The sequence below is a fragment of the Cervus elaphus genome, chromosome 11 (assembly GCF_910594005.1).
Source record: "Cervus elaphus chromosome 11, mCerEla1.1, whole genome shotgun sequence".
Lineage (NCBI taxonomy): Eukaryota > Metazoa > Chordata > Mammalia > Artiodactyla > Cervidae > Cervus > Cervus elaphus.
In genome coordinates this window covers 98,753,495-99,232,957 of record NC_057825.1, presented here as the reverse complement: position 1 = coordinate 99,232,957, position 479,463 = coordinate 98,753,495, and the positions used below count along the sequence as shown (strand labels likewise).

Below are 479,463 nucleotides of genomic sequence, written 5' to 3'. Positions count from 1 at the left end.
AGTGATGACTTCAGGCTTTAACCTTTTTTCCTTTTCTTCTTGGAAAATAAGAAGCAGCAGCCTGAGAAAAGATGGAGAAAACTGGTTTTAGTCTCATGAAGTATCATGTTGTAAAGAACAATTATTTTTAATCATTTATGCTTTTTTTGGTTTTGGTGGTTTAATATATTTGAATACTCATTGTGAATATTGTCACCAATGAATACTTTTAAAAGCAGTTGGGGGAATTCCAATTTTAATTTTTAGAGTTTGTGCTTTAAAAAGGCAATAACAGGGACTATTGAATACTGACAGGATTTTTGATGAAGAATTTTTAATTATCTTAGATGTGTTAATGATTACTGATTTTTTAAAAAACGGCTTTATCTTTTAGATATGCATCCTGAAATACTTATGAATGAAATTATATGATGGAATTTGCTTCACAATAATCTACAAAGTGGGCTTCCCCAGTGGCTCAGAGGTTAAGAATCTGTCTGCAGTGAGGGAGACACAGGAGACACTGGTTCAATCCCTGGGTCTAGAAGGAGGAGGAAATGGCAACCCACTCCAGTATTCTTGCCTGGAGAATCCCATGGACAGAGGAGCCTGGCAGGCTACAGCCCATGGGGCTGCAGAAGAGTCAGATATGACTGAAGTGACTGAGCACGAATACACACAATCTACAGGGTAAGTGGAGGCAGTGGGTAGGGTTATAGAGGAAAGATTAGTCATGACTTGATCAGTTGCAGTTGGGTGATTGGTGCAGGGGTTCATTATGCCAGTCTCTCTACTTTTAGGTATATTCAGAATTTTCTATTTGAAAAAAAAAAATTAATAGGCTTTTAACTGCTTTAGCCCCACATCTAGCTTCTCTAGATATGACTAGGAGAATGCTAGACTATCTCTGGTGCCAGTGGGGCTTGTCATCAAACCCCGGGTTTTATTTCATCCAAACAATTTTTGCACTTGCCAAATATTTTAAGCAACCAAACTTAGCCCAGAGTGGTAGTGTCCATGCCTGGCAACATCTGCTAGGACCCCAGAACCACCTCCTCTTGCCCCCTGAGGAGGCCAAGTGCTCAGAGCCTCCTGGGGCCACAGTTACTGGCCCCGTCCAACACCTAAGACTTGAGTCCAACTTGGAACTGAACTCCTCTTCTGAGGTTCCTCTGTGACCCTGGCAGGACACCAAAGTTCCTTTGGTCATTAACCGGGTGCATAGAGACCTTTGATCTCTGAGGAGTGCAGAAACGTTTGGGGCATGAACCTGAGCCAAACACAGCCCTGTGGTATGACACAGGGCTACTGTAAGCGCTCCTCCCTGCCTCCTAAGGTCCTCGGTCTTCAGCTCAGACTTTCTGCCCTGAACCAGTCCACTCTCAGCTTCAGCCACTGCCCACATGTTCTGATGGAAACGCTGTTGTGAGCATCACCAGGGTGACGCCGGGCACACTGACCCACCCCGTCTCTGTGAACACTGCCCCCCTGCCCACAGGGTGGACCTCCAGTCAGGCGTCTTATCCCCCATCATTTGGCTTTCCCTGCCATAGTTGATTGGCTATAAACCCCAGGCTGGTCCAATCAGATTCTCTTGAAATATTTGATTAATATTTGATTAAGAAATATGAACATTGAGGATGAATTAGAAGATAAATAAATGGCAGAGCTTACACAGGGCCATCTCCAACCCCCTGCTGCAGAGTCCCCGGAGCTGCCCTCAGGGCTGGTTGCTCAGCATTTCCAGGTGTCGCGGGACAATCTAGTGTCACCAAATATGTATATATTTATACGCATATGTATATACAGGCTTCCCAGGTGGCTCAGTGGTAAAGAATCCGCCTGCCAATGCAAGAGATGCAGGTTCAATCCCTGAGTGGGAAAGAACCCCTGGAGAAGGAAATGGCAACCCACTCCAGTATTCTTGCCTGGAGAATTCCATGGACAGAGGAGCTTGGCGGGCTACAGTCCATGGGGCTGCAAAGAGTCGGGCACAACTGAGCGACTGAGCACATGCACACACGCCCTTAGAAGAGCTAACGGGACACACTGGGCTGAGATTTTAGAGACATTGTGTATAATGTTCACAGAACCAACCTGATCAGGAAGATCCATCCCCAGAACCAGGCTGTCTCTGCCTCCATCCAACAGAGACCATGCGGGTGCCCTGTGTCCTGCCCCTTTTCTCTTGGAGTTGGCTTGTAAACAGTGGCTCACGCTGATTTCATCTGAGTGTACGTGTGTGTGTGTGTGTGTGTGTGTGTGTGTGTGCTTAGTCGCTGAATCCAAATCAAATATAGGTACTCCAGTGGAAAGAGAGGCTAAGAAAGTGAAGATCTGACTCCTACAGTTGAAGGTAAGTTCACAATCTGAGACTTCATCAAAATATGGAGGGATGTTTATAGGATTTTGGTTAGGCTCCTGATTGCCAATACACTGGGTTAGCCAAAAAGTTCATTTGGGTTTTTCTGCAAGATGGTATGGAAAAGTCTGAATGAACTTTTTGGCCAACCACGTATTAGGCCTCTGAGTGTGTTCTCTTGTATAATTCGCTCCACCACTCTTCCACCATTCCCACCTAGCTGGGCAGTGCTACTTTCCTGCCCTTTCCTCCCACACAGGGCATGCTTGCCCAGGGCATCCTTCATGCATTAATTCAATTTATGTTAATTGAGTCCCTACCACATGCTGGGACTGTGACAGCAAGTCAGCATAGTCTGTGACCTTGCAGATCCTACCAGGGTTCATGAGGACATTTCCACTGAAGGTAAAATAAACTGACTCAGGCCAGATTAGCCAAAAAGGCAGACATTATTATAAGAAGAAGGGAATATCTCATAGACCCCCAGGGATTTCAGTTATACACATATACCCACTCTTTCTTACATTTTTTCCCCATAAAGATCATTAGAGAGTGCTGAATAGAGTTTCCCATGCAATATAGCAGGTTCTTATTGGTCATCTATTCTATATATATTAGTGTGTATATGTCAATCCGAATCTCCCACTTTATACACCCCCGCCCCTGGTAACCACAGGTTTGTTTTCTACATCTGTGACTCATCTTCTGTTTTGTAAGTAGGTTCATTTGTGCCATTTCTTTAGACTTTCACATATAAGCAATATTATATGATATTTGTCTTTCTCAATCTTCTCTTAACTTTTCCAAATCAATACAGCGAAAGGGAAAACACTATTTGGAAGTGCTGGGTGGCTGGTTTTAGGTATTCAGATTTTGTCACGACCATTCTCTGGCTGAGTAATTTCATATATGTTTCAGGGAACACTGGTTTGAACGGAAGTCCGTTTCTGCTGCTATGGTTATTTTTGGTCAGTTTCTCTCTCATCAGTGAATCTTTGCATCCAGGTGGCATTTACCTGTCTTTTAGAGGTCAAGAAGTCATTTGGTTCAGCCTTAGATTGTGACAGGGCTCTGAGTATATTGCCAAGGGAACAGTCCCCCTACTGTGCCAGATGGCTGATTATCTGTGGTTATTATGTGTACAAAGCATTTTTATAAGTTCCCAGAACTCTCTGCTCAAATGTCAGCTCGACAGAGAGGCCTCCCTGACCACCTCTAAAATAGCATCTGTCTCCTGTCTCTCTTCATTCCTCTACCCTACTATATTTATCTTCAGGGCACTTGTCACCACCTGACACATTATATATTTATTTGTTTACTGTCTGTCCCTCACCTTCAGAATGCAATCTTCAGGCAAGAAGGAGCTCATCTGTGTGTGTGTGTGTGTGTGTGTGTGTGTGTGTGTGTGTGTGTATGTATGTGAGTCACTCAGTTGTGTCCGACTCTTTGCGACCCCATGAACTGTAGCCCGCCAGGCTCCTCTGTCCATGGAATTCTCCTGGCAAGAATAATGGAGTGGGTAGCCAGACCCTTCTCCAGGGGATCTTCCCAACCCAGGGATTGGATCGAACCTGCGTTCCCCACGTTGTGGGCAGATTCTTTATCGTCTGAGCCACTAGAAAAGCCCAGGAGTTTGTCTATTGCCTGCTGTATTTCTATTACCTAGAGTAGTCTCTACCACATGGCAGTATTAGAGTGAATGCATGAAATGAAGGAGAGAGTGGATGAATTCTCTGCTATTCATGAAGGGAGGCAGGTGGAGGGCAATTTAAACCTGGAAGGAGAAATGGAAGGAGAGATGGGAACTTGAGCAGGAGGGACTCCATGTATGTTTGTCACCTACTCTCAAGCCACGGAGCAGAGGTGAAAAGGTTCCTGGCAGGAAGGCTGGGATAACTGAAACAAACGTGATGACCATAGCAACTCTGGGCAGAGATGGGTCACAGTCCACAAACTTGAGTGTGTAAGAGATATTGAGTTGGCCAACAACTTGTTCAGGTTTTTCCATGCTATGTGATGGAAAAACTTTGTTGGCCAACCCTATACCATTTTACTTTCTATACCTCAGGCCAGTTCCAATTTTGAGCCTTGGTTTTGGCATGATGGAGGCACTCAGCCACAGGAGAGCTCCTGTCCTGCCCCATCTTTGCCAGCAGTGGGAGATGGGGGTTCTGTCTGAATTCACCGTGATGGGCTGGAGGGTTGACTTCTCCGCAGATGGCCGCTCCTGCCTGTCTGTGTGAGTTGGAGAGACTTTGGCCATCAGTGCTCTGAGCCTGTCCCACCGCGGTTTCTCATTCATCAGCTCTCTGAACCACCCTCTGGGTTCTATTACAAGGAGGTGATTTCCCTACCACTATGTTCTGCTTCTTAACCATGCCTGTAATTTCTGTTCTCAATTCCATGGTAAGTTTCAGTTCTTTATTCTCCTACGCTGTAGAAGAACTTTCCTCTGATTCTCAGGCCTCAAGGTCTGGTAATAAAAGGAGGCAATTTAGCTTGGAAAATCTTATGCTGCCCTTGTTCCTCATGAATGTTATAGAATATTTCCTAATTAAGATATCTCCTTTATTGCAGTAGAAGTCTTCCTAAATCAAGGATTTAGTTTCATTAAAATGATGGAAATGTATTAGAGTCATATAGATGAATAAGACATTAGTACTTGAGTTTCTTTCATTTTTTTTTTTATAAGTTCATTTTTTTTTCACATTTTATTTATTTATTTATTTTTGGCTGTGCTGGGTGTTGCGCACAGGCTTTTCTCTAGTTGTGGTGAGTGGGGGCTGCTTTCTAGTTGAGGTGCACGGGCTTCTCTTTTTGCAGAGCATGGACTCTCGGGCATGGGCTCAAGTAGCCAGCTTGCAGGCTCTAGAGCACAGGCTCAGTAGTTGTGGCACATGGGCTTAATTGCTCCATGGCATGCGGAATCTTCTTGGACCAGGGATCGAATCTGTGACTCTACGTTGGCAAGCAGATTCTTAACCAATTGACCACCAGGGAAGTCCCAGTTTCTTTGATTATAAATGAATTATTCATCCGAACAAAGTGTCTCTTGAGAAAAAAAAGAATCTCAGTTTATATGCAACCATAGCCAAAATTTCACGAGGGAAATTTTAGCACTATTATTAGCCAGGTTTCACTTCAAGCAAATTGGGGGTATTAATATAAAATGATAGAAATTAAAAGAATCTAAGTCAGTTAACAGTAGTGTATGTCAGAAACATTCCTAACATATATAGGCCTGGTTCTACCCTCAAAAACCCTGAACATGTGTGTATTCTGGACTTCGAGCTAAGAGTCTAGTCCAGTCCCTCATTCATTTTACTGATGATGAAACTGAAGCTCAGAAAAATGAAATGATCTGTGAAAGCGGCAGTTTCATCAAGTATATTCTAACAGGTTATGACTCTATGGCCAGAGGTAAAGCTATTCTGGGTGATAATATTTAAAACTCATTACAAAACTCAAGGTTCATCATCACCTTGTAATTCTATAAGTAATAATGAAGAAATTCTTTGTTCCTATTGGAACCAACCCTCTAATATTCAGGTTAGCAGTTCTCAAAAATGGGCTTCCCTGATGGCTCAGCAGTAAAGAATCTTCTGCTAATTCAGGAGATGTGGGTTTGATGCCTAAGTCAGGAAGATCCCCTGGAGAAGGAAATGGCTACCCACTCCAGTATTCTTGCCTGGGAAATCCTGTGGACCAAGGAGCCTGGTGGGCTACAATCCATGGGGTCACAAAAGAGTCAAATGTGACTTAGCAACTAAACAACAACAACAATTTGCCAGAGGATGTTGTCTTCAAATGTCTTACAGTCCCTCTGGAGATGGGGCTGAGGTGACGACAGGTGTGAGGGGTAAGCAGTGGACACAACCATGGTTAGAAGAGGGTTCAGAGTAGGGGACCAGCAACTCTGCTGTAGATGGTTGAACCTAAAAGGACTTGACTCAGAGAGTGTCACAAGCTGACGCCACACTGGCTGAGTTCCTTGAGGACGTGGTTAGAGAAGGCGGCCTGCCAGCACTGGACTCCTCTGCACCACTGATCTCACTCTCTGGATGGTTTAGAATTAGAAACTTCCTCTGACCCTGCTGCCCCTTTCCAAGTAGTTACTTTCTCACATCCCCTTTACCGTCAATTTTCTCAAAATAGTGAAATTGGCCATCTTAGCCTCCTCAACACCTATTTTTCATCCTGTTGGGCCTCCTCCCACTATCTTTTTCTGCAAAATAACTGTTCATTCATCTGATTAATATTTATAACATGCTGATTTCATGCCAGATACCGACCTAGGCTCAAGGTGAGTATAAAAGACAGTCCTTAGCACAGGGAGCTCAACCCAGTGCTCTGTGACAACCTAGAGGGGTGGGATGGGGTGGGAGATGGGAGGCAGGTTCAAGAGGGAGGGGACATATGTGTGCCTGTGGCTGATACAATGATGTATGGCAGAAGCCAGCACAATATTGTAAAGCAATTATCCTCCAATAAATTTTTTTTAAAAATAAAGTAGAAGACTTAGGATGGATAAAGAAGATGTGCTACATACAGACCATGGAATACTACTCAGCCATGAAATGGGATGAAAAAATGCCATTTGCAGCAATATAGATGGACCTAAAGGTTATCATACTAAGTGAAGAAAGTCAGAAAGAGAAAGACAAATACCATACAGTATCACTTACATGTGGAATCTAAAATATGACACAAATGAACTTACCAACAAAATAGAAACACAGACAGAGAGAACAGACTTATCATTGCCAAGAGGATAGGGAGGGATGGAGTAGGAATCAGGGATTAGTAGATGCAAACTATTATACATAGAATGGATAAATAATAAGGTCCTACTGTATTGGGAACTATATGGAATATCCTATGATAAGTTGTAATGGGAAAGAATATGAAAAAGAATATATATGTATAACTGAATCACTTTACTATGCAGCAGAAATTAATGCAACATTGTAATTCAACTATACTTCACTAAATAATAAATTTTAAAAAAAAGTCCTTACCTCATAGAGCTTACTTTCTGGTGGGGAGCACAAATGATCACATAGCTACTTACTCTGATGGTGACATCAAGGGAAAGTGGAGAGTATCATGAAGGAGTATAATAGGAACCTAATTTAGATTGGAATGGGAGGTGATGAGCAAGGAAGGACTCTTTAAGCAAGTGGAAGTTAATCTGATACCTCAAAGAGTAGCAGAAATTGGCTTTCAAAGAGTGAGGAAAGGGTGGAACAAGAGTCAAGAACCCAAGGCAGGAAAGAGTATGGGCAGTCAATTTATAGAACAAAAAGAAAGTGGGTCAGTATAGCTAGAGCTGATGAACTAATAGGTAAGCAGTGCCAAGTGGGTCTAGGAAGACAGGCAGGGGTGCGGTCATGAAGGCCAGGCTGAGACCTTTGATCTTTCTAATTTAGTTTTGTTTTTTTTTTAGTTGGCTGTGCTGGGTCTTCATTGCTGCATGAGGGTTTTCTCTAGTTGCAGTGAGCAGGGGCTACTCTTCATTGCAGTGCATGGGCTTCTCATTGCAGTGGCTTCTCTTGTGGAGCTCAGGCTCCAGAGGGTGTAGGCTTCAGTAGTTGTGATGCGTGGCCTCTGTCGCCCTATGGCATGTGGAATCTTCCCAGACGAGGGATCGAACCCGTGCCCCTTGCATCTGTGGGCAAACTCAACCACTAAACCACAAGGGAAGTCCCGGGACCTTTGATCTTGATTCCAAAATCAAAGGGAAGTCATTTAAGATGTTAAGCAGAGAAGATCTATGATCAAATTTATATTTTAAGAGTATTGCTGTCTGTTGGCCAAAGATTGGATTAGGATGAAACAGGAATGGCAGTGCTCTCAGTGAAAGATGATGGTGACTTGGAGTTAGATGGCAGTCTTGGGAATAGAGGGAAGCGGAAAGACTCATGATGTATTTTGCAGGTTGACAGATCCTGATCCATTGGACATCTAGGAAATGTCAAGTATGACCTCTAGGTTTCTGGCTTATGCTATTGCATGGGTTAGTGATGACTTTTACTGAGGTTTAATATGCTGGAAAAGGTGCTTCCCTGGTGGCCCAGTGGTTAAGAATCTGCCTTGCAATGCAGGGAACACCAGTTTGATCCCTGGTCCAGGAAGATACCACATGCCACGAGACAACTAAGCTCATGGGCTGCAACTACTGAAGCCTGTGCTCCACGAGAGGAGAGACCACAATGAGAAGCCCATGCACTGCAACGAAGAGCAGCCCCTGCTCTCTGCAACCAGAGAAAGCCTGCACAGCAATGAAGACCCAGCACAACTGAAAATAGATAACTTTTTTTAAGATGGAAGAGTAAAAGATTTGGAAAAATAGGCAAGACTTTCTTGTTTTAGATGTCTGAGAAACATCAAAAGCTAGATATTAGGAAGGCAGATGGATCTGTGGATGTCAAGCTCAGAAGAGAGATCTGGGCTGAACATGAATTTGGCATATGGTTGGTGTCGAAGGCCATACAATGTGAAAGGTCATCTAGAACAAGAGAAAAAGGACAAGACATGCTTCTAAGAAACTTCACAATATAGAGATCAGACAAAGAAGGAATAGTCAGAGTGAAGACATATAGACCAGAGGAGGCAGAAGAAAAGGAGGGGGTGTGAAGTCATTGTAGCTAAGGCAAGAGATGATTTCAGAAGGAGGGTGTGGTCCACTCTGTGTAGTACCACTGAGGGCTCAGGCAAGCTGAGAACGGCAAAGGGTCCGTTGGACCAGGAAGCCATCGATGATCTCACCAAGAAAGGTTTTGATGAGGTTATGAGGCAGACGTCGACTAAAGTGACTAATCGATCACAGTGAGCATTAAAGAAAGAGAGCAAATGAGAAAGGGTGGAAAAGACCAAAAAATCAGAGCACGTTGCTTCTATTAAGCATAAGAACGGTTTTCTGAAACTTGTTTCTGATGTGTGAGGATGTCCAGCCGTGGATCATCATCAAAGGAATCTGAGAAGCAATGGTAGGTTGATTTGGAGACTGTTTTCATTGTCACAGCTGTGGATGGGGTTCCCACTGACATCTACTGGGTAGAGGCCAGGGATGGTGGTAAACACCCAGCAACACAAAGGATAGCCCCCATGACGAAGAATCATCTAGCCCCAAATCTCAACAGTGCTGAAGCTGAGACACCCTCTTCTAAGCTCAGGTGTTTCAAGTAGAGTTGCACATGAGGTTTACCTGAGAAGATTTTCAGGAATGCACATGTTGGGCCCTCCTGAGGATTAGTGTATTTAATATTCTCTGCAGATGGTTATTATGTGCAGCCTGGGTTTCAAACCCCTGCTCCAGGGTTTATGCACAAGTGCTAAAAAGGAAAAGATGGATTGAAGAGGCTCTTAGAGTCCTGGCATCCTCCTACTCACCCTGCCATGAAAGCCCCAAACCCATATGATCACCAAATCTCAACCAAGAGGCCTTGCAAAGTGGTTTTCATTAAACTAACACCTTCTTCTGGACCCAAGTGAAAGTGAAAGTTGCTCAGTTATGTCCAACTCTTTGTGACCCCATGGACTGTGGCCCACCAGTCTCCTCTGTGAAATCCTCCAGGCAAGAATACTGGAGTAGGTAGCCATTCCCTTCTCCAGGGAATCTTCTGAAGCCAGGGATAAAATCCAGGCCTCCTGCATTGCAGATGGGTTCTTTACCATCTGAGCCACCAGGGAAGCCCTCTGGACCCAATGCCTCGCTCATATCTCCTACCCTTCACTTGGAGAATAACTGTTTCTCAGCTCTTGCTCCTTTTCTGGCTAGAAGCTGAAGAAGACCACCAGACAAGACAGGATGTGGCTTCTCAGTAACCTACTTTAGTTCCCTTTCTTAAGAAAATCTTCATGTTTTGTCTTTGTGTTTGATGCTCCCCAGTTTCACTATGATGTGACTACAGGTAGATTTATTTTTTTGTATCCTGTTCGTAACTCAGTGTGTTTTTTCCATCTAAATGTTCATCCTCCTCCAGTTCTGGTAGATTCTCTGCCATTATCTCTTTAATGTGTTGTCTCTCTTTCCTCTCTCTGTTCTCTCCTCTGGATCTGCTGTTAGATTCATGTTGGATTTTGTCATTCTGTTCTTCACATTACATTGATTTCACTTCCACAATCTCCGTTCTTCTCTCTGTGCTTCACTGTGATTTTCTCAGACCCATCTTACAAACCACTAGTTCTCTCACTAGTCATCCAGACTAGTTAATGTGCCTATTGAATTTTTAATTTTCTTACTATGTATTTCATGTCCAAAATTTCTGTTTGTGCCTGTATTTTCTCTAATGTTCTTTTTATTTTTTAATATTTATTTATTTTTTTAATTGAAGGATAATTTCTTTACAGAATTGTGTTGGTTTCTGCCAAACATTAACATGAATTAACCATAGGTAGTCAATAAAAAAAATTATTTATGTATTTGCCTATGCTGGGTCTTAGTTGCAGCATATGGGACCTTGACCAGGGATCAATACTGGGCTGCCTGTATTGGGAGTGTAGTGACTTAGCCACTGGGTTACCAGGGAAGTCCCATCCCTAAGGTAATCTTCCTGCCTTTTTCTATTCATTCCTTTTGAACATTTAAAAGCTCTCAGATTGTTTTATTATTATTAGTTATTGGAGTATTGGCTGAGTCTCATCTCATGCAGATGTGTGTAGTAACCTAACATGTCTGGGATAACATAACTCCTGTAGTGTGGGCTAATATTCACTGTCTTCATACATTTAACATTCACTATGCTTCCTAAATTCAGTTGAGAGTATTGTTCCCACTGATGTCTAGAGCTCCATTTTGTATAAAACAGTTCCTGTTGTTTTAAAGCTCTGATATGGGAAGAACACCATGGGCTATTTTTTCTGTAATTAAGGTTGGAATGAGGGCTTCCCAGGTGGCCCTAGTGGTAAAGAACCTACCTGCCAATGCAGGAGATGTAAGAGACACAGGTTCAATCCCTGCATCAGGAAGATGCCCTGGAGGAGGGCATGGTAACTCACTCCAGTATTCTTGCCTGGAGTATCCCATGGACAGAGGAGCCTGGCAGGCTGTAGCCCATAGGGTCTCACAGAGTCAGACACGACTGAAGAAATTTAGCATGCATGCATACATGCACACAGGGTTGGAATGGGGGAAAGGAGGCAAAAGAACCCTTCTAAATCACTGGGTCAACAGTGATTTGTTAAACAGCCTCTTGCTAAATCATTGTAACTATGTCACTATCAGGGCTCAGTTCAGTTCAGTACAGTTCAGTCGCTCAGTTGTGTTCGACTTTACGACCTCATGGACTGCAGCATGCCAGGCTTTCCTGTCCATCACCAAATCCTGGAGCTTGCTCAAACTCATGTACATCGAGTCGGTGATGCTATCTATCCATCTCATCCTCTGTCATCCCCTTCTCTTCCTGCCTTCAATCTTTCCCAGCATCAGGGTCTTTCCCAATGAGTCTGTTTGTCACATCAGATGGCCAAAGTATTGGAGCTTCAGCTTCAGCATCAGTCCTTCCAATGAATATTCCGGACTGATCTCCTTTAGGATGGACTGGCTGGATCTCCTTGCAGCTCAAGAGAGTCTCAAGGCTCTTCTCCTACACCACAGTTCAAAAGCATCAATTCTTCAGTGCTCAGCTTCCTTTATGGTCCAACTCTCACATCCGGTCCTGACTATTGGAAAACCATAGCTTTGACTAGACAGACCTTCATCGGCAAAGTAATGGCTCTGCTTTTTAATATGCTATCTAGGTTGGTCATAACTTTCCTTCCAAGAAGCAAGTGTCTTTTAATTTCATGTCTGCAGTCACCATCTGCAGTAATTTTGGAGCCCAAGAAAATAAAGTCTGTCACTATTTCCATTGTTTCCCCATCTATTTGCCATGAAGTGATGGGATCAGATGCCATGATCTTAGTTTTCTGAATGTTGAGTTTTAAGCCAACTTCTTCACTCTCCTCTTTCACTTTCATCAAGAGGCTCTTTAGTTCTTCTTTGCTTTCTGCCACAAGGATGGTGTCATCTGCATATCCGAGGTTATTGATATTTCTCCCAGCAATCTTGATTCCAGTTTGTACTTCATCTAACTGGGCATTTTGCATGATGTACTCTGCATATAAGTTAAATAAGCAGGGTGATATACAGCCTCGACATACTACTTTCCCGATTTGGAACCAGTCTATTGTTCCATGTCCAGTTCTAACTGTTGCTTCTTGACCTGCATACAGGTTTCTCAAGAGGCAGGTCAGGTGTTCTGGTATTCCCATCTCTTGAATTTTCCACAGTTTGTTGTGATCCACACAGTCAAAGGCTTTAGTGTAGTCAATAAAGCAGAAGTAGGTGTTTTTTTGGAACTCTCTTGCTTTTTCAGTGATCCAATTAAGACCTGGTAAATCTTTGTGGGCAGACTCAGATCTAATCTGGCCTTGAGAGTTCAGGGAGGGAGGTATGCATAAAGCATTCTAAGTGAATGTAGGGATATATGCATGCTGGAACCTGCTGACAATTCATACTACCCTTCTGGTATGATTGGGAAGATAGGTGTTGGTAAGAGATAAAGTAAGGGGGGGTGGGTGGGTAAAGAAGGTGGAGGGGAGGTAGTGGCAGGGAGGTGACAAGAAGGAAAAGTCAATAATAAATAGACACTGCCCACTGAGTCCTTTCTATGTGTAGGGCTTGTACTATTTTGTTGTTCAGTCACTAAGTTGTGTCCAACTCTTTGTGACCCCATGGACTGCAGCACCTGCCAGGCATTCCTGTCTTTCACTGTCTCCCAGAGTTTGTTCATACTCACGCCCCTTGAGTTGGTGATGCCATCCAACCATCTCATCCTCTGCCGCTCCCTCCTCCTTTTGCCTTCAGTCTTTCCCAGCATCAGGGTCTTTTCCAACAAGTCTGTTCTTCACAATCAGGTGGCCAAAGTATTGGAGCTTCAACTTCAGTATCTGTTCTTCCAGTGAATATTCAGCCCTTTTGGATTGACTAGTTTGATCTCCTTGCACTCTCAAGAGTCTTCTCCAGCACCATAATTTGTGCTATTGGGTTGGCAAAAAAGTTTGTTTGAGTTTTTCCATTAGATATTACAGAAAAACCTGAACAAAATTTTGGCCAGTTCAACATCTGTGTTCCATGAATCACTCATTTAAGCCTCACATACCCTTCTAAGGAAGAGTGCACTCGTATCCCCACCTTCCAGATGAGGAATCTCAGGCTAAAGGAATATATTTAAGTTGTCCTAGGTTACACAGGTAGCAAATGATCAAGTATAGATTTAAATGCTTATAGTCTAACCCCAGAGTTTGTGGTCCTAATCACCAGGAATATCATTCCTCAGAGGGTTATAGTGACTTGCTATACATTAGAGCATGTGTTATCTTGATCATTGCTTTCCACTGCTTGTCATCTTCTGAAGTAAGACATTGCTCATTCAACAAATACTTATGATGTTGCCAATCCCTAGCTTTATATCGTAGGCTGAGGATGTCAAGATGAATCAGACTGATCGCTGACCTCAAGGAGATGATGGTTCCCATAAGCAGGTCACAAGAAAAAGAGTCATGTAAACACACAATTATAATGCAATATGGCAACTCATGATTCAGGGGGTGTTTGTACAGAATGCTAGGGAATCTCAGAAGATGGAGTGGCTAATTCTGTGAGAGGGAGCTTGGGAAGACTTCAGCAAGAAGGGGAGGTTTAAAATAAATTTTAGGGACTTCCCTGGTGATCCAGTGACTAAGTCTCATACTCCCAATGCAGGGGGCCTGGGTTTGATTCCTGGTCGGGGAACTAGATCTCACATGCCACAGTGAAGATCTAAGATCCTGGAAGCCAAAAACTAAGACCTGGCACAGACAAATAAATAAATAAAAATTTTTAAAAATAAAATTTAAAGGGTGAATAGTTAATTAGATGGATGCTGATGTAGAAAAAGTTTCAAAGCAAAGGAAATAATGAAGGTCATTATTGAATGAAGAAAAGGCATGAAGGTCTGAGAGTGCAAGACAGGTGAGGGAATGAACACAGGTGGGCGAGACAGGAGTACAAAGTCCAAGGGTAATCTTCAAACCTGTTCTTCAGACCACTGTCTCTGTGTGATGTGAGTTCTGAGATCAACTAGGTGTGGAAACCACTGTACCCGAGAATCTTTTCTGTGTATTCACAATGCATGTAAGTCTTTCCTGGTGGCTCAGACTGTAAAGAATCTGCCTGAATGCAGGAAACCTGGGTTTGATTCCTGGATCAGGAAGATCCCCGGAGGAGGAAATCCACTCCAGTATTCGTGCCTAGAGAAATCCATGGACAGAGGAGCCTGGCAGGCTACCGTCCATGGGGTCACAGAGTCGGACACAACTGAGTGACTAATGCACACACATGCAATGCATGTAAGCATATTAGAGACTTAAAGAAGTACTGCAGTAACCAACCTGTTAAATTCCTTTAAAACAAATTTCCCATCTTAAGTGTTCACAGAATTGCTTTTTAAATATCCAAATAACACTTACTTGTCATCTCAAGAATTTCCCTTTTTGGGGAATATTAGCCATAAAAAATGAAATAATGCCATTAGCAGCAGCATGGATGGAACTAGAGATTATCGTACTAAGTGAAGTAAGTCAGAAAGAGAAAGACAAATACAGTATGATATCACTCCTATGTGGAATATAAAACATGACACAAACTAACTTATCTACAAAACAGAAACAGACTCACAGACATAGAGAACAGACTTGTGGTTGCCAAGCGGGAGAGGGTTGGAGGAGGGATGGATTGGGAATTTGGGATTAGCAGATGCAAACTATTATATAGAGGATGGATAAACAACAAATTCCTACTGTATAGCACAGGGAACTATATTCAGTACCCTGCAGTAAACCATAATGGAAAAGAATATGAAAAAGAACGTATATGTACAACTGAATCACTTTCCTGTATAGCAGAAATGAGCATAACCTTGTTAATAATCTATATGTTAATAAAATACGTTTTTAAAAAAGAGAGTTTCCATTTTTTATAGTTTTAATTTTTCTGTTGAGATTCCCTATGTGTTCACTCACCAGTATCATATTTTCCTCTAATTCTTTGACCAGAAGTTTAACAGCTACTTTAACAGTCTTTTTTTGCTAACTCTAAAATCTTGGTCCCCCTTAGATTTGATTGAAATTAGCTACCTTCTTTAAAAAAAATTGCTATGGATTATTATCCTGTTTGTTTGTATGTCTACCAACTTTTGATTCTCAGCCATTGTGATCATACATTTTAGAGACTCTAGTTTTTGTTTTCTTTCTCTGAAGGGTGTTGATTCTTGTTTTAGCACACTCATTAATTAATGAACAATCATGTTGAACTTATACAGTCTTATGTTTATATTTGTTTAGTGCTGACACGTGAAAAGTTTTAGATGCTTCGCAAGCCATTCTAACTTGGCAGGAGTCAGCCTCCAAGCTCCCTTTATCTCTTATGAACTTTGTTGGGACTTGGCTTTAGACTTTGTTAGGGTGAATTTAGAGCAGATGTTACTCTAGGACTTGGTCCTCACTCCTAAGGTACAGGCTTTCCAGTGTCTCAGCTGGATGCCAAGGATGCTAATGAGGTGTAAAGAAGGTCTCTTCACTTCAGCAGGGCTCTTCTCCAGTGTCCTCAAGGACTGTTCCGTCCCTACTTGATCCACTCTCAAAATCATGACAGTTACTGTCTGTGAGTTTCAAGAAGTCTTTCCCTGCACATGGACAGCCTACCTTCACGAACGGACTCATAGGGGCTCTCCACATGTACCTCTTGGGCTTTCTCTTTCCTTAGGTCCCTCCTTTGATCCCAGTCCAGATATTCCACTTGCTTCAGCTGCCCTCAGACCATTACTCCTACCTCCTTGACTCAGACAGATCACAGTGTTCTGCTTGGACTCCAGTTCTTTGCTATCAGTTGGAAAACGTTCTCAAGGCAGAGAACTGGGTAATCAAGAGGCTCATTTTATAAATTTCCTTTTCCTAAGGGATCACAATCTTTTAAAAAAATATTTTTATTTATTTACTTTTGGCTGCACTGGGTCTTCATTGCTGTCACGGGCTTCTCACAATGGTGGCTTCTCTTGTTGCAGAGCGCGGGCTCTTGGGCACATGGACTCAGTGGTTGTGGCCCATGGGCTGACTTGCCCCTCAGCAGGTGGGATCTTCCCAGAACCAGGGATGAAAACCATGTCTCCTGCATTGGTAGGCAGATTCTTAATTACTGGACCGAGGTCCCAGGATTAAAGTCTTGTGCTGCTGTTGTCCATCCCCTAAAAACAGTTGCCTATAAATTTTGTCCAGTTTTATAGTTGTTTATGGAAAGAGGGTTTTCTGGTATAATTTACCCTATCATGGTCAGAAATGGAAGTCCAATATCATGTTACCAAACAGCACATGAAGCTAGCTGTGTAGCATATACTTTGAGAAATACTGAGATAAGTTTATATTTAATTTTATTCCCATTTAAAAGATATATTTATTTATTTTGTTTTGGGATCTTTAGTTGTGGCATGTGGGATCTAGTTCCCTGAACAGGGATTGCGCCCCGTCAGCCTTGGGACATGTGGGGTCTAGTTCCCTGAACAGGGATCGAGCCCCGCTCCCAGCCTTGGGAGCATAGAGTCTTAGCCACTGGACTGCCCGGAAATCGCTGTACTACCTTCTTGATGATGTCTATTGAATATGCCAGGCCCTCTCTTATCAAAGGGCGGTTGGATCTGTTGGTTCCTCTTCCTGGAATACTCTTTTTCCTGACATCCATATGGCGCACTCTCTCACTCCTTATGTTACATCCTCAGAGAATTCTTCACTGACCACCCTTTCTAAGATCCTACCCCTGTCACTCTCTATTTCCTCACACTGCTTCATTTCCTTCACAGCATTTTTCATTGCCTGACCTACATTATATCTCTTCATTTATTTATTTTTCCTATTGAAATTAAGCTCCATGAGAAGAGGGACCTTAGTTTTCTTCACCACTGTACCCAAATCACCTAGAACAGCACCTGACACTTAGCAAGCTCTCAATAAGTGAAGTTAAATAAATAATATAAATTATAATAAATGTATTTAAATGGAATTAAAAAAAATTATTTGGCTGCACCAGGTCTTAGTTGCAGCACAGCTGATCTTCACTGAGGCATGTGGGATCTAGTTGCCTGACTATCGATTGAACCTGGGCCCTCTGCCCTGGGAGCACAGAGTCTTAACATGTACCACCAGGGAAGTCCCTAAATGGGATTTTTTCTGAGGCTGTTCAGAGTGATGAGGAAAGACTGAAAAAAAAGCAAATAGCAAATATGTTGGGAAAATCCGCATATTTTATTGATTTTATGAACAAAGGCCACTGATGCAAAAGTACTGGTAGATTATTGTGAATCACAGTGAGGAAATTATCCTGTTTATCTAGGTGAACTTAATGGGGCTCAATCATCTTTTCCCAACAGGTCTATATCAGTAAAAGTCCAAACAGAAGAACACATGAAAATAAGAAAAAAAAAGTGCACCCTGGGACAACGCTATTGCACCATCGGTGTCTTCCAGAAGAAACTATTTTCCCTCTTTCTTAGATGTAGTGGCATTCAGAGCCAAAAATAGCATCTGTTACACAAAAGACTTGTTATACATAGGTTTGCTCTGGAGTATGAAAGCAAATTTCTGGAGAGAAATGCTTCTTTTATTTGTGTTTATTTGTAGAACGAACAAATGATAGACTCTCACAGGAAGGGATTCTCTGATGCAACTCGGCCAAGGTACTTCAAATCCTCCTAGGTACTGGAGCTCTTGTAAACCCAAAAGACACTTCTCTATTTTTTTAATAAATCCATTTTGTTTATTTATTTATTTATTTGGGCCATGCCACATGCAGGATCTTAGTTCCCCAACCAGGGATTGAACTGGCATCCCCTGCATTGGGAGTGCAGAGCCTTAACCACTGGACCACAGGAAAGTCTCCCAAAGGGCATCTCTTGAAGCAGAGATAAAGCCAGAGAAGCATATGCAATTTAGTTATACCTCTTTGATATGAATTGTCACTCAGGACTATTCCATTTGCTCACTATTCCAGGAGAACCTATGGTAAAAATGGTGGACATATTCCAAGTCATTGTGATCAGCAACTCCAGGAATATTGGTTCTAATTCCCACAACTTCTTAAAGATCAAGAAAGGTCTTCAGGTACTTCCAATTTTTTGAGGTTCCTGATGTATTAAGAAAGGATAAAGCTCTAAATCAGCGTTACAAAAATTGTGATGTATTTTAAATGTTTCCATTTGATAAATTAACATCTTTAAAACAGGAACATACAATGTGGTTTATTATGCCATTTGAGGTTATCTCTGTGACTGTACTGAGGACCTTATTTGGAGGTAATATCAAATGTCTATGCTTTAGCTCCTTCAGAAATATAAGTCCATTCTAACTCTTCTGTGATGGAGCCTGACCACTCCCTGGATGTTGCTAAGGTCTTCCACTGGTCAGCCAATGGTTCTGAACTTTAAAAACTGTCTCTTCATAAAGATGGCCAAGAGGCACATGAAATGGTGCTCAACATTGCTAAGTATTAGAGAAATGCAAATCAAAATTATAATGAGGTATCACCTCACACCAAGTCAAAATGACTATCATCAAAAAATCTACAAACTATATATGCTTGAGAGAGTGTGGAGGAAAGGGAACCCTCCTACAAACTGCTGCTGGTGGGAATATAAATTGGTCCAGTTGCTTTGGAGAACAGTATGTTGTTGTTGTTCAGTTGCTAGGTTGTGTCTGACTTTTTGTGACCCCATATCAGGCTCCTCTATCCTTTACTATCTCACGGAGTTTGCTCAAATTCTAGTCTGTTGAGTTGGTGATGCTATTTAACCATCTCATTCTCTGCTGTCCCTTTCTCCTTTTGCCTTCAATCTTTTCCAGCAGCAGGGTCTTTTCCAATGAGTTGGCTCTTTGCATTAAGTAGCCAAAGTATTGGAGCTTTAGCTTCATCAACAGTTCTTCCAATGAATATTCAGGGTTGATTTCCTTTAGGATTGATTGGTTTGATCTCCTTGAAGTCCAAAGGACTTTCAAGAGTCTTCTCTAGCACCATGATTCAAAAGCATCAGTTCTTCAGTGCTCATCTTTCTTTATGGTTCAACTCTTAGATCTTTACATGACAACTGGAAAAAACTACAGCTTTGATTATACTGACCTTTGTCAGCAAAGTAATGTCTCTGCTTTTTTTTTTATGTCTCTGCTTTTTAATATGCTGTCTAGATTTGTCATAGCTTTCCTTCCAAGGAGCAAGTGTCTCTCAATTTCATGGATGCAATTTGAACCTGAGTCTCCAGCATTGTAGGCTGATTATTTACCACTGTACCACCTATTCTTTTATGGAGAGCAGTATGGAGTTTCCGGTAAAAACTAAAAATATAGCTACCATCAGCTCAGTTCAGTCACTCAGTCATGTTCGACTCTTTGCAACCCCATAGACTGTAGCATGCCAGGTTTCCCTGTCCATTACCAACTCCTGGAGCTTGCTCAAACTCATGTCCATCAAGTTGGTGATGTCACCTAACCATCTCATCCTCTGTCATCCCCTTCTCTTCCTTCATAGCTACTATGTGATCCAGCAGTCCCACACCTGAGCATATATCTGGAGAAAAACATGATTTAAAAGAATACATTTACCCCATTGCAGCTCTGCTTACAATAGCCAAGACATGGAAGCAACTTCAATGTCCATCAACAGAAGAATGCATAAAGAAGATGTGGTATATATATACAATGGAGTATTACTCAGCCATTAAAAAGAATGAAATAATGCCATTTGCAGCACTGTGGATAGATCTGGAGATTATCATACCAAGCGAAGTCAGACAGAGGAAAACAGATATCATATGATATTGCTTATATGAGGAATCTAAAAAAATGATACACAACAAGTACAGAAAGACTGAAAAGTAAAAAGAAGGCAGGCTTCCTAAGGACAGCAGAACTTGAGGAATGATATGATCATGAGTTCCCTAGTTTTTCTTTCTGCCTCCCACATATTCTGATTCTGAATAGAGCATTGGGGAAACCTGCAAAATGGAACCACCAAAAGGCACAGTGAAGAAAAGAAAAGAAAAAAAAAAAAGCTCCAAGTGAAGCCTATTACCCTTGAACAAAGGATCAAGAAGAGATGCATAAGAGAACGGAAAACCATTATCTCCCTAACTCCTGCCAAACATGATGGATCAATATCTGTACCTAAGGTTTCTGCCAGGCCCAATGAGGAGTTAATCTTCCATTTCCCTGACATCCTTAAGGAATTAAGAGTGAAGTTCTGATTTATCCATCTGGTAGTGTTGGCAGGGCCAAACAAGGGGCTGATCTTTCTCATTCAGCAAAGCAGGCAGTGCTCTGACTTCCCTGCTTTGGGATGTCAGTGGGATCCAGTGGGGAGCTGCACCCCTGCTTCACCTGGCATCAGGGAAATGGAAGGAGGCTGTGTGTGGTGGGGCTAGATGGCCCTTCACATCCCCTACCCCGTGTCAGCTCGGCAAAGATGGGAGCTGAGTTTATACCCAACTGGGAGAAAATAAGGTAGCGTGAGTCAGTGCTAAGATGGCTATTGAGCTTCCACCCTACTCCTCTGCCTTCACAGGCTATATGAGTCACTGCTCCACCTTTTCAGGATCCTGTCAACAGAGTTCATCAGGGTGCTGAAAACCCACCCACACCTTGACCTGTAGGCTACACCCGAATGCTAAAATGGGTGACTGTCCAAAAAATTAAATAGGATTCAATGTCTCACAATATAATAATCAAAATGTCCAGAACACAACTGAAAATTACTCATCATACTAACGACTGAGAAAAATGAAAATTTTAGTGAGAGAGACAATCAACAGATGTCAACACTGAGATGACTCACAGGTTGGAATTCTCTGACAAGGACTCTAAAGCAGTCATCCTTTTAAAAATGCTTCAACAAGCAATTACATGCGTATTTGAAACACAAGAAGGAGAAAATCCCAGAAAAGAAGTGGAAGCTATTTTTAAAAGGAACCAAAAGGAAACTAAATTATTGAACTAAAAATACAAGAACCCAATTAAAAGAAACTGAATGGACTGGATGCCAGAAAAAAAGTATGACACAGGAATGAATCAGTGGGATCGAGGACAGAACAACAGAAATTACTCAATCAGAACAGCACAGAGAAAATACACTGAAAAGACAAAGAACAGAGTCTCAGGGAACTGTGGGACTATAGTGGAAGAATCTGACATTCATATCATCAGGGTCCTAGAAGGAGAAATGGAGAAGGAAATGGCAACCTACTCCAGTATTCTTGTCTGGAGAATCCTGTGGACAGAGGAGCCTGGTGGGCTGCCGTCTATGGGAGTCGGACATGACAGAAGTGATTTAGCAGCAGCAGCAGCAGCAGGAGAAAAGAAAGAAAGTGGAGATGAAAAATATTTGAAATAATGACTGAAAAATCCCCAATTTAGGCAAAGAACATAAAATAACACATTCAAAAATCCAAGTGAACACGAAACAGGATGCTGCTGCTGCTAAGTCGCTTCAGTCGTGTCCGACTCTGGGCGACCCCATAGCCGGCAGCCCACCAGGCTCCCCCATCCCTGGGATTCTCCAGGCAAGAACATTGGAGTGGGTTGCCATTTCCTTCTCCCCAAATAAGTTCACATCAGGACCCATCGTAGTTAAATCTAGGGACAAATAAAAAATCTGAAACATCCAGAAAGAAACAACTTTATCTACACATGAAAACTAATTTGAATGACAGCAGATATATCTCATGAAGAACCAAGGAGGCCAGAAGGAAGTGGCACAATATTTTTAAATGCTAAGAAAAAGAACTGTGAATCATGAATTAAAAAAAATATTTATTTAGTTATTTGGTTGCACTGGGTCTTCATGCAGGATCTTCAATCTTTATTGAAGCATGCAGGATCTTTAGTTGCAGCCTGAGAACTCTTTAGCTGTGGCATGTGGGGTCTAGTTCCCTGACCAGGGATTGAACCCAGGCCCCCTGCATTGGGAGCTTGGAGTCTTAGCCACTGGACCACTAGGGAAATCCTCAACCATCTTTAAAAAAATTTGCACAATATTTAAAGGTTACTTTCCATTTTCAGTTATTACAAAATATTGGCTGTATTCCCCATGTTTTACAATATATCCTTGAACCTATCTTACACTCAGTAGTTTGTTTCTCCCACTTACTTATCCCTATATTCCCTCCACACCTTCCCCTACACACTGGGAACCACTACTTGGTTCTCTATACCTGAGTCTGCTTCTTTTTTGTTATATTTACTACTTTGTTCTACCTTTTAGGGTGCACATATAAGTGATATCATACAGTATTTATCTTTCTGTCTGACTTACTTCACTTCACATAATGCCCTCCACAAAAAGTGAAGAGGAACTAAAGAAACTCTTGATGAATGTGAAACGTAAGAGTGAAAAACCTGGCTTTAAACTCAACATTCAAAAAATGAAGATCATGGCATCCAGTCCTATCACTTCATGGCAAATGGGGAAAATGTGGAAACAGCATCAGATTTCATTTTCTTGGGCTCCAAAATCAATGTGGACAGTGACTGCAGCCATGAAATTAAAAGATGCTTGCTCCTTGGAAGAAAAGCTATGACAAACCTAGACAATGGATTAAAAAGCAGAGAGATCATTTTGCTGACAAAGGTCCGTAGAGTCAAACCTATGATTTTTCCAGTAGTCATGTATGGATGTGAGAGTTGGACCATAAAGAAGGCTGAGCACGGAAGAACTGATGCTGATGTGGTGCTGAAGAAGACTCTTGAGAGTCCTTTGGATAGTGAGGAAATCAAACCAGTCAATTCTAAAAGAAATCAACCCTGAATATTCTTTGGAAGAACTGATGCTGAAGCTGAAGCTCCAATACTTTGGCCACCTGATATGGAAAGCCAACTCATTGGAAAAGATTCTGATGCTGGAAAAGATTGAAGGCAGGAGGAGAAAGGGGTGACAGAGGATGAAATCATTGGATGGCATCACTGACTCAGTAGACATGAGTTTGAGCCAACTCCAGGAGATAGTGAAGGACAGGGAATGCGCTGCATTCCGTGGGGTCTCAAAGAGTTGGACATGACTTGGAGACTAAACCGCCACCACTATAACTAAAAAGTGAATTAACTAAAAATAAAACAACACCATTTGCAGCAATGTGTTGGATGAATTTAAGAGATTATTATTCTAAGTGAAGTAAGTCAGAAAGAGAAAGACAAATACCATATGATATCACTTATGTGTGGAATCTAAAATACGACACAAATGAATTTATTTATGAAACAAAAAAAAGCTCACAGACATAGATAACAGACTTGAGGGTTGCCAAGGGCAAGGGGGATGGATTGGGAGTCTGGGATTAGCAGATGCAAACTACTATATATAGAATGGATAACAAGGTCCTTCTGTATAGAACAGGGTGCTGTTTAATATCCTGTGATAAATCATAATAGAAAAGATTATAAAAAAGAATGTATGTATATGTGTAACTGAGTCACTTTATTGTACAGTAGAAATCAACACATTGTAAATCAGTCATACTTCGAAAAAAAACTAAAATTAAATAAAACCAAAAAAGCAATTAAGCATAATTAATGGTAGACTGTGATAGGTTATATGTATATATAATGTATATACACATATAGATTTATATGGGCTTCCCTGGTGGCTCAGATGGTAAAGAATCTGCCTGCAATGCAGGAGACCTGGGTTAGATCCATATATAGTAGGCAAATATTATAAACAAATTCATGAATATACTTGGAATATCAACACTCCACTCTCAGCAATTGATAGAACTATTAGAGAGAAAATCTAGAAAGATGCAGAAGATATGAACACCACCACCCACCACCAAGATCTAATTAATGTTTTTGGAACACTCTATCCAACAACAGCAAAATATACATTCTGTTTTTAAGTGCCCATGAAACACTCACAAAGAAAGACCATGCATATCCAGGGCCATAAAACAAGCCTCAACACATTTAAAAGATTTTAAATTATATTAAGTAAGTTCTTTGAAGATAATGGAATCAAGGTAGGAATCAATAATGAAAAGTCATTAGAAAAATCTCTACACACTTGGATATAAAACAACAGAATTCTAAATTATCCATGGGTTAAAGAGGAAGTCTCAAAGGGAAAAAGTCCATGTAACTGAATGAAAATAAAATACAACTTATCGATATTTGCAGGATGCATCTAAAGCAGTGCTGAGAAAAAAAAGACAAGAAATCAATGAAATTTAGTAATGTCAGCAAAAATTGCTGTAGAATAAGGATGGGCTAAACTCCATAGAGCAGAAAGAAAGAAAAATGGCAAACTATTCAAAATACATGTTTTTCAGAATTTCAGAAACTAACCGGACTTTTAGCAATCCAGAAGTAGTGTTAATTTTTTTTTAAAGGTTGAATTAGAGTAAGAACAATGGTTTTCCTGGTATTTTAACTTGCTCTGTTTCCATTTTTCCCTCCTCCTGGCCCAGCTCTGTGGCAGCCTTGAAAACCAAGTGCCCAGAATCATAGTTATAACAGTTTTCTTTTAATATTTTATTTATTTATCTATTTGGTTGTGCCAGGTCTTTTTTGCAGCACACGTGATTTCAATCTTCATTGCAGCCTGTAGGATCTAGTTCCCTGACCGGAAATTGAACCTGGGCCCCCTGCATTGGGAGCATGAAGCCTTGACCACTGGACCCAGGGAAGTCCTATAATAATGATTTTAAATCAGTCATTTTAAATATGTTCAAAGAACTAAAGGAAACCTGTTAAAGAACTAAAGGAAAATATGACGATGATGTCTCACGAAATACAGAATATTAATAAGATGATGTAAATTATGATCACTGAAGTGGCAATAGATGGGGAAACAATGGAAACAGTGACAGACTTTGTTTTCTTAAGCTCCAAAATCACTGCAGATGGTGACTGCAGGCATGAAACTAACAGGCGTTTTCTCTTTGGAAGAAAAGCTATGACCAACATAGACAGGATATTAAAAAGCAGAGCCATTACTTTACTGACAAAGGTCTATCTAGTCAAAGCTATGGTTTTTCCAGTAGTCATGTATGGATGTGAGAGTTGGACCATAAAGAAAGTTGGGTGCCAAAGAATTGATGCTTTTGAACTGTGGTGTTGGAAAAGATACCTGAGAGTCCCTTGGACTGCAAGGAGATCCAACCAGTCCATCCTAATGGAAATCAGTCCTGAATACTCACTGGAAGGACTGATGCTGAAGCTGAAGCTCCAATGCTCTGACCACCTGATGCAAAGAACTGACTCACTGGAAAAGACCCTGATTATGGGAAAGATTGAAGGCAGGAGGAGAAGGGGACGAGAGAGGATGAGATGGTTGGATGGCATCACCGACTCAATGAACATGAGCTTGAGCAAGCCCGGGAGTTGGTGATGGACAGGGAGGCCTGGTGTGCTATAGTCCATGGGATTGCAAAGAGTCAGATATGACTGAGCGACTTACCTGAACTGAACTGATAAGTTATGAAAAATATAAAAATGTGCAATAATTGAAAGGCAGATTCACTAGAAAGGCCCAGCAGATTTGAATAGACAGAAGAAAGAATCAGTGAACTTGAAAATGCCAAATGAAATGGTCTATTCTGAAGAGCAGGAAGAAAAAAGAAGGAATAAAAATGAACAGAATCTTCTGAAGGCCCAGAAGAAGAGGAGGAAGCGAAAGGGGCAGAAATAATATATTAAGAAACCATGGATCGAAACTTCTCAAATTTGATGAAAAACATTAATGTACACATCCAAGAAACTCAATGTACTTCAAACAGGATAAACTTAAAATGATCCATGGGACTTCCCTGGTAGTCCAGTGGCTAAGACTCTGTGCTCCCAATGCAGGGGATCTGGGTTGGATCCCTGATCAGGGAACTAGATCCCACATGCCACAACTAAGAGTTTGCAAGCTATTAAAAATGAAATAGCAAGTAAAAATTCCGCATGTTATTAATACAACTAAGACCCAGCACAGCCAAGGACGTCTCTGTGTCATTTTCCTAAGGACTGCAATCATACTTGAATAGGGCCCACCCTCATAATCTCCTTTTAACTTGATTACATCTCCAAAGATCCTGTTTTCCAATAAGGTCACATTCTTAGGTGCTGGGGGTTAGTACTTGAACTGTGTTTGGAGGGAACATAATTCAATCCATAAAAAGGTGTTAGGGCACAGATTTTTTTTTAAAGATTTTTTTTTATGTGCCCCATTTTAAAAGTCTTTATTTAATTTGTAACAATATTGCTTCTGTTTTATATTTTGGTTTTTTGGCCTCCACACATATGGGATCTTAGCTCCCCAGCAGGGATCAAACTCCCACCCCCTGCGTTGAAATTTGAAGTCTTAAAGTCTTAAAATCTTAACCATTAGACCACCAGGGAAGTCCCTAGGTCATAGATTTGAGTTTCCTGTTCTTGCTTCCTGCTCTTACGTAACTGGGAGGGTTCCAGGGTGCTGCCTTCTCAGAATCACCTCCATCTTTGGACAATCATTTGGTCAGGCATTCCCTGGGGAAGCTTGCCCACGACCCTGCTACAGTGGTATCAAGTGCCTTGGATCCCAGGTGTCAGCACGAGCAGGGACTCCTTCATGAGAGTAAAGCAACTGTCAGCTCACCAAGGGTGGAGACAACCCAGAAGCCCTCTGGGTTCATCTTACTAGCTGTCCTTATTTTCCCTTCACAGGGCTTTCTATTTTTATCCTATTGTGCTCTATGTTTGTTCTTACAATTCTCCTTAACTCTTTCTGGGGATGAAATAAAGTATAAAAATAAAACAGTGACTCCCTGCCATGGTTGGGTGGCTTAATTAAATAGCAGCCCAAGGGCAGGCTGTGATTTCCAGGGCCCCATTGTCACCATGACAACCGAAGGATGCCACATCCTCCACTTGGCTCTTCACCAGCCTCCCTTACTAACTCCAGCTCACCCTCACCCTGAGCCCAGCCTCCACCCTTCTGAGATGCCATCTCTAAGCAAGACAGAGGACTACACGGTTCTCCGTGTGCTCTCTCAGAATCCTGGGCTCCATCTTTTGCTGCACTCACCTCTTGGCATTCTGGTTGCCTGTTGAGTTCTCTGTCTATCTCCTTCATCATGTATCCCCACCAGCATCTAATTAAGAACCCTACCTTCAGGCAGGTGCCCTAGAAGTAGCTGGAAGACCAGCAGTTATGACCCCTGATGATCTGTCTCTGGCGCTCCGATCACACGTCCCCGGATGTATTTATTTCGATTCAAAATTAAAATGGAATTTAAATGAACTAAAATTAAAAATTCAGTTCCTCCATCCCATCAGCCACATTTCAAGTGTTTCATGAGTCACATATGACTGACCTGGGACAGCACAGCTATAGAACATTTTCATTATCATAGAAAGTTCTACTGGTCAATGCTGCTCTGAGAGAAGCATATAAATAGTGCCAGGGATATTCTTGGTGTTTGCCTTTTGCACTCCTAGCCCATCACAGTCATCCAACTCATTTTATCCCTGGAAACAAAAAGGAAAATGTAATCAGTGTGGCCCCTCTGTTAGTATCAGGAGCTAATCCCCCTAAATAAAGATAGGAACACAGGTGGCATGACACACCCCTCTCATCAACCCTTAAACAAGCCTAAGGCTTTCTGCCTTTGTGCCTTTTTGCTTTTTTTAGAATTTTTTCCTTTTGCTATGGACCCTCTTTAAAGTCTTTTTTTAATTTGTTACAATATTGCTTTTGCTTTATGTTTTGGTTTTTTGGCCACAAGGTATGTGGGATCCTATCTCCCAGACCAGGGATTGAACCTGCACCCTTTGCATTAGAAGGCAAAGTCCCAACCACTGGATCGCCAAGGAAGTCCCCAGTGACTGTGCTTCTTTGCACTTGCTGTTCCTCTGCCTGGAATGTCCACTCTAACAAGAACTCCCAAGGTCTTCAGGTGTAAGCACACTTGCCTTCACACCCATAAATCCTTCCTCTCCCACCTGCCCCTCGCCCCTGTTATGTGTTGCTGCTGCTGAGTCACTTCAGTCGTGTCTGACCCTGTGTGACCCCACAGACGTCAGCCCACCAGGCTCCCCCGTCCCTGGAATTCCCCAGGCAAGAACACGAGTGGGTTGCCATTTCCTTCTCCAATGCAGGAAAGTGAAGAGTGAAAGTGAAGCCACTCAGTCGTGTCTGACTCTTAGCGACCCCATGGACTGCAGCCTACCAGGCTCCTCCGTCCATGGGATTTTCCAGGCAAGAGTACTGGAGTGGGGTGCCATTGCCTGTTGTGTGTTAGTGTCTGTAAAATATTTCTTCTCATGCTCTATCCCATGTATGATTGTGCAGCGGCATCGGAATCTATGAGCAGGCTATGTTCTGTAATTAGTACAGAAGGCAAAATCAAGCACAACCCAAACTGCCCTTGAAATGCTTTCAAATCTTCCATGAGCGCCCATGCTCGGTTTCACTATGTAACCCCATACAGAAGTCCTCAGCGACACTGAAGTGTAAGTTGTTGCTCAGCTGTGTCAACTCTTTGTGACCCCATGGACTGCAGCACTCCAGGCTTCCCTGTCCTTCACCATCTTCCAGAGCGTGCTCAAACTCATGTCCATTGAATCAGTGATGCCATCCAACCATCTCATTCTCTGCCACCCCATCAGTCCTTCCAATGAATATTCTGGACTAATGTCCTTTAGTATTGACTGGTTTGATCTCCTTGCTGTCCATGGGACTCTCAAGAGTCTTCTCCAGCACCACAGTTCAAAAGCATCAATTCTTCAGGGCTCAGGCTTCTTTATGGTCCAACTCTCACATCCATGCATGACTACTGGAAAAACCATAGCTTTGACTAGATGGACCTTTGTTAGACCACTGAGTTAGACTAAGAAGGAAGAAGTATTAGAAGGAAGGGAAGCAGATATGGAGGCATCTAAAGCATCTGCCCTTTGAAAAACCACAACATGCCTTGCAGGGAAGGGAAGTATTCGGGACCATCTCTGATGGTCTGCAGCATCTGCTCCATGGTTCTCCAAGTGTGCTCCCTGGGGCCAGCGGAATCAGCATCAACCGGAAACTTGTTAGAAATGCAAATTCTCAGGCCCCACCCGGGATCTACTTGATCAGAAACTCTGATGATGACAGTCCGAGTTCTAACAAACTCTCCAGGTGATTCTGTTGTGTGTTCAATTTGAAAACCACTGGTTTACATTCTCTAGCTTTGACATTTAGCCTCTACAGCTTAGTATAGGTTTGTAGATTTGTTTGCAGTGAGATGATGATGCTACTGTGAGGTATGGAGAACAGGGGCTTCCCTGGTGGCTCAGATGGTAAAGAATCTGTTTGCAATGAGGGAGACCCAAGTTCGACCCCCTGGGTTGAGAAGATCCCTTGGAGTAGGAAATGGCAACCTACTCCAGTATTTTTGCCTGGAGAATTCCATGGACAGGGAAGCCTGGCAGCTACAGTCCAAGGGATGACAAAGAGTCAAACATGACTGAGGGACTGACACTTTCACTTTTTTCACATGGAGAACAGACTTGCGGTTGCCGAGAGGGAGGAGATGTGAGGGCAGGATGGACTGGGAGTTTGAGATTAGCAAATACATAGAATGGATGAACAGTAAGGACCTACTGTATAGCACAGGAAATTATATTCAATATCCTGCAATAAACCATAAAGGAAAAGACGGTATGTGTGTGTGTGTGTGTGTGTGTGTGTGTGTGTGTGTGTGTGTGTGTAACTGAATAACTGTGCTGCACAGCAGAAACCAACACAATATTGTAAGTCAGTTGTACTTCAATAAAATAAAATTGTTTTAAAAAGAAATAACTCCGAAAGCATCCAACTGGGAACCTAGCATGTAGTGGGCCCTCAGGACATTTTTGCTGGATTGACTCATTGGAAAAGACCCTGATGCTGGGAAAGATTGAAGGCAAAAGGAGAAGGGGGCAGCAGAGGATTAGATGGTTAGATAGCATCCCTGACTCAATGGACATGAATTTGAGCAAACTCTGGGAGACAGTGGAGGACAGAGGAGCTTGGCACACTGCAGTCCATGGGGTCACAAAGAGTCGGACATAACTTAGCAACTGAACAACAACAACAAAATCTGTCCAGTGTGTTGCATTCTTTGAGTGGAATTCTTCATTACTGCAGGGATGGGAGTGAGGGGAGAGGTGTGGAGAGAGGAGCAGGAGTACTTTCAAGTTTCTTAGTCACTCGGTCATGTCCAACTCTTTGCGACCCCATGGACTGTAGTCTGCATATTCTCCAGGCAAGAATACCGAAGTAGGTTGCCATTTCCTACTCCAAGGGATCTTCTCAACCCCGGGGTCTAACTCGGTTCTCCTGCATTGCAGACAGATCTTTACCATCTGAGCCACAAGTAGGGTTAGGGTTACATGGAATATCTGACGTGTTGTCAGCATCATTCATTCTAAGGGCTTTCCCTGTATCTGGCAGTCCTTACAGCAACCCGTAAGTGGGGCCCAGACATCCTCACACAGAAAGGAATGAGAGCAAGGAGGTGTTCTATAACTCAGGCACAGTTAGCCAACTGGGAAAGTCATGATTTGAAGCCAGTCTAGTTCCAGATTCTGAGCTCTAACCACCACAACAAACTGTGGAAAATTCTTCAAGAGATGGGAATACCAGACCACCTGACCTGCCTCCTGAGAAACCTGTATGCAGGTCAGGAAGCAACAGTTAGAACTGGACATGGAACAACAGACTAGTTCCAAATCGGGAAAGGAGTACATCAAGGTTGTATATTGTCACCCTGCTTATTTAACTTATATGCAGAGTACATCATGAGAAATGCCCAGCTGGGTGAAGCTATAATCAAGATTTGCTGGGAGAAATATCAGTAACCTCAGTTATGCAGATGACAACCACCCTTATGGCAGAAAGCAAAGAGGAACTAAAGAACCTCTTGAAGAAAGTGAAAAAGGTGGCTTAAAACTCAACATTCAAAACACTAAGATCATGGCATCCAGTTTCATCACTTCATGGCAAATAAATGGGGAAACAATGGAAACAGTGACAGACGTTGTTTTCTTGAGCTCCAAAATTACTGCAGATGGTGACTGCAGCCATTAAATTAAAAGACAATTGCTCCTTGGAAGAAAAGCTATGACCAACCTAGACAACATATTAAAAAGCAGAGCCATTACTTTACCAACAAAGGTCTGTCTAGTCAAAGCTATGTTTTTTCCAGTAGTCATGTATGGATGTGAGTTGGACCATAAAGAAAGCTGGGCACCAAAGAATTGATGCTTTTGAACTGTGGTGTTGAAGAAGATTCTTGAGAGTCCCTTGGACAGCAAGGAGATCAAACCAGTCAATCCTAAAAGAAATCAGTCCTGAATATTCACTGGGAGGACTGATGCTGAAGCTGAAGTTCCAATACTTTGGCCACCTGATGCAAGGAACAGACTCATTGGAAAATATCCTGATGCTGGGAAGATTGAAGGCAGGAGAAGAAGGGGATGACAGAGAATGAGATGATTGGATGGCATCACCTACTTGATGGACTTGAGTTTGAGCAAGATCCTGGAGTTGGTGATGGATAGGGAAGCCTGGCATGCTGCATTCCATGGTGTCGCAAAGAGTCGGACGTGACTAAGTGACTGAACTGAACTGACTGAACACTTTAAAAAGAAAAAAGAAAAGAAATCAAGGTATCAACAGGGCCATGCACTCTCTGAAATTCTAGGGGAGGATCCTTCCTTATCTCTCCCAGCTTCTGGTGGTTATTAGCAATCCTTAGTGTTCTTGGGCTTGTAGATGCAACAAGCCAATCTCTTCATCTTCACATCGTCTTCTCCTCTGCGCCTATGTCTCTGTGTTTCTGTTTTCTCCTCTTATAAGGACACTAATCATTGGCTTAGGGCCCATTCTGATCCAGTATGACTTCATCTGAATTTAAGTAATTACATCTGCTTTGCAGACTCTTTCTGAATAAGGTTACACTCTGAAGACCCAGATGAATGTGAATTTTGGAGGGATGATATTCAACCTAGTAGAGTCTGCCCTCTGGCATCTAAGAAATTCAAGTCTGTTCTATATGCAAATTACATTCACTGCATCCTAAGACCCCCCAGTCTTGACCTGTTCCTGTATCAACTTTAAGTCTCAAATCTCATCAAAAAGTCCCAGATCTCATCTTCTAAAACATGTAAATCTATGAATAAGATCCTGGAGCATGGTCCATCTGTGGGCAAAATTACTCTATCTGTAGACACATGAGGCCAGAAAAACAAGCTATCTTGTTGTTCTTCAGTCACTAAGTTGTGTCCAACTCTTTGCAACTCATGGAATGCACCAGGCCAGACTTCCCTGTCCTTCACTATCTGCTGGAGATGGCTCAAACTCATGTCCATTGAGTCAGTGATGCCATCCAACCATCTCACCCTCTGTATCCCCTTCTCCTCCTACCTTCAATCTTTCCCGACACCAGGGTCTTTTCTAGTGAGTTGGCTCTTCACATCAGGTGGCCAGAGTTTCAGAGCTTCAGTTTCAGCATCAGTCCTTCCAATGAATATTCAGGATTGTTTTCCTTTAGGATTGACTGTTTTGATCTCCTTTCCCAACACCAGGGTCTTTTCTAGTGAGTTGGCTCTTCACATCAGGTGGCCAGAGTATCAGAGCTTCAGTTTCAGCATCAGTCCTTCCAAAGAATATTCAGGATTGTTTTCCTTTAGGATTGACTGTTTTGATCTCCTTGCTGTCCAAGGGACTCTCGAGAGTCTTCTCCAGCACAACAGTTCACAAAAGCATCAGTTCTTTGGTGCTCAGCCTTCTTTATGGTCCAACACTGTACATGATCTTACCTTCTTCCTAAACACAGTGAGGGAACACGCACTAGATAGGTAAGGAGCATGCCCACTACATCACTGCCCCAAACTGCACAGCTGCTGCCGTCTGAGACTTGCTATACAGAGCGCCAGGGACGAGACAGGAATACCTCCTCCTTCTGTCCCACAAGAACCGAATGCCTCCCCCACTGCTTTCCAACTGATGCCTGTTCCTCTGAGAGGTTGATTGATCATCTCCCACTGCTCATTTATGTTCCAATTCTTTTATTGATAAGTCTGATCAAAGGACTTAAGTCCCATGCTTTCTATCTTTTTTTGAGCTCTAGGTTGACTGAAGTTGTGCTGAGCGAGTCAGCTGGAAGCACTGACTATATTATGTTATTTGAGGCACAGATATTCACCACAGTTTGTGAAACGCACAATTTTGGTATCATGAAGTGCTTTTCTTTAGCTTATAAATGCTTTTTGTCCTGAATTTTCAACTTACCTATAACAAAGATTGTGATGAAGCTTTCTTTTTTTTTTTTTTCTTTACCTTTGCCTACCTGGCTTTTGCACATTTAAAAAAATTTTAACTCTTGAACAATTGGTTCTGGGTTTTTTTTTTTTTTTTTTCCTTTTGGTCACCCTGTGCAGCTTGCAAGATCTTAGTTCCTCAACCAGGGATTGAGCCCTTGCCCCCTGCTGTGGAAGCTCAAAGTCTTAACCACTGGACTGCCAGGGAAGTTCCATTCTGGGTATATTTCTTACATGTAAGTCTATTTCTGTATATTAAAACTATAGGCTTTGGGAGGGGGGTGATTTGATATTGTTTTCCTTTTTAATAGGACAGCTTGTTTATATTTCTTATGTTAACAAATTTAATCTTAATTCTGTTATATTTTGTGTTATACTTTTTGTTTTGTTTGCTCCTTTTAAAATCTTTTCATGATATTTTCTGACTTCCTGTGTATCTGTTTTCTAATTGGAAAATTTATATTTCTCCTAGTGGTAAACTTTTTAATTGAAGTGTAAGATTATGATCAAGTTTATGATGGCCTCTTAAGTTTTTGTCTTTTCTCTGGGCAAGTTTGTGTAATACTGATCCTATTGTTTGGAGAATCTTCCCACTGAAGCCATCAGAGGTTGGGATTTTCTTTGTGACAAGAGGTTTAATTAAATGTTCAACTTTATTGAACAAATAAAAGACTATTTATATTTCCCATTCTTTCTCAACACAACCTCAGAAAGTTGTGTTTTTCAAGAAATTGTCCCTTTTCATTGAAATGTCTAGGTTTATCAGCATAAAGTTACTTTTAATATTTTTTCATTATCTCCTTAATGTCTACAAGATATTTATATTGGTGTTTTTACGCTTTCTAATTCTTTAAATCTTTGGCCTTCAGTCTTTTAATGACATGCCAAGATGTGATTTTCTGTGTATTTATCCTACCTGGATTCTTGAATCTACAACTTGATATATCTTTTATCACTTTTGAAAATTAATAACCAGATTCTCTGCAGTCACATCCTCTCTCTTCCCTGTTTCTGAGTTTTGATTCCCATGGAAAACTTAAAAGAAATTTTTTTAAAAACTATGTCCCATATGTCTCTTGTGCTCATTTTTCCTATTCTTTGTTTCTCCTTTCAGAATTTCAATTTGGGTTTTTCCAACTCATCTATTTTCCAGTTTTCTAATTCCCTCTCTGTGTGTAATCTGCTGTTGTTCTCACAGGGGAAGGTGGATCTGATACAAATTACTCCGTCAGAGCTGGAGATACTCTGAATCACTTAAACTTCTTTGGTTATTTTAATGTCACTTGCTAACTTCTCTCGGTTCTCTCTTCCTTTTACCTTGTATTTTCCAGCTAAGCCCTCTTCTCTTGAGCGCTGCATCCACTTTAGTCTTTGTTTCTGTAGCTGTCTCACTTTTTATCCCTCTGGTCGCCTGGACTCTTAATTCATAATCCATCTTACCTTTTCTTTTCCGGGCGCTCCAGTCTTGCTTCATGCTCTTCTGCTCTGAGACATGGAAGATTTCCTGCCACATCTGGAAACAAAGATGTCACAGTCATCAGGGATTGCAGCCCGCCAGTGTGAGCCAGTGAGCCTGAGGGGGCTCAGAATGAAGAAGAATACCTGCCATCTAGCAGCCATAGAGGGCGGAGGAGAAGGGAGTGACAGAGGATGAGATGCTTGGATGGCATCACTGACTCGACGGACATGAATCTGAGCAAACTCAGGGAGACAGTGAAGGACAGGGAAGATTGGCGTGCTGCAGTTCATGGGGTTGCAGAGAGTTGAACACAGCTTGGTGACTGAGCAACAACAAAGCAGCCATCAGACTGCAGTCATGTCCTTTAGTGAGCCCCGAGGAACTCAGGATATGAAAATATAGGATCTGGGCCCCAGATAGCTGAGATACACATCAAAGGACTGATTTCTGTGAGCCCAGACTCTTCCATCTTCCTATATATAGAAAAGCACTAAAATCCTTAACTTGGGATATCTGGTTTTCTTCAGTGAACAATAACATTTTGATGTTCAGACTACCTGCCGTTTGTTGCATAACATCTATATAACCTGACTCCTCTTCTTACCTCCTGGGAGTGGTTTTCTCGGGGTTTCTTGAGATACTGTCTCCCAGGCTTGAAGTCCTAAAAATGTCCATTAAATAAACTATAGCTCTCAACGTGCTTAAGTTGCAAGTACTCTTTCATTTGACATCTTCTCTTCTTCCTTTTTTTTTTTTTTTTTTGCTGTGTGGCTTGTGGGATCTTATTTCCCCTACCAGGAATTGAACCCACGCCCTCTGCATTGGAAGCTTGGAGTCTTAACCACAGGATGGCCAGAGAAGTCCCTGTACTTATTTCTCATTAGCCAATACTTCACTCATTTCTTCCTAAAATTCCTGGAACTACATTTGATCAACTTTTTATCTGTTCTGTGGCAAGTCTTTTTTTTTTTAATATTAGTTTTTCATCAACCACTTCCCCACTGTTACTTTCATCCTTTTCTTTATCACGCCATCATTGTTTAGACTTCTAAAAGAGCAAATTGTTGTTGTTTAGTTAAGTCGTGTCCCACTGTTTGCGATCCCATGTACTGTAGCCCATCAGGCTCCCCCATCCATGGGACTTCCCAGGCAAGAATATTGGAGTGGGTTGCCATTTCCTTCTCCAGGGGATCTTCCTGATTCAGGCAGGCAGATTCTTTATCACAGTGCCACCTACTCTTTTATAAAGAGATGGAATCTGCCTGGAGGTTTAGATTGCCAAGAGGCTGGTGCCACTTCCCAGAGGAAATGCAGTTGTGGGTGTGAGAGTTCTTTTACCCTTTATTTCCCCCCAGTCAGATGAGACGACTGCTCACATCATCCTGCGTCACCATCAGAATGCAAACGTGGTCTGTCTGCATCCTTCTTCATTCAGTTCGACCTTTCTTATTCGTTAAGACTTACGTATAACGCTCTGCAGAGTCACCAGCCACAAACTACTGTTCCCATTATTCCAAAAAGAGGTGGCTGGTTTTGTCCCTTAGGGTGTGTTGCTCACTTTGAGGAACCAGGCTTTCCTGGGTTAGACTGACGTTTCCAACTGTGGATGTCCTTTCATTATCTTCCCACACACCCACTTGACCTTCACTGCACTTCATCTCTTTTGGTTCAGGGGTACAGATGTCTCCTGATTCCTTTCAAGCTAGAGTTTTGTTCCGGTTTCTTATTCTCTTTCTTGCTTTTGGGTGATTTCTCTGAGAAGAGGTAAATTGCCCTCTTTCGGACACATTTAAAACCAGAAGTCGCACCCTCAGGGAGTCTTTTGCATACAACATTATTTTTAGTTTCAGTTCTGCATCACAGAACTTTCAAGAGTCTTCAACGGTGCTTAGGGAACCAATTTCAAGTTTAAATTCAGTCTTGCCCAGTGCTACCAATGCAAATAACTCAATCGAAGGGACAATAAAATCATCAGAAACTGTCACACATGGCTGTATTTGCATAGATGCAGGCAGTGACAGTCCCATCAAGGTATGTTCCTCTGCCTGGAAGCTGGTGAAAAATTGGGGGGGAAATCGAGTATAACATTTAAGCTGGGCCTGAAAAATGGCTGGGATCCAACTTGCTGGTAAAAAGGTCAGTTCCTTCTGCGGAGCAGCATCAGTTTCTTCAAAGGCTGAAATTTTTGCGAGGGTTTAGGAATCAAATGGGCTTCCCACGCGGCACTAGTGGTAAAGAACCCACCTCCCAATGCAGGAGACGTAAGAGATGCGGGTTTGATCCCTGGGTCGGGGAGATCCCCTGGAGGAGGGAGGGCATGGCAACCCCCTCCAGTATTCCTGCCTGGAGAATTCCATGGACAGAGGAGCCTGGCGGGTTACAGTCCATAGGGTCACACAGAGTTGAACAGGACTGAAGCAACTTAGCACACACACAGGCAGCAATCAAGTAGCACATGGTCTAATTGGAAAGGAAAACTAGAGTTCTAGAGCATGTGTCACCTATTTTTTTTTTAATCTTTAAAATTTATTTATTTTTGGCTTCAGTAGATTTTCATTGCCGTGTGCGGGCTTTCCCTAGCTGTGGTGTATGAGCTTCTCCTTTCAGTGACTTCTCTTTCTGCAGATCACAGGCTTTGGGCGTGCGGGCTCCAGTAGCTAACGCATGCCTGCCTAGTTGCCTCGCAGCATATGGAATCTTCCTGGACCAGGGATTGAACCCATGTCCCCTGCATTAGCAGGCAGATTCTTAACCTCTGGACCGTCAGGGAAGTTCAGCATTTCTTTTTCTACTGAATTGAAAACCAATCCTTTAACTTACAATGAAGACTAACCCCAGCTGTCCAACAAACCTTGCCTTCTCACTGTCCACAGAACAAGGCTGCAGTTCTACAGACTGTCATTCAAAGCCCTCTACCCCATGAAGACAAAACTAAGCTGAAGGAATTGGGTCAAATGACCAGTCAAATCTCTTTCATTCTGTGGACCCTGCAGTATCAGTAAACAAAGGATGTTGCAGCTACCAAGCCATCAGCCCCTGTAGCCGTCCCCACTGAGCACCCTGAGGGGAGTCAGATGGAGAAAAACAGAATGCTGGCCCTAGATAGCTAAGTGTTAGTCGCTCAGTTGTGTCCGGCTTTTTGTGACCCCATGAACTGTAACACCCCAGGCTCCTCTGTCCATGGAATTCTCTAGGCAAGAATACTGGAGTGTGTTGCCATTCTGTTCTCCAAGGGATCTTTCTGACCCAGGGATCAGACCTGGGTCTCCTGCACTGCAGGCAGATTCTTTACCATCTGAGCCACTAGAAGTGAAGTGAAGTGAAGTTGCTCAGTCATGTCTGACTCTTTGCGACCCTGTAGACTGTAGCCTACCAGGCTCGTCCGTCCATGGATTCTCCAGGCAAGAATACTGGAGGGGGTTGCCATTTCCTTCTCCACTGAGCCACCAGGGGAGTCCTTAATAGCTAAGGTGCACATCAAATGAATGATTTCAGCGATCTCAGACTCTTGCATCTTCCCATACATAGGAAGTGTTGGTCGCTCAGTTGTGTCTGACTCTTTGTGACCCTATGGACTGAAGTCCACCAGGCTCCCTGTCCATGGGATTCTCCAGGCAGAATACTGGAGTGGAATACTGGAGTGGTGGCTATTTCCTTCTCCAGGGGAGCTTCCCAACCCAGAGATTGAACCCAGGCCTGCTGTATTACAGGCCATCTCTTTACTCTCTCAGCCACCAAAGCATTAAATTAACTAACTTGCAATGTCTGGTTTTCTTTAATCAACAGTAATCTTTGGATGTTCTGACTACCTGGTTTTTGTTGCAAAACTCCTGTATATCCTGGCTCCTACTTTTCCTCTCTGAGCACTCCCTCAGTGCTATATGAGAGGCTCTCTGCTGGACTAAAAGTCTCAGTTTTGTCCACCGAATAAAACACAGTTCTAAACTTGGAGGGTGTGCATTTTCTTTTCAGTTGACAACACTATCATATGATAGCATTGTCCCCCCTTCTCCCCTGATGTAGATGGCCATGTATGCTGCTCACTCAGCACACCTCTGTCCATCACTGTTTCTAATTTCTCCACTTGGAATTCTTCTCTTTCTTAATAACCAGCTCTGCTGATAAAAATCCTGCTTATCCTTCAAAGCCCCACAGGCCTTTCCTGATTCCCCGACCAGATGTGAACTTGCTTTCTGCCTCTGGGACTGCATTATTCACAATCTTTTCAGACCAGATACCACTGCCCAGTGAGGCAAGGACTCCTGCAACACCTAGCTCATCCCTCTGCCCTTGGGAGGGTGTCTCCAAAACCAGCCTTCGAATTCTGGCTCTCATGCTTCCTTCTTTTGTGACTGAGCCTTGAAAGTGATACGCCATCCTTTCTGCCATATTGGTTGGGTTCCACAGACTAATCCTGATTCAGTATGGACAACCACACAAGGACAGGAATCCCAGGAAACTAGGCTCACTGGAGGACACCCTAAAGGCTACCATACCTACCCTCCTGAGGTGTGTCTTTGTGGAAGTCACTAACCTCTCTAGACCTCAATCCCTCATTCATAAATAATAATACTTACCTCCCAGGAATCTGTGAGGATTAAAAGCCTATAAAGTGCTTTGAACTGTTCCCCATCAACACTTGTCCCCAGACAAACATTACCTAAGACTCTTCCAGGAAACCAGATTGAACCTCTCCCTGAAACCCTTCAACCCTCTGCTCTCCTCTCTTCCCCTCTTTATCCTCCTCCATCTATACCAGGAGGAATATTCTAGAGCCTGGCAGGAATGGGAGTAAGTCCTGTATACCTCAAACCTCACTGCTACCAAACATAATGTTTATGCTTCCATCCTCCACATTCCCATAGATACCCAGGTTATTGAATCCAAAAGTCTGAAAGAACTTAGCTAGTATTTCCCCCTGCCCCACCCCGCATTCTACCATATCTTTGACCATATGAAGACTGAGCATTTGCTTAGGAGAAATTACCAGGGAAACAAAAAATTATTCTTTAAAAAATCTTATTTCACCAGGGAGTCAAACAGGATCAAATACAGTTTTAGAGAAGTGGCTCCTAACCCTAGCTGGCTTCCTGGAGGAGGTGATGTTACCATGATGTCCAAGCTTGCGCTGCTTACCTCATGATAGGCCAATAAGTTGAGAGATGAGTTGCTGGGGCAAGGAATAGTGACTTTATTTGGAAAGCCAATGGACCAAGAAGATGTTGGACTAGTGTCCCAAAAAAACCATCTTAACTAAATGAGAATTCAGGCTTCTTTTATACCAAAGGAGGAGAGGGTGTGGTTGGTTGTTGCAGCTTCCCACTAGCTATCTGTTTTACATATGGCAATGCACATACGTCAGTCCCATGTGCCCACTTCAACCCCCCATCCGTGTCCACACATCTGTTTCCTGCATCTGCATCTCTATTTCTGCCCTGCAAATAGGGTCATCTGTACCATTTCTCTAGATGCCTCATATCTGCATTAACGTACAATATTAGTTTTCTTCTTTCTGACTTACTTCACTCTGTATGACAGTATCTAGGTCCATCCGCGTCTTGACAAATGACCCAATTTCCAGGTGCTCTTCTAAGCTGAAGCGCTTGAAAAATGATACAACTAGTTAGAACAACAGGGAACGGGAAGTAGAAGCTTCAGATGTCTGTCTATGTGTGAGTCATGGAAACAGATTTCTAAGACCATGTTCTTAGAAACTTCTGGAGATGGGGTGTGTTGTTAGGGTACAGTGCAGAGAAACACCGAACCTCTTTGGAAAGTATTTATGAAACCACTTTTTTTTTTTCTATTGTGGGAGGCAGAGATGGAGGCCTGTGTGCTCCATGCAAAGCCAGCTTCTGCTTATTCTCATGGTCTTGTCTCCTTCCCCAAGTGGCTTAAACCATTTGAGGTCAACCCTTCGGCTTCAATAACAACTCGTGGCTTCATTTTCGACTCAGCATACTCCTTCTTTGTCAGCCAACACCCACATTTCATTCCATTTGGTTTAGGTGTTTTAAAAAGTCTCTCAGCATCTTCAAAGTGACCACTTGTTATCTTGTGAGCACAACTTGCCCACAGAAAAAGGCAGATTTCACACTGACTGCTTCATTCAGTAAATTTAGGTGCATTTGGAGAGACATTGTCTGTTCCTGTAAATATTGTCAAACTTATTCAATCTTTCAACAATGACTTGAGTGTCTATTGCCAGCCATAAGGTGAAGTGTTCTGCCTCTCCTGAGGAAATTACTCATTGGGCTTGAAAACTAAATATGTGACATCTTTAAGAAACTGTTTTAATTTAAAATACTTTTGTTTTTGGGTGTTTCTTTCCCTCCAACCTGACCCTTTTTCTCTTTCACTTTTTAAAAAATTGAGCAGAGGAAATTTCTTGATGGTTCGGTGGTTAGTACTCTGTGCTTTCACTGCAGGGGGCGTGGGTTCTATTCCTGGTTGGGGAACTAGGGTCCCCAGTGCTGTGTGTGTGTGTGTGTGTGTGTGTGTGTGTGTACGTGCTCAGTTGTACCAACTCTTTGTGACCCCATGGACTGTAGTCTGCCAGGCTCCTCTGTCCATGGAATTTTTCAGGCAAGAAATACTGGAGTGGGTTGCTATTTCCTTGGTGATCTTACCAACCCAGGGATCGAACCTGCTTCTCTTGCATCTCCTGTATTAGCAGGCAGATTCTTTACCACTTGGGCCATCTGGGAAGCTCCCAATATCATGCAGGATGGCCCCAAAATATGAAAAATTAAACAGAGATAATGTAAAAATTCATTCTAAATTAAAGTGAAATTTATTCTTCTGAACTCATTATTAAGAAAAAATATTATCAATTAGGAGCTTTAGACTAACAAAGGAAGGTTGTTTCTTAGTTTAGAAAACTTGTTCTTGTCAAAGAGATGTCATCTCACTTTAAAGAAATCACCAACACAAATTAATTTTGTTTGATTTTAAAGGGGGCAAAGGATGATTCTCAAAAACATTATGTTGAGCAAAAGAAGTCAGGCACAAAAGAGTACATTAATATGAAAATTTAGAAGACTCAGAACTAATCTACAGTGACTAAAAGGAGATCACTGGTGGCCTGGGGCTAGGACTGAATTGACTGCAGAGAGTTCAGAGGAAATTTTTTGGGAGGATAGAAATGTTGTATATCATGATCATGACAGTGATTACACAGATATATACACTTGTCTAAACTCATCAAGCTATACATTTATTTATATGCAAATTATACCTCCATAAAACTGATTGAAAAACAAGGACATAAATGTAGTCTGAAGCTGGGATCTGAATAGATAGGAATTCTCAAGGGAATGAGAATACGTATGCTTCTCTTTTTTCTTGGAAGACTTTTACCTAATAATCAATGGATCATAAAAGTCACCTGTTTAAGTGTACAATTCAAGGCCTTTTAGCAAAGGTAGAGAGTTGTGCAACCAATTTAATTTTCAAACATTTCTATCATCCCAGTATAATCCCTTATGCTCATTTGCAGTCAGTCTCATTGAAGCATAAGGGTTTTTTTTAAATATATATTTATTTGGCTGCATAGGGTCTTAGTTGCCCCATAGCATGTGGGTTCCTAGTTCCCAAACCAGGGATTAAAACTTCGTCCCCTGCATTGGAAGGCAGACTTTCAATTGGACCACCAGCGAAGTCCCAGAGCAGAAATTTTATTGTGACTTTTGAGGAAGTGGGTTACACAAGTGTCTTATGTTGAAAGTGAAAGTTGTTCAGTCGTGTCCGGCTCTTTGCGACCCCATGGACCACAGTCCAAGGAATTCTCCAGGTCAGAATACTGTAGTGGGTAGCCATTCCCTTCTCCAGGGAATCTTCCCAACCCAGGGATCAAACTCAGGTCTCCTGCATTGCAGGCAGATTCTTTATCAGCTGAGCCACCAGGGAAGCCCAATAATACTGGAGTGGGTAGCCTATCCCTTCTCCAGCGGATCTTCCCAACCCAGGAATCGAACTGGGGTCTCCAAATTGCAGGCAGCTGAGCTATTTGTTGGCCGAGCTCATTTTCCAGAGACCCCATGGAAGATTCTAGCCACAGTGGGCTTGGCTGTGGGTGCAGGCTTCGGTCGGTGTGGGGCTCCCACAGAGGCAAGCTCTTCATTTACGCTTTAATTCTTTCTGTAAACACAAGCATATTCTCTATGCCCCTCTGTGGACCTCAAATGGATGGCAATAAGGAAGCTGGTAGCTGTCATTTGGGCACATTCTTCTGGCCTCTGTGTCCTAAGCTTTGCCAGTCACGGGGCAGGAGAACCCCCTCAGCCCAGCTGCCCCTGCCCGACCCACCTGCTTCCCTTCCGTGTCCAGGCTACAGGGCTCAAGTGCATTGCCTCTGCTTCTGCCAGCTGTCTGGGAGCAGGCCCAGGGGAGCCTCTCCTACTGGTCAGCTGTTGCTGGAAGCGGCAACAAGAGCAGGGCTGAATATCCCCAGAGCAACACTAGTAAGTGGAGAAGCCACAGGAGAGATCATGGCAGACCTGGAGCAGAGATGAGCCCCATTCTGGACAGCAATAGAGTTTAATCTGAAAAGGCTGGCACATACTCAGGAATATGAGGGTAACGCTGCAGCCCAGATCTGTGGAAGTCAAGGGTCAAATGCTGGCAGAAGGTGGAGGACAACTTGAGTGTCTTCTCCAGGCTTCTGTAGAAGGCCAGGGTTAAGAAATGAGCTCAGGACTCCTTTTATTTTTGCTGAACCACACAGCATGCAGGATCTTAGCTCCCCAACCAGGGATTCAATCTGTGTCCCTCACATTGGGGAAACAAAGTTTTAACCACTGGACCACCAGGGAAGTTCCCAGGGACTACTTGGTATGTGCCTCCCCATGAGTTTCCTGATGGAGTTTAGCAGTGAACAAAATTAACATAATTTATTCATATATCTGTTACTATTTATTCATGTCTGATGCTTTTGCGACCCCCATGAAATTTCCTAGGCAAGAGTACTGGAGTGGGTTGCCATTTCCTACTCCAGGGGATCTTCCTGGCCCAGGAATTGAATCTGCATCTACTGCATTGGCAGGCAGATTCTTTACCAGTTAGCCACCGGGAAGCCCTTATTTATATATAGAATATTCCAAGTCTAAGAGTAGGTGTTACAGCTTCTTGGCTGGAAAGGCTGAGCCGGGGCTCTGTGTGCGCGAGTCGGTAGCTGATTGCACAGTCTGAACTGCAGAGCCGGGCACAGACTGAAGGGCGTTGAGAGCGGTGTGGACACGCTGGTGGTCCCCGGGGCGCTTCTGTTAGTGTTACAGACATGTCCCGGTGTGTCAGGGTTGACACGTTCAAGTGTGCCAGCGAACGGCCCAGGGGCTCCTTGGCTGAGCAGGTGGCTTATATACACACTGCATGTTGTGTCACTGATGACAAGGCTGGCTACATCATGTGTGGGGCCCAGAGCAACATGAAAATGTGGGACCCTTTGTTTACCAGGAGGAAAGCATTTCTTCCTTTCTATCGTGACTCTGTATTTCTCTTGATCTGAGAAGGTGTTTTTGTTTTATTTTGTTTTTTAAATGATTTTATTTATTTATGGCTGCACTGGGTCTTCGTTGCTACACGGGCTTTTCTCTAGTTGAGGTGTTGGAGTTTCTCACTGCAGTGGCTTCTCTTGTTGCAGAACATGGGCTCTAGGGCACACGGGCTTCGCTAGTTGCGGCTTTCAGGCTCCAGCACACAGGCTCAGTAGTGGTGCATGGGCTTGGTTGCTCCACAACATGTGAGATTTTCCCAGACCAGGGATTGAATCCGTGTCTCCTGCATTGGCAGGTGGATTCTTTACCACTGAATTGCCAGGGAAGCCTGATAAGGTGTTTTTAAATTCCCTATTTAATGCCCCTCACACCTGGGGATTTTCCTAGGGCAAGTGAAGATGCTCACAGATGCCCAGGGTCTCAACCCACAATTCAGTGCACAGGACAAGTATGCCTAACCTTGACCCTCTGTGAGTCTGAGCCCAGCCCCCAGCAGGGGTGGAGGGCAACAAGGGCTGCTGGGTGGGGACACGGGGTGGGCAGCTGAGCCCTGGGTAGCTGGGAGGCAGCAGGAGGTGGGACCACATGTGAGCAGAGGCTCCAAGCCCCTGGCACATGTTCCGTGAGACTTCATTCACAAAACACAAATCCAAAGATCAAATCAGTAAGAGTTTCAAGATGGCAACCACTGAACACGAAGCCCCAAGCATCAAGCCCCCTGCTGAACAAGTGGCCCTGCATGGTCACACTTGTCACAGGTCTGTGAAACTGACCCGTTTTCCATTTATCCCTTATCATTTCTGTTCAACCTCCCATTGGCAGGATTTATCTCCAAATGTGCCAGGAGCCCCTGGGGTGAACTGCAAGCATAATGTTCTGGAAAGGAGCTAGGCTGATGGTGGTGTTTCTCCTTGTTGCTTGAAAAACTCTTATCTTTTTATTTTTAATTTTTGTTTATTTGGCTCTGCTGGGTCTTAGTTGTGGCATGCAAGATCTTCAATCTGTATTGTGGCATGTGGGATCTAGTTCTCTGACACCAAATGGAACTTGGGCCCCCTGAACTGGGAGTGCAGAGTGTTAGCCACTGGACTGCCAAGGAAGTCCTGAAAAACTATCTTTATGCATTGAATTTTCTTCATCTATACCATGGACATGTAAATAGCTTCTTTTCAGAGATGTTGTGAGGGTGAAACAAAATAAGAAGAAAACATATATGTTCACATTTATGGTTATATTATTTTTGAGTCTCTGGCCTCAAGCAAAATGCCTAAAATTGGGAGGAAAAAGTCTTCATGCCTCTGCTCCCCGAGCAGGCAGCGTCAGCCACCCGCAATATTTTGATTCAAGGCTGTTTATCTTCCAGGTTTCCTTTTTATTTAGTTTTCCTTTTTATTTAGTTTCCTTCCTGTAACTTTTCCTCCACCTCGCAACACACTCCTTCCTTTGCTACCTGCTGTCTTGTTCAGCGCCGCTCGGCCTAACTGGGCTCCCAGGCTGTGGCCTGTGGGTCACGTTCTCCTGGTTCTCCTCAAAATGCACCTGCTGACCCTCCTACGTGCTTAAGGCCCTACAAGGCCTTCAGACAGATTCTATGATAAGGTAATTCGAATTAAGTTCCCGCTGCTTAAGTAGACTGAGACCTTAATGATAGTTGTAATTCAGCAAATTATTTTATTTTTTAAAATATTTATTTGCTTATTTGGCTGCACCAGGTCTTAATTGTGGCCTGTGGAATCTAGTTTTCTGACCAGGGATCGAACCCAGGCCCTCTGATTTGGGAACACAGAGTCTTAGCCATTGGGTCACTAGAGAAGTCCCCCAAAATAAACTTAAGGATACACCAGTGGACTTCTTGGAGATAGAGTAGGTGCAAGTCCTCCTACTAAGTGTAACTAAATGCCATTGACATTATATACAAAACAAACTTAAGGAGATTCTGAAGGTGGAGAGGAGAAGGTAGACTAGCTTAGGCTTCAGGATTCAAGAAATGACCACGGTGGTGAGTTCCCCAGATTTTTGTTGTTGCTGTTTGCCTTTTACGTTTCAGATCTAGAGTAGAAGCTGGAAGCCTGGAAATGCCAACACTGTGGACAAAATAAAAACCTCAACAGACCAGGAAAGGAACCGCCTACAAGATAGGAAACCGTTAGACACTAATTGTTCTTCTCCAGCTAGATACTACAGAAAAGCCTGTGGACCACTCCCACCTGTTCCAGCAAAGGCTGAGCGGGAAGCCTAGACCTCCACCTGACCACATATAAAGAGGTGCCCTGATTCCTCTACCTATGTAGTTTCAGAAGGCTAGTGGAGAATTAGGGTGTTGGCTATTGCCCAGCGACAACTAGGCCATTCCCAGATGGTGTCAGTGGGAAGCAATAAATGACAGACTCCTACTTCTCCCAGCCAGGGAGGTACAACTTGTTCAGGAGCCAGAATTTTCACCCCACCCAGTAGTAATGAAGAGTCCCATCACCCTCGAGTGTCAAAGGAGGCCACCTGGGGAGGCTGGACTCTACCCTCACCTGTCACAAGAAGGTGGCAACCTCACTGCTGCTGGAATGCTGTCAAAAGAAGTTAACTAGAACGGAAGGTTTAAATAAGATCCAGAGTCTCATAGCAACGTTTGAAATGTCCAGGAGTCAACAAATCACTCATGATATCAAGAACCAGAAAGATCTCAAACTGAGTAAAACAAAGACAATAGATGCCAATGTCAAACACCTGGAAACTGAACAACACACTTTTAATTAATCTGTAGATAAAAGAGGAACTCTCAAGGGAAATTTTAAAAAAATGCTGGACTGCAATCATCCTCTGTGTTTTTTCAGTCTTCTAACTTATTGAGGCTTTCAATGGCTAAGTCAAAGGTCTCTCTTGGTAAATGTCACATTGTACTTGAAAATACATGGGTTATTTTCAAATATCTTTTGATATTGATTTCTAACATAAGTCCACATTGATAAGAGAACAGATTCTGTATGATTTCAATAGACCATGAAAATTTTACGCCTTGTACCTGGATATGTTCCATTGTCTCTTAGTTTATAGTCTATGGGAAATTGAATAGAATTTGTACCCTACTGTTGTGTGAAAACTGTATTGGTTCATAGTGCTTTTCAGGTCTACTATAACCTTCTACTTCTCTGTATATTCATTCTATTATTTTTTGAGAGTTTGATATTGAAACTTCAACTAAAAATCTTAATTTATCTAGTTAAGATAATTGTCATGTATAGTGGAACTATATGTAACCTTGTTCTGTGTTTTCCAAGTCACCTGTAAATGTGTTATCATACTTTCATAATTTAAAAAATAAAAAAAAATATTAAGGACAATTAAAAAATACACTGGACTGAAAGAAAATACAACTCAAAATTGTGGGGCACAACTAAAACAGTACTGAGAGGGAAATTTATAGCACTAAACTAAAAGGAAACATCAGAAAAGATGAAATGCCTCTAATCAACAATCGAAGTTCCCACCTCAAGGACCTAGAAAAATAAGAAAAAATAAACCTGAAGCAAATAGAAGTAAGTAATAACTATCACAGCAGAAATTAATGAAAATGAAATAGAAAAAATAGAGAAAATCAATGAAATAAAGGGTTATTTTTTTGAAAAGATCAATAAAATTTAAAACCTCTGGCAAGACTGACAAGGGGAAAAATAAGAAAGAAGACACAAACTACCACTGTCATAAATTAAACAGTGGCTATCATTACAGACCCTCTCCATATTAAAAAAAATAATAAGAGAACACAACAAACAACTCTACCCACAAAAGTTTGATAGGATGTGTCAAGTCCTCAAAATACACAAACTACCACAACTCACATTTATGAATCAGCTCAGTTGATTAGCCCTATTAATATTATGAAATTAAATGTATAATTAAAAAATTCCCCTCCAAAGAAAAAACTAGTCTCCAAAAATTCTACCAAGAGGTTAGAGATTGCACACCGATTCTACACAATTTATGCTGGAAAGTAGAAGAGGAGGGAACACATTCAAATTTGTTTTATGAAGCTAGTATTGTTTTTCAGTCACTAAGTTGAGTCTGACTCTTTGTGACCCCATGGGCAGCAGCATGTCACGCTTTCCTGTCCTTCGCTATCTCCCAGAATTTGCTCAAATTCATGTCCATTCAGTCAGTAATGCTATCTAACCATCTCATCCTCTGCCACCCACTTCTCTTTTTGCCTTCTATCTCTCCCGGTATCGGGGTCTTCCCAATGAAATGGCTCTTGGCATCGGGTGGCCAAAGTATGGAAACTTCAGCATCAGTCTTTCCAGTGAATATTCAGGGTTAATTTCCTTTACGATTGACCAGCTTTAACTCCTTGCAGTCCAAGGGACTCTGCTACTAAAGCCAGACAAGGACATTTAAAAAAAAGTTTATACCAATATCCTTCAGGAATGTAGATGCAAAAATCCTTAACATAAGATTAACAAATAGAACTCAACAATATATAAAAAGAAGCATACAACACAATAAGTAAGATTTATTCTAGGGATGCAAGACTGCTCAATTATCCAAATGACTGCAAGACTGCTTAATTATCCAAAAATCAATTATAGTAGTCTGCTACAATACCAGACTAAAGAACAAAAGTCACATGATCATACCAATGAAAGAAGAAGAAAAGAAGTTTAACATCCAATAGGAACTCTCCAGGAAAACTGAATTATAGGGAAACTTCCTCAATTGGGTAAAGAACATCTATTAAAACCTTATACCTTAGATTGTACTAAATGGTGAAAGACTGAATGCTTTCCTCCTGAGATCAACAATAAGGCAAGAATGTCCTCTCTCACCACGCTTATTCAGCATAGTGCTGGAAGGTCAGTATAATGAGGCAAAAAAAGAAATTAAAGGCATACAGATCAGAAAGAAAGAACTAAAGTTGTCCCTATTTGCAGAGGACACGTCTGTCTACAAAGGAAACTACAGAGAACCTACCGAAACCAAAAGACCAAAAACTCATAACTAATAAGTGAGTTTAGTAAAATTGCAGGATGCAGATCAATATGCAAAAATCAACTGTAAGGTTTCCCTGGTGGTCCAGTGGTTAAGAATCCACCTGCCAATGCAGGGAACACCAGTTGGATCCCTGGTCCAGGAAGCTTCCCCCTGCCGTGGGGCAGCTAAGCCGTGCACTGCAATTACTCAGCCTGTGTTATGCAGCCCGGGAGCCGCAACTACTGAAGCCTGCGTGCCTAGGGCCTGCGCCCTGCAATCAGAGAAGAGACCAAAATGAGAAACCTGCGCACTGCAGCTAGAGAGTAGCCCCCACTTGGCACAACTAGAGAAAGCCTGCTTGCAGCAAAGAGGATCCAACGCAGTGCCCCCCCCGCCAAAAAAAAAAAAAAAAGAAACAACAAAAAAAAAAACCACAGTAGTATATTTGGATACTAACAGTAAACACAGGGAACCTAAACATTTAAATGCACCATCATTTGTAATCATTAAAAAAAGAGAAACAAGTGTAAATCTAACACATATTCAGGACTTGTATACTGAAAACTGTAAAACATTCCTAGTTTATTCTTCTTTCTCAAATTGTTTTAGATATCCAGTTCCTTTTCCTTTCTTTACACATTTCAGAATAACACTTATACCTTGCTGGTAGAAATGTAAAATGGTAAGCAGAAAGACTGTGTGGCAGTTTCTTAAAAGACTAAACATACAACCACTAAGCAACTCAGCAATTGTCCTCATAGGCCTAAAGCTGGTGCTCGGGGACAACCCAGAGGGATGGGATGGGGAGGCAGGTGGGAGGGATGTGGGAGGGGGGTTTAGGATGGAGAGACACATGTACAGGCATGGCTGATTCACGTCCATGTATGGCAAAAGCCACCACAATATTGTAAAGTAATTAGCCTCCAATTAAAATAAATTAATTAATTTTTTAAAAAAGAAAGAAGTCTACCCTTTTTGTTTAATTTTTTTTTCATTTATTTTTATTAGTTGGAGGCTAATTACTTCACAACATTGCAGTGGGTTTTGTCATACATTGACATGAATCAGCCATGGAGTTACCTTTTTGTTTAATTTTTTAAAGAATTTTTTATGTGAACCATTTTAAAAAGTCTTTATTGAGGTTGTTAGAATATTGCTTCTGTTTTATGTTTTGTTTTTTGGCCACGAAGTAGGTGAGATCAAACCAGTCAATCCTAAAGGAAATCAACCCTGAATGTTCACTGGAAGGACTGATGCTGAAGCTGAAGCTCCCATACTTTGGCCACCTGATGGGAAGAGCCAACTCACTGGAAAAGACCCTGAAGCTGAGAAAGATTGAAGGCAGAAGAATAGGGCGACAGAGGATGAGATGGTTGGATGGCATCACTGACTCAATGGACCTGAGTTTAAGCAAACCCTAGGAGATACTGAAGGACAGAGAAGCCTGGAGTGCTTCAGTTCATGGGGTCATAAAGAGTTGGACACAACTTAGGGGCTGAACAACAACATGTGAGATCTTAGCTCCCTGCCCAGGGATCGAACCTGCACCCCTTGCATTGGAAGGCAAAGCCCTAACCACTGGGCCGTCAGCAAAGTCCCAAGAAGTGTATCCGTGAGAAACAAACAAACCAACCCGCCCCAATATTTGTAAAAACACATGCTTCCCAGGTATTTAGTGCTTCATAAAATCTGAGAGTGGCCGGACTTTGCCAGAGTTCTTGTTACTGCTGGTGCTGGTGGCTGCTTTGCGACTGAATGGCCTGGTCCTCTGGGCCCTCCTCCCCTCGCTCAGGGACAGGCACGTTCTCTGCTTCTCTGTGGGGGTGGCCAACCTCCTACGAGGCTGACAGTGTCATTGGGAATCCACTGCACCCTGCCAGGCCACCAGTGGACTCTGAGCTTCCTGTGTGGCAGCTGGTCACAGCCAGCTCTGACGCCAAGTTCACCTTCCTGTGCCTGATCATGGGAGCTCTACCTTCACCTCGTTCTCACGCTGAGGTGTGAGCCTCAGGGCTGCACTGTGACGGTCAGCCTCACCTCGAGGGTGCTGAGGGCTTTCTCAGGTACCGTAAGCTGTTTTCAGAGGCTGCAGCCCTTCCACTCTGTTAGGAAGGCTGCTCTCCCATCCATGAGCACCTTCAGAATGGCCACCGTGAGCTTCTCTTTCCATGTGAGTCTCATGAGCGCTTGCTATGGCGTGCGTGCTCAGTCGCTTCAGCCATGTCAGACTCTTTGTGACCCCATGGACTGTAGCCCGCCAGGCTCCTCTGTCCATGGGATTCTCCAGGCAAGAATACTGAAGCAGGTTGCTATGCCCCCCTCCAGGGGATATCACATATCCGGAGGCCAAGGGGTAAGTTTCAGACCATACTTTTTTTTTTTTCTTCACTGTAGTAATACTCCTTTTGGTCTCTGGACCCTACTGATCTATTTTCTTTCTTTCTTTCCTTTTTGAAAAAACATTTATTTATTTATTTTATTTTTTTGGCTGCGCCATTTCTTAGTTGTGGCATGTGGGGTCTAGTTCCCTGATCAGAGATCAAACCCGGGCTCCCTGCATTGGGAGCACAGAGTCTTCGCCACTGGTGACCAGGGAAGTCTCTCTATTTTTCTTTCTTAAATGTTTTTTGGAAAGCAGGGAATGGGGATTGGATTTCTGTAAGAGAGGACATGGACTTTTCTTTTCTGGGCATTACCTTGTGTCTCTTGACATTTGCGTTTCACATCTTGATTTCCAGAAACACTTTAGAAGAACTGAGGGCCTAATGCATGTGATATCCTCCTGAGAGATATCATGCAGGCATTAGAGGAAGATTCTGCCAAGGCCACTGTAAACTCCTGATGCAACAATTTCTCAAACTGAGACCGCAGGGAATTGTGAATTCATATGAAATTTAGAATGCTCATGTTTTTAAATGAACTTACTTAAAACACATCCCACATGGCTCAGAGGTAAAGAATCCACCTGCCAATGCAGGAGTCACAGGAGACACGGGTTTGATCTGAGTCGGGAAGATCTGGAGGAGGAAGAGGCAGCCCACTCCAGTATTCTTGCTGGGATAATCCCACGGACAAGAGGAGTCTGGTGGGCTACAGTCCACGGAGTCACAAAGAGTCGGACATGGCTGAAGCGACTGAGCACACACACAAAACAGAAAGAGACTCACAGACTCACAGGACAGATTTATGGCTGCTGGGGGGAAGGGTGGGGGAAGGGATGGTTAAGGAGTTTGGGATCAACACACTGCTATATTTAGAATGGATAACTGACAAGGACCTACTGTGTAGCACAGGGAACTCTGTTACCTGGCAGCCTGGATAGGAGGGGAGTTCTGGGGGTGAATGCATACAAGTATTAATATATGTATGGCCGAGTCTTTTCACTGTTCGCCTGACACCATCACAGCATTGTTAATCAGCTACACTCCAATACAAAATAAAAATTTCAAAAAAATGCTCATGTGGTTTTTATTTCAATGATAACCTAATAATACCTACTAAAAATACTACTGCAAACACATTTGGGATTATCTGGAAGACTCTATGTGAAGGTATGGTCATTGAGCACAGTGTCATCTGGTGCCATACTGTTTTACTTTAATAATTGCAGGCTGGGCAGAAAAGAGAAAAGGAGAACATAATATGTAAACAGTGCATTCTTCCAAAGTCAAGTCCAAATGACGCCATGGCTTTGAAGAAAGTTTCACAATAGTTCAAAAGAAGAGAATAATGGGAGAACAGAGTCATCAAATCGAACACAGTGGTAGAGGCAGTGCTCTGGAAAATTATATCCCAGTTGTAAGCAGCAATTTATGTCCAGCAAAGCAGTATTAGCCATGACATGACATTGAATTAATACTGTCAATTATTAATGAATAAAAGTAATTGAAACTTGATAATAATACATATTGGTTACAATGTTATTGGATATGTGGTTATATTTCAAATCTCTAAATGATGTGCATAAGGAGCTTCTCTCTAGTTCCAAGTTTCCATTTCTAAGTACTATTTTGATTAAAATAATACAAAAAAAGCAATTGTGGAAGCTTACAAGAATGCTTTTCCTTTAAGCATTATGCTGTCATATAGCATAATTTTTGAACTGGAAAGTTCTTCAGAGATTTAGTAGAGAGGAAACTTAAACCCCAAGAGATTAAAGGACTTTTCCAAGGTCAGATAGCTAATCCCCAGCAAGGCTGTTATAACATCAGGTCTCCTGGTGGACAGCCTGGGCCCTCTTCCAAGGCACGGCTGTTCAGAAAAGTGATCCCGGATGGTGGATTATTAAGCCCCAGATGGTTGGATGGAGAAATCTTCCCTAAAACAGAGGCTGGATGCTTTACTTGCTCTTTTAGGCCCCTGACTCAGAGACTATGCCAACAGAGGACCAGACAAAATTGAAAAACAAGAAATTTAGAGACTAGATTGGCCATCAGGCCCCACCCACCAAGGCCAGCAATACCATCTACTCAGCCTTCAACATGCTTGAGTAAGTGCAGAAGATGACAAATGATGTGCTGAAGGGCTATTTTTAACATTTCTAAATGGGTGCCACAGATTACATGTAAGAAAATGAGTTACTCTATGGTTTTCTGGATTTCCCAGGTGGCTCAGTGGTAAAGAATCCACCTGCTGATGCAGGAGCTGCCGGAGACATGGGTTTGATCCCTGGGTTGGGAAGATCCCCTGGAGGAGAAAAGGGCAATCTGTTTCAGTATTCTTGCCTGGAGAATCCCAAGGAGAGAGGAGCCAGGCGGGCTACAGTCCATGGAGTCACAAAGAGTCAGACATGACTGAGCAACTGAGCACACACACACACAATTCTTTGCTGAAAGGTTCTCTTCTGCTAAAAAAAAAAAAAAAAAAACCTATTTCTCTGAGGGCATCATCACTGAAGCAGGCTGATATATTCTGAAATTTAAGATTTTTTTTAAACCTCAAGTAGATTGTCAAATGACAGGCTTTCAAGCTTTGAACCTGTGCTATTTGTAGATGAAACCCTCCTGAAATACTCTAATGTAACGTGCACTTCATTGATTTTAGCTAACCACCAAGTGATATAGGAATGTCCCCAGGTAATTTCTAGGGTGCCCAGGGGTACTTTCCAAGAGTTTATATACACATCTAGTCAATCACTAAATGGCGTTGACTATGTCTGCAGTTTTAATTTTTCAGTGCCAGCCCTGTCTACCGGTCAAGTCCATCTCCTACACTTCCCAACTGTTTTTAGGTCCACTTCTGCCTTGCTTCCTGCTGGCAATGCTACTATTTCTCTGAGACTCCCACTCCTCCTATTTTGGCCAGGAATCCTGCATCTGCAGCTTCTTCCATGGTACCTGCCTGGCCTCCCCTCCTAAAATTCTATTAAAGGATTTATAACCTAAGGTGATGCAATAGTAAAGAATTCACCCACCAATGCAGGAGACACAGAAGACATGGGTTTGATCCCTGGGTCAAGAAGGTCCCCTGGAGGAGGAAATGGCAACCCACACCAGTATTCTTGCCTGGAAAATTCCATGGACAGAGGAGCCTAGAGAGCTACAGTCCATAGGGTCACAAAGAGTCAGACAGGACTGAGCGACTGAGCATGCACATTAAAATGATTCAGGGCAGACAATGCAATGGCATTAACTTTTTCTTCCCTCAGGGCTGTTGGTTACTTTTTGAAGCTTTCTGATCAGGACTATAAACTCTCTGTATCCACAGGGGTCAGGACTGCTTCACCTGAAGTCCCTCGACCTCCCAGGAGGCTAAGGATAGCATTCATCAAGTCTGTGAATTTGGATGGGAAGGAAATTACATCTTCACTTTCACTCTCCTCAAACTGAAAAATTGCATTTCCCTTCTCTGTGAAGGGCTTCCCTAATAGCTCAGTTAGTGAAGAATCCGCCTGAAGTGCAGGAGACCCCGGTTCAATTCCTGGGTCAGGAAGATCTGCTGGAAAAGGGATAGGCTACCCACTCCAGTATTCTTGGGTTTCCCTCGTAGCTCAGCTGGTAAAGAATCCGCCCGCAATGTGGGAGACCTGGGTTTGATCCCTGGGTTGGGAAGATCCCCTGGAGGAAGGAAAGGCTACTCACTCCAGTATTCCGGCCTGGAGAATTCCATGGACTGTATAGTCCATGGGGTCTCAAAAAGTTGGACATGACCAAGTGACTTGCACTTTCACTGTGCAAGTAGGCAGCAAACAGCAGTAGAAGGAAAGTACCAAATCTGCCCAAGCAGATATCTCAGGTATTTGCTGTGATGTTACAATTGTTTCAGATACCACCAAATACTGTTTATGCTCATTCCTACCTTAAAATCACAATAATTATTAGACTTGCCACTAGATCTTGTTACCTATTTTTCTATTTTTTAAGTACTCAATTACTAGTCTTCAAAGTATTTCCTCCTTTATAATAACCATCAATCGCATTTCTTTTTCTGGTCTATTTAAAAACTTTTTATTGGAGTAGAGTTGCTTTACTGTGTTAGTTTCTGCTGTAGAGCAAAGTGACTGGCTCCATGAATACAGATCGCCCCTCTTTTTCGGATTTCCTTCCCAGTTAGGTCACCACAGGGCACTGAGTGGAGCTCCCTGTGTGTAGAGCTGGTTCTCATAAGTTATTTACTTTATACATAGCATTAATACTGTGTTTACGTCAATCACAATCTTCCAGTTCAGCCCATTCACCATTTCTCCCCTTGGTGTCCATATGTTTGTTCTCTAGGTCTGTGTCTCTATTTCTGTTTTGCAAATAGGTTCATATGTACCATTTTTTCCCCTAGATTCCACATATAGGTGTTAATGTAAAATATTTGTTTTTCTCTTTCTGACTTACTTCACTCTGTATGATAGTCAAGTGTTACACAAACTTAAAAAAAAATTGAGAACTGTATTTTAATAGAATTGGTTTCCTTTATAATCTTACGTATTTTATTTTGTTCATTTGAAAGCTATTTTTTTTTCCTAAGAAAGGGTCCATGGGTTTTCCAGATTGCCAAAGGGGTCCACATGCAAAATACTTAAGAAACACTACCCTAGAGGGTTAATTAATATAAGGGATGTTAGAAATGATTTTTCTCCCAGGTAATCAAAGCTGCTCAAGTTATGAGCTTGGTTATTGCATAACAGGGGCACAAAATCAGAAGACCCCACTGTCTTACCAACTGCCAGTTAGACCAAGATCTAGGACCCTGCTTGGTCTACCTTATACAAAGGACATTTTCTTTTTTTTTTTCTGGATAACTTCACTTTATTTCTCTGGGCCCATGGTAACTGGCGCAGCGTAAGGGGTTCAGTAAACTAGGATGAAATACAAAGGACATTTTCACCTGGCTTAACCAGCAGCCTGGCTGGCCCTGTAGTTAGGATGTTGTTGTGTCCGTTCTGGAGTGACCCTTTCTAGCAAAGTATGTGTCATGATTGAATTGTGTTCTCCAGACTAGCTGACATTCTCAACCCCTGATACTTGTGAATATGACTTCTTTGGAAATAGGGCCTTTGCAGATGGAATCAAATTCAGATGAAGTCATACTGGAGTCTAATCTGATATTACTGGTGGGTGTTCTTGTGTGAAGAGAAGAGTCACACAGGGAGAAGACCATGTGAGGATGGAGGCAGACACGGGAGCAATGCAGGTGCATTGCAGGTTGCACCAAGACTGCCGGCCACCTCCGGAAGTCCAGAGAGGAAAGGAAGGATCCTACCCAGCATCTCAGAGGGAAGGGGACCCTGCTCACACCCTGGTTTCAGACTTCTAGCCTCCAGAACGATGAGAGAATACATATCTGCTGTTTCAAACCACCAAGGCTGTGGTATTTTGTTAGCACAGCCCTAAGAAACAAACTCAGTGTGTATCAGAGCATATGATATAGAGAAGGAAACCTCACTGAGGTCACAAAACCAGTTGTGTGACTTTTGGAGCCTCGTTGACTAATGCGGTTTGTACATGTGGCAGAATCTGGTCTAAGCCTAGCGTTGATCGTTAGGTACCATCTGGTTGTGAAGTTGTGAGGTAGGAAATATATAGCAGCCACCCACGTCCAACTGGCAGAGCCTAGAGATACCCGAAATAGCAGTACAGTTGTTGGTCCTTGGGGTGAGCTTAGCTTCGTTGAAAACAGAATGCCGATCCCTTTTTGCATTACATTCAGTTAGAGCTGCCCCTATCTCACAAATATCTCCTTAGATGTCTACTCATCACCCTTCTATTCCTGGGGCTCAAACTGAAGTCCAGGAAAGGCGGGGCAGGGATCAAATTCACAGGCAAAATCTATGCTGGTTCCACATTGCTATGTCTCCTTCTTCTTTAGGGTGAATTCCCTCCCCAGGACAGCTTCTACCAGGATGAATGCAAGTCCACCCAGTGGGTTTGCTAGCCCTCCATCTGGTCTACTTCCTGGTAGTGGCCAGGGTCCCCTTAGAACTCTCTTCTTTATCAACACAACATCCTATTTACTGGGGAATTAGGGTTACAGACACTTGCTTTAGGTTTAGATTAGGGTACAGACACTTGTTTTAGAAAATACTTTGAGCTCTTGACCTTCTTACTTCCCTGATTTGGACACTCAAGGAAGGAATGGTGGGGGATGGGCAACCTGTGGTGCAGGGACATCTCGTTGGTTGGAGCTCCTTGCCTCTGAAGCCCCCATTTCCTTCATGTTTGGCTCTGAATAAATGGCCCAAACAATCCTTCCTTCCACTGAGACCTCTGCCTCCTGCTCTTGCCTAAAGATGTGTCCTGAAGTCTGCTTCTGCTCCCAATATATTCATAGCCTTTAAAATACATATCCATTTATTTTATCTTAAAGGTTATTTAAAAGGCTATCTGCTGCTGCTGCTGCTAAGTCGCTCCAGTCATGTCCAACTCTGTGAGACCCCACAGATGGCAGCCCACCAGGCTCCCCCATCCCTGAGATTCTCCAGGCAAGAACACTGGAGTGGGTTGCCTTTTCCTTCTCCAAAAGGCTATCTGCTGCTGCTGCTAAGTCGCTTCAGTTGTGTCCGACTCTGTGAGACCCCACAGACGACAGCCCACCAGGCTCCCCCGTCCCGGGATTCTCCAGGCAAGAACACTGGAGTGGGTTGCCATTTCCTTCTCTAATGCATGAAAGTTAAAAGTGAAAGTGAAGTCGCTCAGTCGTGTCCGACTCTTCGCGACCCCATGGACTGCAGCCTACCAGGCTCCTCTGCCCATGGGATTTTCCAGGCAAGAGTACTGGAGTGGGGTGCCATTGCCTTCTCCGAAAAGGCTATCTAGATAGCCACTAAAGTGGGGCTTCCCTGGTGGCTCAGACGGTTAAGAATCCTCCTGCAATGCAGGAGACCCAGGTTCAATCCTTGGGTGAGGAAGATCCCCTGAAGAAGGAAATGGCAACTCACTCCAGTATATTTGCTTGGAGATTTCCAGGGACAGACAAGCCTGACAGGCTACAGTCCATGGGGTCGTAAAGAGTTGGACATGTCTAAGGGACTAACACACACACAAACACGCACGCATAGCCTTTAAAAGACTATATAGCCTTTAAAATTACATTAGAACAGTCCTAAGAGTCACCCAATCTTTCAATAGTTTCCCCAGACCAAAGTCAAGTATTAACCTGTATAAATCTATACACATGTAATCTAATCTTCAAACATCAGAAAAATAGCTCTCTACCTTCTCCTCCATTTCAGAGAGAGAAACTATCTCCCATGAGAGATTTTTTAAACTATCTAGTCCTGCCCCCAAATCAAGTTTTCAGTTGAAGAAAAAGCTGTGGCCAAAATCTCTGTGAACAAGCCCTTCATGTTACTCAACTGCCCTTCTCCTCCCTCCGCTATTTCTGGCCAGTGAACCAACTCTCATTTATTGACTGACTAGGATTTAATACATATACCATAAAATCCATCTCTTTAAAGTGTATCACGTAGGGACTTCCCTGGTGGTCCAGTCAGTAAGACTTCACCTTCTAATGCAGGAGGTGTGGGTTCGATCCCTGATTGGGGAGCTCAGATCCCACATGCCTCTTGGCTGAAAAACCAGAAACACAGAACAGAGGCAGTATTGTAACCGATTCAATAAAGACTTTATCCTCTCTGCCCCCCCAACAAAAAAACTAAAAAGAAAAAAAGTGTACCATTCAGTGGTTTTTTAGCATATTCACAGAATTGTATCACCATCACCAGTATCGAATCCCAGAACATTTTCATCTCTCAGAAGAGAAACCCGTTAGCAGTCACTTCCCATTCTCTCCTTCCGCAGGTCCTGAGTGCCATTAGTTTAATTTCTGTCCCTTTGAATTTGCCTGTTCCTTTATTTTATTCAATCCTTTTCCAATCCCAGTTCTACCCAATTCACACCTCTCTAGTGAAAGCCTAGTGTGTGGGGAGGTTCTGTGCTCTGACTTTGAAAGGCCAACTGTATTCAGTTCTCTTTACTCATGTCAGGAAAGAGCAGGTGGCCATGCAGATGGCCAGGAGGGGCTGGGAGTCAGGGGTCAGGGCGGTGCAGGAGAGCAGCACGGCTTTCCAGCGAAAGAACACCCAGTACGCTGACTTTGTCAACTGAAGTCACACACGCTTCATTAGCAAGAAGGCTTCGAAAACCATGGAGAATGTTTGACAAGCCCAGGGGCCTTTGTTTCTAATTCCTGGAGAGTTGCTGTGGGCGGTTGCTAACTTCCAATGCAAACAGAAACAAACTAAAATGTCCACTGAATGCCTGGAAACTTGATTCTTTTGGGCACAGTCCACTTGGGCCCTGTTTGTCCTCACGGCAACCGTTTGTTGGATCTGGCATCGACTGATGGACATCATTGACGTTCTCCTTCATGGCAGGGCTATTATTACATCACCAGCTAACTAAAGCCCTACGAGATGAAAATAGTTTTAAAGATACCTTGGAGAATGCAATTTAGCCTTAAAATATACAAAAAGAGGCACATTCATTTTGCTAGGCTTTTTTTCTAAATGAATCTATAGTTATTCTAAATATACTTTAAATTTTGAAAGTATATGTTTTTTGAAATAACGGAAAAGGGCATTTGTTTTTTTGTTGTTTTTAAATAAAGTTCCAAGCAATTGCATGAGGGAGGGGATGTATGTACTCATACGGATGATTCACTTCATCATACAACAGAAACGAACACAACATTGTAAAGCAATTATATTACAATAAAAAATACAATATTGGGGGAGAAAAAGAATACTGAAATAAAAGAAAGGCAAAAATTGAAAACAATTTTTTTCATCAGTATTTTTTTTCTTTTGATAGTACCTACTACTAATACGTAGGGCTTCCCAACATGACTCAGTGGTAAAGAATCCACTTGCAATACAGGAGACATGGCCTTAATTCCTGGGTTGGGAAGATCCCTGGGAGAAGGAAATGGCAACCCACTCCACTATTCTTGCATGGAAAAGCCTATGGACAGAGGAGCCTGGTGGGCTATAATCCAAGGGGTCGCAAAAGAGTCGGATACCACTTAGCGACTAAACAACAAAAACAACTACAAGTAGGTAAATGCTAAATGTTTTTACCTTGGAATTTCTTCATTCAATTCATTTCACTTTCTCTATACATTTTCATATCATGGCCTCCTTTATTATCTCACATCTTATAATAGTTTATATATCTTACACTTACTGATATTTACCACATGACAAGTTAAAGCTAAAAACATTTAAAATATTCAATTCATTTAAAAATAACAGTAAACATTACATGCTAACATAAACAAGATATCTTTAAGAAAAATAAGGATAGCTTCTGAAACAAAATTTTAGTGAGAAGAGTGGCATTGTTTTACATTTTTGCCAATCTCTTGAATGACTGTCTCAATAGAAAGCATTTAGATTCTCACATCTACTTTTGCATTTGAGTCAGTTCTAATGAGGTGGATGAACCTAGAGCCTATTATACAGAATGAAGTAAGTCAGAAAGAGAAAAACAGGTATGATATATTAATGCATATATATGAAATCTAGGAAGATGGTTCTAACGAACCTGTCTGCAGAGCAGCAGTGAAGACGCAGACACAGAGAACAGACTCACGGACAAGGGCAGGCTGTTGGAAGGAGAGGGTGAGACGAACGGAGAGAAAAGCACTGAAGCATACCCACTGCCATAGGTAACACAGAGAGCCAATGGGGATTTGCTCTGTGACTCAGAGAACTCAAACTGGGGCTTGTAACTCTGTAACAACCCAGAAGGGTAGGAAAAGGTGGGAGGTGGGAGGGAGGTTCAAGGGGGAGGGGACATATGTACATCTATGGCTAATTCATGTTGATGTATGGCAGAAATCAAACCAGTATTGTAAAGCAATTATCCTTCAGTTAAAAATAAATAAATTTATAAAAAGAAGATATGAGAGGATCTCCCTGGTGGCTCATTAAAGAATCTGCCTGCCAATGCAGGAGACATGGGTTCCATCCCTGGTCTGGGAAGATCCCAGATGCCGAGCGACTAAGCCCGTACCACAGCTAGTGAGCCTGTGCTTTAGAGACCAGGGGGCCACAACCACTGAGTCCATGGGCTGCAACTACTGAAGCCCATGTGCCTACAGTCCATGCTCCCCAACAAGAGAAGCCACAGCAATGAGAAACCCCCACTCACTGCAACTAGAAAAAAGCTGCCCAGCAGTGAAGACCCAGCATGCATGCGTGCATGCTAAGTCACCTCAGTCATGTCTGACTCTTTGCGACCCCATGGACTCTAGCCAGGTTCCTCTGTCTATGGGATTCCCCAGGCAAGAATGCTGGAGTGGGTTGCCATGCCCTCCTCCAGGGGATCTTCTCAACCCAGGGATTGAACACATGTCTCCTACATCTCCTGCATTCCAGGCGGATTCTTCACCCACTGAGCCACCTGGGAAGTCTGAAGACCCAGCATAGCCAAAAAGAAGTAATTAAGAACAAAAGTAGATGAGATATAATTCACATATCATACCATTTACCTATTTAAAGTGAATAATTCAACAGTTGGCAGTATGTTCACAGAGTTGGGTAACCATCACAATTAATTTTAGAGCAGTTTCATTACCCTGAGAAGAAACCTTGTATCCATTAATGTGCGTGCTAAGTCGCTTCAGTCGTGTCCAGCTCTTTGCGACCCTATGGACTGCAGCCCGCCAGGCTCCCCTGTCCGTGGGGATTCTCCAGGCAAGAATGCTGGAGTGTTGCCAGTCCCTCCTCCAGGGGATCTTCCCGACCAGGGATCGAACCTGCATCTCTCATGTCTCCTGCATTCTCAGGTAGGTTCTTTACCACTAACGCAACCTGGGAAGCCAGTAGCATTCACTCCTGATTTCCCTTATCTTCCACCCTCAAGGCCCTACCCTAAGCAACTACCAATCTATCATACATTCTGTCTCCATGAATTTACCTATTGACTTGGCTGGAACTGCCAGTATAATATTGAATATAAGTGCCAAAGCAAATATCCTTGCCTTGTTCCTGACATAGGGGAAAGTAGTCAGTCTTTCAATATGGTCTGATGTTAACTGTGGGTTTTTCATCAATGCTTTTTATCAGGTTGAGAAAATCCCCTTCTATTTCTAGTTTGTTGTGTTTTTATCACACAAGGATGTTGGGTTTTGTCAAGTGCTTCTCTGAATTTATTGAGATAATCAGGTGTGTTTTGTCTTTTATTCTATTAATAAAGTATATTACATTGAGCCAAACTTGCATTCCTATGGTAAATTCCATTTGATTTTGTAATATGAAATTAAATACTATAGTAATGTTGTTCTCTGTTATATTAAATTCATTGGTCTGCCTTTGAATGGTCTCTTTTGACCACCATAATTTTATAATATCACATACTGGTCATTTGGAAAATATTGGTTCATGCAGTTATACAGATCTTTCAAATAGTGACACAATTCAGCAGATAATATTTAAAGCAATCACAGTTGTTAATGTTATAATCAATGTCATCAGAAAAATATTTAGATGTTGAAAAGCTGTCATGTTCATGGTGGTGGACAGTAATCCTCCAAAATTCTGATTTTCATTTGAGATCATAAATTTTATCATGAGTAACAAGTACTGTCAGTAGCATTCTTAAAGTGACAGGCTCATTTTACTCACTTCCAAGAAAACATCAGCCAAATACCCAGTTCTGAATAATCACAGTCTGTCTATCAGTTGTTCTTTCAAGTAAAAGTGGTGTTCTATGAAAAAAGTGGCTATGTTCTATGGAAAAAAGTTCAAGTCACAACACACTCTCTCAGTTAATTTTTTTGGGGGAGGAAAGACATTGTTACTTTGGTATATAGCAATGTACTTCCTATTTTGTCATAATACATGTTTTAATAAAATAAATAATTTTAATTTGAAAATAACTCAAAAGTTGAAATTTAAAAAGATGAATAAATTTACTGCCCAGAAAGGGCATTCTTAAATGAAATTATCTTTGGGACTTCCGTAGCAGTTCAGTGGTTAAGACTGCGAAATTCCAATGCAAGGGGCATGGTTTTGATCCCTGGCCAAGGAACTAAGATCTTACATAGTACAAAGTGCAGCCAAAAAAAAAAAAAAAACCAAAACAAGTGAAACTGTCTTTTTCCCCCCTTGTATGTTGTTGTTCAGTTGCTAAGTTGTGTCTGACTCTTTGCAACCCCATGGACTGCAGCACGCCAGGCTTCCCTTTCCTTCATGTCTCCCGGAGTTTGGTCAAACTCATATCCATTGAGTTGATGATTCCATCCACCCATCTCATCCTTTGTCATCCCCTTCTCCTCCTGCCTTCAATCTTTCCCAGCATTAGAGTCTTTTCCAATGAGTCAGCTCTTCACATTAGGTGGCCAAAGTACTGGAGCTTGTGTATAGTGGAGAAGAATATAATGACTTCCAGACAATGTGGAGCCACCGCATGGCTCCCTGCTAACATGCTAACAGTTTTAGCTACCATTGCTTTTGTGACATCAATAATAATGTCAACACAGTGACGAAGACAAACAATCTTAATATTACTATAAAAATAGCTTTAAATTTGTGTGTGTGTATTAGTTATTCAGTTGTGTCCAACTCTTTGTGACCCCATGGACTGTAGCCTGCCAGGTTCCTCTGTCCATGGAATTCTCCAGGATCAAACCCGGGGCTTCTGTGTTGCAGGCAGATGCTTTACCATCTGAGTTACTAAAGTTCTCAGGGACCCCTAGGGTTTCATGGCTCACATTTTGAGAATTGCTCTTTTATGGAAATTATACGTAAATGTCATAAAAGACTTCTGTAGGTATTAACTGTTTCTCTTCAACTTGTTCAGCTATTGCTGATAATCCATACTACCTTAATAATCCATACTACCCTGAAGCACAAGTTTGATTGGAAGAGGTGGTCATTTTTTAAAGGTCTGTCCTGGTTAATCTAATTTTAGTACATTTTCACACAACTGTGGTGATTGTACATGGCTTACAGCTAGTTTTAATTTTCAGTGCCTTAAATGATAGCGGCTGTAGCTTTCTTGAGTATGACAGCTTTTTGGATGGAGAGAGAGAAGCACAGAGAAGTTGGCCAGATCGCCTGAATAGGGAAATTTTGGGAGCTCACTTATGTTTACTAAGACTTTAGTGATGAGAGCAAATGTTAGTAAGTTCTTTTGGCCATGAAGAGTGTTGGTTTCAGTTCCCCTTTCCTTGGGTTTACCCTGAACGGCACTGGATCTCAGTTTCAGGAGACTGAAACTGCCAACTCCTTCTTGTCTTGAGAAAAAGAGTAAAGAGGTAGGCTGTTCTGTTCTGATTTGAGCTTAGAACACGTGAGCAAGTAGCTCATATCCATGTAATACTGAAGATCATATCATCAAAAATAATGATGACAAAATTAACGAGGAGCTGAAAATTGCTGAGTACAAAGGAATGCCATCTTGACCATACCTACTTTGAGCAGTAGAACATCTAAGAAGACATATTCTGAACTACCATATATGAGTAAATTCATCAAATTCTTATCAAAATTGAGAACATTCTTTCTTTAGCTGCAAAAGTGAGGAAATATAATTAACCTACTAAAGAAACTTGAACTGGTAGTTAGATCTGTTTGGGGGGTTTCTTATGCTATTCCTCCTCCTTCCCCCATTATTTGATTTTCTTTGGTTTCGTCTGTTGGGTCCACCAGACTTGGCACCACATGCTGGTAGGCAGCAGACAGTGGATGTCTTGAGGCCCTTAGTGAGACAATGTGTGTGCTGAGAATAGGGAATGAGGGGACCCATCTGCCTACACATATATTTATAAAAAGCATGCACCATAAATTTTTTTCTCAGAGAGTATTTATTGGAATAATTATCACCAAGGGCCAAGATACTAGTTAAGATTTTTCCAACCAAGACAAGAAATTTTATAAAGAATAATGATGCTCTGGAGTAGTTTTGATGATGCGGGACTTGAAGACAGTTTCACTGAAAAACACCAATGTGAAACTTGCCATGGTGTCCAAAATACTGTACAAGGAATACTAACATAACACTGTCATAATGTCTATAATGATTATAGACATTGCTAACTACTATAGTAGGTGATATAGAAAGCAAACCAACCAAATACAGTCACTAACTTTTAGAACATCAGTGCATATGGTTGCTGCTGCTAAGTCGCTTCAGTCGTGTCCGACTCTGTGCGACCCCATAGACGGCAGCCCACCAGGCTCCCCCATCCCTGGGATTCTCCAGGCAAGAACATGGAGTGGGTTGCCATTTCCTTCTCCAATGTGTGAAAGTGAAGACGCTCAGCCTGTCCGACTCCGAGGGACCCCATGGACTGCACCCCACCAGGCTCCTCTGTCCATGGGATTTTCCAGGCAAGAGTACTGGAGTGGGGTGCCATTGCCTTCTCTGAGTGCATATGGTAGACAAGTCCAGAGACAGACTCTTTAAAAAAATCCTAAAGTATAGCTGAACTACAATGTTGTGTTAGTTTCAGGTGTATAGCAAAGTGATTCAGTTACATATTCAGTTATATATCTATATTATGCTATATATTTATATCTATTCTTTTCCAGCTTCTTTTTCTTTATAGGTTATTACAAGATATTGAATATAGCACCCTGTCCTATATAGTATGATAGGGACAAAACGAAGGGACAAAATAAAGACTAATTAGTTGATAACTAGAAAAATATGGGACACTCTTGTAGGTTAATGATTACTCAAGAGAGCACGTTTGCTTAATCGCAAAACCAAGCGGCTTGCTTAGCAACAAAATCATGCGACAGAAGCATGGGACATGCCCCCAAACAATAAAACAATGGTGGCATGAGACCCACATCATGCCCAGTGAGCTCAGTAAGTTAATGATCCCTAGAACATTCTCTCTGCACACAGAAAAAACCACAGTTTGTAGACACAGCTTGACCATGCAGGGATAAGAGAACTCCCCTGCTCAATCTGGAGGAAGAACTGATGATAAAAACATGACGTCTACTCAAGAAAGACAATGAAGTTCTTCTCTCCCTCCCCACTTTTTCCTTTGATTATGAAACTGTAGCCCAGTAAGTTCTTGGGGCACAGCATTTCTTGCCCACTTGTAAGCCTCACAAGTGTTCTATTCTAAGAGATCACTTCTTGTCTGTCACCTTGCTGTTCTGGAATTCTTCTCTGCAATGAGACATAAAGGACTATGGTACCAGAGCTCTTCAGACGCCCCCTTGAAATGCCATCAATCGGTTTCAGGTAGGTCCTTGTCGTTTACTTATTTTATATGTATTAACATTAGTGTCTATCTGTTAACACCAAACTCCTAATTTATCCTCCATCCCTTTCCCCAGCTTCCCTCTTTGGTAACCATAAGTTTCTTTTCTGTCAAAGACAGACTCTTAGATATTTATGTATTTATTTATTTGGCAGTAGCAGGTCTAGTTGCAGCATGTGGGATCTAATTCCCTGATCAGGGATCAAAATCGGGCTCCCTACATTGGAAATGCAAAGTCTTAGCCTCTGGGCCACCAGGGACATTCCAAAGACACACCCTTAACAGCCAGAGTTTCTTGAGGAACATGTGGACTCACTTGAAAGAAAAGAAAACAGCCACTATTGCCTTACAATGCAAATTAGTCCACTCCAGTATTCTTGTCTGGGAAATCCCATGGACAGAGGAGCCTGGCAGGCTACAGTCCATGGGGTCGCAAAGAGTCGGACAGAACTTAGCGACTAAGCAACAACAACAAAAATCCTTGGGCTTATAGCACACATACAGTTGTGAAACCAAAAGAAATTTATAAAATAAACATGAACAAGTGACCAAACCCAGTATAATTCAGGTTGATATCTCTTAGGATATGGTGCTTTTGTGTGTGAGGTTATGGCTTGCCTGTTCCCGGTACAGTGTTCACTACTGGATTCAACATGATGACTCTCTTTCCCCATCACTGGTCTCTATCAAACCACAGTGAAAGTTACTTGCACAGAGATAGCTTTAACAGTCATTTGGCCTTTACTGGGCAAAATGCATCATTTCATAATCATGCTATTCTCCAGATTCTTGTCTTATTTGAGGCATTTAATTGCTACAGCAACACATCAATAAACACAGGTAAACATGGTCACTTCAAATCCCACTGATTGGCAGGACATCATTCAAAGATAGGAGAATTCATCAAGAAATAGCTATATATTTTTAAAGATGAATAATGGAAATGAAAACAACATTAATAAATGTCCACAGAACATTCACAGACATCCAGAAAGAAATTTCAGGAATATAGGGTTGAGAGTCCAGTTTGAGAAACATTGTTATTGGCTATTCTCCAATGCATTTAAAAAACTAACTGGTTTCTTTCATGTTTAGACATGGCTAAGGGCAGTGTTCAAAAGGGAAAGATGAGGTGGCTGGGGAGAGGACACTAGCGGTCAGTCCACTGTGAGACTGCAGGGTGCAACATGAGTCTCAAGTGGCCTGAAAGGCCCAGGAGCAGAGCAATGAGAATGAGCTTCATGGGAGGGGCAGCTGAATGGAGTGTTAGGCAAACACTACGGAACAGAAGCAAACCCTGCAATGACACGTGTCCCAAAGATTGGCCCATGAAAGGAGGCTCAGGGCACCCCAGGACTGATAGAGAAACATTACACACAGGAAGATCTGGTATGGCCATCAAAGTAATGATGCTAATAAGGACTACTCTCCATTTTGATCATTGAGGTCAACGTGTTTTACCCAGTTAATTAAATCCATGACTCTCCTTCACCCCTTCTCTCTACCCAGTGAATCAACAAGTGTGTAATAAGCAGAATTAACTGACAGGTTGCTTTGGCAGCTTTAGCCCACGGACCACATTAGACCACATTAGATTTAATATTCTACTCACAGCAATCAGGTTCCTGGGAAGAGCAGCAATGACCATGCTTTAGGAATGCACAATGCTCTTATGAGTTACTCTGTAGTAAGGGAGTTGGGAAAAGTCCTTGGTATATTGGTTGTGATCTCAGGCATTGCCAATGACATTAATGTAAGGACTTGATTAAGGTCTCTAAAGATTACTTTAAGCTATATGATTAAATTCTTAATTTTCAAACTTTCATTTCTGAATAAGTTATACATTTATACAGTATAACATTCAGAATATATAAAACAATATTTAGTGAAATATCTTCTTTCCACTGCTGTCCCTAATCTCTCATTTCCCATTCCTGGAGGCAACCAATATTGCAGTCTTGGTCTCCTTCCAGAGATAATTTGTGGACAGATAAGCCATCATATACATTATTATTTTAAAGATTTTTTAATTTTTTAAGTCCTATTGAATTTGATACATGATTGCTTCTGTTTTATGTTTTGTGTTTTTGGCCTTGAGGCACGCGGGATCTTATCTCCCCAACCGGGGATCGAACCTGTAACCCCTGTGTTGGAAGGTGAAGTCTTAACCACTGGACCACCAGTGGGGAAGTCCCCAAATATTTATTTTTAAAGAAAATAATTTACTAGCATCATATTTTCATATTGTAGATAACATCAGGTATGTTTTTCCTTTCACTTAAGGGGGAAATGGTCATTAATTTTTCAAATTCTAAAGTAATACAAATAATAGAAAATCTAGAAACTATAAAAAGGAAAAAAAATGAAAATTGCCCCTCACCATAGCGTTTGGAGATAACCTCTGCTGATCCACAATGATCTATACTTCCTTGTACTTTCAGGTGATATACATAATATTTTACATTGAGATCTTTTTGTTTTCACTTACAATAGTGTTTCAACCTTTCCAAGTCATTAAATATGCCTTCTACACACGGTTTTAAATGGCTTGTTTGTGTATACTATAATTTATTTACCAAGACGTCTTGTTTGAAAATCAAGTTGATTATTATTTTGCACCACTATAAACCTTCACTTGATATATATTTAGTCTTTATTGAGCACTTGGTAATTTAGGTGCAAGTTCCCTAAGGAAAATCTGTGCTTATCTTGATTAGTTATCTGCCTACAGCACAGTGACTGGCTGCATGAATTTAACTATTAAAAGTCCAAATTGACCACAAAAATGCAATTTGAAGTGAAATTAAACCTCAAAAAAGATTTATCTAAGTGAAATAAAACACCAGAAAAGATTAGTTTTCTGATGTCCCATATAAGTTGCCTTTTGGAAAACTGGAAGGCATTCTTTCATCTATGACTACAAATCCTGTTAAAGACACACCAAGGCTTTGTTTATTTTCTTGCATAAAAAGAATTGTGTGGGTTTACATCAGGGGGCACCTTCCAGGACTGCTGCTGCTGGTGCCCTCATCCCTAGGGTGGGCCACTGCTGACCCACGCCTCCACGGGAGACCCTCTAGCACTAGCAGGCCAACCTTCCCCCAACCACAGAAGCATAAGGCTGGAAGGTATAGGAAAATCCTTCGTTTCTGAACCTGACTTCACTGAAGAAGTCAAAATAGTTCAGTGCATTTTCAACCCTCCAGTGCATTTCCAAACATTAGCTGAAAGAAAGCCACAGTACAATACACAAAAGACAATGGACCCAACTACTGGGCTATAGGGCTGCCAGACCCGATTACTGGGCTAGCTGATCCCAGCCTGTGACTGTTCTTGAAACAATGCAACAGAAAGAATACGAGATCCTTATACTCCTCCTCACCTACTCCTGACTGGGAGCCCTCATCTTATGTAATCCCCCAGATTCCTCATGGAAAGGGGACATAGGTCTTGAGACATAAGCTTATTGTGCTCTCCCCCTCTGCTGGCTTTCTATTTCCTCCAAAAAAGAAAAAGAACTGTGGAATTTCCTGGGGGTCGAGTGGCTAAGACTTCATGCTCCCAATGGAGGGGCCCTAGGTTTGATCTCTTCCACCTACCAATGCAAGAGACACTGGTTCAACCCCTGGATTGGGAAGATCCCCTGGAGTAGGAAATAGCAACCCACTCCATTATTCTTGCCTGGAAAATTCCATGGACAGGGGAGCCTGGTGGGCTAGTCAGACACGAGTTAGCAACTAACCAATGACAACAGCAAGGGCACCCATACCAGCTGAAAACATTACACAAAACACTCTTCACAAGTGACTATAAGACAATGCCATTTCACATTTTACAAAAAGCTACTTTCTTAAAATAATTCCCTGTTCCTCAGGAAAGCTCTGTTTTAAAAGATGATGGTTAGTAGACAATGGTGGTTGTGTTTACTTTCTAAGTCAGACAACAGACCCTTTTTAGTTCATTCAGTCTGCAAAAAAAACCTTCCCCATCCCTCACTATGAATTTCCACAGTAGGAACAAAGATGGGATGCTTCCAGGGCAAAGGACAGACAAGGAAAGGAGGAGGACAGATAGAAGAGGATGTCATGGAAGTTCCACTGGTTACTCAGCCAAAGGTTAACATCAGAAGTTAAAAAGAATGTCCAGAGACTGCCCACCCCTGTACTGACAAAGCTCTTCCCTGACCATAAAAAACATCCATGAAGACCAGGAATACTGAGTGCCCAGTGATAACAACAGTGTCAAAGACAAAGGCACTGGGGCACCCAATGCCAAGGGCAACATGCACAGTTGGGCCCACATCTAGGTTTACCTTTGAGCATGTGAAAAGAAATCCCCTGCAAATCTTTGAAAATATTTACAGAAAGAGAAGAGAAACAATCACAGCCTTTTTCCCTTCTTTCTCCTCTGGCAACTAGATGTTTGACCATTCTGAGCAGAAGGAAGCTCTTTCTTGGGTCTATCTTTCTCTGAAGATATTTTTAAAAAATTTCCACTTCTTAATTTTTTAATGATGAACCTTAAGATACTGATAGAGAAAGCTCCAGTAATCCCAGAATGACACTTTTAACCTGAACTTGGCCCATGGTTACCCCAAATGTGATCTGACTTCACAATAGATCCAACACAACAGAGGAATTACAGTTCTGCCTCTGTCAGTAAAAGTTCATACAGTCAGCTCTATCAACTTTGAAATATATGCCACCATTCTTTTAACTTTTATTTTTAAATGATTATATAGACTCACAGGAAGTTGTAAAAATAGTGCTGAGAATTCCCTGTGGTGTTTCTCTTGCCTTCCAGTGTGGATATCTTACATAACTCTATCAAAGCCAGGAAACTGACATTGACATTGGCGCTATTCTCACTATTCTTTTGACATCTGACCGCATAAGAACTGAAAGTCCTTAAACCTAAGAAAATGAATGAATTCCATCTCCTAATAAGATCTACTACTACCAAGTTCAAGTTCTCCACACTTTACCCTACTCAGGCTACTTTGACTTTGTAATAACCAAGCGTTCTTTGGGCAGAGAAATGTGGTTCACGTAATTCCTCATCTTGAATACACAGAACAGACCTCCCTTGTTCCTTGTTCTCTGTGGCCAAAAGACAGTTTTCCATCATTCTACCAGAAAGAGAAGCTGCCCTCTTTGGGGGAGAGGGGTCTTTTTTGGTGCTGCTCTTGAATGTGTCTGTGTGTGAATCTGTGTGTGTGCACACTCAGTTGCTCAGTCGTGTCCAACTCTTTGCAGCCCTGTGGACTGTAGCCCGCCAGGCTCCTCTGTCCATGGAATTCTCCAGGCAAGAGTACTGGAGTGGGTTGCCATTTCCTACTCCAGGGGATTTCCTCAACCCAAGGATAGAACCAGCATTTCTTGCATCTCCTGCACTGGCAGTCAGATTCTTTACTATTGTGCCACCTGGGAAGCCCATACTTGAATGGTCTTTTGCTTTTTAACTTTTTTGGGAAAATAATTATAGATTCACAGAAAGTTCCAAAAAAGTACAGAGAAGTCCTTAGTACCTTTCACCCAGTTTCTCCCAGTGCTTACTATAAAGTTCATTTGTTAGGTTACAACATCTGGAAAAGATAATTTCTGCATTTTTTAAACTAGGAAATATTAAAACTTTTCTTTAAGTCCTTTCATCCAGTGAAAGAAAATCTACTATACCTGAGACTCTCCTATTCAAGAGATTGGGTCTAATTATTAACCAGTTCATTGAAAAATCTTGGAACTATAAAACAATGATACACAAATCTTAGATACCTCATTTGTTTGTTTTTTTGGCCAAATTGTGCAGCACGTGGCATCTTAGTTCTCCGACCAGGGATCAAACCCATGCCGCCTGCATTGGGGAAGTCCCCTGAGATACCTCATTTTTAATTTGGCTCATGTAAAGATATAACATCAATCTTTTGGTATAGTGTTGTAGAAAAAAATTTCGTCCCTCAATGGAAAATAATGTGTTGTCTGTAGCATACCCTCCTGCCTTATCAGATAGATGGTATGAGTAACTGACAGACATGCAAATTCTGTTGTTTGGTAAAGGTGAGCTTCCTCTCCCCTGTGGAAATGACAATATGTGTCTATTTGCATACTCAACTCAAAATTAATCCATATAATTTTTAAAAACTTTACTATGAAACACTTATCTGCCTGGTTCTTCCCTTTGACGCATTGCTGCTGCTGCTGCTGCTAAGTCACTTCAGTCATGTCTGACTCTGTGCGACCCCATAGACGGCAGCCCACCAGGCTCCCCCGTCCCTGGGATTCTCCAGGCAAGAACACTGGAGTGGATTGCCATTTCCTTCTCCAATGCATGAAAGTGAAAAGTCAAAGTGAAGTCGCTCAGTCGTGTCCGACTCTTCCCGACCCTATGGACTGCAGCCTACCAGGCTCCTCCGTCCATGGGATTTTCCAGGCAAGAGTACTGGAGTGGGGTGCCGTTGCCTTCTCCATTTGACGCATTAATAGAATCTTAATGTGTGTTCATTTTTATATCTGAATGAGAGTCATGATTCTATCTTTTTTTAGGTCAAGACTATTTCCTTTGACTATTTCTCCACTGTTGAGAGCTGCTTCTCTCCTTTTTTTTCTTTTTTTCAAAAATCACACTCATAAAATGTCACGGACAACAGCAATTTAGTTTCACTCTCTGTAATGTGGAAATAGAGCTTAAAGATCAGCAAGCTGAATACTTCTAGATTTGCATAACTGTTGTCCCTTCCCCTAGTCATGTGCCCTCAGGGTGGGTTTTACCCACTCCTAATTCCATAGCAATGTTATTTAGTGACTCACCTTTATCTAGGACTTCCAAAGCATTCATCTAAAATTTCACAGAAATTAGAACTTTTTTTGAGATGGGCTGGGACCTGGAACCCTTTGCTGCAGTGCTTGCACTTGGACAAATAACTCCTCCAGCAGTAGACTCAAACTATAAGGGACTTAAAACAACTGCAGGCATGAGCAGTTGGTGCAAATTATGTACAAGATACAAAAAGTCAACAAACTAACTGCAGCTTCTGAGGAGCTGGGAGCAAAAGCAGAGGTCCCCCTGCCCAGGATCCCTGCACGCAGAAACACCAAGGGGGTGAGCAGACCACATAAGCCACCCCTCCAGTCGGATCCACAGATCTGCTCCTACCCTTCCACCCTCAGAGCATTTAAGGAACCAGCTCACTACCCCCAACCCACCCCTGGAGGAGCTTGTAAGGACACCTGCTATTTGTTTTCTCTCCTTCCTGTTGCATGAGTCCCAAGAGAGCCTTGTCTGACCACCTCGTCCAGCCTCTTATAATTTCTGTTGATTAAAGAGTTCAAAGCTTCCCAGGTGGTGCGAGTGGTAAAGAACCTACCTGCTAATGCAGGTAGACATAACAGACATGAGTTAGATTCCTGGGTCGGGAAGATCCGCTGGAGGAGAGCATGCCAACCCACTCCAGTGTTCTTGCCTGGAGAATCCCAGATTTCTTCAATGAATGGGCCTCAAGCATGGCTGCTCGCTTCCTCTCTTGCTCACTGAACCAACATCTTGGCTACATCCAAGGGAGACCTGGCCACAGTGAGAGGGATTCTGAGCTTCTTGGGGAGTCTGGAGTCCAGTGCAGCCCCTGCAGAGTTGGTTTCACTGGGCCCTCACTGCTGGCATTCATCCATTTGGCTATCCTCACCCTATTTGTCAGGCCAGGGGCTTCCTTTAGTCTGTTTGCATTCCATCCTCTGGTTCAAAGCCAGGATCCTTCCATGTCTATGTTGGCTCAGGTTGACAGACACCCACAGAAACCCAGATGGACCAGACCCTTCCCCAAATTTATTTCTTTCTTTCTTTTTTTTTTTTTTTTCTTTCTTTCTTTTTTAATGTTTATTTATCTGGCTATGCCAGTTCTTAGTTGCGGGACTTGGGATTTTTGATCTTCATTGCAGCATGTAGGATCTTTAGCTGTGGCATGTGGGATCTAGTTCCTTGACCAGGGATTGAACCTGGACCCCCTGCATTGGGAGCTTGGAGTCTTAACCACTGGAGCACCAGGAGAGTTCCCCGAATTTCTTTATTACCTCTCTGCATCCCCTCTCTTCCAGGTGCTGATTTCCTTCCTCGTGTATTTCCCTGTGCTTTGCGCTCTGGGTCAGTACATTCAGGGCTCTCTGTATCGAATACAGGCTTATGCATTATTCACGATTTGCTTGCTCCTCCTCTGCAGCCACACTCATTGCTCTGGGCCCAGAAAGAAGGCTGCCGCCTCCATCTCCTCCCTTTGAAACTCCCTTTCTTGAAAGGCACTGAGCTGCCATTAAAGGCCCATTCACGTGCACACATGTTCATCTGACTCCTGTCCTAGGAATTCAAGTTCAGAAACACAATGTTATTTGATGTATGGTATTTGAGAACGGTAGTTTGTTTTCTTTCACATTTGTACACATTCCAGGAGGTATGAAGGCATAAATGTTTTATGATCCCTGAGAAAAATGATCAAAGAGTATAATTAACCTGACCAAGGTCACACAGATAGTGAGTGTGTTTAATCAGTACATGGGCCCCTTGACCCATTATCTCTGATTCCTATACCTCCAAAACTTCCTTTTTGTACTTGCATTGGTAGGTGGGTTCTTTACCACTAGCACCACCTGGGAAGCCCAAACCAGAGTGTATTTGCCTGCAACTCTTTCTAACTGCTGTTCTCCAAAAGCCCAAGCCTTAGTTTATATGGCATAGTGAAATCCCTACTGCCCACTGGTTAGCCTGAGCTCCCCATAGTTCCTCATCTCCTACCAATGAGGTGGGGCCATGTGACTTGCTCTGGCCAATGGGCTGTGAGTAGATGCAAACATGACTACATCAATATAATTGTGTGTGTGCATGTACATAAAATGTTTGCATTTGTTTTGCAACTTGTTTAAAAAATAACTCAATAACATACCTTGGAAATTGTTTTGCATTATTACAATTAAACTTTGTAATTCTGTCATATTACCATGAGAATATACCATAATTTCTGCACTGTGTGCATGCTAAGTCACTTCAATCGTGACTAATTCTTTGCAACCCCATGGACTATAGCCTGCCAGGCTCCTCTCCCCATGGAATTCTCCAGGGAAGAATACTGAAGTAGGTTGCCATTTCCCGCTCCAGGGGATCTTCCCAACCCAGGGATCGAATCTGTGTCTCCTGCATCTTCTGAGTTGGCAGACAGGTTCTTTACCACTAGCACCACCTGGGAAGCCCATCATAATTTCTACTACTCCTTCATTGATGGACATCTAGATTTCTATTATTTTGCTCTTATAAAAACACTTTCATGTATTCTCAAGGACATCAAAAAGTGGAATAGCTAGGTAGAAAAGTATATATGTTTACAAATTTAAAAAATGATTTAAAAATATTTTATTAAATTCAATTTACTGCAATTTTACTGCTCTAAGTGGTCCAATGTTATCCTCTTCCTGTCTCTGGTCTCTTTTCTTCACTCCTCGGGAAGTGTGAGTACTGGCCTAATTGGATCAGATTTCGGGATGCTGACCAAGCTTACGTCCATCACGTGTGTTTCTCCCTCTGCCACTTAGCTCTTTCACAAAAGGGACAAGAGGGCAGCCAAACCAGAACTTACATCTTCTGGTGGGCAAACACTCTCCTCTCTTCCTCCACATCAGCAGTATCACACGTTTGCCCCTCCAACTTGGCAAGGACCTGGAAGAGAGACCTGAGCTTAGAAGGAGAGACCCTAGACTTGTGCCTGAGTCCTGTGCCCTGTCGGTCACCCTGCCTTCGGTTCATGCAGTGTAGTGCAGTGTTTAGTTGCTAAATCATGTCCAGCTCTTTTGTAACCCCATGGACTGTAGCCTACCAGGTTCCTCTGTTCAGGATTTCCCTGGCAAGGATACTGGAGTAGGTTGCCATTTCCTTCTCCAGAGCATCTTCCTGACCCAAGGATCAAACCCACCTCCCCTGCTTGGCAGGCAGATTCTTTACTACTAAGCCACTCCCTAAAATGAGGAAATGGCTTATTTCTGCCATTGTTCACTGTGTCTACTCCGATCCTTAGGAACCACGAGAAGAGGATGACCCAGTCAAGGCAATATTCAGACCCATTCCTGAAGATTTTTGCATATGATCAAAGTCTCATTCCAGGAGTGCTGGTTTTGCCAGCTTTTGGTATAAATATCTATTTTGAAGAGTGATCTAAAATGTTCAGGTGTTTGGGACTTCTTGTTTAGATAAAATATTTATCTAAGTCTTAATTCAGCGATTGGGATATGACTGTAGACTCAAAGGCATCTAGTTTATTGAAAAGCAACACTGCATTGCAAAGGGGTTGATTAACAGGAAGTGGGGGAAGGAGGGGTGATTAGAAAATGGATGTGTTTTATTCCATTTAAAACTGAAATGTGTTCTGTTAAAAGCCCATTCAAGTCTAGTGAGGTTTTCACTGTGGCACTAATATCCAGTTCTAAATGAACACTGTACAACTGAGACGACAGAACATTTCTTATGGAGAAAACTAAAGCCAATAATTGATCATCACAGCACATAATTAAGAGGGTGGGGTGTTGAAGCAGGTTGCCTGGGTTCAAATTCTTGGGCCACCATTTACTTGCTGAGTAATTTTGGAGAAGCTGCTTGGGCTTATGTCCCAGTGTACTTGTCTGTCAAATGGGGATAATCATGGTATCTTCCTCCTGGAGCTTTCGTAAGTATTGAATGAAGTGACATATTAATAGTGCTTAGAACATTGCTTGGATTTCAAGAAATTCTAGCTATTATTTTTAAATGTTGATTAACACTGAACATTGTTGTTCAATTGCTAAGTTGTGTCTGACTCTTTGTGACCCATGGACTCCAGCACGCCAGGCTTCCCTGTTCTACATTACCTCCCAGAGTTTTCTCAGACTCATGTTCATTGAGTCGGTGATGCCATCCAACCATCTCATCTTCTGTTGCTCCCTTCTCCTCCTGCCCTCAATATTTCTCAGCATCAGGGTCTTTTCCAAGGAGTCGGTGCTTCATATCAGGTGGCCAAAGTATTGGAGCTTCAGCTTCAGCATCAGTCCTTCCAGTGAATATTCAGGGTTATTTCCTTTAGGATTGATTGGTTTGATCTCCTTGCGGTCGCAGGGACTCTGAAGAGTCTTCTCCAACACCACAGTTCAAAAGCAGGCGCTCAGCCTAGCAATTGTCAAAGGGCAGAACAGTTATGCTTAAAATCTCTGTTCCTCATGAAAGATGTTACAATGAGGGCTGCAGACCTGCATTCACTCCCCACACAAAGAAGAGTGAACTGAAGAACATCACGCTATGTACAAATGTCTCTTTGGACTGTGTCTTCCCTGATGTCTCAGGCAGCCCATGGCAGCCAAACTCCCTAGACCAACAGCACCATCCAAGGTTCAAGAGCAACTGTTGCCTGATTCAGGTGCTTCACTCCCCATTGCCTCCTTCCTCTTCAGGAGTGCTTCTGTGTTAATTCTCAGACTCATCCTAACATATAGATACAATTCCCTTGGATTAACATTTTACTTTTTCTCTGGTTCCAGGTTTTATGGTGGGCTCAGGAAAATTGCTTTTCCTCCTCTTGTTTCATTTATCACCCTCCCTGCCCCTCACCTACGAAGATTCTGATCATGATCATAACCCCAGTAGTGCCAGTGATAGGCTTGTTTAAGAAAAAAGAAAAACTATTCAACTAGAAAAGTAAACAGCACAAAGGTCAAATAACAATGTAAAGGGTTGTCACACTTGGACATAGTGCCAAGAGTGTGGTACTGACAACTGGTGCTCTAAATCTGGACAGGTGGAAAGAAATGATTGGGGCTGGAGTGTCCTGAGGGCCGAATGAAGACAGGGGCTTGAGCTGGCCCTGTAGGTTCTGGGGGCTGTGGCTCCCACGTGGTGGTAATTCAGGTGAAGGGGGTGTCGGGGTAGAGGCATCTGTGGTCAGAGGCAGGGACCACATTTGTCTCTCTGCTGGAGAATTTGAGTTGTGGGCAAAGAGGCTGAAAGTATATGGTCCCTGAATGGTAAACTCAGGTTAAACTTTACTTCCCAGGTGGCGCAGTGGTAAAGAATCCGCCTGCCAATGCAGGAGATGTCAAAGAGGAGGGTTATATCTATGGGTGGGGAAGATCCCTTGGAGTAGAAAATGGCAACACACTCCTGTATTTTCACCTGGAAATTTCACAAGTTACAAAACATGAACTTGCAAAGAATTGGACATGACTGAGCATGCACGCGCATGCGTGCACACACACACATAGACACACACACACACACACACATTACTTTAAGGATGGGAGTGAAATTATAGATGTCAATTACTAAGGTTGAAGGTAGGATACAAAATATGTATTAAACGCAAATTTAAAACAAAAGCGTAAAGGTTCAGTCCAATGGCATATTGCAACTGTGCTAAAGGGTTTTGTTTTGTTTTGTTTTAATATTTATTTATTTGGCTGCACCAGGTCTTAGTTGAGGCATGCAGGATATTTCGTTTTGATATATGGGATCTAGTTTCCTGAGGGATGGAACCTGTGCCCCTTGCATTGGAAGCGCAGAGTCTTAAGCCTAGTAGTGCCAGTGATAGGCTTGTTTAATAGAAAAGAAAAACCATTCAACTTGAAAAGTAAATAGCACAAAGGTCAAATAACTTCTCTGGAGCACCACAGAAATTCTGCTAAAGATATTCTTACTCCAGACCACTCAGCAAACAAAAATGAGTTGAACTCCCCTAAGGCTGGCTGAACTGAAGTCCCTATCAGCAATGCAGTATTTCAAAATGATTTCAACTTCTGCACACTTTTCTGTCTACAATTTAAATCATTAATGTTTCCTAAGAATGTATGCTTACAGGCATATAAACATAATTGACAGAAGCATAGAGTCACCTGCAGTGACTTGCATGTTAAGAGACAAGTGTCACAGGGAAGGGAGAATGCATGAGATGAAGGTGGGGACAGGATGAGGGCCCAGCTTAACAGCATGAGGTAGTGGGTTTGGCAAAGTGGATGCTATATGCTCTGCCTCACCCACAGCGACCTAGGAATACAAGCCTGGCAGGGTGTGGGCAGCAGGGTTTAATGTGGCATAGGCAAACGTGGGCATGTAACTGTGCTACTTGCCTTCTGAACAGAATCTTCAGTACTGCTGAGTTTTTGTTTGTTTTGGGGGTGCAAATGCCAGGTGTCATTTGCTGGGACAGTAGTATACAATCTAATAATTTTGTGTAATGATTTATGATCTGAGAGCAAACCTTTCAGTACTTTTAAAGTTATAAAGGCATTCAAAGAATATAGGAAAAATAAACTCCTGTAGATGAGGTAGACTTTTCTGTTGGGGACAGAATTATTCAGTTCTAATATTAACTATGTTTTATTATATCTCCGAGCCAAAAACTTACCAAAAAAAAACCAGGCAAAAATAACCTGGTCACTTCTTGAATTTTAAAATCTAAGACACAATATCTCAACAATATCTCAAGTAAAACAATACTTGCCTGTGGGATCTTATTAAGGATTTAAAGATGCTTTTCATAAACAATTTTATTTCCGAGTGACTGAAACAAAAATCACGTCTTGCTCTCTTTGCTTACTCATTGTTACAAATAAAAATAAGGGTTAAAAACAAAGCCAAATGGAGAAAGTAATGCCTATAGGAATACTCACATCCAATAGAAAGGAGGGATTTTGGTAACTGCAGCCCCTACCCCGCCCCTCTCCAAAATCACAAACTTGCAAGACTACAGTTCACAGTTCTTCAGGTCCCTCTGTCTCAGCTGGACCCCCAAACCCGGCCGCTGGCCGCGCCCAAGCACCGGCTCCCAGCGCCTCCTCGGAGCCCCGCCCCTTCGCCCCTGGCTCCGCCTCCGCGCGGACACGCGCTCCGTGGGCGGGGCCGGACGGGGGAGCCGCGCCGTGATTGGAGGTGTCCGAGCGACAGGCGCGACGCTGTGGCCCCCAGGTCGCGCTCGGGTCACAGAGAAACAGAACGGCTGGAATCCTTTAGCGCCAAGCTCGGACACTTAGCCCGCTGGAGTAGCTCTTTATCAACCGAGATGCGTACCTCGCCAGTCCTCCCGGGCCGGAAGGCCCCCCAAGCAGGGGAGGGTGGCTGCTGACGGAAACCGCCTGGTCTTTCACCTGACAGGTTGCCTCGTAAGTGCTGACTGCTGTCCCCTCACGTCAGAACCCCTGAGGCGCCGAGGTTGCCAACAAGCGGCTGATGGAAGCCTTGGAATCCCACAGTTTACGAGCTGGACTGGCCCCCGCTTAGAGGAAAGCTCGGCGACTTACCCTGAGTCACTTAACTAATTCATACCAGGGTCAGACCCAGAAACGCGTCCCGACCCCTAGAGCGCTTTGCACCGCCCCTCATTCCGGGGGTAAAGCTCGCCCCGGTGGAGACCCAGCTTGGAAAAGTTTTGTCTGTACTCTAGGCCGACGGTGATAAGGTGAAGCAGGTAGAAGTGTGCCAAATATTTAGACTGAATTAAATTATAATTAAGTCATGCATTGTGGTGGTGGTGGCCCCCTCAGCCCCAGCCCGAGGTGTGAAGGGCCCTTCCCTCCCTTGCGCGCGGGCCGGCGCGCTCCGTTGAGGCAGGCCCAGCTCCCCCACACCTCTCTGGGTTCAGCCCCGCCTACCCCACCTGACCGGCCTGCTCCCGCCGCCCACACTGCACAAGCGGACAGGGAGCCCCGTTTTGGTGCAGGGGGTAGCTCCAGGGCCACTTCGTTGGTCATAGGCTGGCTGGTGGGGTCGCGGCCGCCTGGGCCCATGGCGCTGGCCAACTTAGACTGTGATCCCGGTTGATGGGGCACGTCCACCGTGGCCACGTGGCCACCGTGGTCTCTGCCGCCTGCAAACCTCACTCAGCCAAGGGCTGGAGGGCGAAGTTGCAGGAGCGGCCTGGTATTGGTTTGGACCGGCTGCTTTCTGGAGTGCACCTTTCTGCTAGAAGAGCAGTGGAAGCAAGGCAGGCACCCACTATACCACCAGCTCAGCCACTGGTGGTCGCTACGGTGGGACGAGGGCTTCCCAGGTGACTCAGCTAGTAAAGAATCTGCCTGCCAAAGTAGGAGATGTGGGTTCCATCCCTGGGTCGGGAAGATCCCGTGGAGAAGGAAATGGCTACCCATTCCAGTATTCTTGCCTGGAGAATCCCATAGACAGAGGAGCCTGGCAGGCTACACTGTCCATGGGGTCGCACAGTCAGACACAACGGAGCAGTAACATTGTCACTCAACCTCTAACCATACAGGACTGCTCTCTTAAGGCATGAGGCCTTCTGCAGTACTCAGCTCAGGGCGGCCATGGGACATCTCTTGCTGCCTGGTACCCAAAGACCCAGCAGCTCCAGGGTGACTGTACCTAGAGCCCCTAGTTACCTTGCTGGGGGGCTTTGGACTGCGCCAGTTTAAACAGCTTTCTATATTTTTCCCAAACTTCTGCCTGCCTGCAGCTGCCAGCTCACACTTTCACTTCTCTCTTTTTTTCTTTTTTCCATTTATACTTCCTCTTTCTATTTAGGAAAACCTTTTTCTATTTCCCAAAACTTTGGCTCTTGGATAGCTTTTAAAACTTAGTGAAGTGCTCAACTGGAATTTGTTATTTCTAACTTCTGGATTCCTCTATATTGTAATAACCTCAGATAAAGAAACTCAGTTATAATACTAATCATAATAACATAGTCAGAGCTGGAAAATGTCTGTTTAAAGAGACAGCTATTTCCCACTCTGCGAATCTTTGCCTTGTTTGGAACAATCAGGATTCTCAGTAATTCTGAGTGATCAATTTAAGTCAACTCAACACCTGTACAAAGTACCTGCTGTATATAAGGCACTGTGCTGAGGACATTCATGTGGTTTTTTCCCTGTAGTAATCGAATCTACTTTCAATCTGGGGAGGACATACCTGAAGCGGCCAAGGCCATATGGGTGGAATATCCAAGCAAAAACTGGGGCTTTCTCAGGGGGAGGCTGCAGGAGTTTGATGAGGCCTCTGGAGAGGCTTAATGGGGGAGATGGGATTGGAAATGGGCCTTCAAGGCTGAGATTCCATGCAGGAGAATGACCTGAGACCAGCTTAGAGGTAGGAAAACAGGTGGGCTGTGTGGAAGGATTGCTTTGTCAGTTCACTTGGCAACTTTGTTCTGGAAGCTTTCTTGCTTCTCCAGAGTACCTCTTACCCCATTTGAGAAGAATGATCTCTTCTGTTGGAGGTGCCCTTTCTCTCCTTTCTTCCTTGTTTTCTCTGGATAAGTTCAGCTTTCTAAGCTTTCGTTTCCAAAAATACAGGTATTCTCACACTAAAAAGCCAAAAAAGTCAAGATGTGAATTGGGAGGACTCCTATAGGTTCTCTGATCCGACAGAGCCTACTAGACTTAAAAAAATTATTTAAAAAGATCATTTGAGGGACTTCCCTGGTAGTCCAGTGGCTGGGACTCTGTACTCCCATTGCAGGGGCCTGGATTCTAACCTTGATCAGGGAACTAGATCCCATATGCTGCAACTAGGCATGTGGCAACTAAGACCCAGTGCAGTCAAATAAATAAATAAATAATATTTTAAGGTAAAGGAAAATCTTTCAAATGCAAAAGGAACTGGGGCATACACCTTAGCTGAAGGATTTAGTTGCCCTTTGTTTGGAATTGAGAATATGTCCATTTGGCTTAAAAGCAAAAGCCATGGCTCTTCTAAAATCTTCTTTAAGCTTCCAAAATCCAGTTTAGCCTTAGTGAAGCAGTTTGTGTAGCTGTGCTCCTTTTTTAACCTCAGGCATGTAGCTCCCTTTCACAAGAAGATTACAGGAGGTGGATGAGTGTGTTCAGGAAAGAGAGAAAGTAACTGGAAATGATGAAATAGTAAAAAATATTCTGAGCTTCCTTTTTCTAGTTTCTGTAGGAACCATTGGCCAAATTTAAAAGTCCTTCAGCTGGCAGTCTTTGTTGGACAGATCTCAAAAAGAAAGTAGAAGCATATTAGTCTGCCCTTGTTGCTGTCTTCATATTCTCTGATTCTAAAGGAGGAGGAGGAGGATTCCAAACTTCATAGCTCTGGGAACTTTGGGACTTCCAAAAGGAGGTTTGGATAAAAGTGGGTATATGAAAAAGGCACAATTACTAAAGGGTAATAACTTTTTTTTAAAGCTTAAAAAGTCCATTTATTAGCTTACAAATAGTATGAAGAGTAATGACTTTTAAGGAATTTATTTGTACATAGTTCTTTCTGATATATCAAGTTCTCATCCACGCATTGACACATTTGTTCCTTGTGGGAGCCCTGGGAGTCAGGATGTGTTACCAGTGCAGAGAGGAGGAAATCACTTGCTTAAAATGGCAGAATGGACCTACACAGAGTTTTCATCCTTTATCTTCCAACTCCTACATGATGCTCTCTGACTACTATTGTAACGTTCTCATCAAATTGAGCCTTAGTAAAAAGAAGACCTTCATCAAAAATATGCATTTGTTTGAAATTTGGAATTCAACATATAGGGACAATACAAATTCACGTAAACCTTAAAATGGAAATCATTATCTTTATTTGTTATTTATTTAGTTAGTTTTCAGCTGTGCTGGGTCTTCACTGCTGCTTGCAGGCTTTCTCTAGTTGTAACAAGTGGGGGCTACTCTCTAATTGCAGTGTCTCTAATTGCAATGACTTCTCTTGTTGCAGAGCACCAGCTCCAGAGCTCAGGCTCAGTTACAGCGCACAGACTTAGTTGCCCTGCAGCATGTGGAATCTTCCTTGACCAGGGATGGAACCCATGACCCCAGCATAGGCAGGCGGATTCTTAACCACTGGACAACCAGGGAAGTCCAGAAATCATTATCTTTGAAAACTTGAAAATAAGTCAAAAAGCTTATTGAGCCTGTGCATGTGTGCTTAATTGCTTCCAACACTTGGCGACCCCATTGGTTGTAGCCCGCCAGGCTTCTCTGTCCATGGGGATTCTCTAAGTAAGAATACTGGAGTAGGTTGCCATGCCGTCCTCCAGGGGATCTTCCTGACCCAGGAATCGAAGCTGTGTCTCTGATTCTTTACCACTAGTGCCACCTGGAAAACCCTTATTGAGCCTGAGCTCTGAGAATAAAGGTCAGTGCTCTGTCTTCAGTGAGGACCCAGGAGCCCTCCTGGACAGCAGTCCTGTTGTATGGAGTCTGTAGCCTTGTACCATAGGACCATGTGGGAAGAGGTCACTTATCACCATGGCAGAGTGGTAAAGAAATGGCTTTGATTTCTGCTTCTGCTTTACTGACTATGTCTCCTGAACATGTTCCAATTCCTCAAATGTAAGTAGGGTGATAACAGTGGGTAACTGATACCGATATGAAGAATTTGTGAGATAGTCTTTGAAAGACTCAGTCCAGTTTCTGGCCAACAAATGGAAGTTGCTGCATGCAGTTGGATTTTTTTTTATTGTAAAGTCCACAGAACATAGACTCTGGAATGGAAGACCCGGGTTAGAATCTAAGCCACATACCTCCCACCACCCCATCCCCCACCAGCTGTGAGAACTGGCCAAGTTAGTTAAGCCGTCTCTGTGTTGGTTTCCTCATTTGTAAAATGGGAATAGTAGTACTACCTACTCATTAGGTTACTGTAGGGAAAATGTATACTACACAGAAAATACACAAAGTTAAATAAACGTTTGCTAGTAGTACATCTAACGTCTTTTCACAAAACCTCCCTAGCTTGGGTCCAGTTGATTTCTGTTTGACTAAATTTACTTGTTATAACAGGGATACTTTCTGGAAATAGTATTTCTGGATAGTATTCCAGAAATCCTATTTCTGGAAATAGGATGAGAATTTTAGAAATGGGAAAGGGGAAATTTTCCATTGTTGGAAAATGTTGCATTCCAGGGAACCCATTTACATGCACCGCACATTCCTAGATACAAAGGGAAGCAGAGCTTTCTACTCTTTCCCCAGATTTTCAGGCCCTGCCTAAAGTAGTGGTGAGTGAGCTAAGATTGTATTACAGTCTCCTCCCTCCATGTGTACACCAGCTTTATTTAGGCAGGTCTGGATCAGTTCAGTGTGTTGTATATTGCCTTAAGTTGGGCTGATCTCTTAAACTTTCTGATTACTTGAGCCAGAAAGCCACAACTTTCAAGTAAAGTCCCCGAGAATGAAACATGGGATGGTGAATCCTTGTATTCACCACACAGAGAAAACTACTGTAAAATTGGCATATATCTTTCTCAATGTTTTTCTGCGTGGGGGTATGCACATATAGATATTGAATCTTATGGATACCTTTTAGTCATGCATTTAGGTATCTCTTTGCCAACAAGTATACAATTTTGTATTATTTTTATCTGTGCTAAATAGCATTCAGTGTAATGACTGTACTGTCATTTATGTTAAACCTGTCCTCAGTTGATATTAGCTTGTTTCCAAATTTTCAGGAAATCTGATTTTGACAATTGCCCTTACAGGAGGTTCCTGTGACTTAGATCCTAATTCAGAGATGGAAGTACCAGGCTCATCTTCCACCATCTCTGAGGACCAGACTCGGAGGCAAGAGGGGCTGAGCGACACTAGAACAGACTCAGTCAAGCAGAGTCTCATCTCATCTGAGGAGTGGCTTCAACTGCATGGGCTTAAGAGCAACAAATTGACCTTGAAACAGATTTTGTCACAGATTGGATTCCCACATTGTGAAGGTATTAATACAAAGTGCTGACTGGAAAACCCAAACATTATGCTGCCCTTTAGCCTTTGAGGAGGCAGCATCAGTTCTGAAGTCCCCTCAAAACACACATCTCTGAGTTGTTTTTTTTTTTAAATATATTTATTTATTTGACTGTGCCAGGCCTTATTAATAGTCACAGCATGCAGGATCTTTGAGTTGCAGCATGTAGGATCTAACTCCCTGACCAGGGATTGAACCCAGGTCCCCTGCATTGGGATTGCCGAGTCTTAGCCCCTGGACCACCAGGGATGTTCCTCTGAGTTTGTTTTGGTCTCACATTCTTATGGGTAAAAAAGATTTGCGCATGCACCCCCAATATATGTATATTATATAGACTTACAATCATCAATCCACCTATTAAATATTAGTAATACTTAATTTCATTCTTTCTTCTTTTAAAGATGAAATAAAACCTAAATATCAGTTATACCCTTCACACTCTGCAGATGTCTTGCTCCTGCCCTGGCATGTGCAAACCCCTTTTGTAGGCTATGGACTAGGGTAATAGGTCTGTGTGGTTTTAGGGAGAACTCGCTATTTTCCTATTGTGGCCTGCTTGTGGTAATGGGCCAGTTTCTTCTAAATGTGTTGGTTACAATGTTGATTTTCAATTCCCAGGAGTATTGCCCTCCAACAGGGAGCAGGGAAATGTGTGAGGAGATATACAGCAGGGGATGTAGGGGTTTCAGACTGACCTGGGGACCCATCCTAACAGCAAGGCCTTGATCTTCAGGATTCAGGCTCTGCTTTCTTATTTATCCTGCTGCTGCTGCTGCTAAGTCGCTTCAGTCATGTCCAACTCTGTGCGATCCCATAGACAGCCTACACGGGGCTAAAGCAGCTGATCCTATACCATCTAAATACCCTTTGAATAGGCTTCCCTGGGGCTAAGATGGTAAAGAATCCACCTGCAATGCAGGATACCCAGCTTCAGTCTCTGGATCAGGAAGATCCCCTGGAGAAGGGAATGGCAACCCCCTCCAGTATTCTTGCCTGGAGAATCCCATGGACAGAGGAGCCTTGTCCATGGGGTCTCAGAGTCAGACATGACTGAGCGACTAACACTTTCACTTTCACCCTTTGAATAGGAGGAGTCTGCCAGAGTCAGGGTCTATGGGATTCCTATACAAAGAAACAAGCTGAAAAAGGTTTTGTCTCATGTTTCAAATTAATATAATTCAGTCATTAACATTAGCAAAATAGCAATTCTTCATATTTTGTCAAGGATTTTTCCATTTAAGATCATGAGGGATGTTACTCTGTAATTCTCTTTTAATGTCCTTATTAGGTTTTGGTATCAGGATTATGTTGGCCTTATAAAATGATTTGGAAGTATTGCCTTCTCCTCTGTGTTCTGATGGTGTTTGTACATGATTGGTACTAGTTCATCTTTAAATGTTTGATAGAACTCACTGGTTAAACTTATCTGAGCCTGGAGTTTGTAAGAGAAGTTTGATAAATTCAATTTCTGTAATAGACATAAAACTATTCAAATTTTGTTTCATCATGTCAGTTTTGGAAAGTTGTTTTATAAGGAATTTGTCCATTTTGTGCATGTTTTCTAACATATTGGCAAAACATGTTCAAAATATTGCCTTGACGTTTTTTAAATGCCTGTAGAATGTGTAGTGATGTTACTGCTTTCATTTCCAATATTGATAATTTGTGTTTTCTTTCACTTTTTTTGATAAAGTCTTGTTAGGGGTATATCATACCTCTTTTTAAAGAATCAAATGTTGGGTTTGTTGATTTTTTTTTTTTAATATTCTTTGCTTTCCATTTCATTGGTATCTGCTTTGATCTTCATTATGTATTTACTTCTACTTTAACTTGCATTTCTTTTTCTAGCTTTTAAGGTGGAAACTTGGATAATTAATTTTAAACCTTTCTTTTTTTCTCATATAGGTATGAGAAAAATTATAAGTACTCCCCTAAGTATTGAAATTATAAGTATTCCCCTAAGCATTGCTTAGGCTGAATCACAGTTTAAAATATTTTTTTCTATTTTTCTTGGATACTTAGATTAGATTTCTTAGATTCATGATCTTTTTCCTTAGATTCATATTTTAAAAAGGAATATGTTGTTTAATTTTTAAATATTTTAGGGCTTTTAAAGATAGCTCTTTGAAAAAAAATAAAAATAAATAAAGATAGCTCTTTGTCATCGTTGGATTTCTAATTTAATTCTGTTGAGTTCAGAGAACATCTATTAGTCTTTTGAAATAGGGGGGGGGAAAAAAAAAAAAAAAAGAAATTGACATTTGACTTATGTCCTAGTGTGTATCTTGCTGCACATGTAATACATGCTGGAAAGGGATGTGTATTTTGCAGTTGTTAAGTGGTATTCATAAATGTTAATTAGGTGAAGATGCTTGATAGTATTATAGAGATATTTCACATCTTTAGTGATTTTTTTTCCCTAGTGGATTTGTCCATTTTTCCCTTTAGTTTTATCAATTTTATTCATATAGTTTGAAGCTCTGAATGCCTGCACATTTAAGATTGTCATATCTCACTGATGAATTGGCAACTTTTGATAATTTTGAAATGTCCAACTTTATCTCAGATGGTAGTCCTTGTTTTGACATTTGCTTTGTCTAACATTAATATAACTACTGCAACTGCCTTGTTCTTCATTTTTGTATGGCATGCATGTTTATACTCTTTCACTTTCAAACCAGTTGTAATGTCATTAAAGAGTGCCCCTTTAACTCAGTCTCATAATCTCTTTTTGTTGTTTACCTACATTAGTTTGTTCGTTATTTATTTGTTTGTTTTTGGATGTGCTGGGTCTTTGTTGCTGTGCACAGGCTTTCTCTAGTTGTGGCGAACAGTGGTTACTCTCTAGTTACAGTGTGCAGGCTTTTCAGTGCTGGCTTCTGTTGTGAAGGAGCACATGATCTAGACACATGGGCTTTGGTAGCTGTGACTCTCAGGCTTAGTTGCTCCCTGGCATGTGGGATCTTCCTGGACCAGGGATCAAACTCATGTTTCCTGCATTGGCAGGTGGATTCTTAACCACTGGACCACCAGGGAAGTCCAGTCTCTGTCTTTTAATTGTAGTTTGGTTCTCCATATTTAATGTAATAATTGACTTAATTAGGTTTAGGTATGTGCTGTGCTGTGCTTAGTCGCTCTGTCATCGCCAACTCTTTGCGACCCCATGGACTGTAGCTTGCCAGGCTTCTCAGTCCGTGGGGATTCTCCAGGAAAGAATACTGGAGTGGGTTGCCATGCCCTCCTCCAGAGGATCTTCCCAACTCGGGGATCAAACCCAGGTCTCCCACATAGCAGGCAGATTCTTTACCGTCTGAGCCACCAGGGAAGCCGAAGGGTAGTGGATTGGATAGCCTATTCCTTCTCCAGGGGAACTTCCCAACCCAAGAATCGAAGCAGGGTTTCCTGCATTGCAAGTGGTTTTTTTTACCAGCTGAGCTACCAGGGAAGCCCAGATTTAGGTATACCATTTTACTATTTGTTTTCCATTTGTCCCATCATTTTCTTCCCTCTCTGTTCCTCCTTTTCTGCCCTCTTTTGGGTATGTTGAATATTTTTGTATTTCATTTAGTTACATTTTTATTTTTATTTCAATTTCAATAGGACTTTAAGGTACACCTTTTTGCATTATATTTTCAGTGGTTACTCTCTTAATTATATCCTTAACTTGTCACAATCTGGTAAAAGTGAGCTTTGCACTACTTCATGTACAATGTAAGAATCTTACAACAGTATAGCTCCACTTATTCTCTACTCCTGTCCTTGGTGTTATTGTTTAAATATATTTTATTTTTGTATATATTACAAATCTCACAATCCAATGTTATAATTATTGCTTTAAAAATTCATATGTCTTTTAAAAGAAAATGAGTGGGAAAAAATAGCATCTTAAAATCCACATATTTAAATACTATTTATAATATTTGTCTTTCCTTTGTCTTTCCAGATTTGAAGTTCTATCTGGTGTTTTTTCCTAAAGAATTTCATTTTAGCATTTCTTGTAGTGGTAGTCTTCTGGTGACAGATTTTTCTCAGTTGTTATCTGATATTATCCTTATTTCACCTTCTTTTTTTGTATCATTGATTGATTGACATAGTTTTTTTATTCTGGAGTGATATAGTCACAGGAGGTTGCAAAGATAATATAGACAGATCCCACATACCCTTCACCCAATTCCCCTAATGGTTATATAAAATCGTAGCATAGTACCAAATTCAGGAATTTTACATAGATACACAGTATGTGGCTAATTCTATGCAATTTTATTTCTTGTATGGTTTGTATAACCACCACCACAATCAAGACACAGAACTGTTTATCACCACAAAGATCTCCCTTGTGGTACCCCTTTATAGTCATACAGACACCCTATCTTCCAACATTCTTAACTTCTGGCAACCACCAGTCTGTTTTCCATATCTATAATTTTCTCATTTAGAGATCATTTATGTATATGGAATCATATATAGTATGTGTATGGTATCACATATGACCCTTTGGGATTGGAATTTTTTCATTTGGTATTATTTCTTTGAGGTTCATTCAGGTTGTTGCATCTATCAGTAGTTTGTTTCTTTTTATTATAGAGCAGTATTCCATGGTATGGATGTACTGCTGTTTATTTAACTTGTCACTCATTAAAAGATAACTGGGTTTTTTCCAGTTTGGGGATATTGCAAATAAAGCTGCTATGAACACTTGTTTACAGGTTTTTATGTAAGCATTCATTTCCACTTCTCTGGGATAAATGTCCAGGAATGTAAGGTGGTAAGTTGTTCTTTAGTCGCTGAGTCCTGTCCAACTCTTTTGCAACCCCATGGACTATAGCCTGCCAGGCTCCTCTGTCCATGGTATTTCCCAAACAAGAATACTGGAGTGGGTTGCCATATTCTCCTCCAGGGGATCTTCCAGACCCAGGGATTGAACCTGTGTCTCTTTTGTCTCCTGCATTGGCAGGTGGATTCTTTACCACTGCACCACCTGGGAAACCCTAAAGTTCTCTGTAGTATTCCATTGTTCTTTGGATGTCTGTAGGGTTTTAAGTGATAGTCCCTGTTTTGTTTCCTGGTATCAGTAATCCATGTCTCGGTCCAGTCAGTTCAGGACCACAGTCTTGTCTAACTCAATGAGACTAAGCCAATTCATGTCTACTCTGTTTTTATCTTTGTTAGCATTGCTAGGGGTTTGTCAGTATGGATCTAATTAAAACACCAGTTTTTAATTTCATTGATTTTCTCTATTTTTCCTATTTTTAATTTAATTGATTTCTGCTTTGACTTTTATTATTTCTTTGGGAGCTTTAGTTTTGTTTTTTTTTAAGCTGTGCTGGGTCTTCATTGCTCTGAGCGCTTTTTACTCCAGTTGTGCTGCACCGACTTCTCACTGTGGTGACTTTTCCTTTTGAGGAGCACAGACTCTAGGATGCGGGGGCTTCAGTAGTTGGGGTCCAGGCTCTAGAGCACGGGCTCAGTGGTTGTGCTACACGGGCTTAGTTGTTCCAAGGCATGTGGGGTCTTTCCAGACCAGGGATCAAACCCAGGTCTCTTGCATTGACAGGCAGATTCTTTACCATTGAGCCACCAGGGAAGCCCAGTTTTAGATGATTGATCTGAGACTTTTCAGCTCATCTTATGTCAGAATTTAGTGCTGTAAATTTCTCTCTTGAGACCATTTAAGCTGTGTCCCTCACGTTTTTATATGTTGTATTATCATTTCATCATCAATTTGTCGTTGTCAAATCATTGTCAAATCAATATCATTTCATTCAGTTTCATTTCACTTAAGAAAGAATTTTTTATTTCTGTTGAGATTTCCTCTTTGACTCAAGGAATTTTTTTTAGAAGCATGTTATTTAGTTTCCAAGATTTTGGAGACTTTTTTGTTATCTTTTATTATTGATGTTTATTTGTTTCCATTGTGGACAGAGAACATACTCTGTTTCAATTCTTTTAGATTTTTTGAGGTCTGTTTGATAGCCTGGGATATGGTTTATCTTGGTATATATTCTGTGGTACTTGAAAAGAATGTGTATTCTTTTGTTGTTGTATAGAACATTGTTTTTTTTTTTTTAAATAAATGCCTTTCTCTGATGATGAGTGATGTTGAACATCTTTTTATGTGTTTGTTAGCCATCTGTATGTCTTCTTTGGAGAAATGTCTGTTTAGTTCTTTGGCCCATTTTTTGATTGGGTCATTTATTTTTCTGGAATTGAGCTGCAGGAGTTGCTTGTATATTTTTGAGATTAGTCCTTTGTCTGTTGCTTCGTTTGCTATTATTTTCTCCCAGTCTGAGGACTGTCTTTTCACCTTGCTTACACGCCAGTCAGGATGGCTGCTATCCAAAAGTCTACAAGCAATAAATGCTGGAGAGGGTGTGGAGAAAAGGGAACCCTCTTACACTTTTGATGGGAATGCAAACTAGTACAGCCACTATGGAGAACAGTGTGGAGATTCCTTAAAAAACTGGAAATAAAACTGCCATATGACCCAGCAATCCCACTCCTGGGCATACACACTGAGGAAACCAGATCTGAAAGAGACACGTGTACCCCAGTGTTCATCGCAACACTGTCTATAATAGCCAGGACATGAAAGCAACCTAGATGCCCATCAGCAGACGAATGGATAAGGAAGCTGTGGTACATATACACCATGGAATATTACTCAGCCATTAAAAAGAATTCATTTGAATCAGTTCTAATGAGACAGATGAAACTGGAGCCCATTATACAGAGTGAAGTAAGCCAGAAAGATAAAGAACATTACAGCATACTAACACATATATATGGAATTTAGAAAGATGGTAATGATAACCCTACATGCAAAACAGAAAAAGAGACACAGATGTACAGAACAGACGTTTGGACTCTGTGGGAGAAGGCGAGGGTGGGATGTTTCAAGAGAACAGTATCGAAACATGTATATTATCTATAGTGAAACAGATCACCAGCCCAGGTTGGATGCGTGAGACAAGTGCTCGGGCCTGGTGCACTGGGAAGACTCAGAGGGATCGGGTAGAGGGGGAGGTGGGAGGGGGGATCGGGATGGGGAACACATGTAAATCCATGGCTGATTCATGTCAGTGTATGACAAAACCCATTACAATATTGTAAAGTAATTAGCCTCCAACTAATAAAAATAAATGAAAAAAAAATAAAGCCCTTGACAATACCTTTGACAAAAAAACAAACAAACAAAATGCCAACTAGATCCTGTTTATGATGGTGTTGTTGAGTATCCTTGCTGATTTTCTGTTATTCTATCAGTTGTTGAGAGGAGTGATATTGAAATCTCCAGCTACAACTGTGGCTTTGTGTATTTCTACTTTCAGTTCTATCAGTCTTGGCTTTACATATGTGTGTCCCTGTTGTTTAGTGCATGTACCTTTAGAATTTCAAAGTCTTCCTGGTGAATTGACACTTTTATAATTATATAATCTCCTCCTCTACCCTTAGTAATATTCTTTGCTCTGTGGTGTACTTTTTTTACATTAATACAATCAACTCTGCTTTGTTTTTATTCATATTTACATGACATCTTTTTTGTCCATTTAACTTATATATCAGTATATTTGAAGCAAGTTTCTCAGACACATTATTTAATCAGTTTTTAAATTCTGTTTGCTAATCTCTTTTAATTGTTGTATCTATACCATTTGTATTTAATATAATTATTTGTATGTTAGAGTTTGCTATTTTGTTTTTTTGTTTTCTTTTTTTGTCTGTTTTCCATTTGTTTCTTTTTCCTGCCTAGCTCTGGGTTTCTTAAACACTTTTCAGAATTAAAAAAAAATTATCTATAATATTTTTGAGTGTATCTCTTCATACAGCTCTTTTAGTGGTTGTGCTAGGTATTACATTATAAATATGTAACATATCAAAGTCTCCTGGTATCAGCATTTTACCAGTTTGAATGAAGAATGGAATCTATTTCCCTTTATGTCCCTTGAATCGCCTCATTTTTAATGTGCTTTATTTTTTTGTACATTGAGAATCACATTAGGCTGTACTGTAGTTTTTGATTCAACCATCAAGCAATTTAGAAAATTCAAGAAGAGTCTGCTTACTGCTTACTTACTGTGTTCTTCCTTCCTGATGTTTCAGAGTTCTTTCTTTTATCATCTCCTTCCTGTCTATAGAACTTTATTTATTCTATGAGAATAGCTCTGCTGGGAACATTTTTTTTTTTTTTAGTTTCTTTGTCTGACAGTATCTTTATTTCTCCTTTATTCCTGAAGAGTAATTTCACCAGGTATAAGATTTGGTGTTGACAGTTCTTTTAGCACGTAAGAGAGACTGTGTAGGTACCTCCCTGGCAGTCCAGTGGTTAAGACTCTGCACTTCCACTGCAGGGGGCACAGGTTCCATCTCTGGTTGGGGAACTAAGATCCCATGTGCTGTGAGGCACAGCCAAAACAAAGAAACAAAGAAGCTGCTTCCTTCTGGCCTCCATGATTTCTTTGGCTGTGCTGGGGTTGTAAGGCTTTTGTCTGGTTGTGGAGAGCAGGGGCTGCTCTCTAGTTGTGACGTCCAGGCTTCGCGTTGCAGTGGCTTCCTCTGTGGTGGAGCACAGGCCTTAGGGCGTGCCGTCTTCAGTGGTTGCAGCCCCCAGGCTCTAGAGCACAGGCTCAGTAGTTGTGACCCATAGGCTTAGTTGCTCCAAGGCATGTGAGATCTTCCCGGATCAAGGATCAAACCCAGGTCTCCTGCATTGGCAGGTGGATTCACAGGGAAGCCCCCTCCATGATTTCTGATGAGAAAACCACTGTCATTAGAATTGTTGTTGTCATTTTGTTTTGTCATTAGAGTGTCACCCAGTCATGTCTGTCTTTTGCCACCGCATGGATTGAGATTTTCTAGGCAAGAATACTAGAGGGGATTGCCATTTCCTTTCTCCAGGGGATCTTCCTGACCCAGGGATTGAACCCAGGTCTTCTGCATTGGCAGGGGGATTCTTTGCCACTGAACCACCAGGGAATGTAAGTGCTTTTACCCTGATGCTTCTTTATTCATTACATTTCCTTTATACATGTTCATGTCGTGTACTCATTTTTAATCTCTTATACTTAGAATATATGCATTTTATGTCTATTGATATTTGTTGTATTGGAAGTTAAAACTAAAACCTTTAAAAATATTTGTTCATTTAAAAGTCACAAACCTATTATATGTTAGCATAACATTTTTAAGAAAAATAAGTAAATTTTTTAAAATGAAAATGTTAGCAGGAAGAGTGGCTCTATTTTACATTTTTGCAAATCTCTTTAATGTTTATCCCAATAGAAGACAGCTAGTTCAGGTATGACTGATTCATTTTGCTGTATAGTAGAAACTAACACAACATTATACAGCAATTATACTCCAATAAAAATTGATTTAAAAAAACCCAGCTATATTCTCATATCTACTTTAAAAAAATTGTTTTTGATCATGCTATGTGGCATGTGGAATCCTAGTTCCCAAGTCAGGGATCAAACCTGTGCTGCCTGCAGTGGAAATGCATAGTCTTAACCCCTGGGACTGCCAGGGAAGTCCCTCTCATATCTGTTTTATCAGAAATAACAGCTTTATTGAGATGTAATTCACATTCTATACCATTAACCAATTTAAAATGTATAATTCAATATTCTTTAGTATATTCACAGATATGTGCAACTATCATCACAGTCAACTTAAAGAAAATTTTCATCACCTCAGAAATAAACCTTGTACTTCTTAGCTATACACCCTGCCCATAAGCCCCCAGACCAAAGTAATCTACTTTCTATCTCTCTGGATTTGCTTGTTCTGCACATTTCATATAAATAGAGTCATATAATGTGGGATGTTTTTTGACTGATTGTTATTGTTTAGTTGCTAAGTTGTGTCCCACTCTTTTGCGACCCCATGGACTGTAGCCCACCAGGCTCCTCTGTCCATGGGATTTCTCAGGGAAGAATACTGGAGTGGGTTGCCATTTCCTTCTCTAGGGGATCTTCCTGACCCAGGGATAGAACCCGAGTCTCCTACACTGGCAGGCGGGTCGTTTACCACTGAGCCACCAGTTTTTGTTGTTGTTCAGTTGCTAAGTTGTGTCTGACTCTTTGCGAGCCCATTAACTGCAGCATGCCAGGCTCCCCTGTCCTTACTATCTCCGGGAGTTTGCTCATATTCATGTCCATTGAGTTGGTGATGCTATCCAACCATCTCATCCTCTGCCAGGAAGCCCCTTTGTGACTGATATCTTTCATTTAACATGATATTTTTAAGATTCATCTATTAGTATGTTGTAGCATATACCAGAACTTTATTCTTTTTATGGTCAGTTACTCTCAGAAGATGAATTGTATGGTTATTGCACAGTTTGTTTATCCACTTATCATTTCATGGGTGTAGATCTGATTCTTATCCTAGCAAGCAGTTAACTTGGTCGGACTCAAACTTCAAACTGTCTCTCCTGTTAAATAAATGCAGAACTCACCAATTTACTTCTTTCAAGAATTAATGCCACTCCAGTTTCTGCCTGTTCTTGATTGTTCTCTAGTGCCTTCAAGTAGCTTTTTAAATATTTTGTCCAGAGGTTTTTTTTTTTTTTTTTCTATGTAAGAGTTAGCCAATAAAACCTACTTCACAATTATTGAATGAGGAATTCACAATGCCTTTCATTTTAATTGGCAATACCACTGATGGAGGCTTACATAAATTCATCTCCTTCAGTTCTCAAAAACACAGTCCTCTCTCCTGACTCCAGATAAATGCCTGAGGTAAAGACAGAATGCTGCTGGTGATGTGAAGTTGCTCTATAAATGTCAGTCACAATGTTGAAATCTTAGAAATGAAGGTTTTAGAGTTTGAGAGATTTATTAAATGAGGTTATTGCTGACAGAATTCAAGTACCCATTCTTTGCTCTTTCCTATTATGGACATTGAACTTCAAGACTTATAAATTTTATCATTGCTGGTGATTTGGGACCAAGCCTAGCCTATAAAGTGTAGCCTTGCCCTTCCTGCCTTTCCCAAGCAGGCTGTGATCCTGCCTCCCTAGAAAGGCAGAGGAAAGGAAGTGTTGGATCCAAGAGTATCACCTTTTTCTTCACCACTTTTGGGACTTAATAATTTATAATAATAACAAAATAATCATCACAATAAAAACAGTTCCTGAAGCCTTACCTCATCTCTGTCTTGCCAAGTCATAACTAGTCCGTGAAACTTTATTTTAGTTCTGTGAGGGAATGACCATGTTTCAGGAAGCATAGTATTCCCATTCTGGAAACACTGTGTCTAGCACATAGTGGGTGTTCAGTGAGGGTTTATGGGGTTGATGTTGAACAGCTGTGCATATGCTCTGAGAAGAAAGGGGTTTTGACATTCTGTATGAGTATTCTGACTCTTGCTTCATCTCATTTATTCACAACCTCCTCCTTGAGAGAACAGTAGATAATATCTAAGTATAATATTTAAAATTTGTATTAATTTAATTTTTGGCTGTGCTGGGTCTTCGTTGTTGCATGTGGTCTTTCTCAAGTCGTGGCGAGTGGGGGCTACTCTCTAGTGGTGTGCAGACTTCTCATTGAGGCAGCTTCTTTTGTTGCAGAGCACAGGCTCTAGGGTATGTGGGCTCAGCAGTTGTGGTTCATGGGCTTAGTTGCCCCATGGCATGTGGGATCCTCCAGGAGCAGGGATGGAACCCGTGTCCCCTGCATTGGCAGGCAGATTCTTAACCACTGAACCACCAGAGAAGCCCCTAGGTTTAATTTTTAAAATTCTGAAAACTAAATCCAAGTCCCAAATAAAAGATTTCTGGAATTAAACATAACTTCTATGTCATCTTTCTGACCTCTGCCTTAATAGTTTTGGGCAAAAGACCCAGGAGACCAAGAAATAAACACTGTTCTTCCTTCCCATTCATTCATACATTTGATGTTATAACAGTCACATTTATCATAGTGCCTGGAAATACTTCATTATCTAGAACAGAACTCTAAGCATCACAGATATAATTTGATGTCAGAGATAAGCATTTGGAAATAAAAATAAATGTTGATGTTGTACCATTTTGACTGCTTTTCTTTATATACATGCAGATTATGTGATGTCTCTGGGGAGACTTGTGGCTTCCCGGTATGCAAACGGCCTGTTTCCACAGATCTACACGACAGAAGATGGCAGAGTGTACAATGTAAGTTGGAGTTCCCTTGATGGGCAGGTCCAGGGACACACTGCTGAGGTTGACACAGAGAGGCTGCCAAGTTAGGGCCTTATCAGTGCTGGAGGATTTCTTCTGACAGTGTAGGGATGGTGAAAGTCACAGCCCAGGAACTTGACCCATTAGAGATGAGTGCAGAAAGCACCTGACGAGAGGTGAAGACGTTTGCACATCAACACTTTACCTGGAAAATAAAGGGAAAAAAACAGTATGACAGGGGTCATCTGAAAGGCAAGAGCAGGCTGCTGTTACCTGACAGGTGCTCTAGAAATAAAGAACCACTGATGCAGGTAGTAGTGTATATAGAGAGAGTGGCACCTTGTACTGGAGTCCTTCATTCCCAGCAATTCAACATGTGATTCCTGCACCCGCCACAAATGTCAGGCCCTGTGCACACCCCGGCCACCACAGGGAGCTCCAGAGACACACGTCCCATCATGTTGCTTCATGGATACTTGTTCATGTCACTGTACATCCATGTAGAGTCCACTTGGACTGTTATTTCTTAGTATTTAAAAAATATACATTACTCTCATACTTAGACTGTTCCCAAACAATAATATTGTTTAGAAGTGCTTCCCAGGTACCACTAGTGGTAAAGAACCCGCCTGCCAATGCAGGAGACATAAGAGAGGGAGTTCAATTCCTGGGTTTGGAAGATCCCCTGGAGAAGGAAATGGCAACCCTCTCTAATATTCTTGCCTGGAGAATCCCATGGACAGAGGAGCCTGGCAGGCTGCAGTCCATGGGGTCTCAAAGAGTTGGACACAACTGAAGTGATTTAGCACACATACAAACAATAATATCCATGGAATTTTGAATTTGGTGTACAAAATGTTTTTTTTTTTTTGTCTGAATCACCTTAAAAATCAATGCAGAAATACCGAATATGTCTGTCTTTGCCATTCAGTTCCACCTTCATGGCCCCTGTGACACGGTCCCACCCTGGTTTCCATGTTGTGGTGGTGGCTTGTTGTAAGTGCTGCGAAGCCTGGCGAGGGGGTTAGGAACGCGCTTTAGGGGGCCATGGAAAGCAGCAGGAGGTAATGCTTCTGCTTCAGGAATAAGCTTGAGAGACAGAGTTGGTGGTGAAAATGAAAGGAGCTGAAGGCAGAGTGCTGAGCATGAGCCAAGGCGTGAAAACATAGAATTACATGGTGTGTTCAGGAGACACACCTTCCTTAAGGTGTTGTGAGGATTGTTGAAAGGTTTTTTTTTTTTTTTTAATACCATATCTTTTTAAAACAGATTCTTCACAGAATAGGGCACCATTTTTTCTCATTCCTTTTGTATATCTCCTGCCCCCCACCAACACCCTGGAGGGCCTTGCATGATTGTTCCTGACCTATGTGAATGACGCTTTATTTGTGTGTCACCTTTCAAGGGCAGCCCCTAACGTGTTGGTGGTAGTTCTGGGTGATCAAGTGATCTAGGTACAGGGGAGCTTGGCCTGAGAGACAAGAGGACACAGGACAAACGCCATGAGCATGAGGATGGGTACTGGGATGGCACCCCTTAGAGGAAGCCAGGCAGATATGCTGGCATGTTTAGAAGCATTTTCAGAAATGTTTTTGGCATGTTGTAGTTAGGCAGATAAAGAGGTGGCAAGAATACACAGAAGAACTGTACGAAAAAGATCTTCATGACCCAGATAATCACGATGGTGTGATCACTCACCTAAAGCCAAACATCCTGGAATGTGAAGTCAAGTGGGCCCTAGAAAATATCACTACAAACAAAGCTAGTGGAGGTGATGGAATTCCAGTTGAGCTATTTCAAATCCTGAAAGATGATGCTGTGAAAGTGCTGCACTCAATATGCCAGCAAATTTGGCAAACTCAGCAGTGGCCACAGGACTGGAAAAGGTCCATTTTCATTCCAATCCCAAAGAAAGGCAATGCCAAAGAATGTTCAAACTACTGCACAATTGCACTCATCTCACATGCTAGTAAAGTAATGCTCAAAATTCTCCAAGCCAAAATTCTCCAAGCCAGGTTTCAGCAATACATCAACCATGAACTTCCAGACATTCAAGCTGGTTTTAGAAAAGGCAGAGATCAAATTGCCAACATCCACTGGATCATCGAAAAAACAAGAGAGTTCCAGAAAAACATCTATTTCTGCTTTATTGACTATGCCAAAGCCTTTGACTGTGTGGATCACAATAAACTGTGGAAAATTCTGAAAGAGATGGGAATACCAGACCACCTGACCTGCCTCTTGAGAAACCTGTATGCAGGTCAGGAAGCAACAGTTAGAACAGGACATGGAACAACAGACTGGTTCCAGATAGGAAAAGGAGTACGTCAAGGCTGTATATTGTCACCCTGCTTGTTTAACTTATATGCAGAGTACATCATGAGAAAAGCTGGGCTGGAAGAAGCACAAGCTGGAATCAAGATTGCCGGGAGAAATATCAAGAACCTCAGATATGCAGATGACACCACCCTTATGGCAGAGAGTGAAGAGGAACTAAAAAGCCTCTTGATTGAAAGTGAAAGAGGAGAGACAAAAAGTTGGCTTAAAGCTCAACATTCAGAAAACTAAGATCATGGCATCTGGTCCCATCACTTCATGGGATAGCGAAACAGTGGAAACAGTGTCAGACTTTATTTTTGGGGGCTCCAAAATCACTGCAGATGGTGATTGCAGCCATGAAATTAAAAGACGCTTACTCCTTGGAAGGAAAGTTGTGACCAACCTAGACAGCATATTAAAAAGCAGTCAATAAAGGTCCATCTAGTCAAGGCTATGGTTTTTCCAGGGGTCGTGTATGGATGTGAGAGTTGGACTGTGAAGAAAGAGCCAAAAAATTGATGCTTTTGAGTTGTGGTATTGGAGAAGACTCTTGAGAGTCCCTTGGACTGCAAGGAGATCCAAACAGTCCATCCTAAAGATCATTCCTGGGTGTTCATTGGAAGGACTGATGCTGAAGCTGAAACTCCAATACTTTGGCCACCTCATGAGAAGAGTTGACTCATTGGAAAAGACCCTGATTCTGGGAGGGATTGGGGGCAGGAGGAGAAGGGGACGACAGAGGATGAGATGGCTGGATGGCATCACTGACTTGATGGACACAGGTTTGGGTAAACTCCGGGAGGTGGTGATGGACAGGGAGGCCTGGTGTGCTGCGATTCATGGGGTTGCAAAGAGTCGGACATGACTGAGTGACTGGACTGAACTGAACTGAACTGAGTTAGGCAGATGTTTCAGTGAAATTTTTTTTTCAGTCTGGCTTTGCTGATCTTGCTTTTCTTCTACCTAATTTCTTCCCTACCCCACCTAGTTTTCTTTGGAATATCTGAATTTTATCTAGATTTGTTGAATACAAATTTTTAAAAATTTAATTCTTATTTTATATTAGAGTATTGGGTAGCATCACTGACTCAATGGACATGAGTTTGAGCAAACTCCAGGAGATAGTGAAGGACAGGGAAGCCTGGCATGCTACAGTTAATGCTAATAGAGATAAAGGAAACCTCTGCAGTTGCAGAGTCTGGACACAACTTAGTGACGGAACAACAGCAAATAGCTGATTGACAATATTGTGTTAGTCTTAAGTGCATGGCAAAGTGATTTAGTTGTATGTATGCACATATTCATTCTTTCTCAGATTCTTTTCCCTTGTAGATTGTTACAGACTATTGAGTTGAGTTCCCTGTGCTATATATAGTAAGTTCTTGTTAATTATCTACTTCATATATACTATGTTGCTATAAACATTGGGCTGCATGTATCTTCACAAGATTAGTGTTTCCATTTCCTTTGGATATATACCCAAGATAATTGCCAGATTATATTCCAGTTGTGTTTTTAGTGTTTTGAAGCACTTCCACACTGTTTTTCATGGTGGATACACCAATTACGTTCCTGCCAACAGTGTAGAGGTTCCCTTTTTCTCTGTTCCTTCTCCATCATTCGTTATTTGTGGTCTTGCCGATGATGGACATTCTGACTGGTGGGAAGTGATATCTCATTATGATTTTGATTCGTATTTCTCTGATGATTGGTGATGTTGATCATCTTTTTATATGCCTGTTAATTATCCATATATCTTTTTTGGCAAAATGTCTGTTTAGATCTTTGGCCCATTTTTTCAGTCATGTGGTTTTTTTTTTAATATTGAGTGTGTGGGCTGTTTATTTTAGATATTAACCCCTCGTGAGTTATATCATTTGTAAATATTTTCTCCCATTTAGAAGACTGTATTTTCATTTTGTCTGTAGTTTAGTATGCTGTGAGAAAAATCTTTAATCCATTTGTTTATTTTGTTTCTTTTGCCTTAGAAGACAGATCCCAAAAATATTGCTATGATTTATATCAAAGAGTGTTCTGCCTATGTTTTATTCTTGGATTTTTATGGTTTCCAGTATTACATTTTGTTCTTTAATCCGTTTTAAGATTATTTTTATATGCAGTGTGAGCAAATATTCTAATTTTATTCTTATAAGTAGATGTCTAGTTTTCCTAGCACCATTTATTGACTAGAGTGTCTTTTCCCCATGGTGTATTCCTGCCTCCTTTGTCATAGATTAATTGCCCATTATTTCTGGGCTCTCTGTTTTGCTCCATTAGTCTATGTGTCTGTTTTTGTGCGAGTACCATACACTGTTTTGATTGCTGTAGCTTTGTAATATAGCCTGAAGTTAAGGAACATGATACCTCCAACTCTGTTCTTCTTTCTTAAGATTGCTTTGGCTATTCTGGGTCTTTTGTGTTTCCATACAAATTTTAGAATTATTTGTTCTAGTTCTGTGAAAAATGCCATTGGTATTTTAATACAGAGGCATTAAATATGTAGATTGTCTTGTGTAGCATCGTCATTTTAACCACATTAATTCTTCCATGAACATGGAATACCTTTCCAGTTCTTTGTGTCTTATTTAATTTCTTTTATTAATATCTTAATATTTTTCTGAGTATAGGTCTTTTATCTCCTTAGATTTATTCCTAGATATTTTATTCTTTTTGATGTGATGGTAAAGGGGATTGTTTTCTTAATTTCTCTTTCTGATAGTTCATTGTTCATATATAAAACTATGACAGATTTCTGTGTACTGATTTTGTAACCTGAATTCATTCATGATCTCTAGTCGTTTTTTTGGTGATGTCTTTAAGATTTTCTATGTATAGTGTTGTGTTGTTTGCAAACAGTGACGATTTTACTTCTTCCTTTCCAAATTGAATTCCCCCCCTTTTTTTTAGGTCTGATTGCTTGATGCTCTGACTAGAACTTACAATACTGTGTTGAATTAAAGTAACAGGAGCAGGCATCCATGTCTTGTTCCTGATCTTAGGGGAAATACTTTTAGCTTTTCACCATCAAGTATAGTATTAGCTGTAGGTTTATCATATATGGTCTTTATATTGTCAAGGTCCCTCCATATCCACTTTGTGGGGAGTTTTTTTTTAATTAAAAATGGATGTTAAATTTTACAAAAAGATTTTTCTTCATCTGTTAAGATGATCATGATTTTTTATTCTATAGTTTGTTAATGTGGTATATCACATTTATTGATTTGCAACTATTGAACCATCCTTCACCCCTGGGATAAATCCCACTTGATCATGGTGTATGATCCTTCTAATGTATTTTTGAATTTGATTTGCCCATATTTTGCTGAAGATTTTTTCATCTATGTCCATCTATGTAATTTTTTTGTGTGTGTGGTTTTGATATCAGGGTGATACTGACCTGGTGGAATGAATTTGGAAATGTTCCGGACTTTGTAATTTTTTTGGGAAATAGTTTGAGAAAGATAGCTGTTACTGTTCTCTAAATATTTGGTAAAATTTTCACCTGTGAAACCATCTGGTTCTAGGCTTTTGTTTTAAGGGAGTTTTTTTGGTTTTGTTTTGTTTTTTTATTTATTCAGTTTTACTGCTGATAATTGGCCTGTTCATGTTTTCTATTTCTTCCTGGCTCCATCTGGAAGATTTGTGCTTTTATGTTGTTCATTTTATCGGTATATAGTTGTTCATAGCAATCTCTCATGATCCTTTGTCTTTTTCATTACTGATTTTATTGATTTGGGCACTCTCTCTTTTTTCTCTATGAGTCTGGCTCAAAGTGTGTCAGTTTTGTTTATCTTTTCAAAGAACCAGCTCTTAGTTTCACTGATATTTTCCATTGTTTCTTTAGTCTCTATTTCATTTATTTCTGCTCTGATCTTTATAATTTCCTTCTTTCTACTAACTTTATGTTTTGTTTGTTCATCTTTTTCTGGTTTCTTTAGGAATTTTTTTTCCCATCTGCCTTTGCTGATCTCTATTTTCTTTTACCTAATTTCTTCAGAGTACCCCTGAGCATTTTCAGAATTAAAAATAATTCTGTGACTGGAAAGGTTAAACACTTTTTTTAAAAGAATGCTATATTTTTGTATAGATCTCATCATCTTGTTTCCTTCTATGGGAAATTATCCAAGGGTTTTTTAGTTGAAAGATTGGAAGACTTCTTCCTAGAATGTATGGGGTTTGGAGGATCATCTGTGAAATTGTTATTAATATACAGTTCTTAATGGCAAAGTCATAACTCAGTGGGCCTTATTGTTCCTGGCTGCACTGGGACTCAAATGACTTGTTTTGACTCAGCTATGAAAAAGAACAAAACAATGCCACTTACAGTAACATGGGTGGACCGATTGTCATACTGAATGGCATTAAGTCAGACACAAAAAGACAAATATTATATGATATTGCCTAATGTGGAATCTAAAAAAAAAGAATACAAATGTATTTGTTTACAAAATGGAAGTAGAGTCACAGATGTAGAAAACAAACTTATGGTTACTGGGAGGTGGAGGGAATAAATAGGGAGATTGGGACTGACATATACACACTGCCATATGTAAAACAGGAAACTATTGCTGGATAGCAAAGGGGACTCTCTCAATCCTCTGTAGTGGCCTGAGTGAGAAAATAATCTTAAAAAAAAGAGTGGAGAGAGAGATATATATATAAAACTTACTCACTTTGCGGTTCACTGAAACCAACGAAATGTTACAAAAGAAAAAACTACACTCCAGTAAATGGTTTTTTAAAATGACTTGTTTTGGTAGGCTTCTATTTATTTTATTTTGTTACTTTTATTCTCATTAAGCTGACAGCCAAATCAGAACTGATCTCTCAGTATGTGGAACATTTAACACAAGCTGTGGAGAGCTACAAGCAGCGGATGGACTGGCTCACCAGCAACAGCCGGCAGATCTTTGGTGTCATCTTGGAGCAGTGCATCACCATAGTGCTGGATTTTGGTGGCATGCTGGAGGAGGAGCTTAATCTGTGCCGAGATGCTCTAACCATGGTCCTCCAGGAGCAAGTGGCTCACATAGCCAAGTTCAATGTCATATGGTGAGTTCCCATAGGAAAGGAGCATTTCCCTGAAACTTCATGAGCCATTTTCATGTATCTGGAGTTAAGTAGCATCACTAACACAGTTAGCTCTGTGGTAGGGAAGAGCTATAATCTTGTAATTTCTTAGGCTTTATCATTCCAGCAAAAACCCACAATTAGTCGGTATTAAAAACTTTTATCTATTTTGTGCAGGGCATTAGAAGAGATTTTAAAACAGCCTTCTCTTCAGTGTATGTCAAGGTCAAAATATAAAGATATTTATTATATTGAATATATGTTTAAGGCCGTAACATTCCTTCACACATTTTAGACTAGGTTTGATAATGAATTCCAGCATCACAAATTTTCACTGGTTTTCAGACTGAGTTTGCAGCTCAACTTGATTTCCTCTGTAAGCTGACCTATCTTTTAATCAGAGCAACAGGTGGCTGGCTTTATAGAAGTTCCCTTATTTCAGAGTCTTCACAATCAATTATTTATGGATTCTTGGATTCAAGAGAATTTGGACTTTAGTGCCGACTTCTCCTGTGGAACAGTTGCTCTATCTCCTTGACAAAAGACACCTGGATGAGAAGGCCATCTATTTGAGTCCTTCTTTTCTAAGTAAAATATTTTCAGCTAAAACAGATGACACCCTTGAAGGTGCTGCATGATTGTGTTCTATCCTGGGTTCCTATTTCTATCACAGATATAATATTGAAGAAATTATGTGATTAAGTCTATAGTGCTTCAGCTTTCTTGGGAATATGTGCTATAGCATATATGCCACCTAGCCAGATCCTCTATGCAGAGGCCACACAGAGGTGACTCAGAGGTGAAGCACCCTAGGCCTCTGGTGGTATAGGCCAGGAGGGACAAATCAGGCTGATTCCTTTAGTCCTGGATTCATATAATTCTTCCCATTACAAATTCATATATGATTCATATAATTCATTTAATTATAAACACAGAGATGAACTCAAGTAGCTGTTGTTTTTTGGAGGGGGGGATTTCCATCACATTTCCAGTCCCAAATTAAATGATTTAATCAAAAGTTCCAAGAATTTAAAAACTTACGCTCTGATGAATTCAAAGCAATGCTGTTTTTGATCCTAAAAAGGGTAACTGATAGGAATCTTTCAGAGCAATGAAAACAATGTAATAAAAGAATTAGAAATAAAGTTGTGGAGTAACAAAATTGTTGCTGATTTGCAAATCTTAATGCTTATAAACTTACTACTCATAGAAGACAGTTGCAACTAAACCTGCCTATTTATGAAAATAACTTTCCTCAATAATTTTTTGACATTAAAATTTTATTGAAATATAGTTGATTTACAGTGTTATGTTAATTTCAGGAGTACAGCAAAGTAATTCAGTTATAAAAATTTATACTTATTCTTTTTTAGGTTCTTTTCCATTGTAGATTATTACAAGATATTGAATATAGTTCTCTGTGCACTTTCCTCAATAATTTTAATGCACTTGGTAATATTCAAATTTTTGAGATTTTTTGATTCTTGAAAGGGAAAAGTTGCTCAGTCATGTCCGACTCTTTGTGACCCAGGCCAGAATACTGTAGTGGGTAGCCTTCCCCTTCCCCAGGGTATCTTCCCAACCCAGGGATCGAACTGAGGTCTCCAGCATTGACCCAGAGATCAAACCCAGGTCTACCTGCATTGCAGGTGGATTCTTTACCAGCTGAGCTACAAGGGAAGCCCAAGAATACTGGAGTGGGTAGCCTATCCTTTCTCCAGCAGATCTTCCTGACCCAGGAATCAAACTGGGGTCTCCTGTATTACAGGCGGATTCTTTACCAACTGAGCTATCAGGGAAGCCCTTCTCCTATAAATGTTGTTTTTACCAGTCAGTACAGCTTATGGAAAGTTGTGGTGCTTTGGAAACCTGCCTTAAATAGCTCACCTGTTTTCTCATTAACTTTCAGAGGTCTGGGAGCTATATTTTCTTTCTCTCTAGTGACATTGGGTGTCTTGTTGCTTGTAGCTTTGAGACTGAGGGCTGACAGCTATATTGACCACTCCCTGGTGACAGCCCCATGTGATTCCTTTCAGGGTTTCTCAAGAGCCTGTGAAATGGCAGGAAAATGCTGTTCCTGTGACAGCACCATCCATAGCCGCTGCCATCAGCTGGGTTGAGAAGTTGCCTTTTGAGCTGGCTTCAAGTCACACTAGCCGCCTGGATGCTCTGCTGGAGGCAGGGAAAGATGAAGTGGTATGTGTGTGTCCGTGTCTGGTCCCAGGTCACAAAAGTGGCCTTGAGCTTATTCCTTCACACTCAGTATCCTCACACTGCCTCCTAGCTGAGCTTGAGCCCTTCCAGTTGCATCACATAGAGACTGCCTCCTTGGCATCCAAGAGCCTCAGAAGTCTTAATACTGTTCACCTCTGAATCTGGATCCGATTGAGAAATAGATGACAAGCCTCACATGAGGATCAAAAGAGCATATCTGGTGGTGCAGACGTGGATCAATCAAATCAGACTCTGCTCCCCGAGCCTGGCTGGGCTTCCCCTGCAAGGGGGGGATTGGGGCCACAGGCACACCCTCCTTTAACTGCTGCTAGGAGAACCATGGGCTGCTCACAGCCTCTGAGCGTCAAGAAAGGAAGGCAGTGAGGCCCTGACTGTGTGTCTCTAATGCTTCAATTTCACTTTTCCACTTTTGCTTACCTGACAGTTAGATAAACCTGTCTCTTATGGGCTCTTCCCTGGGGGCTCAGATGGTAAAGAATCTACCTGCAGTGCAGGAGATCCAAGTTTGATCCCTGGATCAGGAATATACTCTGGAGAAGAGAATTGCAACCCACTCCAGTATTCTGGCTTGGAGAATCCCATGGACAGAGGAGCAAGCAAGTCCATGGGGTCGCGAAAGTTTGGACGTGAGTGAGTGACTAACACTTTTCTTTCTTATGAGAGGAGAAGTTGTAAGACTCCTCATAGAACCCCAAGAATGAGGAAATAGGGTTTCCCCAACATCCGTGCTTTGAATCTTTCCCAGTTCCTCTTCACAAATGGGTCCATCAGGTGCTTTCCAAGGTGAAGTGTATCCCCACTGGTGCATCATCTGTTTTCAGATGCTAATGCATTCACGTATATTTTTTTGACAGGGGCCTTTGGGAAATAAAGCTTTGCCTGGAAGGTGTGATTAAATGGTGGTGTTTTGTCTCTTTTAGCCATAGTGATGCACGTTTCTGTGAGTGACTGTTGAGGGCAGTGACAGGCTAGAGAGGAAGTACTCTGAGCAGGTGAGGGCCTTAGGGCAGCCTCAGCTTTCTAAGTGGGGATAGGTCTGCTTTCTCTTGGGATGCAGATGCTTAATCCTTACTAATTGATCCATATTAATTGATACTAATAATTAATGTCTGCTTCTACCCTGGAAGCCTGGGGATTCTTTAGATTTCAAGCTTTACTCCGTTGTATTAAGAAGTCGTTTCTTGGGCAAGGCACCTTGAAAGGAGAGCCCTTAGTGGTCACCAGACTGTTTATTGATACTGAGGGTTGATGGTTTGAAAATGGAAACATACTGTTTATCTTTATAAAGCCAGAGGAACAACTGTTTTTCATTAAAAAAGAACGAAATACCAGCTGCTTTGTTCTTTGGCCTTTCAAGTTTGTTTTAACATCTGTAAAATTTCGAATGTCTGGACACTGTAGTAAGCATTCAAGAAATGGAATATTTCACAGGCTCTTGGATGTGTGTGTGTATGTGTGCACATGGGTGTTCTCTTTCTTTGTTCCCCTGGCTACCCTGGTCATAGCTGACTCTGGCCACCTGACATGACAGCAAGATTTCCTGGTGATCTTGCCTTTATATTTTATGTCCCTCCGGTTTGTATGCCTCCTCTCTCTGGGGTTTTTCCCTAGCCCAGGAAATGTATAACAATATAGTGAGTTCCAGGGAAGTTCTGTGGAAGAGAAAGTACCAAAAAGAAGTTTCCAGGCATTGGCCACCAAATGCCATGTGAAAACTCTTGAGAGGAGACTATGGGGTGTGAAAGATGTGGAACATATTCAGACTGGTGTTCTCCACCCAGAACTTGTATCTGGCTGAGGTCCTGAGGAGAATGTTAGTAAATGCAGCTGCCTCACATATAAAAATGCCATGCTCTGTGTCTTAAGATGAGTAAAGAAAAGCATGCATGGTGACTTCCCTGGCAGTCCAGTGATTAAGACTCTGAGCTTCCGCTGCAGGGGACATGGGTTCAGTCCCTGACTGGGGAAGATACTGCATGCCAAGTGGTATATAAAAAAAACCTATAAATGGGTAAGACTTTTAAAAAAAATCTATTAAAAACTTCCCTGGCGGTCCAGTTGTTAAGACTCCATACTTCCAATGCAGGAGGTACAGGTTTGGTCCCTGGTCAGGGAACTAGATCCCACATGCCGCATCTAAAGATCCCACATGCCACAACAAAGACCCAGTGCAGCCAAATAAATAATTAAATATTTTCTTTTATAAAAAGAAAGGAAGGCAGTGTGCAGATGGTGGTCTCTGGGAAAGCATGTCCCCAGAAATCTGGAGCACGGATAACTGAGAGTTGACCAAAAACACAGGCAACTAAGAAGCTGAGTAAGAACCTTAGTGAATAGTGAATAACCCTATAGCCTTGATTAATGAAGGGAAGCAAATCCTGACTCACTGCTGGCTATAGCAATTTCTAGTTTGATGAAATCTTGAGGGAAAAAAAAATCTCTGTGTGAGAATTTCAGGTTCTTGGGTTATTGCCAGAGCAAAGAAGCTATGTTTGCACTGCTCGAGGCAGAGATACAAGGTGTCAGAAGCTGTCAGCAGACCAATGAGAGATATTTGTCCTCACTCACTTTCTTGTTTATGTACCAAACCCTAGAATATACTCCCCATGTCTGTTTCCCTGTCTTGAGCTTTGTGTGATTGTAGATCCCATGAGAGGATGAAGCTGTCCTCATGCTAAACTTGGGCACCAACACAGCTAGAAAACTAGTAACCATGGCTCAGTGGAACCTATTTAAGATGCCTTATGTGAGCCTGGGGTGCTGCAGTCCATGGAGTTGCACAGAGACGGACATGCCTGAGAGACTGAACAACAATAATGTAAAGTAACATCTAACACCATGAAGAGAATGACATAGAATGCATTTTCTGGAAGAACAGTATTAGTTGTCTAATTAGGAGTCTGAAGAACAGTTTCTTCCTCCTGTCAGTGTTTTTAGTTCTTTTCAAGTGGCCGACTGGGAGAAATAGGCAACATTCATTCGTCTTTACCTCCCATGAGGTACTTTAAAAAGTCAGGGACTTTGTGATGAAGGGCCTGAGAGAGTGAGGGGTCAGATGGACTTTTTGTGCCCAGTTCGAGGAGGAGTGTGGTTGCAGTAGATGGGGCTCTGGCCATCTCCTGGCTCCCAGCATGGACCCCCTGCCACCCTGTCCCCACCTGCCTTCTTGGGCACAGACTGTCCCCCCGTTGCTGCCACTGACTGGGCCTCCTAAGCAGCTGGGAGCTTACCCTCTGCCCACCTGTCTCTGGGCCAGGTAGGCTTAAGTCTCAGCTTTGAAGTCGAGGTGAAGTAAGTGACTATCTACCTTCGGCTAACCCGGGATGGGAGATGTGTAATTAGAGGCTCCTGAATCCTGAAGGGCTGGTGACATCTGTTTATCCCTTACAACAGAACACATTTGCTGGAGGTTCTGGCTGGGTTATAAGTAGAGAATCACTTAGCGTGTTTGGTGGGGTTAGGTTTAGATGATGTGCGTTCCTGGCCCTCCCTGTGGTTTTTACTTCCTGAGATTTATATACACGCATAAGTGTAAGTCATCATGTTTAAGCTCTATCATGAAGCCAATTGCATAAGCTCCTTTTCACAGTGAAGAACTGAACTTAAACCACTTTTCCAAGGTTACAGAACTCAGTAGTGGCAGAGGAGACCTTTAGAGCAGTGTGGTTAAGGGTGGGGCGGGACCACCGCTTGGGGCCCTGTAGATGGAGTTGATGTCTTTAAGTTAAGCAGGGACCACTTTGTCATTGTCTGCTTTCTGGGTGAGGTATGCATCTCCCAGATCCCTGGTTTAAGCTTTGGGGGGGTGTGGGGTGTGTGTGTGTGTGCGTATGTGTGTCTTTCTCCTGACTCCTGGCCTGCCGTGCCCCCTGACTGGCCTCATCTCCCCAGGTGTGTCTGTCCCTGAGGTGAGACCAGAGGATGAACCAGCTGGGAATATGCCCTCCTCCCCACACACAGCCTCAGACTGAGGATGCCTGAGTTTTCACTGTAGAATTCTGGCACCAACATGGGGAATTGCTAATAAGCTTCCTGCTCCCAGTGGCTATGCCAACACTTCCTTCATTCCTGGACTTGAAAATAGCCACTCCTGACTGCATAACGTATTTGTGGGCTCAGAGGAAGCTTTTCTCCACATCTGCCAGTCATATCCTTCCCATGTAAAGGCTGAGACTTCTTGGCACCAGGCCTTGAATATCTCACTTCTTGACTTTGGCCCCCACACATCCTCAAGAAAGGTTGAGGAGTGCTGCTCTTCTTTCTGCCCATTTATTTTTTTAAAGAGGCAGTTTTATAGAGATTATATCACCCATGAGTCTGATTCAAGGCTAGGGTGTGTCAGGGAAATAAACCGACAGCACCACTGTTTTGCAGATTGAATCCATTTACTACTTTGTGGTGGGAGACGTTCCTGAGGAATCCAAGGAGCTTCTCCTTCAGCAGGCTTTGGAGATCCCCTGTCCTGTCTGCACAGTGTCCTTCAATGCCAGAGGACAGGGCACCATAGCCTTCCTGAAGGATTTGAGTGCCAAGACCTTCAGCAGGTAGGCCAAAAACAGGCTCCAGGGAGACTGAGTGAACTGACTGCTTGCATGAAGTCAGTGGTGGGCCTCAATTCTGAGTGGTTTTCATGACCAATCAGTTGCTATGGGATTTCCCGGGTGCTCCAATAGTAAAGAATCCACCTGCCAACGAAGGGGACAAGGGTTAAATCCCTGGTCTGGAAAGATTCCACGTGCTGCAGAGCAACTAAACCCATGAGCCACAACTCCTGAGCCTCCAAGTGTAGAGCTCATGCCCCGAAACAAGAGATGTCACCACAGTGAGAAGCCCACACACAGCAATGAGGACCCAGTGCGGCCAAAAAACTGGTTTCTCTGTTCTTCTCTTTCCAGGAGCCCTTAGTCTCCATTCACCTTTGCGCCTGTGTTGTTGTTCGGTTTCTCAGTTGTGTCCTACTCTTTGCTGACCCATGGACTGCAGCATACTAGGCTTCCCTGTCCCTCACCATCTCCTGGAGCTTGCTCAAACTCATGTCCGTTGAGTCAGTGATGCCATCCAACAATTTCATTCTCTGTCACTCCCTTCTCCTCCTGCCCTCAATCTTTCCCAGAATCAGGTTCTTTTCCAGTGAATTAGCTCTTTGCATCAAGTGGCCAAAGTATTAGAGTTTCAGCTTCAGCATCACTCCTTCCAGTAAATATTCAGGTTTGATTTCCTTTAGGATTGACTGGTTTGATCTCCTTGCTGTCCAAGTTACTCTCAGATGTCTTCTCCATCACCAAAAATTGAAAGCATTAGTTCTTCAGTGCTCAGCCTCCTTTATGGTCCAACTCTCACATCCATACATGATTACTGGAAAAAACCATGGCTTTGACTATGTGGACCTTTGTCTGCAAATTGATGTCTTTGCTTTTTAATACACTGTCTGGGTTTGTCATAGTTTTTCTTCCAAGGACAAGTATCTTCTAATTTCATGGTTGCAGTCACCATCTGCTGTGATTTTGGAGTCCTAGAAAATAAAACCTGCCAGTGTTTCCATTGTTTTCTCATCTATTTGCCATGAAGTGATGGGACTGGATGCCATGATCTTAGTTTTTTGAATGTTGAATTTTAAGCCAACCTTTACACTCTCCTCTTTCACCTTCATCAAGAGACTCTTTAGTTCCTCTTCACTTTCTGCCATTAGGGTGATGCCATCTGCATAATGAAGTTGTTGATATTTCTCCCAGCAATCTTGATTCCAGCTTGTGCTTCATCCAGACCAGCATTTCGCATGATGTACTCTTCATAGAAGTTAAATAAGCAGGGTGACAATATACAGCCTCGATGTACTCCTTTCCTAATTTGGAACCAGTCTATTGTTCCATGTCCAGTTCTAACTGCTGCTTCTTGACCTGTGCACAGATTTCTCAGGGGACAGGTAAGGTGGTCTGGTATTCCCATCTCTTTAAGAATTTTCCACAGTTTGTTGTGACTCATATGGTCAAAGGCTTTAGCATAGTCAATGAAACGTTTTTCTGGAATTCTCTTGCTTTTTTATGATCCAATGGATGTTGGCAATTTAATCTCTCATTCCTCTGCTTTTTCTAAATCTAGCTTGTACATCTGGAAGTTCTTGGTTCATGTACTGTTGAAGCCTAGCTTAAAGGATTTTGAGCATTATCTTGCTAACATGTGAGATGAGTGCAATTGTGCAGTAGTTTGAACATTCTTTGGCATTGCCCTTCTTTGGGATTGGAATGAAAACTGACCTTTTCTAGTCCTGTGGCCACTGCTGAGTTTTCCAAATTTTCTGGTATGTTGAGTGAGGCACTTTCACAGCTTCATCTTTTAGTATTTGAAGTAGCTCACCTGGAATTCCATCACCTTCACTAGCTTTGTTCATACTAATCCTTCCTGTTTATACAGTTCATGGTGTTCTCGTTGCAGGTATACTGGGGTGGCTTGCCATGCCCTCCTCCAGTGGATGGATCATGTTTTGTCAGAACTGTCCACTATGATCCGTCCATCTTGGGTGGCCATGCACAGCTTGGCTCATTGCTTCATTAAATTATACAAGCCCCTTCACCACAACAAGGCAGTGATCCATGAAGGAGATCATAAAAAACTGGAAAACTCTTAAAGAGACGGGAATACCAGACCACCTTACCTGCCTCCTGAGAAACTTGCAACAGTTAGAACTATACATGGAACAACAGGCTGGTTCCAAATCTGGAAAGGAGTAGGTCAAGTATTGTCACCCTGCTTATTTAACTTATATGCAGAGTACATCATGTGAAATGCTGAGCTGGATGAAGCACAAGCTGGAATCGAGGTTGGCGGAAGAAATAGCAATAACTTCAGATATTCAGATGATACCACCCTTTTGGCAGAAAGTGAAGAGGAACTAAAGAGCCTCTTGATGAAAGTGAAAGAGGAGAGTGAAAAAGTTGGCTTAAAACTCAACGTTCAGAAAATTAAGATCATGGCATCCGGTCCCATCACTTCATGACAAGTAGATAAACAGTGGAAACAGTGACAGACTTTATTTTCTTGAGCTCCAAAATCACAGCAGATGGTGAATGCAGCCATGAAATTAAAAGACTCTTCCTTCTTGAAAGAAAAGCTATGGCCAACCTAGACAGCATATTAAAAAGCAGAGACATTATTTTGCCAACAGAGGTCCATCTAGTCAAAGCTATGGTTTTCCCAGTAGTCATGTTTGGATGTGAGAGTTGGACCATAAAGAAAGCTGAACATTGAAGAATTGATGCTTTTGAACTGTGGTGTTGGATAAGAGCCTTGAGAGTCTCTTGAGCTGCAAGGAGATCCAACCAGTCCATCCTAAAGGAGATCAGTCCTGAATATTCATTGGAAGGACTGATGCTGAAGCTGAAACTCCAATACTTTGGCCACCTGATGTGAAAAGCTGACTCATTGGAAAAGACCCTGATGCTGGAAAAGATTGAAGGCAGAGAACAGACTGGTTGCCAAGGGAGAACTGGTTGGGGAAATGAGGGATTGGGAGTTTGGGATTAGCAGATGCAAACTATTATATACAGAATGAATAAACAACTAAGTTCTACTATATGGCACAGGGAACTATATTCAATATTCTGTGATAAATTATAATGGAAAAGAAAATGAAAGAATTTATATGTATAACTGAACCATTTTGCAGTATAGTGGAAATGAACACAGCATTGTAAATTAACACTTCAATAAAATAAATGTTAAAAATCTTTAAAAAAAAAAGATTGAAGGCAGGAGAGAAGGGGACAACAGAGGATGAGTTGGTTGGATGGCATCACTGACTCAATGGACATGAGTTTGAGTAAACTCTGGGAGTTGGTGACAGACCGGGAAGCCTGGCATGCTGTGGTCCATGGGATCACAAAGAATCGGACATGAGTGAGCGACCGAACTGAACTGATGGTTGTGAGAACTGGACCATAAAGAAGTCAGAGTGCTGAAAAATTGTCGCTTTTGAACTGTGGTGTTGGAGAAGACTGTTGAGAATCCCTTGGGCAGCAAGGAGGTCAGACCAGTCAATCCTAAAGGAAATCAACTCTGAATATCCACTGGAAGGATTGATGCTGAAGTGGAAGCTCTAATACTTTGGCCGCCTGATGCGAAGAGCTGACTCACTGGAAAAGATCTTGATGTTGGGAAAGATTGAAGGCAGAAGGAGAAGAGGGCGACAGAGGATTAGATGTTTGGATGGCATCACCAATGCAGTGGACATGAACTTGGGCAAACTCTGGGAGATGGTGGGAGACAGGGAAGCCTGGCATGCTGCAGTCCATGGGGTCGCAAAGAATCAGACACAACTTGGTGAGTGAACAAACAACAATGGTTCCTAAGGCCCGCTTGACTTTACAGTCCAGGATGTCTGGCTCTCATTGAGTGATCAAACCATCATGGTTATCCAGGTCATTAAGACCTTTTTTGTACAGTTCTGTGTATTCTTGCCACCTCTTCTTAGTCTCTTCTGCTTCTGTTAGGGTCATACCATTTCTGTCCTTTGTACCCATCTTTGCATGAAATGTTCCCTTGATATCTCTTGATATTTTCTTAAAGAGATCTCCAGTGTTTCTGATTCTATTGTTTTCCTCTGTTTCTTTGCATTGTTCACTTAAGAAGTCTTTCTTATCTCTCCTTGCTATTCTTTGGAACTGTGCATTCAGTTGGGTATCTTTCCCTTTATCCTTTGCCTGTAAGTGGTATCATACAATGTTTGTCTTTCTGACTCATTTTACTTCATATGATTACCTCTAGGTTCATTCATGGCACTGCAGATGGCATTGTTTCATTCTTTCTATGACTGAATAGTATTCCATTGTATATATGGAATATATTCATCTATTGATGGACACCTAGGTTGCTTCCATGTCTTGGCTAGGGTAAATAGTGCACCATCAACACTGGTACACAGGTGCTTTTTGAGCTTTAAGCTACATAGAACTGCCCCAGGGACCTTGTTAAAGTGCAAGTTCTGACTCAGCGAATCCAGGTAGGGCCCAGAAATGTGCATCCCTAGCCAGCTCCCAGGTGCTGCTGCTGCTCCTGGGACCTCACTTAGAGGAGTCAGGCCTTAAAAACTCGCCCACACTGAATTCTTTTCATTAGTCCTTATGCTCAGGTTCTGGGGGCAGTGTGTGTTTGCTGAGTTAAAGCTGACTGAAGCCCATCAGCAGCCCATCAGATGAGCCAATGGTGCCTGTTATCACCAAATTTCAACACTGAGCCCTCAGGATTGTGGGCACTGTCTGGCCCCTCATTAGCTTCTTGGCTATCAAAGCTGTGTTGACATGATGGAACCCTGGGAACAAAAGAATAAATCTCAGCACAGGGTGTCATTTTTCCAGGATCAGTAAATACCATTTGGTTGAGCTAAGTGTCCTCTAATGAACAGAAGAGTCATCAGTTAAAATCCCAATGGCTTCTCAATTCTCTGTTCTGTTCCGTCTTCCTGTCTTTTGTTTGTGGGAATTGACAAGGTACAGGGGAAAGCAGTGAACACTTGGAAGGTGCTTAGCACCACAGAAGAGCAAATTCACAGCCTTGGGAGAATGAATAGACTTACTAGCCTAATGTGCCCTTACTAGCCTAATGTGGCAAATCTCTTCCTATTTCAGATTCCATGCATTTGCAGAGAGAACAGAGTGTGTAGAATTTCCTGCCTTTCCCATTAAGGATGGTGACAGTGTGATTACTTGGAATTCAAGGAAACTGAAAGGAAAACTCCCTCCAGGTATCTGGGGTCAAAAAGAAGCGTGTACTTTATGTCTTAATAACTCCAGATGATCCCTAGCCTTGAAAAATAAAGCACAAGGGAGAGGGACTAACCGTATCTTTTGTATTATTCATGTGGTACAAGGGCAGAGTTCATAGATGTTAATGGAGAATTTGGCAGCCTGGCAACCAGGCATAAGTGTATTACCTGAGGAAGTAGCCTCAGTGAAATGTGTTTCCTAATTTGGGAAACTTCTAGAGACATGGCCCCAGGCGTGTCAGTGCAGTCTTTATTCTTGGACAGGCAGAGCTGCTCTGTGCCCTGGATTGTCTGGAAGCTATAATGCCCTCACTTGTTGTGGGTTTTCTGCTGCCTCCCCGTCAGGGCTGGCAGTGCTTCTAGATGTACATGCTGGATGATCCTGCCTCTTGTGAGGGCCAGGGGCATACAGGAAACTCTGGAAGCTGAATGAACTTCCTCTTTCATTCAAAAGATGTGATCAGAGAGTTTAATAGGCATTGAGAACAAGCTCAGGAAATAAGTGAGAAAGAGTACTGTGGTTCAGGAATCCAGTTCTAGAAGCTTCCTCCGAAAGCAGGAGATGAGAGTTTCTTTGGGGAGCTCATGAAATGGCTAAGCTCCAAATACACTGAGTAAACACCACGGAGAGGAGTGGAGCAGGGAAGGCAGCTCCTGTGGGAATGTGAGATGGCCCAGCATAGAGGGCATTAGAAGTCTGGGAAAGCCTATCCTGACCGCTATCTTCCCGCTGACTTATCATAATCATCAGAAAGATTTCTAGCTTCAAACAGCCAGGAGCTGTTCTTTGGGGGTGATTTGGGGCTGGGGAAGAAGCGCAGGGTACACATGCTTGCAAGTTTCCTCTGTTTCCATAATGGTGTTGCAGAGGCTCCAGAGAGAAGGGCCCTGGGACTGCATTGGAGCCACTTGCTTTCACAGCTCGGGGGTTGACACACACTTTGTGAGTCCAGATTCTGGGTCGCCCCAGAGCAGGGGTGAGGTTCCAGTTGAGCTCATCAGGGTCACTGCTTTGGGTCACTTACACCTTTGCTCTGATGGTGAGGTGGACATCTCCAGGGGATTCAAGAAAATGTCAGTTGATAAACAAGATGCTAATCTAAGAAAAACATTAATTTAGGATGTATGCCTTGCCTTTGATGGTAATTTATAAGATTAAGCCTAGTGGGCAATGAATCAATCAAAGTAAAGAATGTGAGATGTCACCAGCTCCCCAAGGCGCACCAGTGACCGTAAATGGGGTTTAATTCAGGCCTATGTGTTCCTTGGCAACTTGTTATAAAGGGAAGCATCTCTGTCTGCATAACTTACATTTTCAGCAACTACCCTCTTTCCAATGCCCTTGAAGCATACAAATCAAATTACAGATAAAAATATTTTTCTTAGAATGAGGTCCTCAGGGCGTGGCCTGCCATTCTAATGCCATTTCAGTGATCACATGTTCTGAATTAGGAAGAGAATCCCAAATCCTAAATATGTGATCTTGTCCCTTCAATCCATCACAGTGTCCTAGAAATGCCAGCATTTCAGAACCTACCTCTCCTACTCAAAAAAAAAAAAAAAAAAAAAAAAACTGCCCAGAAATCCTTGAGATGGTTTTGGTTTGGAAAATGTGTGGTTTTCAGCCTCACTCAGGCTCAGAGGCAGTTCTCCAATCTTGCCCTGATCAGTTCCCCCTCCCTGTCTCTCCATCATCTGTCTCAAGCATTTATCAGTTACAAGCTTCTTCAAGGCCCTCTCTAGTCTCCTCTAGAGATAATTCTGCCTTCTGTTATGTAAAAAAGACATACTGTCAAGTGAGGTGCTGGAGGAGCAGTGCTCAGAGAAGTGAACTGCCAACTGAAAGAAATGTCCTGCTGTTTCTGACTTTGAGGCTTCCAGAGCGTGAGTTCCCCTCACCCCATGCACTACATCAAGGCTATAAACCTCTGTAGTCAAGATAATAGTTTTTAATAACTGTTGTAAAATGTACATAACATAAAATTTATCATCTTAAGGACTTCCCTGACAGTCCAGTAGTTAAGACACTATGCTGCAGAGGGCATGGGTTCGATCCCAGGTCGGTGAACTAAGATCTCACATGCCAAGTGGCACAGCCAAAAAAAAAAAAATTATCATCTGAACCATTTTTAAAGTGTTAAGTAGATTCTCTAAACTCAGCAGTGTCAAGTACCCTCACTGTGTTGTGCAACCATCTCCAGAACTTTGTCCCTCTTGGAAAACTGAAACTCTGTACCCATTTAAAAAACTGTCCATTTCGCCCTGCCCCCCACATTTACCATTCTCCTTCCTGTCTGTGAATCTGACTGTTGTAGGTAATTGGAATCACACAGCATGTGTTTTGTCACTGGCTAATTTTACTTAGCACATGTCCTCAGGGCTCATCCATGTTATAGCGTGTGTCAGAATTTCCTTCCGTTTAAAGGCTGAATAATATTCCATTCTCTCTTTGTGTGTGTATAGGGTGCAACTCCAAGGCTGGCCACTTTCTTTGGTTTCTAGAATTCAGTTTAATGTTTGATTCCAGTGCCCTACTATCACAGCAGATTAGGGGAAAGTTAACCCCAGTCATTCCCAGGGATGACTCCTGAGCTTTTCCCACAGCTTGGAGATCCTCGGCTGCGCTAAGGCATCAGGAGGTGACTCTAGTAGTTGGACATCTGTTCCTGCCAATTGCCCTATAAATATCCCCTGCGCCTGTCTTATGGTCACTCCATGCTGAGCAGTTCTCTGCTGCTCCTGTACGTGGTGGCTTTAGATGTGGGAGTCCTTTGCAAACTCTACCCCCCCACCATTTACCCTGGGCCTTCATCCCAGGGTGCAGCAGAGACTCAGAGCCAGTTCTTACCTTATCCTAGGATGCTCTTCTCTTCTTCCCCAAGCCAAGGGGAACCTCCTTCCAATCTGGGACAATGCTTCTCTTCCTACTGCTTCTTAAAGCTGCCTGCTTTGTAAACCCCAGCACCTCTCCTCAGGGGGATGGGGGACAGGGTTAGGCTTCAATAGAAAAAGCCAGAATGTCTTGCAGGCTATTTCATCTTTCTGCTCTGCCTTTTTTGGGGCAACTTTGCTGTGTTCCTGATACCTGCGTCAATGTGCAGGAAAGAGATGGGGAAGAGAAAAATACAGGGAGAACAGATGAATGTAAAAAATATGATCCAACGATACACATAGAAGAAAACAATAGAATGGGAAAGACTAGAGATCTCTTCAAGAAAATTAGAGATACCAAGGGAACATTTCATGCAAAGATGGGCACAATAAAGGACAGAAATGGTATGGACCTAACAGAAGCAGAAGATATTAAGAAGGGATGGCAGGAATACACAGAAGAACTATACAAAAAAGATCTTCATGACCCAGATAACCACCATGGTGTGATCACTCACCTAGAGCCAGACATCTTGGAATGAGAAGTAAAATGGGCCTTGGGAAGCATCACTTTGAACAAAGCTAGTGGAAGTGACGGAATTCAGTTGAGCTATTTCAAATCCTAAAAGATGATGCTGTGAAAGTGCTGCAATCAATATGCCAGCAAATTTGGAAAACTCAGCAGTGGCCACAGGACTGGAAAAGGTCAGTGTTCATTCCAATCCCAAAGAAAGACAATGCCAAAGAATGTTCAAACTACCACACAATTGCACTCATTTCACATGCTAGCAAAGTAATGCTCAAAATTCTCCAAGCCAGGCTTCAACAGGACATGAACCAAGAACTTCCAGATGTTCAAGTTGGATTTAGAAAAGGCAGAGGAACCAGAGATTAAATTGCCAACATCTGTTAGATCATAGAAAAGGCAAGAGAGTTTCAGAAAAACATCTACTTCTGTTTCATTGACTGCTTGGGTCACAACAAACTGGAAAATTCTTAAAGAGATGGAAATACCAGACCACCTTACCTGCCTCCTGAGAAACCTGTATGCAGGTCAAGAAGTAACAGTTAGGACTGGACATGGAACATGGAAAGGAGTATGCCAAGGCTGTATATTGTCACCTTGCTTATTTAACTTACATGTAGAGTACATCATGTGAGATGCTAGACTGGATGAAGCACAAGCTGAAATCAAGATTGGCGGGAGAAATAGCAATAATCTAAGATATGCTGATGACACCACCCTTATGGCAGAAAGCAAAGAGGAACTGAAGAGCCTCTTGATAAAAGTGAAAGAGGAGAGTGAAAAGCTGGCTTAAAACTCAACATTTAAAAAACTAAGATCGTGGCATCCAGTCCCATCACTTCAAGGCAAATAGATGGGGAAACAATGGAAACAGACTTTATTTTCTTGGGCTCCAAAATCACTGCAGGTGGTGACTGCAGCTGTGAAATTAAAAGACGCTTGCTTCTTGGAAGAAAAGCTATGACCAACCTAGACAGCATATTAAAAAATGGAGACATTACTTTGCCAACAAAGGTCCATCTAGTTAAAGCTATGGTTTTTCCAGTAGTCATGCTTGGATGTGAGAATTGGACCATAAAGAAAGCTGAGTGCCAAAGAACTGATACTTTTGAATATGTGTTGGAGAAGACTCTTGAGAATCCCTTAGACTGCAAGGAGATCAAATCAGTCAATCCTAAAGGAGATGAGTCCTGAATATTCACTGGATGGACTGATGCTGATGCTGAAGCTCCAATACTTTGGCCACCTGATGCAAAGAACTGACTCATTGGAAGAGACTCTGATGCTGGGAAAGACTGAAGGCAGGAGGAGAAGGGGATGACAGAGAATGAGATGGTCAGATGGCATCAATGACGCGATGGACATGAGTTTGAGCAAACTCTGGGAGCTGGTGATGGACAGGGAAGCCTGGCATGCTGCAGTCCTTGGGTAGCAAAGAGTTGGACACAACTGAGCGACTGAACTGAATGACAAGCATAAATATGACCTTTTATAGAGGTGAAACCTTAACCCCAGGTTGGGCTTTCTCTGAAGGAAGAGAATATATCCAGTTGCTATTTCTTATTTTATAAAATAACACTTCAGGAATCAGTGTTGGAGAATGAAAAATGGAGAGTTGGCATGCTATTAAATTGGTGACGAGTGTAGGTTTGGATCTGTTCTGTTCAGTATGGGAGCCATCGACCACATGTGGCTAGTGAGCATTGAAGTGTGAATCCAATTTGAGATGCGTTGTAAGGAATCCCCTGGTGGTCCAGTGATTAGGATTCGGCGCTTTCCCTGCTGGGGGCCCCAGTTCAATCCCTGCTCCGGAACTGAAATCCTACAAACTGCACCGAGTGGCAAAAAAAAAAAAAGGTGATGCGCTGTAAGTGAAAAATACATCTAGAATCTCAAAGACTGGGGAAGAATGCAAATTACCACATGAAAAAAATGTAAACTATTACCAAATATAGATTAAATGTCAAACTGATAACATAAAAAATATGCATTGCATCAAATATATTGATAAAATTAAGTTCTTCCTAACTTAATTGTGGCTACTAGAAAATTAGAAATTATATATGTGGTTCACCTATTGAATTAGTATTGGATTGGATTGCTCTAGAGCCACACTAGCTGCATCATCACTTAAGGAGCTGTGTAACTTTGGGAAAGTTATTTAACCTTTCTGCTTCCTTCTCTCATCTATAAAATGGGACTAATAAAAAAAAAATAAAATAAAATGGGACTAATAAATTATTATTATATTATACTATATTATATTACTGTTTTTGTGCCATGTGCTCAGTTGCTCAGTCATGTCCAACTCTTTATGACCCCGTGGACTTTAGCCCACCAGGCTCCTCTGTCCATGGGATTCTCCAGGCAAGAATACTGGAGTGGGTTGCCATTTCCTTCTCTAGGGGATCTTCCAGACCCAGGGATCAAACCGCATCTTTTGCATCTCCTGCATTGGCAGGTGGATTCTTTACCCTGTGCCACCTGGGAAGCATATTGCTGTATATTATATTTTTGGTGTTAAATGATGAGGAGGCAGAGAGAAATAAGGTGTTGTACTATGTTCAGGGAACTCAAATGCAGTAAAATGAAAGGCCCAGACTTTGGAGCCAGACCTAGGTTTGGATTTATCACTTAGCTATGTGATCTTAGTTAAGGTACTTAACTAATCTGATCTTTAGCTTTCTTATTTATGAATGGAGATGATGATGTTTGGGCCTTTCCACATGGCACTAGTGGCAAAGAAGCCACCTGCCATTGCAGGAGGCATAAGAGACTTGGGTTCCATCCCTGGGCCAGGAAGATCCCCTGGAGGAGGACATGGCAACCCACTCCAGTATCCTTGCCTGGAGAATCCCAAGGGCAGAGGAGCCTGGCGGGCTACAGTCCATGGGGTTGCAAAGAGTCAGACACGACTGAAGTGACTGAGCATGCAGCACGCCTGATGACGTTCACCTTATGAGTTGTTAGGAATATATTTATATATATATGTATATGTGTATATATGTGTGTATATGTGTGTGTGTGTGTATACACTGTATAAAACACTGTGTGTGTGTATACACGCACACACAGTGTTTTACACAGTACCTGGTATGTAGTTAACCAGCCAATAATTTATACCTTGTTATTGTCATAGCCATCATCATCCTGTGGGTTACTCTCCTGTTACTACCCCAAGGTAAGCAACTCAAAGACTAAATTTGTTTACCTTTTCTTCTGTCATTCCAGTTCTTGTGTTTGTTTTAATTCTTCTCTTAAGTACATTTAGTTCTCACTTGCAGTCCATCTGCTTTGGTTTCCCAAGCCATCCCTTGGTTGGCTAAAGTTTATCTTCTAATAGTTTCTCCAAGGAGGGAATCAGAGAAAAAAATATCCTCAGCGTTTCCAAATGTTCTTTTCTACCTCTTTATACTTAAGACATCTTGGCTGGATGGAAAGCTCTGGCTCACATTTTGTTTGTCTTGTGTGTGTTACGGGTTGTGCTGCAGTATCTTCTCATAGATCATGCTGCCGAGAAGAACTCCAAGGCCAGCTTGATTTTTTTTCTTTCATAAGTGACTTGTCTTTTTGCCTGGTTGCCCAGGAGTTTCTTTTATTCCACCAAGCTTTATTGAAATACAATTGACATATTGTGAAAGTTTAAGATGTACAATATGATGACATGATACACATATATTGTGAAATGTTTATCACAATAAGCTTAGTTAAAGCATCCATCACCTCACATAATTACATTTCTTGTGTTTTGAGAGCATTCAATATCTATTCTCTTAGCAACCTTCAAGTGTATAATACAGTATTGTTAAATATAGTCACCACAGTATACATTAGATCTCCAGGATTTATTCATCTAGTAATTAGAAATTTGTACCTTTTGACCAATTTCTCTCCATTTCTCTCACCCCAGCCGCTGACAGTCACCACTCTACTTCCTCTTTCTACAACTTTGGCTTTTTTTGTTTTCACATATAAGTGAGATCATAATAGCATTTGCCTTTCTAATTTATTTCGCTTAGCTGCCCTCAAGGTTCATTCATGTTGTTACAAATGAGAAGATTTCCTTCTATCTCATGACTGATTAATATTGCATAGATAGATGTTTTAAATTTTTATACCCATAAAAAATAAGATATAAAATCACATTTTCTAAATCCATTCATCTGTCGGTGGATAATTAGGTTATTTCCATGTTATGACTGTTGTAAATAATGCTGCTATGAACATGGGAGTACAGATGTCTCTTTAAGACAGTAATTTCATTTTGCTTGGTTATGTACCCAGAAATGGGATTGCTGGATCATATGATAGTTCTATTTTCAGTTTCTTGAGGAATCTCCATCCTGTTTTTTGTAGTGGCTTCACATGTTTACATTTCCCATCAACAGTGCACAAATGTTGCCTTTTCTCTACATTCTCACCAACACTCTTGTCTTTTTATAATAGCCATTTTAACAGATTTTCAGTGATATCTTGTGGTATTGATTTGTTTTTTCCTGATAATTAGTGATGTTGAGCTCCTTTTCATGTATCTCTTGACCGTTTGTATGTCTTCTCTGGAAAAATATCTATTCAAGTTGTTTGCCCATTTTAATTGGATTGTTTGTGTTTTTGCTATTAAGTTGTTTGAGTTCCTTTACATTTTCTATATTAACTCCTCCTAAGATAAAAGGTTGGTAAATATCTATTATACTTCCATTCTATAGGTTGCCTTTTGTTTTACTGATAGTTTCTTTCTCTGTGCAGACAATTTTTAGTTTGATATAGCCCCACTTATTTATTTTTGCTTTTGTTGCTTGCTCTGTTGGTGTCATATCCTCAAAAATTTTTGCCAAAACCTGTATCAAGGGGCTTTTCCCCTATGTTTTCTTCTAGTAGTTTTACAGTTTCAAAATATTTAACTTACTTATGTTTAAGCCTTTAATCCATTTAGAGTTGATTTGATGAGTGGCATAAGATAGAGGTCCAGTTTCATTCTACATGTGAATATTCAGTTTTCCCAACACCATTTATTGAAGAGACTATAATTTTTCTATTGAGTGAGGATTCTTGGCTCCTTTTTCAGGTATTAGTTGACTTTATAGGCACAGACCTAGAGACTATCATACTTAGTGAAGTCAGAGAAAGACAAGTGTCATATGATATCACTTATATATGGAATCTCAAAATAGATACAAAGGAACTTGTTTATAAAACAGAAATAGACTCATAGACATTGAAAACAAATTTGTGATTACCAAGAGGGAGAGGGTGGGGGAGGGATAAATAAGGAGTTTGGGATTAGCAGATACACATGACTATATGTAAAATAAATAAACAACAAAGACTTACTATATAGCATAACTATATCTCAATTAAAAAAATATGGGAAAAAAGGAAACTCCATTGTAGTCCAGAGGTTAAGATGCTGAGCTGCCACTGCAGGGGGCGTGGGTTCAATCCCTGGTTGGGGAACTAAGATATCCCCCATGCTGTATAGTGTGGAAAAAAAAAAAAGGTGAGGGGCAAAAAAAAAAGAAGTAGAAAAGGAGTGAATTTCGGGTAATAGGAAAAGATGATGATTTTCTGAGTTTTTGTGTCCAATACACCTGGCAAAATGGTGTTAGGAAATCTGTTCTGCTCCACGGTATTGTCCTGAAGTCCAAAAACGGTGTGGCTGTAAAAGTTTGGCTGATTCTACCTTTGGAAACTAAACTTTTTTGTGTGTTGATGAAGGAAAAATGCATGAAAGAAACTAGGTATTACAAAACCAAAATTTACTTATTTTAAGGTATGTTCTGGCTGTCTGGCTTAAGGAGAAAAAGCAACCAAGTCCTTATCCTTGGAAGACATTGTGATCTTGAATTAGATATTTAAAGTTTGCAGGCCCATTACTCAGACTTGGCATCACTTCTTTGTTTCTAAGCTGTAATTTAATTTAGAAGCACCGACTGGTGCCTGTTTATGGTTTACTGAGAGCGGTTCTCTCAGAGGTCTCCTTCCTGCTCCTGAGAACTCAGTTTAATTCAATAGATGGAGCCGGAGCAGCTGCACTTCCAAAACTGTTGCCACATTACAGTTTACGAGGCTGAGACTTTAGTCATCTCCAAAGTCCTGCTCCTTCTAATGATGGTTTGCCTTGGATTTCTTATTAATACTGCTCTGAGACAGTCCTCTGGTTAATTAAGCACTTATTAAATGCCTTGTGTGTGCTTTGGAGTCTCAATAGGGGTGAGGAGGAAATTCAAAAGGAATAGAAGACAAAGTTCCTATTCAGGGAACCCCACAGTCTTAGGATATCAATTTTGCTTCCACTTGGTAATTTAATTTCCCATCATAACTATAGGATCTCAGTTTAAGGTTTAAGAATTGCCCACCTACACTCAATCTTCTTCTTCCCTTAGGTCACACCTTCACCTGATAAATGAGAAGGTCTCGGTTCAGTTCAGTTGCTCAGTCATGTCCAGCTCATTGCCACCCCATGGACTGCAGCACGCCAGGCTTCCCTGTCCATCAGCAACTGCTGGAGTTTGCTCAAATTCATGTCCATCAAGTCAGTGATGCCATCCAACCATCTCATCCTCTGTCATCCCCTTCTCCTCCTGCCCTCAATCTTTCCCAGCATCAGGGTCTTTTCCAATGAGTCAGCTCTTCGCATCAGGTGGCCAAAGGATTGGAGTTTCAGTTTTCAGCATCAGTCCTTCCCATGAATATTCAGGACTGATCTCCTTTAGGATGGACTGATTTGATCTCCTTGCAGTCCAAGGGACTCTCAAGAGTCTCCTCCAACATCATAGTTCAAAAGCATCAGTTATTTGGTGCTCAGCTTTGTTTATGGTTCAACTCAAACATCCGTACATGACTACTGGAAAAACCATTGCTTTGACCAGATGGACCTTTGTTGGTAAAGTAATGTCTCCACTTTTTAATATGCTGTCTAGGTTTGTTATAGCTTTTATTCCAAGGAGCAAGTGTCTTTTAATTTCATGGCTGCAGTCACCATCTGCAGTGATTTTGGAGCCCAGAAAAATAAAGTCAGTCACTGTTTCCACTGTTTCCCCATCTATTTGCCGTGAAGTGATGGGACCAGAGGCCATGATCTTAGTTTTATGAATGTTGAGTTTTAAGCCAACTTTTTCACTCTCCTCTTTCACTTTCATCAAGAGGCTCTTTAGTTCTTCTTCACTTTCTGCCATAAGGGTGGTGTCATCTGCATATCTGAAGTTATTGATGTTTCTCCTGGCAATCTTGATTCCAGCTTGTGCTTCCTCCAGCCCAGTATTTCTCATGATGTACTCAGGAAGCAACTGCTAGAACTGGACATGGAACAACAGACTGGTTCCAAATAGGAAAAGGAGTACGTCAAGGCTGTATATTGTCACTTGCTTATTTAACTTATATGCAGAGTACATCATGAAAAACACTGGGCTGGAAGAAGCACAAGCTGGAATCAAGATTGCCGGGAGAAATATCAATAACCTCAGATATGCAGATGACACCACCCTTATGGCAGAAAGTGAAGAGGAACTAAAAAGCCTCTTGATGAAAGTGAAAGAGGAGAGTGAAAAAGTTGGTTTAAAGCTCAACATTCATAAAACTAAGATCATGGCATCTGGTCCCATCACTTCATGGGAAATAGATGGGGAAACAGTGGAAACAGTGACTGACTTTATTTTTTTGGGCTCCAAAATCACTGCAGATGGTGACTGCAGCCATGAAATTAAAAGACGCTTACTCCTTGGAAGGAAGGTTATGACCAACCTAGATAGCATATTTAAAAGCAGAGACATTACTTTGCCAACAAAGGTCCATCTAGTCAAGGCTATGGTTTTTCCAATAGTCATGTATGGATGGGAGAGTTGGATGGTGAAGAAAGCTGAGTGCCGAAGAATTGATACTTTTGAACTGTGGTGTTGGAGAAGACTCTTGAGAGTCCCTTGGACTGCAAGGAGATCCAACCAGTCCATCCTAAAGGATATCAGTCCTGGGTGTTCATTGGAAGGACTGATGCTGAAGCTGAAACTCCAATACTTTGGCCACCTGATGCGAAGAGCTGACTCATTGGAAAAGACCCTGATGCTGGGAAAGATTGAGGGCAGGAGGAGAAGGGGATGACAGAGGATGAGATGGTTGGATGGCATCACCAACTCAATGGACATGGGTTTGGGTAAACTCCGGGAGTTGGTGATGGAAAGGGAGGCCTGGCGTGCTGCAGTTCATGGGGTCGCAAAGAGTAGGACATGACTGAGTGACTGAACTGAACTGAATTAGTGGTTAATTTCCATAGGGCGAGGCTGAGCAAAATATTTTAATATGTAATTTAACACAAGGAACTGCGAATTTTCCCATTATAACAAAAGCTAACAATTTCGCCACTTTCAATCCCTTTATAGATGTAATATGTCCCCTTTTATCAGATCCATATTATAATTTTACATCTCTTGGAATTTTAATTACCTCATTGTTTATTATTATTTTTAAATGATTCATCACTTTCTGAAAAGAGATGTGCCGTGTTTTCCTGAAAGTTCAGCCTTTGAGAGTCACCTTCAGCATTTTTATATCCTTAAAGCTGAGTAGGCATTTAGGGCTCAGGCAGTCCACCCAGGGGTGCCAGTTCCTCCCGCAAGAGCCCTGGCCATGGGGAAAGGGCCACACACTTAACAAGCTCACAGTCCAACCCAGGGGGTGGTCTGGGATTCACAGTTGCTGAGAGTGGTTTTAATTTAATTTAATCACCTTTCTCCTCCTGCCCCTGGTATTGCTAACATTTCAGATATTGGAGGGAGAGGTGAGCCTTTCCTTGCTGTGGCATGAAGATCTAAAAGTAAACAGCTTACTACTTTAGGGCATGTCACTGTCAATATCCAGCACACCTAGGGCATAGCCATATGCTCAAATGATATAAGTCTGTTATATACCATTCAGAAGAGTTTCTTGCATGATTAGGGGCTGTCAGTTATGAGATAGTGCAATTCCTTGAGGAAAGAACATGTTAGATACTCGGTCATTGTTTCTTCATAAAAAAAATGAAAGGAGGAAGGATAGGAATTCTTACTGGAAACTCTGGATCCTGTGCTGAGTGCCTTGGAGGATATAAAGACAGAAGAGATGTTGTGCCCTTGCAAACAGAACCTGTAATCCAACTCTGCAGGCTGATACCATAGAAAAGCTGTAGATGACAGCTCTCGGCCCCAGGATGGCCCTGGACACAGTGCTGAGTGGTGAGCTGTGTTGTTAGCAGCTGCTTACTAAAAATAAAGCCTTGTGTTTGTGAAGGATTGACTTAAATTAGCCTGGATTCAAGGTCTGGATACATTAATTCACCATCTCTGCCCGATGCTTCTCTGTGCTCTTTGGAAGTGGAGGTTGACATGCCAGGCAGCCAGGAATTGCATATGGCGCCAGCCTGTCTAACGGCGTGCGGCCTGAGAGTGTGTCCTGGCAGCAAAAGCACTGAGAGCTGCGGTTGTGGCTGGGTCATTTCATGGGAGTTAAGAAGGGGCAGAAGGCAGATGGCCGTTTCATGGAGAGGCTGGGCAAAGCTTGATGATGGAATCAGGCCGGTGCCTTGATTGAAGGGAGGGGTTGGGTAAGTGCAGTGGTGGGCTATGAGCCCCCGATTGGGAGCACAGGGTAGATGCAGGGGCCCTGGAGAGCTGGGAGGACAGTGCTCTGGCCGGGTTCATGGTGGCAAACTATTAGAAGGGATGTACTGGGGGACCTTGAGCCCTGGACTTAAATGCCAGCTCAGGGAGCAGGGCTCTGCTCACTTGACAGTGTCCACTCACCATGTATACTAAGTGCTCAATGAGTATTTGCCAAATGAATAGAATAATGGGAACTTCCCTGGTGTCCAGTAGTTAAGAGTCACCTGCCAATGCAGGGGACACGGGTTCAATCCCTGGTCCGGGAAGATTCCATATGCCATGGAACAACTAAGCCCATGTGCTCCAGTTACTGGGCCTGTGCTCTGCAACTGGAGAAGCTACTGCAGTGAGAAGCCCGCACACTGCAACTGGAGAAAGCCTGCATACGGCAATGAAGACCGAGCACAGTCAAAAATAATTTAATTAATTAAATTTAAAAAGATTAATGAATTGGACTCTGACAACTGGACTTTATGCTGCAGGTGAGACAAGTTTAACAGGGAGATGGTGTTTGGTGGCAGGTACTCTGTGAGCTCTTCCCCTGATAACGTCAAAACATAGCTGACCTGGGTCTCATTCATATGTTGAACTAGCCAGTCTGAGAAGTCTGTACCGGGTACAAATGACAAACAGCAGCTTGATGTGACCCCAGCTCCAACTGGTGTCAGCATTCTGGGAGCCTTCAAGTTGTTGCCACAAGGCCTAGGGGGATGTCAGGCGTTGGTGAGGGGAGAGAGTCCTTTGGACTGGAGGGTCTTTAGGTCACCTTGGTGTCTCTATGAGGAACGGTACCCTGTTGCCGTGCATGACAGGTCTCTAGATGGCTTATACCTTGATGGTCAGGATCCATTGTGGTTTCGTCTCCTCTCTGATTTGACCTGGAGAATTTCAAACTCACAGAGCTTTCTGAATACTGAAATTTCTTGTGTCTCATCCTCCACACTCTTCTATTTTCAGTGGGGCTGTCTCCTTGGCTGCAGCTGTTTTAATTTTCCATCTAAGTTCCTTAGAAGTGACCCAGATAAAAATGATCTCTCTTTCTGACTGCCTATAGGATAACTTGAAATAAAACCTCTACCTTCTGGGGACTTCCCTGGTGGTCTAGTGGCTAAGACTCTGAGTTCCCAGCGCAGGGGTTCTGGCTTTGATCCCTGGTCAAGGAACTAGATCCCACATGCTGCAACTAAGACCCAGCACAGCCAAATAAATAAATATTTTTTAAAGTCATAAAAAAAACCCTCTACCTTCTTTCTAAGTTAGGCTTTTTATTGCCTGTGTTTTTTTTTTTTTCTTGTCTACTAGTTGGTTTTGTTTCATTCTGTTTGTTTTTAAAGCAAACCTCGTTAAATGGGTAGGTTTTTAATATATAATTCTACTTGTTTATTTTATTTTTGGCTGTGCTGGGTCTTTGTTACTGCTCTGGCTTGTTCCTAGCTGTGGTGAGCAGGGGCTCCTCTCTAGCTGCAGTGCGCAGGCTTCTCATTTCAGTGGCTCGTCTTTGTTGCAGAGCACAGGGCTGTAGGGCTCGTGGGCTTCCGTAGTTGTGGCACATGGGCTCAGTGGTGGGGGCTCCCAGGCTCTGGAGCACAGAGCAGTTAAGGTGCGCGGGCTTAGTACTCCCCAGCATGTGAAATCTTCCTGGATCAGGGATCGAACCCGTGTCTTCCTCATTGGTGGGCGGGTTCTTTATCACTGAACCACCAGGGAGGCCCTAGGTGGGTCGTTCTGAGTTGTTTTGTTTCCCGATCCCCAGTGTAGGAATGTGTAGCTGCCTAATTCTAACGACTTAGTGACTCCTTGCTCAGGGGAGCACATCCCAGCTCACTGCTGCCCCTTAAACATACTTTCTTGTCCTTGGATCAGTGAGTGGCTACTGTATTTCCTTGGAAGTTTTTCCTTTGATGCTGAAGGAGTGGTCCGCTTCTTGACATATCATTGACAAGCCTGGGGAAAATGGAAAGCCTTGACTCATTTGAGGCTTTTAATGAGAGAAGCCTGCTACTTAACACGTCTAGGCTGAAGCAAGCAGCTGGAAGTCAGCTTTGCTGTCACAGGGTCAGAAAGTCCTGTGGGCTCCAGGTTTGCAGTTGGCAGCAGCCTGCGATATTTTTGGAGTTCCCAGCGTGGAGCTGGGCACTCATCACATTTCACTCCTGGGGCTGTTGATGGCTACAGAGCACTGGTGGCTATCCATCTCTGTCAGGGATTGTCACTTGCTTCTTAATGAATATGGCTATTAATACTGTCTCGCTCACTCAATCCTTCAGGAGGGCAAAGCTCTAGTGTCCCTCAACTTCACCATGCCCTTCTGGACTACATTTTAAGAGTCAGGAACATTGACTCTGGTCTGCCCCAGTCTGTCCTAGTGGTTTAAGGTCAGTCTTTTGGGGGTGGATAAATCTCCTGTGTCATCTCCTAGACCTGATGGTGGTCCTTCATTCTCTGTGGTAGTGGGATCTCAGGCATCTATGGACTGTTAAATGGGATGCCATCAGCAGCTGGGGGAGGGGCTGCAGGGGCCTCTATAAACCAGTCATCCCCATTCCAGGACAACTAGTCAGGGTGCTGAGTTGGTTCAGTCACATCAACTTGGATTTGATACCCTGCTCTTCCACTTTTGACCTTGGTATGAGCTTGGACAACTAACTCTGCCTCCATTTACACAATCGTGAAACAGAAATAGGAATAGAATTTGCCTGCAGAGTTGTCGTGAAGAGAGATGAAAAAATGTTTAGAAGGCCCTAAGCACAATGCCAGGCACATAGCAGGTACTCTGAAAAGGTATTTATCATTAGAGAATTGGGACTCAGCTTACTTAAGTAAAAGCATCAGTGTTCTCTGAGCCAACTGCATACAGTCTGTGAAATAGATTTGTTGTGTATGGGGTTTTTTTTTGGATAAAGTTTTTTGAAATGGAATCTTTAAAACTAGAGAATATATCTGCTGAATTCTTATCTACACAACCTTTTAGAAGAACCCCAGAGCAGAGACTCCCCTGTAGCCCCCACGATGCCTTAAGTGGTGCCGGGTGGTGGCTGGGCCCACAGATGCCACTGAAAATGGGTGAGTGGCATCTGCCAAGTGTGGTTGCCTGTTGGAGTTGCCGCTGACCTCGTATGCACAGCGGACAAGGTGGAGAGAACTGTAGGTAGAGAGAACTGTAGCTGTAAGAAATGCCCACGTGCTCTTTTTTTTTTTAAGATTTTTTTTATGTGGACCATGTTTAAAGTTCTTATTGAATTTGTTACAATATTGCCTCTGTTTTACATTTTGGTGTTTTGATTCCAAGGCATGTGGGATCTTAACTCCCCAAAATCGAACCCACACCCACTCCATTGGAAGGTGAGGTCTAAACCACTGGACCACTGGGGAAGTCCCACCCACCTGCTCTTTTTGGCATCTTGCAAAACTATATGATGATATCACCACCAGCATATTGATATTAATGCTGTCAATATGCTGCCCCAGGTTCCCTCGTGTTGCACTTTTATAGTCACACCCGTCTCCCTCCTCCTCCTACACCAACTTTAACCTCTCAAACTACTCACATGTTAGAGCCAGGATCTTAGTGGAGGCAGAGCTTCTATCCCAGCATTGGACCTCTTACCCATGGGATGAACTTTGATTGACTGAATGATTGATTGCTACAATGATATAAATGTCTATTTTTAATTTAGCCGTATCATTAAAAAAAAAAAAAAAAAGACACACAGCCAAACCAAACCCTTAACTGAGACAGCAGAGTTCCAGAAAATGAGGCCAAAGAATTGTTAGTACATTAGGGAAAAATACCAAATTGTGAAGGTGGTCTCAGAAGAGCAGAAAGTCTCAACTTGGTCAAGAGTTGAGGGGTATTGCTTTCATAGACCGTAGAGGTTCCCTGCCCCACAGTGATGACTCTGGCTTTCATTGGATGCTTTTTGAATATTTTTACTCTTTATTTTATTTGAGTGTTATCAATAAACTCATCTTAAAATATATTGGCTGCTACAAATATTTCCTTTATGAGGACTTATTGCATCCTAAAGTCTGCATTTATGATTTCTTGAGATGACAGCATTTTCTTAGGGATTTCACTTCTGAATCTCAGAAAGAATTAGTGGGAAAAATGGAATTTGATGTTCAGAAATATTCTAAAAACTTGGCCAGGGTGTGCCAGGCCTGCTCAGACCATCAGAGGGTTCTGGAGCCTCCTGCAGTCACTTGCTCACATGGGTTTCCCTTTCAGGAGCTGGGGTCAGAGAAGATGTGTTTCTCATCTGGAGGGAGATGGAGGAAGCTGGCAGCACATTGGCCCAGATCCAGAGGCTGGTGGCCGAGACTCCCAAGACCAGCGTGGCCACAACAGACCATGGTGGGTGCTGTTGACAGGCACGAGTGTGAAAGAGTCAATACTGAGTTGTAACTGCTACTGATTGGGGATTGGGACTGTTTCCAGGTTCCTTACCAAGGAGAGCTCCTTAGTCCAGCTGGCAGGAGCTCCTGAGGGGACTCTCCAGAGCTCTGTTGTGTGTGTGTCTGTGTATGCGTGCACATATGTGTGTCTATTGGTTGTCAAAGCAAAACCAGAGACGGACAGCCAAATCGTTAAAAAAAACAAGGTTCTATTCAGGGACTATTGCAAGAAGGGAAAAGAGACCTCAGTATGAAAGTGGAGTCAGTTATTAATAAACATGAGCAAGTGGGGATTTGCACCCAAGGAGCAGGGTGGAGGGCTGCTGGATGGAAAATTACTGAGAAGAACATCAGGGATCAAAGGGGGTTTCTGGCTAAACCTATCTGACAGGATTCTTGCTGAAAGTAGGTTGAGGTGATCAGACATCACCTGGGCGACAATTGGGTATGAGGAATTTTTCTCAGATATGGAGAGTGAGGGATTCTGGATAAACTATCTTAACAGGATTTTTGCTAAAATTGGGCGATGCAAAGACAAACATAGAAGACCATGGGTCAAGAGCCAGCTGAAAAGAGGATTCAGAGGAGCCTGAGTTTGGAGTGAGAAATATGGTTGTAAATACCAGTTCCATCGTTAGATTAACCTGACTGCCTCTTTGAACCTTTGGTTATTCATCTGTTAAATAATTATAATACTGGTCTTGAGAAATTCTTGTAAAAATTAAGATAAATGATGCATGCTTTGCACCAAGGAGGTTCTTGGTAACTGTTAGCTCAATCTTTTCTCTTTCACATTTAGGGCAATAAGTATACTGATTCTCATCCCTGAGTTCTTGAGTTAGTAAAGGATTTTCCTCTGTAGTCACTAGTTTCATTTAGGGCACAGCTAGTAATGATAGTAGTTAGTACATACCTTAAATGTTAGGCACTGTTCTGAATTCTTCATAGGTATTAGCTCATTTCATCGTTGCTACAATCTTATAAGATAGATGCTGCTATTATCTCCATTTAAGGCTAAATAACTTGCTCAAGGCCACACTAGAACTAACGAAGCCAGGATTCAAAACTGAGTTCCTCATTAAGAATACTGATGTCCGGCTCCAAACACAGACATTCTGATTTAATCCATAAAAGATGAAATCTGGACACTGGGGTTTTTTTTCTCTCTCAGTCTGGACACTGGGAGTTTTGAGAGCTCCCCAGGCAATGCTATTGTGCAATAAAATCTGGGAACCTCTGCCATGCTATATTGCTCCTGGTACCCTGCCTATGTTACAGAGGCATCTGTGAGGGAAGAGAGCAAGGAGGCCAGGCTGGCTGGGGGCACAGATGCAGCTGAAGAGGAGAAATGGGGAAGGGGACATGAGTAGAAGGAGGAAGGGGTGGAAGGCAGAAGTGAGCTTGCACTGTATGGCTTGATAAAATCCTGGTGACACTGACTTTTCCCCATGAGTGGGTGTCCTGACTTGGGTCTGGAGTGGCAGCAGTGACAGTTGCTTTGCAAGGACCAGCTTTCTGGGGGTTTCCAAGGAGGGACCCAATCAGGCTAGTCCGGAGGGACTGCTCACTTGTAGGGATACCTCTTCCTCCCCAAAAGGTAATCTTAGAGTCAAATACTCAGAGAGTCCTCTGTCATCCTGAGAGAAGAATGAAAATGAAACAGGGGACCTGGAATAAGGTGTTTGTTTTGGGGAGCACTATGGACTGAATTGTGTCTCCCTCAAATTCAGATGTTGAAGCAGTAACCCCAATGTGTCTGTATTTGGAGATAGGGCCTTCAAGGAGGAAATTAAAGGTAAATGAGATCATAAGGGTGAGGCCCTAATCTAAGAGAACTGGTGTCCTAATTAGAAGAGAAAGAGACACAGGAGACCTCTGTCACTTCACACATCACATAAAGTCAAAGCTACATGAGGACTCAGCCAGAAGGTTGCCATCCACAAGCCTGGAGGAGATGCTTCACCAGAAACCAGACCTGTAGGCACCTTGATCTTGGACTTCCAGCCTCCAGAAGTGTGAGAAGATAAATTTCTGTTTAAGTCACCTAGTCTGAAGCATTTTATGGCATCTTGAGCAAACTAATACAGGGAATAGTTAAGCTTGGGGTACTCTTGAGGGTAACAGCGTTTTTAGATATTGTTTCTAAAGGAAACAGAAGGGTTGTTGGCCTCTGTAATCTTTAGAGGGATATATTGTCACCCCTTTGTTTCAATCTAATACACATAAACACATACCCAGAATTAAAAACCAAAATAACATCAAGCATAAATTTTCAAGATGCTTTTTGTGTACCATTTCTATTTAAAAAGGAAAATTTGGATACCTAAATTTCCACTGTTGGATACCCATGGAAGCTTTTGTAACCTTGCTTTGGCCGCAGAGACTGACTTGCTCCTGTTGCCATCCACAGCCCAGTGTTATTGAGGCAAATGCTGTGTCAGCCAAGACCTTGTGTCTGCTTCGTGTGAAGGTAGTGGCCTTTCCCATGTTTAGCTGCCAGGGCCTGTGGGTCAGAGGAGATCGGGTAGTCATCTGGAGAGGGGAAGGGTCAGAATGGAGGAGATCAGGTAGACTCTCATTACAAGTGGAACCTTCCTGTGTATTAGACAAAGACTCCCTTCCTGAACATGGCAGCCCCTCACCTGCCCCCCAGGCTAGGTGCACTCGTTCAGGGACCAGCTGGCACCTATAACCATAGGCTCAGAAGGGCAGTTTCTGGCGGGGATGACTCATCAGCCTGATGCCTGGAGTGAGAAGATGGTGAGGCCACACACACTCTGGCTGTTGGTAATTTTGACCTCTTTTTAATTATCAAGAGTGGTACATGAGAATTCCCTAAGGGAAACAGAAACTGACCAAAACACACAAAGCATTGGTTTTTAAAGACACCGGATACCAAGTATCATAGGCCAGAGATCCCTGAGAGATACAGGAAAATCCAGGGTAAACTCTGATTGTCTCAGCCTAATGCTTTGCCATGGTGTAAGAAGAAGGAGCACAGAAAACTTCCAAGGTTGGGAGATAGAGCTAAGGATCCAGGGAGATCAAGATATCTAGATTTCACAAGACAAAGTAACACAGAGAGAACTCTGGAAATCTGCCAAGAGTCCTTCTTGTGATTTCTGCTTCTCCTGATCATTCTGTGAGGAAATTACCCAAGGCTGGGAAAGATCCACTGGAAAGAGTTAGAAAGGAAGGGTTTAGAGCTCATGTAGGGTGAAGAAGAATGCCTGTTTTCAGCAGCCCATTTGGAAAAATTTATGTCATAGAGCACTGGGTGGACTGCTTGGGAAGGTCTTACCTCAGTCATGGGAAATGATTGGCCCTAAACAGCTCTGAGCCCTCCTGAGTAAGCATCAAAGCACGACACGAAAGGAGAGAATTCTTTATGTATAACTTAACTGCATCTCAGAACAAAGCTCAAGAAGATTTATAAGAATATAAAAGCATCCAGTATCCAACTAGGTAAAACTCACAATGACTGGCATCTGATCAAAGATTACTAGGCATGAAAAGAAGGGTGTGCCCCTTGCTAATCAATCAACATTGACACAGATGTTAGAATTGACAGAAGAAGACAGTAATTATAACTGTATTCCTATATTCAAAAAGCTAAGTAGAGGCAGGTAAGTATTTTTGAAAAAATACATGCTGAACTTTTACAGATGAAAACTTTTAGGCAAGAAAATATCTTAGGTGAAAACATGCTGAACAAAATCAATGGCAGATTAGACACTGCAGGAAAGAATATGGGTGATCTTGAAGACATAGCAAGAGAAACTATTCAAAATGAGACACAGAGAAAAATAACAAGAATAAATAACAAAAACAAAGAATAAACAGAAGAGCATCAGTGAATGTAGATGGAATTCCTGAGGAGAGGGCAGGAGGTGGAACAGAAAAATATTTGGAGAAATAAAGATTGAAAAGTTTCCAAATTTGATGAAAATTATAACTTAGAGATCCAAGGAATTCAAGGAATGTCAAGTACAAGAAAATGAGAGAAACTGTACCAAAGAACATCACAATCAATTTGCTCAAAACCACTGATAAGGAGAAAATCTTGGGACTTCCCTAGTGGTTAAGATTTCATCTCCCAGTGCAGGGAACACAGGTTCCATCCATGGTAAGATCCTACATACCTCTTGGCCAAAAATAAAAACATAAAACAGAACATGTATTGCAAAAAAATTCAATAAAGACTTTAAAAATGGTCCACAAAAAAAAAAAAAGAGAGAGAGAGAGAGAAATTTAAAAGCAACCAGAGGAAAAAAAGACCTTTTCTGTAGAAAGGAACAGAGATGAGCACAGTAGTAGATTTCTCATTGGAAGTGAAGAGACAGTGGAGTGACATTTTATTTTTTCATTCAGTACCCTAAGCTGTCAATCTAGAATCCTGTGTTTTGTGAAGATATTTTTTTCAAAAACAAAGGCAAAATAAAGATATTTTTTATCTTTACCTACAGCAGAAAAGAATTAATTATCAGCGCATCTGCACTGTGAGGAAATCGTTCAGGCAGGAAGAGAATGATGATGCTTTAATGTGGGAAGAAATGAATGGAAATACGGTTCTACGCAAAGGAATAAAAAACTGGAAATTACTCTGTGGATAAATACATGATGTTTTGCTATTTAGGTATCTTTAGAAAGCAATTTCTGTTTAAGCAAAAGTAATAATAGTGGGGGAGTGGGGAATGGAAAGAGTCATTTAATAGGTACAGAGTTCCTTTCTGGGATACTGAAAAAGCTTTGGAGTTGGATAGTGATCCAATACTGTGAATGTGCTTAATGCCACTAAATTGTTCACCTAAAAATGGTTAAAATGATATATTTAATATTATGTATATTTTACCACAATTATTAAAAAAAAATCCCACTGCATTGTCAAAAAGAAATTCAGAAGGGGAGAAAAGCAAATATGCTATTGTAAGCTTCTTTAAAAAAAATTTTTTTTTTAAATTTGTTTTACTGTGTCAGGTCTTAGCTGTGATGTGAGGGATTTTTCTCTCTAGCTGTGGCTCGTGGGCCTCGTTGCCCCGAGGCACATGGGGTCTTAGTTCCCTGACTAGGGAGTGAATCTGTGTCCTCTGTACTTCAAGGTGGATGCTTAACACTGGACCACCAGGGAAGTCTCTGCTATACGGTTCTTAGAGCATATGGGGGGTAGTATAATATCCATTGAAATTATCCGTCCAAATATCCAGTGGGCTTCCCTGGTGGCTCAGACGGTAAAACTGAAATGGCTGAAATGCAGGAGACTTGGGTTCTATCCCTCGATTGGGAGGATCCCTTGGAGGAGGGAATGGCTACCCACTCCAGTATTCTCGCCTGGAGAGGACAGAGGAACCTGGCTGGCTACATACAGTCCATAGGGTCGCAAAGAGTTGGACACGACTGAGCGACTAACACACACACATGTTGAAGATGTGTACTCTTAAATAAGGGCTTCCCTGACAGCTCAGTTGGTAAAGAATCCACCTGCAGTGTAGGAGACCCCAGTTTGATTCCTGGGTTGGGAACATCCCCTGGAAAAGGGAAAGGCTACTCACTCTAGTATTCTGGCCCGGAGGGTTGCAAAGAGGTGGAGGTGACTTTCACTTTTCACTCTAAATAAAGTACCCACTAAATTAACAAAACAAGCCAACAAACAAGATAAATTGGAATTGAAAATACTCAATCCAAAATCTGTCTTGGGACTTCCCCGGTGTGGATGAGAATCTGCCTGCCAATTCAGGGGACACGGGTTCGATCCTTGGTCTGGGAAGATTCCACACTCTGTGGGCAACCAAGTCCTTGCGCCACAACTACTGAGCTCATGTGCCACAACTTTTGAAGCCCACACGTCCTGGAGTCTGTGCTCTGCAACAAGGGAAGCCACCACAATGAGAAGCCTGTGCACCATAGTGAAGAGTAGCCCCTGCTCACCACAACTTGAGAAAGCCTGCACACAGCAACAAAGACCCAATGCAACAAAATAAATAAATAAATAAACAAATAGTTAAGAATTTTTTTTAAATGCTGTCTGGAAAAAAAGAACAAAGGACAGATGGTGCCAATAGACAACAAATAGCAAAGTGATTGACATAAACCTAAGCATACATATGTCAAAACTTAATATGTATAGTTTATTGTTATCAATGATGAATATACCTTAACATAGCTGTTCATAAATAAAGTAAAAGAGGAGATGTGGAGGACTTCCCTGGTGGTCCAGTGGTTAAAACTTAGAGCTTCCAATGCAGGGGGTGTGGGTTCAATCCCACATGCTGTGTGGTGTGGCAAAAAAATTTAAAAAAATTTTTTTAAGAATATGCATCATTCCTGAGGTGCTGAACTGTTTCGAGACTTGTTGGCACATCTGAGCATTCTATGTGTGTGTGTGCCAGTTATGGCAATTGAACAAGAATATGACTTTTCTCACAAAATGAACAAGACTTCAGCTCAAAAAATTTTAGGAAGTCCTTATTTGGAATAACCTTCACAGCCATTTTAAGACTCACTAGAGATGATTAGTTTAATCATATTGTATAGTCATACCAAGACTGGACTCTTGAATGCTTGGTTCAAAATACCAAACTCAATGTCCAAGGATGAGGAAAAGCTGAAAGGTTCAGTCAGGCTCTGTGGACAGGCTAAGTAGGACAGGGAGGCCAGGTAAGTTAATCTTGTGACATATATGTGATCTAGTGTATGATTCTCCTGCCCATGGATGAGGGAGAATCTTTAAGAGATTGGTCATGGGGAGTGGTAAAGCAATGTATTCAGGATATGCTGTGAGGTCACATCTCCATCATAAATGAAGGTGTTATACTCAGCTCCATAGGTGAGAATTTATGTAGCATTTTTAATTAAGATAACCACCGGGGAACGGGGAGGACCTCTTAGTAAGTGACTCTAATGAACAGATGACTCCCTCTCCTCTCCCTTGCCTGGGATATGAGGCTCAGGTGTTGGTGGTATAATTAGCACTGAAAGTGAAAAGATTTCCCCCTTTCTCTCCTTTCTTCAGCTTTGGAGTACCTGGGCTCTTTGTTTTTGCCTGCTTGACTGCCCCTTCTTTCTTTGATAAGTTTCAAGTTATTGGGGTGGGGGGGGTCTTCCTCCCAACCTCCATTTAGAGGGTAATTGGGAGCCTGAATCATGCCCCCAGGCTGACTGCAGTGCCTGATCCTGGGTGGAACTACCAGTCAAAACTTAGTCTCTGGCTCTATAAAATCCCTTCTTAGAACTGGATTGATGTGTTTTTAGGAAGTTCTTTTCTGATCAGCTTGAATTTATCATTGATAAAGGACTCTTGTCTTTTTAAAAGAAGACAATGGAAAACAGAGCAGAGCCTGTGATAGGGTGTATGTTGCTATGGAAATAACTGAATGAAGTTTATTTCCTACTGTACCTACTGATCATAAAGGAGGGAGGAGAATAAAGTAGGAGTAAAGAGGAGACAAAGGCTTAGACTGTAATCAACAATAACTGGAGAAAAACAGTCACTCAAAGGGTTTCTCCAGCCCAGGATTTCTGGAAAAATTCACTTTCATTCACTTCATGGCATATAGATGGAGAATCAATGGAAACAGTCAAAGACTATTTTCTTGGGCTCCAAAATCACCGAGGATGGTGACTACAGCCATGAAATTAAAAGATGCTTGCTCCTTGGAAGAAAAGCTATGACAAGCCTAGACAATGTATTAAAAATCAGAGACATTACTTCTGCTGACAAAGGTCTGTATAGTCAAAGTATGGTTTTTCCAGTAGTCATGTATGGATGTGAGAACTGAACCATAAAGAAGGCTGAGCGACAAAGAATTGATGCTTTTGAGCTGTGGTGTTGGAGAAGACTCTTGAGGGTCCCTTGGACTGCAAGGAGATCCAACCAGTCCATCCTAAAGGAAATCAGTCCTGAATATTCATTGAAAGGACTGATGCTGAAGCTGAAACGTGAATACTCTGGTCACCTGATGTGAAGAGCCAACTCACTGGAAAAGACCCTGATGCTGGGAAAAATTGAAGGCAGGAGAAGGGGATGACAGAGGATGAGACGGTTGGATGGCATCATCGACTCAATGGACATGAGTTTGAACAAGCTCCGGGAGATGGTGAAGGACAGGGAAGCCTGGCGTGCTGCCGTCCATGGGTTGCGAGTCGGACATGACTGAGAGACTGAACAGCAACAACAAAAGGATTTCTCCAAGGAACCTGACCCTACTTACCGAAATGGCTCCAGTCTCCTTCGGCTGTTTCCTGTGATGCAGGAGAGCCTCAGGATCTTCCCAAAGCTCTGGGAAAATTCTGATTTCATCCCCCTGTTCAAGGTGAAAAGACACTTTATGAATCATATAGAAAGCAACTGCATTGGAGATGGTGCCCAAAGGGGCTTTTGATGCAGATTGGATTAAAGTTCAAAAGCCAAAATCAAGCTTCTTTGAGAAGTTCCAGCCCCAGTAGGTTTCAGAGTTAATTTTTTTAAAGTTGTTCTATTAGAATTTGAGGACAAGTGTAACATGAATGGACAGATCCTTCATGTATTATTGAAAAATAATTGACTCTCAAGTGTCTTATTTCTTCATGTATTATTCTAATTATGTATCTCCTTAGATATGGTAGTGGATAACTATGGGTAATATTTTTATTTCCCCAACATTGGATGCTACTTTTTAATTAAAAGTATAATTTAAGTTGAATCTGTCTGGTTAGAAGCATAAGTGATGGGATGACCAAATCTTAATTTAGAAAGCTCTCTTCCTCTTACCCTAGTGCTTGGCTAATCACCTAGGGAACTTTGAAAATCTCAATGTCCAGATTAATTAAAACAGAATCTAATGCATGATGGGGGTGGGGGGCAGGCATCAGCATATTTTAAGATCTCAGAGGATTCCAGTGTGCAGAGTTGAGAATGGCTGATCCAAGTGAGTAAACTGTAGGGTTAGTAGACCTAATATGTGGTAGTGCCTGTTTTAAAAACCACCTCTCTGCCAAGCACCTTCTTCCAGTCCTCCCAAGGTTCCACTAGGGGTAAAAGCTCAGGGTCCTCTCTGCCTTCCGTCCAAGGGCATGTAGAGAAATGTTATCAACCCCTCTCTGGAATAAGAAAGCCCTCATTTGTAGCATCCACTGTTTTTCAGATTTTATAAATGCTTCCGGCTTGGTCAGTTTCACCATGTGCCACCACTGAGCATGGCGTCTGTAAGAAAAGGGTACAGTTAACTCTCAAGGGCCAGCTTAAGACACCCATGCCTCCTCTATGCCCACCCTCAGATACCCCACTCTCCCTTAGGTGGTAGTAGGGTTTCTGAGCACATGGTAAATACTTTGCTGTTTGTAAGATAAACTGGCTACCCTGGTGTTCTGCTCAGGTAGCATAACATCTCCTCCCATTTACAGAGTACAGGTAAGCTTTGGAAAACACCAAGGGAATGTGCCCAAGGCTAAGGATATTCGGGCAATTGATCTTCTTGCTAGACTTGATCCTATGAGCCTAAGGTGAGTCATAGACACAGCTTCAGGCACCTGAGCTGACAGGAGGTTCCGGAGCCTGCAGAGTTGAGAGCCAGGCTCTGAATCAGGGATAAATCCACCATGTTAACAGGGGAGCTCCTGCCCCTCCTTCCCCTCCTCCTTCATTACAACACACTTTCACATAACTTTTCATATTGAATAACTTCAACCTGCTTAGAAAGACCAAGCAGATGCTATCTGCAGGTGAAGAATTCTATTGAAACTCAGAGAGTTTAAATGGGGTGACTCACCCAAGTTTGAGCAACTTTCCCAAGCTAGTAAGTAACAGAGCCAGGACTTGAACCCAGAGCTTCTGACCCCAAGTCTAATGCTCTGCTGACACCTTGCCTTGTCTGTCAGCCACCTCCGCCCATGCAACTTAGGTAATAGAGGAAGTGAAATGAAAAGTAGTAGCAGATTCCTGCCTTCCAGTCTTGTGAACTAGTTCTCTGCCAGTCCTGCTTTTGGAAAGTGTGCCTTCTGCAACAAATGTGAGCTAACAAGGAATATGTTTCAGCTTGGGAAAAATACTAAGTTGAGGATGACATATGAAAGCTTTGTGTAATATAAATGGCTGATGGACTGTGATTCCACAACTGCAATTAGGAGCACATGAGTCAAATCCAGAGGACACCTGGGACTCAGAGAAGTGGCTTCAGAAATATGGTTTGAAAGCCCAGAAGCTGTCGTTTTACAATGTCATTGCTGACTGCTCCTTCCGCCACGCTGATGGAGTTGTTGATATAAAAGCCAAACCAGAGAACGAGTCGGTGCAGACCAGTGCGGTAAGTGAAGCGAACCCCTAGGTTGGGGCTGCCCTGAGTGGGGCATTGAGGACCAGGGTTGACTGTCTGTGAAAGATACTCCTGTTCTCTGCCTTATACTTCTCTGAATGATACTTGTGGGAGTGGAGATCAAGTCTGAGAATGGCTTCTAGATATAAGTGAATTAGATAATAATTATATATAAACCAGGAGTTGAAGAAATCTAGGCATTGTGTCAAAAAACAAACCCTTTGTTTCCCCATATTGAATGGAAGAGAGAAACTGCTGGTGAATGTTCCCCAAAGCAGGCACTTCTATGGTCCTCTTGTATTGTCACCGTCTTGAAGATACATTATTCAGTGATTTATTGTTGTTCAGTCGCTAAGTTGTGTCCAACTCTTTGTGACCCCATGGAGCCTGTAGCATGCCAGGCTCCTCTGTCCTCCACTATCTCCTGGAGATTGCTCAAATTCATGTCAGTTGAGTCAGTGATATCTCTGCTTTTTAATACACTGTCTAGGTTTGTCGTAGCTTTCCTTCCAAGGAGCAGTGTCTGGCTACAGTCCCTGTCCGCAGTGATTTTGGACAGCAAGAAAGTAAAATCTGTCACTGCTTCCAATTTTTCCTCTTCTATTTGCCACGGAGTGATGGGACTAGATGCCCATGGATGCCATGATCTTAGTTTTTTTAATTCTGAGTTTCAAGCCATCTTTTTCACTTTCTTTCACCCTCATCGAGAGGCTCTTTAGTTCCTCTTTGCTTTCTGCTGTTAGAATGATACCATCTGCATGTCTGAGGTTGTTGATATTTCTCCCAGAAGTCTTGATTCCAGCTTGTGATTCATCCAGCCCAGCATTTCACATGGTGTACTCTGCATGTATGTTAAATAAGCAGGATGACAATATACAGCCTTGACATACTCCTTTCACAATCTTGAACCAGTCAGTTGTTCTATGTGTGGTTCCAGCTGTTGCTTTTTGACCCTCATACAGGTTTCTCAGGAAGCATGCAAGGTGGTATTGTATTCCCATCTCTTTTCCACCATTTGTTGTGACCCACACAGTCAAAGGCTTTAGTGTAGTCAATGAAGCAGAAGTACATGTTTTACTGGAACTCCCTTGCTTTCTCCATGCTCCAGCAAATGTTGGCAAGTGACTGCCAGCCAGCATTTAGTGGATTTTCAATAAATATGAAATTATTTTCGCTAAGGGGTTGTAGCATGGGGAGGGACTATACTGTAAATTTCTGAAAGCTGCAGTTCCATTGTGACAATGGTTCTGAAGGGATGTAGCTTTTCCAGGTGCCCAGCTCTGGCTGGCAGTGGAAGGATAATGGTCTGCAGTAGTGGCGTCTAACCTTTATTTTACTTTTTAAACTTTTATTTTATATTGGAGTATAACTGATGAACATGTTGTGGTCATTTCAGGTGAAGAGCAGAGTGACTCAACCATACATATACATGCATCCATTTTCCTCCAGACTCCCCTCCCATCCAGACTGCCATATAGTATTGAGCAGAGCTCCCTGTGGTATACAGGAAGTCCTTGTTGGTTATCCATTTCAGATACCGCAGTGTGTACATGATGATCCCAAATTCCCTAACTATCCCTTCCCTCCATTCTTCCCCTCACCACCACCCTTAAGCATAAGTTCTGTTCTCGAAGTCCCTGAGTCTGTTTCTATTTTGTAAATACATTCATTTGTATCATTTATTTGTAGATTCCACATATTAAGTGATGTCATATGATAGTTCTCTTTTTCTATCTGATTTCACTCAGTATGAAAGTTTCTAGGTTTATCCATGTTGCTGCGAATGACATTATTTCATTCTTTTTAATGGCTGAGTAATAGTCCATTGTGTATGTGTAAGTGGCTTCTAACCCTTAGCGTGCCTGAGTCACTGGGTTTGAGGCCAGGCCCAAGTATCTGCCTTTATATAATCGCCAGATGATATTGGAGCTGCCGGTCGATGGGTCACACTTTGAGAATCTCTAGTGTGTAAAACAGGACCACGAAGGCTATCCAATATTTAGAATTATGGAAAGACTAAAAAGGTCTCCATATGAAACAGAAACATCAGGATAAAATGATGATTGTAAGTTTGTAAAACTGATGAAAATCTCTTTTAGAAGGTGGTGAAAATCCAGGTCCACATTGAGTAAGTGAAAGTCGTGTCTGACTTTGCAATCCCATGGACTGTATAGTCCAAGGAATTCTCCAAGCCAGAATACTGGAGTGGGTAGCCTTTACCTTCTCCAGGGGATCTTCCCAACCCAGGGATCAAACCCAGGTCTCCCGCATTGCAGGCAGATTCTTTTATCAGCTGAGCCACAAGGGAAGCCCAAGAATACTGGAGTGGGTAGCCTATCCCTTCTCCAAAGGATCTTCCCCACCCAGGAATACACTGAAATGAGAGCTAAAATGCAAGTCACAGAGCAGCCATGCCAGTCATGGCCGCCTAGCAGAGACTCCTAGGAAAGGAAATGTCGTGTCCCTTTAGGTATCCTCTGAGACTATGATTCGGTGTCAGGATCATCCCTGCAGTGTCTCTCAATCCTATCGAGGTGAAGCTCCAGTCCCTTTGACACTCATTCTTAGGCCCCTGGATTCCACATTTCCTCCCAAGGAAGCGCTGTTTTTCTTTGGGGCCACATTAGCCACGTGATGTTGTGTTTTTGCCTTCTTACTGCTGTGTATTTAGAATGAACTGCAAGAGGAAAATACTCAAATTGAATTAGAAAAAATACAGAATTGATGCAAGACTTGTTTCCTGGCTTACATGTTGGGATCCAGAGTAATTGCTACATTGCAGGGAAATCTCATTTGTGGGTTTCCTCCCCCAGCACAGTTTTCTGATTCTGTAGACGTTATTCAGTAACATTATTAGCTCAGGAAATCATACTTAATCACATTTTCATCTTTAAAATAATTAGGCCCTGAATATTGAAAAATATGAATTTCTGTCAATTTGAACATAGCTTACTGCAAGCTCCCTACAGTGTGGTATACACAGGTCTTCTCTAATCCTGATTTTCTCCTTTTCTTTCTTGACAAATTTAAATGAAATTTTACAAGGATGGTTTGAAGAGTTTGGCTTTATAAATGGGGAATTTTGCCTCAAATTTCTGATGCTAGCAAGTTCTAATATAGTAAAAGTTGAGAATAGCTTTTACAGTATAGCTATAAAATACAATGTAGCTGTAAAATGCAGTATAGCTATCCTTTGTCACCAATACTGATGGGAAGGGGACAGTTTTGCTTTTAGTAGTATTTGGGGCTGCATATCTGAAACTGGATTTATACCTAAAACTGAGACTGATTATTTAGGGTTACCCTAGACTCCCACTGGGCAGAACCCCATAAACTTTTAACTATAAAAACTGCTTTGTAGGTAGAGAACCAGGAAATCAAGACACTGAGAAATAAATGACTAAAAAGGCCTTGCTATGAAGCATTTCTAAGATGGGTGAGCAGGTGAGGGGAGAAAACAAAAGTACTTTTCGGACAGGGAATTGCAGGCAAAGTCTAACAACTTGATATTTTGGGGGTGCCCATGAAGTCACATTGCATTCATGGCTACTTATGCTGCTTGAGCACAAAGCCAGCCCTGATGTTCAGAAACTCACTCTAGTCTCATTATTTATTCCTCTAAAAAATATTTATTGAGCCTTCGCTATGTACCAGGCGTTGTGGTAGGGTGAAAAGTATACCCAGTTTGAATGAGAAGACCTGAGTGTAAATGCTACTGCTATGGTTGTTGTTCAGCTGCTAAGTCATATCCAGCTCTTTGCAACCCCGTGGACTGCAGCATGCCAGGGTTCCTTGTCCATCACTGTCTCCCAGAGTTTGCTCAGATTTATGTCTGTTGAGTGGATGATGCTATGTAACCATCTCATTCTCTGCCAGCCTCTTCTTTTGCCTTCAGTCTTTCCCAGCATCAGCATCTTTTTCAATGAGTCTGCTTTTCACATCAGGTAGCCAAAGTACTGGAACTTAAACTTTAGCCTCAGGCCTTCCAGTCATTTCCTTTAGGATTGACTCCTTTGATCTCCTTGCTGTCCAAGGGACTTTCCAGAGTCTTCTCCAGCACCACAATTTGAAGGCATCAATTCTTCGTCAGTCAGTCTTCTTTATGGTCCAACTCTCACATCCATACATGACTGCTGGAAAAACCATAGCTTTGACTATAAGGGCCTTTGTTGGCAAAGTGATGTCTCTGCTTTTTAATATGCTGTCTATGTTGGTCATAGATTTTCTTCCAAGGAGCAAGCGTCTTTTAATTTCATGACTGCAGTCACCATCTGCAGTGATTTTGGAGTCCAAGAAAATAAGGTCTGTCACTGTTTCCACTGTTTCCCCATCTATTTCCCACGAAGTGATGGGACCAGGTGCCATGATCTTAGTTTTTTGAATGTTGAGCTTTTAGCCAACTTTTTCACTCTCCTCTCTCACCTTCTTAAGAGGTTCTTTAGTTCCTCTTCTCACTTTCTGCCATAAGAATAGCATCATTTGCATATTTGAGATTGTTGATATTTCTCCTGGCAATCTTGATTCCAACTTGTGGTTCATCTAGTTTAGTATTTTGTATGATGTACTCTTCATGGAAGTTAAATAAACAAGATAGCAATATACAGCCTTGTCATACTCCTTTACCAATTTTGAACCAGTCAGTTGTTCCATGTAAGGTTCTAACTGCATTCCGGGTTTGAATGAGAAGACCTGGGTGTAAATGCTGCTTCTACCAGTTACTAAATATGAGATGTGGAACAGATAATTTAACCTGATTGATTCTCTCCACATCTGTAACATGGGTTGGTGTAAAGTCTAAATTTGAAAATCGCATGTCTGAGCACTGTGCCTGGCGCTTAGGAGATGCCCACTAGATGTTGCCTTCCGTGTTTTCTTCATCACAAACATTGTGGGTCAGAAAGAAGCATTTATGGAATACCTACCTGCTTTATATACAGGTAAATATTTGTGCTCTCATATCACAGATGTGAAAATGAAGTCCCAGGGCCTCCAAGAGGTTAGATGACTTTACCTGAGATCTCGTGGCAGGTGGAGGCCGAGTTTGAATTCAGATTTGCTGGGCTGTCAACACTGGGCTTTCCCCATTTGGACATTCTGGTGCTGGACACCTGTTTTCACATAACTTTTTGGTCTCATGTGTTTCCATTTGGAAATGCCTGAAGCACAGTTGAGAACTGCCTCATGATGGGGTTCAGAGTACGGAGCACATGGTCAGACTGAGAGATGACGCGTTCCTCCTCCCTTCTTTGCACTGCAGTGGAGACACGGTTCCCCTTCTCGCCTGCCTTGGGAGCATCAGCACTGCTCCCATCACGCCCTTCCACCCCACTCCCAGCAGTCGTCTCTGGACCCCTGGAGATGACCCACCTCTGCCTCCCTTCTCTGAGCCTTCTCCTTTCCTCCCTGACTCCTCAAGTCCCTCTTGATCATTTTACAGTAGATCATATATCAAATCATTATGTTGTACACTAAAATTATTATAATGTTAAATGTCAATTTTATCTCAATTTAAACTTTTTGTCACTAAGAATTTACTTTAAGACCTTTGGATGCTTAATTTTTTCACTCAGAGGATGAGCCAGGGTCATTTCCATCAGTGAGCAGGCTTTACAGCATCTGCTTCCTGGCCCTCCTCCTCCTCCTGCTCCTCTAGCTTCATCTTGCTCTTTCCCTCGCTCGCTGTATTTCAGCTACACTGCCCTTCCTCAAAGTCTACAGACTTGCTTGGCAAACACTTCCCTCAGGGCTTTTGTCCTGGCTATGTCCTCAGACCCTCAAATGGGCACACGCTTTGTTCCCTCAGGTTTCACTCATATTTCACCTTCTCTTTGAGGCTTTCCCTTCTAGGTTTCAGCTTGCCCCCACCCTTCCCCTGTCCCTTGGTGTTCTCTGCTCTCCTTTCTGGCCTTTTTTGTCTCTATAGCATTTGTCATCTTCTAATCTGCTAGATGATTATTACTTTATCATCTGGCTCTTTTCCTGGTCATGTGAGTTCCACAGAGGTAGGAATTTTGGTCTTCATTTATGGATTATCCTGGTGCCTAGAAGAGGGCCTGGTGGAGTAGTGCTTAATGCATTTATAAGCTAGTTGGATGAGTGGTAGAAACAGACCTTCTGAAAGCTCTCTGTGGGAAGCTTTTGTCCTTGGACCCGTTCTGTATGTCCAGGAGTGGGTGCTAGATGTGGAATGGGGTCCTTGGGTGCTTTTCTTCATTTGGAGCTGGGAGTAACAATGGAAAGATGCTTGGAGTGTCTCAAGCCCACCTCCTGTGGATCTCCTTGACCCTCCAGTCCACTGTGAACTCTTTCTTCTTTGCCAGAACTTGTTCAGTCATTACTGTCTCAACCCAAGACCAGGTACTGGGTGCCTGGTACTCTGCCTTGCTACTTTCTATGTGGGTATGAATCACTGTATGTGTTTAGTGTCGTCTTGCTGGAAACATTAGATTCCTTGGGGCACAGATGAGATTGCCCAAGTCTTTCTGACTGTCATTCACGACATCCAGCACAGGGCTCTGTATGGAGCAGGCTGTGGTATGTGTTTGCTAGAACCAACTGTTGAATGATCTTACAGTGGGAGTGAGGGCTAGCAGCTGTCTAAATAAGGCAGAGGAGGAGATGCCTTCTGGGGACTTACCATTAGTTGTTTCTTAGTGGCTTCTGTCCTGTCTTTTCCTCAGGAGACCAACAAGAAGACAGTCCATGCGAAATACTGCAGCAGATTTGTCCATGCTCCCTGGAAGGATGGGAGCTTGGTCCACGTCTGCATCACCAAGGAGAAGTACATGTGGTTCAGTGAAAGAGTTCACGCAGTCCTGGCCCAGATCCAGAGGAGGTTGGTGTACTTGCATGAGGGTACAAGTGGTCCAGCCTCCCTTGAAATTAAAATTTGCTTGAGTGCTTGGTAAAGCTCAATCAAGAGAAGTGGCCAGTAAGCATTGTTAAGTCAGGGCTGCCATCTGACAATTTGCTATCGGCCTGGTTGTTCATAACCAAAGGGAATATTAGGATGCAGATTCTGAGCTGCCTTGATGCCAGTGTAGATGCTGAAAAGCAGCAAAAATGTAGTTATCATGTTGCTTATGCATCACTGTAGGAAGCAAAGGAATGCTTCTGCTTTGTCTTGTATTTTTTTGTGGACCTCAGGTGAATACAAGACTGTATAACACCTCTCCTCTGCACTCTTGAATATTATATTTCAAAGCAACTGTTACAATGCTGTGAAACATTTGAATACAATGAAATAATATATATATACATTTTAGGAATCAGCTAAATGATTTCATGTGACCCCCCCTCTCAGCCCTGCTGGTTCTTAAAATCTGGTAACACTCCTAAGAGTCTCATGTACTAGTGCTGTGACCTCAACATCAGCTCGTGGGGTGACCCACCTTTTTGCTCTCACCTCCCCAATGCCAACGGACAGTTCTAGACTAAGAAGACCATGTCCACTTAGATGCATAGTCCCTAAGGTCAGATGGAGCTGGATTCTAATCCCAGCCTGCCATCTGCTGTGACCCTGGGCAAGTTAGTCAGTGTCTGTGTGTATCAGCTTTCTCATTTATAAAGTGGGAATAATAATGCCATTTACAAATGTGTCCTTTGGATTAAACTAGACACTAAATCTAATAAGCTTAGTCTAGTCCCCAGCCTGCAGTAGTCACTTGCTGTCCAAGCTTCTTCACTCTTTCCATGTTTTCTGTCATAAAGTCACAAGCTGCAAACAGCTGTCTACCCCATGTATGCTCTGCATAGCCCCAGTTTCTCAAAACCCAGCTGGTGATGATCACACAGAAAAAGTAATCCTTGCGCCTGGAGTCTGCTCTGCTTAAGGTTTGGAGTCAACTCCATGAGGAGAGTGGTTTGGATTTCGGATCTTGGGGGAAAGGACGCTGCTTTGACGACACCCCAGCTGGCAGCTCTGGGGTGTTTGTCCTCCCACCAAGTATCCATGGTTGTTGGGAAGTTTTCTCTCCCCTTTTGTTTTTTGGAAGACTTCATTGAGAATTTGCATCATCTCCCCATTAAATGTTCATAGAATTCACCATTGAAGCCATCTGGGCCTGGAGTTTTTATTTCTGAGAAGATTTTTTATTTCTTATTATTTTACTATTTATTTATCTATTTAGTTGTGGTCTTAATTGTGGCATGCAGGATCTTCAATGTTTGTTTCAGCATACAGGATCTTTTAATTGCAGGATGCAGGATCTTTAGTTGCAGCATGCAAATTCTTTATTTGCAGCATATGGGATCTAGTTTTCTGACCAGGGGTCAAACCTGGGTCTCCTGCATTGGGAGTGCAGAGTCTTAGCCACTGAAACATCAGGGAAGTCACCATGGTAAGGATTTTTAAAACTGTGCCTTCAATTTCTTTAAATACACATAAAGCTGACATCGGTCATTTATGTCATCTTTGTTTTCTAATAAGTCTGACTAGAAATTATCCATCCTATCAGTCTTTGCAAAGAACTGGTTTTTGGTCTCATTTTTTTTTCCTCTGTAGGGTTTCCTCCTTTCTATGCCATTGATTTCTACTCTTATCTTTATTGTTCCCTCCTTCCTCTTTACTTTGGGTTTAAGTTTTTAAAGATAGACGCTTAGATCACTGCTTTTGACTCTTCTTTCTAATATAAACATTTAATTTTATAAATTTTCCTGAGTACTGCTTTAGCTATCTGTCACAGATTTCAATATGTTGTATTTCATTTCATTCACCACAAAACATTTTCTAATTCCCCTTAGATTTCTTCTTCGACCGAAGGGTTATTTAGGAATGTGTTGTTCATGTCCCAAGTATCTGTGGATTTTTCTGATAGCTTTTAATTTCACTGTGGACAGAGAAATACTGTTTTATTTCAGTTCTTATATTGAGATCTGTTTTGTGGCCCAGAAAATGAAGAAAAAACTTTCTTTGGGTGGAGTGTACTTTATCTCAGCTCAAGTTTGTTGATAGTATTATTCAAATCTTCCATATTCTTACTGAGTTTCTGCTTAATTGTTCTATAAATGATTGAGAGAAAAGTGCTGGCATCTCCAAGTATAGTTTTGTGTTTGTCCAGTTCTTTCTGTTCCATCAGTTTTTTCTTCATGTATTTTTAAGCTCAATTAGCCAGTACACGAACACTTGTGGTCATTATGTCCTCCTGATGAATCAGCTCCCTTATTGTTATGAAATGTCCCTTTTTATCTTTGGTAAAATTCTTTATTGTGGAATTTGCTTTGTCTAAAATCAGTATAGATACCCTGGCTTTCTTTTGATTATTTTCTGTAGGATTTATCTTTTTTCTACCCTTTTACATTTACCTATGTGTATTGAACTAGGCCTTTCATTGGTAGAATATATAGAGATATTATTTTTAATCCAATCTGACCATCTCTGACTTTTCGTTAGAGTGTTAAGATCATTTGCATTTAGTGTGATCATCGATTCAATTGAATTTAAACTTAAAATCTTGCTATTTGTTTTATATTTGTCCCACATGTTCTTTGTTCCCTTTCTAACTTCTGCTTCCTTTTGTTGGAAGATTTTTTTATGATTCCATTTTATCTCCACTATTGACTTATTAACTACCTCTTTGTTTTGTTTTGTTGTGATGTGACTACTTTAGCATTTACAATATAAGTCTTTAACGTGTTACATGTGCGTGCATGCTAAGTTGCTTCAGTCATGTCCAACTCTATGTGATCCTATGGACTATAGCTCCTCTGTCCATGAGATTCTGTAGGCTAGAATACTGGAGTGGGTTGCCATGCCTTCCTCCAGGGGATCTTCCCGACCCAAGGATGGAACCTGTATCTCCTGCAGCTCCTGCATTGCAGGCAGATTCTTTACCCCTGAGCTACCAGGAAGCCCCAACTTATCACAGTTCACCTTAAAATAATAATGTATTGCTTCATGTACATCATGAAAGTCTTCCAACTTCCATTCCCTATCGGTGTTTTCTATTGTTGTTCTACACTTAACTTCTACTTATGCTATAAGCCCAAAGTACGTTATAATCTATCGTCTTGTAAATAGACTCAAAATGAGAATAAATGTATTTTATAGTTATACATGTATTTGACATGTATGTTGCTCTTTACTCTTTTTGTTTAGATCCAGCACACATCTGTTGGTGATGAATTACTCAGCTGTTTTAGTCTTAGAAACTCCTGAATTTACTTTTATTTTTGGAAGATATTTTTGCTAAGGATAGAATTCTAGTTTTATAGTTTCATCTCTCAGTACCTTAAAATTTTTTCTCCATTCTCTTTTGACTTGCATAATTTATGATGAGGAATCACCTATTATTCTTATGTTGTCTCTGTCTCCTTTAAAGATTTTTTTCTTTATTACTAGATTTCAGCCATTATATTATGATGTGTCTTGGTATCTTTTTTTTTTTTTTCTGTCTATTTGGGTTCTTTGAGCTTCTTGGATCTGTAGGTGTATTTTCATCAAAATTGGAAATGTTTGGTTGTATTTCTCCAAATATTTTTCTATCCCCTTTCCCTCCACTTTACTTTCTAATTACACATATGTTAGACTCCTTGATGTTGTTCCATGGGTTGCTTGTCCTCTGTTATATTTTTTAAACCTTTTTCTCCCTGTATTTTATTTTTAACTGTTTACTATTGCTGTGTCTTTCTTAAAGTTCCCTGATCTTTTCTTCAGCTAGTGTCTATTTTACTATTAATAGCATACAGTATATTTTTCCTCAGAGGATTTTTTTTAATGTCTTCCATTCTTCTCCTTATTCTATTCCTACTTTATTTTCTTGAACATATGAGTTATGTTTATAATAGCTGTGTAGCATTCTTTTTAGAGAATTCTATCATCCATGTCATTTTGAGGTCTGTTTCTGTTGATCTGTTTTCCTTTTGATTATGAATCATATTTTCCTGCTTCTCTATGTGCCTGATAATTTTCTACTGAATGCCAGACATTTTGAATGTAACATTATTGGGAACTGGATTTTGTTATATTTTTTAAATGTGTGTTATGCGATGCAGATTAGTTACTTGGAGTGCAGTTAAGTTACTCTGGGAGTTGCTTTTAAGTTATGTTAGCATAGTGCTAACGAGGAGGCATTTTGGTCCAGGATTCATTTGGTCTTATTACTAAAGCAGTACCCTTTTGAGGACTTTACTTGATGCCACATACATTATGGAGGCCTTTCCACTCTGACTGCTTGGAAAATGAGCTATTCCCAGGCCTGTGTAAACTCTGAGGGATTGGCCCAGTTACTCCTTTTTTGGTGATTTATTCTCTGACTTCAGTAGTTTTTTCACTTGCATGCCCTGATCATGACTTAGCCAAAATCTCTCGAGAACCCTCCTGCAGACATCTGGAGCACACTCTGTCCTTTTCTGTCTCTCTTCCATCACCCCCAAACCCGCTTTCTCTCCTTTGCAACACTCTCTTCAGTGTTCTGCCCTGTAAAGTCCAGTTGTTGGGGCTTGCTGAACTCTGAACTTAATTTCAAGTATTTTTATGTCTGCCCTGCCCTCTCTTCCAGACTTTGCCTGCACCATGAACTTCCTAAACCATTTACATCTGTGTTGGGACCCTGAGCGTGGACCACAGAAGCAGTCCTGCTTACACAACCTCGTGGCACTTGATTATTATTGGGATCTGGGTTTGCTTGATTCTGTCCATAAGCTTCATTCAAGCTTCAGGAATGTGCTGGCATTACTAGCTTGACTGCAGTCAGCAGGGTTAGAAGAATAAATGGTCTGAAGTCATAGCTAAAGGCCTCAAAATATCAGATGACAGGAAGTAATTTACTTTTGGCTTTGGAGCCCAGTATTGGATTTATTTTTCTGCCCTATTGATTTCCCTCTGTAGATGTATCATAAAGTTCTTAGGAAGATGCTCTCAGTGCCACAGGCTCTAACCATTCACTTTCAACTATTTCCTGCCCAGGATTAAATGGCTACAGGATGGGAGTCGAGGCCTCTTTGGAAAAGTGCCTAGTGATTGTGTCTACATCCTCATTGACACGTCTCACTCAATGAAGGGGAAACTGGACCTGGTGAAGAGCAAGATCATCCAGCTCATACAGGTAAGATGGTGCTGTAGGGATCAGGCACCTGGGCACCTGTGCATCATGAGTACATCTTCACCAGTCGTGACCTGCAGTGGTTATAAGAGATGCTCAGGCCAGCTTTGTACTTAGAAATCCACAGGAAAGCCACTTCAGAAAAAGGATCCTTTTTGTCAGTGAGAGTCATCCATTCTTTGCAAGTAGATCTTGGGTCAGTGGGTCCTTCCTGTAATGTACAGGCTGCTAAGTGAATTTCTATGTCCATTGTCCCAGGTCTGCTCTATCCTGAAATCTGTGGTGTGCACATGTGTTCATTATTTTCCAGGTACTCTTCAGCTGGTCGTGTTTATTTTAAATTTCCAGTGAGTGTTGGGGATGCTACATGTACTGGCCCCAGAACTGATGTGTGGGGGGAGGACAGGCTGTTGGTCAGGAGCGTCTGGTCCTTATTCCACCTGTGCCACCTCGGAGTTGTGCAACCTGAAGCAGATTGCTAACACTCCCTGCCTCCTAGTTTCCACACCTATAAATGGGTGTCAGAGTACTGTCGTGAGTTGGTGGTGTTCAAGTGAGTATGAACCATAGAAAACAATTGCAGGGTGTGTTTGACAAATACAAAACACAATTTTTAATTTAATGAACTTCTACTGGAGAAATATGGACTGATGGAAGGAAAGTGAACAAATCTGCAACTGTAATAATGGCCTTGCCAAAAAGTTGTTGACCAAGTGATAACACTATTTTGGATTTCTTTTTTTCTTTAAGCATGTTGCATTTAGTGTGCATATTCAGTATACCATTAATGTCAGTGTTAAAGAAAAATAATGTAATATTATATATATATATAAACTTATATCTGATATATGTTCATACATATATACATTTGTAAAGGTTTAATGTCCAAACTGTGTGTAAATTTTATTTAAACGCCTCTTGTACTAGATAAGATTTTTCTCTATTGAATGTAATTTTTAGCTGCTACAACTGAAAAGAGATATCATAGTGATTAAAATGTATCAAACAATGACCTGTCCTAATCCCTTCTCACACTTGAATGATTTTTATTGCTAAATAATAATTATCCCTTACAGGAACAGTTGAAACATAAAAGGAAATTCAATTTTGTGCAGTTTGATGCTCAAGCCAGTGCTTGGCAGGAAAAACTTGTTGAAATCAATGAGGAGAATCTGAAAGGGGCCCAGGCCTGGATTAGAGACATTAAGGTAAGAAGGAGGCTGGGTCTGGGAGAAGAACAGAGATCAGGATAGAAACGCTTAAGAAACTGCTTTGAACTCCATGGATGGCCATGGCTTCACATAGACATTTGTTTTACTTACAAAGGTCGTGTTAATCCAATCTTTTTAGTCGATATCTAACATTTAGATAGGCTTCTATTGACAACACTGCCCTCAGCTCGTCTCAGCCCCTTTATGAAAACAAATTTCAAAATATAGGTTTTTCCTTAAACAATTCATATTTATTTCTTCTGAGACTTCATGCTTGTTTCAAATGATATATTACAGCTATGTTAAATAGTGGATTTTGCTCAAAAGTAGTGAACTTGTGGAAATACACAGTATAATATGAGTGGTTAGGGCTGAAAGCCAGGACAGAGATAGGGCAGCAGGATGTAATAAAAAGGTAAAATCACTTCTTCAGAGGTCTGTTTTACTTGGAGAACTTTATATCTACACAGACTACTGGGAAGAATTTCCCTTTCCTCAAGTTTTCTGTTGTCTTGAACTTACCTTCATTTTAAAAGTTCTTTTTTTAGAATCACATAGCATTCTACATATTTAAGATATACTAAAATTGAGACCAAGAATTATTCTTAAAAAGTCAAATATGGATCATAAATAACTTAAAAATGATTCGTTGCCTGAATTAGAGTTCCAGATTTGACAGGAGCTACACATGGCTATTAGTGGAGCTCCCTGGGTATGAACAAGCAGGGTTTGCACAATCATTGGGATGTTCTGGAGTTCCTTTGGGATTTTTTTTTTTTTTTTAATGAGAGGAAGGGGACTTCCCTGGCGGTCCAGTGGTAAAGAATCCACCTGACAAAGGGACATGGGTTCAATCCCTGATGCGGGAAGATCCCACATGCTGTGGGGCACCTGATGCCCTGTGCCACAACTACTAAACCCAAGCTCTAGAGTCCATGATGCACAGCAAGAGAAGCCACTGCTCCGAGAAGCCTATGCACCACAGCAAAGAATAGCCCCCACTCTCCACAGCTAGAGAAGGCCCATGCACAGCAACAGGGCAGCCTAAAATAAGTAAATGAATAAATTAAAACTTTTTCTTTTTAAAAAGAGAGGAGGGGCAATTTCCTGGTGGTCCAGTGGTTAAGACTCTGTTCTTTCACTGCCAAGGGCCTAGACTGGATCCCTGGTTAAGGAACTAAGATGCCACAAGCCATACACCACAACAAAAATAAATAAAGTAATTTAAATAAATAAATAATGGGAGGAGGAAGTCTGTTCTATAAGGAATAATGTCTGTAACATTTTGTCCTAACTGGCCACCATATGCTGGAAAAGAGTATTAAATTCATTCTCAGCTTGTTAAACATCCAGGATTATCCATTGAAGTTTCTTTTATGACTCTAGGTAACAGGAAATATCTTAATTCAGAGCCTGCTAATTTAGAGTTTGTGATAACACGATGTTATATATGTATTCTCATTGGATAAAAACATTAGCAGTTTCCTCTTTATATAAAACTCACTAATGAATAGAATCAGTCTCATCTAAATGGCTAAAAATATGTCAGATCATTTTTTACACTGTGATTATGTTCTCTTCAAAAACCTTCACTGAAGTACCTTTGCTTGCTTGCTGAATGTGTAAACTTCATTTTCAAGAACACCAGATTCCACTGTTAGTCTTTGGACTGATTTGGTCCAGAAATCAACCAAGTCAGTTCAGGACACTACCCAGGTGTTCTGAATGTGCTGCTATCACCGAGCTGTGGTCAGCTGGCATAGGTCAGAGAATTTATAAAATTTCAGTTACTGTATTTTTAAGTTCTAAAAGTTCCATTTGGTTCTCCTTCATGTCTTTTATTTTTTTCATGAGACTTTCTATTTCTTTGCTGATGTTTTTTTAGTTTTCATTTGTTTTAAGATCGTTGGTCATTTCTAGTTGAAGCATTTTTTTTTTCACAGCTGCTCTAAAATCTTTATCAAATAATTCTAACATCTCTGTCTTCTTGCTGTTGCTATCATCTTTTTCATTTCAGGATGAGAGCTTCCTGGTTCTTGGTATGAAGGAGTGTTTATCAGCTGAATCCTAGACATTTTTGTCTTATGTTTATGAGACTCTGGATATTATTCTAACCTCCTATTTAGTTGGCGCTCTCTGACACTGCTCTGTCAGGGATATAATAGGTGGGCCCTGCCTCATTCTTCCAGGTGCAGGTTGAAATTCAGGTTCCCTGTTGGAACTCTGTTGAAACCTGATGGGGAGGATCACCTTTTCACTGCTAAGTGGGAATGGACATCACTGAGCAGGGAGGACATGTTACAGTTGGTGGGGGTGGAAGTCCCAGCTCACTACCTGGCTTTCTTAGCTACCACACTGGCAGAGTGTTAGGTCATTTATTTATCCTACCTGATGTTATCTGACCACCTTGGGTCCATGGAGTTATATCTGTCATTGTTTTGGGGAAATTCTCAACCATTATTTTTTCAAATATTTTTTCTACCCTCTTTTTCCCTTTTCTGCTTTGTTTGCAATTAAGCATGTATCAGACCATTTGCTCCACAGCTCTCTGATGCTCTTTTCTGTTTTGTTCTTTTTCCTCTTTGCATTTAAGTTTAGATAATTTCTATTGCTCTATATTCATGTTCACTAATTCTTTCCTTGGCTATTTTGAACTTACAGTCATTCCTCTGTATCTATAGGTTCCTTATTCATGGATTCAACCAAACCCAGATGGATTTTTTTTTAATTCCAGAAAGTCTCAAAAAGCAAAGCTCAAATGTGCTGCATACTGGCAACCATTTACATAACATTTAAACTGTATTAGATATTATATGTAATCTAGAGAAGATTTAAAATCACTGCAGATGGTGACTGCAGCCATGAAATTAAAAGACGCTTACTCCTTGGAAGGAAGGTTATGACCAACCTAGATAGCATATTAAAAAGCAGAGACATTACTTTGCCAACAAAGGTCCGTCTGATCAAGACTATGGATTTTGCAGTGGTCATGTATGGATGTGAGAGTTGGACTGTGAAGAAAGCTGAGTGCCGAATGGGAGGTTGTGTATTCAGTTCAGTCCAGTCGCTCAGTCGTGTCCAAATCTTTGCGACCGCATGAATCTCAGCATGCCAGGCCTCCCTGTCTATCACCAACTCCCGGAGTTTACTCAAACTCATGCCCATCGAGTCAGTGATGCCATCCAGCCATCTCATCCTCTGTCATCCCCTTCTCCTCCTGCCCTCAATCCCTCCCAGCATCAGGGTCTTTTCCAATGAGTCAACTCTGCGTGAGGTGGCCGAAGTACTGGAGTTTCAGCTTCAGCATCAGTCCTTCCAGTGAACACCCAGGACTGATCTCCTTTAGGATAGACTGGTTGGATCTCCTTGCAGTCCAAGGAACTCTCAAGAGTCTTCTCCAACACCACAGTTCAAAAGCATCAATTTTTCGGCACTGTTTTTTATTACTAGCATTTCCATTCTGCTATTTCTTAAGGTTTCCATCTCTGCTGAAATTACCCATCTGGCCTTGAATGTTGTTCACCTTTGCCATTAGAAGTTTTAATGTTTGAATCACAGTTATTTTAAATTTTCTGTCAGATGGTTTCAGCATCTGTGTCACATCTGAGTTTGTTTCTGATGAGTACTTTTGTCTCTTGATAGTATGTTGTATGTTCTATTTGATATGCTTATTTTTTGCTGAAGCTGAATACATTGGCCAGGTGATATGAAGAGCCAACTCATTGGAAAAGACCCTGATACTGGGAAAGATTGAAGGCAGGAGAAGTGGGTGACAGAGATGGTTGGATGGCATCCTTGACTCAATGGACAGCGTTTGAGGAAACACCAGGAGATAGTAAAGGACAGGGAAGCCTAGAGTGCTTCAGTACATGGGATTGCAGGATCAGACATGACTTAGCAACTGAACAATGAACAACAAATTTTTTGTTAAGAGCTGGACATCATATGCAGTATATAGAGACTGAGATAAATATTTTTTATGCCTGGAAAAGAGCGTGCCTTTCTTTTGTGGGGTGGATTAAATTAATCTAACTAAGAGTTGGACTGGGTTTGAGGTTGGTCTGTTTGCACCATACCCCTCACATTATTGTAGTGATGCTTTGTGTTAGGGTGAGAGATGATGTACCAGAAGGTTGTCTGCTCCACCCTCAGCTTTTGATTTTTCCCTTCACACTGGGCTTCAGAGAGAACTTTTCTCTTGCAGGTTGCTTGTTAGTTAATGTTTCCAGGGGAGAAACAGGGATGGGTGTTTTCTGAATGAGCCTAAGTGTTAGTCAGGCCTGGTGTCCAGGAGTCCCAACGGTGTGGCTTTGTCAGTATCTCTGAGCCCAGAACATCGCCCTGCTCCTTCCGCAGGTCCGTAGGGACTGCGTTGTTTCCTCTTCCACTCCCCAGCCTTCTTGGGTTTTGACCAGCACCCTGAGGGTGAGTATGTTCGTTACTGCCCTTTTCCTCAAACACAAACACAAAAGCTTCTGTGTTGCGGGGAGAGAGAGAACAGGGTCTCTGTGGATGTTCTGTGTCACTGAATCTCTCCCACAGTTCTGCCCGTGAAGGAGATTTTCTCTAGGCTCTCTCAGCCTATCCTGTGACTACCCTGTGGGGTTTGCGGTGAAACAGTCTTCAAGAGAGCACTGATGCCAGGCTTCCCTGGCATTCCCCTGGTTAAGAATCTGCTTTGCAATGCAGGAGATACCAGTTTGACGCCTGGTCCAGGAAGATCCCACATGCCACAGGGCAGCTAAGCCCATGCCCGATGACTCCCGAAGCCCATTCACCCCAGAGCCTGTGCACCCAGGAGGAGCTACCACAATGAGAACTCACTGCAGCTAGAGAAACCCGGCGTGCAGCAGCAAAGACCCCACACAGCTGGGTGGGGGTAAACAAACAACATTGGTTAAATATTGAATAAATACAATTTTAAAAAGAAACAAAAGAGCACTGGTGCCCCCATATTGTGGTCTCTTGCCAATATATACCCGCAGCTTCTGCCAGTTCACCAGCCACCCCAACCCAGCTCTCCTTCAGTGTCTGGCTGCATCCCGTCCCAGGAGCCAGGGCTTGCATCTCCCCTGACTCTCCAGATGCCCACCTCTCCCCAGATTTGGGGCCAGTTGGTTGCCCTGTGATCTGAGCCCTCTCATGAATGTAACAAAAGTCACACGCTTGCTGTTTGTCTGGCTCTTTTTTATTATGGAGTGACAGTTCTCTCCATCCCTGGACAGAGCTGCAGGAATTTTACAGTTTTACAGCTTCCTGTACCTCCCGATTGCTCATGACACCACACTTGTGTTTGCTGAATATTGGGTGTCATGAATCAATCCTGGTTGAAAACAAACATGGTCCCCACCCGGGTGTATTCAGGCTGCGTGTTTAAGCCGTGCTGACAGCTGAATGAACAGTAACTGAGTTAGTGCCTCCCACAGAAACACACAAAGATAAAATTGAATTAAGAGCTCTGTCATCAGGACAGGAAATCCATTGTCCCAGCTTCTAGCTCTCCTGGGACTATCTGCATAGATGCTTTTATGATACGTCCAAGGATTCGACTTCTTGGAATTCCTGGGCTGAAATTATTATCTCAGTATAATTTAAATTTATCTTTTATTTCACAAATACCTTCTTTTCTTTTTGGAGGCAGAGAATAAATAACACTTGTTTGTGAGATCTTTTTTTGAGATTGAAGTATACACTTGGTATGTGTCTCTCTCTTTTCTGTAGATTGGAAGTTCCACAAACACCCTGAGTGCCCTGCAAATTGCTTTTGCTGATGAGGAAACACAAGTAATCTACCTTTTGACAGATGGGAGACCTGATCAGGTACTTATCAAAGTTGGGAACAAAGACAGACTCACTAATCCCCTGAAAGTGAAAGCTGAGAGTGAGAATTGGGAGACCTTTTTCACTGCCACCAAAAAGCTGTTGACAGATGCTTGCTTAACTTAGGGACCCAGAAGTGAGGTAAAACACACATCCACATTGAGAAATCCCTTTGTCTACTACAACGCTGAGGAAAATTTATGTGACACTGAGTGTTGTCTGGTTAATTTGATACACTTCCATAGGCCTGGAGACCAGCCCCATGAAAGGAAATGTCTGCCTTCCATGGAAGACTGGTTTATATTTTATTATAAACTAAGAGCAAGGAAATCTTTTTGATTTTTTTCCTTTGGGGACACTGAATCTAAACATGTCACTGCACAATGTCCTTGGTTTTACCCCTAATTTTAACTTAGTAATCATTTAAACAAAAGCATGCCTTTCTGGTGAAATGTTCTTTGTTTTGTTTAGCCTGACTGGAAAATATTTGAAAAGTTTTAGTGGAGTCTGTTCATCTTCTTTTGAGCTTTGTGAATGAAAGACTAATGCTCTGGGCATTAAATAAATATACGGATGTGCAGGCCAGTACAATGTAAATTAACCGCTGAAGTGAATTAGTATCAACTTGTTTCCTTCATTGTGAAGTATCTGCATGTGAAGACTGCTAGGCAAATATTGTAAAATATCCTGTGTCAAACAGTCCAGGGCTTAAATACTAAAGCAACCAGATTTTACTGCAGCATTAGATTTGTGGCCAAGAAATTGTATATAAAGTGAACTTTTATTTGGGGTGATTTTCCTATCAATTTCACTGTATTTTCTACTCAAAGGCAGTTTACTGTGCTTTGTTTATGCTCCTTGTCTGGTGCCAAGGTGTGAGGCTACAAAGATGAATAATGTCCTGCTCTAGGGGAGCTTACATGTTGGCGGGTGTACTAGCATGTACAGTGAATTCCGATACTATACAGGGAGTGGGGTTGCCTAGGCTACGGATCGAATGGGAGTACAGTGATGAATTCTGCTATACAAGATGGAAAGAAGACCAGGCAAGCAGCCACTGAGAAGGGCATGCTTTAGCTGTGTCTGAAAGGAAGATACGGAGTTTTTTTAAACAGAGGAGATTGCTGGTATCCTGGGCAGAAGGAACAGAGGTGTAAAAGTGTGTGGGCTGCTCAGGGTGACAACCCGAGAGCAACAGCAGTGATAGAAGAGTGTCAGGACTGAGTCTCTGAGGTTAAGTTGGGAGAGACTGTGAAGGTCCTTGAGTGTCACATGGAAAGGGTGGTCTTTACCTCACTGGGTACTCTCAGGGGAGCAGAAAATCCCATCACCTATATGTTATAAATATGCCTCAGTACAGCCATGGAAAGACTAGATCTTGATGAGAGCTGGTGAGGTCCCACCTCAGGGAGGAGAAGCAGAAATTTGGAAGGAGAAACCCGTCAGAGATGAGATCATAGGAGTAGCATCAAAGGACTTGGTGGCCAGTTTGTGAGTAGGAGGTGAGGGGCTGGGAGAGGACCAAGAGAGCAAGGGGTCAAGATGACTGATTTCATTTGTCTAGTAATTGTTATTAACTGACTGACATCTAAAGAAGATGAAGACTTAGGGGTTGCCAGTGGAGGAAGCTGAGCTTGAGCCACCTGGATTTCATGGCTGTCCAAACCCGTATAAGTATGGGACTGGCGTTTGGAGAAGGTGTAGGTTGGAGATTCTGACTTGCAAGTCATCTGGACAAGGAGTCTTTTTCTTTTTAATAAATGCTAACTGATTTTATTGCAATTTAGAAAATATAGGTAGGCATATAATCATAAGAATAAGAGGTAAGTATAAGTAGTTCATAATTCAATTTTCTGCCCTTTCTCATCTAATATGTGCCAGTTTTCCAAGTCATGAGATATTCTTCTGAAACATCATTCTCAATGACTGCATCATATTAAGTTATATAGATTTAATAAAACTACCTTCTGATTTAATATTTGCATAGTAGTACATTAACATGGTACATATTACAAAGGTATAAAAGGATATGTAGAGAAAATTCTCCCTCCCACCTCCTGTTCATCACCTAAGAGGCAATGTAGATTACTAGTTTCTTTATTTTCTTTGAGAGATAGTTTGTTATGCAAACAGATAAATGTTTATATATATTTCCTTTTTAAAATATATAGACGGTAACATATTACATGGGCTTCCCAGGTGGAGTTAGTGGTAAAAAACCTGCCTGCCAATGCAGCAGGTGCCAGAGACACAGGTTTGATCCCTGGGTCAGGAAGATCCCTGGAGGAGAGCATGGTAACCCACTCCAGTATTCTTGCCTGGAGAATCCCATGGACAGAGGAGGCTGGTGAGCTACAGTCCATAGGGTTGCAAAGAGTTGGAAACAACTGAAATGAGTTAGCACACATGCACGCAGCATATTACACACACAATTCTGAACCTTTATTAATAAAACAAAGGACTTCCCTGGAAGTCCAGTAGTTAAGACTTTGCCTTCCAATGCAGGGAGACTGAGTTTGATCCCTGGTTGGGGAACTAAGATACCACATGCCTTACGGTTTGGCCAAAATTTTTTTTGTAAATAAATAAATAAAACAATATACCTCAGAGATCACTTAATATCATCTCATAAAGAGCTTCCTCATTTTTTAATAGCTGCTTACTATTCCATCACACAGCTACTTAGTCATGTCCCCTGGAGATGAACATTTAGGTTATGTCAATCTTTCTATTCAAGGTTGCAAAAGTAACTGTGCACATATATCATTTTGCACCTGTATGAGTGTATCTGTAGCATAAATTCTGAGAAGTGTTCTCAGTAAAAAGATATATATTTTGATAGATCCCGCCATATAGCCCTTGAAGAGGATTTGCCAAGTAACACTATACCAACAATGTGTTAAGAAGGATGCTTAGACTGGAGTTCATCACAGACTTATGAGGATCTGGGATCTCCCAAAACTATATTTAAATTGAAATCTCCAAAAAATATATTTAAATTATATTTAAATACATTTCTCTGGAGAGAAGGTAAGTAGCTTTCCCTGGATTCTCAGAGGGTCTGTGGTCCAGTTAATGATGAGAAACTAGGGGTGTGGATGAGCTGGAATTAGGAATATATAAATTATTAAAATAGTGATCTATAAACTGTCATTCAGGCATTTCATATTCGTCTCTGCCCTTTCCCCACATGCAGTCTATTTAGTTTGTATTGCCCCTCAGATTCTCTCAAAAAAGTAAATGGATATTTGATATTCATGTTCTATGTAGAGGACATTAAAATGTAGTACTCAATCTCCATTTGTTTTTTAATTTTCACTGACTGTGTAGGACCTAAATAGGTAAGATCAATGTTATTATTCCCAGTACTCAGCAGAATTTTCTACTTGGAAGAACACACAGAGATGCTATTCAGGATTCAGTTCCATGGACATCACCGTACTGCTTGTTTATTAAATGTCCAGGACAGAATTATATGGAAGCCAAGTCTTTAATCAAGTTCAAAGGGTTCTAGTAATACTAGTTTTCATTAACCTGGGACCACTAGGTGTCCTTTGCTGAGTATCTATAGGGGTGAGTGGACACTGTGGGGCCTCTGCTAGAGAAGCCCAGCACATTTGGCTGTGATTGTTTGGGGATTTCTTTGAAGTTAGGGCCTCACTCTCGCAAAAATTGAGAAAATGGACACGAGGAAGTTAAGTGCATCATTTTAAACAAAAACAGATGTATAATAAGGACCCACACAGGGTATATGAGAGGTAGGGGCAGGGGAAGGCACAGGGGACTCCCCCTGTACAAACAAACCTCCTTCAGACCATGAGAGAACCATTCCTGCCTTTCTTGTCACCCCAAGTTGACCTTTGTGGTGAAAGGGACATCTAGCCACACACCTGTTTAGATTCAGGGACAAGGCACCAGGGCGAGTGTCTCAGGTTAGGGGTCTCATCTTAGGGACCAACAGGGCCTCTGAAGGGAATTGACTAAGGAGTCATATGGGCATTACGCAGGGAGCGACCTCCACATTCAAAGCCCTTCCATCTGAGCTTCTGCAGTAGCTCCACTTAGCAGGGTGAGTCAGGGTGCAGGGAGAGAAGGTTTTCTTCAACTACTGAGTCTTCTTGTCAAAGCTGTGAGGACACCCACCAGCAGAGGAGAATCTCTGGGGGCTGTGGGTGGGGGGCAGGAGGACAGGAATGCTTTCTTCCCTGGCAGAGATCGAGCTCCTTCTGCAGTTAAGATGCAGCCCCGCCCTCTGCCCAGCTCTGTACCACCTCACTGGGCTCTGGAACCTCGTGCCAGTTTAGCAAACATTACCTGGGACTGCGTGTGGGTTGGGGGCTCACAACAATACATGTAGCGGACTTTCTCATGCTTGTGGTCTCTTGGGCTGTCAGGACTGATGGAAATAAATAAATAGCTTTAAAACCAGAGACCCGGTTAGAGCTCATCACCTGCACTGCCCATCTGAATGACCTTGGGCAAATGTCCCCAGAGTGAGTTTCCTCATCCATGACTTGGAGCTAATGCTCCCTCCTTACAGGGTTGCTATGATGTTCTTGTGAATGCATTCCATGGATATTTCCTGAACACTTTTTATGAGCCAGGTACTGTTATCAATCTAGTATACGGTGGAGAGCAAGACAGACCAGGCGACTGCCTTCAGCAAAGCTTCTGTTTTATGGGGAGATAGTGAGCAACACGAAACTTTTCAGGCTTCCCAGGTAGCACTAGTGGTAAAGAACCCACCTGCCACTGCAGGAGACATAAGAGGTGCAGACTCAGTCCCTGAGTTGGGAAGATCCCCTGGAGGAGGGCATAACACAGAGGAGCCTGGCGGGCTACAGTTCATGGGGTCACAGAGTCAGACATGACTGAAGTGACTTAGCATGTAGACAGTGAGGAAATAAATTTGTATGTCAGGTAACGTATGAAAATGAAAATGCTACCCACAATGTCAGCACTAAATCAACATTAATGTCCCTCCCCAAATATCTCAGCTGGAAGTCAATATATTGTTGTTGTTTAGTTGCTAAGTCATGTCCAACTCTTTTGCAACCCTATAAACTACAGACTACCAGACTCTGTCCATGGGATTCTCTAAGCAAGAATACTGCAGTGGGTTGTTTCCTTTCCCAGGGCATCTTCCTCACCCAGGGATTGAACCCTCATCTCCTGCTTGGCAGGCAGATTCTTTAGCATTGAGCTGCCTTGGAAGCCCCAATATAGGAGCAATTTCTAGCTAAAACCTATCACATCAAATTAACAGAATTTAGGTCTGATATCTCCAGTCTGGTATATAAGGATAAGGGCCAGTGGTGAGGAGTCTTGGTAAGAAATGAGAATAATGATCGTACCTTCCTTGGTGGACTGTAGAGGGGATGCAGGGAGAGCGCAGCAGAGCTCTTAGTGCCTGGTCCATGGTAAGTGCTCACAATGGAAGCTAGGTTGAAGGAGAGGCAGGCAGCAGAGAGAGATTTGCTCTGTCCTTGAAGTTGGCAAGACAGATGGGGTCAGCCCTCAGCTAGGTTAGGTTGCTGTTTGGTTTGGAACCAGCTGATGGGCAGAGAGGAGAGGAGAGAAGAGAGGAGGAGAAGTGGGGTGGGCTTATGGGCAGTGTGTGTGTTAGGCACTCAGTCGGGCTTATGGGCAAGGGCAGGCTCAAAACTGGAACCAAATACAGAGACCGAAGTCATGTGTATGTAGTGGCTGGAATGAGACCTCCCTGAGCAGTGTGTGAGCTGCTCAAGGCCAGCAGGTGGTGAGTCCAGAGGCCTCCTCCCTCATCACCCCACCTCCCCGGGGTTCATAGGAAGCATTTTGGAAGGGTTAATAGTCAAAGAATAGGAATTGGGTGTGGAGAGTGGGAACTGGCTAAAAGAGCCAGCAAGTTGAATCAATCAAAGAGGGACCGAGAAATACAGAAGCAATGAGGGCAAGACAACCAGAGGCAGCTTCTGAGGGCACTGAGCTGGGTGTGGTGGTGCTGGTGGAGAGGCAGCAGGGCAGATCATCAGTTCACCTTCCCTGTGTGTCTGGTAATGTTTACAGAGAGTAGATCCTTGCCAAGGGACAGTCTTTATTGCAAGCAGGGGAAAACAAATAATCTGGCATTGCTTCTAGTACTAAAATCTGTCTTTGAATCTAGTCTTACCACTTAAGAGATTGATGACCCTAGGAAGCTTAGTCCTTCTGAGCCTCAATTTCTCCATCTTTAAGTGGAATCCATACCTACTGTGCTGATTAGGATTTCATATTACTGGGAGAAAAAAGCAGGAGAGCAGACAAATGATAACTGAAATGGAGAGATTTATATTCCTATGAAGAAGAAGCCTGGTGGTAGGTAGTCTAAGTTATACAGCTACTCAAGGATCTCTCCAAGAAAACAGGCTTCTTTTAATCTTCATAGTTCACCTGATCTTTGTGTTTGACATCCACCCTTATGGTTACAAGACAGCTGCTTCATGCCTAAGTAAAGTGTCCATTTTCCAGGAGGCAGGGGTGGAAAAGGGAAGGACATTAGCTTTTTTTGTTAAGTCTTTATCTTTTTATTGGCAAAAAAAAACTTTCCCTTGAAACTTCAATGGACAGACGTGGGTCATGTGGTCACTCCTGGCTGCAAAAAAAAAAAAAGTGTCAGAAGATGAGTTTTTGTGTGTGTTTTGTTTTGTTTGTATGTTTGTTTTTAACTGAGTCTGTTGTTGCCTTGAAAAGAAAACCAGGTCTCTGACAGTAAAAAGGAGAGGTGGGCAACTAGTAATCTTTCCAAAACTCTGTCACAGGAGGGTTAACTGGAGTATTATGTCCCCAACAGAGTGCTCAGAACATGAAAGGACCCTAAATAAATGTCTCTTTTTTCACTCTGAGATACCACTTTTTTCACTCTGAGATATCCAAAGCTGGACATTGCTTTTTAGGAGTAGAAGCTTTGGAAGCCACCTCAAGATCCTGTGGCCTCATTCTGTAGAATCCCAGTATCCAGGATGTCTCACCCATGACTCAGTACTTTAAGTGTCCAGCAGTATGTGCATGCATGCATGCTAAGTCACTTCAGTCGTGTCCGACTCTTTATGACCCCGTGAACTGTAGCCTGCCAGGCTCCTCTGTCCATGGGATTCTCCAGGCAAGAATACTGGAGTGAGTGGGTTGCCATGACCTCCTTCAGGGGATCTTCCTGACCCAGGGATTGAACTTGAGTTTCTTATGTCTCCTGCATTGGCAAGCAAGTTCTTTACCACTAACACCATCTGAAAAGCCCTGCTCAAAATTATGTGTATATATGTGTAATTTGCTTAGTCATGTCCAACTCTTTACAGCCCCATGGACTGTAGCCTGCCAGGCTCCTCTGTCCATGGAATTCTCCCCACAAGGATACTGGAGTGGGTAGCCTTTGTCTTCTCCAGGGTATCTTCCCAACCCAGGGATCGAATCTGGGTCTCCCACATTGCAGGCAGATTGTTTACCATCTGAGCCACCAGGTCCAACCCTTTAAAAGAATGGATTCTAGGCTTAGGTGCACTAAAATTGAGTAATTGGATTAGTCAAATCTTTCTCCCAGACTTTTCCCACAGCAACTGTGAGCCCAGAGGGCATGCGTTGAGTCACTCTCACCACCTGGCAGTTTGCTTTGTCAGCCGAATTGGATTGACACCTTCCCAAGAAGTCTCTCTCCACTATATAAGGCATTACTAATTGAGAATTTCACTATCTAGAACAAATACTAGGGACTTTCACATATGTTTTTTTTTTGGTCTCTTCCTCTCTATCTCCCCTCTTTTCCCTCAAAATGTATCATTTCAGTCACCTGAAATGGTTATGGACCAGGTCAAAGTTTTTCAGAAAATTCCTATTTACACCATCTCCTTTTGTTACAATGATGAGATTGCAAATGGATTTTTGAAAGACCTTGCTTCTTTGACTGGAGGAGAGTTTCATTCTTATAATTTTGGCTGCAAGGATCCCTGTACTCCAGAGGCTGTTCAGGTAAGAGCTTCATGAGCCGAGCAGAGTGTTCACTTACTTGAGCGCTAATGGTTGGAGGTCTGTGGACAATGATGGGGAAAACAGCAACCATAAGGACAACTAAGTTGAGAAAATAAATCACCTAACAGCTAGTGTCCTGCAAACTGTGGTGGCCTAAGGACCACCTGAGCTAGGGCACCTGTGAAAATTCAGATTCCCGAGTCCCACTGCCAAGCTATACTAAATCAAGCTCCAGGCACAGAGGCCCAGGAATCCTAATAGATCTAATTTTTCTTCTAAGCTTTTTATTATGGAATGTTGCAAACAAATGCAAAAGCAGAAGAGTATATAGACCATGTACCTATCAGTCAAATTTAACAATTATCAACATTTTGCCAAGCTTTAGGAACAAACACCCTGGAGGTCCATACATAAGGGTTGTTAACCACTGCCTGTTTGCACATATTTGTGGGAAAGTTTCAAAAAAATTCACTTGCTAGGTAGCTGTCTTCTGACTCATTAGGCTGTATAACCATGTGACCATCTGATGAAACAATTCATTCTAATGCGCTAATACAAGAAAGTAGATAAAATTCTATGCCCCAATCCTCCAATTTTGGCCTGAAGCTGTGCATTTCAAGTGTGTCTCTCTAGAGAACGTGTTTCATATTGTCTGTTCTAAGGAGAGACTTTAAATCCAGGACAAGCCAGAACACTGATCAATGCTTACATGTGAGAAACTATTAATACCAGAGTCTGGAAATGACTCATTCAAAAGATCGGACGAACCAGTTCTCTGAGCTCATCAGAGGGCAATGCCCACTCCCATCAGCTAGACTAGAAAACCTCATAATCCAATGGGTATTGAGTAAAGTTTAAAGGAAGGTCTTGCCTCAATAGTGGGAGCAGCCAAATGCTGCTCTACTTCTGTCTAGAAAATCTTAAATGCAAAACGTGAACAGGCCAATCCATCTCCAGGGAATTTAGCTGCATCCACTCTCCCCACTCACATTCAACATACTACTGGAAGCTCTACCAAGACAACAAGGCAAGAAAAGAAATAAAAGGCATACAGATTAGAAAGGAAGAAATAGACCTGTCCCTATTTGCACATAACAAATAAAACTCCAAGGGAGCTGCCAGAAAACTCCAAGAACTATTAACCGAGTTCAGCAAGTTCACTGGTTATAAGATCAGCACATAAAATTCAATCACATTTTGATAAAGTAAAAATAAACATACAGAATTCAAAATCAAATATTGAAATTTAGTATTTCCTCCAAAATGAAATACTTAGGTATATATATTACATGGTATATATACAGAAAAGCCTTCTGAAATAGAATAAAATTGAACTGTATTTTCATTCAACATCCAATGAAGTATACAAAAATGCTACTGGAACTAATAATTGAAGTTAGCTAGATTGTAGTATCCTACAAGGTCAACATATAACATACAAAAATGTTGTCATATTAGCAAAGAACAATAAACATTGAAATAAAAATTATCACTTACAATCTCATCAAGAATATGAAACATGTAGTGACAAATTTGTCAAAGTATGTAAAAGGCCTGTCACTGAAAACTATAAAACATTGAGGGTTGTATGTTGTTTATGGGTTAGAAGACATCACAGTGTTAGAATGTGCATTCTCAAAAAGAAAACCTGAATTGTATCTATGTTTGTATTTGTGTAAAGTCGTTCCTTTGCCTTTCAATCTGTAGTTGACGTGCACAGACAGAGTAGTGCTTCTCAAGTTGCTGTTCTGCCATCTTCCTGTCTCCTCCAGTCCCTCCATGTGCATTCCGTGTGTATACGACCTTCTTTAGTGCTATGATAGGACATTTAACAGAGGCTGCTATGTGCAGTACTATATTTAGTGTTTTCATTTTAATTTTTCTAGGACATTAATTTATATGAAAATAAAAAGAATACTAAAAGAGAAAAAAATAGACTTATCACATTCCTAATCAAAATTTCAGCAGGCTTTTTAGTGAAAATTGACAAACTAATTCCATGGAAATTCAGAAGATTTCAAATAGCCAAAATAGCTTTGAAAAAGAAAATCAAAGTTGAAAGACTAATATTACTTGATCTCAGGATGATAAAGCTATAGTCATCAAGACAGGGTGGTATTAGTGTAAAGTCAGATTTATAGATCAACAGAACAGAATAGCAAAATCAGAAATAGACTAACACATATGTGGACAACTGATTTTCAACAGAGATGCAAAGGCAATTCAGTGGAGAAAGTATATGTCTTTTTTTCTCCAACAAATGTTGGAACAATTGGATAAAATAAACACAACTTGCTCCATATATCACACTGTAATCAAAAATTAACTCAAAATGATACATGGACCTAAATGTAAAACCTAGGTTTTTTCCCCTCCTAGAAGAGAACATATGAAAAGCCCTTTGAGACCTTGTGTTATACCAAAAAAAATTTTATTAGGATATCAAAAACATAGTCCATATAAAGCAACTCAATAAATTTGATTTAATCAAAATTTTAAGTTTCTCTTTAAAAAACAATGCTAAGATAACTAAAAGATAAGTTGTAGACTTGGAGAAAATGTTTCAAATTGTATTCATTCTCTTGTATCCAGAATATATTAAGATTTCTCAAAACTCAAGGAAACAAAAAATGGGCAAAAGATTTGGACAGACACTCTACCAAAGAAGATACATGCATTTCAGACAAGATCATGAAAGAATGCTTAATATCATTAATCATTAGGGAAACACAAATTAACCATAATGAAATACCACTATACGCTATTAAAATGGCTAAAATTAAGACAACTGACCTTATCAAGTTTTTACAAGGATATGGAGGAACTAGAACTCTCATATATTACTAATGGGAATGTAAACTAGTGCAATCATTTTGGAAAACAGTTTGGTCATTTCTTGAAAAGTTCAGCATCACCACCCATATGATCTAGCCATTCCACTCTTGTTCACTGACCCAAGAGAAATGAAAGCAGATATTCATATGAAGATTTGTGCACAAATGCTCATAGCTTTAGTATTTATCATAGCTCAGACCTGGAAACTCAGATGTCCATCTACAGGTGACTAAATTTTGGATTTGTTATATAATTGAATACTCGGTTCAGTTCAGTTCAGTCACTCAGTCATGTCCGACTCTTTGCGACCCCATGAATCACAGCATGCCAGGCCTCCTTGTCCATCACCAACTCCCGGAGTTTACTCAAACCCATGTCCATTGAGTCAGTGATGCCATCCAGCCATCTCATCCTCTGTCATCCCCTTCTCCTCCTGCCCCCAATCCCTCCCAGCATCAGGGTCTTTTCCAGTGAGTCAACTCTTCGCATGAGGTGGCCAAAGAATTAGAGTTTCAGCTTCAGCATCAGTCCTTCCAATGAACACCCAGGACTGATCTCCTTTAGGATAGACTGGTTGGATCTCCTTGCAGTCCAAGGGATTCTCAAGAGTCTTCTCCAACACCACAGTTCAAAAGCATCAATTTTTTGGTGCTCAGCTTTCTTCACAGTCCAACTCTCACATCCATACATGACCACTGGAAAAACCATAGCCTTGACTAGACGGACCTTTGTTGACAAAGTAATGTCTCTGCTTTTTAATATGCTGTCTAGGTTGGTCATAACTTTCCTTCCAAGGAGTAAGCGTCTTTTAATTTCATGGCTGCAATCACCATCTGCAGTGATTTTGAATACTACTCAGCCATAAAAATGAATGTACTGTTGATTCATGCTATATCATGGGTGAATCTCAAAGTAATTATGAAAGTAAAGTAAACTAGACACTAAAAGATGATATAATGTATGATTCCATTTAAATACAATTCCATAAAGCAACTATACTGTAATAAAAATTAATCTAAAAGAAGTAAGGGTTTCCATTTGGGTAATTAAAAAAGTTCTTGAACTAGATAATAGTGATGGTTGCACAATATCGTAAATGTACTTAATGCTACTGAGGTGAACACACTTTAAAAATGGTTAAAATAGTAAACTTTATGGGTATTTTGCTGAAAATACATATAGACCTGCTGAAAAAAATAAACAGACAAGTAAAATTCCAGAAAATTGAAACTGATAGTGACAGAAAGTAGATGAATAGTTGCTTGTTTTTTGAAGAGGGGCTAAGAGGGATGGCAGATCTACAGTGGGATACAAACAAACTTTATAGAAGGTAATGAATATAATTATTATCTTGACTGCAGAGGTGATTTCACAAGTGTGAATGTCAAAACTATTCAAATGGTACACTTTACATACATTCAGTTTGTTGTTCAGTTGCGAAGTCATGCAACCCCATGGACTGAAGCACACCAGGCTTCCCTATCCTTTACTACCTCCTGGAGTTTGTTTAAACTCATGTCCACTGAGTCAGTGATACCATCCAACCATCTCACCCTCTGTTGCCCCCTTCTCCTCTTGCCTTCAGTCTTTCCCAGTATCAGGGTCTTTTCCAAAAAGTCAGTTCTTCTCATCAGGTGGCTAAAGTATTGGAGCTTCAGCTTCAGCAATCAGCCCTTCCAATGAATATTCAGGGTTGATTTCCTTTAAGATTGACTGGTTTGATCTCCTCATAGTCCAAGGGACTCTAAGAGTCTTCTCCAGTACTACAGTTCAAAAGCATCAATTCTTCAGCTATCTGTACATGACTACTGAAAAAACCATAGCTTTGACTATACGGACTTTTGTCAGCAAAGTGATATCTCTGCTTTTTAAAACACTGTCCACGTTGGTCATAGCTTTCCTTCCAAGGAGCAAGTGTCTTTTAATGTTATGACTGTAGTCACTGTCCACAGTGATTTTGGAACCCAAGAAAAGAAAATCTGTCTCTGCTTTCACTTTTTTCCTCTTCTGTTTGCCATGAATGATGGCAGCGGATGCCATGTTGTTAGTTTTTTGAATGTTGAGTTTTAAGCCAGCTTTTTCACTCTTCTGTTTCACTCACATCAAAAGGCTCTTTAGTTCTTCTTCATTTTCTGCCACACCTCAATTAGGCTGTCTAAAAAAGAAATAAGAACTACATGAAGTTCTTTAGATTCTTCTTTTACTGATACAGTTGGTTTTTTGTTAGAAATGTTTGGAATCTGAACTTTCATATAATCTTTCAACGTGTTTACTTATTTTTTGCAGGATGAAGATCTGACTCTTTTAATTAAGGAAATGGAGCAAGGACGCAATGACCTAGAGAAGGTGCAAGACCTTTACTCAGAGTCATTGGTCATGGACTGGTGGTACAATGCAGAAAAGGATGGAGACAAGTGAGCATGGCAAAGCGTCCACTTCCCATCACAGAGGTCCTCTTGGGTGCTCTGCTGATCTCTTTACCACTTCTTTCTACAGTGCTTTGTGAGAGTTCTTTTAAAAATCACATAGTATGATTATGTTAGGATTTTTGTTTAAGCAAAGGGAACTCATAATCTAACAAATTAATGATTGGCTTACAGAAGCCACAAACTCATCCTTTTTTTAATTTTAATTTTGTTTTGGTCATACCAAGTGGCATTGCATATGGGATCTGAGTTCCCCAACCAGGGATCAACCCTGTCCAGTGGAAGTGCAGAGTCTTAACCACTGAACTGCCAGGGAAGCCTCACATACTCATCCTTATATGCAGGTTCTCAAATCCTGTGTGGTCCTTAAGGATGTCTCATCTGCACCCAATGTGGACATCCCCCACCCCCACCACAACCCACAAAGGTGACAGAGCAGAGTAGGAGTGCACCGTTGTGAAGATTTGACTCAGGGTCACGACTTAGCATGCATGCATGCATTGGAGAAGGAAATGGCAACCCACTGCAGTGTTCTTGCCTGGAGAATCCCAGGGACGGGGGACCCTGGTGGGCTGCCATCTATGGGGTCGCACAGAGTCAGACATGACTGAAGCATCTTAGTGGGGGCAGCAGCAGGAGGCTCAAGGTCTGGACCTGACTCTGTGTGGCCTTTGTGAATCCCTAACTTCTCTCCACACCTGTTGATTGCTGTGGGTCTCAGTTTCTTCCTCTTTAAGATGATGTGGTGGTAGGGTAGGATTTGAGATGGATGATTTTTCAGGTCTTTCCCCATGCTATATGCTATTAATAATATGTCTAAAATCAAAACCACCCCATCGTTCAGTAAGTGTGTCAAATCTTACATGATTTCACATTGTACAGATTTTCAGGCATCATAGCATTCATGTATCACAGCATATAAATACCCTATCAGGAATGGAAAACAAATTTATGGTTACCAAAGAAGATAGTAGGGAATGGGGGGAGTTTGGGATTAACAGTGGGAGGAGTTTTGAATTAACAAATATACACCATTATATATAAAACAGGATAACTTTATTCTGGGCTTCCCTATTGTAAACAACAAGGACCTACTGTATAGTGCACTCAATATTTTGTAATAGCCTATAATAATGGAAAAGAATCTGAAAAATTTATATATATATGTGTGTGTATATATATGTATAATGTATGTATAACATATATATACATAATATATGTAATATATGTATAAAAATGTGTGTGTGTATGTATATATATATATATATATATATATATATATATAAAACTGAGTCACTTTGTGCTCTTGAAACTAACACAACACTGTAAATTAACTATACTTCAATTTAAAAATGACAAACAAGAAATGCCCCATCAGGAGTATATCTTTTTACTTAGAAGTGAAAGAAACAGTGAAAGTGAAAGTTACTCAGTCGTGTCAGACTCTTTGTGACCCCATGGACTGTAGCCTACCAAACTCCTTGGGATTCTATGGACGAGAATACTAGAGTGGCTTGCCATTTACTTCTCCAGTTTTCTAAATGAATATCCACAAAATAGAATCTCTTTTAAGGGCTGGATGATTAACCTAAAGTGAAAGTTGCTCAGTTGTGTCCAACTCCTTGTGACCCCATGGACTATACAGTCCATGGAATTCTCCAGGCCAGAATACTGGAGTGGGTAGCCTTTCCCTTCTCCAGGGGATCTTCCCAACCCAGGGATCGAACCGAGGTCTCCTGCATTGCAGGCAGATTTGTGATAGCAAAATGGAAAGAAGTTGAAAATATGTATTAGCCAGGATTTCTTCATCGAAATTCAGTCTTCCTATTAGCAAATTAAGCATTTAATAAACACCCTTCAGGAACAAAGAGAATATAAAAACATTCCTAGACAAAAAATAATTTTAGCTAGCAGACCTACCCTTAAAGACAGAACACAGGAAGTTCCTCAATTTTTTTCTTTCATCATCTTTGTCTACTTTTTAATCTAAAACAGGCATCAAAAAGAGATTTGTTCCATGGTTTCAACCCCAGGAAAATGTGCAAAACCTCACGCTGATGTCAAATCATCACGAATGCCAGAGGACCCATCAAGTCAAAAGATTCAGGGAAAGAAAGTGCTCCATGCAGGTATCTGTAAACAAAATGTTTGAATCTCGTGACCAGTTTTCCTTCAGTGCAAGAAGGTATTAACAGGAATAAAGGAGGAATAAACATAAGCCTTATAACATTTTAAAAGAAGCCTAAACTTGTGTTTGTGAAACTGAAGTTATTATTAAAGTAACTGTACATTCCCATGCAGTTGTGAGAAATCATACAGAGAGATCCTGTATACCTGCTCTTCACCCAGCTACCCACGATGGTCACATGTTGAAAAAAAAAAGTTCAGTTTTGCAACCAGGATATTGACATTGATGCAATCCACAGTCTTAGTCAGATTACTCCAGTTTTATATGTGTTCATTTGTGTTTGTGTACTTCTCTGATTTTATCACGTGTGGTTTCATATTCCCCCCTCCCTACAGTCAAGACACAGAACATTTCCATCACCACAAAGATCCCTGGCCTTGCTGTTTTATAACAACACCCATTTCCCTCCAACACACTTTCCCAACTAGTGGGAACTACTAAGTTCTCCATTTCTAAAATGTTGTCATTTCAAAAACGTTATGTAAATGGAATCATACAACACATAACCTGTAGGTTTTGGCTTGTTTCACTCAACATATTTTCCCCCGGACTCATCCAAATTTTTTACAGGTATCAACACTTAAATCCTCTTCATTACAGTGTAGTAGCATGTGATATGGATGCTCCAGAGTTGGTTTAACCATTCATCTGTTGACAGACATCTGAGTTGTTTCTAGTTTGGGGCTATTATGAATAAAGAAGTTCTAAACATTTTTGTACCTGGTTTGTGTGAACATAATTTTTCATTTCTTTAAGATAAAGCCCAGGAATGCAATTGCTGATTCATATAGTATTGAATGTTTAGTTTTGTAAGAAGCTGCCAGACTATTTGCTGGAGTGGCTGTGCCATTTCATATTATCACAGTAATCAATGAGTGATTCAGTTTCTCTAAATTCTTGCCAGGACTTGGTATAGATTGTCATAAATACTTTTTATTTTGAAGGGCTTCCCTAGTGGCTCAGTCACTAAAGAATCTGCCTGCCAATGCAGGAGATGCAGGTTCAATCCTTGGGTTGGGAAGATCCCCTGGAAGAGGAAATGGCAATCCACTCCTGTGTTCTCGTATGGAAAATTCCATGGACAGAGAAGCCTGGCAGGCTACAGTCCATGGGGTTGCAAAAAGTCAAACACGACTGAACACACACACACATGTTTTAACTGTTCTGATAGGCGTGTAATATCTCATGGTGGTTTTTACTTGCATTTCCCTAAGACTAGTAATATGGAACATCTTTTTACGTGCTCATCTGCAATCCTTATATCCTCTTCAATTAAATGTCTGCACACATGGGCTTTGCGTGTATTCTATAAGGATAGTTTGTTTTTTATTGGTGAATTTTGAGAGTTCACTCTCATGGTCTCAAAATGGCTGCTCCCCTTCCAGGCTCTCAGAACAGAGCTTGTTCACATATAGGGGACTTACTGTATTTGGAACAATTACAAATGCCATTGATTTTTTAATATAGCTTGCCATATGTTTATTGTTAGTGTATCAATATGTGATTCATTTTGTGTGTTGATCCCATAATGGACAACCTTACAGAATTCACTTAGTGGTTCTAGGAGTTTTTTTGGTTTTGTGGGTTTTTTAAAATTTTGATGTATGTGTGAATTCCTTACCATTTTCACATACATACAGTATGTTATCTGCAGATTGGGACAGTTTTATCTTCTTTTCCAATCTTTCTGACTTTATCTCTTTTTCTTGCCTTGTTGCAAAAGCTAGAATTCCCAGTAGTATGTTTAATAAGGGTGATGCTCACCTTGCCTTTATCCTGGTCTTAAAGGGGAAAGATATTCAATCTTTCACCAGTAAATATGACTTTAGCTGTAGGTTTTTTGTACATACTCTTTGTTAAGTTGAGGAAGTTCCCCTCATTCCCAGTTTTCTGAGAGTTTCTATCATGAATTGGTACTGGATTTTGTCAAATGCTATATCTATGTCAAATAATATTTTGTTGCTTAGTCGCTAAGTTGTGTCCAACTCTTTTTGATCCTATGGACTGTGACCCACCAGGCTCCTCTGTCCATGGGACTTCTGAGGCAAGAATACTGGAGTGGATTGCTATTTCCTTCTCCAGGGCATCTTCCCCATCCAGGGATCTCCTGCATTGGCAGGCAGGTTCTTTACCATTGAGGCACCAGAGAACAGTGAAAGTCGCTCAGTTGTGTCCAACTCTTTGCAACCCCATGGACTATAGAGTCCATGGAATTCTCCAGGCCAGAAGACTGGAGTGGGTAGCCTTTCCCTTCTCCAGGGGATCTCCCCAACCCAGGAACTGAACTGGGCTCTCCCACATTGCAGGAGGATTCCTTACCAGCTAAGCCACAAGGGAAGCCCCATCAAATGAGAGATCATGTATCATATGATTTTTTTTTCTTTAGTCTGTTGATATGGTGGATTACATTGATTGCTTTCAAATGTTGAAGCAGCCTCATATGTTTAGAGCGTCTCCCACTTGGCCTCAGTATTTTATTTCCAGTGCTTTTAAGTGTAATTCTGCATGGTTTTTGTAATGGTTTCTCTGAGTATAACAGCCTATAAATGTGACTTAAAACACTTCTGGTATCAACATTTTACCACTTTTTTGTGAGTGTGGAGATCTTACTTCAATTAGGTTTCTTTGCCATCCCTAGTTTTAAATGTCATTGGCTTGAGTATCAGGTGATGCTGTAATTTTTATTTAAATGATCAAATATAAATCTCATGAAGAACAGATAATCTATTGTATTTACCATATTTTTTTCTCTTTTGTTCTTTCTTCCTTTGTGATTCTCCAAAATTTCTTCTTTTCTCATTTACTTTCTGTTTGAAGAACTTCCTGTGTTCAGTCTTCAAGGGCAAGTCTGCTGGCCACAATAATTTTCTTCTTTGTCTAGGAATGTTTTTACTTTCTCCTCATTCCTGAAGGACATTTTTGCCTTGTCCAGAATTTGCAGCTGATTGTTCTTTCCTGTCTGTAGTTGAAAACATAGTGCCTCTTCCTCAGGCCACGTACACTTTAAATGTGGGGGGAAAAAAATGTGAAATTAGCTCAAACTGGTTCAAACTGCTGCTTCCCGCTAGGTATTGGTTCCTTTCTCTCTGGCATGCTTTTTACATTTTTTATTTGTCTCTAATTTTCAAATGTTTAACTATAATGCATCTTGGCATGGATTTCCTTGGGTTTATTCTGTTTGGGGTTGCACAGCTTCTTGATTTGTATGTTGTATCTTTCACCAAATTGGGGGCGCTTTCGTCTATTACTTCTTCCAATAGATTCTCAGCCCCACTGTTTCCTCTCTGTCTTGGGACTCTGATGATATGAATGTTGGATATTTTGCTATTATCCTACAGACCCCTGAGGCTCTGTTTATCTTTTCTTATTGTATTTTCTCTCTATTGTTAAAATTGGCTGAATTCTATTGTTCTGTTCCCAAAGTTCTCTGCTATTTTCACTCTGCTATTGAGTTCACCCAAAATGTTTTTTATTTGTTATTTTTCAGTTCTACAATTTCCACTTGGAAATTTTTATAACTTCTATTTCTTTGCTGAGATTTTTCTATTTGTTTCAAGGGAATTTTATAATTAATGGCTGAACCATTTTTCTGACAGCTTCTTTGAGATCCTTGTCAGAGAATTCCAGCTTCTGATTCATCATAGTATTAACATCCTTTGATTGTTTTTTCTCCATCAAAGTGTGATTTTCTTGATTTCTGATATGATGGATGATTTTTTTTATAGTTTCCTGAATGTTCTTTTATGTTAGGGACCCTGGCTGCTATTTATATCTTTTATTTTAGATAGCAGTTGTCCTGTTTAAAGTTGACACATAAGTCTCACTTTGGCCTACACTTGTGGGTTCTAATGGTAATTTCATTTTCACAGCCTTTGTGCTATCATTTTGGAGCTTGGTTACCTGGTATTATTGTGGCTCCCACTGGTCCCTTTATGGTGCTTCCTGAGGTACCAGAGGAGTTTCCCCAGGATGCTGTATGTCTCTCAGTGAGGAAGGTTGTGATGGCTTCCTCTGCCATACACACACTGTCTCTTTTGTCTCCCCATGTCTCTGGGCAGAGGAGGAGAGCCTTAAACCCACAGAAACCAAAGAAGTATTGTAGCTTGGTCCCTCTTTCATGATCTGTCCATTTGCCCTAGTGTCTCTGTCTTAAGCCCATAGGGAAAAAGGGGATTCCCATTCTGGCCACTTGTTTGGCAACATCCCTTTTGCCATTCCTGCCTGGTCGTTCCAATGAACCTGACTTTTGCTAGAAATGCTACTTGCTACTCATCCTAAGTGTTTTAATGGCCTTTTGTCACTTGCACCATTTCACTTAGATTTGGGATTGTTGCTATTGTTAGGCAGCCCTGTGCCAAGTTTTTATTCTGATTCACTTTCTAATTTAGAAGAATGATGAAATGTGGTGTTAGACTATTCAGAGCTGTGGGAGTAGTTAAATGCTTGGATCCACTGCCAGGTAAATATGTCTTCACTCAGTTATTTGCAGTTTGGGAATAGTACAGTTTTCATGTCTGGGAACTTTGGGAGCTAAATTTCATTTTCGTTTGGACACATCTGTTGTTTCTACCCAGCAGTTTTGATCAAGATGGTCTGCTGGTATAGTGAGGAACAGGAGTTCACCTCTCCTATATGGATTATTTGTCTCTTTTGCTCACAGACACAGCTCCTGAGAAAATTTATCCTTCCAAATTCCTTGTTACAGAGGCAATGGAGACAGAAAACACCCTATTTGTTGCCTAGAAAAACAATGACTATCACATAGCACACTCCTGACTCCATACATGGAAACTACTGGGGGTATCTTTCTGTAGCTAATAATGCAGATTATTAGCTACTTTTCACTCTAATTTCTTGTAAGAAAGGATAAGTCCCTTCTTGTTGAAAACAGGACACATTTCGTTTACGAATACTACATAAAGCTTTGGTACTACATAAAGGCCTCCAGATCACAGAGTACAGACAACAGTTACAATTAGTGTGGTTTCTGTGATCCTATGGGGAAAGTAATCAAATGTCTTGGTGCAAATGCATTATCCTCTGAAGCAGTAATCCCCAACCTTTTTGGCACCAGAGACCGGTTTCATGGAAACCCATTTTTCCACAGATTGGGGTTGGGGGAGCGGGGATGGTTTTGGGATGATTCAAATGCATTTCATTTCTTGTGCACTTTATTTCTATTATTATTACATCAGCTCCGCCTCAGATCGTTATGCATCAGATCCCAAAGACTGGGGAACCCTCCTCTAAAGCACACAGATTCAGTGTCATTACTTACTAAGTGTGTACTTGCTAGCTGAAAGGACACAACAGAGGGTAGGAAAGAACACAAATAAAAGTGTGGACAGCAGGTGTGGTGGGCAGAGCTGCTAAAGTGACCTACAGAGAGGTCCCGCTCTAAACTCCCCACCCTGTGAAGGTAATGGCATCACCCCCCTGATTATGTCATGTGCCCCTCAGCCAGGGTTTCTAGGAGAGCCCGTGCTCTCCTAGAGAGCATTTTACCAGCTGGTGGCAGAAGAGGAAGTCAGAGAGATTGGGGGCAAGAGGGGAATCAGTGTGCCATTGCTGGCTTGAAGATGGAGGGGTCCATGAATAGGAATGGGGGTGATTAAGAAGCTGAGAGAGACCCCTGCATAACAGCCAGCAAGGAAGTGGGACCTAAGTCCTCCAACCCCAAGGAAATAATTTCTGCCAACAAGCTGAAGGAACTCAGAAGCAGATCTCTATCCAGGAGGGGCAGAGCTTGAACTCAAATCAGTAGAATCTGCCATTACACAGCATCTACTTGGTGGCAGCACTGTCCCCCTGAGGGTTGGGAGACTAAACCTGCTTTCTTTTTAAAGGCTCCAAGGACATAGCTGCATTTCCTGAAGCACCTCCTTCCCTCCCAAATTCCTTTAACCCTTCTCCCTGTGACACCCACAGAACCAACCAAAACCAGCCTGCTCAGAAGCCAGCTGTCCACCCTCAAGAGCTCAGCCTGCAGTGAGAGGAGGGACAGGATTTCCAATTCTAGCAGCAGGAACATGCCAAGTGACAGGGGTAAGCTACTGAGGGTCTATACATCAGGAAGCCCAAGCTGGTCTCCCCTCCCCAGTGTGTCTTCTCCTGAAAGAGCTGAGGAGAGATATTTTGAGGGGAAACAAATCATTTTTAAGTGAGTCTAGATTTCTACCTCTTCAAAGGACTCTCTTGTAAATCAGGTTGTCTTGCTTTAGTGAACTGGACTTCCTTAGGGCCAGACTTGCATTTATCATTCCCTGCTTATTTAATACACCTTTGGCTCATATAACCACAGACACTAGTGGTGGTGCTGGCTGCCACTCTGTGTTTTGAATTTGAAAACCTAATACTTCACAGTTGGTTTATTTTCTTCCATTCATTCACAGGTGGTACCATTCAACGAGCCCCTCTCTGATCCATGTTGTCAGCCTACTGGGGGCTAAATATAAGGAAAATTCAACTTTTCCACTCAGTTTTTATTGATAATATCATTATTTTTAAAATAGTAAATTTAAAGACTTGATTTCCTAAAATTTTAATTCCTATAGCACTTTTCCCTATGTTTCATAGAGCTCATAAATAATAAGCCCCCGGCTAAACACACACATCCACACAACCCCTTAAATAGGAGGAATCACACGAGGGATGAATTTATACCTGCTCTTACTGAGTCATAGCTTAATCAAACCCTGTGTTCTTCAGTGCTGACCTGTGGGGTGCCTTTTCCTCAATTTTAATTAACCTTCCATATTTCCTAAATCTGCTATGTGCTCAGTCCTTTAAAAGGATTATCATATGATGACTGGGATGTGATTTCTTAGGCATTTAACTAGCTCACTCCTAAACACCCCTTCTTCTACTAATTCAATTAGCTAATATTGCTTTTCATTTGTAAATCCAAGCTTATATAAAAATAGACATTAAAAATTCCAAATAATAGTTTGAAAATTTGAACTTATAACTAAACAGGACTTAGTAGGGATTTTGGTTTTCCACATAGAGCTGAGGAATCAGGGACCAAACTGTCAAAAACTGAAATGTTGAACGAGGCTGTCCTATGTAGTCTGGGGGGAGTCTAATGAGGGCAACACTGAATAATTATTGGCTCATGGCATTCTTATTTGACATTCAGAAGATACATTTTCTGGAGTGTGAAGAATGAGGCCGTCTCATCCTTCCATAGAGAGAGATCTCAGTGGGTATGGGGTGAGGTAGATTAGTTAAACAATGCAAGTACCCTATTACCCACGCATCAGCCTTTAGTGTCCATTGCAAATTCATCTTGCCTAGAATCCACTCTGAGAGATTAGCTCTCGGAAATATAGTCCATTTATTAGTCCTCAGACACAACTGAACCCAGAGATAAGTGTGACCTTTTGCACTTTGATATGAACCCCACATGTGAGGAAATTATACAGCTTCCATTTTCTTTTCTACAGAAATGGGCATCCTGCTGACAAATGAGTTTCCAGATGACAAGTCATTAGAAAGATTGACTCGAGAAGGAAGCCAAGTTTATGACCAAGAGTGAGTACTTCAATTTTCCTAGAACAGGCTTGTTATGTTTTTGTTTGATGTGTCTTAAAACATCATGGTCTCATGTTCTTAGTTCTGCAGGAATGTCTTCAGCATCCTGGCTCAAGATCCACGGCTTGGCGGCCAAGAAGCTCACCATCATGGATGCTTTGTCCATGGCTGCCATTCCCCACAGCTCCACCTACGTCCCTGTTCTGGACAAGCACGTTGTTTCCAAAGTCTTTGATGAGGTAAAACTGATTTCCTATATGTCCCTGCTTGATGTACTTTTCATTTCTTGCTTACATAGAAAGTAGTTCACTTAATGTCTTGTACAGTTGTAATAGAAATGTATTTCAGCCATTGGGAAAAAATTATTTGTAAAGACAGTGAAAAGTAGAGGGAGAAGCTCATAAGCATTTTTGCTTCTAAGATGAGAAGAAATTGGCCTTTGTTGGGTTGGCAGTTCACGGCTCCTTGCTAATGGCAGTGTGGAGCTGCAGAAATGTCTGAAAAGCCCCTAGGTCAGAGTCACAAGTCATGAGAGAATATCATTCAATATCAAAGGTCAGGGAGAACTTGTGGGAAATTATGATCCTCCTTTGCTTACCTTCTCTTCCTAAGTACAGTGGCATCTTCTCCATCATAAAAGTCTCCAAAGGAAAAAGTCAAAAGGAGGGAGGGAGAGAGAACCAGCTGGGGCTGAGAGAGAGAAACATCTTGAGTGATTTTCGAGAAGGAAAAAAACTGGAAGAGTATCGAGGGTTCTGTTTAGAAAGCAGAGCCAAGGGAACAGGATATATATTTTTTCCTGTGCATTCCACCATGGGCACTGACGCTCAGGGCCTTCTGTGGCATCGTAAATTCTCACCACAAGCCTGTGGGCACATAGTGCACACATGCTCTCCTCATTCCATTATTGGTAAGAGCAGGAGTCATGGCAATGAAGGAAACAATCCTGCAGTAAATTCCAATTTCGCCCTCAGAGCACACTTACATCTTTTGTTTATTATTTTCTCTAACTGGAAGAGACCCTCAACTAAAGAAAAGAATGGGAAAACAATGACTGAAAAATATAAACCCTCTGGGTGAGATATATAGCTTTTATATTTGGACCTAACAGTTTTTCGGAAAAGTAGACAAAAAGTAGAACGGAGCTGAAAAGAAAACGTGAATCTTCACCTACTTCACTGAGAATTTAATTTACTTTCACTCCAGTGTCCTGTGTGCAGCCATGTCTGTCTGGGTAGAATTGTAAAGCATCGTTTGCTTTTGTCCCCAGCCATTTGTTTCATTCATGACTTATGTATGGGCTGTTTCTTCTTCTGGAACACAATGCTGTTTTGGTTTTCATGTTTCCTGGACCCACATCAAATCTATCACCTTGGAAATGAAGTGTTGAGCAGAGAGGTTGCCCTGGCAACTCTTCATTACACGATGCTAACTGGCACGTTCAGTTTTCAGTGGACCAGATAACTTTAACCTTAGCTCTTTCAAAAAAATGAATTCATCATCAAGTCATATACAGAGTAAAACTGCTTTAGCTATTTGATGAATCTGGAATTTAAAGCTCTTTATTGCCAGCTGCTTTGGGAAAAAAAGAATGTGGGAACAATTGTTTTTGCATCATTGGGAAGGCCACTCCAACATCACACATCATCCTGTCTTTAACAGCATCTCATCAAAGCTTCCTGCTTTGCTCTAATCCGGGTCCAGCACATAGCTTTGTGATCAGGTAGCCTGGGCTGGCACCCCCATCTCTGTCCCTTACTCCTGACAGCCCATGGCAAGGTCTTTAATCAGGTTTGTGAGGAGCCCTCCTGCTAGGTTCTTTTTTTAAATACTTATTTTTTATTAATTTGTTTGACTGCACCGGGTCAGTTGTGTCATATGGGATCTTAAGTTGAGGCATGTGGGATCTAGTTCCCTGACTAACGATTGGCAAGCCCAGGCGCCCTGTGTTGGGAGCATGGAGTCTTAGCCAGTGGACTTCAGGAAAGTCCCACATACTAGGTTCTGAGAGAAGCATTTTATCTCATCAAAGTGTCTGATCTAAAACTTAGAGCAATCTAGTGAGGTGACTATCTTATTATTTAGCTGATGAGGAATGTTAGGGATGCTGCTAAGGGCATAACATTTTGCTGCTTTCAAATATAATAGCATTGAAAACTGTGTTGATAGAAAAGTTAATTAAAAATTTAAAAGGACAGTTAATACAAAAACTGTATGTATTCATTGTGTAGAAAATTTGGATAATACAGGTAAGTAGAAAAGAAAGAAACATTAAAATATAATTTCTCACAGATGAATGATTTGATGACTGTCTGATCGAAGCTTTTTCATTACATATATTGTCTTTTGTTCTCTGTTTTGTTTTACAAAATGAAGTTGAACTGAAGATACTCTGCGCCTTGATTTTTACTCAACAATCTATTTTGAACATCATTCCATACCAGAAAATTTCATTCATAAAATTTACAAATTCAAATTTCATTTATAAAATTTACATTAAAAATTATCTTTTTATTTTAAGTTTAAATTGAAGTTTGTGAGATGTAACCTACCCTGTTGTAAGTAATGTATTTTTGTGGGTTTATGAATGATCTTATTGACACACCTCTTTGCCAGTTAATTTTGTGGCCCTGCCTTCAGTTTACTCTATGGAAACCTGGAGATGTTTCTATTTAAAAAGCAGAGGTTTGGGACTTACCCAGTGATGCAGTGGCTAAAGACTCTCCGTTCTGATTCAGGGGGTTCCGGTTTGATCTCTGGTCAGGGTACTAAGATCCCACATGCCATGGTGTGTGGCCAAAAAGTAAATAAACACAACTTGTTTAAATAAATAAATACAAACTGAGGTTTAAGCTTTAGCACTCAGAAATTTGTACAACTACAAAGCCACTGCACCTGTGTTCAGAGTCAGCCATGCAGATGTGCCCAGCCTTTGCATTTTCATTACTCATATCCAGTCAGACCTCTCCTTGCCCAATCTGGCAGCAAGCTCTGGGATATGTATAGGAACAAATGATTTAGTTGAAAAACAGTGAAGTTGTTGAATTCAGTCAGTGTCGAATGATAAATATATAAGCAGCAGTTTGTACCATTTTCTTATTTTCAAAATGATTGCTTATAAACACAGCCAGAATGTGGTCTGGTCGAATTCTTCCTGGGCTACTCTAACAACTAATAACAGTGCCTACAGTTCAGAAAGGCAGTGCCAAAGAATCTGAGAACTCACCTCACATGCTAGCAAAGTGATGCTCAAAATTCTCCAAGCTAGGCTTCAACAGTATGTGAACCAAGGACTTCCAGACCTTCAAGCTGGATTTAGAAAAGGCAGAGAAGGTCAAATAGCCAACAGCCAATGGATCATAGAAAAAGCAAGGGAATCCCAGAAAAACATCTACTTCTGCTTCATTGACTACCCTAAAGCCTTTGACTGTGTGGATCACAACAAACTGTGGAAAATTCTTAAAGAGATAGGAATACCAGACCGCCTTACCTGCCTCTTGAGAAACTTGTATGCAGGTCAAGAAGCAACAGGTAAAACTGGACATGGAACAACGAACTGGTTCCAAATTAGGAAAGGAGTACATCAAGGCTGTATATTGTCACCTTGCTTATTTAACTTATATGCACAGTACATCATGAGAAATGTCAGACTGGATGAAGCACAAGTTGGAATCAAGATTGCTGGGAGAAATATCGATAACCTCAGATATGCTGATAACACCACCCTTATGGCAGAAAGTGAAGAGAGCCTCTTGATGAAAGTGAAAGAGGAGAGTGAAAAAGCTGGCTTAAAACTCAGCATTCAAAAAATTAAGATCCAGTCCCATCATTTCATGGCAAATAGGTGAGGAAACAATGGAAACAGTGACAGGGTTTATTTTCTTGGGCTCCAAAATCACAGCAGATGGTGACTGCAGCCACGAAATTAAAAGATGTTTGCTCCTTGGAAGAAAAGCTGGTTTTTCCAGTAGTCATGTATGGATGTAAGAGTTGCCATAAAGAAAGCTGAACACCAAAGAATTGATGCTTTTGAACTGTGGTGTTGGGGAAAACTCTTGAGAGTCCCTTGGACAGCAAGGTGATCAAACCAGTCAATCCTAAAGGAAATCAATCCTGAATATTCACTGGAAGGACTTATGTTGAAGCTGAAGCTCCAGTGCTTTGGCCCCCTGATGTAAAGAACTAACTCATTGGAAAAGACCCTGTTGCTGGGAAAGATTGAAGGCAGGAGGAGAAGGGGAAGACAGATGAGATGGCTGAATGGCATCACCAGCTCGATGAACATGAGTTTGAGCAAGCTCTGGGAGTTGGTTATGGACAGGAAAGCCTGGTGTGCTGCAGTCCATGGGGTCCCAAAGAATTAGACATGACTGAGCGACTGAACTGACTGACTGACAGTTCTGTGCCCCACTTTCTTCATTCAGCATATGTTCTGCACATATTTCCTTGTAATGACCGTTTGGGGATGAATTTTAATAGTTGTACTAATATTCAGTAACATGAATTACTGCAATTACTTTAGCTATTCCCTGCATTATTGGACAGTTTACTTGGAATTTTGAGAGTGCCTGTTTTCCTAATCTTAGCTGTCACTTAGAGCAGTAGCATTAAAAACAAACAAAAAAACCTGCCTACTGCTAAGGGGAAATGGTACTCCAAATTTAACTTTTTTTCTTTTATTGTTTGAGAATAGTTTTTTATGTAAGCTAAATATATCCCTTAAAATTTTGCTTACATCATTCACATTCTTGGCAAACACGTCTTTTAAAATAGCAAAGTTATGCTCATTTCATGCCTTAATCACCAAGAACTCAAATCTGGTGGACTTTAAGACACAGTATTTTAAAATATAGATAAACTTCTAAAAATGTTGGAGCTGTAGCCATTACTTGAATTTATATAATTTTAATCTTTTACATATTCAGAAAATGGTTACTTTGCACATGCATTGTGTTTTAGAAACTAGTATTTTTTAATAAAGTAAAAAACTACAGAGTTCAATGGAGAGGAAAACCAAGTAACAAAACTGCATTTCAATGTCTGTATCTATGAAAGGATTGAATGAGAAAATATATAGAGGGCTTAGGACTTGGCAGACAGCAAAAGATAAACACTATTATCATTATTGATAAAACTATTTTTAATAGACTTGATAAAACTATTCTAAACTACTGATAAAAGTATTGGTTAAGGAGTGTCTCTGGTCTAACAGTGGGAAAAATTCTAGCAGAATCAGCCCAAATTGAGGCTATCCACGGATTCAGCAATTATAGTCAGTGACACTCTCTCTCTGCCCCCTCTCCTCCCCTGATCTCATACCTCCTCCTTTCTCCCTCTGCTCTTCCTCCCTCGTAGTTACAATCTCACACAGACTGTGATTATCATTAATTTGGTAAGGCTTCTAGGTTAATCTCAAGAGGATTAAAATAGGCAATACCTTGAGGCTCCCTTTTATTATCAAATACTGTCCAGAAGGACCCTGCCATAAGTTAGTAATGCTTGATTTCCATTATAAGAGGTAAAAAGTAAAACATGTTCAAAGGACATGTGACCAAGTGGTTTCATTCCCTTTCAAGCAATGTCAGTTTCCTCATTAACTACACTCCCCTCCCCACCTGCCTCCCCACAGAAGCTGAGCAGCCAAGATTCTGATCGCCCAAGTCCCTGTAAGAATACCCTTTATGACCTCACAGTCACACCAAACTTGGCATCATAAAGAGAATGTCCCATGGGACCTTCAGCTGATCACCATGTTGTAAAAACTAAGACCACAGACTGAAGGTGTGGAGTATGACTTTGTCTTTCCCTCAATCTGCACGCAGAAAGGAATGAGAGTGGGTGCACATGAGCCAAATTTGAACTGCTACCACCCTGAAGTCCAAGATGGCCGTGCAAGGCATGAGATCCAAACCCACGAAAGAGGGAGGTAGAATGTTAAACAAAGGGTTTTCTCTACACACCTTCTGGCAGGGGTCCAGCAGATCCTGATGAAGTAGTATAATGTTGCTAAATATTTTGTGGTATTGATTTGCAGTTGAGCCATAAGTTGGCAATTTGAAGAGCTATTTATAGACGTCTAGAGGGAACTTTTCCCCAGGAGAGATAAGAGTGTAGGATCTTTCACTTTTTTGAGGCTGTTTTTTTTCCTTTAAAAGTTTATGTGGTATTTTAAAAGATGGTGGGTTTTGTTTGTGTTTTTTTCTTTTTCACTTTTGTAAATTTCTTTCAGTTTTCAAAGTGCAGTCAACTCACCTTTATTTTTTATTTGATTTGATTGACTGATTGATTTTTGGCTGCACTGGGTCTTCATTGCTTTGTACAGGCCTTCTCCAGTTGCGTCACGTGGGCTTCTCTTGTTTCAGAGCGTGGGATCTAGGATGCGTGGGCTTAGTTGGTCTGTAGCATGTGGACCCTTCCCTGACCAGGGATCAAATCCACGTCCCCAAAATTAATAGGCGGATTCTTAACTACTCGACCACCTCGACTCACCTTTTAACCCACTGTTCTGGCTCCTCTTGGACAAAGCTTGCTTCGAGGTCACATGATGAATTCGTTTGTCTGACAAGTAGCAAGGATTGACTATTCAGCCTAACTTATTGCTTCCTTCTCAGTTTCCTAAATCTTTGGCTATTTTGTTTGTCTTGGTCTTGAGGTTTTAATTGCAAAATCAACATAGATAGTTTTCAATTTCAATGTCTTTTTTTTTCATGATGTTATTTTATTATTCAAAATATTGTTCTTTTTCTCATCCATTTGTTTTCATGGCACATCTGTTTGTTCTTACACCTTCTTATGACTGTTATATCTTTGAGCAACTTAATCACTAATTTTAATCATAATTAATATAAAACTATTGTTAGGTGGTCATAAAATTAATTTCTACTCAAGTGAATTGATATTCAGATTGTTGATTTGCTCAGCTCCCATTTGGGGCATTTGTGTGTGTTTAGGAATTTTAGTTTGTTTTCTCATTTTTAATAAGACTTTTTAAAAATCTGTTTTTTCCTCTGCCTTCTCTTAGGAAGCTTACATTCCTAAAGAGGGATAAGTGAAAGTCACTCAGTCGTGTCCAACTCTTTGCGACCCCATGGACTTTGCATAGTCCATGGGATTCTCCAGGCCAGAATACTGGAGTGGATAGCTTTTCCCTTCTCTCGGGGATCTTCCCAACCCAGGGATTGAACCCAGGTCTCCCACATTGCAGGCTAATTCTTTACCAGCTGAGCCACAAGGGAAGCTCAAGGAGAGGGGTAAGTAATATGCAAATAGGTAAAAGTGAAATATTGGGCTTCCCAGGTGGCTCAGTGGCAAAGAAACTGCCTGCCAATGCAGGAGACCCAGGTTCGATCCCTGGGTCGGGAAGATGCCCTGGAGAAAGAAATGGCAGCTACTCCAGTATTCTTGCCCGGGAAATCCCATGGTCAGAGGAGCCTGGTGGGCTGCAGTCCACGGGGTCACAAAAGAGCTGGACACAACTTAGCAACCAAGCAGCAACAAAAAGTAAACTATTACAGGTCCTGTTAACATAGCATGGAGTCAGAGACATCCCCGAACCCAGAAAGAAGCAAACGTCGGATGCAGACAGAATTCAGAACAATGCCCTCTCATTCTGGCATGCTGCTGTTCTTAGAGAGCACAGTTTCAGTGATCACTAAGCTGTCTTGTCTTTACATGTATAAGAATTCCTTACAAATTGATAAGCAAGATGGCCCAAAGATATTACCTGATCATATATTCTCAGGAGAAAATCAAATTTAAAATAAGTACGTGAAAAAGATGTTGAATCCAACTGAAAAGTGAAAATGTTAGTCACTCAGTTGTGTTTGAGACTTTTGAGACCCCATGGACTCCAGCCCGCCACACCCCTCTGTCCATGGAATTCTCCAGGCAAGAATACTGGAGTGGGATGCCATTCCCTTCTCCAAGGGATCTTCCCGACCTAGGAATTGAACCCATGTCTCCTGCATTGCAGGTGGATTCTTCACCATCTAAGCCATCAGGGAGGAACCTAACTAGTCATTTACAAAGTAGCAGCAATGAGATTCTATTTCTTATTGCTCATGCCCATCAATTTGACAGAGTCTTATGAAGAGAATACTTGACTCTGATTAGGGTTCCCTGAAATAGTTTTTTGAGGTGATGGTTATTTTTAAAATATGTAGTTTTAAAAATTGGAAGGAAAAGGTTAGCAATGATATCTCTGATTTTTATTTCTTTATTTTTGATTTCATTTTCTAATTTCTCTAAAGTATTGATTTTCTAGCCAGAGAAACATATTGTACAACCATTAAATTAAGTTTTGAAGGCACATGTTAAGTGACACTTTCCTTTGATATTGGCATATAGGTGTTCCCTCTGGCACATGTGTGCAATGACACAAATAAGATGACTTTAATTAACCCCCAAGGAGTGAAGCTCAATATCTACAAGCAAAAAGTGGAACAGGCAATTAAGTCCTATGAAAAGTGAGTATTACTCCTGGCTACTCTTTAATGAATGTGGAATTTGTTTTCGCTTTTCTCTTGTTTTAGCTTAAATTTTTCATCTAGGGCAGCTATTTAACAATTGTGAAGTTGCTCAGTCGTGTCCGACTCTTTGCAACCCCATGGACACAGCCTTCCAGACTTCTCCCTCCATGGGATTCTCCAGGCAAGAATACTGGAGTGGGTTGCCATTTCCTTCTCCAGGGGATCTTCCTGACTCAGGGATCGAACTCAGGTCTCCTGCATTGCAGGCAGATGCTTTAACCTCTGAGCTACCAGGGAAGCCCATTTAACAATAGTCCATGAGAAATATTAACAGCAGCCCCAGCTAACAGATGGGCTTCCTCTATGCCTGCACTGCGTTAAGTGCATTACCTGAATGTGCCCAACAGGCTTCTCAAGAAACCGTCTTCCCTTTCCAAACTCTATAGACATCTCAGGTTTCCATAAGCTCTTTTTTCTTTTTTACAGATTTTTAAAGATTTTCTTTTGATGTGGACCATTTTTTGAAGTCTTTATTGAATTTGTTACAATATTGTTTCTATTTTTTATGTTTCGGCTTTTTGGCCACAAGGGATATGGGACCTCAGCTCCCGGATCAGGGATCGAACCCCAGCCCCCTGCCTCGGGAGGTGCAGTCTTAACCACTGGACTGACAGGGAAGTCCCTCCATGAACTCTTAAAGCTTTGTTTTTAGCAGAGTGAACTGGACCATTTTAGCATTTAACTTTCTGTAAAGTGACTAATAAGACACCACAATAATGATATAATTTACTTAAACAATTTTTAAATCAAAAGCAAGATGATGACCAGGTTGACTACAGTGAAAACTGTACCCTTAAATAGTTACTGTGTTCATGCTGAGTTAGGGGGCCTCTCTTCACAAGGGCAGATAACCCAGGATTTGGCAGGCAACTGCCAGGCTGGAGGAGATCCAGGTGGGAAAGAAACCCAGGGTCCTTGAATCCCAGCCCCTTCCTGGGGCCTGGCTCCTTCAGTCCTGACCTGGGAGCCCATCTCAGAGTGGAGATTACAGCTCTGTGGCTAGAATCTCATCCTCTCCCAGCTCTCTAATCACCTCCCCACCCTGCCCTGTAGCATTTAATTACTCCTTGTGCACACTCTTAATTAAACTTTGAGCTACCCAGCTCCTCCAGGCAAGTTCTTATTCTTGGTTCTGGAAGCTGTGCAATTGGGTTTTCATTCACTACCATGTGGTTGGGGAAAATCAAAGTAAGCAAAAGTGAACAGGGTTCAGGCCAGCCCTTACTGGTCTACTGTCATTTTTTAGTGTGTCTAGTGTGTGTTCAAAAAAGTATTGGTTTGGTCCCAAAGTTGGATTTTTCCATTACATGTTACAGAAATACCCAAATAGACTTTTTTGACCAACTGAATAGAAGATCTGACTTCTGCCACTTGGAGTGCACAACCCAGCCCAGAGACTGGCCTTTCTGCACTAGGCCCATCTCAGGCCTCTCCAAATCTGCTTACACTTGACCTTCTTCTGCTACCCTCACCTAAGAACTGAGGCTGTGTTGCATGGGCTCCTTCTGTTGCCTCAGGGCTTTTCTGAGTCTTTGTGGGCCCTTCATTTCCCTCCAGGGCAGGCTGAACTCTCCCAAGGGTCACCCTCCCTGCTGGGCCAGAGACTTAGCTCTGTCTGGTCCTTTTCTCTGCCTCTTCCTCCTCACCAGGCAGGCCTTCCCTTGCCTCCAAGCCACTCTCCCTGCCCACCCACCCAGCTATCCTCTTTCATCCCTTCTTGCCTCAGCACCAATGGCCACCCCCCACCAGAGGCCCTTCCCCAGCGACTCTCCAGCACCCACTTTGACTGTGGTGCTTGGGAGTGCTCCCAGCTTCAGCACAGGCCTGCCTGTCCCCTGCAAGGATGTCAGCCCCCAGGGCAGACTCTGGGCTGCTGCCTTTCCCCCTGGTCTCCTCTTCCTAGCGGTGTCACTATATATATTTTGACTGTTGGAATTTAATTTGAATTTGATCTAATTCAGGTTTAATTATTAAAATTCATCTAGTTCAGTTATATAAAATATAATGATATCATTTATATTGTAATTTAATTTGCTTGACTCGTTCAAATATTTGAGTCCTGTGACTACCTGGTCTGTGAAAGCCTGCTACAGGGCCACAAGCTGGGGCTTTGAGGTCAGACAGCTCAGGGGTTTCATTCTTGGCTCTGACAGTTGCTTGACAGGTCGTGTGACACTTGTGAGCTTCAGATTCCTTATTTGCAAAGATCTGGTTCACAGGGCGGTTTGAAGGTTATGTAAATTATATACATAAAGAGCAACTAATGTTAATTACTTCCCTCTTTAATTCCCTGAATCTGCTGACACTAAAATAACCATAAATACACGGGATGGAAGAGTCAAATAGTTCTTTCCACTGAGATGATCCTTTCCTGAGAATTTCCGGAAGGACAGAGGCCCTCCATTGCCAGGCAGAAGAGAGTCCTTCATTCATGGCAAAACCAAAATACAGACCTAGTAGTGCTCTGTCCCAGTTCTCACTTCCAATAATGAATCTAGAAGAGCCTTTCATACCCTCAGAGGAATATTATACCATATTGTTATTAAAATAATAAAATAGTATTAATTTAAATATGATTATTAGCATTAACTTTAATATGATTAATATTGATTGTGTATTATTTGGTATCATTAATTTGATGTTTATTTTATTTTATTTTTTTGATGTTTATTTTAAATGAATTATTTATTTAATATTTTTAATAATATTAACATTCATATTATATAGAACAAATCTTCTGATCTTTTATGTTTAGTAGTATTTGTTTGCTGGTATAAATGTCAATTGCCTTTTCCATCTTGCCCCATCTTTCTAAAGCTATGCAGACTATGAAAAGTAATTAGTGAAACTTATTTATCCCCATCTCATCCCCAATGAAACATTTCTAAGGAGTTTCCCACTACAGGGAAGCCAGATATAACTCTAAGTCTGTGTGGTTGGGGATGACCAAGTAAGTTGGAAGCTCACAGTCCTTTGGTCAAAGTAGTTACACACACTAGCTATTTTGGTCACACCTAATTCCCAGGTATAGGAGTCCTTGTGTTTTAGTATTTTAAGAATTGCAGGAGCAGTTTTGACTTTGTGTATCTGCACAGAAGCTCTGAGGATATCAGTGCTGGCTAAATTCTCGGGCAATTTTTCTGCAGCTGTGTTCATGGTGAACCTGAGGTCAAGTTTGACTCTCCTAAAAACAGAGGAAGATTGTGGTTTATCAAACCCCAGTATCCTGGACGGCCCTCATCCCACACTTTTAAAGGCTTTCCTGTGGCTGCCTTCCACACCAGTGGAGCCAGGATTCATATACTCTCCACTGCCCTCGATTCATGCCTGCTTGCTTTTTCTGTGTGCTTTGAAATAGCTCAGTGAAGATGGCAAATGGAGGAATAATAGGGGTTATGAAAATACCCTCTTAGGAAAATATTTTCTGAAGAAGTAAATTAAAACTAGAGACGGGGGACTTCCCTGGCAGTCCAGTGGTTAGGACTTCTCACTTCCAATGCAGGGGGCACGGGCTCAATGCCTGGTGGGGAACTAAAATCCCACCTGCATGCAGCATGGCCAAAATAATAATAATAAATAAAAACACTAACCTTTGAACACTTAGTACGTGACAGGCACTGTGGTAAGCATTTTTTTTTTTCATTTTAAAAATAAAATTAGAGACATGTCATAGCTAATTGGACCCACATTCACCAACCATTCCTGAATTTCTAAGTCTCCCTCTTCTTTAGAACCTGGAAGGAATGAGCCTTAGTTATTTCTGATCCCTTTATACATACTGCTCATTTAATCCCCTCAATGCCAGGAGTAAGTGGTGTTATCCTTGTCTTATTGGTAAGAAAACAGTTTTCAAAAGTTATGTAATAGGGATTTCCCTGGTGGTCCAGTGATTATGAATCTGCCTTGCAATGCAGGGGTTGCAGGTTCGATCCCTGGTTGGGGAACTAAGATCCCACATGCCACGGAGTAACTAAGCCTGAGTGCCACAACTACTGAGCCTTTCATGCCACAACTAGAGAATCCAAGTGCTGCAACTGAAACCTGACCCAGCCAAATAAATGAATATTTTTTAAGTTATGTAATAGGATCACACAGCAGTAAAGCAGAGCCTCTGAGATCTGAACCCAGACCAGTGTCTCTGCCAAGCCCTGTCTACACTCCCAGCCTCTCTCTTCCATTGCCTCCACTTTCAAGGTTTACATTTTAAAATATTTTTAAATAGTTTTTTATTTTCCATAAATGCACACAAGTTTTAGAAGCCCTCGTCATTGTTTAATCAACCACATAATTAAAGAAAATTGGGACTTCCCTGATGGTCCAGTGGCTAAGACTCCACACTCCCGATGCAGGCAGCACAGGTTCGATCCCTCAGGGAACTAGATCCCACAATCCGCAACCAAAAAAGATCCTGCATGCCACAATGAAGATTAAAGATCCTATTATGTGCTTAGTCGCTCAATTGTGTCCAACTCTTTGCAACCCCATGGACTGTAGCCCACCAGGCTCCTCTGTCCATGGGAATTCTCCAGGCAATAATACTGACTGGAGTGGGTTGCCATTTCCTGCTCCAGAGGATCTTCCCAACTCAGGGATTGGACCCAGGTCTCCCTCATTGCAGAAGAGTTCTTTACTATCTGAGCCACCAGGAAAGCCCTGTGTGCCGCAACTAAGACCCAGGGCAGCCAAATAAATAAATTTTAAAAAAATATTTTTTTAAAGAAAGCCAATTTCTTGTGACCCTACGGACTGTAGCCCACCAGGCTCCCCTGTCCTTGGCATTTTCCAGGCAAGAATACCTAAATGGGTTGCTATTTCCTACTGGGATCTTCCTGACCCAGGGATCAAAACCGGTCTCCTGCATTGCAGGCAGGTTCTTTACCGTCTGAGCCACTGGGGAAGCCCTTCTGAAGAGGCCACAAAGAACTAAAAGTATCGAAGGAGACAGGGGCAGAGCTGGCTTGTTCCTGCTTCCTGACTCTTCGGTCACTTACAGAGCGCTTACCTGTGTCAGACACAGTTCTGTGTACGATGCATACACTTGCTTATTAAATCTGCACTGCCCACATTCTACAGAAAAGTTGGCTACTGGCCCGAAGTCTACTGGATAATAAGAGGGGAACACTAAGCTTTGGGCCCAGTGGCTCCAGAGTCTGTGCTCTTCACCACCACACTAGACCCCCTTTCCATGACCTCCTCAAGCTCATGATGGATGATCAGGGCAAGGTAACACCACCCAAAGTATGCTCCCAGAGCCCTGTGCCACAGACACTGGGCCCAAGGATTAGAAGCGTGCCTCCTGGGGAGTGGCAGTATTCTCCCTGTCTGTCTTATTGAGACTTTTCTGTTTCAGGGAACACCAGCTCACACCCATGGAGCCAGTGTTCTGTGCCTGGTGCTCCAGGAAACCTGGTTTAGGTTATGATGTAGCAGTAACAAAACAGGGCTGGAAACTCTGAAAAAGCACCGCTGATTAGTAACAAGAAGAGGAGCTATAACTACCCAACTGAAAGCACTGGCTCCAACTTCCTCCTTGCCAGAATCTTTCTGGAAAGATTGCCAGAATCTTTCTAACATGTTCAGTGAGCTTAGTCTCAGCCCCAACTCTCCATGCTGGATGAGCAAGGTGCTTCATCATCCTGCCCCCTCAGCAGCCACATTTGGAAAATAAGGAGGTCAGGCTGGTTGATCTCTAAAGTGTATCCCAGTTCTCTTATTTATGACCCTAATAACCCTTTTTTGTTCTGCAGATCCAGACAGAAAAATGTCTATAGAAGGCAGGCTAAGGGCACACTTGTATTTTTCCTTAAGATGAAAATAAGATATTTTAAAATATCTTCATGCAGAGTTAATGAGGACCAGTTTATTTGCTGCCTTTTCTCAGCCTGGGTTTTACCTAATGGAGCTGAGAACTATGCCCTCCTTTCATATTTAGCGTGATTGCCACAAAGTCATAAAGCTTCTGCAGTGATGCCGAGGGAGGGAGACCCTCACATCCAATCTCTGAGCAAGTGGCAATGGTGTGGTGCTACGGTGGTGCGTGGCTTGGGCTCTCCCTGCCTGGGGTCAGTCTTTCCTTCTGAAGTAAAGTATTGCTATTAAATAATTATTGTTGTTTTTTTTTAAAACAGGCGCTTGAATAAAATTGTTTGGCGAGCATTATCTCCAGAGGAAAAAAAAAAGTAAGCCAGTTCCTTTTCATCTTTAAAATTGCTTTTTAATTTTGGTGAAATTCATATAACCTATAGTTAACAGTTCCTTTTAACTGTTTTTAAATGTGCTACTCAGTAATACTTAAGTTATTCACAGTTAGTTCACAAAATTGTAAAGATTGTAATTGTAAAATTAAAAGAAAAAATTTTTTAATGTTGTGCAAGCCACGTGTTACTTTAGTTTCAAAACTTCTCCATCATCTCAGAAAATACCTTGTACCTGTTAAGTACCCCTTCCCCATTCCTCTCTCCCACTTTAGTAACTTCCAGTCTGCTTTCTGGGCTTCCCTGATGGCTCAGATGGTAAAGAATCTGCCTGCAGTGCAAGAGACCTGGGTTCGATCCCTGGGTTGGGAAGATCCCCTGGAGAATGGCAACCCAGTGCAGGATTCCTGCCTGTAGAATTCCATGGACAGAAAAGCCTAGCGGGCTATAGTGAGTTTTGAAAGTCTCCCAACTTTGTTCTTCTATTTCAAAACTGTTCTGGTTATTTGTGGCCCCTTGAAGTTCAATGTGAATTTGAGGATTGGCTTTTAAGAAAGTTATTTTAAGTCTTTGTCTGCCAAATCCAGTGTCTGAACTTTATGTGTCTGTTGCTTTTTTCTCCTGTGAATGGGCTGTATGCATCCATGTTTCTTAGTATTCTTTGTAATTTTTTGTTGAGAACTGAACATTTTGGACATTGTAACAGTAACTCAGGAAATCAGATTCTCTACCCTCCCCAGAAATTGCTGTTGTTGCTTGATGAAGGCTGCAGTTGTCTGTTCAATGTCTTTCCACACTATTTTGCAAAGACTGTATTCTTTATCATGTGTGTTCACTAAAGTATTGTTTTGTTATCCCTGTGGTCAGCCAGTGACCTGACAGAGATTTCCCTACATGTCAGCCTCTCTGTGCATCAAGCATTCTTCTGAATGCTATGCAAGTATTCAACTACATTCTTGAGTTCCAAAATAGTTAATTCTATCAAATAGTTGTTTTGGTGAAAAGACCGGTTCCTTGATTTTTCCACTCCACTGTCTTTCATGACGTCACTTTTATGACGTCGTCTAAAGCATGATGTTGAGTAAGTTATGACACCTCTACTATGTTACAGTGCTTGTGCTTCTGCTCAGTTCTCCAGTCATGTCTGACTCTTTGCAATCCCATGGACCTTAGCCTGCTAGGCTCCTCTGTCCACGGGATTTTCCTAGCCAGAGTACTGGAGTGGGTTGCCGTGCCCTTCTCCGAGGGATCTTCCCAACCCGGGGACTGAACCTGTGTCTCCTGCATTGCAGGTGGATTATTTACCTCTGAGCCACTGGGGAAGCCCCGTATTGAGGTAGTTTCCTCCTAATCCTAGTTTATTGAGTGTTTTCATTTTTAATCATGAAAGTGTTGAATTCATCATGATTTTGCTGTATCCATTGAGATGATCAAGTCATTTTTTTCCTTCATTCTGTTACTGTGTTTTATTATACTGATTGACTTTTACATATTGCATTCTAGGAATAAGTCTCATTCTTTTAATGTGTTGTTGAATTTTGTTTGCTAGTATTGAATCAATGTTCAAAAGCAATATTGGGCTGTAGTTTTCTCATCTTGTAGTATCTTTGTCTGGCTTTGGTATCAGGGTGATGCTGGCATCATAGAATGAGTTTCAAAATGTTCCCTCCTCTTCAATATTTGAAATTATTTGAGGAGGATTGGTGTTAATTCTTCTTTAAATGTTTGGTAGTTCTCTCCATGGCAGCCATATAGTACTGAGCTCATATTTGTTGGAAATTATTTGTTTGCTGATTCAGTCTCCTTACTAGTTACAAATCTGTTCAGATTTTTTATTTCTTTCTGATTCAGTCTTAGTTGGTTATATTTTTATAGAAATTTGTCCATTTCTTCTAGGTTATCCACTTTGTTGGTGTATAATGGATCATGGTAGTCTTTTATAAAATATCTTTCTTATTTCTCTGATAATAGTTGTAATGTTCCCTCTTTCCTTTCTGATTCTAGTTATTTGAGTTTTCTCCTTTTTTCTTCTTCATCTAGCTAATAAGTATTTGTCAGTTTTGCTGCTCTTTCCAGAAACTAACTCTTAGTTTCATAGATTTTTTTCTACTGTTCTATTTTACTTATTTCTGCTCTCATCTTTATTATTTCTTTCCTTCTGCTAACTTTGAGTTTATTCTTCATTTTCCCAGTTCCTTGAAGTGTAAAGTTAAGTTGTTGATTTGAGATATTTTCTCTTTTTTAATGTAAGTATTTAGCAATATAGATTTCCCTCTTAGGACTGCTTTTGCTATATCTTAGACATTTTAATGTGTTGTATTCTTATTTTATGGGCTTCCCTGGTGGCTCAGACAGTAAAGCATCTACCTGCAATGCGGGAGACCTGGGTTCGATCCCTGGGTTGGGAAGATCTCCTGGAGAAGGAAAAGACAATCCACTCCAGCACTCTTGCCTGGAAAGTCCCACGGACGGAGGAGCCTGATAGGCAACAGTCCATGGGGTCACAAAGAGTCGGACACGACTGAGTGACCACCTCACTTCACTTCATTCTTATTTTAAAATATCTCAAGATAGTTTACAGTCTCCCTTATGATTTCTTCTTTGGCCCATTGGCTATTTAAGAGCATGTTATTTAATTTCCACATATTTGATTTCTAGTTTTATTACACTGTGATTGGAGAATATATTTTATATGATTTAATCTTAAAACTTTTAGGACTTGTGCTTTTACATGTGGTTTATCCTGAAGAGAATGTTCCATGTGCACTTAGGAAGAATATGTATTCTGCTATTGGTTGGTAGTGTGTTCTATGTATGTCTGTTTGGTCTAATTAATCTATCATGTTTTTAAAGTCCTCTGTTTCTTTATTGGTCTTCTGTTTGGTGGTTGTATCCATTATTGAAAATGGAAATTGAAATCTTCTCTTATAGTGTTTCAGTTTCTCCCTTCAATTCTATTAATGTTTGCCTCTATATTTGGGAGCTGTGAAATTAGGTGCATATTTATGACTGTCATATCTTCCTTGTGGATGGACCCTTTTTACCATTATATAATGTCCTTCTTATATGCAAAGTCAAGTGGGCCTTAGGAAGCATCACTACGAACAAAACCAGTGGAGGTGATGAAATTCCAGTTAAGCGACTTCAAATCCTAAAAGATGATACTGTGAAAGTGCTGCACTCAATATGCCAGCAAATTTGGAAAACTCAGCAGTGGCCACAGGACTGGAAAAGGTTAGTTTTCACTCCAATTGCAAAGAAAGGCAATGCCAAAGAATGTGTAAACTACCACACAATTGCACTCATCTCACACGCTAGTAAAGTAATGCTCAAAATTCTCCATCCCAGGCTTCAACAGTAGTGAACCGTGAACTTCCAGATGTTCAAGCTGGATTTAGAAAAGGCAGAGGAACCAGAGATCAAATTGTCATCATCCATTGGATCATTGAAAAAGAGAGAGAGTTCCAGGAAAACACCTACTTCTGCTTTATTGACTATGCCAAAACCTTTGACCATGTGGATCACAACAAAGTGTGGAAAATTTTTAAAGAGATGGGAATACCAGACCTCCTGAGCTGCCTCCTGAAAAATCTGTATGCAGGTCAAGAAGCAACAGTTAGAACTGGACATGGAACAACAGACTGGTTCCAAATCAGGAAAGGAGTACGTCAAAGCTGTATATTGTCACCCTGCTTATTTAACTTATATGCAGAATACATCATGCGAAATGCCAGGCCAAATGAAGCACAGTTGGAATCAAGATTGCTGGGAGAAATACCAATAACCTCAGATATGCAGATATATTAGAAAGTGAAGAAGAACTAAAGAACCTCTTCATGAAATTGAAAGAGGAGAGTGGAAAGGTGACTTAAAACTCAACATTCAGAAAACTAAGATCATGGCATCTGGTCCCATCACCTCATGGGAAATAGATGGGAGACAGTGGAAACAGTGAGAGACTTTATTTTGGGGGCGCCAAAATCACTGTAGATGGTGACTGCAGCCATGAAATTAAAAGACGCTTGCTCCTTGGAAGAAAAGCTATGATCAACCTAGACAGCATATTAAAAAGCAGACATTACTTTGCATACAAAGGTCTGTCTAGTCAAAGCTATGGTTTTTCCGGTAGTCATGTATGGATGTGAGAGTTGGACCATAAAGAAAGTTGAGCACCAAAGAACTGATGCTTTTGAACTGTGGTGTTGGAGAAGACTCTTGAGAGTCCGTTGGACTGCAAGGAGATCAAACCAGTCAATCCTAAAGGAAATCAGTCCTGAATATTCATTGGAAGGACTGATGCTGAAACTGAAACTGAAACTTTGGCCACCTGATGGGAAGACCTGACTCATTGGAAAAGACCCTGATGCTGGGAAAGAGGAGCATGATGGTGGGAGGAGAAGGGGATGACAGAGGATGAGATGGTTGGGTGGCATCACTGACTCTATGGAGATAAGTCTGAGTAAGCTCCGTGAGTTGGTGATGGACAGGGAAGCCTGGCATGCTGCAGTAGTCCATGCTCAGTCAGACATGACTGAGCAACTGAACTGAATGTCCTTCTTTGTCTCTTGTAACAATTTATGACTTAAAATAGTCATAATTTTCTGATTTTTTTTTCTGATTTACCAAGCCACCTTTTGAAGTTCTCTAGTGAATTTTTCAGTTATTATATTCCTCAGATACAGAATTTCTGTTTGGTTCTTTTTATAGTTTCCGTGTCTTTGTTGATATTCTTAATATGTTCATTCATCATTTTCCTGATTCCTTTTAGTTGTCTATATTCTCTTGGAGCTCAATGAGCATTTTTAAGACAGTTATTTCCAATTCTGTCAGGTAATTCATAGCTTTTTTCTTTAGTGTAGATTTCTGGAGATTTATTTTGTTCCTTTGATTAGGCCATTCTTCTGTTTCTCTTTATTCCTTAGTACTTTTAGGCAAGATCTGGACATTTGGAAAGGCAGACACTTGTCCCTTTATAGATGTCTTTATAGATGACTTCTTATAGGGGAAGACCTTCACCAATCATTCTGACTAGAGATTCTGGGAACCTCTCACAACTCTTCTGAGGGTAATTCTTCTCTAGGAGTGGTGGTAGTGGTCTGTGTGTGTAATTTCCCAGTTGAAGAGGTTTGCCCCTGTCTTTTCTCAGGAGCTGGTAATCTTTTTCTCCCCCTGGTGTCTTTCTTTGGTACTGCAGTATCTCTGGTGCTGTAACCAGCCATGCAACTTGCCTTTGCTCTCAGCTGCCATGCAAAGTATGCTGCCATTTTTATTGGCACTCTTAGTCAAGTGAGACAAAAGCCAGTCTCTTAAGCAGCCCCACAGAAGGCCAAAATGTTGCATACATGTTCCACTCTTCTCTTTCGGAGAAGCCTGGACTTCATTTCCTCTGAGTTGCTCAGCAGGTGCCAAGAAAGGGGAGGGGCTAGGCCAGGCAAAGTGCAAGGATGCTCCTAATACGCACTCAGTGCCCCCTCTTCTTGGCTTTGAACTCCTGGAGAGCTGGTACCTTTTAACTGGCTTCTTGGGATTCTCACAAAGGCAGTTTGTCCACATACTATTGTCAGCATTCCTGTGGGGGAATGAGGCCTGGGGTTTCTCACTTTACCATTTTCCTGACATCACTCCCATTTAGATTTTTAATGAGAATTTTTGCCGTCTTCTGGAGACAAGTTTGTCTGTGGATTGAGTCCTGTGATTGGACTGGGTTTACAGTGTGCTCTTCCAACACACAACATCTTAAAAAATGAAAAAACGTGGCACCTTCAGCAGTAAGAGAGTGATAATTATGAAATGTTCTTCTCCCCATAGCTCCCTCAGTCAATCTATCCATCTCCCTCTCTTTACCCCCTTCCATGAATATCTGACTCAGAAGTAGCTGGGACTGGAAATAGAATTTAGGACTTGGGCCCTCCACACCCCAGTGGCTTCCCCTGGAATCGTGCAGCCTGTTCATCAGCTGATAGAAAGTTTGGCTTCTGTTCTTTGTGAACTAAATCAGTGAAGCCAGAAAGTATAGGCCTATTTAGGCTTACAAGAGGACAGGAGATAAAGGTAGCTAAAATGAGCTAAGAGAAGAATTATTGCACTGAGACAAATATTTGGGTTTAGTGTTTGCTTTGTTTTCCAGAGTCACTGCTAGGCATAGCTGTATGAAATCTGTTTGAAACTTGCTTTTGATTCTGCCAAATGTTAGACCTAAGGAGAAAGGAATGGGTTCCAAACACGCTGAAAAAAATTGTTGGAAAAAAAAACTCGTGTAATAAAGTTCTAAAAAATCAGACAATCAAATTAAATAATGGGGAAAAAGGCCTCCCATGACTCAGAGATGATAATTTTAACTTGTGCAAACTACCAAAGCCCCTGTGGACAAGAAGGCGTGGCTGCAATTCTGTCAACACCTGACATCTGCTCCGACAGATGTTTCTCAGGGGAGGGTTGACTGAAAAACCATCTTTCCATATGTTTTCTGTTATGATCACATTACGTTTATCTTTCTTCTTCCTTCTCTAGGTTAGATGCAAACAAACCAATGCAGTACTTAGAAAACAAGGCAGCTTTGAACGAGGCATTAGAAAGGTTGAATTGGCCCATTTCGTTGAAGGAGCTGTCCATGCTGGAGAATGAAATCCTAGCTGGGAAAATGTACGTACAGCAGGCCATGGAGCTCCAAGAGGCTATCAAGAAGGAGAATTATGTAAGCAAAGCACTCGAAGAGGTGTGTACCATGGCGGGGTCTGTGTTTGCTCCCTCCCTCCTGCTCCGAGCCCTTGACATCTCTGTGTTGGCCATCCGTCTCCTCCACTTCTTAACACACTGATTTCTAAGAGTTACAGCCAACCCCCTGAAGGTCTCAGGACCTCTTTCAATAGAAAGGAAATGGTGTTTGATTTTACTCTGACCTTAGTTTTTAAATAATACATGTTGTAACTGGAAAATAAAATGAAACAGAAGTATCACGTGATTAAAAGCTTGGACTTTGATATGAGCCAGACCAGCATCTGGTCTCAGATCTGCCACCTAATCCCCATGTGATCTTGGCCAGTGACTCTCTTTAAACCTTAGGTTTTGCTTTCTTTAATCTGTAAGATAAGAGTATTAATAGTATTAACAGGCTTGTTATGAGAAAATGAACATTTAAAGTAGTTAGTATTGAAAGTCTTTCCTAAGTATTAGCAATTATTGTTACTGGTAAAACAGACCTTGTAAAGAGAATTTATTATCTGGCAGCCTTAATATTCATTACCACTTTGGATCATTTACTTCTTTATTTTTTTTTTGGTTGCGCTCAGTCTTTGTTACTACATATGGGCTTTCTCTGTGGCGAGTGGGGGCTCCTCTGTTGCAGTACATGGACTTCTCACTGCAGTGGCTTCTCTCGCTGCAGAGCACGGGCTCCCGGGTGCTTGGCTTCAGTAGTTGCAGCACATGGGCTTCAGTGGTTGTGGTGCACAGTCTTAGCTGCTCTGTGACGTGTGGAATCTTCCCAGACCAGGGATCGAGACCGTGTCTCCTGCATTGGCAGGCAGACTCCCATCCACTGTACCACCAGGGAAGTCTTGAATCATTTACCTTTTTTAAAAATTAATTTATTTTTTTATTGAAGGATAATTGCTTTACAGAATTTTGTTGTTCTCTGTCAAACCTCATCATAAATCAGCCATAGGTATACATATATCCTCCCCCTCCTAAACCCCCCTCCTATATTCCTCCCTGTCCCACCCCTCCAGGTTGACACAGAGCCCCTATTTGAGTTTCCTGAGCCATACAGCAAATTCCCCTTGGCCATCTATTTTGCACATGATAATGTAAGTTTCCATGTTACATCTCACCCTCTCCTCCCCTCTCCCCATGTCCATAAGTCTCTTCTCGTTGTCTGTTTCTCCATTGCTGCCCTGTGAATAAATTCTTCAGTTCCATTTTTCTAGCTTCTCTATCTATCCATTAAAATACAATATTTATCTTTCTCTTTCTGACTTACTTCATTCTCTATAATAGGTTCTAAGTTCATCCACCTCATTAGAACTGACTCAAAGGTGTTCCTTTTTATTGGCTGAGTAATATTCCATTGTGTATAGGTACCACAACTTCTTTATCCATTCATTGGTTGTAAATAGTGTAAATAGTGCTGCAATGAAGAATGAGATACATGTGTTTTTTTCAATTTTGGTTTCCTCAGGGTATATGCCTAGGAGTGGGATTATTGGGTCATGTGATGGTTTTATTCCTAGTTTTTTAAGGAATCTCCATACTGTCTTCCATAGTGGCTGTATCAATTTACATTCCCACTGACAGTACAAGAGAATTCCCCTTTCTCCACACCCTCTCCAGCATTTATTGTTTGTAGAGTTTTTGAAGATGGCCATTCTGACTGGTGTGAGATAATATCTCATTGTAGTTTTGATTTGCATTTCTCTAATAATGAGCAATGTTTAGCATCTTTTCATGTGTTTGTTAGCCATCTATATGTCTTCTTTGGAGAAATGTGTTTAGGTCTTTTCCCCACTTTTTGATTGGGCTGTTTGTTTTTCTGAGTTGTATGAGTTGCTTGTATATTTTGTCAATTAATCCTTTGTCAGTTGTTTCATTTGCTATTATTTTCTCCCATTCTGATGGTAGTGTTTTCACCTTATTTATAATTTCCTTTGCTGTGCAAAAGCTTTTAACTTTAATCAGGTCCCACTTGTTTACTTTTGTTTTTATTTCCATTACTCTAGTAGGTGGGTCATAGAAGATCTTGCTTTGATTTATGTAATCAAGTGTTCTGCCTATGTTTTCCTCTAAGAGTTTTATAGTTTCTGGCCTTGCATTTAGGTCTTTAATTCATTTTGAGTTTATCTTTGTGTATGGTATTAGGAAGTGTTCTAATTTCATTCTTTTACATGTAGCTGTCGAGTTTTCCCAGCACCATTTATTGAAGAGGCTGTCTGCCCCATTGTATATTCTTGCCTCCTTTGTCAAAAATAAGGTACCCATAGGTGCATGGGTTTATTTCCGGGCTTTCTATCTTGTTCCATTGGTCTGTATTTCTGTTTTTTGTGCCAGTACCGTACTGTCTTGATGACTGTAGCTTTGTAGTATAATCTGAGGTCAGGGAGTTTGTTTCCTCCAGCTCCATTCTTCTTTCTCAAGACTGCTTTGGCTATTCGGGGTCTTTTGTGTTTTCATATGAATTGTGAAATTTTTGTTCTAGTTCTGTGAAAAATGTCATTGGTAATTGGATAGGGATAACGTTGACCCTATAGATTGCACTTGGTAGTGTAGTCATTTTCACAATATTGATTCTCCCTACCCAGGAACATGGAATATCTCTCCATCTGTTTATGTCACCTTTGATTTCTTTCATTAGTGTCTTAGAATTTTCTGTGTACAGTTCTTTTGTCTCCTTAGGTAAGTTTATTCCTAGATATTTCTTTTTGTTGCAATGGTGAATGAGATTGATTCCTTAATTTCTTCCTGTATTTTCATTGTTAGTATATAGAAATGCAAGTGATTTCTGTGTATTGATTTTGTATCCTGCAACTTTGCTAAATTCACTGATTAGCTCTAGTAATTTTCTGATACTATCTTTAGGGTTTTCTATGTACAGTATCATGTCATCTGCAGACAGTGAGAACTTTACTTCTTCTTTTCTGATCTGAATTCCTTTTATTTCTTTTTCTTGTCTGCTGTAGCTAGGACTTCCGGAACTATGTTGAATAATAATGGTGAAAGTGAACACCCTTGTCTTGTTCCTGACCTTAGGGGGGATGCTTTCAAATTTTTACCATTGAGAATAATGTTTGCTGTAGGTTTATCATATATGGCCTTTACTATGTTGAGGTAGGTTCCTTCTATGCACATTTTTTGAAGAGTTTTAATCATAAATGGATGCTGAATTTAGTCAAAGGCTTTTTTTTGCATCTATTGAGATTATCATATGGTTTTTATCTTTCAATTTGTTAATGTGGTGTATCACATTGATTGATTTCCATATACTGAAGAATCTTTGCATCCCTGGAATAAACCGAGCTTGATCATGGTGTATGAGCTTTTTTATGTGTTGCTGAATTCTGCTTGCTAAAATTTTGTTGAGGATTTTTGCATCTATGCTTGTCAGTAATATTGGCCTGTAGTTTTCTTTTTGTGTGTTGTCTTTGTCTGGTTTTGGCATCAGGGTGATGGGGGCCTCATAGAATGAGTTTGGAAGTGTTCCTTCCTCTGCAATTTTTTGAAAGAGTTTTAGAAGGATAGGCACTAGCTCTTCTCTAAATATTTGATAGAATTCTCCTGTGAAGCCATGTCGTCCTGGGCTTTTGTTTTCTGAGAGATTTTTGATCACAGCTTCAAATTCAGTGCTTGTAATTGGGTTGTTCATAATTTCTATTTCTTCCTAGTTCAGTCTTAGAAGATTGAACTTTTCTAAAAATCTGTGTATGTCTTCCAAGTTATCCATTTTATTGCAATATAGTTTTTCATAAGTCTCCTATAATCCTTTGTATTTCTGCATTGTCTGTTGTAACCTCTCCTTTTTCATTTCTGATTTTGTTGATTTAATTCTTCTTTCTTTTTTCCTTGATGAGTTTGGCTAAAGGTTTGTCAATTTTGTTTATTTTCTCGAAGAATCAGCTTTTAGTTTTATTAAACTAAACTATTAATCTTCACTATTATTTCTTTCATTTCTTTTTCATTTATTTCTGCTTCGATCTTTATGATTTCTTTCCTTCTTCTAATTTTGGAGTTTTTTTGTTCTTCTTTTCTCAGTTGTTTTAGGTGTAAATTAGGTTTTCTATTTGATGTTTTTCTTGTTTCTTGAGGTAGGATTGTATTGCTATAAACTTCCCTCTTAGAACTGCTTTTGCAGCATCCCATAGGTTTTGAGTTGTCATGTTTTCATTGTCATTTGTTTCTAGAAATTTTTTTATTTCCCTTTTGATTTCTTCAGTAACTTGTTGGTTATTTAGAAATGTATTGTTTAATCTCCATGTGTTTGTGTTTTTTAAATTTTTTTCTTATAAATGATATCTAGTCTCATAGTGTTGTGGTCAGAGAAGATACTTGACACAATTTCAATTTTCTTAAATTTACTGAGGTTTGATTTGTGGTCTATCTTGGAGAATGTTCCACGTACACTTGAGAAGAAGGTGTATTCTTCTGCATTTGGATGGAATGTCCTAAAGATATCAATGAGATCCATCTCATCTAATGCATCATTTAAGACTTGTGTTTCCTTATTAATTTTCTGTTAATTAAATTAAAGCCTCCTAATTAATTAAAGTCTTCTACTATGATTGTGTTACTGTCAATTTCTCCTTTTATGTCTGTTAGTGTTTGTCTTATGTATTGAGGTCCTCCTATGTTGGATGCATAGATATTTACAGTTATTATGTCTTCCTCTTGGATTGATTCCTTGATCATTATGTAGTGCCAACAAAGGTCCGTCTAGTCAAGGCTATGGTTTTTCCAATAGTCATGTATGGATGTGAGAGTTGGACTATAAAGAAAGCTGAGTGCCGAAGAATTGATGCTTTTGAACTGTGGTGTTGGAGAGGACTCTTGAGAGTTCCTTGGACTGCAGGGAGATCCAACCAGTCCATCCTGAAGGAGATCAGTCCTGGGTGTTCATTGGAAGAACTGATGTTGAAGCTGAAACTCCAATACTTTGGCCACCTGATATGAAGAGCTGACTCATTGGAAAAGACCCTGATGCTAGGAAATATTGAAGGCGGAAGGAGAAGGGGACGACAGAGGATGAGATGGTTGGATGGCATCACCAACTCAATGGACATGTTTGGGTGGACTCCAGGAATTGGTGATGGACAATTGGTGCATCCATGGGGTTGCAAAGAGTTGAGCACGACTGAGTGACTGGATGGAACTAAACTGAACTGTCCTTCCTTATCTCTTGTAATATTCTTTATATTTAGCTCTATTTTGTCTGATGTGAGGATTGCTACTCCAGCTTTCTTTTGCTTCCCATTTGCATGGAATATATTTTTCCATCCTCTCACTTTCAACCTATATGTGTCTTTAGGGCTGAAGTGGGTTTCTGGTAGACAGCATATATGTGGGTCTTGTTTTTGTATCCATTCAGCCAGTCTTTGTTTTCTGGTTGGAGCATTTAATCCATTTACATTTAAAGTAATTATTGATATATACATTCCTATTGCCATTTTCTTAATTGTTTGGGGTTGATTTTGTAGATCTTTTTTCTTCTCTTGTATTTCTTGACTATGTAAGTCCCTTTAACCCTTGTTGTAAAGCTGGTTTGGTGGTACTGAATTCTCTTAATCTTAACTTTTGCTTGTCTGAAAAGCTTTTTATTTCTCCATCAATTTTGAATGAGATCCTTGCTGGGTACAGTAATCTTGGTTGTAGATTTTTCCCTTTCAGTACTTTAAATATATTCTGCCATTCCCTTCTGGCCTGAAGAGTTTCTACTGAAAGATCAGCTGTTAAATGTTTGGGGTTTCCCTTGTATGTTACTTGTTGCTTTTCCCTTGCTGCTTTTAATATTCTTTCTTTGTGTTTATTCTGTTAGTTTGATTAGTATGTGTCTTGGTGTGTTTCTCCTTGGGTTTATTCTGTATGGGACTCTTTATGCCTCTTGGACTTGATTGACTATTTCCTTTTCCATGTTGGGGAAATTTTCAGCTATAATCTCTTCAAAAATTTTCTCATGCCCTTTATTTTTCTCTTCTTCTTCTGGGACCTCTATAATTTGAATGTTGGTGCATTTGATGTTGTCCCAGAGGTTATTCTGCTCCTCAGAAATTATTTCCACCATTTTATCTTCCAGCTCACTGATTCATTCTTCTGCTTCAGATATTCTGCTATTGATTCTTTCCAGAGTATTTTTAATTTAAGTAATTGTGTTGTTTGTCTCTGTAGGTTTAATCTTTAATTCTTCTTGGTCTTTGTTAATTGGTTCTTGCATTTTCTCCATTTTGTTTTCAAGGTTTTTGATCATCTTTTTGATGATCTTTTTCAGGGAGTTTGCCCGTTTCCTCCTCGTTTACTTGGACTTCTGTGTTTCTAGTTTGTTCCTTCTTTTGTGTAGTATTTCTCTGTCTTTTCATTATTTTTTTTTTAACTTATTGTGTTTGAGGTCTCCTTTTCCCAGGCTTCAGGGTTTGAATTCTTTCTTCCTTTTGGTTTTTGCCCTCCTGAGCTTGGTCCAATAGTTTGTGTAAGCTTCAAAAAGGGTGAGATTTGTGCTGAGTTTTGTGTGTGTGTGTGTGTGTTTATTTTTCCTCTTTTGGGCAAGGCTGAATGAGGTGGTAATCCTTTCTGCTGATGATTGGGTTTGTATTTTTGTTGTTTGTTGTTTAGATGAGGCGTCCTGCACAGGGTGCTACTGGTGGTTGGGTGATGCTGGGTCTTGTACTCAAGTGGTTTCCTTTGTGTGAGTTCTCACTATTTAATACTCCCTAGGAAGGAAAGTTATGGCCAACCTAGACAGCATATTAAAAAGCAGAGACATTACTTTGCCAACAGAGGTCCGTCTAGTCAAACCTATGGTTGTTCCAGTGGTCATGTATGAATGTGAGAATTGGACTGTGAAGAAAGCTGAGCACTTTGAAGAATTGATGCTTTTGAACTGTGGTGTTGGAGAAGACTCTTGAGAGTCCCTTGGACTGCAAGGAGATCCAACCAGTCCATCCTGAAGGAGATCAGTCCTGGGTGTTCATTGGAAGGACTGATGTTGAAGCTGAAACTCCAATACTTTGCCCACCTCATGTGAAGAGTTGACTCATTGGAAAAGACCCTGACGCTGGGAGGGATTGGGGTCAGGAGGAGAAGGGGACGACAGAGGACGAGATGGCTGGATGGCATCACCGATACAATGGGCATGAGTTTGAGTAAGCTCCGGGAGTTGGTGATGGACAGGGAGGCCTGGCGTGCTGCGATTCATGGGGTCGCAGAGAGCCGGACACGACTGAGCGACTGAACTGAACTGAGTGTTAGTTCTCAGGTGGTCTGGAGTCTTGGAGTCAGTGCTTCCACTCCAAAGACTCAGGGCTTGATCTCTGGTTAGGAACAAAGATTCCACAAGTGGTTTGTTATGGCATTAAGTGAGCTTAAAACAAATACCCAAAAGTAAGAAACCAAAGATGAACCCCAGACAAATGGCAGTTACAAAATCAGGTAAATAATTATTAAAATAATGGAGTATACATATGCACCCATAAGCAAAGTCAAAACAACTAAAAAAAGTACAGTAGATTGACCTGGTGAACAAACAAAATAAAAAAGTATATTTACCAGTTAAGAACAAAACCAACTAAAGCACAAACTGGAAAACAAAACTAAAGCAAGGTGCCAAGTGGGGAATAAAACAATGAAAACAAAACTAGCAAATATGTTGAGAGAAAGAGAAAGAAAGAAAAGAAAGAATAGATATGCAAAGTTAAATAGAGGTAAATGAAGAAGATTTATATATATTAAAGATTAACTGCAAGGGGAAAAGAACAGTAGGAATGGCAAACAAAGGAATAAATGTAGAAAAAAATATAATAGGTTTAAATAATTAAAATTATAAAAAAGAGAAAAGAAAAAAAAGAAAGAAGAAAGAAAAAGAGAAAAAAAATGGAAAACTCCATAGCACTGCAAAAGCCCAACATAGAGGCAGAGGTTTATAACAACAATAAAAAGTGTGACTGAATATACACACACACATATGTGTATATATATATGTATGTATGTATATACACGCATAATCAAAGTCAAGAGTCCAACAGAAATAAAGTACAATACTTTGACCTGGTGAACAAAGGAAGCCAAAAATTATATCTACCAGTTAAGAGCAAAACGAACTAAAGCACAAACTGGAAAATAAAACTAAAGCAAGGTGCCAATTGGGGAATAAAGCAATGAAAATAAAACTAACAAATATGTTGAGAGGAAAGGAAAGAAAGAATAGATATGCAAGGTTAAACAGAGGTAGATAAAGAAGATTTATATACATTAAAGATTAACTGCAAAAAACATAAAGATTAACTGCAACAGGAAAATCGCAGTAGGAAAAGCAAACAAAGGAATAAATGTAGAAAAAAATTAGTTAAAGCTTAAAAAAGAGAAAAGGAAAAAAACAAGGAAAACTCCACAGAACTGCAAAAGCCCAATGTAGAGGCAGAGGTTTATAACAACAATAAAAAATGTGACTGAGAAAAAGAGAAAAAAAAAAAAGCTCAAAAGCTTAATTAGATTTCCTAGTGCCAATAAAATTGACAGCTAAAACAGAGGAGGAAAAAGGGGCGGGGGGTGGAGGGGAATCCAAAGAATCTACAGAACAAGTCAAAACATAAGAATAATAGATGTTTTTCTTGAGTCACTTCTGTCAGAGTCCTTTCCCTCACTGGGAGTCACAGTCCACCTCCCCTCCCTAGGAGGCCCTCCAACAATGTGCTGATCTCTGGACCTGTTGTCGGGGCAGCTCAGATTCTAATCTGGTCCTACTCCTATGTGTTCTTGCCTCCAATGTCCACAGCTATCAGAACTGGTGCCTGGCAGGCCACAGTCTACAGGGCCGCAAAGTATTGGACAAGACCGAAGCAACCCTGCATGCATAGACGCAAGAGTTTTTTTTGTCTGTGGCAGCTCTGCCCCAGTGAGAGTTTAGCATGAAGGCGGTGCAGCTGTTTGGCTTGCAGGGACCCTGGGGGCACCAAAGGTGCAGGGACATGGACTGCCTCTGCTGCAGGAGTTATGGCCCTATCAGAGTCTTTTTTCGAGCCTCTTGTAGCTGACGATTGGAAGGCTTCTTTGGCCAGTCTTTCTCCGTAGCTCCGCCCGTTCAGGCACTTAGAGGGCTTCCTTGCCTGGGGTCCTTCTCTGTTGTCTGGTGCATCAGGCACACAGAGGGGCCCCCCTGGTTGGGGTCCTACTCTGTAGATCGGGGTGTCCGGCACTTAAAGGAGCACCCTGGGTGGGGTCCTATTCTGTAGTTCAGTGCGGCGGGCACTCTCTGGGCCAGCCTCTCTATTGTTCAGCTGCCGCTGCTGGCTGTGTGAGGACAGGCTATGGTGATGGCTCCACCCACTACGCGTGACTCAGCAGTATTGCTTTGCTTCCATGGCTGCCCAGCTCTCCTCCACAGGCATTTCTCACCACAGTCTCCTCCCTCACATCCCCTTGATCCGTCTCTCCGCAGTCAACAGCAGCCCTCGCCCTGGGATTGCTCCACAATCCCTAAACTCCAGCTCCCAGCTGCTGCGCCTTCCAGGGGACCTCATCCCTGTCTGGAGTATGTATGGCTGCCCCAAGGACTGTCTGACTCTCGTTCCATTTGCTGCTACAGATCAGCTGTTTCCCTCTCAGACTTAAATGTTTCTCCTCTGACTCAGACAGTTGCCCCGATATGGGGATCAGACCCTTGCTTCAGTTCCCCCACCTATCAAGGGCAGGTCCAGTCTTGCTAACACTCCTGTTTTTCCCCCTAGTTCCTTCATCATGCCAAGTTTTGTGTGATTCTATATATTCTTTTCCACTGGTCAGGTACTCCTGTCCGCTCTCAGCTGGTGTTCTGCATGCACTTCTGTGTCTGAAGGTGTATTCCTGATGTATCCATGGAGAGAGATGTACTCCATGTCCACCTACTCCTCCACTATCTTTAAATCCTCAAACATTTACTTTTAATTATTTTTCTTCCTTGAATAAATTTTTACATAGAGTGTCCATAATCATTTTATATTCTGCTTTTCAATTTAGCATTGTCTTATATACTTTATTTGTGTTTTTGCTGAACCATCAGATTGATATTTTTTGTGGTTACATGATATTCCATGCCGTGTGACTACACTCATTGGTTTAACTCTTCACTGAATGTTGGACATTTGGGTTTGTTTGTTTTTTTTCAATTTTCCTTTCACATGTTTTGATGCTTCTATGGTGCATATAGTTGAACTATCTTGTTAAGATAAGTTCTTAGGAGTGGGACTCCTGGCCCAAAGAACATAAACACTTGGGGGCTCTAAATACTTGCTGCTTGTATAATAAATATTCTCTTTCTGACTGTAGTAGGGTGTGTGTAGACCTGGAATAGTTCATCTGGAATCTTACTGACTTCTATATAATTTTCATATATTCACCATTTAATGACATAAAAAAATATATCCAAGGAATTGACCTTTGAGATTCATCTATTTTTTATTTCAGTTTTTGCTAAATGATACTGACTTTGCCTGGTTTTAAATTCTGTATTTGCTATTCTAGATTGTTGTGTTTTGTTTGCTTATTTTTATTTAATTTTTCGCCTGAAAATGGCTTTTTTTCCCATCAGTGTAGAAAGCTATTTCTTTTCTGCAGAATGTAAAAGTTTTATCATATTTTTATTTTTACTTATTCTTATTGGATTCTTATTGTTGTTTTTATTCAGACAAGGTTATCCCCTCAAAGAGTTGTTCAGTCTTTCCTTGGAATGCACTGTCTGTTGACCCCAAATGTGTGGCTGTCTATTGGCCTTTCACACCTGGATGTCCTAGGGACACCCGAGAATCAAGAAGACTGAAAATGAATTAACTCCCTCTCCCTGGAGATCTCTTCTTTCATCGTGCCTCTTCCTCTCTGTTTGTCCCTTCATTTATTCATTGAAATATTTATGAGTTCCTCTGAGGTGCCAAGCCCTATTCTAAGCACTGGAAGTACTTAAACACATGGACCAAGTCCCACTCTTATTCTAGTTGAGAAAACAGACCATTACAGTCTTAAATGATGGACTTTCCCATGTTGCACTCTGAAGATGTTACTGCCTAACATCAGAATTTTCAAGCTTTCGATCTCTGGGTTAAGAAGGCCCCATGGAGGAAGAAACAGCAACCCACTCCAGTATTCTTGAGAATATTCTGGGAAATTCCATGGACAGAGGAGCCTGAAGGGCTACAGTCGAAAGGGTCACAAAGAGTTAGACGTGACTGAGCAGCAGCAGCATTCTTTCATCTGTACGTTACATTAAATTTAAAAATGGGAGTGTTGCTAATGTAGTGAAAAAAGGCTTGTGATTCAGAACAAAGTATGTTCTAAATTTGTCTAGATTTGTGGGATTCAAAGGTTCATTGTTCGTGGGATATGAATTAATTGTTCTATTTCTTTATTCTCTTGTCCACAGAGTGGGAAGTAAAGTAATTTCCACAATTTCTTCATCCAAAAATATTTGTTCACTACCTACCATGGATCAGATTCATGGCACAGATGATCTCAGGCAGTGAATAGCCTATCACATTCTTCTCCCTTTCCTTAGGATCTGCCATGGTGAAGCTATACATTGAACACAAAATAGGGGCTTATTAATACCATTGGAGACATGGGTTCAGCCCAATGTAGGAGACATACTGTATTAGAACATAATCTCCATGAGAGCTGAGATCTTGTTTGGCCTCACTTATAGCTATATCCATAGCTACATCCACTGAGAATGATGCCTGGCACATGGTGGGTGCTGAAAAGTATTTACTGAAGGAATGAAACCCAGATCCTTATATCAGAGTATTACAAATATGACAGTAGAAGCATAGCCATAGAACAACTGGAAGATGGGGGAATGTGAACAGTTCTGGCTGGGGAGTGGAGGAAGTCTTCACGGAACTGGGTGATTGAATTTGATCCAGAAGGATGTGTAGGGATTTGAGGGTGGGAGTGTGAGAAGTGTTCTGAGTGAGAGAAACAGCTTGTGTGTGCAGACGGGTAGAGGGGAAGAACATGGTGTATTCACCAGGGGTGTGCAGGAGACAAGACAGGGAAAGGGAGGAGGGACCCAGAATACAGGGAACTGAAAATCTCTCCTAGAATCAGGGACTCTACCCTGTAGGAAATGAATACCAGCGAGAGATTTACAGCAAGCGGAAAACATGAGCAGATTTTTGTTTTGGAAAGATTATTTTGGCAGCAAGATGAGGCTCAATGTAGGGGGGAAGACCAAAACCAGGTGCAGACTCTGACAGACTTGATCCTTGAGCCAAGCCAGTACAGTGTGGAGGGTTTAGGTGAGAGAGGCAGGAGTGGGTGGAAAGTGAACGTGTGGAGTGAGCCAGAGGGCAAAGCTGAGAACACCCACAAACTTCCCATCTTGGACAGCTGAGAGACAGAGGCACTGTTAACCACCACATCATATCAGCTCTGCTTCTTGAGGAGACAGCCCTTCTAAACACCCTGTCATTCTCTCACCCCTTACCACGTTTTTGTTTTCTTCACAGTACATTTCATCACCTGATGATATGTATGTATTTTTTCATGATCTGCGTCCTCCACTAGAATAAGAGTAGGACTTGGTCCATTGTGTTCTAGGTATTTCTAGTATTGCTGGAGTATTGCTTGACACCATGTTCAGTTCAGTTCAGTTCAGTCACTCAGTCATGTCTGACTCTTTGCTACCCCATGAATCGCAGCACGCCAGGCCTCCCTGTCCATCACCAACTCCCAGAACTTACTCAGACTCATGTCCATCGAGTCAGTGATGCCATCCAGCCATCTCAACCTCTGTCATCCCCTTCTCCTCCTGCCCCCAATCCCTCCCAGCATCAGGGTCTTTTCCAATGAGTCAACTCTTCGCATGAGGTGGCCAAAGTACTGGAATTTCAGCTTCAGTGTCAGTCCTTCCAATGAACACCCAGGACTGATCTCTTTAGTATGGACTGGTTGGATTTCCTTGCAGTCCAAGAGACTCTCAAGAGTTTTATCCAATACCACAGTTCAAAAGCATCAATTCTTCAGCACTCAGCTTTCTTCACAGTCCAACTCTCACATCCATACATGACCACTGGAAAAACCATAGCCTTGACTAGATGGACCTTTGTTGGCAAAGTAATGTCTCTGCTTTTTAATATGCTATCTAGGTTGGTCATAAGTTTCCTTCCAAGGAGCAAGCGTCTTTTAATTTCATGGCTGCAGTCACCATCTGCAGTGATTTTGGAGCCCAAAAAAATAAAGTCTGACACTGTTTCCACGGTTTCCCCATCTATTTCTCATGAAGTGATGGGACCAGATGCCATGATCTTAGTTTTCTGAATGTTGAGCCTTAAGCCAACTTTTTCACTGTCCTCTTTCACTTTCATCAAGAGGCTTTTTAGTTCCTCTTAACTCTCTGCCAAAAGGGTGGTGTCATCTGCATATATGTGGTTGTTGATATTTCTCCCAGCAATCTTGATTCCAGTTTGTGCTTCTTCCAGCCCAGCGTTTCTCATGATGTACTCTGCATATAAGTTAAATAAGCAGGGTGACAATATACAGCCTTGATGTACTCCTTTTCCTATTGGAACCAGTCTGTTGGTCCATGTCCCGTTCTAACTGTTGCTTCCTGACTTGCATATAGGTTTCTCAAGAGTCAGGTCAGGTGGTCAGGTATGCCCATCTCTTTCAGAATTTTCCACAGTTTATTGTGATCTACACAGTCAAAGGCTTTGGCATAGTCAATAAAGCAGAAATAGATGTTTTTCTGGAACTCTCTTGCTTTTTTGATGATCCAGTGAATGTTGGCAATTTGATCTCTGGTTCCTCTGCCTTTTCTAAAACCAGCCTTTTCTAAAAACATCTGGAAGTTCACAGTTGATGTATTGCTGAAGCCTGGCTTGGAGAATTTTGAACATTACTTTACTAGCGTGTGAGACAAGTGCAATTGTGTGGTAGTTTGAGCATTCTTTGGCATTGCCTTTTTTGGGGATTGGAATGAAAACTGACCTTTTCCAGTCCTGTGGCCACTGCTGAGTTTTCCAAATTTGCTGGCATTTTGAGTGCAGCACTTTCACAGCATCATATTTCAGGATTTGAAATAGCTCAACTGGAATTCCATCACCTCCACTAGCTTTGTTTGTAGTGATGCTTTCTAAGGTCTACTTGACTTAACGTTCCAGGATGTCTGGCTCTAGGTGAGCAATCACACCATCGTGATTATCTGGGTCGTGAAGATCTTTTTTGTACAGTTCTTCTGTGTATTCTTGCCACCTCTTCTTAATATCTTCTGCCTCTGTTAGGTCCATACCATTTCTGTCCTTTATTGAACTCATCTTCACATGAAATGTTCCCTTGGTATCTCTAATTTTCTTGAAGAGATCTCTAGTCTTTCCCATTTGATTGTTTTTCTCTATTTCTTTGCATTGATCACTGAGGAAGGCTCTCTTATGTCTCCGTGCTATTCTTTGGAACTCTGAATTCAAATGGGAATATCTTTCCCTTCCTCCTTGTAAGCACTCCCAAATATTTGAATGAATAAATGAATGGAAGAACCGAAGGAAGAGGTACCATGAGAGGAAAGGAAAGGAAACTCACTTTAGGTCCTCTTGATTCTTGGATGTCCCCAGGGCATCTGGGTGAAAAAGGCCAATAGGCAGCCACATGTTTGGAGTTCAGGAGAAAAGTCTGAGTCAAGGAGATGGATTTGAAGGTTCTTTGTGGTAATGAGAAAGGGAGACTGTAGAGGGGCCAATACAGGACAGCTAGAGAAGCAGAAGCTCCAGGTAGGGAGCCATGATGCCGGAGCCTAAGGAGGAGAGGTGGCAAGAGCCCTCGGCCTGGGGTCAGAAAGACCTGAATTCAAGTCCAGCACTGCCACATTCCAGCTGAGGGGCTGGGGTCCTTTAATGGACCAGAACCTGGAGTCAGAAAGACCTGAATTCAAGTCCAGCACTGCGACATTCCAGCTGAGGGGCCTTCCTTAGGCTTTCTTCACCAAGGTCCCTCATCCTTGAGTGAGAAAAATCATAATGGCCACCTGCAAGATGGTTATGAGACAGCTCACATAATATGCTCAGGACAGTGTGCAACATTAAATGTTCAACAGGAAACGCTCTCTCAACACACATTGTCCTTCATTGCTATTTTTATGATTAATGAATTACTGAGGAGTTTTGAAATAATCGTACAGGATGATATCTGAAAGCCATTTGACTTTCAAGATGGATATCAATATTGATCCTAGCCAGAACAGTTTTGGTGGCATTTTGGGAGTGGAAGCCAGTTTGCAGAAGGTGGAGGAGTGGATAGAAGTTGAGAAAATAAATATAGGAAGCAAAGACTTTAGTTTCAAGGTCTTCATAGAAAGGAAAGGAGAAAAAGATGGCAGGAACTTGATGTGGGAGCCACAGCGAGAGAAGAAATTGAATTCATGTAATGGTATTGGTGGGTCCACTGCTACCCTCTTTCTTGGTCAAGGATTAAAGATATCCTTTCACTGCCCTGTCACTTTATTGGGTGACCAAAGCCTCCACAGTCTGTTCAGGGCAGCACCCAAGTGCCCAAGGCAATTGTCTATAGGTAAGGAATGGGTGGGAGAGGTTCATACTTGGCAGCTGATCCACAGAGTTTCTTCCACTCTGAGCGTGGCCCTCTGCAATGGAAGATTTTCTGTATAATTTTCTTAAGATGATGCTTCTCCTTACTGTATGTGATGTATTGTGTGATATTTTTACTTCATTTCTATCTGAATTGATTTCATGACCCACTAACAGGTGTCAACCTTTCTGTGTGAAAAATGGTTGGGATCAAAGCTCAGGATTGCAAGACTTTTTGAGATCTGCAGTGAAAAATCCATCACATATGCAGTCATCTTTATTGATTCAGATATAACTAGAGTCTCATTTTAAATTCTAATAGCAAAGGCCAAAGATTTTGATCAATGGTTGTAATTTGGAGAGGAAGAAACCTTCTGGTTTTCGTTAAGATCCCCTAGAGTTTATTGATAACACAGCAAAAGGTGGTTAAAGTTGGTTGGCATGAGATGCAGTCAGAAACGCCCATGTGTGTTCAGAAGGGAGTGGTCACTGTATTTGATCCAGTCGAGGGTGCATCATAGAGCCTGCGGGTCTGTGGCTCTCAGGTATTTCCCCTGCCATATGTTGGCACCCAGAGTAGACACCACATTGGTTCCTGAGCTTGGAACAACTTCATGATTTTTCATGGATTAGTGGTGGAGAGAAGTGGTTATACATGCCAGTGTCTGGCTAGATTGCACCCTGCTTTTCCACTCAGACTTTCCCTGGCAGTTCTTTGCAAGATCAGATGTAGGGTGTGAATCATTATTTCACCTGCTCTGCCCAGCACATTATACTGGGCACATCCCATGCTTAACTGTTCTCCCTGTTTCTATAATCCACTCATTCTGTGGCATCCTTGGAGATAAGTGCTTGGATTACTGACTACATAATGCAAGGAGAGGTCTTAATTTGTTGGTCCTTTAATGGACCGGAACCTGGTGGTCCGGAGTCGACGATAAGAAAGTAAGAGAGAGAAAGAGGCTGATATCCCCTGGTTTACACGGAAAGCCAATAGAGTCCTATTCTTAGGGCTCGCGCTGCTGCATGTAGGCACCGGGCACCCTTTCAAGTGGGTGAAGGCACAGTGTGCCTTCTCGAGAGGGTCTTAGAAACCCGGGCAAGAAAGTGAGCTCAGGAGGCCTCCAAACTCCAAGGAATTAGCCAGAAATAGAGAGATAGAGAGAGAAAGGCAGAAAGAAAGACACGGGGACCCAAGCTCTGATGGAGCAAAGGTGTTTTAATCAACAAGGTGTGGGCATATATAAGGTAGTTATTCTCAGCAAAGATAAAGCTTAAAATTCCAGATTTACAAAACATAACGCAATCCCTATCAAAGAGAGAGTTGCAAACAATCACCTTTTACTGTATGGTTCATAAAACGGAAGAGGGTACTTATCACCGTAATGAGAAATGCCTAGATTCCTCAGCCCCAGGAAAGGCGTGCCTCTCCTCTTAATTCCTGAATATTCAGGAAAATAAGAGCCAGAGGGTTCCTGACAGATCCAAAACAGCACACAGAAAGCCTCTTGTTAAATGCTTCCTGACAATTCCCCCTATTTTATTATATTTGTAAAAAAAAAAAAAAAAAAGGTCTTGACCAAATAAGTTTGGTTAGTATTAACCAACCTTATAGAAAGGCAATGATAAACAACAAATACAATTATCAAGACAATCACCAAAGTTACAGTTCTAGACCCAATGCTGTGGGTAATACTTTCAAACCATCCTTGTGGGTCTAGCCCGGATAATTAGTTCAGCTAAAGTTTCCAAATTAGTGGAAGAGGGCAGACGTTTAGAAAAAGTTTTAAAGATTTTCTTTTGCAGTAATTGTACATTCAGTGAGGCATTATCATGTAAATGAAATTTGGTTTGTTTCCAATTGTAGGTACTATGATTGAAATGAACAGGAATAACACAAAATTGGCCATTAATACAAGTTACAGAACATAAAGTCTTATTAAATTGTAAATTTCTTATGGCTATAATGAAAGGAAGTGGGACACAGGCCTGTACAACTGATTATAGCGCAAGAAATAGTTACTATGACCACGACTGGTCCCTGTGAAATGTCCGGTCCGAGTCCCAAGTTCTCTGGTGCTGGCAGCACATTTTTATGTTTTATATATGTCTCATAGTTTAGGCCCAATTTGTTTATCGAGGATGATTTGAGGAGGAGGGTGTCATTCCACTGTCAAGCCAGCCAAGAAGTCCTTTGTCATGGTAATGTTTCAGTGTAGTGTTAGTAACCTTTTACGTAATGTTTTTTGTTCTTTCCCTAACTCTTTCCCTAAGGTTTCAGTAGTAAACATATTTCACAGACAGAAAAAGGGCAGCAGTGTCTACCAGTCTCCTTTTGGAGGCAGGACGAAAGGCCAAGTTTGTCGGCCGACGTTTATGCATAATTTTGCTGGGCCCATACACGAAGGACTTCATAACCTAAAGAAATGTTAATTAGTTTTCCCTCCTCCCCAGGGTGTGAGGGTTCCAGGGACGGGGCATATGGGTGGAGTCATTGGTTGATATGATCCGTCTTTTCTCAGTCCACTTTATGACATGAAATAAAGCAGGGTTGGGTAAGTAAATTAGTTAACGCAGCTCGAGCGGGGGTCGCGCAGACCAACAGAGCATAGCAATAAGAAGGTTTTTAGGACTCTGAGGCATTTCCTGTTGACAAATCAGATTTTTAACTTTATTAGTGAGGGTTTTTATTTGTCCCCAAGAGGGGATATCACAGGGTTGATGTCTCCAAGGGCGGTGCTTCCTAGAGATCTTTAGAGCCACCATGGCCTGTATTGGAATTTCTTTCTCCTGGGGTTCTTGTTATTTCGTCTCCATTTTCAATGTCGGGGGCCCCCTTGGATCGAATTTTCCGAGGAAAAAGTTTGTTGGATCCATCTGGGGAAATACAAGCATATCCCTATCCCTGTAAGATTAATTTCTCAGATTTCTATTGTTTATTGAACCTGTCTTGGTACCAAATGGGCAGAGGAAGAGAAGTGTCCTTCAATTCCTTGAAATGTTTTTCTGCTCTTGTTAAAATATTTCCCTGTGGTAGGTTTAAAAATTTTAAAACAAATAAAGCTGTATTAACAATAGTTATGGGTTTAGAAAATATCTTATGTTGGAATCTAGTAAAGTCTGCTTTGGATAAGGAAGACAGTAGTGTTCCTGTGTATTCCCCCTTTTTTAATTTTTTTATTTATAACTTTAGTGTGTGATGTGTTTGTTCGACTATGTCTTGTGTCTGTGAATTATAAGGAATATCTGTAATATGTTTAATAGAAAAAGATTGTAAAAATTGTTCAAAGTGTCTAGAAATATAGGCAGGGCCATTGTCTGTTTTAATAGAACTAGGAGTTTATGGTGGAGGTTTATATATTTTTTAATACAAAAACTGAATATATAGAATCAGAGACTATATTAATGGGGTAAGGATATAGGCAAATAACTTGAATAAGAGCATATAACTTATTTTGTTGAGCAGAATGAAATTTAGTATAAAAGACTATATTTTTTAAGAGACCAGAATGAAGCTTTGGCATTTTTAGTCAAACGGAAATGCGAGAAATAATAAATTCAGTGTTTTTGAAGAAATTTTACAGCTTACCAGAAGGATAATGAAATGATATTTTTTCAAAGTATTTTAGGGAAGTTAATTGGAAATCGGTAGAAGTTTGTAATGTGTTCTCAAATTGAGATTTATATGTAATAAGGTTTTATTAAAGTATAAAGGAGATAGAGAAAGCTTTTGACATAGGCATCAGAAGGGGGCAGAAAGAGTGCCCCCCTGCTAGTCTTCAGCCAGATGTCATATAACTACCAGCAGTCTGCTTAATTAGAGAAAGGAAATGTCTCAAAACTGAAAAGAACAGCACCAGGTGAGTTGTCTCGGGCCACAAAATGATTGACATGAATATTGAAGAAAGGCAGGTTTTTAAGCAAATATAGTTTTATTAACATAGCTTAAGAGAACATTTGCATGAGTAAAACATACCAGTTTGTCAAGTCTGTTCTGAGTCTTAGGCAGAACCAACTTGAAAACAGAGTCTGGGGTAAATGTATAGCACATTAACATAGCTTAAGACAAACATTTTTATAAGAAAAATGCATTGGTTAACTCAGGGTTTGAGAATAGTTAAAGTGAAACCAGATGTCATTATGGCAACACAGTATTTTAAGAGAAACCTCCTTTTAAATTTGTATGGTTTAGTCGCTAAGTCGTGTCTGACTCTTGCAACACCATGGACTGTAGCCCACTAGGCTCCTCTGTCCGTGGGATTTTTCAGGCAAGGGTACTGGAGTGGGTTGCCATTTCTTTTTATCGCTAGTTTGTTTTTTCTTGCTGCTTAAGAGAGATAAAAATGTCTGACACTTGCAGCCTATTTTTTTCATTTGGAGACCCCTGGCCTTCCTACCTGTTAAGTCAAACTAGATCGGCCAAGTAAAAGACTGAAGCTTTGTGGGGGCAGGGGCCCAAAAAGTCTAGTAGGTATTCTAGAGAGGACTGCTTGAGGGTAAAGGAGTTTAGGGCTGGTATATCAGGGGCAGCACTGCTGGATGTTGAGGGTTTGAGGGAAAAGATGGAATTTGCCCCTGGTTTTTGTTGAAGGGGACCTGGTGGGGGGCAGGGTGTTTCTTGCTTGGAGTTTCCTGAAATAGGTTTTTTTTGAATATCAAATTTAGATTTACATTTTTTGGCCCAATGCATTTTTCTACAGCAACGAGGGCAGATTTTTGGAGGTTTTGTTGTTGTTGTTGTTTTTGACTTTTTTAGGGCAGTTTTTTTTTTTTTAATGGTTTTTATATCTACATGTAAAGCATCTTTTATTTTCTTTTTTAAAGCAAGCACCCATTGTCTCAATTAGCATTTGCATTTTTTGAGTTTTTGATCTTATATTGCGACAAGCCTTTAAATAATCAAAAATAGTCCCTGTATCACGAATTGGGGCTATAGCCCCTTGACATTCCGGATTTGCATTTTCATAAGCAAGTAATTTTTCTAGTTGCCTTTTAGCTTCTTCTCCAATTACTGTATGGGAAATAGCAGTTTCTAATCTAGCTAAGAAATCAGCATACATTTCATTAGGTCCCTGTAATATTTTAATGTAGTTACCTGTAGGCTCCCCTTGAGGAGGAACTCGACCCCAAGCTTTAAGGGCCACTGTTTTTAATTGATCAGGCAACAAAGGAGGGCATTGTATTTGAGCTTCTATAGTGTCAAATTGTCCGGTGCCAGTTAACATTTCAAAAGTAATTTGGTTTGGGGGAGCGCCAGCTTGAGCATTTCTGTTAGCATGATCTCTGGCTATATCTTGAAACCACATTGTCCATTGAAGATACTCTCCTGTATCTTCTGATACTGATACAGAAGTATCTCCTGATACTTCTCCTGTTTAAGGAGAGCTTTTATTAAAATTTGCCAAAAATAGGGAATAAAATTTCCAATAGAAGATGCGATAGCATTAAGAATCTCTCTAGAAAAAGGCGAATGTGGGCCATACATAGTTACAGCCTTTTTCATTTGTTGTATGTGAAAAAGGTTAATACCTTCATATTGAGGTATTGTCTGCCCGTGAGCATCAGCATTTCTTAAAACTGGAAAGGCAGAAAAACCATCAGATTCAGAGACTGGTGGTTGCAAAGCCAGCAATTTAGAGAGCCTCTGTTGTGAAGGGTGTAGATTATTGTTATTCAGAAAGGTGTTGTCAGTTTTAATGTTAAAAGGTGTCTTAAGGGAGTCATTGTCAGAATCATTAGGTTTTATCATGGGAGAGACTTTGGGATATGTGCCCTCCAGCAGGGGAGGAGCGCTTGGAGCAACCGGGGAAGGGTTGGTAGGAAAATCTTGAAATATCTTTTGTTGTTCTAATTGGGCCTTTTGTAAGGTATCATCGTCTAATTTATATTCATGTAATAAGTGTTCTGCCTGTTGCCAAATATCATGAGGGCTAGAATTACCTTGAAATGGCAGAATCACAGCTTCAATGAGAGCCCACAGGGGCCAGAAATCTATCCGAACTACCTTCATTAGGGAACCAAGGGTTACATTCAACCACTGTCTGGAGGCAAGCCTGTATTCTCTGGCGTGAAACCGAAAATCCCTGAACTTTAAAAAAGTACTGAAGTAAAGTAGAAAAGTGAGGGGGCTTTCCAGCCAATTGACCTGTGTCTTAATACTTACCAGCCTCAATAGGCCCTGGGGGTCACTCCATCCGAATTTGCCATGTGTACCAGTCCCTGTTCGGGCGCCACTTGTTGGTCCTTTAATGGACTGGAACCTGGTAGTCCGGAGTCAACGATAAGAAAGTAAGAGAGAGAAAGAGGCTGATATCCCCTGGTTTACACAGAAAGACAATAGAGTCCTATTCTTAGGGCTCGCGCTGCTGCATGTAGGCACCGGGCACCCTCTCGAGTGGGTGAAGGCACAGTGTGCCTTCTCGAGAGGGTCTTAGAAACCCGGGCAAGAAAGTGAGCTCAGGAGGCCTCCACACTCCAAGGAATTAGCCAGAAATAGAGAGATAGAGAGAGAAAGGCAGAAAGAAAGACACGGGGACCCAAGCTCTGATGGAGCAAAGGTGTTTTAATCAACAAGGTGTGGGCATATATAAGGTAGTTATTCTCAGCAAAGATAAAGCTTAAAATTCCAGATTTACAAAACATAACGCAATCCCTATCAAAGAGAGAGTTGCAAACAATCACCTTTTACTGTATGGTTCATAAAACGGAAGAGGGTACTTATCACCGTAATGAGAAATGCCTAGATTCCTCAGCCCCAGGAAAGGCGTGCCTCTCCTCTTAATTCCTGAATATTCAGGAAAATAAGAGCCAGAGGGTTCCTGACAGATACAAAACAGCACACAGGAAGCCCCTTGTTAAATGCTTCCTGACATTAATTTTGAACTTTTATTTTATTTTTTAATGAAAAAATATTTTCCTGGTATTTAGTTTCTTTTTGGCCACACTGCATGGCATGTGGGATCTTAGTTCCCCAACCAGAGATCAGACTCATACCCCTTGCATTGGAAGCACAGAGTATTAAACACTGAACCACCAGGGAAGTCCCTTCATTCTGAACTTTTAAAATTCCACTGGAAAGCTCCCTTCACCAGCACTGCTCTTGTTGCTGTGATTGAAGAGTTCAACAACATTAGCCCATCCTGAGCCCTCAGGGCTGCAGGATGATGGAAAGCACCAAGGGCATCCAAGATATAACTGTTAGAAAACGCCGCGGGAGAAAGAAAAAGCCGCCTCTAAGGACCGGTGGTAAAGGCCTTTTTATTAAGCGTCGCTCTCGCTCTCGGGCAGAACTCCCGGGGGGCTGGTGAGTGAGGAGACAAAGGGAGTCTGCAAGGTATGAGGGGTGGGGAGGGGTTTTATAGTCCGGGCAGGGCGTCCAGGCCAGGTCTTTTCATATAAGGAAGAAAGCGCGGGCTACAGCGGTGGTCAGTGTCCGAGGGCTGTGTTGGTACCCGATTGGACCAGGCTGCAGGGGGCCAGCCCCTGAAAGTTTAGCCAGCCTCCGGAATTTGCCTTGTAGCACTTTCTCGGGGGCATGCCCCGACCTTTCATCCCGGCCTTTTAGTTATAGGACAAGGGGCGCCGGTTCTCTCTGGCTTCTTCCTGCTGAACGGGGGCGGCGAGGGGTAGGGTGTGGCCGGGATGACAGGGAGCGTCTGCCGTTAATTTTGTCACAGAGTGTCCGTTGGAAGCCCTTGGTACTGCTGTCGCAATACCATCAGCTGAACCGTGTTGAGCCGCTGTTTGACGAAGGCCAAGAGCTTATTTAAGAGACAGGGCCCGAAAGTTAAGAGCAACAAGAGGATTATGAGTGGTCCCATTAAGGTCGAGAGCAGGGTGGTCAGCCAGGGGGAGTTTTGGAACCATGATTTGAACCAACCTTGCTGGGCTTCCCGTTCCCTCTTTCTGCGCTCTAGTCCTTCTCTTACTTTGGCCATGGACTCTCTCACTACCCCTGTATGGTCTGCGTAAAAGCAACACTCTTCTTTGAGGGCTGCACAAAGGCCCCCTTGTTGTAAAAAAATCAGGTCTAGGCCTCGTCTGTTCTGTAACACCACTTCTGACAAAGAGGTTAGGGATTTTTCCAAGGCCATCATAGACTTTTCTATTCGTGCAATGTCTTCATCAATGGCGACTCTCAGGGTGATTAGGCCCTGATGTTGTGTAGTCAGGGAAGCAATGCCCGTGCCCGTTCCGGCCGCCCCCAGGGCGAACAGTGTTGCTAGAGTAATAGCTGTAACGGGCTCCCTCTTATGTCTGGGAGCTGGGGTATCTTGGTCCCAAAAGTTGTAGAGGACCTCCTCTGGGTGGTATGTAATCTTGGGTACTACTACTACCATGACACAGAATTCTCTGCTCTGGTCGAAGACAGCCAAATGGAGACAGGGCGTCAGCCCAGTCCGTGAGCATATCCACCACCCCCCGATTTCGGGAATGACATAGGTCTTGTCGGTGAAGTTGGTGTCATTGTCAGTCTGGGCACACAGGGTTTGTTTATCTGTAGGAACCGTGCCTAAGCAGGTCCCCGAACCCCATACTTGTTTCATGGTAAGGCCCACCTTGCGGTCTCCCCAAGAGCACTGTGGTGGGTTAGAGAGAGTGGATAAGTTGTAGGTGGCATTTAAGCCCACGGCCTCGTAGTAAGGTGGGTGTGAGGTGTAACAAAGCCAGCAGGATTGAGTCGCATTAGGATTGGAGTGGTTAAGGGCCCCGTAGGTTTCTTTGATCAAGGCCCACAGGGGTTCTTGGGTTTCTGGTGGGTCTGTCTGGGTTAGCTGAAGAGAGGGGGTAGGGGTAGGCGAGGTCACAACATTTGCGGCATTTGTCCCTTGTGGTGAGGGGCGGGGGGGTGTAATAATCTGGTTGGGCCCCATAACTTGGGTCTGGGCGGGTTGTAGGACTTGCTGAACATACAATGTTGCACTATTGCTTCCCGTACCATAGGTATCATATATCACTACCCCCCAGGACAGCCCGGAAATCCATCTATTTTCAGTCCGTCCCTGCTGTGTGAATGATAGTCGGATCTGGTCGCTGCATTGCCCTGGGTTGGAGGGTCGTCCCTGCCAATCTGATTTTGGAAGAGGACCCGTGAAGGACATATTGATCAGGTCTGGCCTGGTCACCGACCACTTCCGATACCCATCATTGGAAGTAACACAGCCCCAGGATTTACAGTAGCGGCTCACCATTCCCCCACAGGTTTTTATGTTTTCTCGCTGATGTCCCGGGCAGGCATAAAACCCGAGAGACCTGACCCTACACTTGGAGTATCCTGATTGTTCGATTAATTTTGTAAGGTTAAAATATAAGTCCGGCCACCACTTATCTTTCGGTTGGGTGGCTGTGGTCCGGTTTAGCTCTTCGTAGGTCTCTCCATTTTTTAAGATCCATGTGACTTGAAAAGGCTGGTGGGGGTTTTGGTAGGTGTGCCCCCCTTTTTCCAGGACCCCCAGTACCCCCAGAGTAACCCAGAGTAGAGAGTCCCGCATTGTTCTGAGGTTGGGGTGAAGGGGGTGTGGCGGACAACCAGCCTCGTGGGTCTCGTAGGGATGGAGCCGGTAACCAGGTCAGGGTGTCCCAAGGGAATAGCACCCCAGGAGTAGGAAGCAGATGGCTAGGTATGTGAGGGCCAGGGACAGTCGAAGAATGGAGGACCAATTGCGGGGGGCCGCGGCCGCTAATCTAATGGCAAAAAGTATGGCCAGAGCTGTGATTGTTAGCAGCCACAGCGGGTGATGCCAGGTCAGCATCGGATATCAGGATGTGGTCCCCCAATTATTTTGGGATTGACGACAGAGGGGTTCGGGTGATGGTCAGTTTGGTCGGCCCCGTGAGGGTGGAGTGGTAGGAGTAATTGAGAGGAGGGGCCTGGGCCGGGGCCGCCCCTGTCTCTGGGAGACCCGGGGGAGCTCGTTTGAGCCGGGTCAGGTGATACCAGGGCTCGTGTCCCAGCAGTTTGGCTGCCGTGGGAGTGGTGAGGATTACAGTATGGGGCCCCGTCCAGCGAGGTTGTAGCAGGCGGGGACTCAAGGTTTTTAGCAGTACCTGATCTCCCGGGGCCAGAGGCTGAGTTGGCCCCTCGTCGTCTGTCGGTTGTGGCAGGACCCGGTTTGCGTGTTCTCTCAGCAAGGATCGTAGGAGGGAGAAGAGGGGGAGGTACCCCGCAAGTGGGGGAGCCTCTCCCTCTGGGAGGTGAGTCAGGAGATAGGGCCTGCCGTAGAGCAGTTCGAAAGGGGTCAAACCTGTTTTGGAGTGTGGTGTGGTGCGAATGCGAGTGAGCGCCAGAGGAAGGAGGTCGACCCAAGACAGCCGCAGTTCTGAGGCAAGCTTGGTCAGGTGCGTCTTGATGATGCCGTTCACCCGTTCTACTTTGCCTGATGACTGGGGCCGATAGGGGATGTGGAGATGCCAGTCGATGCCCAGAGCCGTAGCCACCTGCTGGGAGATCTGTGAGATAAATGCAGGCCCATTGTCAGACTGAAGGGAGTTTGGCAACCCAAATCTGGGAATGAGATGGGTCGTCAAGACTTCTGTCACCGCCGCTGCCGTCTCTCGGGCGGTGGGGAAGGCCTCGACCCATCCTGAAAAGGTATCCACCAAGACCAGCAGATAGCGGTAGGTTCGATGTCTGGGCATGTGAGTGAAGTCTATCTGCCAATCTTGTCCGGGCATATGTCCCCTTAGCTGGTGAGTCTCCTGTGGGGGTCGGAGTCCTCCTTGAGGAGAGGTGGAAGCACAGGTTAGGCAGGAGCGGTGGACCGCATATATGGTCTGTCTGAGATGTGGGGGAGAAAAGACAGGGCTGAGAAAGGAAAAGAGAGCCCTTGGCCCGATGTGGAGGGTATTGTGGATTTGGGATATTATGGCCTTAGCCTGGCGCTCAGGAAGCACCGGTTTATTATGGAGTAGTATCCATCCCGACGGGTGCCTCTGAGCCCCTTCCTGTGCCAGCAATGCTCTGGCTTCTTCGCTGGAATAATCTGGGTTGAGGGTGGATCTCAAAGTCAGCAAGGGCTCGGGGGCTTGTTGTAAGGTGATTTGTCGAGCCACTTGATCTGCCATATTATTACCCAGAGCGACACTGTCATGAGTATTTTGGTGTCCCTTGCAGTGTATGATAGCGACCTCTTTGGGCAGAGATAAGGCATCTAACAGTCGAATAATGTGGGGGGCATTACAGATGGGGGATCCTTTAGTGGTCAGGAAGCCCCGCTCTTTCCAGATTGCCGCGTGAGAATGGGCAATCAAGAAGGCATATTTGGAGTCTGTGTAAATATTGGCCCTTTTTTCTTTTGCTAGGTGTAAGGCTCTAGTTAGGGCTGTTAGTTCAGCCTTTTGAGAGGTCGTCCCGGGTGGCAAGGGCTGAGCCTCCAGGACTTCTCGGGTGGTTACCACAGCATAAGCCGCCCTTCGGTTTCCATCAGGATCTCGCTTTGAGCTCCCATCGACGAACAAAGTTAGCTCTGGATCTGGTAGAGGTTCGGAAAACAGGTTGTGAGGTGGTTGCATAAGGGACTCAAGGACCTCTGAGCATAAGTGGGCTGGGGGTTCTGAGGAGAGGGGGAGGGAGGGCAACGAAGAAAGCGGGTTTAATTGTGGAGAACGACTCACGGAAACTTGCGGATTGTCCAAAAATACCAGGTGAAACTGCTGGAGCCTGGATTCGCTGAGGTCAGAGAGAAATCTAGAGGCTAAAAGATCGCCAAGGCGATGAGGTGAGAAGATGGTCAGGGGCTGACCATGAATCAGCTTTTTAGCATCAGCGTACAATGTTGCTGCTGCCGCTAGTGCCCGCAGGCAGGGGAACCATCCCCTGGCTGTGGGGTCAAGTTGTTTGGATATGTAAGCAACAGGCAGCAGTTCGGGGCCAATCGGTTGCACCAGGGCTCCAAAGGCTATCCCTCCCTTTTCATCAGTGTATAGATGGTGTGGATAGTTGGGATTTGGGAGAAAGAGAGGGGGTGCAGCCAATAGGGTTGAGCGTAAAGCGTGGAAGGCCTTAGTCACTTCAGTGGGGGAAGACAGTGGTCCTGTGGGAGTCTCTTTAGCAGCGGCATATAGGGGTTTGGCCAGGGTGGCGTAGTTTGGGACCCAGTGTCGGAAGAACCCCATCAGTCCTAGGAAGGACAATATCTGGTCTCCGTTGGCCGGAGGACAGATGGACCTGAGGAGGCTACACCGATCTGCCGTCAGGGCCTTAGTGGTAGGGGTGATTTTGAGGCCTAGATAGACAACAGAAGTCTGAGTCAGTTGGGCCTTGGATTGTGAGGCTCTGTAACCCTGGGAGCCAAGGAAATTAAGAAGAGTTGCAGAATGTTGTCGGGAGGTTTTTTCTGAGGGGCTGCAAAGGAGCAGGTCGTCTACATATTGGAGGAGGGTGCTAGGGCGGAGCGAGCATCTGGCCAGGTCTCGGGACAGAGCCTGTCCGAAGTAATGGGGACTGTCTCTGAACCCCTGAGGGAGTACAGTCCATGTGAGCTGGGTGGTAAGCTGAGTGTCGGGGTCAGTCCAGGTAAAAGCAAAGAGGAATTGGCAGTCGGGGTGGAGTGGGATGGTAAAAAAGGCATCTTTGAGGTCAATGACGGTAAAATGAGAGGTTTTGGGAGGTATGGAAGAAAGGAGAGTGTAGGGGTTAGGGACAAGTGGATGGGCAGGGACCACCGCCGCGTTGATCAGGCGGAGATCCTGCACTAGCCGGTAGTCTCCTGAAGCCTTTCGAACAGGAAGGATGGGTGTGTTACAGGGGGAAGTCGTGGGGATCAAAAGACCCTGTCCTCTGAGACGGTCGATGATGGGCTTTAGTCCCCTGAGGTTATGAGTAGACAAAGGAAACTGGGGCCTGGCTGGGAAGCAGGTGGGGTCTCTTAGCCGGATGAGGACTGGAGGGTGGTGCCGAGCCACCACCGGGACTCGGGTGTCCCAGACCTCAGGATTAACAGAAGAGGTTGGGGGGTCAACAAGTAACATTAGGAAGGCCCCTGACGTGGGAGCCGATCCTGGAGTCAGGTGAAGAGTGGCCTTCAGCTTAGCGAGTATATCTCTTCCCAAGAGAGGAGTAGGGCAGGAGGGGATGACCAAAAAGGAGTGGGTAAATAGGCAGGAACCTAATTGGCAGAACAGTGGTTGGGTTTGGAGTGGACACGAGGGTTGGCCGTCAATGCCCATAACCGAAACCTGGGAAGGACGTAAAGTGCCCCCGAAAGAGGAAAGGACCGAATAGGTAGCCCCCGTATCAACTAGAAAGTTGATGGACTTACCCGCTACCTGGAGCGTTACCCTAGGCTCGGCTTGGGTTATTGGGGTCCCCGAGTCTGGGCGGCATCAGTCATCATTGAAGCTCAGCAGTTCCGAGGCCGGAGGAGGGCAGGAGGTCTCCCTGGGGCGCTCTGGTCTCCGGCCCCTAGAGGTCGGAGCCCGAGAGGCCCGGGGACAGTCACTAGCCCAGTGTCCTCGTTGTTTGCACAACGGGCATGGCTTGGAAGGAGGCCGCGGATTGGGGCACATCTTGGCCCAGTGTCCTTCTTGGCCGCACTTGAAGCAGGCCCCCGGAGGGGGGTTTTGGGGCCCCGAGCCCGCCGCCGGCCGGAGGGCTGCTACCAAGGCCTGGGTTTGCTGGTTTAGGAGGCTTGCCTGAAATTCGGCCTTTTGTTTGAGCCTTGCCTTTCGGCTGGCCTCAGCAGTTTCTTCACGGGCGTTATAAACTTTAAAGGCCATTTTTACCAGGTCTCGAATAGGGGTCTGAGGGCCATCCTCAGCCTTGGCCAGTTTTTTTCGGATGTCAGGTGCGGATTGGGAGATAAAACGATTGGCCAAGGTAGCTGCCCCCATGGGGGACTCAGGGGACAGTCTGGTGTATTGAACAAGGGCCTCAGTCAGCCGATTAAGAAACATGGCTGGGTTTTCATCGGGCCCCTGAGTCACCTCATCTAGTTTGAGGAGGTTTACCACTTTATGAGAGGACGTTTCCATCCCATCAAGGAGACACTCTATCATATAGCGTACCCGCAGCTGGCCGCCACCCCCTTCCTGGTAGTTCCAATCAGGGTCGGTGTCAGGAACTGCCTGAGCTCCCGGGGGGCGCTCGGGGGAGGGGTTGGCACTATGCCGCTGGTCGGCCTTAGCCCTGGCTGCCGTCCAAATGGCCTGCCTCTCCTCGGGGGTGGTGGTAGATCCCAGGATGACATATATGTCCTGCCATGTTAAGGCATAGGCGCGGGTCAGACCAGTAAACTGCTTAATGTACTGAGTGGGGTTGGAGGAAAAGGATCCCAGCTTGGCCTCAATCTGTGCTAAGTCCTGGAGAGAGAAGGGGACGTGGACCTGGGCTAGACCCTCAGCTCCGGCTACTTGTCGCAGAGGGAGTAGCGGGGCTGGGGGAGGGGGCGGGGAGGCCCCTGGAGGGTTGCTATGGGAGCGAGTGTGGGAGCTAACCGGAGACGAGTAGGGAGTGACGGGGGGAAGGGGAGGATACAAGATAGGGCTAATGGCCGGAGAATCTGGGGCCGGCGGTGAAGCCTCAGGGGCGGGAACAGGAGCAAAAGAGGCCGGAGTAGGGTTAGAGGGGGAGGGGTTAGGAGGGGCCGGAGAGGAGGGGGAAGAGGTAGGAGGGGCCGGAGTGGAAGGGGAGGGAGTAGGAACCGGAGAGGAAGGGGAGGGGGCCGTGGGAGAGGCGTAGGGAGGGGGGGCCACCAGATCTTCTGGGGGAACAGAGAAAGCAGAGGACTCAGAAGCGGGAGGGGTTGGCTTAGCTCGGGAGGGTGGAGTCGGGGGGGCCATGGTGAGTAGGATCTGGCTAGGAGCACACGTAGTGCACAGGGTGGGGCGAGAGCGCAAAGCCCAAAAGGCCTGAACATAGGGGACCTCAGACCATTTTCCCGTTCTCCGGCAGTAATTATCCAAATCACGGAGGACGTCAAAGTCTAGTGTCCCTGTGGCTGGCCATTGTGAGCCATTATCTAGGGAATACTGAGGCCAGGCCTGTGAACACAGAAAAGTGAGCTGCTTGGGACGGATATCTCTCTTTAGCCCTAGAGTCCGCAGGTTAGCTAGCAGGCACTCTAAGGGGGTGGAGTATTGGGGATCGGGTTTGGAGGCTGTCGATCCCATGGCGACCACGGGGCGTGGAGGCAACCCCCGCTGTCCGAACGTCTTCGGACGAGTCGAGGGGAGCCGGAGGTCCGTGTAGTCGCGGGGAACGTCTTCCTCACGGCCGCAGGGACCCGGAAAGGCCGAAGCCGGAGGTCTACTCAGCCGCTGGGGACGTCTCCCCACCAGCTGGTGACCGGGAAGGCCGGAGCCGGAGGCCGGAGCCGGAGGCCGAAGCCGGAGGCCGAAGCCGGAGGCCGAAGCCGGAGGTCTACTCAGCCGCTGGGGACGTCTCCCCACCGGCTGGTGACCGGGAGGGCCCAGTAAGTGCGCACTGGTTACGGAGCCCTAGGAAGTGATCGCCAGGGAAGGCAGGCCCCAAAGCCGAAGGGACTTACCCCGTATCCTGCCGTCCGGGGGGTTGGTCAGCCGCCTGGGTCCGGGGCTACCGCGGCGGTGGAGCTCGAGGGGGGAGCCCCAACGGCGAGTGCCGGGGGCCCCTCAACCCGAGCCCCACGTTGGGGCGCCAGATGTTAGAAAACGCCGCGGGAGAAAGAAAAAGCCGCCTCTAAGGACCGGTGGTAAAGGCCTTTTTATTAAGCGTCGCTCTCGCTCTCGGGCAGAACTCCCGGGGGGCTGGTGAGTGAGGAGACAAAGGGAGTCTGCAAGGTATGAGGGGTGGGGAGGGGTTTTATAGTCCGGGCAGGGCGTCCAGGCCAGGTCTTTTCATATAAGGAAGAAAGCGCGGGCTACAGCGGTGGTCAGTGTCCGAGGGCTGTGTTGGTACCCGATTGGACCAGGCTGCAGGGGGCCAGCCCCTGAAAGTTTAGCCAGCCTCCGGAATTTGCCTTGTAGCACTTTCTCGGGGGCATGCCCCGACCTTTCAATAACTAACCTCCCCGAGTTCTCCCTGGGAGCCTGGTGTAGGGCAGCCCCAGTCATAACCTTGGCTGCCTTGAAACACATGGTGGTGGAAAATCTTGTTAAACTATAAGCATCTGTGAGCATCCTGAATAGAGACCTTGGAAATGAACTGACCCAGCTGGTTGCACGTGGTTACTACTCCAAGTTGTGACCAGCAGGGAATCTGGAGTCTTTGGCTTTGAGAAATAGCTAGTTAAGTGCTCCATTCCATGGAAAATTGTCCAGAAGAAAGAGAGCATTAGGAAAATGCACCACAGATGGGAGGATGTGGGTGAGACTGGCTGAGAAGGGAATGGGAGAATGAAGTGATGAAAAGAAACCACTTGGATTTGAAAACATTATATTGGATTGTGACTTTGACATTATACAAGAGAACAGTAGTTCAGGAAACTTAGAAATTTCTTTGAGTTGTATAAAATGAAGTCAGAATAAGTAGAGTCATTTGTCATGTTTTCTCCCAAACAGTAATTGAACCAGTTGTCTGTCATTCCTGCCTCATAACCCATCTTTATACAGCTCTCAGTATTCCCTCTTTAAAGGGAGATATCATACCTTAACCCTTTATGACTAGCCAGCCTCTCTCATTCCACGAGTGAAAACTGTAGTCTCTTCTGATGATACTTGAGTCTGATAGGAGGACTGACTTCCTGGAGACTGTGACATAGTCACAGTGTGTGTGCAGGCGGGGAATTAGCAAGTCTGGATTGTGCATCTGCGATGCCATCACACAAAGAATGACACATGCACATTTAGGTGGTAAGTGAACATCTGGAAACCAGACCCATGATGGGCTCCTGTGAGATGATGATGGTAGGACACCTGGCCAGCGTGAGGCTGAAATCCCAGAGAGAGCGAGGCGCCAGGATGTGATGGGCAAGGATGCCAAAGAGAAGATGCTGCCCATGTCATGATAGTGCCATGGTTAGCTGGAGAGTTTAGGAGAGGATACTGCTCAGGAAGACCAGCCAATGGAGGAAATTCAAATAAGGGAAGAAAAACTCCCACCAACTCTAAATAGTATCCAGAATGGTTTCTGTCTAGTACCCTGATATTCTGGAGTAGAAAGAAGGGTATCAGCTCCAGGAACAAAAATCAACACCTTGATTCTTTTTATTCTAAAGCTGAAGGCAACTGTCTTGGCTAGAGATTTCAGCTGGGTAGACCCCAGCACTCCCCTGTCACAAGGCTCATCTTTTTTTATTTTTTTAAAGTTTGTTTATTTATTTTTGGCTTTGCTGGATCTTCATTGCTGCTTGAGGGCTTTCTCTAGTTGCAGCAAGTGGGAGCTACTGTTCGTGGCAGTTCATGAGCTTCTCACTGCAGTGGTTTCTCTTGTTGCAGAGCATGGATTCTTGGGGCACTCAGGCTTCCGTAGTTGCAGCACATGGGCTTAGTAGTTGGGACTCGTGGTCTTAGTTGCCCTGCAGCAAGTGGACTCTTCCCAGACCAGGGATCAAACCCAGGTCCCCTGCATTGATTGGCAGGCAGATTCTCCACCACTGGACCACCCGGGAAGTTTTCATCCTTTTTTCATTGGCATAAATTCTACCCTAAACAGGTTTGGGTGTGGTCATTGATTTCACTGGCTGGAGAAGGAAAATTGAGTGCAGAGGCCTTATAAGGAAGGTCCAGGCAGGAAACAGAATCTCATTCAGTCACTTCAAGTGAAGAATCATTAATGAAGGAACTGTTTGCAGAGGGGGAGGCAGGTCAAGGCAGCCAAAAGGGGATTTCACCCCAGCACTGGCAAATCAGGAAGCTGTCAGCACCTCTGGACTTCAGCAGTGGAGGGAAATAGTGGTACTGGAGCCTGCAAGAGTGCAGTCCACTAGTCGGTGGGGGGATGGGGGGTGGGGGGGTATCTGTAGAGAGACAAAAGACAGGGAGGGAAGTTGGAACCGATGCCCCAGCCCTTCTCTCCCTGCTGCCCTCTGACCTCCCACCTCCCATTGGCTCAGCCTATCAGAAAGTAAGTCAATAAGAGAAATCGGGTCATGTTGTCCTTGGAGGGGTCAGCCTTTTGGAACATGGGGGCAAGGCAGGGCAGAGAATGGACATAGGGGCAGATGGGTGGACCAGAGTAAGCAGAACAGAGATTCTTTTGAAAAGTTTTCTTAAAGGCCAAGCATTTCTATTTGTACCATCACCTCATTTGAGATATTTCTGTACAACCTCAGCAGTCAGCTGGTGGTGGTCCACACTCCAGGCAATGGCACAGTAGTGGCTCTAGTATGTGCATCTCTGGAGTACCTGCCTGTGGAAGTACAGACCTCAGAGCTGCAGTAATTTTCAGGTTTAAATACTTAAAACCTTTTCAAGTTCTCCTCTCTTTGATTCTTCCCTAAAAGAGCAACGAGGGAATATTCCCCAAGAAGATGTTACAAGTGTGCTTTTCAAGCTACAGAAATAATTTGATTCAGCATCTAATGCATATTTATTAGGTTCCTTTGCTACTACCCTGGTGGCTCAGATGGTAAAGAATCTGCTTGCAATGCAGGAGACCTGCATTCGATCCCTGGGTCAGGAAGATCCCCTGGAGAAGGGAATGGCAACCTACTCCAGTGTTCTTGCCTGGAGAATTTCATGGACAGAGGAGCCTGGGAGGCTGCAGTCATGGGGTGGCAAAGAGTCAGACACTACTGAGAGACTTACACACTTTCGCTACTACCAAAAAAAAAAAAAAAAAAGAAAAGAAACACCCAAAAAAATTTCACCCTTCCACAAAAGCCCTTTGAGTTGCTATGGATTGAGATTTGATTGGAGACTTTACTATCAGAGTGGTTAAGTCTCCCTAGTCCAGTGCTGCTGTGTGCGGGACTGAAGGCCATTCAGGGCTTCATCCTATCATTGTTTCCTATGCTTCATAAGCAGCTGCTTACACAGCTCAAGGAACCACACCAGGATGAGGGTAAGGCCAAGCCACCCCTAAAGAGGGGATTAGAAACTGCACAGAAATTTGCAGACATGTATTGCTCATGTGTTTTCTAACATTATGAAATTCCCTGAGGAGGAGGGGAACAAAGCTCCGTGAAAGCACTTGCCTCCCCTGCTTTGGATTTGAAAGTACAACTAAGCGCCAGAGTACAGGCTACAGTCCTGTACTGGCAGCCTGGCAGGCTACAGGCCATGGGACAGAAAGAGTCAGCCACGACGTAACTTCTGAAATGGGACAGTAATTCTCTGCATGTTCTCCTGGTTGCAGCTTCCCTCTTAAGCCTTGGGCTCACGGATGGACTCCTCAGTGTCCCCAGGAGTCCAGCACCGACCTGCTGTGCTTGAGAAATCTTGCAAGGAGACTTAGCTTCCTCTTAAAATGGAGGGAGCTGGGGCAGGAAGTTCCACTTAGAGCTTCACTTCTTTGGCTTTACAGTTTGACTCCTGCTAAAATGCAAATTTCCTAGAAAGGAAAACACTCCAACTCTTTTCAACATTCTACCATGGGTAGAAGAAATGAAGAAGGAAATGGCAACCCACTCCAGTATTCTTGCCTGGGAAATCCCATGGACAGAGGAGCCTGGTGGGCTACAGTCCATGGGTTTGCAAAGACTCTGACACAACTTAGTGACTAAACACCAACAACAGCAACCATGGGTCGGCCACTCCCATTCTGCTGCCTCGAGGGACTGGGCAGGAGTTTGCCACCCCTGGTTTACATCTTCCTGTAAGGTCTTTTTCTCATTTTCTCTCTAGAACCCATTTCTAAAAGAAATGCAGATCCTGGCTAGTCTTGTGGTGGAGCAAACCCCTCTACATATAAATGAGAGGAGAGAGAGAGAGTAGGTCAGAAAATGCTCCAGGCTGGCCTTGTTCTCACTAGGTTTCAAAAGAGTGTCCAAATGTTCTGGTCTCATAATTAGGTACTCTGTGGAGAGGAAAGGTCAGAACATCCCTGGCCCTACATGTAGTATCTGATCACAGCAGTCAGACTTTACTTGGCTTTAAGGACAAAATATGGCCAGAGAAGCATGTTGGACCTGCTGCTAGTACTGTTTGGGGGTCATCTGCAGCAGAGTTCAATGATTTGAGGCAGGAAAAAATACAGTGATTTTACAACAATATTTTGAGCCAAAGACTAGTTCTAGTTACACCGTAGCAGTACGTTCTGTACCTGATGTGAAAACATGCTGTTCGTTAAGTGGAAAATTCTAAAGCATCAAACATTTAGTGAACTCCACCCCACCAATGCAAACCTGAGAACATGACCTTGAAACTAAATAATAAAACAAAAGGAGGGTATTGCATCTTGGATCCTTATCTATTGATGCATCATTTGATAACTGAATCTGGCAAAAGAGTGAGTTGGAGTCTCTGAATTTTGGAAACAAGGCAGAATCAAAGTACCCAGAGAACAGCATCCCTAACTGCCAGCATCACTGCCCATCTGACTTCCTCACTAAAACTGGCCTACAGATAGGTTTGCTTGTTTATTTAGTGCTGGCATTTCTCGTTCTCTCATTCTCCATCCCCTGTGACTCTCGTCCTCCATAGATTTCTTTTTCAAGCCCAACAGCATGCTTGTATTGTGCATATGATTAGTTGACTTATGGCAGAAAGGAGCAGGTCAGGGAACATCCTCTAGTGTGGGCTGTGTCTCTAAAGTCTTTGGTGAGTCTTTGGTAGTCCAGTGGCTAAGACTGCATGCTCCCAATGCAGGGGACCTGGGTTTGACCCCTGGTCAGGGAAGTAGATCACACATAGAGCAACTAAAGATCCTATGTGCTGCAACTAAGACTCAGTGCAGCCAAATAAATACTTTTTAAAAAATATGAAGTCTTTGGCAAGATTCAAAAAATAGCAGGATGTCATCTCTCTGGAAAGGTGCCGTCGGCATTGTGGCTGAAGGGATGAGGTGCCCTGACTGATGTTCTTCCATCTTGAGAGACCAGTGCTCTATTTCTGTGAATGAATCTATATATTAAAGCTGGCCCTCATAGGTCTGTGTTGCCGAGGCTTCTCTGCTCTATCTGTGGTGTAGCTGAGTTGCCTGTGCAGGGATATGGGAGAATCACTGAGTGTGCAGTGAGAGATTCCTTCCATATAGCTCCATGCTATAGAAACAGCCAGGAGCGAGTTCTTGCCAATAGTAGTAACAGTTGGAAACAAGAGCAGAGTGAATGTGAGTGTACAAAGCCCTGTAGTAGTAATGGTCCTTTCAGGTGTACTCAAGGTGTAGGAATGATGTGAAGGAGGGATGATACTTTTTGGCTGTTTAGAAAGGCAGGGTTTTTTGTTTTTTGGGTGTTTTTTGGCAGTGCCTCACAGCATGTGGGATCTTAGTTCCCTGACCAGGGATTGAACCCAAGCCCCCTGCTTTGAAAGAGTGGAGTCTTAATCACTGGACCACCAAGGAAGTCCCAGAAAGGCAGTTGCTTAGGTAGCATTTTCAGTGTGTTAAAAATGAACACCAGCAGCCCTCTGCATCACTTCCATTCATTGCTATTACCCTTGCAGGGAAGGTCTTCACAGAGTGAAGACCTTTTTCTGTATTAGATGCATTGGGAAGTGAATGACAACTATAGGAGGGTAAAAAAGAGCTCTCTGATGATTTCGGGTAAATGACTTCACAGATTTGTACCTGTGGAACTGTAGAGAGCAATCATATTTGTTACCTTCTGGCTAAGAGAAGCTCTCTGGTTGAGAGAATCAATATTTGGAATCTAGAGATAAAAAGAGGCTAGGTAAATAAATTATGTGATTATTCTTATTTCGGATTTTGAAAAGGAGTTTTAGATGAATCTAAGCATAGGTTCTAATAAACCACTGGTCTGTTATACTGATGACATCTAAAGGAGAAAAATGGCTTTCTAGAATCAATGTGGAAATCTTTTGTAAATGATAGGTTGTTATTGGTCTGGAGCTGATAAGACTGTCTCATGCCTCAGGGACCAACAGGTATCCCTGGCTGATTGGTCTTTGATATGAACACTAATGGTGTGAAGCAGTGTGGCTTTGGAAATTAAATTTATGTAAAGGCGAGGTATTTATGTGACATCTGATTTAATTTGGCATATTCTGAATTTTTAAGATTCTGAATTCTATCAATAACAAGAATATACCGTACATGGAATCTTCCATCAAGGAACTGACTGTAGGAAACTGTGGTGTGGGCATCTCTTTGGGGTGATTATGATGGAAAACTCTGCTACTCGTGTCACAGTTCTGACCATGACGTTTCCCTTATGTTGTAAAAACTACAAGCCAGGGTATCATGCTTGTGTTCCTGCCCTTGTACGCATGTGACCTGACAGTTTCTCCAGTACTGCAGAAAGTCTACTAAAGCTAAGACTCTCCTGGACATTAGAGGACATTAGAGATCATTTATGTTGTCCTCTTATTTTGCACAGGCAGAAACTGAAGCCCAGAAATGTTAATATGCTGCCCAAGCTCACACCTGGATAGCACTTGGTCCCATTTCTCCTGTCCCCTGGTCCAGTCCCATCTCTTTGAGACCATTTCAGACTGGCAGTAGGTCATTATGATTGCCCATGGAAAGGAGTGCTTAGATGTCTCCTCTGGTTGAAAGCCCAGGAACAGTCAGATGATATTCACCATCTACCAATGATGTTGGGCCATCCTCTTTGATATACTGACTGCATTTCTAAAAGCAGAAATTCCATGAGAATGGAGGGTCCCAAGCAAAATCCAGCTAGGTGGGAACATCAAAAGTGTGTTGGTCGTCTTCCATTTTTGTCTGTGGCCACATAAGCTAAAAGCTATGTGAGTCTGAAGACTTGAACGCATCCCACAGCCCTGGGCCAGGAAGATCCTCTGGGGAAGGGGAAGGCAACCCACTCCAGTAATCTTGCCTGGAGAATCCCATAGACAGAGGAGCCTGGTGGGCCATGGTCCATAGCATCACAAAGAATTGGACACGACTGAAGCAACTTGGCATTCACACTACGGTTACGACTGCTAATTTAAAGTCTTTATCTGATTATTCCAACGCCTGAGTCATCTCAATTCTGTGGTCTATTGATTGCCTTTTACCTTGAGAATTGATCATGTTTGCTTGCTTTTTTGTATGTTGCATTTTGGATTGTATAATGCATGTATATTAAATATTGTGTTTTAAGACTCTAGGTCCTATTTAAATGCTCTGGAAAAGGTTGACTTTTTTGGTTTCATTTTAACTAAACTTGATTAGATTACACTGAAAATTCTGCCTCATTTTCTATGTGCAGTGGTTCCCCATATCTGTTCAAGTTTAAAAGCCTGTTCCCCACCAGAGAGTCCTCCAGAGTGAGTATATAGTATGTGCATGTTCTATAATTCTTCAGTGATGTAATTCTCATCAGAGAATAACAAACTGTCTTGTTCCTGTGATTTTCACTGTCTGCATTGACTTTTTCTATCAACTATTAATGTTTTATTTATTTATTTTTTAGCAACAGAAAATTCAAGGAACTCCAACAAAGAAAAACAAATCAAAAAAATTGGATCCACTCAAAGGCCAGAAGGTTATTGCAAGATGTGATGAAAATGGCTTTTATTTTCCAGGTAGGTAGATATTTTATTTTGTAAAATTCCTTTGTTAAGTAATACGATATCAGGGACCAGAAGTTCTCAAACTGTGCTTTCCCTATCACACTGACACTTCATGAGTTGTACTAAGGTATTCCACTTCTAAAATGAAAGGATGATGTTTCTACTCATACTTGTGGAGAAGTAATCACCAGAAAAACTTATATTAATCTTTCATTTGTTTAGTAAACAAGTTTTTTACTACATATTTACTATATTCCATGTATGTAATATTCCTAAAGTGCTGGTCTACCATAGTAAGCAAACAGAAGAAAATTCTTGTCTTTATGGAGCTACATGCTAGTTGGGGAGTCAGACAGCAACCGAATAAGTAAAATATGTAGTATGTCACATCCAAGGCTATGAAGGAAAATGGAGCCACAAAGAGAGTTGAGCACATCAAAGGTGAAGGTTGCAATTCTAAATATGGTGGTCGATTGTTGAGGTCCTTTAATGGACCGGAACCTGGTGGTTCGGAGTCGATGATAAGAAAGTAAAAGAGAGAAAGAGGCTGATATCCCTTAGTTTACGCAGAAAACCAATAAAGCCCCTGACACAGGGCTTGCACTACTTCACGTAGGCACAAGAGGCCCTCTCAAGGGGGTCTTGCAAGCCTGGGCAGGAAAGTGAGCTCAGCTGGCTTCTGTGCTCCAACGAATTAGCCTGAGAGAAAGAGAGAGAGAGAATGAGAGAGAAAAAGAAAGAAAGACACGGGGACCCAAGCTCTGATGGAACAAGGGTGTTTTATTCAACATAGTGTGGGTATATATACTGTCTTACAAGGTAGCTTTTTTCAGCAAAGATAAAGATCAAAAGTCCAGACTTACAAATTATCAAGGAAACATAAGACAATCCATATCAAAGAGAGAGGGTTGTAAATAATCACTTTTACCGTATGGTCCATGAAAAGGAGGAGGGTCATAAATAGTTACTTTTCACCGTATGGAAAAACTAATGAAGGAAATGCGTGCATTCCTCAGCCCTGGGAGTGGTTTGCCACTCCTCTTAATTCCTGAATATTCAGGAATTAATAAGGAACAGAGGATTCATGACAGATCTAAAATAGCACACAGGAAGCCTCCTGTTAAACACTTCCTGACAGTCGATGAAGAGCTTATGGGTAAGGTGACATATTAATCAGGACTTTCAAAAGGAGCGATAAAATGGAGTTTCCCTAGTGTAGCGGTTATCACGTTCGTCTCGCAAAAGGAGCAGTAAGGGACTTTCCTGGTAGTCCATCAGTTAAGACTGCAGGCTTCCACTGTAGGGGGCATAGATTTGAACCCTGGTCAGGAAGCTAAGATCCCACATAGCGTGTGGCGCAGCCAAAAAAATTAAAAAATAAAATTTAAAAATAAATTAATTAAAAGGGGCCATGAGATTATCTGGGGGAGAGAGTTCTAGCAAGGGAAGAGCAGGGCTTCACTAGAAGCCCTGAGAAAGGAATGCCTATGACAGCCTCTTCCTTAGAGGAAGAGTCCAATGTGCCTGGGACCTGATGAATTGTAGGTGCACCATGAGACACTAACATTGTCAAAAAAGCAGTTGGAGATATGGATCTAGAATCTGGAGAGGAAATCTGTCCAGAAATAGAGATTTTTGACACGTCAGAACAAAAGTAATCACTGAAATCATGTAAAAGCCTATGGGGAAAGAGAGCTTAAAGGACCCGGAAGAAGAGGTGCCCATCAAAAAGATTATACCTTGAAGTATAGCCAATCCTACTGTCAATCACCAGTTTAAAAAAATTATTTATTAAACTTAATTAAATCTGCTTTTTAAGTGGGAAAAATACTTAAATAGGAATTTGGGTTTCCAGCAGACATATGTGTAGAACTAACAACTAGGATATTGTATTTGATTTTTTTTTACCCCTTCCAAAAAAGAAGGCCAAATAGAATTTTGAGGGGCACAGGCATGATCTTCATTGGTAACTCCTTTCTGATAATCTTTGTTCAAAGCCTCATAAATGTTTCTAAAGGAAAACAGCTAAGCCGAAGGCAGCTTCAGAGCAACTGGATCAAAGCATCCTTTGCATAAGGCCAGGTCTGTGCAGGAGCAAAGCTGGCTCAGTCTTGCTGCCACCCTTGGGAATCAGGGCAGGGATTTCCATTTGGCTACCTCTGTTCCGAAGAATTGATGCTTTCAAACTGTGGTGCTGGAGAAGACTCTTGAAAGTCCCTTGGACTGCAAGGAGATCAAACCAGTCAATCCTAAAGGAAATCAGTACTGAATATTTATTGGAAGGATTGATGCTGAAGCTGAAGCTCCAATACTCTGGCCAGCTGATGCAAAGAGCTGACTCATTGGAAAAGACCCTGATGCTGGGAAAGATTGAGGGCAGGAGGAAAAGGGGGTGGCAGAGGATGAGATGGTTGGATAGTATCACCGACTCAATGAACATGAGTTTAAGCAAACTCCGGGAGGTAGTGAAGAACAGGGAAGCCTGGCCTGCTGCAGTCCACAGGGTCACAAATAGTCGGACACGACTGAGTGACTGAACAGCAACAGCCTCTGCCCCAGGGATGAGTGTGGATTAGCTAGTGGAGGGCAGACTGTTGTACAGAACAGAAGTGGCAAGCTGATAGCCTGGTTCATCCTGATGCTGAAAATCAGGAAGGCGGACACAACTCAGAGCTTTATTTTAATCATTATTTGTAGGAACTGTGTCATCTTTCTTGTTGTTCAGTAAAAAGCAGCATTTTATCTCAGGAAATCCTTAATGATGAAAAGTGTGGGTTGCAAGATTTCTGCACTATGCCATCAGAACAAGTTACAACAGAAAAAAAAAAAAAAGGCTGGGAGTGGGAAACAGAATACTTTCCCAGGTGTAATGATTTAGGATCAGAAAAATCCTAATTTTTTTTTTTGAAATCTCTTTCTTGCCTCTACCAGCCAGGTGACTGGCATCACTGAAGTATTCTAAACTTGTTTCCTTCTCTCTCCAAATGGGATTTAAAACAGTGAAAACCCCCATAAGATCATGATGTTGATTAAATTTGATAATGTGCAGCATTTTGAAATTGGAAAGTGTTAATTACCTGTAGAGTTTGTCTATTACTGCCTCTTGGGAGATATAAACAACTCACCTGGGGTCCTCACCTGGGGGTATAGAACACTGCTGGAAGTTTAAAAACTTTAACAGTAGTTTTAAAAGTTTAAGAACAATTCAAAAACGCAAAACCAGCACAGTGAGCTACAGAAGAAACCTCTGAGACTAAAGGAAGAAGAGACTATGATGACTAGATGTATAGGCTGGAAGTCAGTGGAGGTGGGGCAAGTGGAAGGCACGTTTCCAGTTGAGCAGTGGAAGGCACGTTTCCTGTTGAGCAGAACAGATGCCTTTTCCAGGAAACGGAATCCCAGCCCAGTTGTTAATATCAAAAGGTTCTTATAGCCAGAGGTAAAAATATCTGCACTCCAGCCTGAGAAATTCCTGTTTGGAATGAAGATTGAAAACCACCCCTGCTTTCTTTCGCTAAACTAACTGACGAATGCTGTCTACTTAGACTGTTTCTTCATTCCTCTGACCTTTGGGCATGGGCAGTGTTTTCACCGAGGGTCTCAACTGGGGGCACCCCTTTCTCCTCCCACCTGGGTATAGGAGAATCCCCTAACCGAGGTAAGGAAGCTGACTCATACCCAGGAAGACGGGGATCCCTGAGCCTCCAGCAGGAGGAAGACAGAAAGCCATGGAGGTGGTTCTGGTCCTACCTCCAGAGCCAGAGCCCCAAGTGGCCCTGAGAGATACCTTCTCACCTCTCTGCGGCTGAGGGCAGAAGGAAACTGCAGCGTAAGGGCAGCCCAGAATAGGAAGCCAGTCTTGAATCAGGACCTGGAAATGGCAGCAACTCCTTTATGAGGTGGAAAAGGAGTTAGTGCAGAGGCTGAGCCATAACCAGATAGGCCAGCAGCTCTGGGTCCTCCATCCTGATTTACAGCCAGCCAGGTGTCAACACCATGAGGCTGGCTCCACAGTTAATTGGGAAGAATCTGCACTGATTTCTGGAGGTGAGCAAAAACCCACGAATGCAGAGATTGAAACAGAAAAGAGCTGGTAGAAACTTAACAAATGTCTAGGTCTAATGATCTAGATCAGGGGCAGGAAGCCTTTTTATGTAAAGAAGCAGCTAATACATGGTGTAGACTCCACGGCCATGCAGCTGCACAGCTGCTCAACTCAGGCAGACACCTGAAAAACTTACCCCAGTTTTAAGACTGGATTCTACACAGTCCCAAAGGCTAAGAATTTGAGGAAGGTCACACTGGCCAACAAGGGCATCTTGGCAGCTTGGATCCTCACCCCTCCTCTGGTGGCAGTGGTTGGTGGTCGTGGCAGGTGCACACATATGCTGGGGATGTAAGGATTCTTCTCACCTCACAGTGGTTCTTTGTTTTCATAGTAGGAATTTTTTATAAAAAGTAACGTTTGTTTTCCTAATGAAAAAGGTAGAGTCAGTTTATGATAGAAAATGTGTGAATAGTGTGTAACTAGTACTTCAAAAACCAAACCAAACATTTTAGTCCAATAAGAAAATAGATAACGTAAAGCTGGTTTTCTTGTGTGTGGTGGGGAGGGGAGGGCGGTTGTTTTGTTTTTAAGCTTTCCCTTTCTTTGGCCTTTTAAAACAAGAAACATGGGGAACTTCCCTGGCGATCCAGTGGTTAAGACTCAGCACCTCCACTGCAGGGGACACGGGTTGGATGCCTGGTGGAGGAACTAAGATCCCGTAAGCTTCACAGTGTGGCCAAAATAAAAGGATTAGATTCATTTATAAAGGACTATAAATGTGAAAAGGATTAGATTCTTTATAAATAAATAACTGATACAAGATGCGTGGACTCAAGATGAAAGCCAGCAGCTGTTTCTTTGCCACCTGGAAGGACCTGAGACTTCACTAAGGCTGGCGTGTGAGCTGGAGTGGGGAAAGCCAGGGCAGGTCATTGGAGCCCAGTGTGGGGACGAGCACATTTCTGTCTCAGGATAAGGGGGTCCAAGTGAAGCTGTTACTGCTGGGGAAGTGTCCCTGTCAAAAACCTCTCCCTAATATTGATAATCCCTTTGCAATAGGAAAATTAATTTCACCTAGGATAAATAACAACATACATGAACCTTAACACTGATATATTCTTTTCCTGTTATAATAATCTCCCCATATAACTAAAAGACAAGAAAACTTACTTTTTTTTCCTTCATTTTTTGATTACACATTTTAGGGAAGCCGTGGGGTGTGTAATATCAGATGAGAAGCTGAGGATGGGAATTTATATTGCCTTTCACTTTCTCAATTTAACAATAATGATTTTCTGTCTCCAAGTATATTATAGAAGGAAATATGGCTAAAATAAATAAGATGGTAGGAAGCATCCAGGGAGAGGGTATTTCTAGGATCAGTGTTCCTATCAGGATGGTTTCTGGGAATACTGGTTGAACAAGTTCCCACGTGTTCTCTCAGCTTCCCAGCTCAGCTCCAGACCAGAGCACGGCACTGCTGTCTGAGCTGGTTAACCCTAGCAGGCATCACACAGAACCCAGAGTTATGCAGTGGAGAAATCAAGGGGCTTGCTGATTTCAGCAGGCAAAGTGTTATAACTTAGCAAACCCAAGAGCATGGGGCAAGCCTAAGGGAACAGGCATTGTCTTTATATTTTATTTCAATAATTTGATTTCTTATAGGAGTTGTGAAGAGGTGTGTGAGCCCCACCCATGCACTCGTGGGCTTCAGGTATGGAGACACCAAGGTTGTGCCCATCTCGTTCATCACGCCGGTGGGCGGCGCCATGCCCTGCCCACTGCTCCAGGTATCTGCTCCAGCCAGCTGTTCCCAGGCCCCTTTTCACCATTCCTAGAGCTCTGGACAGCAGTGGCCGGTGTTCCTGTGACCTCTTGCCTAGCAATTTCTTTGCTCTTGACCCTCTTCTACCAACACCTTCTTTAAATAGCTCAGTCCTGCTTGCATTGCCCCTGAGGCCTTTGTTGCTTTACAGACAATAGATGGGTGGTGGGAAGGGAGTTGCTATAACTGCTAGAGCTCTGGAGGCTTTCACTGCAGGAAATTAAACTAACACAGATTGAGTAACAAGAGCAGAGGTAGCACTTGCCTTGACACCGTAGTCAGTTGATGCCAGACCTTGATGCCATAATGCAGTTGCCCCTCAATGTGCATCCCAGGGGGGGAGCCGGGCTGCTGTGTTCTCATCTGCTTGTAAGTTCATCAGAGCCATGCTGTGTCTGCCCATTCTCCTGTGTTGGCCTTGTTCCAGCACCAAGGCCAGAGGAGAAGGCCTCTGCAGAGTTCCACTGCTGTTGTTTCTTGAATAGTATGAGCCTGGAGGAAAAGCAGTGAGGGGCACTCAGAGGGCTCACGTGGGTTGTCTGTCCCCGCATCTCCTGGGCAGACCCAAAGGCACATCAGGGCACTTTCCCCCAACCACGAATCCCCTCCATCTGACTGATGCCCAAAACTCTGTGTCCCTTCACCAGAGTTTGTTTCTCCTGGAAGTTATCTCTCTGTGACTTTTCCCCACAGATTCCAGGTGTGAGATTCAGAGCCACATTAAACAACACGCTCCTTTCCTCTGTCCCTGATAGCCCTTCAAACTCATTCTTGTGTCAGAGTCCTGGTTCCTTCAACAAGTCATTGTAGGAGTTGGTTTCCAGACCCCTTGCCACCTTGCTGGCTATCCCTGAGACCCTTGGCAGGTGAAGCCCTGCTGAATGCGGCTTCCACAAACTGATCACAAAATTCCAGCCAGGGCCCTATGAACCCAGAAAATGCTGTAACTAGTAACCCTTCCAACTAAGGGGAAAAATATGTGTTTGAATCCTAGCATCAGCTAGCATCTTAGGGTGTTTCCAAACAAGCTTATTTACTATTATTTCTAAGATCCATAAGCTGAATATTTGCTCTGAAAGATGTTCTCATCTACAGGTTGGAGATTATGTGTTTGCCAAAATTGTGATCCCCAAAGGATTTGACTTCTATGTCCCCGCCATTGTTATTGCACTTCCAAATCAAGATATGGCTGAAGATAAATTCTACACAGTTTTAAAGTGTAACAACCGGAGAGTAAGTAGACTTTCATTTAGAAAAGCACTTTTTCTTTAGGCAGAAAGTGGCTTCCTCGACCCCTGCCTTTCTTGCGTGCACTGCCTGGCTCTTTCCTGCCCTAGCTGTATCTATTTCCCCGGCACATCCAGCTCCTGTGGTTAGAGTTCCGTCCACTGGGCAACTCGAAGTCTGCCCTTGCTAAGGTCACAGTGCTCTTCTAACTCCCCCATCAGATGGTCTCTGGGGCTCTCATTCCACATTTGGGGACTGGGGAGGCTTGCTGCAGTTCTGGCTTCATCAAGAGCCTCCCCAGTTTCTTACAGCCCCATCCTCTCTCCCTACTGCTCCTCCCTATGTATTTTGCCTAAAAGTTTTAGAAGAAATATCAGGTTACAAATCTGATGAGGTCACTTGCCTCCCTGATGTGCCGCCTGCCCCTGCTCCATCCCTACACACACACACACTTCTCTTAAACCTCACGGAAAAGCCCAGCTCAACCTCAGCCTGACCCCCCTGCCCTGTGAGTTTGACTCCCAGCCATATCGAAGGCTCACTGCTTCCTGAACACAGTGGACTTTCTCAAGCCTCTAGGTTTTTAACCCTTCCTGGATTACCCTCTCCATCTTCTTCCATATAAACTCCTGCCCCCTGAAGACTCTGCCCTGTTTCTGCTGAGGCCCCCAGGTCCCCTTGCACACTCCTACCTTCCTCTCACACCAGATCCCTCTCCAATCTCCCAGCTCCTTAAAGGCAGGGCCTGGGTCCTATCCATCTTTGCACCCTTGGTACTGCTGCTGCTAATGAGCACATTCTTACCATGGTTTTATAAAGCGCTTGCGTAAGTGATGTTTCTAATGGAATAATGTTGTTTTGATGGCCCATGTAATACACCTGGAAAATGTATTGGCAAACAAATACAGTCGTGCTGACTGTATTCAGCACTTTCTATGTGGCATGGGTACACACCCAAGTGCTTCACACATAGTGAACAGTTGGATGCTGAGAACATAGTGAGGTGCATACTCATACTGCCATTTTTATATAAGAAGCCGGAAGTGGAGAAGTGAAGTCACACCCAGGTGAGTGGTGTCACAGGCGTTTGAACCCAGGAAGTCTGGTTTCATGGCCTTCTCTGTAAATACCTGTGCCCGATTAAACAGAATTAAAACATCTTGTCAGTTCTGGACTGTAACTGAGGTGTGTCCATCAGGGAAAGGGGCATGGTGAGTGAATTTTAGGATGAAGGAATGAAACTTGGGATGGATGGGTGAAGGCCGTCAGAGCCTGTGTCCCCTGGAGTGCTGCATCCAATCTGACAGATCAAGAGGGAGAGAGGGCGCCTTCTCATCAATCCAGGAAAACCCCTGAGGGATGATGGACTCTTCTGGGGCTGTTTGGATGATAGTGAAGAAGGCTAGAAGTGGATGGGAAGCATCTCTGCCAGGTGGCCCCACTCTGGGGACTTCTACCAGGCAAGAGAGGAGAAAGCAGATATAGGGTCATTGGAAGAGATGCCCCTGAATGGGTTCCAGGTGACCCAGGGTCCCTGAGGAAGAGCCTCAGAGCCCAGGAAGGACCTCAGAAATTATCCACAGGACAGCAGGGCCATAGAGACTAGATAGCATGGTCTGGAAGATAGATGCCAAGGGCAATTCTGATAGGAATTCTGGGAGACCCAGCAGCTGACAGTGGGACATTGAGCATCAGGTGGTGGTAATAAGTTATAAGTCCAGAAAGGAGATGGCCAAGGCTGAAGTTAAGATAGAAAGGAAGATAGTTATATGAAATAGTGTATGTTTGTGCATGCACACACACATCTTAGGGGGGTAAACTTGGCAAATGATCCAGAATGTGGAAAAATGACAGAAAGGATTCAATGATGACTTTTATTCGGCATAAAATCACCAAGTTAGACTCTGCATTCAAACCACTCTCTTAAGTGTCACCAGAATAGGAAAATGGCTGGTAGCTATTACAATGGGCTATACTAGAAAAATAAAATCACATCTGAATTGTGGACATTTCTGATTTAAATTGAATGAACTCTTTTGGTATTATTACAGGAATTTTGCCCTCGGAGTGCACTCATTAAGATCAGCCAAAACAAATATGCTCTTTCTTGTTCTCATATTAAGTCACCCCCAGTTCAGGAGGATTCAAAAGTGTAAGTGGACCCAACTTCTTACTTTCTGAATTTGATTTATGTCTTTGCACTTTTCGTCTGCTTCTGAGTTGAGATCTATGATCTCTAAATGCTTGGGGAGAAAAGCAAAAGTGAGGATTTCCTGCTAAAATGCAGGTTTAGGATGATGGTTCCTTCCACACCACACTGTTTATCTGCTGGTTGTTTGCCTATCTGGTTCTAATCTCAAATTCAACATTATGTATTTCACTGACCTTTCAGAAAAGCATTCAATCCTATCGTGAATCTGAAGGAATTATTTTCCTTTTATTGGTAAGGATTCAAGGCCTTCTAAGATGAAATCTTACTAGAAAGCACAGGTTAGATTAAGTTGCACTTGGGACCAATCACCTGTTGCCTCTCCTCATGGGGAGTGAGAGTAAGGTGCAGGTTCTGGCTTATCTGTGCCCTGGTGAGTGTGGGTGGGTGGTAGTTTCCTGGGGCAACAGTGGGTGAACACATTTTTATCTGAGGCAGCAGGATCACTAAAAGCTGGAAAGGTGGATTAAAGCAAAATCAGTAAGAAAAGGCTGAGACCTGGAGAGTAGGCAAGAACCCAAGTCCCTGGGACCAACAAGGAGCATCAAAGTTGGAGTCAGAGCCATGACCTTGGAGGTGACCTTGAGCACAGGTTGGGCCATCTTTGGGTGCTAAGCTTCCCTGTCCCCATGGCCTTACCTGGGCTTCATAGACAGAAACCACCAGACGTTCTCTCACTGTGCTGCTTTCCCCAGCTCTGGGCTTGTGGAAGCCTGGATCCCTCCCCCTGACATCAGAGTCCCTCCTTGTCCTACGCTGATCTGCCCAGCATGTCTGTTGCAGGAAGAGGGACCTCTTCCAGAACCCAAGATTGGGCTCTTGTCTAACACTTGGAAAATGAATTGTTTGAGGAGACATATGTGCTGACAAAGCAAGAGACTTTATCGGGAAGGGCACCTGGATGGAGAGCAGGAGGGCAAGGGAACCCAGGAGGACTGCTCTGCCATGTGGCTCCTAGTCTCGGTTTTATGGTGATGGGATTCGTTTCCAGGTTGTCTCTGGCCAGTCATTCTGATTCAGGGTCCTTCCTGGTGCTTCACACATCACTCAGCCAAGATGGATTCCAGCCAATAGGATTCTGGGAGATTGGCAGGACATGTGGACTGGAGTCTCCTCTCTCCTTTTGACCTTCCCTGAATTCTTCCAGTTGGTGGTAAGCTTGTTAGTTCCACATTCCTTACCAGGACCTCCTGCTTGAGATAACTCATTCCAGTGGTTACTATGGTGCCTGGCCAGGGCAGGCAGTCTCAGTCAGTAGTTCCCCTAAGAGATCTGTATCCCCACTGTCTGGGGTCCTTGCTCAGTCAGCTACCCTGGACTCCCTTCACCACCCAGATCTGAAACCACACAACCCAGACTGGAACTTGAACCCACTGTCTTTTAACTGAGACCACACTCCTGGTCTCAGGACTTAATGAAGCTCAGGATCTTGATGTCTCATTGCAGAAAGAATTCAGTGAGAGACAAAGTGATAGGTAAGAAGTGGATTTATTTAAAGACAGACATATTCTATAAACAGCTTGCAAATATTTCTCAGCACTGCTGCACATGTGCTACATTAGGTCAGGAGGCTTCCTCCTGCCGTGCTGTCCATCTCCCCTGAGGGCTGGGCAGAAGAATCTTCCTCACAGGCAAATCTGCTCTTGTCCCTCCCCGACTAAAGCTCCCTCCTCCCTGAAATGCCTCCTCTTAACCTAGCTTAGCTTCTTGTTGACCTGAACGACGCCTACCTACCTGGTCTAACTTTTCCCCTAGCTACTCCCCAACTATCCTCCCAAAAGCCCTCTGCACACTAACTGTACTAAATTTATAAACTTCTAGTTTTTTCCCCATGCTGTGCTTTTTCAAAGCCCTGTGCCTCTGCATAGGCTAAGTATTCCCTCCCTGGAATGCTACGCTTGCCCTTGGCCGCCTGGGGAATTCCAACATCAAAGGCAAGCATCCCATCACCCCTGTGTGATGTTCTGGGACTCCAGTCCTCTGTGGTGAGGTGATCCCACTGCCTCCTATAAACATTTTCATTATGAGACTGTTCCCTTGTGTTGGACCATGTACTTTCATGGTCATCACTCTTACTGGACATGAGTCTTTGAAAGCAGGGGTTTTCTATCCACTTCTATATCCTGGTTGCCAGGGTCCAGCCTGCAAGATGTACCCAAGGACAATTTGAAGAATGAACAGATGAACAAATACTAGGGGATGCCCAGCAAGACTCCTTTAGGGGCGTGTAGTTCCACAGAAAAGCTTTTATTAGGTATGATTGTTGAAAATAGATGTTATGATCCTTTTTCTAGATGAATATTTCATTTTTAAATAATAGAACTGTTTTCTGTTCATCTCAAAGTCCTCCTCAAACAACTTGATTTCCAAATTATAGTACCTAAAAAAGGAATGGGCTTCCTGGTGGCTTAGATGGTAAAGCGTCTAAGATCCCCTGGAGAAGGAAATGGCAACCCACTCCAGTACTCTTGCCTGGAAAATCCCATGGACAGAGGAGCCTGGTAGGCTATAGTCCATGGCATCTCAAAGAGTCGGACACGACTGAGCGACTTTACATACTTACTTACTTGATAAAGGAATATGGATACATGGGTCTAGGTGTTAACCATCTTCATTAAACTCAAGATTAACAATCACTATTTTAGAATTAAAATTCAATCCTTTCTATGTTGAGAAAAGCCTTTCATTATTTTCTACCTTAGTACTGCCCCAGGCCTTATTTAAAACTCTCCACTGCTAGTGACCTACCCCAGCTTCTAGGTCTTTACACAGCAGAAGCATTCATTGACCCTCTTGTCCCCCTTTGTAATTTCCACTGTTCTGTCGCTCTGGCTGCCTCTCTGCTAGCAAGAGACAGCTTTTAATTCTCCTAAGCAGAGGTCACATCCAGCCTGCTAAATTCAGAGCTTAATCTGTCTCTGTTTCCGTAATTGGAGCTGGCAGGTGTGAGCACACAGAATAAAGGTGTAGGTCTGATGTTGTATCTACACTGGAATTTCCTTCCGGTAGGTCCTTAGGTCCTTTCTCATTAGAAGCTCTTTCTTACCTGTTCTTTGTTTTTGTGTTTTTTTTTTTTCCTAAGATATCTTTACTTTGTATGATTATCATACATTTGGAGCAGATGGTTCTTTTAAAAAAAAAAAAACTTTTTATTTTGTATCTGTTATAGCCAATTACAATGTTGCGATAGTTTCAGGTGAATAGCAAAGGGACTCAGCCACACATACACATGTATCCATTCTCATCCCCAAACTCCCCTCTCATCCAGGCTGCCATATAACATTGAGCAGAGTTCCCTGTGCTATACAGTAGGTCCTTGTTGACTATCCATTTTAAATACAGCAATGTGTACATGTCCATCCCAAACCCCTAACTATCCCTTCTTTGAATCCTTCCCCCACCCCTGGCAACCATGATTTCATTCTCTGTCTTTCTCACTCACTTTCTAAATGGACCACCTCCCTTTGGTTGTTCTTTAGCAGATCTTCACACCATTGCACTAAATGAGGCCATTAAAAAAAATTATGGTGCTTTCTTCAATGGACTAATTAAAGAAATGAATTGTAGGTTACAACTCCAATAGGACATCACTTGACTAAATTTTGTTTTAAAATATCAAATCCACTATAACCAACCATTTGGGGTTGGTGAGACCAGGGGTACATGGCCCCAAACAGCTATGGACCAGAGTGCCAGATATCCAACTTTTCACCCTCTGCCCCTCCTTTTATTCTTCCTTCTTGGGGTCTTCAGTTGGGGCTAACAGAGTATTTTCAGCAAACCCCTCTTCTGGTTCCTCACGAGGGTGTTACATAGTGAAAGGCAGGAAGAACAGTATTTGGAAGGTGAAGAGTTCAACATTGATTGAATATGGCTACAGCTGATACAAATTTTTCATTTTCAGTTCAAAATTTGACACTGAAATGATTCTTAAAACCTCATAATAAGTTTGGTTTGCAAAATATGTTACCAAGTTTGCTAAATTCCAAATAACTAGCCCTTAAAGGAGATAGTTTTAGTATCACCATGTTTGTGAGGCTGTTCCAATTTCCTCTTTCCTTTGCACCCAATGACTGTGTTCTCTGATGGCGCTTCTGAAAGAGGTGTGTCTGGTGGAGGGAAATGATCACTCTTGCCATGCCTTACCTTCAGGAAAGTCCCTGAGCTTTTTCTATATTTCACAGCATCAGAGATCTCTGTTCTTTGCAAGAATATCCCCTAACCTGTCTAAGGCTTTCCCCATTTAGAGAACACACATGTCATTTTTTCTAACTCCCCAAAGCAAGTGGACGGGAAGGAATGTTCCCCGCTTTTTGGCATCCTCCCTTCTTGCCAGCAGGAGATTCACATCCTGGGTCTCCCTACCTCCCCAGGGATCCTGTTCACATCAGAAGGCTGGGGCTTCTCGCTCCTCCCAGGAAAGTGTGCCTGGTGGGCTTAATGCTCGGACTTCCGGTTTCCTCCAGCGAAAGGACCTGCCCCTACTGGTGTTATTCAACCACCCACAGCTGGGGACCACATGCCCCTCTGGGCAGGGCAGCTCTGGCAGCTGAATCCATGCTCCTGACGCCATGTAACTGGTTGGAAAACCCTCCCAAAGAGCTGGAATCCATCTTCCCTTCCTTTACTGAAATTTTAAAAGTGTATTTACTTATGACTGCACTGGGACTTCACTGCCGTGCTCGGGTTTCCTCTGGCTGCGGTGTGCAGTCTCACTGTGGCGGCCCCTCCTACTGCGGAGCTCAGCTCTAGAGCTCAGGCTCTGTGGTTGTGGCGCACGAGCTTAGCTGCCCCGCGGCATGCGGGGTCTTCCCATGTCTCCTTCATTGGCAGGCGGGTTCTTATCCACTGTGCCACCGGGGGAGTCCTTCCCTTTCTTCTTGACAGAGCACAACTTGGGCAGATTGCCTTCAAGCCTCCTCTTTAAGAAAATTTACTGTAGAGGAAGTCTGATTTCTTGAAAAACATTTAGCAACATTCTAAATGTGATCTCAGGAAAGGCAGAGTGAACTATTTATTGCCTCTGTGCTGAGGGAAAATCATTGGGCATCTGAAGTAGGGTGTTGGTCATGAGATCCTGGAGGCAAGAGTGTTCTTCCCTTGATATAATCTTGCTTGATTATAACCGTGTGGACTTCGGGAGAAGAGTTCTGGAGGGGGGACCCTCCTCCAAGGGTTCAGATGTGGTTTGTCTGGGTCTGTGGCCAGCTCTTAATTCCTATTACACAAAATACTAGCCTCTCGTTATCATTCTTTGAGCAGTTTAGTAATTTTTCCATCAAGCTGTTTGAATTAAGACTGTGCCCCCACAGGCGATGATAATTCCCATGTTGTTGAACACTCCTCCCTTTATCCATGTAGCCTGGCCTCACACTGTAGACTCTGACATTACCCGAGATGAATCACTTCCCACCATCTCGCCCGGTCACCACTGACTATTTTTCCCTTAAAAGGAGCTTGCCTCTGAAATAATTAAGCCTCTGTATGTCATTAGCGGCCTCAGTCCATCCTGGTCAGATCAGGAGCCTCATTTCCAAGGCCTAAAAGATAAGCAGTTCAGCAGTAACCCTATGATTGAGTGCCCTGCCATATCCGGAGGGAAAAATGCCATTACCTGTCCTCAGAAGGCGTGTAGTTCTTGGGACCAGAACACAGAGTCATGGAGATCCATTACCCCTGAGGGCCAGGGGGAGCCATTTGGATGGCAACTGCCTTTTCTTTTTTTTCAAATTATTTTTTTATTTCAGCTGTGCTGGGTCTTTGTTGCTGCAGGAGGGCTTTCTCCGGTTTCAGTGAGGAGGGGCTACTCTCCAGTTGCAGTGCTCAGGCTTCTCATTGCAGTAGCTTCTCTTATTACAGAGAACAGATTCTAGAGCACAGGCTCAGTAGTTGTGGTGTGAAGGCTTAGTTGCCCCGAGGCCCGTGAAATCTTCCCGGACCAGAGATCGAACCCATGTCCTCCACATTGGCAGGCGGACTCTCACCACTGGACCACCAGGAAAACCCAGCAACTGCCTTTTCTTACCAGTTTCTCTACTTTCTGCCCCTTCTGTTGTCAAAACCCCAGGGCCTCCTGATCCTCATCAAACATCTTTTCAGTGCCCACCCCAGAGGTCCCCCTGTTGTTCATTTACTAAGATGGTCTTACTGATAGAGACACACTTAGGGCAGAACAGAATAGAGGCCTCAGGGAACCGGCAAGAATATGGGCAAGCTGACAATGCCTGGTCAAGGAAATGCATTGGGTTTTAAGCTAAGGAGAGCGTGGACAGGACGCTCAGAGCTCTTCCAGGAAGTAGAGCCAGCTTCTCTGAAGAGCCAGTGAAGACGCAGTGGCTGGCTCCCCAGACACCCCCTATAGTGTTGGCCTGTTTGTTGTGTTACTGAATTTAACTCTATAGTGGAAGACAACAGGGCACTAAATTTAACTCAGTTTTGGCTTAAGTTTCCCTGGTGGCTCAGACAGAAAAGAATCCGCCTGCAATGCAGGAGATGGGGGTTCGATCCCTGGAGAATCAAGGAGGATTCAAGAGGAATTCAAGAGGAATCACCATGTAAAGATATCTGTTTGGGTCCCTGGGAATAAATTCCACTTATTGCCAGAAATAAGTGTAATTTCTGGGCTATATAATTCTATTTTTAGTATTTTGAGGAACTGCCACACTGTTTCCCACAGCAGCTGTACCATTCCCATCACAAGGATTCCAATCTCTCCACATCTTTGTCAACACTTGTCACTTCTTGGTTTTGTTTTTTCTTTTTTGGCAATAGCTATCCTAATGGGTATAAAGTGGTCAGGCCAATTTTTTAATCTCTCTTGGAAATTACCTCCTGAGTCCTTGAGCCAGTCTTTGCAAAGTATCACATGTGGTTTGAGATTCAGACCACTGAAGAGAGATTTGATTGGTGGAATTTTCTACTTAAAAATAACTAAAAATCTTTTCTCATTCTACTTATTTTTTTCTTGACAATTTCTAAAAGGATCTGAAACAACCATGGTCAAAGTTATTCAGCGTGAAAGGTGGGTGATCAAGGTGGCAGATACTGATTATGGGAACAAAATAAGGTTGAATACCAGGCAGCTGGTGTCCTTACTTTGCCCTGAAGCCTCTGAAAAAGGCAAGTTCCTGAAATGGTGTATGTCATGATGGCATGGCTGGGATGGGATCATGGTGTTTCCAAGGTGCCTTTTTTGAAGGACAACACTTCAATATAAATAAACTGCCCAATATATTTTATTTTTTTATACCCTTTGGCCAACATCTCCCTGTTTCTCCCACCAACACCCCACCCCTTGCCGCCAGACCCTGGCAACCACCATACTATTACCCCTTTCTATGAGTTTGGCTCTTTTTAGATTCACATATGAGTGAGATCATATAGTACTTATCTATCTCTGTCTGACATATTTCAATTAGCGTAATGCCCTCAAGAGCCATCGTGTTGTCACAAGTGGCAAATTGCCTTCTGTCTTATGGCTAAATAGTATCCCATACATGTCACATTTTCTTTATCCATTCATCCACCAGTGGACACCTGGGTTGTTTCCATATCTTGGTGATTGTAAATAATGCTGCAGTGAACATGGGGATGCAGGTATCTCTTCAAGATACTGATTTCATTTTCTTTGGCTATGTGCCCAGAAGTAGAATTGCTAGATCAAAAATGTTGTTCTACTTTTAATTTTTAAAGGAACCTTCATGCTGTTTTCTATAGTGGCACTACCAGTTTACATTCCCACCAGCAGTGCAAAGGGGTTACTTTTTCTCCACATCCTCACCCACACTTGTTATTTCTTAACTTGAACATATCTGTAGACATAGCAGCCATCAAAACCAGAATAACCCTGACCTCTCTCTCTCTCTCTCTCTCCCCCCCTCTCTCTAGGGAAGACATGGACACAAAGAACTCTGCTCTCCTAGTGTGGCCAATCAAAGAAGTTAACACAGGGGATTTACAAGCTACAAGACAGGAGAACCCTAGAAGGAAGAAAAAGAAAGCCAGCAAAAGGCTACCTCTCCAGGAGGTGGTCTCCTCAGACTCAGATGACGCTTCCCGTGGCAACAGGTCCCGAGACTCCCACCCTAAGAGACGCCCTAAGCCCAAGCTGGGAGGGGGACATCATGTCTCCCAGGAACACCCTGAAGTCTCTCTCAAGGATAGTGCATGTGAGCTCACACCCCAGTTTCCGGGTCAGTTTAGGCCCCAGCACAGCAAAAACTCAAACACCCTTAAGTAATGCCGACATCACTTCCCCAGAGAATGTCCTCAGCCTGGGGTCTAGCAGTCCACCAGCCATGCCATCGCTGCCACACCCACACCTGGAAAAGCCCCGCCCTGCCCTCACCAAGCGACCCACAGCCGGGATCTGAATAGCACCACTGAGAAACCTGAAAGCAGTCTAGCGCCATCCATGTTTGCGAGAACCAGAGTTCCTTCAGGGCTGCTCTCAGCCACCCGACACTGTGGAACTAGCCCCTCTGCTGAGGTAAGGCCGCGCGCCATTCTATCCTCGCCTTCCCTGGCTTAACAAAGGTAGTCATCCTTGCCACCCTCTACCTGGATCTAGTTGAGCCTATTGATCTGACTTTTCTGGGGCATTCTTCATCCTATTATTTCCCCTGTCCTCAAAAACTGATAAAATACCATCTTCCATAGACACACACACCCAGAAGTTTAATCTGACAGATTACCCTCATAGGATTTTCAAGGTTTTTGAAATCTATAGTTCTAATCTTGAAATTCTGTAGTTCTAATCCAAGCTTGCAATCTCATTTTGCATTGATTATCTCATCATAATCAGAAATTTTATCATTAAATGTTAGGACTAAAATCAAGACCTAGTAACTTGTCTGAGAGCTGTAAAACTGAACATTACCTATTTTGTTGTTGTCTGAAAATTTTTATTGAGCCCTCCCTAATTATTTTTGTCTGAAGTCTGTTGTAGGTACTTCTAATTGAGCGTGGAACCAGAATAAAGACTCTTACATTGGAAACATTTCAAAACTATTGGGCTGTTTGTTACTGTTTTCTTTGAACACATTTTGGCAATGACATACAAGAATATTCACTTCTATTCAATAATTGTTTAGTAAAATTAGCTTCATTAATTTTATTTTTTCCCGTCTCATTCTTAGTGTAGATGTTGGGAAAGGCAGTTCTCCTTGCAGCTTCCTGGAGATGAGTGATGAGAAGGTTGGTTTATTTCTTTTTCTTTTTTTTGGCTACACTGGGTCTCCACTGAAGCGTGGGCTTCTCTAGTTACAGCACACAGGCTGTCTAGTTGTGGCTTGAGAGCTTAGTTGCCCTGCAGCATTTGGGATCTTAGTTCCCCTACCAGGGATCAAACTGGCATCTCCTGCATTGGAAAGCAGTTTCTTAACCACTGGACCACCAGTGAAGTCTTAGCTTCATTAATTTTAAAAATAAAATAGTCTCCCAAATTCCCCTCTCCTAGTCAATAATAGTTCTGGGGCTATATAATAATAGGGTACATATTATTAATAAGAAAAATATTGGATGCTTTCTCCAAATAGAAAGGATAGGGCAGTGTTGTGATACTCTAAAATTTATAATCTGATTAAAAGTGATGCTTACATTCCTAAAAGCTAGGGGGGGTCACCAGGGTTATGATGAAGAATTTCAAGGAGGAATCCAGTTCCAAAAATATGAAAGAAAAACGGACATTGACTCAGCATCAGGTTAAAATGCATCAGTAACACACGGAGGAAGGAATTGAGGAGTGAGGAAATGATCTGGAACAAGGCTGGGGAGAGCATCCTATCACTGGGCATCCTGTCACCCAGAACCCCAGCAGGAAGATACTGGAGCAGTCAGCTGGGTTTGGTCTGCACAGCTGAGGACTGATGGGGTAGGAAAGAAGTCATTCACTTGGTCATAGTGATTCTTTCATGCATGTGTGCTTTCATGTAAGCCTGCATGTATCCATTCAATTATTCAGTAAACAGTTGAGTGCTGACTGCGCGCCAGGCTGCAGAGAGACCATTATACTATTCTGCCTCTCTCCAGATCCATGGGGAGGCAAAGATGAACTACAGGACAAATATTCATAATAGTATTTTGATATTACATTACAGTGTATGATATGCTCAATGCCATTAAGTGATATATTCAATGTGTTGTCCTTCAGTGATAATGCCCAGTTCTTTGGGCTGAGAAAACTGCAATAATTGATGTATTTCCACTTCCAGCCAATGTGGAATAACAGAAATTAGATTTCTACCCATACCCACTTCTCCCACCTGAAACAACTAAACCACCTGATAAAATGTATGTAACAGTTTCCAAAACATTGGACAGAAGCATTGATCTCTGGGAAACAAACAAAGTGAGCCCTGTGAGTGCCTGATATACTGTCTAGAAACAGTTTCCAGGCTTCAGCAAAGGCAGGAGATGCATTACCAGCCATCCTTACATGTGCATCTGTATGCATTGCCTCAAGTAACTTGTGTATTTGATTTTCACTGAATAAATCTGCACTTTTAGCATATGACAGAATAATAAAAAAGATTAGATCTGTTAAAAAATAATAATTATATATACAGATTTTATAGCTACCCTTTATAATTATTAGCCTGGATTAAAAGCCATGAGCAGAGGCATCAGGATGGAGTGATTGATAGCCACACAGAGCTATGTGGAATGAGTACAGGGTGACAAGCTCTTATCAGAAGAAGGGGAACAGATGGTTCAAGAAGAGATCAGATGACCACCTGAGTGATGTAAAAAAAGATTCATGCATCAAATAACAGAATCCCCAACTTACTTCTAAGTTCCTTTCAACTCTAAGAGTCTGTGCAATACTTAGTCCATTGCTAACTCAGAGCAGTTCAACATAGATGAAAAACCATCCTTATAAAAAGGGAGAGGAGTTGTAACCAACACAATTAGATGAGAAAATTAATTAGGAGAATAGATTTGAAAAAGAAAATTATATTTTCACATGAAAAGAGAATATACCTGAAAAACCTGAGAGAATAAGTGATAATATTGATACTAATTAAAACAAAAAAAAAATTCAGTGAGGTGGCAGGATAGAAATTTAATATACAGAAATCATACAGTTTCTGTATGAAAATCAAACTGTATGAAAATCAATGCAGTTTTCCTACACAAGTAATGACCAATTAGAAGATATATTGATAGAGAAAACCTCATTTACAACAGCAACTAAGAAAATTAAGTATAGTCAATTCTCATAAATCTCATATTTTAAATGGCATTTAGGTTCTATAAAATTACCTCTAAAACTAAATTTAGCATATACTGAATTATGGTTCTTAGGGGTTAGGTTCCTGTGAGCCTCTGGTCACATCATTTCCACCAACTGATCAAAATCTAGCCTCCTTTTGTGTGTTTTTCTGTTTAAAGACACTTTTTAAAATATGTATTGTTGATTTGTTAACATAGAATTCATGGCCAACAGTGCTAAAACTCATATCTGAAGGAAGTGTGTATGTATTTTCTTTGTAAGGCACATCGTAGCCTTCTTGCACTTAGGAACACTAGACAGCACTTCTGCTCTACTTCATTTTAAACAGTCAAGTCACCAGCAGCAAACAAAAATGTGAAAAAATGTGGCACTAAATATGCCACGAAAAGGACATCTTTTTTACCATATGAGAGCTGAAACGAGAGGCAGAAAGATGACTTAAGTTTTCACCACCACTCTGAGCATATGCATATTCTACAGAATACTTTGAGTATTGATTTTGGAGTTACAAAGATGTTTTAGTGACCAGGTGAATCACAGATACAGAAATCCATCAATAATGAGGATCTACTATAACTTGAATAAACTTAACAATAAATTTGCAAAAACAATATGAGAAAAACTTTAAAAACTCCTGAAAGACACAAAATTAGACTTAATAAACATCCCTTGTTTTTAGATAAAATGGCTTAGCATCATGAAAATATTAATTCTCCCTGAGTTCATTTTTTAATGTAACATAGTCCCAATAAAAATAATACCAAGTGTTTTATAAGACTTGAGAAGTTGGTAGTACAGTTATATAGAAAAATAAATATGTGACAGTAACTTGAAAATGCTAAAAAAAAAAATGAGAGGGTCTTGTGATAACACATGAAACATGATAACATCTTCATGCTTAAAACTGGTTTGTGCTAACACAAGACAAGGAGACCAATGGAATAAAATAGTGTCTAGAAACAGACCCAAATATAAATGGAAATTTAGTGTATTACAAAGGGCTGATGTCCCTAAAATATAGAGAACTCTTAAAAATTGAAGGAAAAAAATGACCAAAAACATGGCAGAAAATAGGCAAAGGACATAAAAAATTATATAAGAATAAACAAAAAAAAAGAATAAACATAAGAGCTTGAAAAGATGTTTAACTTCACTCATGTTAAGAGAACTACAAATTAAAACTATTTGGAGAACTTCCAGAAACATGGCAATGTGAAGTGCTAATGCAAATCCTTTCACAATAACAATTTTAAGACCTGGATAAAATATTTTTAAAAGTCAACAGGTGGGACTTCCTTGGTGGCCCAGTGGCCCAGACTCCACGCTCCCAATGCAGGAGACCCAGGTTCGTTCCCAGGTCAGGGAACTAGATCCCATAGCTGAGAGTTAAAATGTGGCAACTAAATATCTTGAATCCCAAATCGAAGATCAATGCTATAGCTAAGACCTGGCACAGCCAAATAAATAAAAATAAATATTAAATAAAATTCAACAGGTATTTAAAACCACAATAAAAATTTTCAAAAGCATATAGGATGTGGAGAGTTTATTCTCCAAAAACTGCATCTAGAAGAGGTAAGATTTGTGAGGTGGTGACACTCTGGCTTAAGGGCAGTTCCCAATTTTCACGGCCAAGGCCACAGAAAACTATAGGCTGACTGGCTCCAGGTGCCAGAGATAAGAGTTCAAAAGAACTGGAAAGAAGTGCGCTGGAAGAGCTGGAAAAGAAGTGAAAATTTAACGATATCTTGGGAGCAAGAAACCACAGTCAGAATGAGTCATAAAAACTGAGTATTAACTTTTTATTTCTGACTGATCACTAAACTATATAAGCACGTGTAAGGGAGAACTCAGGGAGCTCTGTTTAAAACAAACAACCAACAAAGGCAGAAAACAGGAATTTTACGGAATAGAGCTGCATGGAGCAAAGCCTGTGTGTTGGCTGCCTGTTAACTGAAATGTATTTGCAAATCATGTACAGCCTGGGCAGCAGTAATCTAATCCTGTGGGATTACCACATCAGGGGACAGAGTCTGAGGCTGGCAGTGCAGTTGAAAATTTAAACAAGGAAAGAGTGAGCTTCAAAATCTGCCGCCAAGATATGTAGACATAAGGGAACTAGCTAAGGTGCCAGAATTAAAAAGCAGCAATGAGAAGCCGTAAGAACAGAATAAAAATGTAAGCTGCTTCATACTACAGGAGAGGAAAGTTTGCAGTTTGAGTACAGCAAGTTAACTTATTACTAGAATAGAAAAAAAAAAAAAAACAGCAGACCAAAAATAAATAAACAAAAACCCCCCTTGAAGAACACAACAGGCTTCAACACTGCTAGAATATATTGCCTACAGTGTCTGATTTTGAATCAAAAAATATAGTAGACATGCAGAGACACAAGAAAATGTGTTTCATTCTAATGGTTGAAAGAATCAATAGAAACTTTGAATCTAGATGTTGTACTTAACAAACTTCAAAGCAATAATCATAAATATGTACAGGGAATTAAAGGAAAATCAATGAAAAAAATGAATAGGGAATCTCAGTAGATAAAAGGAGGTCTTAAAAATACAAAGGGTGAATTCTAGAGCTGAAAAATATAACAAAGCATACTAAAAGGACTGAACAGCAGGAGGAAAAAGCAGAAGAATCATTGAACTTGAAAATATACTGAGAAAAATTACCCAATTCAACAAAAGGAACAGAAACAAAAAGGTATTGGAGAAAAGTAAACAGAACCTCAGAGACCTGTGGTATGGTTTCAAACATTTTCAAAATATGTGAAATCGGAGACCTAAAAGAGGAGACAGGAGAAGAGAAAAAACATATTTAGAGACAATGACTGATAACTTCCAAAATGTGGTGGAAAACATTAGTAGATTCTAGAAGCCTAAATAATCCTAAGCATAATAAATACAAAGAAAACCACTCCAGGCACATTGCAGACAAACAGTTAAAAAGATGATGATAACAAGAAAAGCTTGAAAGCAGCCAAAGAACAGTGTGTTACATTCCAGGAAACGATGACACAGTATTAATGACTTCTCAAACAAAAGCTAGGAAAACCAGATGTTGGAAGAACAAAGTGCGTAAAAAAAGGAAAATAACAAAAACCTGTAACAAGGAGCTGTATATTCAGTGGAACTAGCCTTTGACAGTGAAGGTGAGAGAAAACCCACCTCCAGTCTGTTTGAGTAAACTCTCAGGGAGACCAGTGGTCTTTTTTATAAGTGTCACCTTGGCTAGGTTATAGTCCCCAGGAATTCAAACACTAATCTCGGTGGTGGTGGTGGTGGTGTTCAGTCACTAAGTCAAGTCCGACTCTTTGGGACCTCATGGAATATTGGTCGCACGCCAGGCTCCTCTGTCTTCTGCTGTCTCCCAGAGCTTGCTCAAATTCGTGTCCATTGAATCTGTGACGGATTCTATCTGTTCTAACCGTCTCATCCTCTGCCGTCCCCTTCTCCTCCTGCCCTCAATCTTCTTCACATCAGGGTCTTTTCCAATGAGTCAGCTCTTCACATCAGGTGGACAAAGTATTGGAGCTTCAGCTTCAGCAACAGTCCTTCCAATCGATATGTAGGTGTTGAAATGAAGGTATTTTGTAGGTATAATTAAACTCCATAACCAGTTGTCCATAAGAGAGATTATCCTAGATAATCTGGGTAGGTCCGAGTCAATCAGTTGAAAGGTCTTAAGAGTAGAACTGAAGCTTCTCTGATGAGGAAGAAGTTCTTCTTGTGGACAGGAGCTTCAGCCAGTGCCCAAGAGTTCCAGCCTGCCCTTGCTGACAGCCTGCTCTCTGCGTGTCACTTTGGCCGGACTGGAGAAGATGTAGGTGAGGGCCGGGGAAGGGTGTCATTTGACAGCCCTTCAGATGACCCTAGAGGAGACAACTGATTCCATCTGAGGGATGCTATACCATGATCTTCAGAACTAACATAGGAATAACACAAACCCTGCTACATTCCAGGGCTGCTTCTCCTGTGTGGGTTTTCTGGGACGTTAGGCTCATCATCTTCCAAAAGAGGGACCACACTGGGCCATTCAGGGTTCCAGGAATATTCTGGGGCTAGATGGCCAACCTCAGACTCTTGCTTATGCCCTGTTTCCAACCCCCAGCCTCCAGAAGAGGACGACGTCTTACTGGAAGGCCTTTTTCCTTTACTTCCCAAGGGCTCAGGTTTGCAGGATGGCAGTCCAGGGACTTTCAGTTCTGGGATTGCTCTGTGAGATTATTTGAAGAATGCCCTCCCTCCTCCTCCATTTTCACATCTCCTCTCTTTGTTAATATATTTAACCTACACCTTATGTCCAGCAGAGAAACGCCCGCTTTGCTGTTTTGCTGTGGCTGTGACCCTGAGAAACACATCAAGTTCTACCAAGAGCTGTTTCCAAGGCACATCTCACACCTCTGCTCCCTGGACAATGATCTATTTACTTTCTCTATAAATTATCTGTATTCATTTTGAATAATTATTCTAGGTACTTCTGGGGTTTCTGCTCACTCCCCACAACATCCCCTTGGGTGTCCAGGCAAGGTGGCATTTAGCCTGGTGTCTGCTTCCTAGGTGGCCCGGTGGTAAAGAATCTGCCTGAAATGTAGGAGAGAAAAGAGACTCGGGTTCGATCCCAGGGTCAGGAAGATCCCCTGGAGTAGGAAATGGTAGCCCACTCCAGTATTCTTGCCTGGAGAATTCCATGGACAGAGGAGCCTGGCAGGCTATAGTCCATGAGGTAAAAAAGAGTCAGACATGACTGAACACACACACATCATAATCACATCATAGGTTGCAGTCAGGTAGGCCTTCTCTGAACCCTGCGAGTGAATGTCACAGCAAAAGCTTTGCTTACAATGCAAAGGCTGGGATGCCTGGGGCTCCTCGAGGTGGCCTTTTTCACTTGTGAGAAACTCTGCCATTGTTTGGATTTACACTGATTGCTGAAGAGTGTCATGAGGTTTCAACCCTCTCTCTGGGATATTTTTTGAGGGCACCACCTAGCAATTCTGGTTATCAGGAATCTCCATTTGTGTTCCTTTGCTTCCAGAGGAAATTTGAATATAAATGATTCACTTCCTGCCAAGAATACAAAATTATATTCCTGTATGTGAGTCTTCCTGATACTTCAACCTTTTCTGTAGAACAAAGTAGAAACTGTCTAAGGTAGGACTTACACCCTACAGTGGAGGTTTGCCACTTGGTTGTTGTTCAGTCACCCATTCGTGGAGGTCTTTGCAACCCTCATGATGCAGCATGCCAGGTCTTCCTGGCCCTCACCACCTCCCAAAATTTGCCCAAGTTCATGTCCATTGCATCAGCGATGTCATCCAGCCATCACATCCTCTGATGCCCTCTTCTCCTTCTACCCTCAGTCTTTCCCAGCATCAGGGACTTTTCCGATGAGTCAACTGTTCACATCAGATGACCATAGTACTGGAGCTTCAGCATCAGCCCTACCAGTGAATATTCAGGGTTGATTTCCCTTAAGATTGACTGGTTTGATCTCCTTGCTGTCCAAGGGACTCTCAGGAGTCTTCTCCAGCTCCACAGTTTGAAGGCATCAATTCTTTGGTGCTCCGCCTTCTGTACGGTCCAGCTCTTACAACTGTATGTGACCATTGGGAAGACCATAGCCTTGACTATATGGCAGAGAAATATCTTTGCTTTGTCGGCAGAGTAATATCTCTGCTTTTTAATGCACTGTCTAGGTTTGTCATAGCTTTCCTGGCAAGAAGCAATCATCTTCTATTTTCATGGCTGCAGTCACCATCCACAGTGATTTTAGAGCCCAAGAACAGGAAATCTGTCACAATTTCCACCTTTTCCCCTTCTATTTGCCATGCAGTAATGGGGTCAGATGCCATGATCTTAGTTTTAATATTTAGTTTTAGGCCGGTTCTTTCACTCTCCTTCTTCATCCTCATCAAGAGGCTCTTCAGTTCCTCTTCACTTTCTGCCATTAGAGTGGTAACATGTGCATATCTAAGGTTGTTGATATTTCTCCCAGCAATCTTGTAACTCACAATCAGCTTATAACTCACCCGGCCTGGCATTTCTCATGATGTGCTCAGTGTGTAGGTTAAACAAACAGGGTGACAGCAGACAGCCCTGTCTTACTCCTTTCTCATTCTTGAATCAATCAGTTGTTCCATACGGGCTTCTAACTATTGCTTCTTGACCTGCATACAGGTTTCTCAGGAGACAGGTAAGGTGGTCTGGTATTCCCATCTCTTTAAGAGCTTTCCACAGTTTGTTACGATCCACATAGTCAAGGGCTTTAGCATAGTCAATTAAACAAAGGTAGATATTTTTCTGGAATTCCTTTGCTTTCTTTATGATCCAGTGAATGTTGGCAATTTGATCTAGAGACCCTCTAGATCCTCTTCCTTTTCTAAACCCAGCTTGGGCATCTGGAAGTTCTTGGTTCACATAATGCTGAAGCCTAACATGCAAGATTTTAAGCATGACCTTACTAGCATGGGAGATGAGTGTCTGAAAGTTAGAAGACTCTTTAGTACTACCCTTCTTGGAAATTAGGATGAGGATTGACCTTTTCCAGTCCTGTGGCCACTCATGGGTCTTCCAGATTTGCTGACATATTGAATGCAACACCTTGATGGCATCATTCTTTAGGGTTTTGAATAGCTCTACTGAAATCCCATCACATCCACTAGCTTTATTAACAGCAGTGCTTCCTAAGGCCCACTTGACTTCACACTCCAGAATGTCTAACTCTGACCACACCATCATAGTAATCCAGTTCATTAAGATCTTTTTGAACAGTTCTTCTCTGTGTTCTATCTCTTCTTGATCTCTTCAGCATCTACTAGAGACTTTAATATGTCTGTAAATTGCCCTGTTGAGAATGCAGAATCCTGGGCTCCACTTCCAGGTAGTTGAATGCAGAAGGCTTGGGGTGGAAACTAGCATTCTGTATTTTAAACAAGCTCCTGAGCAGGATCTCAGTAAATCACACGTAGGGAACCAGTACCTGAGCAGGTGATCCAAGAGGAAATACTCCTGCTTGTTATACATCTCCCTCCCAGGTCTGAGCCCCAAACACCCTCCAAGACCCAGAGCCAGTTCACTTCTTGACTGTTAGGCTCGTGGTCCCTACAGAAGGTCCTCTGGGCACCTAGAGTGAAAATCATGCCTGCCTCGCAGGCTCTCATGGGGATGAATGGCTGGAGGACTTGGAACAGGGTGAGGCACACAGTCAGAAATCATTACACCTCAGCTGTTCTACAGCCGTTACCATGGCTACTGGCATCAATAACACTCCCACCGAGAGACGGCAGGGGCCTCCTGAATCCCTCTACCCCCATACCTTGTGAGGAAAGATCACCACTTAAAGCAGCCAAGATCCATGCGGGACAGATTATAACCGTGCACTCAGCATCAGCACCAACCTCATTTCGCCTAATCTCCCCGGTGCTGGGAGGCTTTCCCAGGGTTCTCACCCCCGGCAGCCTATGCGTACCCCCCCAGCAGAGAGCCATCCTCCACTGAGAAGTTACCATCCCATCATCCTTCTCTGTGAGTTTCCTTCCTGTGTGCACTGTAATCCCCAGATACCCCTTCTGTCCTTCCAGACATGCGCCGTGGTCTCTCAATAAGCTCCCTCCTTCCAGGCATTGAGTGGCTGATGGAGGCCCTCACCAAGCACCCCTTTGAGTCAAAGTGCTATGAATCTCCCCTAAGACCCCAGTGACTGTTCTGAGCTTCAGCACACTTCCTGAAAGTTAAAGTGTTAGTCGCTTAGTCGTGACTGACTCTCTTCAACCCCGTGGACTGGTAGCCCACCAATCTCCTCTGTCAGTCTCCTCCTAGGATTTCCCAGGCAAGAATACCGGAGTGGGTAGCTATTCCCTCTCCAGGGGATCTTCCCAAGCCAGGGATAGAACCCAGGTCTCCTGCACTGCAGGCAGATTCTTTACCATCTGAGCCACCAGGGAAGCCTGCACAGCACACTTCCTGGTGTTCCCAAAACAGTTCTTCAGAAGAGAGTCAACCTTTGTTCCAGGAAGAGAATAGCTGTGTTGTACATGACCTTGAGGCTTTGTCCCAGCTAATTCACAAGGGTAGGAGGTCTTTTTCAGTGTGACAAGGTGAGCCAAGCACATGATGGGTGCTCAGTACATATTTGTGAAATGGATGGACCTTTAGGCAGTCTTACTCCTGGGCTTCAAAATTCCCTCACAGAGATGTGTATACTGTAGAGAAATAACTAACCCTGGGCCTCAGCAGTGGCCAGCGTGGACCGGCTGCTGCTTCCCCAGCAGCCCCCAGGGCATGGGGATTGGAAGGGATCTCTATGTTACCCAGAGTCTTCAGGAAGGCCCACCCTGTCCTTTCTGATTCGGCCTCCCATAAAGATGCACATGGAGCATGACCTGGCCACACCCGACCTGTTAAACCAGCTGTTTGATCCCTAAGTGGTGGTATTTTGCATTGTATGTCCAATATCCTCTGGCTAGTATAACAATTACAGATGAGCCAGATGCTACAATCAGGAATAAAATGGGTCTGGTCCAGGAACACTTTTTGCCAACTTTCCCATCACTAGGCATAGCTAAACCAAAAAGGAACATTTCCTCAACTCACAGCTGATTGCTGTTTGAGGGGCAACAAATGAGATAACACGGCAGGGGTGGGGGTGGCTGCTAACCTCATCAGTGATGGGGAGATGAGCATTTACTGATTCCTCAGTAGCCAACCCATCTGAGAGCTAGCCATTCAGGATAAGTGGCCTCAGATTGCTTCTCCCAAGACAGGCTGGGACCGGGAACCCTTTGCTGCAGTGTTTGCACCTGGACAAACTTCTCCTCCAGCAACAGTCTCCTCTTCCTCCTCCTCCCATAAACTATAAGGGATTGAAAATAACTGCAGGCATGCACAGTTGGGGCAAATTATGAACAATAAGATACAGAAATGCCAAAACCCAACTGCCGCTTCAGTGTGCAGGGTCCTGCTCATGCTCCCTGCACACAGCGCCACCCAGGGGGCAGGCAGACCACCTAAGCCACCCCTCCAGCCCCACCCTCGATCCCTCCCACCCTCACCCCTTTTAAGGCAGGAGCGAGCAAGGGCACCTGCGTCTGGTATTCACTTCCTTGTGCAGCATTAGTCCCAATAAAGCCCTGCCTGAATTCCGCGTCTGACCTCATCAATTTCTGTTGACTGAAGAGTCCAAGGACCCAGGTAGACAACCCTCCCCCGCCGTTAAACTTCCCAGTGATTCTGCAGGGGAGAGGGGTGAATGAGGATGTCACAGAGAGAGCAAGAACCGTGGTTGTTTCACACACCCCTCTGCCAGGTATCTGGTGGGAGGATCTTGAGTCCCCAGAAGGACCTGGGGGCCCAGCTTTCTGGTGTGACAGAGACCCAACTTAAGTGTGTGCTTAAGAACCCACCACTGGCGCCAGCCTAGCTCTGTGGTGGTGGCCACTTCTCCTGTGCCTCGGTTTCCCCTTTCATTATTAGAAAAGTAAATGAATTGATTTACAAGTGTTTTGCAGTGTTTTGCTCAAGTAAGTGCCCTGAAGGTAGTAACCATGATTACCAACAGGGCGCATATTTTCTCAGCTTCTCTCTCCATGTAACAAGTACTGCACAGGATTGTTAAGTAACTTCTAAGGAAAGAGCAAGCTTTCTCTCTCCCAAAGCACAAAAACCTCAGTTTGTTTGATCTGCAAAATCCTGAGCTTGCTTCTTAATAGGCTGAAGGCATAACAGGGGAACTTTGGGGCAGATCATCTGGCTAGAAAGAGAGCCAGAACCTGATCACGGAAGGTGGTCCTTGGTGAGTAGCAGAACTACATTTAAATTAGAGCTAGGGAATTCGCTGGTTGTCTGGTGGTTAGGGTGCTATGCTTCCGCTGCAGGGAACATGGGTTCAGTCCCTCTTGGAGGAACAAGATCCCTCATACCACACAGTGCAGCCACACAAAAAAAAAGAGAGAGAGAAAAGCCAAGTGTGCAAGTAGCACTCCTTGATTAAAAAAAAAAAAAAAACAACCAAACTTGAGCTAGTTACTCCCCACTATGGGCTTCAGTTTTCTTATCTGTACAATGGGCAGGTTTGAGGAATGGGGTCAGGTGGGAGGAGACTCCTGCATCCAAAATTCCCTCAAGAACTTCCCAGATTTGCTTCCTACAATCTGCCTCCTCATTCTCCTTCACAACCAAAACAAGCATTCATGGTAACCGTGGGAGTATGCAACACAAAGAGGATTTGAATTCACACCTGGCAGGAGAAAATGGTGGTTGTACCCTCACCCCAAACGGTAGGTGCAAGCCAGAGTAGGGAGGAGGTGGAACAGAGAAGAGAAGCGAAGAGGAGGGAGAGGAAGGAGAAAGACTGAAAAATAATGAAAGGAAGGAGGTGGGGGAGAGGCAGAAGAAAAAAGATAAATTCCTTTATACAGCTACTTAGTGAGAAATTGGAATTCAATAGAGAAGGCACATTCAAAAGCCGCATTTCACAGTCAAATGGAAATGTAAAATACCCTTGTTTCCTCTAAAATGTGTTATTTATTGCTCTGTGGCACTGCCGATGTGTGCTGTGTCCACTCACAGATAAGCAGGGTACATCTGCATGATTTAAATGTCACTCTGATCTTGTGAATAATAAACTGCGTGAAGTCATCCCAGAGGTTCTGAATCACTTCCCCTGGAAACCTTTACTTCATCAGCTCAGCCTCCACTCAAGGGGTTGAAATTCTAGGTGCCTGTGACTTCTTGTTACCTTGTGTCGTAACTCTGAGGGGGACAAAGCAAAATGTGTTTCCTTCATCAGCAGCTCTCAAACACCTCCATTCCGTGGGGGCCACCTCGTCATATCAAGTAAGGTAGACCTGAGTAATGGTCCATGTTTGAGTAAATCACTCTGCTTATCTCTTCATGTATTGATGGACATTTGGTTTATTTCCAGTTTGGGCCTGTTATTAACAAAGTTGCTATGAACATTTGTGTACAAACCATTTTGAAGATGTATGTTTTCATTTCTCTTGAGAAAAAGATATCTAAGAGTGGAAATGCGGGATCATGAGGTTGGTGTACTTTTAACATCATAAAAAAATGTCAAGTTGTTTTCCAAAGTACAAATGCATCGTTGTACATTCCCACCAACTGTGTGCTTGTTTCTCTGTATTCTCTCCATATTTACTTTTTCATTAGTCATTCTAATGGGTGTGCGGTAGTATTTCACTGTGGTTTTAATTTACATTTCCAATTTGTAATGTGATTACTAATGACAGAGTACTTTTCATTTGTATATTTGTCATCCCTATATATTCTTTGGTGAAATGTCTGTTCAAATACTTTTCCCATTTTTTAATTGGGTTGTCTTTTTATTATTGATTTATATAAATTTTATATATTTTGGAAATAACTCCTTTGTCAGATATATGTATTATGAATATTTTATGTCTATACATTTTCTTTTTAAATATTTATTATGAAATAATTTAAGACTTACAGAAAAGTTGCAAAAATAGTCCAAAAAATTTCCATATACCCTTCACCTGGGACCCATAAATGTTATTTTATCAATCACCATGTCAACTTTTTCTCTCTCACACACCCACACATGCTAATTCTTTTTTCTGAACCATTTGACACTAAGTAACAGATGTTACTTCTTTATTTCATACTTCAGTGTTTTCTAAATACAAAAACATCCTCTTACTTAACCACAGTATAATTATCAAAATCAGTAAATTAACAGTGACACACAAGTATTATTAACACAATTATTATTAAACTACAGTCTTGTTCAAAATTCATTGGTTGTCTCATGACATCCTTGACAGCAAAATTGCTGGAATCAAGGATCCAAACCAAAATCATGTTGCCTTTAGTTATCATTTATTGTTGGTTTTCTTTAATCCAAAACAGTCCCTCAGTCTACTTGTCTATCTGCCCATCTGTTAGTCTATATGTTACTGAAGAGTGCATACAATTAATTTTGTAGACTATCCCTTTCATTTTCTTGATGGTATCTCTTGATTAGAAGAAATTTTTGGTGAAGTATAATTTATTGGGTTTTTTTTTTATGGTTAGTAACTTTTGGTCTTGTCTAAAAAATTTTTGCCTACTGCACAATCATGAAAATATTCTGTTTTTTTGTTTCTATGCATTTGATAGCAGCTTTCATATGTAGGTCTGTCTATAATCCATCTCAAATTAAGTTTCCTGTGTAGAGTGAAATAGGAATTGAGATTTGTTTTATTCATACACATCCTGATGTTTTGACTACATTTCTTAATAATGAATTCTTTTCCACACTGAATTGCCTTGACACCTTTATCAAAAACTCAGTTGTATACACGCGCGCGCACACACACACACACACACACAGGCTTTGACTGAGACTGCATGAAATGTGGGGGAAAATCTTTAAATTATTGAGATTTCATAAACATATGCCTTGACGTGGTATATATTTACATTTATTTAGAGCTTTACTTTTTCTTAGCAATGTTTTATAAGTCTTAACATAGAATTAAGAATTATGTCTATGGTGCAATTGTAAATAATACTTTAAAATTTTTCATTTTTATTGTTTTTTGCTAGATTATATAGAAGTACAATGGAGTTTTGTACATTAATTTTGTGTCCTGCAATCTTATTAAATTTACTTATTAGTTCTAATATTTTTGTAAATTAAATTGGATTTTCTGCATACACAATCATGTTGTCTTTGAGTAATGACAGTTACATTCTTCTCATCTTTATGTCACTTGTTCATTCTTTTTTTCAGTATTGTACTGGCTAGGACTTTCAATACAGACACTAATAGACGGACTGAAAGTGAATACCCTTGCTTTGTTCCTGATCTCTTCAAATTTAAGTGTAATTTTAACTGTAAGCTTTTCTAAGTTCTAACTGTAAGCTTTCCTAAGGTGACTTTTATCAACTTGAGGAAGTTTCCTCTTATTCCTAATTTTCTGAGAGTTTTGGTCTTGGAGTTTTATTTTGTTTTTTAATATGAATGAGTGTTGGATTTTGTGACAGAGACCATCTAGCCTGAAAGCCTAGAATACTTACTATCCAGTTAGTATTTAAGAAAAATTTTCTGATCCTCTTCTCTAGATAAAAATATAAAAGATATTCCTATATCTGTTTGGATCTAATCAAGAGACAGAAATCACACAATAATTTAAACAAGAGGCGATTACTATAAAAATCATTAAACTATGATAAAAGAGTAACCATGAGAAGTGAGAGAATCTACATGACACCCCAGAGCGGAAGGGGAGTAACCAAGGAAAGACAAACTTGGAATGGAACCGCTCCTCCCCAAGGCTAGAATTTAGACCTTGTTGGATCTGGCATAATCGCAGGCCAATGGGTGGCAGAGAAGGTCACTGGTTTGCAGAGGCCTGAGCTGATCTACAGTTGTTGGACCAGCAGGAAGCAACTTGCAGAATGCAGATGGGGTAAGCCACACAGGTGTGCAAAGAAAGTGAGGACACTGGTGTGAGGAGGAGACCTAGAGCCCTGATGCTTGTGTCAGAGAGCTGTGGCACCGAAAGTCCCAGGAGACAAAGCTGGGGGTGAGGGCACAGGGACACAGACGGAGTTGGAGCACCGGTACAGGCAGGATGGGCGGTGGCGCGAGGTGTCCATGCAGAGAGATCTGCAGGAAGGCAACCACAGGGAGGACTGCGGCTGAGACATCATCGAGGAGCCGTGTGGCTTAGACATGAGTGGGGGTGGGGTGGGGGTGGGGCAGAGACCACTGGTCATTCTCACGCCCTCTCTGCTGCCCAGTGGTGCAGCGGCCAGAAGAGGCAGAAGAGTCTCTTCCTGCCTCCTCTACGGAGTCAGCCTAACGTCTTGCATTCTGCACAAAACAAATGCCTAATATTACCCTGGGAAGCAGGTAATACTGGGGAGCTGAGAGCTAATGAACTGGTAACTGATATAGCATGGTTGAAGAATCAAGGTGGGGGTATCCTCGACTATCATGTATTTGTCCACTCAATAGTCTATTAAAGGATCTTGGAATGAGAGAAGTAGGTGGCTTTTAAATTTTTTTAATAGATGAAGAACCTGAGTTCCACATTAATTCTCAAAGGTTCAAAGATTTTAAGTAAAATTCTTGGCTATATGTCAGAACAAGTCCAGTGATATTAAAATGTTAATATTAAGTATAAAAACATGTAAAACCATAAAAAAAGGAGTAGGCAACATATATATAGTGGAATTATGCATTCTAGGATTTCAGTGAATTGAATGAATCTCAGTGGGAAATGTTTTGTAAGTCTATAAAATAAATATAACTCAAAGGCAAGCCAACATGAGAAATATTTTCATCAAATAAACCGGAGAGAAGTTTCTCTCAGTATTGCACAAAAAGCTCATAAAAATTGAAAGGAAAAGCATCAACTTTAATGTAAATGGGCCAAGTACACGAATAGATAATTCACCAAGAGGAAACACAAGTAATAAATAGACATGAGAAAATGTTCAACTTTACTACATCTTACTGTGATGCAAATTAAAACTGTAATAGGGTACAGTTTCTGCATGAAATTTGAAAACTAGAATATGGGTGAAAAAATGGTGGAACTGGTAAATGATTGATAGCAATAGAAATTGCTAAAACTTCTCTTGGATTCAAATATTTACATCTCTGGAGTAATCCTTATTTCTGGGAACATAACCTAAGGAAATCATTACCAAAAATAGGAAAAGATTCTATGCATGTGTTTATGGCCATCATTTAAAAGACTGAAAAATGGGAAATAATTTAAATGTACATAAAAAGATCAGTAAGTGTGTAAATCATTCTATTGATTATGTAATTCATTTGGCCATGATCCTGGCCAGTGATAAACAATTTGGCCATGACCAGAAAAGCATTGGAAACTAAATAGCAAGCTAGGCTATTCATCAAGGTAATTAAAAGCAGAATAACGAAATTGTATTTATACGTTATTATGACTATAAAAGAGAACATGTGTATGTGAAGAAAAACTAGGACACAACAAAATGTAGAATTGATTTATTAAATGGATTTTTAAAGTTTATTATAGTACGATTGGGCAATACTTATCTTTTTGGCTGTGCCACTGCTTTTGCCCGGGCTTTCTCTAGTTGTGCGAGCAGCGGCCACTCTTGGTCGTGATGCACAGGCTTCTCACTGCAGTGGCTGCTCTTGTTGCAGAGCACAGGCTTGTGGGCTTCAGTAGTTGCCGCATAGACTCAATAGTTGCCGTTCCTGGGGTCTAGAGCACAGGCTCTATACTTGTGGTTCATGGGCTTAGTTGCTCTGCGGGGCATGTGAGATCCTCCCAGACCAGGGATAGAACCTATGTTCCCTGCACTGGCAGGCGGATTCTTGACCACTGTACCACCAGGGAAGTTCGTTTGTGGAACACTTTTTTAAAATGTGGTAACCAAACTGAAAATAATCCAGGTAGGTTTACATGAGCAGCTCTAAGCAAGCCTCACCTCTTTTCTAGTGATCTACTTCTCTATTAAGTCAGCATTCTCCTTAACTTTTGCTAATTCTGTAGAAACACATCATCCTGACGCTTCGCATCATATTAAATGAGGTCTGCTAAGCCATGTCTCCTCTTCTGTACTGGGATGGCTGATTTTTTAGGACCCTGATGCAGAACATTATCCTTGTTCCTGTTACTTTTTTTTTCTTGGTCTATATTTTCAGCCCATCACTGAAAGCTCTCAGGCATTTTTTGGATCCAGATTTATACCCCTTATTTGCCATATTTCCTGAAAGCATGTTAGCCATACACTCAATCTATACTGAAATGTACAGGACACATCCACGTGTTTCCCCCAGGCCCTGATGAGAATGTGGTCCTGAGCAGTACTGAGCCCCAGGGCGACTCACATCTATTACTGAGCGCCCGTGATGGCATTCATGGTGCAATCCACTCGAGCAGCCTTGCATTCTGTATACATTTGTCAGCTTTTACAATCGCAAAGGTAATCGCCCTTCTGTTTGGGTGGAAAAGGAAGGTTTTAGTCTTAGAGGAAAACTCAAGTGATTTTCCCAGGCCAGGACCAGGCGTGGTTGTAATGGGGGCCGCGTTTGCCCTCAGTATTCAGTGTCTGTCATCTGGCCCTGGCCCCCTCTGATAGCACCCGCACCGCCCCCCCACCATGATATCCACACCATGCCACCCTCACTGGTTTCCAGCATCATCAAATGCTCTCCTCAATCTTATCAGAACTTTTTATTCGATTATCCACATTCTAGCACCTGGACTTACTGGCATTTTTAAAAGAATCAAAGTTTTAAAATAAAAGGATGAAATTCTGAGAGTGGAATTGCAGGCATTGGTGGTCAGACACAGGAGATTTGTGCAGGGTGAGAAGGCTCCCACCCACACAGGCCTTTTCAGCAGCCCCTACCTGCTCACTGGCTGCAAGGCTGACCTGAAGGGGGCAGCTCCCGGGACAAAGTAGCTTAGATCCACCACACCACGGACCTCCTTGGGCTCTTAATGACATTTGGGTAGAATTCCTAACTCCACATTTCATTAATTTATTTTCCTTCTATTCTTCCAACTGCCAGGTAGGTGAGGGAAACAGAGGTCGTCTTCTTCATGGTCTGAGAAGGAAGCAGGCAAAGTGGGCCTTAAAAACTAAACACATCTGTGTCTCTTTTTCTGTTTTGCATATAGGGTTATCGTTACCGTCTTTCTAAATTCCATATATATGCATTAGTATACTGTATTGGTCTTTATCTTTCTGGCTTACTTCACTCTGTATAATGGGCTCCAGTTTCATCCATCTCCCCCCCAATGGGGGGATCGGGATGGGGAATACATGTAAATCCATGGCTGATTCATGTCAATGTATGACGAAAACCACTACAATATTGTAAAGTAATTAGCCTCCAACTAATAAAAATAAATGGAAAAAACCCAAAAACTAAACACCATGGCCTCTCCCTGCCTCAGGCGTTTCCCCAGGTAGTTTTACACTGACGAGGAGAGTTTTTGCTGGGGAAACTGACGCGTCATTGCTTCTCCTGCGAACCTTGTCTGCCTCTGCGCAAGTATTTTATTTCCCAAAAGCCACTCCTACAAACTGCCTTATCATTCACCAAGGACCTAGGCCATCTGCCAGGGCAGGACACCTTCCCCTTACTGATAAGTGGGCTTATCTGTTTGCTTTTCTACTTCTCATCTGCTAGTGTGGCTTATCTGTTTATCAGATTGTGTGTTCTTTAACATAACGGACACCATACGGCCCCCAACAGAAGCAGCTGCCTTGTTGCCCACCTTTGGGCACAAATTATGTGCCTTTCAACACCAGCCTGTAATTATCAGATTCCCAGGATGTCTGAAGTATTTGGACTGGGCAGATTTTACATAATTAGAATAGCAAAATTTAATTCCTCTTCCCAGTTTTTAAAATGAAAGTACATCATACGCACACAGAATAAATAAAAATTGTACATATACAGAGTAAAACTGAAAAACCTATGGCTACAAGCAACAACATCACTGAATCTTAATATTGGTTGGGAAAAAAAAAAATCCCAGAAGACTATATAGACCATAACTATACCATTTCTAAATTTTAAAACAATTAAAACTAAATATCACTGTTGTTGTTCAGTTGCTTAGTTGTGTCCAAGACTCTTTGCTACCCCTTGGACTGCAGCACACCAGGTCTCCCTGTCCTTCACTATCTCCTGGAGTTTGCTCAAACTCATGTCCATTGAGTCAGTGATACCATCCAACCATCTCATCCTCTGTCGCCCCCTTCTCTTCCTGCTCTCAACCTTTCCCAGCATCTGGGTCTTTTCCATATCACTGGGGAGTCCCCTAAGTCACACTTATCCAGGCTCATGTTCTAACTCAATCCTTCTGGGCATGGCTAGTATTTATCCTTTCATTTCTCTGGCACTGAAATGACAGGTGAACAGAACTGGTCTCGCTAGCCTTCCCTGGGGCCAGCCTTCCTCAGCTCCCGATGGCCAAGTGCCACCCTTTCCCCCACAGACCGTCTCTCATTGCTTTAGTGAGTCCTGACCGAGACTGCAACAACAAATGATTCACCTAGTCTTCCCCCCTCCCAATCTCACCTGCCCCATCAGAATAAGGAGTGGTGTCTCCTCCATCAGGCCCTTCGCACTGTGATCTTCCTCTTCTGGCAGAAGGCTTTGGGTTTCTGAAGATCCCTGTGCTGGGTCTCTGGATCCCATGGACCTGTGAGGACATCCCACTAGCTCGTCGGGGATTACCTGGTGCTGACTGTGTCCTGCCTCTTGACAAAGATGCCATCCATACACACCATCTTGTACCTCAGATGAAGCTTAAGCAATAGGACAGATCCCCAGAGGCCACCCCACTCGGTGTGTCTTGGGCCAAATCTGGACCCTCTATCCTGGCAGCCAAAGATCTTGCTCCTAGATGTCGTTCCAGGCAAATTCACAGATACATCTTCTGTGAGCTCTTTCTGCTCATTCCCAGTCTCAATTCATCTGTTTCCATCTTTCAGGTGCCAAAAGTTTTTCGGCAAAAATTATCAACACCCATATGATGCCCTATAGCCCAATTATGTGCTCAGTCCTATAGTAGATGGTCTACTTTATTTCCATCAGATTCAGTGCACTTCTCCAGCTTATGATCAATTTTGTAAGATCTTGTTTTCCTCCTCAGATCTTAGAAATGGTCTGCATTTCAAAAACAAAGTTTACATGGATTTTTCATATTATGCCTCAAAATTTGTCTCCTGATAGCTACTACTACTACTTTCTCCAAAATCTGAATTCAAGTTTCTTTAAAAGCTCTAAAATATTTTTGGGCGACAGAGGATAACCACCTGCTTCCTGTCTTCCTTGAGGACAAGCCAACAGGAAACAGCTCTTACTTGTATGGTAAATCACAGGGATTAGAAGAAATGCAGCATTTCTCAATAATAAGGACTGTAAAAAAAAAAAAAAAATTGCCCGGAGTAAATGATGTATGTTGGAGACTCTGTGGGCTAAGGAGACCATGGTTTCATGAATTGTTTTTTTCTCTTGTGGTAAATTCAGGTTTCTTCCAGGAGCCCAAATGACCAAACAAAAACTCTCTTCTCCATCTTCTGTTGCTTGAACTTTGTTTTATTGATGCACCATTTCCATTCATTTGTTTTCCTATAATCAGAATCCTTTGAATCTGAACAATTTAGCCTGACTTTTCAATGGAGTTTTTTTCCTAGGCTTTGTGTCCCTTCCTAAGATAAATGTGTGAACATCTAATTCGTTACTTCTCCAGTGAATAGGATACACTTCATCTCTCCCTTCAAATCTGCATGAACTTGAAAGCTTGTCCTCTGAAGACAGTTTGCTCCATGAATAGACAATTTGATAGGAAAGTTCAGGAAATGCCATGTACTTCAAGTCCTCAGAGAAGCCTCTGATTTTCAGGCTCCTGAGGGGGATCTGCTCCTTCAGAGTTTCTTCCTGTAAGGGTGTTAATTTATGGGAACCTGGAACCCAGAGGCTTCTTGTCCCAGACAAGAAAGCTGGACTCCCCCTGGGACCTGTTCATCCAGAATTGGAGAGTGAATGGGAGGTGAGATTAGGTCTTCATCCTTGAAGTGTGGGTCAGATATATGCCTTCTGTGGAGAAAGTGAGTTTGCAGAAATGTGGAGGCTTTGCTAAAAGTTTTTTTCTTCAAAAAGAGTTTAAGCACCTTTGGCCTCTATAGTGGACAATGAATACCAGCTGGACTGGTGGGTTTTAATTTTTGGTTCAGGGAATCTGTTGTCTGGTGTGATAGAAGGAAACCAAAACTCTGCAAGGAGATTACACCATATCCCCAAGAGACATTTGTTTCTAAAACTCTCCCCCCTAAGATTGTAAATGAGTTTAATGGGATATATTCCCACCTTTAAACTTCAAACTCCCAGATCTCTGCTGTGTCCTCATGCAGTGTGAATTACGCTACCAGTTTTAAAACAAAAAACAAAATCCCAGGAAAGAGTCCAAGAAGGCTATTCGCGGTTAGGAGCGAGTCCAGATTTGACAGACGGACCTTGCTGCTTGCTCTCTCCTGGCTCGCCCCTCTTGCCTCAGAGGGCACCGCGATACGATCGAGCGGCTTCGGCCTCTTCCGGGACCGCCTTTGAGGCTGCAGAGCCTCACCTGACTTTCGCAGAGAGAGGGAGGCAACCGGCTCCTTCCGCTGCCAGCAGAGGAGGGTCCTGGGGCTGGAGCGTGTGGGAGCGAGCAAGGCGGGAGCTGCTGTCCAGAGCGAAGAAGAGACGCTCCGCCAGGCACAGGCGCGCCGCGGCGAGCTCAAACTTTGGTGGGGTAAGGAATTTAGGGGCTCTTGAGCTGGTGATTCTTGGGGCGCTGGGAGGTGCGCGGGGGACGCAGACTCCAGTATGCAAGTGGATTAAAGATACGCGCTCAAGGGACTAGGGTAGCGGGGCCCTCGGGTGGGCGCGGCGCTCTCCGCAGCCCCCGGTGCTGAAACAGGGGAGAAAGGGGCAGAAGCAAGGGCCAGCTCTGCTCCCACCCCGGCACACACATCCTTCCAGCAGCAATCAAAGGACTAGAAGCCGTCCCTGCTTCCTAAATCTATCGCACCCCCTTCTACTCTCGTCCCGCAGCCGCCGCGCTGGGCCAAGTCAGGCTGAGCCGTCGAGGCTGGAAGCAGAAGAACCTGGGCTCCTTCAGCAAAAGGATGTCCACCTGACACCACCCCCAAGACACCTCCCCAAGATCCCGGGTACCCGGACGCCCCGCCTTCACGGCCGTCCGTCCTAGAAGAGGCTCGTGGCCGCCTCTTTCCCCGGGCTCCAGATCGGGGTCCCGCGCAGAGTCTCCCCGAGTGTGCGGGGCTCCTGAGGAAGTTGTGACCACGACTTGGAGGGAGCAGGAGCCAAGGGGAACGCGGACTGGGGTCGGGGGACTGCCTTCGCTGGACCCTACTCAGCCTTGAGGATCCGGAGACAGGTGGGCTGAGGAAGAGGCAAGGAATTAAAATTCTCTGGGGGAGTGAGCAGTCACTTTTGGTTTTTTTTTTTTTTAATGATAAAATCATAATCCGAGATCTTGGCTGCTCCGGCCTTAGGGGCTTAGCGTTTAGGAGCAAGAAGGGGCGGGGTCGGGGGGGGTCTTCTGATCCTTAGCAATCCCCTAAGCGGATAATCACACGGACTCTCTGTCCTCATCCTCAGGCTTTTCTCCCCAGCTCAGCCGCCGCCCCTACTCCCAATCCTCGAGGGGCGCGGCCAGCAACCCATTGCGCTCCAGCCTTCCCGGGCAAGGGCTGGACGACCGGAGGAAGGGCCGATTCATTCTCCTCTCCGTGTAATCCCCCAATTCACAGCTGCCTTATCTTATGCTGTTGCTGAGACTTTAAACGTTGTCATTCTGAAGTGGGTATCCCTAGTTAGACGCGGGATGTGGCCGAGGATGACGAGGGCAGCAGCAAAGAAAACCCCAAGCCCGGGTCTGTGGTCTCCGCGGCGGTGGAGGGCTGCCTGCGAGGAGTTCTGCCGGCACAACTCCTGATCAGGAAACCCGACAGCGTGATAGTGGGCGCGCCTCCCTAAACTTTCCAGAGGGGCGAAGCTGCAGTCGGCACCTTCCCTGCTACCTCCAACACTGGGGCAGTAGCTCCGGACCTGGATTCAGGCTCTCTCCGGGAGAGTTCAGTCTCTCTGGACCTGCCCTCCAGCCTACCAACCTACACACCCACGCACGCACACACACTTTCATTCATAAAAATTCACAACTGATATCGTTGTCTAGGCATGGGGTGACATACTTGAGTGAGAAATCACTGGATGGGGCGCTGGAAAGTCAGGCTGGGAGAAGGGAGGAGACCGCAGTCACAGCCACTAGCTCTCAGCTTGTACGCCCAAGTTTCGGATTCTTGGAAATTCTGCTGGGTCAGGGAAGCGCGTTAGGATTTCACTGAACTAGTGGGAGAATTAGAGGATGTGGCGCCTCTGTTCCATCATAAATGGGGCCCTCGATGGGTGCTGGATGCCAGGAGAGGGTCACTAGATGCTCTTTGGGTGACTAGTTCTGCAAGATCTCAGTCACTTTAGCAGGGACTTTGGCCAGGACTGCTTGTGCCTCTTGCCTTTGATGCTCCTGTGCTTAATGCGTTTCCTGTCCTCATTCACTGTCTGCCCGCTGTTGCAGCGTCTTGTCAATAATGGGGTTGCCATGACGACCAATTTCCCATCGCCATGGTACCCAGGAGGCAAACAGTTGGAAGCTGCAGAGGTTCTTGAGTAGTAGCTCCCCCAGATCCTGCACAGGCTGAGGGTTTCCTGCAGTTGTGAAAGAGGGATGGCAATGATCAGGTGCTGCCGGCGCTCACCCTCCCCCCCACCCCCGCCCCCACACCGCCTAGCTGCCTGTTCACCTGAAACCCTAATCCCTGTGGCCTCCAGGTTGGGATGGGTCAAGCTTTCATTCTCATCCTCCAATTGTTACAATCAGGCTGGGGGGAAATGGTTTTCGCTCTGACCTGACTCCTGTCTGCTGCTCATTGACTACTCCTGAGTACAAATCGCGACTAAGCCCTGTGGGAGAGAGAATTAACTAAACAAACACAGCCCCGGTCTCCGCACATCACGGTGCAGAGATGGCCTCCTCTCTGGACTGAAATAGAGGTGATCGTGCCCGGAGAGTACAGAGATGGGGATGACAGACCACCGCCACCCCTTCACCCCAGGGGAGGCCATACTGGAGTAGAAACTAAGGAATTTCAACTGAGGAGCAAGAGGGGAAAGGTCTCTCTAGGTAGAGAGACTAGCGGGCGCAAAGACATGAATTGACTCTGCACGGGCTAGCCCTGCGGTAGCAGGGAGACATTTAATAAGATGGGTGGGGCAGCGCGCAGCCCTTAGCTCACGACAATTCTCGCGAGATCTTGAGCGTGAGGCCCAGAGCGTGTCCGTTAGAGGTCCTGCTCGCTTCCCAACGGTCGCCCTCACAGTGGCCGTCATGGCAGAGGGTGCTGTGGGAAGTGGATGGCAGCCTTCTCCCCACAACCCTCCAGGTCCTCTAGCCTGGGGGCCCTTGGGTGAGCTGGGTGTCCCAGGACAGGCTGAGGGCTGTGTCCTCTGTAGCTCCAGAGCCCCCGGCCCCGCCGCCCTGGGAACCTCTCCCCCATCTCTGCCTCCACGATCTAATGGCAGAGGTAGCCTTCTAATGGCGGAGGTGGTCTTCAAAGGTCCGAGTCTGTGGAAGCCTCAGCAACTGGAGTATGTGGACATTGCCTTTCAGGTATCAGCCTCAGCCAGCTTCAGTCTCTCCCTTCAGGTTTCAAAACTCGGTCCAGCATAGATCAGTTGTCCATCCCTAGTAAGTGGCCGGAGGTGAGGGTTAAGTTTCAAGGACCTTGCACATGGTTACTTCAGGTCCACCTCTGTGGGTGGGGCTCTTTTCAACCAAGGGCGGTCGTTAGGATCCGGGAACTGACCTGAAGAGTATTTTCTGCAATGGGTATTCCTGTTGATCCCATACAAATGGTTTTCTCCAGGTTAAATGACAAGCCTGGGGGCTGGCTGGGTTCGGGTCACCCAGTGATGATGACCGAGCAGGGTCTGGGGACCTGGCCCTGAGGGTGCTGGCAGGAGGAACCAAGACTGGGTGCTGGAGGAACACTCCTGGGCAGGGTGAAGGGCACCAGCAGAGAAACCACCCCCCAACACACACACACACACCCTTCCCTCCTACCCCCCTGCCTCCCCACCCCGCCTTAGCCAGGGCCAAGGCATCAGAGGGAGAGAGTTGAGTCTTGGGACCTTGCCCTTCCTTTTCAGAACAGAGAATAACATTTGTTGTTCAGTCGCTAAGTCGTGTCCGACTCTTTGTGACTCCGTGGACTGCAGCACGCCAGGCTTCTCTGTGCTTTACTACATTTGTTTGGTGGATTTGGTGGAGGTTTACAGGAGCCTCATGACCTGACCTCTAGAACAAAGGATGCGACTCCACGAAGTTTGCGACAACTCACCACACCCCTCACCTTTCCTAGAAAAAGGCTTTACTGAAAGCTTTCAGGGAGTTTGGGGTTTTTAAGGCAAGAGCCACCTGTCTTCTTGCATGGCACTGCAATAAACCTTTCTCTGCTCCAAACTGCAACATTTTGGTTTTGATATTACTTGGTCTCACTGTGTTTCTGGCACATAAACTTGCATTCAGTAATAGATTCAGAACGTCTCAGCAGCTTAGTGTATTGCCTATACAATGTCTGAGGTTCCAAGGCTTGGTGGGGCAGGGGGACTTCATCAACGGGGGATTCTGCTGGCCAGAGCCTGCCACTCAGTCCTCAGCTGCTCTGGAAGGGGGACTGAGAAATAAAAGCCAGTGCAGAGTGGGCTTTGGTGAACATTCTATGCTAGTAAGTAGGATGAGAAAACTCTTGCCACCCTTAAGGAAAGGGTGAATGATTTGGTTTAAATGGAGCATCACTTTTAAGGTAATATGATCCAGGTTACAAAAAGTCTTTGTCAGGCTAAGGCTACACGCTGGAGAAAATAGGCCACCTCTAAAAGTTTCTGAATGACGTGATTAGAACTACTGTGTGGGAATTCCCTAGTGGTCCTGTGGTTAGGACTCTGCGCTTCCATAGCAAGAGGCATGGGTGGATTTGTTTTGACCATCCTGGAGAGTGGGACAAGAGCCTGGACAAAGGTGGGAGCAGAACTCAAGAGGCCAGGAGCTGCTTCTGGATTGTTCACTGTCACACCCCTACTGCCTGGTACGGTCCTGGCACATGGTTAGGGCTCAACCCATTTCTGAATTAGTGAATGGAAGAATGGAAGGCAACAGAGGGGACAGATAACCTAGAGGACTTGGTGACGGTAGATCTAGGAAAGTGAGGGAGAGGGAGGTCTGGAAGCTTATGGAGTCTTAGCTGGGTGATTAGTAGGCTCCAATGGCAGGGCACCATTCAGGACAGTTTGGTATCAACTCTTCCCTGGATATGCTGCATCCTCTCTCACATGGCCCACACCCTCGACCTCATCTCATCCCCAAAGCACTTCGTTTGTCCTGTTTTATTTATTTTTGGCTTCAGCATGCAGATCCTAGTTCCCCTACCAGGGATTTGGAAGCCTGGAGTCTCAAACCTCTGGACCACCAGAGGAGTCCCTCTTTTGTTGTTCTATGAGGAATTTCACACATTCCATCTTGAATAATCTAGTGTAGGGGTTAAACCCAAACAAACTTTTGTTCCCCAGTGCTGCCACTGGGTGACTTTAAATGGCCATTGTTAACAATAACTGGTGTTAACCATTCTGAGCCCAAGGTTCTTCACGTGCAAATTGGTAGCAGGAGTTATACTATCTGCCTCATTGGGTTGTTAGGAGAAGAAATGAAGCAATTGGAGTGAATTTCTCAGCACAGTGCCTGGTATGGCAAGTGCTCAAAGTTGGATACAATCATTTTATAATTTACTATAATGACAGTGTACTATTATAACCATATCCCAAAAGTTAATTAAGGGGAAATAACATACTTTATTTCTTATGGCTGCAGCTAGTCTTGGAAATGGGTCCTTGGGGAATGAAGGGAGGTCCTTTGCCTGGCCTTGATGACTGGGAGTAAGAGAGAGAGAGAGAGAGAGTGAGTGAGTGTGTGTGTGTGTGTGTTGGGAGGAACAGACATAATTCTGCAGCGAGCATCTATAAGGCTGGCTACAGAGATCTGGGTTCACCGGCTCTAGCAACATCTAGAAAGTAGTTTCATCTTCTTGGAATCTCAGCCTGAGCAGCTGAATCTTATTGCAAAGTAGTCATTTAGAAACTGAGTACACTTAAAGCTGAAACTCCAGTATTTTGGCCACCTCATGTGAAGAGTTGACTCCTTGGAAAAGATCCTGATGCTGGGAGGGATTGGGGGCAGGAGGAGAAGGGGACGACAGAGGATGAGATGGCTGGATGGCATCACTGACTCGATGGACATGGGTTTGAGTAAACTCCAGGAGTTGGTGATGGACAGGGAGGCCTGGTGTGCTGGGATTCATGGGGTTGCAAAGAGTTGGACACGACTGAGCGACTGAACTGAACTGAACTGAAAGCTCAGGAAACCAGAGTCCCATGAATTTTGAATCATCTCTGCAGAAGTCCAAGACACTTTCCAGGCATGTGGCAAGCCTCTGTTTGGTGGTTAAGTAACAGAATTGATAACATTGTTACAATTTCAGTGCAGTCTCTTTCACCCTAAATCTCTTCCTGTTTGGGGAACAATGTTAGCTTTTTTTCTCAGTCAGGAATTGAAAATCTACAGCTGGTATGTGCAAGCTGCCCTTTGCTTGGGTTATAGAAATGCATAGAGTTCAGAAGCGGGAGAACTCCACCCTCTGCATGTTGCAGTTTAACACTTTTCAACACTCCAAAAGGAAATCCTGCACCCATTATCAGACATTTTCTTTTCTAACTCTCCTCCCATCCTTGTCCCTGGCAGCCACTAATCTATTTTCTGTCTCTATGGGTTTGCCTATTCTGGACATTTCATACAAATTGAATTATACAATATGTAGCATTTTGTGTCTGGCTTGCTTACTTAGTATAATGTTTTCAAGGTTCATCCATGTTGTAGCAGTTATCAGTATTTTATCCTTTTTAATTGCCAAATGAAATCCCACCTGAATAACACTATGTAGATACACCGTATTTTGTTTATCTAGCTATCAGTTGATGGACATTTAGTTTGTTTCCACTGGGGGACTATTTATTATGAATAATGCTTCTATGAACATTGAAATACAAGTTGTGTGGACATATATTTTCATTAGGTATCTGCCTATGAGTGAAATTCCTGGGTCTTATGGTGACTATTTTTAGCATTTTGAGGAACTGCCTAGTTGTTTTCCAAAGTGGCTACACCATTTACATTCCTACCAGCAGTGTGTGAAGATTCCAGCTTCTCCACATCCTTACCAACACTTGTTATTGTCTGTTTATTTCTTAATTATGGCCCTTTTAGGCAGAGTGGAATGATATCATGATTTTGACTTACATTTCTCCATAACTAAATATATTAAGCATTTCTTCATGTGCTTGTTGAACATTTGTGTATATCCTTAGAGAAATATGTATTCAAGTCCTTCACCCATTATTTAATTGAGTTACTTGTCTTTTTATTATTGAATTGTAATAGTTCTTTACATATTTTGGGTACAAGGCCCTTACCAATATATGATTTTAAATTATTTTTTCCATTCTGTGGGTTGCCTTTTTACTTCTTGATGGTGTCATTTGATGCACAAAGGTTTTATTTATTTATTTTTTTTTATGAAGCCCAATCTTTTTTTTTAGTCCATTATACTTTTGATGTCGTATCTAGGGAACCACTGTCTAACCTAAGGTCATGAAGATTTACTCCTATGTCTTCCTCTAGAAACTTTATAGTTTTAGCCCTTATATTTAAGTCTATGACCTATTTTGAATTAATTTTTATGAATGGTATGTATTGTTTTACATACCAGCAACATTTGATGAAAATATCATTTATTCTTTCCCTCATTGAGTTATCTTGGCACCATTGTTGAAAATGAGTTGATTGTAGATGCCCTTAATCAGGTGAGGACATTTCCTTCTAGTTTATTGATAGTTTTAACATGAAGATATGTTGGATTTTGTCAAATGTTTTTCTTGTGCCTGTTGAGATGAACATGTTTTTACCCTAACCTATTCATATGGTGTACTGTGCTATGTTGTGCTTAGTTGCAGTCAACTCTGTGTGACCCCATGGACTGTAGCCCACCAGGCTCCTCTGTCCATGGGGATCCTCCAGGCAAGAATACTGGAGTGGGTAGCCTATCCCTTCTCCAGGGGAACTTCCCGACCCAGGAATTGAACCCAGGTCTCCTGCATTGCAGGTGGATTCTTTACCAGCTGAGCTACCCTGGAAGCCCAATATGGTATACTAGGCTGATTAATTTTGGATGACAAGCCAACTTTGCATGCCTGGAATAAGTATCACTTGACCATGGTATAAGATATTTTTTATGTATTACTAGATTTGGTTTGCTAGTATTTTGTTATTAAAATCTTTGCCTATTAATATAATTTTCACCTTCTCACATTAAGTTCTGATATTTAAGTTGTTTATACTTGTGCCATGTCCAGAGAATACTGACATTATATACAGTTGCTTCCCCTTCCTGTTTTTGAATCCCCTCCATATAGAATCACATTCATAGCAAATAGGAGAGAACTATCAGGTACAGTATTTGCACTGTAGGGTTTTGTCCCATCATGGAAATTCTGAAACAGGAGGCCCTTTAATAATCTACAGGGTCTTGGTTTGTAACTCTGTTCCACAGAGTTCCCAAAGGTATTCTACCTGCATTTTAAGGGTTTTTAAAATGTATATTTAAATATTTTAAAACCCTGAATGAATAGAGATAGTATTGGTTGATATGTGTTCCTTACCTAACTTTACTATTTGGATATTATGGTCAAAATTAACTTATATCCCACTGATTGTCTTTATAAAAATTATCAAACATTTAAATAAAACCCTACAAGTGAATGTTTTTTGAATTGGGTTTCTGTGGAAGATTTCATCTATGTGCCATAGTCTATGTCCCATTATTAGATGAAGAAACTAAAGTGCTAGGTCACATGCCCAAATTGAAGGCTGAGCTGAAAAGAGACTCCAGCTCTCCTTTCTCTTAGTACAGTACACATGACCACATATTGTCTTTCCAATGTCATTTGTCTCAAACAAAAGATATTTTACTCAGGGAACTGCTTGAAAACACAAAACCCTTATCATTGAGTTCATGTACTAATGTCTGCTCTGGTCACTGTGTTTGTTCTGTGGCCGGCTCACATGTCTGAGTGATTCAGTGGCTCAGCATTAGAGATTTTCCCTTCTACCCTGAAGTTCTCAGATGAAGCAAGAAAGAAGGGAAAGGCAATTAGAAGTATGCTTTAGATAAAAGTTCCAAGGTGTGCAGACTTTGTGGGAGTTACTAACCTATCTTTGGAGTTTAATTTGACAAAATGGGCCTGCCCAACCTCACACTTACTGAGAATTGGCTGAGTGCTTTGCCCAGAGTGATGCTAGGTAAGTTGAGTTGTGGAGGCTTGAAATGGCTGAAGCCGAGACAGGTTACTTCTGAGAAGATCAAAGACCCCAAGTGGTAAAAATGGTCCATCCCAGCTTGAGAAAACGGAAGCCTGGCCAAGTGTGCCCGTCCAGCACGCCTGCAGGGCTCTCCTCTGATTGGGATTCCCATTTGCTTGGCGTGACCTTGTGTCCAGACTTACTGCCTCACTGATCGGACCTGCCAGACGCTGACTGAACAGAAGTCAGTACCCAGGACAATGATCGTTCACAGAGGCCTCACACCTCTCTATTGGTGCACTGCGTCCTGGTTTTGGAAAATGACAATGTGTCAGTTGACACACATGGAACCAGGACTGGTTTTCATGTTTAAGCCAGAATAAAAAAGAGAACAAGTCATGGACAATATTTTTTTAGTAGGAGAAGTTATTCATCACAAGTGGGGACCAAGATTTTTTTTCAGAAGCACATTTCAATTTAAAAAATAGGGCTTTACATGTTTTGACTTCCTTTGTGGCTTACATGCTATCTCCCTCATAAATTCCCCTCCATTCTTAAATAGGATGTAAATGCTCAGCATGACTCATTCACAGAAGTGTTAGGAGGATCAAATGAGTTTAACACAACTTAAGTTATCAAGAACAGTACCAGGCAAAGAGTAAATGCTAATAAATATACTCTTGTAATTATCATTGTCATCATTGCAGTTACTCACCTGGATTTTCCTCCATTTATGCCACCTACTTTTTATTACCTACCATGAGTATATGATGGGTGTTTTGGAGGATAAAATATTTTAAATAAAGTTTATTAACTCCTTTAAGTCTTCTGGAGTTAATAAAGGAATGAGAAAAACACAAGATTAGCTGGGCAAGTTGTGTTAGATTCCTGCCTACTTAGATGTCCAAGCCAAGAACAGTGGAGAGAGTTAGAGCTATGCACAAAAGACCATCAAATCCTTAAAGGTGCACAGCACAGTGGTTCACACGTGGTAGATGTTGAATAATGTTAAATAATCACAGTGATTGCTCTTCACATAAGGAGTCTCCTCAGACCTCAGTGGACCCTAAGACAGAATTAGTCCCCCGCCATCTGCATCACTTCCCATCACACCTCTGTCTCCATTTCAGCACCTCTGTTTCCTCCCGCTGCTGTTTACATGCCTGTTTCTCATGCAGATTTGTGTCTTCAAAGACAGGGACCTGTTTTCTTCATCTTCATACTCCTCAGGGCCAGGTGCAATGTTTAGCACACTGGAAGAATCAGTAAGTGTGTCAGTGGGAAGAAAACACGTTGGATTTAGTGATGCTGTTAAAAAAAGAAAAAACTGTCTGAAACAGTGTGTCCTAAGTTCCCCAGTCAAGCCCTGGAAAACACACATGGATTTGGGAGATGATCACAAACCACTCACACCTGGGATCCACTTCAAGGTCACCCTAGTAGTTGGTAGGATGTATCTTCTTCCCATGCTTGAAAATTAAAATTATATTTGTGCACTTCTAATCTCCTGCAGTGCGTGTGATACTATAAAACAAACCACAACACGGACTTCAGGGTCAGAGAGACCCTGATCTGCATTTCCTCACCTCCACAATCAGCTTCACTATTACCTCTTAAGGTTCCTGAGGATGTACAAATGATGGATATGCAGGTGTCCCATACTCAGGTAACCCTGGCAGGATGGTGGTTTCCATTCTCAACAGAGCCTCAGTATTACTGGTTTTAATTTCATGATCTCATCTGTGAGTTCTAGAGTTTATGGGGCCAAGAGATGTGAAAGCACTTGGGCAGTTGGGGAATCACTTGGGTTATCATGGCTTAAAAGCTGGTATTAATGGAAAAGAATTAAATGTTTATCCTGCCTTTCCTGAGCTTCCCATGTGGCTTCAGTGGTAAAGAAACTGCCTGCCTATGCAGGAGACATAAGAGATGTGGGTTTGATCCCTGGGTCAGGAAGATCCCCTGGAGCAGGGCATGGCAACCCATGATGGTGTTCTTGCCTGCAGAATCCCGTGGACAGAGGAGCATGGCAGGCTATACAATCCATTGGGTCTCAAAGAGTCGGACACGACTGAAGTGACTTAGTATGCATGCACCTGCCTTTCCTGTATGAGTCATACTATTGAGCAGCCAAATAGTGTCAAATTTTCTTTTTTTTTTTTAAGAATATTTCAGCTAACTTATGAAGATGGAATGGTAGAATATCACCAATATGCAACTGCTAATGAATCAATGATCACCAATGGCTGCTAAAGGAAATATTCCCAAAGGAATATTCTTGCAAAAAAAGTATGGAACCCAAATTTAACCACATCCTGAGTATAGCTACCAATTTACAGGAAACATTGTAAAATTGGAATTGGCAAAAATCCATACGGTGGGAAACTCAGTAGTACAAGCAGTTTTGTTTTTTTCCATAAAAAGAAAGAAGAGAAATGCATAGAAGCTTTAGATTTAAAAATACCAAAGAGATACATTAAGCAATCAAACTATATAGACCTTGTTTTGACCCTTATTCTTTTAAGTAATTTTAAAAAGGCAACCATTATGACATTTATGAAACAACTAGGGGGGAAAGATCTTATGATTTATCTTAAATTAACATTTTCCTTTAATTATGTACATTTTGCCCTGTCCTACCCAACCTCGTTCTCCTGGATAAAGAACACAGAATTAAAAAAGAAAATTAGATTACTTCTAACCCTTGAGAGGTCTGGGTCAAGGGCCACTTACCATATCTAGGTAACTAAAAAACATTCTGAGTTGAGGTAATTCTCTCCTCTCACCATAAGAACCCACAGAATCTTGGGTAAGGGCATACTGGCAGCCAGCTTTTTGGGGAAAGTGGTTCCAAGGAAGAGAAGTAAGAGTCTTGGAAGAGAAAACAAGGAAAAAAGGGGAAAACACCCCAAGTGTAGATTATCAAGCTAATCACCACTATGGGCAACTGGTTAGACCCTTCAAGGGCTTCTCCAAAGAGCCCTGTAGGATATAGGTCTGAATTGTCTTCCTGAGGGGACAAAAGAGGGGAATATCTATCCTTGGTTCTGGTTCTATCAGCCAAGGGTTGCCCAAGGAGGGTTTGCAATCTAGCACTTCTGGGTTTGCACACATGTCACAGTGGCCTCAGAACATGGCAGCATGGGGAGATTTGATCTCTGGTCTCCATCCATGGTTTGCCCCCTTCTTTTCCCTTTGGGTTTATCCCAAGTCACGGGACAGGGGGACTTTCACACATGCACGTGGGCATTCTGCCCACACCTCCAAGCTCCATTTAACCCTCCCTCACAAACAGCTCCTCCTGAGCCACCTGGAAGTCCAAGGGCATGCACACTGACACACTTCTCAGGAAGACAGACCTGGGAAGAGGCCCCAGCAGGCTCTAGAGCCAGTCCACAGCCTGCTGGGCAGAGAATTTGGGGGTCCAGGGCATCCAGAGCATCGCCTAGGGCAGGGGGCAGGGTTCTGGGTGGGCATGTCCCCTTGGTCATGGGCTGTGGTTGGAAAGTGGTCAAAGTGGGTCCTTTAAAGAATGGGACCCCCAGGCAGGGGCCCTACTGCTTAGGCCAAAAAACAATGCCAGTTCTTTTCTACCCACAGACTTTACACGATCAGGCGCTGGAATCAGATTTGTGTTAATCTTGGCTCAGGTCGCAAGCAACAACATTAGGGAAGCTGCTCACCTCTTCAGTTTCTTCACTGGAAAAGGGAAGGAAGAGGGAGGCAGCTGGGCGGGTTAAAGGACAGTGTTACACAAGCACCTACCCTGTGCCTGGCATGTAGGAGCTCTCGACAGTGGGCAGGTGTGTGAGGGTCCAGAAGTGCTGCCTCCATTCACTGGCATCCGGGTCAGGGTTTGAGCCCAGGGTGGAGAGGGCGGTTCAGGAAAGGGCCAGACTGGGGGCATCGAGATTTTTCTTCGTCTGGTACAATTTTCCTGGAAATGTACAAAGAGCAATTTTGATAGGTTTTCGACAGAGTCCCAGACTTCTTTAAGAGGTTCTCTAGATCCCACTGTAAGCTCCCTGAGGACAAAGCTGCATATTGTTTTCTCACAAAACCCTAGCTCTTAGCGTGTTGCCTGGCACATAACTGCGTACAGTCAGGGCTCAGCTCAAAACTCACGGGATGGAGGATTTCACATTATAGACGTATTTCTTTAATGGGAGATTCTTGTTTCAGATGTTGGCTTCACAGTTCCTGCAGATATCTCAAACTGGAACCATCCTCTTCCTCTGCCCTCCTCCTTGCCCAGTCCCTGCCTCAGTGGGCAGCACCACCAGCCCCACACCCTCGCAGTCGTGGCAGCACGCCTCCCTCATTTATCCTCGATCAATTACCATGGCCCTGTGCTCCTATTCGTTCAGTTTTTAAATTTATTATATTTGATTCACTACCACAAACCTAGTTCAGGCAACTATGGTCTCTCCCCTGAGATACTGCAGCACTTAGCTGCTCGTGTTCCCTGAATATATCCTCCCCACTGCAGCCAGAATAACCTTTACACATCTGACCACATCCCTGCTGGGCTTAGAGTAGAATCCAAGCTCTTGATACAGCCAGCAGGACTCTTTGGTATCTGTCATCTGCCCCACTTTTTAGATCCTTGAGAACTGTCTTTGTCTTATATTTCTTTGTATCTCCTGTGGTCAGCCAGAAACTAAGTTACATAAATGAACACAGTTTTTAAAAATCAAAACCATTTTTTATCTATTGAGAAAATGATAATATTTTCATTAAAACATGGACTTAAGCTAGCAAACCTCAGAGATGAACCAGGACTATCTAAGCCAGTAGCTTCCCCTCCCTGAGTAACTTGTGATGAGCACGGACCACATCTCTGTTGAGTACTTTGGTGCAGTGCTCTGGGCTCCCTGCACCAACCTTCCTTTGGATATGAAATTAATTTAGTTCTGGAGTGAGCCACTGGGCTATTTCTGGAAATCACCATTTTTCTCTGGAGTGGTCTCAACTGACTTCTGACACACTTAAGCCATGCGGCTGCTCAAGAGAGCCTGTGCTTATCTGCCTCAGAGAAACTATCCTCAGGAATTTATTTTCCTCCTGCAGAATTTTGATCAGAAATCATGCAACTGGTCTGTCTCTGTTTCCCTCATGCTAGCTGTGCACTCACATCAGTTTTCTTTTCTCATCGATCAGAGGAGCACCTTCCACTGTTTGCTGAAGGGAGAGTATTAATGGTCATATTTCTAGGGCACTGGGATCTCAATTTAGTCATCTTTAAATAAAAACAGAAATTGTATGTGTCTGATGAGGTTATTTTGAGGATTAAATGAGATGAAGTGTGTATCCGGTTGAACATCTTGCTGTAAAGGTTTTTATAAATGTCAAGTATTTAGGCTTTTTATGCTTTGTTTTAAAACAAGATTTGAGGGAGCTATAAAATGTGCAAAATTAATAAGATAAACATAGGCAAATGACAAAGCCAGACTTTTTTTTTTTACTTTTTAAAAAGTTGTTTATTTATTTTTGTCTCTGCTGGGTCTTCACTGCTGTGAGGCAACGAAGTTTCTCATTGCAGTGGCTGCTCCTGTCACAGAGCACAGGCTTTAGGGTGAGGGCTTCAGTATTTGCAGCATGTGGGTCCTGTTGCAGCTCCTGGGCTCTAGAGTACAGGCTCAGTAGTTGTGGTACCCGGGCTCAGTTGCCCCACAGTATGTGGGAATCTCCCTGCATCAGGGGATTCCCTGTCTCCTGCATTGGCAGGTGGATTCTTTACCACTGAGCCACCACAAAGTCAGAGTTAAGAGGGACATTGCATCATTGAAGAGAATCATGAGGGTTTAGCTTTCCTACATCGGATACCAAGTTCATTCATTTGTTTGATCAGCATTTAATTTTGAGCATTTCTTGGCATGCAGCTTATACAAAGGAGTAAAAGACCTTTTTTGTGCTTCTGAATGGGAACAAGAACCCAGAGAGAGCCAACTAAAACACAGTGTGGCAGGAGTTGTGAGAGAGATGGAGGAGGACATATGTGCCAAGGCTTATCTGGGGAGCAGCCCTCCCAAACGAGCTGGGTGTTCAGTTACTTCCTCGTCCTGACAACGTATCTGGTTCATGTTCATGTTTCAGCAGCCACCTTGGGGCGGAATGTGACACAGCAAGAAGATGGCCAAGATTAGCACCCAATACTCCCACCCCACCAGAACACACTCCTCGGTCAGGACCACGGACAGAGATCTGGATTTCATTGAGACCGGTCTCAGCAGGTAGGATGGGCTTTAACTTCACGCCTGGAACAGGTTGTTCCCATAGCTGTGGGGAGAAAGAATGTCTTAGCCTGTGGGCAGGACAGGTTGGAGGGCGGAGGCTGTTCACAGCACTCCTTCTAACTGCATGACTCCTCCCAACCCACACTGAAGTAGTTTTTATTCTCATTTTAGAGATGTGGGAAAATGCTCCAAAAATTATGTAACTTTTGGAAGGCATGAAAATAAAGATTAAAATGCAGCAGATTCAACACTCCTATAAAAACACCCCCACAATGCCACACCATCCCTTGTGGACATCAATTGTCTATCAGGCACCAGTCACTATCCTGGGCACTGGGGTGGAGCACAAATCCAGTGCCCTGCCCCTCATTTCCCGGGGAGGGTCAGGACTCAGTCATGCTCATGGGCTTGGGGGAAGGGGCCAGGCCTGCCAGCAAAGCCATCAGCACCGTTGATGATGTCCAACGTAGGCAGTCACCTGGAAATCTGAGGCCTCTACTTCAAGCCCTGTTTCTAACTTACTGGGAGACCTGGGAAAATGCACTAAACCCTCTATGCCTCAGATTCTTCAACTGTGAAATGGAGCAGCATTAGGAAATGGGAGTATCTATTTGGTACAGATGGACTTACACTTTTTCGATGCTTCTTAAATTGTCAAGGAGTTGATTGAGTTAAACCAGAAGAAACTTTATTTTCAATATTAATGTTATTTTTGTCCCATGGATATAGCAGTGAAAACTTCTCCCACCCATGAAAATTGCACATTATCTAAGGCCCAAAAATGCAATGACAGTCCCTCAGTCCTTGCATCCCTGGCCCTGGCCCTCCTCTATCATTTCTCCTCACTCACCTGTATATGTCTCTTCCTCTCTCAGATGCACATTTCATTTTTTTGTGTCCAGGTTCTTTGTCCCAGGTCCTTAGCAAACTCTGCTTATGAGTGATGGACAATAGTTTCCCTATCACTGCAAACTCATGCAGTCTTTGGATCCCCAGTTTCTGGGATTCAGGCAAAGGAAGGAAAATCTCAAAGCATGACAACAGATGTTTACTCCCTCCTACACTTGCAAGTTGGTGCTGAGACCCAGGAAATTTTATATGACTCAGGGGCATCAGAAATTCTCACCCTGCTCAAATCTCTCCCTGCTAACTGGCTGACAGTCAATATCTGTGTTCCACAACTGAGGGCTCCTTCCTTTAGCTTAAGGTATTGCCCTTATTTAAAGTGAAAAAGAACACTGTTAGGACAGTTATCTGCTATTAAAACTTTGGTATGTATTAATAGTTTCTTTCCCACATCAGAGCTAATAAAACCCCCTGAAGAAGGGGCTGAAGAGGGGCTTCAAAGATGGTTGCTTCAAAGAGAGTTGCAATAAAAGGGTAAAAAGGCCCAATGGGGACTTCCCTGGTGGTCCAGTGGCTGAGACTCCGCGCTCCCAATGCAGGGGGCCTGAGTTCCATCCCTGGTCAGGGAAGTAGATCCCACATGCTGCAACTAAACAAACAAACAAACAAATAGGTCCAAGCATGGCACACAGCAAGAAAGTCAGCCTCCCTGCAGACATGAGGCTCCTAGGATCTTGGGCCCCAGGGAGAAGGACAGAGGCTGTCAGGATCAGGAGCATGTGAAGCAGCATGGAACTTCTCCCCATTGCTCCCTTTTGCCTCAGGCAGGACATAGCCAGGGCATCTCTGGGATCCAGGCTCCCTGGGGTCTGTCTGGCTTCTCCCAGTGGGAGAGTCAAGAGAAGGCAGGCCCAGCAGGTGGGCTGGGGCTCCTGCCCAGAATGCCTGCTCGGCCCACACCACCACCACACGGGCCAGCTCTGCCCGACTCATCCCAGCTCTGCCTCAACTAGCAAGCCCCGCCTGGTTTGAAGGCTATTGAAGAGCCTGTGGTTTCCCAGAGCCTCTCTGTGAGCTCGGGTTGGGCCCACTCACACTCAGAGAATGGGTCCGCCACACAGCAGGGGCTCTGAAATGCTGCCCTTGGTCAGTCCTCTCTGCCTTCTCCCCCGGGTGATGCCATGCCCTCCCCTCCCCTGCTCTGCATCCCCAGGCCAGTGTGGTGACCAACAGCACAGGCTCAAGGTCACACTGCCAGGTTTGAAAACTGGCTCCGAAAAGCTGACCAACAGCTCCAAGCCTCAGTTTCCTCATCTGCAAAATATGCTAGTTCTGCCCTCAGAGAGCAGTAGTGAGGTTAAAACAGAGGAAAGCTCATGACACAGCCCCTGCTGTGCAGTAAGCACTTATCACTGCTCCCTGCTGGTCTTGGAGATGCTCACCTCTATGGGCCTTCTCTGACCCCTCTGACCTCCGGTAGCCCCAGCTGCCCTGACACCTGGCCGGGCGGTTTCCTGCCTGTGTCCACATCAGGCTGTCTCAGCCTGACCACCAGCTGAGTCTCACTGAGCCCCCCTGGGGGCCATGCATGCCCAGCAGCACACGTGATAAGAGCTTGTTGACAGATTAGTATAGAATCCCATGGAAACACTAGCGAGATCTCAAACAGAGAAAGGAAAAAAGCTTCCTTCATGAGAAGCATTATCTCGCAGAAGCAGGAGTGGGTTAACAGAAGTTTCCAGAATGGTTCCTTAGCATCACTGAGGATTGAGAATAGGAGTTCACGCTGGGGATGGTACAGCCTTGGGCCAGAAAGCTACGTCCAGGCCCCTCCCCTGCTTCTCAGGGCAGCCTAACATCTGTCTATGGACAGACCAGTTTTCCCTGTAAGATATATTTGAGCAAAGGACTTTAATACAGTCACAAAAATTTTTTAAAGTTTTGAATCACTATTTTGAGGGAGGAAATGGAATCTGACCGAATCATAGATCTTTGCCTTGAAATTCCAATCCTTTTAGAAAGCCTTTGGAGAAATAATTAAAACTGTGTGTCCTTGAATATGAATCATTCTTCATCCTCAGTGATGTCACTCAGCTGTGCTGGGAACCTGTGTGTTGCTTGGCCCTTTGCTGAGGGCCCCCCAAAGAGGGAAGATATCATCTTCCTGTCCCATGAGACATCTCTCTTACCAGCTCTTTCACCAAATTAGAGACCAGTTTTCATTTCTCTTTTAAATCACTGCGATCATTTTGCTTGTGAAGAGCCATAAGGAAGGATCAACGTGTTTCCTTTGAACAAAAACAGCAAAAAAATAAATTTATACCTTGAAAAGACCAGAAATAAAAATATCTTGCATTTTGCTCTTTCTATTTAGATCTGTTTCATTGACTCAATTATTTAAGAGCTCTCTGGCATGTTTTTGCAGATAATGCAATAAAGACTTCAGAACCTGCCGCAGAGAATCACAGCTAGCACAAGGACACCTCAACCCCCAGAGCAATCTCCTGGTGTCGCTATTTTAGATGAGCTGTTGGGCAGAGGGGGTCGTGTCCTACAGAAGAGGAGACTTCTTCTTGCTGCCTCTTGAGCAGAGCCCAAAGCAATTATCACAAAAGAAAACCATTTGCCACCTGCTTCCCCAGGACTGAAGGCAAAAATGCAGTGACCTCAGTTCCCTGGTCACATGCGGCTGGGGCAGCGCCTGCCCGTCCCTCTAGTTCCTCGGGGCTTGGGAGGAGAAGAAAAATAATGTGTCCTACTCTCCACCCTTGTTCTAAAGGTCACTTCTGTTCACTCGCATGTCCCCCAAGTCACTAGAGGAAGACACCAGATCCACAGAGCACAAAGTTAATTACCGGTTTCCATTCTGATGAGAACCTCTGCTTCCTCCAGTGACAAAAAATCCTCACCTCATGGACATGAATTCCTCTGTATAAATAAACACAGAAGATGAGCTTTACACATTGAAAATGGCCTTGTCTTTCAAAACAGTCAGTTTCTTGTGTTTCACCAGTTGTCCTTGTTCTTGCTAATTACCAACTTCAGAGGGCTTCTTCCTGTGGAGGTAGCATCACCACCGAGAACTAGTCAGGTTGTCCTGGCCTGATCTGCTCGTTCTATAGAGCCTGAGGCCTGTCAAGTCCTCAGCTAGCTCCTGGCAGGGCGGGGCCTGGCTCCCAGTCTCCACCCTCTGTATTTCCTTTCGAGGTTCTGAATCTCTGATCTAGCAGTGATTGCCAGAAGGGTCTCCCTTTCAGCAGTAGCTGTGTGTCCTTGGGTACTCAACATGTCACCTCAGACATTTGTTTCCTCTCCTCCTACCCCATCTCCCCTTCTGTCTACCTTGTGAAATCAGTTTCTCTGAGGAGTAACTCATTGGATTTGCTATTATTTAGATATCCCCCAAGCGTTTAAAAAGGGTAGAGATTCTGGAGCTAGAAGAAAGATATCAGGGTAGAACTTCGGGCATCAAGAAACAATTAGGGAGATGCATCCAGAAAAAAAGGCCCCTTGGGTCCCTTGAATTTACATCATATAAGACCCTTCCTGTTCCTCACAACTAAATGTGCCTTTTGGGACTTGGGTGTTTGAACAAGTCATTATGGAATCAATTTTTCCTTTGTTTCCTTTTTGAAGACCAAGAAAATTAAACTCAGGAGGGTAAGTGACAAGCCCCCAGTACACCTAGCTAATAGGTGTTGGGGTAGGGACTCAAACCCAGGCCTCCGGGTCCCCCATTCTGCTGCGGCCCCTTCCAGGGGATGTCATGGGTCCAGGCCACATGCAGTGGCTCTCACTGCTGCCAGCTGCAGGCCTGCTTTGAAATCTGGGGTGAGTTCTGCCCCTCTCACTCACCCACAAGCTCTGATGTCATGGGCGTGGAGTGCTTTGCTGCGGATGCAAGTAAATCTGCTCTCAGGATGTGCTCCTGCACAGTTAGCAGAAACCAGACTAGGCAGAAATGCTGGGCTGACTGCCTGGTGCCTGGAACTCCCTGAGGAGCTGGTGGGGACAGAACACCTTCTTCCTGGGGACCACCTCCAGACCTCCAGGCACACAGGCTGTGCAGAGCTCCAGCCCAGCTGTCCGTTGCTGCCCCCACCTCCAGCTCCCCACCCCCAGGCGTGCCAGCTGCTCGGAACCAGGGATCGGAGAGATGGATTCACTTGTCTCCCTGCCTCCTCCTCCTGCAACTGACCCGGTGCCTTGGAACATGCATTCCCAGCTTTGTGGTACACAATATTAGAAGGGCAAAGGAATTGTAGCTTCCTAATTGTAGCAGGGCCTCTGATAGGGTCTCTCTCTTTAAATTAATTAATATTTATTTTATTTTTGATTGCACTGGATCTTCGTTTTGGCATGCAGGCTTTCTCTAGTTGCAGCAAGTGGGGCTACTCTTTGTTGCGGTGCCCAGGCTTCTCATTGCCGTTGCTCTAGGTGCACGGGCTTAACTAGTTGCAGCACTCAGGCTCGGCAGCTGTGGCACATGGGCTTAGTTGCTCTGCAGCATGTGGAATCTTCCTGGACCACGGACTGAACCCATGTGCCCTGTATTGGCAGATGGATTCTTATCCACTGTCAGGGGAAGTCCTGACAGGGTCTCTTATATGTATAAGGTTGAGGTGTGAGTAGTCTGTTATGAGTTTAGAGAGAGAATTCGATTAGGTGCTTTGGCAATAACAAAAACATGCCCACATAGTGCAGCTAGGGGAGTCAGAGTCACGTCTCTAGTGGCATGCTACAGAACTCCATCCTCAGTCCAGCTCAGTCCTCAGTCGTGTCCAACTCTTTGCAACCCCATGGACTGCAACACGCCAGGCCTCCCTGTCCATCACCAACTCCTGGAGCTTGCTTAAACTCATGTGCATCAAGTCGGTGATGCCATTCAACCATCTCATCCTCTGTCGTCCCCTTCTCCTGACTTCAATCTTTCCCAGCGTCACGGTCTTTTCCAATGAGTCAATTTTTCACATCAAGTCGAGAAAGTATTGGAGTTTCAGCTTCAGCATCAGTCCTTCCAATGAATATTCAGGACTGATTTCCTTTAGGATGGACTGGTTTGATCTCCTTGCAGTCTAAGGGACTCTGAAGAGTCTTCTCCAACACCACATTTTGAAAGCATCAGCTCTTCGGTGCTCAACTTTCTTTATAGTCCAACTCTCACATCCATACATGACTACTGGAAAAACCCTAGCTTTGACTAGATGGACCTTTGTTGGCAAAGTAATGTCTCTGCTTTTTAATATGCTGTCTAGGTTGGTCATAGCTTTTCCTCCAAGGAGCAAGCATCTTTTAATTTCATAGCTTCAGTCACCATCTGCCTCAGCCATGTCCTATTCAACTTTTGCTTTAATTAGAAAATACAGAAGGCAGATTCATGAGAGGGTGACAGCAGGCTTTGAAATGGGATGGAATGGCATTCAAATCTCAGTTTTGCCATTTGGCTATGTGACCTTGGGAAAGTTATTTAATCTCCCTGAACCTCAGTTTCATCTCTTATAACGTTGTTATATGATTTAAGTGATAAAATGCATGTGGCTGACGTACAGTAAGCAGTCAATAAATGGCAGATACTTTATGTATCACCCTGTGTGTTTTCAGAAAAAAAAAAGAAAAAATGCATCCTCAATATGGGGAAGCTGAGGGAGAGAAGAACCTGCTGGCTGTCAGGGCTGAGCAGAGACTGCCTGGAGGAGCCACGGTGTGGTAGTGAGCTCCCCCTGTGCTGGAGACAGCAGGGCTGTTGCAGAAAGGAAGAGGCAGCAGCTTGGCGGCTGGGTTGTGGGATTCTGACTTCTGATCACTCAGTGGGGAGACCCAGAGCCTGTACCCTGACAGTAATTCTTGCTTACTTCTTCAACCGTGCTGCCACCTTGTTAAGAAGGCTGATTAGGTTGGAATAGGTCATGTGATTGAATTAATTTGTCTTGCTTGGGCTCTTTAAGACTCGAAGGATGAAGTGCAAATCCTTAGAGGCCACTGCCTGGATGGCTTTTAATCAGGCTGATCAGACTTCAGCCCCAGGAAGTTTTAAAGGGAAAGAAAGGAAAACAGGCCCCAACAGAGAGATCTTATTCCAGGAAATTCAACAAACACCAGACTCTGCTGATGCTCAGACTTTTTGCCCTGAATTGCATAAGGGAAGGTCCTCCCCCCCTACCTTGGCAGAAGGGCACAGCAGAAGTGGACTTTCATTGAAAGCACTATACAAATATGAAGCCAATTCATTCAATATTTCAGGACCCTCCTCTTAACCAGTGGTTTCCTGCAGCACATACACACAGGGACAGAGGGCAAGGGAAGACCTCTTGAAGGAGGCAGCCCTTGATCTGGCTTTAGAAGATAGGGTTTCAGCATGCAGAGATGTGTGTGAATGAAAATCCTTGTTCTGGAATCCTCATGTGGAAACAACTGCTCTGGCTCCAGAGGCAGGCATGGTACCTCCCCCACCCCAACGCCCTGCCCTCGGTGCTCTAATAAGGACCATTTACTGCTGGCTTGCCCCTTTCACCTAAGCTATGGGCAGTGGCCTCCTTGCCATAAAGGAAAGGTCACATTATCCTAAAAGTCAGAATTTGCTGGAGCGTAAACTGACGTGTAGAGCCCTGGGGTGAGGATCTCTGACAGCAGCGTTCCTCTTTAAGCAGAGCATCTGGCCATCTCAGTCCTCATCATGTCCAAGAGGTGGATGAGCTGGAAATCAATTTCGCTTGCTGCATATTTGATTTCCTAGGACCCACTTGCCATGCGAGGAGACATCATCAGAACTGCAGGAAGGCATTGCCATGGAGACTAGAGGACTGGCTGAATCCAGGCAAAGCTCCTTCACCAGCCAGGGTCCCACCAGGTAACTGACCGGTCTTGGGCCTCAGCTTGGGAAAGGGGAGACAGAGGCAGAAAGAGGATAAGTCTTAGGAGGAAATGGTGCATGAGGGTGGGGTTGCAGATTTGGAGAAGAAAGGGGCAGGAGAGGCAGAGTCAGAAATCTATCAGGGAGTAATTTCCTCTTGGGTCAGGTGTTCTGAGCTCAGAAAAATCTAAGAAAAACTGCCTTTATCTGAAATTGCTCTCATAAAAAGTGATATCGAGGTACTTGTTCAATTCTGAAAGAATTCAGAAGAAAAAAAAAAAGGACACCAACCAGAGAAGTTTCAGAAAAGAATTCAGAAAAGAGACTAGCCAGCCAGGGGAGGCTATAGGGTGGACCACAGTGGCAGGCAGATGGCAATGGCGGCTCTGTCTGAAATAGCCCCTGGCAGGTCCTCAGTCCTAAGTGCCTAGACTTCATAGCTCACATCCTTGCAAAGGCATTTGAAAGATTAACTCGGCTCTGAGCTCTGTCTCCATTCTGATGACATCTGTTCTCCAGCTTCAATAGCTGTACCACCTGGAGGACGTCATTTCACCTTTCAAATCTTGTCTGAAGATGCATCTAGTAACATGAGGGCTGCAGCAGAGCCCACACTGGACAGTCAGCAAATGTTGGGCTCATGATTTCCTTCCACTGAGTTGTTTTTTTTTTTTCATCCAAAGCCAGAGTTTCATACAGTAGTGTATTCTACAGTTTCTGCTTAAAAGTACTTCAAAAAAATTAATTTATCTAGTTATTCTTCATGTTTTTCATGGTGGAGGATTATTTATTTCACTAGCTCCTTGTAGCTGGGCACTTAAGTGATTTGCAGTGGTTTTTTTTCATCTTACTAATAAAATGCTCTCTTGAGGCCTGTTGATTATAAGGAAGGGAACACCTTCAACCAGTTCAAATGGAAAGGGGAAGGCTAGAGCAAGGCTAGTATAACCTAAGATCCAGGCCACCTCGTGGAAATGGAGACAGTGGGGCTGATGAGGGGCCCTGGGGAGGCAGCCGCCTTCCCTGTCTCATTTCTCTAGCAGCATTTCATGATCCGTGTGCTGCCTGCCTCTTCCACTTCTGGCTTTCTCTGCCCTCACCTCAGTGGGTACAGGCTGAAAACGCCATACGATCCTGAGTTGTAACACCCAACCCCATCTTGAAGTGGTTTTTAGTTCAGAGGCTTGAGTGACTAAGTCTCTGTGGGTCAGTCATCCGTTGCCCATCCCTGAGCCTGTCGGCCAAAGCTGGAGCTCCAGGGAGCATGGCCTCTGTTCCACCCCTCAGCAGAGGGAAGACCTGAGTGGGCGGAGTGTCAGAGCAGAGAGGTTGGGCTGGGCAGGCATCTTGACATTCATCTGCAGCAGCAGCTATAAGCCTCTCTGTTCTGTTTGTGGGATATTCCTTTGCTGCATCTATTTTTAGGCCATGGTCACAAGTGTGTGATGGGGATCAAGGTGTGTGACAATTCATGACCCCATACCAGGTTGCTCAGAGCAGATTTGGGGTACCGTGGGTGCCAAGTCAGGGAAGCCAGACACCAAGAAACAGAGTTGAGTCTCTCGGCCCAAACTCCCCCCAACCCCCGCACCTCCTCCAAATGCCCCCCGCCACTGCTGAGACTCAGGAGGTGGGGCTAGGGAAGGTTTTACAGGAAAGCTGGAGCTGAGATGAGCTCTAGGCATGTGGGCGGCCTGGGTTCAGGTGCTTGAGGCCTGGACCGGGTCTGCTCCAAGACAGAGGTCAGTGCACATTGCAAAGGGACTTCTCCACAGGCCAGGAGAGAAAATAAGAGTTTGTATGAAAAGCAATTCATAGGACAAGGGTTGGGGAAAGAACCTAGGTTGTATCTGGGTGCTTGCTCCATTAAACTTGTTCTGAATTTTATTCCTATTTGGAAATTGTATTTTTTACTGTTCCTCTACTTACCAGTCATAACAAAGAGCTCTACATGGGGCAAAAGGAAAAATGAGCCAAAAAACTTGCTGAGGCCCCACTGGAAGGATCATGCCTTTGATGGAGTCTAGACGTTAAAGTGACAAAGCCAAAATGAAAATAGTGTCCCTTCTGGAGGAAGCTCCATCCCAGGTGGCAGAGGAGGGAGGAAGAAGCAGTTCTGGGGAACGGGGGCGGGGGTGGGGTCAAACCTGAGCCTGCCGCCTGCCGGGATCACTTCCCCTGCCCTCACCCTCTGGGAGGGGGCTTCCGCGTCCTTCCACTCCGCCCTGGTTGCCCATCTGTCCTTCCAGGTTGTCACGCCTCATCATCTTGCTCCGTGCCTGGACCCCCAGGCACTTACACCAGGAAGACCAGAGGCCCAACTCCTTCCTGGAGCATTTCCGCGGAGCCGAGCTCAAAGAGGTGTCCAGCCGAGAAAGCCATGTCCAGTTCAACGTGGGCAGCCAGGAGCCTCCAGACAGAGGGAGAAGGTAAGGGAGACGGGGCCACCTGTACCAGATGGGACTGGAAGCACTTGCTGCTCGTTTGGTCCAGTGTGGATTCACCCAGCATATGGCCTGGAACATCGGTGCCCAGGTATTCCCCAAGAAAGGGTCTGTTCTGGGGTACACTGCATGCTCTAAGCGTCTCCGTCAGACTTCAAGAAGCCCTGCAGGAGATGAAACCTTTTAACCTGAGGCCCCAGACTCAACTGAGCTCTGATCCTGTCCTCCCCAGAGCCCCCAGCTCCCCCCGGTGATGGTGCTTTCAGAATCACACCTCCAGGACGTTGGCCTCACCAATCTCTCCATCAAAGGACCCTCATCCTACACTGCACTGTGACCTGTCTTGCTAGAAAACTGAGGCTTTTGTACCACCAGCCTCGGGGAGTACCTATGTGGTACCCACAATTTTATGGATGGGTATAGGTGCATTCTTCTGGGAAGAAAGATCTGAAGGTTGGTTAGAACTTTCAAGGGGAACCTTCCAACCCCAGGTTAGGTTGGGAACAATGAGGGGACAATAGGTGGGTCTAGGGGGGAAGGGGAGAGTGTTTGCTTTTCATTAGGAGAAGGGTCTGCAGAACAAGGGCTCTGCGCACCTTGCCTGGCCCCCTACCCAGCGGGGAGCTGTGGCTGGTGCTGTGGGGTGCAGGCATGCAGAGAAATTTGCAGGGGCTAGACTGATATGCCCTGCTGCCCCTCCCCACACAGAGCTGCTGTCTCCCCTCCGCCTCCCCTCTAGTGCTCTTGAGAAGCACCCAGCTTCTGGTCAGTGGGAGACCGCTGAGCCACCACGGGTTGAATCAGTTGTCGCTCAACAGCAGAAGGTCTCTTTAGGACCCCGTGGCAGCAGGAGAGGTGAGCCTTCGGGGGAAGCAGACCTCCTCTCAGCCTCACAAACAGGAGGACACTTGCTCAGAACCTGCTTTAAGGGGAAGGGGGGCTTGAACAAGATCTTTATTCTGAATTCTCTAGGTCATGCCAAGAGTTAAAAGACATAAAAAGAAGGGTGAAAAAGAAGCATGGTTGTTGCAGAACCGACAGTCCCTATGTAATTTGACTGAGAAAATGCTCTTTTTGCATCAAAGGAACAGAAGGGCTCAGATGTGGCACCTCAAACAGGCAGAGAAAGCCCCTGGGGAGTGAAGGCTCTGAAGCTTTAGGGAAAACAGGATGGATCTTCTCGGAGCTTCAGTTTTATTTCCAGATTTGGGAGGGGGAGGGATATTTTTATTATAGGTTATGCATTACATTGTGAAATGTGCAAGATGTACAAGCTTGCTTAAGATAAAATATGAGAGTTCAAAGAAATGTCTTGCTAGTGACATTAGGAGGCCTGCGTTAGTCTTCCCTGCTGAGGAAAGGCATGAGAGTTGCTGGCTGAGAGGCAGAGGTCCAGTGGAGCAGCATTTTTGGGCTGCTGTTTCACATGAGTTTGGACAACAAACCCTTGGTCTCCTGGGCTGTGAGAAGGGTGCTGTGGAGGGCCTGAGCACGGGACATGCGCAGGGCCATTCCAGGTTCCCAGAGCTGAGCATCCCTGTGAGGGAGCTCTAGGACCACAAGGCGCACGTGCCGGTCACTGCTGGGCCAGAGGGACAGGAGGGATGGAGGCTCAGGAAGAAGGGAACGCGGGGAAGCGGGGTAGGGCAGCGGTGGTGTGTGGCGGGGGTGGGGTGCAGGAAGCAGAGAAGGGGTAGGGAGGGCAGGAGGTCTGTTAGCAAGTCAACAAACTGCTTCAGTTCCTTTTGGGCAAGCAAAGACTTCCTTGGCTTAACTGATCAAGCTGTCTTCTCCGCAACTTGAGATTCATGGAGCCGAAGTCTAGACTGTCCATTTCCCTGTGTGACCAGATAAGTGGAGGGTTGACCTAGGACCTCATCGGGGCCAGGCCCCAACTTGCCACCAATGCATGGTTAACTCACTGGAAGGTTCAGGGTGAGCGGGTGAATGCGATGGTGCAGGATGGGAGCAGAGTAATCAGGGAGGCTTCCTGGTGGAAGAAGACCTTGAATTTTCAAGGCCAAATCCCATTAGCAAAGCAAAATGTATGCAAAAATGGGTCTTAGTTCTCCTATGGGTTTGGCCCAGTGAGATTATGGGCACAGGGGTGTGGCAATCACATACCACTGCACCCCAGAAACCGAAACTTTCCTTTGTAATAGTACAGTTTTGATTCCTCAGGGGATTTTCAGATGATCTAAATTAATCCTGAAAAAAGCGATTAGAGCCACATTCTGAATGGAAGGAGGGAGGCATGGGCAGGGCATGCAGAAGTACCAAAAAGGTATTTGACTAGATGTTCGACATCAGAGGAGAGGTGCTTTGAGAGTCAGTCTGGAGTGTCTCAGCCACTGGCTTTGGCCCCCAGACCTCCTGTCCTGCGACTGGTCTGCAGTGACCACAGATAGGCAAGCCTCCCCCCAGCCCTGTGATTCAGGCTGGCTTTCTTAAACCAGCTGTCACACATGTGAACTGGCAGTTGAGCTCATGAGGATCACGCCTTTTCCTAAAGAACATCATCAAGCACTGCCCAGCCCAGCTTCAAATAAACATCGCTGGGTGCAAACCACCTTCTACAAGATTCTCACATAGATCCGGGTAGTGGGCCCTGAAGTTTTAGGGCGAATGCTGGGGACCAGGCTGGGGAGGATGGGCTGAGCCCTGGGGTAGCTCTGCCCTGTCTATTCTTTGCCCTAAGAATGGGAAGCAACGCCTGTGATGGGGCGTCTGAAGGAGGGACCCTGTGAGAACCTCGTCCCTGCCGCTAACTCTGTCCACCTTGGTCCACGGCACTCAGCCTGTTCACCCAGAAGCATCCTAGGCAGGCACCATGCTGGGCCGTCTCTGTGCCCTCCATAGCGTCTGGTGCACTGCCTGGCACGTCTGAAACGTCAGAGGAATTGAGGCCAGGGTGCTGGATGGGACTCAAAGAGGTACCCCTCATTTATTCAGAATCCTCACATTACCCACGTGTTCATCCTCTGCTCTACTCCAAGGCGTTCACCAGCACAAACTGGTCACCCCCACAAAGTTTGTCCCCAACAGTAACAACTCCCTGTGTTCAAACTGCGCGGAAAGGCCCAGGAGACACGGGATGGGAGTCCCAGAATAACTGACTGAGGGCAAGGGGTCCCCGGCAAGTGGGCCGAGTTCAGATTCTCTTTGCCTCCCCGCAGTGACTGGCCCCTGGCCAGGAACAACACCAACACCTGCAACAACTCAGAGAAGGAGTGAGTACCTCTGCCGCTTCCCCTCCCCACCTCCTGCAGACACCCAGCCGTGTCTCCCTCCTTAGTCCCGCTGCTTCTGCCATACCCGCCAGACCGTGCTAGAACCCTGCTCCTGGCACTGGAAGCCCATCCCCGTGGACACACGTGGGGAGGGACCTATTCTGTGTGACTTCCTTGGGCAGGTCCTCTTTTCTCTGTGTGTCTTGCATTGTTCTATTTATAAAGCGAAGGAGCTGGATGGGTAAACATTTTCAGTGCCAGCACCCCCTGTTGCTATGTATCTGAAGGTGCAAAGCTGGGGTCCATTTACTGAGCAGTGGATCTTCTCCTTCATGATAAGAATGTGCTTTTCATTCTACGTCCTCAAGCTCCTGTGTGCCAGGGGAATGCTCTTGTCTTAAGGCTAATTTGGGCCTCTTTGGAGGACATGATCAGGATTTAATCAGTGGAGAGAGGAAATTTAAATATTTCCAGAGAACAACCTCTTGAAACACTGGCCCACTGCGATTGCTTCCTATCACCTGATGCTGAGCTGGCAGAGAAGTTTGATGAGTGATTCTGGCAATGCCATCCAAAAACCTCTGGGCTTTTGGGACTGTGTATGTGTGTGACTGTTTACATGTGTGAACACATGTGCATGTGTGCCCCGTTCTCCAACCCCCCTTTATGGAACACCCCGGGGATAGGTAGGGAAAGGGGGGGTCTCAGTTGGAGCCTAGGAGAACCATATCAGCAAGAAATGCCACTTTCTTGACCTCCAGTTGACAGAGAGCTATGCCAAGGCTTTTTCTTGTTATTTCCCTTTGTTCTGATAGAATTTTTGTTTCTGTTTCCCTCTGTGAACATTAGTTGCACTGGGGGTTTTTTTGTTGTTGTTGTTGTCTTTTAAATTTATTTTTTTAATTGAAATAAGTTTACAGTGTTGTTTTAATTCTGGTATACAGCAAAGTGATTCAGTTTTATACATTTATATATTCTTTTTCAGACTCCTTTCCACTGTGGTTTATCACAGGATATTGAGTATAGGTTCCTGTTCTATGCAGTAGAACCTTGTTCTTTATCCATGCTATATATATTATAGTTTGCATCTGTTAATCCCAAACTCTTAATCCATTTCTTCCCTGAAGTGAAAAAGAGAAGGGCTTCCCAGGTGGCTCAGACAGTAGTAATGCCTACAATGCAAGAAATCCAGGTTCAGTCCCTGGGTCGGGAAGATCCCCTGGAGAAGGGAATGGCAACCCACTTCAGCATCCTTGCCTGGAGAATTCCATGGATGGAGGAGCCTGGTGGGCTGCAGTCTATGGGGTCACGAAGAGTTGACCTAACCTCAAACTCCTAATCCATTCCTCGCCCTCAGTTGCATTTTGTTTACATAAAGTGGGACATCAAATCCAGAGACCCAAATGGCAGAAAAACGAAATGATTTAATCTGCAAAATGATAGCTGTTTCGAAATGTGCTTGATGTCAAGGCAAACCTGACATCAAACACCCTTGAAAGTCCTGCAGCTGAGTAAAGACTCAGGACACCCGACTGGGCGGAGGTCCTGTGGGTGGATCTCCAGGCTTCTCTGACCTGGGGCTAGGATGTGGGCAAGGATGGGGACGGATGCTGTTGACTGCATCAGGCACTGATAAATCTTTTCAGATGGGCTCATACCATGGGTCCAAGGACCAAAGGACAAAACTGAGAACTGTTCCCAAATGGGGCCACCTGGGCACAAAGATGCAGAAGCAATTCTTATGGGCACCTTCCCCCACTCTTCCACCACATTTATGGCATTTTCGCTTAGTCCACGGGTTCTGAAAATTTCTTTCTCCTGATCAAATTGTTCTCAAAGCCACCATCTATTCGTAGCTGTGTGCAGGTCCCCTGGGTCAGTGCTGGGTGCATTCCGGTACACAGCTGAATGGCACCGGGTCTTCCCTAGGCCTCAGCAGTTTGGCAGCCAGAGGATAGGCCAAAGCTTGTAACCCAGGCCGCGAATCCTGAACAAGGGTGGCAGAGCCTGGTGTAATTAAACTCCCAGCAGGGCTGTGTGCCCCATGAGCTTGTGGGCAGCGCCCTCTGCTGGTGTCTTGGCATTAAGCCTTCAGCTGCTGAAAGACCAGTGGATTCAAGAGACCAGAGGATGGGGTGACTGTCCTTGCGCTTCTCATTTACCAATTATAACTTTTTGCTTCTACTCAACTTATTAATATGCTCATTGTCAAAAACTTGGGAAACAGAAAAGCACCCATGAGCACACACCCACAAAAGTATACTCTACGTTAATAATCGAACCCCATTATCAGAGAAACCCCTCTTCACATATCAGCAAATATACCTCCAAGTTTTCTCCAGGTCTATGTATTGAGAATATAGATGGGTAGATAAATAGATACATACATACATACAGACAGACAGACATGCTAAGTCGCTTCAGTCATGTCTGACTCTTTGTGACCCCATGGACTGGCTCTCTGATTCCCCAGGCAAGAATATTGGCGTGAATTGCCTTTTCCTTCCCCAGGAGATCTTCCTGAACCAGGGATCAAACCCACGTCTCTTATAAATCCTGCATTGGCAGGCAGTTTCTTTACCGCTAGCACCACATACATGCAATGTGGTTAAGAGCATTTGTACCCCAGCTCAGCTACCTGAGAGCTTTGTGACCTTGGGCAAGTTACCTGAGCTCTCTGCCCACCAGCTTCCTGACATTATTATTATTATTATTGAAATGAGCAACCTCGCTTCACCCCAGTGTGCTGGAAAGATGAGTTTCCTGCACCACACCCCCTCCTTTGGTCACTGTGGCCTGCCCGCTCCCCGTGGTATACGAAAATTGCTAAGTGTCACCCTGTGTCATCCAGTGAGAAGGCAAACAAGGAGGAGAAAGAGAAAAAGGAAAATCCCAAGAAAGAGGAGTAAGTACTAAGAGAAACTGCCCCCAAAGAGGGGAAGTTCTGGGGTCACAGCACGCCTGGTCCCTCTCCGGGGAAGAGGGAAAGGCTGACCCGTGGGGCCTTGGGGTCAGCCCTGGAGAGTGGGCTGCTTTAGGGCTATGGAAAAGGACTTGGTCTCAGGCAGGGATCAGGCCTGCTGAGCTCATGTGAGGGTCTCATTCTGCAGGGAAAGTCGGGGACCTCAGAGTGGGGCTGGTAGGTAGGCGGGGTGGTCTGCAGCCCCAGGTGAGCAGTTGGGGGCTTCCCTGGGAGCCTGCCCTCTCCCGGGGCGTTCTGTTTGCCCACCAGGCGTCATCTTCATGCTTGGGGTGTGTGGAGCCCCTCTCCCGGGCACCAGAAAATACCATGTCCACAAACTGTAGTTCGAACCCAGTGATGATGAGTGTTGGTGGTTGGGAATGCCCACAGCCCTGTCAGTGAGAAACTGATCTTTCATTTGCTCAGTTGAGGTGAAAGCAGAAAGGCAACCCAGGGTGTCCTCTGGGGCGCAGGGGCAGCTCCGCGGGCCCAGTGGGCATGGTGGGGAGTTGGTGTCGGGGAGGAGGCAGGTGGACCCAAAGGAAAGATCTCCAGTACCACCTATAAATTCTAACCCTCCGAAAATCCCGAAAATGAAAGCAGAAAGCACCCTAAGCTATTTCTTCCTCTCAGTCTTGGGCTGACGTAACTGCAGTGATTCCCAGGCTGGTGGTTTTCGGTGGGAGGCAGGACCCCAGTGCTCGGAAGTGAGGCTTTAGAACATCTGCACAAATGCAGTTAGTGAGGTGGACAGAGCACCTTCCTGAAGGGGAGCCCCGGGATCCCAAGGTCAGTCCAGAGAGGAGCTGCCTCAGAACTGCCTGGGGCGATGGTCAAATGCACATTTCCAGACCCCAGCCCTGGAGGGGGTCTGGGCGGGCCTGGGAAGCTGCATTTTCCCAAAGCTTCCCTGAAGTGGTTCCAACATCACGGTGCTCCACCTTGCTCCCTGGCACCCTGGAGAGCCTGGATGATACCACAGGGCACATGGGAATGTCATCACCATGGTTTTAGAGTTACCGTGGCTTCCTGGGGCTGGCAGAGAAGGCCCTCTACAGGGACACCCACATGACCCCCGCTGAGATTGACAGCACCCTATCTGGGAAGTCATCTCTTCTGCTGCAGCCCACAGCTGCCCTGGGGTCTGTAAGCTGGACCGGGTCTCTAAACCCCGCCAGAGCTTCCAGACTTCCAACACACTGTGCTGTTTGTGTGGGCGTTTCCAGGAAGAAGAAGGACGGCGTTGTGGTGGATCCCTCCAGCAACATGTACTACCACTGGCTGACCGCCATCGCCGCGCCTGTCTTCTACAACTGGTGTCTGCTCGTGTGCAGGTAGCGGGGCGGGGCAGCTCGGGACAGAGCTCTGCGTCCCCGGGCGCCACCCTCCGGCTGCATGGGCCTCAGCTTCTCTGCCCACAGTCGCTCAGTGTCCAGCTCCCTGCGACCCCACGGACTGTGGTCCACCAGACTCATCTGTCCGTGGAATTCTCCACGCAAGATTACTGGAGTGGGTGGCCATGCCCTCCTCCAGGGCTCTGTCCGTAAGGAAGGGCTAACAGAGGGAGCACCGGTGGGGACCTGTGTTTGAGATCAAAGCAAAGGTCCTGGCACCCTGGAGCCTTCCTAATTGAGTCACAGGAGGAAGCTGCAAGAGCGAGATATTGCTCTCCTGAGGGGAAGTGGGAGGGCCGGGTCACTCCTGCGCTGACCTGCAGGGCAGGGGTGTAGGTAACAGGCGGTGTTCTCCACTGGCTGTGGGCTTTGGGCTTTCTTTTTTGTTTTCTATTAATTCTTATTGGCATATAGTATATTTATAATGTTGTATTAGTTTCAGGTGTTCAGCAAAGTGAGCCTGTTATATACATACATATATCTACTGATTTTTAGTTTCTTTTCCTATGTAAGTCATATAGAGAGTTGCCTGAGCTATACTATAGGTCCTTATTAGTTGTCTTATTAGTTATTTTATATATAATAGTGTGTATATGTCAATCCCAGTCTGGACCAGCCTCCCCCACTGGGGGCAGACACCAGAGCGGGGCTTTGGGCTTTCTGAGCCGTTTGGGGTGCATGGTGAGCTCCTGTTTTGTAGGGGGCAGATGTGACTTGTTCCATTGTTAATCTCTAGAAGTGGTAGTATCTTTGTTGGCATTTGGCCCCAGAAAGGGCAAGTTCTCAGCCCCTTCATCTGACTCTACCACTGAGGCCTGGAAAAACTGCCCTCCCTCCAATGTGGGGAAGGGGCCATCATATCACTTACTGTCAAGAGGCAACAGGGCCCACTCTTTGGGGTCAGTCTCAGCTCTTCTTAGGAGCTCTGTGACCTCGAGGCAGAAAAGCTTCTAGGAGCCCGGGTCCCTCATCGAGGCCGGGGTGAGGTGCTGGGGTACAGCCCAGCAGGCCGGGCTGTTGGGATGAACTGAGCCCCAGTTTGTAGCGCAGCGCTGCTGACCACCCCGGCCCTCCCCCACACTGCCCTTCTTGCACTTTTTTAGGGCCTGTTTCGATGAGCTTCAGTCCGAGCACCTGATGCTTTGGCTGGTCCTGGACTACTCAGCAGACATCCTCTATGGCCTGGATGTGCTGGTCCGAGCCCGGACAGGTGAGTGGGCCAGGGCCCAGGGTCGTAGATCCCACAGCATGCAGCAGTGGGGGGGCCTGGGGCCTGTGGGCAGGTTCAGGGAGATCCAGAACAGTAGCCCTTGGGGTCCCTCTTTTTGGACAGTCTGAAGAGCCAGGGCATGTTACCCACGGCTTTTAGAGTAGGTGTAATGTACAGAAAACCAAAATCTGAAACAGGGCCTAGGAGGGTGTGACTTCCTTCAGATTAAGACAGCCTGTGACCTGGGACCCTCTGCCAGAGCGCTTGTGCAGCAACAGAATACAAAGGATCTATAAGGAATGAAAAATAACTATCCCCATATGCAGACCACCTAAGCCACACCTCCAGCCCAACCCACAGATCCACCCCCACCCCCACCCCACTTAAGAAAGCAGCCCACCCGCAGGGAGCGAGCAAGGACACCTGCTACTCGTTTCACTGCCTAGGGCTGCTGCTGCGCGTCCCAGTAAAGCCTGGCTCGGATTCCTGGTCTGGTCTCTCACCAGTTTCTGTTGGTTAAAGAGCCCAAGGACCCCAGTCAGTAACAAGACCACCTCTAGCCGTGAGCCAGGCCTAAAGCCGCACCCATGCCTCAGTCTCCAAGCTGTGCATCCTTGAGGATCCTCTTTCTGATTTGCACAAAGACATCACATAAGCTGGCAGAGGCCCTGCTCGTCACTTCCAAGGTTTGAAACTAAAAACTGTGCCGTGGTTGTGGATACAAACACCACCAGATCACAGCACAACCTTGGGCAGCTTTATAATACACAAAGCATTCCAAGCACATCTTGTTTTCTTGTGAGAACTGCTGCAGGAGACCAGAAGCGCAGGCGGGATTGTCTCCATCTCACTGCTTGAGAAACCAGGGCCCAGAAGCGCTGAGTGACCGGCCTGTGGGGTCCTAACTCCCCGACCAGGGGTGGAACCCACATCGCCTGCATTGGAAGGTGAAGTCTTAACCACCAGGGAAGTCCCATGGGCAAGGTTTTAAAAAGACAGGTCATGCCCCATTAGTAACTGGCAAAGTCATTTTACGAGGCCATGACCAGTGTTTTTAAAGTTTTTGTTGTTATTTTCAAACATATACAAAACTGAGAGAGCACTATTATGAATCCCCATGTACCCTCATCCAGCTCCAACTATTATCAACACTTTGCTAATTTTGGTTCATTTATCCTCCCATACTCTGTTCTTGGACGGAGGTTTTTTAAAGTGAACCTCAGACAGTAACCATGTTAGCATGTAGCTTTAACAAGGACCCATTTTTAAAAATATAACTTCCATTTATCTCTTAAAATTTAACAATCTTTCTTCACTACTATCAAATACCCAATTCACATTCAAATTTACCTAACTGATCTGTATTTTTAATTGAATAAGATAGATTGGATGATCTGATAGAAAATACCAGAGCACGTTTCCTGTAATAATAGTGAGTATGGTTTTTGGAAATTTTTTTCTATTACATATATATATATAATACCACATCTTGTGCAGTCATAAGGTAAAATATCTTTCTGTGGGCCATGATCATACACAGGCAGCCTCTTTGATGCCCACGTGATCGGTCTTCTTCCTCAGGCTTCCTGGAGCAAGGCCTGATGGTCACGGACACCAACCGGCTGTGGAAGCACTACACGAAGACCTTGCACTTCAAGCTGGACATGTTGTCCCTGGTCCCCACAGACCTGGCTTATTTCAAGCTGGGCATGAACTACCCAGAACTGAGGTTCAACCGCCTACTGAAGTTGCCCCGGCTCTTCGAATTCTTTGACCGCACAGAGACAAGGACCAACTACCCCAACGTGTTCAGGATTGGGAACCTGGTCTTGTACATCCTCATCATCATCCACTGGAACGCCTGCGTCTACTTTGCCATTTCCAAGCTCATTGGTTTCGGGACTGACTCCTGGGTCTACCCGAACATCTCAAACCCAGAGTACGGGCGCCTCTCCAGAAAATACATTTACAGTCTCTACTGGTCCACCTTGACCCTGACCACCATCGGGGAGACCCCACCCCCCGTAAAAGACGAGGAGTATCTCTTTGTGGTCATCGACTTCCTGGTGGGAGTCCTGATTTTTGCCACCATCGTGGGCAACGTGGGCTCCATGATCTCAAACATGAACGCTTCACGGGCTGAGTTCCAGGCCAAGATTGACTCCATCAAGCAGTACATGCAGTTCCGCAAGGTGACCAAGGACTTGGAGACACGGGTCATCCGCTGGTTCGACTACCTGTGGGCCAATAAGAAGACAGTGGATGAGAAGGAGGTGCTCAAGAGCCTCCCCGACAAGCTGAAGGCTGAGATCGCCATCAATGTGCACCTGGACACCCTGAGGAAGGTCCGAATCTTCCAGGACTGCGAGGCGGGGCTGCTGGTGGAGCTGGTGCTGAAGCTGCGTCCGGCGGTGTTCAGCCCTGGGGACTACATCTGCAAGAAGGGGGACATCGGGAGGGAGATGTACATCATCAAGGAGGGCAAGCTGGCCGTGGTGGCCGAGGACGGCATCACCCAGTTCGTGGTCCTCAGTGACGGGAGCTACTTCGGGGAGATCAGCATCCTGAACATCAAGGGGAGCAAGTCAGGGAACCGCCGGACGGCCAACATCAGGAGCATCGGCTACTCAGACCTGTTCTGCCTCTCCAAGGACGACCTGATGGAGGCACTCACCGAGTACCCCGAGGCCAAGAAGGCACTGGAGGAGAAGGGGCGGCAGATCCTCATGAAGGACAACCTGATTGACGAGGAGCTGGCCAAGGCTGGGGCAGACCCCAAGGACATCGAGGAGAAGGTGGTGCACCTCGAGGCCTCCCTGGACGCCCTGCAGACCAGGTTCGCGCGGCTCCTGGCCGAGTACAACGCCACCCAGATGAAGGTGAAACAGCGGCTCAGCCAGTTGGAAAACCAGGTGAAGACGGGCCTCCCGCCTGACAGGGATGCTCTGCAAACGGAGGCCAGTCAGCAGTGAAGACACAGGTGTCCGTCTCCTGCCTCCCCGGGTCACGGTCGGTACGAGACTGCACGGCACGGGGCCCGGCCAGGATTGAATTCCAGCTTTCCCTACCCTCTGTGAGCTGCGTGGCCTTGGGAGAGAGCCCTGATTTTCCTCATCTAGATAATGGGACTCTTTTTGTCTGTCCCAGTTAAGTGACAGGTTGCTGTGAGCTCCACAAGAAACGCTTCGTGAGGCAGGATTTTGTGAAGTATGAGATGTCTCCAGGCCAAGAGTATAAAAATGTGAGCACAGAAGTTTGTTTTTTTTTTAAATCCATGGAGAATATTTAGACTCCTGAACTTCATTTTTTGTAAGTGGGAGATTATTTCCTTACCCGCCCCTCCTGCCCCTCACTCCACCACTTCTGGATGAGGGAGAGGTAACAGAAGCTGAGAGTACACGTGGTAACTCACATTGGATACACGAGACAGCTTGGGCATATTTCTGTCTTGGGTATCTCCTCGTGTGCTCTTTGATGCCGTGACAGGCACAAAGAATGAAGCCAGGTCATCCCAGCTGAGGCCATTTCAAGTCTGAGAAGCAAATCCAGGTGCCCTGCCATCAACTCCTGTGAAACCAGAATCTGTTTCACGGCAAAGAGCATCTCCATTAGGGAAAGGGACATCTCCTAACTCCCCAACAGGCTTCAAAGACAGCCTCTGTCCCAGTCCCTGAGTTAGGGCCCTGGGGCAGCCTGTTCTGGCCTGAAGGGGAGAGTCGTGTTGAGGGGAAAGTTTCCCAGGTTGGAGGTCGGAATGGGGTCCTAAGGCAAACAAGCTGACCACTAGGACTTTCAAGAGGCAAGACCCTTAGGCCATGTCTTTGCAAACTGTCCCTGCACCCTGGAACAGGAAGCCTCACTCTCCCTTGGAATTATATCCTGAGGCAAAGCTCTTAGACAAAAATGTGCAGAGTGTCGACCTGGCTCTTTTTGTTTAATCCGGTATATAGTATTACATTAAGATTTTAGAAGGTATGTATAGATTTGGGTTCTATGACTGTGAATTATTACCTTAATGGTCCATCCTCTGCTTCATACACATTGTAAATTACCCAAAGACAAGTCAGTCTCCTGATGCAGAGAAGCCATATATGCAGGTTTTCCTGCTCCTCTCTCTGAACTCGTTTCCCCTTCTTCCTTCCTTCCTTCCTTCCTTCTCTTCTCTTCCTCCTCTTCCTCTTTCTTCCTGTCCTCTTTTCTTCTCAGACAAGATGCCCCGTGTCCTTGGGAAACCTTGAAGCCTCTGCGGTCTAAGTTATAATCCACATGCTACATAACTGGCCCTAAAGTAGTTCATACAGAAGCTGCTGCCTTTTCAAGTATGCATTTTGGATTTAGATGGGTCTGTTCTGGTTTCTACTATGGATCATTTGACCATTTTAACTTTTTAAAAGAAATTTCAAAGAACTATCAGAGAAAGATGTGATCTAAGCTCTTATCCTCAGCACAATGTAACTAGCAACGTGTTACCAAAATGCACGTATTTTAAAAGCCTTAACTATTAATTTTGCCTACATTCATATTTACACAGGAAAAATAGAGACCTGGATTTAAAGAACACTGAATGACTCCTGCTTCATGTTTCGTCACAAGGGAAAACTCACATGGTCACATACCCCGGGGTATGTTTCTAGGGCAATGAGCCTGGCTTCCCCAAAGGAAGGGGCACTGGTGAGCAGGTTTCAGACAGGCACCATGTGAGGGGATGTGCACAAAAAGCAGGTGAGGAAAGGCAAACAAAGCTGCGACATTTGTCAGAGTGAGTAACTCAAAGCATCCAGTTATATAAAATGAACATCCCAGGCGGGACGCTAAGCCTATTGGCATCATTTGTCCCGGGTCGCCATGGGGGAGGTGGTCGGGCAGTCTGGGAAGGCATGGATGTTCAGGAAGCCAGGTGAGCATTTCCCCAGATTTGTCCAATGCTTATGCCCAAGAAGTTTGGGAAATAAGTTAGAATATGGGCTTCGGTGTGAGTGGGTTGGGACTGCTCTTGTTCAAGTCACGACTCTGCCCCTCGGGCAGGTTATTTGACCTCACTGTATCTGGCTTTCCTCACCTGAGAAATGGGAACTACGTTGCCCACCTGGCAGAGCGGCTGGGAATAAACTTTAAAATTACACAGTATAATAAGGATGGCCCTTCAACCTCCTGGGTGCAGAAAATGTCACATTATTGTCCCAGAGGAATAAATGAATACAGTTTCATCTAGTTAGCCCTTGGCTGCCTAGGTTGCTGGGAAGGTGAGTCTCGGGTTGTTTTCAGGATTTCCATTCACTGTCTTGGAACCCGAGAAAGGGCTTCTGGGCTCCCAGCCGAGCCCGTGTACTGCCCCTGAAGGCAGTCCCTCTCTCTGCACCGGGTCCAGCATGGGGGTCCACGCCAGGAGACAGCTTCTCTTTGTGCCTTCTATGGGAATCTAAACTCATGGAGGTGTGTTTGTGTGTATGTGTTTGTGTGTGTGCATCTGTCAGTCTCAAGAAAAAGTCTCCGAGACAAGAAAGAAAGAAAATGCTTGTGAGCACCCCTCGACGTACAGACTGATTCCAGGCTCCCTGGCAGAACCCTGGGGAGGGGGGAGCGGGCCAGACCTTGGATGAGCGGGCTGGAGCTTTGGATCTGAGGAACCCAGCCTGGTAAAAGTTCCAATACTGCAAACTTGGAAAGTCCCAAAGCTTCTAGGCCTCAAGGAACCACTCTGAGCTGGGGACAGGATTCCTTGGCAGTAACCAGTATAAACACCATCTGAAATTATTGGTAACTCAACTGGTTCAATACGAGAGAAGCCTGCTCCATCCCCCTGAAGCACTGGCCCTCAAATATCTGCTGCTACCAACGCCCTAAATTAGGCAGGGCCAGAGACCTATTGTAACTTTGTTAAGCAAACTCTGGTCTCTCTAGAATCCTTCTGCCAGAGTTCTGTTAAATGGAAGTCAAGGCAGCCTCCTTTTCTGGGTCTGGGGGCCCAGAAAATACCCCAAGGAAGGAAATGCAAAATGAAAACCATGAGGAATAAAACAGAGGAGAAAAATGCTTCTCTGAAGTTCAGGGAGTGATTTTGCCTAGTAAAGTTGACAACTCATACCTGTGATGTGGCAACCCTACTTCTGGCTCCGTATTACAGGAAAGCTTCCATATGTGTATACCCAGAGACATACACAAATGCTTACTGCAGCATTATTTTAATTAAAAAAAAGAAAATAACTGAAATACCAGAATCTAAGAACACCCTTGTAGCCCACAGTTATTACATGGCGGGGGGGGAGCCTCTCTCCTTTTAATTTAAAACTGGAAACATCCTGCAATCTCAGCCCTAAACTATGCCTTGGAACTGTATCATGGATCCGGACCTCAGGTATGGACCGAGACCTGACCTTGGTCGTGGACGATGCATCTGCACCTCGGATCTTAACAGAGATGTTGGACATGGATCTTGGATTTGACATGATGGTGGAAATGACAGTCAGGGTCAGGAGAAGGTTGAAGTGAGGGTGATGGCAGTTATAACACTGAGAGTGAGGCTGAGGGCATCAGGGTGAATACACAGAAGCTGATGAGGCCAGGAGAGAGTGACGGTGAGGCTGAGGTGTGGAGCAGGAGCGAGCGTCAGACTGAGGGTCAGACGGAGGGGAAGAGTAAGACTGGGCCTGGACATGAAACTGGCCTTGAGTTTGAGGATGAGGACTGGGGTGAGAGTGAAGATGAAGAACATGATGACTGAGTCCTGGACCTGGACATGGACCTTGAACCTACACTTGGACATTGGACCCTCATCTTTGACCTGGATTTGTCCAAGTTCTTACAGTTCACTAGACCAGCCAGTGGCCAAGACAGAAGAAAGCTAACTGATTATTCATTGTTTTAATTATGTTTTCTTCATCCAACCCAATGAGAATTACGGCTTCAATGTTAAAAATAATCAGTATTTTAACTGTCAGCCCATTTTGAGGTCCTGGGTCCTGAGTATTGATTCCTCCCCACACCCCCAACATTCTATATTGAACATTTCCAAACATGTAGCAAAATAGAAATAATTACGTGGTTAAACAACAATATACCCACCACCTAGATTCTACCATTTATATTTTACTGTACTTATTTTATTACTATCCATCTATCCATTCTTCTATCCATCCATTAATGTGCCTAATTTTAAAAATACATTTCAAAGTAAATTGCACCTGCCATTATTCCTCCCAAATACTTCAACATGTGTATCATCAGAGTTTTGTGCTTATAGGGTTTTTTTTTTTCCTATTGAGGCAAAATGCACATGTGAACTATGAAGTACACAATAAGTCCATGTCCTCTGAGTTTTGATAATTGTATACCCTGCAACAGATGTAGAACATTACCAACACTCCAGAAAGTTCCACACTCTCCTTCTCAGGCAATCTCCATTCCACTCTCAGAGGCAACCACCATTCTGAGTTGTTTCTATCATAGACTGATGGTTTTTGAAAATAACAGAGACTTCCCTGGTGGTCCACTGGCTGAGACTTCTCCTTCCAATGAGGGGGTGTGGGTTCAATCCTTGGTCGAGGCACTAAGATCTCACATGCCACTTGTGAACCAAACCAAAATGTGAAACAGAAACAATACTGTAATAAATTCAATAGTGACTTTAAAAATGGTGTACATCCAAAAAAGCTTAAAAATAATAAAAATATCTGACAAAAGTTTTGTACTAACCTGTTATAACATGTGGAGCCCATGCATCAGTGGTCATGGCTCTGAGTGGCTCTTTGTGAATGGTGATGGCAAGTGAGACACAGGATGGCCCAGGCCCTGATGGCTCAGCAAGAGGATCTTGCATTGCTGATGTTGCTGTTCAGTCCCTCAGTCGGGTCCGACTCTGCAAACCCATGGACTGCAGCACGCCAGGCTTTCCTGTCCTTCACTATTTCCTGGAGCTTGCTCAAACTCATGTCCATTGAGTCAGTGATGCCATCCAACCATCTCATCCTCTGTCGTCCCCTTTTCCTCTTGCTTTCAATCTTTGCCAGCATCAGGGCCTTTTCCAAAGAGTCGACTCTTTGTATCAGGTGGCGAAAGTATTGGAGTTTCAGCTTCAGCATCAGTCCTTCCATTGAATATTCAGGACTGATTTCCTTTAGGATGGATTGGTTTAATCTCCTTGCAGTCCAAGGGACTCTCAAGAGTCTTCTTCAGCACCACAATTCAAAAGCATCAATTCTACGGTGCTCAGCCTTTTTTATATTCCAGCTCTCACATCCATACATGACTACTGGAGAAACCATAGCTTTGACTAGACAGACCTTTGTCAGCTAAGTAATGTCTCTGCTTTTTAATATGCTGTCTAAGTTTGTCATAGCTTTTCTTCCAAGGAGCAGGCATCTTTTTTCATGGTTTCAGTTACCATTTGCAGCGATTTTGGAGCCCAAGAAAATGAAGTCTTCCATTGTTTCCCCATCTATTTGCCATTAAATGATGGAAACAGATGCCGTGATGTTAGTTTTTTGAATGTTGAGTGTTAAGCCAGCTTTTTCACTCTCCTCTTTCACCTTCATCAAGAGGCTCTTCAGTGCCTCTTCACTCTCTGCCATAAGGGTGGTGTCATCTGCATATCTGAGTTTATTGATATATCTCCCAGAATCTTGATTCCAGCTTGTGCTTCATCCAGCCTGGCATTTCTCATGATGTACTCTGCATATAAGTTAAATAAGCAGAGTGACAATATACAGCCTTGACGTACTCCTTTCCCAGTTTGGAATCAGTCTGCTGTTTCATGTCTGATTCTAACTGTTGCTTCTTGACCTGCATACAGATTTCTCAGGAGGCAGGTAAGGTGGTCTGATATTCCTGTCTCCTTAAGAATTTTCCAGTTTGTTGTGATCCGTAGAGTCAAAGGCTTTAGCGTAGTCAATGAAGTAGAAGTAGATATTTTTCTGAAATTCTCTTGCTTTATCTATGATCCAATGGCTTGCTGATGAGTGACCCAGAATCCAGGAATGGGAGCTGGCTTAGGACCAGAAAGTACCAATTTGCCTTGGGCAGGCATAGAACTGGTATTTCACAGACCCAGGCTCTAATCAGCTAAGCTAATAGGAAGAGACTTGGCGACATGTGTAGCAATACTCCCTGACATGTGGAAGGCACCTGCTTGGTGTCTGGTACAATATCAGATGCTCTGCATTTTTTTTCTATTCAACACTTGGAGGCAAGTACTAGAATCCCCATCCTGCAAATTTGGAAACTAAGACTCAGAAAATTTAAATGTCACACCTGGTGTCAAATCAATTGAGATAGAGAAAAAAGCACCAGGTGTTGGCACTGTATTCACTAATATAAATTACCTGCCATCAGAAAATAAACATTTTTTAGTATACGTTTTGTGGTCAATTTTGGATTCATGGATTTTTTTTCTTAGCAGGATAGCATGCCTGCTAACAAAAATGAAGTCAAATGTAGCCCAACAAAAACCAGAACTAAGGAGAGCCTCTCAGTCTCTTAATGATTCACTAGAATAATCATAGCACAGAAGAAAGACATTACCCGGATTTAAAATTTTTCCTTGACCCAGTCATTGGAGGAGTCTGCAGCTTGGTGGTTCTCACCCTCATCCTCACTGAGACTTCAGTATGTATTTTATAAGAACAAAGAAAAGAACATTTTCTTACATACCCACAGTGCAATTATCAAAAGCAGGAAGTTTAACACTGATTTAAAGATTTTATCTAATCTGTGATCTGTCTTCACATTTCACTGAGTCCCAAGAAGCTCTACTTTTTCCTGGCCCAGGATCTAATCCAGACTCACAAACTGTGTTTACCATCACATCTCCGTGGCATCCTTTCACCTGGAGCATCTGGCTCCTTACTCTTCTTTGGTCTTTCGCTCTTTTTTGAAGAAGCCGATTATTTTGCAGAATTTCCCTCCATTTGGGTTTCTCAGATGTCCCACATATTTAGATTTAGGTTGTACAATCTGTCCTAAGATTTAAATGGTTAAAGGTTGAAGATCAAATAGGGCTCTGAGCACCCAAAGAAAATAGAAAGGAAAACACTAAGTCACATGACTTGTTATCTGAAACCAAGAAAATATGCCATTCTTACTCAAGAGTCCCACATACCTAGCATTTTCATACATTCTGCCTGAGTGCCCTCAGAACAGCTCTCTCAGTGTGTGCCCACCTCCTGCCTGAAAGAGCAAATTTTCCCAGCCTTCCCAGTGGTGAGCGAGGTCAGTCTTTAATCACCCATGTTTCCACTATTCATTTCTTATTTGGTGAATGATTTTTTATTCTCTTTGTTCCTTTTTCTATTGAGGTTTCATCTCATTACCTCCTACACTAAATTCCATTCTGATAGATATCTGGTCTTCTTTTTTTTTTCTTACCAGTGTATACCCAGCAAAGGACCAAGCATAATAATAGGTGTTCTATAAATATGTGCTGAGTGGTTAAGGGATTAATCTCCTTAGGGTAAATTCCTTGAGGTAGAATCAGTGAGTCAAAGTGTAGGAATTCTCAAAAAGACTTTTGATGCACATTAAGTTGCTCTCCCAAAAGTTTATATCTTTTTACAGTGTATAAGAGTAGCTGTGTATTATCATTATTTTTGTTCTCTATCAGACTAATAGTTGGGAAATTGCCTTATTTTAACGTGATTTAGTTCACTGTAAATATAACTGGAGCGTTTATATAATAATTGGTTATTTATGATTCTTTTAAAACCCCTGTTTATAATTCTTCCTATATATCTGCTTTTCATCTCTTTCATATTCATTTGAGAAGATATTAAGAAAACAGATTGGTGTTCCTTTGTCAATATGTGATACAATTTACCTCTAGTTAGTTTTTGTTCACAAAGATTTCTATATTTTTATGTTGTTGAAGTTATCGATGTCTATCCGTTTTGGCCTTTATGTCATTGGTAAGTCTTTTCATTCAGAATATAGAAATATTCACCCATGTACACCTCTAGGATTTTTGTGGCTTCATTTCTTATATCTGATTGTTTTATCCATTTAGAAAGAATTCATTTTAGAAGGAGTTAAATGGGGTTGAGACCTGGAAGTTCCAGACAAATGTTTTGTTGTGGATAAGACACGCATGGGAAGTATCTTAAATGTAGAGCTTGATACACAGTTACATGTGGACAGGAGCTCATACATAGAACAGCTCCAGCATCATGGAAGGCCCCCGTGTGCCCCTTCCCCGTCAGCAGAATCCCCTGAAAGATAACCATTTGACTTCTGTCACTAGAGATTAGTTTTGTCTGTTTTCAGACTTCATATAAATGGAATCACATCATATTTGCTTTTTGTAGCTGACTTCCCTTGTTCAAAACAAAGTTATCAAAACTCATCCATGGTGTATGTGTAGCTGTAGTCCACATTCTCCTTGCTGTTTACTATTTCATTGAGTGAACACAGCATGGTTTACTTATCCATTCTTGTATTCGTAGGGATTGGGGCTGTTTCTCTTCTTGTCCACAATGAGTAACAATTGCTATGAATGTTCTTGGGGTGGATGTACGCACTCACTTCTGTTTGGCATATATACCTATGGGCCATACATTTTTTTATCCCTGAAACTGCCGTCTGCATGCAGGCTAGGATTGTGTTAGGTCCCGCATGCCAGTATCTCAGCTTACTCTGGCTGAGAATCAGAGGAAAGAGTTGGCTTACTTTAAGTGATTATGTTCAGGGCTCTGCCACATATGGTTGCTCTAGTTGTGAAAGTGAAAGTTGCTCAGTCGTGTTCACTCTTTGCAACCCCATGGACTATACAGTCCAGGATTCTCCAGGCCGGAATACTGGAGTGGGTAGCTGTTGCCTTCTCCAGGGGATCTTCCCAACCCAGGGATCAAACCCAGGTCTCCCGCGTTGCAGATGGATTCTTTACCATCTGAGCCACCAGGGCGGCCCAAGAATACTGAAGAGGGCAGCCTATCCCGTCTCCAGAGAATCTTCCCGACACAGGAATCGAACCGCAGTCTCTTCCATTGCAGGCGGATTCTTTACCAGCTGAGCTATCAGAGAAGCCCCACTGCCCAAAAGTGTCCCTCCTAAAGAGGCATCTTGCGTTGTTAGTTATCACAGATTTTTGTATTTATTATGATGGATTTCCTGCAGATGGCAGTAGAGGGTCTTGTTCTAATACAGTAAGTATAGTATGACAATTCCCCAGCAGGGGGAGCTAAAGAGTCTTCACTGGACTGGGCAGCTGTGTCTTTCCCTTCCTAGCAACAAGAGGTGTGAGCTCCTAAGTCATTTTTGATTCCCACAAGAGTGTTGCAGCATACTTGCAGCAATGATTTACCCGATTCATTTCTGAGTTCTTTTGTATATATTTATATACAAAATCTTAGCCAATGTTACTTGTCAGTAGAAAGCTTTTCTTTAAGGTTTACAATGCCACAAGAAAACTGACAAAAGGAGTGATCATTTTTATAGAAAAGAGATAAAGGACACACCAGCATTAAAACTGACAAGGCATTTTATTTCCATGAAAGCAATATGTGTATCTGTTTCAAAATTAATTTATCTGAGTGATTTTTAATTCCCAACTCATTAACAATTCAACTTTTCTTTGATAACTTCACATAATTTTTATTTAAAAAAAGATTTCACTGGGACTCTGTGGTGTTCCTGTGGTTGAAAATTCACCGGCCAATACAGGGGACACGGGTTCAGTCTCTGGTCCAGGAAGATCCCACACGCCACGGAGCAACTAAGCCCGTGGGCCACAACTACTGAGCCTCCCAAAAAAAGAAGCCACCGCATTGAGAAGCCCACGCACCGCAGCAAGAGAGTGCCCCACTGCTCTCCGAAGCTAGAGACAGCCCTCCGGCAGCGACAAAGATGCAATGCCATCCAAAGTAAATAACTGTAAAAAATAATTACCTTTTTTTTACCGAAGTATAGTTGGTTACAATGTTGTGGCTCTGGTGACAGCAAAGTAATTCAAATATATATAGACAGGGATAAACATCTTCTTTTCGACTCTTTTCCATCTAGGTTATTGTAAGATACTGAATGTAGTTCCCTGTGCCACACAGTAGGACCTTATTATTTTTCTATTTTATACATCATACTGCGTATCTGTTAACCCCAAGCTTCTAATTTATTTCTCCCCCTACCTTTCCCCTTTGGTAACCTTGTATTCGATTTCTATGTGTGTGAGTCTGTTTCTGTTTTGTAAATAAGTTCATTTGTGTCATATTTTAGACTCCTCATATAAGGGATACCAAATGTTACTTGTCTTTCTCTGTCTGACTTACTCCACTTAGTCTGATAATCTCTAGGGTGGTTGCAACAACCACCCACTGTTGCTGCAAATGGCATTATTGCATTCTCTGGTTACTGCTGTAGTCCATCGTGTACACATGCCACATCTTCTCTATCCATTCGCCTGTCAGTGGACACTTAGATTGCTTCCATGTCTTGGCTGTTGTAAATAGTGCTGTTAAGAACATTGGGGTACATGGACCTTTTCGAATTAGAGATTTTAGAATTAAACATATGCCTAGGAGTATGATTGCTGAATGATATGATAACTTCATTTTTAGTTTTTTAAGGAACATTCATGGTGTTCCACATAGCAGCTGCACCATTTTACATCCCCACCAACAGTGGCGGAGGGTTCCCTTTTCTCTACACCCTCTCCTGTATCTAGTATTTGTGCCATTCTGACCAGTGAGAGGTGTTACCTCTTTGTAGTTTTGATTTTCCTTTCTCTAATAAATAGTGGTATAGAGCATCTTTTCATGTGCCTGTTGACCATCTGTATGTCTTTTTTAGAGAAATGTCTGTTTAGGTTTTCTGCACATTTGGGGAGGCTTGTGGGTTTTTGTTGTCATTATTGAGTTGTTTGAACTGTTTGTATATTTTGGAAATTAAGCCCACATCATTTGCAAATATTTTCTCCCAGTCTATAGGTTGTCTTTTTGTTTTGTTAATGGTTTTCTGTGCTGTGCAAAAGCTTATGTTTTATTAGGTTCCATTTGTTTATTTTTGCTTATATTTCTTTTGCCTTAGGAGACCGACCTAAGAAAACATTGCTACGATTTATATCAGAATATTTTGCCTATGTTCTTTTCTATGAGGGTTATGGTGTCATATTTAAGTCTTTAAGCCATTTTGAGCTTATTTTTGTGTGTGGTATGGGGGAGTGTTTTCTAACTTCACTGATTTACAAGCAGCTATCCAGTTTTCCCAACACCACTTGCTGTAAAGACTGTCTCTTCTCCATTGTATATTCTTGCCCCTTTTGTTGACGATTAATTGACTGTAGATGTGTGGATTTATCTCTGGGCTTTCTATTCTGTCCCATTAATCCTTATGTCTGCTTTTGTGCTAATACCATGCTGCTTCGATTACTGTGGCTCTGCAGTATTGTCTGATGTCTGGGAGGGTTATGCCTCCTGCTTTGTTCTTTTTTTCTCAGGAATGCTTTGGCAATTCTGGATTTTTTTGTGGTTCCATATAAATTTTATGGTTATTTGTTCCAGTTCTGTGGAAAATGTCATGGGTAATTTAAAAGTGTGTGCGTGTGTGTGTGCTCAGTTCTGTCTGATTCTTTGCAACCCCATGGACTGTAGCCTGCCAAGCTCCTTTGTCCATGGAATTTTCTAGGAAAGAATACTGGAGTGGTTTGCCATTTTCTTCTTGCATTAAATCTGTAGATTGCTTTGGGTAATATGGGCATTTTAAGGACATTAATTCTTCCAATCCAAGAGCATGGTGTATCTTTCCATTTCTTTGAGTCATCTTCAATTTCCTTAATCAATGTTTTATCGTTCTCAGCATGTAAATCTTTCATCTCTTTGGTCAGGCGTATAGTTTTCAATAACGGCCTTACGTTTGTTATAATTGTTGAGACTGAGAAACAAAAAATATATTAACTGAAAAAAGTGTTTGCCTTATCCTGGCACATCGGCCATCTATGTGCTGAGCTGCTCACTCTCTGAGATGCTCTTGGGATCCCTGCTCACTTCAGCAGCAGAGGGACAGGCAGAATTTCCCACACCATTCAGAGTGCTCACCTCCTTCCCTCTCTCCTCTTTAGCCCCAAACTCAGTTGGATTTGCAGAAGTTTAATGAGCAAATGCTACAGCTCCATGTTTCTGGATGTTTTGTTGAGAAAGGCTACTGTGTTCAGGGTCCAGGTTGCCGCAGTGGTCAGGTGATGCTGCTGCCAACAGGGTAACATCACAGCTATTGCATCTCTCTGCCCTGGGCTTCCTCGGTGGCTTAGCAGTAAAGAATCCGCTACAGGAGATGCAAGTGTGATTTCTGGGTCAGGAAGATCTCCTGGGGGAGGGCATGGCAACCCACTCCAGTATTCCTCCCTGGAGAATCCCATGGACAGAGGAGCCAGGTGGGCAAATAGACATGACTGAAACACCTTAGCACACACTGGGGCAGAGCCAGGGGGTGGGATCAGCCAGTTTCCAAGGCCCCTCCACCTCTGCCCTTCTCTGATCCTGCCGGTAGGAAAAAGGGAGACTGTGGCCCTCTTGTTTTGTAGGTGGCCTGGATCCTTTGATTACTCTTGCCATGACAATTAAAATGGACCTTATGTTTCCAGAAAACAATGAAAACATAGTCATCACAGATGGAAACAGGAACTGTAAATGGTTGACTCTTAAGTTATCACCGTCATCTGGGGCAGGACAGCTCCTTCTTGTGCATCCCGCCGAGGACATCTGGCCCTCCCCACGCCGCACAGTGAATGCCCTTGGCACCTGCAGTCGCTGTGACAAGCCAATACCCTTTCCAGACACCTCCCAACCCCCACCCTGGGGTGGGGGCGCTGGTCAAGAACTACAGAAATTTTTAACAATTCTTTCTGGTGGAAAGTTGTATTTGCTAACTATCGTTTAAGTTAGATTCATGTTGTCTCATACAGAGTTCAGTCCTTGTACAAATTGACTTTTGTTTTCTACAAGCTATTCAGTAATTCAGGTCAAACACACAAGTAATACCATTTTCATTGAAAAGCTCCCTGTTTAGAAAATTTTCTCGCCTTAAGATCAAGGCCCACTAGTTTTGGGGAAAAGGCAAACCTAAAGGATTCCGGGTGCATGAGGAGAAAGGAGGAGAGGTTGCAAAGGGAGCCCCCATCTCTTGTTTGGCCTCCCTTCCCCACCCCGACCCCTCCTTGGCCACACTTAGTTTCACATCCTCCTAACTGCCCTCACCCACAACACCCCTGCCACCACCAGCGGGGCAAGGCTGGGGTTGCATGTCTTCCCAAGGCAGACAACCGGTGATGGCTGGGGGGTAGAGAGCAGAGACCCTAATTGCCGCAGAGGAGAGAAAGAGTCTTGTCATCCTGACGGAATTCTGGTTTTATTTTCTAATAGAAACACTGTTTTAATATTAGTGAAATAGAAATATATAGACTCCCTGGAAACTTCATCTCCATTTGTAACACTGATTCTCTGGCGAAAGAAACCTAATCCTAACTCTAAATAACGTTCCAAACTTTTCCTTTCAGCAACTCTTTATAGGTTTTATTTATATGCGGGGCAGTGAAAAAGAAGCTGCCTGCAGTGAGTCACTCTCATTTTCTTCCCCTTAGACACAGAAATTTATACAGGAATGAATTTTTCAATGGACCCAGAAGCAGCTCACACAGTCTTCAATGAATGGGATGGTTGTACTTTTAGGACCTGGGAGTTCACATGTACACATTCAGTTCCTTAGGTGAGTCATCAGCTTTTCCAGTTTGTTCTTTGGGCTCAGAAGCATGTAGCAACAAACCGCCAACAAATGTGGAGGGGAAAGCCATCGATCTGTGCCCCTCTGCCCGCTTTACCGTCTCCTCCACGCTGGATGAGAAGCCAGCACCACTCCACACCAGGACTCAGCGCTGCCCTCCAGTGCACTTTCTGGACCAGTCTGTAGCTCAGTGACGCAAACTGAAGCGGCTGCCTGCATTTCCCTGGAGCTTGGCCTCTGGACCCTCCCCTCCTCTCTGGATAGAGATGCTGGAACTACTGAAATAAGGGTGAAAACTCTAGGTCACCCTTGTTTCAGGCCACCAGCCTCACTTATTCATTCATTCCACATCATATAATGCTAGAACATAAAAGTTTAGAGTGGCTTGAGATGAAGTCGGATAGACAGGCAAGGAAGGGCTTTCTCACCTTATTTCTCAGACGTCTCCCTTCTCCCACCTGATAAAGCTGGTGATGCTCCTCGTGGGATAGGAAGTCATACCCCTCTGCCAGTGTTATCTCCTGAAGATTCATATGCTAAGGAGTTCTGGACTTTACCTGCGTCAATAAAGAGACACTGGAGGGTTGTGCTGCCTCCTAAATAAACCCCTGTGATGTGGGAGTTGGATTTGGAGGCCCAGAGAGGGCAGTTGTCCAGGCTGGGGAGGGGTCTAGGCTGTGGAAGGGGATGGCAAGCTGAACACTGGAGAAGCAGAGACAGAACCAAGAAACATTTAAGAGGTCAAGTAGTCCGCGGTATTTTAAAGCCTGGAAGGCATAACCATTTTTGAAGAAGAAAGAAGACTTGCCTGTGAAACCTTCAGGGAACTGAGGCAAGCAAGTAAGTAGTCAGGATGTGGTAAAAGCCAGAGATGGAGATTCAAGGAGGAGGGTGTGGTTGATGACGTCACATTCTGAAGAATGGTGACGTGTGCATTGAATTTGGTAACAAGAAGGACATTGGTGATCTTGGCAAGTTCTCTTCTGCTAGTTCATTCTGTCTTTCATTCTAGAAGAGGTAATAGCTACGACAGCCAAAGGTGGAAAGACATAGTCGTAAATCCTTAACACCACTGTCTCCTGGTAGAATTGGAAAGATCCTTTTGTTATTTGCTTATCTGTACCATCCACTTTTTTTCAACCCACAAGCATGTATTACTTTTGTTATTATTTATGGAAAAAACAAAAGAGACATGAAAGAGGCAGATCCCCAGGCCAGGTAAGTAGCTTTCATATTTCAATCCCTGTATTGGCCAGAGAGGACCCTACACATCTCATATTCTTTAATCCTCCAAGTCTTCTGTTTTAACACTCTGCTCTAAGGTTGTATTTGCTAAACCACATCAGGAATACAGAGACTAAATAAGTAGGTAAACATGAATGAAACCATTAAAATTAAAATGATGGACTATTTTTTTCTATATGCAAGAATTTCATGACGAATGGATTTCACAGAAGCACAACAAAGCAAAATTTTTGGAGAAAAAAATACACATCCATGGCATTATACTTCAAAAGTTACCTGTCCCCAAGACAAAGCAGTTATACAGAAACCAGACTTTGAATCTAACAATTGCTATAATGTGGCAATTGCAATCCAGAAGAATCCAATGTCAGTGATCTTGAATATAACCATATGATTGGCTCCCCAACCTGGGAAATGATGCTTCAGATACCGAAGAGCATGTCTTGAAAGAGTAGGTTACAAAAACTTCAAAGTTCTTGTGACAATTCCTTCAAAACAATCTGAGTTCTGTTTCACTAAGGCAAGGATCTTAAAATGGGAATTTCAAGATGGTCTTTGGAAATTTTTGAAATTGCAGATATACTTTCAAATATTAAGATTAAACTTTGGTCAATACATTAATAGGCATATCACCAATGAAATTGCCTAAGATTAGACAGTTACAAATGACACTTTATAAATCATTTGGGTGGTATTTCCCCCATGGGACTAGTAAAGCTACTGAAGCGAGCCGATCATGGCTGCTGGCAGCAGAGGTTAACCCTAGACCCAGATGAAGAGTCGGCTTTGACAGAATTACTTCGTTCTTCCACTTATTTAAGGTGGGTGTGCGAGGTGCATGCTGTTAACAGACGTAAGAGTTCCCAGACTTGGCAATGTCTTCCGTGGTTTAAGTACAGCCTGTATTTTTCCTAAGTGCATTAGAGGAGAAGTCATGTGTGTGTGATTATAGAGTTTAGGTTAATAATCAGGGAAGCGAGGGATCCAGAGGACACGGCTGTCAGTACTTGGAGTGGTTTTCCAGGGAAAGGTTAGGCTGAACTGTGTGCAAACCTGTACCCAGGAGATCCACCCATGCCTCAGAGACAGAACAGGTCAGAGTGAGGGACAGGGCTTCCCTGTGGCTCAGCAGTAGGAGAATCTGCCCGCAGTGCAGGAGTGGCAGGGAACAGCTCTTTTCTGTGCAAACGTCAGCCTTCAGCGCTGGCAGCAAGGTATGGCTTGGCCTTTTCAGCACACTGCAGTAATCAAGATGCCAGAGCAAGAATGTGGTTGGGACCATTTGCAGAATTTAAGACGCAATGACTGATCATAAATAAACTGCTAGGTGTTTGGCCCTCTGGGTGGGTGGCTTTTGATGACGGTCACCGTCTCTCCTTCCTTGTCTCTATGGTGATGTCTCGGTGAGGGTGCCCTGACAGACACCAAGGCCTCACTCTGCCTCCCTTGCAGTCAGGCTGACAAGGGAACCAGAAGTGGCCAGAGACGTGTGAGCAAAAGGAGCGTGTCTGCTGCCCCACGCTTTCCTCCTCCTCCTGCCCGTGACCTGCAGGCCTCATGATGCAGAGCCTGCACCTCCAAGCCCACAAGACTGTGGTACAAGTGAGAAATAGGCCTTCGCTGTGTGAAGCCAGTGACATTTGGGTTTATGTGTAATATTTTATAACGTCTGCCTTTGAATCAGGAAGGAAGCCCTGCATTTCCTGTGCCAGCAAGTCAGGGTTCTTTTTCTATAAAACTCATTTCCAAACCTACCTCCTGGCCCACGATGCTCCTGAGGGTGCTGTCTTCATCCCCAGATTCCTGCAGTGCCATTCTGCTGGTGGTAACAGAGGCAGCCGTGGGTCCAGAGGCACATCTGTTATCTTGCCGTCTTTGGGATGGCTAAGAGTGAACTCAGTTTTAGAAGAGATTTAGGGAGAGGGAAGTGGCTGTCACCATTCCCATTGTCAGATGGGGAACCAAGGCTGAGCAAGATGAAATCACTTGTTTAGAGCACACAGCTTGGAAACCAGGCAGGCTTCCGGAAGCCCATGTTTTAACCACTTGTGCTAAACTACACCCTAGGAGTTGGGTCAGCTTGACCAGTTCAGAGAATGTCTAATGCTTTCACTGCAAATTTACTGTGATTCTGTGAAAAGCATTTAATTTGTTATTTCAAATTGTGGACTGCAATCCATGATCGGGTCATGAAACCAAATTTAATAACAAATTTGGGGGAATATAATAAAAATAATAGACTGCATTGGCACCATACACAGGAGTATGGCTCCATGGAAACTGTGTTTGCTATACTCACACGTCATATGTTTGATTGGGACATAAAATTCAATCTTTTGCTACAGAATGTAGTCAGCAGTCTGACAGCACCACAAAAATTAGGTTTCAATTGTTTGTGAGTTTCACGGGTAAAAATGTTATATTGGGAATAACCTGTGACTCCTAATCTGCCAGCCCTCAAAAATGCCCCACTAAACTTTTTTAATGTAGCATTCCTTCTCTGGGCCGTGCTGGGTCTTCACTGCTGCACACGGCCTTTCTGCGGTTGCGGGAAGCAGGGCTGCTCTCTCGTCGCGATGCATGGGCTTCTCACTGCAGTGGCCTCTCCTGTCTCAGAGCACAGGCTCTAAGGTGAGAGGGTTTCGGTAGTTGTGGTGCATCGGCTTAGCTGCCCCACCGCACGTGGAATCTTCCCAAACCAGGAATGGGACCCGTGCCCCCTTCCACCAGGGAAGCCTAGCCCACGATACCTTTAATCACAAATTGACATGTAGTTGATTTACAGCATTGTGTTAGTTTCAGGTACAGAGCAAAGTGATTCAGTCATGCATACATACATGTATCTATTCTTTCTCAGATTCTTTTCCATATGGGTTATTCAGTTCAGTTCAGTTCAGTCACTCAGTCGTGTCCGACTCTTTGCGACCCCATGAATCGCAGCATGCCAGGCCTCTCTGTCCATCACCAACCCCCTGGAGTTTACTCAAACCCATGTCCATTGTGTTGGTGGTGCCATCCAGCCATCTCATCCTCTGTCGTCCCCTTCTCCTCCTGCCCCTAATCCCTCCCAGCATCAGGGTCTTTTCCAATGAGTCAACTCTTCGCATTGGGTGGCCAAAGTATTGGAGTTTCAGCTTCAGCATCAGTCCTTCCAATGAACACCCAGGACTGATCTTTAGGATGGACTGGTTGGATCTCCTTGCAGTCCAAGGGACTCTCAAGAGTCTTCTCCAACACCACAGTTCAAAAGCATCAATTTTTTGGCGCTCAGCTTTCTTCACAGTCCAACTCTCACATCCATACGTGACTACTGGAAAAACCATAGCCTTGACCAGACGGACCTTTGTTGATAAAGTAATATCTCTGCTTTTTAATATGCTATCTAGGTTGGTCATAACTTTCCTTCCAAGGAGTAAGCGTCTTTTAATTTCATGGCTGCAATCACCATCTGCAGTGATTTTGGAGCCCAAAAAATAAAGTCTGACACGGTTTCCACTGTCTCCCCATCTATTTGCCATGAAGTGATGGGACCAGATGCCATGATCTTAGTTTTCTGAATGTTGAGCTTTAAGCCAACCTTTTCACGCTCCTCTTTCACTTTCATCAAGAGGCTTTTTAGTTCCTCTTCACTTTCTGCCATAAGGGTGGTGTCATCTGCATATCTGAGATTATTGATATTTCTCCCTGCAATCTTGATTCCAGCTTGTGCTTCCTCCAGCCCAGCGTTTCTCATGATGTACTCTGCATATAAGTTAAATAAGTAGGGTGGCAATATACAGCCTTGACGTACTCCTTTTCCTATTTGGAACCAGTCTGTTGTTCCATGTCCAGGTCTAACTGTTGCTTCCTGACCTGCATATAGGTTTCTCAAGAGGCAGGTCAGGTGGTCTGGTATGCCCATCTCTTTCAGAATTTTCCATAGTTTATTGTGATCCACACAGTCAAAGGCTTTGGCATAGTCAATAAAGCAGAAATAGATGTTTTTCTGTAACTCTCTTGCTTTTTTGATGATCCAGCAGATGTTGGCAATTTGATCTCTGGTTCCTCTGCCTTTTCTAAAACCAGCTTGAACATCTGGAAGTTCATGGTTCACGTATTGCTGGAGCCTGGCTAGATATTAAATACAGTTCCCTCTGCTACACAATAGGTCCTTGTTGTTAATCTATTTTATGTGCAGTAGTGTGTATCTGTTAGTCCCAAATTCCCAGTTTCTCTCTCCCCTGCATTCCCTTTTGATAACCATATGTTTGTTTTCTGTGTCTGTGAGCCCCACTACACCTTGATCCCCAAAGCACAAGATGAGCAAGGCTGCTTTATTTATCCTATCAAGAGAGGCACCAATTGCAGCGTGCTCCCAGGCAACCAGGTCTTCTCCAGGCCTCCAGCACACCCAGATCATCCCCACTGAACTGGCGACATCAGACAGAAGTCATCCCTTCCAACGGGGGCCTCCGATACACTGATCTGCAGTGTGCCAAGGGATGCTTCCCTCTCTCTCCAAAGGCCAGCCTCACCTTCCCTCTTCCCTCCACACTCAGGGAATCCTCATCTCTCCCCTGCCTAGTCCCAGCCTGCTTTGGATGAGATGTTCCATTTTAGCTGGAGAATAGAACAGACGGTGTGATATTCCTTTGCGTGCATGCATGCTAAGTTGCTTCAGTTGTGTCCGACTGTGGCCCTATGGACCGTAGCCCACCAGGCTCCTCTGTCTGTGGGATTCTCAAGGAAAACTACTGGAGTGGGTTGCCATTCCCTCCTCCAGGGGATCTTCCTGATCCAGGGATCGAATCCACGTCTCCTGCATTGCAGGCGGATTCTTGGCCACTGAGCCGCCTGGGAAACCCTACGATACTCCTTTACAAGAAAGCAAAGCAGAGTGACTAAAAAGTGAAATAAAATTTACAGTGAGCAAGCATTTTAACATTGTGTGATGGTGACAGCACTGTTTCTCAGAAGTCAATATGCACGCAAACCGCCCTGAGAATCTTGTGAAATGCATCTGGGATGGAGCCTGAGACTCTGCATTGCTAACATGTTCCCTGACGATGCTAGAGCTGCTGGTCCATAAAACACACTTTGTGTAGCAAGAGTCAGTCTCCACGACGGCTGGCACAGAATGGGTGCTCAAAAATATCTGCCAAATTGAATCAAATCTCAGGAGAAGCTGGTTTTATGGCAGGACTCAGTGGCAAGAGCAAGTGTGATAAGGTGAACCAATCAATTAAACCAGTGGTGTGCAACCCTGACTGCACATTAAAACCACCCACGGAGGCCTTTAAAAATCCTGACGCTTGGGCCCCATCCTTGGCAATTCTGATTTAACTGGTTTGGGGGTAGAGGCTGGACAGCTATAATTTTTTCAAACTCTCCAGATGATCCTAACATGGAGCCAAGTTAAAGAAATTCTAGAATGAAAATTGTTGAACACACACCAGGTGTTGGGCCCCACTGAGTGAGGCCTTGACAGAGAGCTGAGTGAGACGGGGTCCCTGCCCTCTGTGAACCTGTGGACGAACACGGGAAACAGATCAGTGTGTGATGAAAATGTAAAAAAGTGCCGTAGTACATTTATGTGTACTTGTTTTGGGGATACTGATGAGAGATGAACTGATTCATTCTTGAGGAGGTTGGAGGGAAGAAGACTCCCAGAGGTAATGATATTTGAACCTTAAAGGAGGGGACTGATGCCAAAGTTGAAACTCCAGTACTTTGGCCACTTGATGCGAAGAGTCAACTCACTGGAAAAGACCCTGATGCTGGGGAAGATTGAGGGCAGGAGGAGTAGCGGGTGACAGAGGATGACATGGTTGGATGGCATCACCGACTCGATGGACATGGGTTTGACTAAACTGTAAACTCCAGGAGATGGTGAAGGACAGGGAGGCCTGGCGTGCTGCCATCCATGGGGACATGACTTAGCTTCTGAACAACAACAACAAAGGATGAGACGGGAACTGTCAGACAGACGAGGGAAGGAAGCTTTGTGCTTCCTCATTATTAGCCACAGTGAGATGACGTTTGACCAGGACCCAGGATCCCCATACTGCTGCTTATGAGCTTTATGAGAAAGATCACTACACAGGGAAAAAGGTCAGTCAATGAGTTCTCTTTCTTTTCAGCAGTTAGGGATATTTGGAAGAAAGACGACATGTAAGCTGTCAGCAAGGAACAGTCAGGAAAACAGCCTACAGCAGATACCCAATGGAGAGAATCTGGTAGAGGAACTAGTTACATGATTGAATTGCTGGAACTCCGAACATAAGACAACCCAGAGGTTTGCAGAGAGCCCAAAAGCTGAAGGGTTGTGAGGTGGTGGAATTACCAGAACCCAGAGGCCAGAGTTGCCTAATGAGAGCTGGAAACACAGCAAGGATTGCTCAAAGGGGGCTGGGCTGACCAAGGAGATGCAGTCAAGGAGGCACACACAACCAACTCTGGACCACAGAGGGAGGGGATGCCTAGATTCCCCCTTCCTCCTGTTCCCCAGGCTCCCCAGAGCATGACATTTGGGAAACCCAGCTAGGAGTCAGTTGGCAGAGGAGCTTAGCAGGTGTAGTCTTCAGGGGTCAGCCTCTACAGGTGGGAAATTAATCTGATTCCTTACAGGCTGCAAAGGTCCATATAGTCAAAGCTATGGTTTTTACAGTCGTCATGTATGGATGTGACTGCTGGACCATAAAGAAGGCTGAGTGCCAAAGAATGGATGCTTTTGAATTGTGGTGCTGGAGAAGACTCTTGAGAGTCCCCGGACAGCAGGGAGATCAAACCACTCAATCCTAAAGGAAATCAGTCCTGAATATTCATTGGAAGGACTGATGCTGGAGCTGAAGCTCCAATACTTTGGCCACCTGATTCAAAAGCTGACTCACTGGAAAAGATCCTGAAGCTGGGAAAGATTGAGGGCAAGAAAAGGGGGCAACAGAGGTTGAGACAGTTGGATGGCATCACTGACTCGATGGACATGAGTTTGAGTGAACTGCAGGAGATGGTGAAGGACAGGGAAGCCTGGAGTGCTGCAGTGCATGGGGTCTCAAAGAGTTGGACATGACTTAGCAACTGAACAACAACAAAACAGGCTTAACTGATATATTCTGGACTTCTTGCCTGAGGCCTGTACCAAAATCAGACCGAGAAGACTCTTTGTCCCTTTTTCCTACAACTAACACTTTATCTTGGCCTAGGGCAGAGATGCTCAACTGATGTGCTGGAGATACTTTCCTGATGGGGTCTGGGGAGGCCAGAATCCTTAAGGCATTCACCTCCACTTGTAAGAGGCTTTCTTTTATTCACCCCAGGATCCGGGATAAATGAGTGCCCTGAAGTAAAAATATCTGAGATGCAATGCCATGGGAAGAAGCAAAGGATGGAAGGTACGGGAGGAAGCCTACACTTAGGAAGAGAAGGAGCTTCTAGAGCAGAGGCCTGCCCTGAGGGTCTCCAGGGTGAGACAGCTCCAGGCCCTTCCAGCTGTACCAGCCAGGAGAGAGGCCATCAAAGGAGGGAGCCAACACCAAAAAGGAGAAGTATGATCAAAATCCACGCCACATTCACAGAATCCTGAAAATGGAAGACAAAATGAAACCGAAAGTTCTCCCACCCTCAGGTTTCAAAAGAAGTAACAAGACACTGGAATGTCCTACCTCTTACGTAGCTGTTCCTCTCAGTTCCTATATGCAAAGAAGCAGGAAAGTGTGACCCATACATAGGAAGACAGAAGCAAACGAAAAAGCAGGCAAGAGAAACTGCCTGGGAGAGGGCCTAGCTTGTACTTAGTGAAAGAAGACATCAAAGTCATTATAAACATATTCAAAGAATGGAAAAAACATGCTTCAAAGAAGTGAAAAAAAGATTATGACAATGCTTCATGAAACAAAGAGCATCAATAAAGAGACAAAAGTTTTTTAAATTTTTTATTTATTTGACCGTGCTGGGTCTTCGCTGCATTGCAGGGGCTTTCTCTAGTTGTGGTGAGCAGGGGATACTCCTCATTATAGCGTGAGCCTTCTCATGGCGGTGATTTCTCTTGTTGTGGAGCATGGGCTCTAGAGCGAGGGCTTCAGTAAGCTGCGGTGCGAAGGCTTCTCATTGTGGGGCCTCGCCTGCTGCAGAGCGTGGGCCCGAGGGTATGCGGGCTCAGGAGTTGTCGTCCCAGGTCCTAGAGCAAAGGCTCAGTAGTTGTGGCATTTAGGTTTAGTTGCTCTGGAGCATGTGGGATCTTCCCGGATCTGGGATCAAACCCATGTCCCCTACATTGGCAGGTGGATTCTTATCCACTGCGCCACTGGGGAAGTCCAAGAGACAGAAATTATTAAAAAGTTAAATAAAAATTAATATGGTTCCTTACAGGCTTAACTGATACATCCTTTCACTGCAATAAACTATAACCTTGAGCAAAACAACTTATGGGTCCTGCGGGTCCTTCTAGCAAATTATTGAATTTCAGGATGATTTTAGACATTATTAACACAATAATACGGAGAAGGCAATGGCATCCCACTCCAGTACTCTTGCCTGGAAAATCCCATGGAAGGAGGAGCCTGGTAGGCTGCGGTCCATTGGGTTGCTAACAGTCGGACACGACTGAGCGACTTCACTTTCACTTTTCACTTTCATGCATTGGAGAAGGAAATGGCAACCCACTCCAGTGTTCTTGCCTGGAGAATCCCAGGGATGGGAGCCTGGTGGGCTGCCGTCTATGGGGTCGCACAGAGTCGGACACGACTGAAATGACTTAGCAGCAGCAGCAGCAGCAACACAATAATATGCTATTTGTTTGTTTAAATATCAGGGTTTTTTGAGGTATAAATTCACATACCATAAAAACTACCCTTTTGGCGTGTACAATTCAATGGGTTTTACTCTATGCACAGAAGTGTGCAGCCATCACCACTATCTAAATACAGAATATTTTAATCACTCCCAAAAGACTCCTTTACATACTAACAGCCACTCCCCATCGTCCCCTCCTCCCAGTCCCTGGAAACTACCTATTTACCTTTGTTTCTATGGATCTGCCTATTCTGGACATACTATAGAAATGGAATCATACAATGTGTGGCCTTTTTGTGACGAGCTTCTTTCATTTAGCATGTTATAAAGGTTTATCCATGTATTGCATGTATCAATACATCATTGTAAATAATATTCTACATTTTATTTATCTATTCATTCAATTGATGTTCTTTGGGTTGTTTCTACTTTTTGACTGTTATAAATAATGCTGCCATGAACAATCCTATAAAAGTTTTTTATGGATGTATTTTAAGTTCTCTTAATTACACATCTAGGAGTGGAATTGATGGGTCATATGCTAACTCTAAATTTTGGGAATTCCCTGGTGGTCCAGTGGTTAGGATTAAGCGCTTTCATTGCTGTGGGCTGGGGGTTCAACCTGAAAACTAAGATTCTGCAAGCCACATGTTTCAGCTAAATAAAAAGTCTCAACTACCAGCAATGTATGAGACTTTTTTTGATTTACAATATTGTTTCTACTATATAACATAGTACATATATATATATATATACATATATATATATATATTTTAGGTTCTTTTTCTATATAGATCATTACATAGTATTGGGTAGAGTTTCCTGTTCACCACATTTTGCCAGTGCTTGTTCCTATGTGACGTGATCATCTTAGAGGCTATGAAGTGTTGCCTCCTTGTGGTTTTGATTTGCATTTCTCTGGTGACTAATGAGGTTGAGCATCTTTTCATGCACTTACTGGTCATTTATACATCTTTTCTGGAGAAGCATCTTTAGATCCTTTGCCCATTTTCAGTTGGGCTGTCTTTATCGCTGAGTTGCAAATGTCCTTTATGTATTGTGGATAAAAGTTCCTTAAATATATATGATTTCGAGATGTTTTCTCCTATTCTGTATGTTGTCTTCACATTCTTGATGACACTCTTTGAATCACAAAAGGTGTTGATTTTGGTAACGTCCAAGCTATTTTTGATTGCTGTTGCGTGTACTTTTGATGTCACATCTAAGGACTCATTCCCTAGTCCAAGCCTGAAGAGATTTATTTCTATGTTTTATTCTGATAGCTTTACAGTATTAGCTTTTACTTCTAAGTTTATGATTGACTTTGAGTTAATTTTTGTATATAGTATGAAGTAAGTTTTGGCTATACATATCCAGTTGTCCTAAGACAATCTGTTTACCAGGCTATTCTTCCCTCAGCTGAACTGTTTTGGCATCAATAAAACCAATAACTCAAATATAAGTCTTTATGTCTGGACTCCCAAGTCTATCCTATTGATCTTCATGCCTGTCCTTATGTTATCTTGATGAGGTAGCTTTATAGTAAGCTTTGAAATTAGTCAGGGTAAGTCCTCCAACTTTATTTCCTTTCTCATGATTGTTTTGACTATCCGGGTTTTTGCCTTATTTCCATATACATTTTTAGATCAGTTTGTCAATTTCTGCAAAGAAGCTATCTGGGATTTTGATAGGGATTATGTTGAACTGAAGATCAACTTGGGGGAATATTGCCATCTTATAAATGTGAAGTCTTCTGATCCATCAACATGGGATGTTTTTCCATTTACTTATATTTTCTTTAGTTTGGTTGAACAATGTTTTGGGTTTTCAGCATACAAAATCTTGAACTTCGTTAAATATATTCCTGACTATTTTATTATTTTGGTGCTATTGCAAAGGGAGTTTTATTAATTTCATGTTTGGATTGCTTGTTGGTCATTTATAAAAAATATTGGTGTTATATTCTTCATCCTTGCTGAACAGGTTTACTCTAATTAAAAAAGAAAATGATTCCTTAGGCTTTTCTATATATGTGAAGAAGTGGAAGTGTCAGTTGCTCAGTTCCGTCCAACTTTTTGTGACCCCATGGACTGCAACATGCCAGGCTCCTCTGTTTATGGGATTCTCCAGGCAAGAATACTGGAGTGGGTAGCCATACACTTCTCCAGCGACTCTTCCTGACCCAGGGATTGAACCTGGGTCTCCTGCATTGAAGGTAGATTCTTTACCATCTGAGTCAACCCTGCAAATAGTTTTACCCTTTCCTTTTCAGTCTGGATGTCTTTTCTTTTCTTTTCTCCTTGTCTACTTGCCCTAGATAGACCTTTCAATATGATATTGCATGGAAGTGGAAAGAGGGGACATCTTTGTTGTCTTCATTGTCTTAGAGGTAAAACAATCAATCTTTCATCAAGTGTAATCTTTGCTGTGAGTTTTCAAAAATATTCTTTGTCAATTTGAGGAAGTTCTCTTTAATTCCTAGTTTTCTGAATTTTGTCAAATCATGTGACTTTTTTTGTCATTTATTAATATGATGTATTTCCTTAATTGATTTTCAGATGTTAAACTTACATTCCTGGGATAAATCCCACTTGATCATGGCATATAACCTTTTCCATATGTTACTAGGTTCAGTATGCTAGTATTTTTTTTGGGGGGGGGAGGATTTTTTTTATATAATAAGGAATATAGACTTGGAGTTTTCCCTTATTCTAGTGTCTGTGTCTGGGTATCTGAGTAATACAGGCCTCATATAAAGAGTTTGAAAGTGTTTCCTCCTCTTCTAGTTTCTGTGAGAGTTTGTAAAGAGTTTTCTAAATGCTTATTAAAATTCATTAGTGAAGATATCTGGGCCTGAGGATTTTTTTTAATGGAATGCTATAAAGTCACTAATTAAATTTTTTTCTTATTAAAGGTCTATATACATTTTCTACTTCTTTTCAGTTTATTTCATTTGTTTCTGTCCAGGGATTTCTTCATTTCATCTAAGTTTTGTAGCTTGTTAAAATTGTTCAGTTTTCCTTTATAATCCTTATTATTGATATAAATGGTTAGTAGTGATGTCTCCTCTCTTACTCCTAATTCTAGCAATTTGAATCTTCTCTTTAATTTGTTTCATGGCCAAGCTAGCTAAAGGTCTGTCAAAATTGTTAATATTTTCAAAGAACCAACTTTTAATTTTATTAATCTTTCTTTTTTTCTGTTCTGCATTTCATTAATTTCAATTCTAATCATTTTTATTTCCTTCTGCTTTTTTTGTTTTGTTTTGTTTTATTTTTCTAGCTTCTTAAGGAGAAAGGTTAGGTTACTAATTTTAAGTCTTTTAAAAAATATAGCTGTTTCCAGCCATAAATTTTCCTCTAAGCACTGCTTTAACTGCATTGCAAAAGTTTTGATATATTGAGTTTCCACTGAAATTTTTCTGAAAATGTTTTCTCACTTCCCTTTTGAGTTCTTTTTGACCCCTTGGTTATTGAGTGCTGTGTTTTTTAATTTCCACCTACTTGTAATTTCCGTTTGTCGTTGATTTCTATTTTAATACCATGGGTGTCAGAGTACATACTTTGTATGATATCAATCGTTTGTAATTTATTGAGACTTTTTAATGGCCTGTCAAACAGCCTATCCTGGAGAATGTTTCATACATAATTGAGCGGTATCTCAGGTCTCTCCAAAGTTCCCCCATGTAAGTCTTCCTCATTCTTTCCTTTTAGGTTACCTGGTCAGCCTTTTCCTAGCTCCACCAGTATCACCACCTTAGGCAGTTGCACTGTTAAATAATTACTGCTGATTCCTTTCAGTAAATGCTTTGTGGATAGGGCCAGTTGCACCAAATAAACCCTAAATCAGGTCAATTAAAGACATTATACAGAGCGAAGTAAGTCAGAAAAAGAAAAGCAAATATCACATATTAACGCTTACATATGGAACCTAGAAAGAGAGTACTGATGAACCTATTTACAGGGCAGCAACGGAGACGCAGACACACAGAACAGCCTTGTGCACACAGTGGGGGAGGAGAGAGTGGGACGAGCTGAGGGAGCAGCAGTAACACGTATGTATCGCCACACGTGAAACAGATGGCAGCGGGAACTCGCTCTGTGACACAGGGCGCCCAGCCCAGTGCTCTGTGACAACCTAGGGGTGGGATGGGGTGGGAGGGTCAAGGGCGAGGAGACACATGAATACCTATTCATGTCGATGTATGGCAGAAAGCAACACAGTATTGTAAAGCAATTATCCTCCAATTAAAAAAAAAAAAGACGAGCCCTGAGAATGGAGCTTTCCTGGTGAGCTGTCAGGTCAGTCAAACAGGGAGGACTCCCTGGGGACGGGTCTTTATGAAGTGCTCCAAATCCTTTTTTGCCCCTCTGATGGCTGGGAGGCTGCTGGCTTTCACAGCTACGACGACAGCAGGACTGTTGGTTTTCAAGGCTACGTACATCCTCCGGTGAAAAGACACAGAAATACAAACGTATCTTGCTTGAAAGTGAAAGTGTTAGTCAGTCAGTTCTGACTCTTTGCGACCCCAGGGATTGTAGCTCACCAGGCTTCTCTGTCCATGGAATTCTCCAGGAAGAATACTGGAGTGGGTTGCCATTCCCTTCTCCAGGGATTTTCCAAACTCAGGGATCAAACTGGGTCTCCTGCATTGCAGGTGGATCCTTTACCATCTGAGCCACCAGGGAAGCCCTCTTATCATGCTTAAAGGCCCCCAGAGAAATTCTCATGTAGGTTGGTTCTAGTCCCCCAAAGAGCACTATAGATGATCTAAGTGCACATGTTTATCAGAATCCCTGGTCAGTTTGTTAAAATATAGATTTCTTGGCCCATTTTCCAAGTTTCTGATTCGGGTCTGGTGTGGAACCTGGGAACTTGTGTTTCTAGCAAGTTTTGAGAAGATGTTAATGCTGTTGTTGTTTTAGTGACTCAGTTGTGTCCGACTCTGCAACGCCATGGACTGCAGCACATCAGGCTTCCCTGTCCTTCACCATCTCTTGGAGTCTGCTCAAACTCATGTCCATTGAGTTGATGATGCCATCCAACCGTCTCATCCTCTGTCGACCCCTTCTCCTCCTGCCTTCAATCTTTGCCAGCATCAGGGCCTTTTCCAATGAGTCGGCTCTTCACTGATATCAGGCAGCAAAACTACGGGGTTTCAGCTTCAGCATCAGTCCTTCCAATGTATATTCAGGACTGATTCCCTTTAGGATGGACTGGTTGGATCTCCTTGCAGTCCAAGGGATTCTCAAGAGTCTTCTCCAGCACTACAGTTTGAAAGCATCAACTCTTTGGCACTCAGCCTTCTTTATGATCCAACTCTCATATCCATACATGACTACTGGGAAAAACGTAGCTGTTGTTAGGGAACCACATGTTAAGAGTTTCTAAAGGATGGCGATATCTTCCCACAGACACACTTCTAGGATACCTTCTTCTATTATGTTGTGATGCTTAGGGAATGCATAGTACCATATTTACTAACAAACTTGGCTCCGTTTTTTCTTGATAATGTTCACTCAACACTGAAATCGTGGTCCCATTCCTTGCCATATTGAAAATGTAATTAATCTTTATAAGATTAAAAAGTGAATTACACAGTAATCAAGTGACTAATGTTATTGGAAGCTGGACTATTTTTAGATGTTTGTGAATTTAAATTTGTTACTTTAAAATTTTTTTTTTTGTTGCTTTCTTCTTTTTTAAGTCAGTGATTTAAACAGTCTCTTGGCTTGATTAAAATTTTGCTTTGCTTTGCTTAGTTGCTCAGTCCTGTCCACTCTTTGCAACCCCATGGGACTGTGTCCATGGGGATTCTCCAGGCAAGAATACTGGAGTGGGTTACCATGCCCTCCTCCAGGGGATCTTCCCAACCCAGGGATGGAACCTGGGAAGCCCGCATTGCAGGTGGATTCTTTACCAGGGAAGCCCTGATTAAAGTTAACAAGGCCGTAAAATGTATTGTCTGAACACTTTTGAGAATACTTTTTAGAATGAAAGGTGTAAACTGAGAATGTCCCAGCTACACCAGGTATAATGGTCATCCTAATTTTAGGAAACAAAGTATAAAAATATTTTTGCATCTCCACAAGTTTGATTTCTTTTTTGACTTTAATTTTATACTAGGGTTAAGGTTCTGTTGTTATTTCTTTCCATTTATCTAAAGAAATAATAGAAAGCTTTTTGTGAGTAAATTTCTTTTCGGAAGACAAAAAAGTCAGAAAATAAACTTCAAAAATAGTTTTATATTTACTTATTTTTATTCTAGACTGTTGTCCTCGTTTGGCTTTTGGTGACATAGGGAAGCTCAGATCTAAATGTTAGAGGAGTTTTGTTTAATTTTCATTTTTAACAGGTTAACATCTGCTCTTTTTAAAGTAAATTGTACATTGTTGCTTTTATACCTGAGGTATGTGAGCTGCGACTAAGTGTTCTGGTTTATTGAATTAGTTTTCATTCAAGAATTTTTTTTCTGATAAAGACGAAGATAAATATTCATATTCAGCCCATTATTTCTCTTCCTCAAGAGAAATGTTAAGTCTTAAAGTCCTATTAAAGTGAAATTTTTCTTTTAAAACTTTTGACTCTTCTCTATTTCCCTCCTACGGAAAAAATAGAACTTTGGGAGAGAGGTGTAAGGAGCTGATATGTCTTAAGAGTCTATATATGTATATTTAAAAAATATGCCAGGACAGTCTGGAAGAGTCTAAGCAGTTTCTGTCTTCTTTTTGCTTATCTGTATCATCAAAGTATGATTTTAATTTTTGCTTATTTTTAGGTTGAATGTTCAGTTTCCTAGATGAGGCCGAAGGACCCCGGGAAGCGCGCTCCCCAAAGGGCCAGCGCGGTTCCCGGGGTCGCGGCTCTCTCCGGGGCCTTCTTCCTCGGGAATGCGTCAGGGCCTCCAAGCCTCAGTATACTTGAGGGCGAAAACGCCGTTGTCCAATTAAAGTGCAGAAGTTCAAGAACTCCTTGCAGGCGATTTCGTCACAGCGGAGACCGAGTTTTGAAGGAACCCACACGGAACGCCGCGGAGGAGGACCTGCCGGGTGAGGGCGGGCCTGCCGGGAGCTGGGGGAGCGCGCATGCGTGGCGGGGGGCGGGGCCGGCGTGGCCTCCGGAGCGGCGACGGCGGCGGCGGCGGCGGCAGCGGCAGCGGAGGCGGGCTCGGAGCTGCAGCGCGGGCTGCGGGTTCGCGGCTGGGGTGCGCCCCGCGGCCCGGGACGGGGACGGACACCTGGAGCCAGACCGCAGCCCAGAGGCGGCTTCGCGACCCAGAGGCGGCGCTGCTGCTGCGGGGCTCGGGCGCGCGCCCCGGCGGGACCGAGGACGGCGGGGAGGCAGGGCGCGGGCGCCGCGGGCCCGGACGCGCCAGGTAGGTGGCCGGGTCGGGAGCATCGCGGCGGCCGGGAGCCGCCGGAGACCGGGATGCTCCCAGGGCGGAGTGGGGGCGCGGCGCACGTCTCGACGCCGGGCGCGCCGGACGCGGACGGCGCCCGTGGTTGTCATGGAAATCGTACAGCCTAGCGGTTCCCGGGCGGTGGCGTCTTTGGAGAACAATCCGACCCCAGCGACCCCCAGCCGGATGACGCCTCGGGCCGCCTGGGGCTAAGGGGAGCGCGGCGCTGGAGTGGGCGGTGGGGAGCCGGGATGCGGGGACGCGGCGCCCCGGAGGCCAAGCAGGTCTCGGCGCCTGCTTGGTGCGTCTCCAGGTCTGGATCCAGTAACTCCAGATGCCGAGGCCTCGCGGTGTTTCGGGTGTAAACAGAACCGGGTTAAAATAAACCTGCCCCTCGATGTAGGAAATCTGGTCCCATCCTCCTAAACTCTGACCTTTTCTGCCGGTCCACAGCCCCCGACAACATTTCTGACATCTTTGCTTTTGCTATTTTCTTTCTTTATGGCTTTGCTAGTCAATGAATTGAGGCCCGAAAGACCCGCAGGGTTTCTGTGACCGGCTGTTGAAAAGCCAGTCCTGAATGTGTAGGCCATAGGAGATTGAAACACTCAAAACGTCAACGGTAATTTACGTCTTTGTGGGCTAAGGGAGCGGTGATGGGGTCTGATGGGCTCCGCTCTCCCTCCCCTTCTCGCCTGCCCTCTGACATTACATAATCATGTATTCCTCCTGCCCCGAGTTCATCCATAATGACAGGTCTTGAAAATAATTCTCTGGGTAAGAAAAAAGTATAGGCAGTTGTAAAGCCCATCTTGTCTTCTTGCTTTGCCACTGAATAGGTTTTGTGTTGGGAGACTGCTAAAGAGTGGAATTTGGTTTGCCACCTGCCCATTTGGGCATCTAAACCTAGGGAGCAGGGGGTGGGGTGGCAGTTTGAATGTTGCAGTGAGATTCTGACTGATTCATCTCTATTCACGGTGGATGGTATGGACTGTGGGCAGTAGGGTTGGCGATGGAACGAGCTGTCTTGTATGCCAGCCCTGCATCTGCCAGTTGCTAACTGTGTTTTTCAATTTTCTCATCTCTGGAAGGTGAGAACAAAACCTACTGTGCTGAGTTTGTTTTGGGATCTAGGTGCTGTTGGCATTGGTAAGTGCGCATAGGCTAGCTATAGGTTGTCCTAGAATGAAGCCTAATTTTTATTTGAAAACAGACTTTCTTTATCAGGAATTTTTGCCTTTGGATTTAGGCTAGGACCTTTGTTTGGGAGGGTTCTTTGTGGAAATGCTTATTTCTGGAAGAGTCAATTCACTGGTTTCTTGGAATAAAGTTGAAGTGATGGTGCCCATGTGGGAAGGTCATGTAGTTGTGTAGAGGTTTGGTGTCAGGAGGCCGAGGTGCTGTCCCAGGGGTGGCATCGCATGTGAGTGGAGTCCACAAGGCCTTGTTCTCTGTGGTGTCTTATAAACAAGCCAAAGTTACAGTTATAAGGAGAGTTTGACCTGAAGACAGGGCTTAAAGAAATAAACGCTGGAAAAATTCTTAGAAAGGAAGGCTGTATTTCCAGTGAGCTCAGTGGTAGAATCATTTGTACATGTTCTACTAGCTATTTTATTTAACTTTTTCATTAGGCTTAGGCCATCTCAGAATGTTAATTTGCTCAAGTGCAAGTACTGCCTCCCACCTAGACTCAAAGCTAAGAGTAGACATTATATCCTATTGTTTTTGGAAACTGGATAGTTTGTTGTATTGCTGTTAGACTTTAAGCCATTAGTAATTTAAAAAAAATCAATTTAGGGAAAGGATGAAATCAAATAATGTACATGAGAGGTTGTTGTGAGCTGTAAAGCACTCAAGAGACAGGTTGTATCTGATAGAACTACTGGCCCTTCAGGTCCCTTTAGGCAGCTGCCTGCCTGGGAGCATTGTCCTCAGCTAGCAAATCTACAGATGCGCCCAGGGAATGGAACTAAAAAGCCCGTGGGACAGACTGAGCCTCCCACCCCCAACCCATGACGTAACATGTCAAGAATTCAGTGAAAGTAGAGGTGGAGACATGGGACCAAGACTATTTTATCCTGGTTTCTTATGAAAAACTCCTTTAGAGATTATGTATTCCAGGAAGGGCCCTGTAGCATCATCAGCTGCTCACAGCGTTGGGAATCTTTGGCTTTCACCGAGGAAAAGTAGCACACATTTGCAGAGAAGAAGGCTTGATTATGTCTTTGCTGCTTCTGTGGAACTTGATTAAGGAGCTAGTCCTAGTCTTGAGAGATTCTTCAGCACAGCTTTTTCCAATGTCCTGGAGCAGAAGCTTTGTGAGGAGAGCTGATTCTGGGGAGACCAGTATTAGCTCTGGGGCAGGCCGGCTTCATTTTCTCTCTCTGTACTTTTAAGAAAAATACCATCATGAACTTAACCCCCAGGAGCTTACCTGTGTTTCTGTGCATATGCACACGTTGGTCTCTTAAAATCTTTTAATGTATTACTTCTGATTCGCTGAAAAATTGTGAGAATAATCCAGAGTTCCTGAATACCCTTTACCCAGATTCTCCTGATGTTGACATTTGCTTTATCCTCTCATGTTTGTGTGGGATCACTCCTCTCTCAGGACTTCCCAGGTGGTGCTAGTGGTAGAGAATCGGCCTGTAATGCAGGAGATGCTGGTTCTAATCCCTGGGTGGGGAAGATCCCCTGAAGGAGGGCATGGAAACCCACTCCAGTATTCTTGCCTGGATGGACAGAGGAGCTTGGTGGGCTATAGTCCATGGGGTCATAAAGAGTTGGACACTACTGAAGTGACTTAGCACGGTGCACAGAGTCTTCTCTGAAATGTTTAATGTTAAGTTGCAGACTTGATATGCTTTTACTTTATTGTGTGTTTCATAAAAATAAGGACATTTTCTTACAGGACAACAGTATGATGATTAAAAATCAGGAGATTAAATGTCGACGCAACACTAATCATCTACAGATCTTTTTCAAGATCTTGCCAGTAGCCACTTTAGAGCAAAAGGAAACCCAAGATTATGTGTTGTGTTAAACTGTACCACCTTTTTAGTCTCCTTTAATCCGGAACAGTTCCCGAGTCTTTCTTTGTATTTCCTGACTCTGACAGTTTTGGAGACAGTTACCTGTGTTTTGGATAATGTCCCTCAGTTTGGGTTTGCATGTGGTTTCCTCCTACTTAGATTCACTTTATGCACTTTTGGCCAATGTGGCGCAGGGGTGATATTGCAGGCATCTTAGGTGGTGGGAGGCAGATGCTGTTGATGAGTTCCATTCTCTAGTCCTAACTTTCATGGCCTGATTAAGAGGGTGTCTGCCTGTTTTCCTCACCAAAAGTTATCATTTTCCCTTTGTTGTTAGCATGTATATCATAGTAAGATCGCTTGCGACTATGTAAATATGCAGTTTTAGAATCCATTGATGATTCTTACCCAGATCAGTTATGATAGTTGACAGATGGTGACTTTCTAATTTCATGTTTCTTTCCATGCTTATTAGTTGGAATTGTACTAAAAGGAAGATCTTTACTTTCTCCCTCATTTACTCTAATTTACATCTCTGCACTCATGAATACCTGTTTCATGCAACATAGTTACTCTCATTATTAATTTTTTAAAAATTTCTGGCTGTGCCGGCTCTTCATTGCGCTGGTGGGCTTTCTCTTGCTGCATCATGCGGGAGCTGCTCTAGCTGTGGTGTGTGGGCTTAGTAATTGTGGCGTGCAGGCTTAGCTGCCTCCCGGCTTGTGGGATCTTAATTCCCTGACCAGGGATTGAACCTGTGTCCCCTGCATTGGAACGCTTATTCTTAACTACTGGACCACCAGACAAGTCCCCTCTTTCTTTATTTTTCTGCTTAAATTGCCCCAGACTTGGCCTGCAGGAGCCCCTTCCAGCTGGCTCCTAGGTCCTTTTGACATGTCCTTCTCATTCTTTGGGAACTTCTTTACTTTCTGGCCCCAAACTGCCAGGACTCAGCTTGTACTTTCTAGTCCTGAATTCAGCCATTTTTCCTAAGAGTTCAAGTTCCTTTTTTTGGAGAATGGAATTTAAAAACTCAGATCTGGGTGCTAGGTGTGCTCCTTGTTGCTTCTAGGCCTCCTTAGTGGACGGATGTTCTCACTGTAAATATAAATGGAGACACATTATACAAAATTTTCTTTGATTTGCTTTAATGCTATGTCCTGGAGACCTGTATGTACTGACATGAAATGTTTGGTCTGTATTCCAGAGTGTAAGTACTTTACCTAACTATCCTTTTTGATCAACATTTAGGTTGTTTCCAGTTTTCTGCTCTAAAAATAGTGGGGAATCTGTGAACAACATCATTGTCAACACAAATGTTTCAGTCTTCTAGATTTCCAGAAGTAGATTTTCTGGGTTCAGTTCAGTCACTCAGTTGTGTCCAACTCTTTGTGACCCCATGGACTGCAGCACGCCAGGCTTCCCTGTCCATCACCAACTCCCGGAGCTTGCTCAAACTCATGCCCATTGAGTTGGTGATTGCATCCAACCATCTCATCTGTTGTCCCCTTCTCCTCCTGCCTTCAATCTTTCCCAGCATCAGGGTCTTTTCTAAGAAGTCAGTTTTTCCCATCAGGTGGCCAAAGTATTGGAGCTTCAGCATCAGTCCTTCCAATGAATATTCAGGACTGATTTCCTTTAGGAGGACTGGTTTGATCTCCTTGCAGTCCAAAGGACTCTCAGGAGTCTTCTCCAAGACCACAGTTCAAAAGCACCACTTCTTCAGTGCTCAGCTTTCTTTATGGTTCAGCTGTCACATCCATACTGGAAATGACTTTGACTATATGGACCTTTGTTGGTAATATCTCTGCTTTTTAATATGCAGTCTAGGTTGGTCATAACTTTTCTTCCAAGGAGCAAGAGTCTTTTAATTTCATGGCTGTAGTCACCATCTGCAGTGATTTTTTTTGGAGCCCAAGAAAATTGTCACTGTTTCCATTGTTTCCCCATCTAGTTGTCATGAAGTGATGGGACTGGATGCCATGGTTGTCGTTTTTTGAGTGTTGAGTTTGAAGCCAACTTTTTCACTCTTTCACCTTCATCAAGAGGCTCTTTAGTGCCTCTTCACTTTCTGCCATTAGGGTGGTGTCATCTGTGTATCTGAGGTTATTGATGTTTCTCCCTGCAATCTTGATTCCAACTTGTGCTTCATCCAGCCTGGCATTTTGCATGATGTACTCTGTATATAAGTTAGTTAAACAGGGTGACAACATATAGCTTTGTCGCACTCCTTTCCCAACTTGGAACCAGTCTGTTGTTCCATGCCCAGTTCTAACTGTTGCTTCTTGACCTGCATACAGGTTTCTCAGGAGGCAGGTAATGTGATCTGGTATTCCCATCTCTTTAAGAATTTTCCAGTTTGTTGTGATCTGCACAGTCAAAGGCTTTGGCGTAGTCAATAAAACAGAAGGAGATGTTTTTCTGGAATTCTCTTGCTTGGAGAATTTTGAGCATTACTTTGCTAGTGTGTGAGATGAGTGCAATTGTGCAATAGCTTGAACATTCTACAGCATTGCCTTTCTTTGGGATTGGAATGAAAACTGACCTTTTCCAGTCCTGTGGCCACTGCTGAGTTTTCCAAATTTGCTGGCATATTGAGTGCAGCACTTTCACAGCATCATCTTTTAGGATTTGAAATAGCTCAGCTGGAATTCCATCACTTCCACTAGCTTTGTTTGTAGTGATGCTTCCTAAGGCCCACTTGACTTCACATTCCAGGATGTCTGGCTCTAGGTAAGTGATAACACCATTGTGGTTACCTGGGTCGTTAAGATCTTTTTGTTTCTGGGTTAACGCATAATATTAAATGCATAACTTTTCCAAATTGCCCTCCTCACCCCATCCCATTTCCAAGAGACTTTATCTCTCTTTTCATCAGAGCACAGATGATGTGTGAAATTGCCTTTTCCCCTTTCATTTGCCCAGCACTGAACTGAAGGGTACAAATATTGTTAATTTTTGCCAAATTAGTGGATTAAGAATATGTTACTTTTTAAATTACATTTCCCAAATTACCAAAAGTATTGAAAATCTTTTCTTTCTAGTTTTTATTTTAGCTGTGAGTTACCTGGTCATATCCTTTGTGGAGTTCCCTGGGGGCTCAGATGGTGAAGTATCTGCCTGCAATGCTGGAGACCTGGGTTCGATTGCTGGGTGGGGAAGATCCCTTGAAGAAGGAAATGGCAAGCCACTCCAGTATTCTTGCCTGGAGAATTCCATGGGCAGAGGAGCCTGGTGGGCTACAGTCCAAGGGGTTGCAAAGAGTCGGACACGACTGAGCGACTTTTTTTCCATCCTTTGTGGGTTAGCTGTTCACATCCTTTGCCTTTCCTCATTATGTTGTTTATCCTACTGTACTGTGGAACATACGATAAGTTTGCACCTTATTCATGGCAGCCTTCGACATCTCCTTTAAGGGCAATGCCGTTTTCATCCTTAATGGAGAAGGAAACCAACATTTCCTGAGCACCCCTACATACCAGGCCCCCGGCAAGGTCCTGGGAGAAGGCAGATGGCGTTGGGGGGAGGCTAAGGTGAGGTGTGGGTAAGGCACCACCTGGGGGTGGTTATAAGTGGTTGAACTGGGGTTTGAACCCAGGTCTACCTAGATCTAGCACCATTTCCACAAAATTACACAGCTTCCTTCATAGGACTTTGAAATGAACGCCTCTGTGTGTCAGTGTGGGGATGAACATTAACTACCTGGAGTCCCCAGTAGCAGCAATTTCTGTTTTTGATGTGTCAGTGAAGGATTTTTTGACTCAGTCCTGTTTGGTGAGCATACACATCTCTCAAAACCAACTATTTTGTTCCTGGAACTGTTGCGGACCCTCCAGTTGGCTGTGTGACTTTGGGGAAGTGGCGTCATCTTTCTGTGCCTGGTTTTCTCATCTGTAAAGCTGGGCTGAAGGCAGTGGCAACCCCAGAGGCTTGTCGCGGGGGTGAATGAGTTAAGACCCATCGGGTGTGTGGAGTGGCGCCTGATGCTGGCAGAGCTCCCCGGGACTGAACCTTAGGGCGGGGTTATATGGTGAGCATGTGCGGGACCCCACGTGGAACTGGAAATCAGAGCAGCCTCTCTCGTCGGGTTTAATCTCTTACCCATCCCTTTCGACATAACCCAGGTGGGAAGGGGGAGCCCAGGGCTCCTGGGTGCTCGCCTCCTCCCTCTGTGGACCTCGCCTGGGCCCCAGCCCAGCCGGCCCTCGTGTCTGCCCAGCCCCTCACCTGGGGCAGCTGAGACACTGCAGGCCCTTCCACTGGGGTCTGCTCAGTCGGGGTCACCTGGCGAAGGTGCCAGAAGCAGGCAGTGTCTGGCGTGGGAGGGGGGCATGCTATGGGGATAAAGATGAGTGTCCATTTTCTGGAATAGGGTCAGGAAAACAGATGGGTGTCCTCTGGCCTCCAGGAGGAAGGGAGGGGACCGCTGGAGGCGCCAAGAGATCCACTCCCCCCAGCTTCCTTCCTGAAACCTCTCAGACCCTTACCCTCAGACAACTGGTCATTGTCCAGACCCTGAGACCCTGCATCGCCCCACCTGTTCCACTTGCAGGCAGGATGCTGGGGTCTCCCGAAAGCCTCTCTCTTCCCTGTCCGCTGCTCTGCACCTCACCAGTGCCCTTGAGCGGCTGTTAACAGTAGTCTCTGGTAAAACTCCCTCACTCCCAAACGGGGCCCTTCTTTCCTTCCCTGTCCTTCCCTGCTCGCATTTCAGCGGTGCATTCTCTAGCCTATTAATTAGAGCTTTCAAGAAGGATGACCTTGGTGTGCAGATCCTGGGAGTGTGAAGGAAAGGCATGTGGGCGGGCGGGTGTTTCTGGAGAGCAGGCCCTGCTAGGAGATGTGGACGCCCAGTTCAGGGGTCTCCCTGGGGTTGTGGATTATGGGCCGAGTCGGTTGGAGTGCTGTCGGCTGCCAGATAGACAGTAAGGACGTTGAGTGTCTCAGCCGGAGCCCTCTCTAGCAGCAGTTTCATCGAGGACCTAGATTCCACATCCCAGGGTCAGCCTCCCAGCGGTTATGAGATGATCCTTAGGGCCAGCGGGACTGTGTGAAGGAGGCCTGCCAGCCAGTCCCCAGCCCCGGCGTCTGCTGGTGGGAGCGGTGAGGATTGCACGGCCTCCCCAGACCCAGAACACGGGGCTGCGGGCTGACTGACCTAGCTGTGCTTCTCTGAGCCTGGTCTCCAGACCCGCAGCCCCAACATCACCCGAGACTTGTCTGACATACAGTCCCAGGCCCCAACCAGCCAACCCAGTCAGAAACTCGGGGAGGGCCCTGCGGTCTGTTTGTAGACTAGCCCACCAGGTGATTCTCCTGTAAGATCAAGTATGAGAATTGCTCTCTCAGACTGATCAAGGCCACCTCCCACTCCTCAACTGGAAATGGGGCTGGCTGTTTCCAGAATCCAGAGAGGAAAGTTCTCAGAAAAGGCGGGCAGCAGAGAAAAGTTGGGAGGTCAGCCCGTGGTGTCAGCCGAGGGGCGTGCGAAGTGTCTAAGGAGCCTTGCCCTCCTTGGCCCCCCTGCCCCAGTGTATGGACCTGGCTGAGTGCCCAGCTCCTGCCCACAGCCTATCCAGCTGCTCTGAGCGAGACCCCGACCTTCCTCCAGGATGGCGTTGATAACAGCAGCCCCCGAGGGCGTGGGGACCGGGGCCCTGCTCACTCACTTCCCCAAGCAGGTCCCGGAGCGCGTTCAGGTGTGTGGGGTGTGCACTCACTGCCACTTCTCACTCGATTAGGAAGAAACGGACCCGTGCCATTCGTAGGGGCTTGGGGACTGTCGGAGGGACTGGCCTGCAGGGGCAGTGACCTCGGGGGCCCTCTGAATGGTAGCAGGTCCTCTCCCTGGCGCCCCGCATGTGATCAGCGTGGTCATCCCCTTGGGCAGGCACAGCCCCGCTGCACGTCTGTGTGAGTGGAACAGCCACGTCCCCCGCGGGGTTCCAGGTTTCCCCTGGAGCTCGAGAGCTGAGGTACTTCTGGATTTTCTTGACTTCACAGGGCTTTCAAGGTCCATCCTAATATGTAAAAATGATGTACGGGAGCCGTCTGAGGTTAAGTGCCACTGCTTTGGTGCTAATGGCCGAGGGCGGAAGAGCGGCTGAGGGACCAGAACGTGTTTGCAGATGCAGTGGTTGGTGAAATCAGCCTGAGGGTGTCACCAGGATTTAAACATTTTTTGAAATAGAATACAGAATATCCAAGTAGATTTCCTACAGGGAGGGGAAGCTTTTTTTTTTTAATAAAACACCTAGTTATTTGCGTGTGGTGTGTGAGTGGGTATTGTGATTGTTTCTTCCTGTGGGTTTTTTTTTTTTAATAAATCCAAGAGTCAAGCACAGAAGGCAGAGGACGCCTCTGGACGTGCACACACACGGGGTCTCTTCCTGGGGAGGGGGCTCGGGGGCCATGGCTCACCCTGGCTGGAAAGCCACCAGTCTGAAACGAGAGGGGCCTTTCAGTGGTGTGGGGGTGGTTGTGGAGCTGGCCACCCGAGGACGGGCCTTAGGCAAGGGCCTAAGCTTCCTGGTCTTACTCTGGTTTATTTTTTGTGGTGTTTGACCCTCCTAACGTGCTGGGGGTCATCCGCAGGGCCACGCAGAGACCAGAGCAAGGTGGGGTGTGCGGAGGCAGTGGCAGAGAGCGTGTCAGCTTGTCAGAGGTCCAGGATTTGACTCTGGAAGCCTGACCCATCCTTCCAACAGGGCGATCAGCATACAGCGGCCTACCGAGGGAGGGAGGAAACGGGGATGGGGCTAGAGGTAGATGCGGACAGGTATTAGTGTCCGCCTTGTTTTGAGGCCAGCCCCACTTTGCCTGTGACACCCCCTCACCTTTGTGGCTTGACAGTGACGGGACGACGCCTGAGTCACCGTGGCTGCTGTTGACAGCGTCTTGGTTATTTCAGCAGGGGGGAATCTGGTTTGTGTCACAGCCTCTGCACTCATGTCTTCGGGCTGTCTGTGTCTGGTTTTTGAGCAGGGCAAGTTGGAATGTGGAAAGAGAAAGTGCTGGACAAGAACCTGAGTCAACTCTCATGTATCGAATGGGGAAGGCGCCTGGCTGATGGGGATAGGCTGGGGAGTGGAGTAAATAGTACGGGCAGGAGAGGTCTGTGCGCTGCAGCTCCGGGCCAGCGCCCGACCAGGGAAGGTACCTTCTCGCAGGAGGCCCGGCATCTTTGCAGTCTTGATAACCCCTTTTCCTACCGTGTCCCTGTTCTAAAACGTGTATTCAAAAGGCTGGAGTGTGTCCCATCCTGAGTCCTGCTCAGGGCACCTCTGAGGGGAAATGTTGCAGAAGAAGGGGGTTTTGAGAGGCAGGGGACTGCCAGCAAAGGTCAGAGGAGAAGGATGTGGGCAGGAGGAGGAAGAGGGGAGTGGGGGAGGGGTCTGGACTCCTAGAGCTTCAGTCAGGTGGTCACTGACCCAGCTGTCTTCTGCTGACACTTGTTTTTCCCTAAAGCACATAGAAACTTGTGATTGTGTGCAGTGGAATGTTAAATATTTTCACATTTCTTACTGATTGCTTTGACTGTGTTCTGCATAAATACATGTTAAACAGTGATTACATTGCATAATTGGGTGATAATCAAATGACCTATAAAATGGAATCATTGACAGAGTCCAGTTAGAATGGGGCTGTGTGCCAGGAAATATCAAGATGCCCCAGATTCTTCTAGACATTGTCACTGCTCTGGTTTGGAGGAGGAGAGGTGGCTGAGCTGGTTGGCCTTGGGGAAGCACCGAACTGGTCACCGCCCACCTGGGGTGGAGGCGTGATGTGGAAAGTTCAGCTTCTCTGCGCTGGTGCTGATTAGAATCTCAAAGACAGAGTTTTGGGTGAAGTAGAAAAGGATAGCGTTATTACCTTGCCAGGCAAAGGGGGCTATAGCGGGCTAATGCCCCCAGAACCCTGTGTCCCAACTTGGGGCTGATAGTGAGAAGTTTTACCGTAATTGTGTGAAGAGAGTGTGATCAGCTTGTGGACCTTCTTCTAATGGGTTGGTGGTGAGGTCAGTAGGAGTCAGCATCATCAGCCTTCAAGGTCAGCTGGTCTGGGTCTACATGCTTGTGGGCCGCATACCGTCATTAATTGTTAATTTTTTCCACCTGGAATGGGGTTCAGTATTTACAAAACAGCTCCAAGGTATGGTTGTGATATCCTTTGATGAGGAACCAGGACCTTGCCCCAAAGCTCCTCTTGCCTGTTTCTCCCTGGTCTTGCATTCCCTCTCCCTAATAACTGCTTGAATCTTCCCGTTGGAACTCAGGGAAGGTCATGGAAGTTGAGCGAAGGCTGTTTCTTATAATCCTAGAGATGTGGGACCCAAAGGCCTTGTGCTCAGGAGCCCCACAGGGCCCTGAGCGGGCAGTTGCGTTTTGCCCTCAGTTTGCAGGTGACTTGGTGAAGCTGGGCCTGAATCTCGTCTCCTCCTTCCTTGTGCATATAGTGAAGGGCATTCCCAGCATCGCAGGCCCCAGTCCTGCATCGTGGACTGTGATGGTGCCTGTGGGCAGCGTGGGCGAGGTCTTCTGTGTGCTTGATTTGGTTGGCCTGGGGCTCAGACACGCATATACTGTCTGTTTAGGGAAGTGCGTCTTGAGTCTGTGGCCTTGGGCTCTTTGACTCTCCCACCCCCTGCAGTGACTCAGCAGCAGCTTTCTGGAATGGAGAAGCTCCGTGTCAGAGACACGTGTTAGTGGAGGTGGGAGCTCCCTGTGCACCACGCAGACCAGACTCCTGGCCCATGCGGAGCGTCTGGTGCCCCCCGGCTCCTCCCCTGCGCCCTGTCCCCACCCCGAGCACAAGTGCACTCTGAGTTGAAGCACAGATCCTCGTCGTTCTCTTTGGAGACCACTCTACTCCCTAATAGTTTCCTTTTCTCTGATAATTTATGGACAGTTACTGTCTCATGCATCTCTGGATTCTCTCTGGCAACGTGACATCCTTCTCTGACTTCTCCGACCTCCTTTTACTCTCTCTTTGGGCTGTTTTATTTCTTAGTAGACATTCTTGACCTTTAACTCAAAGGGTACATGGATTTAAAGTTACCAGTCAGAGCACAGGCTGATTGAAAAGAAAGAGCTTCAGGTGGATACAACTGTAGGAGGACTGTCCCTTCTGGAGGAGTCCCCCTAGCTCAGGGCTGTGCCCGCTGGTGAAAGCTGTCACACTCTTCATTTGTGTGTCTTCCTGAAACCCTGCAGAGCCGACGAGGACTGGGCTCCATCTCACTTGAAAGCACTAACAGTCTAGGACACGCGCTTCGTGATTGTCATTTAGGTGCCTTTGAACTATACGGTGTTTTGAATAACCCCAGCAGAAGGACGGAGATCTTTGGATTTTGAGTCGACTTAATTGTTTAATCATTCTTTAATTAGTCAAATATCTTTACTGAACTAGGTATTCACCTTGTTGGTCAAAGACAGAGGAAAAGCCAGCCGATGGGTTGGGAAGCAGCGAGGGGCCTTCTGCAGGGTTGGTTCACTGGCTCAGAGAGAAGGGATGCTCCATGATAGCAGGACTGCCATCTTGGTTAAGGAGACCCAGGTTTTAAGATTACTTCCCGTCGGTTTCTAACCTGGGACCACGTAGGCCTTTCGCACTGGGGACTTGCCTATTGGGCTGTGAGCCTGAGTGCGCCCCAGCCCCGAGGCTCCTGGGGCTCCGGCCACACTGTCTGGTGTGCAGGTCCATCCTCCTCGCAGCCGGCACAGCCTCAGCCCCTTCCGTGGCAAAGAGGGTTCTCAGCTGTCGTCGATACAGTTCATTTCAAACAGGATCGGATGAGCTGTGATCAAATTCCTGGGATGTAAGCGCGGTCTCATTCCTTGGAACTGGCCATGGCAGGATCTGACCGCTGTTACACACCCGCGGTACCAGTGTATTGGCTGTGCCATAAACTGTTGGTGGCACCAGTGTTTGTCACGGCAGCTAGCAGCCCATGGCCTAGACTGCGAACCTAATTTAATGGATGAACTGTAATGAATAAAAACGAGGGCTATTTTTACCTCATAACCTAGATTTGTCTGTGCTGAATATGCAAGCCACTCTATTAAATGTTTGGGGCAGTAAACAGGAATTCAGTACATTAAAGCTTTTAAGCTTGCTACTCAAGCAGGCCTGGAAATAGAGTTTGTTACCTTTTTTAGGATTGTAAGTGTTGATTATGTTGGGAAGAAACTGTTCTATGAAATAATTCTAACAAAATGAATCTTCTACTTATAAGTTCTTGTGAGAATGTACTCACCCTAGCCTGGAGCCCAGGGTAAATTTGAGACTGCTTTGTCTAAAGTTCTCTTTCTGGGAAATGGGACTGTTAATCAACTTAAATCTGAAATAGTATCCTTCCTCCTCCCCAGTTCTCAGCACTCCAGGATGGTGACATTGTCCACCATTGGATTTAAGTGGGAAATGGTAAAGTTGTTAAAAGATTAGTGTCTAGCTGTGTGTAACGGCAGATCTGAAGGGAGAGAGGCTTAGTCAAAGGCGGTGTTTATTTCTCTCCTTGTACTGGAGGTGGGCAGTCAGGTCGTGTGCCCTACAGCCCCCGGGCCCAGCCCTCTTGTCCAGGAAGGCAGCTAGAGGCGCATCCAGCTTTGGGGCCTTCCAGGCTGCAGGAAGCTGAACTTCCTGAGAACTCCGCACCAAGCTCTGTCCTGGTGTCTTGTTGGCAAGAGCTGAACCCTTGACCACACTCAGGGAGGCAGGCGGCCCCATGCCAACCGAAGTTCAGGGTCCTGGGCCTGTTACTAAGGAGGAAGGGAAGAATGGACATTGGAGGCAACTCGCTGTGTCTTTCCTGCAAGTTGTTAGCTTCAAAAGATAAGTTTTTGTGCTTATTGGGAAAGTGTTGGCAAAATGTTGGGGAAATTTCTGTGGGGAAACGAGGTGTGGGCAGCTATTGTAACTAAACTCAAGGGCCTGAGACCTTCCTTTCTTTCACGTGGGTCTTAACACTTGAGCCTGAAATGGGTCCCGGATCCTTTGGCCTTAATTCCTCCTTTAAAGGACAGAAATGGTAGAGGTCTCATCTGAGTTCTCGGGTCACCAGGCACAGAGGCTGCGGGCTGGATCTGCTTTCCCCACTAGGCCCTCGGGGTTTCTGGACCCCTGGGTGTGTCCAGAGGCGAGGGTTGCCCGGGGTGGGGCTTCAGGCAGAGTGTGAGATCCAACAAGGGCCAGTGGGCGAGATGCCCTGGGTGGGAAGGGGCCCGGAGTAGGGGCCCAGGTGGGGCAGACTGCTTCTCCCGCCAGGGCCGTCTCCCTGAGTGTGGGGGGCCGGCCTTACCAGCAGAGTTGAGAGATACCTGGGTCTGTTTCCATCTTTCCTGCCTCCTTCCCGCCTCATCCTGCTTTTCCTTTCGGAAGGGTGATCTCAAGTGCCCTGCTGTCTGTCCAGTGAAAGGGGTCTGAGAATCAGTCTCCTCTCGGTGACAGTGAAGCTGACTGTGTTCTGCTTTTACAGGTGTTTGCATTTCAAGAAGGATGTATGTTCTTATTTAGTCACTTCAGTCATGTCTGACTCTTTGCGACCCCATGGACTGTAGCCTGCCGGGCTCCTCTGTCCATGGGATTCTCCAGGCAAGAATTCTGGAGTGGGTTGCCGTGCCCTCCTCCAGGGGACCTTCCCGACCCAGGGATTGAACCTACATCTCTTATATCTCCTGCATTGGCAGGTGAGTTCTGTACCGCTGAGCCGCCTGGGAGGCAGGAACTACACTAGCACTGCCTACACCCAAAGCTTGTCGGGTGGCAGACCCCAGAGTAGGGGAGGCCTGGGGCCCTCCTTGTGCCGCAGACCGCTGGGCGTGAGCCTTCGCCTGCTGCACATCTGGTGTTGGCCAGACCCGCTGCTGCTGTTACCTTCTCCCGCCCCGCCCAACACCCGCGTGCAGTGAGTGCCTCTCACCTCTCGTGTGCTCAGTCAGTGCTTGCACAGACCACTCACACTTACATCTGCCGCTTGCACACATGGATACACGCTCTTTATACACACATGTGTGTACACAGCCCTCACCCCTTCGCCACCCCCCACCAGGGAGGCTGTAGTCCCCGGAAGCTGCGCTCCTGGGGGGGCCGTGTGTTGCTTTCTGGCTGATTGGAACCCCTGGGAGCTAGGAGTCTGAACATGCATATGTTCAAGGATCTTTACCAGAAACATTCCCTGAGTTCATGCTTCTGAAATCAGAAGCTTCCTTTTGCGTTTCTAAAACTCATGATGAGAATCTGCTCTTAGGTAGTAACAGCTTTTCCTTGCCTTTGAAAACATCTTCACTTCCCATTTTGAAAAGGGAAGGACTTTGGCCTTTCCCACAGCCCTTCCCTGCCTTCTCTCCCTGGGCGACCCTGCAGGCCGGGGATGAACTCACCGCCTTTCCTCGTACCCCAGCATCGTCGCTGTGTGAGCTGGTGCTGATCTTCCAGGTTGTTTTGCCGTCCGGTTCTTTCTCAGTGAAAACGTAATTCTTTTTTGTGTGTTTGAGAGTAAAATATTCGAGATGCCCATCAAACTTCTCAGAACCACCTTTCCTCCTGGGCATGGATGGGAGTGTCCATTCCCATGTCATTTGGGACTTGCCTTCCCATTCCACAGGTGCCCTGGTAAGCAGACGCTGCACCTGTGTTTCAGAGGAAACAAAGACTGCTGAGACACGCTGAGTGCTGAGTATTGCAGGGTGAATGGAAAGTGTGGCCTGGCCCTGAGGGAAGTGGTTCTGATTTCCAGGTTTCAGCTCCCACTCTTAAAGGGGCAGGCACTGTCCTAGAGTGGGGGTGGGGGGGGGGGGGGTGGAGAGACCTGGAGACAGTAGTGCTGTCTGCAGAAGGTGGTGGCCGGGCAGCCTTGCCAGGGACATAGCCCTGGCATATGCCTGCCCGACAACAGTGGGCGCTGGGGAACGTCCCAGTCCAAGATGGCGCCAGCACCGGCCCAGAGACACGCGGGTGTGAAGGGGGCCTCCAGAGGACTCGGGATGTGGGCCTCAGTCAGGCGCGCGCAGGCGGGGCTGCGTCCACTGGGATGGTGCTCCTGTGGGGCAGGATGGGCGGTGCAGGGGCAGGAGTCCGCTGACCTGTGGGGCTGGCTCAGCGTTTCACCCCGAGGCTGGGGGACCAGGCACTTGGATTGCCTGGCACCCCTGCCCCTCAGGTTGAGAGAGGGCAGGTGGTCTGGTCGCTCTGGTGACGAGCAGGCAGCTCTCGTCAGGAGGAAGGGAGCGAGTGCGGGGCGGTGAAGAGAAGCCGCGTCAGAGTGCGACTGTCTGCCGCAGGAATCCTGAGGGGCTGCGTGGGGGCGCCGGGTGGCTGGATGCCCTGCCCCGCTGCACTCTGCCTTCTCGGTGTAGTTCCTTAGGAGTAGCTCCTTAAGGGTCTGGAGGAATTGCTGAGAGGTTCACTGCTGCTTAATGCCTGTGTGGGGATGCTGTGTTCCGCGTGGCATTCACCAGTGTGACGCTTGTTCTCAGGGGACGTGCCCAGTAACCATGATGGATCTGGGGTGTCCTGAGACGTCAATGTTCTGCAGGGCAGGGCCAGCAGCTCAGCTTTCTTTGTATCCCCAGAAGCCTCCTACAGTGCCTGGCACACAACCAGTGTGTAATTCATGTTTGTTGAATGAGTGAAAGGGAAAGTCACTGCGTCATTGTCTGAAGGGAAGGGAAAGCCTCAGGCTGTTGCAGGAAGACACCCGTTTCCCGGAGGTCACGTTGGGATTCAGTCTAACTTAGGAAAGGGAGGTGAGGGCAGAGCCTGTGGTCGCCCCAGTAAGTCCTCAAGGTGAAGCCAGGCCCCTCAGCTTGTCCCCTGCACCTGATGTGTCCCGGGCGCCTGGCCCCTCACCCACTGACGAACCTGGGGCTGCTTCTGCACCTCTGGGAGGAAGGAGCCACGCCTCAGGGCTTGGTTACCCTGGGTGTTTTCTCCCTGAATTTAATCAACCTGAAAGAGGAATTCTGTTTCCATGTCTGCAGGCTTGTGAGTAGACTGCTAGGGACCAGAAGATTCGGAGGAGCTGGGAGGCTGGGGCGCACAAGCCAGGGGCCGCCGCCTCTCCTGAGCCTCGGGGGCCTCACGGGGCTCCATGGAGCCATGAGTTAGATGTCAGGGCTGTGGGTGGGGGCTCGGGCTGCGGGGTTCAGAGAGAAGTGTGGGCAGGGTGGGGTAACACACCGGGAGGGAGGCTTCGGGAGGCGCGGCCAATCCGAGATTTGAGACTGCATTCATGGCACACTGGAGTTTCTTCAGACTTTAAAATTCTGTTTTGCTTGTCTCTTACTGATTGGTTGGTTGGTTGAATCATTGTTTTTGTTTTAAACGGTGAAAGCATAGTCTTCTAAATAGTCTGAGGAGTCCCTTTCTTAGATTGCAGCGGTTGTTACGACCACCCCTGTGTGCTAACTGCTTTCGTGGGCCAAAGCTGGCGGCCTGGTCTCCGCTCTGGGCTGGGCAGGAGTTGTGGGCACCTCTGCGCCCTGAGCCCCGCATGGCCCGACGCTTGGTGGCCAGAGTGCCCAGCCACAGGCAGGGTGCCCTCAGAGCCTGCGGTGGTGGCACTGAAGCCGTGTCCCTGAGATGATGGAGACGAAACCAGCCCTGGAGAAGAATGTGATAAGCCGCCTGTGAAGACTGGGCCATGAGGAAGAGAAAGCACTGGGGTGTGAACCCAGAGATGTGTGTTCCTAGAAGTGGATCAGTTGTCCCCGAGTCCTCTCTCTGTGGTGGAACAGCTGAGTGGCGGCTTCGGCCTGCTGAGCCTTAAGCACCAGGGGCCCAGAGCCGCCAGGAAACGTGGTTGAGCCTGTTGGCCAGAGGCCGCGCAGGCGTTTGGCTTGCGTCTGCGAGGGCCTGCTGTAAGGTCCCGGGGCTCTGGGACCCAAAGCGTTTGTGTCCCCGTGCCGTACACTGTCGTGATGTGGTCAAGCCATGCCAGAGGCGGCCAGTTGGAGGAAGGGCAGGGAAGGCAGAGCGAGAGGGGCTGGGTGTGTTGCCAGAGACAGGCGCGGCCCTCCTTCCCCTCAGCTGCCTGGGGACGCCGCCCCAGAGGAGGACTCCTTCAGGCCCCATCCTTGTTCTCGTGGCACGCGGGGGTGGGGGTGGTGGACTCGCTCCACCATGGACTGCAGCACACCAGGCTTCCCTGTCCTCTGTCTCCTGGAATTTGCTCACACTCATGTCCTTTGAGTCAGTGATGCCATCCAACCATCTCATCCTCTTATCACTCCCTTCTCCTTGTGCCTTTGATCTTTCCCAGCATCAGGGTCTTTTCCAGTGAGTCGGCACTTTGCATCAGGTGGCCAAACTATTGGAGCTTCAGCATCAGGCTTTCCAATGAATATTTAGGACTGATTTCCTTTAGGATTGACTGATTTGATCTCCTTGCTCTCCAAGGGACTCTCAAGAGTCTTCTCTAGCACCACAGTTCGAAAGCATCAATTTTTTGGTACTCAGCTTTCTTTATGGTCCAAACTCAACTTGGTGGGAGTCTTCAAAACCTCCCTGTTCTTGGCTTGATTTGTCAAATTTGATGACAGCATTTCATGTTATGTTACACAGCAGGTATTCACTTTGGATAAATGATAAGGCCTGTTGGGGTATATGATAAAGTCAGCCTCCTATCCCCTCTCTGGCCACCCAGACCCTCCCTGGAGACCCCAGTGCCACGGGCTTTCTCGTGTCTTCCCCGCAGGTGTTCCGTGTGCGAGTCAGCAAGGGTGTATGTGTGTTATGTGTAGACATGGTCACGGTGACCCTAGTCCCGCATGGCTGCTGTCCCGCCCTTGTGCGCTGGCCCTCCCCTCCTCCCCTGACTGTACCCTGGTGCTCTCCGCTCACGGGGACATAGTTTCTCTTTGTTTGGCCCAGCTGCGTGGGGTCCCCCTGCCAGGCTGTACTGTGGATTCTTTAAGCAGGGCTCTGTTGATGGTGGTGGGCTTTTGCCAGCCCGTGCTTGGCACGCGTGTTAAGTGCCCTGCCCTGCCCCGAAGTGTGGATGGAGTATCCTGGCTGGAGGGAGAGCGGGGGCTTAGATGATGTTTGGATGTTCCTCCCCATTTCCTGCAGTTCTCACTTGGCCTGTAACTTTTCCTTGGTCAGATATTGTCATCTGTAAGATAGGCTTCTTTAAAATACTGCCGTCTAGTTACATACAGACCTTTCAGACTAACCCGTAGCATCCTGAATGAGGCTTGTCAAGGCCACCCGGACCCAGCTTCTAGGACAGTGGTTCTGAAGGGCTCTCCTCTGCCTGGCTCACCACAGGGCCGAGCACCAGGAGCTTCAGAAGGGTCTGCAGGGTCTCATCTGATAGCCGGGACCGCCCTGTGCCTGGGGAGTGGGCCGATTTCCGGCTGTAATGTTGTCTGCCTGAGGCTGGCCCTGGCTGGGCCCTCCCAGGGTTTCAGCCGCTCCCACCAGGCTGTGTGTCTGGGAGGGAGGGGAACGACCTGGACGGGGGCATTGCACACATGGGTGGTGGGTGGTCGCCGTCAGCTTCTCCGTCTGCGAGCCGGCCCGGGTGGTTTGCACTGCGGTGGTTATGTGGTGACATCGCTGAGCAGCGGTGTACAGGCAGCGGCATCTGCAGGGCCCCCCTTCAGTCCCAGGAGGTGGGGTGGTGGAGGCTACCGGCACCTGCCTGCCTGCGTGTGTTCCCTCCTGTATGCAGTGGGCTGGGGATGCTCCAGGGAGAAGGACGCGGGGACAAGCCCCCCTCAGGGTTGTCCCAGGAGTGTGTTATGGGAGCCTACGTACAAGGCCCCGCGGGACCTCAGAGGATCGGGCCAAGCTGCAAGACCTCCCCTGGGAGCGAGGGTGGGCAGGTGTTAGACGCAGGCACCCAGGGGCTCCCCACGCCAAGGAGCGCTGAGGGTCCTTCCTCCTGCCGGCTCAGTCCCAAGGCCGCTGTCCCCTTTCTGGCCTGGTGGTGGCTGGTCGGGAGCCCAGCCCTTGTACCTGTAGAGGTCAGAGAAGAGGGGTGCAGAGAAGACAGCTCAGGGGCTGGGAGGGCTGCGCTCAGGAAGCCAGTGGGGTTCCTCTTTCTGTTCATTTTTTCTTTAGAACAGTCTTGAGGTTTGGAGGCTCCGCCCTGAGCCCGCTGTGGTGGGCTGCTCGGCCCGTGAGAGGGATGGTCTTCACGTCCCTTGCAGGCTGGAGTCTAGGTGGGGGACTCCTGAAAGGGGGCGGGGAGGGCAGAAACTCCCTGGAGATCTGGCCTCGTCCGTGCAGAGCCCCGAGAGCGGCCGCCAACGCCAGAGGAAGTGGGAGGATTGCACATGGTGCATTTTGAAACTGGGACCCACCCTCCCCCAAGAAGGAAAACCGGGAGCAGGCGCCACGGAGCCAGGCCGCAGAGACGGAGAGCGGGGGGAGGGGCCCGGTGTTAGCGCTGCATCCTCTGCCGCCCTGCTGGCCCCTCTTCCAGGCCCCACGCCAGGGACCCGCCTCCGGCCGCTGCTTTGGCAGCTGCAGGGCTCATGGCTGAGGGAGGTGCTCCGGCTGCGTTTGTGGAAGGTGAGGGGCCTGATCACCGCTCATGGTTCCAGTGGTCGGGGTCCTCCTTGGTGAGGTCAGCCGAGGTCTGTGAAACAGCGGAGGTGTGGCACTGTGTTTAAGGCTGCCGTCTGTGGCACAGTTTTGTATTTAAGGAGGATGAGCTGAGGATTTGGGCAGCCTAGGAAGCTCCCTCTGAACAGTCAGGAGAGCCAGTATGTGCGGAGGAGGCTTTTGAGTGTCGGCAGGATTGAGGCCGCATGCGGCTGTGTGCGCAGCTCACAGGCTGGCTGGTGGTCCCGCGCGGGGGCAGGCACTCCCTCACTGACCGAGGTCCTTGACTTCCTGCCGCGTGCCCGGCAGCGTCCTGGCGGCCTCACCGTATTTCTCATGTCGTCCTCTACGTCAGTGTCCTAGGCTCGCTCTCACAACTTCCTACCAGCTTGGTGGCTGAAAACAGTAGAACTTCATTTTCTCACAGCTCCAGAGGTTAGGAGTCCAAATCAGCATCACAGGGTCAAGACCACGGTGTCAGCAGGGCCGTGGTGGCTCAGAGAAGGATCCAGTCCGCGCCTCGTCCAGGGTAGCTGCCGGCTCCCCTAGGCTCGTGGGCCTGTGGCTCGGCCTCCGTCTGCTGTCACATGGCTCTCCTCTTCTGAAATCTCCCTTCGTGTCTGCCTTTACAGGACGCTTACACTGGCTTTAGTGCCCACCACATGGTCCAGGATGGCTTCCTCCTGCAGGGTCCTCAGCTTGGTCATGCCTGCAGAGTCTGTGCCGTGTAAGTAGCACTCACAGGCTGCAGGGACTAGAACAGGGACATCTTTGGGGGGTGGGGGGGCAGTTGTTATTTGACCTCCCACATCGCACAGCAACCTGCTGAGGCCGTCACTGCCCACGACGGCTTCGCAGGCTGAGGCTGTTGGGCGGCCGTGGTTCTTCCTTCTCCTGAACCCGTGAAGCTGCAGGAGGGTCATTTAGACACTGAGATGCACTCGGTGATTAGATAAGACCTGTACTCTTCCTGAGATGTTACGCTGGTTTGGAAAAGAAGGAACTTTGGATCAGGGCCCGTGCTGCACCTTGCTGGGGGCGTGTGTGTTGATGCCTGGATTCACTGTTTTTCTGTGGCCAGATGGCTCTGGACAGCCATTCTCCTCATCTGTACATTGAAGACAGAACAGCTCGTGGGTTAGATGATGTCACCTGGGTGAAATGGCCCAGCAAGGGTCAGTGCATGGGGTTTCTCATTCAGGGTGAGTTCCTGGTCCCCACAAGGAGAAGTCATGTGAGCAAGGTCAGGAGACATGAAGGATGGAGTGTGTTAATACCCAAGAGAAACTGCACTGAGAAGTGTGCAGATGATTGACTCATTGATACGACACACATTTATCGAATGCCTGCCTGCGCCAGGAAGCTGGGCTGGGGAAGGGAAGGAAGGGCAACCACTCATAGCACTCCTGCTGTGGAGGAGGGGAGCCAGACAGACGTGTGAACGGTCACTTCCAAGTTGTGGGCTGAAATGAGGAGGAGTAGGAATGCCTCTCACACGTATTTATTTATATTTTCATAAGTCATGTGATGAAAATTCATGAGGGTCTGTGTTCCTGGATCTGTCCTGTATCGTCAGCTCATCGTCCGTCTCTCCCCCACTTGGTGGCTGGTCACGGGTCCCCAGAGCCCTCAGTTCTTCCTTGCAGGTCCCTGAAGCCCCCCAGTGGTCAGTGGCAGAGCGGGGTCCACGGCCCTCTCTCCACACAGCCCCTCGCTTACCAGGTGGGCCAGCCGCGGAACTCACAGGTCACGGGGACGCCAGCGGGTGACAGTCATCTGCGTTCTCCCTGACGGGGACTCAGGGTTTTAGTTCCCTCTCCCTTCTCTCTCCTGAATCCCGTCTCACAGCCCCACAGCCCTTACGCGTGTGTATTCCCCGAGGACACCTGCAGCCTGTGCGGTACTCCCGCCCCCGCCCAGACACACACACCCCATCTGCTCACCGTTCCCACTCCGGGAACTGGATCTCTCCACCTCTCTTCTCCTCGCCCTTCCCTGTGCTGGCCGTGGAGACGGAGGCCTGCCAGCAGGGCTGGTGACGCGCCCACAGGGGTGCTGGGCGGAGGGAGGCCCGGGGTCTCCCCCTTGGCGGTGAGCAGAAAGGCTCTTCTCAGCCTCGTGGGCTCCCTGCAGAGTGCTAGTTGTAAAACTTCTCTTCCTTGGGTAACAGAATTTTTGCATAGACCCCCCACATGGAAACTCACGTTTGATTTTCTTGTATGAGTATAACATTTTTCCTATTTTAAATCGGTAAAAGAACAAATGTGTTAAGTAAGCATTTGCTTATTAGCTTGGAAACTTAAGTCTCATTTTAATGGTGATTTTATAGGAAAAGAAATATTGTCTAGGTTCCAATTAACTTATAAATGGGCTTTAGGGAAGCAACCTGTTAGTTGAACTGCCCATAAGTTTTTCACCTTGGTAGAATTCTAGAACTGAGGTTAAAATTCATCATCACTGGTAGTACTTTGTTTACTTTCTAATCCAGTGAGCTCATGAACTAATTTAGCAGGTGATAACTCTAAGTAAATGAGATAAATGGTACAATTTTGAGATTGGACAGAAAGGACGTGAGAACCTTCATTCGATTCAGTTCAGTCTCTCAGTCGTGTCCGACTCTTTGCGACCCCATGGACTGCAGCACGCCAGGCTTCCCTGTCCATCACCAACAGCTGGAGCTTACTCAAACTCATGTCTGTCAAGCCAGTGATGCCATCCAACCACCTCATCCTTGTAGTCCCCTTATCCTCCTGCCTTCAATCTTTCCCAGCATCAGGGTCTTTTCAAATGAGTCAGTTCTTTGCCTCGGGAGGCCAAAGTACTAGAGTTTTCAGCTTCAGCATCAGTCCTTCCAGTGAATATTCAGGACTGATTTCCTTTAGGATTGACTGGTTGGATCTACTTGCAGTCCAAGGGACTCTCAAGAATCTTCTCCAACACCACAGTTCAAAAGCATCAATTTTTCAGTGCTCAGCTTTCTTCACAGTCCAACTATCACATCCATACATGACCACTGGAAAAACCATAGCTTTGACTAGACGGACCTTTGTTGGCAAAATAATGTCTCTGCTTTTTAATATTCTGTCATAGCTTTTCTTCCAAGGAGCGAGCGTCTTTTAATTTCATGGCTTAGGTGAGAGCCTTAGATACCTCAATTTTGACATCTCAGTAAAGAAAACAGAAAATTTAAAGGTGCCACGAGGGAAGGGTAAGGATGGAAGGAGAATAAAACCAAACCAAATCAGTTCTGTGTGGGGAGAGGCTGGCTGCTCCCTTGTCTGCTCCTCAGACCTGTGGCGTTTGTCTTTTGATGGTCTCAGTCCTGACCCCAGTGAGACTTCAGTGGGATGTCACAGGTGGATGGTTCAGGATCGAAGCCTCACAGGTTCACAAGTGTACATAGTTCAGCCGAGATGGACACAGAGCTCCTCGAGGGCCCGGGAGGCATCGCCACGGGGACCTGCAGTGAGATGGCAGAGGAGGAGCTGGTGTGGCAGAACAGACGTGGGAATTCCCAGGAAAAGGAACTGGTGAGGTGGGGATTGGGGGGGAAGCAGAGCAGTGATGCGAGCCCCCCCACCCCCGCCCCCCACCCCATTATACTCACCTGGGGCTTTCGAGGAGGAGGCCTGCTTTCCACTCCCTTGCCTCCACCCACGGTTACCAGCCAGTAACACGGGGTGGGGCCAGCACCGGTGTCTGTCACCTTTTCCACTCCATGACTCTCAGTTGCAGCTGGGCCAGAGAGGGCTGGGCCCCAGAGGTTCCGAACTGGGCCGTAGCTGCGCCGAGCCCCACCGCCCCACGTCTCAGAGGCTGCTGCGGGGGGTGAGTGATGTGTCGGGCGCCAGGGGCTCCATGGCAGGAGTGGCTGCCTGGTGTGAGAGGGCCGGTGGCAGAGGGCCTCCCTGTCCGCCCTCCCTGCAGGCTCTCCCTGGGTCAGACCACAGCCCTGGCTATGACTGCTGCTTGGCGCAGTAGGAAGAGGCTGGAGAACCACAGCCACAGAGGCGGGTCTCTGGATTCACAGCCGCAGCGTGCCTGTGTCCATGGCTGGCCTTGGTGAGGAAGGAGGGTATGGGGTCCTGGCTGGGCTTGAACCCAGCGCTTTCTACAGCTTCTTCAAAGCGTGTCCAGAGTGGAAAGGTCAAGAGTGTGGACATGACAGGTGGTGGCACCTGGAGCCTTGGTTCCTAAGGCTGTTACATGTGTGACACAGTTACACCCTGTCGGGGCATTTCTACCTGTGGCCTCGCTCAGACATCACATGGGTGTAGAGAGAAAACCATGGTCCTCTCTGGTCTTCCCACTCTCCTCTCTGGAGGCCTGACATTTCTGCGCGTCATCCCGGGGGTACCGTCTGCCCCATCTAGACGTACGTCTGTGAAGCATGCATTCAGTTAACGAGGCTTGTTTGGAAGGCCATGTACACAGGGTAATGAATCACTTGTGGTTTTCGATTCAGTCTCCTATTATTTCTCTCTTCGTATTCATGGTATCTGATATCACCCTGTCAGACTTCAGGTCAGCCTGATGCTGGGTGTCCGCGTGCAGTGGGGAGGGCTGCCTCCAGCCTTCTGGGGGTAGGTGAGGTCTGTGGCACATTTTTTATTTTTAAAGCAGGTTGCCTGAACAGAAGAGTGTACTCCCAAGGGGGCTGGAGTTGAGGGGTGTGGTGTGCGGCATTGTGCTCTGTGTGACCTGGAAGTGCTGCAGAGATCTGAGCACCTCTGAAGAGCCCCAGGAGCAGGGAGCCCTGACCGGTCCGGCCCAGCCCTTCGACACAGAGGTCACCTTGGGGGCCAGGGTGAATCAGTGGCCTGCTGAGGGTCTCCTGGCTGGTGAGTGCCTCCGGGCCCGGCCCTCTTGTGTACGGCAAGCCCCCGGGGGGCGGCAGAGCCCATGTCAGCCAGACCACCATCTCTGACAGGTTGCAGCCCCAGCACCATTAGTACCATCCTAAGTGAAGTGCAGGAAAACCAGTTTCATCATTTCATAGTCATTTTATTTTTTAAGGTAATCTTTTTCACTGATAAAAAGCATTTCCAAGTAATTTTTCTAATGTGCTGAATTTTTCTTGGGGCACTGTGTAAGCTTTTCTGTCATGCAGTCTTTTAAGGAAAGCTAGTTTGGGGCTTTTTCAACGGATCAGTTTTGGGCTCAGTATGGAAGGGTTAGAGTTGAAGATGACGCAGTGCCTTTCCTTAAGGAGCTGGGGGAGATGGATTTGCAGTGTGTTAAAGGTATTTTCTTTGTGGTATACAGAGGACTGTATCATTAAGAGCAGAGAATGTTTATTTCTGGCCTTGAGAAACTTCACAGAGGAATTGCTGTTTAAACCTGTCTTGAAGCAGAAGCATGAATTGCCTGCAGGACAAGAACAGAAGGGCATCAGAGGAGGGGACAGCCTGAGCAAAGACCAGGAGGCCTTTGAAAGACTAGGAGGCCTTCTTGAGAGCCTCAAAGAAGCAGTCTGTAGGCGTGGTTCTCAGAACCCTGGGGAAGGTAGGTAGGTCAGCAGGCCCCACCTCTGGGGTGAAGGACCTTGGACTGCTTCCTATTTGTGCTGAGAACGCCGGAGGAAGGGATTTAAGCCAGGGAGTCAGTCCCTCAGATTTCCAGGTTGCAGAGAGTCTGCTAAAACCCCATGGTTCAAGCTCCAAAGTCCAGGTATGTAAACTCGTCTCTGTGATCCAGGATGGTAGATGAGATGGGAGAGAGAAGCTGGCCTTGGACTGAGCAAAATCACAGATAACACGGAAGGAGTCAAAACTTGGTACAAACTGAGTTTAATCTGTGTAAAATTACGTGTAAAATTTAGCAGCATGTTGAAGTTTTACAGATATATTGTTTTGTACTTTAAGCCTCAATATTATATTACGTGACCGAAAATGGTCCTGGTGGCCTGTCCTTGGCTGTGGGGCAGGAACTCAGCAGCCCACCCCTGAAGCCATTTACCTCAGACTGGGACTCGAACCCAGCCACAACCCAGTTTGGGACTTGAGCCCACGAGGCCAGGACTCAGACCCGGCCAGAACCCTGCTTAGAACTTGAACCGACACGGCCAGGACTCAGACCCAGCCAAAACCCACAGTCTTCCAACTGAGGTCACAGACCTGGTTTCAGGACCAAATGAAATTCAGGTTCTTGATGCCTCATCGCAGAAACAATTCAGTGAGAGACTAAGTGATAGGTAAGAAGTGGATTTATTCAGAGAGACACACTCCACGGGTAGAATGTGGGCTGTTGCAGGGGTGAGTGCAGCCTGTGTGGTGTGGTTAGCCATTATGGGCTGGGTAATTTCATAGGCTAATGAGGGGGAGGATTATTCCAACTATTTTGGGGAAGGGGCAGAGATTTCCAGCGGTTGGACCACTGCCCACTTTTTGGTCTTTGATGGTTGGCCTTGGAACTGTCATGGCGCCTCTGGGTGTATCATTTAGCTTGCTGAAATGAGCTTGTACTAAGGATCAAGATCTAGTCAAATTGACTTGTCCCGGTTCTTGGACCCATTTGGTTCTGTTCAGTTTATGTTGTGCCCTCGGGCCATGTCATTCTTTCAAAGGTTGTGCTCTGCCCCTTTCCCTCCTGTTTCACCCCTCCTCCCTACTTCCCCTGCAACTGGGGTGGCGATGGGAGAGATGGCCCTCTGTAGAGGGTCCTGTATGTCCCCCTTTGTTGCCAGTAATTCCAAATAACAGTATGGAGTGCACTTACCATGGTAATTCCCTGCCCCTCCCCCGCCCCCCACAAGTGTATTCCCCCCTCCGCCCCCCCCCCCCCACAAATGCACTATCTTCTCATTGTTTACCAAGGCTAGTCCAGCAAATGTTTAATCCACCCACCAGTAGTCAAGGTTTGAAGGCAGAATCTTACTAAAATCAACCCTAAATAGCTTGGTGGTAACCAGCCTTCTTTGCAATGAGATTTTGCCCACGTTTCTCTGCTTTAATGTAATGAGTCACACTTGCCACTTGAAACATTTTTAATCTCAGAACTTTGTAGAGAAGTTAATTAGAATGGGCGCACAGGACAATGAGGATTCATAGTGGAGAAGCTTTTTAAAAAATATTTGAGTTTCAATAGTTCCTGGAGCTTGACTTTTGCTTCTTCGGGGCCTGGTTAGATAGGTAGCCCCGAGATTCAGGTCGGGCCTTGTTGGGACAGGTGCCAGTGCTGACTGCCTGCTCGCAGTGGTGTGCCCGGCTCCATGCTGAGGGAGCGCCCTGGAGCGGGAGCCCTCTGCGCCCTGGGGATGAGCCTCTTCCTCCATCACCACCAACCCCGCCAGGTGTCCAGTCCCCAGCTCTGGAGTCCGGGTGGCCCCACTCCGGGTGGAGGGGGTGGGGGAGAGGCTGCTGCAGCAGGAACCCTGGGGAGGGCGGGCTTCCCTGGGAACTCCTCTGTTCCCAGGGGAGTGGGGCCCACCACGTCTGAGCTCCCAGTTACCGAGGTGGCCCCGTGGTGCCCTGTCACGGGCCTGGTCACGGTCGCCTGGCCTCCCCACTTCCTGCTGTCTGCAGGTCCTCATGGGACTCGGGGCCATTCCTCTCCGGGCCGGGTTGTCAGTGCCAGCTTTGAATAGAAATGTCGCCCTTCATCGAGGCCTCACTTCCTGCTGCAGGCATTCCTGTTCTCTGTACTCCGAGCCCCGCTGTAGTCCTGGATCCAGCCGCTCGGCCTGAGCGCTCCCGGCACCTTGTTTCTGAAGGGCTAGGAGTCCCCGGCCCTGAGGGCGTGGGCCCGGCTTGCCGCTGTGCTGGTGGTGCTGGTTGTGCTGGTTGTCTGGGATCACTGGGTGACAGACGACAGACAGCCCGAGAGCCCAAGGCAGAGATGCTGGTTACCCCGGGGTCAGAGGGGAACTGAGGAGCAGCTGGTTAAACCAGTTACCCCTGACCTCCGAGAGGCAGAGCCGGGGCTGGAGCACAGGTGGCCTGGCTGCGGGCCTGTGAGGCGGGATCCCTTCCCGGGCGGGGCCGGCCTCGCTCCAGCTGCCACACCCGCGCCCCCGCAGGTGGCCCTTGTCCTGAGCCGGTGTGGAAGCACAGCCTGGATGGGAGGCGCCGGGGCCCGCAGCGTCCCCGCTCTCAGCAGGCGACTGCTTCAGGCCCCGTTTCCAGAATCGAGGGCGTTGTCGCTGTGGCCTCTGTCTGAGGTGCCGGAATCTGCGGGCCCAGGACCCAGCGCCCCGGGCGAGGGCTCACCTCTGCCCCGTGTCAGGGGGCTTTGCCCGCACCGGAGCCCGGGGACGGCACTGGGTCCCGTGGGCACGGCCGTCCCCGCCCTCCTGGGGGTTGACTTCCCAGCCCAGTGGGGGCTCTGCCCCCCACACCCTCCTGTCCCTCCTGTTTCACTGTGCCCGTCCTGTAGGGACCTCAGCTGGAGGAGGGGAGAGGCTGAGGGGCCCCTGACTTGGCGGCCCGGCCCCACAGCGGAAGGAGAGGTCAGGCTGAGCAGGGACGACTCAGGTGGTCCTGTAGCCCCTGGGCCTCCGTCGGCTGGGGCTGGGAGTGGGCTGCCTGGAGGTGGTCCGGCGGCGTCCACGCCCCGCTGCTGCTTCTCTCTTATTCCCCAGTCCTGATCTTCCAGACTGGGGGCTATTTTGTGGCCCATTTAAGAGCTGCCTTTAATCTTCCTAAAATAAGGTGTGCTATTTTGGATGTTGCTGTCTGTGAGAGGGATGTGTGTTTAAAGCTAAAATAGGCTGTGCTTTTTAATTTGTGGGTGTTTCCTTTTTCCGTGTCAGCCACACGGTGTTTAAGTCAAGGTGTCACCGTGTCCTTCCCCCCACCTGAGTGGGCAGCCCCAGGCCACCCTGAACCCGCAGACCCCGCTGCTGAAGGCACTGCCCCCTCAGGCCCTGGCCCTCCTGCATGTCAGGGGGGCTTCCGCAGTGTCTGCCCTTCATGCCCCTGCCTGGAGCACCAGGTCGTTTGTTCAGGAGCGTGGGTGGGCCGAGGGCGCTCTCACAGCCCAGCTGCCCGTGGCTTCCCCCGGCCTGGGCTGCAGCACGGGTCCACTCAGGGTGGGCAGGCCCTGGCCCCACTGTGGGTACATTGTGGACAGCTGTCGCGTGTCACACATGTGTACACACGCCCGCCTTGCTTGTCTTTTTATGCAGTTCATTTTGGCTGCACTTGGCCATCTTGCTGTGAGCGTGTGCGGGCCTCTCCTCGAGGTGACTCCTCTTGCTGCCGAGCGTAGGTGCTAGGCTCGTGGGCCTTCATAGTTGTGGCACTTGGGGCTGTTTGCCCCTCGGCGTGCTGGATCTTCCAGGACTGGGGATTGAACCTGTGTCTCCTGCACGGCAGGTGCGCTGTTCACCACTGAGCCGCGAGGAAAGTGCCTGTCTTGGCTTTTTTTGGTGGTCCCCAGCGGCTGTAAAGAGGGAGCCGTAGGGGAGGTTGAGCTGGGTATGAGCTGGGTAGGGGTAGGAGGTTGGGCGGGACTGCCGAGGAGGGCACGTGACTGCGCTCTGTGTGCAGTCCTGCTGTCACTGCTGGCCCACACCCTGCCTTTCTGCCCTGGAGCCAGTTTTCAGTTTATTGGAGAGGGAGGCCTGAGTTTTCATAGAGCATTAGGAGTTAATTGGAGGCAGTTGTGTGACGCTTCCGCCTCTTTCCGAGAACAGGCTGGATGTGCTTCCCTCAGCTTCAGCTCCTCCCAGTCACCTGGAGGACCTGTTTCAGGCCCTGCCCTCAGCGAGCTGTAATAGGTCCCGGCAACGCTGATGCTGACCATCCCTGGACCTTACTTCACGCTGTCCTGGAGTCCTGGTTCTGTCCCATCCCCCACTCAAGATACTAGCTTATTTTTAGCACCTTCCCTAAACTGGGCTACTTCTTCTAGTGTTAATTGATAGCAGCCCTGATTCTAGGACCGGGGGGAGGGCTTCCTGTCCCTGCTGTGATTGGCAGCAGTTCTCATGGGAGGGGAGGGGAACAGAACCTACTGTGCTTTTGCCAGGAGCCCCTGTGTGCGCCCCAAGGCTCCCCCCCAGTAAGTTGAACAAATGTTATAAAATCCAGGAGCCCCGATGTTTCGCCATGATGATTACATGCCAGAGCCTAGCTTATGGAGCCTCAGAGATCAATGAATGGTTTGATTGGTCTGGGGATCCCTGGTCTGAACCAGCTTGTCCCAACCGCGGGGACCAGAGCCGTGACCCTGCTGTTTATGGCTTAGGATCTTCTCAGGTGTGTCAGGAGGCCTGTCAGCCCAGTGTCTGTGACCGGGCATTGTGGCTGATTGGCAGGACAGCATGTGGACAGACAGTGTGTGAGGCTGAGGTTCCAGTTGGCTTACCTTGACTGATGTGTAAGACGTCAAAGGCCAGCTTCTCTGAAACAGATAACTGTTGCAAATGGACTTTGGGGGCAGAGGATAATAGACTTGTCCTCCTGTCTGTCCAGTGCAGCCTCCTCAGTTCCTGGTCAGCCGCTTGGCTTGTGCTGTTCCCATGAGATGCTCTTTGGAGCATCTGACCGTAGGCTGGGCCCCTTCTTCAGGGTCTTCCTCGGGCTGTATCTGGGTCTGAAACTGCCCCAGTGTGGGGCTTCCCAAGGCCTTAGGCATTGTCCCCAGACAGCCCGGTGCAGGCGGGGCTGCCCCCAGGGCGTCTGGCTGAGGAGCTGTCCTCCCCGCCCCTGCCCGCCGTGCTGTCCTCTGGCCACAGGCAGCGCCTTGGCTGACTGCCCAGCCTCTGCCCCAGCAGAGAAGCCTGCTCCCGTTTCTGCAGGCCCCAGTGGGGCCCCCCTGGGGGCGGGGTTGTGGCTGTCTTGCTGTCTCACCCCAGAGGTGGGCTCACAGGCCAGTTGTTTTCAGGGACCAGTGTCTGACCCCCAGCACCTGAGGAGGTAGTTATTCTTATTTCCCGTTGCGGGGACAGGGAAGGGCAGCTCAGAGAGAGATGCAGGGGCTTGCCCAGAGTCCCCGGGTCCCGTCGTGTGTCCTGTGGCCCACTGGGGCTCTCGGTCACGGATTGGCCTGGGAGCAGCATCGTCAGTTCTGGGGCGTCTGGGCCGGCTCACCCGGGATCTCTGCCCTCCCTGGCGTCCCGGCCTTGGTGGGTTTGCTGTGCGCTGGAGGGTAGACCGCCCCAGCGGCCGGCAGCTCCTGTGCAGACTTGAACGCTCACTCCTGACTGACGGATGGACCTCTCACGCAGCCCCTAGAGTGCCCAGCAGTCTCAGGCGTCGCGGGGCCTTCAACCAGCCCGCCTGGCCGGCTGCGGCCCTGGGAAGCCCCCGACTGTCTGCCCAGCTCAGCTCCCTTGCTCTGGACGTGGAGGGTGAGTGGTGGGCAGGGCCTGTGGGCCCCCAGCCACGGGAACAAGGAGAGGTGTGCCCTGAGCCCCATCCTCACGTGCCAGTGAGGCCGGAGCTGCACTGGGGGCCCTTTGCAGCACACCCCCTCCCCACGTGCAGATGAGGGGACTGAGGCCTGGGAGAGGAGAGCAGAGCCCTGGAATCGGCAGGGTTAGCTGGTCTCACAGGTCTGCTCTTTGGTACCTGCTCATGACCTTTCAGCCTCAGAGCGCTTTGGAGGCAGGGGTCCTCACAAACAGAATGTAACCAGTGAAATTTTCCTGCATCTGGTGCTTCCATCGCAGGGTCATGGGTGTCGCTCAGTGTGAGCTCTCACCTCATGGACAGGTCAGAGGTCATGAACAGCAGGGGTCGGAGGGTTTTCTGGAGACCTGGTGGGACCTTCTTAGTTGGGGGAAGACATCTTCCTCTGACCTGCTCAGCAGGGGGAAAAGTACGTGCCTTTCCCCAAAGCCTGGCAGCTGGTTCAGTCACCTGTCGTGTTTGAAGTGGACCACTCTCGGCAGCTGGAACCATTTCTGATTGCCCGTGGCTACTGGATAAGCCGGTGGCTCGGCGAGGGTGCTGACTTCTTTATGGAGCCGCGTTTGGCCGCGTGTCTGGCATGTGCCCTACCTGGTGGACGTGGGTTTAGGTGTGAAGATCCAGTGACACAGTGCGCCGTGTGATTTAATGCCGCAGGCCTCAGTGTGAGATGATCTTCCTGCACTGAGCCTCATGTACAGACTTCCGGGGAGGCTTTGTTGTATCTCCAAGTGATGTGGCAGGCTTGTGTGTGGGGCAGACTGTAAGCATTTGACGGTTCCCCGGCACACGGGGCCTCGTAGAGCCCAGGAAGACTTGGGAACCGCCCCAGCCTGCAGGCTGGCGCTTGGCTGGACTCGAGGGTGCACCTCTCCCCCACCTCCTCCTCCTCCGGGCTGGGCTGTCTGTTCGGTGGCGAAAGGTCTCGTCATCGGTACTTTCTGCTGCTTTTCCCTTAGCGGGACTCTGTTGTGGTTTAGTTAGGTTGTGATGTCCTTCCCTGGGTTAATAGCTCAACACTGTCTTTAAATGTCCTAAACTTTCAAAACATGAGAAGTTTAAACAGGCAGATGCGGTGTTAAAGAAGGCAGCGTGGCAGGTGATGTGAGGGGCCCTGTATTGCGGTCCCTTTCCTCTCTGCCTTTATGCCTGCAGCTACTGCATGAGCAGATTTTAGGGCTAAGACTTCAGAGGTCTGGGCGAAGTCCCCACCAGGGACCACAGGTTAAATTGTTCCATTGACCATCTTGGACAGGTGTGGTTTGGCTCATTAACACAAGTCACGGGAGAGCCTTGATGGATGTCAGGAGTCGGTCACACACGGTTCAGGGGTGAGGACCCTACAAGGAGGGGAGGCTGGTGGGCGGCAAAACATGAGAAGTGGGCCCCTCTAGACAGGGGTAACCAGCTGTCCTGGGAGATAGACGGGGCAGGCTATGGGCAGCTGTGAGGGCCCCCACCCGCAGCGTGTCACCCTGCCTGAATGGGGTTGTCCCCCAGGGGGCCTGTCTCGGGGGATGGATGCCAGCCTGTGCTGACGGCAGGAAGGTGTGCTCTGCATCCAGGGATGCGATGAAAATGAAAGGTGGCCTCTGATCTAACCGGTAAAAAATATTTTTCTTACACTTACTTTGCTTTTTGAAAAGAAAGAGTCAAACTATAATACAGATGGTGACTTTTTGATGTAATTTATTTTTATTACAGTAAAAATGCTTAATGAGGTGATACTTCATATTAAAAGCCACAGGAAGAGGAATACAGTGAATGCTCACTCAGCTTTATGACGGTTTCACCTCCAGTGCTTTGAAACTTCCTGGTGTTGGGCTTCCCTGGTGGCTTAGATGGTAAAGAATCTGCCTGCGATGCGAGAGATCTGGGTTCGATCCCTGGGTTGGGAAGATCCCCTGGAGGAGGGCATGGTGACCCGCTTCAGTGTTCTTGCTGGGAGAATCCCGTGGACAGAGGAGCCTGGCGGGCTACAGTCCATGGGGTCGTAAAGAGTCAGACATGACTGAGCGGCTAAGCACACGCCCTCCCTGGAGTGCTGCTCTTGCCCTTGACTGCCTGGGGAATTCCAACATCAAAGGCAAGTCTGTGTGTGATATTGCATCACCCCTGTGTGATATCCTGGCACTCCAGCCCTCTGTGGTGACGTGATCCCAGTGCATCCCTCCACTGTTGAAACTATACCCCTTCACCCTGAGGTTGCCATCAGCCTCAGTTTGCATTTTATTATTTCCATCTGCTCAACTCCCTGTATTTTGTGACCCAGTCTTTGCATATTTTTGTGCTGGGGGATGGGAAGCAGTTAATTCTCAGTTTCAGGCTTGGGATGCTTATGGGCAGAAGCAGCTGGTTTTTGGAATTTAGGCTTGTTGCTCCCTGCTGTGCAGTGGTATGGGAATGGTCAAGGTCAGGATGGGGCCAGCTGTGAGTCTGGGGCCTGAGGGTTGTGCTCCGTCCCCGTCTTGCCCCTTTGCCTGGCTGTGGCCTGTGCCGTGGTGGGCGGGCAGGCCTGGTTCCCAGCGCAGAGCGCAGGCTGCTGCGTCCACCTGAGCTGCAGACTTGGCTTCGTGCGGCCAGGCGGTCTACCCTAGGGCACCCCCGTGGTCTCTGCCGTAGACACCTTGTCGTTAATGTTGCTCAGGAGCCCAGTGATCGCCGTTTCGAATGTCTGCATAATATACCCCCCGCACCCCGCCAACATGACGAACCATGAGTTATTGTTTTCTTGACATGCATTTATTTAGTCTGCTACTAAATCTTGCAGTGTATGTTATGAGACACGATACAGCGATGGTAATGCTGTGGCGGGCGTCTTTTCAGCAAACATCCTACCTCTCCCACCCCCACCCCTGCCAGTGGCTGAGTAAATCCAGCTGCTGCACATCGTCTTGTGGATGAACGGCCAGGCCTGAATGGGTGTGACCTCATTCCACGAAGAGGTCTCGCCTTCCTGCTATTGGAGACCATCCGGCCACTGCTAACCACAGTGTCCTGGGCGCTCTGCCAGCTGCCACATGTTATCTTGTTTGTTAGGCATAGTTAGGTCAAAATTTTTTTAAATGTGTGTGAAGAGTTGCTGTAGTCTTGAAAATATGATAGTCATCCAGCTCGGCAACAGCATGAACTATGTTTACAATTTAACAGTCAAGTGAAAAAGCAGGATACTACACTTCTGTACCCGCTGATGTCATCTATGTAAAATATGCAAATAAAAAACTCTGACTTTAGTTAAGGTGTGATTATGGGTGGGGTTTCCCCTTTACTTTCCAGGCTTTCAGTGAGGGAACCGTGGTGGTAAATTTTCAAATTTCTCTGCTGTCTGTCCTTGGCCGAGTACTGAGTCGGATTCCTTGAAAACCCCCAGGATGGTCCCGGGGGTGACTTGGCTGCCGGGCAGGCAGAGTGTATCTGGTTGTCTCTGCACCTTGGGCCAACCGTGGCTTAGGGACCCCTGCTGCAGCTCTTGCGGGGGTGGGAACCCAACTGTGGGGTCCTTTCTTTGGTTGATTTCAGGGTTGTCCGCGTCTTAGCAACTTGAAAGTGTTTTATTGTAAATGTTTGTGTTGCGGTGTGGTTGATTCACAGCATTGTGTTAGTTCAGGCGTGCAGCAGAGTGAAAGTCACACGGACTTGTGTCGACTCTCAGATTCTCCCCATGCAGGCCGCTAGAGTACTGAGCAAAGTTCCTCGGGCGACTCGGTGGTAGGTCCTGTTGGCTTTCTACTTTACGTATAGCAGTGTGTTCTTGTCAATCCAAATTTATCCCTCCCATGTATTTTGACTTTTAAGTGAGAAGTTTGGCAACTGCTTCATTCATCTTCCTTTGAATAGTTAATCCAGAGTTTTTGTTAAGAATCGAATTCTCTTTTCCTGAGGTAGATCGGTGGGCCTCCCAGGTTGCACTGGGCAGAATACTGGTGGTGGTCAGGAATCCTGCTGCCAGTGCAGGAGGCGTGGGTTTGATCCCTGGGTTGGGAGGAGCCCCTGGAGAAGGGCATGGCAGCCCGCTCCAGGATTCTCGCCTGGGAAAGCCCATGGACAGAGGAGCCTGGCGGGCCACAGTCCATGGGGTTGCAGAGTTGCACAGAACTCAGCACACACGCACAGAGTAATGTAACTGAGAAAATAGAAGTCTGTCGGAAACACCTTGTCTAAAGTACCTCAACTCGCTGTTTGCTAGCCGCCTCCATGAAATATTTCTCTTCATAAAGTTTTCAGTTCTACCAAAATGGTTATTACTTACTAAAACAAGGGGAGGAGGCATCTTGATGAGAAAGTTAAGTTAGAAACGGGACTTCTGAGAAGTTTTCCGTCTCAGCCTCCAGCGAGAGGTGTGCTGTAGTCTCGCTCCATGGACCACGGCTGATTCCCAGGGTCCCTGACCAGGCAGTTCCTCTTCCTCATCGCCTCCTCTAATGGAAAGCTCAATTTCTAGCCTTTCCTCTTTTTTCCCTCTGGGTCTGTTCTTGGGTTACCGTAATTATGTTGATGGTTTGTGTTGTTTCCTAGAATCTCATTAGTAAGTTAGTCCGAGTTTAATGGAAAAGCACATACATTGTGGGTGCTTGTATAAGATGGTTAAGAATCATATGTGTCCCTGTGAAGTTTGGGAAGCAGCGTGAATCTCCTGGGTTCCTAAAAGTCCGGGAGGTGTGACGCCTCTTCCTCGGTGTCCAGGCTGGTCTCCCTTCTTTCGCCTTATCTCCTCCTTTCCTTGCCCCTGGTCATCTTCTGAAAGAGGAGACCCTCCCGCTTCTCCTGCCTTTCTCATCAGCCTGTTCATCCCTCCCCCACAAGGCAGTGGTGCCTCCAAGGCCTAAAGCAGTTGGAGATCCTCAGAGCCGCCAGAGAGCCAGAGGAGTGGAGACCAGATGCGGGCAGGCGGGGTTCTGGGAGTTGTTCAGAGGCCCTGCGGTGCAGGTGGGTGAAGCCGGCCCAGATCACAGAGCTCTTAGAGCATGGGGTTCCTGCAAACGAACTCTGTCAGAGTCTGGGACTAGGAGTCGGGTCTTAGAAGGCGGGGTGGTGGTTCATTGCTCTGCCTCCGATGGCCTCTGCCTGGAGGGTGCTGTCCTGCCAGGAGTCTGCGCCAGTGACCTCAGCCTGGGGTCCAGTAGGCCTGGGGGCCTGGAAGCTGAGTCCTTTCGGGAGAGGGAGCATGTAGAGTGTAGCTCACCATCTTTGTGCTTTTTAAAAAGAACAAGAAGGAAAGGCTAATTGATTCATAGCTAAGGTCATTTTTAAACTTCTGGAATAGCTTGAGATTTACAAAGACAGCAGAGCGCGTTCCCTTACATCCCTCCCCCTCCCCCAGCCTGTGCGCCCCCCCCGCCCCGCCCCGTGTTAACATGTCCTACACGGCGGTGCTTCAGTCACAACCGATGAGCCCACACTGATACATTATTCTTAAGTCCATACTTTTAGATTTTCCTATTTTTTTCCTCTTGATTTTTTTTCTCTTTCTTTTATTAACCAAACGTTGTTTTTCTGTCCTGGGACACTCAGTTATACTTGTCTTATTTCCTTAGGGGCCTCTTGGTTGTGAGCGTCCTTCCTTGGCTGTGGTGACCTTGATGGTTTTATGTAGTAATGGTCCGCATTGTAGAAGGCCCCTCACTTTGGGTTTGTCTCGTGTTTCTCTCATGATTGTACTGAGATGATCAGTTTGGGGGAGGAGGACCACAGAGATGCAGTGCATTCTGGTCACATCCTCGTAGCGTCCACTCTTCCAGCATGACTTGATCTGAGGTGCTGTCTGTCAGGAGAACTGTAAAGTTTCACTCCCACCTTCCCTAGAATGTTCTGTTTGGAAGGCAGTCACGGGCAGCCCCCAGGTAAAGGGGTGGGAGTAGGGCTCCACCCCTTTGAGGTGACAGGGTTGTTCACATAAATTGTTTGGAATGAGGTTTGTTTCTTCTCCATTTATTCAGTCACTTATTTATATCAGAGTGAACTCTTAGATGTCTGTTTTTCTACTTGGAGTTATAATTCAGTACTGTGTTATTTATTTGGTTCACATTGTTCCAGCTTTGGCCACAGGCGCTCTTTCTGTTGGCTCCTATGTCCCTTTGACATGCCCCCATCATTATGGGTTTAAAAAAAATTTTTTTTTTAGCATGTCTGTTCTTTGTTTTGTTTATTTTTTTGGCACTGCAAGATGCCCTGGGCTCTTCTTGTACCTTTCCTGCCCCAGTCCTAAAATTGGCCATTTCTCCAAAGACCTCTCACTCCTTTTATTGGAGAATTGAATTAGAAACCAAGACCTGGGCACCAAGTGGTTAAATTATCGTTATTTCAGTGTCTGTGTCCTCAACTGAGCAATGAATGCAAAACACACACGTTGTGATACTATCAGGAAATAACTGAGAATGTGCATTACTGGCTCTGCCCCTCCTAGGGCTGCTCAGACCCCGTCCCACAGTTGTTAACCTGACGTGCACCTCACTCTGCATCCTGTCTCTGTAGCGGTGATGCTTTTACGTGCTCTCTCACTGTGACTCTGAAGCCATCCACTCTGACCCTTTCATGGTGGGGATGCAATAAGCAGATCTTGAATGAATGCTTCCTGCTCTCTGAGTCCTGTAGGGCCTCTTGGTCAAAAGGAATAAAATCTTAAATTTGAGAAAAGAACCTGAGGGAAGAGAAGTTTGTGTGGACAGGAAGTACTGCCGAGCTCCTTAGAGGGAGCTCCCCAGCCTGAGGCTGGCGTCCAGGGAGACGATCAAGAGATGGGGTTGGAGCTGGTCCTGCAGGGGGAGTGGGTGGGCTAGGTGCAGGGGTTGGGGGGCGTTGTGGGAATCGTACTGTGGCAGCTACAGGTGCAGGGGGCCAAACGGAAGCTGTCCTCCCCGACCTAAAGACCCTGGACCCTCGCCTTTAAGTGAGAGTGTGCATGCGTGTGTCAGTCCTGTCATCTTTGCTCTCAACCCCCCTGGGAGGCCAGATCACAGCTCGTTGCCTTAGCCCTGTGTGGGCTGGCAGTGGGAGTAGAGAGAAGAGGGTTATGAAAGCAGAGAAATCTTGAACGGAGAGCGGTCGGAACCCAGTGAGTGCGCAGCGTGCTTGACGGTTCGGAAGCCATGCCAGAAATGTCTGAGCTCCTGAGAATGGTGGGCCTCAAAGGGAGAGGATGCAGGAGAAGCCAGCTCTGAAGGGAACGTGAACTCAAGTTTCAGCGGGTGCCAGGAGTCTGCAGCGGGTGACTTGTTGACTTAGAAATGCTGGATTTAGCGTCAAGAGAGGAGGGGAGGGATTTGGCCATCATGTCCTGGCCGACTCTGTGGCTAAACATGTCGAGGTGCAGAAGGATGCAGGCGTACCCCGAGGACGTGGCCCGGCCTGCTGTCTTGTCCTGCCTGTTGGCACGGGGCTCTGCCCTCATGCTGAGTGACGGAGGGACTCAGGCTCGCCCAGGCACCATGTCAGCACTGGGTGGTTTAGGGTCTTTTCTCCTGGGGCTTCTGTGTGCTGTGCTGGAACTCCTCTGACAGTCTCCTCCTGAGGGGGCTTTAACCCCAGTGCTCTCTGCCTGGCAGAGTGAACTCTGCTTCTCCCCTTGCTGAGGCTGAGAGAATGCCTACGAATGTGCCCCCCACCCCAGCTCCGCGTGTGACTTGTGTCTGGGAGGGAGATGGTGTGGGGGCATCTTGAGCTATTTGAGTTTTGTCTTTGGATGACATGGTATTTCGTGTAGGGCTTTTCCATCCTTGCTCCACACAGCCGCCTAGTTCTGCCTGCCCTTTCCACTCCTTCTGTATCGAATTAACATCTTTGTGGGCTCCACGTGCCTGTGGGGTGACGTGGACTGTCTAGCAAGGCCCAGGGTGATGGAACTTACCCAGAACTCGTGTGGCCCTGCAGGGGCTGTGGTGACGGTGAGACGTGGTCCAGGTCTGGGCGGGAGCGGGAGCGGGAGGGGCTGAGAGTCAAAGCGAGGAAGGTGCCCTGCTTCTGGCAAGAGCCGTGTGGAGGATGGGGTGCCGATGCTGCGATGGAGAAGGCTGGAGGGAAGCAAGAGGGAAGCCGGGGCGGTGCCGATGGCCCCAGGGAGGGGAGGACGTCCTCCTCAGGGGCTGGGTTATCCGGCCGGCTCCCTCTGTCAGACTGGGCAGCTTACCACACGGGAATCTGTAAAAAGAGAGGAGCGTTTTGGCTGAGTGTTGTCTTTGGGTCTGTGGCTGGGGGCTCATGAAACCCCCCTGTGTCAGGGAACCAGTTTTGAAGTCAGGAATGAATGGTGCCTGCTCGGGAGAACGCAGCCCGCGTGGCAGGGCCCGGGTCCCCCACAGCGGTCCTCTCAGCTGGCCCTCACGCAGGACCCCGTCCCTGGCCCGTGGCGTCACGGTTACATATGAGGAACAGCTTGGGTTTCGGGGAAGGGAGTTGGACACCTCACTGGTCTGACATGAGGTGCTTCCAGAGGCACTGGGGGTCTGTCCAGTCCTGACTTCTTTATCATCCTCATGGATGCCTGCCTTCTCTCATCATATTGGAAACTGGGACTCCACGTCTTCTTGCCCTAGAATCGACACTGACCCTTGACACCAGTGCCTCCTAGTCAGACGGGAAGCTAGGGCGCTTCACCTCCTGCCCCTGGTGGGGGCAGCAGCACAGTGGTGGGTGGGAAGACTGGGCTTGCAATGGCTGAAGAACACACTGACATGAAATATTTGGTACCTTGGGTGACAGAACAGCTCATGGGAGGGCTTGTTTTCCAAAATTATTGTTTTATAGTACTGTGTACTCTTACTTAGAACAAAATAAAACTTTCCAAAGAAGAGAAGCATTTTTATGCCAACTTATTAACTAAAAAAAAAAAAAAAAACTATGATGGTGAAAAACAAAGTTGCATTTCCTTATGTGATGGAGAAAAAAATCAAAGCCCAAACTGGATCCCATAGACAATAGCAGGAACAGTGAGTGCCATCCACAGCTAATTGCAGCTGAGACCTAGTTCATCACAAACAAGTTGTGTTTCCACAAGGGAACGGGAGGTGATCTTTGTGCACTTCCAGAGGTTTTTCATACATGGCTGTAGCAGCATGGCAGGGCTGGTTCTTACATTTGAGGTAAGGCCTCTGCTTTCACCACTGGTTCCCTGACAGGAGCGTTTCCTGATCCCCCAGCCACAGACCCAGTGCTGGGTGGGGCCTGGACAGCAGTAGACGAGTGCCATGGGCCCCCAAGGCCTCACCTAGGGGATGCTCTCCTTTGAATGTACACACACACACACACACACACACACACACACACACACACACACACACACACACACACACACACACACACACACACACACACACACACACACACACACACACACACACACACACACACACACACACACACACACACACACACACACGATCGACAAGACCACTGGAAGCTGCTCAACCTGACTGTAGGTGAAGAAAAGCAGAGTCAGCATCACAAGCAGATGTAGCTGGAAAAGGAGCAGCGAGCTGGGTGTGTTTCAGATGAAAGCAAGCAGCCCTTGGGCCCCAGGTGGGAGGGCCCTTCGAGCCCAGTCATGGGCGTGTTTAGTGGTGATCATCCTCTTCCCGCACCGCAGACGGGATGGCAACTCCAGGGCTGTTGCAGGGTATTCAGGTTCGATCCCTGGTCGTGGAAGATCCTGCATGCTGCAGCCAAAAAAAAAGTCAAAAGCTGCTGCCCCGACCCAGCACTCTGTTCATAATGTGTGGGTCACTGAGAGAAGTGAGCCGCTGCCCTTGACCCCAGCCCTAGAGCAGGGACTCAGAGACTTGCTGAGGAAGAGAGGCTGGCTGTAAGGACAGAAAGCTCTGAGACTCTCCCCAGAGGCCCTGAATTTATGTATAACAGAGCATGGGGAAGTTCAAATGTAAGCATGCTGTCAGGAACAAGACAAGGAGATCTTGGTTGTCAGTAGAAACAAGAGGCCAGTAACTCCATGTTAGCAACAGCCAGAACTTGAGCATAGACCAGAGAGAGCACCAAGAAGAGCCCTCCCGGCGTCAGAGCAAGCCGCAAACACTGACCTCCAGAGTCATTCCTGCAAAAAGGCCTGCGTTTAACTGATCAGGCTGCACAGCAATTGATGCCCCAGAATGTTGTCAAAAATAATAACCGGCCAGCAGTTCATGGATCCCTACAGCTGGGTGTAGTAACCTCAGAGGCAGGGAGCCTCACAGAGAGGGCAGGGAAGAGAAAAGCAAGCCTCATGAAACCATTGTCGTCCCAGGGAGACTGTGCACTCCCAAGGCCGTGTCCCCTGAGGAGCACCATCAGAGGCTGCACACTGCGGGAAGCAGGGAGTCGTGAGGGGATAGACTTGACTAAACTATTAATAGTTCAGCTGAGTCACTGGAAAAATAAGCACTCAGAAACAAGCCCTGCAGGGAGAAGATCAGTATTCAGAACTGCGGCTATATGTTGCCTACAAGGTAATACTTACCTTGTAAATATTAGGCAAGGTCTACTTTTTAAGAGAAAAGGATAACTTGCAAAGAAATAGGTAAGTGTGATTTTTTTTCTTAAAGCATGAGAAATTACCTGAAAGAAGGCCCAGATGTTGGTTTTAACAGAAAGTCCTTAAAGCAGCTGTTGCAAATATAACAGAATCCCCCTGAAATGCAGGAGACCCAGGTTCGATCCCTGGGTCGGGAAGATCCCCTGGAGAAGGAAGCGGCAACCTGCTCTAGTATTCTTGCCTGGGAAATCCCATGGACAGAGGAGCCTGGTGGATGCGACTTAGCAACTAAACCACCACCAAGGTAAATCACACTTAAAGAAATAAATAAAGGTCTGATGACAGTGTTTGATCAATTTGAGAATACCAGTAAAAAAAAAAAATATAAAATGAACTAAATGGAAATTCTGGAGTTGAAATGTAAAATAACCAGAATGAAGAATCCATCAGAAGACCAAACAGTAGATGTTAACTAGAAGAAAATAGAATCAGTGAACTTGAAGATAGAGTGATAGAGATTATGTAGTTCAAATGATAGAAAAAAGTGAAGAAAATGAACAGGACCTCAAGAAATGTGAGAAACCATGAAGCTCAAGAAAGTGCATGTAATATAAGTTTCGTGAGAGGAGAGAGAGGAACAGAAAAAAATATGAGAAGAAGTCTTGTTGAAAACTTCCCAAATTTGATGAAAAAAACAATCTCCACATCCAAGAAACACAATGAACTCCAAGTACCATGAACATAAAGAAGTCCACACCCAGGCACATCATAGTGAAAAAAAAATGTTGGAATGACAAAGAAAAAATCTCAAAGAGCAGCAGGAGAAGAATGACTAAACTGTACTGAGAATCTCAGGGAGGTTAACAGACTCCTGTCATTGGAAACAGTGGAGACCAGAGACAGAGTTGTGGATGGCATATTCAAAGTCCTGAGAGAAAAAACAGAAGCCAGCCAAGGATCTTATATCCAGCAAAAATGTCTCTCAGAAATGAAGGTAAAATAAAGGTATTTTCAGTGGAAAAATAAACCAAAAAACCCCCCAGAGAATTTGTGGTCAGCAGACCCACCTTACAGAAAATATAAAGGAACTCCTTTGGGCTGAAAGCAAATGACCACAGATAATTCTTCAAATCCATATGAGGAAGACAAAGAGTGCTAAAGTATATAATTATATGAGACAATGTAAATGCATATATCTCTCCTTTCTTAACTGATTTTAAAAAACATTTTTTTAAAGTAAAATGTATATAACTTTGTTCTTGGGCCTAGGACATTTAAAAAAGTAATATATTTGATAGTAATAGCATAAAGACAGCAGATGAGAGCAAAACTGCATTGGTATAAGAAATTTCCATAGGACAATAGGAAGAGAACCAGAAATAGTGAATAATAAAGTGAATGTAACAAACTCTGTAAGTGTATACTTGCTTCCCTTCTCTCACTTCTTTAAAAACATGAAATTATATAAAGAAATGATAGCAATCTATTTAGGGGATTGTAATATATATAAGAATAATATATATAACAGTAATTGAACAGAAAGAAAAGGACATAGAACGGTATAGAAAGTGTTTCCATATCTCACTGGAATTAGGTGGGTAGAGGAATTAAAGGTTACACTGGAGAACATTCACTTAATATGAAGGAAAGCAGTAAATGAGGAAGAGAGGAATGAAAAAGCTAGAGACGCCTATGCCCTTGCCACCTTCAAATGGTGTTTATTATAAGGGTATAAACTAAATATTAGAGCTTGCCTGTGTTTCTTTAATTCTACATGAAAAGAAATTTTATTAGCTTTCTCTGGATAGAGCCCTCATCTGTCTCCCATTTATCCTGGGTCTTTTGGTCAAAAGTGTATTTTAAATGTGTTCAGAACATGTACACACCTGACCAGGAGGCTGTGAAGATAAGAGGAGCAGCTCTGGAGTGAGGGAGGTGCTTGGGGCCTGGAGTTTATGACCTGGGGTTGGTGTGACCTTGTGACCTAGTATTGGTCACTTTTCCATCTCTGACAGTGGGTTGAAATGTTAGAAAGGTCACCTTGAGCACTCAGATAATGACTGGGAAGTACTTAACCATGGCTGCCCGCTTCCCAGAGGTCTGTCTGACGTGGGGATTTAGGATCTCTGCATCAGTGTCAGGGCTGCACCCTTTGTGAGCAGAAAGGGGGAGGGGGGTTGCTTTACCCGGTCTGGTCCTTGACCTCTTCCTGGCAGCACCCTCCAACTTCGCTGCTGGGTTCCTGCCATGTATTAGATCGGAGAATGCCAGGTACCATGTGGTGTGCAAGCATGTTGTTATAGACTGAATTGTGTGTCTCCCCCCCACCCCCACCAGATTCACATGTTGAATTCCTAACTCCTAAGGTTTGGAAGGCAAATCTGGCATTCTAAAATAACTGCTGCCAGGTGACCCTGTTCTAGGTCCATCACTGTGCACACCAGACCACAGCCGCTCAGAGGCTTCTGCCACCAGGCTGGTCTTCAGGTAGAGCTGAAGGAGGACAGGGAGAAGGCCATTTCTGGTATTTGGAGATAGCATCTCTAAAGAGTTAATTAAGTTTAAATGAGGTCATAAGAATAGGCCCTAATCCAGTTGGATTGGTGGAGGAGGAAATAGCATCCCACTCCAGTTTTCTTGCCTGGAAAATTCCCTGGACAGCAGAGCCTGGCAGGCTACAGTCCATGGGGTTGTGAAGAGTTGGACATGACTAAGCATGCACACACACCTTATAAGAAGAAGATTGATGCTTGGGAGGTGCACACGGAGGAAAGTCCGTGTGAGGACACAGGGAGAAGACGCCACGTGCACACCAAGGAGGGGGCCTCAGGAGAACCTGCCAGCAGCCTTGATCTTGGACGTCCAGTCTCCAGAGCGGTGAGGAAACTGTCTGTTGTGTAAGTCCCCCGCTCTGTGATACTGTGCTGTGGCCACCCGGACAGACTGATGCGCGGCTAGTGAGGAGTCTCAGGGCGCTCTGTTGACCCCACCATGTTATTGCCAGATTGGCCCACTGAGGACCTGGGAAAGTAGTCCCGCTCAGAAATACAGACGTGCAAGATAATTACGAGGAAAGAGGCTGCTTGGACACAGTCTTGTCTCTGACCTCCTTCAGATCTGTGTAAATGACCAGCCTGGGGGCAGAAGCCATCTGCGTGACTGAGCAGTGGGCACGGTAATGCACCCAGAACAAGGTTGGCTGGCAGCAATTATCCCAGAAATGCCAGGTTCGCCTTGCGTTTTGATCCCCTGTTTTTCTAAAACTGTGGCACATGGTATTTTTAGAGCTGCTTTGCAGTTTCTCTTTGTGAACCTTTCTTTGGGTACATCATTTAATCCTCTCATCCAGCCTTGTTTAAGATCTGCAGAGTGCTATATTTATTTGACTTTATTTGAAATTTCAGGGCTTTTCAGAATGTTGCTCCAAGAAAATCGGATGAATACGGAACTCTAGAATTTATGCCTTAAAAGGCTTAACTGCTAATTCGTGTGTACATTTTCTCATGATTATTTCTCCCTCTCTTTTTTCTAGGCCATCTAGGGCAGGGAAATTAAAAACTCCCTTGGAGTTAATGTCATAAGATCTTTTTTAAAAAAATTAATTTCCTTTTTTTTTTTTAGAGCAGTTTTAGATTCGTAGCAAAAAGTACAGAGCATTCCCATATATGCCCTGTCCCCACATAGAGAGTTGTAACTTTTCAAGGACGAGAGGAGTAGATTCTTCTTTGTAGAGAAGTGTAGTGTCTTTCTTGGCAAGCTCCATGACCTTCAGTGATCAGCTGGAGGGTGTCAGATCACCCCCTCAGGCTGTGGCTTGAGTGAACTTGGACCTGACGCCCAGCAGAATCTTAACACGACTGCCATGGGCCCGAGGGAGCCTCAGGAGGTGTCACTGGCCGGCCCAGATCTAACTCCTGGGGAAGCCTCCCCACTGCTCACAACCGAGGCTGTGTCATCCTCCAGAAAGAAGGTGTCAGTTAAAGATTTAAATCTTAACTCCTACCTTTTCAGTGCATTTTGCCTTTATATCTCATTTGACTCTTAGCAAGGCATAGGGTCACTTAAATCTAACTCGTGATCTACAAAGCCTTTACACACACTTTCTGTTCCGCTTTCTTTTTTAATAGAGATACGGTCGTTGATTGCTTAACATCTGACGGATGAAATGACAAGGTATTGTTGTTCAGTCGCTAAGCGTGTCCAACTCTTTGTGACCCCATGGACTGCAGCACGCCAGGCTTCCCTGTCCATCACCATCTCCCAGAATTTTCTTAAACTCCTGTCCATTGAGTCAGTGATGCTCTCCAACCACCTTATGCTCTGCCACCCTCTTCTCCTTTTGCCTTCAATCTTCCCCAGCATCAGGGTCTTTTCCAGTGAGTTGACTCTTCACATCAGTTGGCCAAAGTACTGAAGCTTCAGCTTTAGCATTGTGTCCTTCCAATGAATATTCAGGATTGATTTCCTTTAGGATTGATTGGTTTGATCTCCTTGCAGTCCAGAGGGACTCCCCAGAGTTTTCTCCAGCACCACAGTCCAAAAGCATCAGTTCTTTGGTGCTCAGCCATCTTTATGGTCTGTTTCTCACATCCGTACATGGCTACTGGAAAAATCAAAGCTTTGACAATGTAGACCTTTGTCAGCAAAGTGATGTCTCTGCTTTTTAATACGGTATCTAGGTTTGTCTTAGCTTTCCTTCCAAGGAGCAAGAGTCTTTTAAAAAATTTCGTGGCTGCCGTCACCATCCACAGTGATTTGGGAGCCCAAGAAGATAAAATCTGTCGCTGCTTCTACTGTCCCCCTTCTATCTGCCATGGGGTGATGGCACTGGATGCTGTAATCTTAGTTTTTTGAATGTTGAATTTTAAGCCAGCATTTTCACTCTCTTCTTTTACCCTTATTGAGAGGCTCTTTAGTTCCTCTTCATTTTCTGCCATTAGAGTGGTGTCATCTGCATACCTGAGATGGTTGGTATTTCTCCCAGCAATCTTGATTCCAGCTTGTGATTCATTCAGCCTGGCATTTCACATGATGTACCCTGCACATAGTTAAATAAGCAGGGTGACAATATACGGTCTTGTCGGACTCGTTTCCCAATTTTGAACCAGTCCGTTGTTCCATGTCCTCTTCTAACTGTTGTTTCTTGGCTTTCATACAGGTTCTCAGGAGACAGTTGAGGTGGTCTGATACTCCCGTCTCATGAAGAATTATCAACAGTTCATTGTGATCCATATAGTCAAAGGCTGTAGCATAGTCAGTGAAGCAAAAGTAGATGTTTTTCTTGAATTCCCTTGCTTTCTCTATGCACAGCATGGCTCGTAGCTTCACATAGTTATGTAAGCCCCTTTGCCATGACAAGGCTGTGAACCATGAAGGGAAATGACTAGTTACCTTCTCTCACATGGATGGAGACTGGGCATGATACCCACAATAAAAGCTCCCAGTTCAAAGGAGGAAGAACCAGAGACCTGGTTCACACAGCTCTCATTACCACCTGCTTCTTAATAGTGGAGAAAATGTCTTTGTCCGCTGATTTGTCTTTCCTGAGTTTCATCATCTTGGAGGATCTTTCTCTTTGCTTTTCATCCAAGGTAGGCAGTGGGGGTAGATTCTGTTCAAGCTGTCTTATATTTGTTTTACTTAAGTGATTTTCAAAGGGAAGGTCCCACACATGGCAGAATGCCTGCTCAAGGCACACACACTTCCTTCACTGAGATCTGCAGCAGGCCTCTGAGGTGGGGTGTGTCCCCAGCTTGCTGTCCGAGGACTGGGGCTCTGAGAGGAGCTGCCCACAGCCCAGCGGCGGGTGCGGGCGGGGCTGAGGTGCCTGGCTTCAGACCCTGTGTCTCCTAAAGGGGCCTGTCTGCCCCTGGATGCCAGCCTTGAATCTGAATAAATTCGTTTCTATACACTTGAATATTTAACTAATTCAAGATGTTATGTGTGGGAAATTTAAGTTAAAACACTTATTTAAAGAAAAGCCTCTGAGTGTAGTGCAGTCATGACAGAAGTCACCCCCGCCCCAGCCCCGAGGGCCTGCTGCTCAGGGGTGCTGTGGCCCGTGCCGTCTCTGCGAGGGGACCAGAGAGGGGCCGGAGTCCTGCTGTGTGGCCCAGACTTGCTTCTTGTCCTCAGGGTGGTGGGGAAGATGCCACTCTTCTCTGGCCCGTGGTGTCCTCGCCAAGGCAGGAGTAGTCATTTCCCCGGGGCTGGGGAAGGCTTTGTTGTGAGAAGCTCGTGACAAGCGGAACACACACAGTTATGCAATTTGGGGCAGCCTAGCGGTATGGGATAGTAGATTGGGGAAGAAGGGGTGGGGAGGCCGGGGCCTCACCCAGCAGGAGGGTCACACAGGTGCCCAGAGTTTGTGATTTGCCTGAGGTCTGATGGCCGAGTTAAAACCCAGAACAACCGAGACCTTGCTCTGGGTCCCTTGTGTTTCCCCGAGTTTCTCTGCTCTTGTTTGTGGTTGGTGAGCGTCTGACGCTCCACGCACTGCTCAGAGGCGTGGTGCTGGCAGCCGCACCGCTGCTGTGAGCTTTGGCCCCACGCAGGGTGTCTGAGGGACCCCAGACTTCAGATGGATGCACTGGTGCCTACTCCCTTTCGGGTCCACCCCTGCCCGATGGGTGTGCATCCGGCCCCTTCCCGAGCTGCTCTTCTTACCCTGGGGAGTGGGTGGGATGATGGTCCTGGGGGTGTTCGGGTGGTGCCTGTGTGGGTCTGGCCGAGTCACCCAGAGGAGGAGGCCCCGGCCCTCTGCCAGAGTCCTATCTGCTCCCCAGGGGTCGGGGCTTCAGGTGTCTTGGAGGATGTACCTTGCTCTAGGCCAGCTTTGGGTTTTTAGTTTTTCTACACATTTCTTCTAGTGGGAGATGGGAGTAAATCTTGAATTTTGAAGGCACATTTTCCCTGATCTCTAGTATCCAACTCCCAAGAACGTTTAAAAAAAAAAAGTGAAAGCGCAAGAAGAGATTTAATTAGTTTTCGCTGTCGCCGCTCTTGGTGACGGTAATTTTACATGAGGTATGTGCCAGGGAGACACGTTATGGGGGCCTTTGTTCTCAATGCATTCTCTACACCATAGAACCCAACTGTGAATTTCAGAGACAAAGAAATAACCCTAGAAGTTGTATCCGGACTGTTTTCTTATTATTACACAGCTCTTCTTGTTAGCATTGTTTTTCTAAACAAAAAGCACAACCACCCTAGGGATCTTTCTGGAACAAGGGGACAGTGAAAGAAAGGAAAGATGGTTCTGGTAACTTCCTTGAGGGGTCACATCCCTCTTGGCCTAGGGTGAGGTTGTGGAGGAGGGCTCTCAAAAGCGAAAATGGCTCTGGTGTAAGGTATTTGCTAATAGACCAGAAATTGCTTGGCCTCTTCAGTTACTAAGTGGTTTTAGTTCCTTTTGTGGTTGTTGCCTTGCTGGGTTTCACTTTTTGTTTGCAGAATTGAATCGTGCTTCCCTCAGAGCTGGGGAGCCTGTCCTGACTCTCGTTGTCCTGATGACAAAATGGCCTTTGGACCCCCTGGAGACCTGCCGGGACAGAGAGCTGTTCTTTATGTGTTGGTCCCCACCTTGGCCTAGTCTTACGAGGCCTGAGATGGTTTGTACCGAGGGAGCAAAGGGTTTGTTTTCAGAAGCCTAAGACGGGAGTTCAGGAGTGCGCAGGAGAGCTCTGCATCGCCTGCAGTCTGGGTCCCAGCACTGGGGTCTGGTGTCAGGGACTCCCCAGCACTGACCCCGTCCTGGCCCTGCAGCCCGCGCTGTCCGTGCCTGGCAGCACAAGGCTTCCCTGTCCCCCTGGAGGGATGGTCCCTGAGTGAGCCTGGGCCTTTGCAGTCAGCACTGTCCACGCTGCATCTGGGCCATCTCCCTTCCTCAGCACCCCCGCAGCCCAGGGCCTGCATTTCCTTTTGTCGGTGTTGTCTGAACATCTTACTCCTTTGTTACACTGCTGGGTGCTTGTAGGCAGGGGCACTTCTGACTCACCTGGTGTCCCCTCAGAGTGCCTGCCTCGGCACCTGTTGGACACATGAATGGACGGCCGCTGTTCCAGGTTGCAGGCTCCAGGACCTCTTGGTGTGGGGGGCGGAGGCGGTCGAGGGCCCTCGGGCCAGGCCTGCCAGTGGAGGGCAGAGCTGCTGTCTGCCCGTCCCCGGCCTGTCCCCGGAGGTTGGGCGCGGTGGCATAGCGTGCCCGTGTGCTGCTGAGCATGAGCTGGGTGTGGACGGTGCCTGACCTGCCTGCCGGGGCTCCTCCAACCTGCGCTTGGTCGGGGCAGCTTGCGCCACCCTGAGAAACAGCTGGGTCTCCGGTCACTGCCCTCGTTCTCTTTCTGAATCACCTTGGGTTCTCATCGTCCCTGCCACTGTTGGCTTTGCACTCAGAGCCTTGGCCAGACTGCCGTGGGAGAGGCCCCTGGAAGGCCTCGGTGAGGCTCCTCTTTGCCCTGGTCAGGATGGGGGTTCCGGGCCATCTTTGAGGGGCGGCCTGTGAAGGGAAACACAATTGGTGGGGCAGCCAAGGGACCTCTCCCCGCACGCATCTCCCCCTCAGCTCTGGGAGGGAAGGATGGGGAAAGGGAGACTGGGAGGGCAGCCCGGGGAGGCGGGGGCTGCTGACCTCTCTGTTGGCCGCGCCCCCTCCTGGCCCAGGTGCCCGGGTGACGTGTGGGCACGCCCGCCTCCCTGCCCGTCAGCCAGAGCGTGAGGCCCTGTCTCCGTCGCACCGCCTCGCAGCCGAGCAGCTGAGGCTGGAGAGGCCCCCTGTCACCGAGGACTGCGCGCCCGGTGTTTCCCGGTGTGAACGGCGCCCTGCAGTCCTGTCGGAGCTCGCGCTGTGCTCTCCACCCAGTAGTGTCCGTGGAAGCAGCTGGAGGAGCAGCTGATACCCCCTGCCAGACCCACATGCGGTAAAACGCGCAGGACGAGCGCCCTGCGGTGCGTTCCGCAGCGTGTGGCCCGGGACGTCTCCCTCCGATTTGGGTTTGTTGGTGCAGAAGGTGAGCTCGGCCTGGTTGGGTGCTGCCCACTGGAAGGCCTGGGGCCGGCCGGCCGGCCCAGTCTCCTGGCTCACTGCCTTGTTCCAGAAATAACTCTGTCTTCCCGGCATTTCATTGATCTGTGGTGATGCTTCACATTTCTAGCCCTTTATGGAATAATGTTCCTGCTCAGAAAGTTTTGAATTCTCTCATGAACAGAAGGCCAACTTTGATGCTTCTGGCTTAGAAAACAAACTCTCCTAGTGATTATAAAAATAAACTGAAAAAACAAGCAATGAGCTGAACCCACCCTGCTCGTGTCATCTGAAGCACATGGGACTTTCCAGTTATGGTCAGGCCCGCTTTAGCTGTGGAGGTCCAGAGGGAAATGTGGGTGACAGTGGTGTGGACCTGCCGTGCCTCGTCAGGCCCACACACCATCCTGCAGAAGGTGCTGGAGCACGGAGCCCAGCAGGAGCCGGCGGCCGCGGGCTGCCCGTGCGTGTGGCTGATCAGAAGCGCCCTGTGGTCTGAGGCCAGCGCACAAACCCCAGAACCTGAGGAGAGCCTGAAGCCTTCTGATGGGTCAGCTCTGGGAGCTGGACCCGCCTGTGTTTTCCCAAAGCTCCATTACAACGTGTTTTCTAGAGAATGGAACCAAAGCCTGGCTTTCTGCTTGCTCACTCACCAGCTCCATTGGGTCGGGCCTGGTGGGGGCGTCCAGCCTCTCTGCTGGGAGTGCGCTTGGCCGTTAGGTTTGTGAGAAATACCGGCGGGTTAGGTTTGTGAGAAATACCAGCGGGTCTTTGGGACAGTCGTGTCCCTGGGTGGGTTAACCTGGTCAAGACCCGTGTGTCTCCACGTTGGGTCCGCTGCTTTCATATGTCAGGCCACTGCCTGAGTGACAAGCTGGTTCACATTTCTGGGAAAAACCTGAAGGACGTTGTGGGCATTTTGTAAGGAGGGGGAGGAATGTGTATTATTCTTCAATTGTGGAGTGTGTACCACCAGTGTGAGCTGGGGACAGCCTGGTGACTATCTCCCCAAGCTCCTTGGCACATTCTTCACTGACTCAACTGGGACATTCTGTAGCGAATGAATCAAACCTGTTGGAGGCAGTACAGAGGAGGAAACCACAGTAGTCCTGCAAAGAGCAGAGGAACCCCTGCTCATTATGTTAATGTGTCAGCACCAAAGGGAGGTCTGGAGTGATGACTTGCTGATTTCGGGGTCAGTGTATTTTTCATCCTACTTTCCCACTGAAATATAACGTGATTTTATGGTATTCTACAAACCCTGTCTCCACCATCAGAAATCTGCAACATTTTTTTTTTTTTTTTTTGTCAAATGTTTTATTGAGTGTAGACATCTGGAGTACTGTAAAACATGCATTATCTGTAGATTCAAAAGGAGCAAGCCACATTGTCCTCACTGTCAAATGTGTCAGGCTTGGCATACATGATGGAGATTAATGAAGTATCATGAGAGTAATATGGTTCCTGAAAAGCTTCTACAATTTGGAGTAGGGTCTTAATCGCGGGAAAAGCAAAGCTGTTCATGTTTAGTGAACTTGCAGCTCATTGGAGGTACACAGTATTTTAATTTTAAAACGAATAAAAATAATTGTTTGTGGAAGATTCCCATCACCCCAACTTTACCTGCCCTTTCAATTTTCAGAAATTTTAATTAAAAAAAAAGTATATGCCGTTTGGAAGTTGTACATTTGAAATGTGCAACATTTTATATATATATATACACACACACACACATATATACATATATATGTGTATACATACACACACACACATATATATTTTAAATTTCAGTATCAGTATTGTTGGCTAGTTTTGTCTGTGCATCCTGCTCACTTTGTGTTTTTTTAAGTACTTTGTTTTGAAATATTTTGACAAAAATAGGAAGCTTAATCTCAGCTTAGGAAAAGGAGCTCAAACATGAAATTATTGCGCCCCCCCCCCCCCCCCAAATAAAAGACACTGTTCTCATCCCAAAGTTCTCTCTTGCCTTCTCTAAGAAGACCCGTTTCATCGCTCGTGTCTGTGGCGCTGACTGACGGCCGGACACGGGCTCAGGACTGGCTAACCAGAGGAGGCACTTGTAAAGAATGCGGCTGGTGACAGAGAAGGAAATTCTGTTTAGTGTGTCTTGAATCTGAAATATTTTCTTCAAAGGAGATCCTGAAAAGGGATGGAGTAAAGGAAGTAATATTCCAAATAAACCTCGTAAGATGAAAATGATAACTTGTGAAAGAGCTTAAAGATCGAGGGCCTCTGTGAGTGGACAAGCTTATGCCTTTTTTTAGCGTTTGTTTGTAGCTTAAATTAGTGGTCCTGGTGCCGTGTGTTGCTTTTGGAAGAGAGACTGGACGGGAAAGACCCACCTTCTGGTCTTGGCTTCCCTCTGTAGCTCGTGGCCCCGGGAGCCTGGGTCCTGTCTGCCACACGCCGCCAGGCAGCGAGCATGGCCGCCTGCACAGGCGTTTTCTTCCCATGGAGCCCAGGTGAGGCGGGTGAGCAGCCGGTGGGGGGGTGCACTCTGGGCTGGCAGGCCGTGGTCGTCTCCTCTCTTGAATCCTCGCACGTGTTGAAAATGTAACGAGAAGCTTGGCCTTTTGTGAGAATCGGGCAGCAGATACCAAGTCTCGGGGGAGCCTGACTTGGGCGCGGCGGGTGGGACAGTCGGCCGCCCTATGCAAAGCGTGCCCCGTCCCACGCCACCCTGCTTGCTCCCACCACGGGGCCCCAAGGGTGGTGCTGGGCACTCGTTCTTACACAGAAGCCTCAAGCCGTGTGTTGCACTTTTCTCTGCAGCTCTCTTGATTTCATGTAAGAGAGCGAAACAGTATCTTGGGGTGCTCCGCCATCCCTGGGTCCCCACGCACAGTCCAGGGAGTGTGGCCCCATCCCCGCCCTCTGCCCAGCTCGACAGCTTCCTTTTGGGGGACTGTGGCTGCAGGCCGCCGTTACTGTGACCAGCCAGCTGCTGGGGAAATCTCAGTAGCCATTGCAGGCATTCCAGGCCTCCGGCCAGGCAGGAATGGAGTGGAAGGTATGGCAGGATAGTCCTTCCAGAGTCACGGTCTTATCTGGGTGATGGTTTTTGTATAGCAGCCCCACCTATCACATTAAATTAAGGTACACTTGAGTTTGTATTGGGGTTCTGTTATTAATTTGTGAATCCCTTTTAGCTTTAGTTTAAGAGTTCCAAGAAAAGCGTTTATACCTAATTCATATTTATGTTATCCATTTAAAATAAAATAGTGTAAAAGACAACGAACACTGTGAGTTCCTTGACTTTTCCCTTTGAAGGTTAAGAAGCACTTGCTGTAGGGTCTCTCTGTTCGGCTGTGACTTGAGACTGTTTGGTCCAGCCCCCCTCCCGCCTCTGAGTGGGAACCCCCCACAGGCTCAGGTATCAGTGCTGCGGCGTGTCCCCTCCAGCCAGGGGGCACCAGCCCCCAGTGAGGCCTTCGGGTCACCTGCCCTGGGAGAGAGCTGGGGTGGGGACTCCGGGAGAATCCTTGTGTTTGACCTGTTTGGTGGCTCCAGCCAGAGAGTTGAAGGTAGGGGCTGTCAGAGGGAGGTATACATGTGTAAACACGTGTATACCTTTGGCTGATTCAAGTTGATGTATGGCAGAAACCAACACAATATTGTAAAGCAGTTATCCTCCAGTTAAAGATGAATTAACAAGTGGGGACTGTCAGCCGCCCCACGTGCACTGGGTCGTCAGCAGCGGGGGCGGATAACACGGGGGGCGAGGTGGGGGAGGAGAGAGCTGAGAAGGGTTGTCCGTCCTGCCGACGTGGGCCCCACAGGCCAGCTCAGCCGTTTTCCTGCCCAGGGTTTGTAGGTCAGCCCAGAATCTTTATGAAGATGCGCCTTTTCTGCTTAAACGCACTGGCATGAGATCCTCCAACTTGCAACACAAGGCCCTGCTGTCAAGTGTGGTTTTCGGGCCAGTGACAGGGGGAGGGGAAGCCGCGTCAGCGAGCAGAGGGCGCTGCTGCAGCTGGGGTGTGGGCCCCCGCCCTGGGAGGGCACCCGCTCCGCGCACTCTGGCCCCCAGGAGCCTTGAGCAGCTGCAACCACACCCACGTTGGCACTCTTCACTGAGAGCACCGACCTCTCCCGCAGGGGAGGAGCACAGGAACAGGGTCGGGGTGGTTTCTGCCATGGCGGCTGGAGGGAGTCAGGCCCAGCCTCCTGGTGGCCAGTTCTGGGGGGAGGCAGAGACAGGCACAGGCCAGACCCTGCAGCCTTGGGTTTGGGTGGAAAGAGAGAAGAGAAAGCGTCTCAGGCAGAGAACAGGGCAGTCCAGCGCTGGGAGCCAGATTCCCTGCCGGCTGTGTCTAGAACCGAGCTTTGAGTGAGTGCCTGGGGGTGGGGCCTTGGATCTGTGATGACACCTGCCTTCATTGGCTGCAGACAGGCTGAGCTCCGGGTCCCAGGGAAGCCGTGGTCCGCCCCTCTCTGGCCCCTGGGAGACGCGTGTCTTCACGCACACGGGAATCAATAAATACCGGATGGTTTCTTCCATGCTGAACATGTGCATTTGGGGATTTCTGTGGTCTTGCCGAGAGGCCAGCACAGAAACAGGCTTTCATTTAATTACGTGAGGGCTTCGAGTGGCCCAGGTGACAGGAGCAGGCCGTGAGGCTGGTTGCAGTCGGGGACCTTCTCGGGAGAGAGGAGTGACTTGTCCCCAGCACCGACGGCAGCTCTTGCGGTGGCCTGTGTGCTTGGAGCCGCGCTGTCTTTGTCCTCGGTGTCCTGGGGAGCTGATGTATAATCGGACGGCACGTGGAGCCTGGGGCGTGGGGTGAGGGGAGAGACGGACACGGGGTCAGCTCCTCCCTGGTTCAGCACCCACGGTGCCCCTGCTGGAACCGGGGAAACAACCCAGGGAAGGTCTTGGAAGACGTCCCACCAGCGTGGCCCTCAGATTGTCCACCACTCGTGTTCTCTGTGATTCGTTTTCTGAGGGCTCCTCCTGTTCATCTCTGGGTCCCCGAGACCTGGCCCATGTGGTGTTGCTGACGAGATGGTTGGTTTACAGAGAAGGAACCCTGTGAGGTGGAGAAGCCGGAGCGGGGCGGTGCCTGAGGGACGCGGCTGGAGTGAGGGTCGGAGGAGGGGGCGCTCGTCGGGGCAGAGGGGCCACCGCGGCTGCTGGTGCTGCCCCCACGAGCCGTGAGCTTGCTGTGAAACCATGTCTCCTCTCCCATCTCGATGTGAGCACCCAGGCCTGCGGTGCTCAGCATAAGCACGCGTCAGCCCTTTATTCACAGCAGCTTAGTTTCAGGTGAGTTCCTGCAGAAAGTCCCTTGGAGGCTCGTGGTTTGCAGGCGGGTCACTGGGGCTGAGCTGCACCCTTAACGCGGGCTGTCCCCGAGGCCCCCTGCAGGAGCTGGTTTGTAGGAGGATTCACAGGAGACGAGGGAGCTGCCCTGTTGCCCAAGAAAGAGCGGCCTTACAGAGGACAGCTGACCAGGACGTATAGAGCCAGGAGGCCACAGGCCACAGGCAGAGGGTGGGAGGGGCCACGTGCTCGTGGGGACAGAAGGGGCTGCAGGGGGCTGTCAAGCCAGGGCCGCGGGGCAGATGTGCTGAGGCGCGCTGACGTCTGGACCTCTGGGGAGGATGCAGCTGGCACGAGTCACTGATGGGCGGGGTGTAGGCGTGAGAGGAAGAGGCGGCCAGGCGCCCACACTGATCTGTGTCTTGGCTGGAGCTGGTGGAAGGATGGAGCTGTGCTGACCGAGGTGGGAGAATTGAGGGGCCGGGTGATGCGGGGTGGGGAGCAGGGACTGGAAGGGCCTGGGCTTGTCCTGCTCAGGGCACTCCCCCACACACAGCCACACACACCCACACACACAGCCAGTCCTTCAGAGTGGCAGTCACCAGCCCGTTTGGCACCAGGGATCGGTTCCATGGGAGACATTTTCCATGGAACAGTGTGGGGTAGGGGATGGTTCTGGGATGATTCAGGTGTGCTCCACTTACTGTGCACTTTATTTCTGTTGTTGTTACATCGGCTCCACCGCAGATCATCAGGCATCAGACTCCTGAGGTTGGGGACCCTGATTTAGAGGAATATCCACGGCCCACCCAGAGCCTCAGTCTTCTCACTGGAGTCCAGAGATGCACATTTGAATGTAGGTTAAGGCGCTGGATCCTGTCAGCTGCCATGTTCTTGAACTAATGAGCAGGTCAGTTAATTAAGGTGGGTGAACTTACGCCACGCTGTCTGTTCAGTGTCCCTGTCAGTGAGCAGGCCTTGGGGAAATGGGCAGACACAGGAGGGGATCGACTGTCCCCTGCTGAGTGAGCGCAGGCCCCATGGGGCCCCAGGTCGGTTTGTTTGGGTCTGTAGGTGAGAATGTCCACCAACTACAGCACATTTCTTGTTTCCCTGTGCTTGCCTTTCTGAGACACGTCACTTTCCAGCGTTTAAATACCAGCAGCCCCAAACTATTGTTTTGAAACTCACTCATGTGCTCGGCCTTGTTCTTAGGGCCCCAGTCAAAGCCTGAGCCCACCCCCTCCCCGCTCCCCTGCTCCGCACAGAGGCTGGAGCAGAAAGTAGGAGAGATCCGGGTCCCTGCTCCGAAGGGGAAGGAGGAGGCGGCCTCCCTACAGGCTTTCTCCAGCACAAAGGGACCGTGGGGCCACCCCCTGGAGAATAGGATCCAAGGCTGTCCAGTCCTAGGGCTGGGGTGGGGTCTCCTTCAACCCTCCCCTATGATGGGGGAGAGGGGCATGGATTCCTCCCGCTAGCAGTCATATCCTCATCTTAAAGGAAGGTGGCTTGTAGAGATGCCATGGCTCCCAGTGGCTGACCAGGTCTGACAGCAGAGCCAGGCCTCCCCCACCAAGCCCCACCACCTCTGAGAACAGTCCTCCATTCACCAATTCCTTCCCAACAGCAGCTGTTAGGCCTGAATTTGTGTGATACCGTTTGAAACTGTGATCACTCTGAGCTGAAGCACAGCAGAGTTTCATGGACCTGGGGGCAGAGTTGTGGCTGGAGAACCAGGGAGGCTGGGGAGTTCAGACTGAGCTGGAGGGAAGGCCTTTTCGGCTCATAGATGCCCCAGGACGAGTGCGGAGCAGACCGGACGTGCGGAAGATTAGGGAACGCCTGGGGGAGGAATGCAGGTGTCACATGGAGGCTCGGGCTCTGTGGGCTGTCCCGGGATTCTTCACACACGTGCTGCTCCTCGGGGCATCCCGCCGTGTTGCTGTTCCTGATTTACTGATGGTGAAAGCAAGGCTGGGAGAAGCTCTGTCACTCTCGCAGGAGGAGGGGTCTGGAGTAACACTAAGCGAGCAGGTCTTGGGCGCATGGCCCGGCCCTGGGCCTCTGCCGGTTGACCCAGGCTTCCAGGTCCTGGAAGAACCTGGTGGACCTGGTGGACTGCAGTGTCTGGGGCTGGCGGAGTCGAGGCCAGAGCACAGGGGCCAGGCCTCAGGCTTGCCTGTGTGCCTGCTTAGAGCCTCCCAGGGGCCCCGCTCTGGTCCCAGTCCCTGGGCCTTCCGGCCCTACCTGCCCGGTCACTCCCGGAGCCTTTGCCTCAGGCGGCCTTCCTGGCCTTTTGTGGGAAGGACGCACATTTGGCTCAGAAGGTAAAGAAGCTGCCTGCAGCGCAGGAGACTGCCTGTGTGTTAAGGGTCCTTACTCAGGTGAGGCTCGGGGTGGGGAGGGGGAGGGCTCTGCTCCTGCTCCGCGGTCGCGGGGACCTAGTTTCCTTCCATCCAGTGACCCCACCTTCCCTGGGTGTAGAACTGCCCACCAGGCACCTGTGTGTAGCCGGGAGTCCAGGGAAGTGAGGATCCCATGACCACTTCGCCATCTGCCTCTGAGCTGGTGCGTGTCCTTTCTGCACGGGTCACCCGGCTCTCTCTGCCCCTGCGAAGGGGCTGGAGGGACCTGCAGGCGGGTGAGGTCCGTCTCAGGCCTTGGTGTTTTCTTACTCAGCAGGTGCTTGTTAGACCCCCGGTCTGTGTTTAGGCTTGAACTCCGCACCCAGGAGGATATGGAGGAAGCAAGGACTTGAGGTCTGACCTTCACGGGATACAGGTGCCCAGCTGGTCATCCCACCATCACATAGGAAGTGGATCATCCCGATGTGCAGACTGGCTGGTGGATTAGGGAGCCTCTGTGAAGGAAGCGTCACCAGGTTCAGCTGCTTGACACCTGAAAGCCAATACTTGAGAGACAAGTGCTAGTGGGAATGGAAAGGCTGCTTTATTTAGCAGGCTGGCAACCTGGGGGGAGATGGCAAACTCAGGTTCATAGTGAAAGTGAAGTGAAAGTCACTCAGACATGTCCGACTCTTTGCGACCTCATGGACTATACAATCCTATAGTCCATGGACTATATACAGAATTCTCTAGGCCAGAATACTGGTGGGTAGCCTTTCCCTTCTCCAGGGGATCTTCCCAACTCAGGGATCAAACCCAGGTCTCCCACATTGCAACCAGCTGAGCCACAATGGAAGCCCTAACTACCAAGATTCTGCTTGACTGTGATCATTTTTAAAGCGAGAATCATTGAGGGGGTGGGGAGGAGGTCATTCATTATCTTCCACTGTGTGCAGACTTTCTTCTGATTGGCTGATGGTGAGATATTGGAGCAGTGCTCCAGGAGTCTGGTGCTCAGCCTGAAGTCCTCCCCTTGGGTGAGGGCCCTGGTTCCTACAGAAGAAAATTTTGTTAAATATATTCCTTGAGGGGGATCAGGACCCTGCCCCAAGGCTACACTGTTGTTTCTTGACTGTTCCACCCCGTTTTTTGTATCCCCTCTCTGATGAGCAACTTTTGAATCTGTCCTTTGGAACTCAGGGAAGGTCACGGAAGCTGAATGAAGCCTATTTTCCTACAACCAAGAGACAGGGGACACAGGAAGGACTTTCACCCAGGAGGGGCCCACAGGGTCCTGTTCTGCTGCAGACAGGCTGTTGGCTGCAGGGGAGGCTTCATGCAGAAGGGGCAGCTGTCCCTTCTTGGGTTACAAGCAGTAATTTTCCTACCTGTGAGCTGTGTGACACCTCATCCATCCTGGATGGGGATGTGAGAGAGAGCACTTCCTCTTTCTGATTCCCTAGCCAGCCTCCTCCTCAGGGGCTGTGCTGACTCATCAGGCCTTCCCTGGCCTTCCCTCTTGGAGAGCACAGTGCCAGGGAGGTTTGCTGCCTGTGGCGACAGCGATTGAGTGCAGAGGGTTGGGATTGGAGAGGGAGTGGCCCCAGGTGGTCTCGGGGCCTCTTGCTTTGGGTTGAGGCTGGTCATTCATCCTTTACCTCCATGTGACCTTGAGGAAGTCACCCTGCCTGGGTTTCTCTGACCACATCCATGCAACTGCTAAATTTTTAAGATGACTTTGAGAAGACCCTACCCCACCCCGGCCCCCCACTTGGTGTTCTGACAGATGCCGTGGGGCCGTCCTCCCCTTCAGCTCCTGCTCAGTAGAGGTTCCTGAGCCAGAGGGGCCTCCAGACCCTTCCCAGGCCTTGCTCTATGAGGGGAGGGGCGGGGAGGCCTTCCCAAGACCAGCTCCCCCAGAAGCAGAGCTGTGTGAGCCATGGGTCCTCCCCGTCCTTGGCCACGTCTCCTGCCCCCAGTGGTGGAAGGGACCTTTGATGGAGGAGGTTACACATCCTCACAGAGTGAGGAGCCGAGACAGTTAGTTTCAGGAGTTCTTGCTTCTTTCCTAAAAATTCACGTCCTTCTAAACAATTCCCCCGCCCTCGCTGTCCTCTTTAAATGTCGTTTTTCTTGCTAATGAGTGCTGGTCTTCAAATGGGGCTAGGAGGAAAACCAGGGACCTTGGGAATATCAGATCCTAGGTGAATTACCTTAAGTTAATGAGATTAATAAGGGAAGTTGAGTTTAGCTGTGCAAATTAGCTTCGTGTTCTGGGTCTCGATGACTTAAATTGCCGGTCTTAATTAGATGCCCCCCCAAAACCATGAAGCGGCTTCTGAGATCCCTTTGACCTAAAAGCTTCTCTGATCCGTTCACTCTGTCAAGTGTAAAATTAGCCTATAGATGTTCCTCTTTAAGCTGTCCCCAGAGTCTCACAGGGCCTCTGGTATCTGCCACCCTCCAGGGGATGGGGCGGGAGGGTGGGTGGGGTGGGCACCCTGCAAGAGGCGGGGCTAGGGTGGTTGAGGAACCTTCCTGGGTGGCAGGACGTCGGGGTGCAGGTGTTGTCCTCTGTTCGGTGGCCTGTCTCCCCTGTCCTGATAATGAAGGGGGTGACGCAGCTAACGCACTGCGCTGGCAGCCGGGCGGAGTAAGGGGATTTCTGGGTACCTCCTCTGCCTCTGGCCAGTGTGGGGTGCAGTTCTCAGTGATTCACGAGGATGGCAGTAAGCTGAGAAAGAAAATGCTTCTAGGATGCCCCCAGACATGGCCATCGCTGTGATGTGGTCCCTGACTGGCTCTGTCCCTCTGGGCCCTTCTTTTTAAACATCTTTGGCCGGAGCACAGGTAGAACATCCCATGAAAACATACAAGATGCAGAGCTGACATAAACACTCTCCATGCTGTGTTGTTTTTATTACAGTCATTAAAAGAATCAGCCTTTTTATTGGGTGTAAAGACCATTCACGTACAGCTTGGTGAATTTTCCCACAGTAAATCCAGTCCAAGAACCATCCCCTCCAGCAGGAGCCAGAGCACTCCAGAGGGCACCCCCAGCAGCCTCTGACGCCCTCCGCGGCCAGCTCTGCCGCTCAGAGATACTGATGCCGCTGTCCTGACCTCGCACACCGCACGCTCGCTCGGCCAGTGCTTGAACTTCATCGAGCCGGGGTTGCCTCGAACGCACTTGCGTGGGTCTGGCTTTCCCCTTGACGTTGTTCCTAGAGTCATCTGTGTTGTTTTGTCCGTTCTGCTGTTGATGGACACTTGGATTGTTTCTGGTTTTTTGATATAGAAACATCCGTATGCTCTACTTTTAATTAGTTTATTTGCGTCAGGTCTCAGTCGTGATGTGTGGGATCTTCATCGCGTCACGCGGATTCTGGGTGTGGTGCGCAGGCGTAGTTGCTCTGAGGCATGTGGAATCTTCCCCGACCGGGGATCGAGCCCTTACCCACTGCACCACCGGGGAAGCCCCTCTAGTTTTTGAATATTATAGATGTCCCTGCTTTAAGTGTTCTTTACACACGTTTTGGTGAACCTAAGTGTGCGTTTCTGTGAGCAGTTGCTCCTGAGTTGCGTGTTCAGTGTGGGGCGACCCCGCGGGCTTCCCGGTGCGGCTGGGCCGTCTTACTCCCCAGCAGCAGGGTGTCATCCCACCCTTCATCCCTGTTCATCCCACATCCTTGCCAGCTCTTGGCGCTGCCTGTCTGTCCCAGGCTAGCTGTTCTTGTGGGTGCACAGAGGCATCTCATGGTTACCGTTAGTGTTCTCCTGATGACTAATGAGGCTGAAGAACTTTTTGTGTATATGTTGCCTTTATTGTAATCATTTTAGCAGCCAGGTAGTAGTGTGTCTTACAGATGGTCCGAAATGCACTTACCTGTAGCTGGGCATTTAGATTGCTCCCTGTATTTATCGTTACAAATGATAACCATCTCTGGACCCTTGGTGAGAATTTTGTATTGTTTACAGATTTTGATAAATAATGTCAGATTGCTTTCTAGAGTATTCAAACCTTTCCAGAATGTTGTCAGTAGTATAGGAGAACCCGGTCGAGTTTCCCCGAGGTCAGCAGGCAAAGCATATTCTCATTAGAAGAACAGGCAAAACCTCTTTAAGGAGCCTAGTTTAGATAACTCTAGGTGTACTTAGCATTCTTTCATTATTATGATTGCGTTTGGTCACTTTTCCAAAGTATTTTCTGTGAGTATCCCTCTTTTATGAACTCATACCTTTTGCCACTTGATTTACAGTGAGTTTTTCCTTGGTCAGTTTGTGTCAGTGTTATTGTAAAATACAGGTCTTAGTACTGCAGGCTCTTTCTGCACCTGCCCCACTGTCACAGCGTAGCTTTGGCCTGGTGCCTTTTGATGTCAGCGCACTGTTGAGCCTTCCCCTTGGTGACTTCTCTGGGGTGTCCCCCGCCAGGCCACTGCCCTGCTCTGGTGTGCCCAGGCCCAAGGTCCCCGGATGCCCCGTGGAGGGGGCGGGGAGGAACGCAGCCCGCAGGGGAGACTGGGTTTGCCTGAGGGCTGCACGCCCCAGGCCCCCGGCAGTTCCAGGTGCTCACGCTGGACCCTGAGGCCTGCCCGACGGCCCTGGCGGTGCTGCGCCGCGCTGGGCCCGAGTGTTGTGCTCGGGGAGGCTCGGGGCCGGGCAGCAGCGCCTTTTCATTGCCCACTGCCGTCCTCGCACATGTTCCTCACTGCCGCCCCGCGAGGCGGGTACAGCCCCCCTCGTCTTAGTCACAGGGAGCAGAGGCTCCGAGGTGCCCAGCTTCTCCCAGAGCCTGACGTTTGTAGCAGGAAGCCTGGGACTCAGCCTCTTGTCTCCTCCTTTCCGGGGGCCACACCCCAGCTCCCCAGCAGGCCCTCCAGGGCTGGCACCCCCCCTTCCCCTCTGTCACCACAGGAGGGGGCATAGGAATGAGCACTGACTGTTTCTCATTCTTTGGGGCTTTGAGCAGAACATCTGTTTTTGAGTTAAATGTTAAGATTGGTGTATGGAGCACAAAGGAGCATATAGTAGTGCTGGGCTCCCCCCGTTTTTAGGCATGAAGATAATAACATACATGTTATAATAAGCATTCCCGAGAACTTCATGTCTGCTCAGCTTGTTAAGTTTACACTTTTCTATTTTTAGATGATGGATTTGGATGTGCTTCTGTGAAGAGATGCCGCGTGTCTCCACTGGCCCAAGGACAAACATGTCCAGTAAGTTGCCGGGTGAATTAACCCAAGAGCGGGAACTCAGGCCCTGCAAATGCAAAGGTGTTCACACCCTTTGAGAAGACGGGGTGTCTGGATATATGGGGACCTTTGAGGGGATTTTTTTAAGGTTATATTTATTTATTTTTAATTGATGATTGCTTTACAATTTTGGCTTGATTTCTTTTTTGAGGCCTGGAGTCTTCTGCTGTTGTTTAGAGGTTGCTCTGTAGGAGCTGGTCCATATTTTGATGAGTTATTGATGTATTTGTGGGGAGGCAGGCAATCTCCCCGACCTTCTCCTCTGCTGTCTTCTTCCATTCTCCGAGGGGATGTTGTAAACCAGCCTTATTGCCTGATATGACTATTTGAACTTCTAAAGGTTGGTTCCTTCTAGAGATAGCAGGAACGGCAGCATAAAGGGTTGGAAGAATTTGAAACTCATTCCTTGCCGAGTACGCCACTCCTTAGAGCAGAGTGTGAGCTCCATGCTGGCCAGAGCGTCTGGGCAGCTCAGCCTGTGGCGGCTCTTTGCCCAGAGACCCCATCCGCGCAGCCCAGCACTGTCCCCGGAGGCGCAGATTGTCGTGCATTACGGAAAAGAACGCCCGAGTGACCCTCATGACGTTCCTGTAGCTCCCGTCGACGCACCGTTGTCCCCGCTGTTCTGCTGTGCTGTTTCGGCCAGTGGGCGGCAGACCTCTTCCCCCACCTCTTATCCTTCGGACAGGGATGGTAGTGAGCTGATTTATCATTTTAAAGTTCCTCTGAGATTTGTCAGTGGGAAATCACAATAAAGCAAACTCCAGCCATGGTTTATGATTATGTTTGAGCCGTCATTTAACGTGGTACGTCTCTGTGGAAGAGACCGTGATCTCTGTATGGAGTCCCGTGGGTGAGAGCAGGGGAGGAGGTGACTAGACAGGACCTGGATCGTCAGCCTCTCCCCTCCTCACCTGCCAGGGACCGTGGCTCCCCCGATCTTGCCTGGGTAGGTCACGTGCCCTGTCACCATATTTTGAGTTTCTCTGTTTGTTTTAAACCAGTGTTTGTTCCTGTTTCTCAGGACAGCTGCCGCCTTAGGGGACGAGGGCGTGGTGACGGGGCTTCTGGGGACTCCGGCGTGGTCTGACCCAGGAACGGGAAGTCATCCTCACCAATGACATCATGACAGCAAGAGAGCACAGCCCTCGCCATGGCGCCCGGGCCCGCGCGATGCAGCGGGCTTCCACCATCGACGTGGCGGGCGACATGCTGGGCCTCTCTCTGGCAGGTGAGCCTCAGCAGGCTGCCTGCGGGCCCTCACGGTGGCAGTGCTGGGGTGCTGGGCCTGGCAGCCCCCCGTTTGGACTGGAATAGGGAAAGTCAGCCCTCTTCCTGGGACCAGCATCCCCTGGAACCTGCCCGCCGGGGGCTCTCCAGGTTGCGTGGGCACCTCCAGAGCTCGCTGGCCAGTAGGTAAGGCGGGAGTGTCCGCAGTGCCTGTGTGACAGGTGCCCAGACAGCAATAAAAGCCCTTCGCGTTGTGGATGTACAGGCCCGGGGGAGGGGGTTTAGTCTCAGGGTCCACGACTTCTTAGGAATCGCAAATCACCTCATAAAACAGTTTGGGAGAGAATGGAAGGCAGAGTGTTGGGTCCCCCCCCATCCCATTTTATTGAGGAGTGATTGACATCAATATATCACTGTAAGTTCTAGAGCTTGCTGGTTTGATGTACGCATACTGTGTCGCCACTGGTGATGGGGTTTTTTGCATCAAATCTGAAAGCAGAGAAAAGTTGATTAAGGCTGATTTTTTTCTGTCATTTCTTTTTATCCAGGAAATGTGCAAGATCCGGATGAGCCCATTTTAGAATTCAGCTTAGGTGGGTGTCTTTAATTTCTTGTGTTAATAACGTGTAGCTGGAGGACAAAAGCAGAAGCGCCACAGCTGGCAGGGGTTTGCACAGAGGTCCTGCCTCTGCCAGCACGGCTGCCGACGTGCTGCTGGGAGGGGGAGGCCGAGAGGCCGGGGGGGGGGCCTCCTGCGGGTGCAAGGGACCTCGGGCTGCCTGACGTGGGGCGCCCTCCCCTCTGCGTGTGCTCCATCCAGGCCAGTGGTGGGGAGCGGGCAGGAGAGGGGCCCCCAGAGATGCAAAGTCAGCCTCCGGGGGAGCGGAGGACGGGTGAGGACATGGGGCCCAGGGCCGCGTGGTTCTCCTTCCCTGACCCTTGCCCCACGAGCAGAGGCGCTGCCGCCCGTGTGCCGCCCTCTCCTGAGCATCAGTGAGCGCGTGCCCGAGTCGGGCAGCATGGCTCACCGTGGGCCCAACACTCGCTGGTGTTCCTCCCCTTGCCCTGTCCCCGAAAGGCTGCTGAGTGAGGCGTGCCCACCTCGCCCTCCTCACCCTCCTCTTCCCATCCTGATTCTGCCTGGCTACTCCTCGAGGCTGGAGGCTGTCTCTGGTGAAAGTGAACTCACTCCTCCACAGAGAAGCAGAAATGCTGGCCTTTGGAGCCCAGCTAAAGCAGGCAGCTGGCCACCCGGTTACTGTCGGGGAGCCTGCCGAGGCCAGCATGCCCCGCAGCCTCCCGAGACCGCCTTCTTAGAACCGAATGTGTGTTTGCTGTGCTCACAAGGATGGGTGCGTGTGTGTTGGTTGCAGTCTTACTCATAATAACCAGCACTGGAAACAGCGTCCATCAGCTGGAAGATTAACTATGTTATGTGCATACAGTGGATGGGTGCTCAGCTGAGAAAAGGACCAAATCCGTGATACACCCCTGGGTGCGTCTCAGAAGGATTGTGAAAAGTGAAAGAAGCCGTAACAGGCCGGGTGTTGTGTAATTCCATTTACGTGACAGTCAGAAGGATGAGTCTGTAGTGAGCGCACAGGTTAATGCTTACCTGGGAGGGAGGTGAGGCCCGACGGGGCAGGGAGCACAGCCCCTTTGGGGCGATGGAGGTGCTCCCTGTCTGGACAGTAGTGGTGGGTCTAGGAGTGTGTACGCTGATCAGAGCTCAGTGCTACACTTAAAGTGGATGTGTTTTACATACAGATTATTCCTCAAAGGTGATATAAAGCAGAATGAAAGAATAGATTGCTGGACCTTTGTGGAAGGCTCACAACATGAAAGAAAGAAAAGATTAGAAACAATAGAACTTGGGCTTCCCTGGTCGTCCGGTGGTTAAGAATCCCCCTGCCAGTGCAGGGGACACAGGTCCGATCGCTGGTCCGGGAAGGACGCCTGCGTCGTGGAGTGACTAAGCTGCGTCACAGCCGCTGAAGCCGGCGTGCCCGAGCACCCGTGCTGCGCGATGAGAAGCCCGCACACCACACCTGGAGGGCAGCCCCGCTCGCTGCAAGCAGAGAAGAAGCCTGCACAGCAGCGAAGACCCAGCTCAGCCAGCAATAGACAAATAAATCTGTACAAAAGAGGGGGTAAACTGAGGAAAAGGAAGATCCAGGGAACGGAGCCCAGCACAGGAGAGAAGTAAAAGAAACCCTTAATGAATAGTGTTTGCTTAGCGTTAATAATGTAGGACATGGATGTAATGAAAACGTTGAGTTAACCTGACTATAGAGAGACAATGAGAGTTGATATAATCGAAATAAAATCTTCACGCTATAATAGAAATCTAGAAATCAGGACGTTTCTGAATCTGACAAGTCAAGGGCAATAATATTGTCATATTAATTAGACAGACGGAGGAAGAAACAGCTTAATAAGGTGAGGGAGAATTGTATGTTAAATGAATTTTACTACACACACACACAAAACAGAAGGTGAGGAGTAGGAGCCAGGTAATTGAATGGTCGGATATTTTATCTTAAAAACAGAATTTAAAACTAAAAAGCACTCATTTAAAAACCTTTATTAGAGAAAATGTTAGAGGGAAAGAAAACCCTATCGGAGAGACTCACAGTTAGCATTTTGGTAGATATCCTTGCAGATTTTTTTTTACACCCACAGAGTGCTATACAGAAATTTTTTATGATTTCTGGTTGCGGAGGTGATAGAATTATTTACAGAATTGTCATCCTGGTGTTTTTTAAAAGTCATTAAAAAAAAATCTTTATTTAATTTGTTAATTCCTTCTGTTTTATGTGTTTTGGTTTTCTGGCCATGAGGCATGTGGGAATCTTAGCTCCCTGACCCTGCATTAGAAGGCAAAGTCCCAACCATGTACCGCTAGGGAAGTCCCATCATCCTAGTGTTCTTAATGTGGTTTTCTCATGTGGCAGGACGTCACTGGCATCCTTTCATTTTAGTCTGTGTGGTCTGCCACCTCATCATTTTAGATGCCTGCATAGAGTCTGCTAGGTAGCTATCCTGTATTTATTTTAACCAGTCTCCTCTAATGCTGGACACTGTGGTCTTTTCAGTCTGCCATCGTAAACACCAAACAGTGAATATACTTGTACATGGGTCTTTCACATATTTTGTTGATTCTTTCCTTAGGATATATAGTATCCTAAGGATATGAGTCAAATGATACACACCTGAAATGTGTTTTACCAGTTTACCTCAATAGCATTTATTCAGCTGGGACTACAGATGCTCTGGTTGGAAAGACACCGCATACACATCAGGGATTAATGGTTTCTATGGAAGTATGCCAGAGGAGTTATGTAAGCGATAAACAGGAGATGTGAGTGTGGGCCACTGAGAGGAAGCTTCATGGAAGTCATGGAACTGAGCTAGTGATTAAACCTTGGGTGAGATTTAGACAGGTTGGATAGGGACAAGGCCAGGAGAACATGTCACTTGTAGGGAGGTATTTTCTGAGAGTGGCAGTTGGCCTATCAGCCCTTAAGCTGACATCAGTCTTTCCAGCCTCGGGCCACTTGCTGTATCTCAGTCTGCCTGCCATCACTGGGCTTTGAAAGCTTTGAGAGCTCTCACATGATGAGAGGGGCAGGCCGAGAGAGACCAGGCCAGGGTCTCCGTGGGGTGTGGCTTAAAGGAGGGAGAACAGTGGAACAGTCATATCTCTGATAGGGAGGCAGACATCATAGAAGAAGTAGAACAGAATTGAAAAAGACAGCAGGGCTTCCCTGGTGTCTCAGTGGTGAAGAATCCCCCTGCCAGTGCAGGAGACATGGGTTCAGCCCCTCGTCCAGGAAGATCTCACATACGGCAGATTAGCTAAGCGCGTGCACCACGGCCACTGGGCCTGTGCTCCGGGGGCCAGGAGCTGCGGCTGCTGAAGCCCACACGCCTGGAGCCCCCGCTCTGCAACAAGGGAAGCCCCCTCAGTGAGATGCCCGTGCCCCACAGCTGAAGAGTGGCCCCTGCTCTCTCCGCAGCCAGAGAAAAGCCCACACAGCCACAGAGACCCTGCTCAGCCACACAGAAATAAATAAAGTTGTGCTTCAAAAAGATAAGACGACCTTAAAGCTTCCGGAAGAGAAGAAACTGAAGAGCTCACAGCCACAACTTCGGGTTAGGCAGAGGTTGACTACTTGGCAGAAAGTACTACATGTTTTAGTTTTCTATTGCTGCTGTTACAAAATGCCATGATATAACACCTCCAATCGAGCCAAATTTATTATCTTACTTCCCTTAGGTCAGAAACCAAAGGGCTCAGCCAGGTATCTATTTAATCTTATAAACACCAAAGTCAAAGCATCAGCGTGGCTGCAGTCCTTCCTGGGGACTCTAGGTGGGGAGGTCGCTCCTTATTCATTCAAGTTGTTGGCAGAATGAATTCCTTGTGGTTTGAGCACTGAGGTCCCTATTTCTTCCCCAGCTACCAGTCGAGGCCTGTCCTCGGCTCACAAAGGCCACTCACGCTCCGTGGTTGTGGCTGCTCCCTCTCTGTCCACAGCCAGCAACGGACGGCAGGTTGAGTGTCTTTCATGCTTAGAACCTCTCCAGTCTTTTTTTTTTTAAATTCACATCTTTGTAACTCACCCTTCCATCTTCCTCTTGTACTTTTAGGAGCTCATATGATTAGAGTAAGCTCATCCAGATAATCTGTAGTAATCTTTCCATGTCAAGATTCCTTGACCTTACTTACATCTATGGAGTCCTTTTTGCCTGTATTATAATATTTTCAAAAGTTCCTGGGATGAGAATGTGGGTACTTTTTGAGGGGAGGGACGTTTTTCTGCCTGCTAGTCCCTAAAATTAAAAATCTAAAATAAAAAATTCTAGAAATCTTTGAGAAAATGAACAAATAAACCACAAACTGGAGAAAAATATTCACATATACCTAACAAAGGACAGATCTAGGATAAAATGCTTACAAATTGACAGTAAAAAAAATCAGTTTAAAAATGAGCAAAAGATTTGAGCAGACTCTTGACAAAAGAAGTTATAAAAATGAACAATAAACACATGGTGAAAAGATGCTTAACATCATTAGTTATCGCAGAAGTGCAAATGAAAACATGTTCTTTAGAACAACTAAGATAAAGGCTAACTCCACCAAATGTTGGTGGGGTTCAGAGCTACTGGAACTCTGGTATGCCGGTGAGATTATAAAATGATGCAGCCACTTTAGAAATCTGTCAGCTTCTTACAAAGCTAAGCATATTCTTCTCTACTACAACCTAGAAGTTCCACTCCTAAGTGCTTATGCAAAAGAAAACATGTTCACAAAAAGATGTCATTTATTTATAATGGTTCAAAACTGCAAACAACCCAACTGTCTATTAACATACTGACTGGTAAGTAAATTTTGGTATATTCATACAATGGAATATGATTCATCAGTTTTTAAAAAGAAGAATGAATTATGAGTATATAAACAGTACAGATGAATCTTAAAAACATTCCATTTATGTTCAAGAAATTCAAAGACAGACAAAAATGGTAAAAATCAGAAAGTGGTTGCACAGGTAGGGGAACTGACTGGGAAGTGGGAGGGGGAACTTTCTTGTCTGATGGAGAAAGTTATCTTGTTTTGTGAGTGTGTATGATTGTCAGAGCTCATTGAGTGAAAACCTAGGCTCTTTGTATCTTCTTATATCCAATAATAAATGAAAATCCATAAAAACGTATGAGAACATATTACAAAGAGATCAATTTTCAGAAGTAAATTAATTTGCATAAGTAAAAATCAGTTTCTGAATTTTAAATCACCAGTGAGCGTTTGAAAAATAAATGAGAATGATGAGAACAGGAGTAAAGACCTCTAAAAATCCTCTCCTCCATAAAGGCAGTGAAAAAATGGTGCAGATCAATTATTTCAGTTGCCAAGATGCTGAAACAACCTAAGTGCCCATCAACAGATGAATGGATAAAGATGTGGAGGGTGTGTGTATGTATCTGTTGTATGTGTGTATATGTACATATTATAGATGTGAGTATACGTATACACACACACACACACACACACAGAAATATAAACAATAGAATATTACTCAGCCATTAAAAATGGATGAAAGTTTGTCCTTTGCAGCAACATAGATAGACTTGGAGGGCATTATGCTAAGTGAAATAAGTCAGAGAAAGATAAATACTGTATGATATCACTTATATTCAGACTTAAATTGAAAACCAATAGACCATTCAGGTATGACCTAAATCAAATCCCTTATGACTATACAGTGGAAGTGAGAAATAGATTTAAGGAACTAGATCTGATAGAGTGCCTGATGAACTATGGATGGAGGTTTGTGACATTGTACAGGAGATAGGAATCAAGACCATCCCTAAGAAAAAATAAATGCAAAAAGCAAAATGGCTATCTAAGGAGGCCTTATAAATAGCTGTGAAAAGAAGAGAAGTGAAAAGCAAAGGAGGAAAGGAAAGATATTCCCATTTGAATGCAGAGTTCCAAAGAAGAGCCAGGAGAGATAAGAAAGCCTTCCTCAGTGATCAATGGAAAGAAATAGAGGAAAATAATAGAGTGGAAAAGACTAGAGATCTCTTCAAGATAATTAAAGATACCAAAGGAACATTTCATGCAAAGATAGGCTCAATAAAGGACAGAACTGGTATGGACCTAACAGAAGCAGAAGATATTAAGAAGAGGTGGCAAGAATACACAGAAGAACTGTACAAAAAAGATCTTCATGACCCAGATAATCACGAAGGTGTGATCACTCACACTCACCTAGAGCCGGACATCCTGGAATGTGAAGTCAAGTGGGCCTTAGGAAGCATCACTACCAACAAAGCTAGTGGAGGGGATGGAATTCCAGTTGAGCTATTTCAAATCCTAAAAGATGATGCTGTGAAAGTGCTGCATTCAATATGCCAGCAAACTTGGAAAACTTAGCAGTGGTCACAGGACTGGAAAAGTTCAGTGTTCATTCCAATCCCAAAGAAAGGCAATGCCAAAGAATGCTTAAACTACCACACAATTGCACTCATCTCACACGCTAGTAAAGTAATGCTCAAAATTCTGTAAGCCAGGCTTTAGCAATATGTGAACCGTGAACTTCCAGATGTTCAAGCTGGTTTTAGAAAAGGCAGAGGAACCAGAGATCAAATTGCCAACATCTGCTGGATCATCGAAAAAGCAAGAGAGTTCCAGAAGAACATCTATTTCTGCTTTATTGACTATGCCAAAGCCTTTGACTGTGTGGATCACAATAAACTGTGGAAAATTCTGAAAGAGATGGGAATACCAGACCACCTGACCTGCCTCTTGAGAAACCTGTATGCAGTTCAGGAAGCAGTAGTTAGAACTGGACATGGAACAACAGACTGGTTCCAAATAGGAAAAGGAATACATCAAGGCTGTATATTGTCACCCTGCATGTTTAACTTATATGCAGAGTACATCATGAGAAACGCTGGGCTGGAGGAAGCACAAGCTGGAATCAAGATTGCCAGGAGAAACATCAATAACCTCAGATATGCAGATGACACCACCCTTATGGCAGAAAGTGAAGAAGAACTAAAAAGCCTCTTGATGAAAGAGGAGAGTGAAAAAAGTTGGCTTAAAGCTCAACATTAGAAAACTGAGATCATGGCATCTGGTCCCATCACTTCATGGCAAATAGATGGGGAAACAGTGGAAACAGTGGCTGACTTTATTTTTCTGGGCTCCAAAATCACTGCAGATGGTGATTGCAGTCATGAAATTAAAAGACGTTTGCTCCTTGGAAGGAACGTTATGACCAACCTAGACAGCATATTAAAAAGCAGAGACATTACTTTGTCAACAAAGGTCCGTCTAGTCAAGGCTATGGTTTTTCCAGTAGTCACGTATGGATGTGAGAGTTGGACTGTGAAGAAAGCTGAGTGCCGAAGAATTGATGCTTTTGAACTGTGGTGTTGTAGAAGATTCTTGAGAGTACCTTGGACTGCAAGGAGATCCAACCAGTCCATCCTAAAGGAGATCAGCCCTGGGTGTTCATTGGAAGGACTGATGTTGAAGCTGAAACTCCAGTACTTTGGCCACCTGATGCGAAGAGCTGACACACTTGAAAAGACCCTGATGCTGGGAGAGATTGAGAGCTGGAGGAGAAGGGGACGACAGAGGATGAGATGGCTGGATGGCGTCACCGATGCAATGGACATGGGTTTGAGTAAACTCCGGGAGTTGGTGATGGACAGGGAGGCCTGGCGTGCTGCGGTTCATGGGGTCGCAAAGAGTCGGACACGACTGAGCAACTGAACTGAGCTGATCACTTATATATGGAATCTAAAAAATACAGCAAACTAGTGAATATAACAAAAATAGACTCACAGATATAGAGAACAAACTAGTGGTTTCTAGTGGAGAAGGCAAGGAAGGGGCATGTAGGGCTAGGGGATTGAGAGGCAGAAACTACTGGGTATAACATGGGGTCAAGGATGTATTGTACATCATGGGAAATAGAGCCATTATTTTGTAATAACTAAATGGAAAGTAACTTTTAAAATTCTATAAAAAATTAAAAATTTAAAATAAAAATAATCAATTGTTTCAGAACTCTGGGAATTAAGCAAAGGCTTTCAGCACTCTGGGGCATGTTCATTGCCTCTCCAGAAAAGCCAGTTCTTGTTATTAGTTTTGGACTTTGATTTACCATATATTTCATCAGTCACAAGGTGGATATCTTTCTCATCTTTTAGTATCTCTTTAGTCAGAAAGTGTCTTACAGTTAATGGCATATCATAGTTAATGGCAATGGGCCTTTTTTTCTTTCATAATGCATTATACAATAGATAGCACGTTAGATTCAAAGAAATATCATTTTTCTTGTGGGTCCCTTCTATGATTGACTTATCTGAGTCTTACCATCTATTTCAAAATGCTTGGTGCAGTACATTTTCTAACTGAAACAGTTCTATGAAGTGTCTTTAGTTCTAAAAAGGCACATGTTTAGCAATCTCACATCTGATACGAGTCTTATAAGGAAAATGAATGAGCAATGATTTTCTTAAAAAGAAAAAAAACTTTATTTTGCAATAGAATTTTAATTAGCTTCCAACATAGGTCACACACAGACCCAGGGATCCTGTGAGCTTAGGAGTGCAGCAACCCTGGATGCGGGTGTGTGTCGCTGGGTCTTGATTTCATAGACTCTGCGGCTGCTTAGCTCCAGTTAGTTATTAAGGTCAAACTTCATGGGTCAGACCTTTCCTGTGTCATCCATTCCTGTGTCATCCATTTCGTGGACAAAGAGAGCCTTCCATTGGCAGTTATGGCATTGCTGTCCTGAGGGCCGGGAAGGCTGGGAGGAATGAGAAGGGATCATTTCTAATTTAAAGTCTCCTCCCTGTAACAACAGTCAGGAGCGATCATCTCATTCCGTTGTGTGGGTTTTACTTCTTTTACCTTCTTTGGTTGTGTTTGGAACAGAGAAATAACTGAAGTCTGATTTTTAAGATCCATTTCTACTTTATTTATTTTATTTCCATTCTGTTTTAATTTTGTAGCCTGTAGTGAGCTGCATACTCCGTCACTAGATCGGAAACCAAACAGCTTTGTGGCAGTGAGCGTGACCACCCCGCCCCAGGCTTTCTGGACGAAGCACGCACAGACGGAGATCATCGAGGTGGGTGCTTCTTGCCGCCGGCGGCTCCAGGACTGCTTCTGGTCCTGGTGGGAGGTCTGCTCGGCGGCCTGAACACCACAGCCGCTGCTGTATTCCTGCAGATCGTCGCTCTTCTTTCACGAATGTTCAGCACATTGGTGTCTTCCATCACACTTACTCATCAGGGTGGTAGTTTTATTTGCCATGTTGTTTATAGTCGCTCAGTCATGTCTGACTCTGTATGGCCCCATGGACTGTAGCTCGCCAGGCTCCTCTGTCCATGGGATTCTCCAGGCAAGAATACTGCAGTGGGTTGCTATTTCCTCCTCCAGGGGATCTTCCTGACTCAGGGATTGAACCCAAGTACGCTGCATTGGCAGGGGGCTCTTTACCACAGAGCCGTCAGAGAAACCCTTTATTTGCCATATCCTTTACAGTTGTTGATTATCTGTTGGGTGGCTGCTTTTGAACAGTGATCCTCTAAGGTTGATTGCTTTTTAAGAGGTGAGACCTCATACTCCCTTCTCATCTCTAGTTGGCTGCTACTTTTGGACACTTGTGGTCTTTAATCAGAGTTTAGAGAATGTTAACTATCAACCAGCCCTCTTACTGGCCATACTTTTTATTGGTTTGTATTTTTATATCCTTTTTTGAGTTGTGTGTTATGTATTTACTCTTTACATGAAATGAAATGATACACAGTCACCTCAGGAATTTTACCAGGTTTCTTTAGATAATTGAGCACATTATGTAAGTTATGAAACTCAGTGTAGGAGGTGGCTGGTGTGAGCTCCTGTAAGATTTTGTTGGTGATGTGAGTTTCTGTGTGAATGTTGCCCTCCCTGGCAGTCTCCTGCAAGCAAACTGCATTTCTCCTTCTTTCCAAGTTTTATATTTTGCCTGATAGACCCTCTCATTCCCTTGGAAATTTATTTCAAGTTGAAGCCAACAGTTCCAGTTTCTAAGCTTTTGTCTAGCACTGCCTACACACGAAGCACAGCATTGGGAGCTGTGGATGCCATGGTGGCCCTTGAACCCCCGCCCCTGCCCTCAGGGAGTCTGCCAGGCTGCGGGTGAGGAGGCTGAAATGAGCGTGGCTCCATGCAGACGAGCGGAGTGGGCCGTGTGAGAGCAGAGACCAGGACAGCGCCTGGGGGACAGGGTCCTGGCCGCTCACTGTGCGGTTCATACTGTATCGTGTGTGTGCGAGGCACCGCAGGGGTGCAGGGAAGCAGGGGGTCTGGCCGTGCCATAGCTGCTGGTCTACAGGTGTGCTTGAGGCAGGTCCTGGGGGAGTGACCTGGGGCCTCACCGGCAGCGGGGAGGGATGGAAAGAAGGGGGCGTGAGAGGGAGGCTCTGCAGGCGGAATTTGCAGGGTTGAATCGTCCCTGGGTGGTTCAGACAACAGAGAGGGCAGCAAAGCAGGTGCCTGGGTCTGGAGCCTCCTTGGAAGGAGAGTCGGAGGGAGTCTGAACCAGCAGATGGAGTGGTTCGGTGGGGCTGTGGCCCCAACAGGTCACGGCAGGGTGGGGGTGGGGAGGAACGGGACAAGACTGTCCATCAGGTGTCGAGACATCAGATCTGGAACTGCAGGTACAGACAAGAACCGCTAACAGCTTGGCTGAGATCACTAACCACCACCTGAGGAAGCGAGTTTAATGTAATGGCGTTTGAGGTCAGGGCTGGGCTGCCAAGAAATAGTGACCTATGATCTAGAGACTCACAGCTCATTCTCAGAAAAAGACAGCCTTAAAAAAGCCAGACCTCCATTATTCCAAACCCAGGATTCTAGAAATAAACAACTCTTACCATTCATTTCCTCTTTCATGTTTCCATCTGCCTCAGCTTAAAGGAATAGCCTACAGTAGTAGATCCAAATACATCTCAAGTCATAAGAATAAGAACACATGGGGATATTCAGCTCATTTCAGTTACAGAAAGGCTTTCCTACTGGGGGGAGGAGCCCTTAGGGTGAGCTTGTGGGCCCAGTGTGTGGTGGTCTCTTCATGGTATCTGGGCCTACCGGCTTTGTCTTTCTTGGAAAGCAGAGTTTGGCTTGTCTGCATAGGTGTAAGAATGTGTTGATCCAAGCTGGTAAGATATTAGTTAGTTTCTCCTTCTGAGAATGTTGGTGTATTTCAAAAAGCAACCTTAAGAAAAATGCAACTCTGTGTTCTGATTATTTTTTTTCTATTGTAGGGAACCAATGATCCTATATTTCTAAGCAGCATTGCCTTCTTTCAAGACTCTCTCATCAATCAGATGACACAGATCAAGCTGTCCGTGTATGATGTCAAGGACAGATCTCAGGGAACAGTTAAGTACCATGTTGTAGTTCGTGGGATATTCTTCCCTTCTTTTTTTAAAGCTACGTAATTGTCTGAGACATGAACATAAGACTGACTTTACTCCTGGCTTGCGAATTAATGTCCAGGTGTATCTGTCTTTGGGAACATCTTTCTGAGCCTCCCATTGGGCTCCTGAGATGAAGTCAGACATGTTGAGAGAACCAGTCAGCCGGACCCACCCCACCCCCCACCCCCGGGCCTGAAAGCTGGGGCAGAGGCACAGTGTGTATACTAATGCTGTCTCCTCTCTCCCTCAGATGTACTTGCTGGGGTCTGGAACTTTTGTCGTCAAAGATCTGCTCCAGGACAGGCACCATAGGTTGTATTTAACACTAAGGTTGGTATTTAATTTTGTCTGTCTGCAAGGATCTGGAATTACAAGGTCCAGGGATGGATGGGGAAGGTCCGACCCTATATTGAGAGAGTGTCTTACCCTCAACCCCCGTCCCCAGAAGCCAGTCTTGGGGGAAGGTGGTTGTCATTGAGGAGAAAGAAAAAAACTCAGCCTGTCAGAGGGCCTGTCATGAAACAGAAGTGTGCAGTGTTCATGGGAAGTATGCAGACCTAAAGGAAAACCTTTGTGTACGTCTAATAATACCAAATGTATTTGGCTGTCATCTGTCTCCCCCCTAATAGGATGTGATCTACCAGGGAGCAGGTATCCCAAGACTTAGAACAGTGTCTGCTGCTCAGGAAATATTTGTGGAAGGAACAAATGAGGGGAGGGAGGGGCCGCCCCCACTGTGATGGGGTCAAGATGTCAGTCCTTCCCAAATTCATTTTAGGGGCAGGTCCCACCCTGTGTAGTATTCTTTCTTTCTCTCTCTCCATCCCCACCCCGCCCCGCAATAATGTAAAAATTGGGAAAATACTCCGAAATAGCAAAGACAGTTTCGAGGTAGGAGATGAATTCCTGGCCAGTAGCATGACATTCTGAAGATGTGGAGATGACAGCGTTGCTGGTGTTGGGAGGGCTTGCCCTGCAGAGATCCTGTGTGTGGAGAGCCTGGCTCGGGAAGGGTCTTGGGAGAATGGGGAAGGATGGTTAGAGGAAAACACTCAGGTTCATCCATTGCCAGGGCCGATTCTGGTTGGACATCATCCTTTTTAAAAGGCGCTAGAGATGGTCACTGAACAGTGTGACTGGGGTTGACTTTCCCAGGCACGAGAACCATGAGCGTGAGTCACAGAGGATATGGTCAGTGGACGGATGTGACCATGCCAAAATTTAGAAACTGGCTAAGTCCCACACCTTAGATAGAAAACCCAAGGCTTCACAGTATTGCTTTATGAATCAGAGACTCACCAGAGCTTCCCTGGATGAATCAGATGGGCCCAGGCAGCCGGCAGCCACCCTGAGGGGTCTTGGGGTGAAACTGACCAGGGCTAGAGGGGCCTCAGCTGTATCAGGAAGGATTCAGAGGCTTTGGGAATTCCCGGGTGACCTCTGCTAACTGGGGTCCAGGCCTAGGCCTTGAGGCTAATCAGAGCTTGAGGATGGAGTGGATGGAGCAGAAAGGGGTCCTGTGCCAGAAGAAGATGCTCTGGGTCCTGACTCTGAGGTGTGCCCCCGTCACTCTCGGGGGAGGGGCAGCCCAGGGCTGAGGGGCCCCTGCCTCCCAGGCGGGCGGTGGCTCCTCCCCTCCCGCTTTACTGGCACATCTGTGCTTCCCTCTGGGGCATCGCCCCCTCCCAGACGCAGCCTTCCCTTGTGGCCCCAGCTTTCCTCACCTGCCGCCTTCAGAGGCCCTGCGTGTGGTCACTGCTGCTGGACCAACCAGCTGGCCCTCGACCATCCGGGATGCTGAGCTTTGCATTTAGCAGAAGCTGAAGCACAGTCACAGCACCAATACCGAAGTGCACTGCTGGTTGCAGGTCTGCAGAGAGTGACCGCGTGGGCAACATCACTGTGATGGGCTGGCAGATGGAGGAGAAGTCAGATCAGCGGCCCCCAGTGACCCGGTCTCTGGACACCGTTAACGGGAGGGTGAGCCCAGCGTCTTCTCCCTCTGGGTGGACTGGTGGGCCCTCCTAATGGACGTGGCCTCTGAATTCAGGGGAGGGGACAGTGGGGCCCCTACCGGACATTCCTGCGCCCCCAGGCACTTATCCGGTAGAGAGGAGGGGTCCCCAGCCTCTGTTCCAGGTCACAGCTGGCTCCTCAATAGCGGGAGCTGCAGTAGGGAGGGAGAGGTGGCTCGCGGGTGTGGACTGAGACCCAGGTTGTGTCTGAGGGTGGGTTAAGGTCTTCCTCTGCCAGACACTCCCTGCCCATGGCTGCCTGGGCCCCATCGCACACCTGTGGCCCCCCCACCCCCGCCGCCACCTCTCCCTGCCCCCCGCATGCACAGCTGCTCACACAGACGCTCTCAAACAAGAGTTCTCATGTAAGAGCCTAAATACTGATAAGTAGTCATTGTAAAATACAGAGATCGCTCATTGTACCCAAAATAAGACTGAGACGTTAGCTGTGGAAATACTCCCGGGCCTGCCTACCAGCGCCCTTTCATCCCACACAGCAAACACTCAGAGACAAAGGGAAGTGGCTCGGTCAGAAGAGTGCATTTCTAGAAAACTGTGTGGGCAGAGGGCGCTCAGTGTCCCCGCGGTGGCTTCCCTTGTTTGAGGCTGGGGCTGGCTGTTTCTCATAGCGTTAACTGTGGATGTTAGTTTCTAGGAGTCTTATGATCTGTGATACGCCCTGGCGTCGTCCAAGTCAGTTTCGTCATGCTTGTGTGTATGTGTTTTTAGATGGTTCTGCCTGTTGATGAGAGCTTGACCGAGGCCCTGGGGATCCGATCCAAATACGCTTCGTTGCGAAAAGACACTTTACTGAAATCGGGTAAACCGCTTCCTCCGTGGGTACTCTTGCCACTCTCGCGAGTGTCCACTTGGGCCCGCGGTCCCCTCCCCCACCCGCTCTGATTGTCACGGGCGTGTCCACCAGCGCTACTTCTCTGCACATCAGCATGCCGTCTTTGGTTCAGCATATTGGGAGCTTGTGACCCTCCAGGGAAGGGACTCCTCCTTCCTTTTGCCCTGTCTTGATGACTCGATGACCAGTGTCTGGGATGACAAGACTGCATGTCTCAGGGCAGGAGCATTGAGGCTCAGTCCCTCGGTGGGCGTGGGTTTAAGTGTTCTGATTCCCTGGAGATAAACAGTAAGGAAACCTGGGGGTGACGGCACCATGCAGGCTGGGGAGGGGGGCCACGGCAGCCTGCACCCGCTCACTGCAGCCTGTCTCTCCCGCCTCAGTGTTTGGTGGTGCCATCTGCCGCATGTACCGCTTCCCGACCACCGAGGGCAACCACCTGCGGATCCTGGAGCAGATGGCAGAAAGCGTGCTGTCCCTGCACGTGCCGCGGCAGTTTGTGAAGCTCCTGCTGGAGGAGGACGCAGCCAGGTGAGGCCCAGGGCTCCTGCCGTCCGCCCCTTCCCAGAGGAAAGCTCGCAGACGGGGCGGGTGAGCGCAGACCTCAGACGGGCCTGGTCGCACACCCAGCCCTGCCGCCTGCCTGCTCCTCGGCCTGGGCTCAGGAAACAGTTTGCTCAACTGTGTCCCCCATTTGGGTGCGAGGAGGTCACAAGGTCACGCGCCCGACAGACCAGCTGTACCAGCGCCAAGCACCCGTTCCCCCCTTCAGCATTCCTTTTGCTGATTTAATAATGATAAAATGGTATAACTTTTTAACTTCAGATAATTTAGTAGATTCATAAAAACATTTATAAAATTAGCCCCCCAGGGGAAAAAAGTGCATGGTGTAAAACGTGAAAGAGTGCAAAAAGGCTTTTTACAAAATACGTAAGTCTTGAGATGCGCAACTTTCTTGTTTATTTCCCAAGAAACAGTCACTTCAGCCATGTCAGTGTTTTCTACTGTATTTCTGTGTATATGCATAGAGCACTGTCAATCAATTTCAGGGATTAACTCCTGATTAGGAAAGGAAAATCCTCATAAATGATGAGGCCTTTAGGTCTTTTATACTTTCCCCCCAGTTTCCTAAAATGGTTATCCTTTTTTAAAAATCCGTTGTGTGTGTTCATTATTCTGGTTATGTAGCTGTTATTTCCTGCTGAGCTGAGATTATATATCATTTCTGTTTCTTCGGCCATGTCGCGGGGCAGGCAGGCAGGCTCTTACTTCCCCAGCCAGGGATTGAACCCATGGCTCTGAAGCGGAATCGCAGGTTCTTAGCCACTGGACCCCCAGGGAAGTCTCATGCATTTCAGTTCTTAAACAGCTGCATTTTTGTGGAGATCCTAAGTCCTCTCTTTCTTGTCCTCTTCTCCCCTCACCCCGACACCTTTTACATCCAGACAGTTCATCCCTATACAGACAGTGACGGGAGCGATGGCTGAAGTTGCCAGTTTCCCAGGGTCCTTGTCCCAGACCTGGAAAGGATGCCAGTGAGACTCAAGGGCCTGACGGCTGTGGGACCCCCACTGCTGAACAGCCCACTGTTGGACAGCCTTATGTTCTGCAGCTCTGCCTGGGAGGCCAGAAAGGCCCGTGCTTCCCAGAACCCAGGGGGCAGTGACAGCCGTGGTGGGGGTGAGGAGAGGGGAGAGGGTTGCCCTCAGGCTCTAGTCCTCTTGTGGTCCGGGAGGGTCGGACTCACGCTCTTGTGGCCTCCGGATACGTGCATGGCTACAGGGGCCATGGCAGAGCCACTGACCTCTCCAGTCCTTCGCTGAGTTTTCCCTGAGCATCTAGGTTCCTACGAAAAGCTTGTCTGTGCGGTTTCCACGCGGTCAGTGGTTGGCCACCTTTCTTAGAGCCGAATGTGGAGCCATCTGCCCTGCTGCGCCGCTGCTGGCCCTGCAGACACACAGGGCCTTCCCTGGGCACCAGTGACACGTCCACGGCCACCCGTCCTCCTGGATGCTCAGGACTCCTGAGCCTCTGCCGCGAGGGAGTGGGCACCATGGCCTGACGTGTGTGTTTTGCTTGCAGAGTGTGTGAACTGGAGGAGCTGGGGGAGCTGTCCCCATGCTGGGAGAGCCTCCGGCGCCAGATTGTCACACAGTACCAGACCATCATCCTCACCTACCAGGAGAACCTGACCGACCTCCATCAGTACAAAGGTGGGCGCCCACTCTCATTTCCCAGCTAAAAACCTGGAATCCAGGGTTGCTCACATACGCCCATGGACAGACGCTCTAATGGATTTTTAAAAACAGATTCTCATGTAGATGTCGGTTCTTTCAAATATGGAGTTTTCAGATCTTAATTAAGGCAAATGTGTGAATTGCATCGAAAGTTCCTTCCGTGGAGTCACCTGCCAAGACAAACCACTGTGGGATGAAAGTGAGGAAAGACAGTCCCGGGCTGTCAGTTCATGTGACTGCCTCATCTCGGTCCTGCATCAGTGCAGGGCCCAAAAGGATGTAGGCCTTTTGCCTTGAGACCAATCAAGGCAGGGTTTTCTGGATTTCCTAGTCTAACTGTTTGGTTATATGTTGATATATGGGCTTCCCAGGTGGCACCAGTGGTAAACAATCCGCCTGCTGGTATAAGAGACACAAAAGATGCAGGTTTAATCCCTGGGTCGGGAGGATCGCCTGGAGAAGGAAATGGCAACCCACACATGTATTCTTGCCTGGAAAATGCCATGGACAGAGGAGCCTGGTGGGCTACAGTCCATGTGGTCACAGAGTCAGAAAAGAACATGAGTACACACACACACATTGACATACAAATTGTCTGAGTGGAGCTCTCCATTTTAAGGCTTAGAAGAGAAAATGAAATACAGACACCTGTTATTAAAAGGTGCCACTTGATTTTCAAAGCATGTTCGGGTAGATTTAGAAAACGATGATAAACTCACTCCCTTTTGATTCCAATGGAATGACGTTGGCTTTCAATTACTTTATTCTCCAGATTCTTCCCTTCTTCCCCTTTTTATAACAGAATTTCAGGTTTTCAGGAAAGTCATAAGCCCTTAATGTGATTCTGACACAGAACTTAGGAACCTGTCCATGAACTTGATTGAGAAGAAGCCAGATACAGGAATGATGACAAGATGATGGTGCCCTGGGTTTGGTTTGCGTCTGAAGAAAAGATCTAAGTGTGTTTCTGAGAGAAATGGCAGTGTTTTCCTAAAGGGACATAGGGACCTGCTGGTGCTGGTTGCTTGTTACCTGGGGGAGTCTGAAACCCACACACCTGGGGGTTTCTGGAGCAGAGCTTCTGAGATGTCATTGTGCATCTATGTCCCCTGAGAATCTTGTTAACAGAAGATCCGGGGTTTGGTATTTCTAACAGGCTCCCAGGAAGCTGGTGTTGCTGGTCCGTGGGCCCCCCCATCAGTAGCTGGGGAACAGTTTCCTGGGCAAAGCGCGGAGCAGATGGTGTCCAGTCTTCATTTTCTATTGCTGGCAAAATAAACGTGCCATTTTTCACTAAATGAAATGTTTATTTCTCCTCATTGTCACCGTAATTTACAATCCCTTTCTTTTCTCGGCATGTAATTCTTCACTTAGTTAAGTATTCCAGTTATAGAAGTAAGATTGTGAATATCTTGTTAGAAAACACGGTCCAAACTCCTGAGCCACCCAGGGTGTACGTGAGGATGTGTGAGTGTGTGTTCCGCAGCCAGACTAGGTGCCCTGTGGCGCCTGCTCACCTTGACTGACCTGGGGTGACGAGTAGACCTTCTCATCACTTTTCAGATTTGAGATGTGTCTCTGCTGTCACGCAGCTTCTTAGACGCTGGAAAGCTCTGCAGTGGGAGTAGGCGCTTTCTGGCACGGGCCCACCTGCTTTTTATAGCGGTGCTGACAGCGTGCCGCACACAGTCCCATCCCTGAGTCAGACCTCTCGGCTGAGAGCTGGTGTAGGCAGCTTCCAAGGGTGGCTCCACCTGCCTCCACTCACCCCTGGGACCCCAGACCAGTCTTCTGGCCAGGAGCCGCTGTCCCTCAACGTTTCACACCCCCCGCCATCAGGGAAGGCAGTGTGCTCGTGGGCAGCTTGGAATCTCCGAGGCCTCTGCCGACACACACCTGCTCACGCACAGCAGTATCCTCACGGCATCCCTTCTGTGTGTGCCTTTCTTGCATGCTGGGTACGGGCTGACCATCTTTATCTTCTCTCCTTCTGATCCTTAGGTCCGTCGTTCAAAGCAAGCAGTTTGAAAGCAGATAAAAAGCTAGAATTTGTTCCCACTAACTTGCACATACAAAGGATGAGAGTTCAGGATGATGGAGGAGCAGGTAACTGTCCCGTGAATCATGTCGCTTCTTTCCCCCACTGGCCCTTGGTCCCTGAGCTGTCCCACGTCTGTCCTGTATATCTGCTGTGGCGTTGGGCTGAGAGGACAGCACAGGGGCCTCCAAGGCCTTTGCAAGGAGCTCTAGCACCTTCCTCTCGTTTGTCCTTCCTCCAGCTTCCCTTGCGTTTCTGGGGCAGAAAACGGCCCACAGGTCATCCTTCTGAGGCTGAGTGTTGTGGGTCGCTGTGTGGCCCCACCCTGAGACTCACACAGGCCCCTCTGAGCCAAGATGAGGGTCCTGGGCTCCAGAGGCCCTCGGGCACCCTGGATGGTGGGACTAGGGTTGCCACAGGCTGTTTGGAGCTGGGCTGGCAGGGGACCCCAGAGCTTCGTGCATATCCCCGTAGCCAGCTTGTCCACAGGCCTGATCCAGAGTAACGGAGGAGAGCTTTCTGTCATTCAGATCAGAACTATGACATTGTCACCATCGGGGCGCCAGCAGCACACTGCCAGGGCTTCAAGTCAGGAGGCCTCCGCAAAAAGCTGCACAAGTTTGAAGAGACTAAGAAACAGTAAGTTCTCAGAGGGTGTCTGTCTTCCTTGTTTTGCTGTGTCAGGCTTCCCAGATTAAAGAAAAAGGTCACAACGGGACCACAGAAACGTCCACCGTCCGATCTGCTTTTGCAGAGTAGGGGGAGCTGCCTGAGGACCCTGTGCACGTCCAAGCTGGGCGGTGACGGGTGCCCGAGGGCCTGTCCCTGCAAAACGGCAGCCGATTGAAAAATCCGCCTGGAGAATGGTGCCTCCGGCCCTCGCGGACTTGGCGGGCTCCGCTGCCCTTTAGAAACCCTGGTCGAAGGTCACAGGGTGTGAGGCCTGGGAAAGATGGTTTCCTCTCCTGGCAGACATTGGTGGTCAGTGTCCCCAGGGTCAGAGAGGCTCCAGGGGCTGCAGGGAGTGACCAATCAGAGTGGGGAAACAGCGAGGTGGGAGGGGCACGTGATAAGGGGCGGGGCCTCGGGGCGGAGCTCCGGCGAGAGGGGTTGGCCAGGTAGGTCGACACCGGTGCTAGGAGCCTGCTGGAAAGAAGGCGCAGGGGTTGCTACAGGGCAGGGGTGATAGGGAGAGAGCACTAAGCCGGGCTGTCGTGTCCGACACCAGGAGGCATTGGTGATCTTCCCGAACATCACCTGGCTAGACTTACCTTGACCAGAGGGCTCGGGTGTAGGAAGTAGACGGGATGTGTGTAGGTGATGCCATGGGCTACTCGGACCTAGAGGTGGAGGACGAGTGGGACCAAGACAAGTTTGTCTCAGGTTGGTAGGAGAGATGTGGCTAACGAGGGGAGATGGTGGAGGACACTGATGGAGCGAGGTTCTAGAGAAGATGGGGAGGCAGGACCGGGCAGTGATCCTGGAAGGGCTAGGAGAAGAAGGTGGTGTCTCAGAGAAAGAAGAAGCTGGGGGCACAGCAGAGCAGCCTGTGCAGAATGTGGAGCTGAGGGGCCAGAGCAGAGCACTTTGAGGGGGCCCCCACACCAAGGCCCACAATCCTCAGGAGGACCCGGGGAGCAGTCGTGGAGGCCTAGTGACTGAGTGCACACACAGTGCTGGCCGCAGCCTCAGGCCAGAGCCTGGCTCTCTGTCCTGGGCGGCTGTCAGGACAGGGCTTGAGCACGTTGACCTTGGACTGCACGGGCTGGGGAGAAAGGACTGGTGCAGTGGGCTGTGGGCTGAGGGGTGAGCAGGCGGGCAGAGAGCACCCAGGGAGTCAGGGTTCAGAGCTGTCCCCAGGGCAGAGGGTGGGAGGTGAGCCTCAGACTGGGCAGCATCTTTGGCATCCTGCCCACCTTCCTGCAGCCCCCTTGACCCTGATCTGGCCCCACCAAGGGTTCCTCACACCAGGCCACCAGACCCACCTGAGGATTCGCCAGCCTGGTGGTCCCCTGGGAGTTAGGGCAAAGACAGCTTCCTGCGCCACCGCCGCTCTGCACGGCCAGCCGATGTGTGTCGCTGCACTGCATGTGGCCGTGTGGAGGTGTGAGCGTGCGACTCCAGCTGGCCTGGGGCCCTGGCGGAGAAAGCCAGTCGGGGCTGGCCCTGTCCCAGGAAGGTCGGGGTGTTGATGCCTAGTTATCCTGCATGTGAACTTCAGGACCCTTATTCCCCAAAGGCTTTTGTAGTATTTTTCAAATGTATAATGTACATGTTTATGTATTTTCCTACTAATGGCATAAAACCACCTGCAGGAGTGGTTTGCACCAGGGGAGCTCTGCTTGGCGCAGGTGCAACCCGCCACATGGGGCGTCTCCCTGGGGCTCAGGTGCACGCGCAGACGCTGCTCTGACCAGGGAGCATGCTGGGCTCCTAGGCTGAATCCTCCCTGTAGTCCGGGCCTTCTCAAGTTATCTCCAGAATTTTGATGAAAGAGAACTTGGTTTTTACGGTTTTTGTTTTGCATTTGCCGTTTGCTAACAAGCTGCTAATATTTCGTCTTGGTTCTTTTCTTTAGCAGTTTTGAGGAGTGTTGGTGAGTTCTCTGTCTGTGGAGAGTGTGCGTTTGGGTCTTGCTCTCGTGCAGAGAAAGCCTGTCCCCTCCTCCGTGAGGTGCTGCCCCTGCCGCGCCCCCGCAGGCTCCTCGCTGTAGCCCCGTAGACAGAACTCTCCTCCAACTGCAATGTTCTGTGATAATGAATAGCCCGTCTCCAGTCTGCTGTTTGAAACCCTCCCAGTCTGCTGTTTGAAACCCTCCCTCTTTCTCCATGACGAGCAGGAGCCCAGGCCAGGCAGGTCCCCGGTGCTGAGGCTTCCAGCCAGTGCAGTGCTGAGTTTGGGAGTCCCTTCCTGGCTTCTTTCACTGCCATCTAAGGCTCTTCTGTTTTTACTTCCCCTTCACCTCTCGCAGGAATGAAACCAGCTTACTTTTTTTTCTTTGGCCATGCCTCACGGCACGTAGGGTCTTAGTTCCCTGCCCAGGGATTGAACCCCTGCCCCTGCCAATGAAGCGCAGTGTCTTAACCGTAGACCAGCAGGGTAGTCCCCAGCTTACATTTTTCTATTTAATGGTTAATAGAGATTTGCAAAACAAATTACTAGGTCAGTTTTACCCCTGGAAGGCAGACCAGGGGTTAATATAACCAGATGACTTTCTCCACCAAAGAATGAGATGGCAGCCGGAATCCTGGTGCCTGCTGGCCAGGGTCCCCAGGTGCTGCTCCAGGCCTCCCCAGCCTCACCCAGAGCACAGCCCCAGTCCAGAACAGGGGGTTTTGCACCAGGACTTGTGAGGCTTCTGCTCCTCTCGGAGCTGCTACCTTTACGGAGCTGGAGCAGCCCAGGGCCCTGGCCGGGAGGGCCAGGGTGCCGCGGGGACATGGCCCTGTTCCCCAGCCGAAGCTCTGCAGCTTCCCCACCTTTAGTCTTTGGTTGGGCTCACACGACTGCTGTTCACAGTCCATGAACAGCCGCTGTTTGAGGCGTGTCCTTTCTCACTCCCACCACGTGTCCCCTCCGTGAGCCCGAGTTGCTGGTAGGACCTGTGTGTGAGGACTTGTGGTGAGTGGGGAGGTGATTCCTCTCTGGCTGGCTGGAGGCTTTGTATTTGCTGAAGTGGACACACCATTCCACACACACACGAATGTGCATCTCAAGTCACATGTGTTCTCTCAAGACTGGGGCCTGGGAAGAAGAGATTTGAAAACTCCCGTCCTGAGACTCGACTCCGCTGAGTGGCAGCTATTCATTGGGCAGAGGGATTGCAGCTTGGAGAGCGGCGTGCACACCTCATGCTGTGCGGGCCTGACTGCGGCCTGCTGCATGGGCTTCTGACACCTCCATCGTTTCTCACTGTGACGTCTGGGCTTGGGGTGTTGTTTGTTCTGGGGTGCTGTGGTTTTCGTGTGTGCATGCTGACCCCGTAGTCTGTCAGGGGGCAGGGCAGGGCCGTTTCTTAGGGACCCAGCTTTGGGTTAGCCTGGGACGAGCCCGGTGAGGAAAGGCCTCATCCCTGATCACGTGACCCTCATCTCCCGGGGCAACGAAGGGGTGTGTGGTCCTCCACCTTCTGTCTCTTCTCCCAAAGTCAAAGGGCAGTTCTTTGAGGGCATCAGTCAAGGCCCCTCATTCCGTGAAAGATGGGTGCCTTATATGTTTCCCCCTGCTTCCCTCGCTTCCTCAGGTGGTCTGAAAAATAAGTTTGTAATATAGGGTTGATTTGGCATTTTAGCCAAGAGACATTCAGTTTATGTCCCCGTCTAGAAGGTCCCACCAGAGGCTGGTGTTTGTGCGGGGCAGTGGCTGAGCTGTGGCTCTGACGTTACATCCCAAGAGGCACACACATGTCGCTTGGCGGCAGAGAGAGGGGGAAGGGCCAGTCTCCTAAGTCGCTGAGGTGGCCGGGCCTGGCCTCCGGTTCGGCACATTCTCCAGGCCCCCTTCATCCCTCAGGACAGTACTTTTTAAGCTAGGCAGTCCCAGAGCAGGAGAGAAGGGACAGAAGCCCCGTTTTCTGGGGACTTGCCAAGGTAGACACATGAAGGAGGGTGTGGGTCTATGCGTAGGAAGTTTGAAGTCCTCATTGGCCAAATGAGAAACCAGGAACCTTTTGGCAAAGTCCAGCCCCCACTGAAGTCTCCTTGCACTGTGGCATGACCCCCTCCAGTATTAGCCGACCCCAAGTCTCCACTCAGGTAACACTTAGAAACTGACGAAAGAGGTTCTTAGGGGAAAGATGGTGGGTGTGCAGACGACCACAGGGCTCAGTATCTGTACACGGGTGTGTAAACACAGAAACACAGATACGTGGGAACGTAGATAAAAGACTTAGTTGTATTTTAATATTTTAAGCCTCTACCATATAGACAGGATGGATCTCCTGAGATTTACTCTTGCCCATCAACAACTAGACTAGCCTAGTAAAACACCCCTGAGGAACAGGACGCTTCTCCTTGTGTTGGGTGCGGGCTGGGGTTGGGAGGGTGTCTCCAGCCTTGTCAACTTGGGAGAACCCTTTTGAATCTGTTTCAATCCTTCCTAGCACATCATCCAGCTGCCAGTCCATCATCTACATACCACAGGACATCATCAGAGCTAAGGAGATCATCGCCCAGATCAACACCCTCAAAACCCAAGTGAGTTACTACGCTGAGCGGCTCTCGAGGGCGGCCAAGGACAGGTCTGCCACGGGCCTGGAGAGAACACTTGCCATCTTGGCAGACAAGGTAAGAGGGACTCCCCTGCTGCAGGTGGAGTGGGGCCCTCGGGCGTCTGAAAACCCCTGGACACCTCACACGTGCTGAGAGCTGTCCACACAAGTGGTGACGTTGGGATGACCTTGAAGGTCTGTCTGCCTTCAGGTCTGTTTCCCACACGGCCTGGAGCGGCGGTCTGGGACTGGCCTATGGTCACACAGCTGGAGCGGGGCAAGGTGGTGACGCCCAGGGCTTAGGATACTTGGTGACGGCTCACGCCCTTGACTTCGCAGTGAGCGCCAGGGGGCTTGTTGGAGCTGGGATGGTTCCTCTGCCTTCTTAGTAATGGCCTGCCCAGCACGGTTTGGGTGCTCAGAGGCTGGGTGTGCGTATGTCCCCGCAGACCCGGCAGCTGGTCACCGTGTGCGACTGCAAGCTGCTGGCCACCTCCATCCATGGGCTGAATGCCGCCCGACCCGACTACATCGCCTCCAAGGCCTCGCCCACCTCGACTGAGGAGGAGCAGGTGATGCTGCGGAATGACCAGGACACCCTCATGGCTCGGTGGTCGGGCAGGAACAGCCGGTCTTCTCTGCAGGTGGACTGGCACGAGGAGGAGTGGGTGAGTCTGCACTCCCCCCACCCCCACCCCCACCCCCACTCCCACGCTGAGCTGGCCTGGAAAACGCAAGGCCTTGCTCTCTTGCTGGCCATCGGCCCTGCCAGGCTGCATCGTCCCGGAACTGAGGGACCGAGGACTTGGGAGCTGTGCTGTGACGTCGTGTCATGCTGCTCCCGACAGGTGGGCTCCAAGGGCGGGTCTGTCCCTCTTGTAGTGACACAGCACAAAGCCAGCTCTGTCCTTGTTGGGTCTGCTCTTCAGAGGTACTGGGCTCCTCCAGCCCCGCCCCAGCGTCCCGAGTTCTGTCTGTGTTCCTGCAGACACCCCCTCCCCAACCTACATGGCCAGCAGCTCCCCCCAGAGGACCTTGGTCTCCTGGGACGGTCGTGTGAGGTCTGCAGTGGACAGAGGAGGGGACGAGACTGTCCCTTCTGCCTGCTTTGGCCTCTGGGATAGTGACTGGCAGACTCTCCACAAAACATGACGTTGATTTGTCCTTGGAAAAGCAAATGCACCTGTAATAAGGAGTTGTGAATTATCTCGCTGTTTCTAAATTGTGGGCTTTAGGGAGCCTGGGGCCCAGGTGGGGATCCAAGTTGGGAGTGTCGTGGCTTGTGTTCTGTTCCACCTGCGGCGCTGACCCCGTGCCCTTGCTCTGGAAGGAGAAGGTGTGGCTGAATGTGGACAAGAGCCTCGAGTGCATCATCCAGCGGGTGGACAAGCTGCTGCAGCGTGAGCACCTGCAGAGTGAGGGCTGCGAAGACGGCCTCCCGGGTGCCGGCGGCGGCTGCAGCCGGAAAGGTAACCGGGGCAGCCGGGCCTACTGGATCCGACCGGAGGACGCCCTCTGCAACGCCCCCTCCTCGCCATGCCCCTCCGCTGCATGCTGCCCTCACCCGACCACACCCACACGTGCGTATGCAGCCCGGGTCCCACGCATACTGTCCGTCTGTCCGTGTGTCTCTAACTCCATGACCCCACGCAGACTGCAGGGAGGCCTCTCAGCAGAGGGGGGTGCCACAGTGCCCGGAGCAGCAGGTGGTGGGCAGGGGGCTCTCCGCGTCTTCACGGCTGGTTGGCCCTCAGCCCTCCCGGGTCCCCCTGCCGCGTCTGGGAGGGTCAGGCTCCTAAGCATCTGTAGTTTGTCCACCCACCTAGGAACCTGAAGGAGGCGGAATGGTAGGCACCTTTCTGATGAGATTGCCTGTTGCGTTAGGGATGAAGGAGCAGGCGCAGCGTGCAGGGAAGAGAGAGCTGGTGGCAGGCCCAGCGCACTTGTCTGTAGAGGCTGGTGGTCATGGGCTGGGAGCCCTTTTATCTGCCGCAGCCTGCTGCCCTGGACCATGCTGGTAACTCAGAGGGTGGGTCCCTCTCCCACGCCTGGGCCCCAGCTAGGTTTATCTGTTCAGCGCCACCTCCAGGGTGGGTGTCTCCGTGGATGGCAGGACAGTGGCCTGGAGCAGCCTGCTTCATGAAGAGCCCCCGTCTGTGGAGACGGAGCCTAACCCAGGCCCTCGGTCCTGCTGGCTCCTAAAGCTGGGGTAACATGCTTTCTGAACACTCGGGTGCTTGGTTCATCCCTATAGCTCCAGCCTTTCCTAAGAGCTGGTGGGGCCGCGGGCCGGGCCGCTGAGACCAGCCGCCGCCGCCTCCTTGCTCCGCTTTGGGAGTGTCACGCGGTGGGAGCTGAGGCGCTGATGGGCCTCCTGCAGCAGGACTTCTTTCTACACTGGGCAGCGTTCCTCTAAGACAGTCAGGTTCCTGTCTGAGCATCCTGGTTTGTCAGATGCCTTCCCCACTCCAGCCCTCCTGCAGTCTGTCCCCAGACTCTGTCTGCAGTCTGTCTCCTCTTCTGAAGAGTGTGTGTCTCCACGGTGTCTGCGTCCTCCACTCGCCCATCTGTGAGGGCTTTGACTCTCAGTTCCTAGACCTGTGTTTAGTTCATGGAGCTGTTTTGTCGTCGTTCATGCTCTCATTTTTTACCGTAAATTGTGTTGCTTTTAACAATCTTCTGAAAGTTCATTGCTCATGTCTCTTTAATATTGTCCTGCTTGCAATTTAAACATTTTTCTGGATATAAAAAAAAGTTACTGATTGGAGTTTTAAAATATGCAGGAGGTAGTTTGTTTGATCAGGTATACTGTTATATTCAAAACTTGTTAAATGTCCTTTTTTCCTAGGCACATCTCGTAATGTTCAAACATACAGACAAATTTAAGTGCAGTTTTGAAGTGATTTAAATGAGCATTGATTTGTGATATCTAGGACTTGATGGTACCTGTGTGTGCCTGACAGATCAGCTCTGTTGTGCTCCCATGAATAGGAAGTGTTCAGAGAAACATGAAACCACGTGCCTCCAGAGTACCTGCCCATGACCCTAAGCATAGCCGGGAAGCCATCAGACCCCAGCGTGACGAGGGTCAGGGAGAACCAGACGGAGGCGTTGTCCTGCTCCGTCTCTCGTCCTCCAGGGCCAGAGCTGGGCTCTGTCATGCGTCCTGATGCCCCTCCAAGTTCCCAGGGCAGTAGTTTCGGCCTAATGAGCAGGTTGGGTTCACACCAGTGTATTTATTACCTGTGAACGACAACTCCTGCTTCTTGGAAAGACTTTATTATCCCTTTTCATTCCAGTTCTCCACCCCATGCTGGGTCCTCGGTTTTCATCCCCTGCCTCAGCCTTGCCTGGTGGGCGGGGTTCACCTGGGGCCAGGGCTCAGCGGGACCCACTGACCAGTCCCCACCGTCAGGAGCCACAGAGGCTCCTCCTGGTCGTCTCCCCAAGTGATCCGTCTTCACCCCTCCCCACCAACGCGCCAGGATCTGCTGACTTCCACGACATTCCATGCACACACACTCCTGCTCTCCTCGTCCCCAGAGAGTTCTTCAACCTCGGACCTGCTTTCTGTTAACCCGAGGTCCACGGGTCACACCCCGGGTCGTGTGCCCTTGAGACTATGTGCTGCATGTGTGTGGAGCAGTCCACTGTGGTCAGCAGATCTCAAGGGACTCAGAGCCTTAAGGCCACCAGAGGAAGTCCCTCCCTTTCCGTGTTACTAAAGATGAATTTTCCCAGCAGGTTTAACCCCTGACCTCTTCTCAGGTGTAGTCCCAGCGCAGCTGCTTGGGATCAGTGCAGATCCTGAAAGCAGGCTCCTAGAACCTTCTCCTCACGGAGATCCGGGATCTCAGAGGTTGTGGGGAGGCAGGAGTTGGCATTCTTCCCGGGTCTGAGGAAGGTTTTAACCAGACAGACGTTCTGTGTCATACACCCCATGGCGGTTTCCCTCCTTAGGAAGCAGATGGTCTCGGGAGGTCTGAGCTCTGGTGAGGACACTGAAATCTTCACCACACACAGCTCTTTAATGTTGCTCTGTTTTCTGTCCCGCTGGCCAGTTTAAGAAGTCACGGCCAAAGACAGTCATGGACAAAGATCCTGGCCACCGCCCTCCTGGAAAGTCCAGGGTGTCAATCCCCGTCCAGCTGGTTCTTTCTGTTCTTGGGGATCTGAAACTGCCTATTTCAGGATCTGAAAACATTCTTGGAAACCAAAAGTTCAGACAGAAAATAAGCTTTTACCCCCAAACAATCCCTTTTCAAACTTGTTTCTTAATAAGTGGCACACACAGTTAACCAGGAAAATTTTAGAGTTTTTAAGGGAAAAGTGAAATTGAAGTGAGTATTTCCCGATGCTACTCACTGAGGGTGAAATCAGGTTCAACTTGGTATCTTTAAGGGACCCAAGGGGGCGTTCCAGTTGTAGCCCTCCCTCAATCATAAAGGTTTTGTATTCGGCTTACATGGTAAAGATTGGCACGGACGTGTTTGGTGTATGGGTTTCCTGACTGGACCCCAGCCTCTTGGACCTCAGCAGTTGACCTCTAGCGCAGGCTCCACGGCCCGTGAGGGCAGTGGGCTCTGAACTGGACGCTTATTTACTGGTCAGTCTCTACACGTCTGCTTCCAGATGTCGTGAGTCAGCATGGGCTCCGGCACATGCCATGCGATGGACGTGGGGGCGTTATCGCATTGTGACACGTTAAGCTGCTCTTCCTGAAGAGCGTGTCATGTTGAGGCGTCAGCAACGTGAGTGCTGACGCCGGTGTGTTGGGCGCTGCGCTCCCAGCGGCCCCACCGCTTCCGTGGGACCCCTCAGGAAGAGGCGGGCAGGCCCCCGGCCTCTTCTCTGCCCAGTTTAGCCAGCTTACTGCTAGCTGCTGTTGCAGTTGCTCTAAGCGTTGAGTTGTTGGTGTTTGAACTGTGTGCGTGCCTTAATCATCCATGTCACCTCCATTTCTGTGCAGATTGCAGCCCCCCTCCTGAAGAGTCCAGCCCAGGTACGTGGTTTCCGTTCAAGGCTCTGCGGATCTCTTCTTAACATCCAGGTCATGTGTGTAGCTTCAGTGTCAGATTACGTGTGCTCTCAGAGTTGGGAAAATACTCTAGGGGTTTCCTCCTTGTGCGGGATGTAGCAGCCATTCTTAGGTGTGGGGAGGGGCCAGGCGGGCTGGGCCCTGTGGCACCCTGCACCCTTTCAGACAGTTCATGTCTGAGTGCTCTGGCGGTCCTGAAGTTGGGGGCCTGGTTAAGGCAAGTTCATGTTTATAAATGATGCTTCCTGTGATTGCACCCGACCCTGCAAGCATCCCATGGAGGCAGGGAGGCAGGTGCGGCGTAGCTGCCCAGGTGCCGTGATCTCTCCATCTTGCAGCATCCTCTCTTGAGTCTGGCTGCAGCCTCAGACTTCCCGTCAGACACTGCTGGGGCCTCAGGTGGAGTTAGTGCTAGAAATGGAGTCCTTCCTGCTTCATCTGCATGGGGAAATCAGTGCTTATGACTCTAGTTCAGGTGTCGGCCAGCCACAGCTCTGAGGGAACCCTGTTCAGCTAGATACCATTTTCCTGAAATGAGTCACACCCGTTGGTTCACACAGTGTCCACGGCGGCCCTGGAGCAGCACCAGAGTCCAGCAGTGGCAACAGAGACCCCGGGCCTTCAGAGCCCCAAATACTGACTGTCCAGTGCTTTACAGGGAAATGTGCCGACCCCTGCTCTAGTGCATACTGAGTTTCCTGAATGTGGCTTGTGGTTTTCCCAGAGGGAGCATGAGACCCCCAGATACGATGTTTGTTTTGTTTTGTTTCCCTTACAAAAGACAGCCACCCGGTCAGTCTGAGGATTACATACCTCTGACTGCACATGTAAAATGGCAAGATGCGCGCTTCTTACCTCAAGCGCAGCCAGCCAGCACCGTGGGGCTTACCACCCTGTTCCCGTGGGCACCGGGTACTCGGCTCTGCTCACGGCGGCTCCCCCAGCGCCCCGTGCGCTGTTGGCTCCGCAGTGGGTACGCTGGTCGGGCGCCTGGTAACTAACGCACCAGTCTGCCCTCAGCCCCTCAGTCTGTCTCCCCCTCTCCTGCCCAAGTTTGGTCTGGCCGTGGGCAGGTCTCGAGCACCAGTTCCCTGGGCTCTAGGCGGCCTGGATGCTGCTTGGGCAGTCACCTCGGCGCCCCCTCCCCAGCCTGGCCCCAGACTCCCAGCCCCACCGGGCTCACCTGCACGGCAGGTCGGTGCCGTCACGCGGCGCTGTCTCCCCAGGCTCTGTGGCAGTGACGGCCCCGGAGATCAAGGCCAAGGGAGGTGGTGGTCCTGGAGCAGCTCGGGCTCGCCTCCGCTCCGCGCGCCCTGCAGTTTGCGGAGCTGACGGGCAGCCCTGTGCGCCCCAGGCAGCAAACAGCCGGGCTCGTACGCGCTCCTGTCTCCTGTCAGCTCCACCACTGCCCGGACGCGCAGGTGGCCCGTCCACAGTTGACATCAGACGAACGCAGACGGTCCCCCGCCGAGTTCCTCAGCCTTGCTCACAGAGCTGTATTGAGTCTGAGTTAGAACACGCACATTCTCTTATCTCCCTGCTTCCTCCCTTCCCGCCCCTGTCAGTGAGAACACGCAAAAGCTCAGCTGTCTGAAGCCGCGTGGTCCCGGGCTGGGCCCCTGAGTGGGTGTCGCGGGTGAGCAGGGAGACAGGGGCTTGTCCCACAAAGGATGCTCCTTCGTCGCTGGTGTTTTTTCATGGCCAGACTTTCTTGATGAAGGAGGCCAAGTAGCCTCTGCTCACTTATGTAGTCAGACGTGTATACAAATGGCAGTTCTTTTTGTGTGTCTGGGCGAAGACTTAGCTGCTGTTTCCTTACCCGTGGGACCTGTAGTCAGCCCCTCTGTGGAGTAGGTGAGAAAACAGTTAAAAAGTGAGGTCTCACAGGTATTCACTAAGGGCTGGTCGACACTCTATGTGAACCCTGGAGCCTGCCAGACACGCCGAGCCCTTCTCTGGGCGGCGTCAAGCTTATCTCCCGTTTGGGGCTATGCCTCTTCTCTTTGACAAATTCTGGGCGCTTTCTATTTTTTTAAACCATTCGTCCAATACTACAGTTTTTTACAGTGATTTTTTTTCCCCTCTAATGTAGCAAAACTGAGCCATTCTTATATGAATTTTGTTTAAACAGAAGTAAGGCAAAGTCAAAAAATTGTATGCAGACAGCTTGTTCAGTCAAATAAGACCACTTGTATATTCTGCTCATTTTCAGGTTAAAATGATCATAAATTTGCATATCACACATATATATTCACGTTAAGTGGAAAAGTCAAGCAAAGTTGGCAGCATTTGCTCTCAGAGCATTTACTTCTTAGATGAAGGATGGTCTGAATGCCTGCCTGCCTCTCCCCACAGGACTTGACTGTTAAAACTTAATGACTGTTGGTCTTTTTTGATAGTTGTTGAATATAATTGACATGGATTCAACAGAGTTATTCAAAGAAACAAAAGCACGGCCTTGGAGAATTTTAGAGGAAGGAAGAGACGTGGATGTCATTTACTGCAGTCGTCCCATTTTGCTGCTAAGGCCCTGTGGCTGAGTGGTGGGGGGCCTGCCCCCGGCGTACCCACTACCGCTCGGCAGCAGCCGGGCCCGGGACTCAGGCTTTCCACTCCTCCTTCCAGGGCTCCTTGTCACCGTGCTTTACTTACTAAGACCTTTCTGCTGTAGACTTTCTAAATTTAAACCTGCTTGTTTTCCATGACAGATATAAATCCTCACGCATGTACAGTGTGCCTTGCATGCACACTTAGATCATTTCCAAATTCTGAATTGCTGTGTAGACTTGAAAATCTGTGTTGACCACACAGGGAAGTCCTTTTGTAGGTTTTAGGCATTTCTCTCAATCTGTTTCTCAACACAGGGTGATGCACACGCAGGGCAGAGCTGTGGCCCCCTTTTCTCTTTTTTAGATTCTGTTTATCTGAGACAGAGTTGACCATCCTGGCAGCTGCCCTGCTCACGAGGCTTGGGGCCTGTCCTGAGCAGGATGATGGCCATGGGCACCCAGTGACCCACACCCCTTCCCAGGAGGTCACCCTGCCTGGGCCACACTCTGGATTCTGGGGGCTTACCCAGTGGTAATGAGCCAGCACCTGTTTCTGGGCTTGGTGGCCTGTTAAAAAAATAACTGATGGGGGCATGGCTTCTGTCTGCCAAATGTCTTCTAAATAGAAAAGACAAAAAGAGCCAAGGCCAAAATACCTTTCACTCTGTTCTTTTTCCCCTGAGCATCTATTTATAAAAAATTATTTTGGTACAGGGTCAAAGTTTCCTTATATTCCAAAAAAAGAAAAAAGAAAAAAAAAAAACCAGTACGCTAGGAATAGATGACAGGAAGATGAGGATGGGGGAGCAGGGACGCTGAGGCCTGAAAACGTGGGATGCCTTGGGAAGGGTCTGTCCCGAGACATGGGCCAAGGGCCTGAGCCCGCTGAGCAAAGGCTCAGCGCGGGTGGGTTGACCTTGCTCCAGAAGCACAGGGCTCCCCGCCCCGCTGCCTGGATGGAGAGAACCAGGTAACAGGTCCCCCGGGGGAGGGCCGGTGGCACCCTGGGCGGGACTGGCCTCAGCCGACACCATGTGCTCTTGGAGCCTTTCTGTCATCCTCCTGGGAGGGAACAGTCAGGAGTATTTGCCTGCAGAGTCCCCAGAGGTTCAGGAGAGTGGCGGGCAGGCCCCCCGGAGACGCCTCAGGCTAGAAGGGCGGAGACGGGCTGCACGGGGCGCCAGCTGTGGGCCTCCTGCAGTGGGGAGGTGTGGACAGGGTGGCGGGGCTGGGCTGGGGCCTCCTGAGCGCTGCCTTCTCAGCCGCCCCTCCCCTGTGCCAGGTGAGTGGAGCGAGGCCCTGTACCCCCTGCTGACGACCCTCACCGACTGCGTGGCCATGATGAGCGACAAGGCCAAGAAGGCAATGGTCTTCCTGCTCATGCAGGACAGCGCGCCCACCATCGCCAGCTTCCTGAGCCTGCAGTACCGCCGCGACGTGGTCTTCTGCCAGACGGTACGTGCCGCAGCGAGCCCGGACCCCGCCTGGCCCTCCTGCACCCTGGAGGAAGCCAGCGGGGCCGCGCCCTCCTGCGTGTGGCTTTGCCCGTGCGGCCCGCGGCCCGGATGTGGGCGTGGGGGGCGGGGGAGGGGAGCTGGAGGCTCATGGGTGCTCAGGGGATGCCACCCCTGCTCCCCTGAACCTGCCCGCAGGGGCCTGGGGTCACACAGGCATGGGGTCACCTTGTCTCTCCCTGCAAAGAAGGCGCACAGTCTGTTTGTAAAACAGCAGGGTTACACCTGCCCAGGCACCGCTCTGCTCTATCCTGGTGATTTCCCTGCAGAGGAGGCGGAGCTTCAGTGAGCACCCCCAGTTTACAGATGCCAGTGGTGTAGTCAGTAGCGGGAACAGTGGCAGAAGCTGGGCGGGTTTGTGAGGTTCCTATCCCCTCAGGGCCTGGGGTGCCTGCGAGGGTGGAGTGTGTGATGGGAGCCCCTGCCCAGGAGACTCTTGAGGGCCCAGTTCTCTGCGTGTGCTCCTCGTCATGAGCACCCCAGTTTCCATTCAGCACCGGACTGGATCTGTGGGCATAGAGGGCCTTTCCCGCACCGTGGGGAAATTGTTCTGGGGTTCCAGAAGGTTCTGGCCCAGGAGTAACCCCAAGGTCGGGTCAGGAGCTGAAGCAAAACTAGACTGACCTCTAGAAGCAGCAAGCCTGGAGCGCCTTCCCTGCAGCCTCCATCCCCCGTGGCCTCTGCGCTCCTGGCCCCGGGCCCCGAGGGCGCGGGGCTGCTGCGGGCAGAGTGGTGTGGGTGCAGGATGCGGCCGGGCCAGGAGCAAGGCGAGGCGGTGTCTGTCCCCGCAGCTGACGGCACTCATCTGCGGCTTCATCATCAAGCTGAGGAACTGCCTTCACGACGACGGCTTCCTGCGGCAGCTCTACACCATCGGGCTGCTGGCGCAGTTTGAGAGCCTGCTAAGCACCTATGGTGAGCCGGGGGTGGGGGCCCTCCTGTGGGACCCCTCCTGGCCCCCTCAGTGGCTTTCTGAAGCACGGGTAATGCATGCTGAGTAAAATGTATCCAGAAGGCTCCGAAATGTGTAACAGAGGACTAAAATCAGCCCTACATAGTTGTACACACACACACACACACACACACACTCCCCCGAACACACACACCCCTGTGTTGCCTCTGTTATGCATCTTGAAGGTTTTTCTAGTTGAGGATAGATGACAATTTTTAAAGCAATGACTTCCTGTGGAACATTTGGGCCATTTCAGAATTGTTCCTATTAAAACATCTTTGCATATTTTTGTGCAGTTTTGGCCCATTTTCGCACCCACTAAATCATTTGGAAGGAAAGTTGGTGGGTCAACAGATAGGAGTACTTTAAAAATCTGATATTTCCAAATTGTCGTAAAAAGGCTTTCTTCCCCTTACCTTCATTTTCTGTTTATTTCTTCTTAGACAGTAAAAGTAGGCAAGTTTTTTTTTTATTAATGAATCTGTTTATCTTTGGAGTTACAAGCCATTGAAGAAATACCTAAAGAAATCCTTTAGATAGAAAATCTAAAGAATGTGGAAAGATTAAAACATCCAAAGAGGTGACTTGTTCTTGAAGTTCCCCACATATGCGTCCCTGTCCCTGCTTCCTTCACCAGGAGAGGGCCAGGAATACGGAGTTGTGCCAGCTCCCCTTCGTAACGTGGCCATGGGACTCGCATAGTGGGGTTTGCTCGCGGAGAAGCTGGCAGGCACTTGGGAAACCTCCTCCGGCTCACCTAGCCTCAGCCCGCGTCTCAGCGCCCTAAGCCCAGCACCTGCCTTCTGTGGCTGATCTGAGCGCAGGGCCCCTCTGCTTGACAGCCCCCTCCCTTTCTGGCCTCCAGGGGAGGAGCTGGCCATGCTGGAGGACATGAGCCTTGGGATCATGGACTTGAGGAACGTGACCTTCAAAGTCACTCAGGCCACTTCTAACGCATCCACTGACATGCTGCCCGTCATCACAGGAAATCGGTAGGCCAAGTTTTCGGATTCTCAGAACCAGCACAGTGTTTTCATTTGTGTTCATCACACGTGACACGCTCTTCGTTTTTGCTTTCTTCTGTATCATTCAGCTGCTTACAGCCCGTGACACTTGTTTCACAGCCCCGGGCCGGTCGGTGCCCAGCCGCTCGGAGGTCCCCGAGCCTGGCCTGCCCTTCCTCTCCTTGCTCACCCGTCTCCCTGTCACAGGCCCCTCTTCCTCTCTGTTGCAGGGACGGCTTTAACGTGCGGATCCCGCTGCCGGGCCCCCTGTTCGATGCGCTGCCCCGGGAGATCCAGAGCGGGATGCTGCTGCGGGTGCAGCCCGTGCTCTTCAACGTAGGCATCAACGAGCAGCAGACGCTGGCCGAGAGGTGCGGGCCGGGGTGCGGGCGCTGGCGCTGGCACAGAGCGTGTTCTCAGTCCTCTTAGGGCTCTGTGGACCTTGTCACCCACCTTCAGGTTCACACCGGGCCCGTCTGGTGGTGCCGGGACACAGAGACGAACCACACATGGTTCATGACCCTAGAGGTGGGCTGGCAGCAGGGAGTAGTGCGCTCGTGAGGTCTGAGAGTGTCTGGGGGCGCTTCCTGGAAGTGGGTTTTGAAGAGTAATTAGGAGTTCATATGAGGAGGTGGAGGAGAGACCTGGGGTCTCAGGCCGAGAAGCCTGAGCAGAGGCAGGTGGGGAGACACCACATGAGGCCTGTATGCCAGGTGGAGAGCCATGCCTTGATCCCAAATCCAGTGCCTTGTAAATTCCTTCAGGGTCACCTGGCAGGGAGGACTCGCACATGCCCATGCACGCAAGCATGTGTGCATCTGTGTTGGAGAGGAGGGGCTTGGGTGTGTGTAGCTGCTGATGACCTCTACTGGTACATGAACACCTTTCCTGTTCCATCATTACTTGCATGTGATATGTGTGGTTTAGAATTAAGAGTGATCATAAAGCACCTACTGATAAGGACATCTGGTCTCCAGGACGATAATTCCTCTTGGGCCTCGTGAACCCAGTGGTCAGTGTCCACTGACCCCCAGGTAAAGGGTCCTCCCCCATGGTCAGAGATCTTTTAGTGGGACAGGATAGGAGCCAGTTCACATTTGAAGGCGATTACCTGCTTGCCACGTGCTGGAAAGACATGAGGTCTGATGGGACGAGGTTGTTCAGAAGAGTCCGGGCCAGAGGCTGGGTCAGGCCAGGAGTGCAGACGGGAGGACCCGATGGAGCTGAGCCGTGGTCCCCAGCAGGGTGGGTGCGAGAGCCAGGCCTCCCTGTGGGTGGCAAGTGGCTGGTTTTCCGAAGCCAGAAGGAGGGTCTGCTGGGGGCACAGGGCACATTGGCCCCGGAAGCAGAGACCTGGCGGGTGTGGGCAGTGCTGCGGTGTCCACCTCAGGGAGCGTGGGCAGCCTCAGGGCCCCCGGCAGGGAGGAGACAGCATGCTGGCATCTGTAACTACTGTTCCTGAAGCGATAGTGGTTTCTAGAAGAGGTGTGTCTGGAAAGGTTTCTGCAAACGGTTGAGGCCAGGCCAGATGGGACGATGTGGCATGCACAGAGGGAGGCGGGAGCAGGGTCTAAACCAGCACAGCCCCACCACGTCCCAGAGTGACCCCAAGGGAGCTGGGGACTGGAGGAAAGGCCATCATGGGCATGTGGGTGGGCGGGTCGTGGTGGACCCACAGGAGGGCGTCCTGTCCCAGGTTCGTGAGGATGACCCGGGACCGGGACAAGGCTGATGTGCACGGAGGGCCCTGGGCAGGAAGTACTGGGGTGGGGGGGATGGGCGTCCAGGCCTGGGGCTCCAGAGCGGTGTGTCCGATAGCACCCGCGGCTCCCTCGTGGGTGGCTTCCCCCCACTCCCTGCGGGCCTGGTGCCTGCGTGGAGAGAGGTGGACTCTGTCCAGCAGATACAGCCGGATGGGTCTGGTCCCACAGTGGCAGATTCGAGGACAGGATTGTCGTGACTCCCCAGCCACAGCCCCGCTGCTGTCCTGCTCCGGGCACCTCAGGGATGGGAGCCCCTCGGGGATGGGAGTACCTCAGCAGAGCAGGGGGCGGGGCAGGGCTGCCCGGGGGCCTGGCTGCCTCTGAGGCATGTCTGTCCCAGGTTATGCCTCCTGCTGATAAAACATGTTCAGACTTGTCACCAACATGGACAGATGACTGTAAGCTTAGGGGAAGGAATGTGGCTTCAAATTTACACATGAGGATTGAGAGAATCAGCGCTGTTGCCTGTAATGCAGTCACCTGGTACTAGAAGCAAGTCATGTTAGCAAACTGATGGTGTCCCCTTGTGACTCCAAAGGTTCGGCGACACGTCTTTACAAGAAGTTATCAACGTGGAGAGCTTGGTGCGGTTAAATTCCTACTTCGAGCAGTTTAAGGAAGTTCTGCCTGAGGACTGTAAGTTTTTTTTTTTCCTTTTCACTCACAGCAGGTTTACCTGCTGTCTTTTGTCCCCTGGGGTGGCCCAGCTCCACGACCCCTTCCCTGTTCCAGGTCTACCTCGATCCCGGAGCCAGACATGCCTGCCGGAGCTTCTGCGGTTCCTGGGTCAGAACGTGCACGCCAGGAAGAACAAGAACGTTGACATCCTGTGGCAAGCCGCCGAGGTACATGCCGTTGCGGTGGGGGGGGATGTTCACAATGATAATAATAATGCTAAAACAGCAGCAACAAATTAAAGTCTCAACCAGGAGTGGGGACAGCTTTCTCCACAAGAACACAGGAGAATCCCTGGATGCGTGCCCAGGCTCCAGGAGACACTGAGAGTTGCCTGTGAACTGCTTACGCTGGGACTGCCTAAGGGCTGATGAGCGTGACTCAGAGTCTTCCCCCGGGTGTGTGGTGACCAGGCTTATGAGCAGGTTGTCCCCGTCTGCAGCCTGCACAGTCCACACGTGCTAAAACTCACGGCTCGCTGCGCCTTTAAATAGGTTCAAAGGGAGACCGCCAGGACCTGTGTCATCTCTTTCAACAGTGTTTCCGGTACACTGCTGTTCCAATTTCCTCATTTCTCCTGAAGGGAAGTCCTTATATGTCAGATGTTTTCTCAGGAATTTGTTTGTGGAGCTCCAAGTCCCTGTCTGAGCCCTGGATACCAGGGCCATTTCAGAGCTTGTCATTCACTCACCCCTGACAAGAGGACATGTCCACACTGGTTCTCACATGCAGAGCTGAAATATTAGGCCTAACCCCTCATGGGAAATCTGTATGCAGGTCAAGAAGCAACAGTTAGAACTGGACATGGAACAACAGGCTGTTTCCAAATCAGGAAAGAAATACATCAAGGCTGTATATTGTCACCCTGCTGATTTAACTTATATGTAGAGTACATCATGTGAAATACTGGGCTGGATGAAGCACAAGCTGGAATCAAGATTACTGGGAGAAATAGCAGTAACCTCTGATATGCAGATGACACCATTCTTATGGCAGAAAGTGAAGAAGAACTAAAGAGCCTCTTGATGAAAGTGAAAGAGGAGAGTGAAAAAGTTGGCTTAAAACTCAACGGTCAGAAAACTAAGATCATGGCATCTGGTCCCATCACTTCATGGCAGATAGATGGGGAAACAATGGAAACAGTGAGAGACTTTATTTTGGGGGCTCCAAAATCACTGCAGATGGTGACTGCAGCCATGAAATTAAAAGATGCTTGCTCCTTGGAAGAAAAGCTATGACCAACCTAGACAGCATATTAAAAAGCAGAGATATTACTTTGCCAACAAAGCTCCGTCTAGTCAAGGCTATGGTTTTCCCAGTGGTCATGTATGGATGTGAAAGTTGGACTATAAAGAAAGCTGAGCACCGAAGAATTGATGCTTTTGAACTGTGGTGTTGGAGAAGACTCTTGAGAGTCCCTTGGACAGCAAGGAGATCCAACCAGTCCATCCTAAAGGAAATCAGTCCTGAATATTCATTGGAAGGACTGATGGTGAAGCTGAAACTCCAATACTTTGGCCACCTGATGCGAAGAACTGACTCATTTGAAAAGACCCTGATGCTGGGAAGGATTGAAGGCAGGAGGAGAAGGGGACGATGGAGGATGAGATGGTTGGATGGCATCACTGACTCTATAGACATGAGTTTGAGTGAGCTTTTGGAGTTGGTGATGGACAGGAAAGCCTGACGTGCTGCAGTCCAGTGGGGTCGCAAAGAGCTGGTCGCAGCTAAACTGAACTGAACTGAACCCCCTCATTTCACACATGGGGAGACCCTCCAGTGCTCCACAGTGGCTGTTGGCCTACCCGGTACTGGAGCCTGCGGCCAGACGTGGGCAAGCATGCACCTCGCACCTCTGGCCACTCTGGCTACCTCCAGAACCTGTGGTGCTCAGCTCCACCACCTGTGAGTGTAACTCTCTTTGACCTGTTTGTAGTTCTCGCTTGTGCCCCGCATTTCACTCGTTAACTCTCCAGCCTGTGGAATTCAGTGATCGTGTCCATGTCCACCCTCACCTCATCAGTTACGATTTTATGAATTTGGGTTAATTCACTCTTTCCCTAACTCAGGGGCTGCTCAGTCTTAGAGTCTTTTCAACAATTTTTTAAATTTTTTTTCTGCTCTCATAAGACACCCATCTTCCTCCTGATGGTTTTGGCCAAACTTGCTTGGGTCTTCTCTGTTTTATCCTTCTCTAGACAGAAAACTAAGATCATGGCATCCGGTCCCATCACTTCCTGTCAAATAGATGGGGAAACAGTGTTTTTTCTGGGCTCCAAAATCACTGCAGATGGTGATTGCAGCCATGAAATTAAAAGAAGCTTACTCTTTGGAAGGAACGTTATGACCAACCTAGATAGCATATTAAAAAGCAGAGACATTACTTTGTCAACAAAGATCCGTCTAGTCAAGGCTATGGTTTTTCCAGTAGTCATGTATGGATGTGAGAATTGGATGGTGAAGAAAGCTGATTGCCAAAGAATTGATGCTTTTGAACTGTGGTGTTGGAGAAGACTCTTGAGAGTCCCTTGGACTGCAAGGAGATCCAACCAGTCCATCCTAAAGGAGATCAATCCTGGGTGTTCATTGGAAGGACTGATGTTGAAGCTGAAACTCCAGTACTTTGGCTACCTGATGCAAAGAGCTGACTCATTTGAAAAGACCCTGATGCTGGGAAAGATTGAGGGCAGGAGGAGAAGGGGATGACAGAGGATGAGATGGTTGGATGGCATCACCGACTCAATGGACATGAGTTTGGGTGGACTCTGGGAGTTGGTGATGGACAGGGAAGCCTGGCGTGCTGCAGTCCATGGGGTCGCAAAGAGTCGGAGACGACTGAGCGACTGAACTGAGCTGAAATGAGACATGTGTTGGCCTGCACTCTGCCCTCTGCCGATGGCACCTCTGCTAGTAGCTGCCTGGTCTCCCCTGAGAAGCAGGCGTGGTGCCATCTACCCGCAGCGCCTCTGGTGTTTCTCTGAGAGCAGCACGTCCTGGAGCCCACTGGCACATGGCTTCTGGTAGAGGAGCGGCCTCTCATGAGACGCTCATCTTGTTCTCACAGTGCAGCCTCTTGTACAGGCCTGGAGGTGTTTATCTGAGGCTCCTGTGGCCAGATATTTTAGAATTCATAGGGCTCCATGCTTCAGAAACGTGATGGGTGTATAGTCTACAGTGTATGCACAGGTATGTGACAGTCATCTGTGTGGAACGTGGTACATGTGGATGGTTTCACAGTCCTGAGGAGTCTGGGGTCTGGAATCAACCCGCTGAACATTGCCTTATTGCAAAGTATGAATTAGGGAGTTTCCCAGCTGGCACTAGTGGAAAAGAACCTGCCTGCCAATGCAGGAGATGTCAGAGACGTGGGTTCGATCCCTGGGTCAGGAAGATCCCGTGGAGGAGGCCATGGCAACCCACTCCAGTGTTCTTGCCTGGAGAATCCCTTGGACAGAGGAGCCTGGTGGGCTGTAGTACATGGGGTTGAAAAGAGTTGGACAGGACTGAAGTGACTTAGCAAACTATGAATATTTATACCAAGTGGGATAAATAAAATTTTAAGTAATTTGACATTCCCTCAGATCTGGTCATATTGCCAAGTATGGCCGCCACAAACTTACCCCAGAAAGTCTTTTGTTCTAGGGCTTTCTGGACCTGGGAGCTATGTATCTGGGGTTGTGCCCAGCGGTGCAGAGCTTGTGCTGCTAGGCGCTCTTCCCACGGGGAGCAGAGGTGCCCCAGGGCAAGGGGCTGCCCGCCTGTGTGCCCCCTGCTTGGGAGGGGCTGGCGCCTCACCCTGCGCGGGGTCTCCGTCTCGCTGGGGGAGCCTGTGGGTAGGAGGTGGCTGCAGGGAAGTGGGTCTGCCTGCTGGCCCCACCTGTGTGGGTGAGGAGGTGCGTCGAGACTAGCGGTCTGTGCTTTGACTTCCAGAAAGGCCTGGAAACCCGGTGGGGCCGGGTATCCTGGGAGCTGCGCTGGCCTCCGCTGAGGGTCGGGATCAGCAGCAAAGGGCCCGTCCTGGCGGACTTGGGAAGGGGGCAGCTGGTCAGCTGGGTGCATGGACGGTGGGGCCTCCGGGAGGAAGCCGCCTTTTGTGGGGAGACCCCCCCCCCCCCGCAGGGCCACCCCGGCCGTGGCCTGTCTTGCAACCGGCTCCTTGGAGCCAAGGCTGGGCCTGGTGCAGAGAGGTCGCCACGCCCTGTCCCTGGGTCGGGCCCTCCCGTTTCACTCCGAGCTGCCCCTGCTTTCCCGTCGGCAGGTCTGCCGCCGCCTCAACGGGGTCCGGTTCACCAGCTGCAAGAGCGCCAAGGACCGCACAGCGATGTCGGTGACGCTGGAGCAGTGCCTGATCCTGCAGCACGAACACGGCATGGCCCCGCAGGTGTTCACGCAGGCCCTGGAGTGCATGCGCAGGTGGGTCCCGGCCGCCGCGGCTCTGCAAGGCCACGCCCCTGGGCGGTCCCGTCAGGGGGCGGGGCTGCGGGAGGGAGGCGGCTGCTCCGGGGCGGCCGCGCGCCTTGTTCTGAGCGTCTCCGGGCCCCTGCTGTCCCCGTCGCGGGGGGCGGTGTCCGCAGGCTGCAGGGCCCCGCTTCTCCCGGCCGCGGGCTGGGTGTGCTTTCCTGAGCCAGCGTCCAGTGAGCCTTTCCTGGCGGCCGCCCGCCATCCCCGCCGTCCCCGGCCTTAATCGTGTTCTGATTCCGAGGCCGCAGGCGCGTTTGCAGAGGGAGCCCCAGGGACCAAAACTGTCCGCTGTCAGCGATGCCTTGTTTCCAGCCCTGCGGGGAGCCCCTCGCCTCACATACCTAAAGAAAGGATAAGAAACCTGCTTTCCCGTCTTCTTCCGTGTAGCCACCAATGCTGTTCAGTCTCGTTTCTCCCAGTCACTTCTACTGAGTGTTCTCTACCATTTGTCCTCTCACCAGACTCTCAGAGCGTTTGATTCTCTTATCCTTTCTGTATGTCTCTGCCGTTTGACCTTCTCACAGCCGTGCGCAAGAGCGAGGCCTGAGCGCCTGCCTCCTGACAGGAGCGTTTAGTAAAAAGGCAACCGTTTTGTCCTGCTTGGTCTTTCCACGTTCCCCCAAACCTCGTCACCTCAGGGCCGCTTACTGACGCACTTCTAGAAAGTTCCCACTGTCCCTGCCTCGGCGTCCCTGGCACCGCCAGCTGCGAGGTGGTGGGAAGGACGCCTCTGGGGAGACGTAGGCCCCCGGCAGCAAGGAGGCGAGAAAGACGGAGGGGGCTCCCCTGTCCCTGTCGGAGCGTCTGCTCCACCAGGGAGACCAGGCCTGAGGCGGGAGTTGGGTTGATACCGCGCGGTCCAGGCCTCCACACTGTCTGGTTTCTAGAACACGTCTGAGGAAACAGTGGTTGACCCTGACAGCGCCTGAGCGCAGGGGTCTCAGGAGGCCAGGGGCGCGTGGCTCCGGAGGTATGCACGTGGGCAGCCCACCCAGCACAGGTGACCTGGGACAGCTTCTGACACGCAGAGCACTTTCACACCCTCTATCACGCGAGTGACTGATAGTCCCTGAGGGAAAACTGGAGAATACAAATAAGCCCCTGCTCCCGTGGTTCCCACACCCGCCCCACACCCCACTGAACAACTCTCCATGTTCTTGCTGTTGCAAGGAACAGTGCTAATAGCACCTTGACACATAGCTTAGAGCCAGTTACATACATACATATGGCTGTGAGCATGGTTAGTCCAGCACTGGCTAACTCAGCTAGTCCCTGAGTAGCAGGGACACATGCAGTTACAGGTGCGATTCTGCCCCTGGTCTCAGCCTGCCTTTCTCACTTGACTGTCTTGTGAGCATTTGGGGGCTTTCCTCACAGGGGCTTTCCTCATAGCTCAGTTTGTAAGGAATCTGCCTGCAATGCAGGAGACCCTGGTTTGATTCCTGGGTCGGGAAGATCCCCTGGAGAAGGGATGGGCTACCCACTCCAGTATTCTGGCCTGGAGAATTCCTTGAACTGTATAGTCCATGGGGTGACAAAGAGTTGGACATGACTGAGTGACTGTCACTTTCACTTTAAGTGGAAGTCTTACCGTTTTTAGCACACTATAATTTATCCAGCTTACTGTCGTTGACTTGTTCATAATGGTACAGTGTCAGCACTTTGAACAGGGGTGCAGTGAGCACCCTTGTTTTGCCCTGCCCACATCTGCCCTGCTGAGTCCCGTGGTTAGGAAGTACACACCTCTGTAAGGCTGTTCATACAGACTGACAGAGCCCCCAGACAGGCAGCCGCCCGCCCTCTGTGCTGTCTCTCCTGGCACTGTTGTGAGAGCGCCCGGATCTGGGGAGCCGGCCGTGCCCTGCGTTACGGGCAGGGACCCTGAGGCTCTGCGGGGAGGGGGCCTCCTCCCGCGGGCAGGCCTCCTTGCCTTGCCTGCCTCTGCTTCTTGGAAGCCCCACCTGCCTCCAGTTATGAATGTCCTCCTGTGTTTCTTATTTGTGCTTTTCTGAATTTTATAAAATCTCCATGGTGAGCGTGTTACCGTCACACTTGTCTAAGAAGTTAGTGAGAACAGCCCGCCTCTGCCGCCCCCGGGACCCTCACAGCTCCAGCCCCCGGCGCCGTGCTCGCCGCCCCCGTCTGCCTGACCTGTGGGCCCTGGGCATGTGCATGTTTCCATGTCACGGTGACCCTGCCTCCCGTTTTCTGGGTTATCCCGCATCGGGAGACGTGTCTCTTCATAGGCTGCAGGTCCACGGTGGCGGGCCCGTGGCCGGTGTTTCTGGCTGTGGCGTGGCTGGGACCCGGGGTCAGCCCAGCACCCTAAGGAGGTGGCAGGAGCTGTGTCTGTGTCCGTCAGCGGTCCCCTTGCTTTCCCACTTGCATCTTATGCAATGCAAGCAGCGGGGGTGGCGATGCATGCAGCGGGGGTGGGGCGGATGGAGCTGGGCTGGCGGACACCCAGGCTGTGTCCTGGAGGCCCAGGGTGAGCAGTGGCCAGCGCTGTGCTGTTTGACAACCAGCTCTCTCCTGAAACAAAACCAACTACCCCCAGTGACCTGTCTGGTCTTTCCATTTCTATGGCATAAACACTCACTGGGGCCTGTTTCAGGCTGCCGAGCGACACCAGGGCCCGGAGAGCTGGGGAGAGATGGGCCTGCTTGGCTCTCACTGGCGGAGCCAATTCCAGCTCACCACCGGCAGTGCCCCGCTGTCCCCAGCACAGGGGCTGGAGTCCAGGATCGGCCTTTCTAGGTAGCCCAGCGACCCCCGAGACTGCCCTGGCTGGGAATGTGACCACCAGTGCTCACAGCCTGAGAAGTGTCTGCCGTCCCGTGGCATCCGGGCTCCTCCAGGAACCTGCCCTCCGAGCACTGCTTCTGTAGCTCCAAAGTGGGACGCACCGAGCTTCCCGTGAGCTGGGCGCTTGGTAGATGCTGTCTGATAGGACAAGGCGCCCTGCCGCTGCTCAGCCTGAAAGCCACGGCGGGTCCCTGTGGGCTCTGCCTCCAGGGCAACTCGAGGGAAGCGGGTGTCATCTGGGTGCTTCATCAGGAGGCAGCCATGGCGGAATCAGTTGCATCCTGCCACTTGGGCATCTGTGAGAAGGTCAAACACCCCAATGGTTCTTCATGTTCAGCCTGCTTTCTGGAGTCCATGTCCAGCTGCATGTCGAGCATGGCCGGGCAGCATGGCGTGTGCTGGGCAGCCCCGGGGGCGAACATGGAAAACCATGTAGTCAGACTGCACGTGTGTGTTTCCAGTAGATTGCGGTATTTTTTTCTTATTTTCACTTCTCTTTCTCTCTTTTTTCTTGTAACTGTGCTCGTTTTGTTTCGGTATCCCTCTCACACCCGTTTCTGCATATCATCTTTTCTTTTTATTGTGGCTTCATTCCATTTTTTTTTTAAATATTATTTTTCTGTTATCCTCTTTTTATTCCCCCATACTTTTGGAAAAAATCCATTGCATGTGTCTCTTTTCTCTTTATTTTCCCTTTTTCTTTTCCTTTCTCCCAACCTTCTTCCTTTTCACAGCATTGGAACTCGGGAGGTAGTCACGCAGAAGAACTTGAGCGGCCTGGTGCCCGTCCGAGACTTAAGACTAGACCCCAGCCTCCTCTGTTCCATCCCTTTACTTGCTCTGAGCCCCAATTTACTGATTGTGTGGCTCTTTCTGAGCATAGCGTACCTGGTGGCCAAATTGCGTTGCAAATGAGTGTCTTGATGAAAAATTAGTAAGTCACAAGAAAAACAAAAGTGCCAGAACTTGTCCCGCCGCCATGTACCTAGCAGGACAGAAGGAATGTGTCAGAGCACGGTCCGCCAAGAAATATTTCATGCCTTACAGTTTGACATTTTGTTGTTATGAACTGTAAATACCTGCCAATTTATTTCACCAGGAGGACCTGTCTGTTTCAATTCTGTAGAGTTTTCAGTGCTTGTAACATGTTCTTGCAGAGCCTTGTTACTGCTTTGTTTAGCTGGCGTGGAATTACTTGTATCAAACCTCTTACCTTCTGATGTAAAACTCTTTATTACCTGTGTATCTCTTGTGCCCTGTTTCCTAGAGAGGAATTCTGTCAGCAGAGAATTTGTATATTTGATACTATTCTTTAAATGTACTGCTAACCTTTCCTTTCCTTCTGAAGAGAAATGAAAAGGGTAGATGCTTTCTCACTGGCTCATCTAGATACACCTATTCAATAGGACATGTACTTTCTGCTTTCATCTCAAAGCGTAGTCCCTAAAATTACAGTAGCAAACAGTTTGCAGAATCATCACATTCCCTTATGTTATTCCTTTCAGTTTGGGATGACCCAAAGCTGTGAGTACAGTAGCTCATTGTATCAAATCAGGCACATACAGGCACATAAAGATACCATGTTGCACGTGGCTTTAGAATTACTCTTTTAAATCTTTAATGGTCACTGAACTGTTCTGGGAATTAATGCATATAGTAACAAAAGGCTTTTAAAGTTAGATATATTTATTTTTCCTGAAGTAGCAGTTTTCATTTAAAAGTTGGATATATTTATATTTCCTAAAGTAGCAATTTTTATTTTAAAAAAACTTCATTTTTAGTATTTTTAATTTCAGTTTCAAGTCCTGATATTGTCTCTCTCTTACAAATCAAACATGGTTAATAACAACAACAAAATCAAACTTTACCAAAGCATGAGACCTAGCTTTTGGGTAGCTGTGCCAGATAGAGGTGTGAGAGAGAGAAGGCTGCTTTGGTTTCTGTTCTCATCACTCCTAAATTTTGCATGGGGGATGCACCTCAAGGCTTACAGAACCTTAGTTCCCTGAGCAGGGATCAAACCTGGGCCTCGTGAGTGAAAGTGCTGAGTCCTAAGCACTGGCCTGGTTGGGACGTCGTCACTCTTAACACGGCGGTGTCTGTAAAACTTGTAGCCTTGACATTCCCATGTGGAGAAAGGTGGCTGGACGCCTCTGAGGGCAGCAGAGGGCTGCGAGGGAAGCCCCAGAGAGCCTGTGTGAGGAATGGGCCGTGGCTTCTCACCTTCCCAGCTCAGGCCATGTTGTGCTTCTGTTTCGGCCTCCAGCCGGCTTCTCCCTGCACTGCATTCTGCGGGAGTGGGTTTCTCTTCACCACCCTAGAAACACGAGGGAAGTCAGAGAAGCTGGCTTTTCCAGAAGCTTTCCATAGGCATACACATAGCCCGTCCACCAGAAAATCTGGCCTCTCCACTGCCTCCCCCAGACTTCTAGAAGTTACTCTGAGGTTTCTCTGGTTTGGCCTCAGATCTGAGTCTGGGTTCTGGGAACAGCAGAGGCAGGTGTGACTGGAGAAGCAGGGGACAACAGATGGCAGACACAGGCTTTAGATTCTAGGGTGACGGGGCGCCCTCCTTGCACACGGGGGCGGGAGGCCCCCTCCCACCCTGCCTCTCCAGAGTGAGGGTGGCCGCGGCCCCGTGACACAGCTCCCGCCCTCCTTCAGGACAGTCACTCTGCTGAACTGTAGCAACATGGCCAGCCTGTGACCCTGGGAGAGCTGTGTCCTCCGCCTGTCCCCTCCACGCGGAGGGGCGCGCTCTGAGGTCCCCTGTGCTTTCCTGAAGAGGGCAGGCGGCGCCCACAGTCACGTGCCTGGCTCCCGGCCCTGTGCTGGGCGACGCTCTCCTGCTGCCCCTGGAGTCCAGGCCAGCAGAGGCCGTGTGTGGATGAGGGAGGCCCTTCTGACCACACGGCCTCCCTTCCCCTTCCCAGGCGGGTCCACTGCCTCGCCAAGGGGGGCTGCGGCCCGGGGCCTAGACGAGGCCCCCACAGGAGTCTCACGGACACCGTGGCCCGCCCCTGGATGCAGTGTGGCCTGCCAGGCCTTCCTGCCCGCTGTAGGCTTGGCTGTTAAGATAAGAGAAACAATGGAAGGCCAGAGGCTAAGATTCGTGATCTTTTTCTTCAGGGGCCAGTCAGAAGGTGGTACATTCTCACTGCAGTCATGAGGCCGGATGGAGAGAGGAACCACAAGATCAGCTGAGGCTCTGGGTGGTGGTGGTGGTTTAGAACATCTGAGGACAGAAGCCCAGTGTGCCTTGGGGCTGAATTTTTTAATGTCATGAAGGCCTTGTGACATCAGGCTAAATACATATGTGAAATCCTCTCTGCTTTAGTGAGAAACAGGCAGGATCATATAAGATGGGGAGATGGTTCAGGAAAGGGGAGTCACTGATACACTCATTGATGGTTTTAGGTTGATTCTAAGCTTAATGCTAGCTCCAAGGCAGTTTCAGCACAGGTGACTCTAGGTGTTCAGAATCACCAAGACACTCACGTGTCCAGACAAGTTCTAAATTCTAAAGGGGAAGATCCCCTCCAGAAAAGAAAAACCAGAGCCATCATTAAAATGAGTTGCCATGTGAGGTTTCAATGCTAATTTTTTATTTAAAAAAGTAGATGTTCTTGAAATAATTTGTCAATATACTTAAAAAATCATGAAGCTTTGAAATAATTAAAGCCCTTTCTAAAAATCTTTCCAAGACCTTCTCAGTGTGCACTATGGATTCCTAAAAATTATGCAGCCATTGTGATGGGTTTAAGTGGTTCTACCTTAGGACAAGGCAGTCCGGAAGTGCCAGTTACCACTGCACAGAGCCACCCGTCCACACCTGAGTGCCCGGCGCCTGGCCGAGCTTGTCTAAACGCTGGGTGATAGAGCTGGTGTGCAGTCAGCCTCGTCAGTCAGATTTTGTAAATTCACACCAAATTCAAACAGTAAGGTAAACATGACTTACAAATTGAAGTGTAACCTTGCCTGTAATTTCGAGTGTATTCAGCCAGCTAAACCAGTAATTAGCCTCTTTAACATGTAAATAAAAGGTAATGTTGAAGTTCACAAATTATTCTTTGTTCCTCACAGCAGTTTGACATTTATTAGCGATAGGTGGTTTCCAAAAAGTGTGTATATTTCTTTGTAAATGGAGAAGCCATATCTGAAATAGTCTGATAATGAAAGTTTCCAAAGATTAAAGAAGAACCTCTATAGCTTCTGCTTCAAATAGAATATTTTTATCCGATTACTGGATGTTAAACCAACATAATCTTTACTTCCACTGGGGGCTCCCTGCTCATACGGCCCTGGCACTCAGCACAGATGAGACACACCTGGCTGAAGGCTTGGAGGCTTTGTGATGAAGCATATCTGAGCTACTAAATTACTTCGTAACAAACAGGTGGATATTTTTCTAAACTACCTGCATTTATCTTTTGAATAAAATTGCTGTCTTACCAAAATTATTTTACATGTTCTTGATAATGAGATTGTCATTTTCACCTTAAAAGGCTTGAGCAATCGCCACTGATATTTTTTTTAAAATGCATGACATAATGGTCTTCATACAACTTGAAATACTTTTTTAAAAAATCACTGTTTCTTGGTAACTGCAAATTTTGCATCTCATAAGGGGATTTTGTACTAAATTTGATAACTAGTTGATTTAACTGTTAGTCTTAGGATAATATAAAACTATCAACTCCTCCTACTGTGCTACAGGAAGTCATTCCTGTTTGGAATCGCTTTTGCCTTTGGATCTGCTATTAACCAGAACATCCCCCAGAGAGCTCCCCTGAGGTCCCACTGGGGACGTGAGGCCTGTCGGAGGCTCATCCTCCTGCAGAGCATCTGCTCTGCCCCACTGGGTTGCCATGACAACCTGTGATCAGTGCAGCAGGAGAGGCTGGTGGCAGGTTCTCCAGGGAAGGGCCCCCGCAGGCTCTCACTGGCTCAGTGGAGCTCTTCAAAGAGGTGACTTTGGTGGGGTCACTTCTTCAGGACGCCCCAGCACCAAGAGCTGTGCGGCCGCCGCCCAGGCCCATGGCATGGCTGTGTGCCCAGGACGCATCTCCTAGGTGGTGGCAGCATGTGAGAACCACCTTCTGAGCCAGATGGTTTCGCTACATGTTAAAGGAAGGAAAATCAGCTTTTTGAATTTGAGACCGTTAACAGCCTTTGCCCACAGAGAAAAATGCAGCTTTTTATAAAGTCTTTCAGCAGTAGCACTGTTCCCACTGAATTTTCTGTGTGACAGACCCTGTGAACCACTAGTTAGGATCGACTTATCAGATAAACCAGATGTGAAATACATGAAACCATATCTTAAAAGAAAAAAAAAAAGCCATTCTCCACTTGGATACATGCCGCTTTCGGAAGGGCAGCCTCGCAGTCCCAGACAGGCCATGTCCATCTCTCTGCTTCTTAACTACCTTGTTCAGAAACCTGCCATCTTGCGTGTATTGTCGTAAATGAGTCTGGCACCCACTTAAACTAATCAACTTTTTTTTTAATGCTATGAAAATAATCATTTCATCTGAGTTTAAGTCTTTTCTTTTTTCCTTTTTTCCTGCTGTCATTTCTTGTGCTTGTTTTTTTCCCCAGTGAGGGTTGTCGAAGAGAAAATACAATGAAGAATGTTGGAAGTCGCAAATATGCATTTAATTCCCTGCAGCTGAAGGCTTTCCCCAAGCATTACAGGCCTCCTGAAGGGACTTACGGAAAAGTTGAAACATGAACACACGGTTTCCTCTAATTAGCTGTTACGTAATAAATGTGGGTACCCTCTAGTGTCGTACATGAATTCTTCAAGAAGACCTGAAGGATTGGTTTTTACTTTTGTGTTTTTAAAATATTTCACTAAAGAGTCTATGGAGCATGTGTTTTTTTGCGTTGGAGTCCATAGCAGGTATTGTCGGGCTCACTACCGTGGATAGTAACAACTGCCCCTTCAAGTAGCCTTCAGCCGTCACCACACGGATATCAGTAGTTACCTGTATGAACCAAGCCAGGTGCATCTGAAATGCTGAAACTTTTAAAAATGCCCACTTAGGCAGCTGCTCACCTTATTTTTCTACTGAGTACTCAAACTTGAACGTTGATTTACAACCTACTTTTTAAAAATCCCCATGGAAAATAGTAAACAGTAGTTTAAATGATTGGATCCTGGGCAGACCACTAAATGTGAAATGTTAAAGGGAAGTTTTGGGGAAAGAAGCTTGCTGTCTCATGCAGGCGGGGCAAGTGCGTCTGATGCATCAGCCTGCCAGTGCCTCACAGGTGGAACCAGCAGTTGAAGGAAAGGCTGACAAATTGGCCTGAGGTAAGATTTGTCAGAAGACAACACCTGCAAAGCCACCCATGGTGGGGTCACCGCTGTCCCGTAGGGAACAAGGTGTCTGGGGAGGTGGTGAGGCCAGCTGTCTCTTGCCCTGGCCCCAGGGCGCAGGACCGCTCATGTGGTATGTCTGATGCATAGAGACAGTGGACACCTAAATATTTTACAAGTAGGTCTCTGGTGGGTTTCTCAAATTTTTTTGGCCTTCGAGAAGATAATACAATCATGTTTGAGTGTCTGATGAAAGTGTCTTTAGGTTTGCAATAATTGTTACTATCCTCTACTCAATTCTATTATGTAAGATGGCTGTTGAGAAAGTTGAACTGTCTCCTGAAATGAGATTTTGAAAGGGATTAATGGGCCATAAGACTTAGGAATTTCATAGAAAATTATGTTTGGTCATCTATTCTAAGATGATGAGTCATCTGCACAGAGCAGAGTTTTTTCTTGATTTATATGTTTTCTCAATTGTTTTTTATCATTATGTTTACATGTTATTTAAAAGGCTGTAAAAGAAATACATGTGGCACATATTCATCATACTGATCCTAAAGATTTGTGAACCCTTAAGAAGTTCCTGTGTCTGAAATTCCAAATGTTATTCTTTGGGCTCCTTTAGAAATGCCACCGGGCAACAAGTAAGAGACTTGGGCCTGGGAGCACAGGCGGGACCACCCCGTGCAGGGATGGAGGGTGGGCATCAGGTACGGGTGAGACCAGATGACCTCACAGACCCCCTCCTCCTCAGAGGCCAGTTCACACACAGAGCCTGCTGTTCCCTGACGCCCACTGGTGAGTGTGAACTGGCGTGGAGGGCGAGTCAGTGAGGCGTGTGGAGGCAGAGAAACTTGCCCAGCAAGCCCACTGTACGGCTGGTGTCGGCTTCTCCCGCTGTGCCCACCCCTGTCCAAAGATGGCTTCATGATGGCAGATTGAGTCTTTCACCTCCACCATTCATTGTCTAGTTATCTCTACATTTCCATCTGTACTCACTTTAACATCACTACCTTTTAAAAAATTCCCTTGAATTTTTAATGTTATTCATACAACTTTCAGATTTTTATTTGAAGAGCATTACCTGCATTTATCAAAAGGGAATACAGCAAATGCTGTGTCGTCTGTTCAGTTTTGCATGTGGCACCTTTTTGTGAACATTCTCCTAATTTTGTCTACACATTATGGGTCACCAGAAGAGTCTAAGCCTTGGCTAATCACATAGGAGATACTCTGGTCGCAGTATTCCCTGAGCGTGGCTCCCTGGCTCCGGCGTGACAGTGGGCCTCCCAGCGGCGCTGGGCACGCTCGCTGAGGGGGGCCGCACTGCCCACTGCGACAGCCGCAGCGCCTCAGGTCACATGGGCGCCTTTGGGTTTCCCGCTGCAGAGACAGGCAGTGGTCCAGGTTTCTGTAAAACAAGGGTTCCATCCAGTGTTCCTTATAAGGCTCCCACCTAGAAATGTTGAGATGTACTGAAAACTCGGGTTCTGTCAAAGCGTCTGCAGCACAGCTGCCTTTGGTTTCCTTTAAAACATGTACAAACATTGTACAATAGTTTTGTCCCTACACAATTGTATTTGCCAAGCTTAGTGCATTAAGATACTTTTATTTATTTGTTTTGGACAGTATTAATAAACATATAGTTACTGTTTTATATATTCTTAGCTCATTCAAAGCCATGTATGCTATAAATGTGCGAGTCTTTAGAATGACAAATAAACAACTGACAACATGAAACCCGGCCTGAGTCATTGTCACCCGAGGACGGTCCTGGGGCCAGCACCTGGCTGGACCGCCCCTGATGGGCACTGCGTTGAGTGTGTGGTGTCTGGAAACAGATTCTTGTTTATAGCCCTGTTTGCGTGTCAGGTTTTGTGTGCACCCTGAGTGGAGTTCCTGCAATTAAGGCCTGCTGGCTTTCAAAGCCAGATGCTCTGGGGGCTCCTCTTCCCAAAGCTGGAGCCCCAGGCTGGGGAGCCTGACCTGGGGCTCAGAACTCACTCTTACGGGGAACCTCTGCAGTGTGTGAGCTGCGGGCTGACCACCGGGGATGTGCGATTTAATTGTGCTGCCAGTGTCCCTCCCTCCCCGTCTTGTTGTGGTCCTCCTTTGTCTGTGGCTGTGGAGTGTCTTCTGGTTCTGGTCTCATTGATGGTGTTCAGCAGGCAGCTGTAGTCTGGGTGTGCTCGTGAGAAGAGGTGAGCTCAAGGCCCTGCTACCCTGCCCTCCTGTCCCAGGAACCGAGGTCACCATGCCCTCCACCAATGGACCACGTGTGCACAGTGAGTATCAGAGAAAAAGCCCCTCATGCCTCCAGCAGGAGACAGCAGGACATCTCAGCTCTGTGTTCAGTATGGACACGGCAGGCAGAGGGGAGGGGGCTGGCGTCACGCCTTGCTGAGTGGTAGCTCGCTCTGCACGTGTCTGCCCGCGTCCACGAGTGTGGCCGGCGGCCGTGACTTGCTGGAGCACTGCCCGCGGGCTGGTTGCTCGCTGCGTTGCACCTGGTGCCTGGCACAGCTGGCTGGGGTCCCCCTCGGACAGAATCCTGGCAGCAGAAACGTGCAGCTAAAGGACAGACGTTCTCAAGTTTTTGGACTTTTGATATTACCGCAGTACTCACAGAATGTTAACCTGCCGCCTGGAACACCAGCCTTTCCTTCTCGTCAGAGCTGGAGATGGCCCCTTGTCTCACTTCTGTTCCTCTGATTACTCTGAAACTGAACAGCTTTTATACTATATTCACGCTTCTACTTTTATAACTTCGCTTGTTGGTCTTTTTCACGTGACTGTTTTTCATACATACTATATTCTTGTCATATTTTGCAGTTTTTTAAAAAAACCTATTTGTCAGTTGTCTTGGTTTCATTGACGGTAGGTATGGGGTCTGCGTGCTAAGCTGCTTCAGTTGTGTCTCTTTGTGACCCTATGAACCATACCCTGCCAGGCTCCTCTGTCCACGGGATTCTCCAGACAATACCGGAGTGGGTTGCCGTGCCCTCCTCCAGGGGCTCTTCCTGACGCAGGGGTCGAAGCCCCAGCTCTTATGTCTCCTGCCCTGCAGGTGGATTCATTACTGCTGAGGTACTGGGGAAGCCCAGGTAGGGGTCTACAGAAGTGAAAACATCCTATGTGATGATGTACACCCATCTTCATTTTGCTACTTATTCTGAAATGAGTCCTGGCTTCCCCAGTGGAGGTGACTGGCCCCATCCTTGTCCACAAAGAGGCTGTCGTGCTGGGTCCTCACTGCAGGAGAGCACTGTGCTCGTCTCCTTGCACACCCACAGTTTAAATCCATCTGTGGTTCCTGCCTTTGCTCTGATACTGAGGTTATGTAAAAAATACTCACCTGTTCTTACTCTAGAACTTTGATGGTTTGCTTTACATCTAGAGCAATTCATCTGGAATTATTTTTGGCATAAGGCATGAGTTGTATTTGCGGCAGTCAGCACGACTCCCTCCTCTAAGCCAGCCCAAGTGTTGCTTCTTTAAAGAGAAAATGAGAAGTTTTAAGACCCTGGCCGCAGTCACCAGGCACTTCCTGCTGCCCCTCCTCGATGCCACCCTGGGCTTCCATTCCCGCCTGTAGCAGGTGACTTGGTTCAGCTGGGCTGCTTGGTTCTAGGGGCAGTGACCAGGGAGGTTCTGATCTGAGGAAGCTAAGAGGAACTGGCTGTTGGGAGTTCCCGTTTGTCATCTTGCTGAGGACAAAAACAATCCTGTTGAAAGGGTGCTTTTGGAAAGGCCCTTCCTTTTATTACTTTCGTGAAGGCTGTTCTAACCAGTCTCCTTTTTTAAAAAACTGTTTTGACACAGTTGATTTACAATGTTGTGTTATTTTCTGGTATAGAGCAGTGACTCAGTCATGTATCTGTGTATATATGGTCTTTCGTATTTTCCACTAGAGGCTTTCACAAGGTACTAAATACAGTTCTCTGTACTATATATAGTAATGTGTATGTGTTAACCCCAAACTCCTGCCCCTCTGCCCCCTTCTACAGTAGCCACAGGTTTTATATGTCAGAGTGTTTCTGCGTGTGCGCTTTTTAAAATTATGGCTGTACTGCAGCACGTGGAATCTAGTTCCTTGACCAGGGCCACCTGCTTTGGGAGCATGGAGCCACAACCACTGGACCATCCGGGAAGTTCCTACTTCTCTTCCGTAAGTTCATTTGTACCATATTTTAGATTCCACATGTAGGTGATATGTTTCTGTCTGACTTTGATAATCTCGAGGTCCATCCATGTTGCTGCAAATGGCATTATTTCATTCTTTTTTTATTCTGAGTAGTATTCCATTGTGTACACACACACACACACACACACACACATCACATATTTATCCATTCATCTGTTGATGGACATTTAGGTTGCTTCCATGCCTTGGCTATTGTAAACAGCGCTGCAGTGAACACTGGGATGCATGTATCTCTTTGAGTTAGTTTTCTCCAGATATATGCCCAGGAGTGGGATTGCTGCATCATATGGTAACTCTATTTTTGGTTTAAGGAACCTGTGCACTGCTTTCCGTGGTGGCTGCACCAATTTACATTCTATGTTCTTTGCTGAAATATCAACCAGTGAGTTGGAACCATTTCTGACGGCTCCTTGCAGTGTCCACCCACAGCCTCAGGCGCTCCCGTGCTGTAGTCCTGAGGTTGCGCTTCCTGCACAGGGTGACCCCCCGCCTCCCGTCAGGTGGCAGAGTCCCAGCACTGCCTTCTGTTCTGTGCCAGCAGAAGGGCCCGGCCTCACGTCTGGACATCCTTTCGGGGGCCAGCACCTTCTGGCAAGAAGCCCTTGTGAAACTCTCCATGTGGAAGTGAACCAACTCTTCCTTCCCCCAGATGTCTTCCCTTACAAGCCTCTCTGAAGTTTTTTACTGCGGGCACTGCTCTGCAGTATATGAACCCTAGTCCAGGAGCACAAAGCTCCCTGAGACAGACAGCTCAGGGTGCTGACCTGCCCCACACTGCTCA

General features: G+C 45.4%; 3 protein-coding genes across 25 annotated transcripts; all 3 read left to right on the top strand.

Annotated features, from left to right (window-relative positions):
- Nucleotides 1-81,167: 81,167 nt before the first annotated feature.
- On the top strand, nt 81,168-266,990 carry VWA3B (von Willebrand factor A domain containing 3B). Of its 9 annotated transcripts, XM_043918662.1 has the most exons (28): nt 81,168-81,402; nt 86,694-86,921; nt 99,010-99,104; nt 106,231-106,481; nt 108,536-108,695; nt 113,109-113,278; nt 118,355-118,470; nt 135,746-135,871; nt 146,011-146,189; nt 152,879-153,033; nt 158,104-158,242; nt 159,316-159,447; nt 165,172-165,270; nt 173,068-173,250; nt 178,372-178,499; nt 180,507-180,640; nt 186,628-186,744; nt 188,145-188,232; nt 188,315-188,471; nt 196,579-196,697; nt 202,889-202,939; nt 209,465-209,669; nt 248,586-248,697; nt 254,399-254,523; nt 255,654-255,791; nt 257,837-257,937; nt 265,882-266,162; nt 266,254-266,990. In XM_043918662.1, coding segments are annotated over exons 2-28 (3,759 nt in total). In that variant the 5' UTR covers nt 81,168-81,402; nt 86,694-86,725; the 3' UTR covers nt 266,256-266,990. The 9 variants fall into 9 exon arrangements, 8 of the variants coding, with proteins under 8 accessions (XP_043774597.1, XP_043774596.1, XP_043774600.1 ...); XM_043918661.1 differs by having other exon boundaries at nt 265,882-266,990; XR_006343688.1 differs by lacking the exons at nt 265,882-266,162; nt 266,254-266,990 and having other exon boundaries at nt 254,399-254,447.
- Nucleotides 266,991-289,231: 22,241 nt separating this feature from the next.
- Nucleotides 289,232-327,977, top strand: CNGA3 (cyclic nucleotide gated channel subunit alpha 3). Of its 6 annotated transcripts, none has more exons than XM_043918657.1 (10): nt 289,232-289,514; nt 289,817-290,162; nt 304,347-304,483; nt 312,066-312,179; nt 314,474-314,611; nt 317,803-317,856; nt 320,708-320,761; nt 322,045-322,152; nt 323,316-323,422; nt 325,004-327,977. In XM_043918657.1, exons 3-10 carry the CDS (start codon nt 304,383-304,385, stop codon nt 326,392-326,394), a joined length of 2,067 nt encoding a protein of 688 aa, XP_043774592.1. In that variant the 5' UTR covers nt 289,232-289,514; nt 289,817-290,162; nt 304,347-304,382; the 3' UTR covers nt 326,395-327,977. The 6 variants fall into 6 exon arrangements, with proteins under 6 accessions (XP_043774592.1, XP_043774590.1, XP_043774591.1 ...); XM_043918655.1 differs by having other exon boundaries at nt 289,234-289,514; nt 314,432-314,611; XM_043918656.1 differs by lacking the exon at nt 289,817-290,162 and having other exon boundaries at nt 289,234-289,514; nt 314,432-314,611.
- A 29,256-nt stretch (nt 327,978-357,233) lies between these two features.
- INPP4A (inositol polyphosphate-4-phosphatase type I A) lies at nt 357,234-478,782 on the top strand. Of its 10 annotated transcripts, none has more exons than XM_043918653.1 (26): nt 357,234-357,503; nt 421,716-421,786; nt 422,847-423,053; nt 423,601-423,645; nt 432,587-432,705; nt 434,885-435,001; nt 435,291-435,370; nt 436,909-437,020; nt 437,785-437,875; nt 438,292-438,439; nt 439,991-440,121; nt 442,147-442,251; nt 442,714-442,822; nt 444,762-444,779; nt 447,285-447,468; nt 447,842-448,060; nt 448,723-448,972; nt 452,362-452,394; nt 456,262-456,434; nt 457,285-457,408; nt 458,311-458,437; nt 458,680-458,820; nt 460,751-460,848; nt 460,945-461,057; nt 465,146-465,300; nt 476,647-478,782. In XM_043918653.1, the coding sequence occupies exons 3-26, from the start codon at nt 422,948-422,950 to the stop codon at nt 476,654-476,656; spliced, it is 2,808 nt and encodes a 935-aa protein (XP_043774588.1). In that variant the 5' UTR covers nt 357,234-357,503; nt 421,716-421,786; nt 422,847-422,947; the 3' UTR covers nt 476,657-478,782. The 10 variants fall into 10 exon arrangements, with proteins under 10 accessions (XP_043774588.1, XP_043774587.1, XP_043774582.1 ...); XM_043918652.1 differs by lacking the exon at nt 476,647-478,782 and adding an exon at nt 473,752-476,218 and having other exon boundaries at nt 448,723-448,861; XM_043918647.1 differs by lacking the exon at nt 476,647-478,782 and adding an exon at nt 473,752-476,218.
- Nucleotides 478,783-479,463: the final 681 nt, after the last annotated feature.

Excerpts from the sequence above, each read along its gene's own strand:
- VWA3B (XM_043918661.1), top strand. The coding sequence starts at position 86,726 with ATGGAAGTACCAGGCTCATCTTCCACCATCTCTGAGGACCAGACTCGG. Across the intron at positions 86,922-99,009 it reads TGGATTCCCACATTGTGAAG|ATTATGTGATGTCTCTGGGG; the intron begins GTATTAATACAA and ends ATATACATGCAG. Across the intron at positions 106,482-108,535 it reads GCCAAGTTCAATGTCATATG|GGTTTCTCAAGAGCCTGTGA; the intron begins GTGAGTTCCCAT and ends GATTCCTTTCAG.
- INPP4A (XM_043918644.1), top strand. The coding sequence starts at position 422,948 with ATGACAGCAAGAGAGCACAGCCCTCGCCATGGCGCCCGGGCCCGCGCG. Across the intron at positions 456,435-457,284 it reads ACGTGGTCTTCTGCCAGACG|CTGACGGCACTCATCTGCGG; the intron begins GTACGTGCCGCA and ends CTGTCCCCGCAG. Across the intron at positions 461,058-465,145 it reads TCCTGTGGCAAGCCGCCGAG|GTCTGCCGCCGCCTCAACGG; the intron begins GTACATGCCGTT and ends TCCCGTCGGCAG.
- CNGA3 (XM_043918656.1), top strand. The coding sequence starts at position 304,383 with ATGGCCAAGATTAGCACCCAATACTCCCACCCCACCAGAACACACTCC. Across the intron at positions 312,180-314,431 it reads ACCAGCCAGGGTCCCACCAG|GTTGTCACGCCTCATCATCT; the intron begins GTAACTGACCGG and ends CTGTCCTTCCAG. Across the intron at positions 314,612-317,802 it reads CCTCCAGACAGAGGGAGAAG|TGACTGGCCCCTGGCCAGGA; the intron begins GTAAGGGAGACG and ends GCCTCCCCGCAG.